Source organism: Sabethes cyaneus, chromosome 2, assembly GCF_943734655.1.
Source record: "Sabethes cyaneus chromosome 2, idSabCyanKW18_F2, whole genome shotgun sequence".
Taxonomy (NCBI): domain Eukaryota; kingdom Metazoa; phylum Arthropoda; class Insecta; order Diptera; family Culicidae; genus Sabethes; species Sabethes cyaneus.
The window spans coordinates 26664898-27150061 of NC_071354.1; the positions used below are offsets into that span (position 1 = coordinate 26664898).

A 485164-nucleotide genomic window follows, 5' to 3' on the forward strand; every position below is an offset into this window, starting at 1 on the left:
ACGTGCTAATCATCTCAATCTGGTATTAGATTTCATCTTTTTGTTTAAAAATACTTAGGGTGTGACCAGTAATTTACACTTTAGTGTTTCAGTTGTTTATTTTATTGGATCATTCTGAACTGATAAAAAAACTGAAATGCGAATCCATTCATTGGCGTGTTTACATAATCAGCAGTGTTTTGACGTGGGATTACGTATTTGTTTACTACAGGGGAACCTCGGTTAAAACGGGCACCTGTGAGTTATACTTAAAACAGGCAGAGCCAGGATAATTGCGGGGACAGGCCGGGCACAGGATAGTTGCGGAGCTACGATCAGGCGAAACAAAACGCCCAATGAAGCTAAATTTTATACATTACATATTTTATACATTAATAGAAAATCAAAGAAGTTTTATACAAAGCCGAAAGTGCGCTGTAGTCGCACAGTGATCTGCTGTAGGGCACACTACTTGCGACGTAGGGCTTCGGCATAAGTTTTTCGACCTGTTTCTATTTTGGGCCTACCCTCTGTTTTCTGCATCCTAGGGGGAAAATTATTACTAATGCTTACCAGTATATACCGTGTACCCCCGTTGGTATGACCTTCTTCCATCTGCACATTTTTAATCTGTACCCCGGTGGTATGAATGCGTTCACATTAAAAACCGATCAAGCGTCACACACAATTGACGTTAAAATTGACCGGTAAATTAAAAAAAAGCAAAAAATCTTAATGCGTTTCCTCTTGCTCAGGAGCTTTGGCTATATAGCTCATATCCAACTTACCTCTCTCCTTCACTCAAAATGGACCATTTTAGTCGAAACTGCCGAGCCAATTTCGTTTTCTACAAACCGAACGTTTAGAATTCGCGCATGTTTGAAATGTGTTCAAAACGTTTGTTTTCGTCAAATCAAAACAACAAGTTCATAGGGTTCTCGTCTTGCGCGTATGTGAAAATGAATAGAGTTACCAAATATACAGATTAAAAATAAACTCGCCCAATCTGAACGAGCTGTTTTTCATATTAGCGGGGGTTGATTGTACTACTAGCGGACCCGACAAACTTCGTATTGCCACAAATTAAACTGTGTTGTACATAAATCGTGAATCTCGGATAACCTTTGTCACAATCTCGAGTTTTGTAAGTTTCTGAGGAGCTCAACCTTAGATGATTCATTTTTACAGGTACGTAACTATGAAAGCAATGGTACTTTAATATGCAAATTTGGAATTTTTCCACACGGTAAACTAGTAACTAAACCACCCCTCCCCCCCTTCCATCCACCCCCCACACATTGCTTAGCCAGGTAAAAAAGCGGATAGCACTAAATATTCGCCCAACTTCAATATTCGCACTTAAATATTCGTTCGTTCGGACCCAACTAAAGAAAAGTAATAGAAGCCTAGGAAAACAAATAAGCAAAAGGTGAACATGTGCATTCCATAACCTCTGTTCAATAACTCCTATTCCTACCTCCACGAGGTGCCGGCTGGGGTACGCAACTTCGGTTGTCGTATGCTAACAGGAAAGGGGGCACAGTGGCTCCCGCTCACATTAAGATGGCAGCCCCATAAGCGGGATAAGGACCTTAGGTTAACAGCCTACTGTACCGGAATACAAAAAAGTTACCGAAAATGAAAGAAGAAATCTCTCTGGACTTTTGGCAACGACCTTTAGCATGAAAACACGGACACGAATCGGAACATGGAATATACTGACCCTTGCCCAGCAGGGCAAGCTGGCTCAACTTGCAAGGGAAGCTAGACGCCTGAAGCTTGAAATCCTGGGGCTGAGCGAAGTCCGCTGGCCGGGTACTGGCGAACACATGACATCATCCGGCCAAGTCCTGCTCTACTCTGGCATACGAGGGGAAAATGCTACTCGGGAAAGAGGAGTTGGATTCCTACTGAGCCCTGGGGCACATGCGGCCCTGATGAAGTGGAAACCGATAAGTGAGCGAATCATCGTTGCCAGATTCAGAACATGGGTTAGGAACCTTACAGCAATCCAGTGCTACGCGCCAACAGATGCTGCTCGACCTGCAGGAGAAAGAGAGTTTTTACAGCCAGCTGAACAGCGTGTTTGAGAAATCCAAATCCACATGGGCGACTTCAACGCGAAGATTGGCTCAAACAACGCGGACCTTGAACGCATCATGGGACGCCATGGTCTAGGAGAGATGAACGAAAACGGGAAACTGGTTACAGAATTCTGTGGTAATAACAACATGGTCATTGGTGGATCGCTCTTCCCCCATAGAGCAGTACATAAAGTCACGTGGGTTTCCTGCGACGGCTGAACAGAAAACCAAATCGACCACATCTGCATCAGCCGGAAATGTCGAAGGAGCCTTCTAGATGCACGCAACAAACGCAGCGCTGATATTGAATCCGACCATCACCTTGTTATCGCTGCTGAGATACGTCTGCGAGCCGCACGTGTCCAACGACGGGAGGAGAAAGTGCCGCTACGACGTCCGCCGATTGGAGAATCCTGAAGTGAAAAGGGTTTTTGTCGAACAACTTGAATCTCGAGCCTCGGAGCTGCTACCTGGTGGAACCGTCGAAGAGCAATGGACCAGCATCAAAAACGCCTTCATCACGACCAGTGATGAAACTCTCGGCAAAGCGCGCAGCGAGCGGAGGGAGTGGATTTCGGATGAAACTTGGAGGAATTGCATTGAGCGAGCGCGGACCAGATCGGCTAAAACAGCTGCCCGTCAACGATACGCCGAACTGGAGAGGGCTGATAAACGTGCTTGTAGGCGGGACAAGAGAGCCTGAACTAACTCCCTAGTCGAATTAGAAGAAACCGCGGCCGCCAATGGTGATATCCGTTTGTTGTACGATATTTCTCGCCGCCTTAGTGGTGCCAGGATGAATACAAAGCTGCCGCTAAAGAACAGAGCTGCTTAAGCGATGGACTGAACATTTTGAACAACTCTTCCGAGTTTCAAATCTCAGAGACCAACAAAACCAGCAGCGTATGACGCCTGCAGTTCGTCGAATTAATCGCGTCAACTCGGAGGCGCCATCACTGGATGAAATTGTAACAGCCATCAAGAGTATGAAATCCAATAGAGCGCCAGGGATAGACTGTATTTTAGCCGAAATGCTCAAAGCTGACCCATCTTTGCCAGCCCAGATGATGCATCAGCTTTTCAGCATTATATGGGAAACCGCAACTTTTCCGGTGGACTGGATGCAGGGCATATTGATCAAAGTCCCTAAGAAAGGAGACCTAGCCGAATGCAGTAACTGGCGTGGCATCACGTTGCTGTATATTACTCTCAAAGTACTCTGTAAGGTAATCCTCAACCGGATCAAGGAGAAGATCGACGCTAATCTCTGGTGGCAGCAAGCTGGATTCCGTGCTGGCCGATCATGTGTAGACCATATCACAACGCTCCGCATTATATTGGAGCAGATCAACGAATTCCAGGACTCTCTTCTGCTGGTGTTCGTTGACTTCGAAAAGGCGTTCGACCGATTCAATCACGAAAACATCTGGGGCGCACTTAGGCGTAGAGGAGTTCCAGATAAGCTAGTCCATCTCATCGAGGCTCAGTACGAGGCGTTCTCGTGCAAGGTTTTGCACGACGGCGTCTTGTCCGACCCCATAAGGGTTACTGCTGGCGTGAGACAGGGCTGCATTTTATCACCGCTTCTGTTTCTCATCGTTATGGATGAGATATTAGTTGGAGCAATTGATAGTAGACCAAATCGAGGATTGCCTTGGAATCTTCTAACGATGGAGCAGCTAAATGACCTCGTCCTAGCCGACGCCATTGTCTTGCTCGCCCAACGCCGAAACGATATGCAGAGCAAGTTAGATAACCTCTCCGAGAGCTCACAGGGAGCAGGTCTCACAGTCAATGTAGCGAAAACTATGTCTATGGTAGTGAACACTGACAATTCCACCAACTTCACAGTAGCGGGACAACAAGTTGAGCAGGTAGACGCCTTTCAATATTTTGGTAGCCAAACAACGCCCGATGGTGGTACCAAGACTGATATAGCCACATGAATCAGGAATGCCAGGGGTGCCTTTGCAGGTCTGCGAAACATTTGCCGCTCAAACCAGATCACTCTACGTACGAAAACCCGAATCTTTAATTCAAACGTTAAATCCGTACTGCTGTATGCCTGCGAAACGTGGTGCGTCTCAGCGGAGACAACGCAAAAACTGTAGGTATTCATTAACGGGTGCCTGCGATACATCATTCGTGCCTGGTGGCCTGATAACTGGATATCCAATGAGTGAGGAACTCCATCGTTGGTGTCATCAACGGCCGATAGCCACAGAAATTCGTGAACGTAGGTGGAAGTGGATCGGACACACCTTGAGGAAAGGAGCGAACGAGGTTTGCAGAGAAGCACTCGACTGGAATCCACCAGGACAGCATAGAAGAGGCAGACCCAGTAGCTCATGGCGACGCAGCCTAGCCAACGACATCCGGGCTGTAGACGAGAACCTGTCCTGGCGATAGGCAGCAGCCATGGCGCTTAATCGTCAGCAGCGGAGATCTCTGATTTCATCCCTTTGTTCTGCCAGACCGGCGGACATGGACACATAAGTAAGTAAGTAAAACTACCACAGGGGTGAGGGGTTTCATTTGCATGGGAGCCCCCTCCCCTTCTTAAAGGGAGAGAGGTCATTATTCACCATAGAAAAAAGTTTTGCCTTCTAAATCTCCCACATGCCAAATTTGGTTCCAATTGCTTGATTAGTTCTCTAGTTATGCAGCATTAAACGATACGATTGAAAGTATACTTGTAGCGTCTTGACAATCTACTGCCCCTCGTTGATTTTCAGCAGCGACCGGTTTCAGGTGAACTGCAAACCGGTGTCCGATACTATTGTTTTTGGATCTCCAAATCAGGAAGACAGTTCATCCACGAAATTAGTGACTGCTTTTGCGATTGGAGATTTAATGGATTTGCTTCCACGCTACGGTTTGGTTACTTACGGCCATGACTGCAGTGGAACCTTTGTCTTCGAATTGGTGGCGCAACAACCTCTTGACGATGTTTTTAATGGCGTAATCGATTTTCGGCCAGAAAACGTTACTGCGAGCGACAGCTTTCATTCTCTCGATTCCGGAATGACCTCGACCTCGAGATTAGTTAGAATCACCAACCGATCCGACCGATCATCAGGCATCCTTTCTGATGTCATGTCAGGGCTTCACGTTGAGGATAAAATTGTCGTACTGAGTCATCTTCGATGCTGCTTGCGGAGGAATGCTATACTTCCTGGTCATTCTAGATCACTTGCTATAGGAATGGAAACTAGAGCGCAGCTTTTTGGACCATGTTGAAAGTGACTGCTAACGAGCTGACAGTCTTCCTCTGATTGGATAGCAGCGATGATGAAGTCTTCATCTGGTTTCGTGTGACTGTTGATCAGGCATGATAGCCAAATCCGCATCCGCATAGCCAAATTGGGTGGTGGAGATGTATTCGATTTCGAAGTCGTAGCATAGGAAAATTAGCGTCCACCACTGTTATAAGCGGTTTACTGTGTGCGGCGGAATACCTTTCTTCGAACCAAAGATTCTCATCAAAGGTTGGATGTCGGTTTGTAGTGTGAACATCCGCTGGAACTTCGTGACTCCAAACACCAGCTAAATCTTCCATCTACACTTGACTGTTCAGCTTCGGCTTGAATCAGCGAAGGGGAAGCATATGCGATTGCCTTCATGGAACCATCAGGAAACCGATATACAGCGACTGCACCAATACCAGTTTTCAATGATTTTCAGTTTCGGGTCATAGTGTGTGAGCAGCAGGTCTGATTGTAGCATTTGCTGGATATTTTCAAATGACTGCTGGCATGTTGAGGACCAATGGAACTGGAGATCCTTTTTTAAAAGTACATCTAGTGGATGTCGAAGCCGAACGAACTTCGTGCAAAAGTTGACAGCAGCCAAGAAGAAACGAAGCCTGGTGACATGGGTTGGTGCTGGTATCTTGGATATTGCCTCAACTTTGCCTGGATCTGGGCGCAAATCATCGGCATCGACAATATCCCCCAGACGTTTGATCTGCCGTTGAAGCATGCTGCATTTCTCTTCCCGAAGATGGAATCCGTACTCTTACTTACTTACTTAATCAGCTCCAGGCCGTGGTTTCCTCTGCTGTAAAAAGAAGTCGTCTCCATTCCACTCGGTCCATGGCCGCAATTCGCCAGTCACGTAGTCTGCGTAGGGTCCGTAGGTCATCTTCCACTTGATCGATCCATCTTGCTCGCTGCGCGCCCCGCAATCTCATTCCAGTCGGATCGTGATTGAGAACTTTTTTAACCGGGCTGTCGTCCAACATCTTCACGACGTGCCCAGCCCATCGCAGGCGACCGATTTTTGCGATATGAGCGATGGGTGGTTCCCTAAGCAGCTGATGCAATTTATGGTTCGTTCGCCTCCTCCACGTTCCGTCTTCCATCTGCACTCTGCCGTAGATGGTGCGCAACACCTTCCGTTCGAAAACACTAAGGGCGCGTTGGTCCTCCACGAGCCTAGTCCATGTCTCATAACCGTAAAGGACTACCGGTCTAATCAGCATCTTGTAGATTGTTAACTTCGTGTGGTGGCGAATTTTGTTCGATCGCAGCGTCCTACGGAGTCCAAAGTAGGCACGATTTCTTGCCATAATACGTCTTTGTATTTCTCTGTTGGTGTCGTAGTCTGCGGTAACCAGAGCTCAGATACACTCTTCCGTGCTCTTATAGCCTCTTGAAAAGTGCCGTAAGATCTCGATGATACTCCAACTCGGTTTTTCTGTATATCATGTCATCTAGGAATGATTCTACGCCGTCGAGGTTAGCTATCATGCCGGTCATTGGAGCTATTGAAAAGCCTCAGGGCCAGACTTTACACCTGGTGCCAATCTGTTGAAGCGGTAGAGCTCTCGAGAAGTGTTAGTAGCTGCTTCGACACGTTGTGTACGTTAACTTGAAGATACGTATCCGACAAATCGATGATGCTGAAGAATTTGCAACCATTGACCTTGATGAAGAACGAAACCGGTAAGGGGTAATTGTTTGGCTCCAGAGCAGCGTTTAGTCCTGTGGAATAGTCGGCACATATGCGTGCTTTTCCGTTTGACTTCACAGTAACGATAGGAGCAGCACATTGAGAAAAATCGACAGGTAGATAATTTGCAGCTGCTCCAGACGATCGATTTCGGCATCAACCTTCGCTACAGATGCGAACGGTACTGGACGCTTTGGTTTGGACACGGGACGTGCGTCTTGCTTAAGCTTAACTTTCGTCTTGGTTGTTGAATGAAAATTGAACGTACCTGGTTGTAGATCACTGCGAGAGGTTGCGACCACAGCTCGAAGAATTCAATTAAGTCTGGATGTGTGGTTATACAGCAGGAGCCGTCTTTGTTGACTCATCCCAGAGTGATGGAACAGATCAGTTCTCCGATGAAATGCAAGGGTTTGCCGGTCACCGCCCAGGTAACCAATAAGCATTTCCAATGCAATTTAAAAGCAAGCCAATGAGCATTTAAGTTGCCTTAAATGCTACTTAAATGCTATTTTGGCAAAATATGCGGCTACTTTACTGCTAGCCCTCTTATAGTGCTGAGAATGCTTATTTGCAGCTAGTTACCAACAAGAAGAATTTAAATAGAATTTTAGATGCCAATTTGCAACAGTTATGCAGTCAAAAAGCTGATAAACAACAACCTGCAGTATAAAACGCCAGGGATGCTAATAATCGACTGATTTACTGCTTATTTTAATGCTTAATGGTTACCTGGGCGTTTACGCTTGATTGGTGATCGGTGATCCGAGGTTCTTCTAGGCCTGTCTTGAGATGACGGTTATGTCGAATGCTGTGTCGAACTGCAGCCGAATTTTCACTCCGCCGATGATGACCTTTAAGAACTTCCTGGTCGGTGAATGCAAAAACGCTGGTAACAGTGTACTTCTACTTCCTGTTTTTGTTTTCTCCATTATTAGGCTTCACAGTAGCCATCGTTGTGCCCAACTTTGTTGCAAGATTTACAGGTGTGGCTCGCAAAAGGGCATTCACGAACGTAGTGTATGACACTGCCAGCATGGTTTCTTCCGGACGCTTGCCTGTTTGCAATCCTTTGACGGTGGAGCAGATTGATTCGATACCTGCTTCTTCTGCTTGATGGCACAGACTGATGCGGGAGACGATGATTTCTGTTCTACCAGGGCGGTGTCATGTTTCCGCTTCCGCTCTCCAATTTGCATTCGCTTTTTTTCAGATTCCAGCGTGGCAAGGACGTCAGTTTCTTAATTGAACGCAGTCCACAGACGAAGAGGGGAGTTATGAATTGATCAGCTGTGATACGGTTCAACTCGTAATCCTCACATCGCCTGTTCACTGTCGCTGCATACGTTACGTATTCTTCCTCAGTGCGCTTCGAAAGTTGGAAGCACTGATACCGCTTAATGAACAAGGTAGTCCTCATTCCGAACAGTAGTTACCTGTCAAGGGTTGGCAAAGTTTGCAATTCATCGCACGCTTAATAAGGGGCATGTGAAGTCTCTCTTTTATCCAGTACCTCTGGGGTTCAAAAGACCATTACCACCGGCGAGCCACATGTCCTGATGGGAGCAGTGGATTCGAATCCGGTTGTAATGCTCCGATTACAGATTGGTTCGATCCATGAAATCCCTCAGCTTGGATCAAAGATTGCGGTACACAACACCCTCCCTTACCCACTCATCTTCCGCTTTTTCCCCTTCACGCCTGGTCTCATTCTGTTAGATCCTATCGATTCTTTGTTGCATTACTGTCTTCTACCTTTCACCATTGTTTTCTCGTCAATTATAAAATCTACCGTTATAAAAACAGATTTGGTATCCTACCATTGCGGAGCAAATGCCACGGAGTGGACGGCCATCCGTACGCCCTGGTGGTGTCCGAGGTCAAGAACTCTGCCAACAAGACCTGAACTCTGCTCAAGTGAGAGATGTTGGGTCGTCGTCAAGCGGAACCTGAGGAAGACTCAATAATCCGTCGGAAGCGAGAAGCAGTTCGAAGCAACCTGGAGTAGCTTTTCAGGTGTCGCAATTACTTAATAACACCCACAGTGATTTTAGTGCTTAAACCTCTCACGCTCTGATAGTAAATCGAGAACAAATTATCGGATTCTACCATCGGCTCAGTGCCGTGAGGTTATCGACTGGAAGAATTGAATGAACTGGTGAACTGTAATAACCTGTGTTCAATTTCTTCAACAACTAGAGTCAACCTGATTGTCATACTGAAAAGCGCATGCACTTTTAAAGTTTGAGACAATTTTTATTTCATAATTGCATTAGAACATACAAAAAAAAGTGGCTGTATATACCGTAAAGTAGTTTCTGAAACTCAATATCCGTAATAGCCCGTAATAAAAGAGATAAACTAATCCCTAAGTTTTCTAATGGAAGGCAATCAAAGTTTTGTTTTTTCTTACTTCTTGTTTTCTTTCTCTCATCTGCAATAATAATTTGTATTCGCACGTGGAACGGCACAAAAACGGAAAAAAGTCGCACAAAGCTGAACCAAAGTGGCTTTTGTAAATGCATATAAAACCATGGTATTTCGCAGTCAAGTCTCGCAACCGCCGCGCTGAACGATGAACGCTATACTGGGTTAAGTGTGTTGTGTCAGCGAATCGATTCTAGTTTATTTTTGAGCACGCATCTTTCGATTTCACGTTATTCGTGTAAAAATGTACGATCCTTCATGTTGTCCCTATTTTTCTACTAAAGAAATCTACTAAATAGTTGCCAATAAGTATTCAAAATATGACCCGTCTAATCAATCGCTCTTTTGTAAAAGAAAAATAAGAGTGGAAAGCCAATGTTTTAGTGGATTTTAGTTGCGGATTGCTCAATTATTTGTTCCTATCGATCATCCGTTTTCTAGGGTAGCAAAAAACGGAGTGATTTTATGTGATCATCGAATGGAACATAGGGACAAAAACAAAAATTACCAACGATTACGGCACGCCTTATTTGACTTTTGATTTCTTCGATGCCTTTCCGCCGCCGCTCACCGACTGGGTCGCCACCGACTGGATGGCATTTTGATCCGCTTCCGGCAGATCGCTTTCCTTCTTGCGTTCCTTTTTCGACTTTTCGCTCTTGACGGCGGCAGCCTTCGCTTGGCGTTCGGAGTGTTCCGCCGATCGCTCGCGCTTCGAGCGAAGCACGTTCCAGATGAAGTCGAAAATCAAATAGCCCTGCAGTCCGAAGATGGTGGCCAACATGAAGCTGCGCTTCATCTGCGACACTTCGTTGATACCGTAGAATAGGGTAAGGAATGCCAACACCATCGTGGCAAAGCGGGTCAGAATGAAGACTACGTTGTGGACCAGACGCACTGCGATTGAAATAAAAAGGGGTTTTAATTACAAAGAGAATAGAGCCAGAATTAGGGATTAACTTACATCGGACGAATTTCTCATCCTTGTCGAAAATGTTAACCAGCTGCAAGGAGTGTGCAATAAACTCGCAGAAGTAGTGCAAGGTTAGCAAAACTAGAGCGATGCGTTGGAATCTATAACAGAGGTTTGATTTCAAAGCAACATTGTGGTCAACATCCTGAAGCGTACTCACCCAAGGAAGTAAGCAGTAGCGATCAGGAAAAATCCGCCCAGTGCATGCTGAATCTTCGGTTTCTGTTCGTCCTTTTTCACCTTCTGGAAGTACAACTCTGGGAGCATGTGCAAATAGTACGCCAGCTGAATGACGAAGAACAACTTATGCAGAAACACCATTGGATGATCGGGGTATCCTTCCCAGAGTTTGGCCATATTGCCGAGGTACTGCTCGCGGACGATCACATCGAAGCCCCACAGGAATGATAGCGCGTAAAATACGACCAGCTGGCCCGATTCGTTGAAGCGGGAAAGCTTAAACTTAGATAAGTGAAGCTTTTTGGAGATTTTCTATAAAATTATTTAAATAAATTATTATATCTGGAATCAACACGTGGGAAACAACTCCTACATCCAAAGCATACTCCTGCAGGATGGCATGCATGATGATGCAGATTAGCGTGTAGAAAAATACCGCACAGCCGTCCTTCCAGCCGGATGTGTAGAAGTATGGCTCTCCTTGCGGATTCTCATGGCTCGGATCGGCACCACTAACGTTGTGGTGCAAGGCAATGAAAATACTTGCCAGTGAGTTTGTAGCCTGTAACGAAAATCCAAAAATTATTGATTTGTTGCTATCACTATCTCCCTCTTGCCACGTTATTCAATCGCAGCATCTCAGTTCGCGCGGAACCTTTGTTTTGTTGCGCCCACGAAATTAAGCTAATCGAATGTTTCCTCATGCGGCACAAAAATTATGTCATAAACTTTAAAGGAAAAAGCTACTGTCACGCAATGTTGGAAAATAAAATGTTCTAAAATTTAAAATAAATCATCATTAAGGCAAAATGATTTTATTACAAAATAATAAATAACGGAACATAAGACTAACGAAAAATAGTCCATATAATTTCTTATATGGTCCCTCTTTTATAAGGTTTTCTTATAAAAAATAATAATGAAAAGTCAACAATAATTCCATTTTGCCATTAATAACGCAAGTTATCCGGCTAGACCGCTAAGCGAGTTTAAGGTTACGTTATCATCACCCATGTATATCGATATAGCAGGGTGCTTATACCTTTTGCGACTCCCTCTATAGCTCTATAGCCGCTACGTGGCAACAATCGACAGCTAGCGAAAAGGAAAAATACAACATGCAAAAACTAGGCTTAGCCTTCAAATGTGAGGCATTTCGAGTGTCGTGTTTTAATTTACTCCACTTAAAAAATGGTTTATCTCTAACTTTAATAGTAGCTTTGCTCAACACTTACTTGCAACATCAATCCAACGACGAAAATCATTGCGAAGCAGGACACTATATCGGCATGATTTTGAATCACGAATTCATGGCTTAGAAAGGGTGGATTTTTCGTGGACGATTTTCGTCCGATACCGGGTTTGATGGCCATACTTTTGCTCGTGGGATACCTAAGTTAGAGCGTAGAATTACGATTTAAGTAAATTCACTGACTTAGCATGAATAAAAAACACTGCACCGTAAAACAATCATTACGTACCACAACTATATCGGCAAACCTTTCACGCTCGATTGGAAAGGCAGTAAATGCAACTAGAACTGGATCCTTGAAAATTCGATTAGGTACTTTCCTACGCGCTCCTACAGTGGAAAGTCTGTTGATCACGCAGTTAGCTCCACAGAAAAAGAAAACGAAAGGTCAGCCTTGCCCCGAAAAAGACTTCACTCGCGTATCAGACAGAAATACGACACGGTCTGTCTGGATCTGTAAAGCGAAACACCAGCAAGGAGTCAGCTAAACACAATACACAACACAAACGGCATCCGCAGCGAAGAAGTATTATGCAGCTACGTGGTGGCGAGTTGTCATGCCCGACCAAGGTTGCCAGTAGGTTTTGCGATGAAACTAAAAAGATTTCTTTTAAAGGTTGTTCATGACGCTTGAGTTGTCGAATAGTAAACCAATTTATTAAGATGTTAAATGTTTATGCTAAAAGCTAACAAATTTTCTCGTTTGCAACTGATATTACGAAAACAATAATAAAATTTTGAGAGCAATATTTGCCCATAATATTTGTACATAAAAATATTGCCAATTGCAAGGAAAATTGTACCATCCAAAGTGCGATATCGCTCATAAAAGTGCTATTTTGCATTAAATCGTTTCGGTCTCTTCGGTGCACTTACTGCTTGGAATAAAACGAAAAAGTGCGCCGAAGATACCAAAACGATTTAATGCAAAATAGCACTTTTATGAGCGATATCGCACTTTGGATGATACAAATTTCCTTGCAATCAGCTAAAATGCTGCATCTTGGCAACCTCACAATTTTCCGACCCACGAAATGTCGAAAAACGCGACGCTGTCAGGTATGTGTCAAATACGCCGTTCAGGGAGCGTCGTTGCCAGAGCTGCCGAATCCCGAATTTGGCTTATCAAAACTACATTTTCATTCGGCATAAACCAGCATTAATTTTAAAAATAATGTTCAATGAAAATACTACAGTGTTTTGGCCTTGATCTTTCACCGGTATCTCAATGTTTTTGTTTTGAAAATTTTAAAAAGAAAATCGAGGACGTTGATTGGGAAAAGCAAAATATTGTTCAAAATTTTATTTGCGTTCAATCAAAAACGCAAACTTTAGCAAATAGCAATTTTAATTATGGGCTCTATTCTGTAAGTCACGTCGAGCAACTCGGCTCGACTCAGTCACTGTCGAGTGTCGAGTGCAAGCGGCTCAATGCACGACCAAAACAAAGCTAGCTCAGGCGTCACTTGCTAACCGTTTAGTCACTAGCTTTTTGGCGGTGGACTCAATCGAGTTACTCGACAAAATCGGGTCGCCTGTGACTTACATAATACCAAAAGTCGACTAGTCGAGCAAAGTGACACTCGACGTGACTTACAGAATAGGGCCCTATAATTAAATTTATATACCTGGCGACTCTGGTTTACGGCGTCAAAGCAAAACCACCGAGGGAGCAGACGGTGTAGCGGCGTCGTCATAGCCAAAGTACATATCGCTAAAGGTATGATCGGTATGATGTGTGTACTGCACTCTTAAATGAGTTTACCCGAAAATTGGTTGAATTTAGCTAAAACTTGGTTAAAGCTACTCAAAATGCCCTCAAAGTGTACAAACCGTGATACAAACTCAGATTTTGATTAGTTTTTCAACCAAAAAATTGGCAGTAGAAACATGAAAGTGCGTTATTTGTCACAGAGAATAATTCAATTATCGGTAGCAAGCTAGGACAGGACGTGACATGTTGTATCGCAAAAGAGCCAATTTGCTGTCAAAAAAAGAACCAACTTCCTGATTGGCTGATTTCATACGTGCAACTGTAGAAACAAAAATACACCAGGGAAGCGTAAAAGTGTTGCTGGAAACCACAGCAAACACTGAAACCCTCAAATTTTTAACGTTACCAGGATTTTAACAGTTTCTTTAATCGTGGCGTGTTAGCATTAAACAAACTAAACTCAAGTGAAAGTGTAATTCGGCCAATTTGAATTTGTTTTTGTGTATTAGTGATTAACAGGACAAGTGGCTTCTATCATAAACTGCAGCTGCATTCTTGGAAACACTTTTCGTTGCCGTAATTAATTTTGAAAGTAAATCGCCAAAACAATAATCAAGAATAATAAGAAGTCACATGTCATGTCCTGTCCTATAGGTAGCAAGTAGCCAAAATTGGTTGAATTTTTAACCCAAAATTTGAGTTTGTACACTTTAAGGGCATTTTGAGTAATTTCAACCTAGCTTTAGCTAAATCCGACCTATTTACGGGTAGAATCATTTAAGAATTTGGTTTTACGATAAGAATTTATCACCAGTATCGTGAACCCCCGGTAATATCAAGAAACACCTTGTTCAGATTAGGCGAGCTCAGTTTTAATCTGAATAATGAACTCTGTTCATTTTCACATACGCACAAGGCGCGCACCGTATAAACTTGTTATTTTAATTTGACGAAAACAAACGTCTTCAAAACATTTTAAATATGCGCGAATTCTGAACGTCTGGATTGTGGTAGAGAAAATTGGCTTGGTATGTTTGAAGTGACCACATTGGTATAGCTAGCAACGAAGATGTGCCATCCCCATCGATGAGGGAAGTTAAAGAAGCCATCCAGCGGCTGAAGAATAACAAAGCAGCGGGAAAGGATGGCATTGGAGCGGAACTTATTAAAATGGACCCAGACAAGTTGGCCGGCTGTATGCATCAACTGATTGTCAAGATTTGGGATACGGAACGACTACCGGAAGAGTGTAAAGACGGGGTTATCTGTCCTATCTACAAGAAAGGTGATAAGCTGGATTGTGAGAACTACCGAGCAAACACTATCCACCAAATTTTCACCCTGCGGCAGATCCTCCCGAATCCGAGTCCCCACGCACCACCTGTTCATCGATTTTAAAGCCGCATATGATAGCGTAAACTGACAAGAGCTACGGAAAATTATGCACGAAAACGACTTTCCGGGTAAGCTTACTAGGCTTATCATGGTTACGATGGATGGGATCCAGTGCTGTGTGAGAATCTCGGGTGGATTGTCGGACCCATTCGAATCTCGCAGGGGACTTCGACAAGGAGATGGTCTTTCCTGCCTGCTATTCAACACTGAACTTGAAGGTGTTATAAGACGAACTGCGATCGAAATGCGGGGCACAATTTTTAAAAAATCCAGTCAATTTATCCACTTTGCTGACGACGTGGATGCTGTCGGCAGAACATTTGAGGCGGTGGAAGATCAGTACACTAGAGTAAAACGCGAAGCAGAGAAGATTGGATTGTTGATAAATACGTCTAAAACTAAGTATATGCTGGCGGGCGGAACCGAGCGCGACAGGGTCCTCTTGGGCAGTACCGTGGTAATCGACGGGGATGAGTTCGAGGTAGTCGACGAGTTCGTATACCTTGGTTCACTGGCAACAGAGGACAACAATACCAGCCGTGAGTATTATCAGCGGAAGTCGGGCCTACTACGGACTCCACAAACACCTGCGGTCGAACATTTTGAGCCCCCGTACAAAGTGCACACTGTACAAAACCCTAATTAGACCGGTTGTCCTTTACGGGCACGAAACGTGGACACCGCTAGAAGAGGACCTGCGAGCACTCGGAGTTTTCGAACGGCGGATGCTAAAGGTCCAAACACAATGTATACGGATTTTATTACGTTGCGGATATTTGACAGAAAACCCATGGAAAAGCTGTCAAATTGCCGCAACGTAGTAAAATCCGTATGCATTGTGTCTGGGCCTTAAGAACCATTTTTGGCGGAGTGCAAGAGAACAGTGCGTGGAGGCGAATAATGAACCACGACTCAGAAAGTGGTTAAGGCTGGACGGATACGTTGGGCGGCACATGATGCTAGAATGCCCGACAAATATCCTGCGAAAATGGTTTTGGCATCGCATCCGGTAGGAACAAGACGAAGAGGGGCAAAGCGAGCGAGGTGGCAAGATCAGGTGGAGCAAGATCTAGCAAGCACTGTTCTTGTTCTTGTTCTTGTTCTTGTTCTTCAATCGAGGTGCAGCCATGTTACGCATTGAAGAATATAATTAATACAAAACTCAGTGAAATTAATATCAACAGAGTTAGAAACGGTTGCTTCCAAATACAAAACTAAAATCAAGATCCGTTTCCAACAACGACTGGCTCTGTAATTTATTTAATACTATGTAACTTATTTTTACGATTAGGAAAGCATTTGAACAGCTTACTAAAGAAGTTGTTGATGACACTGATAAGGCAGTGCTGTTGCCAAATAGTACAAAATAGATGGTAGCAACAGAAACAACGCTTTTATCACCAATAAATAAAAGTTGCGAACATGAATGTTTGTTTTTAATCAATGTAAACTTTATATACATTTCAACTCAAATAATCATACACTTTATTATGATAACGCGGCGTCAAAAAAATCACTCGCGCATTATTGAATTAAAACACGCACTAAATGATTTTTTTTCGAAGCCAGCGACACGGCGCCGTCTAACCTTTTGCTAGTGATAACCATTCCGTTCATCAAATGCGTAGTCCGGATGTGTCGCTTTCAAAGATTCCTTTAAACCATACAAGTAGTAATTGACCTTCTGCACTGTCGAGCACTCGCCCATGATGCCAACGCGCCACGCTTTTTCCCATGTTGGTCCAAGGCCACCTTGAATTTCTAGCGAAAAGCTGTAATCAGAAATGTTGGATTATCACCGGGAGACCGACTTGCTATTAATTTTAACCATTACTTTTTCATTGCGTATTGCGACACTTTCCACCAGGTTACCCCCTTGGGAATCATAATACCAGTCACGGACGTCAGTCGGTGTTGGGGGTCTTTGACGAAAATATCGAGACCCATATTGGCCAAGCCACGATAGAGGTGCTCTGCACAGTCTTGTCGACGCTTGATCACGGTCTCCAGGCCTTCCTCCACAACTTGTGCCAGGGCTTCGCGAAGTGCGAACAGTAGATTAGACGAAACCGTATGGTGGTAGCTGTGGTAGGGCGAAATTTTGTTGACAAAATATTATTTTTTTGAGCCGATCAAGACAATAATTGAACTTACGTTTTCTGTTCATCATAACAGCCCCAATAGTTTCCCAGCAGTAGGAGGTCCCAATAGAACACCTTTGATTTGGTTTTTCTAGATCTAATCACCTCTCTGGAAATAACAAATTGATTGTGTTACAAATGCAATTTATAGAAGGTACTGATAGTAGAATCTTACAGAGCTTTTGGGCTGATTGAAATCGGCGTAAGACCGGGAGGTGCACCAAGGACCTTCTGTGACCCCGTATAGGCTCCATCAATTTCCCAGGCATCCATGTGGAAAGGCGCTGCGCAAAGACTGGCCACTGCATCCACCAGAAGAAGACAATCATTTTCGTGACAAATCTGGCCAAGCCCTTCCAACGGCTGGAGCAGTCCACTGGAGGAATCGCCATGAGTCAAAAACAGTACCTTAGGCCTATGCTGTTCGATTGCACTTCTCAAATCTTCCAAACGGAACGGTTGATCGTCGGCACCCTTCAGGATTCGTACATCCGCTCCGTAGCGGTTAGCCATTTCGACGGCACGCTCCGCCCAAATGCCATTGACCGCAATCAGTGCGATATCTCCTTCCTCTAGTAGATTGCAAAGTAGCGCTTCCATGCCGCTGTGGGCCGATCCGCTAACGCACATGGTGGTGCGGTTTTCGGTTTGAAAAACATACCGCAAACCATCCTTGATTTCATCTAGCACTTCAAACAGTTCGGCGTGAAAATTGCTAAGCGAAGTGTTGTGCATCGCTGATAGGACGCGTTTCGAGCAGTTCGAGGGTCCCGGACCCATCATGACCTTTTCCGGGATTTGCAGCGGCCGCCGCAGGCTGGCGGGTGGAGGTAGCAGTTTCATGGTTAAGCTGTTGAAATATAGAGATACTTCAAGTTAGTTTTTAATTTGATTTCCCAAAATCGCACAACATAAGAAAGGTCCAGTTTTGCTAATTAGCAATGAACCATGTCTGTTTCGCATTGAGTGGTGATTTCATTGTTTCCATTCAAGATTAATATTGTAGTAAGCAGAAGACATTGTGTTATGAATTACAACATATTTACCGAGTCATGTTTGTAAACTGCTAATTGTTATCAGTAGGTTAGTTTATAAAATTCATTTACTCGTACTTCCGCAGGTTCCTTTGAGAAACAGCAATGCAATATTAAAAAATCTTATCAAATGCGGCTATAACGTATTTATTTTCGGGTTACATTTGATTAATAAAGCTAGCCAAAACATTGTAATTATCGCTTGAGTGTTATGTGTTTGTTTCCTATATTAACTCTACCTGCAGTTTACTTGTCCAACGTGTTAATAATCCTGTCTCGAATACTTCGACAATAAATTAGATACATTAGATTTAATTTTAGCATCTCAACATACACGAATATTGGGAAAGGTTCGGTTCAAAGTTTGTATTTAACAAATTCAGTTATCACCCGGATTGGTTCATTGAAACCAAACGTCAATGTCGTGTCGTGCAATGAAATGCGGTTTGCAGCACCGTCAGTCAAACAGAACGTGAGACGATGGGTTTGTCTTCCAAAAATAATTCTGGTTGAATCATACGAAGGCATTCAAGCGTATCAAGGCCACGCAAACAATGGTGATAAGCCGAAAATTCCCAGAAATACGTAAGAAAGCAGTGCATGGCAGGTCAAACTGGACCCGGGCATGTCTGCTCAAACAGTGGTGGTTCCATCCTAAAAGACGTCACGAAAGTCAAAACTGCCAGTTTCTGTGATTTAGAACATTGAGAGTGTCATGTTCACTTTACTTATCAAAAGTGTCGAAATATGCAGCGATGAATTTGAGCTGCATTTCAGCCGAGATTTGAGGATCTGACTCCATGTTGTCAACTCAGATGAGGCTATTCAGCAATATATGCGATGCAACTTTTCCTGGTGGACTGGATGCATATTGGTCGAAGTCCCTAAAAAGGAAACCTAATTGAATGCGGTAACTGGCGTGGCATCACGTTGTTCTAGATTACCCTCAAAGTACTCTGCAAGGCAGGCTTTATTTTCAGTTTTTTGCTCAGTAGATTTGACTCATTTGACTGCAGCACCTCAACGAAAAAGAATTCGAAAAAGTAGTGCAAAAGGCAACTGTAGAGTTAATTATTATCTATATTATTGTCGAAGAAAGTATAGTTCTATCTTTTGTATTTACGGCGCTATGGGGCTGCTACCCCGTTGGTAGCAAAAAGAGCGCTTATTTGGCTACCTACGGGGTAGCAATCGCATAGCGCCGCAAATACAAAAGATAAAAGTTTAGTTTAGTCAAATAAGCATCTACTGAGCAAAAAACCGAGAATGAAGCCTGCTGCAAGGTACTCCTTAACTAGATCCAAGAGAAAATTGCGCTACTCTGCAGTGGCAGCAAGTTGCATTCCGTGTTGACCGATCATGTGTAGACCATTTCCAGGACTGTCTACTGCTGGTGTTCGTTAACTTTGGAAAAGCGAACGAGATCTGTAGAGAAGAACTCGACTAAAATCGCAAGGACAGCGTAGAAAACACAGACTTAGAGGCTCAAGGCGATGCAGCTTACCCAACAACATCCGGGCTATTGACGAGAAATTGTCCTAACGACAGGTGCAAGCCATGGCAGGTAATCGTCGGCAGTGGAGATCTCTAATTTCAATTATCTCGTAGAGCCAAGTTAGATATGACTATGATTGATCCGAATTATGAAATTGAAAAGATTCTCGAGAAAGTATCCGAAAGTTTGTTTCTTTTGAGCCGCTTCCTTTCATGCAGTTGGTCTTCGACGCACGTATTTTTAGACCAACCCTCCAAGACTCCGCTTTCAGTCTGGTGTAGATTGCCTCCACCGTCATAAAGTTCCTGGCTATGATATCAAAGTCATCTGCAAAGCTTATCTGCGTTATCTGCGTCTCTAAGGGACTCGAACGTGTTCCCGAGATGTGCACAAAACAGTCAGTTTGTCCGGAAAACCGTATTAGTGCATTATCTGCCATGGGTGATCTCGATCGACTGTATCGTATGCTGCTTTGAAATCAATAAAGATGCGATGCGTGGGCACGCTGTACTCCTGACATTTCTGCAAGATCTGTTGGATGGTGAGAATTTGGTACTTTTTAGTTGCGCGAGCCCCCAAGAAGTCATCCTGATATTCCCTACGAGATCTTGTCCTATCGGTGACAACCAGCGTAACAGGACCTGGGAGAGTACCCTGGAGGCGGTGTATACCAGCGTTATGTCGGGATAGTTGCAACCAGCGCTTGAAAAGGGATCGCAAGTTGAATGTGACTGCCGTGAATGCGAACTTTCCGCATTCAAACTCCGCTTTTTGAACGATCATTTGACTGTTTTTTGAATCCAGTCAATCTGCCGCTTGCGCTGCTGCCGTCTTGCAATTCATGCGGCATCTCAGGAAAAGCAAACAGTCGATCTCCCGTTTTGCTTTGCGCTTTGAGAATATAAACTGCAAACTGACTGGTAGCATACGGTGACGTATTTTTTCGTTTCTGTTTTTGTCTCCAAATCGGCTGCTCACAGTAATAGTTTGTCACCCGGCTGTCGGAACGACGCAAGCAAAATATTCGTTTGTATTGGACAGAGTCCAACCGACTTCTTCCATGCACATGTAGTGGTTGTTTTTTTTTGTAGCATTAAATCATACGATTATGCCTTTGCTTTTCGTTAGCGTGGTGACTGCCAGTCATTTGACTGTTTTGCAGTCATTCGCTGCTCCAAACGGAAAAGGCAACTTGATCGAAACGAAAATGTTAAAAAGCTTTAGAACGCGTTCGTTCTACTGCGTGCAATCGGCGTTTGACTGAGCAAAATGCCAGTTGTGTTATGCATAGCGTTCATATTCCACCACTAAACGGACGGTGTGAACTTGAATGCGCGTTGGTGTGACTGCGGTAGAAAAAAAGGATCGATCGAAGCCCTGGTTGCAACAGTTGAGCCGATAGGCGCATGTTTCTCTTTCATTATCAATGTTAACGAACATTTTAATTTGAAGTGCTCGAAGATTGAATCAAGACGGAAGTTCTTGCATTCTCGTTCAATAAGAATATATTTAAGGCTATACTGTAGAAAATTAGATCAGACTGGACACTGCAAAACATCTGTTAACGGTCCTCGTCCTCCTCTTCTGGCAGCATAGAGCTGGGATGGTTTGCAATTCGCTGAGTGTCTTGGCAAGTCGGTTTCAATTCTCTATTTTTCGTGCGAATAGATTTCACTGCACAGCACAGTCGTATGGCATCCTCGCGACGTGGCCGGCCCACCGTAGCCTATCGACTTTCTTCAGGTGCATGATGGGAATCTCTATAAGTAGGGCCTGCAACTCGCCGTTCACACATCTCCGATACTCTCCCCTATCCGCGTACCCTTCCGAAAACAGTTCGCAACACCTTTTGTACAAATACGGCACGTATGTCTTCCATAAGCAAAGTTACTGTTTCAAGTCCATAGAGGACTACCGGTCTAATTAGCGGTTTGTACCTCTTAAATACGTCGTTGAATCTTCTTACTCGTATTATTGACGACGGTGACCAGAGATTCAAAATATATGAACTCATCAACCACTTCCAGTTCTTCGCTGTCAATAGTCACTGTCGGTGGAAGGCGAACGTTGTTTTCTCTGAACTCCTAGCCTCCGTTTTTAGTCCAGCGAGGATTGCCTCCGTCATCCAAAAGTTTCTAGTAACGATATCAAAGTCATCTGCAAAGGCTGAGAATTGGAAACTATTACCATTCCTCTCGTTTCGTGAACCCGCTCGCTGGTTTGATCCTTCAATAGCGCAGCAATGTTGAATAACATACAAGTATACAAGACTGTCCATCTTCTTGCCGCAACCCTTTGTGAAATTCGAAAGGACTCGAGAGTGACCCCGGACACACACACGTAGCACATTACCTGCTTCGGACTACCCTTACTAATATACACAAGATTCCAGCTTTCAAAACCCCTAAGAATCCTATATCATAGACAAGGAGATTCCCTTACCGAGTTATAGGAATCCTGAGTATTCGCCTGTTGGATTCTCATACAAGAATCCTGGTTCTATAACCACACGATTCCAATGCGAGGAGTTCCCGAGATTCTACGCGAATCTTTTTGGTTCGAAAATCCAAGAAAATATGATGCGTGGGCACGCGTTGTACTCTCGACATTTCTGGAGAATTTGGCGGAAAGTGACAGTTTGATCTGTAGTAGCACAGGCCCCCATAAAGCCCGCCTGATACTGTTTTACGAATTCTCTTGATATTGAAGATAGAAGATTGTAGGCGACGTCCATCTACTCCTCCGGTAGTTTCTTCTCCTCCCAAATCACTAAAATCATCCGGTGAAGTGCCGTTGCTAGCGGTTCTTGGTCATTTTTGTAGAGTTCAGCCAACAGTCAGCCCTTTCCGGCGGCTCTATTATTTTTCAGCTGACCGATCTCTCTCCGGATCTCTTCGGGATCAGAAGCCAGCACCCTGTTATCGTTTGTAGTCACTCCTAGGTTAACTTCTGTTCCATCTTCCTTTGTTTTACGGCCGTTTAGATATTCATCGAAGAACTACTTCCACCTGTCGACCACATCGCACTCGTTCGTGACTAGGTTTTTTACCACCTTCCTACACATATCGGGCTTCGGTGTGCGTCCCTTACGAGGTTGGTTCTCCTTCTCATAGAACTTACGCGTCTCATTAGCTCTCAACGATCTCTGTCCCTCTTCAAGCGCTTTTTCCTCCTTAGGATCGTGGTCGACTCATTCCGCGTTCGTCGATACTTGGTCATATTCTCCTTCGTGGCAATGCTTAGATAGCTCGAGCACAGACAAACAGACGAGACACTCGCGTTAATTCCATCGTCCAATCAAAAACCACTCATTTTTCAAAAAAGCATGTTTCGCAACGGGGCTAGACCGCGGCGCGCGAGTGTTGCTTCGAGTTTTCAGTATAAAACCATTCAAATGTAAAAACTTTACAGCCCTAAAACCCTGCAAATGCAAGCTAGTCCGCGACATGCATAACAGAGGGTGCTAGTGTGCAAGCAAAATGTGTAGGACGATGGTTTTTAAAGGATTTTCTTCTATGTGTCATGTCAGTTCGTCAGTGGCTCGAGGTTTTCTCAATGCAGTTACGGCCTCACTGACGGCCGAGCGTATCCTACTCCAACCGTTTTGAGTGGTCGAAGCATCTAGCTCAATGGTGCCCAGGCATAGGCATGGTGCGGGCCAAACGAGATCGCCCCATGATGTCGCGGGCCGCAAATTCCTCTGGCCATTCCTGCGCATAATAAAAAGGCAAAATATGCGGCAATAAAAACCATTTTCTGGGAATTACCACAAGATTTAAACCGGAAAGCATTCGGAACTACAAAATGCACGAGGTATTACGACTGATTTGAGTGACTCCTGTGTCATCAAAAAAGTTACTCATAAGTTACAAATCAGTCCGCGGGTCGCAAAGCAAAGCCATGGGTTTATACCGTCTTTAGACATTACCCTTCTTTATCGACAGACTTCGCAGCCGGCTGTTAGAGTACAGGAAAATTACGGGGCCAGTGCAACGATCCTATTGACTCTAACTAGCAAGCACCGCCTAGCCGAGATTCGAACATACGACGACTAGCTTGTTAGACCAGCATCGTACCTCGAAGCTAACTGGGCGGCTAACGCAAAAAATATTTTGAAGGGCCGCATGCGGCCCGCGGGTCTCGGTTTGTCCATCACTGACTAGCTCCACAGATAAATCATCCAGTACGCGCGCGTAGTTTTCGGCATCTCGCGGTTTGTCAAAGTAGGGTTTATTTCTAATTCCCGTCGTAGTAAGTAAAACCATTCTAATTTTCATCATTTGTTGGATGGATTTAAAGAATACCCCAAAAGTTCTTGTGCTAATTTGACTAAAATACACTTACCTTCCGATCCGTGAACTTTGAAATCACTGAAAAGCGATTATTAAAGCATATTATTGAAATTACGCAACTGACTTTAATTCTTAAATTCGCCCATCAAAATTTTTCATCGTCCGAACAAAAAATCACAACAATGTTACGAAGCTAACGCGCATGTATTTGTGTAGGACGGCATGACAAATGTTATTCTGCAAAATTTCTGCAAATCAGGCAAGTTTTCCTGGCTGGAGAATAACGACAATGCCTTGCGTGAGTTATTTTCATTTATGAACGACGGAAATTAAAACGATTAGTCGAAATTTTCTTCTTCGTCGCACGAAAAAACGTAGGAAATTTGGCTGGTAGGACTCTTTAATGATAAAAAGCATTTAAATAGATCTAAGCTCACTTTGATTGATCGCGTATGATAGACAACAAACTAAAATATTAGGGAATAACTAGTTTTGCATTGTGTGTCATAAAAATGCTGATATTTTTAATAATTTATGTTGGATAGAACGGGAATAGGCAATTACGACGAAGCAGCAACAAACCCTACCGAATGTTTAACCAAGGAGGGCGGTTTTGTCGTGAGGTATAAACCGTCGATAGTTTTGAGCGCACACGTCCTGCTACTAGGCAATGGTCCGAGTTGATATCCGCACCCCGCAGGGAGCGTACGTTGGTGATGAATTGTCCTCGATAAGAATATGGTCGATTTGGTTCGAAGTTCATTGGTTAGATGATCTCCAGGTGGCTTTGTGGATATCTTTGTGGGGACAGAAAGTGCTTCTGATCAACAGGCCTCGGAAAGCTGCAAAGTTGATGCATCGCTGGCCGTCATCGTTCTTGTCGATGTGCAGGCTATGGGGCCGGTCACCGATCTATACATAGCTTCCCTGCCGACCTGGGCATTCATATCCCCGATGATGATCTTGCTGTCCCGTAGTAAACTCGATAAATCTGTACTAGGTTCCTAACCGTTAGGGTGGAGAGGGGAAAGAACTCGCAGATGAACCTGCCAGAAGCGGCTCGAAATCTCCTATCACCGGTCCAGATCCATTTTGTGAAGTAGCGAACTATTAAGTCTAAAAAGGGTTTCAAAAACCAACCTAAACAAAAATCGCATCAACTTGCATATTTTGAAGGCAAATAAAGTAAATATTTACAATATATTAAAAGGTTATTATGGCTTCAATGGATGGGATCCAGTGCTGTGTGAGAATCTCGGGTGGATTGTCGGACCCGTTCGAATCTCGCTGGGGACTTCGACTAGGAGATGGTCTTTCCTGCCTGCTATTCAACATTGCGCTTGAAGATGTGATAAGATGAGCGGCGGTCGAAATACGATTAGCTAGCTTATGATGCCAGCAACCATTTTATACGAAAAAGTTGCGTTCAAATGTAGAGGAGACACGAAGAGAATCTCTAATCTTCAGTTTTAGAACCAATTCAAAAATCAGTCCAGAAATAGTCTCTCCTTTCGGAGGCAGAGCAAACGGTAGAACAGAAAACAAAAGCACTTGGTCGTTGTGAGAAACAGATGTCTCTGTCTCTTTATGGTTAAGATGAGCAAAAATAAGCCTGAGTCTGTAACATTCATATACGGTTGACAGCTGGTGACGTCTCAGTGAAATACGTTAGGAAGCACGATAAACGGATCAACGACGCGAAAAAGAGAGAGACATAGTAAGCGATGGAAGGGAGTGAAAGGGGGGAGGGGGGAGGTATGGCGGTCCCGCTTGGATTGCAGCACTAAAAACTACGCTTAATCAAGCGAAGCTGGACAGTACATTCAGACTCATGGCTATGCGGGTAACGAATATGGGAGCATCTCGTAAGAGGCAGTATGCGTCATCGCCGGCATGATGCCTATCGATATAACTTTGGAGAACGATAGCGAGTGTTACAGGCGTAGGAAAACCAGAGGCATCAGCAAACTGACGCAGGTGGCCTCTATGCTTAAGTGGTAGCAACAGTGAGACACGGTGGCGAACGGTAGATGGACCTATAGATTAATACGGAATCTTTCAATGTGGGTGAACAGAAAGTACGGTGAAATTAAGGTTTCCTGACTTTCCAGTTTCTCCCGAAGAATTGCTTAACGGCAGTTCCGAGAGGGCAGGAAATTGAGGTGAAAGTAAGAAGTTTTTTAGTGGTTAGACACAAAGTACAAAATTGTGAATCCCACATAGTGCCATACTACAGGCCAGCCTTTTGATGGTTTTTGTTCTCACTATAACTGTTGGTGTAGAAACCATTGTTATACCATTTTATTTATCATTGGAGATAGAATTCGACATGTCTTCAAACATAGCTTAACAGTTGTAAAGTGCAAGTTTTCATCTATATGCATGTATATTTATTATACTGAATAAATTTGCAGAACATTTGAAAGCAATCATAAAAATCGTGTCCAAAGTTCTTGAACAGAATTGGTATTCAAGGGCCGACTCTACCATGGAATGGCGAAAATATTAATTTTTTGTTATTTCCGGACGCTAATGCCTTCAGGCATGTTGTGCCAAAATCTGTGCTGGAAAAAATCACTTTATCGAAACTCAAAATGATTGAATATGAATATCATTGATATAAAATTTTGCGTTTTGCACTGAATGTTTACATTCTGGTGCTGTGAGCTTTGTGAAGACCATTTACTTTTGAATTTAGAGCTCGTTTAAAAAAATCTGTTTGTTTTGCCTTTCTACTATATAAATATATAGTATAAAGGTATAGAAATCACTTGGAAAACCGAAAATGGAAAGAAGGTCCTGCGGGCCGAATGTTATATACCATTCGACTCAGTTTCGAAAACTGAGCATTTTCTGTGTGTGTGTATGTATGTGTGTGTGTGTGTGTGTGTGTGTGTATGTAACGCTTTCAATCTCACTCACTTTTCTCGGAGATGGCTGGACTGATTTTAATGTTCTTAGTGTCAAATGAAAGGTCTAGGTGTCCCATTGGTCGCTATTGAATTTCATACTGATCGGACTTTTAGTTCAAAAGTTATGTATAAAAATACGAAAAAGATGGGACTTCATTATCTCATAGATCCCTTAACCGATTTGAACAAAATTGATTGCATATGAAAGAGGAGCCTTACAAACCCTTAACTTCCAAATTTCATGACGATTGGACTTGTAGTTTGAAAGTTACATTAAGAAATGTGAAAAAATAGTATTTAAAACCTATTTTTGTAACATTTAAGAATTAATTCAATGAAAAACATCACACATTTTATTATTATTTGAAAATTACTGCTGAGATCTATCAAACGAAACCGAGTTATTGAAAATCGGACGGTTCATTCAAAAGTTATTCAAACTTTAACACTTAAGCACCGTATATTAAACCGTTAAAACGTGTGAAATCAAAACATATCAATCAAATGTTGATTGTATTCAATGTGTGCAATGTATGTATGTATGTATGTATGTATGTATGTATGTATGTATGTATGTATGTATGTATGTATGTATGTATGTATGTATGTATGTATGTATGTATGTATGTATGTATGTATGTATGTATGTATGTATGTATGTATGTATGTATGTATGTATGTATGTATGTATGTATGTATGTATGTATGTATGTAGGTATGTATGTATGTATGTATGTATGTATGTATGTATGTATGTATGTATGTATGTATGTATGTATGTATGTATGTATGTATGTATGTATGTATGTATGTATGTATGTATGTATGTATGTATGTATGTGATGACAATTTGCTATGAAATTCAAGAAAAGTGAGAAACATGTCAATAGTCTGAAGTTTTTGAAGCCTCTTAGTGGAATACGAACTCTGAAATAAAAGAAAAAAAATTTTAACCTACTAAACTGCCCATGGATGCATAGTTGACGTAAAAACCAAAATGACCAAAATGTACTTTTTCGGTCCTACGCACTCTTAACTATGTTGTTCACATGCCCAATACTCAAACAACATATGTTTGTTCGAAAATATTCGAGAAATTTAGGAAAATTGAGTTACTCTGCTATTGGTTTCACGTAATGCTAATGGTTGATGTAATTTCCTGCATAATCAATCAGCATAGTAACCTATTTGTTTTTGTAGCTTGACGCCAAGTTATGGGAATAATCGTTCAAAAACCAGTCTGTTTATTCACATAAACTGGCGTTCGCATTTTTCAAACACAATAAATGAGGATTGAATCATGAAACCCCATCAGTTCTCTTTTGATTAATAAACTCTACTAAATAGACAGATTATTCGTTTGAAAAAGTTTATAGCAAAGATTATATGGCTTTATTTCACGATAAAAATGCTTTTTCTCAACAATCATGGTGCTGGTCGTTACGTCGACTATGCATCCATGGGCAGTAAATTCCACTATTTAATATTTATTCGCGACAGATACGTATACGCTTTGAAATAAGACACTGATGAAGCCTGCACGTCGTAGGCGAACTACGTATCTGTCGCAAATAAATATTAAATAGTGGGATTCAATCGAAAAGTTTTTTCTTTTCTTTTTTAGATTTCAATAGTCATTTTCTTCATTTGCTGTTACTCACAATTGTACAAGAAAAGCAAAAAGCGGAGAAAAGCAGTTAATTTAAGTATATAAGTACATATAGTGGTGTATAGGATCAAAATACTAGTGAGTTGATTTTTCCAAATAAATTTAAACAAATTTCATACAAATTTTGCGCATTAATAGATGCTCTTTTCAATCCATAGATACTAGACCATAGAAATGTTATATGAAGAATAGGAAGTAAACGGTGCACGGTAGTAATTTTGTAAGATTTGTTTTCGTTAGTGACATTTTAAAGGACAGATGTGTTATGTCATGTATCATATTTTATTAATAAATCAAAAATGACTATCACTGGAAATCATATTGATCATATTTCTCATTCTCAAGCATGTTTATGGCGCAGTTTTTGCACTATTTTTCGACCTAATCTTGTTTTCCTAACCCTCTAACGTTGTAAAAACGATGTGATCAAGTTAATGACTATCTTTTCATAAAAGTACATTCAAAAGAAGCTTAAGTTTTGATTTTCATGCAAAAATAATTATCTGAAGGAGCGCCAGCTAAGAAAAAAGCGAAGTATAATAATAATTTTTCTGAACTCTTGTTTTTCAAAGATGCTAACTTTCGAACGCATGGTGTTAATATCAAAATATCAAAAAAATGTACCCCAAAAAACCACTAAAAAACCACTCAAAAAAAAATATCAAAAAATCTGCTATGAACACATATTTCATATTGTCAGTTCGAAACAAGTTTCGTATGTGGCTCTGAAACCCGAAAGTTAAGGCCAACCGATTATAAAACTAAATAAGGTGTTCATCAAATAACATAAATGACGCTTAATGTATTTACGCACCCAAGGAAAGAAAATATAATTATTCTACGCAATACGTTGTGAATTTTTCTGGCAAATAAGGATTTTGAGGAATACGGAACGGATATTTAAAAATATAGTAAAGTTAATCATAGATGTTCCTGAGAAATTAAATAATGATTATTGTGGCAGTAGAAAGGCTAGGTCACGCCGCTAGGTGGATTAATTCGGGTTTTTTTTTTCAGTTGTAAAGCCTAATAAAATATTTGTAATGGTCCAACAAAATTAAGAATTAGTGTGACGTACTATTCCGTAATATCCCGAAAGAATAGGCAGCACATATTTAAAATATTCTAAAGTAGATACATGGAAAAGAACCCAATGACGACCACGCTTCAAATACAAATTAGACCTGTAGCCAAATTTCTAGTTAGCTAATATGTTTTTGTATGAAATGCGATGTGTTCTAAGTTGTCTACGAAATCCTTCGTGTTGATAAATTTAAGTATTAGGTCTAAATACAAAGAAAACCAAAGCTGAGAGTGCCGGTCAACTGAAAGCTGGGTTAATAATAATACCATCAAGCATGGGTTTGAAATTGTTTCATAATAATTAACTATTTTTATTTCATCTGGGCCCATCAAAACCCATGTCGAAGTCAAGTGGCAGTTTTCTTTAAAAATGAAGAGGGTCGTTCACGGTTTTTCCTTACTTGAAAATTTCACAAAAAATTCACAAATTTTTTACAAAATAGTCATGAGTCTTTCAAAACCTGCACAATAACAATTTACAGAAGATAATTTAATAGGTAGGTACACTTAATTCAGAATGTAAATTATTGAATTGTGTTCTCTACCACAGAGATCAACTCAATATCATATCAGATATCACTCGTTTAGTTTATTAAACCACCGGATTGTTGAAGTAAAAACAATTTTTCTGTATCATTCACTATGTCTATCACATTATCTAAAAAGTAAACGTAACACACCTGTTGATTGTTTCTGAATAACCTCTCAGCTGAGGGAATTAGTAATTAATCCGCCGGAATTTGCAATCACTTTCCTATGACACTTTCTTCGTTGCACGGTCAGCTGCCTGCAAGAGTCACGACAACACCGCACCGGCAAACAAATTCACTACCGACTATTCGTTCAGAAACCAACTAATAAGGCAATAAACTTATTGTACCTACAACCGAAGGCCCGACCAGAGGAAGTACCCGTGTCGCACTGACCGCTACCGATCGGTGGGACTGGCTGTTTATAATAAAGCAAACACCGCAGTACCAATAATATAGTAATAATCGTAATCGAGAGCGGCAGCATCGGTTTAATATAATCACTCACGCGCACACGCATTTCGGCAAAGGTCCGTTAATAAGAGAAGTTGGTCGGGAGGCAGGAGGAAGAGTTGAGGGGTTGAATTTCATATCAGTTAGATTGGTATTGTCTGTCCGGGAGAAGAAAAAAATGACACTCAATCAGTTCTAATTTTGTACTTTCCCATAAGTTTTTGGCCTGCCTAAAACTAGTGCCTGCTTTCATGGTTTTTGTGTGTCTATAAATATTGTAATTTTCCTTTAAAAACAAGAAAATTATTTTCTGAAATCCACCATTCAGGCGTTAAAGTTCTTACTTCCTGTAGGATTTCCTGACGAGACAATTTTTTTTTTAAATTTGGATGCCGGGGGAAGTGAAGGGGAGTGAGTGAACTCAATACGTCATGATTTGCGGCTGATTCACATTGATTACTGAGAGTGTACTTCAAGTACTCGACATTGTACTTAAATTCACATTTTTCCTTTTAACCAGCTGTGGGCTGAGCTAAAATTAAATCAGATAAGCCATCAGCCACCGTCAGCTTGGAACGTCAACTGATCGGATCGTCAGAAATGATTGCATGGAGCTTTGACGTGACGAAAAATACTTTCTTTTCACTTATGATATGACATGATATGGGTAAAACATATGATTGAAATGGTTAGTAATAGTCAAGTGGTGGTCAAAGGCTTTTAGCAATAAAACAGTAAGTGATGTAAACACACTAGCGTACCCAACTGCTCTAAAAAAATTAATTTAAAAACAAATCTAAAGCTGTTACCAGGCAGTCCAACTTCAACTAAAAATTCAATTTTTTATCCAATTCCAATTACAAGTTTAATTTATTGTCCAATTTCAAGTCGAATTCGATGTCGAATTTCAAGTGAAATTTCAAATTCAGTTTTGAGTTCTATTTTAGGTTTAATTTCAAATAAAATTTCCAGATCTGTTTCATGTCTGATTTCACTTCGGATTTGAAATCCAAATCCTAACTCAAATTTGAAACCAAATTTCAATCTTATGTCAAGTCCAGTTTTGTGTTTAATTTCGTTTCTTGTTTCAATTCAAGACCGGGGTGCCCAAGTTGGGGTAAGTGTCCCATCTTCTCTGTGACATTTATTGTAAACTATAAATAAACTAGCTGTTTACCTGATCTTACTCGGGGCCCCTTTGCCTCTCAGTTACTTGTACATCTGTTATTGTAACGAAAATTCTCATAATGCAAAAAACTAAACCTTTTTTTCATTTTAATGTGTCTACTCTCTTTGTCAGTTTCCTTCATTTTGTTCCCCAGCTACTTATAAATCTGCCTTTTCCCGGTAATCCCTATAAATCGCCTAAAACCGTTTTTGAACCTTCCATTTGTTAATGGCCACCCTATTCCCCCTTTCAGAAATCCAGCAACTTGTACAACTGCTATTATTCCAATTGCAAGAGAAACGCGCCCCTTTACCTATTTGAACCTTTCTTTCCCCTTGTAAGAGACCATCTCCCAATTTTGTCAACCCCGCTGCGGCGATGCTTTTCTGCCAAAATACATGTGTTTGACAAACGACGTTTAATTCTGATTCTGTTCAATTCTGATTCCCTTATGTCAAGGAACATGTATGCCAAGTTTGATGAAGAACCGTCCAGGCATTTCAGAGTTATGTCCTCCCATCTCTGTTAGGAACACCCCCCCCCCCCAACCTCTCTTATCAACTCCCCAGTGCTGTTTCCCTTATATCAAGGAATATGTGTGCCAAGTTTGGTGGTGATCGGTCTAGGCGTTCTGGAGTTATGGTGGAACATACAAACAAACTCACGCTCACTTTTATACGCGTTATACAAATCTTTGCTGTACACTCAAGTCTTTTTTCACATGGTTTATTTTTACGATTTTTGAATTAACGCGGTTTTTTTACGTCGATTTTTTGAATTAGCACGGTTTTTTTACAACATTTTTCGAATTAACGCGGTTTTTTAAACGGTTTTTATTACACGGCACGTATTCCCGTGTAAAAAACCCGATTTAATCCACCTTGTGGTGAAAGGAACCTTTGTTATACGGTCTTACTTGCTATTTGAGATAGAAATCGACTCGTTTTCGGAACATAATTCATCTATTGGTTAACGTTGCGTAATGCGTTGGTTTACATAAAATTTTTGAAAATTGAATACGTTTACAAAATTTGAACAAAATAGGAACACTTTTAAATTTTGATAGATCCTTTTTTCATGAAATTGCTGAGTAAGGATAAGTAAGTTGTTATTAATCTGAGAAGTGAAAATAAAAGTAAGTTGTAAGAGGAAATCTTATTCTTTAACATATACATTGCCTTGTAAAGGTCTAGTGTATAGGTTTTTGAACTATAAATAATTTCCTGTAATGCCATTCTATTTGATTCACATCAATAGAGTTTTCTTGAATAATTTTCGTCAATTTTAGAAAAAATCATTACATACATACACACACACACACACACACACACACACACACACACACACACACACACACACACACACACACACACACACACACACACACACACACACACACACACACACACACACACACACACACACACACACACACACACACACAGACATTGCTCAAATCGTCGAACCCTATCGATTGGTATATGTGACTTGGCCCTCCGGGCCTCGGATCCATTTCGTGTTTTTCGACCAATTTTTAAACCTTTGTTATAGTATAACAAAGGTAAAAAGAGTTGAGTGTACATATATAGATTAGTCAATTACGTAAAAATTGATGCGATGGTGATTAATTGAATTTTCAAGGTCAACTCATGCTTCCGGGAGGTCGGTGTCTAGTGGTAGTCCCTCTCTTGCTGCTTGGAGAAAAAAGGAAAAAAACGAAAAAAAGTACGAAGGACAACGTGACAGAAACTGGCCAAACGGGAATGAAAAAGTGGAAAAATGCGAGTGAATAAAATATATCACGATAACCACAAACGAAAGAAAAAACGTGACCGAATGGGGAGGAAACACATAAAGGACATAAAAGAGAAAAAAGACGGACAAGAAGAAAACGGGAGATAAAAAGAAGGAAAAGGAGAACACTATACAGCAAAAGATGAAGAACGGAAGAGAAAATAAGAAAAAATGAGAGAAAAGAAGTAAAACGCATGCAGAAAAGGAGAAGGAACGAGAAAGAAAAGGACTGTGTCCAGTCCTGGAGGAGATTTAAAACGGACAAAAACGGAAATTAAAAACAGGAATAGAAAATGAAAAAATAAGAAGCAGGGAAACGAGAACAGAAAAAGAGGAAAAACGACAGAGAAAGAAAAAATGGAGAAAAAAACAAAAATGGAAGACATAAAACGGAAAGGAAAATACACTCAAGTCGTTTTTTACGCGAAGGATACGTCACGCGTAAATCAAAACCGCGTAAAATAACCGCGTAAATTCCGAAATTCACAAATTCACGTAAAAACACCGTGTAAATTCCGAAATTCGCGTAAAAAACCGCGTAAATTCCGAAATTCGCGTAAAAATAGTCGCGTAAAAAACCGCGTAAAAAGCGACTTCAGTGTAGTACGTGACAGAAAAGCAGCACATATTAAGCCGAAGAACGGAACAGACGAAGTGACAAAAATCGAAAACCGAGGCCGAAAAAATCGAAACAATTTCTTTCTTACGAAAGAATAACGAAAAACGAGAAGGGGAAAGAAGAAAACCGGGCTTAACCGGGTAAAAGTAAACAGAGGAAATTGAAGTGAAAAGGAATAGAGAAAGAAGAAACAGCGAATAAACGAAAGAAAAAGAGGAAAATGAAACAAGGAAGGAAGGAAAAAGAAGAATAGCGAGAGAAAAACAATACAAGTGGTAGAAGAAACAAGGAAAACGGAAAAAAGAGGTCAAACGAGACATAAAAGGAGAAAGATGGGACAAAAAAATGGAAAAAATGCAACAGAGAAGAAAAAAACAGGTAAAGCAAGAGAAAAAACCGAAAACAGGAAATAAAACAAGGAAAACCGAAGAGCCAAAAACAGAATCTATGTGGCAGAAAACTAGGAAAATAAGAAAAGAAGACATGAAATACAGAAAAACGGAGCAAAGTGAGAGCAATAACCAAGGAAACGGTACAAATGAGGAGAAAAATAATACAAAACGTGAAGAAAATGGAACCGGAAAAAGGTGAAAAGAGGGAAATGCAACAGATAGAGACGAAGAAACAGGAAAAATTTATTGAAGATAAGGTGAAACGGGACAGACGAAGACGAAAGTATCAAAATACGGGTGAAAAACATAAGCAATGACTGAAAATAAGCAAAAATGGGACAGGAAACAATGAAAAAAGTTACAAATGAAAGCAAAAACCTATAAAACGATACAAATAAGGATGAAAACGGAAGAAAAAATAAAAAAAGTTCTCGAGAGGAAAAACGAAACAGAGATAAAGCGTGAGGAAAAACGGGACAGGAAACAAAGTGAGAAACGATGAAAACCGGGACCGAAAAGTCGAAACGACACAGAAAATGACCAAAAGCGGGACAGGAAAAGAGGAACCTGAAAACGAGTTGAACGGAAGAAAACTCAAGCAACAATGGGAGTTTTTTTGTACTCTTATGGTGATCTTCAAGACCAGTTTTGGTCTTAAATACCATCATAAGAGTGTGATAAAACCCAAATTGTTACTTGCGAAAAGACGAAAAACAGAACAAAGGAAAATTAGGACACATGACAAGGGCGGTGAAATGTGACAAATCAAGAGAATAGAAATGGAGAAAGAGGAAACAGTGGAGCACCGGAAAAAAACGAGAGAGACAAAGAAATAAAACAAGACAAGAAAGAAAATACGGAATGAAAAAACAGGAGAAACAAAAAAAGAGGAATAGCGAGAAACTAGACACTAGAAAACCAACCAAGGAAATGAGAGAAACGGGAAAAGAAGTCAAACGGGACATAAAAGAATGCAATTGAAAGAGCAGAAAAGAAAAGCAGCAAAAATGTATTAAAGAAAAATTAAAATTGAAAAAGAAAACGACGAAAAACGGGGAAAAAGTGAAAACCAAAGAGCAAAGGAAAAAAAAGAACCAAAAACAGAATCCACGTGGCAGAAAAGAAGGAAAAACGAGGCATCAAAAAGAGGAACAACGGAGTAAACGAAGACGAAAATGTCAAAATGCGAGTGGAAAACATGAGAAAAAAGTGGACATATTTTTAGTCCACAAAAATGGTTCAGGAAACGAGAAAAAACGGTACAAAGCGAGAAAATGCTACAAATAAGAAGAAAAAGGGAACTAAAAGTAAAAAATGAACGGGAAGAAAAAAAGAAAAAATAGAACAGAAGTAAAACGTGTGGCAAAATCTGGCACGAATAAAAGAAAAACGAAAGAAGAAACATGCAGATAACGAGACTCAAAAAGAAAAAATCGCGGAAAAGAAGAAAACAGATAAGAAAAAGAGGGAATACGAGGCAAAATCAAGGGTTCACTTTACTGCAAAAGATGATGAACGGAAGAGAAAATTATCAAACATAAAGATAACGAGGAACGATAAAGAAAATAGGGATAAACTTAACGAAAAAGCAGAAAACCGGAATAGCAAAGAAGGAAAAGAAAAGAAGAAAATGCGGAAGTAGGGAAATTTAAGAAACAAGAACAAAAAAAGAGGAAATGCGAAAATAAAACGAAACATTAATATTTTTTTGAAACGATGATTCTACAATTGATGAAGGGACGGTAAGGGAAAGTAATGAAAAAGGATTTTTTGAGAATGGATGGGAAAGAGTGGAAAGGAAGGGGGGGGGGGGGGTAATAGGTAGCTACGCTTAACAAGTTGTCGTTGTGACTCCTATCTCTTGTCCAATGCTGGAAGGTGCATGGGTCGAACCAAGCTATAATCAGAGATTATAACCGGATTTGAACCCACAACACCTGCCAGGGCGTGTGCCCTGGGCGTTACCGTCCCTTCATCAATTGTAGAATCATCGTTTCAAAAAAATATTAATACATGCCTGACCGCATTTCAAGGTCATGACTAAAATCACGAGTTAGGTCAAAACGATACTTGTCGATCGTAATTTCAAGTTCCATTCAAGTTTTAAGCCCAACTCCAAGTCGAATTCAATTCCAATTTCAAACAAAAACTTCAAATAATGTTTCAAGTCTGATTTCATGTCTAATTGTACGTAAAACTTCTAGTCTAAGCTCTCCAATTCCAAGTCTAATTTCTAGTCCATTTTCATCTTTGATTCTGAATCAAATTTGCACCCGACAGTGCGAAGTTTCCAACCTAATCGGCTGGTATTTCGCGGTTCTCCGATTACTCAGTTTTGCCAGGCAAAAACATTCTTCTGAAACGTCGGGGGTTTTACCTTATGTTTATGTCTGGACACGCTAGTGTGTAAAGTTTTAGTATTTATCACATACAGTCGCTCTCACACCGTGCGTCGGGCAGCACAATCTAGGAAAAAACGCTTGCGATAAGAGACCCAACAATTCTAATCAAACTACGTGATGCGATATACGCATTCGGTATGCTCTGCAACTAAACAGGGGAAAGCAACATATTGTCGAAAACAGTTGTGTTGAGCTGTGATGAGCCTTCTGGGTCGGGTCATTAGACAAAAAATGATAAGAGCACTGTTTAGCACTATATGAAAACCTCCTCCTAGTATCATTCCTACCATGTTTGTTTGCTCCGTGGCAGGCTTTGTTGTTTTCGTTTGAAGCAATTATAAATTATAACAAATGATAAATGAGACATAATTTTAAAATTAGTTATAAGAAGTTTATATTTTTACTCGTTTCAACTTCATCATATTACCTACTAAACATACAAATATCATCATAGCACAATCATCCATGATGATCGCCTTTCTTGAAACCATGCTCACTGCCGCCACTTTTGCCGCCCTTCTTACCGTAATCATCCTTGTGCGAGTAGTGACTCTCATGGCCGTGCTTCTTCTTCCAGCCCTTGTGATCCTCGTCGTGATGTCCCTTGTCCGAGTGGCCCTTCTTGGAGTAGTGATCCTCCTTGTGGGCCGACTCGTGGTGATCGCCCTTCTTGTGCTCTCCGGCTTCCTTCTTGTGATGCTCGTGGAAGTCTCCGTACTTCTTGTGCTTGCCCTCCTTGTGGTGATCGTCGTAGAACTTGTGCTCCTTGTGGTAATCATCCTTGTGCGATTTCTTGTGGTAGCCCGTCGTCTTCGAACCCTTCTTGTGGCCCTTCTTATGGCCGTGCTTACCGTGTTTCGATTCCTTCTTTTCCTCGTGGTGCTTTTTGTACTCTTCACCTTCGTCGTGGTTTTCCTTTTTGTGGCCACCCTCTTCGCCGTAGTGCGATTCGTGTTCCTCCTTAGCGTGATCACCCTTTTCCTTCTTCTCGACACCGTGTTTGGATTTGTATCCTTTGTCACCCTTTTCGCCCTTCTTTTCGTGATGTTCCTCACCCTGTTCGCTGCCACCGCTCTCCTCGAAGCCTTCCTCTTTCTTGTTGGCCTCGGTAAAGGACACCAGTAGCACCAGCGCTACCAGGCCCAGCAACCAGAAGTGTCGCATGGTGACGACAGGCAATTAGTTGCGCTGGAACAAACGGAAACATCTTTATTATTGATTTTTTTTTTGCAATAAACACAAATTTCTAGTTAAGTAAGGTTGCTTTAAAAACTGATCGAAGGATTCGGAGGTTGCCGAGCAACGTATTTTATCAGATTGACAATTTATTTTCACAGTCGCAGCCTGCTACAACTCATTGTCATGTTATAGATCAAGCATAAGATTATGTGATGAACTTGCCTTTGTTTCAGTTTCGCAAAAAGTGTAGACTTTTAAAGTGTTTTTTTAATTTTTAGGGAGTAATTTTATGAACTCAGATAACAAACAGTTTGAATTTTAACAATTTGCGTAGTGCAACTTAGCTTCACTATTAAACAGCTTGCGATTGTGCTTCATATTGTGAGTTCGGAACGGTTTAAAATGACACTAAGATAAAATGGCTTATCACTGAACAATAATTATTATCATGAAGCAAAACACTTGTGCCAATCCATAAAATTACCTCTGCTAGATATCACAAATTAGAAATGCACTTACACTTTCACTACACGAAAAGGAATTCCTGACTGCAACTATCCTGATTTTCCTCCTTTTTATTCTCTTCCAGATCCCCCAGCAATTCCAAAGTTCTGTCTGAGGTCTGTGCGAAAAACACAACAAAAACCGACCAACAATGGAACTCGCTGCACCACCAGCCGAAGATAAAATCCAAACACGCTATGAGATGGATCACAATCGGGCGTCACTGTATTTATATGCACTAGAGCTGTAGAGAAAATACCGGCGGCGCGGCGGCCATGCCGAGCGAGGGAAGATAAAACTTATTTGGTTACCCACCACCACCGGCCAGCACCACCCACCACCACCGCCGGCCAGCACCGGCAGTACCAACGTGAGTACCAACTGACTGGAACCTGCCTCAGTCCACTCCGATATCTCCCTCCCTATTTTGGTATCACACAATAGTAGTGTGGCTTTGTGGTGTTTCGTTTTCTAGCTTTGTTGGTTGGTTGTCTGGAAGTGGTCTAACTGGGAACTCGGTTAGGGTAGGTCGGGGTATGAAGGCTGCTTTGAGATGTTCAAATTTAATTTACCGAAGGAAAGGTTTTTAAATTTTTGGAATGCTTTCGGACATGCATAAGTAGCAAAATTAACAAAAACAAAAAGTTTTATATTCAATAGCTGTGTATTTTTCTTTGTTTTCACTGATTTCATATAACAATATATTGAACAACGTGTCTCGCGTCTGTGTGTTCAATCGCTTGCTCGTCGGTAAGGTACCAGCTCTGCGCTGCGCTCACATCTAACATCAGCAAAACTGCCCCTTTAAGAATGTATATCTCTACGTATGATGAACTGTGTGATTTGCTTTCGTTTAAAAAAAATCTTTGATTTCTTGTGATGGTTCTGCAACTGTATAGTACAATACGTCCTATTACACATATTGATTTCGAAAGTTTTCTTTACCAGCTTACTTTCTTCTTCTATGTGACTGATTTTCTGATTCGCCGGAGCTTCCGGGCGTGTATCTGGTTTTTAATGTATGGAAAAACTTTTCGCTTCTTGATGGATGCATAATATGCAGAATGAGTTGAGTTCAAGTTGATTTACGATAGTCTTCTTTTATCTGCTGACTGACATGACGACGACGGTGAGTGTGACAGTTACTACAATAATGATAACCTTATTACAGTTGTTTTCTATTTGCTCTCTGCTCTACCACGGAACCGAGCCTTTTTCTTTACCGCCGCAGCTTGGATGACGTGTTTCAAAAAGCTTCGGTTAGGTACTCGTTTTTTTTTACTGAGTTCAGTGGGATGTATTAGAAAGTATAGATGCGGCCGAAAAATGCAGATCAGAAAAAAATAACGGACAATTTTATCGACTTATTCAATTCAACCAGCTGTTTTTATATTCTGGGGGGAAATCTGTTTTGAAAAATTACGTAAGCTAAGATATTATTTTGTTGTCATAATCGATTCCCAACTTTTCCAGAAAATGATAAAATATGAAAGTAGATAGTCCAACAATGTCCCGATTTTCTCATCTCTTGATGAATTGAGGGGTGTAAAAAATGGAAAGAAATTTTTCAATTTTCATTTTAATAGTTGAAACCTCAGCATCTTGTGAACATTTACAGCAGGTGTGCAGCTATGGAGAATTTTGCCAAATACCGACAAACAAAGAACCAGTTGATCACGATACTGAAAAGTAAAAAGTGCCAAAAGGAGAACAGAGATCGCCAAGAATTAGAACAATCATTTCGAGAAATCGGGTTGCTGGAGACCAACAAGGCCGGTAAGGACAGTCTACCAGCAGAATTTATTAAACATGGCCGAGAAATGCTGGCAACGGCTCTACAGTGGGTTATTTCCAAGATATGGAAAGAGGAAAAGCTACCAGAGGAAAGGATGGAAGAAGTGGTTTGTACCATCTACAAAAAGGATGATCGGCTCAACTGCTGCAACCATCGCGGCATAACGCTGGTAAACGCCGCCTGCAAGGTACTCTTCCAGTTCTTGTTACGCCGGTTGTCACCGATAGCACAGGATTTCGTAGGGAATTATCAGGCGGGCTTCATGGGGGCTCGCGCCATAACGGATAAAATTTTTACCTTCTGACAGATCTTACGGAAATCTCGGGAGTACAACCAACGTTCCCACGTACGACATCTTTATTGCTTTGAAGTTGCTATCGTATTGCTTTATTGCTTTGAAGTAAGCAGCGTACGATACAATCGAACGAGAGCAGCTATAGCAGATAATGCACCAACATGGTTTTGCGGATAAACTAACGCGACTGATCTGAGCTACATTGGATCGAGTGATGTGTTTTGTACGCATCTCGGGAACATTCTCGAATCCCTTCGAGACGCGGCGAGGGTTGAGACAAGATGACGGCTCATCTTGCATGCTGTGCACCATCGCTCTTGAGGGGGTGATCCGTCGAAACGAGAGGCACGATTTTCATCAAGGGTAGCCGACTCCAAGACTTTGCAAATATCGTTGATATCATAGCCTGGAACTTTGCGATAACGGAGGTAATCTACGCCAGACTGAAAGCAGAGTCTAGGAGGATTGTGCTAAAAATAAAACAAACGTGCACCTTAATGAGGAGCTTAATGTACAAGTTGGCTCGACTAGATCGAAAGTGACTTACCACTTCTGAGAAGACTGGGAAATTGGCTATGAGTAAGCTCGTCAGCTTAAATAAGACATCGACTTGATTATATTACATAGCAGACGTCGTTCAAAAATTAATGACCCCAGGTTTTACACTTGAGGTACAGCCGAGCAGTTGGTAATACTTTGTAATCCTTGGCTTCCTATTTTTTATTGATAGAGTTTGACCAATAAGGTACGATTTTGATCATTTTACTATGACGGATGAATCACCAAGACGATTTATAATTTTTGCCATTAGGATAGAGTGGTCTACACTATTAAATATGGACCACTTTTATAAAGGGTGTCCACGGTGAGTGTCCACAATTTCGCCTTCGTATTATAATGCCCGTACTTTGGCTTTAACCCCCCTCACCCGTGAGATTTTGCACAACACCAAAATCAACATGTTTTTGCATATTTACCCACGCTTTCTTAATTTCTTCAACGCTTTTGACTACTTTAGGACGTTTCAGCAGATTCTACTTCATAATAGCCCAGTATTTTTCGATTGGCCGTTGCTCCGGTATATTTGCGGGGGATCTTTCGGTACGAAACCGATATTATTTGCCTTATACCGCTCCAGCACGTCCTTTGCGTAATGGTATGAAGCCAAATCCGGCCAGAAGATCGTTCGACAGTTGTGAGACGTCAGAAGAGGAAGAAGTCGCTTTTGGGAACACACTACTTCAAATACACCTGTCAATTCATGGTATCTGTGGTCACGAAAGGTGTACTTCGCTTTCCACATTATGAATAAATTGTTTTTCAAATCAACTTATCGTGGTGCGATGTCCCTTAGGATTTCACCAGCATTACAAGGTTCCGCCAACAAACTTGGTCCATGGCTGTCCGTCTCCAATTTCTGGAATGTACGACATTTTCCAGGTTTTGCTCCACTTGGTCTAACCATCAAGCATGCTACGTACGTTTGCGCCTGTTTCCAACCGGATTCGAGGCGACCAGCATTTTTGCGGGGTTGTTGTCAATTGTGACCCTTCCTGCCTTAGCAGCTTTCTGGATACTGGGTTCATCGAAGAGCTATGCCAGCTCGTGATTCATCCTTCTCCGCCATCAACGTGTTCACATACACCACCAAAGATGATCCAAAGTACACGACGTTCAGAAAGGGCCAGTACTTCTAAGTCATCGTTGAGAATACGTCTGCGTATTTCTTTGCTACAGTTATTATCCGCCGTCACCAACGACCCAAATTTGTTCATCAACTCGAACTCTTCTCCGTCGACTATCGCACTATTGCCTATGCGGGCTCGATCGGGCTCGGTTCCTCGTGCAGAAAAGTACTTGGTTTTAGACGTATTAACCACTAATCCAACGCTCATTGTTTCACGTTTCAGTTTGGTATACAGCCCAGCAACCGCCTGGAACGTGCTTCCGACATTGTCCACGTCGTCAGCGAAACAGATAAATTGCCTATATTTATTGAAAGTCGTACCCTGCCTGTGAAACCCGCACGTTTCATAATACATCCCTTTATCGAAGTCCCCTGCTTGTTTCAAATGGACTTAATAACGCACCCGATATCCTCACACAGCACTTTACACCATCCATTATGGCCTTGATAAGTCTTGTCAGCTTCTCGGTAAAGTCGTTTTCGGCCTTAATTTTCCATCACTCTTCACGGTCGATAGTATTGTAGGCGGCCTTGAAATCTATGAATAAAGTGGTGCGTAGAGACTTGGTATGGGTATGAAATGGAGAGAGTTACCTGGAAGGAGCGTCAAACATAGCTCTGGCTCTCTCAAGCTCCCACCTGGCGCCTCCACGCAGATCTAAGTCAAATGATGACGGTCGATGGCCTTACCCGGGAATGCTTCATGTACTTACTGAAGCAGCTAAGCTAGGAGGTGCGAACTAAAGCGCCTGTTCTTCAGGTGATGGGCGGCTCACACAGCGTCTGTCTCGTAACGGGCGGCTGAATATGAAATGCTGTATCCCGCAAGCTATACCTAAGATGGCAGACCCATCAGCGGGATGTAGGTATCGCGACCCCGGTGAGGTAGTATACCGAAAACTCAATTACCACGAACAACGAACAAAGAAATTCAGGACGGAACAATCGGTATAGGACACGGCAAGGGACAAGGAAACGATTAAGGGATAACGATTGGAAACTTGGTACCTGGAATGTACGAACTCCCCATGAACCGGCACGGGCTGGCTTGCTTGCTCGAGAGCTGCATCAAATCGGAGTGGTGCTGCTATTCAGGAAGTTCGGTGGCCAAATTCCGGAGAAAGGGAGTTCCGTGCAGTAGACCCTATTGCAGACACTTCTTTCAAGTACCACATCTACTACAGTGGCGGTAAGAAAGCAGAACATGGAGTCGGTTTCGTAGTGTTGGGAAAACAAAAGCAACGAGTTATCCGGTAAAGGCCCGTAGATGACCGTATATGCGTGTTGAGGATTAAGGGCAAATTCTTCAACTATAGCCTAATCAACTTATACGCACCGACAAATGATAAATCCGATGATGCTAAAGACGAGTTTTACGACAAGCTTGAGAGGACCTATGGAGAGTGCCCAAAACACGACGTGAAAATCATCATCGGAGATGCAAACGCGCAGATCGGGAGGGAGGAATTCTTCCGTCCAGTTATTGGAAGTCATAGCCTGCATCTGTCGACCAATGATAACGGTCTGAGGCTCATAAAATATGCCGCGGTCAGAGGGATGGCCATCTGTAGCACCTACTTCCCACGTTTGAATATTCGGAATCACACCTGAAGGCATCCAAATGGAGACTCTAGCTCTCGGATCGATCATGTCTTGATTGACGGTCGACACTTTTCGGACGTTATCGATGTACGGTCTTTTCGTGGACCAAATATCGACTCTGACCACTATCTCGTAGTGAGTAAGATTCGCGCAAGGCTGTCGAACACGGCGAAAGCTCGCACTGAGAGGACGCTGTGTTTCAACATCCAGCGGTTAACGGCAGACGGCTTAGCAGTGGAGTACGCCAGGAAGCTTGACCAGCGAATCGCAGAACAGCAGGTAGAAGAAGAAGATATAAATGGGCTGTGGAGGAACATCCATGGTGCCATCCAAACAGCAGCGAGAGAGGTGGTAGGCACGACGCGTGGAAGACAGCGTAACAGCTGGTTTGATGCCGAATGCCAGAGAGTGACAGACGAAAAAAATCAGGCCAGGAGTCGCATGCTCACTGCGGCAACGCGTCAAAACAGAGAGAGATACAGAGAGACTAGAGCTGCAGAAAAAAGAATCCATCGTCTAAAGAAATGCGAGTACGAGGAGCACGTGCTCGCCGGCGCAGAGGAGCGATACGCCAGCAACGACACACGGAGTTTCTATAAAACGGTGAGATGCAGGAATTTTGTCATGCCTGTGATGTGCAATGATAGTGCTGGCAACCTGCTTACCGATAAAGCAGCGGTAGCAACCAGATGGAAGGAGCACTTTCAGACACTATTGAATGGAGAGGTAAGTGCGGAGATCAGCAGGGACAGCATAGAAATTGTAAGCGATGGTCAAGCTGTGGAGCCACCAACACAGGAGTAGGTTAAGAAGGCAATCAGTGAGCTGAAAAACGGTAAGGCTGCTGGGAAGGACGGTATCTCGGCCGAACTTCTAAAAGCGGGTTGCGAGCGGCTGTGCGAAGCAATCCACCGGATCATTGTCAGAATCTGGGAGGAAGAACAAATGCCGGAGGAGTGGTTGGATGGCCTCATTTGCCCAATTTTCAAAAAGGAACATCGAATGGAGTGTAAAAACTATCGAGGAATTACATTGCTCAATTCTGCCTTCAAGGTGCTTTCCCGTATCCTGTTCTGCAGACTGAGACCATTAGCGGAGTTCTTCGTCGGCGAGTACCAAGCTGGTTTTCGTGAGGGTCGCTCCACGACGGATCAGATGTTTACCCTGCGCCAGTTGCTAGACAAGTTCCGGGAGTACAACTTGCAGACACACCATCTGTTTGTGGACTTTAAAGCGGCGTACGATTCAGTTAAACGAAATGAGCTGTGGCAGATAATGCTAGAACATGGTTTTCCGACGAAACTAGTTACGCTGATTCGCGCGACGCTGGACGGATCCAAATCATGCGTTAGAATAGCGGGTGAGACCTCAGCTGCTTTCGTGACAAACGTGGAAAGGAATGGAACTATCATCACGAAATCTCACATGCTTCTTGGTTTTGCGGATGACGTCGATATCATCGGAATCAACCATAGAGCAGTGGAAGAGGCCTTCAGGCTCTTTAAAAGGAAAGCTGCAAGGTTGGGACTTACCATTAATACCGCCAAAACGAAGTACATGGTTGCTGGTAGGGAACGTGGGAGCTCAAGTGGTGTTGGTGCCGAAGTGGAGTTAGATGGGGAACGATATGAAGTAGTGGAGGAATTTATATACCTTGGTACACTCGTGACATGTGACAACGATGTAAGCCGCGAAGTGAAACGACGAGTTGCAGCCGCGAATCGGGCTTTCTACGGATTACGTAGCCAGCTGAAGTTCCGTAGTTTACAAATCCGCACAAAACTGGCGCTCTACAGAACACTAATCCTCCCGGTGGCCCTTTACGGACACGAATCATGGACGCTAAAGGAAGCTGATCGACGAGTACTTGGGGTTTTTGAGCGTATAATTCTGCGATCTATACTTGGTGGCAAAATGGAAAATGGAGTGTGGCGCAGACTCATGAATCACGAGCTGTACCAAGTATACAAATATGCTGATATAGTGAAGGTAGTGCAATGTGGCAGGCTGCGGTGGGCTGGACACGTGGCCAGAATGCCCGATGAAAGAGTAGCCAAAACTATTTTCAGCAGAGAACCAGGAATTGGCCGTAGACTCCGAGGCAGACCCCGCACCCTGTGGGTGTGTGCTGTCGAAGACGATGCACGTTCAGCTGGTGTTTGTGGGGATTGGAGAACGGCAGCCCAGGACCGTCGATACTGGAGGACCATAATTCGTTCGGCGCAGGATCGATAACAGACCGTTGCCACTAAAGTAAAGTAAGTAGTAGAGACTTGGTATTTGCGACACTTTTAGAGAATCCGTCACAGCACAGAGATTTGTTCCATTGTCGATCGCCCATCCACAAAACTGGCTAGATAACTTCCCACGAATCTACTTGCTAACGGCGGGCGATAGACGGCGAATGATGCTCTGAGAAAGCACTTTATCGGCGACGCGCGACGTTGAGAAAGGCGATCGCTCGATAGTTCCATTCATTCCAACTTGTTGTCCTTTTTATATATTACTCCATCCTTCCACTCCTTCCGTAGCTGTTCTGTTTCCCGGATCGATTATCAGCCGATGCAGACTGTAAGTACGGATTCACTTAGGGTAAAGTGGTGCAGAATGCACCGCTTAAGCAAAACATCATTTTGCAGAGCAACGGAGTGTTTGCTCCACGTTTTTCAACTTCTAGAAGACTTTGGGATCTTTTTTACACTTACTCCTGGTGAAATTTCCTAACAAAAACCAGTATTTTTTGTTATTTTTGACGACTTTTGGCAAGAGTCAAAATCATTATGTGAGGCAGAACGCCAACGCCCGTGGACAAAACGCACCAAGTTTGCCCAGCTAGGCGTTAAATGCAACCAAAAAATTTACATTCAATCACCTGTTGTATAAACTCCTAAAACTAGGCTGCCGAAATGGCGGAAGCGTTCGTTATAGCGTTTGTTACATACGCTTGTTTGCTGGGATACAATGGGTTCATATCTCAACATAATTGGCAATAAAATTTAATCATCTACTTTTCTCTAACTGATGTGAGATAAAATATTGTAAGTTAAACAATGTACAATTAAGTTTAAGGCAAACTCTAAGTCCTATACAATACATAATATTGCTACATTTTTAATAAATAATCCGAAGCAAAACATGTACTGCAAATTAAATTAAAAATATTTTATAACTGCTCGATCCCGCTGTGATGCATTCTGCCCCTGTTTTGTATTTTGAAGTTTTTTGCAATATATGTGAAAAACATGCCTAGTTAATGCCGTTTTTGTGATGAATCATCGAGTATGACAGTATATCAATTAGATAGACTGTATTTATTATGAAATTTGCATACCGACTAATGGTAAAAGCTTAAGAATAAACCGTGATTTCTTACATGTGGAATGAGATCGCGGATAATCGCTTTATCGGATGTGGCTATGTTTGATGCTTTTACATTCTACACAATTATGAATTAGCTTGTTTTACACCAAGATAAAATGCGCATTCATGATTTTACAAAATAGTTTCCCCGTTTTCAAACAATCAATAGCAGAAAACTTTCCAAATTAAATTCCACTGTTAATATTTATTCACAACAGATACGTAATTCGCATAAGACTTGCAGGCTTCGTCAGTGTCTGATTTCAAATTTTTCGAACGAGGTTTCTTTTTTCTTTAATTCCAGGTTTCGTATTCTACTATCTTTGGTGGCCTACAGGAGAACGAATTATGGTGGCGAAAGAAGAACTATGAACTCGCACAGCTCAATGGTGCATCCAGTATCCAAAAAGAGGTTAAAGCTGGACGGATACGATGAACAGGGCATGTTGCAATAATGCTGAACAACTACCCTGCAACGATGGTGTTCGCTGCAAATCCGGCAGGAACAAGACCGCAGCGAGCAAGATGGTTAGACCAGGTGGAGCGAGATCTGGCGGAGAGTACTCGGTGTCTGAGGAACTGGAGAGCGATAGCCCACAACCAAGTAAATTGAAGAAACTTGGTTCAACAGGCTTTGTCTTAGGACGGCAAGCCACCTAAGTAAGTAGGTAAGTAAGATCCATCGGACGTCGCTTACCTAAAAGCTATTAAACCAGAAAAAACGTCCTTATAGACCCAGTAGAAACTGGAAAAATCCTTTGCCAAATCGGGAAAGTTTCGTTTCAAACTGAGTTTGTAGAAGGTTGAATATAATACAATGCTACAAAAAATCAGAGGGGTTGTGTACAAGACACGACGAATTTTGCAGTTGGAAATAATTTAACAAAATCATGAACACAAACTATTGCTTTCCAGCTACCTTACAGAAATTAAAGATTGGTTTTATTACCCATGGTTCCAATTCAATCCGATTTTATCAACAGCACATCTTTTCACTACACTTCTAATGAAACGGCAAGCATGCGTACTCATACAGAGTCACATTATAACCGAACACTACAACTATAGCACATTTTTCCAACACAGATATCAAATTCGCCTAGGTTTAATCGTCTCGCAGTAAAGAATTTGCAAAATGGTCTAGGTTTAATCGCAGTGTTAAGAAATCTTGTTGAAATGAGGAAATTTGGTCACTTGTTTTGGCTTACTTCCCAAGCACAGATATCAAATTGGACTAGGTTTACATCATCGTAAAGAATCTTCCAACCAATCACGAAGCGAGAATTCTGGTAAAACATAGGTTCATTATTTTCAGTTTTTCAATAGTTCAACATCAAAAAACCTTACTTTTCTTCATTTGGGCCAATTCTTAGAAGATTTTCCAATCGATTGGTGTAAGAATATTGAAAATCGTTCGGGAAACCACTAAGCTATTAGCGTTCAAAACCTGACCACTTTTCGAGAAAGATTTTTTGGTATGACACCCTATACCAGCTACCTTCCTGAAAGACGTGGTCTTACGTCAAAAATTATCATAAAAAGTTCAATTTCAACATTGGCGAATTTTGGAAACGAAAACAGTTCGTTTTGTCAGAAATGTACCCTTGGAAGGGCGTTTCGCCCTTACACGTAAAATATGCCCCAAAGTAGCGCAAAGTGTCAACACTACGGGCAACCTGAAAGCGATGAGCATGCAGATTGCAAACAAACAATCACGCCGTGTCATCTGCAAACAGAGGAATCAAGTAGGAAACAGACTTCGTCCGGAAAGAAAGTTTCAACTTCTGATTTTGCTCCGTTCATTTAAGTGATTCAACATTCTCGAAAATTCAACGGGTAACAGTTTTTGGCTTTTTGAATCGCTTAAAGCGAAACTCTGGGGCCATGTACGGAAGATTCTGAGCTAAAAAATATTGAACAACGGAAATCGGATGGCGAAAAAATATTCAGGATTTTTCGGTAAGCCGTCTTTTTATTTTTTTACGTAGAACTAGATTTTGGTTTTCTATATCAACCCAGAAAAAATAGAAATGAACATGTAATGAAAAGTTGTTTGCACGCTTATAATTCAGTCATTTTCCATGGATTCCAATAAACCAAGATAAAGTTGATGTCCCGAAAGTAAACAATTTTGTAAATGTCAAAGTCTCTGGAGCTCTGCTAGTGAGAAATAGGTACGTCGACACGATTTTGGTGATCAAAGGGCGAAATTTCTCCCCCCTTGGCAAGCACATGAAGCGTTTCACTCTTGAACGATTGATTATGTCAGTGGCGAATCAAGGGCAAATTAAACAATTTTAATGTTCACGTGTCATATTGACCACTAAAAAGATCAGAAAAAACTATCCAACAAACCTAACTCAGAAACCGTAGCAACACAAAATAATAATATTATCTTTTACCCTCCCACTCGGAACGCCCAACCACAAAACGGTGACGAAAGGGAAAAGCAGCCAGAATGGCTGCCAAATTATGTAACTGGGGTTTTCCAATGAAATTGGTCAATTGAATAATGTCGTCATATCATCGTTGTTGTTTTGTTTTGCTTCACTGGGCAAGGGAGGGTGGACCGGAAAGCAAGTACCATGGTGTAAGGTGTAAGAAAAAGACACTTTTGCATGCCACAATCAATCCGAGTCATTTCACACTGAATCACAGTACACACCTCCCTCCGTGTTTACTGGTTGCAAGCCACGAGAATAACTTTTTTTTGCTTTTAGTTGTGGAACTTTATTGATTCGACCGCAACGGACTGAATTAATGGTTTTGTATTTGTTGGTCCGAAAACACAAGCAGCGAATTGTGATTTATTCCCCACCTCTCTTGTTAACGTGTGAAACCCATTTGCTGAACTCTCGTATCAATAAACCAATTTTCTGCATTTTCCGACACGCACTCGCAGCTGACAGTTTTTATGATTTGTTGAAAACATTTTTCGTTTTTGTTTAGCCAAATGATGATACGCGAATGTTGGTGAACTATAACATTAATTGAAAATTGTTTGATTCTTACTGGAACGGGGAAAAAAAGGTCGACTATTTTTTGTCTGTTTTACCAATCGATGGGGGGGCTCTTCTAAATTTTGGTCACGTTTCTAGCAAAATCCCAGTTTGACAGAAAACTCTAATTAGCGCGAGAACAAACATTGACAATTGGTATCAAAAATCGTACCGAAATTAGGTTTTTTTCTCTACACAGCTGTCTGTCTAAAACGGTAATAAACCAGTTCTTCATTCGCTTGCAGGGAAAGCGTTTCACAGTAAACTTTATTTTTGGTGACACGCACATTGATTGTTTGTTTTGTTTTGTTTTTTGTTTGGTTTAACGACTGTCTACGGTTCTAAGCGGATAAGTATGGATTCCACGTTTTTTGGGTGGATTGATATTGTTGCTGTGTATCTATAGTTATACGATCCGGTTAGTTTGTCGCATTCAATTTCTCTTTCTAGGTTAGGGTAAAGATTTACTACACTCAGTTATTGCAGTTTTCGTTTCTATGTTGTTGTTGTTTTTTTTTTACCTTGTCGTTCGTCAAGGTATGGATATGGTTTGGAATTGATTTGATTGATTCGCGGTTGACTAGTTCTCGTTCGTTTCTTCTCACCTTTCTCAATGTGTGACTTAATTTTGCGTTTTAGTTTTTTTTTTCTTCACTATTGCGCTATGCTTTCAACTTTCGATTGAAGTTGACTCAATACTCGCAATACTATCGTAAATCCAACTGAAAGACGGCTGATTGGAAGACGTCCGGTGCGTTTAGCTTTTCTCAACTCTTGATTCGGCCGCGACTACCGACTTCGATCGACGACTAGGTCGAGATTTAGGCTTTCTTTCAGTGTTCACATGTGTCACTTGCACATTCGGCTATGTTCAGAGCTAAGCTTGTTTTGATTTCTGAAATCTCACGAATCTCTGCACGAGCTTATTGTATTAAATTTCAGTTTAACTACAGTTAGTTCCTTTGTTTTATTTTCAATAATCAATTTCAATAATCACTAGTTTAACCTACCGGACTAATCGTATCAAACGGCACCATTTTGTTTCTCTTTTTTTCTCTCTTACTCTCTCTCTCTTGTCGCACGTGCTCGAACTTTCGGCATTCTATTCTTTGCATTGGAAAAAAAACCTAACCCTATACATGACACACCCCGACCCCGGCACGCGTCGCGTCGGGGTCTTTCGTTCGATTGCTTTTCATGACACTGGTAATGTGTTTTTTCCCTAACTTCTTCTATTTGTTTTGGCTTTAAAAATGATGCTAGCAGTATTGTTACAAAATCATTGCTTGTTATAAGGACTTCGAGAATGACTTATGGCTTATGGCAATCGTTTCGTTTGCCGGAACTTGGTTTATGGAAAGAACAGAAAGGATATCGTTCCGGGCGTGATTCGGGCGATGCACGGTATCGCGGTGATTTGCAGCTACAGACTCGTTGGCCATTTTGAAATAGTTTTCTAACTAAAAATTGTATTTACATCATGAGTAATTGATTATTGCATTATGGGTGATCATAAGGTAGTACTAAAATGAGTATTTAAAGCAATGTTTAAATCGAGAGATAGGATTCAGTGGGGGTTTCCATGAATTCGGTCGGAATTTCGGTAATTTTACTATGAAATTTCGATTCTTACACATTGATTTTTCTTCCGATTTGAATTTGATACAATACGAAAAGTTCGAATCGGAAATCAGCGAAAAAATTATTGTTAACTTAACTTGTTAGAAAGCGATTACGAAGTACAGTTTAATTGTTCTGTAAACATGACTGAGATGGATTTTTAAAACAACTATAACTTTTGAGGATACAAACAGATTCAGTCAATTGACACTTGCTTTTACAGGTTTTTTGTTGTACTTTTAAATAGGAGTTGTTTGATCTGCCACCATGCCTCAAAAAGTACTATTTTTTACCAAAATAGCTCAAAATCTCCGAAACTTTAGAAAATAACATATAATAATGTTCTACAGAAACGTTGATTTTAGCAAGATAAACAACTTTCTAGAACACTATGAACACGTAAAAATTGACCAGTATAAGTCAGGGTTTAAAAACTGGTGAAGGGTTTGTCCATGAATAACGCTTCATTGATAATTTCCATGAAGAAATATAAGTATGATGTCTTTGACAAAGTTGTTTGTATTGATATTTACTACAACTTTGCTAAAAGTACCAAACCTGCATCTCAAATATACGAGAAAATAAATTTCGTATCTCACTTTAAAGGGAATTAATCATCCAAAGATCTCTCTCACAAGAAGGGGCTTGTTATACCAAGAAATATTCCTAAAGACACTACATGCGAAAAACTTCACGTTCCGGCGCAATATCACACGATCACGCATTTCGCTGTTTGGACCACTGTGCATTGGGCTGGTAAATGACAGTACACTCAAGTCTTTTTTTACACGGGGGCCGTGTTAAATAAAACCGCGTTAATTCAAAAAATGATATAAAAAACCGCGTTATTTCAAAAATCGTCATAAAATAAACCGTGTTAATTCAAAAATCGACGTAAAAAACCGCGTTAATTCAAAACCACCAAAAAACCGGTCGAATTTAAAAATCGCTGAAAAAACCGCGTTAATTCGAAAAATGATATAAAAGACCGCGTTATTTCAAAAAGCGTCATGAAAATCAGAAAGGTTGTGTTTCAAACACGACCGCGTAGTTGGCGTGGAACTACGTTAGGCTGGTTTTTGCGGAAAACTTTGAATATTAAAAAAGAATTTTGACGTAGGACTACGTCTTTGTTTACTATACTGGGACTGGGTAGCACTTTGTGAAAACGAAAATAGAAGTGTAACGTTTGAATGAAAGATTTCAAATGCTAAGAACTACTAAACTACTGAACGAAACTGAACAATTTATATGTCGTTGGATAGATAAAATGACCAGCAATTTTATAGGGGGATAAGAGAGCAATTTTAAGGAGGGCGTAAGAGGGGGGCTCCTATACAAATTAAACACAAATTTTTTCAAAACTCGAAAACTAATCAAGCAAATGGAACCAAATTTAGCATATGGGGGTTTCAGAAGGCAAAATTTTTTTCTATGGTGAATTGAGACCCCTCCCCTCTTTAGAAAGGGGGGCTACCATACAAATAATATTCAAATTTCCTCATAACTCGAAAACTAATCATGCAAAAGGAACCAAATATGGAATGTGGGGGTTTTTGGAGGTTAGAATTTTTTCTATGGTGTACTGAGACCCCTTCCACTTCTAAGAGGGGAGTTTCCTTACAAATGAAATACTAATTTCCTCATAAATCTCGAACTAATCAAGCATATGGAACCAAATTTGGCATATGGGGGTTACAGAAGGCAAAAAAATGTTCTATGGTGAATTGAGACCCCTCCCTTCTTTAAGAATGGGGGCTCCCATACAAATAATATTCAAATTTCCTCATAATTCGAAAACTAATCAAGCAAAAGAAACCAAATTTGGCATGTGGAGGTTTTTGGAGGCATGAATTGATTTTATGATGGTTTGAGACCTCTCACCCCTGTGGTAAGATGATAAGGACTCTCGTACAAATAAAACAGAAATTTTTACGTATGTGCCATATTTTCTGCTATGTAATAAGCGGTAAGATGTGAAAGTAAACTAGTAAAACGTTCTCGAAGCAAAAGACAGTGGAACGACGCCGCTAACTTACGTGCCTGTTGCCATTCATGTCAAAAGAGAAGCACATTCGAATGCACGTCATATTTGCGATGAACGTGCTTTGGCTTTAACGTTATTTGTAACCAATGGCCCTTTTAAAGGCCATAAGCGTTAACGTAAGATTATTGAAACATGTCAAGCTACGCATAATCATATTTAATACAATAATCTGTAGGCTGGTCATTCATTACTATTTCAACCTTTATGATGCACTCAAGTGAGTTTTAAAAGAAATGTCTATGTCTCGATGGTTGCAGGCTTATGAATCGCCGTTCACGTATTTTCAAATCCACCATTGCATTCGATGAAGAATTTAATCTGAATATTTCGCTCTTCTCTTTTAAAAAGCAAAGCCTGGGTGCTAATTCCGTTATCGAAATTTGACCTTCTGTTTTTATACGACAGACTTCGCAACCAGCTGTTAGAATACAGGACAGTGCGGGGTCAGTGCTACGATCCTATTGATTCTAAAGGCCTCTTCCAGCCGAGATTCGAACATACGACGACTGGCTTATTAGACAAGCGTCTTACCTCGAGGCCAACTGGGAGGGGCGCTCTTCTCTTTTAAACATCCACTTAAACAATGGCACTCACAGATTCTTATAAACGTACAAATGCCATAAATGCAGTTAACATTAGTCTTTGATCTAATGATCTGACATAGTCCTACGTCACCCTTTCGTACAACCCGTAGGGCTGTATACCTTGTACTTTTACACCATATTGATCTATGTGTAGCGTAAAATAGAATAAAGGTAGAAAAAACAAATAACATAATAGTGTTATCTTGCTTAATAAATTGCATCGTATTTTTGGTAGGTCAGCTATTTTATGATGCCAAAAACGAATGTAACAAGCAAAAAACACGATCGAAAGTGAAGCTTGTACAATAAATTTTTAGGCGATGATATCCCATTTAAGATTGAAGTGGAAAGTTGCAGCGATTAGTTCTCAGATTTTACATGGCAAGACGGCGGAACTGCACAACCGCTGCAAGTTAGTTTTGCTTCTATGTCTTGAAACAACACCAGCAGCAGCCACAAACTTGGTGTATGTAATGGTCACCCGTGCCGACTGGACGACTGGAAAACAATCTTTTCAAGAATGCCATACAATTGTTGCATCTTTTATGAATCGAATGGTATACGAATCATTAAAATCCGTTTTAAACTGGAAGAGCTATTAGCGTTCAAAATCTTTCATTCTTCCGTAACGCTGGCTTGAATTGAAATTTTGGATTGACCCCATGCCGTAAAACGTAGTTCTACGTCAAAAATACACCGTATTAATTCAAAAATCGTCATAAAAAAACCGTGTTAATTCAAAAATCGTAAAAATAAACCGTGTAAAAAGACTTGAGTGTACAGTACAGTCGGTGCCATGCCACCTATAGGCATTAAAGGATCCTGCGCCTTATGGTACCGGCCGGAATACGAACAAGCTTAGTGAAGATCGGGTAACTGAACCCCGTTGACAACCAAGCATGACAACAAAGGAGGGCTCTCTGAGTTTCGTTAGTGAGACAGGGATCTCGTGCCGCAAGCCTTGCAATTCGCCACTATCAAAAATCAATACGTAATGTACGACGAAAAACGGAACGCTCTGTAGCCGATCGCAAGTCCGCTTTGACAAGCGAGTGGTCGTCGGTTCGAATCTTGTGAAAACGAGCCATTCATGTTATGTTCTATATTAGCTGGATGAAACCACTTTGAAAATCTGACCACACTTGCAGTTAGTATAGTGGTCAGTTGAACGTATTGGAGAATCCCGCAGGGACGGCTATAATTGAAGATAGCACTGGCGTGTGAGGAATGAGGTGGGTAAATTAGAGTAACCTTTGAAAGAAGGGTAAAACGTAATACACAAGCATGTATAACATTAATAAAAAGCATGTCACTAACCCAACATCGATTAGAGCAAAAAGAAATACAGTACAGATTACAGTAAACTACCGAGCAGTATCCCAATAGATCAACTTTTACTGGTCGCAGTGGTGAGCCCAGGCCAGGAATAAAACGGGACGTAGAACTGCCTATCACTCAACGGCAATACACACTACATGACAAAAGTTTTTGGAGCGTCTTAGTAGAATACGAAACCTAAAATGAAATAAAAAAGAATTCTTCTTTTTTATTTGATTTCAGGACACGCGAGATGGAGAAACGGAGTGCTGAGTGAATGGGGGCCAATCGGCGTCGAAAGTACAGGTTGAGAATCAAGGGGCGCTTCTTCAATATAAGCATCATCCTTCACCTCGGACGTTCCGATGATGACAAGGAGCAATTATATGCGCAGTTTCAACGGGTATTTCAACGCTCCGGTCAACAAGGCGAAGGAATACAAACCGGTGGTTGAAGGATTAAAGGTGCACCAGCTGACCAATGAAATGGGCCCAAAACTTATCGACTTTGTCGCTTTCAAGAACTTGGCCATAAGTAGTATCTTCTTCCAGTATAAACTCCTATACAAGTACATGTGGAAATCAGCAAATCAGACAGAAACACCACAGTTCGATCACGTTTCGATCGGTTGCCGGTACTTCTCAGATATCATTGGCGTCAGATCCTAACGAGGTGCCGATGAGCCCAACGCTTTCAGATGTTAACAACATTCGGTATCGACGTCAGACTCGGTTGAATCTCGCGCGACTGAAGCAGCCTTGTGTCGTCGTAAACTACGCGCATATACTCAAAGCTGGCCTGCCGGAAGCAGACGAGCTGGACGAAGCACCTCTCGAGGAATGTTGGAATACATTGGACATAGCCGGTGCACAGACTTGCACCGGGTTGGTGGCATAAAATCAGCGGAACGACTGGTATGACAGTGCCAATTGTCAAAACGTGGAAAGACATAGATAGAAGGAGGTGTAGTAGAACCTAAATCCTCGTTGCCCAGACGGGAGCGGCTCAAACAGCATCTGTCTTGAAGTGAGTGGCTGAATGTGAAACCCGGTATCCCGCAAGGATGTTGAGGACGAGTTCTATCATAGACTAGAGAGGACCTATGGAGAGTGCCCAAAACATGACGTGAAAATCATCATCGTAGCGACAAACGCGCAGATCGGGAGCAAGCAATTCTTCCGTCCTGTCATTAGAAGACATAGCCTTCATCTGTCTACCAACGATAGTGGTCTGAAGGTCATAAACTTCACCGCAGCCAGGCTAATGGCCGTCTGTAGCACCTACACCCCACGTCTGAAAAATCGGAAACACACCTGTAGGCATCCAAATGGGGACTCTAGCTCTCAGATATCGATCATGTCTTGTTTAACGGTCGACACTTTTCGAATGTCATCGATGTACGGTCTTTTCGTGAACCAAATACCGATTCTGACTACTATCTCGTCGTGTATAAGAATCGCGCGACATCCAGCGGTTGACGGCAGATGGCGTGGCGGCAGAATACGCCAGATAGCAACCTACTTACTGACAAAAGCTGTTGAATTGAGAGTTGAATACACGGAGATCAGCAGAAGCAGGATGAGAAATAGGAGCGATGGCCAAGCTGTGGAGCCACCAACACAGGAAAATGTTAGGAAGGCAACCAGTGGGCCGAAAAACGGTAGCACGGTATCCCGGCTGACCTTGTAAAAGTGTGGAGCGAGCGGCTGTACGGAGCAATCCACCGGATCATTTTCAGGATCTGGGAGGAAAAATAAATGCCGGATGAGTGATTGGATGACCTCATTTTCCCTATTTTCAAAAAAGGACATAGACTCGAGTGTAAAAACTATCGACGGATTATATTGCTCAGTCCTGCCTATAAGGTGCTTTCTCGTATCCTGTTCTGTAGACTGAGACCATTAGCGGAGTTCTTCGTCGGCAAGTACTAAGATGGTTTTCGTGATAGTCGCTCCACAATGGATCAGATGTATACCCTGCCTTAATTACTTAACGAGTTCCGAGAGTACAACTTATCAGTAGACTCATCATCTGTTTGTGGACATTAAGGCGGCGTACGATTCAGTCAAACGAAATGTGCTGTGGAAAATAACGCTAAAACATGGTTTTCCGACGAAACTAATTACGCTGATTAGTGCGGCGTTGAATGGGTTAAAATCGTCCGTCAGAATACCGAGTGGGACCTCAGCCATTTCCGTGATGTTGGATGTACTGAAGCAAGGGGATGTACTCGCTAACCTGGTATTCAACATTTTCTTGGAAGGTGCAATACAAAAAGCAAACGTGGAAAGGAACGTTACAATCATCACGAAATCTTGCTTCTTGGTTTTGCGGATGACGTCGATATCATCGGAATCAACTGTAGGGCGGTGGAAGATGCTTAGGTCTTTTGGACGGGAAGCAGCGAGATTGGGAGTGCAGAACGCTACTCCTCCCGATGGCCCTGTACAGACATTAATCATGGACGCTGAAGTAAGCTGATCGACTGGTACTTGGGATTTTTAGGCATTAAATTCTGCGATTCTGCGCTTTGGCGGTAGTAAAAAGAAAAATGGAGTGTGACGCAGACGCATAAACCACGAGCTGTATCAAGTATACACATATGCAAGTGGATTCAGGAAGAACAAAAGTCTGTGGTTCAAAAATCAAAAATCAAAAATTTCTACAATCTGCGAGTTTAAAAGTCTAAACGACCAAAAAGCTAAACATATGAAACGAGTCGCGAATAGAATTTCATCAGTTATAAAGAGTAAAAAAATTATAGCCCAAAAATTAGAAAAGAAAATCAAAAGTCCTCAGAAAATCCAAAATTCCAAAAGCATAAAAGTTCACTTGAAATTCAACATATTGCTTCATAAGAAGATCATTTTTTCGAACTTCTCTTCAATTTTTTGATCTGTCGAAAAATCTTGTTCGCCACAACAAGCTTATAACATTTTGTTTCACTCCGATGATTTCGCAGTTGTGTTTTCATATTTCCAGCTATAACTGAACATGACGGAAAACCAATCATTTTACGCTCTCCGTTTTACCATTTCTCTTCCTTATCAAAACATTGATGTCTTTCAAGATTGTGAACTTGTGAAACTACAAATGTCGCTTCTATTCTAGCCATTGAATTAAAACTCTTGAATATCATTATTTTTACAAATAAAATTATGTAGAAATCTTGGCCAAAGTCCTAGCTGCAAACACACACGTGTTGAATGTTTTGTTCAGTCATTTTTTTCCTATGTATAGTCAAAATTAAAACCTTTCAAACACAATTAGCTGCATGTATAAATTAAAACACAAATTAAAATAGTTACTCAGAAAGCTGCTTACTTTTGCAATCAATTCTGCTGAGTCTACTCAATCTTTTCCTTATTTTGTTTGTTTTTTAGCCTTTTAATCTTTCCTTCCCTAACTCTTCTGTTTTAGTCTGCCCGGTGTTCCGTGTAAAAAAAATCTCAATCAATATTTGTCCTTAACGTGTACACTTATTTACGTAACAGCTAGAGTGTAGTAACTTTTGCTCCTTCATCACGGAAGAGCCGAGCGGTGCGGCTCGTCACCGGTAGGTGCTGGTTTGCCCACACCAATCCACACCCACCCACACACATCCAGGGTACATCCGAATGATGATGGCAATCGTTCTTTGATATAATTTGTCCTACTTATCGCACTAAAAGATAAAACGTTCGCTTTCTGCCTCCGCCCCGGTTACCGGGTGGCAGGTATTGATGTATATGACTGACTGTGTTTATCTGTTTCCTTTTTATCTGAGTTTCATTTTTCTGCTTACTGTTTTTTGGCCTACCGAATGCTAGTATTTACAGAGAAGAAACTAATTTCAAAAGCGAAATTTCTTTATATGACTTGTGTATGGCCTGTCGGTTAGCATTCATCTATACGTTTAACAACCAACTATTTACTCCTTGCCTCAATTGATTTAGCCGCTGTACATACACACAGTGTGACTGCTTCGTGACTTATAGTATTTGCTAATTGCATTCAGTTCGTTCATAACCGAAAAATTGCTTTTCGTCGTCCTATACGGGTTTTAAAAACACTAGCTTGAATACAAAAAATATGGATTAATTGTAGAGTATATCTACAGATGTTCTTCCGTTTTGATATTACTAGCTTTGTAAGCTAATCCTCCCCCTTTTTTGTCGCGCCGGGCATCCACACTTCACACTCGCGAGTTTAATCCCGTGACACCTTAAAAATGAGATAAATTTCCTGCCTGCCACTACGGGATGTCCGCTGTCCGTTGTTTCGATGATGATGTGGTGAAGCGCGCAGTGGAAATACACAGGTAAGAAGAGTGACTTAGTAAACGTACACGAACCGCTAGCTGCCAACCAGCTCGATTTGGCGATACTTTTTCCTCAGGTTCGAAACCGAATCTCGATACAGTACCGGGTCCAGTCGGAGATTGGAACGTAACAGTGGCATATAGCTGCAATGGGGCAAAACAAAAGAACAACCACCGAGTGGTTGATTTGTTATTAGTAACTGATTGTTGATTGAAAATTCCGGGGAAAACTTACCCAAACACAGCTGCAAATGTATTCAGACAACTCTGGCGTTGAATGAAATGATCCGGATCGTTCCAGGGAGATCTGGAAAAGAAAACAAGTTTCATAAATTCACACGAAAAACCTTGAATTAGCTAAAATTTTCATTATCAATTTTACCCTCGAAGTCAACTAGATTACGAAGGAAGCAAGCGCACCACCTTCCATCGTAATTTCCCATAAATTTAGAAAACAAACACCACCCATTGTTAGAAGTGATTACGGCAACTACGCAAAGGTATCAGGTAGGTAATTGCCCACTCACTTTAATGATCTGGCAGAGCCTCTACGTTGAACTTCGTTCGAAAACAAGCCCCCAACTGGCTATGATTGCAGATTTCTGCAGCAGGAGCGTTCGTCGTTTTGACTTTATTTTCATTTCCAACTGCGTTAGTTTCGAATCAAGCCAGTCTAGGTACCGGAACCGGACTGGGGAGGAGGGGGTAGTTAGCAGGGTATCATTACTATCAAAGTCACGTCCAGCTCGCTTTGCTCCGGAGCGGAAAGGGCAAAGCAGATCGGGATCTAAACTAGCACAATGTGGGTGCAAATTACATCCAACCGATTCGAGTATCACATTAACGCTCTCGTTTCGAACGGATTATTGTTGGTGTTGTTGTTGTTATGCGGTGGTATCATCCTTATTTTCCAGCCAGCCTGCCAACCGATAATGGGTTGGGTGGTGGCTTCTCCGTACGTTCAGATACGGAATGGTCAGAGATGCTCGTAAAGTAAACAGCAACCGGTTGGAGCGACGAATTAGTTCGGCTCTAAAGGATACAGTTTGGTTGCTTGCCTGGTTGCTGTAGGGTGACCGAAAGACGACTAAAGAAAAGTTTCCTAATATTGATTTCGAAAGCAGGATCATAATTTAATTCATAATTGCAAATTTATTTTCAGCAAAATTTTCGGTTCACTGAACAAACATAAAAGCTTCCGCTCAAATATATTAGCTCATCCCACCTCACTAATTGCCGAACCAACAAACCAACCACTCTTTTGCTCCTGAATAGTACCAGAACGGAAGCAAAAAATATTTTCCGAGAGAAAAACAGACATGTACCTAAATCGAAAATCATAACAGGATGTAGGAAAAATTATCACCGCCATAACAGAATGGAAACATAGTCCCCTTCGCGGGGACGACGACACTCTGAATGACAATCATGGAATAACTTTCCACGAAACTTCCATCCGGCTATAAAGAAATGTAAACCATCAACACCCTTCGTAAGCAGAACCCCATAATAAAAGGCGGCGCTTGTATCTCAAAGGATACAATTTATGTTTTTAATGTTACTTTGATCAGTATGAATATCGAATAGGACAAACAACATGCAGATATTGATTCTGAGCAGAATGTAACCAAAAAGGAAAAGGTAAAGAAAACTCCACGGTTGGTGGAAACTTCAAACTTTGTGATCATAAAACAGATATAATAATACAGAGTGCGCTTTTACTCAGAATTTGTAAAAGTTATATAAGCAGAGTTTTTTGTAAATATTTGAAGTCTGCATAAATTAACTGGTCTAATTGTCGTAAAAGTTGTTCAAATGGAAAAAAATTATCACAAATACGGATTATGATGAACAAACAAATACTGCTGCAAATATATTATGAATTCCATTGATTTATCGTAGCTTAGCATATTTAGTACATTGAAGGCTTTTGTCTTCAGTGAAATTGTTTGGTTTAGTTTAGGAAGAGCTATCCTATTTATACTAAACAAAATTAAAATCAAAATATACAAACCAAATATAAAAGAGAAATCTTCAAGAACTTGCGAATCAAAAAGCGCAGTGATATCAGAATCATAAATCATAAATCATAAATCATAAATCATAAATCATAAATCATAAATCATAAATCATAAATCATAAATCATAAATCATAAATCATAAATCATAAATCATAAATCATAAATCATAAATCATAAATCATAAATCATAAATCATAAATCATAAATCATAAATCATAAATCATAAATCATAAATCATAAATCATAAATCATAAATTATAAATCATAAATCATAAATCATAAATCATAAATCACAAATCATAAATCATAAATCATAAATCATAAATCATAAATCATAAATCATAAATTATAAATCATAAATCATAAATCATAAATCATAAATCATAAATCATAAATCATAAATCATAAATCAATAGGAAAGGCCCCGAGATCAAAAATAAGAAAACTTAAAATTTTTTGGAATAAACATCAAATATTAAAATTTAAGAAACAAAAATCTAAAATTGAAAACCTTAAATCCAAGAATAAAATAAAAATGATCAATCAACAGATCGCAGATAAGAAAATTCAATGAAAAATGAAATGAAATCTCCAAAAACTGAGGAAGGCGGAAAAGTTGGCAAAACTAGTCGGGAAATCTAAAATTCATAGCTCAAAATATCAAAAACCCGAAATCAACTATTTAAAATGAAGATTCTAAAATTAAAATCAAATATTAAAAAACTGAAAACAAAAATTTAATTTCAAAAATTAGAAATGTAATTCAAAAGTCAAAAACTGCAAATCGAAGAATCATAATCAAATCAAAAATCAAACAATAAAATAGCAATGTATGTTTGTATTCTCCGTCATAACTCCAGAACGCCTTAACCGATATGTTTCTAGACATAAGGGAATCAGTACTGAGAGGTTGATAAAAGATGGGGGGTTTGTTCTCCATCGAGGGGCGGTTCAAATAAGTAAAATGGGTTGTATTTATCTTGAATTTCGACCGATAGCAGTTTCGCTAGTGGCTGGTAGACAAGAAGTGGGGGTATCCACTGTTTCTTGTAAATGGGGGGGCGGTGCGCTGGGAGATATGGAAAAATATGGTGGTGAAGAACAGTAGCCCCGGAAGCTGCCGGCGTAAGTCTCATCACCCATGATGCGAGATTTGAGAATTTTCCAGGTGCTTGCACAAAATTAAATTCGCGAGGTTGCTGACGCCATTTTATCCAATTTGCGAAAAATACACTGTAAACAATACACTCTAAACTACTTTTGCCCAAATTTTCAAAAGAAAATACCCAATGGGTAATTTTCTACAGCGTTTCTGGAACGGAACGCCCTTTAACCCTTTAAGCACGGAGGGTTTTAGTCACGATATTTTTGGTTTTTGGATCAATATACATTTTTTTTATCGCTCGAGATACCAAAACCAGTGTATTCTACACATTGCAATAAATGTTTGCTAAATTTAGCAACCTACACAATTGTGTGGGTTCGGCCTTATCTTATACCATTGCACTATGGGCAAAAACGAGCCGAAAAAACGGATGCAATTAAGATATAGCCTGCAGGCTGATAAAATGTAGGTGATCTTATGTAAAATTTTCCGGAGAATCGCATGGTACCCACTGCTTTCCTGTTTGTCATCGGGAAGTGCCCCATTTTGCTCATTTTCACCTATTTTTAACATTTTTTGGACTATACCAAGCCAGGCTATGAAAAAACAAAACCTAATTATTTTATGTAAAGAAGTCCACAGAATTGAATAGGGTTGACCCCGTTTAGTTTAGAGCGAGATCATCGCTTCAGGCTCATAGACTTCAGCTTCTGAAGCAGCGGAACGGTCGCTACGTAGCTATGGAAATACGCGCAACTTTTTGCAAGTTAAGTTTTTACTAACCTTAATACAACAGATCGTCCAGATTGGCTTAAAAACATTCAAATGTTGATCCAAGAATTTGTCTTAGAAAATCCCGTATTTGAATACATCATTTGCCACACTTCTTTATTATTTTACAATTTATAAATGAGCAGTTTTAGGTTCCGGTAGCACTCTAAACGGAAGTTCCGTAGTGTGGAGCATGAACGAATGCTCTACAGTATAATGTATTCATTCTTACTGACTCAAAATGAGATGGCAGCAGCAGATTTCGTTTTATTTCATCTGTTACTTATGACGTGAAAAAATAATCCTACTGCGTTTGCTAATATATTTTTTCATTGAAGGTCAATCTAAGGTGGTTCTTTGAAGACAAGTTGTATAAAAATCGATCAAAAAATAGTAAAGATAGAGCCAAAAGTGTAACGGTAAGTACATTAATTTTTGAAGTCCCGGCGGGAACGTAAAGGTAAAAGTAGGTATACAATAAGGCCGAACCTACACAATTGTGTAGGTATGAAAAACAATGTGCAAAACTTAGTTGTAAAAGTTATTTCTCGTAAATTTTTAATTACATCAATTACAAATACTTATTACCAATAATTTTTTATCCAAGCAATTTCGAAATACGGATCCAATAAGAAAATACGACAGATAAAACTTTTTGCTGTTTTCACAAGATTTTGAAGACTAGACAATAATTAATCCAAACTCAAAAGAAAACTTCTTTTCAGCTGTTTTCTATTTTTTTTACGAGTTACGATGTTTACACAAGAGATTGGTGCCATATATGTAAAAGTACGACGTTTAGAAAAGAAAGGAAAAATTTTTAAAAGTAGTCATGTCTCACCTACACAATTGTGTGGGCTCGGACTTAAAGGGTTAACTTGGTTTTGATGCATTATAGGATTTGCCGAAACGAAAAGAGAGTTAAAGGCGGCTGGAATACAAAAAGGACTAGAAAGGCCCAACCTAAATACACTGAAGTTGCTTTTGCGTGGATTGTTTTTTACGCGAATTTCGAAATTTACACGGTCTGTTTTTACGCGGGTATGAAATGGGGAAGGCAACTAAAAAAAAGCGCCCAACATAGCTTTAGCCATCCCAAGCCCCTACCTAGCACCTCCACGTGGAAATACTTCAATTTGTATAATTGAGTAGCTAAGCTGTATTTTCAACTGTAGTTTTAGGCAACCACTGAACCACACAACTCTATTTTCAAATGTTATAGTGTATAAACTAATATTTTGGTAGACTTATCTATTTTCAGAAAGCAAAATAAGGCGGTATATCCTTGACCAATGGCACCCTGGCTTCTGGTCTAAATGCCATTAGTTGATCCTCGAGGGTCCGGAGTATCATTTAACCTTTATTAGCAAAGACACTCCCAACGACTGTAAAAAATCATTATCCACATGGGACGCGTTTGGTACGGGAGGTCCACGCTTTCTTCCTTCCCCTTGATTTCAAGGAATTTGGTATTATTGCTGGTTCCACTTTATTCATTGGAATTCTCTCTGCGGTAAATGCTGTGCAGTTGGCCTGGCCATTGACAAAAAAAAAATGATTGGTTCAAGAAATCATTATTTTCCAGGATGCTTTCAAGACAAAAACAACCAAAAGATTAAAAAGTCCAAGTGTTCCAAATCCAAAGTCCAAATTTAAGAAAAGCAAGAAAACCAAGAAAGTCAAAAAAATTTATAAAATCAAGTAAATTCAAGAATTGTCAAAAAAACGTAGAAAGTCAAGGAAGTCAAAAAAATCAAGAAAAGTAACTTACGAATGTAGGGAAAGTCAAGAAGGCAAAGAATGTGAAGCAAGTCAAGAATGCCCAGAAAATCAAGAAAGCTAATATTAAGGAGTACAAGCAACATTGACGTGCCCGGTCTGGGGTACGAACCCCACCTTCTGTAACAAATTTAATATTCAATAAGGCCATTGCAAAATATTTTTAAAGTATTTTGTAACTCGCCTCTTGGAAATAGGCTTGAAAAATCGGGGGACAAAAAATAATTTGTAGGATGCGAGTTAATTTTTTTTATAATATCAATTGTCTGTGGGCTCTATAGCCAGAAAAACTCGAAAAATGAGTATACGAGTTGAGCTAACGCTTCTAGCACGAAATAGAAATGGGAATTCAAACAGCGGACTTTCCGAAAATCGGCCAAAAACAATCTTTCGTTTTTGTCTATTTTTCGTAGATTTTCGCATGGAAAATAATAACGTATATATTAAAAGCAAGAATAGATTTGGTTTTCACGTTTAAACTTTAAGTAAAAATGCCTAAAGTCCATTTTTTTTTGCTCGATTAAAATTAAAATTAAAAATTCCCTTTGTCTTTTTTTCGCCCCACCCCCTTCAGTGGCCCAACACCGGAGGGACAACAACTTTTTAAAATATTTGTAATGGCCTAAAATCATGGCCGGCGCTTCCTTTAACCAAAACAAGCAGCTGCTTGGAGCGCCACTTCCAGGGGGCAACATTTCGCTTGCATTAAAAAAAAACTGTAGCATTCACGCCTCTCACGCAGAGGACCCGGGTTCAAATCCCAACCCCGCAGAAGTCACGAATGACCCAAAACTGGTTAAAGTGACTATAATCTAAAACAAAAAAAAAATAGGTGGGTAATTTAAAACTTTCTTCCTTCTCCTTTAGTAGTATAAAGCCGGGATGGCAAGTGGTGATATCAAGAGTTACTCTTCGCTGTATTGGGTCCTGGGTTATTTGCCACCAATTTGTTGAACATCTCTACACAAGCAAATCGGCTTCAACCTGGTCGAGCCATCTAGTAAGTTGGATCTCTCTATTCCTAAAGGCCCTCATACACGTACTAACATATGACCGAAAATGTTGGTGAATTCATGTTCGATCAACACTCTCGCCTGTGTATGAGCGCCACGAACCAAGCTAGCAAAAGAAGATGTTGGGCTTGTCGCACGACCTGAATGACCCGCCAACATTTTATTCGTTTCCAACCCAACACATGCCTACGTGTATGGGGTCCTTAAAACCGATGGAGGTCTAGAAGAGAACAGATTCACTGCGCGGCCATCCGGTATTCTTGCGACATGACCGAGACCGAGCCGTCGTACTCTCTCAACTTTCGACAAGTGTACTTTGAGAATCATTCCAAGTAGTGCCTGTAGTGCACGGTTCATACGTCTACGCCATTCTTCGCTTTCTGTTTGCGCTCCATCTCCTACTGATGAAAATCTATACGACATTTTGTATGAATGGTCGACTGACATACGAAAATGTTTGCCTATTATTATGTACGTATTCGGGCTAGTCTCGACACGCGTGCAAGAGATAGGCACTGTCGATAGAGAAACAGTACAGAGCGATGGTATTGGTTAGAGTCTGACATGGCATTGCACGCTGGTAAATGTAAAGAAAAAATGTAACCGTTTCGGTCCCTGCTCGTAAGTGGTTATGCAGAAAGACGCTAGGAGACTGTGCGTTTTCAAGTGTGTAGGTAGTGAAATGTCTGCACACAGCAACGCCGGCTGTTTTTTGTTTATTCTGGGGGCGCCATTTTGAGAATTTGCGTGGAGCGACAAATTGGCTAGCGCCAATTTTTAATGAACAGTAGGGTAAGGTGGTGCAGAATGTACCGCTTAAGCAAAACATCATTTTGCAGACCAACGGCGTGTTTGTTCCACGTTTTTCAACTTCTAGATGACTTTGGGATCTTTTTTACGCTTACTCCTGGTGAAATTTCCTAACAAAAACCAGTATTTTTTGTTATTTTTGATTATTTTTGGCAAGAGTCAAAATCATTATGTAAGGCAGAACGCCAAAGCCCGTGGACAAAACGCACCAAGTTTGCCCAGCTAGACGTTAAACGCACCAAAAAATTTACATTCAATTACGTGTTGTATAAATTCCTAAAACTAGGTTGCCGAAATGGCGGAAGCGTTCGTTATAGCGTTTGTTACATACGCTTGTTTGCTGGGATACAAAGGGTTCATATCTCAACATAATTGGCAATAAAATTTAATCATCTACTTTTCTCCAACTGATGCGTGATGAAATATTGTAAGTTAAACAATGTAGGGGAGTGTCGTCGTGGTTGGGCCACGTTTTGGAATTCGCCCATAACTTTCGTTTCATAAGCAATTTTGGAAATCTCAATAAATCGTTGCAAAGGTCTAAGAATAAGGTATATTTCCAGAAAGTTTTGAACTGATTGCTTGAAAAATAAAAAAGTTATAGGCATTTACGTGAAGACAAAAAATGTTGTCATAGTCGGGCCATGTTGTACAGGTTGGGCCACCGCAGAAAATCTAAGGCATAGGTATTGAAATTCTGTAAAGAGACATGAAAAGAAAGAATTCCGTGAACAACGGCTCATATAGGTACAAATAACCTGTTTTTAATTGCATTTTTGCGAAATTTTAGCGATCTTGAAAGATCAATATTGCTACAATCGCCTTTTCCGAAATGTACAACTACAATGAAAAAACAACAAAAATCTAAGTTTTTATCGTATTAATTTTGCTTTATTTCATCACATTTTACGTGACTGACATTCTCTAGCGATTAATGCGCTTCTGCGCTTAAAATTATGATGGCCCAACCATGACTACTCAAGTGGCCCGACCTTTCCAAATAGCGCTTTTCTAGTAACACCTTACTGGAGGGGATTCTTCTATAGTCTACGTGTGCAGTACAACACGGTTCATACATTTTCAAAATTTTTGTCGATAATTGCATTTCATGAATCATTTCTTGAAGAAAAGTTCATTACGCCTGGAAAACTTTTTTTGTAAGACTTAGTCACAGAGTTCAGCATGGGTGTTTTGAATACACGATTGAAACTCACAATATTGTGAAAAGATAGCTATCACAGTAAGAAGTTTTACAATGGTTGTATCATAGATATCATGAGTTACTAAAACTGTAAAATCGTGATGGCCCGACCATAATAGTGGACCGACGATAACGACAATACCCTACAATTAGGTTTAAGGCAAATGCTAAGTCCTATACAATACATAATATTGCTACATTTTTAATAAATAATCCGAAACAAAAGATGTACTGCAAATTAAAAATATTTTATAACTGTTCGATCCCGCTGTGATGCATTCTACCCCTGTTTTGTATTTTGAAGTTTTTTGCAATATATGTGAAAAATATGCCAAGTTTATGCCGTTTTTGTGATGAATCATCGAGTATGACAGTATATCAATTACATAGACTGTATTGATTATGAAATTTGCATACCGACTAGTGGTAAAAGCTTAAGAGAAAACCGTGAATTCTTACATGTGGAATGAGATCGCGGATAATCGCTTGATTTTATTGGATGTGGCTATGTTTGATGCTTTTACATTCTACACAATTATAAATTAGCGTATTTTACACCAAAATAAAATGCGCATTCATAATTTTACCAAATAGTTTGCGCGTTTTTAAGCAATTAATAGCATGGGCCATTCTACCGCCCCCCCCCCCCCCCCCCTGCGTTCTGAACAGTCTTACCCTAACTAATCTTTTTGTTAGATAAACCTTGATTTGTATTGCGTTTTTTTTTTCAAAGAGAAAAAATCGCATAGAAAACCAATATTAAAACAAAACGTATGATAGCTCTCAAGAACAAAAAATCATAAGCATATAGAACATGGCATCCACTTTTGAAAGGCCACCCTACACGTTCGCAATATATATTTACTTTCTCACCGTGTGCCACGTACTGAATCAATGCAGTAGCAACAGCATCGCAATAACTTACCTCCCACTTTCCCGATCCTTGTAGCCCTTCCGCTGGGTCACCTTAATCGGCGGTTTCCGCGTAACGTGCGACACCAGCAGATTCATCAGAATGTCCTCGCAGTTCGACGACTGTTGGACCGTTTTCAGCAACAGATAGGACAGCCAGTTCGTGTACAGATAGTTGTAGTAGCGATGATAGAAAGCTGCCCCGGTCAGCACGATCGAGTAGTAGTTGGTCCACTTGGAAGTGTAACCCCAGGCGTTCTGCGTGCGTGCGTGCGTGTGACAGGCGAAAAATCAAAAAATAAATAAAACCGGAAATTATGTGCAATTAGAGTCCGCTCGAATCGGCCGTTGTCGGTTGACCTACTTTGGAATCATCCCAAAAATGTGCCCGCGCCGGATAGCCGACGATACGATCCGGAAAGTCCTGCCACACCTGGTAGGCGAAATCCAGCTCGTCGGTATTCAGGATGGCGTCCTCGTCCAGTGACAACACCGCATCCGTTTGGATATGTTCATGAGGGAAAAATCTTTGGGATATGCTCAGTCGGTCCTCGCCGGACCCGCCACCTATCACGTGCAGTGGAATGTGACCCGTCGAGGGCCAACGTTTGCGGGCCGGTGCCGACCGGTCGCAGGCCCACAGTATTAGAATCTGTCGATGGAATTAGAATGGAACAACGGTGAGATGGTGGAATGTGATATAATTGAACGGTTACTCACCTTATCTACAAATTGGCTTTTGGTGATGGATTTGACTAGCTTGTACAAAGCGGTATTTGGTGTCAGCTGGGCGCCGATCTGAACGAAGATTACGGCCGTGTAGTTCGGTGCAGGCCGGTAACCTACCGTATCCAGCAGAAACGGAAACCGATGGGCCGAATCGGAGAAGGTTGGAATCGTCAGCAGAGCTCCCGGCGACTGGTTCCAGGTCAGTCCGTTCCGATGGGGGTAGTCTGGCAGTCTCTCTCGGATAATCTGCAGAAAAAGAATCAAATCGAAGAATGGATGAGGAAAAGATAAACGACACCAAATTTAGTGCTCCCGTGAAGTAGGGGAACACATAACGTATCGCCTTTGCTGGGCCATCCTTTACGGAATCACATTCAGAGTGGGCGGAGAGCACACTCATACCGGCCGCCGCCAGCAGATACAAGATTTCCCATAAGCCCTCAATTTGATAGAGCAAACGAGATCAAGTGGCTTCGCTACATGATGCCGGGTTTCCCGGTTCCGCTGCCGCCGCGCCACCTCCGCCGCCGAATAGCTGCCAAGGGCTGGCACAGCCTAGTTACCGACAGAATTCACGCCTGGAGGTGCGAAGCAACCCTACGATGGGTATCAGTTTGAGATTTTATGCTCGTTTTATCGCTTGCGTTTAATCTTATTGTTGGGGTTTTCTTAACACTTTTTGCGCCAGCACCAAAGTGGTGCGATAAATCCTACCCAGCGGGGGTTGTTTTCAGCACATACACACTCGCGAAATCTTCGTCTGAGTATCGCTTCGTTCAACAAGAAACCATTCAACCCACGACGTTGTCAATGTTGATATGCAATTAAAGCTCGGATGTCTCAAGGATTTGAGCGATTTTATTTATACTTTTATTTTAAACCGGAGGCATTTTCCGGGTGTCAATGGGATGAAAGGTTATTTTCTGAATAAAAAAAACGCTAGTCATTCCTGAAGCAAGTCGTTCTCCTGCGTAACAATTAAAACAAAGGCTCGAAAGCACCGAGGATAAGCAAAATGTAAGTCAATGACCTGCGATCTACGATTTAAATTTTCCTTCAGACGACATGAAGTACACTCTAGCGTGCAGTAGCTCTGCACCGTTGCAGTTGCATTCTCTGTTTGTACTAGGGTACCTACTTCTGAAGGTAGGTACTGTTTCAGCAGTTCTCCTCTGCTTTTCCATTTATTTTCCAAATCGAGAAGCTTGCTTCCTTCGGGAGGGCAGGGGGGCATTCAACTAACTATAAGGAAGGAATGATGGTACACGATTCCCGTTCCGTAGACAGCATGCATTTGCGAAGTAAAATCCCCACATCTCATTAAACAGATTGAGCCAACAACGAACGATATCATCTTGTGGGTGCTTCATTCTACATATTTTTTGTTTTCTAAATTAAACCTCCGGCTTGCAGGTTCGGAATAGCATCGTGAAAAATGAAAACGGAACTAAAAGCAGCTGCGCAAATGACATTTGCTTTATGCCACCCAGGCAGGCAAAACATTTTGCTTTGTAGTATTATTACTGGAGAGGAGCTTATATTCTGATAAAATCCTTTTTTTTTGTTTTGAGAGTGCCTAATTAGCACAAAAGGAATAATGTTAAGCATAGCGGTTAATGCAAATGCTGTTTAATTCCACTCTACTACTTTCAGTAATATGGCTAGAATGGCACATTCTCCACTGTGTTTGGGAATTATGTGCTTATATATATAAAATCTACATGACTATTCTATTACTATGTTAAAATTATTTTGTGACCAATGTGCATTCAAATTTCAGGGACTCCCAAGTACAAATTCGTACTAAACGTAAGAAACTCTTGAAGCTTCCAAGCAGAAAGTGGTTCAGTGCGAGAGCCTCCAGCTCTTCTGATCTCAACAGTACATAAGTCAACGGTCTAGAGATTACGATGCTTTCAGCTTCTATCGACAAACGTTCGAAATCTATCGCCGTTGAGCTTTCTTCCGATGCTTCCTAATCGCTCGCCATTTGATTGAGCGAACTAACCTCTCCCAGGCTTCACCACAATGTAGACGTGAAGGGGGCAGGCTTGGCATACACTTTTCGCTTCGATTTTGCTCTTTTGATTACTGCATCTCAGCCAAGCAAAATTTGAAAAAGTGATGTATGGGGCGTTTGTAGAATTTGTTATTATTTACAATATTGCTGAAGTAAGCATTACTGTGCATTTTGTATTTATGGCGCTATAAGGCTGCTACCCTCTTGGTTGCAAAAGGAACGCTCTTTTTGCTACCAACGGCATTACTACTCTACAGCGCCGTAAATACTAAAGATAAAACTTCACTTTCTTCAGCAACATTATAGAAAATTACTAGTTCTACAAATGCCCCAGACACCACTTTTTCAAATTCTGTTTGGCTGAGGAGCAGTAATCAAAAGAGCAAAATTAAAGCGAAAAGTGTATGCCAAGCCTGGAAGGGGGATTAAAAAATTTACATGGTATTAGCATTGGTGAAGAAGAAGAAGTGGTTTGTCCCATCTAAGAGAAGAGAAGGGTTTGTCCCAAAGAGCGATCGGTTAGATTGCTGTGATTACCGCGAAATTACGCTAGTCAACGCAGCCTACAAGATGCTCTTCTAGATTTTGTTACGACATCTATCCACAATAGCGAGATGGTTAGATGGTTAGACCACATAAGGGTTACTGCTGGCGTGAGACATCACCGCTTCTGTTTCTCATCGTTATGGATGAGATATTAGTTGGAGCAATTGACAGTAGACCAGATCGAGGATTGCCTTGGCATCCTCTAACGATGGAGCAGCTAAATGATCTTGACCTAACCGACGACATTGTCTTGCTCGCACAACGCCGAAACGATATGCAGAGCAAGTTAGATGACCTCTCCGAGAGCTCCTAGACAGCAAGTCTCACAGTCAATGTAGCAAATACTAAGTCTATGGTAGTGAACACTGACAATTCCACCAACTTCACAGTAGCGGGACAACAAGTTGAGCAAGTAGACGCCTTTCAATATCTTGGTAACCAGACAACGCTCGATGGTGGTACCAAGACTGATATAGCCACACGGATCAGGAAGGCCAGCGTCTCAACGGAGACAACGCCAAAAGTGCAAGTATTTATTAACCGGTGCCTGCGAAATATCATTCATGCCTGGTGGCCTGATGCATGCAAACGAGAAGCTGTCCTGGCGACAGGTAAAAGCCAAGGCGTGTAACCGTCACCAGTGGAGATCTCTGAATTCATCCCTTTGTTCTGCCGGACCGGCAGACATGGACACATAAGTAAATAAGTATTGCACCTTGAAGTATTATACAGTTTGATAACACAATCGTGCTAAATGGCGATCCGGCAGTTCATAAACGACAGGGAGGTGCCGGATGAAATTTTCTTCGATAATGACTCAAATTTCAAGGGAGTAAAAACTGAATGGGAGAAAATGTAACGAGTTGAATACGAATGCGTGGAAACTTTTACAAGTCCAACGATAAAGTGGTACTTGACTCCTTCACTTAACTCGTACCTCGCACTGGGGTGGTATTTGGGAACGCATGGTGCGATCGGTGAAGGAGATATTGCGGACGCTGGAAGACGGTCGAAAGCTGACGGAAGAGATCCTGCTGACTTCCGAAGCAAAGTAAATGATCAATGCTCATCCTTTAGCCACAGCATTCTCTCTGCCACAGGATGTGGAACGATTCGAGGCAATTTCACCAAATCATTTCCACCGTCGTGTTGTTAAAGAGGCGGACCTGGCTGTAAATGGTTCTACGAACCTCGCACAGGCTATTATTATTATTTGGATCCGAATCGCTTGGTGTGTCTAATTAATATCCATGCCTGTGGAGTAAAACGATCACAGGCGAAACGTATGAAAACATTTGACCCTGAAACTTGACACACATTGTCACTATTAAGCGTAAAAGCAAAGCCCAGGTGCTATATTCTGCTATCGAAACTTGGCCTACAGTGCCTATTTCCCACAATTCTATTATTCCATTATTTTCTCTTATTATTTTCTCTTATATTCGAGATACAGGTCTGGTACTTAGGGCAAAGTTGTAGTAAATATCAATACAAATAACTTTGTCGAAGACAGCATACTTGTATCTCTTCATGGAATTTATCTATGAAGCGTTACTCGTGGACAAAACATTTAAAACAGTTTTTAAACACTGACTTATTCTGGTCAATTTTTACGTGTTCATAGTGTTCTAGAAAGTTGTTTATCTTGTTAAAATCAACGTTTCTGTAGAACATTATTATATGTTATTTTCTAAAGTTTTGGAGATTTTGAGCTTTTTTGGTGAAAAATAGTACTTCTTTAAGCTTAAAAATTTCCCAAGGTGGCAAATGGTGGCAGATCAAACAACTCCTACTTAAAAGTACAACAAGAAACCTGTAAAAACAAGTGTCAATTGATTGTATCTCCTTGTATCCTCAAAAGTTATAGTTGTTTTAAAAATCCATTTCAGTCACATTTACAGAACAATCAAACTGTACTTCGGATGTAATAAACGCCATTTTGTTTTCGTTGAAAATCTCGTTTTAACAAGTTAAGTTACCAGCAATTTTTTTTGCCTATTTTCGAGTCGAAAATGAATGTAGACTTAAAATTATTTGACGCAATTAATAAGAGAAAAGCTTCCAAATAACTAACTTATGCCTATTTTGTTCAATTCCTTCGATTGATGTCTTTTCAAAAGAACACACTCATAATGGGCTGGTACGGAATGGCCGAAACATAAATGGTCGAATCACGAATGGCCGAAATCCAAATGGCCGAATTTCAACAACAGTCACAAAAGGCCGAGTCATGAAAGACCGAATTTTCTCGGAATGACTAAGTAAGCAGTACATTATATATAATGATTATTGATTATTGATTATTATTGATGATTATTGATATATTGATTATGTTAAATAAAGGTGTAGGTGAGATGATTCATCATCAAATGTTGTTTTGGAAAACTGCGGAAGGAGATAGCAATGCAAAATTGAATAAAAAAGGACTTTAATTAGTTATTTGGAAGCTTTTCTCTTATTAATTGCGTCAAATAATTTTAAGTCTACATTTATTTTCGAATCGGAAATAGGCGAAAAAATTGTTGTTAACTTAACTTGTTAGAAAGCGATTGTCAACGTAAATAAAATGGCGTTTATTGCATCCGAAGTACAGTTTAATTGTTCTGTAAACATGACAGATGGGTTTTTAAAACAACTATAACTTTTGAGGATACAAACAGATACAGTCAATTGACACTTGCTTTTACAGGTTTTTTGTTGTACTTTTAAGTAGGAGTTGTTTGATCTGCCACCATTTGCCACCTTGGGAAATATGTAAGCTCAAAGAAGTACTATTTTTCACCAAAAAAGCTCAAAATCTCCAAAACTTTAGAAAATAACATATAATAATGTTCTACAGAAACGTTGATTTTAGCAAGATAAACAACTTTCTAGAACACTAGGAACACGTAAAAATTGACCAGAATAAGTCAGGGTTTAAAACCTGTTTAAAGGGTTTGTCGACGAATAACGCTTCATAGATAATTTCCATGAAGAGATACAAGTATGCTGTCTTTGACAAAGTTGTTGGTATTGATATTTACTACAACTTTGCCTTAAGTACCAGACCTGTATCTCGAATATACGAGAAAATAAATTTCGTATCTCACTTTTAAGGGAATTAATCACTCAAAGATTTCTCTCATAAGAAGGGGCTTGTTATACCAAGAAATGTTCCTAACGACACTACATGCGAAAAACTTCACGTTTCGGCGCAATATCACATGATCACGTATTTTGCTGTTTGAACCACTGTGGAATGGAATGAAATGGTGAGTGTTTCGTCTGTTTGTTTGTATGTAAACTGTGCACTTCAGCGTTCTAGACGCTGGGATTGGGGTTATAGGGGAAGGGCAGTAAAGACGGACACTGCGGGAAAGACGGACACTTATCATATTTCATAAACAATAATTTTTTGAAGCAAACCAATGATGGGAAATGTTTCTATAGACTGAATAAACACTTTTGAATTAAACTGCCGATTTCTAGCAGCGCAGCTGTCAAATTTATAAGCAAAACAAAGAAAAAATGCCTAAATACGCTAACCGATGTAATTTTGTGTGTGAAGAAAATAGCTGGTAAATCGTTAAAAAGCAATACTTTCGTGCTATATCGACGACATTACGTTAGTTTAACCCTTCACTGAATGTCCATTGGAAATCTAGTGAATTTTTGAATATTCAGTAAAAAGTTATTAAAGTTTGAAAAAATGGTATCCAAGTCGGGAAAGACGGACACCCGAAGGTAGGGAAAGACGGACACAAGGATTCCGTACTCATTTTGCCTAACAACGATTTAAATTGCAAATACTTGCATATTATACATGTAAAAGTATCCAGAAGTCATTTAACAGTTGGAATAGGCCAACTTTTAGAAACGATTAATTCATCACCAATTAAAATATTGAAGATTATAAAAGGGAACCATTTTATTTCCTCGCTCAAAGGGGGAATTGGGTAGGGGGTTTTTCCAAGCCAATTCTTTCCTAAATACATGATGAAATATGTTAATCTTTCTTAATACTGATAATTCGTCGGCGCGTGACACCTTTTCGCGAGTGTCCGTCTTTCCCATATCAAGTGTCCGTCTTTCCCGCCCATGTGCAGAAACTCTGATTTATACATAATGTTTATAATATTAAAAAAAGTATAAATTTTGGAAGAAATTTTCTAGTACACGCTGTAACTTTATTAGACAGAGACTTAAAGTTTCAGTTTGTATGAAAATTGCAATCAATACAGTTATATTTGAGTAGATATTGACTCTTGACCTTAAGGTGTCCGTCTTTACCGCCCTTCCCCTACATATGCGATGGAATTACCCCGCTATTAGAATCATGCGTGTACACCTACACTTGCTCTTTCTGGTGGTCTTCTCCACTACGATCACTGGAACAAATAGCTAACTTTGTTATGTTCCGCCATAACTCCGGAACGTCTGGACCATTCTTCTCCAAGCGTACGGCATTAGGGCGTGTGTTCCTTAACGTAAGAAGATCAGCACTGGGAGGTTAACAAAAAGGGTATGGCCCTTGTCAAAGAGAAGTTCACAATAAGTAAAAGGGGCTGCGTTTATCTTGCCATTGGATCCTTTAGTTGTTTTCTATCACGAAATAGATTCGTAAAACCACTTCTGATTGTTTCATACATATAAACGAAGGTGTATCCGTACGACTCATTGTATTTTAAAGCATTCTTCGTGCATTGTACCTTAGATTATTAAAGAACATAGATAAGCCACTCTTAGCAGATTCAATCGTCACTCAGGTAGCATAGTGTTCGTAAACCCTTCTCATACGCACACGTTTTTGACTATATCATCTGTCACTAACACTTGTGTAAAATGAAAATATCATACAAAGACTATAATAGTCTAGTAAACCCTGCCGACAGTAGATAGTGCTGATGGCATGCTTTTCACTCAAGTATGACGAAATTAAATATACGATCGCTAATCGAAGTTGAGACCGTTTACCAAATCACCGTACAGAATCACGACGAGCGCATATTTTGCAGGTTATCATTGCACAAGTACATTTTCTCTTACATACAAACTTCGCAGTCCGATCTCCGATCTCGTCGATAACGATGCCAGATAATAATCGTGCATAAAACGCGTTCTGATGCAAAATGTGCTACGTATATGTTGTCGTACCAAGTACGAATCATTTGTAATAACAACACTTGCGGTTGAAAATAACCCTACGAATGTTTTTAAACTGTATGAAACTTGTTTTATCAGCTACTAATACAGTTTTACGAATATTTTATCTACAAATATACGAAAAACCTATGTCTAGCCCTACTGTTGCATGCGTTGCAGCAACTCTGTCGTAACATGTGTCACAGATTTGTCAACGGCGTTCCAAACGGACACTCTCTGCACGATGTTGTTGGCCTTGGCATCTACTCGAAGTTTCTTTGGCTGCAGTACACTATAGTAGGAAGATCCAAGTCTTCTAAATATATAAAAGTTCATATCTCTAACAAAAACAACGGAGGGGGCGGAGGTCCCAATAAATCAAAAAGGGTTTTTTATCTAGCATAATGCGAATTTCCGGATAGATGTGGGATGTACAATTGGCTGATAAAAGGCCCCCGAGTAATCGGGCGCTCAGTTAGTGCTTGAGATAAAGACTAAAACTATAGTCGAAACGTTGGTCACTATAAAGTCCCTTCTGATTTATTAACAAACTAACAGTTTTTGAAAAAACTACAAGGTATACAGCCCTACGGGTTGTACGAAAGGGTGACGTAGGACTATGTCAGATCATTAGATCAAAGACTAATGTTAACTGGATTTATGGCATTTGTACGTATATAAGAATCTGTGAGTGCCATTGTTTAAGTGGATGTTTAAAAGAGAAGAGCGCCCCTCCCAGTTGGCCTCGAGGTAAGACGCTTGTCTAATAAGCCAGTCGTCGTATGTTCGATTCTCGGCTGGAAGAGGCCTTTAGAATTAATAGGATCGTAGCACTGACCCCGCACTGTCCTGTATTCTAACAGCTGGTTGCGAAGTCTGTCGTATAAAAACAGAAGGTCAAATTTCGATAACGGAATTAGCACCCAGGCTTTGCTTTTTAAAAGAGAAGAGCGAAATATTCAGATTAAATTCTTCATCGAATGCAATGGTGGATTTGAAAATACGTGAACGGCGATTCATAAGTACAATGCCTGCAACCATCGAGACATAGACATTTCTTTTAAAAATCACTTGAGTGCATCATAAAGGTTGAAATAGTAATGAATGACCAGCCTACAGATTATTGTATTAAATATGATTATGCGTAGCTTGACATGTTTCAATAATCTTATGTTAACGCTTGTGGCTTTTAAAAGGGCCATTGGTTACAAATAACGTTAAAACCAAAGCACGTTCATCGCAAATATGACGTGCATTCGAATGTGCTTCTCTTTTGACATGAATGGCAACAAGCACGTAAGTTAGCGGCGTCGTTTCACTGTCTTTTGCTTCGAGAACGTTTTACTAGTTTACTTTCACATCTTACCGCTTATTACATAGCAGAAAATATGGCACATACGTAAAAATTTCTGTTTTATTTGTACGAGAGTCCTTATCATCTTACCACAGGGGTGAGAGGTCTCAAACCATCATAAAATCAATTCATGCCTGCAAAAACCCCCACATGCCAAATTTGGTTTCTTTTGCTTGATTAGTTTTCGAATTATGAGGAAATTTGAATATTATTTGTATGGGAGCCCCCATTCTTAAAGAAGGGAGGGGTCTCAATACACCATAGAACATTTTTTTGCCTTCTGTAACCCCCATATGCCAGATTTGGTTCCATATGCTTGATTAGTTCGAGATTTATGAGGAAATTAGTATTTCATTTGTATGGAAACTCCCCTCTTAGAAGTGGAAGGGGTCTCAGTACACCATAGAAAAAATTCTAACCTCCAAAAACCCCCACATTCCATATTTGGTTCCTTTTGCATGATTAGTTTTCGAGTTATGAGGAAATTTGAATATTATTTGTATGGTAGCCCCCCTTCCTAAAGAGGGGAGGGGTCTCAATTCACCATAGAAAAAAAATTTGCCTTCTGAAACCCCCATATGCCAAATTTGGTTCCATTTGCTTGAAAAACAAAAAAATTAACGGATAGATAAGTATGCCTGCTTGTCTGTCTTGCATAGCTATAAAAACTATTAAAACAATCACCGTAAAAATAAATTCGAGAAATTCGTTCGAGAATTTTCGATCACGGGGAGTGATTCTGTGCCATTGGATTCCATCTGCGTCAGGGAAGTAGTTAGGAGGGAGTGTTTTTTTTTTTCATTTTAATGAGCATGAAAGTGAAGTTAGTTTAGCTCAGTAGCGGGATTTAGAAGAGGATGTCGTTGTCTACTTTTTGTCACCAAAAAACTGTAAATTCGCATGTAAAGATTTTTGTGGACGGAGAGTATTTCTGTATTATCAGTTTTACTACCTCAGTGATATCACTGAAATTGTTGAAAGAATCACGTTATTTACTTCGTAAAAAGCGAGTAAACATTGTTGGCAGGAATTCAATAAATTTAACAAATTCAGACAGATCTTCAAAAGATAGTTTTATTTAATATTGACTAAAATTTGTGCTGTTTGCGCCTACTGATTTTTCTCGCAGAGTGCCCACACTTCTGGTAAGTAATCATTATGTATCAACTTAACGAAGTTTTCAAGAATTTTATGAGTAATTGTACCTCTCAACCCACTTAGCCCACTTAGCTTCGAGGTACAATGCTGGTCTAACAAGCTAGTCGTTCGAATCTTGGCTGGGCGGTGCTGCTAGAGTCAGTAGGATCGTTGCACTAGGCCCGTAATTGTCGTAATTCTCTGTCGGTAAAGAAGGGTTGTGTCTCTTAAGACTTATATACCCACGGCTTTGCTTTTTTATGCGTCCCAAACGCGAAGCGATTAATGGATTTACATCTTAAACATGACAGAAAGTGTCATTACGACTTTTAGAAACAAATGAGCATCAAGACGCAAGACAGCAAATCGGAAACTCGTAAGGACTGCTGTAGTAAACAGTTTTGCTTTTTTCCATTTAAAACAATTCTTCAGATAACTTAAATGGTGGACCTAAAAAGGGCCGTTTTTTAATCAATCTCGAATCGTGAAATTTCTGTCTATCATCTATTGCTTAATCACATCCTTCGGATAGATTTTTGAACTGCAATTTTTGAAAGGACCGATTGGCTTAGCAATGCCACTGCTCCGTTCCATTGGATTGTCTTCCCGAGCCCCCAAAATTATCACACCATGCTGCAATACAACCGAGCTTTGCCTTCTTTGCCTACACGTTCAGCAATAAAGCCTTGTATTCTTGTGTTTCATTTCGACAGGCCAAACTGTTATGAATAAGAATCCACACTCACAGTTGTTCAAGAGCACTGCTATAGTTATGGATTCAACGTTATTGGTAAGACAAATTTGCAATGCTTTTTACTATCAAGTGGATTTTTAGCTTACAGAGCGTGGATTTTTAGTTAGATATTGCTTAGTATTTTTCCATTATTTCAAAGTTTTCTTGGAAATATATAATCTACTGTGCAGTAATAAATGGTTGGGAGCCAACAAGTAATTAAGCTCCGTGCAAAGTACATTTACTTATCGATTGGATTGAAAGTAAAACAACAGATAATCAAAGACGGTAACCTGATGATCGAGGTTTGCATAAGCCGGATCTAATTTCCGAACGACTTTTCCATACATTTCCCTTCCATACATTAGGGGGGAAATCCCCAAGGCCAAAAAAGTAACTTTTGAAAGGAAATTTGATATCCCAATCGCGATAAGCCAGACCTTGCCAGCACCTATTTAGTCACATAGTAGTGCAGCAAAGTCATTACGGTCGAACCCTTCGTCGCGATTGTGTGTGTTGCCCTAATATCCTTCTGTTGCGGACGTCTACACCCAAGTCTGGCGGAGAAAACGATTCACCGATAATTCTTAACCTAACGTGACAACAACGGCGCCGGGCGGCGGTGATATAACAAGGACAAACATTGTACGATATTTGGCTGTGACAGGATTTTTATCCAATTTCCTGCCTTTTCCTTTTAATGTGCATTTCCCTGCAGGCGGAAAAGTGCTTTCCGATGTTGTTGAATCATCATCCCACCGAAAAACGGCTCGCGGCTGTTGTGAGCAACCAACGAAAACAGGTGTGATAAACGTGAATTCTTTTCGCACACCTGCTTGCTGGCGTTGTGTGTTATATAGGTCGCAGGATTGTAGTTCTAGCGTTATTTATAGCTTGATAATGTAGACACTAATAGTTAGCTTCGTTCGATACTGTGCCTTACCGTTGAAAGAAATGTAAAAATGTTCAATCGTGTCAAAACAGAATTAGAATTCTAGAAAAAACTAAGAACACTAAACCGGAAGCGGATCGGAAGATGAAAGAAATGCACAATCATTTTCCCCCGTTTTAACGTACTCACACAAAAAATGAATATTCCTAAAGCAAGACAAGGATCAGAATCGCCGGTTGAATGAAACCATTAATTCAACACAATATAACCCACTTCGAACACGGGGGCAAATTGCACCACACGTACTTCCGTACTTCAAGTAAAACGACGATAAATGGGTATCGAGATTTGCGACTATGAGATGGAAAAAAATTTTTTTTCCTCTCACTCTTGAACCACGGGGCTCAACCGCACAGTTTTCCGAAACATAGAAAACCAATTTGACAGCGGGAGAGTGGCCGGAACGATAAAGTCACTGGCGAAACTTTTGCCAGCCGGCAATAAATGGAACAGAATAAAGTTTCCGTTAGTTCAGCGTTACCCGGTGGTCACATATCCGAAAATCGACCAAATCACCAAGTTCCTCGGTTGCACTACTCGAACGGCGAACGACGGCAGACATATGCACGTTCCATTCCGTACAGTAGTTTTGGTGCTGGCACAAACGAAGCTCCTAACTTTTTCAACGGAACTTTCGCCACGATTTCTGCAACTCCATTTTGAAAGAATTTCATCGCCAGACGAATTTTTCGTTGAAGAAAAAAAACTTTTGAACTCGTAAGTTGAAAACTTTCCGCTTTGGGTCGAGTCGAGAGTGTAGGAAGGATAAACAAACAAGTAAACCCGTTATCAACTCAAGTGAGTGGGAATAGTCCGCTCACCATCGTATCGTATCGTATCGCCTTGGCTTGTCACTGCCACACCGACCGACCGGCCGGATCTGGTGCAGCCGATGCTGCCCTAAAACTGTCCTTAGGGGTGGTGGGTAAAGTTTGAAAATTCGGTACTGATTCGAATCTAACTTACCTCGAACGTAGTGAAAACTATTTTCTCGATGGAACTAAAATAACGCTCCCAAAGCACTTGAGTTTGTTGACGTAAGGCTAGGATGCGGCTGGTGGAGATCGAACGTACAATATCCGGCACCTGAAAATGAAGAAGAGTGAGTGAAACTTATTAAAACAAATACGATATGTTGATAGAGGAAATATGATACCGTTATGGTTTAGATATGAGAGTTTTCAAAAACTGTAATGGTTTCACTGAGCAAATGAGCAACCGAAGAATTCTCCAGTTGATTGTGCATAAAAGTATACCTGCTCAGCAATATGGCATATATTTTTGGTTGTTCGATTGTTTAAACAGAAAAGAGTGAGTGTATATTTCAACATTTAATTACATCATTTTTCCTTCAAAAATATTTTACGTTTAACAAAGTATTCATTTTACATTAAGATGAAAGATATTTTATTTTAACCCTCAATAAAACTACCAATGTATTATTATGACACACGAAAATGTTTCCAATAAGTTGATTTTTATTCGCTTCACAAAACATTTTCGCACACCCACTGATTTCAATTATTGAATCACAAGGAGATGCATGGTAACATACTAAAATGAACAAAATTATATACTTACTGCTATCGAAAACAAAGCAGCGCGTGTGAACATTTAAAAAACTGTTTGGCTTTTCAATGAAATCACATTTAAGACACTATGAATACGTTGCTGACCATTTCCAAATCGTACAAACTTACGGCCTGAGTCAAGCATGACTAAAATGTGATTGAAATAGAGAATAAATAGTAACGGGCCTAAGTTGCTATTCTGTGGTACACCGGATGTGAATCCAATCGTACACGAAGTGTTCTAGCGATCAAATAAGATCGCCGCCACCGAGCCATGTCATCAGATATATCTAGGCGTTTTACTTTATACAACAGGATTAAATGATCAATTCGGTCAAATGAGCGCTCAGATTCATGTAGGGTACGGGAGGGTATTCCCATCACGCTACTAATTTAGGCATACATTACCTTTTTTGGCTATACTTTCCCAAATAAAAACTTTGCCACTATATATCAATACTGAAACGAATGTAGCACGCTTAGGCTTTAATGTGTTATAACTATTTTCATAAAAATATAAGTAATTTGTTAAATTTTATTCAATAAACATCAAAACCACTGGTTTTCCACTGGCACGTAACCAGGCTGAAAAAACCAGCAGCAATCGCTTCCGCGTATCCGCTCTTGATGATGGTTTGGAAAACACACAATTATGATTACGTTTACTTATTCTAGAAACTAAACAGCTGTGAATATGCTATCACAGAACAATTCTGCTTCTTTTTATCACGGAAGAACACAAAAATTCCCCTCTGACATGAAAATTAGCATTAGCAGCATTTTGTTTTTAATTCCAGCATATGGTGCGTTATTTACACTACTACCAATATGTGAGGCCTGAAACGCCTGAAATGCATCTATCGTGTTGACATAGCTAGTAGTTGAGTGACAACCGGCGCTAATGTATATGAACGATTCAATGGTACACTTGCGCCAGCAGCAAGCTGTTGTCACTGCAAAATTAATTATCTTCAATGAGCCCGGAATGTAGGCAATAGCGATACGTTATCCATCGGTCACTCGTTTGATCTGTTTTTGAAAAGCATTTAATCCCTGTGCTGGCTATTTCGGCCCGTCGGATTTTAAAAACACAGACACCCCTATAGAAAATGGGCTCAATTTAGCCCCAGCGACTTCATCATTTCTCGCGACTATAACTAAAATTCAGTAGCGTTTTATTAAGACCAAAATACACGCCGATATTCAGTAAGTATTATTCTATCACCTGGTATAAAAATATTGTCTCGAATAAATATAGTTTCAACGTAATTTCTGAGTAATGTTCGGGCTACCGCTTAATGGGCTGGAAATACCCTCCCGTACCCTATATGACATCAACCTGAGTTTTGTTCTCGAGGTGTACAATGCAAGCAGTGCTGGAAAAAATTGACAGACCTGCATGAAGGCGTTTATAAAACGCATTCAGCGCATACAGTTATAACTCTGGTGCTATTCTTTTATCTGTCCATGGAACCTATCCATCCAGTCCATCGACATGACTACTGAATTGCTGACAATGTTTGTGTTTCTCAGTTTTCTAGCCTTCATGACAATTCATTTATAAATTGCAGTGCTAAATGATTGCTCGATTAACCTGTCAGTCAATTTCTTGCTCTTGAGTGATATTCGTCATTAATCTTTCGTCGTTCTTTGTCATCTTTTTGGCGCTTTCTAAATCTTTCATCATCTTTCTGTCCTATGTTCGCCATTTTTTCGTCGTCTTTTTCGCGTGTTTTATGTATTTTTTGTGCCTCTTTAATTGTTCTTTATCATGATGTATTTTATGCTTGTTTTACCGTATTTTCATCGTCGCTATATCAATTTATTTTTTTACATCTATTTATAGCCATTTCGTCATCTTATTGTTGTCTTTTCGATACCTTTTCAACTTCTCTTTGTTATCTCGTTGTTTTCTCCCATTCGTATGCGTTGTCTTTTTATATTTTCTCTTCCGTTGTTTCTGTTGTTTTTTCATGGTCTTTTTGTCACCATTTTGACGTATTTTCGATTTCTGTTCGTTGTGTTTTGAAGTCTGCTTTTGGCATTTTATTCACTTTTTCATCGGATTTGGCCGTTCTCATCATCTTTTTATTTTGACACTTTAAAACATCTTTTTATCGAGTTTCCTGGTTACCTTGTCCTATTTGGTTTATGTTTTTTGCCACAGTTTTGGCTTCTTTTCAGCATCGTATTGTTTTTTCGATGCCTTTTTATCGTCATCGTCATCTTTTTGTTCTCTTTCTTTTCGTATTCGTCGTCCTTTTGTCGTATCTCTGTCATATTTTTGTTCTTGCTTTGGGCACTTTTTGTCGATTTTTTTGTTGCTGTTTTTGCGGCTTTTCTTTGTCTTTTATTCATTTTTTCTTCGTTATTGTCATCTTTGAACCGACTTTTGTCAACGTTTTTCGTCATATCGTTGGTTGTCAAGACAACAAAAATTGCCTCTATTCTATAAACCGATCGAACCCGGATCCGATGCTATAACACACGTCGATCGGGATGATTTTGATCGGAACAAGCCCGATCGGAATGCAGAATCGAGACCAATGTTACCTTTTTACTATCTTTTTATCGTTCTTTCCATGTCACTTGTTTCGTAGCCCTTCTGACACTTTTTAACCCTTTTTTGTCATGTTCTAGTTTTTTTGTCGCTGTTTTGACGTCTTTGCATCGCATTTTCACATTATTTCCGTCGTATTTTTGTCTATTTGTCAACTTTTCATAGTACTTTTTCCCATTTTTTTCTTTTTTTTCAATCGCTTTTTCGACATCTGTGCGGCTTTACTTCGTTAGGTTTTCTTCGTGTTTTTCTTGGCCTTATTCTGTGTTTTCTGAAGGCTTAAATATTCAACAGTTTTCGAGTGTCGCGTAAAAAGACTAAAGCTAATTCATGCAAATAGAACAAGAATTTTGCAGCTGAAAGTAATTTTCAACAATTTCCGAGAGCTTTATGAAAATCCGTATATACGAGCACTTCATCCGTAGAGCCGTATAAAATTCCTAAATCCATAGATCTGGCATCACTGGCGTCCGTGCCCCTAGGCAGAGATCTTACTTTTATATTATTAGCAAATGCCACCTCTGATTTCTATTTTTATGTCCCGTTTTTCCTCCAATCCTGTCATGTTTTTCCTTTTTGACGTAGGACTACGTCTTTGTTAACTATACTGGTACTGGGTAGACTTTGTGAAAACGAAAATAGAAGTGTAGCGTTTGAATGAAAGATTTCTACGGAACGAAACTGAACAATTTATATGTCGTTGGATAGATAAAATGAACAGCAATTTTCTGGGAGGAAAGAGAACAATTTCAAGGAGGGCGTAAAAGGGGGGGGGGGGTGCCTATCAAAAAGGATTACAAATTTCCTCAAAACTCGAGAACTAATCAAGCAAATGGAACCAAATTTGGCATGTGGGGGTTTTTTGAAGTAAGAATTTTTTCTATAGTGTACTGAAACCCCTTTCCCTCCTAAGAGTGGGGGTTCCCATAAATTGAAAGAAAAATTTCCTCATAACTTTAGAACTAATCAAGCAAATGAAACAAAATTTGACAAATGTGGGGGTTTTTGGAAGCATGAATTTATTTTATAATGGCTTGAGACCCCTCGCCCCGTTGGCTAAGGACTTTCATACAAATAAAACAGAAATTTTTGCGTATCTGCCATATTTTCTGTTATGTAACAAGTGGTAAGCTGTGAAAATAAAACTAATAAAACCTTCTCGGAGCAAGAGACAATGAATCGACACCGCTAACTTACGTGCCTATTACCATTCATGTCAAAAGAGAACGACATTCGAATGGCACGTCATATTTGTGATGAACGCGCTTTGGCTTTAATGTTATTTGTAACCAATGACCCTTTTAAAGGCCACAAGCGAGTTAAAGTAAGATTATTGAAACTTTACAAGTTACGCATAATCATATTTAATACAATAATGTGTGGGCTGACCATTCATTTCTGTTTCAACCTTTATGATGCACACAAGTGATTTTTAAAAGAAATCTTTATGTCTCAATGGTTGCAGGCGTTGTACTTATGAACCCTCGTCAACGTATTTTCAAAGCCACCATTGCATTCAATGAAGAATTGAATCTGAATATTTCGCTCTTGTATTTTCAACATTCACTTAAACAATGGTCCTCACTGATTCTTATACACATACATATGCCAGAAATGCAGTTTACACTAGTCTTTAATAATCTGATATAGTCCTACGTCTCCCTTTCGTACAACCCTTAGGGATGTTTACCTTGTAGTTTTGTATTCCAGATCTCTTCTTTTATATCCCGTATGTCATCTTTTTGCTGTTTTCATTGTTACTTTTATTGCCTTTCGCTATTCTTCTTTTCCATTTCTTGTCTTGTTTTCTAATTTTTCACTTTGTTACTCTTCTTATGTCCTTTTTAATCTTTTGTGTCACGTTTTGTTCGTTTTTCTTTTTTTTCATGCCAGTTTTTACTTTATTTTCTACCTGTTCTCCTCTTTCTCTATTACTTTTCTCTTCTTTTCCTGTTCCATTTTTCGCCCTATTCCTGAGCCTTGATTTTGCTTCCATGTATCATTTTTCCTCGTTTTCAAGTCCGTTTTTCCTCTAGTCCTGTATCGTTTTTATTCACTTTCTGTCCGAGACTTCTTTTCGGTTCCAGTTTTTGTTATTTTTCTCTTTTTAGCTCCTTTTCTCTTCGAGAAACTTTCCTTTTCTATCTCGCATTTCTTTGTCGCCTGTTGCGTTCTTCCTCTCATCTTCATTGTCAGTTATTTCTTTATGATTTTTCCTTTATTTCTGTCATTTTTCTTGTTTTGTTTTTCTTTCTAGTCATTTCGTTTTTTTGCCTCGTTTTCCCTCTTTTTCTCTCCGGTTTTCTTTTTTTCCTCTGAAGTTTAGAAAGCGTCTTAGTGGAATACAAAACCTTTCTTTTCTTTAATTTCAGATTCTTTTCTTCTTCTTTCTCTTTCACATTTTTCATAGTTTCTTTTTTCTTGCCAGTTTTTATTATTTTTCTCTTTCGCGTTTTTTCTCTTTTTCTTTCCCGTTTGTCCAGATCGCGTCTTCCTTCGTGCTGTCCCCCTTTTTCCCCTCTCGGCGTATTTTTTCTTCACACACTTCCCCAAGCGACAATATTATTAGTATGACCGCTCTTTTTTTTCTACCACCGAGCAGATAGACTGTTATCTACTCGGTCAGTGTGTGACGCGCGTATACGGGAAGCGATAGAATTGGGAGGATAAAACAAAATTAGATATTAGACTACCTAATATAGCGGACGGCAGTAGTTTAGTTAGCAAAACGGTTGGGTACCAACCGAAAGAATGTGAGAGCGAGCCGCATCCGCCCTCGCCCGGATATATTTTTAGCCTACATCGACATTTTTCAATTCATCCTATTAATAATTCTTCGCATCAGACACTTCCTCACTCTCCAAAATAGTTTACGTCATGACCTCGTATAGTCATTAACATAATATATTAAAATTTTAGGAACGTATACTTTTTTCCAATTTTTTTTAAATAGTGTCATTTTTTTAGAATCACCATAATTTAGTAGCGGCTACCTTAAACGCAAAATGAAAAATTCCGACCTATTAACTTGATTATTTCGGGATTTTTCTGGGTCGACTTTCAGTATAATTTTGAGCATATTTTTATTAAATTACAGTCAGTCCACAATCATGGGTCACACGCTATTGTGGGCCAATTTAGCTTTAGTTGCTAATTTCTGTTTAAATATGACCTAATGATTGATCAAATTATCAGTGCTACCTATGAGTAACGATTTTATCAATCAATTAGTATAATATTCATGCATTAATCGGTAGATATAGCTAAAATGACCCATAATTGTGTGTGACTCATGATTGTGGACTGACTGTATTTAATTTTAGTTATGCGTTTTACTCGTGTTTTTTAAAACCATCTCTTTTCAAACTTTTTTTAACCATATGATGTGCGTGATATAATCGAACTCGTGCCGCATACGTCATGGATGGAAAAATTTTTTTAGTCAACAAAATGAAATTATGTCGCGTGCACCAGAAAACCGCAGCATAATTAACTGTGGTGAAGAACAACGCGGATTTAAAATTAAAAATTTCCACTGCATTGACAAGTGGCCGCAGGTAGTTTCAACCACAACAATTTCAAGATGTTTCTACGATAATTAAGTTGCTCACAGATCAAAAGAATCAGCTCAGCAGAAAAAAGCATCCTTCCACGTTTTAAAACTAAACACACGGAATCCGGCTTCCGCCTTCGCACAAAACGTGGCACAGGGAAAGAAAAACTTATCATTGCACCGAAAAACCGGACCAAAGAGAAAATATCAGCGGGAATCCAAGAAAAACTGACCTCCTTTACCAGTCGCTTGTATATAGCAGCAGCCGCAGCATGGGTCTCGCGTGTGGTGGACCGACCATCCGAGCAACAACGCCGGTGAAGAGGAAAATTTATTTCCTTTCTTTGCGCGTTGCAACATGTAAACCTGGAAAAAGATTTGCGCCCTAGTCACCCCACCCCAGTCGTCGTCGTCGTCGTCCTCGTCATCGGTGTCGGACGCGACGTACGATCCGGACGGAACAAAGAAAGTTTACCCACGCTCTGGAACAGGTAATGAGGCTGTTCGCGAGGGACAGTGAATTATTAGCCACTCGCAAGTTCCGGTTGGCTATTTATTTGCCCATTTGTAGCACTAGATATGTTGAATAATAGTTTTGTGTTTTTTCTCCTTTGAAATTAAACTAGTACCGGTAAAGTGATTTATTGCGAAGGTAATGGAGGAACCGAGCTTTTCTTATGTGTAATTAGCATAATGGTCGTATAGTGGTAACTGAAGCTCCACGGAAGCAAAAAGCTTACGGAAGATCATCGCGATTATTACTTGCAAGCAGATGAAGAGCTTTTTTTATTTTGTTAGAATACAGAGCGCTTATTGTGACGTTATACTAGCAGGAGGTGGCATTTTCCCCGCGACGAAGCCAATCAGTGCCGTGCACCAATCTAAAATCAATGGCAAATGGTTCCGAGCGCGAAACATTTTCTGCTGACACATTGCGAAAAGGTGCTTCCACGTGAACGGCCAGGACGTTCAATGCTACACCACCGCACCGTCGACGACGCGCATCCATTAATTTCCCATTAGGTGACGGTGCTGAACCAGTAGTCCCGGGGTAAGTCGACTGTACCGCACAGGTACATACCTATACCTATAAACCTCCGGAAGCTTCCGCGGGTGCAGCAACTGCGGCACGGCGGCGGTAACAGGTGGATCAGCTGGTAGGTAGGGACCGGTGGTGTATTTACTCTAACGAGCCAGGCTCCAGGCACTAAGCATCGAATCGGTGCTATAATGGCATTTTTATGGGGGATCGACCCAGTAAATCGGTAAATAGGTTGCGTAAATATGTCTCGAAGGGATTTAATTCCACGGCTGTGCTTCGGGGTAGCATTTTTTAATATCGGTAAAGGATAAAGATTTCCATTAGAAATTATTTTGTGTACTTTTTAACCCCAAAATTCCTAATGGGTGGTAAAATCTACTCATTAAAAATGATTTAAAAATTAGAGCGGTTAATTTAATTTTGGTTTAAAAACCTCCTTCATGTTGTTTCCAAACCAAACGAAAGTAACGCTCATTATCCACTTCCGGAACAAAGTAAATTAGACCAGTTAACACCCCGAAATCTTCGTCAAGTGTCCTCCGGACGGAAGTACAGCAAAAAAAAGACCTCAGCGCAACGGTGCATGTCGAATTCGGTGCTTATATTTATGGCTTTACACTGCCAAGGGCCCTTTCGGAACCAGTTTGTCAATCGAGTGTGACAGCCTTTTTGTCGCTCCACCGCCGCCGCTGAGCCGGTCCACCACGGGAGCACAGCTAAAGCATGCACAGAAAAAGGAAAGAGAAAAAAAAAGAAATCCTTTTCACTAGCGGAAAATCCTCACCTGCAATAACAGTCTTTCATCGGCCCAGATTGCTGCCTGCTGCCAGTCGATTTTCGACTGAAACGGTAACACCCACGAGTTGGACAGCAGCACCGGTATACAACCTGCCTGGAGCGCCTCGAGGAACCTGCGGAAGACACGACGGGGAAAAAGAGAGAGAGATAGAGAAAAAGAATAAATAAATGGATTAGCGATAGATGCGGTTCGGATGTCACGCTACACGGTGAAACCGGTTGAAAAAATACCGGGAAAGTGCGGGATCAGAGACGGCTTTAAGAGTTTATTTTCATTAATTCAAGTGGTGCAGTGACATAGTTACACATCAAGTGTGTACTCATAGCTTCTAGCATGAAAACATTTCGCTATTTAAAAAATTGAGTAAAATATAAAGACCACTTCTTGAGTTGAAAATGGTGAAGCGGTGCCCCTCCAGTACAGTGGCGAGGTGAACAATTGATAAGCCACATCACTCCGGTCGGTCGGGATAAAATCCTTAGACCCGTGTGTGAGTGTTTGTGACGGAAAAGAGCCTCGGAACGCACACATTTTTTTCCAGTGGCCGTCTGTCCTGTTCGAAAATCTTTCGAATCCTGCAAGACATTATGTTTCTTTGTTATATTTATACACGGAGCATGGCATGGCCGGGGACATTCTTCGGGGATAATTCACTGCCTGTCCATCCGTTTTCAGCACCAGCGCCAGCGCCAGCAGGATGCCTCGAGTCTTTGGATGACGAAGGGAAAATCCACTTTAGTAATTTGACTTTTATTGTCGGTCGAGGGTGCTTTCGGTTTTTGGGGCGAAGAAGAAAAAAAACACGGTTTCGAATGCGAAGCTGAGAATGCTGTAATGAAGATTGATTAAATTAATTTCAAAGGTGGAAGTTCATGTAAACAAAATGGGTTGGCATTAAGTGAAAGTAAATTTAGGTGTTTTTTGTTTGCTTCTTCAAATGGCATTATTATGAAGGTCCACTTGCTACTCATTGTAAATTTATGATACAGTTTTTATTGTTGCAGTTCATTGGAGTAAATGTATTATGATTGTCCGAACTTGAGACATATTATTATTATCTTACTGTCTATAGAATATTGCAATGCAATTCTAGTTACAAAGTCGGTTCACGTATTAAAATACCTTCATCTTCTTAACCAGCTTAACAGCGCCGTTTTGTAACAGATTTCGTGATGTCAACTTTTTGAAAAATGACTGATCATTATAGAAAAATAGACCAATACTTGTAACTACGAATTTTAAAATAAAATGTTTTAAAAAAGTTTAATTCTGCGGTTTTTAGTTCGTGAATTATTACCTTTTAAAGTAAATGGGTTTCGGAATAATATGAAAATATCTATTAAAATGTTCATCAAAAGCTTTTTTCACAGAAATTTGGCAATAGAAACTTTTTTCACTTTTGTCTTTTTTTTTGGTTTACAAACTGTATAGACACTCAGAAATTTTGTTTTTTTGAAAAAATAGCTTTGAATTGTTAAATTTTAAAAACTTTATTGTGACAATCCAAAAAAATTTTCTCCGAAATGTAAGTAAAATTTTGGCAGGAAAATATTTTTCACAAAATTTTCCACAACGATCCCTTAATCCTAAGAAAAGTCATATTTTATTTAAAGAGTTATTAGGCCGTATGAATAAAAGAGTTTGCGCAAATGCTCCCATAAGATTTACACGAGAAAAGCAAAGCAAACTGTTTTATTCATATGGTCTATTGACCCCCAAATTTTTCGTCCTCTTCTTAAATTGCTTACATTCTAATTTTCTTGCACTTTTACTTTCTTATTTCCTTACTTCCTTACTGCTTCACTCCCATATTTCATTAATGTTTTGCTTCCTTACTTCCTTACTTCCTTCTATTTCCTGGTCAATATCTGATTCAACTTTTAGACCAATTTCTGGTCCATTTCCTGATCAATTCTATTCACTAATGGACATGAGTGGTTCATTTTCAGGAATACTCACATGTTTATTTTGAGGTCCATTATAAAGTCATATTTCACGATTAGTTTCAGGTCTATCTTGGAATCCACTTTCAGGTCAATTTTTTGGTCCATTTTAGGAACCATTTTCAGGTCCACTGTTAAATTTACTTTCAGATCCATTTTCAGGCCCATTCTCATCTCCATTTTTATATCACTTTTCAGATCCATTTTCAAGTCCATTTCCGGACCATTTTACGCTTCATTTTCAGGTCCATTTTTAGGTCCACATTCAAACCCCCCTTTAAATTCATTTTCAAGTCTATTTTCAGTTCAGTTTTCAAGCTCACTTTCATGTACACTTTCAGCACCATTTTAGGTCAATTTTCAGGTAGGGGATCGTCCCCTGTTGTGAAACGGCCCCGGTTGTGAAACACCCGTAGTTTTTATCGTTTTTATTATCCTAGTGCTGTCAAGTTACTACCAACGTCTAGTCTCATAATAATATAACTTTTGAGCAAATAACGGTCAAACTTCAACATTTACACAATGCTTTGTAGAAAAAGTGTTTGAAAAACACCCAAAAAGTTTTTTCGCGTGTTTTGCAATTGATTATTTTGTATGCCAAATGGAGTAAAAAAATCAGGTAAAGGCATATAAACTTAGTTTTGGACCTCTATTTCATTACACAGACAAATTTTAGGTGAAGTAATTGACTCAAAAATTATTAAATAATTTTTTTGCAATATGGCCACCGCCCAGGTTATGAAACAGTCGAGTTCCCCGGTTGTGAAACATGTAGAAAATCAATTATTTTATGCTTCCCAAATCATACATTACATTTTCAAGTCTATTTTCAGATTCTGGTCCATTTTTGGACCCACTATCAGGTCCACCTTCAAATCTATTTTTATATTTATTTTAAGATCAATTTTCAGGTGCATTTTTAGATTCATAAAAGTTTATTTTGGGGCCATTTGCTGTACCAATATTCAGGTCCACTTTCAGGCCCGTACAGGTCCATTTTCATGTTCTTTTGCAGGTACATTTTCAGGCGCATTTTCAGGTCCATTTTAGGTCCACTTGCAGGACCATTCCCAAGTAACAATCTGGGTTTTCTTTTGCTCTTATTATGGCATTTGTCATAAACCGCGATAAGAGTGCAATAAAACTGACATTGTTACTTGGGTTGTCAGGTCCCCTTCGAAGTTCACTTTCAGGTTTATTTTCAAGTCTAGTTTTAGATCCATTTTTAGTCCATTTTTAGATCCATTACAGGTTATTTTAGGGCTATTTGTTGTACCGATTTCTAAGTCCACTTTCAGGCCCGTTTGAAGGCCCACTTACAGATCCATTTTCAAGTCTATTTTCAGATTCAGATCCATTTTCAAACCCACTTTCAGGTTCACCTTCAAGCCTATTTTAATACTCATTTTCAGATCCATTTTCAGGTGCATTTTAAGATCCATTACAATCTATTTTAAAGCCTATTGCTGTACTAATTTCAGGTCCCCTTTTACGTCCTTTTGCAGGTCCATTTCCAGGCGCATTTTCAGGTCTATTTTAGGTCTATTTGCAGGACCATTGTCAGGTCCACTTTGTACCTGTCGGCAAGCTAGCAGCGAGCGTCTAAAGGACTCCCTGATGACAAACACCTCAGGGTCGGCACACTTAATAGTATTTCGCGGATATCAGGAATTGCTTGATTGAAAGTCACTGGATTTAGCTTTTCACAAACTTTAATTGCATATAATTTCTTCTCCCACTTCCTTAAATCTAGCTAACCTTCGGTTTACTTCACTTCCGGAGCCCCGTTCCTGCAGCAGTACTCCTTCCGTTTCTCCTCCAAAATTTCCTCGTTTACACTCCAGTTATCCACTATCCTCTCACTTAGCGGGTATTACGGTTCCCTCGGGCATGTGGTTGGTAGTCACGGGGACCAAGGCGACACTGCGAATCTCTGTAGCGACCACGGCTATAACGATGGGTGGTTCTGAACGGCGACTGAATAACCCAGAAATGCGTCTACAATCCGCAACAGAAGGGAAATGTAAACCCACGTCGAAGAAATGCGGCAATGGCGATGTCCTTTGACTCGAAGACCACGATGGCGGTGGCTTGTATCGGCCACTGGCGATAATGGTTGGTATGTGTCCGAAAATACGGTTTGTCGGTCCGAAAATCACGGGGTTCTGCAGGTTAATGGATAGAATACCTGCTTTAGATGATTGGCGAGATAGCGAATGCGTATAGTGGGAATGCCGGGAGGGGAAAGTTTACCTGCTGTCCATATATGTTTCACTTGCAATGGCACTTGATTTTTGCAGCTTAAACTGACTTGACACTGTACTTAGAAATCGAATAATACGTCTTCGCACTTTGGCTTTCTATTGGATAATGATCATTCGAATCTGATTTCTTTTCTAAATTTCGTACAGGTCATTCCCTTTAATCTCCGGTCATTGCCCTGGCTTGTATATAAATACAGTAATCCCCCCAATAAGGACGCTAATAGGGACCGCGTTAATGGAAACCGTGTTAATGGAGTCTATGTAGCATATGGGAATTGACCTAATTGGTGCCAACATGGAATAACTCGTGATCCTGACCTAATAGACGGTTGGTGTCTTCGACAAAGTTGTTCAGTACATCAACGGGTTTTCATTGGATTATAGTATTGCGGAATTGTCTCACAACGTGGCGCTAGCGTATATGTAATATTTTTGTATAGGCTGTATCTCGCGCTGCAGGCTATCTAGAAAGTTGCGGCCTTCGGGAAGGTTGCTCAAATGACTGCCACCTTCAAGATGGCATGGAAAAAAGCGCAGAACTAACTCACTACGTGGCGCTAGTGTATATGTAATCCTCTTATGCAGGCTGTATCTCACGCTGCTGGCTATCTAACAAGTTGCGGTCTTCGAGAAGGTTATTCATATGACTGCGACCTTCAAGAAGGGATGGAAAATACAGTAGACTCTAGGAAAAGTTAACTCTCTGAAAAGTTAATTGTTCAGAAAAGTTAAGCGAATATTAGCTCTCATGCAACGCTCTAAAAAGTTAATTTTTGGCTTAACTTTTCTGAGAGTTTAAATTTATTGGTTGTCCAAAGCGTTCATTCACACACGTGTGTTTTCCTTATATCTTTATTTCTCATTTTTCGGTTTATTATCGCCTTTCCACAGCTTCATACAGAGTATCATCATAGCTGGGATTAAATTAAACTCTTGTACCGGACAGTTGTAGTAATAGTTCAATACGGGCACATAGTTGCTTCAGGATTTTTGATAACAAACTGGAAAAGCGCAAACTCAGATTGAATTTTAAATACAAAAGAAGGAACAGTAAGGAACAAAAAATAAGCGCGAACATTGCCAAAACGTTGTCGTAGACTACGAAAAATTAAAAATAAACTAGAGTTACCGACTATTTTAAATTTACTGAAAGGAACTATGTATCAGTTCATAAGGATCTTGCCACATATTTCTTTACATTACAACTTCCAGATTCCTAAAAAGGTGTATCCTATATCCGAGAATATATTTTTCGCTTTTGTATTTATCATTTTCGATGACTCTTACGACTACTCAGAAAAGTTAATATTTCAGAAAAGTTAATCGACCCATTCCCCAATCGATTAACTTTTCCGAGAGTTCACTGTATTGCAGAATTGCCTCACTACGTGGCGCTGGCATATATGTAATCTTCTTAAGCAGGCTGTATCTTGCGCAGCTGATTGTCTGGAAAGCTGCGGTCTTCGGGAAGGTTATTCATAAAACTGCCAGCTTCAAGATGGTATGAAAAATATTGCAGAATTGCTTCACTACGTGGCGCTTGCGTATATGTAACATTCTTAACCAGGCTGTCTTTTGCCCTGCAGGCTATCTAAAAGTTGCGGTCTTCGGGAACGTTATTCATATGACTGAGGTCGTCAAGAAGGGATGGAAAATATTACAGAATTGCCTCACTACGTGGCGCTAGCATATATGTAATCTTCTTATGAAGGCTGTATCTCATGCTGCTGACTATCTAGCAAGTTGCGGTCTTCGAGAAGGCTATTCATATGACTGAGACCTTCAAGAAGGGATGGAAAATATTGCAGAATTATCTCACTACGTGGCGCTAGCATATATGTAACATTCTTGTATAGGCTGTATCTTGCTCTGATGACTGTCTGGAAAGTTGCGGTCTTCGGAAAGGTTATTCATATGACTGCCACCTTAAAGATGGTATGGAAAATATTGCAGAATTGTCTCACTACGTGGCGCTAGTGTACATTCAATCCGCTTAGGCAGGCTGTATCTCGCGCTGCTGGCTATCTGGCAAGTTGCGGCCTTCGAGAAAGTTATTACAGAATTGTTTCACTACGTGGCGCTAGTGTATATGTAATCTTCTTGTAAAGGCTTTATATTGCGCTGCAGTGACTACAAAATATCTGTTAAAACTATGCAACCAATTCACATTCTAATAATAAGTTTGTTATACAAATTTGTAAAAAAGTTTATGCCCTACTAGCACAGTTATTATAAACTAGTTGTGGTAACCGATTAATGACTGATTTCAGTCATAAATAGGTTGCAGCAACCAGAAGTGACAAAAGTGTGCTACTTGGGTGTCCTGGTCTGGAAATTTTTTTGAAGAGGGGGGCAAGAAAAAGATAATAACATCAGACCTTTAATAACTAAACAAAAAAGAAAAAAACCAGTGTTTATTTTTCCATATATTAAAAATTAAATACAAAAATTTTGTACAGAACTCAAATTTTTGTTGAAACCTAACAAACCAAAATTTTCGACTCATCCTGGTAAGCATCCTGGTAGGGATGAACCAGTTTGATAATAGTGGTTCAACGGTAACCACGAAATAGTATCATGATCTAATCATCTTTTGAAAATGGCAGTTTAGGTCCCTACAACTTTTTTACATGGAACGCATCTACTCACCGGCGTGCCCAGAGGTGGGGCTCCACAATTGCAAATCAATGCTGACCTTTATGCTTATGCTATTATGTTCAGCATGCTTTTTTTAGAAGAAACTCGTATATCCCTCACAGTCGTCGCAAAAATAATCCATCGGCTTAGTCTACCATCTATCCGTAAATGCTACTTCCTAAATGGCCAGAAAAATCCCACCATCATTTGAATAACCTTCTCGAAGACCGCAACTTGATATACAGTCAGCAGCGCTAGATACAGCCTCCATAAGAAGATTGCATATATGCTAGCGCCACATAGTGAGGCAATTCTGCAATATTTTCCATCCCTTCTTGAAGGTCGCAGTCATGAATAACCTTCCCGAAGACCGCAGCTTGCCATATAGTCAGCAGCGCGAGATACAGCCATCATGAGAAGATTACATATATGCTAGCGCCACGTAGTGAGGCGATTCTGTAATATTTTCCATCCCTTCTTGAAGGCCTCAGCCATATGAATAACCTTCCCGAAGACCGCAACTTTTTAGATAGCCTGCAGGGCAAAAGACAGCCTGGTTAAGAATGTTACATATACACTAGCGCCATGTAGTGAAGCAATTCTGCAATATTTTTCATACCATCTTGAAGCTGGCAGTTTTATGAATAACCTTCCCGAAGACCGCAACTTTCCAGACAATCAGCAGCGCAAGATACAGCCTGCTTAAGAAGATTACATATATGCTAGCACTACGTAGTGAGGCAATTCTGCAATATTTTCCATCCCTTCTTGAAGATCGCAGTCATATGAATAACCTTCTCGAAGACCGCAACTTGCTAGATAGTCAGCAGCGTAAGATACAGCCTGCATAAGAGGATTACATATACACTAGCGCCACGTAGTGAGTCAGTTCTGCGCTTTTTCCCATGCCATCTTGAAGGTGGCAGTCATTTGAGCAATCTTCCCGAAGGCCGCAACTTTCTAGATAGCCTGCAACGCGAGATACAGCCTATACAAAAATATTACATATACGCTAGCGCCACGTTGTGAGACAATTCCGCAATACTATAATCCAATGAAAACCCGTTGATGTACTGAACAACTTTGTCGAAGACACCAACCGTCTATTAGGTCAGGATCACGAGTTATTCCATGTTGGCACCAATTAGGTCAATTCCCATATGCTACGTAGACTCCAATAAGGACGTTCGACCGCGTTAATGAAATCACTCGAGACCGTCCTTAATGGAAACGTCCTTATTCGAAACCGCGTTATTCGGGGGACTGCTGTATTTCTATCTGCTCGCCAATCATCAGTTATTTCGCCTCTTATCATCCGTGAGCCGCCCGCGAATTCGCCTGCTTCCTCCTGGTGGTTGGGTGTGGAAATTCGATGGGAGGTAGGTGGGCTGCGTGCTTTAGGGTATCGAAGCCTACTGTTGACTACTCTAACTAATCTGGTCCATTTTCTGGCCCATTTTGAGGTTTATTTTCAGGTACTTTTTCAGATACATTTACAGGTCCACTTTCAAATCTGCTATTTAAATCAACTGTTCATAGATTTTTCGATATTTTGGTCTATTGTTAGTTCAGTTTTTAGTTGTCATTTTTTGATTTATTTTAGGTCTTCTTGATGGTCAAGTATCAGTCTATTTCAATGCAATTTTCAGATCTTTTTACAGGCCCATATTTGGTCCACTTTCAAATCCAATTTAAGGTCTATTTTCAGGTCCTCTTTCAGCTCCATTTTTAGGTCGATTTTCAGGTCAGGTACCTTTGCAGATCCATTTTCAGAACTCTTTTCAGGCTTATAATCATTTCATTTTCAGGTCCACATTCAATTCCATTTCAAGGACTATTTCCAGAACTATTTTCTGGTTCATTATTTTGTCTATTTCAAGATTTATTTTCAGGTATGCATTTCAAAATGGACATGAGAATAGACCTTACTATGGTTCTGTAAGCGAATCTGGCAACAGTCCTGAAAATGGACCATTTTCAGGTTTTTTACGGACCATTTAATGGTCCATTTTAAGGTCAACTTTTGGGTTCATGTTAAGGTCAATATTCAGATTCAGGGGTCAGCCCCGACGTAGTGGTTAGCAGTCACGCCTCTCACGCCGAGGACCCGGGTTCAAATCACAACCCCGCAGAAGTCATGAATGACCCAAGCTGTTAAAGTGACTATAATCTAACAAAAAAAAGTATTCAGATTCATTTTCAAGATTCTTTTAGATTCATTTTCTGATTCAATTCAGGTCGATTTTCAGATCCATTTTCTGGTCCATTTGCTATATTTTTAGACCCCCACTATTTTCAGGTCCACTAACAGGTCAACTTTTTGGTTTTGGTACATTTTTTATCGATTTTCTGGTCTATTTTCTGTTCAAATATCAGATCCATTTTTGTATCCATTTTAAGGTTCCTTTTTAGGTCCATTTTTAGTTAGACTTTCAGGTACATTTTCAGACACGTTTTCACGTCCATTTTTAGATCTATTCTTGAATCCACCTGTTTGTACATTTTACGATTTTTCGGTCCATTTTTAGTTCTCTTTTTGGTCAATTCTCCTATTTATTATTGGTATATTTTACTGTCAAGTATCTGGTCCATATCAATGCAAATTTGAGAGCCTACTGCAGGCCCATATTTTGGTCCATTTACAGATCCAATTTCAAATCCATTTTCAGGTCTATTTTCAGGTCCATTTTCAGAAGAGTCGCGAAGCTTCGAGGTACAATGTTGGTCTAACAAGCCAGTCGAATTGTGGCTAGGCGGTGCTGCTAGATTGCGTCAGTAGGATTGTTGCACTAGCCCCGTAATTGTCCTGTACTTCAACAGCCGACTGCGAAGTCTGTCGATAAAGAAAGGTCAAGTCTTAGTTAGACGTTGGAGCCTTAGGTCTTTGCTTTTTTGCAAGTCTATTTTATAGTCCGATGTCCGGTCCACTTTTTTCGTATTCAGGTCAATTCTCTGGTCTATTTTCAAGTCAGGTTCATTTCCATGCTTATTTTCAAATCCATTTGCAGTCCATTTGTTTGATTCACGGCTCTATTTCTCTATTTTTGGATCCACCTTCAGGACCGTTTTCAGATCGATTTTTCGGTCCACTTTCTGGTCCATTTTCAACTCTATTTTGAGCTGCATTTTAAAGTCGCTTTTCAGGTCTATTGTCAGGTTCACTTCCAAAACTTTTTTCAAGTTTAGCGCATTTGGACGATGGACCAGAATTTTAAGGCCCACTTTCAGGCCCAAGTTCAAATTTCAAGCTCATTTTCGAGCCCATTGTCAGGTCCATTTTCTGATCCATTTTCTGGCCTATTTTCAGATTGACTTTCAGGCCAATTTTCAAGTCCACTTCCATGGACTATTTTTATGGTTCATTTCCAGGTCCATTTTCTGGCTAATATTCTAGTCCATTTCAGGTCGACTTTTAATTCCGCTTTCAAGTCAGATCCATTTTCTAGACAAATTTCTAGTGCATTTCCAAACCTGTTTTCTGGACCATTTCCAAGTCCATTTTCAGGCCCATTATCTGGTCCATTTTTGAGTCTATTTCCTGGTTCATTTTCAGATAGACTTTCATATCCGCTTTCGAGCTCAATTTCAGGTCCATTTTCACGTCTATCGTCAGGTTTGTTTATTAGTTCTGGTGCATTTTTGGTCCATTTTCAGGATCCAGTTTTAGCTCCAATTCAAATCTATTTTTAGTTCACTTTAAGCTCAATTTACGCGTCCAATTTCAGGCCTTTTCTAAGGTATATTTTCAGATTGAATTCCAGGCACATTTTTGAGTTCATTTTCTGGTCTAACGCATGTTTATTTGGAGATACATTTTAAAGTCCATTTGGAAATCCATTTTTAAGTCAATTTTAGATTCAATTTTCAAAGCCATTTCAGTCCACTTTTGGCAACATTGTCAGGTACATTTTCATTGTCAGTCATTTTTCTAGTCCACTTTCTGCTTCACTTTTAGATATATTTTCAATTCGACTTTCAAATCCTCTTACTAATCAAATTTCAGGTTCACTTTCAGGTGCATTTTTATGCCTACTTTTTAGATTATTTTCAGGTCCATTTCATGCCTATTTTAATGGACTATTTCCATGGTCCAATTTCAGGTCACTTTATAGTCTACTCTCAAGTTTAATTCCAGGTCCATTTCCATGTCCTTCTTCAGGTCCATTTGCTAGTCCATTTTCTGGTTCATTTCAGGTCATTTTTCAAATCGGCTCTCAAATCCGCTTTTAAATTTTTAGAGCCGCTTTTCAGGTCCCTTTTCAAGTCAATTTTCATGGATTTCCATTTCCATTATCAAGGTCCATTTTCAGGACCATTCCTAAGTCCATTTTATGGGGGGGCTCCGTAGCCGCAAGGTTACCGAGTCCGCTTTGACAAGCGAATGGTCATGGGTTCGAATCTTAGTAGAATCAAACCATTCAATGTCAAATGACTTTAGCATGGCTTTATTCTCAGGTCCCTCATCTACCCTTCCTTCATGCTGAATTCTATATTTATCCTCTGAAGCCCTTTGACAGTGCAAATGTCCCTCCTATAGTTAAGTGTACTGGTCAGAGGTACGGAATGAATCCTCGCCAGGGACGGCTATAATATGGAATAGTTACTGGCAGCGAGGAATAAGTGGGTAAAGTAGATCAAGCTTTGAAGTTGAAGGAAGGGTAAACCCCAATGCACACAAGCACGCATAAGATTTAATAAGCATATCGCTCACTCAATAGCGATTATAGCAAAAAAATGCAGTGCAGGTCATACAACAAACACCCGGGCGATGCCACAATAGATCAACTATTATACTGGTCGCAGTGATGAGTCCACACATGGAAAAAAAGAGTCCATTTTGTGATCCATATTCAAGTTCTAAGTGAACTAAGGGCCAGGTCCAATTTCAGGTTCAGGTCCATTTGCGTGGTCTGCTTATAAGTCCATTTTACGGTCCATTTTCTGGTCCTTTTTCTAGTATATTGTTAAATCCATTTTCGTGTCCATTTTAAAATCCATTTTCAGATTCATATGCTTTTTCAGGTTTACTGTAAACCTTCACTCCAATCTATTTTCATTTTCAGGTTTACTGTAAGGCCCATATCTTGGTCAAATGTTCGCTCCTTTTTCAGGCTCACTTTCAGGTCAACTATCAGATCCATTTTCAGTGCCATTTTTAAGTCTACCTTCGGGTCCGTCGTAAGGTCCATTTTCAAGTTCATTGCTAGTCCATTTTGTGCTCTATTTTCAGGTTGACTTTCAAATCCGGTTGACTTTCAAAGTCCAATTTCAGGACCATTTTCATGGTCTATTTTTACGGCCCATTTTCAGTACAATTTTATTTTCACTTTCAAATCCATTTCAGGTCATATTTCTAGTCCAGTTTCAAGTCTATTTTCAGGCCCATTTATAAGTCCGTTTTCTGGTCCATTTTCATGGTCCATCTTCTGGTCAATTTTCTAGACCACTTTCAAGTCCATTTTCAAGTGCATTTTCAGGTCCCTTTTGAGATCCATTTTCAGGTCTATTTCTCGGTACATATGTCAGTCCATTTTCAGACCGACTTTCAAGTCCATTTTTAGGTATATTTCTAAGTCCATTTTTAGACCCATTTTCTAGTCCATTTTGTGGTTCATTTTCAGATCGACTATTAAATCCGCTTTTAAGTGCTATTTCAGGTCCATTTTCATGGTCTATTTTAATAGTCCATTTCCAGTATAATTTTCTAGTCCACTTTTAAGTCTATTTTCAGGTCCATTTCCAATCCATGTTCTGATCCATTTTCAGGTCCATTTTCAGCCCATTTTAAAGCCCACGTTAGGCTCAGTCTTAAATTAAACCTTGTAGGACGCTATATATCTGTATACTAGCGTTTATAGGAGGAAATACTTATCAACTTAGGGACTATTTTGATATGAAATCGGGTTTGTTACATTGTTTCGGAGTCAAGGTACATCTCAGATGTGCAATTTAGCGAAACGGTATTTTTTCGTATCAATTATATGAAAGTATGATAATTTTTATGAAACCAGTTCATTAAATTTATTAACAAACACAGATGAATCGTGTTCAGGAATAGAAAATCAGTGATTTTGATCAAATCTGTAAGTTATCGCCACACGCACAGATCACGATCCGTACAGATCATGACAAACAGTGAATCTAAGGCATTGATTACAAGATTTTGTTCTCTAAACCGTCTTAGCATTCGATCATAGTGTTACATCTTACAAGGCTGCGAGAAAAAAGGCACTCATGTTGTTTGTATTGTGATTCATATGATGCACACAACCAATCATCTGTATCTCTTATATTTCTCAACGCAATCTTGCAATGAACATTATCTGACATGAGGTTTATCATAATCTGTACAGAACGCGATAAAGTTGTTGTCGCTTACAAGTAATGATGTTAATGAATCTGAATCTGATCGCTCCTATGATCTTGATCGCTAGAAGCGATTTTTTTCCATCCCTGTTACAGTTTTCGTCATTACTGGTCTAGCTAGGAAATTTTCGATTACTCAGATTGGATTTATATAACCGTTCAGCATCGTTTGCTTTCGTGCCTCGATTGTCGCAGAAATAACCATTATTCCCCGACGACCGGCGGTTGTATTTGAACTTGGTCGCACTTAGGACTGATGACGCGTTTACAAGCCGGGACTTATATTAAAGTGCGAGATACATTCGAAGTGTGTTGATGTGTTTGAGAATTTTTTGCAATTTTATCTGCCGTATTTCACTGGGCACAAATAAATGATGATCAAATTTTAAATATGTATAGTATGGCATTTTCAATAAGATGATTTTTTAATGCCGTAAAATAATTTATAATTCAGAATTATTTGTTAGGGTACTAGAGTGTTGAGTAGTTGCTGAATGCATTTGTTAGGCTTTAATTTTTCAAAGTTTCGAGCCTATAATGAAATTTCTGAACTTTTGAACAATTAGACCGTTGTTAGTGCTTAGACTTTTGCCTTTTCTATTTTAAATTTTGGAATGTACAGATTTGGAGAACAACTAAATCTTATCTTTCAAATATTTTTAACGCAAATAATCCTTCTTTGCAAGTATTTCAGTTCACGCCCATACCGAAGCACCTTTGCCAGTAATTTTTCAAAACGGGTGCGTCAGTCAAACCCGATGACGTCGTTAGCAGTAGCAACAATATCAGGCAATATCATAGATCTGCGATGCGATAAAAAAGACAACAGCTCTACGCCGAAAGTACGATGTTTAAGGTTAACACCGGTGTTATCCCCCAGGGCAATCTGCCACCACTTCGCCCCGCTTCAATCAACCAGTAGGTAGGTAGTCGGAGCGCTATCAAATATTTATGAAATATCACATAATTTCCTTCACCACCATCCGTCTTGGATGGCGGGTGAAATGCTCGCGTTTTCCGAGGCTAGACTGCCTTTTCTTTTGCCCAGCGCAGCAGCACCCGCCCCGAGGAGGGTTCAAAAGGACAGTCAGGTAGGACAACACGCGGAAGCAAATATTTACCTAAACGATCCTAGACGACGTCCTCTCGGCACAAGGCAAAATGTTGAATTTTGTAATAAAGTTTCGTAGTCGTATCTGTAATGGAAGAAAAAAAAAGGACGAAAGAAAAAGGTTAGAACGGTTTTGGACAGTCGCGTTTCAGTGAGATGATGTATTCTTAATTATGGTTAGATCTTATTTTTCTTTAGTTGGTGAATAAAAAACTAATTTTAAAATTTTTGCTTGAGATGAATGGTACTCTGAAAGAGTACAATAAAGTACTACAAAAATCATACAAACACATATAAATCATACGCCATCGTCAAGTTGTGAAATTGCGAAAAGCTGTACAAAAACTAAGCGTAAACCTTCTACTCAGATATATTTCATTTTCAACCGTAATAAATGTGATGTGTTTGCTCCGCACTTTTAGCCGCCGTATCTCACTTGTTATTCCATCATTGTACCTCTGGCAAGTGCGCAGACATAAACTGCTTTTTTCCTCGCTGGTGAACTAACATTGTACGTAATGGCGAGGGCGGGCAACGACGTGGGACGTGGGAAAAACTTATGGCAAATAATCCGTAGCTTAGGTAGGTAGGTAGGTACGTACACTCGCTCATTCAACTGAGCGTGGAATTTCCACGAATTCATAGAAACTAAACACAAGCAGAGGAAAGGAGAATTGTGTGACGCAAAAAAGTCCTCCGGGCAAGAAATGTTGGTCAAAAAAGTGCGGTGCAGCTGCTATTGTGAAAGCAGCCGGGCAGCAGCAATAGCACAAGTTTCCAGATGATTCAGGATGTCACAGCAAGATTAATGCTATCAGAAAATGGGATTTTTTCGGCATAATACTAACACTGTACTGCGCGGAGGTCAGAGTGATTTATTTTCCTTTCGCAACAAGTGGGTTCGCGAAAGAGGAAATTCTTCATCAAATGAGAGTACATTCATTGTGAACGTTGTTGGCTTGGGGGTCGATTGAAAGTTTCTCTTCTTGCTATCAGTTGGTTCTTCGGTAATGACTTAACTTGATTAAAGTTTGCTCCGATATGATGACGAGGTTTCGCCATATTTTATCTTCACCACTAACTAAAATGCGCAAAATATAAAGCCCCAGTTAGCTGCTTTGAAATCCCTCTTTTTTAAGGTGGTGAGAGTGAAGCCTAAAGTTCACCGCTTGTGCTGAAATTACGGCGGTAATCATTCTCGGTTCGCCTGTGCCTAATTATGATGCAGCCTTTCGAATCGCACAGTAGGAAGGTATGGGTGAAATTAGGATAACAACCAACAAGCTGGGTGGGAGTGACTTTGTAATGCGATCCTGTCTGCCGTCGACAGTCACACGGCGCCAACCCCAAACGATAAACGAAACGAAGGCTTCGGTGATAAATTCAATTCGGATCCTAACGCTTTTGCTTTCGCTGGGATTTGTTCACTCTCAGCGAGTCCAGCCGAGCGGTACACTTTCTGACGAAGGACGAAACAGATTTACGACCGGTACAAGGGAAAATATTTAATAAGCTATTTTTGGGAGATTTTACTTTCGTTTCAGTGTAATTTAGGTTTCATCCACTGACCGAAATGATTGCAGATGTTTCAATGAATTGTTTGTAGTCAATCTTATTATTTACGGCCAAACCCAAAACTAAGTAAATTAGAATAAGAATAGCATTATTACAACAGCTTTGCTAACCACTGCAATTCCTGGCAGTCTTCAGTATATTTGACGATGATAAAGATCTTCAGATCGTCGGCATACGTAAGTTTGCAGGCATGAGGTATAAATAAGTAAACATCATTAAAAATACTGAGAACAGTAGAAGTCCCAGGTTGCTTCCCTGAGGTACTTCGGAAGTGTTAGTAAAACTATAGCAGCGAAACGAACCCAGTTTAATATTTAGATTGCGATTCACCAGATAGGATTTCAACCATCCAAAGAAATGTGAACAAACATCCAAGCGATTGATTTAACCAACCAAGTAGTTGGTGATCAATACGGTCGAGGACCGCTTTATGGTAGCGATTCATTGATACATACAGCATTTCATTTTCATATATATAGAAGAAAATGCATCTATTTCCGTGGTATTTTTGTGTTATTTTCTACCATATTTGTACAATATTTCTACTGTTTTCATATCATACTTTTTTAGCAGTTGGCCTTGAGGTACGACGCTAATCTAGCCAGCAAGCTCAGTCGTTGCATGTTCGAATCTAGGCTGGAACAGGCTGTAAAAGTCATCTTTTCGACAATTATCGTATAAAACCTTTTAATTTTTATCAATGATCGTAAAAAGAGCAACGCCTAGGTCACAGAACAGAAGTGGAAGTACGAACGATTCGGCGATCAAAACTGGTAACAGAGACTTTTTTGTTTGTCTTTGGAAAGGTTTGCGAAGCATAGAAGCGAATAACAGCAATATAACCAGAACGCTCGCTGCCAATCCCATAGCAGATTTCACATGCTTTCGTTCCTGTACGTTCGTGTGTTTTCGTGGGAAAAAGTCACTCGCTACCGCCAGGTTCGCTAGTATGTGTAGAAAGTAGCATGTACGTGTTTGGATTTCTACTTCCACTTCTGTTCTGTGCCTAGGTGCTACATTCCGTTTTTCGAGACTCAACTTGACTATGATTTTATTCGACAGACTTCGCGGCTAGCTATTAGAGTACAGGACAATTACTGGGCTAATGCCACGATCCTAACGAACCGCATCTCCCAGTTGAGATTCGAACGTAAGACAACTGGTTTGTTAGACTAGCGTCTTAGCTCAAGGTCATCTTGGTTTAATGATCCTATTTCAAGTAATTTCATTCTCCTATAAGACTATCTTTTCATTTGACTATGGTTGTACCGAACCATATACTTCATCAACCACCCGAGCAACAATGTGAGTTTTATTGTACTCTTATGGTGGTCTTGAAGACTAATTTTGGTCTTGAATGCCATCATAGGAGTATAATAAAACCCAAATCATTACTTGGGAATGATCGTACCGAATCATTTCACTTATCGATTGGCGTTAATTAAATAAATAAATAAATAAATAAATAAATAAATGTCACGCTACATATAAGCTTTCAATCCAAATATGTAATATGTGTAAAGAAGAGTCAAAACGTTGTAACGTAACGGCGGAATGTGTCATATACATCATACAACAATGATCGTATCAAGTCATTTAGTTCATCTATGGTCGTACCGAACCATATTCTTCATCAGCAATGACCGTATCAAACCATTTAATTCATGTATGGTCGTACTAAACCATATAGATAATTCAACAATAATCGTACCGAATCATTTAATTCATCTATGGTCGTGCCGAACCATATACGTCATCAATAATGATCGTATCAAATCATTCAATTCATCTAAGGGCCATCCATGAAGTACGTCATGCTTGTAGGAGCAAGAGGGTTGACAAAATCGTGACGATTTGTGACGTAGGGGGGAGGGGGGTATGATGTTGTGTGACGTCACTTGAAAAAATTTTCAAGTGGCAAATTTGTTCGGGTAATCAGGATTGAGCTGTAACCCTGAAAAATGTGGTCCCTGAACAGGACTCATTTATTTTACTAGTATGAACTCTCCATTAAAGCTTTTCAGAACATGTTGTACACCAGCTCCTTGAACCGTCCTGCCTAAAAAAAATTTGTCACCGCCAATAGCAGTCGCTCAAGCTCCTGAGTGGCTACGGGAGACCAGACACGATGTTTTCCCTCGAAATTTGTGCTGAATTCAATCGATTAACGTAGTATCATACCAAAGTCCCAGTCTTTAAGATTCTTCCGTATAACTTATACTGTCCTTCATACAAAAGCTCCCTGAAGGACAGAATTTGTGCTTCTTGCGGACTATATTTCGCATCTCAAGTAATGTTGAATGATCGCAAAAAATACACAAAATAACAGAATCCGTCAGAAAAGTTCTCCCGAGGCATGTTGTTGCAAGACGTCAGTAGGAAGTCTTGGTTCTTCCAACCGGGTCCGACGAATTTGAGTGGATGTATGAAAATGATGTGAATATGCGCGAAGCATTAATCGACGACACATCAGCGACTACTAAAGCGTACCCGATCGTAGTAATCGGAGATCGTCTTCAAAATCCGGGGAACGATAACGAATAGGGGAGTGTCGTCGTAATTGGGCCACGTTTTGGAATTCGCCCATAACTTTCGTTTCAAAAGGAAATTTGGAAATCTAAATACATCGTTGTAAAGGTCTAAGAATAAGGTATATTTCCGGAAAGTTTTGAACTGATTGCTTGAAAAATAAAAAAGTTATAGGTATTTACGTTAAGACAAAAAATGTTGTCATAGTCGGGCCATGTTGTACAGGTTGGACCACCACAGAAAATCTAAGACATACGTATTGAAATTCTATATAGAGACAGGAATAGAATGAATTCCGTGAACAACGGCTAATATAGGTACAAATACCCTATTTTTAATTGCATTTTTGCGAAATTTTGACGATCTTGTAAAATCAATATTGCTACAATCGCCATTTCCGAAGTATACAACTACAATAAAAAAAACAACAAAAATCTAGGTTTTTATCGTATTAATTTTGCTTTATTTCATCACATTTTACGTAACTGACATTCTCTAGCGACTATTGCGCTTCTGCGCTTAAAATTATGGTGACCCAACCAAGACTACTCAAGTGGCCCGACCTTTACAAATAGCGCTTTTCTAGTATTTCACCTTAGCCTTCCCAAACACCTTACTGGAGGGGATTTTTCTATAGTCTTCGTGTGCAGCACAATACACTTCATACATTTTCAAAATTTATCTCAATAATTGCATTTCATGAATCATTTCTTGAAGAAAAGTTCGATTTTATTCAAAATTTGCGTGACGTACTATCGTACATCGTAATACATTATTCAACAATGACCGTACCGAATCGTTTAATTCAGCTATGGTCATACCGAACCATATATTTCATCAACAATGATCGTACCGAATACTTTTTTTGCTTTGGTCGTACCGAATACTTTCAGTTTATGACCACATAGGAATATTTTAGTTACTAAAGGTCGTCACCATACCATTTCTTTTTATTTAACTATGGTCCCATCGAACCGTTCCATTTATATTCGGAGTATCAGAGTTTCCCTTTATCAATTATGTTGGTCATGTGGACCAAGCCTTGCATCAGAAGGGAAAAGAATGAAGCGAAGCAAGTTAATAAGCTAGCATTATAAAACATACCGCCATCCGGGGTGACATTGGGCCACGGGGGTGAGATTGGGCCAAAAACCAAAAATGTTTATTTGTGAAAATTTATTATATCTGTAGAAACTGGTGACTTAAATTCAAAATGATGATGAACATAACATATTTATTCATAACTTAGAATGGAACACAGATAATATTAGCAAACTATTTAGCCTAAGCAGGGTTTCAAAGTTCGCGATCAAAAATACGCGGAAATAACGCTTGTAAAAAATGTCCCGCATAAACCGACCCAAACAAGAAATCGCATCAACTTGCTATCTTGAAGGTATATAAACTAATCATTTACAATGTTTCGAAAGGTTATTATGTGTTGGATAAGTTTTGATTACGAAAATAATATTTTTCGAAACTTTGTACTTTTCGAGCTTCACGGGGGTGAGATTGTGCCAAGCCATAATGATCGATCCAATTTGTGGATTTCACATACACAACAAAAATACGTCAGTATACACCAGCACACTCACATTCTTTACTATTGAGCACAATATTTTGACAGATTAGATTGCATCATCCATTTTGGAGCAAACTGCATCATAGGTCTGCTAAATAATTTAAATTAATTTTTACTTTTTCTCTGGAAATTTCAGATATTTTGAATAAACACTCTAATATAAGACGAATATATTATACCGTGTATAAACTGCCAGTTTTAAGGAGGGGGAGGGGGGTAGGATAGGCCACATGTTCTGCGGCCGCGGGTTCTTGAGCGACGTAATGGTTACTTTTGTTAAATAATCAAATAGGTATGCTTCCTTAGGATACACCCTTTCATATATCTCCCCCTTGTTAACCCTAGAAATGCTACTGGCTATATAAAGGCTCTCCATTGACTACGAACTCATTTTTAGTTATTTCAGACCACTCCGGGTTATTTTCGTTCATATTTTTTGTATGATGCGTTATTTTTGGCCGGCCCCCTGCCCCTAATAGTCCACTTAGTTCATGGACGGCCACATATGAATTACTTTATACTGATCTTTATGTGTATTGTTTATAAACATGCTAATGTTCACTGTTTAGGTTTTTAGCCTAACTTTATGTTTTTGGCACAATGTCACCCCCTAGAAGGGGTGAGATTGTGCCAAAGTTGATGCACTTCCAGTAAAATTAGATTTCATTGTAACTAGACCATCTTTGCGGTAGTTGTTAATTGAACAATTTAGTATATATTGACAGCTTCGAAATCAACTTAGTTCCTAAATTGTGTGTATACTGAGCTAAATAACAAAAATATATACTTTTTTGGCACAATCTCGCCCCGGATGACGGTACTCTACAAGTTTAGTTATTCAGGTCATAGTTCCTATCCATTCTGCAATAATACTTTTTCTTTTAAAAAAAGTAAGCCGATGCAACTAGGGAAAACGAGTTAGGTTCAGTAGACCAAGGAAATGCGAGGAAACCTAAAGAGCCCCCCGCAGTAGCCGGCGCTTTCGACGGCAACACTTGTGGCCTGTGGCCGACTCGCCCTGAAACATCTATAAAGCGTTTACTGCATCTGGCTAGACACGATTAGTAGCACGACCTCTAAACTATTCTTTATAACCTAAATATATGGTTGAAATGGAATTCAAATAGGTGTCGTAGTCTGCAGCATTCGTTGTCTTACTCTTCCCACCTATTGGGGAACAGCGAGACAAAATGACAGCTTTACATTTTTGGTTATAACTAATTTGGCTTACAACCAAAACGACTAAAACTTTTTTCATACAACTAGAAGAACATATCTTCCAAATGAATTGAAGAGTTCGTTGGTAGCTATCATCTAAAAAAAAATTACAATTTTTGGAAAAAAAGAGACTCGCCACTCCCCTGCTATTTGGTATGCTTTTAAAATGTTTTTCTGTACTACTGAGAATTTTTTTTCTGTATTTTCATAAATGATGCTCAATGGTTAATTCTATAGTTATAAGGTCGGACACATGCGCTACATCCTAAGTACACCAGCGGTTGTAATATGGAAAGGTCAATGTTGCATCATTCAGAAAAATAAAAGGTATAAAACTGCTTCATTCCTCAAGGGCCGCAAGTACCACCATATATGCCAATTTCGCCGATAACGATCTTCCATTCAAATTCAAACAAGCTTTACTTATTAGTAGTAGGTTTGTATACCAACAGGAAACAACAACCTATCGAGTTGGCGATAAACGATCCACTTTGTCCAGAGTCTATTCCTAGCAGTAGGGAACTTTCAAAAAATCAACTGCCATTCATAATAGAAGCAATACGCTGTCCGCCCACTACTCTACAGAGGAACCAACCGAACAACTCTGCAAGTTGGATGTCTTCCCTCCGTTACCCCGGCCGAGACTCTGTGGTGTCGCTCGCTGTCAGACGCGGGTGGCGCTCGGAAACCAGGAAACCGGCGTGGAGTGAAGTCGGAAAATGCTGACCATGGCAAAATATGCACTGCATGCACATGAAGGCTGTTTAAAAAGCTTTCCAATGTCTGAAGCGGCTGCTGCCGGTGCTGCTGCTGCTGCTGCTGCTGTCTACCACAAGTCACAGTCGGTTGTTTCTCCATCTTGCCTTGAACCTTCCCCAGGGCTGATTTGGCTCCGGACAAGCTATCATACCCAGAGGATTTCAATGAATATTGAGAAGCTTATACAACCCCCGGGCAATATGATGTTGCATGAAAATTCAAAATGAGGTGCGGTTCCACCGAAAGGCTACGGAGCACCCTGACAAATGGATGGGCGAGATGGAGTGAAACTGTCTGCTGGAGAGGTGTCGGGAATGCATTCAAAGAAACCCTCCCTTCCTTTTCCAATCAGACCCATCAACCGACTGTAAACTGTAGTACACAAACACTAGTGCGCGGGGGCTGGTTTACATTTGCAACGCCATCGTACCTCACCACTTATCTATCCCGTACATTCCTGTTTGCTAGTTTGAAGAAATTGATTTCATTTTGCTTCCAACACACGCCTCGTTACTGTGTTTCCCCTACTGCCACAGTGACTGCTATCTTTCCGGAGGGAGCTGCATTTGCACCGGAGCCGGGGGTTTGGATTCCGAGCATGAATAAAATTGCTTCTTTACATTTGCCGATGGCGTCGCTACTATTCTTATCATGCTGGCGCAATGAGTTTCCTCTTCTCTTTTAGCTACAATTTAAACAACACCTAAGTGAATTTAAATTACTTTATCTGTTTATCTACACGGATGCCGGTAGGTCGGTCGGTTGGTTGGTCGGCGGATGTGGGAGAAAGGACGTCCCATGCGGGAAGTCTTTCGCCGTAATTGCTGCTTGCACGTGTATGCACGTGGAGCTTTCCTAAGAAAGTGATTCGTTATCCTATCGCAGTAAATGTTTTTCGTGCAGCTGGCACCAACGTTTGAGCTTAAATGTGCTGGCTGGCACTGGCAGGGCGGCAGGTTGCTGATCAGATACAACAGCAACCAGCCCCGTAACAAAGTAACAACGTTGCAAACATCGCATCGGAATGGTTTAGCAGCGGTATTTTGTGAAATAAGCTGCGACGGAGTTTGGGTATTTGCGAGACAGTAAATTCGTGGAAAGCTGGTTATATGAGATTCATTAGGATTGGTTTCTGTCATCTTAGTAGGGGAAGCTTTGTGAATATATCTTCATAATAATGCATGAATCCAGCCTTAACGAAAAGAAATCAAAACCATTGAAAATGGAATAGTAGCGACAGTCTCGTTATACAACAATTAATGCAAACGCCTTGTAAGTACGTGCTGAAGCAAAACGATGTTAGATTTGGATTTCTGAATAGTCTGTCGGTTTGGAAATCATAAATAGGTTCTAATGGGCAATTGCGGCATGGAATAAACCAATATAGCCACATCCTTGCTTTTCTCGTAGCATAATTAAGTAGTTTTGTGGTGCATGAAACAATACCTACAGTCTTATTGGAGCAGAATAACTATATTAAACCCGAAATATGAGGAAACCAATGAGTCGAAGTTTTCATTTGTAGCTAAAAATTCTTTTGACAGCTCTTTTGCTTTGGCAACATAAAACTGCTCGACAGATGAAATGTGATGTGAAATTTAAAAAAAAAAACTATTTCGTAAATTTGGCCCATACCATCTAGAACAAAATGATGGACCTCACAATTTCTCTGTTAGCAATTTATATGCTTTATTTAAATTTTATAGCAAATCTGATTTTTGCATGAAAATGAAAACTTGAGCTTCTTTTGAGTGTACTTTAATGAAAAATAATCATTAGTTCGATCGCACCGTTTTTACGGTGTTCCCTGTTAGAGGATTAAGGTTTTTCTCTTATTGTAAGTCAACCAAATGGACCATTTTGGTAACAATCTTCTTTGATTTATTAGAAAATATAAAAAACTTCTTCTCCATGACAAAATGTGCTTTTCCCGTGTAAATTTCATGGGAGAGTTTGCTCTAACTCTTTTATTCTTATGGCCAATCCGTTCGAAGCTCCTGAAGTTGTTACATTTGGGTCAAAATGTTCGCCTGCCTCCGCCCAATTCGTGAAAAACCAAAATGCGATGGAGTTCGCCGAGGAACATCCTCGAGCAGTGGAGTGCATAGTGAAGAACCACTACGTCGACGATTTGTTCGAGAGCTTTGGAAGCGCTGAAGAGGCAGCAAGAATCATACAAGTGGTTCGAGCAATCCACAGCAAAGGTGGCTTCAACATACGTAAATTTCAGTCCAATAGTTCCGTCGTGCTCAACAGTCTGGGCGAGAAGGAGAAGTCGGAAGTGCGGTGTTTGGATTCGCCGACCGAGGACAAGTGCGAGCGAGTGTTGGGGCTACTCTGGCAAGCACAGGCGGATCTTCTTTGATTTTCGACGTTGATGCAGCTGGAAATTCAAACAGTGATATCTACGGGAGCACCGCCTACCAAAAGGCATCTACATTCACAGTGCAAGGCAAGATCCTGTTACAGGCGATTTGGAAATCCGGAATCCACAGAGATTAACCAATCAGCGAGGCGTGTCATGGCCGCTGGCGAAAGTGGATGTAGCTGTTGAAAGACATGCAAGTTCTTCGAATCCCGCGTTGCTACTTCCCGGGAACCACGGCACTGTTAGCCGTTATCAGCACGTCGAACTACACGTATTTGTGGACGATAGTGAAGTCGCATTCGCAGCAGTATCGTAGGACCGTTGATCAGAAAGAGAAAGTCGAGTGTTCGCTTGCGGCCGCCAAAAGCAAAGCCGGTCCAATTAAGCCGATGTCCATCCCACGATTGGAGCTACGATTGGCTGTGTTAGGGGTCCATGAATCATGAATTAATTCCCATGAACGCCGCCCCAAGCAGTTAGTGGCCGTGCGTATCGGAGAAATTTTGACCGAAACTAACGCAGATAAGTGGAGATACGTACCAACAAAGAAAAATATATAGCAGATACCGCAACCAAATGGGGAAAAGGACCAGAGCTCAAGTCCGACAGTGAATGGTTCAGGGGTCCCAAGTTTATATGATGTAACGAAGACCAGTGACCAGAGTGCTGGAGAGGAGCTGCGTTCTATCTTCATCCATCAAGAAGTCGCTAAACCCCAGTTAGTGGTCGATTTGGAAAGGTTTTCCAATTGGAACCGGGTGATACGGGCCACAGCATACTTTCACCGCTTCATAGGAAACACTCGCGCTGCAGTAAATCGAAAGCAACTGACATTCGGTAGCCTTACACAAGCGGAGCTAACCCATACGTTGGAGTACTTGATCCGGTCAGTACAATGGGAAGTCTTTTCGGTTGAGATTAATGTGTTAAAACAGAATCAGCAACTTCCGGTTGAATCACAAGAGCCCCTAGGCAGATGCAGCAGCGTTTATCAGTTGTCACTCATGCTTGACGAGTGTGGAATCCTACGGGTGGATCGTTATGAATACAGGCTGCGAATTTTGCAAGGAATACCAAATTACCCCAGAAACATTGTTTACGAGACCATTCAGCTACGTAGGGCTGGATCTGTTCGGGCCACTCAATGTTAAGCTCGGACGAAGCAACGCCAAAAGATGGCTCGCCCTATTTACGTGCTTGACAATCCGTGCCGTACAAGTAGAAATCGTGTATACACTCTCAACCAAATTATGTATTATGAGCATACGTCGATTTGTAAGCCGTCGAGGAGTACCCCTGAAAATCCACTCTGACAACGGGACAAACTTCCAGGGAACCGACGGGAGCACATGCGGAAAATCCCTGTAACGATGGCAGTAACATTCACCAACACATTTACGACATGTGTATTCATTCCGCCGAATGCCCCACATATGGGAGGATCATGGGAACGGATGGTTCGTTCCGTGAAGTCGGCGATGGAAGCAGCTAGTGGGGGACGGAGATTGGATGATGAAGGCTTACTCACTTTGGCGATAGAGGCAGAAAGAATCGTCAACTCCAGGCCATTAACGTACCTGCCACTGGATTCCGAGGAGGCGGAAGCGCTTACGCCCAACCACTTCCTCCTGGGCAGTTCTAACGGTGTACAACAACCGGCAACGGAGCCAACGGAAGAAGCAGTTGCACTAAGCAGTATTTGGGGCCAAGTTCAACAGCAGAAGAATACGTTTTGGACACTCTGGACTCGTGAGTACTTGCCAACCCTAACACGACGAACAAAATGGTTTCGGAAGGCAAAACCTGCGGAAGTCGGCGATCTCGTCTTCATCGTTGAGGAAGCGAGAAGAAACAGTTGGGTACGAGGTCGAATTGCCAAGGTCTATACGGGGCATGACGGTCGAATTCGTCAGGCATTGGTTCAAACAAACAGTGCTGTCTTTAGAAGACCAGTCTCAAGGTTAGCAATTTTGCATGTTGCGCAGGTCGGTTAAACTGGGCATGAGGGTTACTGTGACCAGTGTTACGTGGGGGAGTATGTTGATACTGGGTGCACTGTTCCAAAGCCGCGCGCAGCGCCACAGCGCAAAATATCTGCTGACAGCAAAACTACATGCGAGGTGACTTCCCTTTAGGAGAATATTCGACACTTTTTCGATAAGAAACGAGTAAGAAGGGCGCGCCATTGAGTGGAAATAAAAAAGTTAAAATTTGATTATATTGAACTGTTCTACTTAAAACTAAGTGGAAGACCGAAATTTGTAAGTGACTAAATAAAATCTAAAAGTGAAAATTATTCTAAAATATAATGCTTCCGCAGCTTAATGCTTGCCACACAACATAACCTGTGCTTGCTGTAAAGAGCGGTCACATGGTCTTGCTGTAAAGACCGAAACACATGGTCCGGTAGTACAGTTAGACTGTCCCATTTCAAAGCTGCCCCATAAAACGATAAAATTCAGTACATTCTGATGTTTCAAAAAACACATCTCGGCAACGGCTAACGGTAAAGCTAATTCTCTTTACGGAACTTGTAAATTATATTTGTACGCATCTAATTAATTCATTATCGGCGACCTGGAATCAAATGTTGCTGCATCAATTAATAAACGCATAGTTTAGATGCTATATCTAGCCTTATAAAGGGCTTCTAAACGACCGACCAGAAACCATGCTTGACAGTCAGACTATCACTGTCGATACCAATCTTATTCGGGTCATCTGATATGGGTGTAACCGGACGCAAATTAAGTACATCGCTTCAATCAGGGCCAGCACCATTGGAAGTTCTTCAAACGAAAGCTTGTATTCAGCATGGGGAATTTTCACAGATTTTACCCCGGCCTCCCAGATACCGCCGAAGTGCGGGGTCCAGGATGGGGGCACACTGGGACACGTGCCCCACCTTCTCTAAAATATTTAATGTGCAGTTAAATAATATCTGTAACCCAAAAACTACCAGGTATACAGTCTTAAGGGTTGTACGGAAGAGTGACGTAGGCCTATATTAGTATTATCGTTGTATTAATAACAGGTTTTACTTAATGAAGTATTCCTTCATGTCAGATCATTAGAGCAATGACTAATGCAGACTGCATTTCTGGTATGTGTATGTTTATGGGTATCTATTGCCTCTCACTTGGCTCACTAAAACAGTTACGGAAACCACCCGTGAGGTTCAGAGCTTCGTTTACTTCTTGTTGCTGATAATTATCATGACAAAAATCATGATAGTCGGGCTCTTAATAAATGTTTCAGGCTAAATGTGAAAATCATTCATCAAAAATCATTCATTGGTGGCCTTCAATATCATGTAATAATTGAAGGTAAAATTAAATTATCTTTCAGCTGGAAACATCACTTTGATGTATCCGCGACAGCAGAAATTATTTTAGGGAATTGCAGTGTTGTAGCTAAGTAGTTTAAGGGGAACGCCACAAAAGTGGCATGTAATTGTTATTTGGCGTTTTACGCAGCTTAATTTAATTTAACCTTTATTTATTTCGTTGGTAGCCATTGTTCACAAATAACATCAAAGCCAAAGCACGTTCATCGCGAATATGGTGCGCCAGTCGGATCTCTTTCCCTTTTGGCAACCAGAGGGGTGGTGTGGGTGACAAACTACCATACATTGTCCATGGTTTTGGAACTTTTGGTACCTACTTTCTGTTTGATTCATCTCAAAACAAATGAAACTAATCAGAAAGCAGTTAAACACGGCCTATCAGCTATCATTTTATTATTACTAGCTTTAGAGTTATCGCCATCCATTAGTACGCCAAATTTGGCGATTTCACGCCCCTGGTGGCAACAGGCATGCAGGTTACCGGCATCGATTCACTGTATCCTGCACCAAAAAAGCTTTTACTGGCAGCTATCACCATAGTCTACCCCCGCTTGCCATCTGTGCTGCCCACTTACCTTCCGTGTTAAGGAAATTTGAATTATAGTTTACGTTTCTGCCTACTCGATTCGGCCATCATCAGAAAATTTTAAATTCTTTGACACATAATAATTATTCGATATTAATCTTCGTTATTTATCACCGCTGTTTTTCTAATCGAGCCGAATCGAGTAGGCAGAAACGTAAACCATAAATAAATTTTCTCTATATCAAGTTTCACCGAAAAGTATCAATTTAAATAAGGAAATATAACATTATTATAAGTAAGTTACTATAAAATTGCTGGACATTTTATCTATCCAGCGACATATTAATTGTTATGTTTCTTTTAGCAGTTTAGAAGTTATAAGCATTCGAAATCTTTCATTCAAACGTTTCACTTCTATTTTCGTTTTCACAAAGTGCTTCCCAGTATAGTAAACAAAGACGTAGTCCTACGTCAAAAGTGAATTGAGTAAAAATAGTTCCAGTTTCAAGTTCAATTTCAAGTCTAATTTCAGGTCCAATTCCAAATACAGTTTCAAGTGCAATTTATATCCAATTTTAATTCCTACCTTAAGTTCAATTTCAAGTTTATTTTCGTGTCCATTGTCAAGTCTAATGTCAACTTTGATTTTAAGTGAACGTCAAGCATCAAATCCATCTAATTCCAATTTAAACAATAAACAAATCTAGTTTCAAGTCAAGATCGGGGTGCCCAAGTTGGGGCAAGTGGTTCGTCTTCTTCAGAATTCTGGAGATTTTAGTCTGATCGGCCGATATTTCTGCGATAAATAACTGGTGGCAACTAAAATTTTGGATTTTTTTCGTGGCCCTTATGCTCAACAACAAATGAGCTCAGAGAGAAATGAGAGTATGTATGTGTTAGTTCTCTCTCTCTCTCTCTCTCTCTCTCCTCATTTTGTTAATATTTTTTGTTTTGTTTATGCTTGCCCAGTTTTGCTAAAAATGGCGTCGAAACAAGAAGCATTTCGGGAGCGCGTTGTACATTTCTACGAACTGTAACAGAAATCTCGGCAAAAAGTATACGGTACAACATTTAAAAAGCAAATATGTTGCGGCTTCGAATGCTTACTATATCCTAAGATGCCCAACAACTATTCGCAAGCAAGGTAGTGGAAGACCAGCCAAAAGTATAGACGCAGGAGGACATCGTTCTCTTTCTCGTTTCTTCAGCAACAAGCCCTCTGGTTTGACTATCAATTAAGATGCACCAGATGAATATTTGAAGAAAATTTTGATCTCGTTTCTACAAAATCATCATGCAGATGGACAATACGTGTTTTGGCCGGATAGAACATCATCGCATTACGCCAAAAAACACAATCGTTCCTGAATACCCATTCGATCCCGTTTTTACCCAAAAACCACGTCCCGAAAAATCTGTCTCAGTGCGGCGAATCGAAGATTTCTTCGGGATTTTGTGTTCTTTGGTGCACAAAAAATAACTGGAGAGCCATGAATTGCAAACAGTTGATTGGTAGAATCAAGAGATGCATTCGCAAAGTTGACATGACGGCGCAGTACAACGCTCCTGTTTCGACGAAAGCTTCGCCGAACAGCCGATTACGGACCGTTTTCAAATGTACCCTATTTTCTTTCAACAATGGATAATGTATCATTAATTTCGGTAAATCAAATCTTTTTCATATATCTTTGTCTTTTTTGACAGCTTGTTAAAAAAAATTCCAAAATTTTAGTTGCCACCCGTTAAATTAATTTCGGAAAAATTGATCCGCCATCCTACGATTAATTGATTGTTATAGGCAAACATATGCTTCTGAAAGGTCTGATTGCGGTTGGGCACGCCACCTAGTACTTAGAGGTAGCCCTTGTCTTATTCCTCTACAGAAAAAGAAAAACGAAAGACGAAAACGGCATCAAGAAAAGGAAAAACGGAACAGATGAAGACGAAAATATGCAATCACAAGTGAAAATACATGAGGAAAACCCGGACTGAAAATGAGAAAAAAATGGGACAAGAAAGAAACAAAGAAAAAAGGAACAAAGTGAGTGCAAACACCAAGAAAATGGTACAGATAAGGTACAAATAAGGAGAAAAACAGAACAATAAGTGAAAAAACGGGACCGAAAAGAGAAAACACGGAGTAGAACTGAAACATAGGACAAAATCTGGCACGAAGAAAAAAAAACCGAAAAAAAGAACGTGACAGAATCCTACCGGCCTTACCCGTTAGAGGATTAAACAAATAAAATAACACAGAAAAATTATAAGGAACATTACATAGCCATATTAACAAGACGCCATTTGCAAACTACGCGGACAATTTTATGAAAGATTTACACATACATATGACAACAAAAGACAGCATCTGTAAGTCAAAACTACTTTCTCCAAAAATTATTGGGAAATTGTCAAGATATTTTTAGTTTCCTTGATAAAAGTGAAATAAAATCATCGAAACGTTGAATTAATAAAAGGAAAACATTGTTTTAGTTGCTATCAAATGACTGCAAAGCCGAAAAACCATCTTAAAAAACTAATAGAAAAAGAAAAATAGCAGAAAAATACCGATAGAGGAAACGAAGAAAATGGAAAAAAGAGGTCAAATGCGATATAAAAGGAGAAAGATAGAACAAGAAATAGGAAAATGCGACAGATAAAGAAGAAATGAAAAGAATGAAAAATAGATGAACATAAAAACGGGAGGAAATAAATGTGGAAACCGAAGAGGGAAGGAACAAAAGAGCCAAAAACAGAACCCATGTGGCAGAAAAGAAAGAAAAACGGAACAGACGGAGTTAAAACAGCAGGAAAACAGGAAGTAAAAAAGTGGGACAGAAAACGATGAGAAACGGAACAGAATGAGAGTGAAAACCAAAAAAGCAATCAAATAAGGAGAAAGACGGTAAAAAGCGAAAAAACGGGACTGGAAAAGAGAAAAAACGGAACAGAAATGAGACGTGTAACAAAATCAGACATGAAGAACAAAAACATGACAGAATGGGAAGGAAAACGGGACTTAAAAAGAGAAAAACACGTAAATGATGAAAACGGAAGAAAAAAGAGATAATACGAGGCAAAAAACGTAGACACTTCACCGTAAAAGATGAAGAACGAAAGAGAAAAACGAGAGAAACGAAATCAAAACACGGAAATGAGGAAAACGGAAGAAAACGGAGGGAATACGAGGCAAAAAACCTGGACACTTTACAGATGAAGAACGAAAGAGAAAAATGAGAAAAAAGAATTTAACATAAAAAAATCGATGAACGAGAAAGAAAATGGGTTAAACTGGACATAACAAAAGAAAAATGGAATAGAAAAGGAGGAAAATGAGAAAATTCGGGAGCATACAAAATGAACAAATAAACGCAAAATAGAGGAAAAGGGATGAAAAAATAGAATGAAAAAGTGAAAGCATACAACCGAAAAGAAAAACCGAACGTGATAGAAAAGGATAAAAAGCAGCACATAAGAGGAAGAACGGAACAGGCGAAAACGAAAGTAAAAAAGAAAACAATTTAAAAGTGAGAAAAGAAAAAGTCGAAACGGGACAGAAAATGGTCAAAAACGAAACAAGAAAAGAGGAAAAACGGGTTTGAAAACGAGGTAAAACAAAAGAAAACAGACTAAATGTGGTACAGTGGAAAATTATAACACTGGAAAAAGGCGAAAAACTGGGACAAATGAAACTAAAAGGCATAGAGAAAGAGGAAACAGTGGAAGAAAAGAAAAGCGAGAGAAAACGAGATAAGAAAAAGAATACAGAACAAAAATAGAATAAACTAAAAAGGAAAGAAAAATAGCGAGAGCAAAATAAGAAAACCGATAGGGGAAATGAGAGAAACGAAAAAAAAGATCAAACGAGATATAAGAGGAAGAAGAAAAATAGGAAAATGCAACAGAAAGAGAAGAAAAACAGAAAAAATACATGAGAAAAATATGTAAAATGGAACAGAAAACCCGGGAAATAAAAAGGAAAACCGAAGGAAAGACAGCCCAAAACAGAAATCCCGTGGCAGAAAAGAAAGGAAAACAATACATCAAAAAGAGGAATAATGGAACAAACGAAGAGAATTAAGATAAAATAGAGAAAGGAAACAACGAAAAGTGCAACAATGAAACAAAAAACACGGGACAGGAAACAGGAGGACAGTTTCTGCAGCAACGTTTCCAACGTTTCAACGAGACAAATCGGCTTAACCCTTCATAAGGCAGTGGCAACTATATTGCCACCAACAAAAATTTTTTATTTTGCTTCTATAATTATATTGATGTCATTATAGACGCAAAACAAGTATTTTTCGTTGGTGGCAATTTTATTGCCACGGCCTTATAAAGGGTTAATAAAATACTGTTAAAATCGTTATCATGTTAATACCATTCGAAGTTCGAACACCGAATACTGTACAAACGACAAAAAATTCTAAACTTCCCCTTTATTTATAGCCTACAGCCTGGAAAATGGCTGTGTGGAATCCGAACGATTCAGAAATCGTTTTAAGGCTTTCGTTTAGAGACTCGTCACAACTGAAGTGTTTGAGTGCACCGTGAACAGCTTCTCTCTATACAAATCACTTGAAACAGATGGAATATACCCTATTCTACTGCAGAAAGAACTTAAATACTCGAACCGATTCTTTAGCATCACTCACGATGCGACATAGTCGGAGTTATTGCTAATTTCTTGGTCAATAATATCCGCAGCCTTAACAATTAGAGAGTTACGGAGATGGTATAATTAAACTCGATCCTATACCACGCCATCACCTTCTCAAACATTTACATAAACGCGAACCAATTCTCATATGAGCCATCGAATGTAGGCAGCGGAACTTTGAAAGGTGGTACATGACGAATAGCAGATGCACTAGTAGATTGAAACAGGAAAGTAGAAGGAATTTCTTCTAGTTTCCGAGCGATTTCATCAAGACGTGTCGTAAGGAAAACATCCGGATGAATCCACCGGCCAGTCTATCCGGAAAAGTCAAAGGCACTGCTCTACCAGTCGATTGTTCTGATCGGCTGTTCGGCACTGTTAGCACATAAATTCATTTTATAGTTCGGTTCACCACAGTGACGTCACTTATTAGGTTGTGTCCGAATCACTATTCGGCCGATAAATCATGATCAGAAAGCGTCGATACACGACATACCAGAAAAGTTATTTTTAGCGCTTAGCTTGAAGGACCACAAAATGAACAACACAATAACTTTCGAATTTCCCGCGAAGCAGTAGAAATTCTTTTTTAAAGAAATGAAATACGTGCGTGTCTTTCTCGGTTATCTTTTTACTAATAACTTGACATAGCGTGTTGGTATAACGTTAATGGTACAAAAAGCTCTTGAGTGACATCACAAAATTATATTCAATAAAATTGTATGAAAGTATAGTATGTTTCGGATTCGGCGGGTTATTTGCGCAACAGATTGAAATATAATTATCTAGTTCATTCTAACACGATCGACGCCTTTTCAATTTCAATTTCAGGACACAGAAATGACCATGTACAAAGGAAATGACATCTCCACAGAAATTGTTTTCATGGAGACGCACGATAATTTATCTCAATCCATCAAGCGACATATTGACTAAAATTGCTACTATAGTACCTACGTTCATTTAAATTCCTAACGCCGAGAAAAACGAGAACGCCTTACTATTCGATCTGTCACGAGCATTCGAAGGGTACCCGCTCGGTTCAAACTGTTCATACACAGAGACCATCAACCTGTCACACTGCACAAGGAGGAAAAAAAGCACAAATTCCTCAAACTCATAGAAAAACCACAACCATCCGGACCTCGAAACGACGCAAGTTCGCCCCCAGTTTGATAGATAGCGCAAGCAATGGCAAGCAATGTGGTTAGCATGTGAGCATAAATTTGGTGAAATTTATTGTGTCTTCCTTACAGGTACCAACCTACCGTCCGCCTCGCCGCAGCTGCCTCGCGCTTTGCTGATGATATCTTGAACCAGTTTTACTATGATATGCTCGCTCAGCCATGGCCATATGCGACGACGGTGAGTCACGTTAGGTGCAGCGACAGCCAGCGCCAGGGCATGTGTGACAAACGGTTTCTGCTACATATGTTTAAGTTTCGCTTCCGTTCCGAGTGTAGTAGCAGATGAAACTCTTTGCCCAAGGCTTCATTTAGGTTCGTAGCGGTGAGATCAAATCCAGCACAACCAACCTAGGTTGGTTCCGGACTAGCGAGGGAGCCACATATTTTTCCTCGAAGCGAATGGCAAAACTATACTTCCATTCCGAAGCTTGTTGACGTTCACCGGTTCTATGCTGTTGGCGACTGGTTGGACTTTAACAACCAGGTTAGAGTTTTGTCGTCGTAAACGAGCCATACTCAGCCGTAAGTTGCCGTGGGTTGAAGAGCGCGTGAATCCCATCGGGTATTATCTTCATCGCCTTCCATCGTCCTTGTTTGCGGACATTATAACCAGCAATCCAGCGACTCGACGGGCAGGCAGGCAGGCAGGCAGGCTTAAGCCAAGCAAGCGACAAGCGAAAAGCGACGGCCGACGGCCCGAGCACTGCACAGGTGTGAACGTCTCTCCTCTGTAAGGTAGAATTACGTTGACGGCGAGCTTCGGGTGATTCTTATCGCGTCGGGCCATAATTTAGCGTAAAAACTGGCACTCTTCCATTCGGCTGGGCATGCTGATTGCCGTCAAGGAAAAGGATTTTAACAGTAAAAGGTTGAAACTAGCCGGAAAGAAAGCTCCAAGAATGAAGGATGCCAGCCAGAATGATTACATGCAAAATTTGCTCGAAAATTACAGGGGGACTGTTTAAAGCAGTTTGGAAGAAATGGGCTGATAAATTTAATTGGAGTTAAGTCGCCACTTTAATAGCTAGGTTTTGCTTGTTATAACCCAATGGCTTGTTCTCGTAGTAAAGTGCCCAGGGCAAGTAACATAAAAGTAGCTCAAGAAAATTACTCCTTAGTAGGGGTTAAAAGCGCGCGTGTTAATGCTAACTGATAGCAACTTGAGTGGATTTGTAAAGTGCAGTGAACTTGGTAAAGGGGCAGCTTTTGAATGAAAACAACAATCTTAATGCAATTCCCCGCATTGCACATCCTGTGAGCATGCTTTTTAAAGTTTAATACCTACATCCGAAAATTTATGTCTTTCATTTTTACAACAATCGGAATTGAATTTCAAAGTGCAGAATGCATTTTTTTACGGTTTTGATACTGTATCTGAAACTAGTTTCAGCTTTAATGACTCATGATTTTTCGACCTGAAGACTTTGCCAAAACATTTTGATTGTTTGATCGTTTTGAGTTTATAATGTTTTGGTTTTGGATAATGGATAATGCCAAGCTTTTTTGCTCTATGAGGTTTTTGCCTGCTTGCCTCTTTGTTTTTTTTTTTGACTTTTTGCTTTTTTTCTGAATTTTTTTATGGGTCTTCCGTTATAAAGTTTTGAACTTTCTGACTTGTAGACTTTTGGATATTGGAACTTATGGAATTCCTTTGGATTTTGGACTTGTTTTAAAGCTTCAAGACTTTAGACGTTTGACTTTTGGATTTTTTGACTTCTTTTGGATTCTGGATTTTTGAACTTCTTTCGGACTTTTAGGCTTTGGAACTTCTCTTGGACTTTTAGCCTCCTTTGGAATTTAGAACTTACTCTGAATTTCTGAATTTCTTTTTGTCTTCTGGAATGTTTTTGAACGTTTGACATCCTTTGGACTCCATGAGATTGTTTGGATTTTTAAATCCAAACGGATGTTTGGACTTATTTTGGGCATTTGAACTTCTTTTGGACTTTTGGATTTCTTCAGAGTTTTTATAATTGTTTCGGACTTCTTTCGGACTTTCTGCTTAAGTTGGAATTTCGAATTCTCTTGGTTTCTGGATTTTTTTTCCAATTTTTGTACTTTCGAATTTCTTTTAGACTTTAGCCGCATTTGGAATTTTGGACTTTTTTGGACTTTTACACATCTTTTGGATTCTCGGACTTCTGGACTTCTTTCGGACTTTTGGCCTCGTTTGAACTTTTGGACTTCTTATGGACTGCTCCTGAAATTTGAACCTCTTTCGGAATTTTATTTGTATTTTTGGATTTTTTATGGACATTTAACCTTCTTAGAAACTTTGAAACTTCTTTTGAACCTCAAGCATTTTGACTTTTTTAGGACTTTTGGATCTCTTCTGAGCATTTGAACTTGGTTTTGACTTGTTACTTTTTTTTTGAATTTTGGTCTTCTTTTGAACTTTTACTCATACCGTAATGTGGCGATTTTGTCAGCTCCATGTTGAATTTTGGGCCTATTTTTCTTCAATTTCAATATAACACATTGACGTGTTCTGCAAAGTTTTACAGCATTTTATTACAAGAAATTTTGCTGAAGACAGTAACTTTCTATCTCTTCACCAAAGATAGAAAAATCCTATTTCTGAAAAATCGTTAAAATCAGTTTTTCAATTCTAGCTGTTTTTGTAGTTGTTGTATGACTTTTCGTTGTTTAACAAAGTTGTACAAATAGTAAAAATACACAACATTGTTGAATATAGTATACCGCTATCTTTACTTGTTTAGGAACTATAGAAATTCTACTATCAAAATACCCTAATTTTGACCCCGAATTACTCGCAAGAAGGCAGCATTTTATTCAAAAACTCTTCCCAGAGAACCAGAATAGTTTTAAGCAGGCTGAAAAGTTTTATAAATTATGTTTAAAAGCACAAAAGTTAATCCAAATGCATAGGCTGATAAAATCGGGATAAAAAGCTGATAAAACCGGGGGTAGACAAAATCGGGAGCTGACAAAATCGGAACATTACTGTATTTTGGACTTTTGAATTCTTTCAGACTTTTGGACTTGTTTTGAACTTTGGGTTTTTTTTTAAGTTTAATTCTTCTTTTGGGACTTTAGACGTTTTTTGAATATTTGGACTTTCCTTAGACTTTTGAACTTTTGCTGAACATTTGGATTTGTTTTGGACTTCTTTCGGACTTTCTCCTTCCTTAGGAATTTTGGACTTTTTTTGGACTTTTACACATCTTTTGGACTTCTTTTAGACTTCCTTTGGACTTTTGACCTGCTTTGGACTTTCTTTGGACTTTTAAACTTCTTTTCGGACTTCTTGTGGACATTTGAAATTTTGGAATTATTTTGGACTTTTAGCTTCCTTTGCAATTTTGGACTTCTTTCGGTTTTTTGGGCTGCTTCTGAACCTTTGGATTTCATTCGGACTTCCAGCTACCTTTGAATTTTAAACTTCTTTCGGACTTTTGGCCTCCTTTGCCATTCTGGACTTCTTTTAGTTTTTTGGACTGCTTCTACACCTTTGGATTTCATTCGGGCTTCCAGCTACCTTTGAAATTTTGGACTTCTTTTGGAATTCAGCCTTCTTTAGAGTATTGGACTTCTTTGGAAGTTTTTAGCTTCTTTTAAGCTTCAAGCCTATTGAACTTCTTTCGGACTTTTGGCCTCATTTGGCCTTTTGGACTTTTTTTGAACTACTTCTGAACCTTTGAATTTCTTTCGGACTTTTATTTGGAATTTTTGGCTTCTTTTGGGCATTTAGCCTTTTCTGCAAATTTTGAACTTCTTCTGAAATTTTGTACTTTTAGACTCCTTTGAAATTTTAGATCTTCTTTTGAACTTTAAGCCTTTTGGACTTCTTTTGGATTTTTAGCCTTCTGTGGAATCTCGCACTTCTTTTGGGATTTTGGATCTCTTTTGAGCATTTAGAATTGCTTTGGACTTCTTTCGGACTTCCTGCTTAATTTGGAATTTCGAACTTCTCTTGGACTTCTGGATTTTTTTTTCAATATTTGTACCTTCGAACTTCTTTCAGACTTTAACCGCATTTAAAATGTTGGACTTTCGCAAATATTTTGGATTTTTGAACTTCTGGGCTTCTTTCAGACTTTTGGCCTCGTTTAGACTTTTGGACTTCTTTTGAATTGCTTCTGAAATTTGAACTACGTTCGGAATTTTATTCGGTATTTTAGACTTCATTTGGACATTTAACCTTCTTAGAAATTTTGGAACTTCTTTTGAACTTCAAGCCTTTTTGACTTTTTTTTGACTTTTGGATCCCTTCTTTCGAAATTTTTGCTTTTATTCAAATTTTGGACTTCTTCTGAACTTTTACGCATATTTTGAGCTTTAGAATTACTTTAGGCTTCTGGACTTTAGGTTTCATTTGAACTTTATTTCTGCTTTAGGGGCTTTGGACTTTCTTTGAATATTTGGACTTCCCTTAAACTTTTAACTTTTACTGAACATTTGGATTTGTTTTGGACTTCTTTCGGACTTTCTCCTTCCTTAGGCATTTTGGACTTTTACACATCTTTTGGACTTTTGAATTTCTTTTTGACTTCTAGACTTCCTTTGGACTTTTGACCTCATTTGGTCTTTTGACTTTCTTTGGGCTACTTCTGAACCTTTGTATTCCTTTCGGACTTTTATTTGGAATTTTTGGCTTCTTTTGGGCATTTAGCCTTCTTTGCAAATTTTGAACTTCTTTTGAAATTTTGGAATTTTGGGTTCCTTTGAAATTTTAGTGTTGAAGTTCAACTTCAAGCCTTTTGGACTTCCTTTTGGATTTTTAGCCTTCTGTGGAATCTCGCGCTTCTTTTGGAATTTTGGATCTCTTTTGAGCATTTAAACTTGTTTTGGACTTTCCTTTTAGCCAGCTCTGGAATTTTGAAGCTTTTTTGAACATTTGGTCTTTTTTGGAATTTTAGATATCTTTCGAACGTTTTTACTTCTTTTGAACTTCTGGTCTCTCAGCTTTCATTGAAATTTTTGGACTTGTTTTTGTTTTTTTTTTCAAATTTTTAAATGTTTTTTGGATTTCTGAATTTCTTTTTATCTTTTGGACGTCTTTTGAGCCTTTGCCCTTCTTTGGATTTTCGGACTTCTCCAGACGTTTTGGACTTTTAGTCTACTTAAAAATGTTTGATTTTCTTTTAACTTTTGAGCTTTTGAACCTTTAGGCTCCTCCGGACCAGTGTTGCGAAGCCCACACTCGTGTGGCCTAATTTTCTCACACACACGTACTCATTCGAACGAGCACGCCGGTACAAGCATCCCTTCAAAACTCCCGTTCTTCTTTCCTCATGCACTGCAACGGGTTTTTGCGACTGTGTGCTTAACTAATAGCTACAGTCGTCGTTCGTCGTTCATAGTTGCAGCCCGATCTGCTGATACTAATTATTCACGACGGCTCGTACTCCCGCCCTTGAGTAGAATCGAGGGCGAAGATGATGAAGAAAAAGTAATGCAAAATTTGTATCCCAGTGCGCCACCAGCCTTACGGGCAGCTGATTCCCCACGAATTTTTTGATTCGGGAATAAGCTATGCAGGAAGATGATGTGAGGATGTGCGTGCGCGAGTGTGTGGGTAGTAGAATGTCTGCCACACAGCATCGGCGGCTGTTTCTTTTATGCCTGCGTGTGCGGCTTAAGCGTTGAATGCTATGTTTCCCATACTCTTTCGTGTGTGAATAGGCATGGTTGATTTCGCGCTCGAATCGCAGCATTACTTTAGACTTTCAGTTTTTTGCCTTTTTGAGTTTTTGACTTTTTAATATTTTTCTCTATGTTTTTTTGACTTTTTGATCTTAAAGCTTTTTGGATTTTCTTGTACTTGTTAATATTACGTTCAGACTGTTTTACTGTTGACTTTTTTATTCAACTTTTCGGATTTATAATTCGAATATTTGACTTTACATTTCGACCGTTTTATTCATTCTTTTGACTTCAGCCTCTTTCCCATTAGTGGACCCTCTGCATGCAAAATACACAAGAATTCCTATAATGGACCCGGTCACTATTCTATTGTAAACCACAAGGTCCATTAAAGGAAAACGGAGATTCCAATCTGTTTGTTTGGAACAGCTGTAAACTATAGAGATTTGCAACATAAATTGATATTTTTTAGGGCTTAATTGAAAGTTACTCGTATTGTAAGTGCCATCCGGTTGTGTGTTTAGCGTTGCAAGTTTAAAATAATTCGTAGAAGAAAACTCCTCAAGTACTAACTGGTCCACTAATGGTTAACTTACCCTATATTGGCTCGTTTTATTGTGCCTGATTTTTATTTTCAGGTGGATTTCAAGCCACCGTGAATCTTGCATGTGCATAGTATTTTTCGATATAAATTACCAAATCACAACCATGATTATGATTATGTAGTACCATTACATTATATTAAATTTACAAAAAAGGTGTATTTGTGATCTTAATTTTCGTAATTCTGACTACAAGAAAACTTTTGAATATCTAGGTTAGTTTCCAATAAATGGTGTTTACATAACGAGCATCCCCAGTAAACATTTTCATATGCATATCAGAGTAACAAATGAGTTATATGTACTTATATATACCCTAAAAAGTCGTATCTGATGCACAAAACTAACATATGCGTACTAATTTGGAGCCATATACGTACTACAAAATATACACTAACAATTCAACTTTATAAGTCTTTGTATGCGATAAGATCCGACTCAAAGCGATTAATTTTATAATGCTTTACAATTTTGTACTGGAAGTCGTAAGTCAATCACTTGCTATCGTCAAATACGACAGAATATGAATTTGTGTTCATTTCCTTAGGCTATATTTACGATCCTGAATTTATTAAAAGTCAATAACGATAATTTTCGTACATTGATATACGAGTTGGCGTTTGCTGGGTCGTTTCGTATGGCAATTTAGCATCGTTTGCTTTTGTGCCTCGTTTGCTGCATTATTGCCCACCGATACCGCGCGTAGTTTTCGACAAATTACATTTCAATTAAATTGGGTCTTTATCTAGCTCCCCCTTCTACTAACAACAGTTCCTTTCCCGTAATGCTTGTGAAGTTGCAGAGGATTCCCTGCTCTTTAGTAGCAACAAGTATTGGACTAACATTCCTTCCTATCCCACCAGGACCCGCATTCGGAGTTCGGACATGGCCGGCGTCGGTATTTATCAACATGCAGGGACCTGATAAGGTTGCACAATGAGGAACAGTGTGTTGTTTCAAGCATGCTTTTTCCAGCCATCATTGTGCAATTTTCATCGGTCCTGGTGAATAACGGAGTAGCAGCACACGGGCGGTATCCTATGCTAATGCTTATTCTTCTGACTTTAGCCTCTTTCGAAATTTTTAAACTTCTCTTGAACTTTTAGACTTCTTGACCTTTTTTTTTCGACTTTTGGCCTCCTTTTGGACCTCTCTTGAGCTTTGGAGCTTTTTTGGACTTTTAAATTTCTTATGGGCCTTTGGACTTTCGTTGAACTTTTGGACTTTTATTGGACCTCCTTTGAAATTTTGGCCATCTTTTGGACTTGGACCCTTGGATATTCACAATTATTTTCTCGAGTGAGAGTAGGTAAATGTTTGAAGTGAAAAATGTAAATTTAAGTGAATTGAAAACTTTTGATATTAGGTCAATAGTCTAGACTTAGCGAAAGTGAAGTATTTATTATTAGGTTTACAATTAGGCCATTGAAAATTATTTGTAATGTGTTTGTCACCGCCCCCACCCCTTTAAAATGTTTCAAAAATCAGGTGGTCGAAAAAAATTGTTGGACATGAGTCAAAAATTGTTGTCGAAAATTAATTGCATGTGAGCTCTAACGAATTCGGAAACTGAATGTTAACGCTTCCAGTACATGACGGAAATATTTGTTTAGCGCATTGCTTGAACTTCCATTTGTATTTCGAGCTAGAAACATTAACACTCCGTACTTCCATTTTTAGAGTTGTTAGGCTATAGAGCTCACAGACAATTGAGTTTATATAAAAAGTTGGACGCATGTCCAATATATTTAATACTTGATATTGGATTAGGTATTGATGCTTGTTTTCGATTCGTTTTTTTATTTAATTTCGGCTAGATTTTTATGTTTTGAATGTCGTTTGATTTTGTTTTTTGTAAGTTTGATAGCATAATATGCGGGTTTTTTAGTTCCGTATTTAAAATTCGCCATCCATTCCATTCCATTTTATTTCGCAGTGTGGGTTCCGACAGAGTTGCTCTAAGATGGGCTTAATGTTCACCTTGATTCCAGATCCCCGATAAATGTCGAAAATATAACTTGCAAACCCAACTTCTGCTTATAGATTTCAATGCAGCGTGTGATTCAGTTAAGGGGGAATAGTACCTTTTACACTATGTTTGTTGCCTTATTTCAAATATTTTTTCTCGATAACGCGAAAGGCGAATCGAATCGGGTTTTTGCATTCTAAACGTTGCCTTTTATACTAATACTAGCTGACCCGACAAACTTCGTATTGCCACAAATTAACCTGTGTTGTACATAAATCATGAATCTCGGATGATCTTTGTCACTATCTCGAGTTTTGCAAGCCCCCCAGTGGGCGGCGCTTCCGACGGCGGGTCACCGGCAACACTCGCGACCGGCTCGTCCTGAATGATCTAGTGTTACTATAGATAGTTTTTGTGGTCTTGTTATTGACTAATGTTTTATGGAAGAGTCTCGAATTTCTCGAGTTGGATTAGTTTTTGAGTTTCGCAAAAATTTCTGTTTTATTTGTATGAGAGTCCATATCCCCCTACCACAGGGGTGAGAGGTCTCTAACTATCATAAAATAAATTCAAGACTCAAAAATCTCCTACATGCTAAATTTGGTTCCATTTGCTTGATTAGTACTCAAATTATAAGGAAATTTGTATTTCATTTGTATGGGAGCCCATCCTCTTAAAAGGGAAAGGGGTCATAATACACCACAGAAAAAAATTCTGCCATCTAAAACTCTCACATGCCAAATTTGGTTCCATTTGCTTGATTAGTTCTAAAGTTATGAGCAAATTTGTATTTCGTTTGAATGGGAGCCCCCCCCCCCCTCCTAAAAAGGTAAGAAGTCCTAATTCATCATGGGAAAAATGGTTGCCTCCAAAAACACCCACATGCCAAATATGGTTCCATTTGCTTGATTAGTTCTCGAATGATGAGGAAATTTGTATTTCATTTGTGTAGAAGCCCCCCCTCTTGAAGTGTGGAAGGATCCTAATTCACCGTAGAAAATATTTTTGCCTCCAAAAACCTCCACATGCCGAATTTGGTTCTATTTGCTTGATTAGTTCTCGAGTTATGGGGAAATTTGTATTTCATTTGTATTGGAGCCCCCCCTCCTAATGTGGGAAGAGGTCCTAATTCATCACAGAAAAAATTCTTGCCTCCAAAAACACCTACACGCCAAATTTGGTTCCATTTGCTGGATTAGTTCTCGAGTTATGAGGAAATTTGTATTTCGTTTGTATAGGAGCCCCCCCCCCCTCTTAAAGTAGGGAGGGGTCCCAATTCATCATAGAAAAAAAATTTGTCTCCAAAAACACACACATGCCAAATTTGGTTCCATTTGCTTGATTAGTTCTCGAGTTATGAGGAAATTGGTATTTCATTTGTACAGGAGCCCCCCCTCTTAAAGTGAGGAGGGGTCTTAATTCAACATAGAAAATTTTCTTGTCCTCGAAAACCTTCACATACCAAATTTGGTTCCATTTGCTTGATTAGTTCTCGAGTTATGAGGAAATTTGTATGGAAACCCCCCTCTTAAAGGGGAGAGGAGTTATAATTCCCCTTATAAAGAGGGGAGGGGTCTCAAATTACCCTAGAATAAATTCTTGTCACCGAAAACACCCACATGCCAAATTTGGTTCTATTTGCTTGATTAGTTCTCGAGTTATGCAGAAATTTGTGTTTCATTTGTATGGGAGCCCCCCCTCTTAGTGGGGGGAGGGGTCTCTAACCATCACTAAAACCTTTCCTGGCCCCAAAAACCTCTACATGTAAATTTTCACGCCGATTGGTTCAGTAGTTTTTGATTCTATAAGGAACACAGGACAGACAGACAGACAGACAGACAGACAGACAGACAGACAGACAGACAGACAGACAGACAGACAGAAATCCTTCTTTATAGGTATAGAAGATTTACAGTTTTGTTTGCATAAGCGAACCTTTTCCCCCCTCCCCGACGGCTTCTTGAACAGGATCATTCGAAAAAAAACATGAATTGCGGTACCATGGATTGGCGCTCGGGGACTTAACCGAAATGAAAAGTTCCAAAACGACACGAAAGTATATCAAATTATTTCGTTTTTGACTCATCTTTTTCTAAAATTCGAACGCATAATAAAATGGCGGACATACCCCTTAAGCCTATGCCCCCTTAAACCAAGTGCACAGTAGTCCAAAAGGGCGAAAATTGGAACTTTTTTCCTAGTGTCTCTTGTTTTCATTTTATCATTTATGGTCTTCAGCAGTTTTGTTCGTATGAATCTCCCCCTTAATCTAAAACTGTCAAAAGTTCGTCATCGCTTACTATAGTGAAAATAAAAAAATAACTTTTTTGTGTTAGGAAATATAGACATAGTTTCTTTGGCAATGTTGTAAATATTGTGAAAACAAGCAACTTTGCTGAAAAAATGAAATTTCTATCTTCTAGCGTGGTGAATGACCAACTGGTTAAAACCACATTGAACAACAATAAAAAAATTCTATCTTTATCGAATGCTGAGCTATAGGGCATATTCTTTAAAACTACATTAAAAATTGGTTTTTCATATGATGTTTTAGACAATTATCGAAGCTCTCAAAACACACGTTTTTGCAGAAAACCGCAAATCTCTTGGACCTCTACTTGCTGAGTTATTGCATATTCAATCTTTAGAGGGCAAGCGGATTTATGAAATCAGCGCTTCATCTTAAAGCTTAAGTCGAGTACTATAAACTTGAATGGGTTCCGCTTGTCCCCAACCACCCAAATGAGAGTACGGCAAGCATACGTTTTATGTGTTTCGCGTTCGCTAAAGGCTCGAAGGCCGTCCATTTTTTTGTGTTAGTAGATAGACACATGCTTACTTCGGTAAAGTTATGGAAAATATAAAGGGTAACAACTTTGCTAAAAAAATGACATTTCTATTCCTATCGAGTGCAGAGCTATAAGGCATGTTGCTTGGAAATTCTCTAAAAATAAGTTTTTCATACTTAGCTTATGTTGGTTGCATTTACAGGAATATATGGTTCTAGGCGATTATTGAAGGACTCAAAATACACGTTTTTGCAGAAGATTGCAAATCTCTAGGACCTTTCCTTTCAAAGTTATCGCTTTTGGCTCGTGAAGTAAAGGAAAAATCATAGTTCCGCCCTTTTGGACCACTGTGAAGTGGAGTATGGTTGATTATTCTTCAATATAGTTTTCCTGCAAAGCTTATTTGGTCACAAATTTGGTCACTCAATACCTCCACAAGCATCGGAAGAGTGAGTGAAATTACTGATTCGTTTATTCTGTTGGAAAAACCAGATGTACTGTCGTGGAGATCGGTAGGATAAGTTTCGAAGTAGTCGAAATTCTAGTAACAGTCGACATACTGGTAGAATAGCAAAGACAAAGCAATAAAGACAATCTTTAGTTTTGTCCAGTTTTTGGTAAAAGATATTTGAAGTTTAAACTGTTACGAGATTCTCCAAATTTTACCATTCTCTCAAAGCTATGCGATTTTTACTTTCTCAACTAATTAATTGACGTGCTAAGCTGCTCTTCTCTATCTCGGATTCACTCGGTAATACCGCCCGAGGGTTGGGACACTCGCAGCACAAAAACACGCTCATGAACACATTCACAAGCATCCGAGCATCCACAAGCAGGAACGAGGGCATTTTTCTATAAATTTAATTAAAACTTTCATTCATTATATATCTAATTGTGAAGCAAGACACGGGAGCAAATGCTTTCGCACTCATCCGATTCGAGGGATCGGATAACCGTACAACAGCTCGGTGCACTCTTCCGGAATGGATGACTTTCGCAGAACGGTCTGACGGCAGCAGCACAACCGAAACAACGTGTTCCGTGCAGTAGTAGTCGGTAAACACAGATTACGCTAAAATGGGCCGAGGGGGGTAGTGCAAAGTTTGACTGTTTTTTCACCCGTCTTGGAAAATCCGTTACGTCCCGTCCCGAACAGGCAGTGAGAATGGTAAATTTGCTCCAACCTGCAGCTCTGACGCTGCTGCTAACACCAAAAAAAAAATCTAAGTGAAGAAAATTAAAACACAGACTGAAAAGCTCACATCGGTTGAAAACTTGCAGCGTACTCTCATTTCCATCATAATTACAGACGCCTTTCCATCCATCGCCTACAGCCAGCGAACCAGCCAGTGCAGCGTAGCGTTGGAAGAGAACAACCGACTCGGTTGCACATGCCGGAAAGCGCATAAAATGAGGCTTATTTCATGGAAATTTGAACTTTTCGGAATGAAAATGTTCCTGCACCGCTCCTTGATTATGCAGCATAAAGGACGAAAGCGTATTAAGAGCGTTAATAAGTTCAATGAAACTTCTTATATGTTCTGTTCTGGTAAAACGTGCCAAAGTATGGACGTTGAAGATACGATTAGCCAACCCGGATGAGATGTAATTACCGGCTTGGTAGTGTTACATAAGTTTTCGATTGTTCTATTCCTTTTGAGTTCAACATGCTACAATTTCAAGTCATTCACTAATATTCATCCGATATAAACGAATCACTACGAACATTAAGGACCTCTTATCATAGCATTTTTTCTGCCGGATGATTGGCATTTGGCGAATGATGAAAACAAGCCAAATCGTTAATAATCCGTTGCAAATCCATCCGACCCCAATGGCTGTCAGTCAGGCTTTTCCTGTGTTTCGTCGTCTTGTAGGCACATCGCTCGCTAATGCCGGGACTGCCCGTGTGAGAAAACCAGCCAGCACTTTTCGATGCATGTAAAACATCAATCTAAATGGAAATTTTCCAAACACACACCAAACTCAAAGTAAACTTACTCGACTGAGCGGATAACATCGTGGGCTTTTTCGTTCTTTTTAAATTTGCACAGCTGCGGGATCTGCATGTGTTGGAATCTGCTTGCCAGCAGAGCAGCTTCCGAGACCGAGACACGCCCATCAGTCATCGAAAGTGGCATCCGAATAATCTCCAGCGGAAATCTATTGCCTGCACCGTCCAGAGATAGAGCGTCACAAGATGCGAGGAAAAACAATCCTCACTCTTCGAACGGAACGGATAAGACCCTTGCTTGCACGGTTTGTCGCAGTCATCGGTAGTCGGTCTCGATGCCTCTATGGAGATCAGGATGAGCGTACAGGAAATTCAATAAAAGCCATTTCTCTTTCCGATGTCAACAACGACGACGACGACGACGACACCGACGACGATGGCGGCAACCGAGTTGGTTAGTAGCGGAGAGTTTTCGGCAAATCGCAACTGAGGAAGGATGGAAATTGTGGGCCACCCGACAGGGAAAGTCAGAAAGCGGTTTACCATTGATAAGTTTAGTTCTTCTTCATCGAACCCGCAGAGGACATTTCAATTTTAAACTCGATATGGGAATTGTTGCACTAACTTGGCCCAAAGTTTCCTGTTGAACGTAAAGAATTATGGTCGGCGTAGAAACCCCACTGTAATCGTAAAAACTAATCAAGCTGCTGACACATCGGTTTACTGAACCGGGCGGTGGTGGTGTTCTGTTCGAGGAAAGGCGCTTCGAGTAAGTCGAGTAAGTTCTGGTACCACCGACCGACGCTGCAGTGCGATTTGTTTTCACCTTCGTTATGGCCGAACGACGAACACATAAGCCTACATGAAAGATGTCTGTAGAAAAAGCAGCTTAGATGAACGAATTTTTCACCTTCCGGCAGGGTTCCGGTACGGTACGGTTTACGAACAACTTGCTGCAACAGATAGCATTGCCGGTTCGGATTTGGCAGATCATTTATATGAGCTCGACTTGCTTTTGGACAGAACGCACAGTCGCCCGAGCTTTGTTGGCGGGAAGAACAATGCAAATAATTTAATTGCAAATTGTGCTTGGGATCATCGAACAAAAAACCTTCTGATGATTACATACATATTTGGCTTTATTTTGGAATATATTAATGCATGCTTCTATAAGTAAATTTGTGTTATCCGAAAGTCTCCAAAATAATTTGCAGAAATTATATGAGTAGTTTCACCTTGTAGGGCAATAAAAACCCAAATTGTAGAAGCATAAAAGGAAATCAATCATCAAAAACTATAAAAATGAAATTTTTTAGACAAGAAAAAATTACGCGTTTTAAGCATTGCACAACGACAAAAATGAGCTCGTAATCCCAATAATTAGAAGCCGCAGGTTTGGAATCTTACAAGATAGCTCTTCCCATGTGAAAAAATGCAAGGAATCAATTGGTGATAGTCACATCTTGCACAGACATTGACAAGATGTCCATTTTGCCCTATTATGCCCAAAAATTATGGAAAAACCTAAATAACCAGAATAAAAACTTATTTACTGCCCGTGAAATGAACTAAAATAACTTCCAAATGTTGTCAAAACATCAAAACAATCAAATCCCATCCTTCCCATACTGTGCGAAATGCAAAAATAGTCCATTTTACCCAATTCACCCCTAAATACACAGTAAAACCTAATTAAAGCGATTAAAACTCGATCTAATTTATTTATTGAAAAATGGTCTGCAGAAAAAATGTGTATTTTATCATACTGAATAACTTTGGAGAACAGTTGAAAGCAATAAAAAATAAGGATGCAAAGTTATTGTGCAGAATGTAAAAATCCATTTTTAAACAAATTATTATATCTCAAATATTATTATATTACATGTATAATTACTATATTCAGGAATATATTCAGGAAAGTCAACCATTTTAGTGTGATCAAAACAAAATTTTGAACGGTTGAAAAAATACGCATTTTATGCAATAGCAAATGAACGTGTTTTTGCGTATCTAGGAGAGAATCATCAGGCAAAATGGACGAACACAGTTTATGAATTCTTCACGGTGCGAAGTCGATGACATTGAACTCTCCTGACATTTTCCAATTGAATTGGTGCTATTCGAGTTTATTCCCCAGCCTTTGTTTTTAGTTAGTTTTAATCGCTTTGATTAGATTTTACTATGTATTAAGAATTGAATTTGGCAAAATGACCTATTCTTGCATTTCGCACAGTATGAAATGGATGGGAATGTTTGACAAAATTTGGAAGTGTAACATTTCTTTGACTCTGTCGCGGTCCAACGTAAATCCTTTTTCTATTACAGGTGGAGGAGCGTTTGGTGAGGAGCCCACACTCTTTCGGTTTGCGCCCAAATGTTTTGACAATTAAACTATCAGTACACAACTCCCTATACAGTAATGTTCCGATTTTGTAAGCCCCATGTTGAATTTTGGGCTAACAAACTGGGGAAACTGACAAAATCGGGAAATTTTTATTCGAAAATTCCCAGGTAACAATTCGGGATTTATTACACTCTTATAATGGTATTTAAGATCAAAATTGGTCATAAAAACTGTCATAAGAGTACAATAAAACATACATTGTTACTTGGGATTTGTTCAAAATGAAGCACTTAAGACCTTGCAATATCGAAGGCTTCTACTTAAAATTAAACTTTAACCATCAATTGAACAACCAAAAGCTCAAAGCAATCTAATCAACCGGGTACAGCACACTAGTCCAGAACCTTTTTTGGAGCGCATTAAAGTTTTGAGCAGCAAAACTTGTCTTAGATTTATGAAACCTTTGGAAGAGTTTCTTAAAATTAAAAGTTCCGTCGTCTACTGAATTCAAATTTTGATTAATTCCCCTAAAAGTGCAATAAAAAAATTATTTTTCGTTTTTAGTTGTAATATAGCACATTGATGTGTTCTGCAAGGTTTTATTGTTTTATAAAAAAAAACTTTCCGCGATCACCATTTTAGATTGTCATTTAGAAAGCGCGTGCGACTTATTTCGACTTGAATTCAATTCAATGATATGAATATTATGCTTTAGACTTTTATTTCTGCAAGTGGAGGGTTAATTAGTAAAAAAAGTCTATGTTTTGACTAGTCGAACGCGAATCCACTCTATGAACGGAAAATATTGTATCCATCTTGTTAGAAGAGGTTGATGATTTATCACGAATGTTTTGATTACATCAATGTTACATTAAAAACTTTACTGCTCCGCGAATTTACCGCTTCATTACAAAAACCATGCAAGTAACGACCAGGGACTCCTATATTCGGCTCTTCACCTGAGTTAAATATTATTGTAAATTACAATACAACTTACTATTCCAAACTACTGATTCGAATTTAACCCGAGTTATCACGACCTCGAAAAAAAAATTGTTGTCAAAGTTTTTTGCAACTAACGAAGCACGAAAGCAGGCGATGCTGATCCCTTGCAATAAAACACTCAGAACCTGAACACCAATCACGAAAACTGAGAATAATATTTTGCTTCATAAATGATTAGAATATAATTAAATTATATTCAAGTTTTTTCTTACACGGTTTGTCTTCTTTCGATTACTCAAGAACTGTGCAACTCAGGGACAATTTACAAACTACGTGACGAATGTCGGACCTCTCCCAAATGTATTGAGAAATAAATTAATGGTCCCTAAATTGCTCCGTTTTTACCAATGGAAAAAACAAACCGTGTAAAAAAAGTACTTACGTAAGAACATTGACAAACACATTACGAAAAATTCTTGGCGATTCTCATGAAGATGTAGAAAATCACATATTACTAATTGTCTCACAATACCTGACAGTAAAAGTACAGGAACAGTGAAACCAATAAAGCATTTCTTAAAGCAAATAGTCCCTAAGTTGATAGAGATACAGCGCCCTGCACGCACAAAAGTAAAAAGTAAATAATAAAAAGTAAAAAGTAAAAAGTAAAAGGTAAAAAGTAAAAAGTAAAAAGTGAAAAGTAAAAAATAAATAATAAAAAGTAAAAAGTAACAAGCAAGCATGGAAAAATTCATTCACTCACATTATTTTTGGTGAATATATTGCTTGCTTCGAAGTATTGCTTCCAATCATTCTCCCTCGCATGCAAGCTCCCGAATAGAACCCTACAGAGTTAATTCACCGATGAATCGCCGACCTACAGCAGGAAGAATGCGAATGATTCAAACAAGATCGGAACTTTTGTATCGAGGTTCATTTAGAATCATTTGAATCAAAAGATTGTGTTGGAAAGAATCATCTGCGAACTATGATTGCGAATCCAAATGAATGCGTTCAACGATCTTCTTACTGAACGAAATAGAAGAATGTTTGCTGTTGGTAAAGCGCAAACCGCGCAATACGTAGCTATGCAAGGAACATTCAATGCAGTTTTTCAACTAAGGCACTAACTGAAACTTATATTTTAGCAGATTTTGTAATGGTATTGACGGAATAATCCTGCCATTTTTGTTTTATGTTTTAAGTATCGCTCATCATTAACAGGCTAAATAAAAATGAAATGATGCAAATTAGTCGTGCGGGCTTTGTGTGACCAATCTAAAAATTAAATTATTTTATTTCATGTTATCATGTTATCGATCGATGTTGGTCACGTGTGGCATCAAGTAAAACAATTTTAAAGTGATTTTTGCTGGATAGCTGTGACGGTTAGAGGTACAGTAGACTCTCGGTAAAGTTAATCGATTGGGGATCGGGTCGATAAACTTTTTCGAAACACAGTAGGATTTCGAATTCGGTATGGTTCGATTTTGATATCAAAAGTATCCGTTTTTGGCAACACAAAATATTTCCCTAACAAAATATGGTTAAATATTAGTCAGTTTTTGCATACATGCTTTAAATGACGCAAAAATGATACCCTCAGTGTGTTCATGAAAAAAAGTTAGCTGTTATAGTTATAGAATGTTTCGAACAATAATATTTATATTGCCGTAGGACTACGTCTTACCGCAGGTTGTCAAAAACTTACTTACACCGAACAGATAGCTCTTGGCAGACTTTTCAAGCATAAAATGATTGCAATCGTTGATTAATAATATTTACTCAATTTCTAATGCATTTAGACTCTCGGAAAAGTTAACTCTCTGAAAAGTTAATTGTTCAGAAAAGTTAAGCGAATATCAGTTCTCATGCAACGCTCTAAAAAGTTAATTTTTGCCTTAACTTTTCTGAGAGTTTGAATTTATTGGTTGTCCAAGTGTTCGTTCACACACTTCTATCATTATTTCTCATTTTTCAGTTTATTGTCGCCTTTCAACAGTTTCATAAAGAGCCGCATCATAACTGGGATTAAATTAAACTTTTGTACCGGACAGTCGCAACAATAGTTCAATACGTGCACATAGTTACTACTTCAGGATTATTGATAACATACTGGAAAAGCGCAAACTCAGATGAATTTTAAATGCCAAAGAAGGAACAGCAAGGAACTAAAAATAAGCGCGAACATTATCAAAACGTAGTCGCAGAAAAAACAAAAGTAAACTTGTGTAACCGATTATTTTGAACTTACTGAAAGGAACTAAGTATTGTTTCATAAAGATCTTGCTACATATTTCTTTCCATTACAATTTCCAAATACATAAAAATGTGTATCCTATCCAGCTTTTTACGAGCTATAATGGCGTAATATTCGAACAGCGTTTTAGACATTTTCCTAATACATCACACGTTTTCTTTCCGCACGTTCACTGTAAAACTAGAGGAATGTACGGAAAGAAAACGTGCGATGTATTAGGGAAATGTCAAAAATACAGTTCAAATATTACGAACACGTCCGCCATTATGGCTCGTGAAAAGCTAGATATCCCAGAATGTATTTTTCGCTTTTGTTTTTATCATTTTCAGTGATTTTTAGGACTACTCGGAAAAGTTAATAGTTCGGAAAAGTTAATCGACCCATTCCCCAATCGATTAACTTTTCCGAGAGTCCACTGTACATTCAATTTTTTCATATTAAAAAAGGGTCTCGATTTTGACACGGTTTCGATTTTGGCAACATAGGCGACAGGCATTTGTTGCCAAATTTTAAATCCAACTGTATTAATTATTTTTAGCAGTACAATGTCCGAAAACCGGAAATAATACTACCGGTGTAGATAAGATAACAGACTCTAAATAAAATTAGCGGTTGCAAAAATTCGACTTTAAGATGCACAGAATATACAATACACTATTCTCCATGCCTTTGTAACAAAATTGCCAGACACCCAAAATCTTCTCTCTGAATCTATCATCGTAGGACAGACTGTACACAAGGTATCGTAAAGCATATAGTCAAATACTTGTTCTTCAAATCTTTGTTTCGAAGTACAGTAGGATTTCGAATTTGGCAACAAATGCGTGTTGCCTATGTTGCCAAAATCGAAACCGTGCCAAAATCGAGACCCTTTCTTGACGAGAAAAAATTGAATGTAAATGCTTTAGAAATTGACTAAATATCATAATCAACGATTGCAACAATTTTATGTTTAAAAAGTCCGCCAAGAGCTATCCGTCCGGTACAAATAAGTTATTGACACCCTGCGGTAAGACGTAGTTCTACGGCAATAAAAATTTTATTTTTCAAAAGCACATAACTTTTTTTCATGAACATACTAAGGGCATCATTTTTCGTCATTTAAGGGATGTATGCGGAAACTGATTGATATTTAAGCATATTTTTGGAAGTGAAATATCTTGTGTTGCCAAAAACGAATACTTTTGTTGCCAAAATCGAACCATGCCAAAATGAAAATCCAACTGTAAGTGAATTCATATGACCTATTTTTTTGGAATACGGGCCTAATCGAGTCCCTTCAAGCTGCCACTGCCTTGTGCTTCTGCAGGCCTTTCAAATTTTTCCTTCAGTTCTACTCGCATAACCAACGCTCGGCGGACCCTTACCAACGATTTCGCCAATCTCGTTATAATGGTTTATCAAAACATTCCGCACAGTTTCCAAAATTTGCAAAAGTTATTACTCGTCTTTGTTTTTGTGGACGAATGTTAGAAAAATTGCATCATTGGTCGGTACCGAAACAACCTGTATTCTCCCGTGCCAGTACCGGTATTTCGGTATTGAAAAATCAGCCGATACTACCGGTTTTCCCGGTTCCGGTACGCCCGGTATCTCAACCCTATCCAGAACCGAATGACATATATATCACAATCTGTAGCGATTATGAAGAGAAAATTTCCAAATTTGGTAAAACAATATTAGAAAACACTAAAAATTACGATTATTTCATTTAATTTTGCGGGGCTTAAAAATGATGCCGACCGCATAGAGGGGTTAATAAATAACGAACGCTCAAGAAACATTCGAACGATCGCGGAAGAAACATTCGAACGAATTTTTTTTGAACGATTCTTTGCGACTCAGTGAATGCATTCAAAAGCGAATCTTTTCCCAAGCGTTCGTAGTATAATGAACACACCACACGAAAGATCCATCGCGTGAACAAAACCACCAACGAACGCTGTCGCATATTTTCCTTTGCTTTGCTTGTTCTGCTTCGTTCGTATGAGTGCGTAATTTTGTACAGAGATGGTCAGTGCGATTGAAACCTTACGATGAGTAGGTTCGTCGATGATTTCAAGATGAATGCTGTTTGATGTGATTTTTTCCATGCTTGGTAACAAGTAACAAGTAAAAAGTAAAAAGTAAAAAGTAAAAAGTAAAAAGTAAAAAGTAAAAAGTAAAAAGTAAAAAGTAAAAAGTAAAAAGTAAAAAGTAAAAAGTAAAAAGTAAAAAGTAAAAAGTAAAAAGTAAAAAGTAAAAAGTAAAAAGTAAAAAGTAAAAAGTAAAAAGTAAAAAGTAAAAAGTAAAAAGTAAAAAGTAAAAAGTAAAAAGTAAAAAGTAAAAAGTAAAAAGTAAAAAGTAAAAAGTAAAAAGTAAAAAGTAAAAAGTAAAAAGTAAAAAGTAAAAAGTAAAAAGTAAAAAGTAAAAAGTAAGAAGTAAAAAGTAAAAAGTAAAAAGTAAAAAGTAAAAAGTAAAAAGTAAAAAGTAAAAAGTAAAAAGTAAAAAGTAAAAAGTAAAAAGTAAAAAGTAAAAAGTAAAAAGTAAAAAGTAAAAAGTAAAAAGTAAAAAGTAAAAAGTAAAAAGTAAAAAGTAAAAAGTAAAAAGTAAAAAGTAAAAAGTAAAAAGTATAAAGTAAAAAGTAAAAAGTAAAAAGTAAAAAGTAAAAAGTGAAAAGTAAAAAGTAAAAAGTAAAAAGTAAAAAGTAAAAAGTAAAAAGCAAAAAGTCAAAAAGTAAAAAGTAAAAAGTCAAAATTCAAAAGTCAAAAGTCAAACGTCAAAAGTCAAAAGGCAAAAGTCAAAAATCAACAGTTCAAGTCAAAAGTTAAAAGTTGAAAGTCAAAAGTCAAAAGTCAAAAGCCAAAAGTCAAAAGTTAAAAGTTGAAAGTCAAAAGTCAAAAGCCAAAAGTCTAAAGTTAAAAGTCAAACTTTAAAAGCCCAAACGTCTAAAATCTAAATTCCAATTCAAAAGGCAAAAATCCAAAATCCAAAATCTAAAGTCAAGGTTAAAAGTCAAAAGTCAAATGTCACAAGTCAAAAATCAAACATTAAAAATTAAAACTCAAAAGTCAAAAGTCAAAAGCCAAAAGTCAAAAGTCCAAAGTCAAGAATAAAAAGTCACTAGTCCAAAGTCTAAAGGCAAGTCTGAAACCTAGGATCAAAAGTTAAAAATTGAAAATTCAAAAATCGAAAATCGAAAGTTAGAAAATTCAGAAAATTAGAAATTTAAAAAAAACGGAAAAATTAAAAAGGAGTTTCACTCCAACGGGCTTTCCTTCACAAGCGAAAATAAAAAAAATATATTTTCCCTGAAAATTTTTACATTGAAAATAGTCAAGCAAATTGAGAAAGTTAAGAAGGCCAAGAAATTCAAGAAAGTCACAAAGGTCAAAAAAATCAAGAATGCGAAGAAAACCAAGAATGTCAAGTCAGTTAACAAAATCAAGAAAGTCAAAAAAGTCCAGATAATCAAATTGGGTCGATGCCGGTGTAGAGCTTAGCATTCACGCCTCTCACGGCGAGAACGTGTTCAAACCCCAACCTCGCAGAAGTGCTGAATGACTGTTAAAGCCGTCAAAGTGACTATAATCAAACAGAAAAAAGAAAGTCAAAAAATTCCAAAAAGTCAAGAGAATTAAAAAAATTCCGACAGTCAAATAAGACAAGAAAGTCAAGAACGTTAACAAAATCAAGAAAATCAAAATCAAAAAAGTCAATAAAGCCAAAGGTATGAGAAAAGTTAAGAAAATCAAGATAGTCAAGAAAGCCAAACAATGTGAAGAAAGTTCCAAAAATTAAGAAAGTCAAGAAGGTGAATGACCAAATGGGTAAAACCACATTAAAATAAAAATAAACTAAAAAACGAAAACCAAAAATATCTAGAATGCCAGGAAAATCTAAAAAGTCAAGAAAGTCTCGAATATCAAGAAAAACGAGAATGTCGAAAAAAGTAAAAACAGGGAACAGGAACTATGGTAGTGAAGTGTGTCAAAAAAGTCCATAAAATCTATGAAGTCAACTAAGTTCCAACAATCAAGAAAGTCAAAAAAGTCAACAAAATCACGAAAGTCAAAAAAATATCAAGAAAGTCAAAAAATCCAGAAAATCCAGAAAGTCGAGAACGGCGAGAAAGTTAAACAGAACAAGAAAGTCAAAAAAGACAATAAAAACAAGGAAGACAGGTAAGCTTTAATAATGAAGAGTCAGGAAAGTCAAGAAAGTTACGAAAATCAAGATAGTCCAGAGACTGAGTCAAGAAAGTTCAGAAGGACAAGAAAGTCAAGGAAGTCAACAAATTCAAGAAGGTCAAGAACATCGAGAGAGTGAAATTAAATCAACAAGGTCAAGAATGACAACAAAAATAAGTAAATTAAATAATCCATGATAATTAGGAGAGTCAAGAAAGTCAAAAGTCCAGAAAACTAATTACGTCATAAAAGTCAAGTCAAGAAAGTTACGTAAAAAATCAAGTTATAAAAATGAAGTCAAAAACGATAAGAAAGCCAAATAAATCAAGGATTGCAAAAAAAGTCAAGAAAACGATGAAACGTTTCGACTGCCTAGCATTGAAAGTGTTATTCCAATTTGATTCCACTTTCGTACATTCCCATGCTTTTAGCTCCATTTTTAAAGCAGAAGCAGATAAGCAACAGAAGGGCTCAGGTCCTACAAATTGATGAGATGATCCGAGTCTTGCTAGTGCATCAGCTCTCTCATTTCCATCAATTCCACAGTGACCTGGGACCCAGTACAAGTTGACTTGGTTACGACGAGACAATTTTTGGAGTGATTGAATACATTCCCAGACAAGTTTTGATGTGCATGTCGCCGACTTTAGAGCGTTTAGAGCTGCTTGGCTGTCGGACATGATGCATATATTTGAATGTTTATAGTTCCTGCGCAAGCACACAGTCGTACATTCTAGAATTGCTTGTATTTCAGCTTGGAATACAGTTGGCCATCTGCCCATAGAAATTGACATGTCTATTCCTGGGCCAGTGACTCCTGCTCCCACTTGATTGTCCATTTTTGAACCATCTGTATAGAAAACTGTCGAGCCTGGACGAATATCGGGACCAGCATCTTCCCAGGAATCACGTCTAGGCTCAAATACACGAAATATTCGGTTGAAGTTGTATTTTTTCTCCATCCAATCTTCATTACTGGTTACAAGAGGATTTATACTAATAGTTTTTAGAATACTGAGATGACTTAAGTCCCCTTCAAAAAGGTTCTTTGATCTTTTGATCCTCAGAGCACTTTTTTCAGCTTCTAATTGTATAAACTGATGCAATGGAAGTATATAGAGTAAAGCATCCAATGCCTTCGAAGGTGTACTTCTCATTGCACCTGTTATTGAGAGAGTGGCTAGCCTTTGAAGTCTTTCCAGCTTTGTTTGGGTAGTTTTCTCTTTCGTTTTTGGCCACCAGACCAACGAAGCATAGGTAATCCTGGGTCTGACAATGGCCGAATAGATCCACTGGATCATCTTCGGTTTCAGTCCCCATTGCTTACCAAACGTTCTTTTACATATCCATAGAGCATTTGTTGCTTTGTTTACTGCTTGCTCTAGATGTGTGTTCCAATTGAGTTTTCTGTCAAGAAATACTCCAAGATATTTAACAGTGTCTGAAAGTTTTAAAAGTGTTCCTTTCAATCTGATGTTATTTAATGTAAATTTTTTCCTTCTCGTAAATGGTATGATAGTAGTTTTATTGGCATTTATGCTGAGACCCTGCCTATCACACCATGATGAAATCAAATTTAAAGCCATTTGCATTCGGTCAGCGATAATAGAATCAAATTTTCCTCGAACAATTATGACTATATCATCTGCGAAGCCAATTATTTCAAAGCCTAGCGCCGTCAACTTTTGAAGAAGATCATCAACTATTAAAGACCACAGTAGAGGTGATATTACGCCTCCTTGTGGGCAACCTTTTACTGCTCTAATGCTTATAGATGAGCTTCCAAGGCTTGCTGATATCTCCCTTTTTGATAACATTTCGCTAATCCAGTCGATAATGGATATATCGAAACCACGTTTCGTCATAGCCGTAATCATTGAATTATGAGATGAATTATCAAATGCGCCTTCTATGTCAAGGAAGGCACCTAGTGAAATTTCTTTCGCTTCAAAAGACTTTTCTAGTTTTTTTACAACAGTTTGTACTGCTGTTATTGAAGATTTGCCTTCTTGATATGCGAATTGATATTCGCTCAAAGGATCTTTGGCTAAATATGATGATTTTATATGCTCATCAATTATTTTTTCCATTGTTTTTAACACAACGGACGATAAGCTTATCGGCCTGAAGGATTTAGGTGAAGTCTTATCCTTCTTATTAGCCTTCGGAATGAACGTGACCCGTACTTGTCGCCATACTGCTGGTATATGACCTAGTATCAGGCTTGACTGAAAAAGGTTTGTTAGAATAGGTGTTAAAAACGCCTTGCCCTTCTGTAGTAGTACAGGAAAAATTCCATCCCTACCCGGTGATTTGAAGGGTTCAAAAGTGTCAATCGCCCATTCAACCTTGCTTCTTGTAAAAAATTTTTTGGCCAAAGTACAAGCATCATTCCTGTTTCTATCTAACCCAGTCATTTCACTCGCTATTTCGAGAATGTCTGTCCTGGTTTCAAGATTTACAGTTCTCAATGCCGGTGCACTTTGGTCTCCGCATGTATTAATGATTGAACAGGGAAAATGTGTTCTCATCATTAACTCTAATGTTTCCTTAGTTGAGTTAGTAACCTGGGAACTTAATAAAATGAAGAAAATAAAGAAAATCGAGAACGTTAAGAATGCCAAGAAAGTTCGAAAAACAAGACAGTTAATAGCAAGATAGTTAAACTAGTAAATAAAGATTTTTAATTCAATTTCAAAAATTTAAAATATAAGTTAAAATTTCAGAGAGCTAAAAAGTTAAAACGTTGAGAATTTAAAATTTGAAATAAAAGCAGAACAACGGTCTATCCGAAAAGTCCGTAAGTCAAAGGATCAAAGTCAATCAAAGGATCAGTTAAGTAGCACTAAAATGAAAAAAATGTGGAAGTAAAGGAAAATCAATAGAGTTAATATTTTTAGGAAGAAATAACCGATAATCAAAACAGTCCAAAAAAGCTAGAACAGCTGAATGTGCAATAAGTTGCATGGAAAGTTAAAAATACACACTGCCACACTGCAGTATAGAAAGCATATGTTTTCTAGAGAAAATATCCCGGTCAGAATAGTTAAACCGCGGTGGTGAGTGCGTGAACAGCAACGTCAGCGTCTGCGAAATCCCCTCGCTGCATCGCAGCTTGAGCTGCGTTTTACTTTTTTGCAAGGCTCAATCCAAAGCCAGGATATTCCTGGGTGAATGCGAGCGCAGACTTAATTTATTCCAGTTCCGCTGGCACAATCACCGTCGTCTAGTCTGTTGAATGTGAAAACAGAAGTAAATTATGGCCCTCCGGAGCTGCTGAACGACGAAAGAGAAAAATGTGTCCATCGTTCGAGGTTGGCTCCCGTCCAAGCTAGTTGGCTCAATGAGAAGATATAACTCACCGCAGGCAGCAGGAATACTCGACGGCCGGAATCGGGGCCCGGGGCCCGGGGCTTGTGGGAAAATCCTCCGGGTAGAACTGATGGCAGACGGCATCACCGCTCTCTGCCCGCAGACGTTCGTCGGCGGGATAGAGCAGCTCGTCGGATTAATTAACTGCGGCTAATGAGTAATAGTACTCGGCAAGAAGTAAGCATTTTACGGCTGATTGATGCGGTTCTTCAACCGGTACGCAGGGTGTGTGTGCAGAGAATTTTCCACTCAACGTCCATCCGTCGGAGGTAGATAGATGTTTTCCTCCCAGATGGTAAGATGGTAATTTAGACTTGCATTTTTTGCTGGCGTAATTAGGTAGAAAATCGCAGTAAATTTAAGTAATTTTTTAAGAGCGTTGCGGTTTCGTACTAATTTGAAGCTTATGATTGATGGCTAACCATGCGTCCGCATTAGTTCTAGATTGATGCAAACGCTGTGTGATTTAGTCTGACAGAGTTTAAATTTTGTTCACGGAAAAAACAGTTTTACGTAGATAAATTTTGGAATGCAAAGTTTCCACTTTCATGAATTTGTCCAAAAATAAAAAACTATCGTGGCGAACGGAATTATTTGTCTGCAAATTCACTCCATTTCGGTGAAAACTAGTTGAAACTCCACCGACCGAGGCACCGGTCATTAACTCGCTGGTTGGCGCGCCAGTAATGGTCCGGTCGGAAAATGTTTTGTTAGCCGGCAGGATTTTGCATCTGCACATTTGGTTGGCTTACATTCCTCCAGATAGAACATTTTTGCGACGAGCTTTGCATTATTCAAACTATCGCACTAGACAAAACTAAAAAAAAACACAAACGCGAAAACAACAGGAATAGTGAGGAAACAATGCCTTCAAAGACAAATGAACCACGAGGAAATGGTGCATCATTCTGGTAGAGAAAGGCGGTACAATCGCTTTTAGTCGGATTTTTTTAACATTAAAAAAAACAAGTGTCAAGTCAATATTAGACTACTCTATAATTAGAGCAGAGAACTTCTCTTTTTTCGCAGAATTACTGATTAGTAGTGTTAGAGACCGTGCCTCGCAAACAGCTGGATTTGCTGTAATATGTTTCTCCATCGTCGCCATAACAAACAGAGAACTACCATTCTATTTCCGCTTGGTTTCCCGGTTACAATAGAAAACGTTGGATTTTTTAAATTCTGCGCTGGTGACCAGGAGTTTGCTTCTTTTCATATTTTCGCTGCTTTGAGTTGGAACGCATTTTTTATTGTACTGTTGGAGGGTAATTTTCTTTCATCTAACAGGTTTTTCAGTTCAACTTGATGCACCGTAAAGGATGCTTGTAAATGGATGGTCGAGTTTTAAAATTCGGCAATTACCGTCAAGAATTTCGCACGAAATGCAGGTATAATTTAAACAGAAAATTTAGAGCTCGATGCGTATGGAAAATATTCCAATACTAACTTTCTACCAACTTTGCTGGAAAACGTAAAACTATCAAACAAGTGGACAGCAAATGCAACAGCAACATCCTTAAACAAAGCGAGAAAAAAAACACAGAGAATTTTGCCACGAAAAACCTAGTGGAAAAGAATGCATTGAAAAAAAAAACTTTTCATTTTACGAGCATGGCCTGGAACGTAGAACACAAGAAACAACAGCAGCCAGCCAGCATGACAGGGAAAAACTGAAATTGCATTGCCAACGAGTTGCCGATGAATTGTGTGGTCCTTTCTGTCAGGAGCCGGAGTGTCACAGAGCCGATACGGTGTACCGTACCGGGCGGGTGTGGGTGTGGGCGTGGACGTGGGCGTGGAACGTGGAATCTAGGCCAATGGCCCGGCAAGAAGCAGCAAAGTGCACAAACGAGAATCTCACTGCCGCCGCCGCCGCCGCGTTGATGATAATGCAAGCAAACATATCCGGAGTGGAAACAAGACAAACATCGCCCGGTAGCGAAAACTAATAATAACTGGAAACACGAAAGGAGACGCAGCCCAGAGTCCAGTTGAAGAATCTGAAACAAAAGGAGCATAACACTTCACGTCGAGTAGGAAGAGCATCCGTGGAAAAACATATTCCTCCTAGGCAAACACGTACAGGCACACATACACACATTCAGCTCGACGGGTGGACCTGGCTCGACCTCCTCCCGGTGTTCTACTGATCAAATCGAATGTAGCACTCTGAAAAGTTGGTATAGATGAAATCCGTGTTTTTGTTTGTTTCCTCAAAGTTTACCCCCGAAGCACACGTATACGCTCTTTCCAGCGAACCGGATAGCCTGTCTCTGCCGGGTGCTTATTGTGTATCCTATCAGCATCAGCACGGTGTTTTCTCGGCCGAACCGAAGTGGAGCAGCGCACACAATGCACCGGTTAGCTTGCAGGCTTCAGTCGCTTAACCGACGAACGAGATCATAACAGTGAAGAGAGCAGCAGCAGTAGCAACGGCACCGGAAATGAACTGCACCGACCGACGGTTTGTGTTTAAACGACGTCGTCACCGCGCGTTATCATCATTGCTGACAGAGAAATGGCCTGGCAAACAATAAAAAGATTCCCGAACAAGCGACCGAACACAGATGACACCCCATTTCGAGAACAATGAACTATCATACGGTCGATTCTCCGAGGCTAATGCCGGGTTTTATTAGGCTCTGCGGGTTGATCATAGCGGATAATTGCATGAATTTAATGCGAAGGGGAAGTTGGCGTACCGACTGTGTGTGTGCGGTACGAATTTGGAATTTCATGAAACAGGATAACTACAGGACTTTCCCCTAAGGAAAAAGAGATCGAGTTTGCTTTTTTTTTATCAAAGGAATGATACAATACAGATTCGGTTTATATCTGGTACATGTGGACAAAAACTGCAAATTGACCTTATTTATACAGATTTGAAAGCATTCCGGTTTAGAGTTGAGCGGAAGTTTTCGTTTCTGTGGCAAATAGTTTATGACCCATTACTCTTTGGTGTCCTTTTTCATAATCAAGTTAGTTTGGATTCATATTAAACGAGCCACATTTCCACATGCAATAATTAATGTTTATTGAGCGGCCAACTATATATGAGTAGATAAATTCAAATCCAAGTTTCAATCTTTAAACATTCTACTTAATGTCCGTACTGTGACTGGCTGTCGGACGGTAGAACTAATTTGCAGTATTTATTGCATTTTTCTCTTCTATATTCAACTGCAACGCTTTCAGTTTTCGAACATATAAAACTAAAACAGCTTAAGCAGCGGAACGTGATTTCAGACAGTTTACAGCGAGTCTTCGTTGAGGAAAAGAATAATTCTCATAGTTAAATAATGAAGCTAAGGGAATTTCCTGGTTTTGACACCGTGACTACCCAGAAATGATAAAAAGTCAAATAAAAAAACATTTAAGAAGAACGTGCTCTTCTAACTGCGCAATATTACAGAACTTTTTTGGGTCCAACTATCCAACATCAGTCACGTCTACAATGCTATGAGAAAAAGTCACACTCTGTTAGTATAGTGCAACAAACCGGCTACATTTTCACCAATGCAATGGAAGAAAACATGTTGTTAATAATCATGTTACTGGGTTTTCAGTTTTTTACGTTCAAATAAGAACGTCTTTCCGTTGCCATTTATTCGTGTGCTCTACTTAAATGTAAGCAGAGGCTTGTTTAAATGTTTAAATTTAGCTAAAGAAAACCAAACAACTGCACTATAAAAATAACTTCAGTAGAAAAGCGGAAGAGATACGATTATTTATTTCACGTGAGGAGCGGCTTAAACAGCGTCTGTTTCGGATCAAGCGGCTCAGTATGAAATCCTGTATCCTGCTAGTTATACCTAAGATGGCAGAACCATCAGCGGAACACACTCCGGAAAAAAGGAGTCAATATGAACTTGCATTTTTCACTTTATCGGCAGATAGATTTTTTTTATCATTTTATGCGTTGATAGTATGATATTCCTCACTTTGAGGCTCCCTCTCCGACCGTAATATATTCACCTTCACTACTGTCAATCGAATACAGTTATTCTTTAAAACCAAGAAGCTGGCATTCTTGTTCTATTTTCATTATTTAGCTTTAGTCTTTTTACGTAATAATTGAAAATTGTTGAATTTTTAAGCCTTCAGAAAACACAACAATAAGACGACGAAAAGAACTCTAAAATACAAAGAAGAAAGAACAAGCAGAGGCCGTAAGCATTTTATTACTTCGATCCCTTTTTATCAGTAGCACCTTGCCATAACACAATACATTCTCTTTTCATTACTCTTCCAATGAAATGGCAAACGTGCGCCGTTGAATCGTATTACAAGAGAACACTAAAACTATAGCGCACTTTTCCAACACAGATATCAAATTCGCCTAGGTTTAATCGTATCGCCGTAAAGAATTTACGATCTGTTGGGACAAGGAGTTTTCGTCATTTTTTTCTAGCACGAAGAGACTTCAGACTTTGTCACTTTTGCCCTTAGGCTTCGTCCACAAATTACGTAACGCTTAGAGGGGAGGGAGGGGGGTCGAGTTAGCGTTACTTGTTGTTACATAGGGGGGAGGGGGAGTCATGAGAATAGTTACGTAACAAATTTATGAATACCAAAAAGGCAGTTGCCAAATGAGGAAAGGACGTGTTGGAGGTGGAAAACAGTGAATCGGTTTATACTAATGAAAATTATGATACAAAATTATGGTTTGTAGCTGCTGAAGATAATCCTACTAAATTTCCAGTTATTACGGTTGAAGACCATTTCAGGCTGCCCAGTTTGCTTCGGGGGCCAGCATCGTAGGCCTAACAAGCCGTCGTATGTTCGAATCTCGGCCAGGAGATGCTGCTATAGAGCCAGTAGGATCATTGCACTAGCCCCGTAATTGTCCTATACTCTAATAGCCGGCTGCGAAGACTGTCGATAAACAACGATGACAAACAATGACAAATGACAAATAAAAAAGGGTCAAGTTCTCAACAGGACGTTTATACCCATGGCTTTGCTTTTTTACTATTTAAGCTTAACATGGGCCGATACCTGATTGTTGTTTTTAATATGAAGCTTGCTAACTTGCTAATCTTGCTAATTGGGTTGAATTTCTTAAAAATTAAAAAGAAATGCGGTTCAAGCCATTTTTATTAAATGTTGAGGTACGGAGGGGGGAAGGTTTGGTTAACGTTACGTAATTTAATGGGGGGGTTGTGCCAATCGTTACTTAATGTTACATAGGGGAGGGAGGGGGTCAAAAAACCGGAATTTTTGCGTTACGTAATTTGTGTATCACGCCTTATTCTGCGAGTCACGTGACTCAATACGACAATTGTCACTCGCCGTGACTCGCCACGGCGAGTCGAGTCACCTAGGTGACAACCGAGTCACCTAGGTAAGAAACCTCTGTCACCTAAGTGACAGACCGTGTCACCTAGGTGACAAAGCGAGTCACCTACGTGGCAAATGTCACCTGATTCGCGGTGACTCCAAATAGTCACGTCACTCGCCTCGCAGAATAAGGGTGTTTGTCTAGTGTATTTCCCAAGCAAGGACATCAAATTGGTCTAGGTTTAATCGTTGCAAAGACCTCATTAGTTTTCACTAACTAGTGATTGAAAATCTGACCATGAAGCATCTATCTAGCGGCACCCTCTAGCCGAGCGTGAAAGTGACGACGAAACATGTTAAAAATAATAATGCAAGAACTTGAAAAGATAGTAGAAATGTAACACTTCTGTTGTCTTGACAACAAACAGAATAACGAAAAATTGACAACAAAGTGATGAAGAGACAACGAAACAAACGACGCCAAAAGACGATGAAAAGATGACAACAAACCAAAACAAAAACATCGAAACAAAGACCAAAACAGCAACAAAAATGTCGATAAAAACGGCACAAGGCAAAAATAAATATGCGACAGAGAAATTAGGCCATTGCAAATGTTTTATAAAGTTTTTGTCCTTCCGGTGTTGTGCCACTGATGGGGGGGGGGGGCGAAAAAAAACAAAGAGATTTTTTTAATCGAGCAAAAAAAATATTGATTTTAGGCATTTTTATTTAAAGTTTAAACGTGAAAACCAAATCTATTCTTGCTTTTAAAATATACGTTATTATTTTCCATGCAAAAATCTACGAAAAAAGACAAAAACGAAAGAAAAATTTTTCGGCCGATTTTCGGAAATTTCGGTGTTCGAATTTCCATTTTGGTTTCGTGCTAGAAGCATTAACTCAACTCGTACACTCATTTTTCGAGTTTTTCAGGTTGTATACATACAATTGATGTTATGAAAGAAAATTAACTTATACACCACAAATTATTTTTTTGCCCCCCGATTTTGCAAGCCAATTTCCAAGGGGGGGGGGGGTGACAAAAACTTTTGGAATTATTTGCAATGACCTTACAAAAATATGCCGCACACAAAAAAAAGACAAAATAACGACGAAAAGGCATCGAAAAAACAAACGATGACGAAATAAAGTTAAAACAGCGACAAAATAACGTGACTAAATACTACAGAGAAAACAAAAAAACATGACAAAACGACGTTTAAAAATGTGAAAAACCATCAAAACAGAAAAGACAATGAAAACGGCAATATCCGACGAAAACGCGACAAAAAATGCCAAAAGCAGACTTTAAACAACGACGAAAATACGTTGAAATGGTGACAAAACACAAAACACGACAGAAATATGGCAGTGTACGAAAAGAAGACAACAAAGAGATGACCAATGACGACGTAGAGGTATCGAAAAGACAACAATAACATGACGAAGAGGCAACGAAAAGATAATGACAAAATGACAAAAGTTATGCCGACGAAAAGAGACCGAAAAAACCAGAGTAGCAACAATAAATGCCAAAAAAGACAGTACAAAATGAATAAATGACTATAAATCGATATAGAAAGGGCGATGGAGAGAAAGTTAAAAGACGGTAAAACAAGGACAAAAACAACTGGCAAAAAACAATTAAAATAGCAAAAAAAAGACTGCGAAAAGATGGCGTATACACGACACAAAGACAAGAAAAGAACGACAGAAAGACAGTAAAAAGACTGCTTGTCCTGCTTGACCTTAACAGCAAACAGGACAGCAATAAAACAGCAAAAATAGATGAAAAGACAACAACAAAAAGCCAAAACGATGACAAAACATGCCAATATAAAACGAAGAAAAGATGACGAAAACATTCCAAAATAGCAACCAAAATAATGACAAAAACGCCAAAACGCAAAAAAACAACGAAAAATGCCGAAAACGGAGCTCAAAATAAGACGGAAATAACATGAAAATATGATGAAAACAACGAAAAGACGCTAAACCAAAAGTCATGATAAAACGACGTTTAAAGAGCGTCAAAAACACGACGAAACATGCGTAAAAACGACGAAATACGGTAGATAGCCGACAACATGACTTCGAAAGGAAGCCAAAACATCGACGAAAAAGGCAAAAAGCCATAAAAAAACAATTAAGACAGATAACACGAACAAAAAATCGTTTAGAAAGCGTCAAAAAGACGACAAAATATGCAAAAAAGACGACGGATATAGACAACAAAAGAACGACGAAACGAAAGTGAAATACATAACATTGTGGATGTTCTTTTTTTATATGCCAGAAGGACGTCCCAAGTAACAATTCTAAAGCCACTTGGTTTTACTTGAATTTTATAAAGGTTTTATTGAGGTATTAATCATTACCTCTGGTTTTATTATAGTATAGCGCAATACCAAGAGAATACGATTCCAAACACACTTATAGCTAGCTAGAAAACCATAATAAAACTGTTAATAAAGCAAATTTCTTATGGTTGCTTGTATTACCACGTTAAAACTTGTTGGCTGCACCACGTCTCTTACAAACCTACCATACGTGTGGCGTATCAATACAAAATGGCGCACCAATCAAAATTAATCGGTTACTTGTCAAACCGCAATAAATCTGTTAGTTTTATAGAGGTATTAAAACGGTAACACCCTCACCAAACAGTTTTTTGCTGCTATTATGAAGAATACCAAAGTTCAACACAAAAATCATTTTATTTTGCGAAGCCATATTGCCCTATTCTAGTATTTTGTTTTAGCTCGCAAACTACAATTCATCAAAGCAAGGTGTTTTGCAGAAAAAAAAGTTATTATCAATCGGTTTTCCTGTCAGAGGAAGCAACTAAAATGATTTTGCTAGAAATTGAGACTAGCTGAATATTTTCAATTTGTTAAAACAACCAGTTTTTGAAAATTGCAAAATTTCAGTGGCGAGCTGATTTTATCGACCTATCATATCAATATGCACGATGAAATTAAATGCGCACATGCTGCAAGCCAATGACATTGCTTAAAATTTAATAAATATTCTATGGGATATTTTATTCTGGTCGCTTTAAACCAAATCGTTCAGAATGATATGTCAGTAAAACCTAAACTTTTCTTCTCACAGATATATTTTCAAGTTGACAAAGCTAGTGAACTTATTTAGCTTTTGCCAGAAAAGCGAAAAGCGAAATACGAAAGCGAAAAGCTTTTTTAAATTATGGCGATGGCTGTCAAGCAGCGAAAGCTTGACCGGTTATATTGCTGCTTTGAGCAGAGCGTGATACGACTACTTCAGCTTATAACCTGATTCTTCTAGCGGTTATGAAAACATTCTGAGGAGTGGGCCACTTGATCAGAAAGCAGTTTTATAGCGGTCATCAGAAAGTTCTGGTGGAGCTCATAGTTTTATTAGCGGTTTTATGAAATTGGTCATGAAAACCATTATACGAACGTAATAAAACTTGGAATTGTTACTTGGGGTGGGGTTAAAAGGCCTCTGTGACAGTTTTAATGATCGTCTTTTGTGGCAGTTTTTGTTGTCTTCAAATCAAACAGGACAACGAGAAAAGATGTACCAAAAGGTACTGAAAAGACAATTAAAAACGATGGGAAGATAACAAACAAATGAAAAAAAAATCGATAAAGCGACAATGCTAAAATAAGCCAAACAGCAACAAAAAAGACGACAATAATGATAAAAAGCTGTTGAAAAAAGCGATAAAAATATAAAAACGGAGTCAGAAAATGAAAGACAAATGACGGAAATGTGACGTCAAGATGACAAAATGACCGTGAAAAGACGACTGAAATACGACAGACAGATAACAGAAAAACGGCGAAAACATGTCGAAAAATCAACAAAAATTAACGAAAAAACACCATAAGAATGACGAAAAGACAGAAAATAGGCTACAAAAAGAGGGTGAAGAGGTGGCGAAAAGATTAAGTAAAACTGATGACAAGTAGGCGAAAAACTGATGAAAATAAAACACGAAAGACAACAAAAATATGATGAAATACGAATACGATGCCAAAAAACACCAGAGAAATAACAAACAATGTCAAAAAGATCAGAAATAGATGCAGAACAGGCGATGAAGACATTATTAAACGACTGCTAAACAGTGACACTAAAGGCCAAAACAGACTACAAATGAGGTCAAAAATACGCAATGAGGAGAAGCCAAGAATGCGGTAAAAGACAGTGACAAATAACAAAAAAAAACAATGTAAAAATGCCAGAAATGAAAATTATAAAACGATCAAACCACCGAACCGATAAATCACACGAAGTAAAATAAAAGATGACAGACAGAAAAACATAGATGAAAGGCGATTGATAAAAAATCTATAACCAAAATCGAGAGTTCCCAGGTATTCTCTGAAATAAACATTTGGGCACATAGCTTCAACAATTCCCTACAAATTTGTATGCAAACTAATTGTAGATGTAGATGGATAATGCAGATGGATAAGATATTCGGATTTTTCATAAAACGGTTTTTAACCTAAAATATTGCTCTTTTATGTGCAAAATGTTTTCTGGAACATCACATTGAGCTGTCTGTTGAAATAAACCTGTTACAAGAAGAAATGTGATTTGAGGGGTCTATTACTGAAAATGGGTAAAAGGTATAAGTTGGATCTGTTCAGAAAAAATACTTGAAATTGGTTTATCTTTAATATTTTGAAACCAGAAAGATGAAAAAACATTTACTCAAAAAGTTATTACTTAAATTGTTGTAGTAACACCAAAATATTGGACGATCCCTTCAAAAGATGCATATTTTTTTTATTTAAAAAGTTGCCACATTGAGCTGAGACATGCCGTTTAACCGCGAATTTTAATTTCTGGCCCATAGTGCAAAGAGCGACTGTACTCAGACCAATTGTGTCCTGATTGACGATCGACACGTTGTGAAAATCATCGATGTAAGTACAGTCTTCTCGTGAACCAAATATCGGCTGTGATCACTATCTCGTCGTGTATAAGATTCGCGCAAGGTTGTCGAACGCAGCAGTCGAAGGCTCGCAGCTCGCACTGAGAACACGCTACGTTTCAACATTCAGCGGTGGGTGCGCGACGTTAGGCATACGGACGTTAGGTATACGGACATTAGACATAATGGAAGTTTATCATAATAGACGATAGGCATAATGGACGTTAGGCATAATTTACATAACGTCACATTGTTATGAATACGCACTCGAGCCAATCATCGCTCTGTCACAATACAATGAGAACTATGGCCACCCATTTGTCATAATGCAGTTTTCATAACGTCGTTTGCCATAAAAACATTGACATAAACATAAAACATCATTGAGCAGAAAGAAATTTGACATAATTCCGTTCAAAATATTTTATAACGTTTCACAACTGATACATTTGCATTTTTCTAAGTTTACTGACTAGTAGGGGAAATCCTTTAGTTGAATCCGAACGAGCGGCAGCTAGTGAGGACAGTATATAGCGAATATTTGAGCAGATTGAAGGTCACGAATATTTACGATGACATTCGGCCATTCGACCGTTTGTGATTCGCCCGACTAATATTTTTCCCTTGCTCAATTGACCTGCATGGCCGTGGACAGCTTTGCTAGTGGTTATTATAAAGTACCGCATTACAAGAAGGTGCACCCTGAGAATGATTGCTATCCCCGAGCATTATTTTATCAGTTCTTTGTGCAACTTCAGCTGATGTGAATCACTCGCGGGCAACTCTCGGACGGTCAAACTATGCTATGCTATGCTTCCCCAAAGCGTCACTTTGACGAATACGGAGACATTCCCAGCTAACACTGAATTTGAACTGATGACTTTTAACAGCGTGCGAAGAATGAGATTATGTCTGTTCGTCTGTGGATCTCCTATACCATTTGTTATTTCGTCCATTTAAGTTTGGGCCATTCGTTATACGGCCATTTGTGTTTCGGCATTCCGTAGGTAATCCTTGACTATGGTTATTGCCCTTGATGCCTAACGTCTATTATGCTTAACGTCCATTATGCCTATTGTTCGTATGCCTAATGGGGTACACTCTCCTGAGGTTGACGGCAGATGGCGCAGCAACACAATACGCCAGAAAGCTTGATCAACGATTGACTTAACAGCAGGAAGAAAGGGAAGAAGCCATTGAAACAATTGTGAGAGAAGTGGTAGGCACGACGCGTGGAATACAATGTAACAGCTGGTCGCTGCCGAATACCAGAGAGCGATAGAACCCACCGTCTATAAAAGCCGAATATGAGGAGCGCGTGCTCGCCGGCGCAGATGAACGATTCGCCAGCAACGTCACAAGGAGTTTCTACAAAACGGTGAAGTGCAAGAATTTTACCAAGCCTGTGATGTGCAATGATGGTGCTGGCAACTTGTAGATTGAGATCGTCAACGGAGTTCTTCGTTGGCGAGTACCAATCTAGATTTCGTAAGGGTTCTACGACGAATCAGATGTTTACCCTGCGTCAGTTACTGAACATAGACAAGTTCCGGGAGTACAACTTGCAGACTAATCACCGATTTGTGGACTTTAGGGCGGCGTACGATTCAGTCATACGAAATGTGCTTTGGCATAAAATGCTTCAACATGGGTTTTCGACGAAATTATTCCAACTAATGAGCGACGTGGACGTGCGACGTTGGACAGGTCAAAATCATTTGTCAGAATAGCGAGTGAGACCTCATTAATAATTGATTAAAAATCATTCATTAAAAAAAGGCAAATACCAGCAAAAGTGCAGATTTACGCTGGCACGCAAAGGATATTTATGAGCAGAAATTGATGATTATGAACGGCTGAGTTGTTACCATTTAATCGGAAAATCATTAAAGGAAATGAGATGAATGATGATCAAAAGAGAAATGATTTGATTCCCACCAAATCGTTCCGATAAAAACGTAATGATGAAAGTATTGATAATGAAAGCAGCTAAGCAAGACATATGTGCTCTTTGTTGTTAAGATCATTCAACATGAAAAAAGAAAATTTTCCCCATCAGATAATGGGTATGATTCGATGATGGAACAATAAAGCTATACCGTTTGATGTACGATTGCGTGCATTTGGCTCTCGATTCACGATAAAACAAAAAAAAACCCTTCTGTCATTCAAATCCCACATTATGAGCATTAAATATTCAGACATCAAACTTCTGGGAAAACCTAATCCTACCCTCTTAAAAAAGACTAATGTTGAGCACAACCTTTTATGAATCCTAGCAAATAACTTATTCAAGAATTTTTATTAAATTTTCTTGTACGCAATGACAATGTTACTGTCCGTTATAAACATTTAATGTGAGATATCATTACAAAGGAACCAATACTTTTATCTTCTCTTTCGTAGTTCCATGAAACCAATCTGTCATAGCCGGCGTGATAGCCCCGAAATGCGTATTTAAGAAATATTAATTTATGGAACAATACTTTTTACATAAGTGTTTTGTACCAGCTTAATAAACCTAACCACGCGTCAAACCAGCCGCTCCAAATTAACCATCGCTACGGGTGCGGTGTGGAGGTGGCACATCCACCTGGGTCAAACCGCTCAATAAACTTACTTCCCGTGCAGTTCGCCGCACACTCAGACAATCCGACGGGAGGGCGGCCTAGCCAAAATGACTGAGTCAACTGGTTGACCCAGCGCCGACTTCCAACCAACCGGCTGGACTGGGCCAGCAACAAAACACCGTCCAATGTTTGTTGTAACAGTTGATTGTGGAATTTATTTAGGGGAATCTGGTCAGAGGCTCCAGCTTCCTGGCGCTTCCGGCACGGTGGGCGCGGAGCCCTATCGGTTGTCGAGATTTTGCAGTAACGACTTTTCCTCCGGGAGAAGGCTCGATTACTGCACGAGTCTGATTACGACTTTTCGCTGCGGCAGTTTATTTTCCTCGGACTGGAAACTACCGACTGAAGAACGACGCTATTATCCTTGCTTCGGCCAGCTAGGCCATCCTACCTTGCCCGGTTAGGCTGGCAATTCGAGAGCGGGAGTCAAGTGCACCTTCCTTCGTTTAGCTGCACTTCCTTTCTGAACCGAATGGTTGGACAACGTACATAAAACGAACCTCCCTCGACCGACCTGCTGCTGTACCACCGCCGATGTAGGCATGCTCGTAAGTTCCACACTTCCAGAAAGTTGGTCTTTTGTATCTGGTTTGCGATGATGCCTTTCCAAGTACTCGTGTCGTTGTATGCGAACGGACATGGACATTTTTATTGCGGTATGCGTGGTTCCCCGAAACGGTTAAACGAACCTTGACTTGACTGTTTACCAGTGCCGCACCGTGGAGGGAAACCGGAATGTCTAGGACAACCCAACACATACGCCCTCCCCCGCCCCGTTGAAACCGTGAATGACAGAAGTTTGCTCTTGGTAGTAGTCTCTGTTCACTATTAGATGCAGCGCCCCGTTGGCATGTGGGGACTGCTTCTGACTGTCCGGCATAGTTGGAGCCACAGCGGAAACGATATTGTTGTCATGTGCCATCTTCTGCCGGGACAGTCCATTTGGAGAGGATACTATAAGGGAAGGTTTTTTTTTTCTACGCTGGATAAATTTCCTGGACTGTTATGTAGCTAGTTGTCGACTGGCCAAGGGTTTTTTTATTTCTTCTCATCTCTTGTCCGGTCCAATGAAGATTTAATGCAGTCACCGTCAGTGCACTGTTGAGAATAGTGAACATCATATGCTTGGTCGTTTCCGACAGACTATGGTGAAACGAGATTATCTTTCAATTTTCGGAACTAACTAAGAACGATGAAGCTATCGAGAAGATTTTAATTTATTTACTGCCAACAAGTACTTCACACAGCATTATTCAGAGAGTGAAAACCATAATCTCGATACCGTCACGAAGGAATACAGCAGCCGGGAATATGTTGGGCCCGCCACCAGGATGTGCATGCAGTTTGCAAACACTTGACTTCCCTTCACTACTTAAGAATACTTCTTCTTTCGAGCATAACTCAATGCGGCGTCCTCGACCGACGCCGCGCCGTCAGTTCCATTCGGAGACGACGGCGAGCAGAGACAGAGAAAGCAAGAAAAAATATGCTTCTCATTTGTATTCTTCGCACGTTCAGTTTTTCCTTTCTCCGATAGTCATTTCACTGGCACGATGGATGGCACACAGTGGGACTATTCTGGGAAAACGCGGTCAAAAGTCTTTTTTCGCTTTTCATGACTTTTTCGAGCTTAGGTGTCTTCGGAGAAGTTTCTTAAAAAAGTATTCTGCATCTGTTGACATTTTCATACAGTTAGATATTAAGGGGATAACACATTTGAAAAAAAAAAAAACTTTTTATAGGAACTAGATAGCATGTTCATGTGTTTGGTGAAGTTGAAGAACTTTGAATTTCATTAAACTCTGCTGAAGATACTAAGTATCTGTATCATATGGTTTGCGAGATATAATTGACTTTCTGTTGTGAGCCCCTTAAAATCAGTTTATTAAAATTTTTGTACAGAAACCCTCATCTAACAGGTTTGACATGTTCGACAAACTTTTTGATACTATCAAAATACGACACTTTCTGTAAGGCGTAAATATCGTATGTTGCTATATTTGCTGTAAAAATGTAAGACTTTTGACTGTCTTTTTCCAGAATGGTCCCCCTGTGTGACGGCGGCGAGCAACGAAGTGGACGGCACAACCCATCCTTGATTTGCTCATACAATAAGTGGGCCAACGAGCCACATCGCGTACTTTTCCGGGTTCCATTTGTCATTTCCAGCAGCAGCACTTTTTCCTAACCAACCGACAGCGAGCAGCAATAAGTGTAGCAGCGAACGCAACAAATAACGAACGGAATGTTGTTACACTGTTGTCTTGCCGTTACGTTTTCGACACACAAATTGAAAGTTGTAAAATAAAATTTCGACCGCTCCAGGCTTGACAGCAATTTCGGTGGAACCGGTGGAAGTGTTTTGAACTACCGCGCGAGAACTGGGCATTTTTATTTTGTTTTCCTGGAAAACTTTGTTATGATAAATAGTTATTAGTATTCAAACCGTTTGTCATTTTGATGTTTATGCCTTAAGTTTTTGGTCACGTTTATGGTAGTTTCCTTCCGGTACCAAATACTTACAAATGTGAACAGCAAATCGTCGATTTTCATGAAACGATTTCAGGCTCATGAACCATAATTTATGATTGACTGATCATGGTATGTGATTAAAGATCGATTGGTAATTAGCGATCGCCAAATCACATGGCGATTTTTACAGACGTTGATTACCCATTCGATACCGGTGGGGGAGAAGTCCTGTTGATCCCGCCACTTCCAATGATCCGCCGAGCCCCAATGCTCCTATTGCTACCAGCACTCACGCGTCAACTCAGTTACACCCGTGCCCCAATGAAGGGAAGAAACTCGAAGAGAGGAAAAAGTTGGAACAAAAGTTTCTGGACGAGAAGTTCAAAATTATGGAAGAGACCTGGACGATGACGATTTGTAGAAGATGTCTAAAGTTTCACAGTGGGTCAAAGACACAGAAAAAGTCGGAGCACGACAGGACTCGGGAGTCGTAGCAGAGGAGTTGCAAGAAAAATGCGAGGTCCCAGCGTTTAACGTGCAGCCAGCTGTCGTCGACCGACGATGCTTGCAAAGAGGATTGCGTAATACGTTACCGGATTTTGCTCCTGTACAGCGTTTTACACCACAGGCACGGCCAACACTCGCTCCAAACCATCAAACATCTGATCCTACCAATATGACTCCAGCGCACAGGTCAAGACTACAGCTTCCGCCGATTCGCCGATCCGCCGGGCGAGAAGCACCAAAAGATTGCTTTGCTTGCAAGGGTACATGCCCGTCGCTCGCAAAATGCAAACGTTTTACCGAACTGAGTTATGAGTCGAAGTGGGCAGTAATTCGTGAAGCAAAACTGTGTCGTAAGTACCTCCGCAAGCATAATGGCACCTGCAGACAGCCAAACAAATGTGGAATCAACGGATGTATCTACCTACACCACCCGTTGCTATACTCTGAGAAAACTGATGCCTCCAGAAGGTTTTTCAAAGCGGAAGCCACTTCCGGTAACAGTTGTAACGTTCATCAAGCCCAGACGAACGATGTACTGTTCCGGATTGTTCCAGTGGTGCTTTACGGTCCTTTGAAGATGATTCAAACTTACGCGTTCACCGACGACGGATCCGAGCTCATACTCATGGAACATTCACTTGCGCAGGAAGTCGGATTGCGAGGGTCGCAGAAAACACTCTGCTTGAAGTGGACTGGTGGAGCCAGCAGACTGGAGAACGAATCCCTCAAAGTAGATCTGGCTATCTCTTCCGTAAGAAACACATCCCAGAAGTATCAACTAGCAGACGTCCGGACAATACAGGAGCTGAAACTCCAGCCACAAACTCTGGTGGCATCCGAATTGCAAAATCGATATAAACATCTGGTCGGGATTCCCTTCGATTCCTACACCGAGGTTAGTCCGCGAATTCCACTGCAGCTACTTTCCGTAGAAGATCTTGGAAGCGGAAACAACACGTAAAGGAGGCCGATTTGAAACGGGTCTTCTGTTTAAGTATGAAGCTGTACGGCTTCCGGACAGTAAAACAATAGCTCGGAAAAGATGGGAATGTTTGGAGCGGCGAATGGAGAAAGACGAGGTCTTAGCGAATGCGCTACGAGCAAAAATGGTCGAGTATGTCCAAAAGGGGTACCAAAGATGAATTGAAGATCCGTCGACCGCGTGAATGGTACCCGCCAGTGTTCGCAGTCTATAACCCAAACAAACCGGGTAAACTGAGACTAGTTTGGGACGCAGCAGCTACGGTGCAAGGAATCTCCCTGATGCCCGCAAGCCGTCGACGCCATGAATAAATTCTACGTGGGCGACATGCCTGCTAGCGTAGAAACAGTGGAAGAAGCTGTGAGATTGGCACACAACGTGAAACGCATCCACGCCGCACTATAGGGCAGAACCCGAAAAAGCTCGGACAAAACCTCAAAATTTTTATTTGAGATATTCTGCCAAACTTAATATTCTACGTATAGTAGACATATAATCTATAAGAAATATGCATAAATTGTTTTAATAAGTGTTTTTTCAATAGGCATTAAAGAAGGTGAAACACAGCGTAAAAAAATTTGGAAAATAATAAAATAAATATCATTTAATCTTTTAGGATCTAGCTACCATGCTGTTTAAAATACTATACTTTTAAAAGACAATTCACATTAAAGGGATTGTAAACTAATAGTTTAGGTGATATTAAGACAGATTTTTTACTAGTAGGCTTTGTTCTGACGAAGTGTTTTAGAACAAAAAATTTGTTATTTTTATCAATTTTCAATGGTGTGTAGAAAAAGATTTTCACAGATTTCCACTCTGACACTACCATCAAACCAACATTCAAGGGGGTAACTAGTAATAAGCCAAAAACTAGCTGCTACTAGTTGCGATGTTCGGAGATATTCAGTGCGCCAGTGCGCGCCAGTGCACCAGTGCGAAGTTCATTCCTGCTACGTTGAATAATCATGCTTGTGTATGTAAGACACAACATTATTATCGTTATGAGATACATTGGAGCCGATAAGGGGAATTTAGGACATTGTAAAGGTGACCACTTAACAGCTTTTTCCCAATTAGCTCTATTTCAAATCAAATTGGCAGTAGAATATGTTCGGTTGGACTTTCAGCTCGATTGAACTAGCCTCCATTTTATTTATTTAGAGTCGAATATGTTGATATGTGTTTGCAGGATAAACAGATTGCTACTCTGTCAGTTACTCGTTATTTTTTGTGCCTTCTGCCAGGTTTTGGCTGAGGCCGACGACGGCTCGCAACTCGTATCCTTTTGCTGCATATGACCAAACTACTGAACTTCAGTTTATAATATTTTAGCTGCATTTCATTATTAATGCCTTAAAATCGACATTTTCAACAAGTGAGGGTCCATTATACGGTTAACAATGCAAAAAATGTCGCCATTAGCGGACACTCTCCATGCAAAATACACTAGAATTCCTATAATGGACCCGGTCGTTATTCTATTGTAAACCACAAGGGTCCATTAAGGGAAAATGGACATTCCAATATGTTTTAAAAAGTAGGTAAAATATAGAGATTTGCAGCATAAATTGCTATATTTAGGCTTATTCGAAAGTTACTAATATTGTAAGTGCCATCGGTTGGGAGTTTAGCGTTACGAGTTTAAAATAATTTATAGAAAGGTCCACAAATGGCTGCTTTTCCCTATACTAGAATTATACTAAATTACTCTTTGTATACAAATTGTGATAATTTGTAGGCTGATTTGGAGGTCGCGCGACTACCAATTCGACTATACACTGAAAAAAATATGTTTGAGTATTTAAAATATTTATAACTTGATTCCCGTAAGTCCTACAATTTTGGTATGTTCAGTAACTTTACGTAACTTTACAGGACAAAGAACTATTCTGAAAACACAGCATTTCTGAAGTCATTATTTAGAAAGTTAGACTTCAACGCCATCTATAGAAATAAAAATACAACTACTTAAAATTTACAAAAAGTTGCGAAATTTTATAACAAACAATGTTGTTGAAGACAATAAAGCTCTACGAAGCACATGAAAGAAGTTATGAAGTTTTGTCCGAGCGCCGGGTCAATCTGCCCCACTGTGCACCGTTGCACAATGGGCAAAAACGAGCTCGTAATCCCAAGTATTAGAAGCCGCTGGTTTGGTATCTTACAAGATACCTATTCTTATGTAAAAAAATGCGGGAAATCGATTGGTGATGGTTTCATGCTGCGCAGACTTCGGGAAGTGGTCTATTTTACCCTATTTTCCCTAAAAATCATGATAAAAGCTAATTAAACAGTATAAAAACTTATATGCCGCCCCTGAAACGAACTCACATAGCTTCCAAATTTTATCAAAACATCAGAAGAATCAAATTCCATCCATTCCATACTGTGCGAAATGCAAGAATAGTCCATTTTGCCAATTCACCCCCATATACATAGATAACTTAATTAAAGCAATTAAAACTAACTCAAAGGCAAAAACAACCTTAAAAAAAATGTGTATTTTATCATACTGAATAACTTTGGAGAACAGTTGAAAGCAATAAATTAATTGAATGCGGAGTTATTGTACAGAATTGATTTTTGAGCGTACATTTTAAATAAATCATTATATCTCGCAACTAGCAAAAGATAGATAGTTACTATATTCAGCAAAGTTGCTCTTTTTAGTATGTTCTATAATTTTTCTGAATAAAAAAAAATTTTTTGGACGAATTCAAAAAAACAAAAGTTTGTATCACCCTGATAGATGCATATGAGATTACATTGATAGTTTGAGAAGATGCGCTGTATTATATTGATAAACTTCTCCAGAGACACCATTGTTGAAAAATTACGATTTTTTACGCAACAGTAAAAGAACGTGTTTTTGTAGATCTAGGAGAGAATCAGACAAAACGGACCGATTGTGAATTTATCACGCTACAAAATCGATGACAGAATCGCTCTAATTAGGTTTTACTATGTATTTAGGGGTGAATTGGGCAAGATGGGCTATACCTGTATTTCGCACAGTATGGAATGGATGGGATTTGATTCTTCTGATGTTTTGACAAAATTTGGAAGCTATTTGAGTTCGTTTCACGGGTGGTAACTAAGTTTTCATACTGTTTAATTAACTTTTATCATGATTTTTAGGGAAAATAGGGCAAAATGGACCACTTCCCGAAGTCTGCGCAGGATGAAACCATAACCAATCGATTTCCCGCATTTTTTTACATGAGAATAGGTATCTTGTAAGATTCCAAACCAGCGGCTTCTAATACTTGTGATTACGAGCTCGTTTTTGCCCATTGTGCGTTGGAGGGTTGGAAAGGGAAATGCGGAACTGGCTCTCAAACTCAACAACTGTCCTAACTCCAGATCTCCATTAGGTACATTAGGAAATGCGAAATGAAGCCGAGCGGGTCGAACATCACCATGAGCGTCCGAAGTACCCCATGTTTAGTGGGTGAAGGTTTTGAAGGTGAAGCAGTCCGTAGTCGTTTTCCACCAAAGCCCTAATATCTTCTCAGTAGTGAGTGTTCTCTTGCCCGAATCCTAGGCTCTTCTCATTTGTTGCTTCTTCCTGCAATGCAGGATGCATTTCGCATTTCCTAATGTATCTAATGGAGATCTGGAGAACCTCGGTTGAATGGGATACGCCGATCGAAGAGCCACAGTTCTAGAAGTGACTGGTGTGGTTGAAGATTCTGCCGGAAGTGACCAACGTCCAGACCCCTCGATGTTACAGGTTATCTACGTCCCTAGGGAGTAACGTCGAGATGCACACGTTTGTCGACGCGAGAGAGAGTGGTAGAAACCACAGTTGTCAGCACGAAAACAAGAGCTGCCCCGTTAAAATTCCTCTTCATTCCACGTTCAGAGCGCTACTTCTGGACCGACCCCAGAGATGTTCTATGCTAGATAAACTCTGATCATCGCCGGTACAGCCCATTCGTGGCATTCCGAGTCAGCGAGATTCTGGAGACTACCGATACGAAGCAGTGGAGATGGGTTCCAACGAAACAGAACGCAGCTGACGAAGGAACTAAATGGACACGCCATCCCGATCTCAATCCTTCCAGCCGCTGGTTTCAAGGACCGGAGTTCCTTCGGAAATGTATAGCAGTAAATGTAAAGGCTTGCTACTTCTCGATGTGGAGCGACAGATACGGAGCTCCGAGCTCACCTGTTAACGCACGTTTCCGCGACAGAACCTGTCATTGACCCGCAGAACTTCTCAAAGTGGACAACGATGCTCCGAAGCACGGCGTACGTTTTTCGATACATATGCAACTCAAAGCAGATGATCAGCATGAATCAACGAAAAGGTGGACCGCTGACGCAGCAAGAACTAATCAGAACCGAAACTTTTCTCCATCGTCTAGCCCAGCAGAGCGAATACGCTGACAAAATTGCCATTCTCTACGGTAATCGCCTGAATGGAACTGAGGTGAAGCCTATCCCAAAGAGCAGCTCTATCGCCTACTTCTGTCCTTTTCTTGATGGAAATGACTAGTTGAGAGTCCGTGGCCGGACCGGTGCATGTCCATCGATCGATTACGACGCAGTCAATCCTATCATCCTTCCGTGCAAACACCACATCACTCGTCTGATAACACTGTCATAACATAACACTGTCCTCAACGAGGTTCGCTAACGGTACAGGATCCCCCGCCTGAAGTCCGTCTACAATACGATCCGGAAACAATGCCAGAAATGTATGAACGAAGCGGCAACTCCACGCCCGCCAGCCATGAGCGACTTGCCACCAGCACGGCTGGCTGCCTACTCTAGTCCGTTTACACATATGGGAGAGGATTATTTCGACCCGATCTTGGTTTCCACAAACCGTAAAACAGAGAAACGCTGGGTGCTGATAGCTACCCGTATGACCACCCGTGCCATACACTTGCAAATTGTACGCACACTCAGTACCGATTCCTGAGTTTTGGCTTTACGTAACGTCGTAGGTAGGAGGGGTACTCCGGCAGTCATCTATAGCGACCAAGGGACCAATTGCCGTGGTGCTAGTAAGGAGCTGAAGGCTGCTCTCGTAGGTCTGGATCGGGAACGCCTGATGAACGAGTTCACTACTACCCACACTAGCTGGAGTTTTAACCCCCCAGCTTCCCCGCATGTGGGCGGAGCGTGGGAACGTCTAATCCGCACAGTCAAACAGAGTCTCTGTAAGCTACTGTCGAATCACCCGATCTCCTATGAGATCCTAGAAAACGCGCTGATAGAAGTGGAGAGCATAATCAATTCGCGACCACTGGCCAGTATACCGTCGGAAGACGACGACTCGCCTGTGCTCACCCAGACGACTTCTTGCTAGGCTCGTCCAGTGAATTGAAGCTTTGGGTACATCTCGACGATAATCCTTCAATGCTTCGAAACTGTTGGCGGCTCTCTCAAGCTTTGGCCAACCAATTTTGGAAACAATGGATACGCGACTATCTACCATCCATCACTCGCCGAACCAAATGGCTTGAACCAGTGAGATCCATTAAGACCGAGGACATCGTGATAATCGTTGATCCGAACCTCCCGCGGAACTGCTGACCGAAAGGACGAGTTATAGCCAAGAAGCCAGGAGTAGATGGTCAGGTAAGATGGGCCGCAATTCAGACCTCCAGCGGCATCTACGAGTGTCCAGCCGTGAAGCTCGCCGTTCTAGACATGGGCGTCTGTAAGCATACGTCTCAGGACGACCATCGGCGTATTCCGGGGGGGGAATGTTGATCCCGCCTCGTCCAATGATCCGCCGAGCCCCAATGCTCCTATTGCTACTAACGCTCACGTGTCAACTCAGTTACACCCGTGCCCCAATGAAGGGATCGTCGATAGAGCTGATGGTCAAGCGAAAGTCACCAAAGTAGAGAAACGTCAAAAATCAGGATTACCGCACAACATGTCCATATCAAAAGTTTGCCTGAACCACTTTCGCAAAATCAAAGTATACAAAATTGCATACTTACATGATTTTTTCACGCACACAAAGTTGCATTTAATACTTAGAGGATGCGGCCAGCCCCATAGATGAGTTGGCGTAAGATCCGGCAATCGCCCAAAATTTAGTAAAAAAAATTGTGAGAAAGTTGTTAAACTGTGAAAAAATTAAAGGTTCAGCATCTTTTGCCTATTGGTCTTAGTTTGGCTATAACTAGCGACAATGATAAGAAGCGCCATCTTGTTAAAACCACACGTCAGCCAGATCCAAGGGCAATTTGGAGGAGATTTGTGGCAATTTGTGGTGTCTTTTCAGATAATTCAGCCCATTTTTTATGAGAATGTTTCAGTATTCTTCCGTTTAAGTCTAAATTAATCTCAAATGCATGTGTTCTACCCGGAAAGCGAGCTCCACCCATGACGTTCCAATTACGAACAAATTTTCTGTTGATTTCAGATTTCAAATTTCCTTACAGCAAACTGAAGGAGGTGGCACATTTAGAGCAGACTGCTGCTGTGACATCTTGTAACGACTAACCATTATTGTTCGCGTAAGGATATTTCGCTAACGCTGCTCCTTCTCCATCACCGTCAGAAACAACAACAACAATAACAACAACCACTCAGAACTCGGGAATGCATCGCGCGCTGATGGGGCCACTGCTGCCATGCCATGGGGCCGGGGTTGTTGGTTCGCCTTTGTTCGTGCACAACGCCAAGCTCCGCCAGGTCGTTATATTATCGTACTCGTAACAGGCTGACATTTTCACAGACCCGAAGTTTGCGATTCTTAGTGTGCAGATTAGTGCGGGAAAGTCAGACTGTCATCACCGCCGTGCCCGGAGGGGACCGCACCACAGCTTGCTGCTGGATGTTGCTTTCGAACCCGCGCTGCAGGTCTGCTGCTATAAACTTTGTTGCCGGTCGGTTGAGACGCTGCGAAGCTTTGTGCGGGCTTGTGCGGCACGCGACGATGACGGCAATGAAAATAAAAATAAATGCTAAAAGCACTTGCTACCGACTAGCAGTAGCAGCAGTAGCAGCAGATCGGCATGATTTCTCATTCTCATACCGAACGGCTCGATGTTCGCTCCTTTGGTAGAAGGCTCTTACGAAGTGTTGCTGTTGGACATCTCCTTTTGAAACGAGACATTGAATGGAGGCTTTTAGTCACCGAAATTTGCATATTTCGATGAATTGTTTATCAGAACGCAAGTTTAATTGCACGGTCGTCATCAGTTGCGATTGTTACTTTCCTCAGTTCTTCTACAGAATCACAATTTGATTTTCCATAAAATAATACAATCACTAGAGTAAATTGCATCGAATTGCTTCGCATTCATCCATCATTCAAAACAGCAATGGAAATCCACTCCATAAATTTGTGGTGCACAGAAGAAAAATCTTCGAGTCACTACTAGTATCACTGCTGCTTCAGCAGCCTTTTGTCGCAGCGAAAAGAAAACTGCTCAAGCTCAAGTGAGTGACTGTTACATTTTCTTTTCTTAATAGTATTTCAAAGAGCATTTGATTCGCGAAAAAAAAGGTAGTCGAAGTGGAATTGAACGAATGTAACTTCTCATTCCAGTCAACATTCGCTTTTTTTCTTGCTTTCCCGGTTCCGTCTCCTTGTCGGTTGTTGGTTCGGTAGGTGCGTAGATAGAGAAGGGGAACGAAAAAAACTGGTGCTGGGAATGACATGTGGTAAATTGTTATTTTGTCGGAAATTACTTGTATTGAATCGAACTTCGGATTGCGGAATGGTAATGAAAAGGTGGAATGAGAAACATAAAAATTTGAAGGTTTACTGGAAAAAGTATTGATTTTTTATGGATTGGGACCACGCTAAAGATGGTTATCCAAGAAGTAAGACGAGAAACAAGTAAAATTTCCGTCGGTTTGAGGTATAAAAAATTACTTACAAGGAAACATCAGTATCGGTCACAGGCTTATAGCTAAACCATTTACACCATAGTGTAGTCCTGTCGATCCAGAATTTCACTGCTCTGCTCGTATAGGTGTAGCCTATGGAACTTTTTTGAGAAAACTTAACTTCAAATTTGTATGGCAATGTTACTCAATGGAGGCGCATGGTACATTGTGAATATGGTACACCCTCAAGTAACAGAACAATAAGAAAATGATATTGATTGAAAAAGGAATTTATTATGCAACAAACGTTTCTAAAATCAGTTTTTTGTCCACCTGGAAGTGTCATTAAACTTGTCTCCTACTAATAAATTGTTAATTGCGTTACAAGTTATTCGTTTACAATACAGGATGGAATTTTCTCTCTATTAAACAACAACACGTTACAACAACACGTTTGCTGCTAGATAACCGAATAAAACTCTCTTCTTTATCTTTTTCGATTCGATAGGCTCATTGCTATGAACGGTTTTCGGGGTTCCCAAGAATAGTCCTACGAGTTAGGTGAAAGTCGAACCCAGCTGATACTTGGCTGAAAACTCGTTGTAGCCCGACGATGACCCCGTTTACTGTATAATTTGTCCTTCGCAACGGTACTTGGAGGACCATTCTGCTACGAAGAGATCGTGGTTAAGCTCGTAGACTAATATGGTTGAGAAGCCATGGGCAATCGGTCCTCGCCATCAGGATATCAGTTACAAATATTGCTTGGCACAGATTGCTCCTGGTTACTTGGGTGTCCAGTCCAATTAGCATCAGGCGCGCTTCGTATCTAGGTAGCTGGAGTGAGTGCTTCCATGGCAGGCGACGGAGGGCGAATCGATTGAATCTGCGTTGTATTTTCTCTAACCGATCAATTAATTAGATCTGAGACTAATTAATACATGGGTGTGGTATAGTTTAAATGCGTAAAGCACTCGGGTTCCAACCGAGAAATTGTGAGTTGGAGTCCCACTACCACAAACTACTCAATATTTTTAGCCGCAGCTCGAAATTTTCCCAGTATTTAGTCTAACATTTTTCGCACCAAACGCTCCTCTGCTTTAATCAAATAGAGTTTACGTTTGACCGCGAAAAAGTCAGAGACAGCAAAACGGAAAAAACGAAGATATTTTGTCACTTTTGACTTCCCAAGCAGAGACATTAAATTAATCTAGATTTAATTGTCGTATGGAAGTTTACCTCGGAGTACCTACAAACAATGCCTAACGGGACTTCACTGACTAATTTCAAGGATTTGGGAAGAAAAGGAACTACCAGAGAAATAGATGGAAGGCGTAGTCTGTCCCATCTACAAAAAGGGAGACCGGCTAGACTGCTGTAACTACCGCGGCATTACGCTGGTCAACGCCGCCTACAAGGTGCTCTCCCAGATTTTATTGCGTCGTCTATCCCCAATAGCAAAAGAATTCGTAGTGCAGTATCAGGCGGGCTTATGGGGGCCCGTGCTACTACGGATCAAATTTATACTCTCCGACAAATCCTTCAAAAATATCGAGAGTACAACGTGCCCACGCATCATATTTTCGTGGATTTCAGAGCAGCATCCGATACCGTTGAACGCGAACAGCTTTGGCAGACAATGCACGAGTACGGTTTTCCGGAGAAACTGACGCGGCTGATCAAAGCTACGCGGGAACGAGTGATGTGCTACGTGCGCGTTTCGGGGACACTCTCAAGTCCTTTCGAATCGCGCAGAGGGTTACGGCAAGGGAATGGACTGTCCTGTATGTTATTCAATATCGCTATTGAAGGTGTGATCCGGCGAGCGGGCATCGAAACGAGAGGAACGATCTTCAGCAAAAGTAGCCAACTCCTAGCCTTTGCAGACGACCTCGACATCATTACTAGAAACCGTGGGACGGCGGAGGTAATCTACGCCAGGCTAAAAACGGAGGCTGGAAGGATAGGGTTACAAATTATTGCGTTGAAAACCAAATATATGGTAGGAAGAGGCTCCCGAGAAAGTAACGTTTGCCTCCCACGGTCAGTGACTATTGATGGCGATGAACTGGAAGTGGTTGATGAGTTCGTATATTTGGGATCTCTGGTCACCGTCGACAATAATACGAGTAAGGAGATCCAACGACGCATTCAGGCTGGATATCGAGCCTAGTTTTCCCTCCGAAAGATACTTCGATCTGGGAGCATACGCCGCCGCACAAAGCTGACGATGTGCAAATCGCTAATCAGACCGGTAGTCCTCTACGGACTTGAGACAGTAACTTTGCTTACGGAGGACATACGTGCACTAGCCATATTTGAACGAAAGATGCTGCGGACTATTTTTGGTGGAGTACAGATGGAAAGCGGAGAGTGGCGGAGAGTGGCGGAGACGTATGAATCACGAGCTACAGGCTCTGCTTGGAGAGTAGCCAAATGAGCGCTCTTTTTGCTATCAACGGGGTAGCAGCCCCATAGCGCCGTAAATACGAAAGATAGAACTACACTTTCTTCGACAATAATGTAAATAATAATTAGTTCTACAATTGCCCTTCACACTACTTTTTCGAATTCGGTTTAGTTGAGGCGCTGTAGTCAAATAAGCATCAACTGAGCAAAAAACCGAGAATAAAGCCTGGTTAAAACTTTAATGACGTCTTTTGCTACCAATCACAAAGCAAAGATTTCCAAATGGACAATGCTTCATTATTTTCAATTTTGCAATAGTGCAACTTGACGCATCAATATTTTTCTTCAATTCGGTCGTCGCTTAGAAGATTTTTCGATCGCTTGGTGCAAAAATATTGAAAATCGATTGGAAAACCACTAGGTTATTAGCGTTCAAAGCTGACCACTTTTCGAGCTACATTTTTGACCCCCTATAGCCCTATTGTTGACCAGAAAGACATAGTCTTACGCCAAAAGCTAATACAAACGGGGGCAGATATAACCGGAACAATATTGTAGTAAAACGTAAGAAGTTATATTTGACGTGGTTATCGACTGTATTCAATAATTCTTTAGACTTGGGTTTTATCGGCTCATCAGTCAGACTGACTGAGATCTGACTGATGAGCCGATAAAACCCAAGTCTAAAGAACGTAAGAAGTTAGTAATGTGGGATGAGTAATGAGAAGTGAATAGTGCGTAGTGAGTAGTGAGCAGTGAGTGAATAATTTTCATTGTAGGTAATGAGAAGTAAGAAGTTACTAATGAAAAGTGAATAGTAAATAATAAGGGCTGAGCATTTAGAAATGGGCAGTGAATAGTGAGAAAAGAAAAGCGGGAAATGAGTAGTGAGAAATGATTGGTTATAAGTAGGTAATGAAAAGTGAGTATTGAGAAGTGACTAGTGAGCAACAAGAAATAACCAGTTCAACACAGTATAGCAACTTTAAACCTATTTTAAGGAGAAATGAGTCGTCAAAGATTTTTTGGATTTCAAAAGCAGTTCTTTGTTCAAAATAAAAATTCTGTTCATGAAAATATATTCTCTGAGTACAGATTGGCAAGAAGAGCAGTGAAATGTATTCACAATGTTGCTATAAACAATGTTTCGATTTTGGGCCTAAAATTACTGCCTGCTTCCGAAATTAGAAAAGTTAATGCCTGCTCATTTTGATGTATCTTGCTTGATAACCATCTCACGACTGATTGACTGACTGACGCTCCCACTGAACGCGGGAAGCTGTCAAGTTGACAGTGTCAACTCACTCTGACTCTGTCCCTCTGTCCCGTTACACGCTACCGACAACTACCTAAGTAAAGTGTAAACAACACACATTACACATAACAGGCAAATCCTCTGATATGGTATAAATAACAGTAGGCCGTTTAAAATCCGATTTTAAGTTCACTTTCATGTCAGATGTCAAGCCTTACTTTTAGTTCCATTAAAAGTCTAGCTTCAAGTAATTTTTTTACGTCTGATGTCATGTCTAATTTTATATTTCAGTTCCGATTCCCAATTCAAATTGAAGTAAAACTGGAAACTTAAATGAATCTAAATTCAAACTCATTTTTAGTCCAATTACAAGTTCATTTTAATTTAAATTTCAAGTAGATAATAATTTAAGTCCTATTTCAGCTGTACTTTCAGTCCTAATTTAAGTTCAGTTGAAGTCCAATCTCCAGCCTAATTTAAGTCCAATTTCGAGTAAGATTTCAAGTCCATTTTTAGATCCATCTTTAAGTCCAAATTTAAATGTGGTTTCAAATCCAATTTCTAAGCTTAAATTGAGATAAAGGTTTAGTTCAAATTAATCTGAATTCAAGTGTACTATTAGGTCTAATTTCAAGTTCAACTTTGGTCCAGTTTGAAATTCACTCTTTCGGGTTCAATTTCACGTCCTATTTCAAGCGCTAAGAATGTTGTAATCGCCTGGTTAGCTTGGAGGTACGATGCTGATGTAACAAGCCAGTCGTTGTATGTTCGAATCTCGGCTGGGCGATGTTGCTTGAGTCAGTAGGATCGTTGCACTACCCCGTAATTGTCCTGTACCAACTCAATTAACAGGCTATGTCTGTCAATAAAGAGGACTCTAGTTTTAAAGACGCTTATAACTCAAGGCAATATTTTGCTGAAAACGTTGTCATGCTTAATTTCAAGCCAAATTTCATGTCTAATTTTAGGTTCCATTTAAAGAGAGATACATGATGATTGATTTCACGTCCAAATTCAAGCTCAATTTCTAATAAAATTTCAATCTCAATCTATATTCTATATCTATAAATGAAAGTGAACGTAAGTATGTTTGCATGTTCCGCCATAACTCCAGAACGCGTTGACCGTTCTCCACCAAACTTGGTACACATGTTCCTTGACATAAGGGAATCAATACTGGGGGACGAAAAGGTATAATCCTGAAACTATGAACAAGTCCTTCCCTTGTGGTCTACATAATCAAAAAGGGTTACGTTACTCTTGCATTTAAACCGATTGCAATTGCACAAGTGGTGGGGAGCCATGAAGGGGGGTTTGGGAGAAGGGGTGTATGAAAAAAAAATCCTGGGGATCTTGGAGGGAGCCACCAGGGGAGTGGGGACGAGCAAATTGAGTATGAATGTATACTCCACCATAACTCCAAAACGCCTGGACGGTTCTTTATCAAACTTGGCACATATGTTCGTTGACATAAAAGAATCAGCGCCGGGAGGTTGACAAAAGAGATTTTCGGTAAAAGGCTACGTGACAGAAGAGGGACCCGATAGGGAAGGAGCCAACAAGGGGGATGAGGAACGTAAGTATGAATGTATGTGCTGCCATAACTCCGGAACGCCTGGACCAGGGCTTGAAAAGGGATCGCAAGTTGAATGTGACTGCCGTGAATGCAATACTTTCCGCATTCAACCTCCGCTTTTTGAACGATCATTTGACTGTTTTTTGAATCCAGTCAATCTGCCGCTTGCGCTGCAGCCGTCTAACAATTCATGCGGCCTCTCTGCAAAAGCAAACAGTCGTACTTCCGCTTTGCCCCGCTTAGCGCGTTCATATGAAGAATCTGAACTGCAAACTGACTGAAAGCATAAGATGACGTATTTTTTTCGTTTCTCTTTTTGTTTCCAAATCCGTTGCTCACAGTAATAGTTTGTCACCTGGATGTAGGTCCGATGCAAGCAAAATGTTCGTTTGTATTGGACGGAGTCCAAGTGACTTCTTCCATGCGCCACATAGCGCGGTTGCTTTTCGTAAGCGTGGTGACTGCTAGTCATTTGACTGTTTTGCAGCCATTCGCTACTCCAAACGGTAAAGGTAACTTGATCGAAACAAAAATGTCAAAAAGGCATAGAACGCATTCGTTCTACTGCGTTCAATCGGCGTTTGACTGAGCAAACTGCCAGTTGTGTTATGCATAGCGTTCATATTCCACCACTAAACGGGCAGTGTGAACTTGAATGTACGTTGATGTGACTGCGGTAGAAAAAAAGGATCGGTCGAAGCCCTGGCCTGGACGGTTTTTCATCAAACTTGGCACAAATGTTTTTTGACATAATATAATTAACAAAAGGCGAAGGCGGTCTCTTACAAGGGAGGAGCTACGTTCAAATGGATAAATGGTTGCGTTTCTCTTGGAACGATAGCAGTTGTACAAGTGGCTGGACGACGTTAGAGGATTTCTGAAAACGGGGAATAGGGTGGCCACGTCCTGAGTATGCCAGTGATTTTCATGTTATTCCGTTTCTGTTGGTTTATCTTCGATACATTCAGAGTCCAATTCTGACTCCTACTCCAGTAATGGCAAATCTGTCATTCATTTTAAGCACACCAGAGCATTCGCTTCTTCGACTCCCGACTATATTTTTAAATTCCATGTTCATACATAGCACGGAGGTGATTTACTTTCCGTATTAAAATCGTATTTTAAAGGTGGAAAAATAATCAATTTTATCCTAATGAAATCCACAGATGTTGTTTTTCACATCTCCTTATATCGAGAAAAGCAAAAGCTATTTGGCCAAAACTGCGAGAAAAAGATGCATGCCGTGAACCAATATCACACCACTGGAATTCTTAGAAAAAAATGTCTTTCTTTGGATATCAAAGGATTAAATCATTGATTATGACTTTTCTACTGTGTCTCCTTTACGAAAGCTTCTCTTATTGGCTTGTCAATGATGTTAAGCAACATTTACATGTTGCTAACATTGAGAAAGCTTTAATTTTGTAAACGTTTCTCATTAAAACATTGCATTGTATGTTTTTAAAATTCAACCCGATAACGTGTTAAGCAACAATTATTAAGAAGGCAAATTTTTGTTAGGTATAGCAAAAGCAGGCTAATTCGAAAATTGAATCAATTTGCATATGATTTGCCATACCCTTTTCAATTCTAAATGGAGGTAAAACCCGAGGCTAATTTTTAATAGCACAAAAAGAATAGTTCGTTGCACCGTGGCAATTGGGGAGGTGTTTTTTTTATAAAAATTAGTATGCAGCTAAAGCAACAGCGGCTTCGCGGTTTATTTTGGCTTGCCAAAGCAAGTTTCACAAAAAATAAACATTGTACCCGGCGCCAAAAATAGTTGCATTTGTTTTATTTTTGTCCAATTGAGGGTAGTTTTTTGCATGAATCACCAACCTGAATAAATTAACTACGATTTGATTCGAAAGATTGAATTAAGTATTCTAGGAATGAAAAACACTGTTTACGGTAATAAATTAACGTGCTCGGTCAAAACAATTTCTCAAATACCATTTCTCAGTTCCCTTAACACTCACAAGTTGCTCGTACAGTTGCAGCAATGCGCTTCCATCCAACTGTTCGATTCTCCGCAAATTGCATTCCTCCGACGTCACGTGCCAGGTTATACTGATTGTTAATTCAAAAGAAATAACAAGACGATAGTAAAACCAGCAACCGGAACCGGGTTTCAACATTTTCCGAGATTTAGCCACCCACCGACCGTGCCAGGGTGGACAAAAACCGGATGAAGAACCAAATGGCAGTAAGAATCAACACGGTCGACGGTGTGGCGGTCGTGTTCGGAGTGAAATGGAATTTTTCCAACCGACAAAACGCTGACAGCAATTATTTATGGAGCCATTTTCCAAACCGAACTTGCTCGGTACCTGCTCCTTCCGTCAGTCCGTCCGTCCGTCCGACGTCGACGACGCAACGCTAGCGTCCAGCTTCTTCCCCGGCAGGTGCTTTTCGAAATGAAAGCTCCTTATTCCCTGGCACGGCTGTCTGGTCGTCATCAGTTCCTTTGCCATCCACCGGCACCGCTATACAGTGAGAAGCACCACCGACCGCAATCATCGTGGACGTTGTCGTAGTTTCGCTTTTTCCGGTCGTCGTCTCACATGTAAGGCGCAGATATCCGGATGACTACTGACACTTATAGGAGATGATGGCGTATTTTTCCAGGTTAGTAATGCACTGGCACAGCGACATCGCAGTGTTGTTGGTTAGTTGTTTTGTGTCCCCACATCGGTGGTGTCCTATATTCAGCACATTATAACATGAATTAAAGTAACAGCTGCTTTTACTACCCTACCCAGCTTGCTTTACTTGGTGATGCAGTCTCACATTTGGTTGTGTTTTAGCAGAATAAATTCTTTAATCAAAAGAAAACATTATACATTAAAGCAACACGGTGATGATGGCCGTAATTTCTATAATGCAGTCATCACGCTGGTCGACCAGGTGCTTCGCTGTTAATTAAAACTACTAAGATTTTACCACCGCAATCAGACCGGACGGGAACAGCTGCCGGAGAACACTCCCCCTATGCAGCAGAAGAAAACTTAAATCCTTTCAGTGCTGCATTCTCCCACCAAAGTAACGACCGATGGTCTCAACAGCTGTCGTCAGCTGACTGCATTCCATTTTTTTTTCTTCGCAGTCCGACCTCGTTCCGGTGGTCGTCCCCCCGGTGGTGGTACAGGGCAAGCACCCTTAAACTCTTAAACCAAACCCGCCCAGTGGTCGGTAACAGGCTGCATCAGGAGAAAACTTCTGAGGTTTGATGCAGCTGATGTGCTCGGCGGTTCTTGCAGTCGTCGTCGTCGCCATCACCATAAATGTGTATTGCCGTGGCATTTATTGAGGTTTTATGTTTCTTGGTTCTTTCATGAGACCACAGCAATCTGGTTGCCCCATTTGCATATATGCAGCTAACGGCTGCGACTGTTGGGGAAAGGTTACAGTCGGAACGTGCTGTCGGATTAGGGCCCCTTGCTTGGTGCGGTGGATCGCGATTTTCATATGATTTTTCTTTTCAACACGGTGGACGCGCTAGACGCTTGGAAATGTAGGTGCAGCAAATGCTGCGGTGGTTGGTATATATTCTATATCAGGTTGTTAAATTATAGTGTGAATGCCCCTTCGGGGAGACAGTGAATTCGATTCTCTATTCACCATGCTTTGTGTTATTTTTAGGGTAAATAACAAATGGGCTGGGTGAAATCATCAGATTACAGGTTGCAATCTCTACAACGTATGTCAAATATTGAATTCCTGCCATTATGCTTTATGAATAAAATAGTTTGATTTACTCTAATCCCATTGGGATTACAAGGGAAGAAAATTACTTCTAGCTTATATTTATGTGAACGTCTGGATTACTAGTTTGCTGAGCACATTTTCCGGCAGTTATTTAGACCTATCAGACATAAATCTGCCATGATGATAAATAAATCTGTTGAAGTTCCCAAAGATAACGATTAGTTTAATTTCGCTAAATGTTAACTTGATCGAAGTTCTGCATTTACATTTAAAAATATTCTTACCAATTTGCCCGTTCAAATATATAACTATAATACCACGAACCTTCTGGTTGCAGTAAACTTACCTAAAACGACAAGAAAAAAATGCATTAGTAATGTGTTGTTTGTTTATTAACAGTTTCATATAAATTTACTTTTTCTGCTCGCCTTGAGATATGTCATGCTCTCAAATGCTAGTAGATAAACCTCTCCTGTTCTGGTAGTAAATTGAAAATCACGGTCGAAGACGTTTTCTTCACTGCAATTTGAGTTTTAAAAGCGTTTTTTCACGTTCTCTATACAATTTCACATAACGACAACTGGACTGTGCAGAAAAATGCCAATATTTAATTCATTTCAATTTTATCTGACCATTGAATGTCAGGATGGGAAAAACGCAGCCGAGATCGACTCTCAACTATGCTTAAAAACTCAATCACCGTTACAAATTATGAAGAATTTAGAACTCAAGCCTGCAAACTATATACTATAACCACAATCCAGTATTGGGACAACTCCCTCAGTCCAGTTTCAGTTCAGTCTGGATTACATTAACATTAACATTTTTCTCGCATCTTTTCAGGCATTTCAAATATCCAATGGTTATTTGGCAGTATATTTAGCCTAATATTAAAATTATTCAGTTTATTCAATTTTCCATTTTTCACATTGGGCATTTACCATAGAACAGAGCGGAAGTTGAGATCCAAACACGTACATGTTATACTTATACAGGATTGATATCCTGTATCGAATATTTGATCGACACGTTATTCGAACTTGCACTTTTGTTCTGTACATTTACTATTGTACATTTAGCAAAATAGCTAAAATCAAACAAAAAATGCAAGGAAAATAAATTTGGATAAAAAAATTTCAAGAATTCTAAATGAAGATAACAAAAAAGTGTAGTAATAAAAAAACTAATCAAAAAAGTCCAAAAAGTTGAAACTAAGGTGTGACTCTAGTCTGGAAAATCGGACAAATCGAATTTTATTTTTTTTACATTGTCGAGAAGCTTACCCATTAGTGGCACTAATAATTATAATTTGATCAATCGTTAGATGATATTTAAACGGAAATTAGTAGCTAAAGCTAAAATGATCCACAATTGTGTGTGTAACCCATGATTGTGGACAGACTGTACCCTCAAAAATGTCATGTCAAAAAGGTTTTTCGATATCTGATCTTCCTGAAAAACTGTGAGGCTCAAGGAAAGTGCATCGCTGTACGATTTTAAACGCGTTTTTCTTGAAACTATGTTTTCTCAGCTAGCGGTACGTGTATCTCAGAATCTAGTGGTCCGATTTGGCTGAATTTTTTCCAGCTTGCAGAAATGAACCTTTCTTTTGGAAAAATTGCAACCATTTTGGTAATTTTTTGAATTTTGAAAAATCGAAAAATGAGAAAAAGCATTAAAACTTGAAAAAATAATGAAAGGAAATAAAGGAAACAAAAATAGTGAGTATATGCTTATCGACTGGAAACTACATTTTTACCTTTGTTATACTATAACAAAGGTTTAGGAATTGGTCGAAAAACACGAAATTGATCCGAGGCCCGGAGGGCCTAGCCACATATACCAATCGACAGGGTTCGACGAACTGAGCAATGTCTGTGTGTGTGTGTGTGTGTGTGTATGTGTGTATGTATGTGCGGGGTACAACTTTTCTATCGCCTGTTTCTCGGAGATGGCTGAACCGATTTGTTCGCTATTACTTTCGTTTGAAAGGTATTATTGCCTAGTATATCACTATTGAATTAGTTCGAGGTCCGACATTTCGTTTAAAAGTTATAAGTAAAAACGTGAAAATTACGTGACACGATTTTCTCCGGAACCAAGTGACCGATTTCAACGATCTTGGTATCGAATGAAAGCTCTTGTTAACGATAAATTTTTCGGGTAAATTTTATTGAAAACAAACAAGTAGTTTAAAAGTTATCCTAAAAAAACCTGTTTTGACAAGGTAATAATTATCGCCTGTTTCTTAGAGATGGCTAAACCGACTTAGGCGCTATTAGTCTCATTTGAAAGGTAACATAGCCTAATAGATCACTATTGATTTGTTTTTTGATTGGACGTTCAATTTGAAAGTTACGAGCAATTGAATACAACACATTAAAATTTATAATAATTTATAACCATTTCATCTAAGATGATTTATCTAGTTTGAATTATTTTGACATCAGATTAGAGATTTTAATGCTGCAAATATATCTGCAAAATTTCAGTAGAATTGGTTTTGCCGATCAAAAGATATTAACCCTCCAATACTCGCGCCAACTTTTGTAATACAGGTTATTCGCGCGCACAATGGCCCAATGCCAAAAAGACATGCGCACTAGAGTTTTGACTGGGAAAACTTGATTTTAGGTTTATGGAACCTTTGGAAGAATTTCTTGAAATTGAAAGTTCTATCGTCTGGTGCAATGTAAATTTTGATTAATCCCCCTAAAAGTGGAATAAAAAAATTATTTTTCTTCAGTTTCAATATAACACATTAAATGTATTCTGCAAAGTTTTAGAGTATATTATTACAAGAAATTTTGCTGAAGACAGTAACCCCCTATCTCTTCAGCGAAGCTAGAAAAATATTATTTATTGTATATGAACTAGTGAAATCAGTTTTTTATTTTAGCTCTTTTCGTAATTGTTGTATGACTTTTTCATGTATTACAAAGTTGCACAAATAGTAAAAATACACAACTTTGCTGAATATAGTATACCTCTATGTTTGCTTGTTTAGGAACTGTAGAACTTTGATTATAAAAAATACCCTAATTTTGACCCCGAATTACTCGACTACCAACAGACGGATACATTTTAAACATTTTACATTATTGCTGATTGTTTTGATGTATACAGACACCATTTTTCCATATGAAGAAACGAGAGAAAATTCCAGGTCAATTCCGGTACACCTCATATGCTGATTGCTTCATTTCTGTGATGTCAGTTTATGCTGATCAATTTTCCCAACAATTTAAAGTATTAATGCATTGAATAATTATGACATTTTGCTCATTACAAGTTTATTGAAGAATATACGTTAGTTACACAACGATTTGTAACTTTATAACAATATGGCGTTCAAAAACCTACACGTGTTATACAAAATACAACAGCGTGAGTAACCGAAGGTTAATAAAAATTGATGAAATTTATTTTAGAAAACTTTATTGGTGTGAATCAAATAGGCATTACAGGAAATTATGCATAGTTCAAAAATCTATAAACAAGACCTTTACTACGCAATGTATATGTTAAAGAATAATATTTGCTCTTACAACCTACTTTTACTTGCACTTAATCAAATTATTAACAACTTACTTATCCTTATTCAGCAATTTCATGAAAAAAGGATCTATCAAAATTTATAAGTGGTCATATTTTGTTCAAATTTTGTAAACGCATTCAATTTTCAAAAATTTTATGTAAACCAACGCACTACGCAACGTTAACCAATAGATGGATTATACTCCGAAGACGTGTCGGTTTCTATCTCAAATTGCAAGTAAGACCGTATAACAAAGGTTCCTTTCACCACTAGGTGGATTAAATCGGGTTTTTGGGTGGTTTTTCAGTTATTTGATAGCAGCTAAAACAACGATTTGCTTCTAATACTCCGACGTTTTGGCGATTTTCTATCACCTTTGTCAAGAAAAAGTGGCTGTGTTTTATTGTTATATTTACGTGTAAATCTTTTATATAACGAGGGAGTATTAGACGCAAAACGTTGTTTTAGCTGCTATCAAACGACTGCACAGCCGAAAAACCATCCGAAAAAATATTGTTTCACAGTCAATAAGCATATACTCACTATTTTTGTTTCCTTTTTTTCCTTTCATTATTTTTTTCGGTTAACAAGAAACAACACAAGTTTAACAAGAAAGTAAAACAAGTTTATAAGATGTTAGTCCAATGTCAAAAAGAGCCAAAAAAGAGTCAAAAAGTCTAAAATATGGGGAAAAAAGAGTAAAAAAAAGTCGAAATGGGTAAACAAAGAGTTAAAAAAGCCACAAACAGAAAAAAGGAAAACAGGAGTCTAAAACAAATCACAAGTAGAAAAAAAGGAAAACAGAAGTTTGAAACAAGAGCCCAAAAGAGAGTCTAAGAGCAAAAAAAAAAGACGAAAAGACTTAGAACAGCAAAAAAAAGTGTTAAAAAAGTTTAAAAAGACTAAAAAATAATCAACAATGAATAATGAATAATTAAAAACAATTTGAAGAACCAGCAAAAAATCAAAAAGAGCAGTCAAGAGTCAAAAAACAGGCACAAAAGACTCAAAAATGAGTCAAAAAAGAAATTGATCAACGAATCAAAAAATGCAATAAAACTCAGAAACGGAATAAAAAGAAAAAAACAGGAGCCTAAAACAAGTCCAAGAGTTCAAAAAAGAGCTGAAAAAGGAAAGAGAGTCCAACAGCCAAAAATAAAATCAAAGAGACTTAAAATATAAAAAAAGTGTTAAAACAAAATGGGAGTCAGTCCCGGCGTAGTGGTTAGCATTCACGCCTCTCACGCCGAGGACCCGGGCTGAAATCCCAACCCCGCAGGAGTCACGAATGACCCAAGCTATAAGTGACTATAGTGAATATAATCTAACAAAAAAAACTATTTTTTTTTTGAAACGATGATTCTACAATTGATGAAGGGACGGTAAGGGAAAGTAATGAAGAAGGATTTTTTTCCGGGAATGAAGGGGAAGGGTGGAAAGGAAGGGAGGGGGGGGTAATAGGTAGCTATGCTCAACAAGTTGTCGTTGTGACTCCTGTCTTTTGTCCAATGCTGGAAGGTGCATGGGTCGAACCAAGCTGTAATCAGAGATTCCAGATCAGATCAGAGATTAAAGTCACGAGTTTGGTCAAAAAAAAATAAACAAAAAATGGTAAGAAGGTGAAGATAATTAAAAAATAATCAAAACTTGTCAAAAATGAGCCAAATAAGTCAAAAAATAATCAAAAGGGGACTCAAAAAAGAATGACAAAAGAGTAAAAAAAGAATTTAAAAAGTCAAACAGTAATGCCAAAAATGAGGCAAAAGAGAACAGAACAGATTGCTTAAAAAATCAAAAAGAAATCAAAAAGAGAATGGATTTTTGAGGTGAGAAAGGAGAATAAAGGTGTCAAAGAGTCCAAAAGAGAGTCAAAAAAGTCGATAGAGCCAAAAATGATTCAAAACATAGTCCAAATAAGTATTAACAAAGAGTAAAAACAAGCAAAATTAAGTAAAAAAGTATCGGAAAATGTCAAGTCCAATGTGGTTTAAAAAAGTTTGACAGTCAAAAATTAATCAGAGTCAAAAATAGAAAAAAAATGTCAAAAATGATTCAAAAAACAGTCAAAAAAGTCAAAAATTCGAAGACTCGATAAAAAAGGCAAATACTAGTCAATGTCCAAAAGAAAGTAAAAAAAAGAATAAATGAAAAAGGAGTTAAAAATTGTTTGAAACAGTCAAAATAAGAGTCAAAAAATTAAAAAAGAATGGAGCCAAAGTCAAAAAAGAGTCAAAATTAAAAAAAAGAGACTTCAAATATTCAAAAAAGTGTCAAAAAAGTGTCACCAAGAAGGTAAAAAATAACAAAGGTAAAACAGTAAAAAGCAATCAAAAATAGGTCAAATATAAAGTCAAAAAGGTGCAAAAAAAAATTAGGCTTATACAAATTTGGAAAAAAGTTTATGTCCTGGTCTCGAAATATTGGTTAAGGGGGAGAGCAAGAAAAAAATAATAACATCAAGCTTTCAAAACCGAAACAAAGGAGTAGAAACCAGTGTTTATTTTTCCATATTCATGCATATTTAATACAAAAATGTTGTACATTACTTAAATTTTAGTTCAAACCGAACCAATCATTGAAATGTTTGGAGAGATAAACCGGAGAGATGAAGCAATGAAAATGTTATTCCAATTTAATTCCAGTTTCGCACATTCCCATAATCCATACTAAAACTCCATTTTTAAAGCAGAAGAAGATGCACAGTACAAAAGCAATATAACTTAACATGACTTGATTTGATGTTAATGTCGGGGCCACCATTGATCCCAATGATAATCACAACATGACAATAGTCCGAAAAGTTTCGAATAATTCAGTAACATCCTTTCTGCATGCAATCAATGCATGGTAAAATATTGTATTTGTAAGGTAAAATTGTAAGCTTTATGTCCCCAACATCCAAAATTAGGGTAAGTTCTTGGACACTACGGAATAAAACGACCAGTTGGAGTCCCGAAAGCACTGAAAGCTGATATTCCTGAGTGGCTAATTTGTTGTATTTCTATTTTAATCTGTCTACTACCAATGACAGCATAAAATAACTCTCCTGCAATTCGGAATATATCCGTCAAAAGCGGTACCAAATTTCACTAATATAGTGTTTAGTTTATTGATGCCTCAATCTAATTCGGTTCTTTTCAAGCAAGTTAAAATAAAATGGAATAAGATTTAAAGGAAATGGAGCCAAAAGTCTGATTTCAAGCACATCCAATTTTCGGCTTTGGGACCGCCTGCGACCTGTAGCAGGAATCAAAAAACTTAGTTGGTGAAGGAAAGTTGATCGAGACTAAGCGGATAATTACTTTAACTTTGCATATATTGGGTAATTTAGAGATGTAAACTCGGTGAACTGTAAAAAATCTGCTTATCACTAAAGAATGGGGGGGGGGGGGCGACATAAACTTTTTTTCAAATTTGTATAAGCCTTAATAGAGATTCGAAAAGAGAAATTAAAAATAGAATTAAAACAAGTAAAAATTACGAAGACAAAAAAGAGTAAGAACAGTAAAAAAGCATATAATGGACTTAAAAAAGACCCAGAAAGAAGAATAGAAATGTCAGAGTCCAAAAGAGCGTCAAAAAGTCAAAAAGTGTCAAAAAAAGACATTAAAGAGCTAAAACTGAATCAATAAACAGCGAAACTAGCAAAGAAAAAGAAGAAAAAACAACCAAAAATAAAACCCAATAAAAAACAAAAAAGAAGTCAAAAAATGAGTAAGAAAGACTCTAAAAATAAACAATAAAAGAGTCAAAGCGTATCCAGTTTTTTACGAGCCATAATATTTGACATTTCAGTAATACATAGTACGTTTTCTTTCCGTACGTCCCTTTGGTTTTACCGTGAACGTGCGAAAACAAAACGCTCGATGTATTACTGTATGGCTCGTAAAAAACCGGATAAAAGAGAGTCAAACAGGCAGAGAAAGCATTAAAAAGAAGCAAAACAGAGTCAAAAAACAGTCAACAAAGATTCAAAAAATGTTTCAAGCAAGGAGTCAAAATATGTAAAAAAAGTCAAAAAATAGTGTCCAATGGAGAATCAAAAAGTCGAAAACCAGTCAAAAATGATTTAAAAACAGTCAAAATTAAAGTCAAAAACGAATCAAAAAAATATCAAACAAGAGCCAAAAATGTTTAAAAGAACTCAAAAACAAGTAAAAACTAAATTGAAATAATCAAAATAGTGAACAACAAAAGAATAACAAAAAAGTTGAAAAAGAGTAAAAAATAAACAAAACTGAGTCAAAGACAAAATCAAAAAGGAGTCAAATCAAGAGATTCAAAAAGAGAATCAAAATAGAATTAAAAAAAGTTGATAAAGAACTGAAGAAGCCAAAAAATTGTGTCAAAAAACAATTAAAACAAAGCCAAAAAACAGTTTAAAAGAGAGTCCAAAATGAGTAAACATGGACTTAAAAACGAGTCCAAAAACAGTAAACGTGGATTTTAAAAAGAATTAGAAAGGAAAATTGAAGCACCAAAGAGTCCAAAAAGTGTCAAAAAAAGTCAAAAAGAGCCAAAAACGATTCAAAAAACACTCCAAACATGGTGCATGACCAAGTGGTTAAATCCAAATTAAAAAAAATATAAATTAAAAAAAGTCCCAATATATCTGAACAAAGAGTAAAAACTAAAAGTGCCAGAACTTGGCAAAAAAGAGCCACGTAATGAGTCACAAAAGAATCAAACAAAAAGTCAAACATTTAAAAAAGAAACAGAGGACCAAAATGATTCATGAAGCAGTCAAAATAAGGGCCAAAAAATTAATAAGGAGTCAAAAAAAGGTAAGAAAGAGAGTCGGAAAAGAGACAATAGAAGATTCAAAGAGTCCAAAAGTGAGTCAATGTATCCGAAAAAGCAATAATAAAAAAGTAAAGAAGAGCCAAAAAAGCCAAAAAATAGTTGAAAAACCTGTCCAAAAAAGACTCAAAAAATGAGTCAACAAAGTAAAAAAAGCAAAAAAAGTAAAAAAAAGTCAAAAAGAAGTCCAAAAATAGTCAGTAAAAGAGCCTAAAATGAGCTTAAAAGAGAGTCAGTAAAGAGTAAAACAGAATCAAAAATGAGTCTAACGAGAGTCAAGAAACGTCACAAAAGTAAAGTAGAAACTGAAAAGTAAAAATAAGGCTTATTCGCGACAAAATTTGGACACCCCTAAACACACACAGCTTTGGAAATACATTAACAATTAGTGAAATATTTTGCAAAGTGGTAGACGTATGTCTGTTCTTTCTGAAAATATAACACTTGTTTATATTACAAGCGCTCAGCGTAAAATGGCGTCCAAAGAAAAGCAGGTGCGAAAAGCAATTGTGTGCGGCCGCAATGAAAATCCGGATCTCTCGTTAAGAAAACTTGCCAAAAGCTTGGATTTCTTCCAAGCACTGTTCACAGTGTTTTAAAATCGTTCGATACTCGCTTGATGACAGCTAGGAAGAAGGGAAGTGGAACAAAAACGGATCTGAGGAACCACCACAAGGATGCGAAAGTAATACAAATATTACGGAGGAGACCGGATCTTTCTGTACGTACCATTGCTAGTAAAATAAAAATGTCGTCAACATTCGTGCACACTTCTAAGCAACGACAAGGCATGAAGTCTTTCAAGGTGAGGACTGTGCCAAACCGTAATGACAAGCAAAATACGACGGCCAAAACTCGCGCTCGTAAGCTTTATCGCGAATATTTAACGAAGTTTCCATGCGTTATAATGGACGATGAAACGTATGTCCTAGAAAACTTTAAACAGCTTCCTGGTATGTCTTTTTACACTGCCATGAAAATGAATGGCGTTGCAGAGCATTTTAGAACAAAGAAGAAAGCCAAGTTCCCCCAAAATTATTTAGTATGGCAGGCCATACGCAGCTGTAGCGGAGCAAGCAAAAGTTACTTCACTACGGGAACGGTTAATAAGGAAATATACAGTGAAGAATGCCTGCAGAAACGATTGTTACCGTTCCTACACAACCATGATGTACCCTCGCTGTTTTGGCCTGATTTGACATCCTGTCACTACACCAAAGATGTTTTGGAATGGTATGATGCTAATGAAGTCCATATTATACCGACTCCAGAGTTACGCCCCATCGAACGGTATTGGGCTTTGGTGAAGAGAGAGCTGTCCCAGCGCAAACAACAAGCAACAACTATAGATAAATTTCGAAAATCTCGGACAAACGCAGCTAAATTGGTTACCAACAAGTCTGCACTGACCCTCATGGCAAGGGTAAACTCCAAAATTCGCCAATTTTTCATGCAGACCAAATAAGTAACGTTAATTTGTTTGATAATTGTTAACAATACACACATAAATGATACAAAATTGTTTCATGTGTTAAACTTCTAGCAAATTTGTTTTATAGCAAAATTGAAGTGTCCAAATTTTGTCGCGAATAAGCCTTAATTAGGCGAAAAATAAAATAAAAAAATAACAAGTAAATATAAATCGTACAAAATTAAACCATTAATGTTAGTCCAAACTAAAACTGCTGAAGTTGTTACCTGTCGACAGAATGGACCACTCAAAACGTTTTTGTTTTTCATACTACGATGAAGTTTTTATTTCTACGATCACGAAACTCTTTTACAAATTAATAGAACAACTTCTCAGTGATTAACTTCCATTATGCAAGGAATAATTAAACGGTTTCTTTTTTTCGCGATCAGAAAATTGCGAAAGTTGTAGGAAACGAAGCAAAAACAATAGAGAAATCATGTAAAATTATCGTTCGTTTTGATTTGAATGGCTACTTGTTTCGTTCGTGCAACTGTTGAGTAAAGTAGTTATGAATTGTTCGGTCAGCTATCAATACCTGAAAAGCAGCTGCAAGGAACCAAATATTTTCTACGATCTGAAAAATCAACTTCCAATGGCTTGGAAAAAAAACTATGATCAAACCGCCGGCCGTAGCAATCAATGGTTGCGCATTGAGTTAGGATCAGCACAAATCACTCATCAAAAAATGCGCCGCATTTGCAACATAACCCAAGCGATTTGATAAATTTCTTGTGATGAATAATCAACTTACATTCGTCAAACCAGAGGAGCGAGTTTGCGGTCATAAATGCACAATCAAAAACCAATCCCCTGCCAACGGTGTCCGCGGTCGTCGTCGTCGTCGCCGTCATCATCGGCGCCACCGAACTACGGATCTCGCGAGTTCGAGTTCAAGGAAATACCCGACGACGCGACGCGACGGTGCGATGGTGCTTCTGTGTTACCTACTTTCAATTTGCCCCGGACTGGGGCAAGGCTTCTCACGTCCAGAGCAATCAACCATCAACAAGAGCGAGGGAGAAGAAAAAAGAATGGGAAATAACAAAAAAATCAGCAAACGAAAGCGATTAAATGGAATTGCTCTAGTAAAATTGAATTCCTCGGAAGGACTTTCCGTTCCCGCTTGCAAGCGGGCATCATCGCGCATTCAGTGCTGAATTAGTGAATAGCGAGCGTTGTTGTTTGGCGTTTGCTGGAATTCAGTATCTACACACATTGCAGAAGTGTTGAACCGGCAGCGTTGAAAGCAACTTACGACGACGGAATGGCCATCACGAATGGCTGGCTTAGCCCCGGGTTGGTTGTGGTTCGTGCCGCAGTTGAGCTGGCATTCGAGAAGGTTATAAATATGACGATTAATTTCACTCGGGACGATTGTTGTTCCGCATTTTTAGGAATTCCATTTAAATTTCGTGCTAATCGCCCCAACATGCATGGTGCGCCAATACAGTAACCGAGCGACTCCATTAGTGGGAATAATAATGGAGACGCTTGGTTATGCAAAGCTCACATGCTTTAACCAATTTGTGGTTAAAGCTGTTTTGAAATCGTTTATTTGAATATTAAGATTAAAAGCCGTTTTGCTTCGTTTGCAATTTGACATCCGCTAAAAGCTTTGTTTTGCGGTTGTGGGGCGAACGAGCTGTGGGTTGGAAATGTAAGAAAACGATTCGAGTGAACCACGAAATGTGTCAGACACAGATCTAATCTCCGCATGCCATTCCAGGGTTTTTGTTTCGATAATTGATTACCCGTCGTGAGGATGGAAAGTGATTTCCAAAGCGTGGGAAAAATTATGTCGATTGTTCTTTAAAACCTCAGTGACAGTGGCAGGTATGAATCCCTATCAGCCGGAAAACAACTGGCTAGTGTAGCAGCAAGTCACCGACTGGTCAGCAATTCAAGTAGCATCAGAATGACTTATGCATAACTTATGCATACTATAAGTGTCAACACCAAAGGTGTCTATCAGGACACGTCGGTAGAAGTGTTTAGTTTTCAAGTGCAAATCATTCACCAACCATTGAGGTAAAATTCTGCGCTTTATTTCGAGAATCAGTTAAAAAAGCTAACACTAGATAATCCAAAATGTGATTACCATGTTAATTGATTTTCGTTTTCACGCTTTTTATCTGACACTGGCAATCGGCCACCGTTCGAGAGCTGGCTTCACAAATTTCAGACTTTCTTTGAAGAAGCTTTCCACTACGTCACTTCTCAATGTGTTTACCATCAATCACCTGGCGAACGTGAAGCCCGCGCCGTCACCGGAGTAGACCGGAGCGGCAAATCATCCATCAGGGTTGCGAATCGGGATCAACATCATCATCATCATCGACGATGGCACAAAATTGGGCATCTCTTGAGGCTAATCAAATGAATCAATCAGGCACGTTTTGTGAACGATCAATATGAATTTTTTAGCTGCAGCACCGATTCGCTACCAATGGCGAGCTAACCAGCAGAGGCGGCTGATTGAAATGATGGATATAGTACCGCATGAAGTAGAAAAACATTAAATGTTTGTGGGAATTGAGAAAGCTTATTAGGCCATCATCCCACAACTGAGGAATTATTTCAATTATCGAAGAAAGTCCGAGCGGACGCAATTACAAAAAATAAAGAAGACAGATCTCGACGGTAAAATATAAACTCAAGTGCAAGTGAAGAAGCAATTGACTTTAGTTTTTGATTGTATCTTCTGCGATCGGTATAGCAAAATACAGATCACAAATCACTTTGAACTTTTGTATTGCGAAAAACTCTAGGAGTTAAAATAAAACAACAAAAGTTCCACAACGTCGAAAGCAAATCAGACTGAAGTGGGTTTAAAATTTATAAATTCAATCGGCGTTTAAAACATTCTGCAATAAAATCTGCCCCGCATCTGTCGTCGACTCGACTCGAGCTTATTATTTCGTGATGGCGAAGCATCCGGCAAAGTGGAATAACCAACTCGCTTTCATCGAAAAGTTTTATTTATTTTTTTGCTCGCAATGCCCAACAAAAGAAATAGAGAATAATTGTTTTCCTCAACGACGATGATCTTGATTGGCGAACGTTCAGTTTTGCCCCACCACTTCCACCCCCTCCCCATCAGCAGTCGGCTCTCATCATCAAACAGTAGAAGATTCCGATCAACCTTTTTGCTCTCCGCTTTTTATTAGAACAATACGATTTTATTATTCCATCATCATTGCTCGGAGCGGTCGGTGCTCGGTGGTGTGGGTGCGGCCCGGCATCTCAGCGCAGTTATCAAATTAGGATTTTTCACCTTCCCCGAACGGGCGAACGCTCGAAAAAATGGTAACGCCAACAGCGCAGCACCAACCAGCCAGCAGCGAAGAGATAAACAGACACAAGCAGCGGAATGAAATTCCATCATCAAAGGATAGCGCTTTGTTGAATGCTTTTTGAATGTTTCGAATTTTGATCGCGCGCGGTGAACAAACGAACGGTGCGAGTGGACCTCGAAAGCTCCAATTTAATGTCAGGCAGTTTGCGAAACATGAGCTTTTTTCGTCGGTGCACCCGAAACCAAGGCATTTTCAATTAATTTACATCGTCTGGCCTGGCAATTTATTCCGGCAATATTAAATCAACGCGATTTCGCGGAGTGAATCCACAGTAAAGGACACAGAAAAATGAAACGTTTTCCTGCAAGCGCTTGTTCGTTCGTTACTCTGCTGTTTCGGTCGGTCGAGTGGAACGCGAACAGTGAGTGAGTGGTGTGCGGCAATCAGCCATTTAGTAGCTGGCTTTCTCCAGCCGGGACGTGAAACGCGAAAAATAAAAACGCAGCCCGTGAACCGTACCGAGAAATGGCAGCCTGAATGCGCCGATCCCGCTATGGCTTCCGGCGAGCGGGGGTGGAGGTTATGCTTAGTGGTTCTTTCTTTTTTTGTTTTCTATAGAGCTACTTATAAATAATTGTACCAGAAGTGAATAAATATTGTTTTGGGACAAAACGGTAACGATTGAGATCGAAAAAAAGAACTTGTTTACGGTGGTTTAGGCAATTTTTTCTGGTATCTGAACAGAATGAAACGTTGGAAGACTGCCAGCGAGGGCGTGAAATCGTAGACCAAAGTAGGGAGGGAAAAAAAGAAACAATATGTAAGGAAGTTTTCCGATCCTACGTTTATTAAATTTTAAATTTATGATGTCTGAAATTAGCCAACTGTCAAGTGAATTGGAATTTATAAGGAACTGCTGTAAGCTGTAAGCTAATGTGCTAAATTAAAAATTTTCACCACCCACTTTACAACGTTTCGGTCGCCTAGAAATTATCGGTAGAAGTGTTTAGTTTTCAAGTGCAAATCGCGCTTTATTTCGAGAACCAGTTAAAAAAGCTAACACTTGATAATCCAAAATGTGATTACCATGTTAATTGATTTTCGTTTTCACGCTTTTTAGCTGACACTGGAAATCGACCACCGTTCGAGAGCTGGCTTCACAAATTTCAGCCTTTCTTTGATGAAGCTATCCACTACGCCACTTCTCAATGTCTTTACCATCAATCACCTGGCGTTTCGGTCGCCTAGAAATTACTTCGCTAAAGTCAATTTTCTGCATTCGTCTCCAGTATTTACTGTCCTAGCTTTTGAATTTTGATTTTTGGGTATTTAAACCTTTAAACCATTACTGCTTTTAGTTTATTAGAAAAATAGATTTTTGAGCGTTCGCAATTTTTCTCGGTCGTTTGAATTTCTGGATTGTCAGACGTTTCTGGACTTTCCAATCTTAGCACTTTCCATTGCGGACTTAAGGTCTTTGAATTCTGAACTCCTCTAACATGGCCTGGATTTTTAAAATTTAGGACTTTTTAATTTTTGTGCTTCTGAACCTATGAGCTTTTCCGTTCCGTTGAATATTCTGAATTTTGGATTATTAAATTTGGGGGTTTCGGACTTTCATGTTTTTCAACTTTTGGGCTTTTGTACTTTAGGTCCTTAGGACTATAGGACCCTTAAATATTTCTATTTTTAGATTTCTGCTCTTAGGACTTTCGTGCTTTTGGAGTTAAGACCTTTTTGATTTTCGAAAATTCAGGCTTTTAGGGTTTTGAACTTATAAACTTTTTGCCTTTAACCTTCGCTGTTTAACCTTCGGACTTTCGAATTACTTGACTTTTAGACTCAAGGGCTCCTAGGACTTTTGGGCTGTTAGAACATTAGTGTAGTGGACTTTTAAGTCCCAGCGCCATATTACTCGGCCTTTAGAACTTTTTAACTTATGGATTCTTGGTCTTTTGAATTTTTGTACCGTTTTACTGTACTGTACTGTACTGTACTGCTTAAAGATTTGAATTATTAGACTTCTCGACTCTTTGGCATTTCGATTACAAGGCATTAGTACTCCCAGCTGGCCTCAAAGTACGACGCTGGTAACAAGACAGTCGTCGTATGTTCGTATCTCGACTGGAAAAGATTGTTAGAGTCAATTCGATCACCAGCCCCGCAATTGTATGAGCAATAAGACTGAGGGCCTTTTCAGACGGCATAAGACCTTTTGTGATTGTTAAAATTGTAGACATTTCTTAATTTTTAGTTTTCAATTTTTGACTTTTGACTTATAACTTTTATCTTTTGACTGTTGACTTTCGAATTTTGACTTTTGACTTTTGACTTTTGACTTTTGACTTTTGACTTTTGACTTTGGACGGACTTTGGACTTTGGACTTTGGACTTTGGACTTTGGACTTTGGACTTTTGACTTTTGACTTTTGACTTTTGACTTTTGACTTTTGACTTTTGACTTTTGACTTTTGACTTTTGACTTTTGACTTTTGACTTTTGACTTTTGACTTTTGACTTTTGACTTTTGACTTTTGACTTTTGACTTTTGACTTTTGACTTTTGACTTTTGACTTTTGACTTTTGACTTTTGACTTTTGACTTTTGACTTTTGACTTTTGACTTTTGACTTTTGACTTTTGACTTTTGACTTTTGACTTTTGACTTTTGACTTTTGACTTTTGACTTTTGACTTTTGACTTTTGACTTTTGACTTTTGAACTTCTTATTTCTTCCCAAGTAACAATTTGAGTTTTATTATACTCTTATGATGGCATTTAAACCCAAAATAGGTCTTGGAGACCACCATTAGAGTACAATAAAACTCACATTGTTGCTTGGGTTATTTCTTCTATCTTACTTCGTACTTCTTACTTCTTATTTCTTACTTCTTACTTCTTACTTCTTACTTCTTACTTCTTACTTCTTACTTCTTACTTCTTACTTCTTACTTCTTACTTCTTACTTCTTACTTCTTACTTCTTACTTCTTACTTCTTACTTCTTACTTCTTACTTCTTACTTCTTACTTCTTACTTCTTACTTCTTACTTCTTACTTCTTACTTCTTACTTCTTACTTCTTACTTCTTACTTCTTACTTCTTACTTCTTACTTCTTACTTCTTACTTCTTACTTCTTACTTCTTACTTCTTACTTCTTACTTCTTACTTCTTACTTCTTACTTCTTACTTCTTACTTCTTACTTCTTACTTCTTACTTCTTACTTCTTACTTCTTACTTCTTACTTCTTACTTCTTACTTCTTACTTCTTACTTCTTACTTCTTACTTCTTACTTCTTACTTCTTACTTCTTACTTCTTACTTCTTACTTCTTACTTCTTACTTCTTACTTCTTACTTCTTACTTCTTACTTCTTACTTCTTACTTCTTACTTCTTACTTCTTACTTCTTACTTCTTACTTCTTACTTCTTACTTCTTACTTCTTACTTCTTACTTCTTACTTCTTACTTCTTACTTCTTACTTCTTACTTCTTACTTCTTACTTCTTACTTCTTACTTCTTACTTCTTACTTCTTACTTCTTACTTCTTACTTCTTACTTCTTACTTCTTACTTCTTACTTCTTACTTCTTACTTCTTACTTCTTACTTCTTACTTCTTACTTCTTACTTCTTACTTCTTACTTCTTACTTCTTACTTCTTACTTCTTACTTCTTACTTCTTACTTCTTACTTCTTACTTCTTACTTCTTACTTCTTACTTCTTACTTCTTACTTCTTACTTCTTACTTCTTACTTCTTACTTCTTACTTCTTACTTCTTACTTCTTACTTCTTACTTCTTACTTCTTACTTCTTACTTCTTACTTCTTACTTCTTACTTCTTACTTCTTACTTCTTACTTCTTACTTCTTACTTCTTACTTCTTACTTCTTACTTCTTACTTCTTACTTCTTACTTCTTACTTCTTACTTCTTACTTCTTACTTCTTACTTCTTACTTCTTACTTCATATTTGTCATTTTTTAATTTTGTAAGATCCATTCATTACTTCAAACTTCGCAATTGATATTCTTTAATACATACATTTGAATTAAACTGCTCCTAATTGCTCTACATTTTATATTATATTTTGACATGTTGCTTTTTTTTATGCTTAGTTTTTATGTTGTTTTCATATATTATTCTTGCTAGTTTTTAATTCTTTTAGATTTGTGCTGATTAAATTTTACTTTTTACTCTACTTTTCTAGTTAACTCTACTATCGAATTCGTTAGGCTGTAGAGCTTACAGATATTATTTTTCAGAATTATTGTTCTGCCCCTCGATTTTTTAAACCAATTTCAAAGGGTAGACGGGGTGAGGAAAACTACAAGGTAAACTAAGCTAAACTGAACTAAGTGTTGTACGAAAGGGTGACGTAGGACTATATCAGATCATATCAGACATGAATTTCACATAGAAAAAACTCTTGCCTCCAAAAACCCTCACCTGCCAAAGTTGGTTCCATTTGCTTGATTAGTTCTCGAGTTATGCAGAAGCTTATGTTTCATTCAATGTTGCTATTCATCGATAAAAGTACTGATTCGGTTCGAAACACACTCAAAGGTGATTCCATAACGTCAAATTCTCTGGCACTGATTTTCTAGCTGAGAATTATTTAATGAGAGTGAGAGAAAAGCGAATTACCACTCACTCTTTTTCATGCATGATTTGATCGCTAGTGATGCAATCAAACACGAATAAGCTCGTATTTGGCTCATCGCGATGATTTATCAATTTTGGAAAACAGGCAAAAGCGCTTTCGGATATTGAATTATACCGTCAAAAAAACTTGCACCTAACACTTCTGTTGGTTTTTCACCTGAGATACTTGGAATATACATGTTTGCGACATAATACATAAATGCACTTCAAAACACCAACGTTCTTCTACACCCAGAAGACTTTTAATCTCATAAAATTATTTTAACATGTTATTCATAAATTTTCAACATTCACGTTAAGTGCAGCATACATCTTTTTTTTCGTGACAATGACAAGCACCAGCAACGTTTGCAAATGTTTACAAGATATAAGCGATTTATCAGCCATGTTGACAGGATCAAATTTTGAACAGTGGCCGACGGTATTCTTATTGTCAGCCTTCATCGTTAGTCACACTACAAGAAGATGTATTATTTTTCATAGCTTCGAACCTTCGAGGCACCAATTTATAATAATAATATTGCACCAGGTTTGCATTTCATTGAAACTAAATCTTGAAACTATTTTGTTTGTCCGTGTGCCGCTTGAAGTTACTGGCTGTGTATGACGTCGCAAATATATGTTGACGTTTGACAAGTTCATAATTATTATATGTGATACGAATAACGTTTTATATTTGAACGAGCAATATTTTTTTTTTGTAATTTGTCAAAAAATATGCTTGTTTACGTTTCATCGCAAAATACATTCTTGGTTGGATGACAGCGATTAACGATGATTAGCGATGAGAGTGAGACAGAGACACCGAGCGAGTATTTGCGAGCGTAATCAATTCATATTTTGCTCACCAGTTTTTGCGTCGGCGATTCATCGCGAGCAATCAGGATACGATAGAGTTGCCAGTTGATAAAATTCAAATCGCTGACGAGCAGATGATGAGTCTTCATCGTGATGAGAATTTGCAACATTGGTTTCATTTGTATGGGAGCTTCCCCTCTTACAAGGAAAGGGGCTCTAACTATCATAAGAAACTTCGCCGACCCCAAAAAGCCTTGCATGAACATTTTTACGCCGATAGGTTTCCGAGTCTATAAGGAACATACAGACAGACGGACAGAAAGATTAATAGAAATTCATTTTTATATATAGACTAGCTGACCCTACAAACTTCGTATTGCCACAAATTAAGGTAATTTAATTTACAAATTTGGAATTTTTCCTCACAGTACAGTCGCCAACAACCCCCCACCCTCGCCCCCCCCCCCCCCCTGTTGCTTATCCAGGTAAAATAAAGCGGATAGCACTTAAATATTAGCCGAGATAACATTTCGCGAAAAACCTTACGCTTTTCGCGGAAAGTACCACTTCGCAAGGGTAATCCTCTCCTTACTCGCTATCGCTCGTTCGGACCCAACTAAAGGAAAGTAATAGAGGCCTAGGAAAACAAATAAACAACCCACCACCACAGGGGTGAGGGGTTTCATTTGTATGGGAGTACCACCCTCCCTCCCCTATTAAAAGGGAGGAGTCATAATTCATCATAGAAAATATTCTTGCCTTCGGAAACCCCCACATGCCAAATTTGGTTCCATTTGCTTGATAAGCTCTCGAGAGAAGAGAAATTTTGTATTTTTTTTGTATGGGATCCCCCCCTCTTAAAGGGGGGATGAGTCATAATTCCCCTCCTAAAGAGGGAAGAGTCCTCAATTCACCATAGAAAAAATTCTAGTCTCCTATAACCCCCACATGCCAAATATGGTACCATTTGCTTGATTAGTTCTCGAGTTATGCAAAAATTTGTATTTCATTTGTATGGGAGCCCCCTTCATAGTGGGGAGAGGGGTCTCTAACCATCATAAGAACCTTCCTCGGCCCCAAAAAGCCATACATGCAAATTGTCATGCCGATCGGTTCAGTAGTTTTCGATTCTATAAGGAACATACGAGCAGACAGACAGAAATCCATTTTTATAGGTATAGATTTGTATGGGGGCCCCTCAAAGTGGGGGGAGGGGGCTCTAACCATCATAGGAGCCTTCCCAGGCCCCAAAAACCCCTACATGCAAATTTTTACGCCCATCGGTTCAGTAGTTTTCGATTATTTAAGGAACATACGGACAGACAGACAGACAGACAGAAATTCATTTTTATAGGTATGTATAGATTTTAGATTTTAGATTTTAGAGTTTGGATTTTAGAGTTTGGATTTTAGATTTTAAATATTAGATTTTATATTCACCGTTTACGCTACAATACTTTTTTGCTTCTCTGCATTTCCGCTAATCTGCTTTGCTGTTTTCTCATTTCTGCTTTTCTACTTTTTGGCTTTTCGTCTCGTATGTTTTTCTGCTTCCATGCTTTTGGGCCCTTATGTTTTTTGGTTTTTTGTTTTACTACTTTCCAGCGCTTCTCCTTTTTTGCACTTCTGATTTCCTACTTTTTTTTATTTCTATTCTATCATTTTTCAATTTCACTTGTCTCTTTTTGACTTTTTCCCTTTCTAATTCTCTGTTTCAATTTTTTTATTTAGTGGTTTCACTGCATCCTGTTTTTTTTTTTGTTTTTCCGTGTGTTTCTAATTCTTTCGTTATCCTAACTTCTGATTTTAGTAAGTTTTTGAAAGTTAGTAATTTCCCCTTCTCGGATTTTCAAACTGTTTTATTTTTGTGATTCGCTATCATTCTAATTTCAGTTTTTCTTGACTCACTGTCTTCCCATTATTTCCGCTTTTTGTCTTGGTTGTCATTTTATGTTATTTTTTAAAGCAAAGCTTTTCTGCATTTTAATTTCTGCAGCTTTCATGAAACTAAGTATGCTCTTCTATACTTTATTTTGCGATTTTTTTCCTATTTTCATTGTATTCGTGCTTTTATGCCCACCAGCTTGGTAACTTCGTTGCCCACTCGTGTTTCTATTTGCTTGATACCTATCTTTCTTATTCTCTTCATGCTATTTCGCTTTTGTTTCTTTGTACTTTTCAACTTTTCTATATTATTTTGTTCCAACAAAATAATATTTTCGGTTTTTCACTTTATCTGCATTTAGCATATTTTTAATCTAGTTATTTTGTTATCTTTTACTTTCAATTTCGTTCTTGATTCTGACATATCGATTGTCAACTTATATTTTTTTTGCTTTTTACTTTCCGCTCAATGTTTTATATTTATATTTTTTGCTTGTATTCTTTTCGAAGTATTTACTTCTACTTAAACCTTTAGTATTTAGCTTTTTACTATTGAATCTGTTTTACTTATTATGATGTGCTTCTTAATTTTTGTTGCTTTTGTTACACTGTTTACAATTGACTAATTGTTTTCTCTATCTGCTCTTTGCTCTTCACTTTATACTCTTTACTCTCTGTACTTGAGCCTTCGGTTCAAGACCTTTGTTTCAGCCGCACATGACAGATGATAACCTACGGGGAAGGTGCAGCAGAAACGGCAGTCAGTTGCCGTCATCTTTAGCGACAAGTCTTGTGGTGTACCACCACCAGTGTTCCTTTTTTCTTCTTTTCTATATGACTCCACCGTGGTCATGATGTAGCATCTGTGCAGCAGAAACAAAAGGAGCCATACAAAAACAAAACTTTCGCTGAGTAAGTGTGTGGAGAATGGTACAATTGGCAGAGCGCAACAAAACTAGATATGAGACTACCTAATAGAGGATTGGCGGTAAGGTGGTGGTAACAGAATTACGCTTCACCGGCAATCAAGAATTATGGGTTCGAGATAGGAAATACAACGACAAAGCTTGTAAGTAACAAAGTAAATTTTAAGACCTATGAACGAAAATGAAAAGTTTGTTATCGGAGCGAAAGAAAAATCGACAAAAGGTCAGAAAAGTGATTAGAAACCATTGTATCTTAAAACTAAGTACATGTTTAAATTATGGAATTTCGGCATTACGGAGGATTGGTGTACACACCGAAAGAAATAAATTTAAAATCAAACATTTATCATCCGCACCAGTAAAGACCGAGTGCTTTAAAGCGGCAAACTGTCAACTTTCTCACCACAAGGAGCCCCTCAAAGCCATTTGCAAATCCGTAATGAGTTACAACCCTGCGTTACTGGACCAAACAGGACCGACTTTGCTGCTGTCTGGCATTGTTGGCGTCGCCGCCACCGCCGCCGGTTTGGTCGCAGCAGGAAACATCGACCACCTGCTAGTTTGTCAGTAGCTAATAAAATCGAGGAGAAAATTTATGGCTCTATTCCATTCGAAACGTTGCGTTGTGTTACGGGCGAGTGGTGAGGCGTTCGTTTGCCTTACTCAGTGGGCGGTTTTTCCGATCCACGAAGATTATTTCGTAAATTAATGAGCTACCGACCAACACCAAGACCGGCACCAAAGATAGGCTGATTGATGTAACGAATTGAGGGATAAACAGAATAATAAAGTAATTACGCTTGGCTCAACTGTCCTTGAAGCGTGGCGTCCAAAATTGAATGATTTATTGTTCGCTATGGTAATTCATTGTTATGGTGTTTGAATCAGAAAGAAAGAAATTTCTGTTCCAGTTCAAGCTTTTCATGCAGCAAAATATGCATTTTATTAGTGAAACATGAATTTAACGAACCATACAGTCACAGTCAGTACTCGGAAAGAAACAACCGTTTGATATCCTTTCCGGCATTTGTTACCATTTCCATCGGATCGCTGTACTGACCCGACCAGGATCCAGAATAAAGAGACTTTCCGAGCGAGCATCCAAACCCGCACCCAGACCCGTCCAATTCGATGAAATGACCCGTATCCTCCATCTTCGGTTGAACACTTTTCCATTTGCTAGAAAGTTTCACTCGGATCGTCTTTCGACACGTCTAAGAAATCCGGGAGAGCAGAACTCCGACACTAATAATACGCAGGAAGCCGGCGCGCAAGTTCTGCTGAAATCGAGAATGGGAAAACTGCATTTTCACTCCTTTCCTGCTGCTTGCAAAACCCGAACAAGCGGAACTTTAAAAGGGTCGTTTTTTCTCGCCCACATTTTTTTTGTTGGAATGTTCAGATCGGAAAGGAACGGAAAATTTAGCAGATGCAGTGAAAGAACTAGTTTGAAAGCGCATTAATTCTCCTTCCGATTGCGGATACAATTTGGACATTAATTTTCCTTCCCGGTACGGAGCACGATTGGTGGAGAGAACAGAACATGTAATTTGCACCAAAAACTTGGTGGTGTAAAAAAATAGTGTGTTCAACTAGAGCTTATACTACCAATCTTGGTTGAAGTCAATTACGGCCGGACTGTCTGGCGTCCGTACATCAAAGCTATAATTAGATCATGTGTATTCTATCCTGAAGTTTATGGGCCAATGTGGTCTGAAATTTTTTATTAGCTCTAGCGCATTCGATAGTATCCATGGCTGCGAGTAGAGCCAAATGATGATGCTGAGCTCAAATCCTCACCACATTTCCAACGATATGGCAAACAACCACCATACGAAACTGCTAGTGCTGGTGCTAGTCAGCAAAATTGCCGCTGGATGTCATTTATGTCAAAGGATGTTCAATAATCGAAATGTAAAACAGCCTCACGCAAACATAGAAATTTTGGCTCAATTTTGTTACACTCGGATAATTAACATCTATCGTGTGGAAATTCACCATGGAAAAGAACTTTACAATATAATTTCCCAATGTTGCTGAATTCAGATGTTTCAAAGCTACAAATTTTAATTTTTTTTTCTTGGAGTTTATAGCATATTTCAAACCCCTCTTCCCTCCTGTGTATTGACGATAGCACAATGGAAAATCGTTTTCCGCTAGCTATGAAAACACACCCGAGCTCGAGTGTGCCTCCCAGTTCATGGTGACCGTATGCATATTAACCACTCTGCAAGCGGACAGAATCGTTTGTTTAGCTCCTAAAATCTGTTTATTAGCATCAGTTTGGCACTGTAGTGGCACTGCACATACACCGAAAATCGAAAACCACCAGGACGTGAGAGCAGGCAGGATGCGATGCCGGGTTTGCCTATCGGAAATTTACGACCTATCGTGGCCCGTATAATGATGGTCCCAACAAGCGACGAACAAACTAGATTAGCACGGAATTTCGAAGTCTAATGAATAATGAATTTATGGCGATCGATAATGATGTGCCTGCCCACAGGCGTGCCCAGGCTGATCGGTAAAATGTAATGTTAATCCAAATAATCTATTGTAACTCAAAAGCCCGCAGCGTTTAGTTTAAACGGCCACTATTTTTGCGATAAATAAATTAATTTTGGGTAAAAATGGTTCCAGTTTCAAGCCTAGCTTTAATTCCAGTTTCAAATTAAATTTCAAGTGCAATTTAAATCCGACTTCAATTCCTACTTCAAGTTTAATTTCAAATTTAATGACATGTCCATTGATTCCAAGTCTAAATTCAACTTCAATTTTAGGTTCAGCTTCAAGTGTAGTTTCAAGTCCGTTTTCAAATCCAATTGCAAGTCTAGTTTCAAGCCCCCCTCGCTTCAGTTGCCCACCATCGAAAGGACAAAAACTTTATAAAATATTTATAATGGCCGTATATAAACAAATCAATATTCACGGATGGATTACCGATGGATCTAGAGGTAGTCCGTCAGCTGCTGCTCTCCAGAAAAAGAAGCAAAAGAGGAAAAAGGAAACAGGAGAAGAAAAAACACGAAGAAAAATGACGTAACAAAAATAGGTCAACGGGTTAGCTAAAGAGGAAAAACGCGAGAGAAAAAAGGATAAAGAGGATAAAACGAAAAAAGACGGAATGAGAAGGTAACAGGACATAAAAAGCAAAAATGGGTGAGGAAAGAAGGGAAAACGAGGTAAAAAATGAAGAGACTGGGTTAAAAAAATGAAGAAAAGAAAAAGAAAACAAACATGAGAACAACGCTGAAAGAACTTTATAGAAAACGAAGAAACGAAAACGAGAAACGAGAAAACGAGAAAAGAAATTAAGATAAACTGGACGAAAAAGAGAAATTTGGTAAATAAATGGAAAAAAGAAAAGAAGAAAACATGGGAGCAGGAGAAGCAGGAGATAAACAAGAGTAAATCACGAAAAAACGAAAATAAAATGTAGAGAATAAAATTATATAAAAAATAGAATGGGACTGAAAATGAGGAAAAGCAGAACACAACAGAAAGAACCGAACAGGTGAACAAAAAAACGAACGAGAGTCAAGATAGAAAACGTGTTAAAAAGCGAAAAAAGACCTAGACCGAAAAATGAGAGTTGTAAGGTAAAACACGAGAAAACACATGATTGAAATTAATTAAGAAAAGAGAAAAGGAGAAAAGGTGGAAAAAATAAAAAATAGGATTAGAAAACTAAGGAAAAAAATAAAGAATAACCCTTTATTAAGAGGAAAAACCAAAAGAGAAACTTTAAAAAATAAAAAATGAAAAACAACGCAAAACACCTATACTAAAAATATTAAAAACGAAAAACAAAATAAAAAACAAAGAAAACGAGAAAGAAAATGAGGCGAAATTAGACAAAACAAAAGAAAAACGCAACAAAAGAGGGGAAAAACGAGATAGAAAAGGAGGAAAAAAGGAATAAACACGGGAGCAGGAGAGAGGAGAAACAAGAACAAAATAAGGGGATAGACGGAACAAAAAAAAAATGGAGAGAATAAAACGAAAAGGAAAAAATAGAACGTGACTGAAGAGGAGAAAAAGCAGAACTAAAAAGATAGAACTGAACGGATAGAACGAAAGAAAACAAACGAAAATCAGGAAAAAAGGAGTTAAAAAACGAAAAGACTTGGATCTAAAAAAGAAAAAAAATCCGAACGAGACAAAAGATGGCAAAAAAAAGAAAGGAAATGAAAAGAAACGGGCCCTAAAACGAGGAAAAACGGAGCAGAGGTAATTTAGGACTAAACAGAGACAAGGAAAGATAAAACAGGGACAGAGAAAGAGAAAACAGCGGACAGAAAAAAGGAAAAACCAGACAAAACCAAAAGTGCAAAGAAGACTAATGCGAGTTCTCTCGCAAAAGAAAACTGACAGAAGAAACGTGAAAACAGGCATTAGAGGTCAAACGAAAAAAGGAAAATTTGGGACAACAATCCAGAAAACGGCACATAAAATGAAAGATAGGAAAAAATAAGCATAAAGATAAAACGAAAGAGAAAGAGGCGAAAAACGGGAGATAAAAAAAGGCAAACGGCGAATGAAAAAGGGGGTAAATGATGCCGAAACCAGATTGAAGAGACAGGAAAGACGGAAAAAATGGAGCACCCAAAACAGGAAACTGGAATATACGTAGGCAGAAAACGTGAAGGAAAAATCAGAAAAATGCGAAAACTGGAAATGAAAAAAGTGAAATAGTGAAGAAAAACGAATGAAAATGAGAAAGAAAATAATAAAAAAGGGCGAGAAGCTTAATAAAAAACAGGACTGAGAATAAAACAACAGAAAAAGAGCAAAACTAAAAGCAGAAAAACGGTTCAGAAAACAGGAATGATAGAGAAAATGGAGCACCCAAAAGAGGAAAATGGAATATTCGAAGGCAGAAAACATGTAGGAAAAATCAGAAAAATGCGAAAACTGGAAATGAAAAAAATGAAATTGTCAAGAAAAATGAATCAAAGTGAGAAAGAAAATAGTAAAAAAGGCGTAAAGCTTGATGAAAAACAGGACTGAAAATAAGGCAACAGCGGAACTAAAAGCGGAAAAACGGTTCAGAAAAAATAAAAAATAAAAACTGTCATGACTAAATGAACGAAAGAAAAAACGTAACAGAACGGGAGGCAAAACAGGACATTAAAAGAGAAAAATAGTAAGAACGGGGTGAAAAACGAGGATCCTGGGTTGATAAATAAAAACGGTATATAAAAACCAAAAATGAGAAAAATGAAGGAAGCAAACGAGACCAAAACAGAGATAAAACACGAGGATCTAAAAAGAGGAAAATACGAGAGCAAGAAAAAGAAGAAAAAAGAACAGATCGAAAGATCGAAAGAAAAACAAAACAGAAAAGAAAATAAGCCGGAAAAAAACGTGAGCTGAAAAGGAGGAAAAGCAGGACATAAGAGAAAGAAATGAACAGACGAACCAAAAAAAATGACCGACGAACGAACGAAATTGAGGTAGAAAAGGTGTCAAAAAGCGTGAGAAGACGAAAAGGCTCGGGCCGACAAAAAGAAAAAAAGTCGAAAAAGGACAGAAAAAGGCGAAAACCGAGACCGAAAAGGTGGCCCAAAAACGGGGAAAACGAAACAGAAGTAATTCAGAGGATTAAAAGGAACAGTTAAAGAAGAAAAAGGAACAGAGAAAAAAGACACAGCGGGTAGAAGAAAGGAAAATACGAAACAAAAAAGATACCAAAAAACGTGTGAAAACAAAAGTGAAAAGAAGAATAACGCGTTTGAAAAAAGAAAACTGACAGAGGAAATTAGAACAACGGAAAAAGATGTCAAAAGGGATATAAAAAAGAAATATGAGACGAAAAACGTGAAAATGGAACGAAAAAAGAAAGAAACAAGTAAAAGGAACAAAAGAAAAAGATAAAATGGAAGAGAAAAAAACGAGAAACGGAAGATAAAAGAGGAAAAGACAGATAAGAAGGGAGAAAAAGAAAACCGAAACCAGATTGAAAACACAGAGAAAACAGAAAAATAGGATATCAAAAAGAGGAAAACGGAACGGACGAAAACGGAAAACAAGAAAGAAAGAAGATATAGTGAGTAGGAATAATACACAAACTGGAAAGGAAAAATAAGGGAAATCGAGAAGAGAAAAGACTGAAAACTGAAAAGAAAATAACACAATAAAGGAAGTATAACACGAGAAAAAACAGAACTGAAAATAAGATAAAAGGAAAGGAAAAAAGGTGGAATTAAAAGTGGAAAAATGGAAAACACGAGGGGACAAACGTAAGAAAAGACTTGATAGAACGGAAGGACATAAAAAACGGGACACAAAAAAGGGAGAACGAGATAAAAAACAAGGAACCTGGACTGAAAAGATAAAAAACGGAGAAGAAAACAACAAGAATGAGAAAAACGAAGGGCTAACTCTAAAGAAAAAAACGAAGAAAACGAGAAACAAAATGAGGATAAACTGGCCAGAAAGAGAAGAAAAACGAAACAAAAAAATGGAAAAACGGGATGGAAATGAACAAAAAATACTGAAGCAGGGTTGAAGATACACGAACAGAATAAGAGGAAAAACGAGACAAAGAACAAAATAAAATGGGATAGGAAAATAGAACATTACTGAGACGTTGCTAAGAAAAAAGAGATTAGATGAGCGAAAAAATAAGAACGACGAACGAACGAAAAACGGGATTGCAATGAAGGTAATAAGCGAGGAAAGACGAAAAGACCTGTACTGAAAAAAGAATGTAGTCGAAACGAAACAGAAAAAGGTAAAAAACGAGTGGAAGAAAAGTGGAGAGACGGGTCTTAAACGAGGAAAAACAGAGATAATTCAGGACTAAAAAGATACGGAAAGAAGAAAAAAAAACGGTAAAGAGGAAACAGCGGGAAAAACGAGAAAGAAAAGATGAAAAGCGAGTTAAGAAAGGGAATACACAGCTGAAAACACGAGTACTAGAAGTGAAAAGAAGAATAACACAAGAAAAAAAATAAAATCGCCCAAGGAAAAGGGAAAAATGAGAAAAAGAGGACAAACGTGAACGTGATAAATGGAGAAATATGGGACAAAAATGGGAAAATGGGACAGAAAAAGAAAAACAGGAAAAAGGTTAAACGAAAGAGGGCGAAAAACGGAAGATAAAAAAGAAAATCGGATTTGAAAAAGGGGGAGCCAAAAACGGAAAGAAAAGACCAGCAAGACAAGACAGCAAGACAAGACAGCAAGACAGGAAACGGACGAGAACAAAAACCGAGAAGGAAATAAGATAAAAAGCGTTAGAAAATACGAAAACTGGAAGCGCAAAACAGAAGAAAAAAGACTGGAAAGAGTGACGAAAATAACAACAAAGAAGAGTGTTAATGAGAAAACGGAAAAGGAGGCAAAGCGAAACAAAAAGTGGAAAAACGAGTGGAATTTCAAGTAAAATTTCGTGTCTAGTTTCGTATCTATGCCCGGTTTGAAGTAAAATTTATCCAATTTCAAATCTAATTTAACGTTCAATGGCAAGTTTGATTTAAGTTTAATTACATGTCCGATTTTAAGACCATTTTGAAGTCTAATTACAAATGTAATTCCAAGTCTAATCCAATCCCAATTTTAATTAAAATCGCAAGTCTAATTTCAAACAGAAACTTCAAATTCAGTTTTGAGTCCGATTTCATGTCTAATTCCAGTCCAAATTACTTCAAATTTAAGTCTAAATGAATGCCTGATGTCTAGTCCGATTTCAGGTCCAATTTCAACTCTCTTTTAGTACACTTTCAAGTCGAATTGGAGTCCAACTTCAACATTGATTTTAAGTCCAGTCTCACCCGAAAGTCGTGAATTTTTAACGGAATTGGCCGGTATTTTTGTGGTAAGTAATAAAAGGTTCACCATCCTACGATTGCTATGTTTTTCCAACGCATAACAATTTTCTGAAAGTTCAGGTGCCCCATCCGTTTGTTTATGTCTGGGCACGCCAGTGGATGTGCCCCGTGCTACTAGTTTTACCCCAGCATACGGAAAGCTTTCATTAGTTGATGGAATTTTGCAGGAGGTCTTCGACCGCGACTGTGTTGTGTCGCGGCAACCTTTCATTAGGATGGAAAATTCTAACATTAACCGCCAGCAGTAGTGTAGTTGCACTCACCTGTCGTACTCTCGATTATCTTCGTCGCAGCGTGCGTCTTGCAGATCCCGCCAGCTCTTCCCGTGCCGACAGGTCGTCACCAGCACCAGATCCCGAGCGTTGTGCAGATGGAAGAGGGAATTTCTCGTTTCCGAACCGATCCCGTGCACATATCTGAAAAGAGGAAAAAGCGACGAAAGATTCACTGATTAGGCGGGGGCAGAACCAAAAACGATTGCATCTTTCAGCTTACTCACACATACACACACACAGAGTGTGAGTAAACCGCACCAGTATCAACACTTTCCACACAAAGTTTACCCTCACTTGCGGTGAAACTAAATTGCATGGTTGGATTAATCAAAAACTCCAATCCTCAACCGCAGCATGATTATACACGACACGAGCAGAGTGGTAGGAAATCGGTTGCACCACAATTCGGTTCGGTTCGGCTCGGTTAGAACTTCTCAAGGGATTCGAAAACATAACTTAGACAATCAAATCACTGAATCGGAAATTACTTACCAGATCGACCGGACCAAGCGAAAACGAAGGGAGACTCTAACTAGTCAATAGCCGACCCCCCGTCTTGATCTGATAATTGTAAGCAGCAGCAGCAGGAGCGGATGATGATGATAGGGAAGCATGCTACTAAGGGATAAACTCCGGCCCAAGTTTATCAGTTTTCCGGTAGATGAGGTGGTACTGCTTTACCGAGCACTGATTGTAATTGATGATTTAGATGCAGATAGATATGTGCACACGTAAACACTACAGCGTGGGTGGGTAGGATGTATGAGCTCACAAGCTATCAATTCGTGTCTCACATTTCGGAAGGGTGGCGAGAGTGCGTGATGGGGAAACTTATCTCTAATCAAATCATAACAGGGAGCAAAGCAAAGTGCTGTTACGTGATTGCGGTGGAGGCGAGCTGTTTGGATCCGAGTTTTCTTCTGCAATGTGGAGCTGTCTGGCTCAATTCACTCACTCAAGGATACATTGCGTAGAAAAGCAAAAGGAATAAGTTTAACGTTGGTTTTAACCAATATTATTCCGAGATTTAAAGTTACTCGGTACGGTTCTATTCCTTTCAACTTTTGGTTAGTGTTCGAATTACATACGTATTTGTTGATTTGTCCAACAAATAATTTTCCTTTTTGTGGACGTTTCAGGTTTATTCTAAATCACTTCTTATACTTAATTAGTTTACCTAACTCATTTTAACTGTTCTCAAAAATTGATCAATCTCTAAGCATACACTTAGCCTAACCGTATTTCGACATTGTCCCGACAGCTCAATGAAAAACGATTCTTTGTGAAATACTCACAATCAAAGACAAGCAAAGCAAAGTTATTGATAACGAAAGCTATCACAGCTTTCATGTTTTAGTAAAAATACGTAAATAAAATTGGTGAATGACAATGAAATTTCGCGAACCCTGCGGCACTTTGTTAATTTATTTCGTTATCAAAGCAAATTAACTTTAAAACTAAATTGAACATTAGGGTTTTGCTTCGCGAAGATAACAAATACGAACTTGAGGAGTGCTACGGAATATTAAATTTTATAGAATCTATAAACTGATTACACTTATTACACAATTTATAAACTTATTAACGATAACAATTCGTGAAATAAGAAGTAATCAAATTTCCTTGTCCGTCTGTTACCTATTGTCCGTCTGTCCATCGTCTGTCCATCGTCTGTCCATCGTCTGTCCATCGTCTGTCCATCGTCTGTCCATCGTCTGTCCATCGTCTGTCCATCGTCTGTCCATCGTCTGTCCATCGTCTGTCCATCGTCTGTCCATCGTCTGTCCATCGTCTGTCCATCGTCTGTCCATCGTCTGTCCATCGTCTGTCCATCGTCTGTCCATCGTCTGCCCATCGTCTGTCCATCGTCTGTCCATCGTCTGTCCATCGTCTGTCCATCGTCTGCCCATCGTCTGTCCATCGTCTGTCCATCGTCTGTCCATCGTCTGTCCATCGTCTGTCCATCGTCTGTCCATCGTCTGTCCATCGTCTGTCCATCGTCTGTCCATCGTCTGTCCATCGTCTGTCCATCGTCTGTCCATCGTCTGTCCATCGTCTGTCCATCGTCTGTCCATCGTCTGTCCATCGTCTGTCCATCGTCTGTCCATCGTCTGTCCATCGTCTGTCCATCGTCTGTCCATCGTCTGTCCATCGTCTGTCCATCGTCTGTCCATCGTCTGTCCATCGTCTGTCCATCGTCTGTCCATCGTCTGTCCATCGTCTGTCCATCGTCTGTCCATCGTCTGTCCATCGTCTGTCCATCGTCTGTCCATCGTCTGTCCATCGTCTGTCCATCGTCTGTCCATCGTCTGTCCATCGTCTGTCCATCGTCTGTCCATCGTCTGTCCATCGTCTGTCCATCGTCTGTCCATCGTCTGTCCATCGTCTGTCCATCGTCTGTCCATCATCTGTCCATCGTCTGTCCATCGTCTGTCCATCGTCTGTCTGTCTGTCTGTCTGTCTGTCTGTCTGTCTGTCTGTCTGTCTGTCTGTCTGTCTGTCTGTCTGTCTGTCTGTCTGTCTGTCTGTCTGTCTGTCTGTCTGTCTGTCTGTCTGTCTGTCTGTCTGTCTGTCTGTCTGTCTGTCTGTCTGTCTGTCTGTCTGTCTGTCTGTCTGTCTGTCTGTCTGTCTGTCTGTCTGTCTGTCTGTCTGTCTGTCTGTCTGTCTGTCTGTCTGTCTGTCTGTCTGTCTGTCTGTCTGTCTGTCTGTCTGTCTGTCTGTCTGTCTGTCTGTCTGTCTGTCTGTCTGTCTGTCTGTCTGTCTGTCTGTCTGTCTGTCTGTCTGTCTGTCTGTCTGTCTGTCTGTCTGTCTGTCTGTCTGTCTGTCTGTCTGTCTGTCTGTCTGTCTGTCTGTCTGTCTGTCTGTCTGTCTGTCTGTCTGTCTGTCTGTCTGTCTGTCTGTCTGTCTGTCTGTCTGTCTGTCTGTCTGTCTGTCTGTCTGTCTGTCTGTCTGTCTGTCTGTCTGTCTGTCTGTCTGTCTGTCTGTCTGTCTGTCTGTCTGTCTGTCTGTCTGTCTGTCTGTCTGTCTGTCTGTCTGTCTGTCTGTCTGTCTGTCTGTCTGTCTGTCTGTCTGTCTGTCTGTCTGTCTGTCTGTCTGTCTGTCTGTCTGTCTGTCTGTCTGTCTGTCTGTCTGTCTGTCTGTCTGTCTGTCTGTCTGTCTGTCTGTCTGTCTGTCTGTCTGTCTGTCTGTCTGTCTGTCTGTCTGTCTGTCTGTCTGTCTGTCTGTCTGTCTGTCTGTCTGTCTGTCTGTCTGTCTGTCTGTCTGTCTGTCTGTCTGTCTGTCTGTCTGTCTGTCTGTCTGTCTGTCTGTCTGTCTGTCTGTCTGTCTGTCTGTCTGTCTGTCTGTCTGTCTGTCTGTCTGTCTGTCTGTCTGTCTGTCTGTCTGTCTGTCTGTCTGTCTGTCTGTCTGTCTGTCTGTCTGTCTGTCTGTCTGTCTGTCTGTCTGTCTGTCTGTCTGTCTGTCTGTCTGTCTGTCTGTCTGTCTGTCTGTCTGTCTGTCTGTCTGTCTGTCTGTCTGTCTGTCTGTCTGTCTGTCTGTCTGTCTGTCTGTCTGTCTGTCTGTCTGTCTGTCTGTCTGTCTGTCTGTCTGTCTGTCTGTCTGTCTGTCTGTCTGTCTGTCTGTCTGTCTGTCTGTCTGTCTGTCTGTCTGTCTGTCTGTCTGTCTGTCTGTCTGTCTGTCTGTCTGTCTGTCTGTCTGTCTGTCTGTCTGTCTGTCTGTCTGTCTGTCTGTCTGTCTGTCTGTCTGTCTGTCTGTCTGTCTGTCTGTCTGTCTGTCTGTCTGTCTGTCTGTCTACAAAACAAATCTAGATTACGGCAATATAACCTCGCATAAAAAAATGATTTCGGTGTTCATCTGCAATATTTTTCATAATAGAAGCGATAAATCTGTTTGGTTAGGGTGTTACCATATTAATAGCACCATAAAGCTAACAGTTTTATTGCGGTTTGGCAAGCAAAGCTAAAATTTTCAATGAATTTTTGATTAAATTAGCAATTTGCGATTGAATTTGAGACTCTCGGCCTTCTGCAAAAACGTGTGTTTCGAGTCCTTTAATAATTGGCTAGAACACTGTACTCTAGTAAAATACAACAAACTGCAAGTATGACAAACTAACTTTTGAGCAACTTCCAAAGAAATTACTCTATAACTCTGCACCCGATGGAGATATAATTGTCGTTTCTTCAGCAAAGATGCTTATTTTTATATTTACAATAAATTTGCTGAAGACAGCATGTCTCTATTCTTTTAAAAATATCTTTTTCTAAATTTTTTAAAACGATCGGAGGAAGTAGAAGGTAGAACGGCATAATGGTTATAACGGTAGAAGAAAGTAATGAAATAAAGGGGTTCATAGTATCCAAACAGAGTGGGACAAGACGTGAAGGGGAAAGGGTCATTGAAGCAACGCTTGTTAAGCATCTATATCGTTCCTCTTCGTGAGGAATAAACCTTATGTATTTATTATCATCGTGTGCATGTGCGTCTATGTGGAAAATTGAAAAACAATGATGCTCGCTCTCTTGTATATTATTTCCACGTACAAATATTGTCAGACAATAGCTACTTCGTATATGCATATATTGTCTGTGTTTGGGAAGTAGAAAGATCGTGGTGAACATGAAATATATTCTCCATATATTTTCTCTTTTCAACAATTTAGCTACTGAAGTACCATCTATTTTACTTGTGAAACAATTCGTACAATTCGTAGTTGAGACAAAAATTAAATTTATTACATTACTTTATTGAACAAACAAGTGATGTAAGCCACATTCAAACAAAACATTGTCAATGATGACATTCATCCTCCTATTGAACAGACACAGAGTGATAATAATCACGTTTCTTTTATCTTCCCTTATGTACCCGAGCAACGACATTTTCCAGTGATTGTTTACTCGACAAGAAAACTAAAGACTACTTCAAAGGAATATTTATACAGTATTGTCTGTGCAAGAATAAAAAATTGCAGTGGACACAATGAACAATTCCATTAGATTCAACGATTGCAGATATTCTAGCATAAATAATTGAACTTCCTACGTGTTGATTTCGAATAGTACGAAATTCATCAACTGATTTGAACTTATTAAATTGAGCAAACCTTAATTCAAATAACTCTTATGAAGGGTTGTAGATTTTCTTTAACTATAACTTCCAACAACCCTATAGTTTATCGGTAGTTATTTCTTAAAACGTATATTCTGAACCAACAGAAATTCGTACTCTGTTTGCACTCCCTCGCAATTAACACATCCGGCAGCGAAGATCAACAATTGACTAAAAACACCTCACCAAACCGGTGCCTGTGGCATACCATAAGAAAGCCGAAGCCGGGTTCCATTTTCTCGAACAGCAGATTTATTTACTTAGTAACCGGAAAATGGAAGCAACACTTCTGTCCTGGTGTCCGGAAAACTTACTTTCGTTCTGGAACCGAGCCAAATTTGTTTCGTCCCAAACTACATACACTGATAGAGAGAGTGAGATTCCCATGGAACATACCTATTTTGGCAAACTACTGTCGGAGCACCCCGCAGGTTTTCGAACTTTGTGTTGATGATAAAAATCTATTATCGTTGCTAAGCAGAAAAGCTGGCAGAATTTCGCCCACTGACTGTAAAGCTTTAAGTAGGTCTTGTTTCGTTTTTGCCAAGCCAAAGACAACAGCAGTAAATTTGTCTAGTCGGGTCTACTTTTCGTCTGTTGTTTACTTGTTGTGATAATGGAGTGGACCTGTGTTTTTCGTGTAGTTTTTTTTTATTATACAAACCAGACAGACTGTTTTTATTCTGTTCCTGTTGGCATACACTTTATTACCGTTGCAATCAGTCGTTATACACAAAACAATGTTTAAAATCATTAAACATTTCCCCATAAAAATAGACAAAGGACAGATCACGACAGAAACAACAATCAAAACACATCAAACAGTACTGAAAATACTAATTGGATAATAATTTGTTGTGCAAACTGAATATGTACTCTCACAAAAGAGCAACGTGGTATATTTTATTTCTCATAAATGTTACAAATAATGATGCAATAATACAAAGCGGTATCGTCAGCCATTTATAAGCGTCACAAACTATGCTCATAATAAAACTGCAACCCTTGCAACCGGCAATTTATCGGCTGAAAACTCACCCGTGCGCAATTCCGAAAGCATTAGCGCATATTATATTCCGCGACAGTTAGCGCTTCATTCTGGCATAAAAAAAATATTCTGGCTGCCATTATACTCGTCATAAAGCGTCAAGCTCGAAAACGACTTTCATTGAAACTTTTTTTTCTATCCCTGCGAAGCCCTTTTCGGTGAAAAGGATACCCCGGTGCACGATTCCGACGGCCGGTCGGTGGGTCCGGCGGTGCATCAAAGTTAAGAACGACGGTACGTACCACCGCAAGCACCGAACTGCACTGTCACAGAAAATCCAGCTGAAGAGTTCATCTCCCAACAATTTCCGAGAGGCTGTCTCGGGCAAGAAATAGTATGCAACTGCATAGATGCAAGCAGCCCACCCACAACCAACGGATGACAACTTTCGCTCCAACTTTAAGCCGGGATAGCTCCTGGACCGGAGCATTCCCCTGACGTTCGCGCAACCGTACAGCCCAGAGGAGGATGTCAAATTCAATTTTCTGTTGGAGAAAACTTTTCACCGGATAGCAGCAGCTCAGCAGCGCTGGATTGTGAAACGAGAAAACGCCTGCGACTGTCCTGCGAAATTTAAATGTCAACACCATCATACGACCGGGCCCACAGCACTACACCTGTCAGTCCGGTCGATGCAGCATCAGCAGAGCGGCCAACCGGTGACTGCGGGTGTGCGGCTTTTTTCCCACCATACTTCGACTGCCAATGTGTTTCAGACTGAGTGAGTTGCTTCCATCTTCAAACTTTGAGTATAGGTTAGATGAAGTTATTCTTCGAAACAGGAAAAAAAAACTTTGCACTGCACGATAAATCATAAAAAGTAATCGAAACCGAACTTCCGGTTTGCATTGTCAGTCGTAGCTGCCACAAGCAGGCCAAACTGAGTTATGAAAATCCGTAGCGCAAATATTTACAGCATAGTTAAAATGATGAGAGATTTTTTCGAAAGCTCAACTGGCATGAAAATAATTGAAGAAATTTTCTTCGCTCTAAACCGTATCAAGAAGGATCAGAATATCAGTAATTGCTGCCCGTAAAAATTCAGCCAAAATCACCATCAAAGCCATCTGTGCCGCTGCTCTGGTGGCTCTTCTCCGGAGACTAATCGTCCTGGCAGAAAAAACTAAATGTCTCGATTCCCGTAGAAGTAGAATGCCGTTCCAGACAACTGGACCGGCATTTGAATTTTTGATAGCCGCATGACGTAGCTTATCAACGAGCCAACGAGTGGAACAATTTAATGATCTCAATCCGATTCCGGTTTTGACCGAATCGTACGTATACGTATAGGGAACACGGTCCTGTCTGCAGCATCGGCCAACATCGAACCACCACCCCGGCCGGATTGGCTTGCCACCAACAGAATGACACGGTCGAGTGAAATAGCCAATAAAAGGATTCCGACAGTTACGGTGTGAATGCGTGATGCAGAAGCAATGAAAAGAGTCAAAGCCGGACCAATAAACGGCCGGCGTAGTTTCAACAAAAAGCTGTGGAAGCTTGGCTTGGTGGCAATATGGCCACCGAACGCCGAAAATGAATTGCATTTTTGAAGAAACGATATTTTTTTCTCTTTGTGGTTCACTATAATGTGCACTTTTATCGTTTGCTTGATATTATTGGTTTTGCAAACCATTTTTTAAATATCATTGGCATTTTTTTTCATTTCTGTATTTCTTTAATTCCACAATCTTTCAATTTAATAGTTCTGCACTTTTTACAATCCTCCATTTAACTCACTGAATTGCTCAATTATTCAGGTTTTTCAATTCTTTTACTGTTTATTTATTCAGTTTGAAAATGTTTTGCTAGTCGCTGCGAGACCCCAAAATTTTGTTACATATTTTTTATGTTGAAATTCGTAATTTTTAATACTCTTATACTTGTTGTTGTTGTTGTTGTTGTTGTTGTTGTTGTTGTTGTTGTTGTTGTTGTTGTTGTTGTTGTTGTTGTTGTTGTTGTTGTTGTTGTTGTTGTTGTTGTTGTTGTTGTTGTTGTTGTTGTTGTTGTTGTTGTTGTTGTTGTTGTTGTTGTTGTTGTTGTTGTTGTTGTTGTTGTTGTTGTTGTTGTTGTTGTTGTTGTTGTTGTTGTTGTTGTTGTTGTTGTTGTTGTTGTTGTTGTTGTTGTTGTTGTTGTTGTTGTTGTTGTTGTTGTTGTTGTTGTTGTTGTTGTTGTTGTTGTTGTTGTTGTTGTTGTTGTTGTTGTTGTTGTTGTTGTTGTTGTTGTTGTTGTTGTTGTTGTTGTTGTTGTTGTTGTTGTTGTTGTTGTTGTTGTTGTTGTTGTTGTTGTTGTTGTTGTTGTTGTTGTTGTTGTTGTTGTTGTTGTTGTTGTTGTTGTTGTTGTTGTTGTTGTTGTTGTTGTTGTTGTTGTTGTTGTTGTTGTTGTTGTTGTTGTTGTTGTTGTTGTTGTTGTTGTTGTTGTTGTTGTTGTTGTTGTTGTTGTTGTTGTTGTTGTTGTTGTTGTTGTTGTTGTTGTTGTTGTTGTTGTTGTTGTTGTTGTTGTTGTTGTTGTTGTTGTTGTTGTTGTTGTTGTTGTTGTTGTTGTTGTTGTTGTTGTTGTTGTTGTTGTTGTTGTTGTTGTTGTTGTTGTTGTTGTTGTTGTTGTTGTTGTTGTTGTTGTTGTTGTTGTTGTTGTTGTTGTTGTTGTTGTTGTTGTTGTTGTTGTTGTTGTTGTTGTTGTTGTTGTTGTTGTTGTTGTTGTTGTTGTTGTTGTTGCTGTTGTTGTTGTTGCTTATTTCTTACTGTTAGTTTCAAATTTTCACTCCGAATTTTTCTATACTTAACATATTTATTGTTCATTATACTTGATCAATCTTGCGTTTTTCCTCACGTTTTATTTTTAATTTTTTAGATACCTCATAAATTATGTTGGAATTAAGCAACTATAATTTTTTTTTGCTCTCGTTTTCGCATTTGTTTTCCCAATTTACAATGCCGCTATTGCATTTCCGTAAACTGATTTTTGTACCAAATACACGATTCTCGTTTACTAGTTTTTCTTTCTATTCTGCCTCTCGGTTCTTGGTCTTGCCATTTGTTTTTGCATTAAGTTTTGATACATTCAGAATTTCTACTTTCCTACGACCATCTTTGTTGTCTGTTCAAGGTTTCAGTTTAATTTCCAGTTTTATGATTTCGTGCATTTCTGCGCCTTTGTCCTTAAGCTTTTCTGCATTTCTGTTTCCTTCAGATCAATCTTATGTTTTTGTGTTGAACTCAAGAGATGAATGGAATCGTAGAAAAAAGTAATGGAACTATAAGTTTTTGATAGCATCTCCAGAGCGACACAAGACGTGTAGAGGAAAGAGCGGAAAATTAAATGGGTTCTTTCCCCTTCACGGCTTGTCTGGCGCAGGAGAACCAATTGACTCTCCAGTTTTATGACTTTCGATGGAAGCAGTATGGAAACTGCTTTTCCAGTTTGACATTTCCTATTGTTTCCTGTCTGATTAGAATTGTCTTACTTTTTTATTCCTGTTTCTTATGCTGTTTCAATTTCTGCTTTGCAGCCGATTATGAAAATCAGAACACCTTAATTAATTTTTTTCCCGAAAGCTCCCTTTGCAATTCCTTCACTAACATTTTCCTAAACTTCTAAAAGAATTAGCAATCTGTTTAGATTACCATAACCGACAGAAAAAAACAGACAAAAAGCAAAAATGGAAACACTAAACACATTCTTTTTATTTTCTTCTACACTGGTTTTCTGATTCTCCAGTTTTTTTTTCATCTACTGTTCTGTTTCACTTTGTTTTGTTTGCAACAATCTAGATAATGTAATTTTTTTCCCTAATTTTCTACCTTTCTGCATTTTTTCTTCGATAAATAATCCATTTTCTAAATCACGTCTTATCTGCTTTCATAATTTTACGTAGTTTGGATTGTCAAATTTCTTGTTTCTGCAATTGTAAGTATATTCCCTACTAGCACAGTTGTTACAAAACAGCTGTGGCAACCAATATATGACTAATTTTGGTCATAAATAAGTTGCTGCAACTAGAAGTGCCAAAAGTGTGCTACCTGGATTATATTACGATTATTGATACCGGTTTTCATGTATTGTTAACTGTTTGTTAATTACAATTTTTTCTTTTTGATTTTAATTTTCAGTGTTTATTTTCTGCTGCCTACTTTCTATTTCGAATTTATAATTTTAATATTTTGTATGGCTTTCAAGTTTCTGTTATTTGCTATTTATATTTTCTGCTGTCTACACACTTAAAAAACTCAGCAAAATTTGTCGAGAGTTGGACAGCCGAGCGCTCGGTAAAAATTTCAGTTTTGCAAATCGACGTTTACGGATCTTTACTAACGTTTGGCATCATAAAAAATTTTACCGAACGCTCGGCTGTCCAAATCTCGGCAAAATTTTGCTGACTTCGGCACTTTTTTTAAGTGTGTACTTTCTAGTTTATATTTCTTTTGAATTGAATTTGATTTGTGATTTGTGAATTTGGATTTATGATGTTCAATTTTCAATATTTGATTTTCGATTCTCGATCTTCGGATTGTGATTTACAATTTTCGATCTTCAATTTTCGAATTTCCATTTTAGACCATCGGTTTTGCAATTTCGAATACTAATTCTCAATTTTGTGATTGTGATGCGAATAGTGATATTCGATTCTCGAATACGGATTTTTGATTTTCGATTTTCAATCTTCAACTTTCGATCTTTGATTTTCGATCTTTAATTTCGATAGTCTATTTTCGACCTTTCATCTTCAATTTTCAATTTTTGATTTTCAAATTATAATTTTCGATCTTTGATTCTCAATTTTTAATTTTCAATTTTAGATTTTCGATATTACATTTTTAATTTTCAATTATCGATTTTCAACTGTCGATTTTCCATGTTCGATATTTTATTTTTGATTTTCGTTTTTCGATACTCGATCTTCGAATTTTGTTTTTCGATTTTCTAATACCGATTTCCGACAGTTGAATTCTGAAATCGGATTTCTGGACTAAAGGTTCCGATGTTCGATTTTTATTTCCAGATTTCCGGGTCCAAATTTCGGTTTCCTACTTTAGATTTTAGATTTTCAAATTTTGATTTTTGATTTGCGATCTTCAATGTCCGATCTTCAACTTTCGATCTTTGATTTTCGATCTCGATTGTCTGTTTTCAATTTCGATTTTTGGTTTTCAGTTTTCCATTTTCGATTCTTAATTTCCTAATTTTCAAATTACGATTTGCAATCTTTGATTCTCGATTTTTCCATTATTGATTTTCAATTTTAGATTTTCGAACATCGATTTTTCATGTTTGATTTTTATTTTCGATATTCGATTCTCGATCTTCGGATTTAGATTTTTGATTCTCCATCTGATTTTCCATTCCGACAGTTGAATTCCGAATTCCGATCTCTGGACTTCGGGATTTCGATTTTCGATCGATTTTGATTTTTGCATTGCGGTTTTTAATTTTCGATTTTTGTTTTTCGGTTCTGGATTTTCAATGCTCAAGCATTGATCGTTTTGATCTTCGAGTTTCGATTTTCAATTTTGATTTTTGATTTCAGATTTTCGATTTTCGATCTTCGGATTTTACTATTTTAATTTTAATCTACACCCAATGTGTAATCCCCCTACACGGGGGATGCGTCCCGTGTAAAAAAAAACCGTACAAAAATAAACCGTGTTATTTCGAGAAACCATGTAAAAAAAATCCGTGTTATTTCGAGAAATCGTGCAAAAAAAGTTCGGAAAAAAAATTTCGTGTAAAAAACGAATTGGGTGTACAACTGTTTTTGGCGAAATTTTAGAAAAACCGTGTTATTTCGAGAAACCGTGCAAAAAAAGTCGTGCAAAAAAAATCCGTGCATAAAAAGAATTGTTTAAACAATTTCCAGAATTTTCGAAACTGTAGTTCTTTTTACAATTCACGAAGGGACGGTACAAGAAAGTAATGAAAATTGTAGAGTTAAGGAGAAAGAGCGGAAAGGTGAGAGTTATTAGTAGCCACGCTTAACAAGTAGTCGTTGTGACTCCTACCTTTTGTCCAATGCTGGAAGGTGCATGGGTCGAACCTAGCTATAATCTGAGATTATAACCGGATTCGAACCCACTACACCCGCCAGAGCATCTGGCTCGCTGGTACTAATGTACCTTTGAACCATAGAGGCACTAGACAAAAGGAGACTGCACAACCCCCTTATTAACCATGTGACGTATCTTTGCACGCCACGGAGGGTTGAGTTATTTATAGACACAAATTGCGCCTCTTCTTCGATCTATTGTAATCGAACCACCGAATTTGCTATTCGATTCTCGGTTTTCAATTTTTGATTCACCATTCTTCAATTTCGATTTCTAATGCTCGATTATCGTGTCTAGATCTTTGTTTTTCGATCTTCGAATACCGATTTCCGACAGCAGAATTCCGATTTCAGATAATTGGGCTAATTGGGATTCCTATTTTCATTTTCAATTTTCGAATTCTGATTTATGATTTTCGATTTTCGATTTTTATTTCTGATTTGCGACTAACAATTTACAACTTTTGATACTAGTTCTGTTTTCGATTTCGGTTTTCGATTTTCGATTTTCATTTCTTGATTTTCCATCTTTGATTTTTGACTTTCAAATTTCGACCTTCAATGAACCATTTTCGATTTTCATTTTTCGTTTTCCGGATTCCGATTTTCGGCCATCGATTTACGTTTTGAGTTTTCTGATTTCCGAATTTTAATTTTTAATTTTCGATTTCTGATTTTTAAGCTTGATTTTACGCTTACGTGATTTACACTTTTGATTCTTAATTTCCAATTTTTGATTTTCGAATTTTGGTTTTCGATTCTGGCTTTCCAATTCTAAATTTTCGTTTTTCGATTTTCGACTTTCGGTTTTCGTCTTTCGATGTTTTATTTTCGAATTAGCAGGATTTACGGTGTTTGAATCTAGGTTTTTGATTTCTAGTTTTCGATTCACAATTTATAGTTTTCGATTTTCGATCTTCAATCGTCAATTTTTGATTATCGATTTTCGCTTTTGCTCTGTTCTATTTATTATTCTGTTTTTTCAGCGTTTCAATTTTACAATTTTCTTTTTTCCTGTTTTCCTGCATTTCTCTTTACTGTTTTTTTTGTTTTCCTTTATCCTAATTTTCTGTATTTTGTTTGTTTCTGGTATCTGTTTTTGTATTCTTCTGTTCTTCTATTTTTTTGTTTATTTACTTCTGTTTTTCCTGTTCTTCTGTCATTCTATCATTCAGATATGCTGTTTTTCGTTAATCTGTTATTAATCTGTTATTCTGGTCTTCTGTAATTATGTTCTAATATTCTTTTTTTCTTCTGTTATTCCTTTTCTACTGTTCTTTTGCCTCTCATTTCTCGTTTTTCCGTCTTTCCGTTTTCTGTTTTACCGTTGTTTATGGTTTATGTTTTATGTTTTATGTTTTATGTTTTATGTTTTATGTTTTATGTTTTATGTTTTATGTTTTATGTTTTATGTTTTATGTTTTATGTTTTATGTTTTATGTTTTATGTTTTATGTTTTATGTTTTATGTTTTATGTTTTATGTTTTATGTTTTATGTTTTATGTTTTATGTTTTATGTTTTATGTTTTATGTTTTATGTTTTATGTTTTATGTTTTATGTTTTATGTTTTATGTTTTATGTTTTATGTTTTATGTTTTATGTTTTATGTTTTATGTTTTATGTTTTATGTTTTATGTTTTATGTTTTATGTTTTATGTTTTATGTTTTATGTTTTATGTTTTATGTTTTATGTTTTATGTTTTATGTTTTATGTTTTATGTTTTATGTTTTATGTTTTATGTTTTATGTTTTATGTTTTATGTTTTATGTTTTATGTTTTATGTTTTATGTTTTATGTTTTATGTTTTATGTTTTATGTTTTATGTTTTATGTTTTATGTTTTATGTTTTATGTTTTACGTTTTATGTTTTATGTTTTATGTTTTATGTTTTATGTTTTATGTTTTATGTTTTATGTTTTATGTTTTATGTTTTATGTTTTATGTTTTATGTTTTATGTTTTATGTTTTATGTTTTATGTTTTATGTTTTATGTTTTATGTTTTATGTTTTATGTTTTATGTTTTATGTTTTATGTTTTATGTTTTATGTTTTATGTTTTATGTTTTATGTTTTATGTTTTATGTTTTATGTTTTATGTTTTATGTTTTATGTTTTATGTTTTATGTTTTATGTTTTATGTTTTATGTTTTATGTTGTTTTTCGCTATCTAAATTTTCCAGTTCATTCAATTAATCAATTCCTTTCTTTCCAAAATAGTTTACGTCGTGACCGCGTCGAGAGTCATATATGAATAAAACTTCTGTTTTCTATTTCCAGTGTACTTTGTATTTTAGATTTTGGATTCTACATTTTGTATTTTGAATTTTTCATTATATTAATTTATCAAATATAATTTTTTGCACTGATAGAAAACGTTATTCCGAAATAGCGCGCATACCGACCGGGCTGCAGGCTGTTAATTCCAAGCCGCGGGAGAAACGTTTAAATTCGAGAACCGTCTGGATAATATAGGTGAACTGGCAAACACAAGGACAATGCAATGGGGACAAAGAGAATCCCAGTGGAATCCGACCAAATTGACCGTGCATTGGCTGGCTGGCAGGCCAGGTCGTAGAGTTCTTGTTGATCGGAGTTGACCGGTACAGTGATGTGATTGTTTGTACAAGGAAGCACTTGAAGCAATCTGCAGCTTGCTTGCCTGTTTTGCTGCCATCATCATTCATGTTCGGTACCGGAACAAACCAACGACGCGGTTTCCAGCCAGCCAGAGCTGTAGAAATGGGACCGTTTTTATGCTATGAAACGTTTAATGCAAAATTCAGATGATTGTGTATTTTCACAGCAAAGCAATCAACTGGTACAGACCACCTTTTGTGTCGGAATCCGTACCAGTCGACTGGCGGGTAAATAAAGTACCCGGGGAGAATACTGTGGCCAGTTGAAAATTGAATACACTTGAACGGCTATTCTCGGTATTTTTCACAGTTTTCGTTTGCATCGAAACTTCGATGCAACTAATTGTTTACATTATAACAAATTATTGTAACTTTCTCAGCCTGTGTTGTGTCATTGGCTAACTTTTATTTTGCTTCTGATTTAAGCAAAACCCAATAAATTGTTTTTATTTAATAAAACAACTCTGGCTTTCCACTTGTTTCAAAACAACCAACGAGAGTCACGAAGATGGATGGACGTTTCAAAAAATAGCAATAAAACTACTCGGCGTGTTGATCATCTCGACGACAACGACGCGGACGACGAGGAAGTTGCTGTTCGCGGCGAGAGAGACAGAAAATCACTCGCACGCGTCTAATCGATTGTATCGCTCCGGAAAGCAATTAGAGTGCGACGCCAAACGTGACACCCGAGTCGTGACAAGCCGGCTGTGCAAAATTCGTGCCTCCCCAAAGTTCAATCGCGGGGCAATCAATGCCGTCACGCTGTGACATCAATTCCCGCAGAGCAATTATTAATCTCAAAGGGGGGAAAAGTCAAAGTTGGGCCGGATTGCCGGAAAAAATCGATCGAGGAAAGTCGTCTGAGGACCCCGCACATATGCTGCGAAGTTGAAGTTTTTTTTTCACTTTCCGAGAATGAATAACGACCAACTTGCAAAGTTTCGCCAGTAAATGATTCGACGGGGGAACAAGAAAAAAGTTGTTTCAACTTCTTAGCATTTTTTTTGGTCCCACATCCGCCCTGGGAGGATGTGTGTGAGTGAATTTTCTTCGAGCAGTAAAAGTTTTATTATTTAAACGTCCCACATTGCGAATGATGATTGCCAAATTGAAGGTAGATGCGAGCTTGAAAGTTTAGCACTTGGAAAAGTGCTGGCGCCCTGACTTTGACACAAGAAATACCTACCAAATGACATGACATGACATGGCAGTTGATAATAGGGCACTTTTTCGGTGGTACAAGTTTCTACCGATGTTTGCTCCAACTTTTTAATTTTTATGAACCCACACAGAGGATTTTCAGTGAGAATCAATCAAGTTTAAATCATTTGTAAGAAAAACATAAATCAATTTGTCAATTTTGTCCAACTACCTCTGAACAAATAGAAGTTAGAACACACGAATGACTTGCTCTAAAATTAATTATTTAAAGATTTAATTTGATTGTAGTATGTCCAAAGCCACCACAGAATGGAGCAACTTCAGAAAAACATTTAAAGTTTCAACGGGAGCACCGGATTGGCACACTTTCAAGTGCGGACAGAACAAACAACCCAATCGGTGACTGTCATATGTGAATGAGGGAAAATCTAACAGCGCACGAGACTAATCTGATTTGCTTGTGACAAATCTGACTTCAGGTCATAAAGCCATTTCAAAGGACTATACTGACTGATGCAAATCACATCATACACTTTCACACATAAGCTTCGTTCCATGTAATCAAGTGATTTTTCAAACCCCTAACACTTTCTCTATGGCGCACTGCTGGACCCGACGAGATATGACACCAACCAACAACGCCACTGACAGAGTCAACAAGCGCATGCATTGAATACGAAATGGTCACCATCGTCTAGTTAGACCGCTACCAGGCAGCTCAGTCCATTGAAATGTGGGAGGACTAGGTGGGAGAAATCTCTACCAGATGGAATCTGACCCCGTCTCGGCACGCAAAGCTGTACACCGACCGGAGCAGTACCGAAGAGCTCATTTTCCCAGAAGGTAAATTTTATTGGGTTAATATATCATTAGGTCATTAGGTGCCGGGACGAAGATGAAGCGAGTTCGACCTGCGGGTTCGAACCAGATGAATAGATTTGCGTGCTCCGTGAAGGTCTATCCAAATAGTCGAGCTAACTTGATAAGAAGTGACATTCAAGTGGTCCTCCGGGGAGCGAACTGAGCCGCCGTTGTCGGTGCTCGGTGAAACCCTGCCGGAATGGTAGTCTATAGGATTGGTTAAATTTCGATCAAATACAGCCGGGTTCCTATATGTAATCCATCTTACTATGGAAAAGAGAAAGCACAGAGTGTCACACCAATCAAGTCGATCGATGGGTGAAGTGAAGTGAAAATGATTGACTAGCATCAGGGATACTTGTAAACGAGTGTGTCTAGTTGTGGAGCAAGTTCTTTTCGTGTTTCTAACAAACCCAGAAATGGCTGTTTGCCATTTATGGACATCGAAAGTGGTTCATTAAGCGCTTATTTATAAATTGCTTCAAAATATATTAAAAAATTGGAAACATTACATTGAAGACCAAATTTATTTTGCAGAATGTAATTATCTTAATAGAATATTTAGTATTCTGGAAAGAAATACTATAGATTATTGTTTCGAAAGCAGAAAATTTGAAAAAAAAACGTGTTTCAAATTTGTTCATTTACAAGAACCTTACCACAATGGAAATGAACGATAGTATACAATTGAACATCTCGATTCAAGTGAAAGATGAACGGATAATTCATTTTTCTGTGTTCTAACTAACTAGTACTCTCTTGTTTTTAATTCTCTATCTATCTCTTTCTACTTTTCGTTTATGTTGTTATCAAGCTCATATAACTTATAGCCTGTTTCTCTTGCAAACTTAATCTCGAAGTAACTGTCCAACTTGTAGACTTTGCAAACCCCTCGCTAACTTTCTAATTTTGTCTGATCAATTCTCTCTTTTCTGGTAACTCAATCTTTCCATCTCTATCTTTTTCCCTCTCTCTATTTCTTTCCCTCTCTCTATTTCTATCTCTATCTCATCTATTTTTTTCGACAAAGTGGTAGTAAACGTGAAAGCAGGCAAGTTTGCTGAAGAATGGACACTTCTCTCTGTTACGTGGTGCTCCAGCACAGTGCTTAGAAATCTCATATTCAATTTATGCAGTACGCTTGAATTGATGCAATATACTGCTCATTTTTTGCTGTTTGTAGTACAGATGAAATGAGCTCAGCATTGCCAACATGAAACCAACGATTCGAACGAATCACTTGCGTTCATTTTTCGAGCACTGGTCACTACATCTCCTTTGTCTCTAATCCTCCCCTGTCTCTACACCTCCTCTGTCTTTAATCCTTCTCTTTCGCTACGCCTCCTCTGTTTTTATACCTCCTTGGTTTCTGGAGTTCCTCACTTCCTTTGTCTATCTTTCTTTTTCTACCTATACACCCTTTTTATTTGGCTTCACTCTCCTCTCTCTAGTACAACCCAGAAACACTTCTTCACTTTCTCTGTCTACTCTATCTACTCACTGCTCTCTGCCCTTTTATCTTAACATCGATCTATTGCTTTCTCTCCCTACTCTTTTGCTTTAAATCATAAATTTGCACCCTTTAGTTTGGTAGTTCGCCTTTGCCAATAAATTACATTGTACACTTTTTACTTTCTAAATTTTACTTTACTAACATTATCCTTCTACTATTTTTTCTAACTTTTACTCACTATAGTATTTTTCTCTTGATTTTACTCGCCTTTGTTGAATTTTATTCTACAACTTGTACTTTCTAACTTGATAAGGTATATATTTTATACCTCTAACTCTCTAACTCTTACTATCGAACATTTCTTATACATTCTTTCATGATAACTTCTCCTCTATAATTTTCACTCTCTAAATTTCACTTTACAGCTTTTAGTTTCTAACTTAATTTTTATTTAATTCTTCTATTGCAGTCTTATTTCTATTTTCTAACTTTAACACTCTATATTTTACTAGTTGAACTTAACTTACTAAACATTATATAAATATTACTACCTAACCTTTGACTTCTAATCGTACTTATAAAATTAGAGTCCCTAGCCCTAGCCCTAGCCCTAGCCCTAGCCCTAGCCCTAGCCCTAGCCCTAGCCCTAGCCCTAGCCCTAGCCCTAGCCCTAGCCCTAGCCCTAGCCCTAGCCCTAGCCCTAGCCCTAGCCCTAGCCCTAGCCCTAGCCCTAGCCCTAGCCCTAGCCCTAGCCCTAGCCCTAGCCCTAGCCCTAGCCCTAGCCCTAGCCCTAGCCCTAGCCCTAGCCCTAGCCCTAGCCCTAGCCCTAGCCCTAGCCCTAGCCCTAGCCCTAGCCCTAGCCCTAGCCCTAGCCCTAGCCCTAGCCCTAGCCCTAGCCCTAGCCCTAGCCCTAGCCCTAGCCCTAGCCCTAGCCCTAGCCCTAGCCCTAGCCCTAGCCCTAGCCCTAGCCCTAGCCCTAGCCCTAGCCCTAGCCCTAGCCCTAGCCCTAGCCCTAGCCCTAGCCCTAGCCCTAGCCCTAGCCCTAGCCCTAGCCCTAGCCCTAGCCCTAGCCCTAGCCCTAGCCCTAGCCCTAGCCCTAGCCCTAGCCCTAGCCCTAGCCCTAGCCCTAGCCCTAGCCCTAGCCCTAGCCCTAGCCCTAGCCCTAGCCCTAGCCCTAGCCCTAGCCCTAGCCCTAGCCCTAGCCCTAGCCCTAGCCCTAGCCCTAGCCCTAGCCCTAGCCCTAGCCCTAGCCCTAGCCCTAGCCCTAGCCCTAGCCCTAGCCCTAGCCCTAGCCCTAGCCCTAGCCCTAGCCCTAGCCCTAGCCCTAGCCCTAGCCCTAGCCCTATATATTAGATAGTCTAATACCTAGTTTAATTTTATTGTCCTAATTCTAATTCTGCACTTTGTTTCTAACGCCGACGAGATAGACTGTTATCTGCTCGGTCAGTGCAATGGAAACAAGCAGGGCGTTGCCGACCGTCGCTCCGCAAAGTCTCGTGATTAACTGTGATAACCGGCGGCGGTAGTTCACTGAGTAAAACATTCGGGTTTTATATTTGTATTTTGTATTTTGTATTTGTATTTTGTATTTTGTATTTTGTATTTTGTATTTTGTATTTTGTATTTTGTATTTTGTATTTTGTATTTTGTATTTTGTATTTTGTATTTTGTATTTTGTATTTTGTATTTTGTATTTTGTATTTTGTATTTTGTATTTTGTATTTTGTATTTTGTATTTTGTATTTTGTATTTTGTATTTTGTATTTTGTATTTTGTATTTTGTATTTTGTATTTTGTATTTTGTATTTTGTATTTTGTATTTTGTATTTTGTATTTTGTATTTTGTATTTTGTATTTTGTATTTTGTATTTTGTATTTTGTATTTTGTATTTTGTATTTTGTATTTTGTATTTTGTATTTTGTATTTTGTATTTTGTATTTTGTATTTTGTATTTTGTATTTTGTATTTTGTATTTTGTATTTTGTATTTTGTATTTTGTATTTTGTATTTTGTATTTTGTATTTTGTATTTTGTATTTTGTATTTTGTATTTTGTATTTTGTATTTTGTATTTTGTATTTTGTATTTTGCATTTTGTACTTTGTAGCCCTAGCCCTAGCCCTAGTCATTGCAGCCCAAGCAGCTGACACCGATCATTTGCGTAGGCTCGTACTACCAGCCACGTGTACAATCGATGGCGTAAAATGAAAAAGAAAAGAAAAAGTAATGCAAAATCTGTATCCCGGTGTGCCACTAGCCCTTACGGGAAGCTGGCTGCTCACAAGTTGTTTGCCTCATGAGTGGACTATGAAGAAAGACGCTTTGAAGCTGCGCATTCGCCAGTACCTAGGTAGCAGAATGTCCGCAGCAACGGCGGCTATTTGTCATGCACTTGCGTCAGTAACGCAAGTATTGAATGGTATGCTTCTAATACTCGCTCGCATAAGAGTAAGCATCGTTTGCTTCTCGCTCGATTTACAACACTGGTTTACTCTCAATTTCTACTGAAATATCTTAAGTAATTTCCCTTTTTTGCCCGTTTTTCGAATGAATTTAGGTTATGTCAATTTTTTTTTCGTTCAGTGAGATTAAACGTGATTCCTGATATCCTGAGGATCGCAAGTAACCTTCTAAACGTAAATAGTGTCCATTTTATCAATTTTTGTTAAACCCACATAACAGTTGACGCATCTGACATTTATCTGGCATGTTGCAGTGAAAAATGGCGTCAAATGGCAGTCTTCAACTTTTAACAAAATAAGATTAAGCATTGATTTTTGACTTCTGCTAGTCACTCTCATGTAAAGCCATAGATAATCAAGTCTGTCGCATTTCTCAAAGCAATTGATCAAGCTATAGTTACAGTTTTTCCGAAAGCTTCCGTGCTTGTTTTTGTGGGCCGTATCGTCGGAGCGCCTCCCGGTTGGCCTCGAGGTATGACGCTGGCCTAATAAGCCAGTCGTCGTATGTTCTAATCTCGACTGGGAGAGGCTGTTAGAGTCAATAAGGATCGTAGCAACTGGCCCTGTAATTGCTTTGTACTCTAACAGCCGGCTGCGAAGTATGTCGTATAAAAAAACAGAAGGTCAAGTTTTAATAACAAAATGTAGCACCTAGGCTTTGCTTTCTTATCGTCGAAGGTAGCATAAAAATAACGCATCGCGTCGTCTCTCGTTATAGAATGAATTTTACTTTGCTCTATTCCACACCTTCCTTATTTGGAAGAATGACGTAACAAAATGAAAGCATTAGGTGAATTCTTGTCAACAAGTGTTTTTTCCTCCAATAAAAATTTAATCTTCCTTTCTTAATCAAATATCTATTTTTGAGTTCTAGCAACTATTCTAGTGTGAAAATCCAAATTAAATTATATATCGCAAATTTTTTGTTACTGGTAAAAATGCATAGAAACGACTGTTCCTGCAGTGTGAACGATTATTGTTTAGTGTCAGTGATGAAACTGACTGTTAGTAGCCCCATTTAAGTGTATTTCATACTCGTTGTTCTCCAATATAAGTCAAATTTCATTTCCAGTGATTCAATAAATATTTAAATTTATTAAGGCGTAGTTGTAAACAGTTTCATAAAATAGTTTTTTGAAGTTGTGTTATGTTTTACCAATTTGTCAGGACATAAGGCTTAAAAAAATTATACAAAAAGTGAGGCTCCATACAAAGAGCAGAGAACCGATGCTTCTACCTTGAGTAACGCTCAAGCTATTATTGCACTTATAGGATGAGAAGAAATTGAGCTGCGCGCATAAAACTCCATCGAACAAGTGTCAACTAAACCATACATCAAATCTACTAAGAGTATATAGTTACTGAATTCTCTTCTTTATCCGACTCTTACTTGACTATTAATTGATTCACGGTACAATTATAAACTCAACACCAATTTGACAACTTCAAATTCGTTTTGCATTATAATTGTATATTCATTCGATTTATTTGGATCATCAATCAGTTTTTTTACTGATTTAGGTAAAGGTAGGCCACATATCCATCGCTTATGCGGAAGGTCAGTGGTCCAGGCATTAAACTAATATTCATCAATAATGCCCTTTACTTGCACGACCTACATTCCAGAACACATACATAATAGAAAGGATTGAACCTACTTTCGGAACTAATCCACAAATGACAGACTACCTCGTTCGGCCATTTCGATTGCATTGCCTTTTGTGAGGACCAGCTGTACAAATTCACTTCCTGGACATTACCGTAATTTCGTTAACTTATCAATCCGGGCTCATGTCAATTCGGGTTTCACCGAACGACAGTGGCATGCTACATTAACCGGTACGAGCCCAGGCCAGTAGTCACCAGTTCGATGTTTCGCACACTTTTCGAGTGAGCATTCGGTAGAACGGAGATAGCAGCACATAGCAAAAAAAAAAAAGAATCTGCCTTCAATCGCAATCAATTTCGTAAAAAGGATCTTCCACAATGCCGACCGAGACCGAGCTGTGCAGCCGAGCTACGATTTGTTGTAGATAGTTGCCTACCCACCACTGACTGTACAAACCGCTCAAAAGATTGATGTGTGCCTGTGATCTGGGTTCAATTTTGCCATCTACATGCCAGGCATGCACTGACTTCTGACGGAGGAATCTCATGGTATCGGCATTTCAGACTCCCACATGCAGTGCTTCCCGCTAGCTTGCCACGTTTTGTTCGCAAAAATCGAGAGTAATTGAAATTGATCCACACTTTGCAGCATTCTCTACTGATAGCCGACCGAACGAACTGGTTCTGGCTCTGTGACTGTGACGTACTGGCGTGCTGGCATGCAGCACTCAAGTAGCCGATCTGGCAGAAATACACATCAATCCAACCGGGGAAGTTTACATTCTAAACCGAGAGGAACGGACAGGCCCCGATGATGCGTCCGGTTGGTTGGGAAGCAATAACGCTTGTAGTTACTTTGGAAAGGGATGTATTCGGGTGGGAAGGCCAAACCAATTAGTAAATAGTGATTTGCATATCAAACGCATTGCAGGGCACTGCTGCAGAGGCCGAAAGTGCCGATGTAGATTTGTTGTGCTGGTGATTGTGTGGTTAGCAACTGACCGAGCGTCTCCATCCGATTCAACCCTTGTTACGTGTAATCCACTAACCAGTCTCGAACAGTGGTAAAACATCTTTGGCAATCAGGAACACTTGAGCCTATCTGAATGACACGAAGTCTGTGTGTCTGAGCGCTGAAGAGACAGAGCGAGAGAGTGCAAATCGGCATGAGAATATCGAGCACAGCATAAAAAAAAATCCGTTTCCTTGCAGGCAGGCATGTGGTGGAGGCGTCGAACACCGACGACTAAAAAAGAAAAAAGGTATGTGCTTGGGTGAGAAAGCACTTCCTACACGAGACGACTCGAAATCTTTGCATATGGATGTGCAGTGGGAATTGACTGAACGCCATGGAGCTCCCTGAAGAAGCACGGAATATTCGGAACGTTTGATTCCCACTGGCGTGCCCAGTCTTTGGTAGGAGGTGGGGAACAAAACTTTTGCAATACATGGTAGTGGTATTGATATAATGTAGTTTAAATTGAATTATTTCTACTGAGTTCAATTTTAATATACGCTTATCTTCTACTTAGTATCATATTGCCACGTTAGGATTCTACTTAAGTTACCATTGGCTTCTTCTTATTGGCACTTTCTTCTAAATATTAATTGCCATCTCAGCTAAATTATTTTGTTTCATTCGTGTAAAAATCAATATAAAATCTACAAATGCCGTATTAATTTAGAATTTACCATTTTTATAATATTTGTATTATTTTCATGTCATTTTGTACTACAGTAATAGCTCGATATAATGCAACTTTATTTCGTTACGTTATATCAAAGCAAAAACGAAATTTATCCGAACGAAATTGATTGCTAATGAAGGGGAAAACTTTCAAGTTTTATGATGATTGATCTAGTTAATTCAGTTGTTTCTATTAATTTAAAAAAATTACGTTATATCAAGGTATCAGTTATGCTCTGTCGAATTACGTTGTATCGAAGCTGCTTTGAATCGAGGTTACTTTATATCGAGGCATTACTGTATTCCATGCAAAAAGGACGTCAAGGCTTAAGGGGACATGAACGACTAAAAATTTTAAAAAAATCATAATTTTGTTATTTCAGATTTCGATTTTGCAATCTTTTCCGCTTATTTTGATACTAAATTTGTAATGATCCGACCACGGGAAGTGGCCGAAAAACGACCATACACATAAGCATTCCAGTGCGGTGTGGAACAACTTCGGCGGAATAAAACGCCGCTCTTGAAAAACCATGATTTTTAAACTTTATGTACTTTTTTCTCAGAAACTACACAACGTATTGGAATCAACTTTTTTTTTGTTTTGTTTGTAGTAGCTTGACACTTTTATAACTTTTCAGTTTCGTAACCAAAGCTTGAGAAAAACGAAAAAGAAGAAAAATAGATGCCTGAAAAAATAAAATTTTGTCTTCTTTTTCTTTTTTCTCTAGCTGTGTTTTATTTATGAAACTGAAAAGTTATAAAAATCTTTGCCAAGCTACTCGAATCGAAGTTTGTTCCAATACGTTGTGTAGTTTCTGAGGAAAAGGTACATAAAGTTTAAAAATCATGGTTTTTCAGGAGCGGCGTTTTATTCCGCCGAAGTTGTTCCACACCGCACTGGAATACTTATGTGTATGATCGTTTTTCGACCACTTCCCATGCACAGTGGTTTGATTGCTCGGATTCGTGAACTTTTTTAATAACTCTTTTCATAGTGTTTTTTTCAATATGGCGTCTTCGGAAGAATTTCTGTATATCAATAGACGCAACGACTGGTGGTTAGTATTAGTTCGGAACTCAACCACAGGTGGCGCTGCAAAATGTAACTTTCTTATTTGACTATATAGAGCTATAGTATGTTCTAAAAAGTTTTAGATAATCTTATTATGAAGCTTTTTGCTGAAAACATTATTCCTCTAAGTATCACAGTTTTCGAGATATTAAGCGTCTTTCATGACGGACCCCCACAAATCGGGGTTTTCACTGTAGCTTCAAAACTATGTGATTTAGGGAAAAAAAGTGTTCTGCAAACATTTGCATCTATTAAAATCACACACTTTTGCAGAAGAAAGTGAACACGTATCTTCTATACAGAGCGAGTTACTGAACGATTTACGTAAAAATTAGCCATACTTCGTACTGCTATACAATAAAAACTTGGAAAAACTGGCGGCCGAGATATAATTAAAGTGAAAGTACATTCGAAACTGATCTTAAAACATGCTAAGTCATTTGTCTCTTTAAGTATCTTCATCATTTAATTTGCATTTCCAAAAAGTGTTACTCAGTCTTTTAGAGACATATATGATATATAAAAATGAAATGCTGTTCGTGTGTCCGGTATAGACTCGTAAACCGCTCGACGGATTTTGATGAAACTTGGCATACACATTGCGTTTGATGTGAGGAATGTTGTTAGCATGGTTTGAGACCCCTCCCCCCTCTAGAAGGGGGGGCGCCCATACAAATGGAACACAAATTTCTTCATAACTCGGGAACTAATCAAGCAAATGGAACCAAGTTTGGCATGTGAAGGTTTTTGGAGGCTGAAATTTTTTCTATGGTAGATTGAGAACCCTCCTTCCTCTAAGGGGGGGGGCTCCTATACAAATAAAACCAAAATTTCCTCATAACTTGACTAATAATCAAGCAAATAGAACCAAATTTGGCATGTAGGGGTTTCATGAGACAGAATTTTTTTCTTTGGTTGTTTGAGACCCCTCCCCCTCTAGAAGGGGGAGCTCCCATACAAATGAAACACAAATTTCTTTATAACACGGGAACTAATCAAGCAAATGAAACCAAATTTGGCATGTGAAGGTTTTTGGAGGCAGAAATTTTTTCTATGGTAGATTCAGAACCCTCCTTCCTCTAAGAGGGGGTTCTTATACAAATAAAACCAAAATTTCCCCATAACTCGACTATTAATCAAGCAAATGAATTTGGGGGTTACTGGAGGCAAAAGTTTTTTCTATGGCGTATTGAGATTCCTCTCCCTTCTGGGAGGGGGGAGGGCTCTCATACAAATTAAACAGAATTTTTTGCAATATTCAAAAAGCAATCGAACTCGCGAGTATTGCCGTCCATACCAGAAAATATAAGATAAATTTGGAACAAAATTGTTAAGAATAAATCGGTGAAGCCTAGATAATGGGTCATATTAAATAAAAGTAAGATAATATAATACTTATTTTAAAAACAAAATTGAAGAGAAAATACATTGTTGAAATGAAAATAATGTTGAGATTACACTAAGTTTATAGTTTCTGACCAGTTTTCAACTGAATTCAATCGAACTGCACTGATAATTTATTACGATTTTGCCAATATTATCATTTTAAGGGTTGGTAATAAAACCCAAATCGTTACGTTAGACTTGCTGCTCGAATCACAAATGCTGATGCGTTGGATTAGAAATTTGCGGCATGATTTAGGAATATCTTGGGTTGTCAAAGAGAAAGCTATTGGTTGCAAGATTACAATTAATCAAATCTTCAGGATTATGCATGTACCCCCTTTTCAGAATGGCGTAGCAAAGCGCGCCGGGTCCTCTAGTATGATATATATCATAATGTTTACTATATCCCATCGCCCTGTTAACCACAAGGTACGATGCTAATCTAACAAGCCAGTCGTCGTATGTCTAATCTCGGCTGTGTGGTACTGCTAGAGTTTAATAGGATCCTTACACTAGTCCTGTAATGGTCCTGTACTCTAATAACCGGCTGCGAAGCCTGCCGATAAACAAGGGCAATGTCCTCAAGACGGTTATACCCAAAGCTTTGCTCTACTTGTATCGCAAGAGACTAGTAAGAAAAGCAAACTAATGTTAGGTAATTAAATGTCATTACTTTGAGCGTCTTAGCAGAATCTCGAATACGGGAATATTGTGATAGATTTTTGTTATGTAACAGAATTAAACAGAAAACTTCTTCAACTCGTAATGTTAGGGGTTTTTAATTTTACATAATTGTAAATAAATATATCAAAAATAAATATATAAAAAATAAATATATAAAAAGTAAACATATAAAAATGAATATATAAAAAATAAATAGAAAATTAAATATCGAGCATGTATTTTGCATCGCCGCATAGTCATTCGCCGACTTGTCTCGCGACGCCCTTATGCTACTAATTAAGGGATCTGATGATTCGAGAAGGCGATGCAGCAAATCCATGTTTGCTGCCGTTCTAAAACATTTTCTGGTTTGGTTATGTTGTCATTTATCTGAAATTAAAAGCCCCTAACATTGCGAGTTGAAGAAAAAGTTTTCTGTTTAATTCTGTTACATAACAAAAATCTATCACAATATTCCCGTATTCGAGATTCTGCTAAGACGCTCAAAGTAATGACTTATAATTACCTAACATTAGTTTACTTTTCTTACTAGTCTCTTGCGATACAAGTAGAGCAAAGCTTTGGGTATAACCGTCTTGAGGACATTGCCCTTGTTTATCGGCAGGCTTCGCAGCCGGTTATTAGAGTACAGGACCATTACAGGACTAGTGTAAGGATCCTATTAAACTCTAGCAGTACCACACAGCCGAGATTAGACATACGACGACTGGCTTGTTAGATTAGCATCGTACCTTGTGGTTAACAGGGCGATGGGATATAGTAAACATTATGATATATATCATATATGTCTCTAAAAGACTGAGTAACACTTTTTGGAAATGCAAATTAAATGATGAAGATACTTAAAGAGACAAATGACTTAGCATGTTTTAAGATCAGTTTTGAATGTACTTTCACTTTAATTATATCTCGGCCGCCAGTTTTTCCAAGTTTTTATTGTATAGCAGTACGAAGTATGGCTAATTTTTACGTAAATCGTTCAGTAATTCGCTCTGTATAGAAGATACGTGTTCACTTTCTTCTGCAAAAGTGTGTGATTTTAATAGATGCAAATGTTTGCAGAACACTTTTTTCCCTAAATCACATAGTTTTGAAGCTACAGTGAAAACCCCGATTTGTGGGGGTCCGTCATGAAAGACGCTTAATATCTCGAAAACTGTGATACTTAGAGGAATAATGTTTTCAGCAAAAAGCTTTGTAATAAGATTATCTAAAACTTTCTAGAACATACTATAGCTCTATATAGTCAAATAAGAAAGTTACATTTTGCAGCGCCACCTGTGGTTGAGTTCCGAACTAATACTAACCACCAGTCGTTGCGTCTATTGATAACAGAAATTCTTCCAAAGACGCCATATTGAAAAAACACTATGAAAAGAGTTATTAAAAAAGTTCACGATTCCAGAGCAATCAAACCACTGTGCCATGGTCGGATCATAACAAATTTAGTATCAAAATAAGCGAAAAAGATTGCAGAATCAAAATCTGAAATAAAAAAATTGCGATTTTTTCAAAAAATTTTGTCATTTATGTCCCCTGCTTAGTTTTTTATCAAACTTTGTTTAAGGTGCACCTTTCTGAGTTGGGATGGTTTGTCAATCGTCATTTTTGCTAACCTTTCTTTCTTTAAAACATTCATAACCACTAAACCAATTTCAATAACTTTAACACAAAATGAATTAGCTGTTCAGAAAAAATGTCTAACAATTTAGATAAAATACAAAAAAAACAGGATCTTGATCGCAAAATCATTGAAACTATTAGTTTTTTATGTTTTAATGGTGGGCAGGGCAAAAAGGTACTAACCATAGACCATGCGACTCCATTGCATTCTAGCAATTTACCAAAATATATGAAAAATTGAAGTCTCTGGCCCAGGGCTTCGACCGATCCTTTTTTTCTACCGCAGTCACGCCAACGTGCATTCAAGTTCACACCGTCCGTTTAGAGGTGGAATACGAACGCTATGCATAACACAACTGGCAGTTTGCTCAGTCAAACGCCGAATGCACGCAACAGAATGAACGCGTTCTAAAGCTTTTTGACATTTTCGTTTCGATCAAGTTGCCTTTACCAGAGTCTGGCCTACACACCACAAAAACACAAATACAAGAATCCGCCGAATAAGGCGATGGGCGGTGCTTTACGTCCATGCTTCCTGCTTTAAGCGAATAAAGTACAAGCATTGGCAGTTTAACATCATTTAAGTATTTTAGCGAACCAAACTTGCACACAATATTCATTTGCTAGTTGCCATTGTGACGCTAGAGCTGGATTTGCAGACCGGACAAGCCTCATATAATTTTAGCGCGTTTTTACGTTCTTTGTAAACATTGAGCTTTGGACCAATTTTTTTTTGAAAAGCTCATCAAAATACCTTTTAATTGACATCAAAATTGTTAACATTATGCATTCATTTAAATAAAAAATTTAGTAAAATTGACGATTTTTTGGACCTAAATTCGAAGAGAGACACACTAAGTGCCAAATAAAATAATATGGGTTTAGAAGTATCTGAAAAGGAATAAGACTCCACGATTGAATAATGTCAGAGCATTTTTGAATTTTGATAAAAGGTGTTCGTGGAATTGCTGCTAATTTTGGCATCTTTTTTATGTTATTTTTGTGCTTCTTTAAGTCATTTAGGTGCAATTTTTGTGTTTTTTGACGTAGGACTACGTCTTTGTTTATTATACTAAGTAGGGTAGTACTTTGTGAAAATGAAAATAGAAGTGTAACGTTTGAATGAAAGATTTCAAATGCTTATAACTTCTATGCTACTGAACGAAACATAACTGTTAACATGTCGTTGGAAAGATAAAATGTCCAGCAATTTTATAGTAACATATTTATAATAATCTTTCATACGCTTAATAGTGATAATGTATGTAAAAAATCAGAGGGGTTGTGTACAAGACACGACCGCATATATAGGTGACGCAGGACTACGTAAGTCTCTTTGTAGTGATAGTGGCATGTATTCATGCTTGTAATCATTCGATTCTTCATGTATACATGCTATATGCAACATATATACATGCTACATGCGTTGTATGTAACATTTATCAAAGTAGTAGTTCAATTCTCAAAAGATTGTGCATTTGAAAACAATTTAACAAAATCAAGAACACAAACTATTGCTTTCCTGCTACCTTACTGAAATTAAAGATTGTTTTTATTATCCATGGTTTCCCACGTTGAAGGGAGTTTACCAATTCAATCCTATTTTATCAACAGCACATCTTTCCACTACACTTCTAATGAAACGGCAAGCATGCGTATTCATACAGAGTCGTATTATAACCGAACACTACAGCTGTAGCACATTTTTCCAACACAAATATCAAGTTCGCCGAGGTTTAATCGTCTCGCAGTAAAGAATTTGCGACCTGTTGGGACAACGAACTTGTGTCATTTTTTCTGGCACACTTCCCTAACACAGACATCAAATTGGACTAGGTTTAATCGCGTTCGTAAGAAATCTGTTGGCACGAGGGGGCTTTGTCACTCTCTCTGGCGTACTTCCCAAACAAGGACATCAAAATGGTCTAGGTTGAACCGCGGTGTTAAGAAATCTTGTTGAAATGAGGTAACTTGGTCACTTGTTTTGACTTACTTCCCAAGCACAGATATCAAATTGGTATAGGTTTAGATCATCGTAAAGAATCTTCCAACCAATCACGAAGCGAGAATTCTGGTAAAACATAGGTTCATTATTTTCAATTTTTCAATAGTTGAACATCAAGAATCCATACTTTTTTTTCATTTGGGTCAATTCTTAGAAGATTTTCCGATCGATTGGTGTAAGAATATTGAAAATCGATCGGAAAACCGCCGAGCTATTAGCGCTCAAAACCTTTCATTTTTCGTGACGCTCGCATTTTTCGATTTTTTGGAATGACACCCTATCTCAAAACTTGCCGTAAGACGTAGTCCTACGTCAAAACAAGGTCAAATTTCGTTAACATGGATTGCTAGCGGTAACTCGGTAAGTACGAATGACAAGCGGGAGCAGACTGCAATGATAGCTACTAGTAAAAGCTTTTCGGTGCAGGATATAATATACGATAACTAGTAATAGTTAAATTATAGCTAATAGGCTGTGTTTGAATGCTTTCCGATTAGTTTCAGTTGTTTGAAGATGAATCAATCAGTAAGTAGGCACCAGAACCAAAAGTACCAAAACCAATGGGTGGGTATAGACAATGTATGTAGTTTGACACCCACACCACCCATCTGGTTGCCATTCTTGCCAAAAGGGAAAGACATTCGATATTTACACTGAACTTGCTTTGGCTTTGATGTTATTTGTAACCAATGGCCCTTTTAAGGGCCACCAACAAATTAAATTAAGGTTAAATAAAATTTTTTGTAATCTGCAATTCGTATTTATAATAGCAAATTAACTTTCTTGTAAACATGTTTAGTTTATCGTACCTAAAACGCTGAACATATGCTACCTTTGTGGCGTTCTCTTCAAACTACTAAGCTAAAACACTGTAAATTTCCCTAAAACAATTTTTACTGTTGCTGATACATCGAAGAGATATTTGCAGCTGAACGAAAATTCAATTTTATCTTCAATTATTACTTGATATTGAAGGCCACCAAGGCTGATTGATGGATGATATTAACATTTATCATGAAACATTTACTAGGAGATCGAATGTCATGATAATTATGTGCCTTCCGGGACGGAAGGCTAATTCAATCACCAACAAGAAACGAACGAAGATCTGAACCTCACGAGCGGTTTCCGTAGCGCATATGCTCAATGTTTTGATGAGCAAAGCAGGAGGCGATAGATACTTATGAACATACACATGCCAGAAATGCAGTCTGTATTAATCCTTGCTCTAAGAATCTGACATAAAGGAACACTTCATCGAGTAAAACATGTTATCAAAATATTACAATATAATGTTAACATAGCCCTACGTCACCCTTTCGTACAACCCTTAGGGCTGTATATCTTGTAGTTTTTTGTTATGCGTTGTGTTATTTTCTATATTTTTTTGACGGTTTGGTCATTAAACTACGAATTTTACAGCATTTTTTGATGGGGCGGGATTCAAAATGGCGCGCGTATAAAGGTAATAAATCTAACTTTTGCCAAAAAAAAAATGACTAAACTTATTTTATATCATTTTTGAGTATTTTGATCATTTCAAATAACAATTCTTAAGTCGCTAGGGGTTATATGAATTTTATAAAAATTTTATTGCGGTAATCATCATTACATCATTCATCAAAGCAAAGTGTACAAAAAGAAAGTTATTATCGATCGGATTTTATTTCATAGGAAGCAACTAGAATGATTTTGCTAGAAATTGACCAATTGATAATATTTATTTAGTTTATTTTGTTTTCTTTCTCTTTTTATATCGACAGTATAGCAGTCGGTTTACTTTTCTCTCACCTTTGCTAAGTCTATATTTTTGGTCCAATATTAAGAATTTTTCAGTTTGCCTTAATCTACATTTTTCGCATTAAACTTTTATTTTGTTTAAATAAACTGGTTTTCAAAAATTGCAAAATTTTGATTGATTTTATCCATAGGTCATACCAATATGCACGGTAAAACTTAACGCACACATGCTGCACAACTACGGAAACTGCTAAAAATTTATCACTTATTCTATTATATTTATCGTCGCCATAAATCAAATCGATCAGGATGATTTGACAGTAACGCTTTAACTTTTCTGTTCACGGATATAAATATTTATAACAAAGCTGACTAATTTAGTTTTTGCCAGAACAAACTTTATACTTTATTAACCCTCTGACGGACAACATCGTTAAAACGATGCGATCAAACTTATGACTATTTTGTCTGGAAAGTACACTCAAAAGAAGTTAAAGTTTCGATTTTTATGCAAAAATATTTATCTGGCGGAGCGCCAGGTAAGAAACAGACCAATTTCTCTTTATCGGTTTTCATGACTAACGCTGTACTCAAATATTTTTACCTTTGTTATACTATAACAAAGGTTTAAAAATTGGTCGAAAAACACGAAATTGATCCGAGGCCCGGAGGGCCAAGTCACATATACCAATCGATAGGGTTCGACGATTTGAGCAATGTCTGTGTGTGTGTGTGTGTGTGTGTGTGTGTGTGTGTGTGTGTGTGTGTGTGTGTGTGTGTGTGTGTGTGTGTGTGTGTGTGTGTGTGTGTGTGTGTGTGTGTGTGTGTGTGTGTGTGTGTGTGTGTGTGTGTGTGTGTGTGTGTGTGTGTGTGTGTGTGTGTGTGTGTGTGTGTATGTGTGTGTGTGTGTGTGTGTGTGTGTGTGTGTGTGTGTGTGTGTGTGTGTGTGTGTGTGTGTGTGTGTGTGTGTGTGTGTGTGTGTGTGTGTGTGTGTGTGTGTGTGTGTGTGTGTGTGTGTGTGTGTGTGTGTGTGTGTGTGTGTGTGTGTGTGTGTGTGTGTGTGTGTGTGTGTGTGTGTGTGTGTGTGTGTGTGTGTGTGTGTGTGTGTGTGTGTGTGTGTGTGTGTGTGTGTGTGTGTGTGTGTGTGTGTATGTATGTAATGATTTTTTCTATCGCCTGTTTCTCAGAGATGGCCGAACCGAATGGTTCGCTATTACTTTTGTTTGAAAGGTGTTATTGTCTAGTAGATCACCATTGAGTTGGTTCGTGACACGACGTTTCGTTTAAGAGTTATAAGCAAAAATGTGAAAAATGCGTGACACGGGTTTCTTCAAAACTACATGACCGATTTCAACGATCTTAGTATCAAATGAAAGCCCTTATTAAAGCTAAATTGTTCAGGAATTTTTAATTGAAAACAAACAAGTAGTTTAAAAGTTATGCTTAAAAAACCTGTTTTGATAAGGTAATAATTATCGCCTGTTTCTTGAAGATGGCCAAACCGATTTATGCGGTATTAGTCTCATTTGAAAGATAATGTATCCTAATAGATCACTATTGAATGGTTTTTTGATTGGCCTTTTAATTTGAAAGTTATGAGCAACCGTATACACCACACCAAAATTTACAATAATTTATAATGATTTTAACCAAGATAATTTACCTAATTTCAATTATTTTAATATCAAACGAGAGGTTTTGAGACTACGAATATATATGCAAAATTTCATAAGAATTGGTTTTACCGATTAAAATATATTAACCGTCGAACACTCGCGCCAACTTTTGTAACACAGTTACTCGCGCGCACAATAGCCCCAAACCAAAGAAAACGTGTGCACTAGAGTTTTGACTGGAAAAACTTGGTTTTAGGTTGATCGAACCTTTGGAAGAGTTTCTTGAAATTGGAAGCTCTATCGTCTGGTGGAATTTAAATTTTTATTAAACCCCCTAAAAGTGAAATAAAAAAAATATTTTTCTTCAGTGTCAATATAACACATTGATGTGTTCTGCAAAGCTATAGAGCATATTATTACAGGAAATTTTGCTAAAGACAGTAACCTTCTATCTCTGCAGCGAAGATAGAAAAAACTTATTTATTGTATATGGATTTGTAAAATCAGTTTTTCTATCATTGCTCTTTTTGTAATTGTTGCATGACTTTTTCATGTACTACAAAATTGTACAAATAGTAAAAATACACAACTTTTCTGAAAATAGTATACCGGTATGTTTGCTTGTTTAGGAACTGTAGAACTTTGATTATAAAGAATACCCTAATTTTGACTCCGAATTACTCGACTATCAGCAGACGGATACATTTTAAACATTTTACATTTGCTGATAGTTTTGCTGCATAAATTTTCCCAACAATTTAAATTATTAATGCACTGAATAATTATGATATTTTGCTCACAATAAGTTTGTTGAAGAATATACGTTAGTTAAACAACGATTTGTAACTTTATTTGAAACAATATGGCGTTGAAAAACCTACACGTGTTGTATAAAATACAACAGCGTGAGTTAAAAAAAATTTATGAAAATTATTCAAGAAAACTCTATTGATGTGATTCAAATAGAATGGCATTACAGGAAACTATGCATAGTTCAAAAACCTATAAACTAGACCTTTACTAGACAATGTATATGCTAATGGATAAGATTTCCTCTTACAACTTACTTTTATTTGCACTTACTCAGATTAATAACAACTTACTTATCCTTACTCAGCAATTTCATGATCCTTTTTTCATCAAAATTTAAAAGTGTTCCTATTTTGTTCAAATTTTGTAAACTTATTCAATTTTCAAAAATATTATGTAAACCAACGCACTACGTAACTACAACCAATGAATGAATTATTTTCCAAAGACGTGTCAATTTCTATCTCAAATAGCAAGTAAGACCGTATAACAAAGGTTCCTTTCACCACTAGGTGGATTAAATCGGGTTTTTCAATTCAAATATATCACAAAAATGAAACGAAAGTATCTAAATTACTCTAAAATTTGTACGCATTGTTATATTGTTGTGATATTAATATCAAAATGTCAGAAATTCTATTCTCAACAGATTTTTCATATTGTCAATTTATGATAAATTTCGTATGTAGCTCTGGAGCTCCGAAAGCGAAGACCACCTACAGACGGTCTTTTCCTCTAAAGGGTTGAGTTAGGGCGTAAGTTATAAGTAGCAAAAAGCATAATCGGTTTTATTGCTGCTTTCAGCAGAGCGTGATAAAACTACATGAGCTTTTAACCTGCTTCTTAGAGCGGTTATAAAAGAGTGGGCCTTCTGAAGAGTGGGCCATTTGGTCGGAGAACATTAATGATTTTATGCAATTGGTCATGAAAACCACTAAACGAACGTAATAAAACTTAAATTGACAGTTATTGTGTCACTTTTTGGGTTATCTTTATTTTTAGGAGCTTCTTTTATATCTTTTCATTTATGTATTGTTATTTTTCATTATATTTGTTATTTTTTCATTAATTCATTATATTAGTATTATTTCCTGTATCTTTTTTTGTCACCTTTATGTCACGTCGGTTTTATTTTTTGTTTGTATTTTATAATTTTTGTATCATTTTCTTATAATACTTAGGTCATTACAAATATTCTAACAAGTGTTTGTCCTTCCGGTGTTGGGCCACTGAAGAGGGGGGTGAGGGGTTCGAAAAAAAACAAAGACATTTTTTTAATCGAGCAAAGAAAATATAGGTTTTAGGTATTTTTACTTAATGTTTAAACGTGAAAACTGAATCTATTCTTGCTTTTAATATATACGTTATCATTTTTCATGCAGAAATCTACGAAAAAAAGACAAAAACGATTCCATTCCATTCCTTTCCACGAGTTAACTCAACTCGAACACTCATGTTTCGAGTTTTTCAGGCTGTAGAGCCCACAGACAATTGATTTTATAAAAAAATGCAAGTCATATCCTAACAAATTATTTGTTTGTCCCCCGATTTTTCAAAGCAATTCCCAAGAAGACGAAAACTTTAAAAATAATTTGCAATGGCCCTATATCTTTTCGTATGTGTGATTTTTCCATCTCTTTTGTTTTATTTTTATACTAGCTGATTGCCCGGTCTTACTCGGGCCCCTTAGTCTCTCAGACACTTGTACATCAGTTATTTTAACGAAAATTCGCATAATGTAAGAAACAAAACCCTTCTTTTTCTTTTTTCTTTTTTCCTTTTTATTCATTTGAATGCGTCTACGCCCTTTGACAGTTCTCCTTCTTTTGTCCCCAGCCACTTGTAAATCTGTCTGCTTTTCGGTAATCCTTATAAATCCACACAACGCCTTCCCCCCTTGTTAATAGCCACCCTATTCCTTCTTTCAGAAATCCATCACTTGTACAACTGCTATCGTTCCAAATGCAAGAGAAACACATCCCATTACCCATGTTATCCTTCCTCCCCCTTGTAAGAGACCGTCTCCCTCTTTCGTCAACCCCCTGCGTTGATTCTTTCATGTAAAAAATGTGTTTGACAAACAACGTTTGTTGAAGAACCTTCCAGAGTCATTTTGGAGTTATGGCGGAAAATACATTCATACTCAAGTTCCTCGTTACCCCCCCCCCCCCCCCCCTTCCTGTTGGGCCCAACCAATTCAACTACCCCTTCTATCGCCTAAGCTGTTTTGCATGTTTTAGCTCTCCGGGAATCCTTCTGAGTTTGATGGAGAACCGTCCAGGAGTTTCGGAGTTATGGCCTCCCCCCCGTACTATTTGCCTTATGTCAATAAACATGTGTGCCAAGTTTGGTGGAAACGGGAAAGGCATTCTGGAGTTATGGCGGAACATACAAACACACAAACTCACGCTCACATTTACATAAAAAAATTCCTAAATCATCATTTCATCGTTTTAAAAGTATTGTTTTAATGTTATTTATGTATCAGCTTTTGTGTCAGTGTGGTGCGTTTCAGGGTGCATTTTAAGATGCATTTCAGTTTTGAATCATTTTTATTCAATTTTCCTTTTGTTTAATCTTGTTTCTTTGTTTTATCCTTGTATGATTAATTGTTAAATTTTGCCCATTCTTCAGAAAGTTTTTCTTCAGAACCACTTGAAGGGTCAAATTATCAGCTCAGGTAGATTTATTATGCTTTACTGAAACCAGTCATAAAACCGATTATACTTTTTGCTGCTTGATTGCAACCGCCATAATCTAATGAAGCTGTTCGTTTTGTTCGACAAAGTTAAAACCGTAATAAAATATCCGACAAAATATATAATAAATTTTCAGCAGTTTCCGTAGTTGTGTAGCATATGCACATTAAATTTTATCGTACATATTGTAATGAAAACCAAGGGTGGTTGAAAACCAGTTGTTAAAACAAAATAAGTGATGGATGGGACACGTGTCCCAAAGTACGCTATCCTAAGCACGCCAGAGGTAGTTCCTGTTGCGGTCGATGATGGTATTGGTAGAATAACACAAGGGAAAAAGTAATCGTTGGTTGCGGGACACCGATTGGTGGCGGGTGGCAATGAGAAAACGGCGTGCCTGATCGGATGGGAACGTGGCGCGGTTTGGATGATGCATTGCACTGGGCTCTTGGCTGGGATTGATGGCGATTGAAAATGTGTGTAAACTCGGCGGAAAAAGGAGATTGATACGAGGCTGTTTTGTGGTGTGGTTTCGAAACGAACTCAAACGGCGGAAAATAGGCGGAATTGCAACGCTGCAAAAGCTGCGTTTGAAATGATGTTCGCTTTGTTGTCCTGGAACAATGTGCTACAATTTTATGCGCTCAGTGCTGTAACCGTTCTGATGTATCATTTATTCGGACCTGTTCATTTGCACGTACCTACCGACGGACGGACCAGTCCGGTGCCATAATCCATTTATTTGTTTAATTCCGATGGTTGTATTAAAAATGTTTACCCGTCTGTTGGAAATTGTGGACTCACCTGAAAGGAAAAAAAATGAACAGTATTAGTTGAATTGCAGGATACTAATGCATTTTGTAGCTACGCAGCACTCAATTTCAAATCTAAATTGTTTCGATTTAAATTATTCAGCTGTGCATACAACATAGTACAATTGTATAATTTAAAACTTCATAAAGCGAGTTCGCTTCCCCATAGATCCCCACAGGTTTTTTATACTTCTAAATTCTACTTTTATCATAGCAGTTTTGATAAAAACTTGTCATTTATTCGGTTGAAAGACCCTTAAATCGGTGAGCGAGCATCCTCCCGCTGCCGATTCAATCTCACGTTAAAGACCTGTACAACCTGAACGGAACGGACAGCGAACGCAGAACCAGCCTAATTGGATAAATTTTCCCGCCATTGCTGTCCGTCCACTTGCACTTTGTGACAGGATGAAGAACGAAAGATAATTTTCCCACTCATTAAAATTGAGGCAACGCAACGGACTGGTCTGCGCATCTTTTGCTCTATTTTCCGGTCCATACCTAGACAAGATCCGATGTAAGGAAAAGCTGCTCGTTTTTTTTTTGTCGAGATAAGTTTTCCCTCCTTTACAACTGGTAGAAAGGTACCAGTGTTCAGCGAGCGGACGACAACGATTGATGGGCGGAAGAAAACTCGCTATTACTAGGATTTTTTTCTCTGTTTCCGCATCGTGACTTGACCAATAAAAAACTAAAATCGCGAGACAATAAAAGAGGTGAGGAAATTAATTAAACTTTAATGGAACCGGTTGGCAATAAAAGAGCGAACTGCTCTGCACAGCAGAGATTCATTCGAACCTGCAGGACAAGATTTTTTTTCCTTCCGGCTGGCTGTCAGGGCCGTCAATTTTTACTACCAAACCCAAATCAAACCCTCTCTCGATTGTCCCAAATTCGGCTCTGGCCTTTTACTGCCGGAAAGCGCCATTACACTGTCTACAGGTCCGCACCGATTCCATTGTCCTCCTGAAGCCGGTGTATGCGACAAAAGTGCAGCCCAGAGAGGACGAGTGTTCCACATTCATCACGGCAGCGAACGGATCCGGTCAAGTGGCTCTCGTTTCAGTTGAGTGTGACAACTGAAAAATTTTCATTGGTAAATTGATGAACCAGACCGTGTCCTAATCGGAAATAACGAGCTTTACTGTGGAAAAGTATTCCGTCCACAGCCGCTGTGGACACGAAAGCGAATTTGAGAACAATTCCACTAAAAAGTTGCAAAGCTCGTCAGCATAAAAGTACAAAGTCGCACAGAAGTTGAAGTACCGTACCATTGCAGAACCAAAACGAGTAAAAAACTGAGGAAAAAATGTACTCAAAGAAATCACAAAGTCTGCTGGCTGCTTCGCAAAAGTTGCGCAGATTCCGCCGGATCCGTTTACTTCCGCAGTGTCGGAATCGGAGAATCGAATGGTCTAACGATAACAACAGAACTATGGAAAGAGCTGTCACTTGCGGTTCCGCACAGTAAAAAGAAGCCCACGAGTAAATAATATTTCCGCTCAGTAAAACAAGTTTCAATTGGAGCCCGATTGCTGCGAACGCGGAAGTCGATCCTGAAGGAAGCACAATAAAATTTTAATTTCATCCTTCACAAACGGTAAGTGTGGCTGCTGTTGCTGCTGGAGAAGCCTGGGTAGCATTGCAAAGCCATTAAAAAGTGTTCTTTCTTTCCCACAAAAACGAGAACTTTCACCGCGAGGCGGTAAAAAGTGATTTCGTAAACTCAATAATCGACCATTTATCATGGTCCCCCGGCTCGACTGGAGTCCACGTCATCATCATGTGTCGCACGCACCGTCTCATTTTGCTCCAATTTAATTTAGTGTGGTTTTTCTGTCCTCAAAACTTGGTAAATTTTAGTTCTTTTTAAACGCACCGAGTGCCGAGTGCTTAAAGGCCGATAAAAGGACTGATGCTCAGTTGTTAACGCCGGGAGTTGGCTCTATCCGGTATGTCACAATTGTAATTGATTAATCACATCCACAATGGGCGGTCTAATTAGGCTATACTTTGCTATTTTAGTAGTTTTTTCTTTAAAATACTTTTGCAACTAACGCTAATAGTGTTTTTTATCTTGTGGTTTCTTTCAGGTAATGATCATAAGAATAATTATGCAGGTTGAGTGAGTATACTAAAAGTTATTCGTATATTCTGCAGTGCAAAACATTGAAATAAACAAAAACAAGATATTTGCTCCTAATAAGTAGTTTTTCTTGTGACTAATTTAGCAATTGACACCAAACAACGCTTATAATACTAATTTGTTCATCACTGCTTCAATCTATTTGGCAAACCATAGAACTTTGCGTCGACTTTTGCCGAATAAATTGAAATTTATATCCCCTTGAACTCCGGCAAGTTTTTAGTGCCACTTTTACCAACATGCAGCGTCAACCGACGAAGAAATTGACGAGACGAAAACACCGAAAACTGTGTCACTGCCATTGGGCGAAGAAAATGGCCCACCTAACAAGCACCGCCACCGCCAAAATATTGCTGCTCAGCAGTTTTGTGCTTACAACCGAGCTTTCCAAGGAAGAAGAAAGTGAAGCACCCACACAGCCAGCCACCACCGTCCAATGTGTGAGTGTGAGTGTGTGTATGTCACAAAGTTTCTGTTTCATAAACGATAACACAATTTTGCTTCCTAATGGCAAGGACGAAGCACCGGTTGAGTAGCCCCACCACAGAGGCCCACCACTTGAGGCTCTCCAGCAGAGGGAAAAACTTTCCGGAAAACTCCATCGAAGGGAGTGGACGGACTACGGACGGCTATGAATCCTAATGTATTTTGAATGGGCAAACGGCTTTTTTTTCGGTCGGCAGGCGAAAGGTGGGTGGGAGAATGGGGCTCTGTTCCGCAGATCTTCGCAAAAATTTCCTCCTGGTCAATGGGCGATGGGCGAACGAAGACTGTTAGGTGCCTACCGGATGCTGGCTTTGTACGAACGAACAAGGTTTGTTGCTTTCGTTCGTTCGTTTCGGCGCACCGGCGAGGGTTGCGGCGGCAATGGGAAAAGCCGAACGGAAAAGCTCATAAGTGGAGTTGGGCTTGGGGATCTTTATTTGTTCAGCATGTCGTGTCGTCTCTTGTGTTTGTTGGGGCTTGTCGATGAAAGCTGACGGTCGGAACATTTTACCGTTTACGATTTTTGAGTTAGTAGGTTTATAGTTCTCTACATCAGTTTATTAGTTATGACTTGGTTCGGAAATGTTCAGCATGGTTCTATAGTTTTGAGTACATAGCTCGAAAGGTGGTTCTCTTGATGCAGTGTGGCAGCTGTTAAATATTTTTCGGGTTGGTTTGTCGATTTTTTTTGTCATTTTTACGAAAAGCTTTTGTAAATTTTATTTTAATTATAAGTTTGCCTTCGAGGTTCAACGGTATATTTTCAGGAATGCTTGTGTTTCTGAAAAGCGCTTCATATTTCGAGCGGTTTGGTAATTTTCGACTTTTTAAGCACCCTTTGACCCGTGAACTGTGTGATCTGTCCGGAGATAATATTACCTCACGTTCAGCGGAACACAATAATACCATCAAGGGTTTTTATTATATTTTTGGCGAAAAAATAATAATTACTCAAGTTGAAAGTGGTGTTTCGGGGAAAAAATCAATTATGAATTAACTTTTCACGGTGCAATTGCCTGTGTCAACGACAGTTCTACCCAGTTTCGTCGAACCCTTTTAACATTTTATATTTCCAGGGTGACGAAACTACACATCCATTTTGTGGATGATTCTGGTGCTTATCGTTATACAAGCGATGTGCGTCATCGTACGTGGAAGGTAGATGTTGTGGTCGTTAATCCCTAGAAATGGATTGGTCCTCTAATAAGTGTTGTCCCTTATTCATAATTATTTACGGAACCTGCAAGCATTAGAAAATTAAATGTAAATTATTTAATAAAAGTTTTTATTTGGTTGATTCATTGGTTTCGTGGTATCATTCGGGTCGTCTGTGTTAAACGCTTTCTAATATTTAAATTATTTTCTTTTAAAACATTTTTTGCCATTGGAAACGTTTTCCGGCCATAACTTTCTTTATTACCTGTTTGGGTCTTCTGAAACCATTGTAAGCTCAATTCGGAATTGCATTTGATTAGGTCTTTTCGGGTCGTCATATAATTTCTTTTTTGCCTTTTCTAAACTTCAAGGTATTATACTTACTTCTAGTACCTTCTATATTTTGACTATTTTCAAAAGATAATCGTAAATATTCAGGCGTTGGATCTTCACGGGTGTTGTATTATACATTTCAAAAACCTATCATTGTTAAGATTCTAATGAATAAATAACTGAGTCAATACGCTGGTGTTGTTTCTCGTGAAACGGACTAAACGAAACAAGACTAGTCGCAATGTAGTAAAAATCACCAAGCTAAATGCAGATTTTAGGATTAAAAAACTCTTAGATATCCATTTGAAATTCAGCACCGCTGGGCATGAAGATTTGTATTTTTCTGAATTCTACCAGGGCTAAATTCTAATCGCATGGACGCATTCGCAACAATTAACACAGACTTCAAATAAATTGTGGTCAATCCCATAATCCCTTACTAACACCATTTTTATCCAGTGACACTCGTGAAGCTGCAGTCGTACCCGTGGTCTCTAGTAGCAGCGAATGTTAGCTAACATTGTTTTTTTGACGTAGGACTACGTCTTACGGCAAGTTTTGAGATAAAAAAAATCGAAAAAAGCGAGCGTCACGAAAAATGATAGGTTTTGAGCGCTAATAGCTCAGTGGTTTTCCGATCGATTTTCAATATTCTTACACCAATCGATCGGAAAATCTTCTAAGAATTGACCCAAATGAAGAAAAGTATGGATTCTTGATGTTGAACTATTGAAAAAAATTGAAAATAATGAACCTATGTTTTACCAGAATTCTTGCTTCGTGATTGGTTGTTGGAAATGACGTCATCATAGTAGAAACGCGTTTTCACGCTTTGGCTTATAATTCAGTCAATTTTCAATAGATTTCCAAGATATTTACATCAATTGATCGGAAAATCGAGTTGGAAAATATTGAAAATACATAAAACTTTTGATTTTCAATGCGCGTCATTGAAAACTTGAATTATTTTCATATTTTTGCCTTCCCTCGTCAGTGCTTCTCTAGCACGGATGATAGAAATATATACGATATACGCTATGGGTTAAGCTTCCTTAGGATTGTCTTTAATTTACGCCCTATAGAATCCGATCGAAAATTGTTGAGCAGATGCTGATCGTGTGTTAGAGCTGGAGCACTCGTTTCGCTGCCGTGAAGGAATATCTGGCTGCTGAAGTTCCGGAATTGCCAGGAAATATGCTGCTCACGGCAACGAAACAGAATTATCGTCACTTGCAGCTGGCCATCCGCAACAACGAAGAGTTGAACAAATTGCTGTCCGGTGTCACCACTGCTCAGAAAAGTGTCTTTCCGAACATCCAAGCTGTTTTGTTGCTGCCCAAAAAGACGGAAAAGAAGGCTTAAATGTCCAACATATCACGTTGACCAAATGTTCTTTTAAGAACAAAACATAATGTTCATGAAGATTTAAGGAATTTTCACTCACTGATTTTAATGCTACTTAATTTAAACTGATTCTAATTGTTCGCATCTTATCAAATAATTTTAACCAATCACTTCTCGCGCTTCTGTTCGCTTGTTGCTGCTGGTTGAATTGGCCGTCTCAGAAGGTAAGAAGCAGCCAACAAATATACCAGATCAATGTATTCGGCCAAACGTCAAAATGCATAAAACCCATGGGTTTAATAAAATGAAAGAGTTTTAGTAACATCTTTCATACAAGAATTTGTTCGTTCTTCAAAGAACGGTTTTCGGTAATTGATGAAACTTGGAAGTTAGGGGTTTTCACTCGGTTTTCTTTAGCAATAGAAATTTATCCATCACCAATGCTACAGTAATAATACGTAGCGTAATTTTTCATTGACAGCAAAAGGCGAACGGCTCACTGGTAATTTTGCTCTGTTCAGACTGAAATTGAAATGCTCTATTTTATTTAACGTAGATGATAGAATGAAGGACCATGAAAAATAGGTGTGGCCGATTCTTGTCGCTTGCTCGGTACATAATACGTGGTAAGCCGGCGAACAGCATTATTCTAACGCTAGCTGAGCTACTACCTACATCGTTTGCCAGGGCAAACGAAAGTCAACTGGTGCACGTTTGCAGTTTCCGGTCGGCTACTGAGCGTGTGTAGGAGCTGGAATACTCATTTCGCTGCCGTGATGGAATATCTGGCTGCTGAGGTTCTGGAATTGGCAGGAAATATGCTGCTCGCGACAACGAAACGACCAGAAGCATGCCACGTCACTTGCAGCTGGCCACTTAGAGTGGTGTTTCATCGTGATTCAAGACCATACACGAACGGCTTCGTTGATCGCATCGCTGCTGAGGCTTTCCGGTTGGTCCGTTGCAATAAGTCATGCCTGGTTAGCGGTTATCGGTACTCCAATTTACCGAACAGAGAATTACGTTAAGTGCTTTAGTACAAGTTTATTGCAAGCAGGAGTTATGATAATCAAACAATCGGTCCTTTTAAGGGTCACACAACGATTGAAGAGTTTATTATATTTTCTTGCCCAGTTAATACCATAATAACACAGGCACCGACGGAAAAGTTGAATTTTTCGCTATTGCGGACGACCAACAAATTACGGAAATAAGTTTTCTGGTCACGGGCGACATTTTCGGCGACTTCCAAAACGTCTGCAGATTGTAAATGCTTTATCAGTGTTCTTTTGTAAGCCGCAGAAAAGTTGCGCAAAACTTTCAACTTTTTGAAAACTCGTGAACCGTCTACCGATTAACTGAGGAAAAGCACTATTCAACGTAGAAACAGATCATAAAAATTTATTTACTGTTTGGTTTAGTTACTGACTTGGTTTCGTTTTAATAAAATAGATTCAATCAATTCATGGATATAACTGCAAAATCGGTTGAGGATTGAACCTATACAATGTTACTACTTTGGTAAACGTTACGTATGTAGGTTGTATACATGAAGAATCGTATTATTACATACATGGATACATCCTACTATCGCTACAAAGAGACTTAAGTGGTCCTACGTCACCTATGCGGTCGTGTCTTATGCACAACCTCTCTGATTTTTCTCGATAAAACAGTTTTTTTTTTCAATCCCAAAAATTAATGACGTGTTTGGACCTTAAGTTCCATTCGGAATTATTTTCTTTCTAGCTTTTCGGCTATTTAAAACTTAATTTGAGTCTGTTTTGTATTTCGGCGTTATTATTTCTGATTTTCTCTAGTGTTTAAGATCGCTTGTTGGCAATTTTAAATATGATTTGAGATTCTTTTCGGCCATTTATAGGTTTCAAGCTTAATTTAGGTTTCTAGGTTTAAACTTAATTTAGAATTCTTTTTGGTTTTTCGGAATCATTTCTTGGTAGTATTAGGCACTATTTGAAATTCTTTTTGGCTTTTTCTAGTGTTTAGAACCATTTTAAACCCATTTTAAGACTATTTTTGGCACATTTTAAGCTTCTAAACAGACTGACCGATAACACTTTAGGCCTAATTCGGCATTCTTTTTCACCTCTTCTGTCCTTTCTTCTGCATTTTCGGTCATTTTAAGTTAAGATTTTAATATTTCCGACCTTTTCCAGCCTTCAGAGCGGGTTTTCGGTAAGTTAAATTTGAGATTCTTTTTTACTTCGTCGGATCTTTAGAAGCGACGTAAAATGGTCGACAACATTTTAAGCTTAGTTTGGGATAATTTTTGGCCTTTCTCAGCTTTCAAAACCGTTTGTCGGCCATTTAAGGTCTAATTGAAGATTTCTTTTGGTCTTTTTCGGGCCAGCAGAAGCAATTTTAGGGCCCTCGATGCTTAATTTGGGATTATTTTCGGATTTAAGAAACATTTTTTGACCATTTTTCGTTTAATTTGGGTTTCTTTTCGACCGTAACTACTATATTTCGACCCTTTTAAGATTAATTCGGGGTTTTTAGTTCATTAGAAGCGTTTTTGGTTTATTATTCTAGCCTTTAGAACCAGTTTTTGGCCATTTTAAGCCTTATTTGGTAGATTTTCCAGATCCTAATAAACGTTTTTCAGCGCTTTTTTTGGAGTTTTTTCTGATCACTTTTACCTTTCAGGACCATTTGTCCGTCATTTTAAGCGTTATTTGAAAATTGATTTTGCCTTTTCGTGCATTGAGAGGAATTTTTAGGCCTTTTAAATTGGATTTGGGATTCTGTTACGGGTTGTTTTTTTTGTGTTTTGATCATACTAATGTTAAACTAGAATTTTTGTGGTCTTGTAGAAGCATTTTTCGGTCATTTCATGTTTAAATTAAGTATTTTTGGATCATTTTCGGACCTTCAGTAGTAATTTTCGGCAATTTTAAGCATAATTTGAAATTCTTTTAAGCTTTTCTAGCTTTTGGAATCGTTTGGCAGCCATATTGAACTTAATTTAGATTTCTTTCGGGCCTTTTCGTGTCTTTAGAAACGGCCGTTTTATGCTTAATGTGATATTTTGAAGGTATCAAAAAACATTTTTTGGCCATTTTTGATTTTATGTTTAAATTGGGGTTTTTTGTAAGTATAAATTGGGATTCTTTTGGCGTTCCAGCTTTCTGAACTGTTTGTCAGCCATTGTTTGTAAACATAATTTTGGATTCTGTTTAGCGCTTTCAGGAAGCAGTTTTTTCTAGATATATTTCAGACATTCAGCTTAAATTGGAATTATTTTGTTTTTTAGCTTTTGGTCATTTCAAACTAAATTTGAGTTTTTTGGGCTTAAGAAACATTTTGCGGCCATTTTGTTATTAGTTTCTGACCCTCTTTGGTCATTTCCAGATTTCGGACCTGTTTGTTTATTATTTTAGACTAACAACAGAATTATTTTGGATCTATTCAGAAGCTTTTTTTCTACCATTTTGAGCTTTTTGGCCTTAACAGCCTTTTAGGCCATTTTTTGATTAATTTTAGATTCATTTTTGGTCATTTTAAGCGTTATTAGGGGTTTACATTTTGCCTGTTTTCAGTTTTCAGAACCGTTTGCTGATTATTTTCGTGCTGCTTAAGCCACTGATGCTGATATTTTTAGTTTAATTTGGGATTTGAGACCTAATTTCCGTTTGCATTTGGGGTTAAATTTAGTCCTTTTGGCCTTACTAAGCCGTTAGAGCATTTTTGCTCATTTTGATCTTAATTTAAGATTTAGTTAGTTTTAAAAAGTGTATTTCGGTTATTTTATGGTTTAATTAAAATATTTTTTATTCTTTTCCGGTTACCTGCGCCGTCCATTGTCCATTGCCAGTCTAATTCGGAGTTCTTTTCAGCCATTCTGGGGCTTTAGAAGCATTTATCATCAATTATAAACTTAATATGAGATTTTATTGTAGTGTTGGGGAAGAATAAATGCTTAATGCGAAAAATGTAGATTCAGGCAAACTGAAGCGTTCTTGATATTAAGCCAAAAATAGAAACTTAGCGAAGGTGAGAGTCGAACTCACAGCTCTCAATCTCTAGTTGAGCGTGCTGTTTAACCAATTACACCACTAAGCCGTCTATACTCTGTGATCTAATATTAAGATTTTGTTGACGCTTGCCTGATTCTATCACTCATTCGTACATTTATCCAGCGCGAGTATATTTTTGTTGACTGTATTTGTTGCAACCGTACAGATTGAAAGACATATAGCTATTCGGTTTGTACTTATCAACCGTCAGTCGGTAACCGTCTGCGTCAGCGGTCTATTTTAATTTTCCGACCATTTAAAGCCTAGTTTGGGATTTCCTTGGTATTAAGAAGCGCCAAACCATCAGAAACACGTCTTTCGTCTATTTTGAGTTTTATTTGGGGTTCTCTCTGGCCTTTATAGCCTGCAGATTCGCTCTGTGAGCTTTTGATGCTTAACTTGGGAGGCGCTTTTCGGTCATTTGGGTCATTTTTGGCGTAATTTGGGTTTTGATATTCTAGGGCCTTTAGAAACGTTTTTCGGCCATTTGAAGCATAATTTAGAAATATTTTAGCTGTTTCGAGCCATTTGTTTATGTTTCGGCCATTTTGACCTTAATTTGAAATTATGTTTGGGCATTTAGAAGCATTTCTAAACCAAATTAAGTTAAGTTAAATTAAGTTCTTCACATTCAATTATAAATCATCTGCGGTAATAGTTTTTTGCAAAATAAATTCTTCTTTCTTCTGACCAAGTGCCGATTCGCACTTTTTCCCCCTTAGCGGGGCAAAAGTGTGAATACCGCAGGGCAAAAGTGCGAAGCCCGAATCCATGAAATTAGCACAACAGTAGCTAACAAAACCATGTTATCTTCAATCTGCGTTATGTTTCGGTAAGGAATATTCTTAACTTGCACCTTTCCTATTTTGCGCTGGTGTATTGCAGCCTCCGTTAGATCGAAACTTTTCCAAACGTTTATTTCTTGTTTCATCAGCGGGAAAACATTGTTTTCGTTCGGCCAACACCTGTAGAGCACACAGTTTTCTGCAGATCTTCCATTTCTAGTATCTGTAACACAGTGCCTAAAGCTGTATATAATTAGCTATACATTTTTGCCTCGTCCATGAATCGCACTTTTGCCCCATCCGTGAATCGCACTTTAACCCCGCTAGGCGCTTGACGGGGTTAGATTAAATTACGGAAAAGCGAAATATATTTTGTAAATTCTTTTCACCGTATTTTCAAAACAGATATGTGAGTGAATTTAAATAAATATAAATAAATTATATATATAAATTTTCGACATGTGATATCTCAAATACTTCCACCAAATATGTCGCAAAAGTTCTCAATGAACACTGCTTCAATAAAAATTGACTCAGAAAAGAAAATCTTGTATTTTCATTTTTTAAACACATTTTTAAAGTGTATTCGAACTTATTGAACACCCTGTAGTTGATTGCAGGATAGCGAACACGCAAGTTTTGCGTTCACTCTTGTTACTGGTTCGATCTGGACTGACTGCCGTCCGATCGCTACTGAAATTATTATGCTGCTGACGGGTACAGGTTGCCAGAAGGGCTGGAAGACTGGTCTAAATGTGCGCCCGTTAGCACCAATCTGCTATCAGGATGCAATTCTAACCGCCAGTGCGGTCGATTTTATTTCTAAGTCTCAACAGATCATTTTGAGCTTAATTTGAAATTCTTTTTGGCCTTAGCTAGTCTTCGAAACTGGTTTTTAACCATTTTAGCTATTTCTAGCTTTCAGAACTGTTTTCAGCCGGTACTTAGTTTGGATTGTTCTCTTCTCGATGTTTTTGATTCTTCAGAAATATTTTTGTACCATCTTAAGCATAACTTGGGGTTCGTTTCGGTATTTTCTAGCCTTCCAAGGCGTTTTCGGCGCATTCTTAGGTTTAATTTAGGATTCTTTTTGGATTGTTCTGATCTTCACGCACGTTTTTTGGACATTCTAAGCTAAATTTAGGATTGTTTTCTATAACGGCCTCTCGTGACTTTTAGAAGCATTTTTCTTTCATTTGCCCTTTCTTGGACTTTTTCGGTAATTTAAGCCTAAGTTGATTAATTTCTTTTATTTTAAGAGTATGTTATTGTTTTCTTTTTTGGGCTTAGTTTATTTTAAGGTACAGTTCTGTAGTACTCGAGTGAATATGTGGTGTGATGCATATAATCATCTTTAAAAATTTAATTTGATCCATTTCCATCCATTCATATTTGCAAAATTTAAAGCAGCGCCTTCTTGAAATTTGATTGAAGCTCCAATTCAGGTTAAACTTAAAGGAGCAGTTAATGAACAATGGTCACTATAAAATTTTGATGCCAATTTGATGTTCCTAAAGCTGAAAGTTATGTTACTACGTCAGTAACACTGCATTGGGTTTTTGAATCGTAAGAGCCACTCATTTATCTTATTTGCTTAGTTCGTAGTTTTTCACTCAACCCATTCATCTTCAACTGTAGATGCGCATTGAGAACCGTCCTCGACCGCAGCGCGAGAATAGACGTAGCTTACTCCGGAGGGTTCTCGGTCATCCAAGACCTCCCGCTCACTTACGTGAACTCGATCGCAAAGTTCTTCTTAAAATAAACTTATGACAATGATAACAGAAATACAATTTTTGCAAAGCAACCAGCATATAAATGCCCAAAGTTTCATTGAAACCGTAGACAATCGAGGGAAAATCGACTCTATTTCGAGCAGGGAATTCCAGTGCGAGAAATGCTTTACCACTACGACGACGACGATGACGTTAGATAGGAATGTGAAAACTCGAATATCGTTGCACTTCCTCTTGCCACGAACAAACGAATCTTGCCTGTTTGCCTTTTCCGAATCCAACTACTTGGGGAGGGGAAGGTTATAAGATTCGTATCTTTACTGCTCCCGGCTATATGTGTGCCACTTGAAATCCATCCGAACTTTCTCGAGATACGGCTGTGAACGCAAAAAAAAAGTACAATTGCCCATACATATATGTTTTTCCGCCAAAAAAGCAAACGTCGATACACGCAAGCAGAACGCTTGGAATGTTTGGATTTGAGCTGAAAAGCGATCAATGAGGGTTTCGGGCCGTTTCGATTTCCTTTCGATTCGTCTCGAACAGTACACCGTTCAACGTTTGGGATAATTGTTTTGCTCTCTGTTCTGCTACTCTGGATCCGGATCAGTAGTGCAGCAGCCCTCGAGTATGAATGGAAACTTCCTCCATAGCGCAAATGGGGTCTCATGGCAGCCACATGTTTGCACACGTTTTCATCCGATAGACGATTCTGCTTGGGCTGGGCCCAGAATCTCGCGTGTCCCCGCAGATAGTTGTGCACGTGAGTTAGTAAGCTCATTGCACTACTGCCGGATCGGAGTAAGTGTTCTTAACTACATATGCTGCATATGTGTATGACTCGGCTTTCCACTTGGCGACGAGTCTAGGGAGGTTGGAGGCTAGTTGGTTACGGTTACAGTTTTAAGATTTATTAAAATAGTTTTAAATTGAAAATTGCTCCTTGTTGCTGGCGCGCGATTGTGGCAAAGTGGTCGTCATCAGTTTTTTATTATCTTCCTTTCCGGTGCCTTGCCTGACGAGGACGGGGTGAGGATTCGGGTGAGTTCGCCCGGAGTTTTTACGAGTTTTCCTCATCACCAACACCGTACCGCACCGGCCAGCATCAACAGAGTGGCGCTGATGCTGATACCCACGCTCGTAAGCACGGAAAAGTGGTTTGCGATAAATAATAAGCACTCGCAATATATCAGTTTTGTTCCCGGAGTTGAAGACGTGCCAGAGCTGCACAATTGAAGACGACGACGAGCGATCCCGTGGAAATAAAACAGAACACACCGGCAGCCAGCGCCAGGCAACCGGGATGGACGGGCGTACGTTCCAGCGCGTCTCCGGAAACCTATCACTAGATTTGCTGATTCAATTTTCACAGCTATCGCATCCAATTGAAAACGTGCGCTATAAGCAAGCTAACTGGTTTCGATTCAAGCAGGACGAAATGATGCACGAGATTGGTTTCGTGTTTATCGGTAAGCATGGATGGTTGGGTGGCGCGGATAGTGATGCTGGGTGCTGGGTCGGAACGGACGGCACTGGGATGCTGCCTTAGGGATGTATTACGATTCTACCATCAAGAGATCTTACGATTACTTAGGGTAAACTGAATGGCATCGTTCCGTCGTTTATCGCTTTAAAGTTCTATTGTTGGCTCTTGAGAATTAAGCTTTGAAGGCGGTTGTTTGCGTCCTCTTAGTGAGTAAGAGCTTCCTATATAGCGTTCTGCGGAAAGCTGCAATTCTGCAAATGAACGAGCCAGCTGAAGTGTTTTTTGAGGTTTTCTGGATTATTTCAGTGAATTACGGTGGAACATTTCTGCTGCAGTAGCAATAAATTCAACTTGATTCAATACTGATGATTTTTTCGTTATTTTACACGTTTCTCCCAGAATTATAATAGCATTTTATGTTTGCAGGGATTTATTGTTATAGAAACTGAACTGGCTTTCTTTCCTAGCGTGGCAAGAATTGATATCGGGATTCGCTAATAAAATTAATGAAATGGCGCCAAATGTTTGTTCCGGTTCAAAAATCGCAATTCGCGATTGTGAGATTCCAGTTCCTTCACCGAATGTTACATTTTAAGCTTCGTTTGGGATCATCATCATTTTTTGTCGTTTGGAACCGTTTAGAGTCAATTTATGCTTAGTTTGGAATTGTTTTTTTTTGGCCGATTTTCGGAAATTCCGCTGTTAGAATTCCCATTTCTATTTCGTGCTAGAAGTGTTAACTCAACTCGTTCACTCATTTTTCGAGTTTTTCAGGCTATAGAATCCACAGACGATTGATTTTATAAAAAAAATTAACTCGTATCCTGCAAATTATTTTTTTGCCCCCCGATTTTTCAAGGGCCCCCCCGAATTTCCAAGGGGGGATGACAAAAACTTTAAAAATGATTTGCAATGGCCTAACAATACGGCAACCAGCAATTGACGGCAGAAAGCAACAAAAAATACTTTTACTGCAGCCAAACTTTGAAATCAAGGACGGAATGCATCCAATAGAAACTGGATGGAGAAGAGTCTACTGGTTATAAAATCAATAATGGAATCACCAATTCAGAAAATACTAACTATTAAAAGCCAGTGAATATTATGAATAATTAAAAAAGGGATAGAAAATAGTGAGTAGAAAAAAACAGAAAATAGAGACATAACATGGAGAGATAGGAAAACAAATAAAATATCAAACAGAAACCAAGACAAATGTATAGATACAGAAAAAGAAATACAGCAAATAGACAGAAATACAGAAAGGCAAAAAGACAGACAAATAGAACAGAACAGAACAGAACAGAAAGTCAGGAAGACTAAAAGGCAGAAAGACACCGAAGCAGAAAGACAGGAAGATAGATAGACATAAAAACATAAAGAAAAAAAAAGATAGAGACAAAAAAATAGAAAAACAGAAGGACAGAAAAAGCGAAAAATAGAAGGATAGAAAAACAGAAAGACTGCAAGGCTGAACGACAGAAAAATTAAGACAGTAAGATGAAAAAATAGAAACACAGAACAACAGAAACATGGAAAGATAGAAAGACAGAAAGATAGAAAAATAGAAAAACAGAAAGACAGAAGGACAGATAAGCAGAAAGACAGACAAACAGACAGACAGAAAAACTGAACGAAAAAAAGACAGAAAGATATCAAGATAGAAAACTAGAAAGAAAGAAAAACAGAAAGACAGAGAAACGGAAAGACAAAGAAAAAAACAGAAAACCAGGAAGACAAATTTCCAAAGAAACACAAACCGAACAACAGAAGACCAGAAAGATAAAAACACAGAAAAATAAAAACAAAGAATGACTGCAAGGCTGAAAGACAGAAAGATTAAAAGACAGAAAAACAGAAAACAGAAAACAGAAAAACAAGTTAGCAAGGCAGAAAGACAAGTTAGCAAGACAGAAAACTAGTAATAAAAACAGAAAACAGAAAACAGAAAACAGAAAACAGAAAACAGAAAACAGAAAACAGAAAACAGAAAACAGAAAACAGAAAACAGAAAACAGAAAACAGAAAACAGAAAACAGAAAACAGAAAACAGAAAACAGAAAACAGAAAACAGAAAACAGAAAACAGAAAACAGAAAACAGAAAACAGAAAACAGAAAACAGAAAACAGAAAACAGAAAACAGAAAACAGAAAACAGAAAACAGAAAACAGAAAACAGAAAACAGAAAACAGAAAACAGAAAACAGAAAACAGAAAACAGAAAACAGAAAACAGAAAACAGAAAACAGAAAACAGAAAACAGAAAACAGAAAACAGAAAACAGAAAACAGAAAACAGAAAACAGAAAACAGAAAACAGAAAACAGAAAACAGAAAACAGAAAACAGAAAACAGAAAACAGAAAACAGAAAACAGAAAACAGAAAACAGAAAACAGAAAACAGAAAACAGAAAACAGAAAACAGAAAACAGAAAACAGAAAACAGAAAACAGAAAACAGAAAACAGAAAACAGAAAACAGAAAACAGAAAACAGAAAACAGAAAACAGAAAACAGAAAACAGAAAACAGAAAACAGAAAACAGAAAACAGAAAACAGAAAATAGAAAACAGAAAACAGAAAACAGAAAACAGAAAACAGAAAACAGAAAACAGAAAACAGAAAACAGAAAACAGAAAACAGAAAACAGAAAACAGAAAACAGAAAACAGAAAACAGAAAACAGAAAACAGAAAACAGAAAACAGAAAACAGAAAACAGAAAACAGAAAACAGAAAACAGAAAACAGAAAACAGAAAACAGAAAACAGAAAACAGAAAACAGAAAACAGAAAACAGAAAACAGAAAACAGAAAACAGAAAACAGAAAACAGAAAACAGAAAACAGAAAACAGAAAACAGAAAACAGAAAACAGAAAACAGAAAACAGAAAACAGAAAACAGAAAACAGAAAACAGAAAACAGAAAACAGAAAACAGAAAACAGAAAACAGAAAACAGAAAACAGAAAACAGAAAACAGAAAACAGAAAACAGAAAATAGAAAACAGAAAACAGAAAACAGAAAACAGAAAACAGAAAACAGAAAACAGAAAACAGAAAACAGAAAACAGAAAACAGAAAACAGAAAACAGAAAACAGAAAACAGAAAACAGAAAACAGAAAACAGAAAACAGAAAACAGAAAACAGAAAACAGAAAACAGAAAACAGAAAACAGAAAACAGAAAACAGAAAACAGAAAACAGAAAACAGAAAACAGAAAACAGAAAACAGAAAACAGAAAACAGAAAACAGAAAACAGAAAACAGAAAACAGAAAACAGAAAACAGAAAACAGAAAACAGAAAACAGAAAACAGAAAACAGAAAACAGAAAACAGAAAACAGAAAACAGAAAACAGAAAACAGAAAACAGAAAACAGAAAACAAAAAACAGAAAACAGAAAAACAGGAAAGCCAGAAAAGCGTGAAAATAAAAGAAGAAAAACAAAAGAAAAAAACAACGAAAAACCCGGAAGATAGAATAACATAAGAACACCAAAACAGGAAATTTAAAAAACATGAAAACATATATATAAAAAGGCAGAAACCCCGAAAAACTAGAAATCATTAAGACAGTAATACAAAAAGCAGAACAAATCGAATCAAGTCAAATTCAATTCAAATCAAAATACACATGAAAATGGCCCAGAAGAAAAACAGAAAAACAGTAGAATAAGATAATCAGTAAAAAATGAATACACAAAAACATAAAAACAAGAAAAAAGAAACAGGAAAACAGAAAAATATAAACATAAACACCAAAAAATATAAAAACAGTAAAACGGAAAAAATAAACCAGTAAACAGAAAAACTGAACAGAAGAAAAACAATAAGGCCATTACAAATATTTTTTGAAGTTTTTGTCCTTCCGATGCAAGACAACTGAAGGCGAGGGCGAAAAAAAAACAAAGAGATTTTTTTAATCACGCAAAAAAATTAAGATTTTTAAGAATTTTTGCTTGAAGTTTAATCGTGAAATCCGAATTTTTTCTTGCTTTTGATATATACGTTGTTACTTTCTGTAGTAGTAGTAGTAGTAGGGGAAAGCCACCATCATTTCAAGGACTTGCCAATGTATGTGGGTAGGATTACAGTAGATCCAAATTTGATTATCAAATGAATTTCACACTAATGCTGTTACAGAAGGGCCAAAAGGGATTGGGCGGACCCACAAGCAGAGGCACGTGTGCGCATTCCGGGGTTATAAGAGTCGCCTTCCAGCATTAGGATCCTTCCATGTAATAATCAATTTCGCTATACCAACTTTAACCCACGTGATGATTTGTTTGTTTTGAATTGAGAAGTGCCATATTTGCTTCAGACCTTAAGGATTCAGGTTGGCAATCCACTCCGTCATCCAGCCTTCCACATTTATGATATCAATAATAATACTGTTAATATATGATATGATATTAAGATGAAATGTGGTATAAATGATAAAAATAGAACAATCTCACCAGCAGTCCTTCGTATGGAATAGAGTAGCGTCCTTTGGGTTCCATAAATGCTTCTTATTTAATTTTAATTTTTAAAAGTTAATTTAATTTTTCATTCTGGTATCCATGTGCAGTATTAAAACTCGTTTTGGCCAGTTTTTACTATATAGCAGGAGATGCTTCATAAGCTAAAACGAAAAAAATAATTAAAATAACTTATTAGGCTTACCTATTAGCTAGGCCGTGTGGCTCCGCCGTCTGCCCAAAACCGCGGTTTTGAGACCAGGCAGCCGGGAACCACCCAGCAACGCACCTCCTAGCTTGGCTACTCAATAGAGCATTACCAGGTATGGCCACGTGGAGGCGCTAGGTAGGGGCTTGGGATGGCTAGAGCTATATTGGACGCTCATTTGCCTTCCCCATTTCATACCCATGATATATACGTTGTTACTTTCTATGCAAAAACCTTCCAAAATAAAGTCAAAATTAAAATAAGAAAATTTTTGCCGGTTTTCAGAGCTGCATTATTTGTAGGCACTTCCATTTTTGTTTCGTGCTAGAAGCGTTAACATTCCTTACACTTTTTTTCGAGTTCGTTAGGCTGTCAAACCCACAAATAATTGATTTTATATAAAAAAATTTTACTCAAGTTTAACAAAAAAAAATTTGCCCCCCGATTTTTAGAGCCAATTTTGAAGGGCGGGGGGACAAAAACTTTAAAAATAATTTGCAATGACGTAAAAAGACTAAAAAGGAAAGAAAACCGAAAAGCAGAAAAATAGTAAACAATATGAACAGGAAAACAGAAAAAGAGGCCTTCAGGCGTAAAACACAAAAACATGGAAGCATTATGTTTTAACAGAAAACCGAAAAAACGGGTGAATTAAAATAAACAGAAAAACTGAAATGTAAAAAAATAGAAAAACAAAATAGAAAAATAAAAAAGTAAAAATTAGTATAACGAACGAACGAAAACATAGAAAAACAAAACACCAAAAAATCAAAACAGGTTTAAACGTCTTTCTAATACTTGGCCCTATTTTATCTACAGACTTCGCAACCGTCTATTAGACTACAGGACAATTACAGAGCTAGTAGCAGCACCAACCAGCAAATCAAAATAAGAAATGAAACGAACAAGAAAACAGTCAGAAAATAGGTAAACCAAAAATAACAGATAAACAAAACACATTTAAACCGGAGAAACAGAAAAGCATAAAAGCAGAAAAACAAGAAAATCAGAAAAAACTGAAACAGGGGAAAACAATAAAATCTGATAAACATTAAAACAGGAAAACCGAAAAGCAGCAAAATAAAACAACAGAAACAGAAAAACATGGAAATCGGAATACAGAAAAGGGTAAAAAAGAAAAAAAGGGAGACAGAAAAATATGAACACATTAAACAAGAAAAATAGAAAAATATGATTTATTTCATTTGTATGGGGGCCCCCCCTCTTAGAAGGAGACGGGGTTTCAGTATACCATAGAAAAAATTCTTACCTCCAAAAACCCCCACATGTCAAATTTGGTTCCTTTTGCTTGATTAGTTCTCGAGTTATGAGGAAATTTGTATTTTATTTGTTTATTTGTTGTTTATTTATTTGTCAAGCATTTGTAGACTACATACAATAATATTATTACAATGTTTACTTATATACTATACATTGTTCCTATGGCTAAGTCGTAGTTTAATTTGGATTCTGGACATAGTGATGTCAATTCTTTCGCAATTTTGATTATAAAGACACATCATATTATTGACTGGTCCATTTTTCGCATAATTGGTCTTGTATGGGAGCCCCCCTCCTAAAGAGGTCTCAATTCACCATAGAAAAAATTCTTGCCTTCTGAAACCCCCACATGCCAAATTTGGTTCGATTTGCTTAATTAGTTCTCGAGTTATGAGAAAATTTGTATTTTATTTGCATGGGAGCGTAAAATTGCTCTCTTACCCCCTCCTTAAAATTGCTGGTCATTTTATCTATCCAACGACATATAAATTGTTCAGATTCGTTCAGTAGTTTAGTAATTATTACCATTTGAAATCTTTCATTCGGACGTTACACTGCTATTTTCGTTTTAACAAAATGCTACCCTGTAAACAAAGACGTAGTCCTATGACAAAAAAACTAAAAACAAAATCAAACAAGTGAAGTTTTTTAGAGCATCTTAGTAGAATACGAAACCTGAAATTAAATAAAAGAAAACTTTTTCCAAAATTAATTCTACTATTTTTTTTTCTTTCCGACGGATGCGTATTTCGCCTACGACTTGCAGAAAAAGTAAAAATAAAACTGTATTTGGATTGAATTTGGATTGGATTTGGAATGGATTTGGATTGAATTTGGATTGGAATCGGATTGGATTCGGATTGGATTCGGATTGGATTTGGATTGGATTTCGATTGGATTTGGATTCGATTTGGATTGGATTTGGATTGGATTTGGATTGGATTTGGATTGGATTTGGATTGGATTTGGATTGGATTTGGATTGGATTTGGATTGGATTTGGATTGGATTTGGATTGGATTTGGATTGGATTTGGATTGGATTTGGATTGGATTTGGATTGGATTTGGATTGGAGTTAAATTAGATTTGGTATCGGTTTGGATTGGATCTTGATTAGATTCAAGCGCTGAGTTGTGAGGATTGGATTGAGAAATTTGGGCAATGAATTTGGTGGATTGGAATTGGAACATTGCATTGAGAGAATAAGATGAGGAGTGAAATTGAGAGATTGGATTTGGAGGATTGAATTTGTTGGATATTTTTAGAATTGTATTTGGAGGATTCTTTCGTATGGCTTTAGTTTTCCAGTTGGTTCACAGGAAAAGACGACTTCTATTGCTATTCTTGTATTCTACATTAAGTTAGTACGTCTTGTTTACAATGCTTTGGCATCATACTCTTGCTTTGCGCAAAGAGTAACATCAAATTTTACTATAGTTTTTTTTTCTTTTCAATAGTGTTGTCAGGACGTACTTATAAGTTGCATGTCATCAAAATAGTAGAATACATTTGGGCTATTTGAGTAAAATGGCCAATCAAAACAATTTTTAAAAAAATCTGGAAACAGAAAATAGTTTGAAAAACCCCTTATGTTTATTTAATGCAACAGTCTTTTATGAAATTCTAGTATGTTTCATTGATCCAGTATGTTTCGCAAGTTTTTGAATATTGTTGTTCTAATGATAGTTCTTTTTAAATAACGGAGTAGATAGTTGTTGTAACATCTCTTACAAAAAAAAGTAAAACCGTGCTGCTGCTCAATATAATAACCGACAAAATATGAAGGATACATCGAACCTAGTGTCAATGTTCAAAAGTTTACAGCATGTAGCACCTCGTTTGAAAGCCGATTATATCACCACAGTCACAAAGCGTGATAATCAACACATAACAACCCAATCGAAACCAATTTGCCAAGTTCAACGTCCCCGGCGGCACTCGAACCGAGTCGAGTGCCTCTCTTCCCAATTGATTGAAAAGCTTCCCAGAAGTCCCCGGTCCCCGGTGTCCTGCAGGACAGGTTCCCTCTCGCCTGTCTATCTCGAAGGATCGTAATCGCCCATTAGGCCAGTCATTTACAGTAGTTCAAGTGTCGGCTTTGGGATTGTTATCGAAATCAAATCAACGTGTGTCTCGATTACCACACATATGCGGTGGAAATGCCTGTCCCATTCTGCCACTCTCTCGTTCGTGCCGATCCAGTTACTACTCCACCGGGACATGGCTAATGATATGATTATACGATTCCCAACGGAAACGGACGGACGGACAGATGAACGAACGAACGAACGAACGAACGAGAACGGACAGCCTATTGTTGTTACTCTGTTCATTGGCTTTAAAGTGCGCTGAGTGACAGCAATTTTGATTACCACCCACCGCATTCGAGCCCACATAAGTAGAGGTAACAACAGCTGCGGTCTATAGTTTCCGAGATCTAAAGCTCCAGGAGTAACAGATTCTGACAGATTGAGTGACAGACCGAGTGGGTGGTTGGTGTATAGGAAGCGACATTGCGTTGACCGATTCCTAACTAAACAGGAAGATAAGCGCGTACCCATCCGGGCAGGCAGACTGTAAGCCGAAAAGGCACTTCAATTTCGACGAAATTACGTGATTGATTGATTGATTATGATTAGCTATTTTAGATAGTCGTCGGTGGCTGAATATGATGTGATGGGAAGAGCTGTCAAACAGTTGTTCAAGCTATAGGCTCAATCTGCCAACAAAGGAGTCGGGACTTTAGCGTGACACCAGAAAGTAAACGACATAATCAATGATAATCCAATTTTGAATTAGACTCCCTCTGGTGGAACGTTGAAACAATTCGAGCGCGTTTCATCATCGCGAAAATAATGGATCCATCGTCGGTAAATCTGCTTTATATAAATTTAACCGTAGAATAATTGGAAATTTAATGTTTTAATTAAGTTATGAACTCGGTGGAGTGGTTCCGTGAAGTGAGAGGCACTGAAACGCGGTGGAAATGAGCGTGAACAAGCTTCATATGGAATAAAACAGCAAATAATTATGTAAATTATCAACCTTAATTGGAGAAGGTTTATTGAAAAAAAAATGTCGTTATTATTCGTCGTTAAATTTCTTCCTGTCATACACGATCATCCGAGGCAACACATCGTTAGTAAACTAAATAAAATTACAAATATGTGCAAACAACACCATATTTTGTCAAAATAACTGCCTCAAGCTTCACCACCATCGTTGTTGATGATAAATTCCACAACGAAGCGAATAAATTTGTGATTTAAATATCTCCATAGTAGGTGTATGACACAGTGGAAAACACCCATACAATCGGTGCCCATTCGAGAGTAATTTGAATAGCACGAAACAGGACAAAATTGAGCAGTAAAACATAGAAAACCAAACAAGTGTATTCGAATTGACACGTGTCCACAGCAGAGGCGCGCTGGTGCGTTCGTGGCAGCAGAGCAGACTAACTCAAACTGGTATAATGGAGGACGATGCTTCAGAGAACACGGACGACTGACGGCTGTGACCGTAGGGAGTACGAAAGGGAAAGGTCCTGGATTCTCCTCCTGCTTCGTATCTACACCGTACCATGGAAAACAACAACAATCAAGTGCCAGCCAGCCAGCAATGCGCCATTCATACGCAAATGTCCGACCGATATTGATATTTACCGTTTGAACTGCGTTTGCTGTCAAGGTGGAACGAGTTGTTTGGAATTGACTTCGATTGGAAATGCCGTCGGTAACAGCTGTCTGTAGTAAGTCGTACCCGTACGGACGTTCGATTTGGAGGTTGATTAAAATGGCCGTTTTTATTTCGCTGCCGCAATCTAGGACGAAACAATTTAAACACAACATCAATGGAGACGCCCCATACTTTAATCTAAATATATTCAGATTTCCCTGCAATTTGTTGAAATATGCCCACGTTAATCCTCCCTACCAGGAAAATCCAACCACAAATCAAACAAATTAGATTCGGCAAAGCCGATTTCGTAACCATTTAAATGCCAACCAACACACGAGCTGAAAAATTCTGCGGTTGGATGAATATTATTGATAACCGGCAATCGATCGTGTGGTCCTACGCGGAAGGTAATCCCTGAAATATGGAAATTCGATTTTTTTTTGCACCTCAAACTTTTACGGTAGAAGCAACAGTATGCAGCCGGTTTAGCGGTGCCTGACCGCGTGTCGGGTAAACCGTAAATCAGAAGCTAGAAATTCAAGGCTTCTAAAAGCGGCAGGGAGCAAAAAAGTGCTCATGGATCCGCTGTAGTGTTAAGCATGAAATATTATCCTTTTTTTCACGAACCACGGGAACGTGTGTGTGCGCGGAGAAATGACCGCACTTTGAATCCTTTCGAGTGGAAAATAGCCTATTTTAGAGGCAATTCACGAGATCGGTCGAATGTGATAATGATGGAGTGCCAAAGTCGATGATTTACTTGTACGTGCCCTGCGATATTGCGTTACAGATGATGATTGATGATGTGAGTGCGCCTGGTGATGGTGCTTCTCGCTATGCTGTATTTGGCAAGCAATGTGCCCTAGTTCAGTTTCCACTCTAGTAAGTAGCAAGATTGTATTCTAGGAAGCTGCTCGCTGCTCGGAACGATGTTCCACTTTTTTCTCAATTTAAACTGGAAATATAATAGCAATAAAACAAATGAAAGGATCATTGGAGACTACTTCAATTTTGGGTAGAGTGCAATATGTAAAGGAAACCTTGGAAATGGGTTCATCTGACTGCTGCATCCATTGCAGATAGATATATCCCGTATTCAAGTAAATAAAAATGCACCTTCTAACGGTGAGAGCTTGCCAGACTCTGGAAAGTAATCTCAGCCATTTGTGCTGGTTCGCAAAATATTGGTGCATGTTTACATGAGCAAATTTTTTCGAGAACATAAATTTCCTTATTTGTTGAGTGGTAGATGCTCATGGATCCGAATTCCCAGAAACGGTAAATGAGTAGAATTTTTGAGATAAACAAGCATTCTTTTGTGTTCTATTTTAACTCTGATAAAAGCTTGATTCTTATTTAAAAAAATTAACAATTTTACACTGCAACTGTGGCGTGATTGCAAGTGCATTGTGTGAAATATGTTTACCTGGCAACTGACCATTGTAAGCAGTATCATAAAAACCTGCTTCGGTGTGTGCTGTGCAAAGCGATGAATAATCGAAACTAAAATGGAAGCAATTGTAAATTGTAAAGAGCTGACACTGGTTTAATTCCCTCATCTAATTTTATCCATAAAACATTAAACCACCTTGAAAAATTACCAGCTTGGAAATTCCACGCGGGATTAATTCCATGCTGTGCTAGAACAGTAAATATTAAACATTAAATGCCATCCGTCGGTTTGACCCAATCCAAATCCAATCCAAATCCAATCCAAATCCAATTGAACTGCAATGGAAATCCAATTTAAATCCAGTCCAAACCCGATCAAATGATTCTAACAAAAATAGGGTATGTTGCTGCTTCGTCTTAATTGCTTATTCCCGTCCTATCCAACACAAATTATTAAAAATATCAGCATTTTTATGACACACAATGCAAAATTAGTTATTCCCTAATATTTTAGTTTGTTGACTATCATACGCGATTAATCAAAGTGAGCTGAGATCTATTTAAATGTTTTTTTTTTGCATTAAAAAGTTCCTAGCAGCCAAATTTCCTACGTTTTTTCGAGCGACGAAGAAGAAAATGTCGATTAATCATTTCAATTTCCGTCATTAATAAAATGTAAATAACTCACGCAACGCATTGTCGTTATTCTTCAGCCGGGAAAATTTGCATGACCTGCAGAAATTTTGCAGAATAACATTTGTAATGCTATCCTACACAAATACGCGCTAGCTTCGTAAACAAATCTACCTAAGAAATGATGAAAATTAGGATGGCTTTCCTTACGGGATTTAGAAATAAACCCTATTACAGAATTATAGCTCCAGTTGATATTTCTACCAAAGTTTGTTACAGACGTGATAGAAAAACTTGCGACACGCAAAATGTTTTACAAAGATTCTATCTCGTTCTGTTATAACACGCTTTGTTACATTTTAGTTATAAAGCAGGCCAGAATGTTGGTTTTTGTGACACATCTTGATATAAACTAGATCTAATTATGTCATAATTTGATATGTTTGTGATATGCCTAGAGCGGTTTTGTAACAAAACCAAGGAGACCAAGTTTTGTAACAAAACGCAAAGGAGATTTTGTTATAAAAAACTTGTTATAATTTTGTTATTTTCATTTGATCGAGAATCCAATTCAAATCCATTCCAAATCTAATCGCAATTCAGTCCAAAACCAATCTAAATCACTTGTTTTTTATTTTTCCTTTCTTGCTTTCCGTTTTACTGCTTGCTTGTTTTCTTGTTTTTTCTGTTATGTTGCTATACTTTAACAGCCAGCTGCGGAGTATGTCGATAAAGAAGGGGCAAGTCTTACAAAGACGTTTAAACCTAAGGCTTAGCTTTGCTTTTTTAGTTTCTTTGTTTTTTTTGTTGTTGTATTTTTCTGTGGGTATGACATGGGGAAGGCAACTAAGAAAAAGCGCCCAACATAGTACTAGCCATCCCAAGCTCCCTACCTAGCGCCTCCACGGGGCCATACCTGGAAATCCTTCAATTTGTATAATTGAGTAGCCAAGCAACGAGTTGCGGGGTCGTGTGGTTTTCAGTTACTAACCTAACAGCTGTAGTTTTAGGTAAACTGTTACATTATTTAAAACAATATTTTCGATAGACTAATCTATTTTCGGTGAGCGAAATAAGGCGGTATATCCTTGGCCAATTGCAGACTGGCTTCTGGTCTAAGCGCCATTAGTTGATCCCCAAAGGTCCAGACTGTGGAGTATCTCTTAACCTAGATTGGCAAAGCCACTCCCAACGACTGTAAAAAAAAATATTATCTATATGGGAAGCGTTTGGTACGGGAGGTCCGCGCTTTTTCTTCCCTTTGATTTCAAAAAGTTTAATGGAATTATGTATTATTTCTGGTTCCACACGATTCTTTGGAATTCTCTCCGTGGTACCTGCTGCGCAGTTGGCCTGGCCGTTCACAAGATTGATTCAAGTCTTCATTTTCCAGGAATTGGCTGCGTTAGTGTGGGATTAGACTACCGTGAACGTACCATATTCTGCGCAGTTAAGACATTTTTATGATTCCTCCGCTATTATAAGTATTCTAGAGTTAAATTGATAACGTTGATAGCAGCAACATGTAGTGCTACGGTCTATAATATATGGTAAAAAACATGGGAATTAAAAGTCGACCAACAATTGAGTATATCTTTCGTTTTGTAAACTTATCCACGGTGCCTAATTCTGCGCACTCTCTTGCCCATGTTCCTAATTCTGCGCATGTTTGTTCCTAATTCTGCGCACCTAAAAAGTAACAATAAACATTCATACCATGTAGTTTATGTCTTTATACGCTGAAAGCACATCAAAAATCCGACATTAGCCATTACCATGATTAAATCCATGATCTGACCTTCTTGTGCTGTCCAGGTGGCACAGGAACATTATTATCATTTGGATTGGCTTATTTTAAATATTTTATTGTCGAAAACGTGAAGAGCGAGTTCATTCGGGTTTTCTCTATACTGAACATTATACTTTAGACTAATATTAACAATTGTGTTTTCATATAGAAACCACTTCCCCACTCCCTGACAGCTCAATGAAGTTCGACTGTCAAAAAAAATCAGAAGGCATGGTTCCATGAATTGGCGTTCGTAGGTTCGGACCCCGAGCCGTAACACAGGATTCCAATCAATGCAAGTTAAAGGTTCTACTTGAATTTCTATGCCTCTATACCTCGACCATTTGGGAGAAGTTGCGTATTTTTTCGCGATTTCTTCATAGGATACATTGCTGCGCAGAATTTGGAACATGAATAAAAAATCTGTGCCTAAATCTGCGCACTACTGCATCGCATTTTTCCAACGAAAACAAGGCATGCAATCACTCTTTTTGCCTAAAACATGACTAAAACTAATTATTCTTTCTAATTATGCTGGGTAATTTGATCATTGCAAAGAATTTCGATCATAATTTTGTTAATTTTCTAGAAGGACAGTTTTAGCGTTGGCGCTAACGACGTTGTTTTCTGACATATAAAATACTTTCAGTTTCACTTTTATTTATTTCGCTGTCAAATATTATGGCCCTTTTGTGAATAATGGCGTAATATTCAATAGAGATTTATAAAAAAATAACACAATGGCCATAGTTATGCACAATGTTGAAAAATACATATATAAAGAAAAATGCGCAGAATTAGGAGCTGCGCAGAATATAGTACGTTCACGGTAGATTAGATTTTTTATTTTCTGTTTTTTTTTATTTTTCGGTATCCTCGGTTTTCTGTTTTCCTGCTTTTCTGCATTCCAGGGTTTCTGTTTATTTCGATTTGCCGGTTTTTGTTGTTATTAATTTATTAAGACTTTTTGTTTTGCCTGTTATTCCGGTTACAGTAATGTTCCGATTTTGTCAGCACCCGATTTTGTCTACCCCTGATTTTATCAGCTTTTTATCCCGATTCTGTTAGCCTTTAAATTTTGCTCAACTTTTGTGCTTTTAAACATAATTTATAATACTTTTCAGCCTGCTTGAAACTATTCTGTTTCTCTGGGGAGAGTTTTTGAATAAAATGATGCCTTCTTGCGAGTAATTCGGGGTCAAAATTAGGGTATTTTTATAGCAAAAGTTCTATAGTACCTAAACAATCAAAGATAGAGGTAGACTATTTTCAGCAATGTTGTGTATTTTTACTATTTGTACAACTTTGTAAAACTGCAAAAAGTTATACAACAACTACAAAAACAGCTAAAAGAGAAAAAATGATTTTAACAATTTTAATAGAATTTTTCTATCTTCCCTGAAGAGATAGAAAGTTACTGTCTTCAACAAAATTTTTTGTAATAAAATATGCTGTAAAACTTTGCAGAATACATCAATGTGTTATATTGAAACTGAAGAAAAATAAATTTTTTATTGCACTTTTAGGGGGGTTAATCCAAAATTGAATTCCGCTGGACGAAAGAACTTTCAATTTAAAGAAACTCTTCCAAAGGTTCCACAAACCTAAAACCAAGTTTTTCCGCTCAAAGCTAATGCGCACCATAAAAGGTTCTGGACCAGTGTGCTGTACCCGGTTCATTGAACTTTCGGTTGACCAATTGAGGGTTAAAATTTAATTTTTAGTCACAGTCTTCGATATTGCAAGGTCTTAAGTAGAGAATTTTGAAAAAAAAATCGAATAAAAATTCCCGATTTTGTCAGCCCAAAATTCAACATGGGGCTGAAAAAATTGAAACATTACCGTATCTGTTTTCTGTTTCGATGGTTCTTTGTTGCTATATTTATATGTTTCTATGTTTCTGTATTTTTATGTTTCTATGTTTTTGTTTCTATGTTTCTGTTTCTGTGTTTCTGTTTCTATGTTTCTATGTTTCTATGTTTCTATGTTTCTATGTTTCTATGTTTCTATGTTTCTATGTTTCTATGTTTCTATGTTTCTATGTTTCTATGTTTCTATGTTTCTATGTTTCTATGTTTCTATGTTTCTATGTTTCTATGTTTCTATGTTTCTATGTTTCTATGTTTCTATGTTTCTATGTTTCTATGTTTCTATGTTTCTATGTTTCTATATTTCTATGTTTCTATTTTTCTATGTTTCTATGTTTCTATGTTTCTGTTTCTATGTTTCTAAATTTCTATGTTTTTATGCTTTCCTGTTTATACTTACTATTGGCTTACTATTTTTCTGCTTTTTTGTTTTCTAGCTTTTTATTATTCTACTTTTTTGATATTTACTGATTATGCTGTTTTTCTGTTTTTGCATTTTTTCGTTCTTCTTCTTTTCAGTTAACTGATTATTTTGATTTGCCTCTTTTTAAGTTATTCTTTTTCTACGTTTCTCCGACTTGTTTTTCTGCGTTTTTGTTTTTCTGTTTCGATTTTTTTGTTTTCACGTTTTCTGATTTTCCTATTCCCTGAATAAGGCAATCGGATAAACAGCTGAGATATCGCTACGCCCATTACGATATCTCAGCTGTTTATTAACCAATGGAATTGTTTTTTGGTAGTTGACTAAACATTAACAGAACCTAACAATGCACCAAAAATCAAATTTATTGCTTAATGAGAAACTAAGAAATCGCTGTGGGCGTACAGCATCACCCACCGTCTTATTCGGGGGACTGCGGTATTATGTTTTTCTCTCTTCTATTTTTCTTTTTCGATGTTTTCTGTGTTTTTTACTTTTCGGTTTTTCTATTTTCCTGTTTCTGTTTTTCTGATTTGCTATATTTCTGTTATTCCGCTTTATTCATTTTTTATTTTCTTATTTTTGCATTGGTGATTTTGCTGTTTTCCATCCTTTATGTTTTTCTGTTTTCTGTCTTTTGGTCCATTGGTCTTTTGATCTTTTGGTATTTTGGTATTTTGGGCTTTTGGTCTCTTGGCCTTTTGGTCTTTTGGTCTTGTGGTCTTTTGGTCTTTTGGTCTTTTGGTCTTTTGGTTTTTTGGTCTTTTGGTCTTTTGGTCTTTTGGTCTTTTGGTCTTTTGGTCTTTTGGTCTTTTGGTCTTTTGGTCTTTTGTTTTGGTCTTTTGGTCTTTTGGTCTTTTGGTCTTTTGGTCTTTTGGTCTTTTGGTCTTTCGGTCTTTCGGTCTTTTGGTCTTTTGGTCTTTTGGTCTTTTGGTCTTTTGGTCTTTTGGTCTTTTGGTCTTTTGGTCTTTTGGTCTTTTGGTCTTTTGGTCTTTTGGTCTTTTGGTCTTTTGGTCTTTTGGTCTTTTGGTCTTTTGGTCTTTTGGTCTTTTGGTCTTTTGGTCTTTTGGTCTTTTGGTCTTTTGGTCTTTTGGTCTTTTGGTCTTTTGGTCTTTTGGTCTTTTGGTCTTTTGGTCTTTTGGTCTTTTGGTCTTTTGGTCTTTTGGTCTTTTGGTCTTTTGGTCTTTTGGTCTTTTGGTCTTTTGGTCTTTTGGTCTTTTGGTCTTTTGGTCTTTTGGTCTTTTGGTCTTTTGGTCTTTTGGTCTTTTGGTCTTTTGGTCTTTTGGTCTTTTGGTCTTTTGGTCTTTTGGTCTTTTGGTCTTTTGGTCTTTTGGTCTTTTGGTCTTTTGGTCTTTTGGTCTTTTGGTCTTTTGGTCTTTTGGTCTTTTGGTCTTTTGGTCTTTTGGTCTTTTGGTCTTTTGGTCTTTTGGTCTTTTGGTCTTTTGGTCTTTTGGTCTTTTGGTCTTTTGGTCTTTTGGTCTTTTGGTCTTTTGGTCTTTTGGTCTTTTGGTCCTTTAGTCTTTCGATCTTTTGGTATTTTGGTTTTAAGTCTTTTGGTCTTTTGGTCTTTTTCTTTTGGTCTTTTGGTCTTTCGATCTTTTGGTATTTTGGTTTTTATTCTTTTAGTCTTTTGGTCTTTCGATCTTTTGGTATTTTGGTTTTTAGTCTTTTGGTCTTTTGGTCTCTTTGTCTTTTGTCAACCTCAAGTAATCAGAAGCATTGAACTCTCAAGTTGGATAAGTTTTTTTTATTTCCAAGTGGAAGGATGTTAGCGGTAGGGAACGCGGCACCTCAGATCTAGCGAATGGTGAAAAGATCAATTCAAGCGTCAAACTCAACATTTCGACTCGGGATGGAGCAAAAAGGCTAATGCTTCTGTTTGTTTTGTGCAAAAAACGTTCCTGGACTAAGAGTGCATGAAATTCGGGAGGCTCCGAACCGACAAAGCAGAACACGGTGGCCAAATCTGAAGAAGGAAGCTGTAGAGGAAGTGGCTGATGAAATCGTTCAGCATTGTGATAAATGATGAAACCTACCTGAAGGTCGACACCAGACATGGTTTCGCCTGTTTTAATTTTTTTGCGATTGTAAAATCATTAAAACTATTCTCTTTCTTTTTCAAGAACCTAAGAGACCTCCATTTTGGAAATTAGTTTTTAAAGTAATTTTGCTAGAATGCAATGGAGCTGCATGGTGCTTTGTTTTTACATTCAATGAAATGGATATTCCTGGCAATGTAACGATTATTTTTGGTTCGTCTTTCAAATATTTTTTAGTATTGTTATCAATATGAACACAAGGTACAAAGACATTTCCCTTTTATACGACTTAATTAAGTTAAAGCATTGGCGAAACAGTGAAAGATGACACTAATCAAACTTTTCAGCGCGTTGTTCAATTCGCTCGTCAGCCAAAGACTGCCGATCAGTTTGAAACTTCAACAAAAGTTCATTGTTATGATGAACCAACGTGTTTACTTGGTACGCTTTCATGCAGAATTTTCCCGCCCAGCTGTCCGAACCGAGAGTTGTAACCCGCAGATGCTTGTTTGCAGAAAATCGGTTTACGTTTCTGCTTGTTCCCCGGCAACGATGACAGCCGCTGAAACACACACACGCACACAGCAACATACGGTGGTAGCCCTTTGGTAACGATGCCATATCTGAACGCTCATCAAGCTTCATCAAACAAGTGGGACGTTTCATTGAATTGTGGAACCGATGGACAGGGAGAAACTGCAGCGGAACCATTTTGGACCACACCATTATTACGTAACGTATTTTGCATTCCGAATTTATGCGCGTCTACCAGTGGAGCAGCCGGATCGGAGGAGAGGACGAGCCGAACTTCCGCGGTAATTGTGTGTTCTCCCCTTTTGGAACTTTGTGTCCATATATCCTGGACTCTGGTTGCAGACCACGCGCAAACTGTGCATGTGTGTTTGTCCGGCGGCAAAATTGAATTTCATCTTGTCCGGAAGCGGAGCGGTTTGCATTCAGATCAGAGCGCGCGTATCGGGTCGCCGGGATCAGGAGTCACAGTGCGAGTAGGACATTCGACTCACTGAACGGAACCATTGCGCTTTTCTCCTTCTGATGCTGATTCGCTCGGCTTACTTCATGCACTGTTAAGTTTTATGAGTTGTGGCAAACGATTATAGGCACATTACTGTCGCATTAATGCGTTTCCGACCATAAAGTACTTGATGAGCGTTGAGATGGGATACGCAGCAGCAACAAATGCCGGCCGGCCAATGGCGGCGCCCCAGCAGCGTAAGCATGATACAATGAGTAACATATGGGTGAATCTTCCATCTAATTAAAATCTGTTTGTGATCTATACGCCCGGAGATAATTCTGAAGCATAATGCTTGAATTTTCACAATTTTACTAGCAATTAAACACAGCACATAGCAACAATACTTCAATAGCAGTTATGAGCACCAATGAATTAAACAAGATGAGAGTGCAATTACGCTCCATCTACAACAGCTTCCGCCTGTTGTCGGTGCTAGAAAATTAACACATGATTTTGTCAGATTCGATTAGGTTTAGCATTTATGAGATTCTGCAATATATTCCAGCTAAAGTATCATTCATTATTCGAGTATCCAATAAATAACGTTCAGCGCTGAGGGTCACTACCTATGCTACTAAGGATAACAATAATTGCCAATTAAATGCATACCACACAAAAGCGAACGCACACGAGTCCCATCCATACATGCAGCTCAATTTAGCTGGAATTTGCGCGCGTATTGAATTGTGCTACTTCGTCAGTGTTACTCAACGGGCCACCACTTGGGTTCACCATTGCCCAAATATTGGCAATTGTGGTGTCAAAAAACGGGAACCAAACCGAACCGAACCGAACCATGCTCCCATGGTGGCGGAAGTCAACAGGCGGACGCCGACCGAGACCATTCGATTGGTGCACCATAGATCGTATTGATTTGGACTGATTAAATAAAATTGCGACTTTCTGCGGTGCCGCCGCGTGCTTATTGCTTTGCATGTGCGTGCATTACATTTGGTTGCTGGTCAGAGCCGGCCGGTTTTAGGGCGACCAACCACCTGATTCCGACACCGAATTGACTGTGTTTGTGATTGATTGATTGAAATAGCTCCGGTGCAGGCTGGGTAGGCTCTAAAACACCTTCGATGTACTGCAACCAAATGTGGCTGCAATTGGATACAATTGGGTAGGTTGAATTGAAATTCAACCAAATGAAATTAATTCCAACAGTTGCGGTGCTATCTACTGTCGGTTCGAAAATAATCATTAGAACTTATGGTTTACGTTCGAAACGCCCAGTTGGAATACGAGAGCAAGTTGTATAATCTTTGACAGAATAATTTACAGTGGTGCTGCAATACTCTAACTATGGGGTGAATCTGACAGATAATTTTAAGAATTCAGGAGAAAGAGAAACTACCGGAGGAGTGAATGAAAGGTGTGGGGTTTTCCATCTACAAAAAGGGCGATCGGTTAGATTACTGTAACTACCGCTTCATTACGCTGGTCAACGCCGCCTACAAAGTGGTCTCCCAGATTTTGTTACGTCGTCTATCAAAAATAGCAAGAATATTCATAAGGCAGTTCCAGGCGGGCTTCATGGGGGTCCGTGCTCCGACAAACCGTCCACGCAGCATATTTTCGTGGATTTCAAAGCAGCATACGATACAGTCGAGCGTGAACAGCTATGACAGATAATGCACGAGTACGGTTTTCCGAAGTTAGCCTGGAGCGAGTGATGTGCTACATGCGCATTTCGGGAACACTCTCGAGTCTTTTCGAACCACGCAGAGGGTTGCGGCAAGGAGGCGGACTGTCCTGTATTTTATTCAACATCGCTATTGAAGGTGTGATCTGGCGAGCGGGTATCGAAACGACAGGAACGATCTTCAGTAAGAGTAGCCAACGTCTAGCCTTCGCAAAGGACCTCAACATCGTTACTAAAAACCTTGAGATAGCGGAAGCAATCTACTCCATACTGAAAACGGAGGCTACGAGGATTGGGTTTCAAATCAATGCGTCGAAAACCAAACATTCCACGGACAGTGACTATTGACGGCGATGAACTGGAAGTGGTTGATGGATTCGTTTATTTGGGATCTTTGGTCACCGCCGACATTAATACGAGTAAGGAGATTCAACGGCGCATTCAAGCTGGAAGTCGAACCTACTTTTCCTACTTTGCGTGTGTCGAGACGCTCAACGAATTGGCTACAAATAACTCAGGACCGACAAATAATTCAGGATTCAATAAAGAGGATTTTTTGATACGGCAAGAGCCACCCTAGCATTCAGTAAGCAGTATAAATAAATCCACTTACATCTAAGAAATTATAGTTCTATTGTACAGAGTGAGTAGTAATAACTGTCAGAAGGCGCTCGGAATCAACAAAAGATTCATCTTTCGTATCATTAAGCGATACATCGAAACCAGTTCTTGGAAAATACTCCCCAGGAAACACCCGAAAATCAGATCAATCTGGACGTGAGATGACCAAGGAACTGAAAATTTCGCAGGTTCCAGAATGTGTCCAGGGTGATTGTACGGGAATGTTTCTCCAAAAATTTGAAGGTTCCATTGCTGTTCATTGAACCTGATGTTAAAATCAACACTAAATATTACAGTTTCTACGTTGAATAGTGCTTTTCCTCTGGTAATCGGTACACGGTACGCGCTACTTTTCAAAAAGCTGAAAATTTTACGCAAAACTTTTCTGCGGTTTACAAAAGAAGAACACTGATTTACAAGCTGCAGACGTTTTGGAAGTGGTAGAAAGTGTCGTCCGTGACCAGAAAACTTATTCCCACCATTTGTTGGTCATCCGCAACGGCGAAAAATTCAACTTTTCCCTCGTTGCCCATATTATTATCGTATTAACTGGACAAGAAAATATAATAAACTCTTCAATTATTGCGTGGTCCTTAAAAGAACCGATTTTTTAATTATCATAACTCCAGCTTGCAATAAACTTGTACTAACGCACTTAACGTAATTTTCTTTTCGGTAAATTGGAGTACCGATAATCGCAAACCAGGTACGGCTTGTTGCAACGAACCAACCGGAAAGCCACAGCAGCTATGCGATTGACGGAGCCGTTCGTGTATAGTCATGAGTCACGTTGAAATACCAGTCCAGGTGGCCAGCGGCAAGCGACGTGGGATAATTCTGGTCTTTTTGTTGTCGTGAACAGCACTTTCGCAGTTAATTATTCCACCACGGCAGCTAGTTCCAGCTTGAATAGTTTCCTTTCCACAGCAGCCGATAAATACGATTGACCGGGAATTGCAGACGTGCACGACTCGAGCGTGACTTTCGCTTGCCCATGATACCTTCTCATTCGTCGCGTCCAGACATGCCAGTCAGATGTTGGCAGTAGCTCAGCTATCGTTTGAATAATGCTGTTCGCTGGCTTACCTCGTGTTATGTACCAGAGCAAGCGACAAGAATCGGTTCCACCTATTTTTCCTGGTCCGTCATTCCATCATCTGCGTTGAAGAAAATGGAGCATTTCAATTTCAGTCTGAACAAAAGAGCAAAGTTACTAGTGAGCCGTTCACCTTTTGCTGCCAAAGAAAAATTACGCTACGTATTACTGTAGCATTGGTGATGCGTAGATTTGTGTTGCTAAAGAAAACCTAGTGAAAAGCCCTAAGTTACAAGTTTCCTAAGCTTCATCAATTACCGAAAACCGTTCTTTTAAAAATGAACAAATTCTTATATGAAGATGCAAATGATGTCACTAAAACTGCTAATACTAATACTGCTTATATGAAGATATAAAATATTGCTGTTCTCCGCTGATCACAATAAAGTTTATAGGGCCAGCAATAATTATTAAAACAAAACATTGGGTTTAGTTTTAATACGTTTTTCTGCGCATTTGTTACGGTCAATAGTGTTTAATATGGCGTTAAATTGGTTTTAATTGCTATCACTTGTTCACGGCAGACAAGTTGTCAATGTGACGATGACATGACATATGACATACATGACAATAAGGAATTATCAAGCCAATTAGCAATCAACGAGAAAGGGTAGATTTACATTTAATTCTCTTGTAACTTTGTTATAGTAGAATTAAATGGAATTTTCCATCAACTGTCTCGCTGGTTCCTGAATTGCACCAAAACTTTTACGAAAATAATTGTAAATTATTCCAACCAATCACGAAGCGAGAATTAATACCTCGACGAAGAGTTGAACATACTGCTGTCTAACTACCGAGTTAGAGTTGTTTTCAATTTTTCAATAACGCGCATTGAAAATCAATAGTTTTCTATATTTTTCAATTCGATTTTCCGATCTATTGGTGTAAATAGCTTAGAAATCTATTGGGAATTGACTGAATTATAAGCCGAAGCATGAAAACGCATGACGGATTTCTAGATGGACAAGCCTTCATTATTTCCAATTTTTCAATAGTGCGCACTTAAAAATCAATAGTTTTCTTTATTCGTGTAGATGCGTAGAAGATTTTCCGATCGATTGGTGCAAAAATATTTAAAATCGATCGGGTCAATATTGGCATACATAAATCTACCTGATCAAACTTAATTCGGGTAACTTTCTAATTGAAGAACCGATTTTCCCTAACTCTCAAACGGGTAAGGCGGGCAGTGTGGCCGCTATCCATATCGAGCCGTTTTATTCTGTTTCACGCCGTTTACACGTATTCTATCCCGTTTGTTCTCTGATTCTTGCGCTGCAGTTGCTAGCGTTAAGTTACGAAAATTGATTCACAGTAGCCAGTCCGTGTGTGCATATGACGTCTGTTTGCAGCGCCATGTAGCAAGTGAACAGCACGATCAAAGGTGAAACTTGTACGATAATTTTCCAAACGTTGATATCTAAAGCACTGGTGGGGTCCAAACTTAGCTCGAAGAGGAAAGTTGAACTGAACAGTTCAGAAGTTTAGCAGCGCCTGAATGACAATAATAACTCTGCCTTTCTTATTGTTATTCTTTATTTGAGAGGTTTTCAGCCTGCGGCTGGTTCTCCTCTGTACTCTGCCTTTTTTATGTCATTTTAGTAGTTTTAAACGTCAATGACGACGGAGCTACGGAATGACACGCTGCGGTAAGACGCCATTGTATGCCAAAAAATTGCCTAGAAATCCTAAAAATTATATTTAAAAAAGTAAAATTTGCACACCGCTTCTAATGTAAAGTTATTTTACTATTGTTCATTATTTTTGTTGATATAATAATCTGAATACGAAATTATGTAACTTTTTCTGTTTTACTTGTCTCTGACTCTGTCACGGTCCAACGTAAACTATTTTATTAAAGTGGAGGAACGTTTGGCGAGAAGAATGGTAGACTGGATGAAACTTCGATATAAGGCCAAAAATATATTTTGTAGTTCAATTGGTAAGTATGACCCTAACCCACACTCTCTCGTTTGCGCCCGAGTGTTTTGACAATTAAACTATCACCACACGACACCCTATATTAGATTATTTTACATCTAATTTTCCGTCCCTCCACGCACACGCAGACTGCTAAGCTCCTACCACAGGCTCGATGCACGGGTGAAGTCTGCCGCGGGACAGAATAGGACAACACGATTCTCGCTAGGAGAAATTGTGTTGGAGTCTAGAATAGGGTAGAAAATTAACTTGTAATGAAAATCAATAATACACGTGAGATTATGTTTTTGGCAGTCGACCCGTATGGTCGATTGTCAGTATTTTATTCATATCTTTTATTTTTTTAAAAGAAAAGCTGGAGTTGCGCTTCTTCGCCTGGAGTTGCAATTCATCGTGGTGACAGCGGTAGGATGAATGGAGTCTATCGTCTATCTTCTTGGTGGTAGAAGCAAAAAAAGAGCAATCATACAAAAAATAATTACCGTCGGCGGATGGAGCGTATGTATGTGCATACGAATAGTTAGACTGGAGGAAAGGAAAACTAAAAGTGAGACTCTCTAATATAGGGTGTCGTGTGGTGATAGTTTAATTGTCAAAACACTCGGGCGCCAACCGAGAAAGTGTGGGTTACCAATTGAACTACGCAATGTATTTTTGGCCTCATATCGAAGTTTCCCAGCTTCATCCAGTCTACCATTCTTGTCACCAAATGCTCCTCCACTTTAATAAAATGATGTAACGTTTTATTACCATTCAGCAACGCAAACAATCTGCTCAATAATTATGGGACCAGGGCGGATTATTTCAGCAAGGTTACGAGCAATCCAAACAGCATTAATATTTCGCGAACGAAAAGCTGTAAACGGTTACACGTTGGCGGCATTTCGAATTACCGTCTCAGTTAAAACAACATTGTTTGCATTCAGTTATCGATTAAGCGCTGGTTTTTTTCCCCGGCCGGCAAAAAATAATGCAAGTGAACAGATAATTCACCAACCCACAGTGGTTGGAAACCTTAAAAACCTGGCCAAAACCTCCAAAATCGAAAGTTATCATTCATGACATATTCTGACATAATTACACGTAGAATAAGTCATTTTATCATATCCTGTAATATCAACTATCGATAATGTAGATTTGTGGTTTGGCGTACTGTCAAACGTCAGTGTATGAGAGACTCTTCGCTAGTGCGGCTTGCATACGTTTTGTGGCTCTCGGCAATAACGCATGTGGTTCGTTATCGCATTATCAACTAACAATCAACCAAAATGGATAACGTTTCTGAAGGTATGTAGTTCATTAGCGTTATATGGGAATTCAGTTTTTTTCGTTATATATATACTTTTACAACGCTTAAAGTTTCCTTCGCAAATGCTAGTTTTTTCAATTAGCGCGCGCAATAAAATTGGCATTCACTTTTTGTGCCGCGAGGTGCCGTCAAGTGTTATATGTTTTTGTGAGCGTCAGATTGTAACGGTTCGAAGGGTGTATAGCTTTTTTGCAACTATTTGCAACTCCACGAGAAAATGGAGATTTAGTGTTGACGCGCACTTGTAGGCGAAATCGGACGTGTGAGCTTTTGATGCTCCAAACAACTTGTGCTAGCTTTTAACTTATTTTTTGCTATTTTCCTGTTCTTTACAAATAAATCGTTGATGGTGCAGAGCAAAGCCTAGGGGATAACCGTCTTTAGACTCTACCCTTCTTTATCGACAGACTTCGCGAGTACACGACAATTACGGGGCTAGTTCAACGATCCTACTGACTCTAACAGCATCTGATCCTTCTTAATGTGACAGATTATTAATAATAACTCTTACGATTCATTTTATAGCTTCTGCAAATTAACGAATGGATGAGGGTAACTGGCAGTAGGATCTCCAAAAGGAGAAATTAAGGCAGACGGGCCACATTATTATTTGCCGAATCAGGTGAACGCTCAGAATGTTGAAAAGAAAACGGTTGAAACATGGAAATTATAGATACAAACATGCATAAGCATTCAAACTTGCTTATTGATCGCTCGAAACCAGGATTGGGCAATTCTAATGACGAAAATACTGCAAGACGTATTATTGAACATTGGAAAGTGTCCGCACAAATTCTGGAGCTTGGAAATCGCGCAACATGAATATAAAGCATCAAGGAAATATACGAGTGAGAAGATAATGGAACATATTTTTCGAAGAATGATTGCTTGCAATCGCGTTGTTGCGCTACACAACATTGAATGACACTGACAGCGATAAAATCGGCGACGGTGATGAAAGTAGCAGCGATGATCACTCCGATTATTATTTTTTTTAAAGTAATGTTGCATAACCTAATAGAATATAAAATTTTGCGATTTTAATATGGTAAATAAGGCGATTTTAAAATTGATTTGTTATTTAATTCAATTTTGTTTCTTGAAAAAGGGACCAAAAAACGTGCTGAGCCAAATATAAACTAAAAAGGATTAAAAGATACAAAAGTGGTCCTCCATATTGGTCAGCCATTTTACATTTTGAGTTTTATTGTTGAGCTCAACGACCTGAAAGTCACCTTTAGATGAAATTTACATCAAAAACTTTAAAATTTAACAAAAAGGTTGCCATTTTGGGTCAGCCATTTTGAATTTCACATTTTCAATACCATTTTTGAAATCCGTAGACCGAAAAACATGGAATCTCATCATCTTGAGGTTTTGGCCAAGAATTTTAAATTTCCGACCACTGTGCAACCGCCAGTTAAAACGACGAGTGCTAATAAAATGTTTACGACCTCCGACGATGACGACGACGACGGATCGACGCCGCCCGGCTCGTCCGTCACATCGTCCGCCGGAATCAAATGCGAATTATTGTATCCTGTTTGTACTTGATGAGCCTTTGGATTGATTTTTACTGCAGTTGTCTGCTCGGTTGATGATGATGGTGACGAGGATGATGATGATGGTTCCTGGTGATAATAATGCTGACAGATTTTCCAAATTGCTCTCGGCTGCAGCCTGTACAGAATTTCTGCTCGGGTATAAAAGTTGGATAAATATAAATATTTTCACGACAGACTTCCAGCGTGTGCACTGATAATAATGTTGGCGATGACAATGACGACGATAATAAAATGCGCACATGTTGTATAAAACGAGTTTAATAGTTGGATGCTGTCCGGATTTTTACCGACAGAAAAAAATGAAATAGAGAGCTGCCCGTCAACATGCAACCGCGGAACTTTTCACGTAATACCACGTTAATGTGATATATGCTGTGGACATTGTTCAAAATAATTCCGTCAAGCTTTACCCCCAACCACATCGGCCATCACTACGTATTGTTGCTTCAAAAAACAGGAAGGAAAAGCTGACTCTCATTAACGAACCTGACGAACTGACACTCCGTTGACAAGCTGATTATGGCCAACATCCTGAATCCGTTGGGCCTCTAGGCCCAACGCTACTGCAGGCATGTAACATGTAACTGCAGGCCCGGTCTTGTCTAAAAGTCGACCGCTGCGATGATGAGTTATCGTGCTCTCGTAGCTTCGAAAAACCACCACACTCCCTCCCGGCACGCGGCAGGCAGCAACAGTGACGGCGACAGCGACAACGACAACACGGTTCACGCCGATAAGACTGATGAAGAGTTCAGCCTGTGCGCGGTGGTGCGGTGCGAGTTTTAATTTATTGATTAATTGAACTTTGAAGTAAAGCGGGAAACGCGCTGTGTTCGATTTTCCCGCCCGTCATTGCCTCGGCTTGGCGGAGGAACGAACCACGACGAGCTACAGAAGCGGTGTTGGTTGGCGCGGTGTGGTGATAGCGGCGCGTTGGTCGATGGTTTCACAGTCACTTCCCTGTTATTGGCTTGTACTGTCAACCTGTCCGGGTGATATCAAAGTTGTTCGAGATATAGGCCGTAGAAAGGCAGCAAAATGGAATGGTATCGATCCGAACCGAACGCTCGGAAATGGTTGGTGACGGGGCCGGTGCGTACAGGAATGAGGTTACAGCATACGCGTATGAATATGTTTTGTATTAAATGTTTCCTTTCTCATTCAGGTTGATTGGAAATTTAACCTGATTTGATGGGAGTTTGATGATAAAAGTTTCATTTTACCGAAGTGCTTGGTTCACAGTTTTCAACTTTATAATTGCATTTGATGAATACGAGTTTTTCTCGTGGTGTAGGTGTACTTAATTATTTTCGAATTGTCTATGCTTCCTTGCGCATTTTTACGATAGAATTTATTCATTGATTTTTTTAATTGTCATAATTAAAATACAGGTATGATTCTAAAAAAATAAAATGATACTGTTTTATGACTGAAAAACGATACGCGCAATAATTATCACATTAATTGTTGATATATAAATTCAAAGAGTAGCTCATTATAATCATCAATACATATTCAATTAAACAAAAAAAAACAACCGTAACAAAAATGACCGGATATTTTTTTAGATTCTGCAGTTGCTTATTGAACCAGTAATCGGTCATATCCGCATTCGCTTAGGACGTTTAGTTAATTAGTGAAAAATTACTGGACACAGAATAGCGTCTTTTTTATGCTCTCGACTACATTTCCCGTGATATAAAAAAAGCTTATTTTATGAAAGTTGTTTCATTTAAAGGTGTTACAAAAACAAATTAGTTGCATCATAACAGCCTTCAATACACCGTGCGAATAGTGAATTTGAGTCATTCGAAGTCATTTAAAGATTTGTTCCCATCCTTAATTTTTCATCATCTATCAGATGGAAAATGATGGGGTCTGAAAAAATGAAAATGATTTTAAAAATAATTCCAAGTTGCTTATTGGCTTTGATAATAATGTCATTATAATGTATACGGAAAGTTAGTGCACTATCTAGGACTGTACCACGAATATGATAGATGCGTTTTAACACATGTCACGGTGAAAAGAGATGGTGAAGTACTTTGAGATGCTAACGGTAAGCACGTTACTCAAGCACCAATCTTCAAATTTGTCCACTAGGCGTTGTAGTTCAACGCAGTCGAAGTCCATTTTGATTACCTTGAAGATTTTTACATCGTCAGCATTAAATAACCGACAACCAGGTGGCAAGAGAGCAGACAGCTCATTTATAAAAGGAGAAAGGAGCAGTGGTCCAAGGTTACTTCCCTGTGATGCGCCAGAGATGTGGCAGAACAAGTCAGAAAACTGGGACCCAATATTTACACTCAGCCTATGATTTATTAGGTACGATTGTAGAGAGGATATTAGTATAAACCTCTACCCGATGAAATTCGAGATGAAAAATGTACTATATCGGAAAAACGCGGAAGTTGCCATAGTATGTGGATCGAAAGTGCTTGCGCAAAGGTTGCTAGATGACTCTAAAAAAGTTTTGACTGAAAATTACGAAGCTGAACTGTTAAAACCATTGCATCCCAGAATAAAGATTCTTGGAGTCTCCTAACACCTTGAATGATGAAATGCTTGAAAAAATCAAGATGCAAAACACGCTGCCGGTGATCGCCAATCCTAAACTGGTTAGAGTACTTAACAACACTAAGAATAGTGCGAAGAACTTGATAATTGAGACTGATGTTTCGTCTTTCAATCATTTAATGCAATCTAAGCGTGTTAATATTGACTGGAAGCGGTTTAAGGTTTTCGAATATATCAATGTAACGAGATGCTTCCAGTGCTCCCAGTATGGGCACAAAGCAGTTAATTGAAACAACAACAGTTCAAACTTCGTCTTCGTGGATTAATGCCAACTCTGGACCGGGCGGTGGCTCAAAACGACGAGTACGATGGACCATTTACTTTATCAGGACAATTCGACGCAGTTACTAATCCAACAGAAGACCGGAAACCTCCGGCCGCTCCAACGACCTTCACTCTCCCAATTACTGACGACAACGTGGGATTATCTACGCCGTCAGAACGCATCGCCTACGGTACTAAGGGAGTCGCTGAGCCTGTAAGGGCTCCAACTAGCCTTACTGTTTTTGTACCCAATGGACTGTAGTCAATTTTATGAAAAACAAGAACTCATTTTAACTTAACACTTTATTCTTAGTCTATGGTTTTTTTGTAAGATTATTCTTCTTAAACACCTTGAATTGGTACTTTAACACTGAATTGTACCTTCATATTTCTGGCTCAAAATCTTAACTGAACTGAATTGCGTCTCAAAACCTTACTACCTGTCTAGCTACGCGGACTGTACCAAAAAAAAACTGTACCATATGATGACGCAGTTGAAATCGTTCTTGTTCTTCTATATCTCGCATTGCGCACCTCTCGTTCACATTCGCCTGCTCACTGCATTACCAACGTCGTTGCCAGGACACAAGGTGTTGCTACGGGCGAATAACAGTGCAACCAAATTGAATCGCAGCAATCAGTTCGTCAAACAAACAGAAAGTTTTTCATTTTCATTCAAGCGTCAGAAGTACTCGGATGCGGACATCTTGCCCCGCGGCTGCGAAGCTGAAATTCGAAGACCTTCGTTATCTTCAATTGGTAACGGAGCTAATTTGCTGATACTACGGCGATACGTTCCAGTCGAAGTTTTCACGTCCACCACTCGAACCAGCGAATCCTTTCCTGGATGCACAGCAGTTATAACACCAAGTTTCCACATCTGTGGTGGAAGATTGTCTTCAATCAACAGCACCACTGTTCCAGGTTTGATATCAGACGATTTTGAAGTCCATTTGCTGCGCGCCTGAAGAGTAGTCAGATATTCTTGGGACCAGCGTCGCCAGAAATGATCACGAAGCTTATCAAGATATTGCCACCGGGAAAGACGGTTGTCTGGAATCTGCACGCATGACGGTTTAGGAACACTTACCAATGGCCTTCCTATTTGCAAATCCGCCGGAGTTATCGGTAAAGGTTCATTAGGATTATCCGAAGCACTGAATAGAGGCCTTGAATTCAATATCGACTCTATATGGGTAAGTATAGTGCAATACTCTTCGAATGTGAGTACTGCGTTTTGCAAAGTGCGTTTCAAATGTGTTTTAGTACTTTTTACGCCAGCTTCCCACAAGCCCCCGAAATTCGGAGCTCTGGGAGGTATAAATTGCCATTCTATTTCTCTTGTCAGTAGCAAATCGTTTACCCCTTGGATATGATTTTCATTTTTGAATTTTACGTACAGCTGTCGAAGTTCCCTTGAAGCTCCCAAGAAATTGGAACCGTTATCAGAAAATATTTTTTTTACGAGGCCGCGACGGTTGATGAAACGCTCCAGTGCTGCGATGAACGCATCGGTGGTAAGATCTGATACCAACTCTAAGTGCAAATTCTTTGTTGCTAGACACACAAATACGGCGATATATCCTTTCACGATTTTCGGTCGATATTTACCTTGTTTAACTGAAACAGGACCAGCATAATCAACACCAGTGAATTCAAATGGTGCGGCGATATTCACTCTCTCTGTAGGTAGGCTGCCCATCTGCTGTTCAACTCCTCGTGGTTTAACGCGGAAACACTGGATACAGCTACGAGTAACCTTTCTGGTGGTTGAGCGCCCCTTCAAAGGCCAAAACTTACGACGAACAATTGCCAGTAATCCAGAAGGACCAATGTGTAAATTTTCGATATGAAGAGCCCGGATGATCATTTCAGCAACTGGATGATTTGGCAACACAAGTGGGTGCTTTGTGCGATAGGGAAAATCAGCCTCCTGTAATCGGCCACCAACACGCAAAAGATGATCATCATCGAGAAAAGGACTGAGGCTGGCAAGTTTCTGTGGAATTTTACCCTTTTCAATACTATCGATTTCACAAGGTAACTCCAACATCTGTAGCACCTTGATAATGGCCTTCAACGAAGTTTCCATTTCAAGAACAGTAACATATTTAGTTGCGATTATCAAGCTAGGATTCTTAGATTTCGTTTTGCAATTTTTCATGAAACGAAAAACATAAGCAATAATCCTTTGTAGTTTACGAAAATTGCTAAAATTCAGAAATACTGGCAAGGGTTCAATAAGTGTCACTGCGGCTGTTTTCTGCATGTTAGGAATCTCTATTTCAATTAGAGGACGGTCTGGTTCGCAATACTCAAATTCCTTCAGGAACTCTGGCCCACACCACCAGAGCTCATTTTGACTCAAAGCAGCTGGTGTCTGCCCACGTGACACAACATCAGCAGGATTTTGTTTAGTATTGATGTATTTCCATTCATAGGCACCGGTGGAATTATTAATCTTCACTACTCGATTACGAACGAAAACCTCTAGTGTGTTGAGAGGCTTCTTTAGCCATGCTAATGTTATTTGACTATCAGACCACAATGTAACCTTCGTAATATCAAGTTCTAATGTCTTTATTACCTTTACTACTAGCACAGTTAAAAGCTCGGCGGCACGGAGTTCTAACCTTGGAATCGTTACTGTCTTCAACGGTGCCACTCTTGATTTGGCACACAAAAGGCGCATTTCGGCAGTTCCATCACCAAACACATTGCGCAAATATACACAAGCTCCATACGCTAATGTAGAAGCATCGGAGAAACCATGGATTTCATAACTAATGGCACCAGGAATCTTAACACATCTGGGTATTTCCATTTGATCCAACATTGTAAACGAGTGTCCCAACGGATCAAACAACCTTGATATTTCGGAAAGAACTTGACGCTTTGTCAACGGTTGCTGTATAAGCTCTTCTGGCCAACTCTCAAATGTAAACGTATCACTTTTTGTATTCCAAAATATTCCAAGCGCTCTAGAACCTTCGTACATATCGTTTTCACTAATTTTTATCAATTTTTCTCGGTCTTCTTCAAGGACACTTTCAAGTACTGCTGATGAGTTTGAACTCCATTTACGAATTGGAAATGCTCCAGCAGCCAGTAGCTGCTTCACCTCCCAGACACGTAGTACTGCTTCTTCTTCTGTATCAGCACCAGACAGCAAATCGTCCACGTACATATCCTTCATTACCATTTTCGACGCAAATGGGAACCGATGTTCTTCTTCAATAGCTAACTGAACCAGGCATCTAGTCGCAAGAAATGGCGCAGCAGCCGTTCCGTATGTCACGGTACATAATTCCAACACTCTCAATGGCTTATTATGATCTTCCCTCCAGAAGATACGCAAAAATCGGGTGTGAGACTCATCAATATCGATTTGTCTGTACATTTTCGTCACGTCACCAGAAAATCCAACCAAGTGACGCCGGAATCGAAGGTGCACGGAAAATATGTCATTTTGAACAACTGGGCCAGATTTCATCACATCGTTTAAGGAATACTTTGACGACTTTGCGCTAGCGTCGAAAACCACTCTTACCTTGGTTGAAGAGCTCGTCATCTTGAAAACTGCATGGTGTGGAAGGTAGTATCGTGGCAATTCAGATACCTTATCATCTTCAATAATCTCCTTGCAGTGTCCAAGTGACTCATATTCATTCAAGAAATCATTGTACTGCTTACGAAATTCGGGGTTACGTGACAATTTTCTTTCAAGCGCATAAAACCGTTTTAAAGCAAGGTGTCGGTTATCGTCGAGTTCGACGACCGTGTCACGAAAAGGCATCTGAACAATAAACCTGCCGGATTCATCCCGGCGATACGTTTCTGAGAAGTGCTGTTCTATTTCATGATCTTCGGTAATGAACGGTTGCGCTTCCGTCATCTCCTCAATGATCCAAAACCGTTCCAGTTGCTTGGATAGCGTATCACACAAAGCTGTATTAGAAAGCAAAACAGAACCACTCACCTTCTGATATGGGTCGTAAGTACCGGTGACGAACCAACCCAAACCAGTCTCTCGCAATGATGTTGTACCATTGGATAAGGAAACCTTACCAGATCGAAGTAAGTCCCAAACGTAATTAGAGGCAAGTATCAAATCGATTTGACCCTCCTTGTAAAAATCAGGATCTGCCAATTTTAAACCATGGGGCAATTTCCACGACGACACATTAATTGGCAGGGATGGAATGTTTCCGGTTGGCTGCTCCGAAATCAAACACATGATGCTATCTTGAAGTGAGCAGTACCTCGACGAGAAATTTAAGTTTAATCCCTTCGTTACTTGCGTCTTCACTGCGTTTGCTCCAACTACTGTTACATTACATTTCAGAATCGGTAAACCGAGAGCCTGAGCCATCGATTTCGACAGGATATGGGCCTGTGAACCTGAGTCCAACAGCGCCCGACATGGATGAAAATGACCATGTATGTCTTCCACATCAATTATTGCCGTTTGAAGCAGCACATGGTTGGACGACCGTAAAACGCCCGCATCCATATACGACGACGTTACTGAAACACTGCTACAACCTTCCTGCGAATTTGAATCAACACAAGCAGTAACATCTGCACGTTCGAAGGACCTATCCTCCAGTGTTTCCCTGGCTTCTTCCGAAAGACCCGCACCAGTTTCATCTTGGTGAAGCAAACTGTGATGCTTACGGTTACATTTAGCACACGTTCTTTGGGATAAACAGGATCTACTCATGTGGCCCTTACGAAGACAATTGAAACATATCCTTGCTTCTCTAACTTTAGCCAACCGTTGCGCAATATTCATACTTTGAAATACACTGCATTTGAAATTCGGATGACTGCCTCCACACAGCTCGCAAATTGTCTCAGGTGAAGCTGTCGCTGTCGCAGAAACCTTTATTCCTCTATTGGCTGATAAGCCTTTTGTAGCAGGTTGCAACTGTCTGGAGGAGGATGCAGTTTGTGCAGACGTTTCGCACCGTTCTAAAACAAGACATCTCTTACGAAGGAAGTCCATTGTTCCTTCGTAGGTTGGTAGTTCCCCGTGATCGAGACTACCCTCCCATAACTCTTTAGTATCTTCATCGAGGGCAGCTGATAAATTGTGGATTACTATTAGTTCAGATACTCCTTGCAATGGCTGACCATGGAATTTTAGATTTTCAACATGTCGTGAACATTCATCTATAAGACTACGCAGCTCCGTGAAAGATTTCCTAGGCAATTTTTTTAGCTGCATGAGACCTTGAATATGTATATCAATAATCAACCTTTTGTTCTCAAAGCGCTGCTCTAATGTCTGCCAGGCTTGCTGATAGTTATTGTCTTGAATCGTTTTGGCATCGATGATACCTGCAGCACTCCCTATAAGCGCCTTGTCTAAATGAAATAACTTCACTGCATCTGAGTCTGGAGAATTTCTCATCAGGTCTTGGAACATCGATTTGAATTTAGGCCAGTTTTCGTACCGCCCGTCAAACGATGGCAAGGGCGCACGAAGGGCTTGTTGATGAATTACAAATTGTTGAGCTTGGCTACTATGTTGCGCATCAGGAACTTGTGCAACAGCTCGGGTACGATTAGCATTTTGATTGTGTGCATCGATTAGGGTTTCAATCAAAACTTGCACATCATTATAAAGCCGTTCGAACTGAATGAGCTTTTCTTCTTGATCCACCTTCTGATCTTCGTTTATAATTTGCAGAATGCTATCATGTACGCTGTTGTACTCACCGTAATATTTTTCCACATTCCTGGCATGAACACGTAGTTGCGGCATGGTAATATCTAAGGGGGTGTGTTGAACGGCCTCAACTGCAGTGAAGATCCTCGACAGTTTGCCTTTTGCTGCACCACGTTTCGAGACTAGCGATTTTAATTCGGCCATCTTCTTTTTCTCTCTGACTCTTCTCGGTGTAGAATCGGTTTCTTCTTCCTGCTTAGGATTTTCCGGCAAATCTGAATCAGGGTGTCCCATAAATGAACGCCACATGGAGCTGCTAAATATGCTAAATAAAAGCAGGCACACTAGTCGTTCGGAAGGAAGCAGCGGGAATACTTCCGGAATGTTCCAGAACGGTGGAACCAACAAACAAAATGGCGACACGCACTAATCTTCTACACTTTTTGCACTATAGTTTTCTGTTTCAACACAAATCACATTTTCTTCAATTTTACCGTTTAATGACTTTCACTTCTACTTTTCTTGCACTGACTGGATCCTGCATCCGGCTCGAAGGACCAATGTAAGGGCTCCAACTAGCCTTACTGTTTTTGTACCCAATGGACTGTAGTCAATTTTATGAAAAACAAGAACTCATTTTAACTTAACACTTTATTCTTAGTCTATGGTTTTTTTGTAAGATTATTCTTCTTAAACACCTTGAATTGGTACTTTAACACTGAATTGTACCTTCATATTTCTGGCTCAAAATCTTAACTGAACTGAATTGCGTCTCAAAACCTTACTACCTGTCTAGCTACGCGGACTGTACCAAAAAAAAAACTGTACCATATGATGACGCAGTTGAAATCGTTCTTGTTCTTCTATATCTCGCATTGCGCACCTCTCGTTCACATTCGCCTGCTCACTGCATTACCAACGTCGTTGCCAGGACACAAGGTGTTGCTACGGGCGAATAACAGTGCAACCAAATTGAATCGCAGCAATCAGTTCGTCAAACAAACAGAAAGTTTTTCATTTTCATTCAAGCGTCAGAAGTACTCGGATGCGGACAGAGCCACCCAACCAAGTCGTGCTTGCTAATAGTTCATTTCTACATATTCGACAATCTTCCGATAGTTCCTGCCAACAAAGTCGTCCTGGCCCTTCGGTCGTGGTTGGTGACGGGAATTGATGCTGTTTTGAACTTGACCTCTCCTGATCCGTCGATTGCTTCCAGTTTGTCTCAACCAGTTTGCCCTTGTCGATTATCACCTGAAGGTCACGCGGGACGCATTGAAGTTGGTATTATGGAAGCCCTCGATCCCTCAGCCACAGTCTGCAATTCCTGCCAGCGGCCAGCAGTCGTCCCTGCCGTGTGTGCTGGTGTGGTGACAAGTCTTCCAACCCAGTTATGCAGGCAAGTGCAAATGTAATCCGGACATTCGTTCCGCTGACGTATTTCCCGCTTCCAGCTTGGGATCTCCACGTGCAGCGAGTTTTGTTTCGGAGCTTTCTGCACACGCCAATGACGTGGATGGTATTTGTGCATACTATCAGAATGTGCGAGGTTTAAGGACTAAAATGGACGACCTATTTCTTGCATCTAATGACTGCAACTGAAGTAATTTTGGTGGCGTGTTGATTGCCGTTGCTCAACAGTTCCCTAGTTCGCTGGTCAACTTACTTAATTATTTAATTGGCCTAACGTCTTACGAAAAGGCCTGCGCGGTATTATTTCTCCATCTATTTCGGTCCATGGCAACTGATCTCCAGTTACGCGGGCACCCAGTGCTCGCCAGATCTCGCTCCACCTGGTCTTGCCACCTCGCTCGCTGTGCCCCTCTTCGTCTTGTTCCTACCGGATTTGATGCGCAAACCATTTTTGCAGGATAGTTGTCCGGCATTCTAGCAACATGTCCTGCCCAACGTATCCGTCCAGCTTTAACCACTTTCTGAATACTTGGACGCGCGAGCTCGTGGTTCATTCTTCGCCTCCATACATCGTTCTCTTGCACTCCCCCAAATATGGTTCTTAGCACCCGCCGTTCGAAAACTCCGAGTGCTCGTAGATCTTCTTCTAGCAGTGTCCACGTTTCGTGCCCGTAGAGGACAACCGGTCTAATTAGCGTTTTGTACAGTGTGCATTTTGTACGGGGGCTCAAATTGTTCGACCGCAAGTGCTTGTGGAGTTCGTAGTAGGCCCGACTTCCGCTGATAATACGTCTTTTAATCTCACGGCTGGTATTGTTGCCCTCAGTTGCCAGTGAGCCAAGGTATACGAACTCGTCGACTACCTCGAACTCATCCCCGTCGATTACCACGGTACTGCGCAAGCGGGCCATGTCGCGCTCGGTCCCGCCCACCAGCATATACTTCGTTTTAGACGTATTTATCTTCAATCCAATCTTCTCTGCTTCGTGTTTTAGTTTAGTGTACTGATCTTCCACCGCCTCAAATGTTGTGCCGACAGCATCCTCGTCGTCAGCAGAGCAGATAAATTGACTTGATTTATTGAAAATCGTGCCCCGCATTTCGATCGCCGCTCGTCTTATAACACCTTCAAGAGCAATGTTGTATAGCAGGCAGGAAAGACCATCTCCTTGTCGAAGTCCCTTGCGAGATTCGAATCGGTCCGACAATCCACCCGAGATTCTCACACAGCACTGGATCCTATCCATCGTAGCCATGATAAGTCTAGTAAGCTTACCCGGAAAGCCGTTTTCGTCCAAAATTTTCCATAGCTCTTGTCGGTTTACGCTATTATATGCGGCTTTGAAATCGATGAACAGGTGGTGCGTGGGGACTCGGAATTCGCGCCACTTCTGGAGGATCTGCCGCAGGGTGAAGATTTGGTCCGTTGTAGACCGACACTCCATGAAGCCGGCCTGGTAACTTCCCACAAATCTATTGGCTATTGGCGATAGTCGATGAAAGATGGCTAGTCAACTTAAGATATGGAAATTGTGTCCAACCAGTCTGTGTTTCTGCTGTCATCAAAGAAATGAATTTTTGCTTGCTGCAGTTTACATCCCACCTGACAGAAGTAAAGTTGTCTAGTTTATCGATGAGCATATTCTCTCAATCCGTGAATTACGTGACAAGGGGTCGTCCGAAGAGAGAATTCTCATTCGTGGTGATTATAACGAACCGCAAATTTCTAGGTTTAATGGAGAGGATAAAGTACAGTACAACAATTCTCTCCCGCTTCTTGCTGCTAGCGCTGTTGTTGTCGATGGATTTGAATTTCCGAACTTGAAACAAGTTAATTCACTGCGTAATAATCTCAGACGAACACTGGACCTCGTTTACTGCCTTCCTGAACATGAGATCACTGTGCGTCGGGCAATTTGTCCGCTACTTCCTGTTAATCTTCCCCATCCTCCATTGGATTTAGTCTTGCCTATACTGGCATTCCCCGTTAAAGTTCCAGCTGTCATTTTCAAAATTGCGGCTCTGAACTATCGTCGTATTAACTTTGATGTTCTTGTGGTCCACCTTTTGTCTCTGGATTGGGCTACTTTATCAGACGAGATCGATGTGGATGATATGGCATTGCGGTTTTGCGATGCTATTTGCACCTGGCTGAACGAGAATCTTCTCAGAGTTAGACCTCCTTCAAAACCTGTCTGGAGTAATAGTGAGTTGCACAGATTGAAACGGCATCGAAACGCAAAGCAGAGACTACTTCGTAAGCAACGAACACCGCAGAATAAACGCGCTTTCAAATTTTCCAAGGATGCATACCGTAGGCTAAATAGTTCTCTCTATAAATGACACGTACTGCGGACGCCATTCAGATTGCGAACTAATCCAAAAAGCTTTTGGACATTCGTAAACTCTGAGAGGAAAGGATCTTCTATTCCTTCTAGTGTGTTCTTGGGCGGAACGGAATCATCAACTGTTGCTGAATCTTGCTAATTGTTTGCAAATCATTTTTCTTCTGTATTCGCCTGTGGTGGACGCTCATGATTGAAATGGTTCAGCGCGACGCGGATCGGTTATGCTGTATAAGCGTAAACGGACTGTACCGCGTCGAACGGTGACAATTATACGCTGACACAGCGCATAGCGTAAAACGTACGACACATAGCATAGGAAGAAATATTTCAGTACAATATAGTCGAGAACGACACGTTACGAGGACCACATCTAGTATTCTTACTCCAAACCGAACCGCCATATCCCAAGAATATTGCATGGCGATCCTCGCCAGTATGCAGTGAAAGCGAGTTTCGATACGGTTAAATTTTCTGATTCACGCGTTGGAGATGCCCAAGTTAAAAAAAAAAAAAAAAAGTGGTCGAGTTTTGTTCCGGAAGTTATAGTTTCAGAAATTGTGCAATGAAAAACGTCCTTGTTGGTTGCAAAGCGAAAAAGCACGCTTCGAACAGTGTTCTGGAAGAGACCACGTAATACGTGAATCGTAGAGTGAAAAAAAAAAAATTACAATGGGATGGTTTAGTGCGGATGAAATCATCGCACCGGCCGCATCAAATAGCGTCATTGAACAGAACCATACCGCACAAACAATTGCACTGTGCGTGATAGCAGCGTTGGCTGTAGGATACATTGTAGTGCGGATAGTAGCAAAACTGCACCGCCAACAGACAGAAAGTGTCGCCCAAAGAGCTATTAGTATGGCAAATTTGCCAAACGTGTAAGAAACTACCAAATGTTGTGATTCAAAATAAAAACAATTAAAACAATAAACAATTGCTTTAAAAAACAAACGTATAAAAAAAAAAAAAAAAAAAAAAAAAAAGTGTAGTGCTGTCCCAAGTAGCTTCCACGTTGCATTCGTACATCGACATACATTCTACGGATAAAAGTGCTGATTCAGTTGTACAACTGGAAATGATTTCAATCAACCAGACGATGACTGCGAGAGAAAATTTCGTTCGATGATTCCAGCTTCGGATGGATGGAAAATTTCACACTAGCGAGATATGGGAAATTTCGGCTGCTGCGGGGAAAAAATGTCAAATGTGATGACCATAGAACATCTCAAATATAACCAGAGAAATAATTGGGAAGTATCCATTAGTAAAAAAAAAGAAGAATATAAATTACTTTACAAAAAAAAAAAAAAAATTTTGTTTTAGGCACTATCACTGGAATGGAAGAATTTTTCAAAGCAGGAGATGCGTTAGGGAAATTACATGCTAATTTAAAAAAACATGCCAATTATAAACCAGGCACTAAGGTAAGGAAAATAAAGGAAATCCAAACCATATTAGAAGAGCTAAAAAGGGCCGTAAACAAATGTAAAGCAATAGAGACTAAAGCCCAATTTAAAAGAAGATATCTACAACTGAAGTCTGTTGCTAGGCAGTGCTATAAGCTGCTTGGCTCAGTACCTGCTAACCTAGACGACACCTTAGCCCCTGAAGGCACTAAAGGGGGTGAGGGTGAAAATTCGAAAATACAAGATAACGAAGAAGACTCAGAGGAATCAAACGACGACGAGGAAGTTCTTCAAGAAGAATTTTCAGACTTCGAAGAAGAAGAACGCTACGAAATGGCGACCAAACTAGACCTTAGCTTGGCCATGAAGGTAGTCGACAGATATAATGGCGAACCATCGAAACTGTCCATATTTATTGAAACCGTCGAATTGCTGGAGGAATACTCCAACGGAGTTCCACCAGCAGACGTCCTGAAATTTTTAAAAACAAGACTAGTAGGCGCAGCCCACGGGGCAATCGATAATGCCCGAACAACCGCCGAGGCGTTTGATGCACTGAAAAGAAAATTTTCGGTGAAGATTACACCGAGAGCGGTGGAAAAGGAGATGGCATTGAAAAAACAACATTCTAAACAAATCGCAGAGTTCGGCGCGGACATAGAAAACCTGTCCGCTAAATTGGCAGCCGCACACGTTTCAATGGGAACTTTCCCAAGTGAGGCGGCAGCCCTAAATATTGTCGAACCTGTAGCGGTTCAGGCATTTGTCGAGGGATTGAAAGATCCCTCAACACAATTTTTCGTAAAAGCACGGAATCCGACATCGCTAAATAAAGCGATATCGGATGCGTTGGAGTGCCAAAGTACTCCAAAAACTGAAAATAGTTTAGAAAATATGATGGCACTATGGTGCACATCAGGAAGAACGCCCTATAGGGGCAACGATCGAAATAATTGGAGAAGCCGAGGAAGCTCTAGAGGTCGTGGTGGTTACCGAGGAAACACTAGGTACCGTGGTAGGGGTACACAACACAATAACAACTATGGTTATAACAATAACCACCAAACCAACCAAACCTACCGAGGAAATAACAGTCGCGGGAGGAACAACGGACATGTGGCACATATGGCCGAACCTCAGCAACGACAACAACAGCAACAACAAACACAACAACAGCAACAACAACAACCTGTAGAAGAGGCACATTTAATCGATCTTTTTCGTTAATTTTAGTGCGAAGAAGGCTCTCAGAGCAAAATTTAAATTATTTGGCAGAGTAATAGAACTCATAATTGACAGTGGAGCATCTTGTTGTATTCTGGACAAAAGATGTCTTCCCGAATTTATCAATATCAATAATTCACACACATTAGAAATCAGTGGTGTAAACGGAATAACCCGTACTCTGGGATCCGTTGACACTTTTGTGGGGTACAAGTCTGTGGAATATCCCATTAAATTTAATATTATAGAGAGCTTGCCGGATGCAGTTAACGGCTTGATTGGCACAGATTTTTTGAGAGAATTTGGAGCCATTGTTGATTTTGTGGGTATGGAGATGAGATTGCAACAACCAAAAACTGAAACATGCTACATTATACCGGCTCGTACTGAGGTGGTAAGGTACGTTGATACCGGTGTGACGGGTACTTGTGTGGTACTACAACAAGAAATAATGCCACATGTTTTCATAGCAAATTCAATATCAGTTCCAAAAGAAGGGAAATTACCCGTAAGAATTATTAATATAGCAAATAAGGAAATTTGCATTGAAACAAAAAATATTGAAACAAAGGATCTAAGGGATTACAATGTGGTAGGAAAAATTAAACTGCCAAAATACGATACTAATAGAGCAAGTAAACTTTTAAATGAGTTGAACTTGAAACATTTGACAAAACAAGATCAGGCAGAGATGCAGAGGCTATGCTTAAAATACGCTGATGTGTTTTGCTTGAAAGACGATAAATTAACAGTAACGGATAAGTACACATCCAGTATTAAAATAAAGGATGGCACAACTCCAATATTTTCTAAACAATATCGCCTTCCCCTGGCGCAAAAAAGGGAAATAAATGACCAGATTGATAGGATGATGTCAGATGGAGTCATTGAAAAGACTAGTTCCGAATGGAATAGCCCAATTTTACTAGTGCCAAAAAAGTCGGCGAATGACAAAAAGAAATGGAGGTTGGTTGTTGATTATCGGAAACTTAACAATGTTCTTGAGAACGATACATTTCCACTCCCAAATATAGAGGAGGTCATAGACTCATTGGCAGGAGCGAAGTACTTTTCGCATTTAGACTTGTCCCAAGGGTACTACCAATGCAATTTGAAGCAAGAGGATAGGCCACTAACAGCTTTCTCGACGTCGTCTGGACAATATCAGATGACAAGGCTTCCAATGGGACTAAAAATAAGCCCAGCATCATTTTCAAGACTAATGACCATAGCGATGGCAGGTCTTAATGGAGAGAAGTGTTTAGTATATTTGGATGATCTCATCATATTTGGTAGAAATCTAGAAGAGCATAACAAAAATCTCTCGAACGTTTTCCGAAGATTGCGAGAGGTAAATTTAAAACTAAACCCCGAAAAATGCAATTTTTTGCAAGAAAATTTAGTATACCTGGGACATTACATATCTGCTGAAGGCATCAGGCCTGATCCTGCTAAAATCGAAGCAGTGAAAAAATGGCCGATCCCTTCCACTGCGGACGAAGTCAAGCGATTCGTTGCTTTCGCAAATTACTATCGGAAGCACATAAAAGACTTTGCTAGGCTTTGCACACCGTTAAACAAGTTGACCAGAAAGGGTGTAAAGTTTGAATGGAGTAGCGAATGCCACAACTCATTCGAGAATTTAAAACAATGTTTTATAAATCCACCAGTACTGGATTACCCGGATCTAACGGAGACCAACAAATTCAACTTACATACGGATGCGTCTGGATATGCGATTGGTGCTGTGCTATCTAATAGCAACGGCAAACCGGTTGCATATGCCAGCAAGACTCTGAATAAAGCCGAATCAAATTACAGTACGATAGAAAAGGAGTTATTGGCTATGGTGTGGGCTATCAAGCATTTTCGACCATACCTGTATGGAAGAAGATTTGAAGTCTACAGTGACCATAGACCATTAGTTTACCTTTTTACTTTAGCTGACCCCTCCAGCAGATTAACAAAATTCAGGTTAGCTTTAGAAGAATATGATTTTGAAGTAACTTTCGGGAAAGGAAGCGAGAATGTGATAGCGGACGCGTTGTCACGCATTTCGATTCAAGACCTGAAAACACTTCATGGAAAAACTGTTCTAGTCGTTACCAGAGCTTCGAAACTTAAAGGCGAAAAAGCGAATGACGATAGGACTGATCAACCTTCGTCTAAACAAGACAAATACGTTAAAATGGTAATGAAAGATAACATAAAAAGCATGCAAATCTCCACAGATGTAATTGAAATTCCCCTCAAAAGGACACAAATTGACCTACGGGCAATGTTGTCGAAGGTGGCGGAATATTCAAAAATTAATAATATAAAATATATAATCATCAAAAATAATAAGGAGACATATGACGTCATTAAAAAATATGAAGAACTACAGATATATGGTCGACCATCATCAGTAAAAACATTACCAATTTTAATAAAAATCGGAGAGCAAATAGAAGAAGTAACAGACGAAAGGTCAAAGCTTTTAATACTAAACGACTACCATATATTACCGACAGCGGGACATGCGGGTATTAGACGCACACTTGCAACTATAAGCAAAAGATATTTTTGGAAAAACATGAAATGCGATGTAGAGAATTTCATTAAAAAATGCAAGCAATGCCAGATATCAAAAGTTGGAAGATGCGGAAAAACTCCAATGATCATTACGACAACAGCAAGCACAGCATTTGAAAAAATCTACGTAGATTTGGTTGGTCCTTTGATACCTACCAATGGATACGAATATATACTAACAACGCAATGCGAGTTAACAAAATTTATAACCGCAACACCGATACCTAACAAGTCAACAGAGACAGTAGCTAAAGCATTCGTGGAGCATGTTATTTTAAAATATGGTGTTCCACAACGAATTGCGTCGGATAGAGGAACAGAGTTTATGTCGAGTTTGTTTACATCCATTGCCAAATTATTGAATATTCAAAAACTAAATTCTACAGCTTACCATCATGAAACTATAGGTTCTTTGGAGAACACACACAAATGTTTAGGAAACTTTTTACGCATCTATTGTAACGAAAAATTATTTTCTTGGGTACATTGGATACCATTTTACACATTCGCATATAACAATACCGTTCACACTAACACTGGATACACACCTTTTTATTTAGTATTCGGAAAAAATAGTAACATGCCTTCAAATTTAACAAATGATAATCCAGTGCCTATTTATGACATAGACAACTATAGCAAGCAATTGACGTTAAAGTTACAAGTATGCCATCAAGAAATAAGAGAAAACCTTCTTTCTAGCAAGATGAAAAGAACAATAAAAAATAACTTAAACATTGTACCAAAATGTTATAACAAAGATGACTTAGTCCTAATTAAAAATGAAATAGGTAAAAAATTGGACAATAAATTTATAGGTCCATACAGAGTAGTAGAGGACATAGACTCAAATATAAGGGTAGAGATCAATGGTAAAGAGGATATAATACATAAAAATAGAATAAAAAGTTATAAGGAATGAATATAATAATACATATAATTTGAAACAATAGGACGTGTGGTGGACGATTGTTTCATAATGAGTTCTTTCAAATTACATGGGAATAATACGCATTATATAAATCCTAGTTCATATTTCCTTGTTTAGTTTAAAAATTCTTAACTATAGATAACAATTTTTAAAAAAAATGTAAATAGGGCGTGTGGTGGACGCTCATGATTGAAATGGTTCAGCGCGACGCGGATCGGTTATGCTGTATAAGCGTAAACGGACTGTACCGCGTCGAACGGTGACAATTATACGCTGACACAGCGCATAGCGTAAAACGTACGACACATAGCATAGGAAGAAATATTTCAGTACAATATAGTCGAGAACGACACGTTACGAGGACCACATCTAGTATTCTTACTCCAAACCGAACCGCCATATCCCAAGAATATTGCACGCCAGTGAATGTACCACGCAGTCTGATGCTGAAATAGCTGCGTCAGGTGTCCCCGATGGTGCTGTTGATCTGGACCCTTTGGACGTCACTACCGACATGGTCATTTCTGGTGCAAAGAAATTGAAGAGCTCCTACTCACCTGGAGTTTGGGAGTCAAGCTGGAGCTGGAGCTTGAAGACAGTTTCACGTGCATTCAGTAATACTTCTGGTGTTCCGCAAGGCAGTAACCTGGGGCCTTTGCTATTCGCCTTGTACTTTAACGACATTGCCATTCTGCTTGGTTCCGGGTGCACACTGGTATATGCCGACGATCTTAAGATCTACCTCTTTGTGAAATCTATCGCTGATTGCTAGCGATTGCAAGCGCTGTTTGACACCTTTCCTGATTGGTGTAATAGAAACAAGCTCACTATAAGCATTGCCAAATGTGTGGTTATAACATCTCACCGATGTAATACGCCCATCTCATTTGATTGCCGGATAAACGGTGCTATTCTCGGACGCGTCAATCAAAGCAGCGATCTTGGAGTTCTGTTGGATAACAAGCTCATGTTCAACCAACATTATACTGCTGTCATCTCTAGAGTTTCGCAACAACTTGGGTTCATCACAAAAATTTCCCGAAACTTCACAGATCCCTATTGCTTGAAGGCATTGTACTGCGCGTTAGTATGACCAATACTTGAGAATGCCTGTGTCATCTGGAATCCTCATAACCTGTGTTGGAAAGCCAGAATAGAACGTTTTCAACGAAGATTTGTTCGTATCGCCCTGACACATCTACCCTGGCGTCTACCTCACAATCTTCCCCGCTACGTAGACCGATACCAGCTTTTGAATTTGGAGACATTAGAGAGTCATCGAAGGATTCAACAAGCAACTTTTGCGGCCAAGCTGCTTAACAATGAAGTTAGATGCCCCGGCTCTGCTATCCCGTATTGATTTTCGTGCTTCACGCAGACAGCTTCGCTCATCGAATTTACTGACAACCAGATTCCATCGGACTAATTCACAAATCTCGCAATGAGGATATCGTGATCCATCCGATCAAACGCTGCTTTCAGATCCGTCGTACGAGATACGGAGAGAGTGAATGTTTTGAAAAAAAAATCCATCTTGATCTGAAGAAATGTAGTGTTGACAGCTAGTGAACAAATCGTCGTTTACAATCATCTCGAGCACTTTAGAGCTGGCGCACAACGATGTAATCCGTCGATAGTTTTCAACCTTGAGTTCAACCTTCACCCTTCTTGTCTACAAGGAACATAACTGAATCTTTCCATATGGTAGGGAACTTAAACGTCCAGCGAGAACAGTAAAACACTTCTACTCTCTCGAGAATCTCATCAGTCACCCGCAAAACGTTGAGGTCGATGACTTCGGTGATCGGCATCGAGCTCCGGTTAAGCCGCCTCGGTAATCGAGCAAAGTTGTAGGGCGAGATCATTGGCAAGTATCAGATCTAACAAGTGAATATTTCTGTTTAGTACTGGATTAATTTCTGTCAGGCCGTGGAAACAGAATCCGCCTAAAAGTGCGGTACAAGCTGCGGAAGCGTGAGAACGGTGGAAGTCGATGCTAGGGCTGCCGTTTACAGGAACATTCCAAACTAAGCCGGACTGGTTGTAATCACCGAACAGCAGCGCTAGGTCATTCGGCGCTAGCTGAGAATACACACTTCCTGCTGATTCGATATGTTCATCGATACTCCTAGCGTCGCTCTTACGGCTGGGTGGGAAATAAACCGATGCGCTCAGAGAATAACCGGCCACTATGACCTCTATTCAGAGGTCAAAATTCGCAAAATGAAAATAAACAGCGAGCAACGGCACACGGTTTTATCATGATATGGGTCGATGGAGCAATTCAGCTTATTGGAGAGTTAGGTTTCCGTTAAAACTATCGAAGTTCGTCTCTGGTGCAGCAATAAAAGAACCATCGATTTTGATCCGAGTCCGCGCACGTTCTAGTAGTAAATCAGCAGCGTATTGGCTGGTCTATAATTCTGGGAGCCCCGTCCCGCACACGCACATGTAGGACTGGGACGACTGTTGTTTGCCGGCAGGAATGACTCGACTGCGGTGGGGAGGTGGTTGCAAGCAACCGTAGAATAATTGATATCTAATATCAACTTTTTCTGAAGTGCAAATTGAGCTCTGCAAATGATTAGCATAATTTCGGAACGGAAAATGCGCAAGTAGCCGATTCATACAGATGTTAATAGGATCTAAACAGAATGAAATCAGACGTGAAGGGGAAAGAGCGAAAAATGACTGAAAGATCATTAAAGGAGGGTCTTTAAAGCAACGCTTAAGAAGTTGTGTACCGTTGCTCTTTACCCTAGATTCACACAACTTCTTAAGCGTTGCTTTAATGACCCTCCCTTACTAAATTTTCCGCTCTTTCCACTTCCCACCTTCTCCCATTCTGTCGGACACCCGCTGTTTTCGCGGTACGATGCTGGTCTAACAATCCAGTCGTCGTATGTTCGAATCTCGGTTAGGCGGAGCTGCTAGATAGAGTCGGCAGCATTGTTGCACTAGCCCCGTAATTGTTCTGTTCTCTAATAGCCGGCTGTAAAATCTGTCGATAAAGAAGGGTCAAGTCTTAGAAAGACGTTTAAGCACGGGGATTTTACAAAACACGAGGTTGGTCTATGAACAATCTGTATTCTGCTTTCATTTGTGTATTACTGGCAGGGTCACTGCTACTTGTATTTGTTCTACTCGCACTGGCAGAAATTATTACGTTTGCGGGAGTATACTCAAGTCGCTTTTTACGCGAAGGATACGTCCCGCGTAAATCAAAACCGCGTAAATTCCGAAATTCACGTAAAAAAAACCGCGTAAATTCCGAAAATCGCGTAAAACAAACCGCGTAAATTCCGAAAATCGCGTAAAACAAGCCGCATAAATTCCGAAATTCGCGTAAAAAACCGCGTAAATTTCGAAATTCGCGTAAAAAACCGTGTAAATTCCGAAAACCGCGTAAATTCCGAAATTCGTGTAAAAAAAACCGCGTAAATTCCAAAAATCGCGTTAAAAAAACCGCGTAAATTCCTAAATTCACGTAAAAAACCGCGTAAATTCCGAAATTCGCGTAAAAACACCCCGTAAATTCCGAAATTCGCGTAAAAATAGTCGCGTAAAAAAACCACGTAAAAATCGACTTCAGTGTATTTGGAAGCTAAATTCGCATCACACTAACGAAAATTCCTAGAAATGCAGAAGCAACCTCTAGTCCATTAAACCGAATAATCAAAAAGACGAACCTGATGTCATAATTGATATATACAAATGAAAAAGCTACTGGATAAATTAACACATTGAAGATAGCAAATTAAACCAAAATGGTTCATGTGGAACTCTACTACTCACCCAAGGTCAATCGGAAAGGGTCAACTGGAACGTACGTGTTCTTTCATGCTCATCTCCTACTATAAATATGCAAGAATTGGAATGAGCGCAGACCTGTAATAATTAGCGGTCAAATTTAAATTTCATCCCGAATTCGCTTAATTTCAACTGAAAAGCGATATAAAACCAATCGGTATATTTTATCATTGCACTCCATTTTTCATCCCTGAAAAAAAACGCAAGAATCCACACCTTTTTTTTTTGCTGCTATTTCCATTGCAATAGTTCAACTCGGACATTTTCCAGGCGCGCATTATTATTCATACGGCCCAATTGATGGTTAATTAAATGTCGGCGGTTTCACCACTTAGTCGACGCTCGTGAGCCGCCAGCCAAGGGTATTTTCACTGGATGGTTTTTTTTCTGCTGTTACTCCTCCGTTTATTCCACACCCCCGACATACATTTATCATGATGAGTGCGTCCTGTGCTGCGTACTGGGTGTTCGAGCATTAGTGGTAGGAGGAAAGTGAGAGTGGCACAACATTGGGGTCGAACGCCACGGATGTTCACACAGGATGCGAAAAACCGTTAAGCACCATTTAATTTATGTTTGTAATTTTTCATACACTTTATCATTTTGCTGCAATAATTCAATTGAAAACTGAAACTAATTATCCCGATAGGCCGACAGGCGCACCCGCATGGCAATTGCCGGCGGAGGCAGCAAACTGATCGAGGATTTTTGTTTTAATAGTAGAGACAATTGCTGCAACCAGAGTTGAATCCATGGAATGTTCCAAATGGGCTCCCGATTTTTGATGATTTAAACGGAAATTCCAATTTGATTGACTACAGCACCCTACCCCTGAGGGGAAAAGAGAGCGTTGTATCGTGACAAATCGCATTTCATTTGAAAATCAATGAAAACAAGTAAATCAATACGAAACAGCTGCTTTCGAGCACCTGCTCGTGGTTGCGGAATAAACGGATTTCATTTAAGCACGCTTTGCCGCGGTCAACTAATAAATCATCACCGAGGCGAGGATCCTGCAGCGGTCACCGGTTGCATCGCAGCAGCAACAGGATCAACACCAGCGGAAAACAACGGTGACCACTGCTATTCACTGCTGGACATTGGGAAAAGTTATATCTGGTATTAACCCCAGCAAGATTCAACACCGATAGTGTCGGCACGTTGGACAATTGAAATCATTTTGATTTGGACCACCACAAATTGGATGTTGAAACACAAACTTGTTAATTTGTACTGACAAGCCAATTTTCTGTTTTCGCCATTGAAACATTCCACAAAATTTTCACTAGATTTGATTTCTTTGCGATACATTTTTCCAGTAACAGCACACAGCACGATACCTCCATACGTACGAGAGCTTAACTTCGCAGTTCAAAAATCCCTGCCACACAACGTCGAGTTCCTCGGTGCTGAAAATTCCACCCGGCATTCTTTGCTATTGTTCAGCTACATTCCGGCTGGTTCTTCTCCTCCCTCGGTTCAAACTGGCAGACCTGGCAGTCGGCAGTCTGTCTGCCGGTACCGAAGTTTCAACTAAAGACAGCAAAGAAGTCGCTAGAATGGTGCTAACAGAAAAAAATTAAAGTTCAAAATTCTTCACGAATTTTGTTATGAACCATCCTAATTCACATCCACAATAACTCTTCCAGCCGACATGCTATTCAACAATGTTGAACTGTGCCGACGATCGGTGCGTGGCGTGGCATGATGGTGTGGCGTTGGTGGAAAAACCTTCGCATTATTATTATCTCTATAGACAAGGTGCATCCATGGTGCTGCGCTATTTGCATAAAAATATAGAACCCACTCATTCCACGTCACGGCACCGGCACTTTTGCGCAATGGGTACTCGCCCGCCGTCGTCGGTCGGAGTTAACTTCAGCCCGGGAACGTGCACACTCTGGCTGGTGCAAATGCTTACACGCCTTTATCCGGGCGGTCGATTGTTTACAGGCTTGGGAATGCAGAATCCAACGTGTAACAACGGTGTAGGTACTTCGAAGGACCGACCCCAGCACCGGAGAAGCTGAATAAACTTATCGCAGAATCCGTGCCAACGGGCGAAGGACTTTCGGTTTCATGAATTAATTGCATCCAAACGCATCCGACGAAAATAATCCTTCCAGAAAGAAGTTTCACAATTCCGACTTATTGCCAAGGTGAAATGCTGCGAACAAAAGCAGGTGAACATTTGCAAGAGCGCCAACGATGAAAGCGTCTTAATTGTGTGATGCGTGGAAAATTGTCTTTCGTCCCTGGTGGCGCATTCCACAGTAGCAGCAGCTACCAACGACATTGCAAAAGACACACATTTCAAAGAAAGCAACACATTACAGGCTGTGTCGTTTTCCCGTTTGAAGTGGGAAATCTTTGCTTTCAACGTTCTTCCACCCGTTGGGACATTACAATGAAGAAGATGGCAGAAAAAGTTGCGGAATTTGCGCCGCTGCTGCTGGCTGGTTGGCTGGCTGGCATACAATTTCGCTCAGATAAGCTCAGTATATGGGAAGCTCCTGTGTAGGGACCTACCTCATGGAAACTTTAAGCGATGAAAGCAGCCTTTTTCCGACCCACTCCCGAACCGGGTCGACATTCCTGCTAAATGGGAATCCCTTCCCTTCATTCACGGCAATGGAATCCGCTCGGAGCTCATTGAACCGTCTGACGTTTCGGCTTATCATCCTACCAGGAAAGGAATGGTTTCGCTCAATTTGCGATACTAAGTATCACCTGGGCGTTTATCGGATAATCTGGTTATCGCTTCCATCCAGCACACACCCACGGTCGTACCCGTACAGTGGGATGCTTTCATACGGAAGTCGGTCAAAAATTAACCTATTTGACACGTTACATATCAGATATTATGGCCTAGGGAAACCGCAAAGTTTCACCTCAGTCAGTGTGCTAATCATTGTCAGGAAGAGTTTGTTGGTGGGGTTTTCAAGCTGAGTAGATTATTTACCGTTTTTATGACGCACAGCACACACGAAGCCAATAAACAAAGATTATGTAGGTAAACGACTGATGTATAAACAATGAGCTTTTTCAGAGTTGAAGCATCCGTAAGTATGTATTTACGTGAAGTACGGGAAGAAAACTGAGATCATTCAGCTAAAAATAAATTATAAATTGAGGAAGGCTTGACAACGCATCAATCATCGTGTTTGAAACCAGTTCATTCAGTAGTGCCATGATTGGAGCTCAACTGTCGGATTTCGTAATATAAAATAACTAATGAAAAATATTTCCACTCCCATGGAGAAGAAACAAAGGATAAAAGCAACTTAAACTCACCAGACTGTAAACGTGTGTTTTCCTCAAATAGACCCATATCATATTGCGCTATCAACGGCGAGGAAAAGAGCTAAATCGTCGTTATAAGCTATTGAAATACATTAAATGAAATTAAATCATACTAGAGTTGGTTAAATGCTTTCACCACCACAGTATTTTCAATTAAGGGTGGGAAAACTTTCAAAATAATTTGCAATGGCCTTACTATGTATTCTGCGCAAGTGAAACTCTTTTGGCTAGTCAGAGTACGCATCGAAACAGTACGAAAAAGTAAATTCGAGACTTTCTAATATGAGTAATTCTCGTTGAAATGGGGCCACTACTGACACGAGACCTTCAGATATTGGAACTTTGTACATTACATGTGAATTGTCAACCTTGCTATAGATAATTAATTGTTTAATTTTGTTAGTGCCAATGAGCACCTTAATTGATGCATGTTTATTACAGCTTTTTAGCTTTCCGATGTTTAAAATCGGTTGGTTCGCTCTTGGCAAAAACTCCAGCAGAACTTCCTGATGACCACTATAAAACTGACTTCTGGCCAAGTGGCTCACTATATAATAGGATTTTTTAACCTCTCTAAGAATCAAGTTATAATCTCAAGTAGTCGTATCACACTCTGCCGAAAGCAGCAATAAAACCGATTAAGCTTTCGCCACCACTATAATTTAATAAAGCTTTGCACCTTTCGCTCTGGAAAAAAAATTAAATCAGTCCGCCAACTTTGTTAACTTGAAAATACATCCGTGGGCGGAAAAATTAAAGTTTGACTGTCAGATCACCATGATAAAAGCAAAGCCTTGGTGTTACATTCCGTTATCGAAACATGACCTTCTGTTTATATACGACAGATTTCGCAGCCAGCTGTTAGAGTACAGAACGGTTGCAAATCATCCTGAAAATGAGTGATCATCCTGATAGATTTCCCAAGCAACACAGCTTGTTATAGAACAGTATAATATTACATATATCAGAACTTATCTATTACCTGAAAAGCGCAAAAAAATTAAGTCTAATGAAACAAGTATTGAAAGAAGTATGTATCAGGTTATTTCGTACCAATTTAAAACGTTATTATAGCATAAGCTACAACTTGTTCTTCCAGTAGTTTAAATTTAGTAATGGAGACATAATAAAAACTTCGTGTTGACATGTTGACAAAACAAACATTATATATCTGATATGAGCTGTCAAATAAATTCATGTTATCCCAAAACATCTCAATACTTTAATAATAACGACATATGTTTTCACAGTACGTTTATAGTATTCTTAAGCGACTACTTTCCACGAATATTATTTTCTAACTTGTTTTGTGTGTTACTTGGGTTGGTTTATAGCGACCATAATAAAATATTCCATAGAATATTTAATAAATTTTGAGCAATCGCCGTTCATTTGCAGCATATGCGCATTAAATTTTCTCGTGCACATTGATACGATAGGTGGATAAAATCAACGAGCCATTGAAATACACTGAAGTCGCTTTTTACGCGGTTTTTTTACGCGACTATTTTTACGCGGTTTTTTTACGCGGTTTTCGGAATTTACGCGGTTTTTTACGCGGTTTTCGGAATTTACGCGGTTTTTTTTAAGCGGTTTTGATTTACGCGGGACGTATCCTGCGCGTAAAAAGCGTCTTGAGTGTATTGAAATTTTCGAAAAACTAATTAATTACAAAAGTTCCAATATTTGAAAACCTCGTGTTAGTAGTAGCCCTGTTTCAACGAGAATTACTAATACAATATACTAGTTGAGCCCGAATCTTACGATCCGGAAAATATAAATGTCTGTTCAGAATTCAGAAAATTTCGGATACATTCCATTGGCAAGTGTTTGCGAAAATGTTTAATCTTTGTATTAGTTCTTAGAGTTCTTATATTGCATAATATAGCTGTAGGATGGAAACTGAAACAAATAGTTTTTCTGGTCGTTTTGGATTTTATTTAACTGAATAAAAACATTATCTCCACTGTGCTGATTCTATAGGCGGGCAATATGGCTCTTTTATGTGAGTGGCTCTGAACCGTCTATTGTTTGCCGCAAATCGATTCATATGGTCGGTGTTAAGTCAGACAGAACCGAGTGGCAAAATTCTGACTTCGAGAAAAACGCATTCAAAGTTTGCTGCATTCGAAATCATCTTCTACTGCTGGCTGTTTGCAACATTTATATAGTCTGATTAGAGTAAAATGTTGCTTAGAATATTCTTGATCGTTTGCTGTCATTAACTCATTTTTTAAAATTTTGCGACTTGGTCCGGTCTGATTTAACACCGACCATATGATATCACGACAAGCAATCGAGTTGAGCAGGCAAGTCTAACATTCGAATCAAGAAATCGAGTTAAGCAGTTGGGTCCAACAGTCGAGTCGAACAATCAAGTCAAGCAGTCAAATCGAGCAGTCTAGTCGAGCAGTTGAATCAAGCTGTTCAGTCAAGCAGTCCGGTCGAGTAGTTGAATCGAGTGGTCGAGTCGAGCAGTTTAATCGAGCAGTTGAGTCGAGTAGTCCAGTCGAGCAGTTGAATCGAGTAGTCTAGTCGAGCAGTTGAATCGAGTAGTCTAGTCGAGCAGTCAAATCGAATAGTTTAGTCAAGCAATCAGGTCAAGCGGTTAAGTCGAACGGTTGAGTCGAGCATTTCAGTCAAGCAGTCCAGCCGAGCAGTTGAGTCGAGCAGTTGAACCGAGCGGTCGAGTCGAACCGTTTAATCGAGCAGTCCAGTCGAGCAGTTGAATCGAGCAGATAAGGAGAGTAGTCCAGTCGAGCAGTTGAATCGAATAGTCAGTCGAGCAGTTGAGTCGAGCACTCAACTGTTAGAGAGTCAAGCAGCTCAGTCGAGTAGTCCAGTCGAGCAGTTGAATCGAGCAGTTAAGTTGAGCTGTTGAATCAAACAGTTTAGTCAAGCAGTTGAGTCGAGTAGTCGGGTTGAGTGGCTAAGTCGAGCAGTCTAGTGGAGCTGTTGAATCAAGCTGTCAGTTGAGTCGAGCAATCAAATCGAGCAGTTGAATCGAGCAATCTGGTCGAGCAGCCGATTCGAATAGTCCAATCGAGTAGTTGAGTCAAGCAGTTCATACGAGCAGTCGAGTCGAGCAGTTGAGTCGAGTAGTCCAGTCGAGCAGTGGAATCAAGCAGTTGAATCGAGCAGTTGAGTCGAGCGTCGTATCGAACAGTTGAGTCGAGCAGTCTGGTCGAGCAGATGAATCATGCTGGCCAATCTACCGGTCGAGCACTCGACTCGACTAGACTGTTCGAGTCCAGTCGAGCACTCGAATCGAACAGTCTAGTCGAGCAGTTCAATCGTGCAGTTAAGTCGAGCAATCGGGTCGAGTAGTACGTCAAGCAAATGTGTCAAGCAGTCGAATCGAGTAGTTAAGTCGAGTAGTCCACTCGAACACTTAAATCGAGCTGTTTAGTCAAGCAGTCAAGTCGATCTGTCCAATCAAGCAGTTTAGTCGAGCAGTTCAGTTAAGGAGTCCAGTCGAGCAATAAAATCGAGCAGTCTAATCGACCAGTCCAGTCGAGCAGTCTAGTCAACCAGTTGAGCAATCGAGCAGTCCAGCAGTCGACCAGTGAGATGACTGAGAATACAACCCTTTGCTACGAAAGCATAACGTTCTGTCAGGGACCTGGTTTTAGTTACCGATAAGCCTCTTATGATGTCCTGTCAGAGACCTGGTTTTCGGTACAGACTTAGGCTTATATAAATAAAAGATACTCCTACTATTCCTGCTGCTTTATTGAAAAAAATCTGCGAAGCTCTGAAATCTCCAAAACCCACTATTTTCAACCACCCAGTCACTGTCTATGACCATCTGCTGTTTCATGTCGAAAGCTACACATTTCTACTTCACAACGCGGATTTTATCCTGGCCGATTAGTCTTAACCTACTTACTGGAGCTTACCTCACTTTGTATACGTACTATGGAACAGGGTAATCAAATCGACGCCATTTACACTGATCATCTGAAGATTACAAGATACCTATTCTTATGTAAAAAAAATGCAGGAAATCGATTGGTGATGGTTTCATCCTGCGCAGACTTCGGGAAGTGGTCCATTTTACCCTATTATCCCCAAAAATCATGATAAAAAGCTAATTAATCGGCATGAAAACTTATTTGCCGCCCGTGAAATGAACTCAAATGGCTTCCAAATGCTGTCTAAACATCAGAAGAGTCAACTCCCATCCAATCCATACTGTGCGAAATGCAAAAATGGTCCATTTTGCCTAATTCACTCCCATGTACATAAATACACTCAAGTCTTTTTTTGCACGGTTTGTTTTTTCCGATTACTCTAGAGCGGAGCAACTGAGGGACCATTTACAAACTACGTGACGAATGTTGGGCCTCTCACAAATGTAATGAGAAATTAATGAATGGTCCCTAAGTTGCCCCGTTCTTAATAATCGAAAAAAACAACCATGTAAAAAAAGTACTTGAGTGTAATCAAATTAAAGCGATTAAAACTAACTTAAAGGCAAGCCTTCAGAAAAAATGTATATTTCATCATACTGAATAACTTTTGTGAACAGTTGAAAGCAATAATTAAATTGGATGCAAAGTTATTGTGCAAAATTGATTATATATGCAGTAATGTTCCAATTTTGTCAGCACCCGATTTTGTCTATCCCCAATTTTGTCTACCCCTGATTTTATTAGCTTTTTAACCCGATTTTTTCAGCTTTTAAATTTTGCTTAACTTTTGTGCTTTTAAACATGATTTATAATACTTTTCAGCCTGCTTGAAACTATTCTGATTCTCTGGAGAGTTCTCATAGAGTTTTTGAATAAAATGATGCCTTCTTGCGACTTATTCGGGGTCAAAATAAGAGTATTTTCATAATAAAAGTTCTTTTCGTTCCTAAACAAGCACAGATATAGGTATTCTATATTCAGCAATGTTGTGTATTTTTACTATTTGTTCAACTTTGTAAAACTGGAAAAAGTCATACAACAACTACAAAAACAGCTAAAATAGAAAAACTGATTTTAACGATTTTCATTTATGAGAAATAGGATTTTTCGCTCTTTGCTGAAGAGATAGAAGGTTACTGTCTTCAGCAAAATTTCTTGGAATAATATGCTGTAAAACTTTGCAGAACTTTTGTTATATTGAAACTGAAAAAAAAAATTTTATTGCACTTTTAGGAGGATTAATCAAAATTTGAATTCCGCTGGACGATAGAACTTTTAATTTTAGGAAACTCTTCCAAAGGATTCATAAACCATAAACCAAGTTTTCCCGCTCAAAGCTAATGCTCACCAAAAAAGTTTCTGGACCAGTGGGCTGTGCCCGGTTCATTGAGCTTTCGGTTGACCAATTGAGGGTTAAAATTTAATTTTTGGTAGAAGTCTTCGATATTGTAAGGTGTTAAGTCTTGAATTTTGAAAAAAATATTCGAAAAATTTTTTCCCGATTTTGTCAGTTTCCCCATTTTGTCAGCCCAAAATTCAATATGGGGCTGACAAGATCGGAACATTACTGTATATAGATATGGATATGAAAAAGTTATAACAACTAAAAATACTTTTGAAAAAGTTTGAAAATTAAACCCAGGTTAACAGAGGAAATATATTTTTTTTTTGTTAAATTATAGTCACTTTAACAGCTATGGCCATTCGTGACTTCTGCAGGGTTAGGTTTTGAACCCGTGTCCTCGGTGTAAGAGAAGAAATATATTATCATTTAGTTGTTAATATTAGAAAAACAAATACAATACACATACAAAATGTGTATACAAAAAAGAAAGAAGAAATACATCTGAATTATTCAGCACAACATAGATTAAAAGTTATTTACCGCAGATCAACAACAGAGGTAATCAGTCGGCAAAAATCCCGCTGAAAATTACCTCGCTCTCTGACTCAGATGCAGATTGTATAATGTTTGCCCGACAACGCACATCCGCCTTCGCAGAAGTTCCATCCCGCCGGCATGCGGCTTACTCTCATTGTTTCGACCGCAAACAAAGCTAATTGCACTTGTTATCTTATTTGGGAAGATATTATTTACCCTCCAATTGCCTCGCAATCCACCCGCACAAAACTGCCTTTAAACATCATGTACCTACGGCCTACCGCGCCTACCTTCCGGACTTTCGGGCGAAAAAGCTTCTGGAAAAATGGCTCCGCAATTTTCTTCCGGGCAGCAGAGGTTTTTAATTAAGAAAATTATGTTACTTTGGACGCACGAGCTCGGTTCCGATGTGAGTTCGGTAACTAGGACAAAAGCACAAACCCCCCCGGGGCCATTCTCGGTAAGACCGCACAGTACACAACGTTGTTGTTGTTGTTGTTGCTGTTGTGGTTGCAATCTTTCCGGGCCGGCTGCTGTTTATTTATTTCTGGCTCCACTCAAGCGGGGTGCGGTCCCGGGAGAGTTGGTGGGTTAAATTTTCTTTTTAGTTAAATGTATATTTCACTAAAATTCGTAGTGTTGTTTCTCCAACTAAGACGTGAACAAAGCTGAGTGCAAGATCAACCAATTTTGCTATCTGACTTGTATCAAGTAGGAGTCGGGTAACCAGAAAAAAATTGTTCAGTCTGTAGTAGATGGAACTGTAAGTAGCTGCGGATTTCCGTTTCTCCATCTTTGTGTTGGTTGGTTGGCCGCAACTGAGATGGTAACGGTGGTGATGGCAGTGGTGGCGGTTTCCGCTCAAGGTAAATTCATCTTGCATCGAAATACAACTTTCGCAATTCACCGCAAAGAGGCAGTTACAAACAAAATGAACAGCACTGGAAACAGTGCACCGCTCAAGCGATAAAGTATGCTGAAAGTTTATTAAAACTCCTACAGGTAGAAAGTAAATTAAAAAAAAGAACATTTGTAGTAGTTCATCGGTAGCACTGGAGCGATTTCTTTTGTTAGGATTGCGCGCCCGACAACTTGAATAGAAATGAGCTTTTCCTTACAGCTTCTATTGATGTGATTATTCGGTATCAGTGATTTTCCATTAACAGTGAAAAGTATTCTTCTCCGATAAGCATAATGAAAGCTTTTCTTTATCTTCATCGGTTGTACTTAATTCTTTGCTATTCAATCATCGAGCAAATGAACTGTTTCTCAGAATGGTAACCCAGAGGAAACAATCTAAAGCAGGGAAAACTGACAAAAATTCAGTTTTCCATTAAAATGCAAATTTACAAATATTGGTGATAACATCTAAATATTTGAAAATTAACCTATAAACTTGATAGTTGCAATCAAAATCAATCTCTATGTGGTAAAAATTTCATGTCATCTGAAATCCTAGCAAAAGTCACTTTCTCTACGGTTCAAAATCTACTGCGACTGCTGATGACCACACTGACTGGGGCGTTTCCTCCACAGCCACGCCACGCTCGCTGCAAAGCGGGCAGGATGAAGAAATTAATGAAACACGTACTTTGGGTGCGACATTTTCCAGCAGCAGCAGCAGCAGACACGGATTCCGATACGGTTGTGGTGGCGACAAACGTGGGCCATCTCCACCGACTTCTCGATGGCGACCATTGCAAACCCAGATAATAACATTGCGAAATTCCGGGAATGTCCAAATCGTGATGCAGTGCTTTTCCAGTCTCAGCCTCAGAGCATCTAAGAATGAGATAATTTGCCCGGGAGATAAGCAACCATCTGCTTTCTAAGGGCTCGTGTAGCGATCGGTAGGTGGGATGGTGGGCGTGATTTTTTTAATGTCACCCTGAAAAGCGCAGGAAGCACACCAGGAGGCAGATGGAAAGCTGGCGGAGGAATGAAACGGCAAATGAATTGTTCCAATATAAAATGGAAATTGAGTTGACCCTGCTTTAAGTGTTTCTGGGAAGAAGCGAAAAAAAATCTAATCAACTCGGAGAACATCACAATGAGCAGAAAAGTGAAACATAAAATGATATTATAAACTGTAATACGAAGCCGTAGCACAGCGGCGATGATAAGTTAATTGAAAAAGTGCTTAAAATTGAGCTATGAAAAATATCACGGAAAACCACTTCGGTGAGGCAACTTTCTGTGAATGATTGAATTTAGAGTGTGGGATCCGAAAATTAGTACCAGGAAGACGCATAGAATGTTTTGAAACTGAACTCAACTCCGAAATTTTCTTGTGTTATATTACATTTCATGTGATGACTCGATGGCAAGAAAACGGAAAGATGAGAAACATGATTTTAATATGTAACACTGCCTTTCTCGGAATAAAATGCCTGTGTGGTAAAGCATTAGGAACAAACAATAAAAATCTTGAATGATAGAATCCTTTCATCTATTGTTCAATATTTACTCAACGTGAAAATTGAGGATTGTCTAAAGCATGCAATAGTTTTACGATTATATAAAACAGTTATGTTCCGATTTTGTCAGCTCCCGATTTTGTCTACCCCTGATTTTATCAGCTTTTTATCCCGATTTTGTCAGCCTATAAATGTTGTTTAACTTTTGTGCTTTTAGACATGATTTATAAAGCTTTTCAGCCTGCTCGAAACTATTCCGATTCTCTGGGGAGACTTTTTGAATAAAATGATGCCATCTTGCGAGTAATTCAGGTGCAAAATTTCTTTTTTTTTATAGTAAAAGTTCTATAGTTCCTAAACAAGCAAAAATAGAGGTGCACTATATTCAGTAATGTTGTGTATTTTTACTATTTGTACAACTTTGTAAAACAGGAAAAAGTCATACAAGAACTACAAAAACAGCTAAAATAGAAAAACTGATTTTAACGATTTTTCATTTATAAGAAACTAGCTGACCCGACAAACTTCGTATTGCCACAAATTAACCTGTGTTGTACATAAATCATGAATCTCGGATGATCTTTGTCACAATCTCGAGTTTTGCAAGCCCCCCAGTGGGTGGCGCTTCCGATCTAGTGTTACTATAGACAGTTTTTGTGGTCTTGTATTGACTAATGTTTTATGGAAGAGTCTCGAATTTCTCGAGTTCGATTAGTTTTTGAGTTTCGCAAAAATTTCTGTTTTATTTGTATGAGAGTCCATATCCTCCTACCACAGGGGTGAGAGGTCTCTAACTATCGTAAAATAAATTCAAGACTCCATAATCTCCCACATGCCAAATTTGGTTCCATTTGCTTGGTTAGTTCTCAAGTTATAAGGAAATTTGAATTTCATTTGTATGGGAGCTCCCCTCTTAAAAGGGGAAGGGGTCGTAATTCACCAAAGAAAAAATTTCTGCCATCTAAAACTCCCACATGCCAAATTTGGTTCCATTTGATTGATTAGTTCTCGAGATAAGAGGAAATTTGCATTTCATTTGTATGGAAGCCCACCATCTTAAAGGGGAGATGGGCCATAACTCGCTTTGTAAAGAAGAGAGGGGTCTCAATTCACCATAGAAAAAAATCTTGCGTCCAAAACCACTTACATGTCAAATTTGGTTCCATTTGCTTGATTAGTTCTCGAGTTATGAGGAAATTTGTTTTTCATTTGTATAGGAGCCCCCCCCCCCCCCTCTTAAAGTGGAGAAATCCATAGAAAATATACCATAGAAAATATTCTTGCCTACAAACACTCTAGAACTAATCAAGCAAATGGAACCAAATTTATCATGTGGGTGATAAATTTGGTTCCATTTGCTTGATTAGTTCTAGAGTTATGAGGAAATTTGTATTTCGTTTGTATGAGAACCCCCCCTCTTAAAAAGGTAAGGGGTCCTAATTCATCATAGAAAAAATGGTTGCCTCCAAAAACACCCACATGCCAAATATGGTTCCATTTGCTTGATTAGTTCTCGAATTATGAGGAAATTTGTATTTCATTTGTGTAGAAGCACCCCCTCTTAAATTTGGGAGGGGTCCTAATTCACCATAGAAAATATTTTTGCCTCCAGAAACCTCCACATGCCAAATTTGGTTCTATTTGCTTGATTAGTTCTCGAGTTATGAGGAAATTTGAATTTCATTTGTATAGGAGCCCCCCCTCCTAAAGTGGGTAGGGGTCCCAATTCATCAGAAAAAATTGTTGTCTCCAAAAACACCCACGTGTCAAATTTGGTTCCATTTGCTTGATTAGTTCTCGAGTTATGAGGAAATTTGTATTTCGTTTGTATAGGAGCCCTCCCTCTTAAAGTGGGGAGGGGTCCTAATTTACTATAGAAAATATTCTTGCCCTCGAAAACCTTCACATGCCAAATTTGGTTCCATTTGCTTGATTAGTTCTCGAGTTATGAGAAAATTTGTATGGAAGCCCCCCCTTTTAAAGAGGAGAGGAATTATAATTCCCCTTATAAAGAGGGGAGGGGTCTCTATTTACCATAGAATAAATTCTTGTCACCGAAAACACCCACATGCCAAATTTTGTTCTATTTGCTTGATTAGTTGTCGAGTTATGCAGAAATTTGTGTTTCATTTCCTGGCCCCAAAAAACCTCTACATGCATACTTTCATGCCGATTGGTTCAGTAGTTTTCGATTCTATAAGGAACATACGGACAGACATACAGACAGACAGAAATCCTTCTTTATAGGTATAGATAGGATTTTTCTATCTTAGCTGAAGAGATAGAAGGCTACTGTCTTCAGAAAAATTTCTTGTAATAATATGCTGCAAAACTTTGCAGAACTTTTGTAATATTGAAACTGAAGAAAAATAAAATTTTTATTCTACTTTTCAAAATTATCAAAATTTGAATTCCGCTGGAAGATAGAAATTTTAATTTTAAGAAACTCTTCCAAAGGTTCCATAAACCTAAAATCAAGCTTTACTGCTGAAAGGTAATGCACACCACAAAAGGTTCTGGACCAGTGTGCTGTGCCCGGTTCATTGAGCCTTCGGTTGACCAATTGAGGGTTAAAATTTAATTTTTAGTAGAAGTCTTCGGTATTGCAAGCTCTTTAGTCTTGAATTTTGAAAAAAAAATCCCGATTTTGTTAGTTTCCCCACTTTGGCAGCTCAAAATTCAACATGGGGCTGACAAAATCAGAACATCACTGTATACCAGCATGTCAAGGATGGATGGTGAATGGCGAGTTCGAAAACAGGCACCTGCCTGCAAGTCGTAGGCGAAATACGTATCTGTCGCGAATAAATATAGATAGTAGAATGTAATAGGAAAAGTTTTCTTTTTATTTAATTACAGCAATCTAGCCGGTCACCACAAATCAAATCAATGCGTCGAAAACCGAACATATTATAGGGAGAGGCTCCAGAGAATATATAATACGAGTAAGCAGATTCAAGCTGGAAGTTGGCGGAGTACAAATGGATAGCGGAGAGAGGCGTAGGCATATGAACCATGAGTTGCAGGAGCTACTTGGAAGGATTTCCATCGTACAGCTGGCGAAAGTTGGGAGACTACGGTAGGCCGGCCACATCGCAAGGATGCCGGACGACTGTGCAATGAAATCCGTTTTCCTCAAGAACCCCACCGGTACCAGGAATACAGGGGACCAACGAGTTAGATGGCTTGACCAAGTTGAAACCGACTTGCGTGTGTCGAGACGCTCAACGAATTGGCTACTTGATCTTGATAAGGCATTGCACTTGAGAAGCGTGGTATCAATCGCTTACTCTACTGACGCAAGTGTACGACAAACAACTGCTGGTGCAACGCATAACCTCGTAGCGTATTTCTGCACAGCCTGCTTACGAGGCCAACAGTTTGTAGGTGCGAGTGGCACAGACGGATGTGTGGGTACAGATTTTGCTTTGCTTCTTGTTTTCTTCTACACTTAAGACCCTCGCTTACACACGCGGGTAAGAGTGCGGGCCCTTACGAGCGATATGTTATCAACTACCTGATACGTTTGTAATGACGAGCGTGAGCTACGACCTAAAAACCCCCTAAAAATTTTAGCCCAAATAGTCAGCCTAATGGGTAGAAAATGAAACAAACGGTGTAATATCAAAATTCGATGTAAGAGAATTATTTGAAATTAAAAATTGTCCTACATCGAGGAATCCCTAGCTTTTCTGACATAGTGCTATTTTGGGACACTTTGCTGTAAATTCTTTACTGTAAAGGCCTTCAGCCTGTGGCTGATTTGTCAAATGATCTATTTCCCCAAACAAACCATTTCTTTTAGTTCAAAAGCTAGGGAAAACAAATAGTAGCGTTGTTTGGTATGATAGAAGCACCGAAAATAAATGTGATGCGAAAAAAGAAACATTGACGCTCCATCTCTCTATCTCTATCGCCTCTCTTGCTCTTTAGCTTAGCTCTTGCTCTTTATCTTCTCTCTCTCTTTCTCTTGTCTTTTCCCATCTCTCTCTCTCTTTTTCTCTATCTCTATCATAATTGCACAATACACTTATCTAAAGCACTCCAACACTCATAACTTGCCTCCTTATGTCCAGGAACATGGTAGAGAACGGCTCAAGGATTGCAAAATTATGGCAGAACATGCATACACACTCACAAGCATTGACAAATATATACACACCAAAATTCGAAGCTGGTTTTCAGCAATATGGTTTGCTGAAACATAGCCACTAAATCATTTCCTTGCTGAATATCAGAAATTTGATTTCTTTGCTAAACGCTTGGTAATTGCTCTAGTGGTAATGTCACCACGGTCGCCATGTTAAATGTTTCCTTCGGGGCTTGCGGTGAATGTGAACAAAGTACCACCCCATCGGCAGGCAACCATGTTTTCGCTGCCAACATCTCATGTGTGCGAAAATGAGATAGCATGTCAGCACTGCGTTTCACTCAACTGCCAGCAGTATGATTTGGGCCCGTTGTCAAATTTTGAGCCCAGGACATGCTGTCACTGACGTTCACTGCAGCTCATTATAGAGATGTCGATGGGGTGCATAGTACCAAGTGTCTGCCGGGAGTTGCCGTTTTCATTAAGAAGTAGGGAGAAGTGCTGTATGGCCGGACAGGCCTCTATGCCCGGACACTAGCGATTTCTCAAAAACAAGGAATGATAAAATTATTTGGAAAGAATATGACAATAGTACCATTAAAGTACTATGGTTCCATTCTTTCCAAATATTTTTATCATTTTTTGTTTTTGAGAAATCGCCAGTGTCCCGGCATAGAGGCCTGTCCGGCCATACAGGACTTTCCCCCGATCATGCGATGTAGGATTTGGTCATTTGGCCGGATCTGACCTCGGACCATTATGCCAAGAGATTACTAGAGGATAAGCACCGACTGAAGATGAACGTTGAGCCGAAGACCACCAACCCTCCCAACCGGTAGAAGCGACCGATAGAAAATTTTTGGACGAGCCTCAAACGGAGAATCTACTCCAATCATTTCGTGGCCAAAACGGAGAAGCAGATGATCGTCAAGACCACGAAAGAACTGAAGAACATGCCGATACCCATCTTTTCATCGGGCATGGCTAAGGTTTCGGCCAGCTACATACTGTAAGGCCGTCCGACAAGGCATCGAAGCAACTTTGTAGAGGAGTTAATAAACGTAGGATTTGAGGAAAATTTGTTCCATTGCCTCCCAGTTGGCTTCGAGGTATGACGCTGGCCTAATAAACCAGTCATCGTATGTTCGAATCTCGGCTGGGAGAGGCTGTTAGAGTCAACAGGATCCTAGCAACTGGCCCTGCAATTGTCCTGTACTCTAACAGCTGGCTGCGAAGTCTGTCGTATAAAAACAGAAGGTCAAGTTTCGATAATGGAATGTAGCACCTAGGCTTTTTTGTTCCATTGCATTATCTTTAGTTTTTTCATCGCTATCCGAAATTAGTCCTTTTTTTTACAGTATGCGTTATTTAACGAGAAAATCTTTCAAAAAATTATCCGGACAAAAATTTGATAAATTGCAACGTTTCGTTTTTGTGATTGTGCCTTTTACGAGGAGCACATTATGGACCACAGACTATTCACTATTGATAAATGGCCTGGTAAATTGCTGGATAATGTGAAATATAGACCCCATAGTGGTCGTTAGCCTCTTATCCAGCAACTCCGATCCCGACCTCCGCGTGATACCAGGCGGAATACGAGCAACCTTAGCGGAGATCGGGTAACGAACCCTAAGTAAGTAAGGTCGTGTACTAACCGGGAAGGAGGTATAGTGAGAATCGGCACTATATGATGGCAGCCCCATCGCGAGACTCGGTAGTGTTGCCCCAGTACGGCCACACACACACATCTAAATTAAATCACACTTACAAAATTCGGAGCGGAATATTCGGCATCGATCTAGGTGACGGAACAAGGACGTCGAATGAAGATTCGGTACTTGAACTGCAGATCGCTAAATTTCGCAGGTTGCGAGCGAGTGCTGATTGAACAGCTTGAACCCCGCAAACTCGGCATCGTAGCTCTGCAGGAAATCTGTCACAAAGGAAGGTATGGAAGATCCGTGGCGGAAAGGCCCAATTTTACCAGAGCAGTGGCACTACCAACGAACTGGGAACTGTAGTGTTGGGCGGAATGCAGGATCGCGTGATATATTAGAAGGCGATCAACGAGAGAATGTGTGTATTGAGGATAAAGGGCCGTTTCTTCAATTATAGCATCATTAACGTGCACTGCCCGCACGAAGGTAGACCCGACGATGAGAAAGAAGCGTTCTACGCGAGGCTGGAGGCAACGTACGACAGCTGCTCGTCACGGGACATCCATCGTCATCGTCATCGGGGATATGAACGCCCAGGTCGCTAGGGAAGAAATGTATAGACCGGTGGTAGGACCCCATAGCCTGCACACCGACACAAACGATAACGGCCAACGATGTATAAACTTCGCAGCTTCTCGAGGCCTGGTGATCCGAAGCTCCTTTTTCCCGCACAAGGATATCCACAAAGCCACCTGGAGAACCCCTGACCAACGTACAATGAACCAAATTGACCACGTTCTCATCAAAGGCCGGTTTTTCTCTAACATCACGAACGTACGCTCCCGACGGGGTGCGGATATTGATTCTGACCATTATCTAGTAGCAGTACATGTGCGCTCAAAGCTGTCCACCGTATACCGGACACGTCAAAGCCGCCCTCCTCGGCTGAACATCAGACAGCTAGATAACCCGCAAGCTACCGAGAACTACGCGTGAGTACTGAATGAGGCACTGCCTTCTTCCGAAGAGTTAGGTGCCTCAAACCTCGAAGACGGTTGGGGCAGAATACGCTCGGCCATCGGAGAAGCGATGGGGAATACCAACAAGCGGTGGAGGGGAAAAAACTGCTTGGAAAAATTATCTAAGTATTGCCACTAGAGAGAACCTGGCCAAATACCGACAGGCTAGGAACCAGTTGACTACGATCCAAAAGGAGGACAGAGAGGACGTGAAAAATTAGAACAACTATTCCGAGCTAATGACAAGCGCAAGTTTTACGAGAAGGTGGACCAAACTCGGAAGGGCCACACACCGAAACCTGAGACGTGTAGAGACGAGGGAGGGAATCTAATCACAAACGAGCGCGAGGTGGTCGACAGATGGAAACAGTTATTCGATGAACACTTCAATGGCGAAGTCACAGAAGGAGGCGGAACGGAAATTAACCTAGGAGCAAGCATGGAAAAAATCATATCAAACAGCATTCGTTTTGAAATCATCCACGAACCTGCTCATCGTAAGGTTTCAATTAGAGAATCTGACTAAAGAAAAGACACTGGAGCTCAGTCACTCGCGGCCTCCTGTCATCATTAAACCTGGTTTGCTCAACGATGATTGTTGTGCGTGACTCTGTTCAAAGTTGCTAGGAAAAGTTCGAACAATATTTTTTCGAGTTCAATGTTTAGGCGATTTTATGAACTGTACGATATAACTTTGATTGCCTGGTGTTTTCGTTAGGCAGCACGGATCGATTTCGTGATGATACGGTGATATTTGTTGCCGTTTGCTTGCAGTCATTATTTTTTGTCGCGTTCATCGACTGATACTCCGCAAGTTTTCGAGCAAAAGATTCAGAAGGTTTCATCGAGATTCATGCGCACTTGGTTTCGACGAACCGAAAATGAGCTCCAGTGTCATTTCTTTAGTCAGTTTCTTTAACCTCGATACAACAGTTCCGATCTTGTTTTGAGTCACTCGCATTCTTTCTGCTGTTGGTCGGCGATTCATCGGTCAATTCACTTTGTAGGGTTCTGTTCGAGAGCTTGTATGCGAGCGAGAATGATTGAAAGCAATACTTCGAAGCAAGCAATATATTCACCAAAAATAATGTAAGTGAATGAATTTTTCCATGCTTGCCTAAGAGCGCCCATCGAAGATAGTAATGTCCTAGCACCTGATCTTCAAGGAGTAAAACGAGAAATCGGGCTGCTGAAGACCAATAAAGCCGCTGGGAAGGACCGTCTACCGGCAGAGCTTTATAAACATGACGGATAAACGCTAGCAAAGGCTCTGCACCGGGTTATTTCGAGGATTTGGGAGGAGGAAAAGCTACCGGCGGAATAGCTGGAAGGAGTGATCGGCTAGACTGCTGCAACTATCGCGGTATTACGCTGGTAAACGCCGCCTATAAGGTACTCTCCCAGATCCTGTTACGCCGGTGGTCACCGATAACACAAGGTTTCGTAAGGAATTATCAGGCGGCTTTCATGGGGGTTCGCGCAACTATGGACCAAATTTTTACTATCCGACAGATCTTGCAGAAATGTCGGGAGTGCAACGTGCTCACGCATCACATCTTTATTGATTTCAAAACAGCATACGATACAGTCGATCGAGATAAGCTATGGCAGATAACGCACGAACACGATTTTCCGGACAAACTGACGCGACTGATCCGAGCGACATTGGATCGAGTGATGTGTTACGTACCCATCTCTGGAACACTCTCGAGTCCCTTCGAGACGCGGCAAGGGTTAAGACAAGGTGACGGTTTATCCTGCATGCTTCGATTTATTTATTTATTTATTTATTTATTTATTTATTCATTTATTCAACATCAACAGACTACAATTGTCCTAATGATGGTTTCTTATACTATTACTAATCACACAGTCAAACAATTACAAATATACCCAGATTTTCTTAAACGTCATTGGTAGAGAAAAATACAGAAAAGTTTCGGCGGATAGTTTCACGTGACAGATTAAAATCAAAGTCAGCGGCAACTCTATTGAAGACTCGCTGTACTCCGGTCATAGCACTGTCTTGACCATAGTAGGTGCGTTGAAACGGTAGTCGCAGCATTGCGTCATTCCGCAGTGCCCTGGAACGTACATTCAGATTAATTGTACCTAAGATGGCAGGACAATCGACTCTTCCCTGCAACATATCAGCAGCAAACAAAGCTCTCGCGACGTTCCTTCGCGCCTGAAGTGTCTCCAAATGGATCAACCGGCATCGTCTCTCGTAACTCGGCAATCGGAATGGATCTAGCCAAGGTAGATGACGGAGCGCAAAACGTAAGAAGCGGCGTGGAATCGACTCAATCCTAGCAACTCCATTTGGGTAATACGGATGCCAGACGATGGAACCGTATTCGAGAGTCGAACGGATGAGTGAGCAGTATAATGCCTTAAGACAATACACGTTGGTGAAGCCTTTAGCGATGCGGAAGACGAATCCTAGAGTTCTGGATGCTTTGTCCGCAATGTAGGAAATGTGTCGTCTAAATGATAACTGACTGTGCAAGATAATGCCGAGATCTTTCACTTGGTCGACACGTTGGATTTCAGTACCAGTACCAGTACCGAGCTTGTAGTTGAAAAACACTGGTTGACGGATTCGGGCGAAAGAAATAATGGAGCATTTTTCAGGATTCACGTGCATGCAGTTCAAGTTATACCAATTCCTAAAGGTGTCAAGCTCTCGTTGAAGACGGATTGCATCGACATTGGAGCGAATCCTCAAGTAAATCTTCAGATCATCGGCGTAGGATAAACACGGGCCTTCAAGAACGCGGTTGATATCATTAAAGTATAGCAGGAAGATCAACGGTCCCAAATGACTGCCTTGTGGGATTCCAGACGAAGCCGAAAATGCATTAGATTGAAAACCTTCAACCGTCACAATCAGTTTACGACCTACGAGATAGGAATTAAACCAACGCAGCACACTTCCGCTGATCAACACGCATGCTGTTTAACATCGCTCTTGAGAGGGTGATCCGACGAGCGGACATCGAAACGAGAGCAGAGTCTAGGAGAATTCGGCTAAAAATAAATGCGTCGAAGACCAAATACATGAAAGGAAGAGGCTCAAAGGAAACACACGCGCGTCTCTAACCGGCGGTAACCGTTGACGGCGATGAACTAGAAGTGGTAGAGGAGTTCGTGTATTTGGGATCGCTGGTGACTGCGGACAACAACACTAGTAAGAAGGCCCAGCGGCGCATCCAAGCGGGAAATCGGGTCTACTTTGCCCTTCGTAAAACGCAACGATCAGGAAGCATACGGCGCCGCACGAAGCTAACAATGTACAAAACCCTTATTAGACCGGTAGTTCTTTATGGACTTGAAGCGGTGACGCTGCTCACGAATGACATACGCGCCGTTGCCGTGTTCGAGCGGAAAGTGCTGCGGACGATATTTGGTGGAGTACAAACTAAAAGCGGAGAGTGACGGAGGCGTATGAATCACGAGCTACAGGCACTGCTTGGGGAGACTCCCATCGTACATCTAGCGAAAGTTAGCAGGCTACGGTGGACCGGACACGTCGTAAGGATGCCGGACGACAGTGCGACGAAAATGGTCCTCTTCAACAACCCCACCGGCACCAGGAACAAGGGAGGCCCAACGTGCACGATGGCTCGATCAGATCAAAAGCGATTTGCGACTTCTGAGACGACTGGGAAATTGGCGACGAGTGGCCCAAGGCCGAGTTGAATGGAGACGAGTGCTTGAAATAGCATGAACCGCCCCGGCACTATGCTGAAGAAGACGAAGAAAAAGAAGAACTGTTTACTACTGCGTTCATAAATGGGAAAAAAGTTGAAATGAAATTATAGATTTTTATAGATTTAGATTTTTTAAGATTTAAATAACATACAAATACCTCAACTCATCCAGTTGAAAAATCCAAACATACCTGAAAAGAACAAATTGACATGCATTAATAAAATATGAAAATAGATTTTGTTATAATTATTACATCTGCTTTTTTGTAATCAAGGTATGTGATAATTCTGTTTTACTTGCTTACAACTAAGGTTAAACTGAAAAAATAAACCAACTAGGTGGTCCCTGGATGCATTTGTGTGAGAGAGTGCTAGTAGTCCACCAATACAGAATTTTGGGCAGCTTACTAATATTCAAGCAAAATTTATTACCTTCGCTAAAAGAAGCGCAGCTGATGGCGACGCATAACGTTTATATGAAAAAATAACAGAGATGCCACTCTTGTTAATAGTGGGGTCTTCGCTTCAGCCCTGTTTCCGAACAAGGAGAAGGCAAAAGGAAAAGATAACCGCTTACGTTTCTATTGCCTATCACTTTCTGGACATCAAATTGGACCAGAAAGTGTTTAAACGATGAAATCAGCTGACGACAAACGGTGGTCTTACACTTCAACAAAATTATTTACTTTTAAGACATCAAATTGGATTACGTAAAATGTTCAAACGATAACATCGGTTGAAGAAAGGTGTTGTTTTGCACTCTGGCGTACTTCCCAAGCACAGATATCAAATTGGCGTAGGTTTAAAGTAGTAAAGAATCTTCGACCTGTTGGGGAGGTTTTGTTACTTTTTTGTAGAAGGAAACTACACTAAAAATGATGCTGTGTTTATCTGTCGTCTCTGCAAAATAGCAAGGTAATAGCAACGAAAATGCATGGAGAAATTTTATCTGAAATTGATGAAAATTGTAATAAAAACCCCGAATTAATCCACCTAGCGGCGTGACCTAGCCTTTCTACTGCCATAATAATCATTATTTAATTTCTCAGGAACATCTATAATTAACTTGACTATATTTTTAAATATCCGTTCCGTATTCCTCAAAATCCTTATTTGCCAGTAAAATTCACAACGTATTGCGTAGAATAATTATATTTTCTTTCCTTGGGTGCGTAAATACTTGTAAGCGTCATTTATGTTATTTGATGAACACCTTATTTAGTTTTATAATCGGTCGGCCTTAACTTTTGGGTTTCAGAGCCACATACGAAACTTGTTTTGAACTGACAAAATATATGTTCATAGCAGATTTTTTGATATTTTTTTTTTTGAGTGGCTTTAGCCCAAAGAGTAGATTTTTTTTGATATTAATACCATGCGTTCAAAAGTTAGCATCTTTGAAAAACAAGAGTTCAGAAAAATTATTATATACTTCACTTTTGAAGAAAAAGGATTTCGAAACAAAATGATTAATCTCAAAATTTTACTATTAGTTTGCTTGGCTTCAATTGTGCAATATATCTGAATCAGAAAAAATAACTGAATAGAGCATTAGATATGAAAAAGAGAAATTGAACTTTTTCTTAGCTGGCGCACCTTCAGATAATTATTTTTGCATGGAAATCAAAACTTGAGCTTCTTTTGAATGTACTTTCTTGAAAAGATAGTCATTAGCTTGATCGCATCGTTTTTACAATGTTAGAGGGTTAGGAAAACAAGATGAGGTCGAAAAATAGTGCAAAAACTGAGCCATAAACATGCTTGAGAATGAGAAATATGATCGATATGATCTCCAGTGCTTGTCATTTTTGATTTATTTATTAAAACATGATACATGACATAAGACATCTGTCCTTTAAAATGTCACTAACGAAAACAAATCTTACAAAGTTACTACCGTGCAACGTTTACTTCCTATTTTTCATATAACATTTCTAAGCTCTAGTGTCTATGGATTGAAAAGAGCATATATTGATGCGCAAAATTTGTTTGAAATTTGTATAAATTTATTTGGAAAAATCAACTCACTAGTATTTTGATCCTATACACCACTATACTTATATACTTAATTTAACTGCTTTTCTCCACTTTTTGCTTTTCGTGTACAATTGTGAGTAACAGCAAGTGAAGAAAATGACAATTGAAATCTAAAATCAAAGAAAAGAAAAAACTTTGCAATTGAATCCCGCTATTTAATATTTATTTGCGACAGATACGTAGTGCAGGCTTCATAAGTGTCTTATTTCAAAGCGTATACGTATCTGTCGCGAATAAATATTAAATAGTGGAATTTAGTCGGTAAAAGTTTTTTTCTTTTCTTTTATTTCAGAGTTCGTATTCCACTGAGAGGCTTCAAAAACTTCTGACTATTGACATGTTTCTCACTTTTCTTGAATTTCATTGCAAATTGTCATCACATACACATACATACATACATTTATACATACATACATACATACATACATACATACATACATACATACATACATACATACATACATACATACATACATACATACATACATACATACATACATACATACATACATACATACATACATACATACATACATACATACATACATACATACATACATACATCGTACACATTGAATACAATCAACATTTGATTGATACGTTTTGATTTCACACGTTTTAACGGTTTAATATACGGTGCTTAAGTGTTAAAGTTTGAATAACTTTTGAATGAACCGTCCGATTTTAAATAACTCGGTTTCGTTTGATAGATCTCAGTAGTAATTTTCAAATAATAATAAAATGTGTGATGTTTTTCATTGAATTAATTCTTAAATGTTACAAAAATATGTTTTAAATACTATTTTTTCACATTTCTTTATGTAACTTTCAAACTACAAGTCCAATAATCATGAAATTTGAAAGTTAAGGGTTTGTAAGGCTCCTCTTTCATATGCAATCAATTTTGTTCAAATCGGTTAAGGGATCTATGAGATAATGAAGTCCCATATTTTTCGTATTTTTATACATAACTTTTGAACTAAAAGTCCGATCAGTATGAAATTCAATAGCGACCAATGGGACACCTAGACCTTTCATTTTACACTAAGAACATTAAAATCGGTCCAGCCATCTCCGATAAAAGTGAGTGAGATTAAAAGCGTGACATACACACACACACACACACACACACACACACACACACACACACACACACACACACACACACACACACACACACACACACACACACACACACACACACACACACACACATACACACACACAGAAAATGCTCAGTTTTCGTAACTGAGTCGAATGGTATATAACATTCGGCCCGCAGGACCTTCTTTCCATTTTCGGTTTTCCGAGTGATTTCTATACCTTTATACTATATATTTATATAGTAGAAAGGCAAAACCATATAATTGCTACCAGTATTATGAATCGATTGGTATTAAAACCATCAAAATCCAAATTTTTTAGAACAACTCCCTCTCCCTGTACTAGTTACCTTCTTGAGAGACGTAATACTACGTCGAAATATTTTGATGGGAAAAGGCAAAACAGCATAAGTAACAAAGTTCATTTTAACTGAACCCTTCCATCATTTATTCCATTTAATTTCATTTAACAAAAGACGTCACGTAGAAACGGTCCTTCGTCGAAAAAGTAGGAACATCACCGCTCAGTGAGGGCCCCTCACGACAGTGAATGTTGCATGCTGGACTCTTTCTCATCGTCGTCGTTATCAAAATAAGCCAAAACCAACCCCCCCTGGGCGGCCGGCGGGTGACGGCTGCCGGCACTGTAGAAACAGTTAATAAACGAACGATCCACACTCGCCACAACTGTTGTGATACGCACGTAATCGTCTCGTTGAGCTTCTAATATCGCAACTCTTCCAAACTCCCGGACAACCGGACTCGGGTTCTGCTGGCCCGGAGGGATCGTCTTTTAGCCAATTTGCGAGGAGATTTGCACGTACTTCTCCACTCGGTACCATCATCGTAGGTACACGGTTAGGACGGTAGGTAGCTAGTGCCCAGTGTGAGTGAACGATGTATTAGATATGGCAAATGTGACACGGTTGCATTCTCGGTACATGCTGCACTTGTGAAACATGAAAATTCCGGAGCTTGCATGTTAGAAGCCAAGACTCCGTCGTCGACTGTCACTATGTAGCCACGTTTGTGTGTGCCATGTTTGAGTGGAAATGATAGCGGCGGTGGGGCAGGACGAAAGCTACGAAGTAGTCGAAACTGGTTGGACCGCACACAACACTGTAAAACATCATAGTGATACACCGAAAACCAGATGTGTGCTTCTGTTTTCGGTCCCCGGGTGATGGAAAGTCTCGCAGATTTTCCTCCGACAACACACAGTGCTGGAACGGGCGATTTTCGACGTAGTTCCTATCTACTAGAGTAACAGTAGGTAACGAAACTGGCGGGCTTGAAAGTTGTGCTAGAGCGTCAATCAGTGCGTCACTAATACCGAACTAATTCCGCAAACCTCGCTAGTGTTCTACTTTGTTCATCAGGTTAACTACAGCAGGTATCCAATTAGATACAAGTTCAATAAAATGATGGTTGAACCTGAGGTACGATAGTAGTCTAACAAGCTAGAGTATATTTTTAAAATTTGTAATTCGAAATTGTAAACTAAAAAACTGCGTATGTATATCAAATCTGTTTCTCTGTTCTATTAAATCTGAAATTTTCTTTCAAATGTTTAAGCTAAAAATTTAAAATTTGATAAGAATTGGTTATTTTTATCTGAAGCAATGTTCAACTATCGCGTTGATTAAACTAAGATCAACTTTTACAAAATATTAATATATCTAGGAAAATTGTTGTTATGTTTCACTGTACTATTTATGAATATTGTGTAGCAATAAAAATTGCTGGTCCGGGATTATTTTAGTCCCTTCTTCCGCCATAATTATTGCCCGCTCAGAGCTTCAACTGCCAACGTTGTGCGCCGCATTCCCGCTTAAAAACTAGACGAAATAAAAAAACGATTCCATCCGAATATAAACCAGCCAAGAAAACCCATTTTCCTGACCCGCGCTAACTGACTGCTTCCAGCGCCGCATAGGATTATGCATTACTGCTCCTGCCGGTTCGGTTTGGGGTGGTGGGACTGTCCGTGGCAACCAGCACCAGCAACAGAAGAGCCAGCCAGCACATTCACATGGATGTCCACACATCCAGCTTGCCGAAACGCACCGCATAAGCTAAGCTGCAGCTACAGAGCTCTATGCTGGAGGAGGATGCCGCATGTTACGGAGATTTGGCGGAGATGGGCGCCGCGCCGCACCGACCAACCGGGGCGAAGCCGGAATATAATATTCAAATATGGCACAATGTCTTCGGCCGTCGTCGCCGGTTGATGCTCGGCTTTATTATGCAGTTTTTAGTATGTTTTTTTTCGAGTTTGTTTGTTCTCTCTTTGAATTTGAAGGAAGCTTCCCGCTGCTGCTGCTGCTGCTGCTGATGCATTGGCTACCACTACACGCTACTGTGTCTGTCCCTAGCTAGAAGTTCATATCTGTGTAAAAGCGAGCGAACGTTGTAAGAGCAATTGACTTGTATGCGGTGCATATTGCACGTCACTCCGGGCTGCGATTTCCGAGCGAATGCTTTTGCGTTGAGAATTGCAATTTGTGTGCCGGAGGGAATCTGCAATGCATCGTCGTTATCCTCCCTTTGCCAGCCACCCAGCCAGCAACGGGAGCCGGAGAGACGAAATCGGCAGGAGACAGGGACACGCGGCAGTTTATTCTGTTCCTTCATTTTTTGAAATTGTGACAAGAATAACATATGCGGAGTGATGCTTCCCGAGCCCGAGATTCGTGAACTGCACGCTCCTACGTGCTGGAATAGGATGATTATGATGCAGTACCTAGTAACGAGATTTTGTTTATTTCTGCTCGGGATAATCAATTTAAGTATTTGCTAGTTGCTGAATGATTTGAATGTATGGTGCATTCAAATTGCGTTGCAAAATCTGGTCACGTGAAAAATGGTTCATTTGCGTAAACATGCATTCAAAAAACACATTGAAACACTATTAAAGAGAAAACAATGTAACTCACAGTTTAATTCTAAAGTTCAGGATTCAAAATACATGTTCATCAAAATGCCATTGATGAAGGAAATTATTATGACTAAGTTTGCATCGATCCATGTACTGCACCATCAATGTACGTCGCTTAGAAGGTATGATTGCTGACACTAATAGCGTGCCCAGACATAAGCAAAATTTTAGGATTGCGAATCTATTATTACTTATCATAAAAATATCGACCGATTAGTTTGAAAACTCCGTACTTTCAGGTGCAGTTGGATTTAAAATCAAAGTTGAATTTGGACTAGAAAATAGACTTGGAACTAGAATAGAAATTAGAGTTTGAAATTGGATTTCAAATCGGACTTGATACAGGGCATTAAGTTAGATTTTAATTTGAACACAATTAGAAAATTGTAAATCGGCCTTAAAATAGGATTTGAAATTGGACTTCAATTTGCAGTAATTTGGACTAGAAATTTTACTTGGAATTAGACGTGAAATCGAGCTTGAAACATTATTTGCAGCTTTCATTTGCCATTGTACTAGTATAGTCACTAGCGCAGTTACTTTCACAATAGTCCAGTGACTACTGTCACGGTCGCCATGTAGTATCTAGCTCGGTTTGCCATGTAGTAGTCCTGGTACGGTCGCCATGTAGTCACATCACACTTGAAATTGGAAATGAATAAAACTTGGAGCTGCACTTGAAATTTGATTTGAGTTTGAAGTTGAAATAGGGTTTAAAATTATACTCGAAACCTTAAGTTCAATGCTTGGAAATGAAATTCGACGCATATTATTGAATTACATTTGAAATTAGATTTTACTGGAAATAGAATTTGAAATTAGAGTTTAAATTTGACTTAAAGTTGGAATTAAATTAGATGTGAAATTGGGCTTCAAATCGGACATGCTATTGAACCCGATGGATATGAACACGAAATTAGACTCGAAGTTTTATTTGAAACTAGCTGAGTGCCCGATCTTACTCGGGGCGCCTTTGTCTCAAAGCCACTTGTACGTCAGTTTTTGTAACCGAAATGCTTATAATGCAAAAAAACGCTTGTTCCTCTTTTGGACGTTCTTCCTCCTTTGTCAGCTTCCCCTTTTTTGTCTACCCGGCCACTTACACATCTGTTTTCTTTGCGGAAATATAAAACCTAAAAAACCTTATAAAAAAAGAGAAACAAACACATTTTTCCTATTTGCCCCTTCCGCTTTTAACGATGGCCATTCCACCCATTGCTACATGTATGCCAAATTTGATAAAGAACAGTCAAGGCATTTCGGAGTTTTGGCTTCCCCCTCTATTACGGATCCTCACCGTTCCTATTAGGGAACCTTCCCCCTGCGTTTTGTTAACCCCCCATTGCTATTTCTCTTTTGTCACGGAACATATGTGCCAAGTTTGATGAAGAACCGAACCGTCCAGGCATTTCAGAGTTATGGCCTCCCCTCCTGTCATGAATCCCTACCCCCCCCTCCCCCCTCTTCTTGTCGACCCATCAGTGCTGATTCCCTTATGTCAAGGAATATGTGTGCCAAATTTGGTGGAGATCGGTCAAGGCGTTCTGGAGTTATGGTGGAACATACATACACGCTCACTTTTATATATATAGAATCTACAGTGAAACAAATGAAATTATTGGGAGTATACCTGGATCACAGGCTAACATTCCTGCAGCAAGCTGGAGTCAGAAAATCCGCGGCGTCCGGAATTTTAAACGTACTAAAAATGATAGCTGGAAAAGTTCGCGGTTCTCGAGAGATACTAATCAGACTAGTTCACAGTTTAATTGTACCTCGTCTGCTGTATGGATTTACAATAGCCAGTAGGAGAAAGGAGAAAGTATTACCTGTAATCAGTCCGGTTTATAACAAAGCGACGCGTATTGCATCAGGTGCATTTCCGACAAGCCCCATCAAAGCGATTATGTGTGAAGCCGGGCAACTTCCCCTCGAATATCTTGCTAGTCTATTTGAAGCAAAAACGGCGGTGCGTTTTATGGAAATGAGTAGAATTTCTCCAGAACTTGCTTTTATAAAGAGGGTGAACCGATCATTTTACGCTGTAGCCGATTCGGAACTTCCAAAACTTACTTATCTTTGGCATATCGGACCTCAACGATGGAACAATCAAGCTGTGAAGGTCGATTGGTCTATTCAGCATATGGTTAAAGCAGGTGAAAGCTCAGCCAAAGCATTGGCTGCATATAGAATGACTATTAATAACAAGTATATTGAGTACTACAAAATGTACACTGATGGCTCCAAAAAAGAAGGATTGATGGGTTTTGGCATTTATTCAGAGTCTATGGAAATTTGTGGAAGAATCAACGATGAATGTTCGGTTTTATCGGCAGAGGTAATGGCCATCTGCACTGCTATTCGTCATGCACCAGATCACATGAAAACTATAATTTTTTCCGACAGTGCAAGCAGTCTTAGATCAATAGAAACTGGTTCTTCGAAAAACCCTTGGATTCAAGCATGTGAAAATGCGGCCTTTAGTAAGGATGTTGTTCTAGTCTGGGTTCCAGGCCATGCAGGGATTCCTGGTAATGAATCAGCCGACTCATTAGCAAACGATGGTAGACTCTCAGACATGGTGTACGAAAAAATGCCTAGATTTGATGCTACTAGATATATTAAACGTAAAATTTGGGAAGCTTGGCAATGGGAATGGAGTTCGTGTAACCCGGGGACTCAGTTGAATATAATTAAAGAAAAAGTAGTTAAGTGGAAGGACCGGCTTGATCAATATGAACAACGTGTACTTACTAGAATTAGAATAGGGCACACTCGGTTAACACATAGTTATCTATTAACTCCGTATCAAGATGCACCCCTTTGTTCATGTTGCAATATTAATCTGACAATTTCTCACATTTTGCTAGACTGTAAGCAATTTGAAAAACCTAGGAAAAAATACTACAAAAATGAACTACTTCTAGAAATACTCAAAAATGACAAAAAGGAGGAAGACAGGTTAATTAAATTTATAAATAAGATAGGATTAATCAATATTTTGTAACTAATGTAAAATGCGTACAATATCAAAGACGCGAATGACCACAACAGGTTAAAGCGTCTCTAATAAAAACAAAAAAAAAGAAATATATAGAATAGATAGAAGAAACAAAAAGATTATGGCCGACATATTTCGTCTTACTCTCTAGCACGTTTTTTTTCTATTTTCCAAGTCCTTTTTTTTCCGTGTTCCGTATTTCTTCTTTTCTGTACGGTTTTCTAGGATATTGCTCTCACTTTACTTGTTTTTCCTTCCATTTTCCTCTTTTTCTCTAGTATTTCTTTATTTATGTCCCGTCTTGTCTGCTTCATTATTCCGTTTTTCTTCATTCCCTGTTCAATTTTTGAAATTTATAATCCAGTTTTTCACTGTTTTTGTTTTTCACTATATTTTTTGCTTGTTAATTTTCTTCAGCTTTTTTCTCGTTTTTTTCTAACTCTAATCGTTCTCGTTTTTCGTCTTCGTGTGTTCTGTTTTTCCTCTTTTAGGTTTTTTCTTCTTTTCTTTTACGTTCATTATGTTTTTGCCTCCTATTTTTGCTACTGCTCTTTGATTTTCCTATTTTATCTCCCATTTTTCGCCCACTTCTTTGCAAGTTTACCTCTTTTTTGGTTCGTTTTTCCTCTTTTTCTTTTCTTATTTTTCCGTTCCATTTTCCCATCTCATTCCCATTTTCCATTCCCATTCCCATCTTTCTCCTTTTAAATCTCCTTTGATCAGGTTTCTTTCCTCTTCTCGCTTTTCTTTACCCTTTTTTTTTTGTTCCGTTTTCTCTTGTCTCCCTCTTTTTCTTTTCTCTTTTCCCATCTATTCTGTCAAGTTTTTCCGGTCGCTCTTCTCTTTATTTTTCTCGTTTTTTCTCCTTTTTTCTCTCGTTAGAGCTTTTTACTGCTTGCTACTGCCTCTTTCTCTACTTTTCCTTTTCCGTTCCACCCCCAACCCCTTTTCAGTTTTATTTTTCCTCTGGTTTATCTCTTTTCTGCACCATTTTTCGTTTTTTTTCTTCCTTTTTCAGGTCCATTTGACTCGTTCGTTTAAGAAACCCCGCAAACGCCATTTTTATGAAAATTTAAATTTTATTGAAATTTTTTTTTCGATGGCTTGAAAATATTTACATCTTTCCTAAAAATTTCAGACAAAGTTTAGTACCAAGAATCGGCTTTCGACCTTGATCTTTCATCGTGCACCTTTCATTCTGTCATCTTTCATTTTTCGTTTTTTGGTTTTTCATCTCAGTTAAGTTTTTTGTTCGCCTTAGTGGAATATGCTTTACATTCCATCTTTAATTTTCCGAATTCTTTTGTTATATGTGAACTGTTGTCTTTTGCTGTCGTTTTGTCTTCTTGTCGTTAATTTTTACCTTTTTAGCGTCTGTTGTTTCTCGTTCCCTGTCACGCTTGTTGGTATTTTTACATCATTTTTGTATCTTTTCGGTGATTTTTTGTTATTTTTTTTACTGCCTTTTGTGGCGCTTTTTGTTTGATGGTGTATTTTCGTCGTCACTTGCCTTTTTGGCATTTCATGTTCTGCCGTCTTTTTATTGTCTCTACATCACCTTTTTCACATCTAATCATAGTCTTATCGTTGCTTTTCATTGTCTTTATTGTCACTTTATTTCACTTCTCTGTCATTTATTTGGAGTATTCATAATATTTTAATCGTCTTTCGTCTATATTCGTAGTCTTACGCCTACTTGTTACCTTTTCGCCGTTTCCTTATCCTCTTTTTGTTCCCAAGCAGCACAAATTTGGCGCTGTTAGTTGCAGCAACTCATTTTTGACTAAAATTGGTCGCTTATCAGTTGCCACAAACGGTTTGTAACAGCTGTGCTACTAGGGATTTTTTTCTTTTTTCTCTGTCATATTTCTGTCATCTTTTTATAATCTTTTTGCCGTTTTTTCATTTGCCATTGGTTTTTTGGAAATTTTCATCGCTTCTTGTCGTTTTTGGTTACTGTTTTGGTGTCACTTTGTCATCATTATGTCGTCTTTTCTTCGTTTTTTTGTCATCTTTTCATCGTTCTATGCCATTTTTAATTTTCTTGTTGAACTGCCACAACCCAGTTTTTTAGATTTTTTCGTCATCCTGTTTGTTGTCAAGACAACAAAAATGTTGTATTGTTATCGCCTTTTCGTTTTCCATTATATTTTCGACATTTTTCGTCTCTTTTTCGTCATCTAGTTTTCGCGTTTTCGTCGTCGTTATGCAGTCTCTTCTCATCTCTTCGTATTTTAGTCATTGTTTCATCGCCTTTTTTGTCTTTTTTCTGTAGGTTTAAATGTTTCTAATCTCCTTTCTATCTCCTTTGGTTCCGAAGCAAAAAAGGGCCGATCTAGACCGATACCCTACTAGCACAGTTGTTATAAACGAGTTGTGGTAACCGATTAACGACTAATTTCAGTCATAAATAAGTTGCTGCAACCAGAAATGAGGGAAGTGTGCTACTTGGGTAGGATCTGGGAAGGGTAGGATGGGTAGGGTAAGATATTACTAAACATTTAAACAAAATTTGATTTGTTGCTTTTGAGCAGTTTTTACGTTATTGATATTTGAAAACCCCATATTTTTTAGAAAAAATGCCTGTAGCTTCGGAACCGAAGGAGACAGCAACTTGATTTCTTCAAACAAAATGTGCGTTTTTCATGCGTGTGCCAGAAGGCATGATTTGTGAGAAATAAACACGAAAGAAGGTATAAAGAAAAAACTGATTTGTTAGGACCAGCCCGACCAAAAAACTTTAAATAGCTCCAGCCCATCAACCATAAGAGACAGAATTTTCGTTTTTTAACAAAGTTACTCAAAATTTAATGTTTTTTAGTTTTGCTGAACATTTTATTCAGCTAACTTAAGCCATAAAAAAGTTTATATTATGCACTCGCTTACCACGATGGGCACCCTAATGTCATATATTTGGGTTTCATCCGCCAGTGCGGCACCAAGAATAGAGGGGTCCAACGTGCTCGATGGCTCGACCAGGTTGAAACCGACTCGCGTGTGTCGGGACGCTCAACCACTTCTGCACTCGTTGAATTCTCAGTGTCCAGGAGACTTGATAAGGAATCCAAATCAGACCTGTATTTTCTAATACTCGTCTAATCAGGGAGCAGTACAAGGCCTACAAGCAATACGGGTTCTTGAAATGCCGTCAAATTTTGAAGGAAAAATCAACCTGGTCAGTGGATGGAAATCATGGCCGAGCGATTCATATGGAGAGCAAGCTTTGTATCAAGAAGAACGCCTAGAACGTTGACGTATTCGATTTTTTTGAGAATCTGCTCGTCAATGTTGTATTCTGTGCATTATTAAGTGCAGTAGAATGTCATAATCTCACAATTTCAGATAATCCGCATATATCAACTTGCATTCATCGCCCAGACGTAATACCATTTCGTTAAAGTACAGGGAGAGAAATAATGGACCCATATCGCTGCCTTCGCTTTTAGAGCTCCACAGCCACATACAAAATTCATCTTGAATTGACAATATGAAAAATATGTTCTGAACAGATTTCCTAACATTTTGTTATTAAGGGGATATAAACCATTAAATCTTTTGAAAATTCAATAATTGTTTTATTTCAGAATTTGATTCCGTGGTCTTTTCCGCTTATTTTGATACTAACTTTGTAATGATCCGACCACGGGAAGTGGCCGAAAAACGATCACACACATAAGCATTCCAGTGCGGCGTGGAACAATCTCGACAGAATAAAATGCCGCTCCTGAAAAACCTCGATTTTCAAACTTTATGTACCTTTTTCTCAGAATCTACACAACGTATTGAAACAAACTTTTTTTTTGTTTTGTTGGTAGGAGCTGGGCAAAGACTTTTATAACTTTTAAATTATAAAGCAAACTCTAAAATTACTTGAGTTTTCGCTACGGGATCGTCAGAAATTGAATCCAGTTTCCCACTCCAACACGCATCGTTTTTACGATGTTGCCCGTTAGAGGGTTAAGAATGGTGAGAAAACGCAGGAACACTATGCGCACGCTGTACGCATAGTGTTCGACCACATAGGTAGAGACAGGGACAGTTCAATCACTTTGATTGAATTTTGATTCATTTGACAGTACCGTCTCAGTCGAACAAAATTGGACAAAGTTGTATATGTTAGAACATGTGTAGAACTAGTTAACAATTTTTCTATATTAAGTTTTGTTGTAACTTTTGTATTTACAGTTACATTGCTAGTACCTCTCTTTAGTAACTAAGTGAACATTCATTTAGTCACTAATGAGTTACTAGCATTGTAGCGCTGTACGTACAAAAGATACACCAAAAGTTAATTTAGCAAAATTGTAGATGATAACTAGTTCTACACATGTTCCATATACAACTTTGTCCAATTTTGTTCTGCTGAGACGGTACTGTCAAATGAATGTGAATTGAGTCAAAATGATCGAACCATCCCTGGGTATAAGCTCAATCACGACCAACTTTGTGGTACCCCAAGTCAGAGAGATTTTTGTGAGAGCATTCGGTGCTCTATACGATCAAACGCTGCCTTTAAATCAGGAGATGCATGTTTACGCGGAATTCAGAAGTGCAAATGGATCGTCCCGGCATAGATCCGTGTTGATCAACAGATACACCAGTTTCCGTAAAGAGCTTGCCATGAAAAGAAGAACATTTACGAGTCATCATTTCATCGAAAATAACCAACAAATTTAATGTTCGAGAAGTGGAAAGAATGTTTTCACCGGAGGCTGAGAATGGTACTAATTAGAAGGCCATTCACTCAGGATTGATTTTATGAATAATATGATTCCACTCAAATATCGTTAGCGAAGTTTATAAATTCCAGATCGTTGTAAGATAAACTCAAGCTCAAGGGAATCCGATGGCAGTGTAGCATTAAGCCATAAATTTTTACTCGTTGTTGTTTAATATCGTAAACATTCCCTTTTACGAACAGAAATATTTATGGGCATCATACCGACTTTCGGAGTGAAAGGCAAGCAACATGTCGTACGAGTAAAACAAAGTGCAAAATTGCAGATTTTGAAAATATTGAAGCAAAATAGCTGCAAAATATTTTACCAACAAAAACAAATAAATTGAAAAGTGACCCCATCATAATAACCTAAAATGCACACAAAGGTCAATATTTCCCACACAATTATTACTCGCCGCTGTTTGCAGCCTAATAAACCAATCAAAACGCAATTTTCGGCAGTTCAATTTGCCTACGCCAACATAAATGTTTGGATATACTTAATCAAAATCAAGTACCGACAGTCGAGAGAGAGAGAAAAAGAGACAGACAACTATGTTCTCGACTACTGAACACAAAATTTGCAACTGTTGGCTGATTTTCGGCACTCCAAACAGTCCTGCATAATTATCCTGGCGGGCGATGTCATCCTTGTAGTCTAACAAGGACAGCTCAAATTTATCTACAGTGACTAGACTAAACTCATTCGACTGTTCAGTTTCAGTCAAAATTAAATTTGTGTCGGTTGAATTTTTCACTTCACGTGCCAAAGTTAAACTACTTTGTCTCCGCTGGGAATGGGTAAGGATAGTGCCTTCTAATTCATCTCATCTGAGACTCTGTCATCAATCAGTCACATTCTGTGCCCTGCGTTGTAGTGACTGATATTCTCTACAAGATAAGACCAGACATTCTGGTCGTGGTCGGAATGGAAGATACTAGTATGCATATCGTTGTTGGCCCGAATGGGGATGCGGACTTTATGATAACTCATCTTCATACTATTCCGGACTACCGCTCGGCGGCAGCGGCGGTCTGTGGAGCAGAAATATTTGCTGCCCCGGCCAGATGCGAACCGAATGAACTCATCATACAACTGAAAGGCGCGCACAATAACGGCACAATAAGAGCATTTCAAAGCAACGAGAAGAATTACGGCGACATAAAATAAATTAGCTTATTTCAGCAAACTGTGTCCGTAGAGCTTTTGTTCCTCGCAGAAAAAAGAACGCCAGCTGCTTGAGCCAGGCTAGTTCGGCATGCTCTAGCAATTTCGCTACAGTTTTGCAGTACACATATCAAAAGCTGAGTTTTTTGTCGAATAAATAGAGGCATTATGCTGAATATCATGTGATTAGGGGATTATTTGCTATTATCAAGATTATTTCCAATTGTTTGCTGTAGTGCACACTGAGTCCTAACCACGTTTTGCTGTCGTAGGTTATTGTTGTGGCACCGCCCGGTGCACCTGCCACTATCTCATTGGTAAATCAAAGTCAATCCAGTCATATAGGGGAACGGTTGACAAAAAAAAACTAACATCTTGGTTCTTGTGCAGAAAAACAACCCACACCAAGTTATAATTAAAAACTAAATAAAACGTAATTAATTATTCGAAGATTTAAAGCAAACGTAGCGTTGAGCTGATCCTGAAGCAGTTATGATTCATAACTTATGAAGAAGAGTAGGGTTTTGTCCAAACATGAGACATTCTTCTGGTTGCTTTGAAAACCTATTTAATCAAAAATTCGATTTGGCCTCACTCAAGACGATGTAGTCGCAGACCAGATATTTCATTAGACACCATGACTGTAGTGAAACCTCCTTCTGCTTGACAATGGTAGAAACTCTCACCAACCGACCCACCATCACCTACCACCCATTCCTTTTATTTAATTTTCCGTTTTTTTTTCTCGTGTACCGTCAATCCAGCGCGAAGCGCTGCTCAACCTGTATCCACTACCTATTCCGATGAAATAGCTCCAACGGAAATTATGGCCACCGTTACGGTAGGACAGTGCCCGAACGTGCGGTAGAGAAAAACAAGAAAACCGAACATGAAACTGTACCGAGAATATTCGATTGGATGATAGCACATTAAAGGCCATTTCGGGCGACCGGAACGTGTGATGAATTGTCGAACCCAACCAAGCTTCAGGGGCTTCATCCTGTAGGTACGGACGTCAAGGTCGGATCGCTGTCGATCCGAGTTGATTTGATTGCCGGGAATCATTGTAGATAGCTTGTTTGCCCGGGTAGCTAGACATGGGTAAAATGAGTTTGGGCTGCTAATGTTGCCCGCGAGTTCGATTATGCAGTGTTCTATAATTCATGTTTTTGTTTTGCATCAAAATTTATGTTGTATTTTTCATAATGTTATACAACGGGGTTAAACCATTTATGAAATAATTGCGATTTTTGCACCTTTTAAAATCACTTTCTCCCCCATAGAGCGTTGTAATCGATTCTTTTTCAAATATTATGATTATGGAATAATAGAATGGAGCATAAGGAAAGAAAAATGTAATGTAAACGTATCAATATTAGATTTCACAATCGCTTTGCTTACACCATGCCAGGATAGCGTCTACCTACTGCCGACCGTGATCGATACGTGATTCATAATCGATTTCGATTACAGTGAAGAACGTGTTATTAAATGAAACGATGTGCAATATTGGAGCGGAGTAATTGGTTCGTGTTGTAGACTGAGTGTATCATTACTTCGTGTCCTGTAAAGTACACTATTTATACTATAAAATATGCCTACCTACTACTATATGGCTATTTTGCAAAGTTATTGTACAGGTCAATATGTACAATGTATATATTTCAAAAATACATGTCTCATGAACCAAATATCGTAAAACACACATTTTTACCGAATATGTACACTCAAAAAAATCGGTACGTCAAGTTTACGTGAAAACATAGGCAATTCTCATCCATCACACTTTGCATGTAACGTTCACGTGAATAATTAGTAAATAGTAACTTGCACTCATACTAATCGGTTTACGTGCGATCCCGGTAAATTCTATCAACTTTCCCATTAACTAGTACCTAAAGTTCGTGTAAGTTGATGTACAGAAGTTCACATGATTTTTCATATGGAAGCTACGTGTCGATTTTTTAGAGTGTAAGCAAAGTGGGCTTCCACACAAGAGGTGATCCCGAATCTAATTGAACAATGAAATAATTCTTATGGAACAAAAAATAAATTAGTTGGCCTATGGAACATTTTGGCAATCTTTACTGCAGCTTCCCATAAACCGCCAAAATGGGAAGCATTTATTTATTTTTTTTAATCATCCGTCTGACTTTTAACAACTTTAATAAAAAACTTACTCTATAGTATACTGATTCCCATCACCATTTACTTAAACTTATTCACGGCTAAATGTCCTAACACACGATGCAATAAGCAGCAAAGATGGACGCAATGTTCTATGTGACGCGTGGAAATTCAATAGCGACAGTAATTTCGGAGAATAAACCTCATCCTTTGGCAGTTTTCCTACAAGTAAAGCCTGTTGTATTTTACGTCGAGGTTCCAATGTATCTACTTCAAGCAAACGACAGCGATCGGAATACGGCGGTGGATTCTTCGAGTCACGCCAGGGCTGATTACGCAGAGCCAGTCGTCTTTTTATGTACTTTTTCGATGCGAAGATTCCAGTAGAGCTGGCCCGGAGTCCAGAGTGCTTTCAGACAATGCGAGTCATCAAAATTACGTCCTATTTTGGCAATAAATCCAAGCTAACAGGTTACTTGGAAATTATCATAGAACGATGACTATCGAAGGACAATTTCGGATCTAGAGTGTGTCAGATCGTTTACAGAATCAATCGTTTTCAAGTCATCAATGTATTTTAAGATTATCATCATATACCAGCCTGTAGCCCGAGCCAAGGACAGAAAGAATAAAATGAATAAAAGTGATCCTAACTTACTGCCTTGGGGTACACCAGACCGATGTGTGAATGAGAACGATAGTTTTGATCCGAGTTTCATTTGCAGTACCCTATCGGACAAATAAGAGCCAAACCATATGGCAAACAGCTACAAAGCGCCTAAAGATGCTAGACGCCTAGGCCCAGGGCCGGCGCTTCCCTTAAGCAAAACAAGCAGTTGCTTGGAGCGCCATTTTGCATGCATTAAATAAATAAGTGGTTAATATAAAACTTTCTTCCTTCTCCTTTAGCAGCATGAAGCATGGCAAGTGGTGTATCAATAGTTACTCTCCGCTGTATTGGGTCCTGGGCTATTAGACGCCAATTTTTTGAGCATCTAGACACAAGCAAATCGGCTTCAAGCCCTCATACACGTACGAACATGTTGGCCGAAAATGTTGGTGAATTCACGTTCGGTTAACACTCTCGCCTGTGTATGAGCGCCACGAACCAAGCAGGCAAAAGAACATGTTGGGCTTGTCGCTCGACCTGAATGACCCACCAACATTTTATTCGTTTCCTACCCAGCATATGCGTACGTGTATGACGCCTTTAAAACCGCTGAAGGTCTAGAAGAGAACAGATTCACTGCACGGTTATCCGATATTCTTGCGACGTGACCGACCCATCGGATTCCTCCAACTTTCGACAAGCGTACTTTGAGAATCATTCCATGGTGCATGGTTCATGAAAATGAAAATCTATTCGCAACAAAACCCAACAATCAAAACACTCAGATTAACGTGGTGGGAAAGTGGCATTGTTTTTTCATGCACTGTAACGACTTTTACGAGTGTATACGCTCAAGTCGCTTTTTACGCGAAGGATACGTCCCGCGTAAATCAAAACCGCGTAAAAAAATCGCATAAATTCCGAAGTTCGCGTAAAAAACCGCGTAAATTCCGAAATTCGCGTAAATTCCAAAATTCGCGTAAACAAACTAAAATTTCGCGTAAAAAAAACTTTGTGGATTTCAACACTACGCGAAAAAATAGACGTTTTGAGCACATCCGCGTAAATTCCGAAATTCGCGTAAAAAACAAACCGCGTAAAAAGCGACTTCAGTGTATTTAGCGAACAGCCACGGTCGTCGCTCTCGCACGTCATTGCAGCCTGAGCAACTGATACCGATCACTCGCGAAGAAATCGAGGGCGTAAGATGAAGAAAAGAACAAAAAGTAATGCAAAATCTGTATCCCAGTGTACCGCTGTCTCTCACGGGCAGCTGGCTGCTCACGAGTTGTTTTCCACGTGAGTGGTTATACAGAAAGACGCTACGAGACTGTACGTTTGCGAGCGTGTAGGTAGTAAAATGTCTGCACACAGCAGCGCCGACTGTTTTTCGTTTGTTCTGGGGGCATTATTTTGAGAATTTGTGTGGAGCGGCAAATTGGCTAGCGCCGGCCCTGAATATCATAACCAATTGCAACTTATTGGTCTGCTCAAAAGGAATTTGTAATTACTGTACCAACATTCTAAAATTGAACTGTGTACGTTAGATAAAATTATTTAACAATAGAAAATTAAAATTATCTCGAAATCCGCCAAAGTTATGACACATTTCGAGTTTCCACCACTACTGGTGCTACAATGACTACTGGAGCATCTACCTACGGAGCTACGGCAGGTATTCCATCAGATCCAGCACAATACGATGTTTTTAATTTTGTGGCATTTTTTGGTTTATTCACCAATTGACAACAACAGCTTCTAACTCTAACAGCGTCTCCCATCCGAGTTTCGAACATACGACGACTGAATTGTTAGGCCAGAAACCTACCTCGAGGTCAACTGGAAGATAAAGCAGCTAGAATTCAGATAATCATAAATTATTTTAAGTTTTAATCCCTACTGTTAAATCTTAATTGTCGTAACAAGTCATAAGAAATCGTAATAATGGTATATAATGCAATTTTAATAGTGTTGAAAAGTCACCACTTGTGATTGAACACACAATATGATATAGGATAGTTACTCTTAAGTATTTTATGTAATCGAATGTTTACCCCAATAAAAAAAATCATAAATTATTTTCGAGTGTCATTGTACAATTCACGAATCAACGGAAAAAGTTTGGAGAAAAGTTCATTTAATTCAATTCAATTTGTAGTAGTTAAATAGAATTTTTGCTTAACTTTTCTCGCAGGGTTAGGGTTGCTTGGCCGTCAGAGTGAAGAAGTAACTAATCGTGTTAACGTTTGTGTAGATATTTAAGAATATGCAGAGAGTCTCAAACTACCACCAACTCCGAAAACTCAATCTAAATTGGCGGATAGGCTCAAAAGTTGCAAGGAAGAGTGCCTAGAAACGGCCCTTAATTCTTCCGCAATTCGATCAATTTGGACTTCGTCATGACAGGCTACAATGAAGCGGATATCAGCATGCTATCTTTCGTAGCAAATTATGTTAAAAGAATAATATATCAAACACTGCAATTAGTTTTAATGTTTGTTGAATTTTAATGATTGTAATTAATTCATTTCGATTCTGTTTCTGTTTCGCCCAATAATGAGCTGAGCGCCCGCCCGATCTTGCACACTATTTCATGTATGTGGTAGCAAAAAAACCGGACCACACAAGAGCTGATCTCGAACCTAAGTGAAATATGGAATGTAGAGCGTTTTGGCAATCTTTACTGCAGCTTCCCACAACCCGCCAAAATGAGAAGCATTCGGTAGGTTTATATACCGATTTTTACCGCTGTTATATGAGGACAACAAAAATTGGCAAATAAGAAGAAAAACCATTTTAAAAATTTCCTGAGAATTAGAACACGGTTTTCCGACTACTCCCTAAAATTGCCCACATTAAATTCATGTAAGACAAATTCTTCTGACATAGTTTGTAACGACACCAGAGCTAATTTTCCATTCCAAAAGCGGCGTTATGAATACGTCCATTATTTCAAAATAATCCTAAAAATTGTGTAAAACTAATAGCTCAAACAATAATAAATAGTTCAAAAACGTAAACACAGACCTAATTGGCGACCGCCGATGCAATTTTTTTTAAATCATGTTTTGATATAAAACAATTTCGATATAAAACAACTTTTTGAAACAATAAATTGTCTTATATCGAGACATCCCTATATTTGATTTGTTTTAACAACGGGTTTTCAAAAATTGCAAAATTTTAATGGCGCATTTACACGACGTATCATTCTAATAAGCACGTTAAAATTTAATGGGCATATGCTGCACAACTGCGGAAACTGTAAAAAATTAATCATTTATTTTGTCGGATATTTTATCACGATCGCTATAAACTAAATTGATGGAGCAGACTGATTTGCCTTTCTTATCGCAGCAAGCTTTATGTTTTATAGCTCTGCAGCATAGAGCGAAAAGCTTCATTACATTATGGCGGTGCCTGTTAGGCAGTGAAAAGCATAATTGGTTTTATTGCTGCTTCCAGCATAGTGTTATAAGACTACTTGGGCTTATAACCTGATTCTTAAAGATGTTTAAGGGTGTCCCACATTAAATTGTAGCACGGAAAAAAACGCCGTAGAAAATTACCCATTGGATATTTTTTTCTTGAAAATTTGGCTAGAAGTAGCTTAGAGTGTATTGTTTACACTGTCTTTTTATTGCTATCAGTTTTTCGAAAATTGGAAAAAAGTTGAATCTGTCCAAGTCTTTCGTTCAGAAAGCCAAGGACCGGAAGGGACTGCATACGTACAAAGTGCAGAAGGCTCCAAATCGTGATGAACGACAAAATACGGTGGGAAAGTCACGGGCCTTGTCTTATCATGGATGATGAGATTTACGTCAAGACGGACTTCCGATAACTTCCAGGGCTACTGTTTTTACCGCCCAGCACAAGTTTGATCTTCCAGGGAAAGTAAGATTGCAAAATTTTTCAAAGTTTACCAAGAAATACATGATTTGGCAAGCGCTCTGCTTATGTGACAAACGGAGTGTGCCGTTCCTGACTACCAGGACAATTAATGGGCAGATGTACTTCAAGGACTGTCTAGAAAAGCGCCTGCTTCCTCTGTTGAAGCAACACGTGGGCCCTACGATCTTATGGCCGGATCTAGCTTCGTGTCACTATTCAAAGGATGCCCTGGAGTGGTACAAAGCCAACGGAGTCGCTTTCGTATCCAAGGACATGAACCCCCTCAACGCACCGAAACTAAGGCCCATCGAAAAATACTGGGCTATTATGCAGCAGGCACTACCAAAGCATCCCAAGGAGGTCAAATCTGGGGAAGACATGAAGAAAAATTGGGTTTCCGTACAGAAAAAGCTGCAGCCAGATGTTGTACAGGAACTTATGAGTGGAGTTAAGTGTAAGGGGTGAGCATTCGGTTATGGTATTGAAGTTTACTTTACTTTACAAAAGTTTACTAATAAGTTATATTTTATTGTCTGAAAGTTTGAAAAGGATCAGTCAACTAGGTAATTTTCTACAGCGTTTTTTTCCGAGATGCAATTTGATGTTGAACACCCTTTTACATTGAAGGTTTTTACTTCGTCAGCATAAAGAGACTGACAGCCAGGTGGCAGGAGAACTGTCAGTTCATTTATAAAAAGAGAAAAGAGCAGTGGTCCAAGTTTGCGTCTCTGTGGTACACCCGAAATGTTACAGAACGAGATAGAAAATTCGAACCCAATCTTTACACTTAGCCTGCGGTGCGTTAGCTACGAGTGTAACCGCTTGGAGAACGCTGAGCTTAGGTTAACTTAGCTTAGGTAGACTACCTGCAGTTGCGCTTCGTGATTGGCCGAACCGGTAAGATTGCACAGAGAACCGTTTAAATGGTGTAAAAGATACATGAGAAAAGGTAGGAATACTAGTCCGATACTCCATTATTACTAGAGACCGCAGGTACCAGGTAGGTGCTTTATTTTTTATGCTTTGGACATTTATTTCTAAAAGAAAAATATAAACTAGTCCCGCGTAAATCCACTGTACTAAAGAAGGTAAATATTGCGTCCATCTTATTAAATGAGGTTGACAGTTAATCACGATAGATAATGAAGTTAACTTCCGCAAAGTTTCTAAGCACTAGGTCATATTTTGATTTCAAGATAACGATATCGAGGTACTCATCAAAATCATGCATTCGAATTCGTTTAAGAATCGTTACGTTAAAAACTTCACTGCTCCACGTAACGTATTTGGCCGCCTGGTCACCTCGATACAGAAATCCAATATTCTGCCTCCACCTGAGTCAAATATTATTTTAAATTACCGCATGCCGTTAGTTTACATGCTTAATAATACAACTTACTATTCAAAACTGCTGGCTCGAATTTACAACTGCGTCATTGTCACGGCATCGGAAAAAGGTTGTTGTCAAAGTTTTTGCTACGAACTAGGCACGAAAGGAAACGATGCTGATCCCTTGTAAAATACTTAGAATTTAAACACCTCAGCACTACTAGCGAAAATGGACAATAATAATTTGCTACATGAATGATTAGAACTAAATTAAATTAAAAAAATTGGACACTGCGAAATAGTATCAAATTGTTAGCGATTTTTTTTAAGATGGAGATAATCACACATTGCTAATTGGTTCACAATACCTGATAGCAAAAACCATGCAGCGAGAAACCAATGTAGCACTTTTTTAAGCAAATTGTCCCTAAGTTGATGAGCTTTTCCAACGCAACGCAAATATTTAGAAATACAGCGCTAAACATGCTCTCAAATTGGCTGACGAACAACTCAATTTTCTGATAAAATGCAACATGGCGGTCAAATGCAAAACGGCCGCCAACTTTGTTTTTACTTCATTTGAAAACCTCATCCTTCCTCTTTTCAAAACCGTGTCGTTTCATAGCAAATTTTAGAAAAAAAATTCACAAAAAATTTAAGAAAATTGTGAACCTTGCTACAGATAATTGGTTGAATCATTTAGTTAATGCCTTCTTGTAGTTTCTTTAATGTTTCTTGTAGCATTTTTTCTCAGCTTTCCAATGGTGATCGGTTGGAGGGCTCATGACTAAAACGGCGACCTTTTGATAGAACCCAATATGGTGACCAAATCCAGGATGGCCACCAACAAATTTCTTTACTTTACTTGAAAGCCCTGTTCTTCTTCTTTACAGACCTATGCCATTTGTTACTTGTTTCCTTGCAAATTTAGTTCAAAGTTTGCTAAAAATTCATCTTTTTTTGAAACTGTCGGGCCGCTTGGTGAACAAGGGGTACTCTGTTTCGAGGTAATAAAAATGCAATTTTTATTTTAACCATTTTCAACCAATCAAGTCCCAAAGTTTCAATATATTTGATCTCGTCTCAATAGTGGCCACGTTTCAACGAGAATTACTTAAAAGTAAGTTTCAAAGTTAAGGATTGCAACCTATCAAATCCTTGAATTCAACTACTGGGACGATTTGCATATGAAGAAATCTCAATCTCTAAGCACTTTCCGGTGGACTTTATGTACCCTGCAGTAGTGGCACAAAAGCTAGCCAATATAAATAAATAAAATCCGATTACAGTATGCCTTCCTTCGAGCGACGAGCATCGCGAGTTAAACAGTCTGCTAAAATTTATTAAACAAACACAATCACAAATACGAGGAACGCTTTTCCAGGTGCTTTTCCTGGCAGCAGTGCCGCCCGTGCAACAGAGTATTTTTATTTGATTTTTTTTTTTTTTTTGCTTTGTAGTTTTACTCCCGGAGCAATTTTCCCCCTGATGATGGTAGTGCATACACATATGCACCTGCCTGTTTGCCACCAACACCAGTTGGTTGGTTGGCTGGCTGGTGGGAACCAACTGGTGTGTGGCTGGTTCAGGATTAAAAAAAACGGAGTTCGAATCGTTGAATCGAATGATTAATCGCCATTGCGCTTTTGGCTAAATTAGGTTGCGCTCTAATTGTTGCTCCGGTAAAATGAGCTAACACTTCATGTTTGATTTTAGTTTTGATGATGTTTAAAAAAATCTTTTCAATCTTTCAAAAAAATCCTTTTTTATGGGACACCGTGCGAATTAAATCGGTGCAATTTCCATACGTCTGCCGTACAATTTCCGCGCAACCCGTAGGAGATTTTCGTTCCAGTTCCAGTCGTCGTCTGGCAACGATTTGCAACCCTGCGCTGGTGTGGTGCACCAACACCAGCCGTAGGGCATGCATCGGGGCGATAATGCGGATTATTGCTGAATATATACACCTTTCTTTCTCTCGCTCTATCAATAGCAAATATCCGCCCCGCCACAGTGGTAATGGATGGTAAACTGGAAAATATGCGACGGCCAGGCCACGGTCCGCCACTGCGTGGCCCAGACTACTGCTGCAAACTAGTCGCGATTGCTTGTCGGACCAGAAAGGGAATGGGAGGCAGGGTGCTTCTGGGTTTTGTCCGGATACGATTGCCTATACGGCACGGCGATGCCGTTGTAGAATTTAACTTTGACAAATAGCCATTTTTCAACCGTCCCCGACGGGTCGTCGCAAAAGGCCGGGAAGGACGGGATGGTGCAGGGAGACACCGAATAAACAGATTCGGTCGGCAAACTGTTTATGTCTTACGTAATTCACCATCGTCGTAAGTTGAATGCTTCGGCTTTGGCTACGGCAGTGGATCTTTGGATGTTTGGGCATGTAAACAATTTACACAACGCGGACAGACGGTTGGGCGAAATTCGTTTGTAAATTTGTCGCGCCTTCTGCCTTGGTCCGGAGTAAACAAAATTAGCATGTCAACTCGCCGGATCGGTGGAGCGACGTTGCTGTTGGTTCTCCGTCGTTAAAGTGAAGGAATAAGCCGGTATTGAAATGTACGACGTTAATTGCGTTTGCAGAGATTTTCATTGATTGGTATTTCATAAACAAATATGCACACTTACAATAGATTTTTACCCATACATTTTATTTATATTTTTGTAATAACTTTTTTATGTCAATGGAAGCTATAACGAATTTTTCATAAAAAATTGAGAAACTCTTTCAATTCTGAGTTGAAACAATAAAATAAAATGGAATTCGTACAGCTTAAAAATTCATACTCAAGCACTCCCACCGGCAACATTCCCCCTCCGAAGTTAATATCGGACGAAATAAATTCATTTTCACAAAGCAGGAAACCACTTCACGCAAAATGTCATCTAGTTTGGCTCGGATCATACATACAGTTATGCCGGTAGTTTGCCAGATTGCACGCTCCACCGGAATTGCGAGGCACTCGCAAGGCGCAACCGACCGCGCGCGCCACTGGATAACGAAATAATTTCCGTTCAAAATTTTCCCGGAACCCCCTTTTTCGTCTGGTTGCTGCAGCCATCGGATCAGCAATTGTAGCACGGAACCGTGTAATTACAGTGGCTTTTTTCGTTGAATCGCCAGTACGTGTGTACGTGCCATCCGAAGATTACTTGGCGTCCCGAATAGAGTTTGCAGGAACTGGGACAACATTTGCGGACCGTTTCTCCGACGATCTCCGACGTGTGTGTGTGAAGTTAATCGGGGCACATGCGGTCATGTGCGTCAATTCGCTCCTCGGCAAATTGAGGTGAATTACTAATGGTGGTTTGCGTGTTTTAATCGCAATAAAAATTTAATGGACTCTGCCTGTACAGTGTATTAAACTGTGATTAAAGTGTGCTTTGTTCCTGAACCATGGCTTTAGTCGTGCATCACTAAAGTGATAAACATCAGATGAGTTAACTTGTTAGATTACGATACTCAAAATAGATTGCTTTTCAAATCGGTTGGGTTGTTTGTCTTAAATACATGTGTTCCAATCAAAGCTAGACAAGACTGAAACATTGTCTCCCTATTATCTTATTAAGATGCCATGGATTATTGTGCTCTTTCAATTTAATATGCAACAAGCGAGTTAAAGAGACTGGCTGCTTAACCAGGAGATTACACTGATACACGATTTCCAATATTCTGTGAGCTTCTCAAATACACCATTTTAAACAGATCATATTTTTCAAATACGGCAATCAAGACACCCCCAAATGATCCAAGAAAAAAATAAGCCCGTATTGAATAAGGCTTTTTTACCACTTCTTAAGAATAAGGGGACGCATGGTTATTTATAAAAAAAGCTAGCATTTGCATTCTGTTTGCTTTACTTTCCAGTTGGTTCCGAAGCTGGTCTAACAAACCAGTAGTCGTACGTTCGAATTTCGACTGGGCGGCACTGCTTGGAGCCACAATCAGTAAGATCGTTGCACTAGCCTCGTAATTGTCCTGCACTCTAATAGCCGGCTGCAAAGTCCGTCGATTACAAAAGGGTCAATTCTTAACGACGTTTAAGCCCAAGGCTGTTTTGCAGAGCGAAATTCATAAAATAAATTATTTTAGAAACCAAACGTCCTATCTATCCGTCAACCGGTCGGATCCATCCACTTTCCCGAAAGATAAAAGAACATTCCACAATTTGGCAAAATGTGTCATCCAGGAATGTGTGTATTCTCCGCGCATCTTCATCAGTCAGCCGGAAGGGCAAACCACATAGCAAAGCAGCAGCAACAACAACAACAACAACAAAAAAGGATCCGATGCGGTAATTTACCGAACTCATCCAGTACTTCTGCTGGGTATGTACTTTTTGCTACCAACCAGGCAACCCGACTGGGTACTGTGGACGTGTATTTTAAACTTGTATATGGATCTGCATTTCTGGGGCCGAAGGTCTTTTTCATTCGGTGAAGGGTATTTTGGAATGTCATGCTTTTTACGAGGTGGCATAAATGCCGACTGCGTGCCGGGCGTCCAATTTATTCATTTTCTTGTACGGGTGAGGGTTGTTTTATGGGTTAACCACCTAATTTGGCTTCGATGCAGCAGGAGGGAGGGATCTGATGTGTTGTTGGGCGTTTTTCTGCTAGACTTGATGAAGTATCCATTTGAAGTCTAGACTTTGTTTTGCTGTTTTTGGACTTTCGTTAGAGAAAAATTAATTTATGCTTTACGACATTTGGCTGGAATCAGCAGTTGAAATGGAAAGAGGTGCTAATAGGAATGTCATTTAAACTAGAACAAAAATTAACAGAAAGATGTTCTTACAAATAATGCTAACAGCCTAGCGACGAATTCAATTTTTTATTATTTTTGCGCAAAAACCAAGCAAAAAAATATTGAAAATTTCATATTAAATGCATGTAAAGCAAAACTATTTTTAAAAATTTCGTCAAAACGTTCGAAACTATCACTAGTCGGCATCACTAGTCTTTTTGCTGCAGCAAAACTACTCGAAATAGTAATAAATAATTTTGTTAGAACAAAGTGCTATATTTCGACTGACCAACACAGATTTATGTCTGGCCGATCCTTAAGCACGAATGTCTACTTGTAGAAAGGCACAAATTGATCTGACCTATTCGGATTTAAAGGCTGCGTTCGACCGTATAGATTATCGCGTTCCTCAAGGCAGCAACATGGGACTTCTTCATTGCTAAAATTGCTTCCTACTTTAGATTGCTAAAATTTCACGTGACTTCAGTGATTTTCCCTGCTCGTTAGTAAGCCCACTGATTGAAAATACTTGCTTAGCTTGGTGTCCTTATCAGTTGTCGTATAATCTGCGTATCGGGGGCAAAAACGTTTCCTAAGGCTTGCGTTGAGAGACTTCCCATGGTGCGATCCAGTGAATCTACCACTGTATCGCAATCGCTGCCGTTTATTGGGCCTTCAGATACTTGAGCAGCTTAGGAAGGTCCAGCAAGTGGTGTATGTGGCAAATAGTTTAAATGGCGAGATCTCTTATGAACTTTCGTGCGTTACAACGCGCTCTCTGTTCTGCCGGACTACTGTAACCGAGAATTGGACCACCTCTGGATCTTACGAACCAATAACTCCCTTCATCTGAACATGTTTCTCTGTTGAAAGCTTATTTGATTTTTTACAAACGAATTCGACTGAACAAAGTTAAATTTACTTATTAAACCAAAATCTGACCAAACAATGTTTCTTTGGTGCGAGAAAAAGCCTTTTTAGATAAGCCTGTCATACTAAATTGTAGAATAAAACTAACGGCTAGCCTCAATGAGTAATATATTCTACTAAGATACTCGAAAATAATTTAAAACTAATACTCTAAGTGCCAAATAAAAAAATATAAGGGTCTCCAGTTTGTCGAAAAGTAACGTAAAGGAAACCCAAGAAACATTTATGCGCTGATTAAATATTTTATCAGCCATTATTATTCAGCCATAGCTGAATATGCATCGAATAAAATTTATGTAAACAATTCTACAATACTTATTCAGCCGAAATTGGAGACCTCATACAACCTATTTCATTTGAGGCAGAAAAAACACTTGTTAAGCAGTTATATCGCCCTTTATATAACCTCTGTGCGCCTTGTTTCCAGCTTTGTGCAAATTGGTTATTTAAAAACGCGCAAAAGCCTCTATTAAGCTACATTACAGCTTCAAAGCAACTATTAGCAAGCCCGAAGCTTAACTTAGATGTTTAAGAGCTGAAAAAAGGTTTTTATTTCTAAAACTAAACCATAGTTCAATGGGGGGCTCCGTAGCCGCAAGGTTACCATGTCTGCTTTGACAAGCGAGTGGTCGTCGGTTCGAATCTTAGTAGAATCAAGCCATTCGATGTCAAGTGACTTTAGCATGGGTTAATTCTCAGGCCCCTCCATTTACCCTTCCTTCGTGCTGAATTCTATATTTACCCTCTGAAGCCTCTTGACAGTGCAAATGTCCCTCCTATAGTTAAGTGTACTGGTCAGAGATACGAATGAGTCCTCGCCAGGGACGACTGTAATATGGGATAGTGCTGGCAGCGAGGAATAAGTGGGTAAAGTAGATCAAGCTTTGAAGGAAGGGTAAATCCCAATACACGCAAGCACGCATAAAAAAAAATTCAATAAGCATATCGCTCACTCAATAGCGATTATAGCAAAAAGAAATGCAGTGCAGGTCATACAGCAAACACCCGGGCGATATTACAATAGATCAACTATACTGGTCGCAGTAATGAGTCCACACATGGAAAAAAAAACCATAGTTCAGCCATAGCTTGAATAAATTCAGTTAAAAACGTTTAATCAGCTTGAAATTGTCACTTGGGTAGCTGCTTTTGAAGATGGCGGTTCAATTCCCGAAAGATGATAGCATGCATTTTTAATTAGCTTGCATATACGAATTCAAGTTATTCGAAATTAAAAATATAGCTTATGACGCCATAGCAAAATAAATATGACGCGTTCCTTTTTTCCATAAGCATTGCAAAACTATTTCTCGTTCTAAAAATAGAATTGATAGCATTGCACAAATACGCAAAAGCCTCTATTAAGCTCCATTGCAGCTTTGAAAGCAGCTACTCAAATAACAATTTCAGGCTGATCAAACGCTTTTATAGCTTAATTTATTCAAGCTGTGGCTGAACTATGGTTTAATTTTGGAAATAAAAACCTTTTATTTCAGCTCTTAAACATGTAAATTTGGTGATTTTATCAAGCTTCGGGCTTGCTAGTAGCTGCTTTCGAAGCTGCAATGAAGCTTAAGAGAGGCTTTTGCGCGTTTTTAAATAACCAATTTGCGCAAAGCTGGAAACAAGGCGCACAGAGATTATATAAAGGGCGATATAATTGCTTAACAAGTCTGAAGTTTTTGGAGCGTCTCAGTAGAATACGAAACCTAGATAAGTCCTGGACGAATTAAATTGGATAAGTTGTCTTTTCACTTAACAAGCGTTTTTTCTCCCTCAAACGAAATAGGTTGTAGAGGTTCTCCAATTTCTGCTGAATAAGTATTGCAGAATTGTTTACATAAATTTTATTCGATGCATATCCAGCTATGGCTGAAAAATAACGGCTGCTAAAATGTTTAAACAGCGCATAAATGATTCGTGGGAGGGCTGATTATTAAGATGACAAATCGTTTATTCAGCTAGTATAGCACAATTATTGGGAATATTGATAGGTTGTGGAGAGGTTGAAGATGCGCCTAATCTGCTTGTGACACTATTATGTGAAGCAGCTGATTTACAGCGCATTCGTTGGCTTCTTAAGCACTTATAGAATACAGAGGCCTTTGCTTAAATTTATTCAGCATCTACCACCTGTATTCAGAGTTAATTCAACTGTAACCAAATCAGTAGCATTTTAATTCAGCTTCGGTGTTTGTTGGGAGCTTTTAGTTAAATCCAAGGCAAGAAGTGAGAGAAAAATTCAACGATACAATTGTAAAGACAAGTGGAATAAGGAAATTTTAACTTAAATGATTACATTTCACTTCACCATTTACAAAAAAGGGTATGGTGTCCTGTACGCGCTAACTTCCACCCGCAGCGTTTGTTTTTCATGTGATAATGTATAAAACGCTGGGCACAGTTTACTCACTGTGCCGGGAGTCTATTTCTTTTTACTTAAAAGTTATAGGTTAGAAAATCGGAACGTGTCGAGAATGTGGCGATCAGGCATCGAATTTATCCTTTGAGAATGACGACAATCGGTAAGTTTTGTTTTAATTGTAAAATGTAATGTAAGCGGTAACATTTTGCATGTTTATAAGTCAATCCAGTCCTCAATATATTTCAGACATATTTATATCAATCAATTGGCATTTCGTCTAACCAGCTCTAACAGAATACTATATTGTAAATTTACTAACCAATTTTTCAAGTAATTGAAAATAATTGAACAAAGTCTAACTATTAATCTTCGCTCCGTGGCTAGTTGGAATAATTGCAATTGCTATATTAATTCGTTAATTTGCGAATCAACGGAAGTTGAAGGAAAATTTCGTTTAGTTCTACATACTATTACTTTACATAATATACAACTATAATTTACAGTACAGGGGTCAGTCCCGGCGTAGTGGTCAGCATTCACGCATCTCACGCCAAGGACCCGGGTTCAAATCCCAACCCCGCAGAAGTCACGGATGACCCAAAACTGGTTAAAGTGACTATAATAAAAAAAAATTTACAGTACAATTAAATAAAACTTTACTCTATCTTGTTAATGATTTCTTTTCTGTGACGTCCCTTCAAGGGCAAAACAAACCGTTTTGTGTTTTATCAAAAACTGACAGTTCATAATCTGACAGTTTCATTACGGTCAGTAGGGCAGAAGAGCAAAATCTTTTATATCTTAATCTACCAAGATATTCGTTCTGAAAAGAACGGTTTTTGTATATAATAAAATATTGTTAAGAATTTTGGTTTCTTTTCGATTTTCTTTGGCAGCAAAACGGTTTAAATGTTCAAAATTCACCACCTTCGGCAATGGCAATCAGATGTTTGTTAAATTGTTTGTCGTTACGGATGGCCAGCTGGAAATGACATAAGATGATTTTAATTTTCTTGTTGTCCTGAACCAAAACCTAATAAAAGGTCCAAATGCTTTATTGCCAGATACACAGGTGCACCTGCTGCACCAACGCGTCCATTGTAATTTCCCTTTCGCAGCGGTGTACAGTAAACTGGTGAACAGTACCGTGAACGCGGGTAATTCCGATCACTCAACTAAAGTAGTCGATTTTTAGAAGATGGAATCAAAAACCATAGTTTATGGGAACCCTCATGGTCAAAGCTTGCCAATGAGTTATAAATTTTAATTCAATCTTTTAAAAATCGGTTACTTTAGTTGAGTGATCGGAATTAGGAACTGCTCGGAATTACCTGCGCTCACGGTACGAGTTTTTTGTAACGAACTGACCGGGATGGCGTGCTTTCTTTTATAAAGGAAGGGAAATTAAGGGAATCTCTCTCTCGCTCTCTCTCACTCTCTCTCACTCTCTTGCTCTCTTTTCTTTCTCTCCCTCGGTCAAAGGCAAAAATTATTAGTATGAACAACCGCACGAATCAACTAGTTTACATAAATTAAATTTATTTCATTTCGACAGATACGTATCTTGCCTATGACTTGCACGCTTCATCGGTATAAAAACAGGCACTTTAGTGTGTAAATTGAGATTTAAATAGGGTGAGGGTGCCATTATCAGTTCTATAGCCTGTCCCTATTGGTCCTATCTACACTATAAACATCTTTATCTGCAATGATAAGCAATTATCTCGAAGTTTTTCTAACCTAAGTGTAAGTTTCATTTATGCTTCAATCAAAATGCACTAAAAATATGGTTGATATAGCCATTCATTGCAAATATGGATGATTGCAGTGAAAATAGGACCAATATAGGCAATAAGTTTAATAATGGCGTCCTCATTCTATTTAAGCCAATATATTTCACAACGGGTTAATATAGGGTATTATCGTTATCGTCGGGCCACTGTGATGGTCAGGCCATCACGATTTTACAGTTTTAGTAACTCATGATATCTATGATACAGCCATTGTAAAACTTCTTACTGTAATAGCTGACTTTTCACAATATTGTGAGCTTCAATCGTGTATTCAAAACACCCGTATTGAACTCAGTGACTAAATCTTTCAAAAAAAAGTTTTCCAGGCAAATTTTTTTTTTTTTTCATTGTAGTTGTACACTTCGGAAAAGGCGATTGTAACCATATTGCTTTTACAAGATCGCCAAAATTTCGCAAAAATGCAATTAAAAATAGGGTATTTGTACCTATATGAGCCGATGTTCACGGAATTCATTCTTTTCATGTCTCTATATAGAATATCAATACGTATGTCTTAGTCTCGTATGTCTTTCTGCGGTGGCCCAACCTGTACAACATGGCCCGACTATGACATCATTTTTTGTCTTTTAGCAAATACCTATCTTTTTTATTTTTTAAGCAATCAGTTCAAAACTTTTCGGAAGCATACCTTATTCTTAGACCTTTTCAACGATGTATTTAGATTTCCAAAATTCCTTTTGAAACGAAAGTTATGGGCGAATTCCAAAACGTGGCCCAACCACGACGACATTCCCCTATTCGGGTGAGTCATATTTTTGAGAAAGGTCGTGCTTTGCGTTGCGATTTTGTCGAAGATAACAATTAACTTTTCAGGGAATTTTCTAAACATCTTTTGGTTTTTAAAATGGCTTGAAGATTGTCAATTTTAAAAATAAAACGAGATCAGCTGTACTGAAACATCGGAACACTAGTTTTTGGCACATGGAATAGTCATATAAATTTTTATGTCAATTCAAAAATTTAGTACCTATAATTCTGCAATAGAACTGTTTTCATCCCAAGAAAACAATAAACTTTACGCCAGAAAATGTCACACACAATAAATATTCCAGTTTCTCAATAGAATATAAACTATCACTCAGGCATTCGGTGCTCCAGCGGAACAAAACCGCCGTCGCAGTTCTCCGTTTACGTATGTACACCTACACCTTCTTTGTGGAACACTTTTGAAAAATGCTTTCTATTTTTTGCGGTGTCTCACTTCGACAGCATTACAAATTATCATCTACAGCGCATCCTTCTTCGGTGCCATCGTTGTCCCCTCGAGAATGTTTATAAATTCTCAAATTCCTCGCAAAGCTGTTCATCCCATCCGACTGCCGGCTGCCGGCAGCAATATAGAACGCAGCCAGCGCTTAGGAATGTCTTCCGCAAAATTTATTCTATCCAGCTACCACCGGTAGCCGAGCAGCAGAAAAATTCGACCCAGCATTTCTTGGCATTCGATAACATAGGGAAGAAAAAATGAAATGTCAGGATCGAGTCAATAAGGGGAATGCGGGGGCTGAATGGTGTCAGGGTATTGTTGGTGAACGAACCGCTCAGCGCTCTGCTGCCAGCAGCCGGAAGGTCCGAGATAAATTTCCGTTTTCAGCCCGACCGAATGGAGCGCATTGATGGATGACTCGATGGATGTGAAACGCGATGGCCATACGGCGGCGGATGTGCGGGTGTATCGGATTGCATGCGGTGCCAAGGACCGTGTCGCAGAAGGTCAACGAATAAGCTCTGTCCCTTCGGTGCTGCTGGACCCAGGAAGAAATAATATGCAAATCGGTACACGCTTCAAGCGTGACACATCGGAGTGTTTTATGGGATTGATCGCCGAAGAAAGGAATAATGGAAGCCGAAGGTAGCAGATTTCCGAGACCGTTCATGACCTTTTGCTTTATTTTGCCGTACGAGGTTTGAAGAGTTTAGTAAGCAAATTTTTTACTGCACAGTAAACTCTAAAAATAAACAAACTCTTAATTTAAGCTGATCCAAATCTAATAGGAAAGGTAGTTTTGTTTCATGCATCGTACAGCATCCACAGCAACCACTAATCGAACCACGTGGTAAATTACGTCAAACTAATCAACTTTTAATTCATGCAAATGTCTGCACCATGAATATGTGCTTTCGCAGTTTAAAGTTTTGACCCTAATCATTCAGCATAAATTAGTTTCGTAACAGCAAAATTAGCATACACCTGCCACCAGACAACGGGGGCATGTTGATGTTGGAAAAATTTACCAATTTATTTAATCCTGAGTGCCGTCTACCCAACTATGTACAGATGTATCCAACATCAGATGAAATACGCGGCAGAATCGGCAGAGCCCAGAAGAACTGAGGCACAACGGTGCTAATGGTAATAATTTTTTTTCGGTTGGATATCGAACATACGACGACGGTTGGTCTTTGACCCGGTATCCTACCTCCGCAACATCAAATCAGCACTAATCCATATTCAAATGAAATGAGCTGCTGTAGCGCTATCACTCAACTCATTGACAACCAGTTGCAATAGCTGGAAGATGGGCGGCTACCTTTTTGCTGTTTTATGCTAATTTTAAAATATTATATAATTGAACGTTGCCTGTGAGCATTAGATGTTCAGGAAGATTGTTATTCACTCGTGCGTGCCCTCCATTGCATCATATGACGTGAAACATAAAAAAGCTATTATTGTTTATCAGTTGCGAACTAATTGCACCATCATCGCTGAAAACCTGTAATATCTTATCTCTAACAAGTAATTTCTTTGACAAAATATATTACCGAAATAGAGTGACATTTCTGAAAACAGCAGATTCGACAAATCATTTTCAGAGGATAACACTTTGACATTTATACTTTTCAAACAGTACTTTCAACAGCATCGGAAAGAAATGTCGGGAGCGCAAAGCGGCCACGTATCACATCTTTATTAATTGCAAAGCAGCATACGATACAGTCGATTGAAACCAGCTATGACAGCTAGATAATGCACGGACACGGTTTCCTGGATACACTGACTTGACAGATCAGAGCTACATTGGGACGAGTTATGTATTTCATCCTCATTTCGGGGACACTCTCCAGTTTCTTCGAGTTGCGGGGAAGGTTGAGACACAGTGAAAGCTTATCCTGCATGCTGTTCAACATCGCTCTTGAAGGAGTGACTCGACGTGCAGGCATCGAAACGAGAGACACTAGGATCGAGCCTACTTTGCCCTTCGCAAAATACTACCATGAAGCATACGCCACCGTACGAAACTGACAATGCCAAAACCCTTATTAAACCGGTAATTCTTTATGGACTTGAAGCCGTGACGCTGGTCATGGAGGACATATGCGCCCTAGTCGTGTTAGAGCGGAAGGTACTGCCAGCGATATTTGGCGGAGTACAAACTGAAAGCGAAGAGCGGCGGAGGCGAATGAGTTACTACCTACAGGCACCGGACGACAATAGTCGAGTATGCTTATTTCATTCCGGAATATATTAATATCTTTTTACTTATTTATTTCCAAAAAGAACTTCATATAATCGCATAAACTAACACAGTTTTTTAAGAGTAAAGAAAATCAATATTTAAATAGAAAACAAAAAATAAACGATACCAAGTTAAAACCCTGAGGGAAACCAGAGGGAGGAATAAATTGGATACACGTTCTCTGTATTAAATTTATTTATTTTTAGACGATTACTTAAATTCAAGACGATTACTTCGATTCAAGTCATTTCATGAGCTCTGCCAAGTACCAATGTAGTTCTATTACGCACTTATGACGGTTCTGGTGCTACTAAAATGAGCAATAAAATCTGCATCAAGACTGCAGTAGAATTCAAATTGTTGGTGGGGTTTAAAAGCCAGTTTTTTGAAGATCAGCTCTAGTGCATGATAGCAACCTAATTCTATAATTTTAGGTAAATTTATCGAGGGCGAGCGTGAATTTAAAAAGCAACGTCAGTAATATATTTTGCTGAATTGACAAGAAAATTTGTGTTCCATTATCTCCAACGACTGGAAGCAAGATTTATTCATTTTCAGAGTGCAAAGTGTCATTATGGTGAATTAGAAATCGCAATGATGTGAACTTTAGTCTCGGGAAACAGCGGTGACAAAATGCAGTCATGCTCAAATTCTTAGAATTTAGAATAATTATACATTATTTTTTGGCGATAATTGATTCCGAAGCTGGTATTAAGAGATGCCAACTTTCAATCGCATAAATTAATGAAATACGCATAATACGCATACGCACTCCTTCGTGTCATATGCCGCTAAAGGTACCAGTACACTGTTTGCTGTATCATCCAATATTTGATCTATTTCATCAAATAAATTTGAAAACCCGTATACTGACCCAACCAAATATTCGAACAAATTTTATTTTTCAAAATGTCGCCGAGCTTTTCCAATAAAATTGGGCGGTTTGTAAAACAGTGTAATATGCCAATCAAATTAAATTTGTTTTCGTAACATTTTGCGCTGTTCGCCGGTTTCTTTGCTTGAAACTTATCAAAAAAGCTCACAATGTGTATTATTTGAACTGCTGTCAAAACCAAATTTGCTACAGGAAAAATCGTGCAGAAAGGAAGTTTTGCAAAGGAAATGACACTGGAATAAATCAGGACATTTTTAAATCAATAGTGAAAAGTTAAAAAGATTATGAATAATGAGGAAATCACTTTATAGACCTGTTTTTCGAACATGATTTGTTTAACGGGAAATTAGCAGTCATTAACTTTTCGTCGGAGAGCTCAATTTCGGAAGCAGTTTCCGAAAACCGCGTAAAAATAGTCGCGTAAAAAGCGACTTCAGTGTATATAAATTGCATTTTTTCATACCGCAGTAATTTGTATTAATTATTTTGAATTAATAATAATGACTGTATTAAAACGTGTTTAAAAAAATTAAAATGCCTTTCAGCTTCCTGTTAAATGAATAGCCTCACTTTCCGAGCGTACTTTTTTTGCGTATTTGATCTGTTTGATCTGCACAGAAATCTGCTGGCGCAAACATTTTCGGGCCGAATGTATTTGATAATCTCACGAATTTCATGCTGTTTTGCAAACAGTGTACTGGCCCCACAAAATATGTCAAAACTTATTTGATTTTGTAACACGGGTAACGTCTCAGATCGAATTTTTGACATCAAATTTGACAAACAGTGTACTGGGCAAGACAAATATGTCTGTCAAATACCAAAATTTGCCCAAATTCTGACAGGAAGAAAATTTGACGATAAAGCAAACATTGTACTGGTACCTTAAGAATTGATCGCTAGATCTTACGCTCGAAACCTCCAAGAGCTCATCAGTCGCTCTTATTCAACGTCCACGCTTCGTGATCGTAGAGTACCACCGGGAGAATTAGACACACTCCAGCGTTACGGGACACATTCAAAAACCATTTTTAATGTGTAAATTGGTTTCTGTTTAAGCAAATTTTTGCCAAATAGGTTGCAAAATAGGCGACGAAAGAGGAGTCACTAACGAAAACAAATAAGGTACCCCGGGGCAAGTGGGAATACGGGGTAAGTGGAAACGGAGCTCATAACTCTCTTCAACCTCATTTTCTCCAAACAAACCTTTCTAGAAATGAAAGATACAGCTCAAACGCATGTATTAAAATTATAAATTATTTATAGCAGGTATTCCAAACATTAAAATTAGACTTTAAATTTGAGCGTGATTTTCAATTTGCGTTGTAAGTTTGACGCACCTTTCTAGAAATGATATTTTGGCCACAAGCTTTACGTAAAAGTACATGTTTTTCTGGCAGTAGGTAAACATAACGAGTGTATTAATAAATTACACCCGAAAGCTAGTTGTTTAATTTGACAAATGGCATTAAAAAAATGGGTCGAAATAAGGTCGGCTCTTCGAAGCACCCGGGGCAAGTGGGACCTATTAAAAATAAAGTGTTTCAGCACAAAACTTCCTGTCTTAATACATTTTTTAGATTAACTACCGAAAATTTTCAGTTCAATTACATAATATTTATATTAGTAAAGCTTTAAAATAAAACCGAAAAGGATTAAACCAAGTGGCCCCAAAAACGAAGCTCACATGCACAGCTCATGAGGGAACTAACAGTTTGGTCACATTTTGGTTACACCTAAACGATGTTAATTGAATTTGGAAAGGCAAATTCGACATAATTAAGCAAATCTGCAACAGGAATTGAAACAATAAAGTTGTGTGGTTATTATAGCGTAACTATCTCTTATGAGTAGCTCTACCGAATTGGGCATGGTAGAACAAACAGATCATAATCGTATTTTGGAGCTATTAAACAAGATTAACCTTAAATTACGTCTCGCAAGAATTGGATACAACGACATATTCAACTACGTTTCATAACAATAATGCTTTACAACGTGATTGCTCACGATCTGTGTTTTATATAAATTATAAAATCGCCCGCTGTGATCTGATTTTGTTACGCTATTTTTGAATGAACCCTTCGTACAAATATTGTTTTTGATTGCTTCTTGCAATGCTTTAACATTGCTGTATATTAACTTACACAATTTACTATTATTTTATGCTTTTTAATCAAATTTGAATATAGGTCCCACTTGCCCCGGTAAATGGGGCAAGTGGAACCTATCGCCATTATTTTGAAAATTCTCCTCCAGATTCATTTAATGTAAATTGATAGACCTTTTTCGTAATTAATCTTTCGAAGTGATACCACTGAAGAGTTTCTGTGCTGAAAGAATTTTGAAATAATCTAGGTATAGAAAACACAGTGGAATAAACCCAAACTATGCACTTTTTAGGTCCCACTTGCCACGGTGTACCTTAGTATAAAATTACTAGTAACCTTTTTTGCCTATTTTTCATGCAAAATTTCTAAGCTCTATCATCTATTGATTGGAAAAAGCACCTATTAATGCGCAAAATGTGTTTGAAATTTAGTTAAATTTATTTGGGAAAATCAACATATTCATTAGCATTTTCTATCCTATATACATCACTATACCTAAATCAACTGCTTTTCTTCGCTTTTTGGTTTTTATGTCCAATTGCAAGTAACAGTAAGTGAAGAAAATGTCAACTGAAATGTTTCTTCCTTTTCTTGTATTTCAATGCAAATTTCAAAATTGCAAATTGTAAACACATACACACACATACATATATACACGCATACATTCGTACATACATACTTCACACATACATTGAATATAGTCGACTCTTAATGGATATATTTTAATTTTACACATTTTAGCGATATAGTATAAGGTGCTTAAGTGTTAAAGTTTCAATAACTTTAGAATGAACCATCCGATTTTCAATTACTCAGTTTCGTTTGATAGATCTCAACAGTAGTTTTCAAATAATAACAAATTGTAGGTTGTTTCCCATTGAATTAATGCTTATATATTACAAAAATGTATTTTAAACACTTTTTTTCACATTTATTTATGCTTTGACGGTTTTTCGGCACATTTATTTATGTAACTTTTAAACCACAAGCCCAATTACCAAAAAATTTGGAAGCTAAGGGTTTCAAAGGCGTCTCTTTCATATGCAATCGATTTTGTTCAAATCGGTTAAGAGACCTATAGGAAAATGAAGTCACGTATTTTTCGTATTTTTATACATAACAGTCAGTCTAGGGCTGCCGGTCTTCAATCCCCACGAACACCAGCTGAACGTGCATCGTCTTCGACAGCACACACCCACCTGGTACGGGGTCTGCCTCGGAGTCTACGGCCTCTTCCTGGTTCTCTGCGGCAAATAGTTTTGGCTACTCTTTCGTCGAGCATTCTGGCCACGTGTTCAGCCCACCGCAGCCTGCCACATTGCACTATCTTCACCATATCAGCATATTTGTATACTTGGTACAGCTCGTGATTCAAGCGTCTGCGCCACACTCCATTTTCCATTTTGCCACCAAGTATAAAGCGCTGAATTTTACGCTCAAAAACCCCAAGCACTCGCCGATCAACTTCCTTTAGCGTCCATGATTCGTGTCCGTAAAGGGCCACCGGGAGGATTAGTGTTCTGTAGAGCGGCAGTTTTGTGCAAATTTGCAAACTACAGGACTTCAGCTGGCTACGTAATTCGTAGAAAGCCCGATTCACGGCTGCAACTCGTCGTTTCACTTCGCGGCTTACATCGTTGTCACATGTCACGAGTGTACCAAGGTATATAAATTCCTCCACTACTTCATATCGTTCCCCATCTAATTCCACCTCGGCACTAACACCACTTGGGCTCCGACGTTCCCTACCAGCAACCATGTACTTCGTTTTGGCGGTATTAATGGTATGTCCCAATCTCGCAGCTTCCCTTTTAAAGGGCCTGAAGGCCTCTTCCACTGCTCTACGGTTGATTCCGATGACATCGACGTCATCCGCAAAACCAAGAAGCATGTGAGATTACGTGATGATAGTTCCATTCCTTTCCATGTTTGCCCTTCGTAATGCACCTTCCAAGGCAATGTTGAATAGCAGCTTAGAGAGTGCATCCCCTTGCTTCAGTCCATCCAACGTCACGAAAGCAGCTGAGGTCTCACCCGCTATTCTAACGCATAATGCCACAGCTTATTTTGTTTAATTGAATCGTACGCTGCTTTAAAGTCCACAAACAGTTGGTGTGTCTGCAAGTTGTACTCCCGGAACTTGTCTAGCAACTGACGCAGGGTAAACATCTGATCCGTCTTGGAGCGACCCTCACGAAAACCAGTTTGGTACTCGCCGACGAAGGACTCCGCTAACGGTCTCAGTCTGCAGAACAGGATACGGTAAAGCACCTTGTAGGCAGAATTGATCAAAGTAATTCCTCGATAGTTTAGCTCCACAGCTTGACCATCGCTTACAATTTCTATCATGTCCCTGCTGCTCTCCGCATTTACCTCTCCATTCAATAGTGTCTGGAAGTGCTCATTCCACCTGGCTGCTACCGCCGTTTTGTCGGTAAGCAGGTTGCCAGCACTATCATTGCACATCACAGGCATGGCAAAATTCCTGCATCTCACCGTTTTGTAAAAACTCCGTGTGTCGTTGCTGCCGTATCGCTCCTCTGCGCTGGCGAGCAAGTGCTTCTCGTACTCGCGTTTTATTAGACGATGGATTCTTTTTTCCACAGCTCTAGATTCTCTGTACTTCTCTCTATTTTGACGCCTGGCCTGGTTCTTTTCATCTGTCACTCTCTGGCATTCGACATCAAACCAGCTGTTACGCTGTCTTCCACGCGTCGTGCCTACCACCTCTCTCGCAGCTGTTTCGATGACACCATGGATGTTCCTCCACAGCCCATTTATATCTCCTCCTTCTACCTGCTGTTCTGCGATTCGTTAGTCAAGCTTCCTGGCGTACTCCACTGCTACACCGTCTGCCGTTAACCGCTAGATGTTGAAACGCAGCGTCCTCTCAATGCGAGCTTTAGCCGTGTTCATCAGCCTTGCACGAATCTTACTCACTACGAGATAGTGGTCAGAGTCGATATTTGGTCCCCAAAAAGACCGTACATCGATAACATCCGAAAAGTGTCGACCGTCAATCAAGACATGATCGATCTGAGAGCTAGAGTCTCCATTTGGATGCCTCCAGGTGTGTTTCCGAATATTCAAATGTGGAAAGTAGGTGCTGCAGATGGCCATTCCTCTGGCCGCGACAAAATTTATGAGCCTCAGACCGTTATCATTGGTCGACAGATGAAGGCTAGGTCTTCCAATAACTGGACGGAAGAATTCCTCCCGCCCGATCTGCGCATTTGCATCTCCGATGATGATTTTCACGTCGTGTTTTGGGCACTCTCCATAGGTCCTCTCAAGGCTGTCGTAAAACTCGTCCTTCGCATCAGCGGATTTATCATTTGTCGGTGCGTATAAGTTGATTAGGCTGTAGTTGAAGAATTTGCCCTTAATCCTCAACACGCATATACGGTCTTCTATGGGCTTCCACCGGATAACTCGTTGCTTTTGTTTTCCCAACACTATACGGAATCGACTCCATTTTCTGCTTTTTTGCCGCCACTGTAGTAGATGTGGTACTTGAAAGAAATGCCTGCAATAGGGTCTACTGCACGGAACTCCCTTTCTCCGGAATTTGGCCACAGAACTTCCTGAATAGCAGCGATCTCCGCTCCGAATTGATGCAGCTCACGAGCTAGCAAGCCAGCCCGTGCCGGTTCATGGAGAGTTCGGACATTCCAGGTACCAAGCATGCAATCATTATCCCTTAATCGTTTCCTTGTCCCTTGCCGTGTCCTATATCGATTGTTCCGTCCTGAACTTCTTTCTTCGTTATTCGTGGTAATTGAGTTTTGCGGTATACAACCTCACCGGGGTCGCGATACCTAAATCCCGTTGATGGGTCTGCCATCTTAGGTATAGCTTGCGGGATACAGCATTTCATATTCAGCCGCCCGTTCCGAGACAGACGCTGTATGAGCCGCTCCTCACCTAGAGAACAGGCGCTCTAGTTCGCACCTCCTAGCTTAGCTGCTCCAGTAAGTACATGAAGCATTTCCGGGTAAGGCCATGGACCGTCATCATTTGACCTAGATCTGCGTGTAGGCGCTAGGTGGGAGCTTGAGAGAGCCAGAGCTATATTTTACGCTCCTTCCAGGTAACTCTCTCCATTTCATATGAAGATGCATTATAATTTATAATTTGCTTACATCTAAAGTGCTAATATCTCTTAAATTTCTCGGAAAATGGATGAATTTTGATAGTGTAAAACATAACTGGTTTTTCTTAATACTTTTGCTTGCAATATTTGCTTTGGTGTTGGGGTCAGTCGCTGTGTAGGGATTAGCATTTACACTTCTCACGCCGAGGACCAGGGTTTAAATCCCAACCCCGCAGAAGTCACGAATGACCCAAGCTGTTAAAGTGACTATAATCTAACAAAAAATTAGCTTTAGTAATAGGGGGAAGTCCCCAGTACCGGACACCTAAGGATTTTGACATATATAAAATCAACACTTGGCATTACTCAAGGTATTATTCGCTGGAAGAGTAATTTAGAAGACTATTTTCCAATAAAAATAGGTTACACTTACTTGCATCACTAATGAACCATTTTAGAAGCCAAGTGAGAAATCGATAAAAATCATTACTTAAAAATTGTGTCTCCCAGAACAGTACAAATGAAAATGACTAAAATCTCTTATTGTTTGCATACTTGTTGACTAAAGATTTTTGAAAAATTGCTTTGCGTAAAAGTTAACAGTTTTTTATCCACTACATCGAAGCCCTTCTGTTTTCTTCGAAAAATCAACTCAACTCAAAAATCAACAAGAAAAATTGATCATCAACTAGTTTCCTTGTTTTTTTTTTCATATTTAAGATAACCGGCTCAATATAAGTGATATTTTCTTTCTTCTCAATCTCTTTTTTTTTTTGCAAAATCTTGACTTCATTCAAGAACTTGACCAGGCTTGCCATTTCCTCACTCATTGTGCAAAAAGTGCAACTTTTTTCATTCAACACAATGAGCAGAACTGCTGCCACAAATGAGAAATACATCCACGCAATGAGAAACAGACCAAAAATAAAAAGAAATATAATCAAACTTTAGATTCTCATTGTGCGAAAAATGAGAAACTTTCGAAATCGCTCTTACTGCAGCAAGCAACGGCACGGGAATTACATTGTTGCCATTTCTATCATCCATCATCGTCATATGCAACATTTTTTGCACTGTTGCCGCTACGAGAAGTCTAAAAAGTTTTTTGCCAAAAAGTGCCAAAAAGTGTATTAACACTTTGTTACTCAGTTTATTCCTCAATGAGAAGACCAATGAGCAGGTTGCTGAGCAATCGCGATCAGTAAAAAAGAGAAAAGTTCAAACAAAACGGAGCAACATAAATCGCGACTGAGTAAAGTGTGAATTTTTTTCTTCTCTTTTTTGACGTAGGACTACGTCTTACGGCAAGTTTTGAGATAGGGTGTCATTCCAAAAAATCGAAAAATGCGAGCGTCACGAAAAATGAAAGGTATTGAGCGCCAATAGCTCAGCGGTTTTCCGAACGTTTTCAATATTCTTACACCAATCGATTGAAAAATCTTCTAAGAATTGGTCCAAATGAAGAGAAGTATGGATTCTTGATGTTGAACCATTGAAAAATTGAAAATGATAAACCTATGTTTCACCAGAATTCTCGCTTCGTGATTGGTTGGAAGATGCTTTAGGATGAACCTATACCAATTTGATATCTGTGCTTGGGAAGTAAGTCAAAACAAGTGACAAAGTTTCCTCATTTCAACAAGATTTTTTAACACCGTGATTAAACCTAGACCATTTTGATGTCCTTGCTTGGGAAGTATGCCAGAAAGAGTGACAAAACTCCCTCGTGCCAACAGATTTCTTACGAACGCGATTAAACCTAGTCCAATTTGATGTCTGTGTTAGGGAAGTGTGCCAGAAAAAACGACAGAAGTTCGTTGCCACAACAGATCGCAAATTCTTTACTGCGAGACGATTAAACAAACCTAGGCGAATTTGATATCTGTGTTGGAAAAACGTGCTACAGCTGTAGTGTTCGGTTATAATATGACTCTGTATGAATACGCATGCTTTCCGTTTCATTAGAAGTGTAGTGAAAAGATGTGCTGTTGATAAAATAGGATTGAATTGGTAAAATCCCTTCAACGTGGGTAACCATGGGTAATAAAAACAATCTTCAATTTCTGTAAGGTAGTAGGAAAACAATAGTTTGTGTTCTTGATTTTGTTAAATTGTTTTCACATGCATATTGAAATAACTCTGAAATCTTTTGAGGATGGAACGTATGCAATATTACAATATGCAGGCTTACGTAGTCCTGCGTCACCTATATATGCGGTCGTGTCTTGTGCACAACCCCTCTGATTTTTATTCTGAGAAGGAATTTCCCTGAGCTTGACTAAGGGAAGCAAAGCATTTTGCTTTCCGGTATTGGGGGACGGGAATCACTGAGAACAATTTATATTTTTTAGCGAATTGAATATCTTTGTGGAAAAATGGGTATGAAATGGGGAAGGCAAATGAGGAGCGTCCAATATAGCTTTAGCTATCCCAAGCCCCTACCTAGCGCCTCCATGTGGCCTTACCCGGTAATGCTCTATTGAGTAACCAAGCTAGGAGGTGCGATGATGGGTGGTTCCTGGCTGCCTGATCTCAAACTGTGGGGTTGGATGACGGCTGAGCCACACGACCTTGTTAGTAGGTAAGCTTAACATAAGTTATTTTAACTACTTGTTTCGTTTTAGCTCATGAAGCAAGCACCTCCTACTGGGCATGAAATGGGGAAGGTAAATGAGGAGCGTCCAATATAGCTCTAGCTATCCCAAGCCCCGACCTAGCGCCTCCACGTGGCCATACCCGGTAATGCTCTATTGAGTAGCCAAGCTAGGAGGTACGATACTGTGTGGTTCCCGGCTGCCTGATCTCATAATAGTTTAATAGGTAAGCATAATATAAGTTATTTTAGTTATTTTTTTCGTTATAGTTATGAAGCATTTCCTGCTATAGAGTGAAAACTTTGGCCAATACAAGTGTTAATACTGCACATGGATATTGGATACCAGAAGAAAAATTAAATTAATTATTAGAAGCAGTTATGGAAACTAAAAGGACGCAACTCTATTCCATTCGAAGGACTGCTGGTGAGATTGTTGTATTTTTACCCATATATACCACATTTCATAAATATACTAGAATCGGGAAGAGGGAGGGACCACCAGAGCACTTGTTTGAAGCGGTGGGCCTAGGGAGAGTGAAACAGTCAACTTTCTAGGGTTAATCTTGGCCCGATTAACAACACATCGTGGATAATGAGCGGCCTCTTCCCCCCACTTGCTGGAGTCATTCTTCGTTAAAACGGTTTATTCAACGATTGGCTCAGGCGACTTAGCTTTTGGAAGGAGATTCTCTAAATCCCTGGTACGTGTAAGTGATGTTGCTTATCGACCAATTCCCTTTTGGCCCTTCATACAAGAGTTGGGAAGCATGACCAATCATTGAATATGTTCAACTCTTTTTGACATGATAGGCTCATTGCTATGAACGGATGTTCTGCTAAGGCAGGTGGTAGTACCATTTATTCATTATATTCATATTCATGAAGCAAGCGCCTCCTACTGTACAGTGAAAACTCGGGCCAAAGAAAGTTTAAATAATGCTCATGGATACCAGAAGAAAAAATTAAATTGATAATGGGAGCACTCATGTAAACTCAAATGATGCAACTCTATTTCATTCGAAGGACTGCTGGTGAGATTGTTCTATTTTTGTCTATATATCTATATAGAATATTCATATTCATATAACAAATATCTTATTACATTGCCATATACCATCATTATCGTGAAGGAAAAGGAGCATCAGGGTATCGATTGAATCGAAGACTGGATAAGGGATGTGGTAGCCAGCCCAAGTCAAATAAGGTCGGAGAGGATTTTGACGCGCCCTTCTAGCACACAAATCATCACGCAAGACAAGTTTGCACGGCGAAGTTATGTATCTAGAAACCGGAAGCCTATGCTGGAAGGAGTGTCTTATATTCCCGTGTAATCAAATAAGCGACATTGCTTATAGATCAACCCAACCCCTTTTGGTCCTTCACGCACAGCATTGACATGAAAGTTGCTAGGTAGATAAATTCGATTCTGCAGTAATTCTACTTGCATACAATGGGAAACCCTTTAGGTGATGGTGGCTACTCCCATACATTGTGGAAAAATGAACTATGGAGCATAAAAACTATTTAATGAAAGATATTTGATAAACGAAAAATGAAATTTTATGCGACCGAATAGTACTGTAATGCTGATCCGACAAATTAGCCGAAACATAACAATTCGATCGGCGGTAGATACAAACTAACAAATCTCTGTTTTCATGAATGATTCTGACCTATATAGTCACACATGGTAATTTTTCGTCCTTTTTATTGATTTTATCATATTATCTACTGGGGTGCACCATTTGAACTATGAAAGGCATAAGTGTCCGGTATTGAGAGACTTCCCTCTATATTTATTTTTCATATTATAGAAACACCCCTTATAAGTAACAGCTATGCGTGTTCCTATGTCAATGAGGCGTTAGTATCTTCGATACAACCTTCCACTATTTTTACAATCAAAACTTTCGTGACACTCTGCTTGAAATTTTAATCTCTTGGTAAAGATATGAGTGGGTTACTTAAATAAAGATATCATGCTATCCAAAGTTGACCTCTTTCAGTGGTGTGGGAATGGAAGAAGGGAAATTGGTTTATAATTTGAATCAATCGTTCACCGTACATATTTTTAGAATAGGGGAACATATTCCTATAATCCTATGTTAACGGTTTCACGGTATTCCAAGCATTTCCAGCAACGTCACTAACGGAACATTTGTTTTGTTACTTTAATGAGTCATTCAACGGCGTCAAAATTTATATAAAAGGATTTCAAAATTTTTTCTCATCTACAAAATGTGGCCAGAGGGAGCATTTTCTTCTAACTATGCTGAACCGATTATAATTTGAACGGGTTGGAGTAAAGTCTCATGGGAAAATTTTGTATTTCAGATCGTAATCCACTGTGTTTTATGTTAGAAAATGTTTTGCCTTTCTACTATATAAATATATAGTATAAAGGTATAGAAATCACTTGAAAAACCGGAAATGGAAAGAAGGTCCTGCGGGCCGAATGTTATATACCATTCGACTCAGTTTCGAAAACTGAGCATTTTCTGTGTGTGTGTATGTATGTGTGTGTGTGTGTGTGTGTGTGTGTATGTAACGCTTTTAATCTCACTCACTTTTCTCGGAGATGGCTGGACCGATTTTAATGTTCTTAGAGTCAAATGAAAGGTCTAGGTGTCCCATTGGTCGCTATTGAATTTCATTTTGATCGGACTTTTAGTTCAAAAGTTATGTATAAAAATACGAAAAATATGGGACTTCATTATCTCATAGATCCCTTAACCGATTTGAACAAAATTGATTGCATATGAAAGAGAAGCCTTACAAACCCTTAACTTCCAAATTTCATGATGATTGGACTTGTAGTTTGAAAGTTACATAAAGAAATGTGAAAAAATAGTATTTAAAACATATTTTTGTAACATTTAAGAATTAATTCAATAAAAAACATCACACATTTTATTATTATTTGAAAATTACTGCTGAGATCTATCAAACGAAACCGAGTTATTTAAAATCGGACGGTTCATTCAGAAGTTATTCAAACTTTAACACTTAAGCACCGTATATTAAACCGTTAAAACGTGTGAAATCAAAACGTATCATTCAAATGTTGATTGTATTCAATGTGTGCGATGTATGTATGTATATATGTATGTATGTATGTATGTATGCATGTATGTATGTATGTATGTATGTATGTATGTATGTATGTATGTATGTATGTATGTATGTATGTATGTATGTATGTATGTATGTATGTATGTATGTATGTATGTATGTATGTATGTATGTATGTATGTATGTATGTATGTATGTATGTATGTATGTATGTATGTATGTATGTATGTATGTATGTGTATGTGATGACAATTTGCAATGAAATTCAAGAAAAGTGAGAAACATGTCAAAAGTCAGAAGTTTTTGAAGCCTCTTAGTGGAATACGAACTCTGAAATAAAAGAAAAGAAAAAAACTTTTACCGACTAAATTCCACTATTTAATATTTATTCGCGACAGATACGTATACCCTTTGAAAAAAGACACTGATGAAGCCTGCATGTTGTAGGCGAACTACGTATCTGTCGCAAATAAATATTAAATAGCGGGATTCAATTGCAAAGTTTTTTCTTTTCTTTGATTTTAGATTTCAATTGTCATTTTCTTCACTTGCTGTTACTCACAATTACACGCAAAGCAAAAAGCGGAGAAAAGCAGTTAATTTAAGTATATAAGTATAGTGTTTTATAGGATCAAAATACTAGTGAGTAGATTTTTCCAAAGAAATTTAAACAAAATTTCATACAAATTTTGCGCATCAATATACGCTCTTTTCAATCCATAGATACTAGAGCTTAGAAATGTTATTTGGAAAATAGGAAGTAAACGTTGCACGGTAGTAACTTTGTACGATTTGTTTTCGTTAGTGACATTTTAAAGGACAGATGTCTTATGTCATGTATCATGTTTTAATAAATAAATCAAAAATGCCCAGCACTGGAAATCATATCGATCATATTTCTCATTCTCAAGCATGTTTATGGTGCAGTTTTTGCACTATTTTTCGACCTCATCTTGTTTTCCTAACCCCCTAACATTGTAAAAACGATGCGATCAAGCTAATGACTATCTTTTCATGAAAGTACATTCAAAAGAAGCTCAAGTTTTGATTTTCATGCAAAAATAATTATCTGAAGGAGCGCCATCTAAGAAAAAGTTCAATTTCTCTTTTTCATATCTAATGCTCTATTCAGTTATTTTTTCTAATTCAGATATATTGCAAAATTGAAGCCAAGCAAACTAATAGTAAAATTTTGAGATTAATCATTTTGTTGTAGATATCCTTTTTCTTCAAAAACGAAGTATAATAATAATTTTTCTGAACTCTTGTTTTTCAAAGATGCTAACTTTTGAACGCATGGTATTAATATCAAAATATCAAAAAAAATCTACCCTTTGGGCTAAAACCAGTCAAAAAAAATATCAAAAAATATGCTATGAACGCATATTTCATATTGTCAGTTCAAAACAAGTTTCGTATGTGGCTCTGAAACCCGAAAGTTAAGGCCGACCGATTATAAAACTAAATAAGGTGTTCATCAAATAACATAAATGACGCTTACAAGTATTTACGCACCCAAGGAAAGAAAATAGAATTATTCTACGCAATACGTTGTGAATTTTACTGGCAAATAAGGATTTTGAGGAATATGGAACGGATATTTAAAAATATAGTCAAGTTAATTATAGATGTTCCTGAGAAATTAAATAATGATTATTGTGGCAGTAGAAAGGCTAGGTCACGCCGCTAGGTGGATTAATTCGGGTTTTTTACCTTTGTTATACTATAACAAAGGTTTAAAAATTGGTCGAAAAACACGAAATTGATCCGAGGCCCGGAGGGCCAAGTCACATATACCAATCGATAAGGTTCGACGATTTGAGCAATGTCTGTGTGTGTGTGTGTGTGTGTGTGTGTGTGTATGTATGTAATGATTTTTTCTATCGCCTGTTTCTCAGAGATGGCTGAACCGAATGGTTCGCTATTACTTTTGTTTGAAAGGTGTTATTGTCTAGTAGATCACTATTGAGTTGTTTCGTGATACGACGTTTCGTTAAAAAGTTATAAGCAAAAATGTGAAAAATACGTGACACGGGTTTCTTCGGAACTACATGACCGATTTCAACGATCTTAGAATCAAATGAAAGCCCTTATTAAAGCTAAATTGTTCAGGAATTTTTAATTGAAAACAAACAAGTAGTTTAAAAGTTATGCTTAAAAAACCTGTTTTGACAAGGTAATAATTATCGCCTGTTTCTTAGAGATGGCCAAACCGATTTATGCGCTATTAGTCTCATTTGAAAGATAATATATCCTAATAGATCACTATTGAATGGTTTTTTGATTGGACGTTTAATTTGAAAGTTATGAGCAACCGTATACACCACACCAAAATTAACAATAATTTATAATGATTTTAACCAAGATAATTTACCTAATTTGAATTATTTTAATATCAAACGAGAGGTTTTGACACTACGAATATATATGCAAAATTGCATAAGAATTGGTTTTACCGATTGAAAGATATTACCCCTCGAACACTCGCGCAAACTTTTGTAACACAGTTACTCGCGCGCACAATAGCCCCAAACCAAAGAAAATGTGTGCACAAGAGTTTTGACTGGGAAAACTTGGTTTTAGGTTTATCGAACCTTTGCAAGAGTTTCTTAAAATTGAAAGCTCTATCGTCTGGTGGAATTTAAATTTTAATTAATCCCCCTAAAAGTGAAATAAAAAAAATATTTTTCTTCAGTGTCAATATAACACCTTGATGTGTTCTGCAAAGTTATAGAGCATATTATTACAAAAAATTTTGCTAAAGACAGTAACCTTCTATCTCTGCAGCGAAAATAGAAATATCTTATTTATTGTATATGAATTTGTAAAATCAGTTTTTCTATTTTTGCTCCTTTTGTAATTGTTGTATGACTTTTTCATGTACTACAAAATTGTACAAATAGTAAAAATACACAACTTTGCTGAAAATACTATACCTCTATGTTTGCTTGTTTAGGATCTGTGGAACTTTGATTATAAAAAATACCCTAATTTTGACTCTGCATTACTCGACTACCAGCAGACGGATACATTTTAAACATTTTACATTTGCTGATAGTTTTGCTGCATAAATTTTCCCAACAATTTAAATTATTGATGCATTGAATAATTGTGATATTTTGCTCACAATAAGTTTGTTGAAGAATATACGTTAGTTAAACAACGATTTGTAACTTTATAACAATATGGCGTTGAAAAACCTACACGTGTTGTATAAAATACAACAGCATGAGTTAATAAAAATTGATGAAAATTATTCAAGAAAACTTTATTGATGTGAGTCAAATAGAATGGCATTACAGGAAACTATGCATAGTTCAAAAACCTATAAACTAGACCTTTACTAGACAATGTATGTGCTAAAGGATAAGATTTCCACTTACAACTTACTTTTATTTGCACTTGCTCAGATTAATAACAACTTACTTATCCTTACTCATCAATTTCATGAAAAAAGGATCTATCAAAATTTAAAAGTGTTCCTATTTTGTTCAAATTTTGTAAATTTATTCAATTTTCAAAAATTTTATGTACATCAACGCACTATGCAACGATAACCAATAGATGAATTATGTTCCGAAGACGTGTCGATTTCTATCTCAAATAGCAAGTAAGACCGTATAACAAAGGTTCCTTTCACCACTAGGTGGATTAAATCGGGTTTTTTTACGCAATCTAACCATACAATGAACTATCTATGTGTAACTATGAATAAGATCCAGGTACAAGTAAAACGCAAATGATTCAACATTTTGCAAATCGCATGTTCCGGCAATAAACATTGTTGTAGAACATAAATAAACCATGTTTTCTATACGAGCATCTGATTACCTCTGGGTAATATAAAAACTTTACCAAATGGAACATTTGAGTTCCCAGCATCATCACATTAAAGTACCAAAATAGACGGAAATTTCAAATTAGCTCACAAAAATACCCACACAAGGCTAGGTTTCAAAGCAACAACCTTTCGATAAAGTTAAAGTGTAAAGTTCACTATTTGGATTCCTTCGTCATTTCTTTCCGAATAGCCTTGCGATACCAGTCCATTACAATGTTCCACTAACGGGACAACTAATGAATAGGCCCTTGAAAAGTACCTAAATTATTCCTCACCCAATCATTAGCGCTATTCCATCGAGCTCAAAGCGAATAACCCATTATTCTCGCGACCAAGAATTAGAAGCTCGTTTCCATTGCTGCCGCCGCCGTCGCTGCGACATGATAGAAGTGTGCCGCGCCGTCTTTTTCGTGCCGGTTTTTCCATTTTCCACCACAATCCTGCCGTTCCACTGGCACCGCGACACCGCACCGGTGCGACGGCGGAACGGCGACGGCAGGTGCCGCAAATGGTAAATGGAAATGTGCGGCGACGTTTATGCCTAAAGTGTGCACACTTCACCGCGAGCAACCGTGCCCCTGTTCCGAGCGGCGCCGCCTCGGCCTGCACCGCCACCGGCTGCTTCATGTGATGAATGACGTGAAGTCACGAGTTTCCAACGCAGCGCTCCAGCGGAGGGTAAAGCATATAGGTAGAACCCAAGCTGATACGGTGCATTCCAGGTAATAGTGCGAGTAGGACTCGAGTGCTAGAGCTGTTCTCGCTTTTCCCGGAATTGCACCGCCGCGCCGCGACGTGCTGTTATCGAGTGGCTCGAGCAGGAAACCCATATTTCTTAGCGAGAGAAATATTTTAAATTGGCTCTATCGATGGTGGATATTAAATTGGCTAGTTTATGGAGAAATAATTGCAATGCCAATATTTATGCTTAGGTCGACAGTAATTTTAAAGGATCCTCCAGGGGACGGTGGCCCTGGTTTGCTCCCCCTGCGAGGGATATAAAATGAAAAATGACTTTCCGACGCTTACGCCGGAAACAATGCTATCGAGTCTGTTATGTGCGGGTTTGTTAATTAGAATTTCCGCCACGTAGTCGGCTTCTCGGGCGAAGCGCGAGTATCCTTCTTCGGGCCGATGTGTGCTCTGCCCTTCACACGATGCTTTGACAGTGAAGAAATGCTTCAGGAAATTCATGCGGAAGTTCTATTTTTTCCCAACGAGTCTCTTCTTCATCACAACTGCCGGTAAAGTACAGTACAGAACAGTACAGTACAGAGTATGTTATTCACCTCCGCATGTGCTGTCCTGGTCGGGCCGGCATCAGTCGGTGCTGCAAGTCAACGACATTTCGCGTCTCGCTATTCCATACATAATTTGCACCATTCCCATGTGGCGTAATCAAAACACGGCAGCTAGTTGGAAAACATCCATCCATCCCCGGCCACGAAGGGAAAGGAAAATGGCCCTTTACGCAAAGGAATCTCTCAACGCGACGACACTGAACCTGGTAGACGGTGCCGATTTTCACCGGTGAACGAGCAACTGAAAAGTGTGTAAATGTGTTTGTGTGCCTCTAGTATGAGCGCTTGGTTTGCGCTGCGGTTAAGGACGCACGATGCGATTTTCCGCAAAAATATGGATAGGCCGCCGGTGCGATTCCATTTCACTGATTACGGCCTGCCACAATTTTCCAGTTTTCCCACGTATTTGCCGGTGCGTACCTTGTGTTTGGTTAGTGGCGCACTCTCTCGCTTCGTCGATGGTTAGAGGGCTCTGTCACGTTGCTTAGCCACTGTTCCATGAAAAGAAAATTCACCCCGATGAGATGAGATGGCCTGGCGATGTCGTTTAGCTGTTCTTTTTTTGCAATACTGTTTTTTTGTCCTGGAAACTCGCAAAATCACCATTACCGGTACGTCACCATCTTAATGAAATCATGATCATCAGCAGCCGGGTGTTGAATCATATTGCCGTTTTTTATTTTAATATGAAAATATAGAAGATAGTGTTGGAAAATGTATAAAATTAGCCATTCTTTGTCCGATTTTATGGAAACATGAATGGCTCTCGCGTTCCGTTGAATATTTTTTTATTTTCATCAACGAAAATAACGAAATACAGCTCAAAATTTTATAGCACAGTTGAAAACATATCATTTAAAAATAAATTTTTTTTGCTTCTCTGTATAATATAAAGCAAACCATATTCAACAAACATAAACTTAAATTACTACCTTGCGGTACCTTCCCTGTATTATCCCGTACAAAACAATTAAACTTTTTACAATCATTGCTCCATTCTAATGAAAACAGCTTTGTGGGTTGGCCAAAAATCCCTACATTCAGTTAAACGTACCTGGTAAATCAAGAACCACATTCATTCAACCGTCTTATCTAAGCTATTCTAACGCCCGCCTAGAAATCTCTTAACGTTAGCTTTTACCCGCTTGTTGCCGAGCGCGTTGTCTGGTCACGTGCCTATCCTATCGTCAGAAGCGGCAGCAGCGCAGCTGCCCCTCATCATAACTGACTGCCCCGCTTTGGCTTTCGCTTTTACAACAGCGAGAAAGCAAACCATTCCAGCGGGGCGTGAAAAATAAAGTCATATCAGTTCTGAAGAACTCTTCCGTACGCCTTCGCCGCCGCCGTCAAGCGCCGTCCCGCACACTGAAGTTTGATATCAAACGGTGTGACGTCTCTGTAGGTACCTACTTGCACTAGCAGGTTGATGCTCGAGTTGTGCCCGAGTGAGCGAACGAGCGAGCGATAGCGAGCGAGCGCAAACTGCAGTGTACCTTTTCAATTAAAAGAAGGAAAATTGCGCCCGTCCCATACATGCGTGAGTGCGGTTTTTGTTGTGCCGCCAGCGATTCGCCTTCGCGGAAATGCCGCAATATCAAGGCAAATGGGGAGCCGTCTTTGTGTACCCACTCGTATACGGCTGGCTGTTGTTGGGGTTGAGGAGATCCGAATGGACTGAAAATTCTACACCGCGTTATGTTAATGGTAACCGTTCAGGACGGGGGGGGGGGGCAGGCGTCGGGAGCTATATCACCCAAAATGACAATGGAATATAAAGGCTTCTGAAGGATTCTTTCGCAGAAATACCAGTAATACTCATTATTTATTTCAGTACCTGGGGCCCTCTTTTACCATGTGAGGCCGTTCGTGACTCTCATCGCGCGCGCGGTGCAGCAATAAAGTAGATTGGCAATCTTTGACAGCGCGTAATGCTTGGTGGATTTTTATACTCCCCTTGGATGGGAAGCTATAAAGAATGTTTGACGACTGGAGCACAAACGCCGCACAGGGAAATGCTCGGATGCAAATGGCTTGCAATCGGGTTTGTGGTTTTAATGAATGGAAAATTTATTCTGATGATTGCTTTCTTTTTTATGATCCTTTATGGACATCCTGAATATAATTGAAAGTCCGTTTTCAACATGCACACTTCACCGCTTTATTGATTTATTGCATAGAGAGAAAAGCAAAATTTTATTGCATTGGTTAGTTTTGAGCAGCATTCGTGTGAATAATGCAAAATCAGAAGGTTTGATTTGCTCTTGCAAGAGAATAAAATCAGAACACGGTTTCTACCATTTGAACTGTATTGCGCAACCATCGTGTAATTTGCCTTTGCAAAACGTGCCAACAATCATAATTTGAAGTAAATTTTCAATATTTCGATTTCGAACTTTATCGTAGTGGGAAAATTAACGATTAGTTTCTTCGCAAGCAAATTTTCTAATAATTGTAAACGATCCTTCTGGTTGTCGATCGTCATGACATTGAGAACTAGAGGCTACAGGCTTATTGCTATGACTTCACAGTTCATACATTTCTGAGCTACGAGACAACAAGAACTTTGTAAGTTTCATTTTATTCTCAAACGAAGGACTAGGGTAGACGCACCAGTAGTAGTGGCAGTACCAGTAGTGGTGGAAACTTGTATTATTCCATTATTTTTGCAGATTTTGGTACAAGTTTGATAAGTATCGAACTATCAGTAACAGTGTTATTTGATAAGTATCAAACTTGTACCAAAATCTGCAAATATAATGGAATTATTCGAGTTTCCACCACTACTGGTACTACCACCACTAATGGTGCGTCTACCCTACCGACTAATTTCATGATTTTTATTTATTTCAATCTTAGGCAGCAATAGTATTCCACACAGTAGTGTTCAATTCCGCCAATTGCAGAATTTTTTGCAGAATGATTTTATTTTGCGGCGTCCAGTAAAATAAACTAATCAGTTAATGGCAGGTGCTGCACGGAGAACAAAACTAAAATCAATGTAACAATGTATCTTACGCAGGATGTTACGTTAAAAAATACCTGAAGCGCGTCGGTCTCTCTTCTGTAAGGTGTACACTCTACGGCCGTTGACTAACACCAGGAATATTACCGTCTTAGTTTCAGTACAGATCACTAACATATCAAGGAAAACCAATGATATCGATGTCGTCGTTCGCGAAGCCAATGAACATGTGAGACAGAGATTTCATACTGATGGTACCACTCTTCTGCTCGTCTCCACTTGGCATAGGATCATCCAATAGTAGAATCCCAATGCAATGGCATGCCAAACAAAAGATTTGTTAAATGCTGCTTTAAGCTATCTAACATCACACACGCATTCGATGTCTCACCTGCTAGTCTCACGTTTGATGTGAACAAATCAGCCTCATCAGTTTTATTGGAAAACCACCTTCAAGCCACCATAACTGATTTCAGTTAACTGAATCGTATGCTGCTTTGAAGTCTATGGACAGTGGGTGGGTCTGCAACTTGAATGCAGAATTATGAAGAACACCTCACCACTAGCGCATTCCTAAAACGTCCTAATGATTGAAATGCAAAGCAGGCGTCTGCTGTTAAAAATCATCAACAAACTCAACATTTTAAAAACTAGGTTCTTCATTATTTAATCACGTATCAGATGTCCCCTTATTGTTATTAGACCTCCCTAGTAAAAAGGATTGAACCACCCTGGTGAAGTATTACATCTTCTTCTTCTTCTTCTTCAGCGTAGAGCCAGTGTGGCTCGTGCTGTTTCAAGCACTCGTCTCCATTTAACTCGGTCTTGGACCACTCGTCGCCGATTTCCTAGTCGTTTCAAAAGTCGCAAATCGTGCACGTTGGACCCCCCTGTTCCTGATGCCGGTAGGGTTGTTGAAGAGGACTATTTTCGTCGCACTGTCGTCCGGCATCCTTACGACGAGTCTGGCCCACCGTAGCCTGATAACTTTCGCAAGATGTACGATGGGAATCTCCCCAAGTAGTGTCTGTAGCTCGTGATTTATACGCTTCCGCCACTGTCCGCTCTGCCACTGTCCACTCTACCAAATATCGTTCGCAGCACTTTCCGCTCGAACACGTCAAGGGCGCGTATGTCCTCCGTGAGCAGCGCCACGGCTTCTAGTCCATAAAGAACTACCGGTCTAATAATGGTTTTGTACATTGTTAGCTTCGTGCGGCGGCGTATGCTTCCTGATCGTAGTGTTTTACGAAGGGCAAAGTAGGCCCAATTTCCCGCTTGGATGCGCCGCTGGATCTCGTTACTAGTGTTGTTCTCTGCGGTCACCAGTGATCCCACGAACTCCTCTATCACTTCTAGTTCGTCGCCGTCAACGGTTACCGTCCGTGGGAGACGCACGTTTGTTTCCTTTGAGCCTCTTCTTTTCATGTATTTGGTCTTCGACGCATTTATTTTTAGCCCAATTCTCCTAGACACCGCTTTCAGTCTGGGGTAGATTCCCTCCGCCGTCGCAAAGTTCCTGGCTATGATATCGAAGTCATCTGTAAAGCCTAGAAGTTGGCTCCCTCAAGAGCGACGTTGAACAGCATGCATCACCTTGTCTCAACCCACGCCACATCTCGAAGGGACTCGAGAGTGCCCCAGAGATGTGTACGAAACACATCACTCGATCCAATGTAGCTCTGATTAGTCGAGTCAGTTTGTCCGGAAAACCGTGTTCGTGCATTATCTGCCATAGCTTGTCACGATCGACTGTATCGTATGCTGCTTTGAAATCAATAAAAATGTGATGCGTGGGCATGTTGTACTCCCGACATTATGCAAGATCTGTCGGATAGTAAAAATATGGTCCGTTGATGTGCGAGCCCCATGAAACCCGCCTGATAATTCCCTACGAAACCTTGTGCTATCGGTGACAACCGGCGTAACAGGATCTAGAAGAGTACCTTGTAGGCGGCGTTTACCAGCATAATACCGCGATAGTTGCAGCAGTCTAGCCGATCACCCTTTTTGTAGATGGGACAAACCACTCCTTCTGTCCATTTCTTCGATAGCTATTCATCCTCCCAAATCCTCGAAATAACCCAGTGTAGAGCCTTTCCTAGCGTTTCTCCGCCATGTTTATAAAGCTCTGCCGGTAGGCGGTTCTTCCTAGCGGCTTCATTGGTCTTCAGCAGCCCAATTTCTCGGGTGACTTCTTGGAGATCAGGTGATAGGACTTACTATCTTCCATGGGCGCTCCTAAGTTAATTTGTGTTCCGCCTCCTTCTGCGACTTCCTCATTGAGGTGTTCATCGAAGAACTGCTTCCATCTGAAGTATTGCGTATAAAGCATAGTATACAGTTCCAAGCGAAGTGAAAATCAAAGCAAGTGAAAAGGCATGTCTTTTCGCTCGCGGGAAATAAAGACTGTGGATCTCTTCATAGTTTCATGAGCTTTCGGTTTACAGTTCATGCGAAGTGAATTAAAGGGTTTACAGTTCGAGCAAAGTGAAAATAAATTTAAAGCCAATGCGGTATTTACAAGTGGGGCAATGGTGCTGCAGTAATTAAGTGTAGCGCGAAACATTACCAATACGTTTTTGGAACCGAAAAACCAGTAATAAAGGTTAGGCGTGACGTCCAATTCTACAAAAAATCCGCATTGCTCGTTGCGGTATGATTTTGGGATCATGAATATTTTTTGCCAATATTAATAAATATTTTCGTTTTTCACACCTCTACACACTCATTGGCTTGAAATGTCAAGTTTTCGCTAGCTGCAGCCTTGTTCACGAGCGTAGGCGCGCGCGAAAGAAAAGTACCCAAGTGAAAAAGATGTCATCCACGATCTTAAATTTCGGTGGATCACGTTTGTTTACAATTACGAGTGAAGTGAAATGCAGCTTTTGCGCTAGTGAAAAAGTTGAACGTTTTGTATGGGATTTTCACTTCGCTCGGAACTCTATACAGGGCTTAAGAACCTATAATGCATTGGAACAAGTTTTTTTTGGGAAAAGCCGAAAAGGTGCAGATAGTTTCAGTAGCCTCTTCAGCAAAGATCCCTGTGAACAATGTTTTCTGGGTGTACCCCATATATATGGACGTTAGGCATAATGGACATTAGGTATAATCGACGATAGGCATAATGGACGATAGGGAATGGACGTGCGAAAGGCATTATGTATGGTAGGCACGTTTGGAATGCTCTTTTCGCATCAATTTTCCTCTTTTGTACTCTTATGCATCTGAACTAAGTAGGATTTGAATAAGTTGTGCATGAAGCATTTGTAAAAGAGCGCTCTTTTTGCTACCACCGAGATAGAAACGCCTTATAGCGCCTCAAATACACAAGATATAGAAATGCTTCCTTCGACAATCTTGCAGAGAATAATTAATTCTTCGAATGCCCAATACACTACTTTTTCAAATTCTGTTCAGTTGAGGTGTAGTAATCAAAAGAGCGAAATCGGTGTGGAAAAAGCGTCCCAAGCCTGTTGGTCGGTATTACGGACGTTAGGCAATCTACCGTTAGCTTGCAAACAGTCTAATCGACTCAGTTTAAAAATGCATCACAGGCAGAGCCGGCGTTTCTCTTAAGCGAAACTTCAAGGGGACGCCATTTCGCCTACATTAAAAACACTGTAGCAATAAATAAATAAGTTCCTTCTCCTTTAGCAACATAAAGCCGGGATGGCAAGTGGTGTATCTAGAGGAACTCTCCACTGTATTGGGCTATTTGCCGCCAATTCGTTGAGCATCTCGACACTAGCTAATAGGCTTCAACCTGGTCGAGCTATCTAGAAGGTTGATTCTCTCTATTCCTAAAGACCCTGTTGATGAATTTATGTTTGGTCAACGCTCTCGCCTGTGTATGAGCGCCACGAACCAAGCAGGCAAAAGAGTATGTTGAGTTTGTCGCTCGACCTGAATGACCCGCAAACATTTTATTCGTTTCCAACCCAACATATGCGTACGTGTCTAGCCCAATTTCTCGTTTGACTGCTTGGAGATCAGGTGCTAGGACTTACTATCTTCCATGGGCGCTCCTAGGTTAATTTGTGTTCCGCCTCCTTCTGCGACTTCCTCATTGAGGTGTTCATCGAAGAACTGCTTCCATCTGAAGTACTGCGTCTAAGAACCTATAATGCATTGGAACAAGTTTTTTTTTTGGGAAAACCCGAAAAGCTGCAGATAGTTTCAGTAGCCTCTTCGGCAAAGATCCCTGTGAACCATGTTTTCTGAGTGTACCCATATATAAGGACGTTAGGCATAATGGACATTAGGCATAATCGATGATAGGCAGAATGGACGATAGGGAATGGACGTGCGAAAGGCATTATGTATGTATGTATGTATGCAGGCAGATTTGGAATACTCGTTTCGCATCGATTTTCCTCTTTTGTACTCTTATGTACCTGAACCAAACAGGATTTGAAAAAATTGTATATGGAGCATTTGTAAAAGAGCGCTCTTTTTGCTATCACCGAGATAGCAACCTTATAGCGCCACAAATACAGAAGATATAGAAATGCTTCCTTCGACAAACTTGCAGAGAATAACTGATTCTCCGAATGCCCAATACACCAATTTTTCAAATTCTGTTTGGTTGAGGTGTAGTAATCAAAAAAGCGAAATCGGAGTGAAAAAAGCGTCCCAAGCCTAATGGTCGGTATTACGGATGTTAGGCAATCTGCCGTAAGCTTGCAAACGTACTATGCGTACTTGTATGGGGCCCTTAAGGCCGATGAAGATCTAGGAGAGAACAGATTCATGCACGGTCATTCGGTATTCTTGGGACGTGAAGGACCCATCGTACTCTCCCAACTTTCGACAAGTGTACTTTGAGAATCATTCCAAGTAGTGCCTGCAGTACATGGTTCATACGCCATTCTTCGCTTTTTGTTTGCGCTCCATCTCCTCCTACTGAAAATCTAATCGCAACAAAATACAACAATCAAAACACTCAGATAAACGTGGTGGGAAAGTGGGTGGCATTGATTTAGAAATTTTTCGGGAGAGATTCTCGAATCTCTTCAGAATCCGCAATCGTCTTCGATGAAGTATCAAGGTATAGGACGAAGTTTCCTTAAGTAACAGGAAATATGAACCGAACTTTTTCGTTTCTGAAGCTTCATTAGTCTAATAATGGGTTTCAAGAAACCGACAATTATTCAAAAGAAATGACGGTGGACTGTAACCAGTGTTGCAAAGCCCGCACTTGTGCGGGCTAATTTTCTCTCAAACGCGTACTCGTTCTAATGAACACGCCGTCATAAGCATTCCTTTCGAGCTTCCGCTCTTGTTTATTCATACACTGCAACGACTTTTGCGAGTTTGTATTTAGCTAACAACCACGGTCGTCGCTCTCGTACGTCATTGCAGCCTGAGCAACTGATACCGATCACTCGCGAGGACTCGCACTCCCACCCGCGTGTAGAATCGAGAGCGTAAGATGAAGAAGAAAACACAAAGTAATGCAAAATCTGTATCCCAGTGTGCCACTGGCCCTCACGGGCGGCGGGCTACTCACGAGTTGTTTGACTCGGTAGTGATTATGCATAAAGACGCTACGAGACTGTGCGTTTGCGAGTGTGTAAGTAGTAAAATATCTACACACAGCAACGCCGGCTGTTTTTTGCTTGTTCTGGGGGCGCCATTTTGAGAATTTGCATGGAGCGACAAATTGGCTAGCGCCGGCCCTGATTAAAGGGTAAGTCAGATTACATGCGAATAGCCGTATCACGAATGGTCGAAATTCAACTGGACGAAATAACAAGTGATGTAGTAGATCTAATGGCCGAGTCAAAATAGCCGAGAGACGAATGGTTGAATCACATATGGTCGAAGCACACTTTACTGAAACACAAAAGGCCCTACTTGGCTCAATCTCGCCGAAAACTCTTTTAATGCAATTTCGAGCCTTCTTCAATTGCCAGAATTTTTTCAGGCCAACAGCATACACAAGTCTGCATCCAGCCTCCTAACAGGAAGGTGACGCCTTAAGGAAACAGCAAGAAAAGTCGCAACTGCAGTGATGTTCGTAAACTGTGAAGAAATACAGGAACAAAGCTTAATACTGAATACACGAATCCAGTTCATCTAATTAGTTATTCTCCACATCAGACACGTCCTCCCTTTCAAAAATATTGACAGGCAATCGAAACACCCGCGAGTCTCCACTGATTGTATTTACTTACTTTACCAGCCGAGAGCTGGGACGGCCGCATCAAGAATTTCTCTCTATTGTACTCAGTGCTGGGCTAAAGGGTGTCCACTAGAGTGTCCCAAAATAACACTATGTCAGAAAACCCGGGGGCTCACCCCTCAAATGATAGCTTAGGGTGTCACAACAAAACTTTTATATGACGTCAACATTGGTTGACGCGATTTAGGGGTCGCACATTTGAGTTTTATGAAAAAATGGAGTAGATTCAAAAAAATATTTCTAGAGATGTTAAAGTAGGTGAAACAAGGTACTTAACTATTTTTTTCACAATCATTGAGATCTGATACATCCATAAAAAAGTTAAGGTGGCATGTCTGGAGTCATATTTGGTTACAAAAATTTATTGAATTCGGCAAAAATTTAAAATTTTCGAAATTTCATAGTACTATTTTGGGACACTCTAGTGTCCACGTTAAAATTGCAACACACAATTATTTTTCAAAATTCGAGTTTTTATCCGATTGCCATTAAAGTTTCAGGGCATCAAATGAAATAATTAAACTTAGTTTTAGCGTCTTTATGTTATTAAATTTCGCCTCCGTATCCGAATCCCCGCACCCCAACCTATGAAATTTTGCATAACCTCATAACCGACATGGTTTGCATATTCAGCCATGTGTTCTTCATTTCATTTCATCAACTGTTTTGACAGCTTTAGGATGTTCCAGAAGATTCTGCTTCATAATATCCCAGTATTTCTCGAATGGCCGCAGCACCGGTATATTTGAGAGGTTACGATCTTTAGGCATGAAATCGACATTACTTGCCTTATGCCCCTCCAGCACGACATTTGCCTAATGGCATGAAGCCAAATTCTACCAGGAGATCGTAGGATAGTTGTGAGTCTTCAGGAGAGGAAGAAGTCGCTTTTGGAGACACTCTTTCAAATACACCGGTCCATTTATGGTACCTGAGGTCACGGAAGGAATACACCTTCCAAATAAACAAATTAATTGCCAAATCAAGAATTTCTCAAATACTCAAATACAAACATACCGCAATGTTTGTTCGATTTAATCGACGTTTTTCGGCGAAATAAGTATGAAGATTTTTAAATACCAGTTAGTCCGGACGTTTCGAGCTACTGCTGATCTTCGCTCATCATCTGCGGACACTATAACACTATATTAGGCGCATTTTCAAAAACAAATTACAAATTATTAACTTACACTTACACGAAAAAGTGCTTGAAACTTCCGGACTCACTGGTATTTAAAAATCTTTATACTTATTTCGCCGAAAAATGTCGATTAAATCGAACAAACATTGCGGTGGCGGCGATTATCTGTAATCAACACACCTAATTTTATGAATGTGTCTAGTAGCATTTTTTCTCAGCTTTCCAATGGTGGTCTGAAAATGAAAATCGATTGGGGGCTTATGGTGAAAATGGCGATTTTTTGATAAAATCCAATATGGCGACCAAATCCAAGATGGCCGCCAAAATTTTTTTTTGTTCCATTTGAAAGCCCTGTTCTTCTTCTTTACAGAGCCGGGCCATTTGTTAGTTGTTTCATGGCAAATACATGAATTATCACATGATATAGGTCTCAGGTTTCATAGGATCTCAAGGTTTGCTCAAAATTCAACTGTTTTTGAAACTGTTAGGCCCCTTGGTGAACGAAGGGCCCACTATTTGGAGGTAGCAAAAGTGTAATTCTTATTTTTTAACCATTTCAAACCAATTAAGCGCAAAAGTTCCAATATTTGAAGACCTCGTGTCAGTAGTGGCCCCGTTTCAACGAGAATTACTCGTCATATATTTTTAGAAAATTTGTGTTGAAATTTGGAAAGGATCTGTGGAAAACCACGTAATTAAAATTGAACACTTTAGATATTATGGGCATACTAGTCGCTTCCAAAAATCTCCTGTGTGTTGAGTTAGTGACGGTTCTACAGCTTTCTTAGTTTACATCGGAATGTGCGTTAAATCTCCGTTCCAGATAAAAATCTTTTGCCACCAAGCATTAACGTTTAATGAAGAATTTTAACTGCTTTACGTGAATCGGATATAAAATAGATTGCTAAGATAAACGGATATTAAAAGTGCAAGTCTGCTAACTAATCTCTATCGAGAATATTAAATTTTCCCTGCCCGCCTAGGCACCTACCTTTTTCCTTTGAACGCCAGCAGATACTTCTTGTTGGCCGGAAAATTGTTGCTCGCCACCAGGCCGGTGTTGCCACCGCGCAGCGGGAACTGCTTGTGGAACAGCGGTATACTGACGTCGAAGTTCGGCCGCAACGACTGCACGCTCATGCTGGCCTTGGCCAGTATTGCCTGGCCCGGATCGAACCCCAGACTGACCTCGACGTAGTCTGGCCACGTGCCAGAGTACAGATTGAAGATGATATGATTGCGGCCGTTATTCCAGTGCGGCAACCGCTGCAGCCGAGACGGAACGTTCCGCACGTAGTCTTCACTCAGCGAGTCACGGTCCAGGGTGTCGATGCCGAGCACGAAGAGGCACGCCTTTTCCGGATCGGGCGTAAAGTATCGGCTCTCCTGGATGGCGGAGATGATTTTCTGATAGTTCGGACTGACCGGCGGGGGAGCACCCAGCGAGTTCAGCGGTTCCGGTGGATACACGTAGACTAGAAAACTTTGATCGGAACATCGTGAGAAATCGAAACACGTTTCCATTCTACAAGTTCGCGCAGGAGATTGAGGTAAATCGCCGATGTATTTGGATTCGAGGGCCGGATACGCGTACAGATCGTCGTCCAGTGCGGGCCGACCAACACGTACCGGGCTGGTATTCGGATGCTCTAAGGCATCGGAAAACTGATAGTGCATTTGCTGATATGGCGGGAGTTTGGAAGGGTTTTTCCGCACACTGATGGCGAACAATTTCTGCAGCCATTTGAGCCGGTACCCGCCAAAGTAGCAATACGCCAGGAATGCACAGCAGATTATCACTAGGATGTAGCGCTTTTTTGCCTGCATTGTGAGCTGGAATGGACCGAAGGGCGGGCGAACTTTCCTCAGCAGTGCTTTATTAATTCGCAAACACGGCTTGATGGTGTGCCGAAACTTTATTCGTTTCACACTGAATTATGCATGATCCCCTTTCTGGCACTGTCCGGCCCGATGCCTGCGGAGAACGGTTCACTTCGCCAGTTGTACAGAAATTAACACCGTAGTACGTACTGCAAGCCGGAAAAACGGACACAGATTAATAGATGTTACACACTACACACAATTAATTTTTCACTTTTTCTGCTTTCCACACATAATAAATTTTGGTTGGATTCAACATACATTTGCTTTTAGCTATTCGGTCGTGTTGAATCGTAGAATTTCACACACTCTGCTGAATCATTTCGACGCTAGAAGTTAGAACTGGAAACACGATGCCCCCCGAATTTCACATTATTCATGCAACAATTTTCTCCCTATACGTAAATAATTCAACGCCACTCCGAAACACATCACGCTCCGGTTTTCGGTATTTTTGTTTAGTATATGCTAGTATTGATTTTTAATGCTACTCGATTTGCTGCTGCTGCTACCTCTCTGGGAGGCAGACCTCATTTCTAGTTTTGTTTACACACGTCTCGGGTGCCCGCGGCAGCAGCGGTCCCACCGCAGGTTAGGGATTCTAGCATCCAAATTGGTTAAAACAACATTTAGCCGATTTCCGTTCCGGACCAGAGCTGCTGGCAACAGATAAAAAAATATACACAACAAACGAGAAACACACATAAAAACACGTCTACTGCACTTCACGGGACGAGACACAACAAATCGCTTCACTTCACATTTTGACGTTTGTTTTGTTTACATTCTGCACACCAGCGACTGACATCCAGTGGGTGGGCTGCCTGCTAACTAGTACGATTCTTCAAAAACGTGAATTTTCAGCTTCCTTCCGAAAAAATCCAACAATCCGCCTCCCTTGTTTCACTGGGAGCAGCTCCATTACTATCTCCGCCGTCTGATGTGTCACTTTATGGAGTAGCCCAGCACGTCATGTTTGATTGAATGTTTCTCGGCATCTGGTTTCTTCTTCGGCAAAGCAATTGACTTCATAATCCCGCACAACACGCACTTATTTCAAGCATAGCGGTACAAAAAGCAAGTTCCGGAACTATTTTCCATGGCCACCAGACATAGAAAAACACGGTCCATCTACTAGATCAGGTAAAAACAATAGTGCAGAACTATCCCGCAGCCCGAGTTACCGCACGGATGTGACGAGAAAGACGAACCGATTGAGACTAACTTCGAATGTATTACACTCCCAGTCTCCTTGTAGAACGGTTTTAACACACAAACACACACACAGCAGTCAGTACCAACCAATTGTCAAAACCTGCGTCCTTCCTGCGTAACCAACCATCAGCCAGCCAGCCAGCCACTCAGCCAGCCAGCCTGCCTGCCAGTACACGGCATGTGCAGTGCATATGCCGAGCTCACCGTCGAGTCCCGTTCAGTTCAGTCACAGTAGTCAGTAATGTGTCATCTTCCTACGCACACTAACCTGTTTCTTCTCTTGGTCTCTCTTTTGCTCACGCCTTCGCTTCGCCCCGACGACGAAGGCGATGAAAGCATGTCTCCGCTTTGCGATGTTTTTTCTGCCTACCATGCGCTCTGCTCTTGCTCTCTGCTGTTGATTTTGTTTTGGTGCTATTTCCTATGAGTCAACGGGGAAGAGCAAGCGAGAGGGTCCGTAGTTTTGACACATCTGTCCGAAGACAGATTTGCCAACTTTACGGCGGAGTGACAGTGTCATTTTTGACGTCAGTTCTCGAACAGTAAACAAAACTCTTTATTTGTTTGCGTTATTGATTTTTGTTAGTGATAATCGCTTTCCTCAAAACCCCGGGAATACAACGAGTTCGGTTTGGGAATGAAATAATCTGATTTTTATCGTTTTAGGAAAGGCGCTAATGGTAGGAGTATTGGCTGTGATAGAATAATGTGATACCGCTAGGCAAGTAGCTTGACGATCAATGTGAAATCAACAACTATTACTATACGCGTTGAACTGATCTCACTATCAATGGGACATTTGAGCGAAATGAGAGATTATCAGGACAAGTTAAAGGCTAAATATGTTTGGTATAGCAGGGGAGACCAGTGTACTGGAAAGGAAAAATGAAAACTCGAAGCCGGAAATAAAAAAAAAATAGGGATGATCTAGATGCACTAATCAACCCTTATAGCAAATTTTTTTTCCGAGAGAAAGCGTTGTAACAATAACTCAATAATTCAGTTCTTTGCGATTGACCTTGATATTGAACTTTGTCAATTGAAAAAAATGACCATTAGAATAAATTTATACTTCGATCATGTTGATTAGTTCAACCAAAATCATTCCGATGACGGGGACAATTTGCTCCGTATACAGCAGAATGAAACTTAAGAGGGATGAATAACTTGCAAAAGCCTGACAATTTTCAGGATGAAATGGAAAGTTTACTGTTAATGCGGGTCGAATTTCCTAACAAAGAGTAACAAAGTAACAAAATTCCCCCGTCCCAACCTGTTGAAGATTCTTTACGACGTTTAAACCTGTACCAATTTAATATCTGTGCTTAGGAAGTACACCACAGTGTAAGACCACCCCTCTGCCGTGAACCAATTGCATCGCTGGAAGATTTAACCTAGTGCAATTTGATGTTCTGAAAGTAAACAATTTTTTTAAGTATAAAACTACCCATTTTCTTCAACCGACTTTATCTTTAAACAATGAGTCTAGTCCAATTTGATGTCCTGAAAGTGAAACGTCATAGGAAAGTGAGCGTTTATCCTTTCCTTTTGCCAGATTGAATCCATATACTGCAAGAATTTGATCGGAACTGTTGTCACGGAAATAGAGCTGAAGGTTTATTTGGGCATGTGACATGACGCAGTCATTGTCAAAGCGAAGAAAAAAAGAATTTGAGGATTTTATTTGAAATTTGACTTAAAATTTTATTTGTAATTTTAAAATTAAATTAGAATTGAATGTGATATTGAACCTAACATTGGAATTAAATTAGGGTTAAAATTGAACATACATTTGAACTAGAAATTGTACTTAATATTGGACAATAAATTAGACTTGAAGTTGGGTTAATAATTGGGGATTAACGAACGATATTATTCGTAACTATTTGAGAGAAAGGGAGTAATTTGTAGCATTCAAACAGATGCCAAGAGCTCTCTAAGATCTATAAATATTGGAGTTCCACGAGGTAGCAATATTGGGCCACTTCTATTTCTTATATACTTACATAATGATATAGGAAACATACCACTTTATGTAATTTCTGAATTATTTGCTGATCCAAATCATGGTGTCTCATCTATCGTGTTATCCATAAACAGTGATTTACAGGTGCTTAAGATACGCTTTAATGCAAATTTGCTTTCATTTTCCGCTCACCAAAGAAAAAATACCTTCTGACAGCAACCCGTCGTTTGAGCAACAAGAAATTGAAGCGGTATCAAATTTTGAATACTTAGGCTTGGTATTGGACTCCGCGCTCTCCTGTCCTGGGATGATCATGTAGAACATGTCCAAAGGAAAGACTCATCCCTATGCGGCTTAATGTATCGTGTTAGTAAATTTTGACCTAGAAATACCCTCTTAACCGTCTATCATAGCTGTATTCGTTCTTATCTGCAATATCTAATTCTTGGCTGGACACATTTTTGCAAATCTAAACTGAGAAAAACTATAAACACTCTTCCCTACAACTGGGCACAAATACAGCGCAAGGCATTTTTTCTCTACGTAGCCCATGGAAATGGCAAACTAGTTTGTTCCTATTCGGTACGATCAAAACCAAATTATTCATCATAACCTCCTTGTTTGGTCCAGAGCTTCTTCAATTATGGGTCAAATTCGGATCTCGTTTTAAGTTCCATCAATTGTGATAGCTTTTTCAAGTGGGACTGAAGTAAAACTGAACTTTGGTCGCTTACTATTCTGCGTCCTCACGTACAGGCAAGGGTCCAAGGCGGCAGGCTTGAACCCCATCTTTTTGAATGTCAATTCTCAGGTTCCGGGCCCGTGCCGATTATTTCATCCCATAGATGCCGCGTTTCAACTGACAAACCTTATCGTCATCCGTATGAAGTTCATGTGGTGGCCGCATGTACAACTCCTCTTCTAGCTCGGTGTACAAGTATGCGATTTTTATATCCATGTGTTGTACCAGCTTGTTGTCCTAACCGGCAATGGTCAGGGTAGTTCGAAGCGTAGATTGACGAGCAACGAGAGCGAAAACCTCGCCGTAGTCCGTACCGTATTTTAGCGTAAAACCTTGTGGCATCAACCTGGCCTTGTATCGCACCATCTGGCCGTTTTCATCCTGCTTCTTGAAGGTCTTACAGTCTTCCTGCCACGCTGTAGAGATCAGTAGTTCCCGCGTTTGGTTGCCCTGCCCACGTTTGGTTGTGGTAGGCTCATCGTGGTCGTGTTCAACAAACTTGACATCCTTGCTGATGTAGACTTTCCAGGTAGTTTTGTCCAGGAAACGATACGCCTTGTGATCCGGGGAATATCCCACGAACGTCAGCTTCCGTGATGTAGGACTTAACTTCTTCCCCAGCTGCTTCGGGATGTGTACCCAGGCGCTTGTACCAAAACTCGGAGATGGCCGACGTCAGGTTTGTGGGCATTCCACAGTTCGTATGGTGTAACTGGAACGGATTTTGATGGTGATATATTTTGAAAATATACAGCCATGTTCAATGCTACCACCCAATAGCACTGGTCCAGTCCGGAATCGAATAGAGGACATCGACTCATCTCGACCAGATACCGGTTTCGTCACTTTGCTACCCAGTTTTGTTGCGGATGGGTTTTGGCCGCCACGAAATATTCTTGAATTTTGGTCGCTGCTTCTCTCTCAATCATCCTGCATTACCTTGAATAATCGTCGTTAATTGTTATTGAGTACCGAAATCCGGTTACTAATGATACTTCCACTGCACCGCATCAGGTTCGCATACACCAAGTCCAATGAAGCTTTGGTGCCCGATTTCGAATCCTTGGAAAAGGCTGTCTTTTACCTTTGCAGGAACACTCGCAGGTTGCCTTCACTACGCACTCGTGAATCTCCAATCCGGTAACTACATCATCCCTCTTCATTCGGGATATCATGTTCATGTCCCGGCGGCCGGATTTCTGGTGCAACCCATGTTTGCAGTCCTTCTTGTGGCTCCCATCGCACAGTAGTCCAAATGGGCGAAAAGTTGAACTTTTTTCCTAGTGTCTTTTGTTTTCATCTTACGATTTATGGTCTTCAGCACTTTTGTTCGTGTGAGTATTCCCCTTAATCTAAAACTGTCAAAAGTTAGTTATCGCTTACTATAATGAAAATAAAAAAAAAACTTCCGAACACAAGAAAATATAGACATAGTTTCTTCGGAAAAGTTGTAAATATTGTAAAAACAAGCAACTTTGCTGAAGAAATAAAATTTCTATCTTTATAGAGTGCTGAACTATAGGGCATATTCTTTAAAACTTCTTTAAAAAATGGTTTTTCATACTTAGCTTTTCTTAGTTGCAATTTACAAGAATACAATGTTCTAGGCAATTATCGAAACTCTCAAAATACACGTTTTTGCAAAAGACCGCAACTCTCTTGAACTTTTCCTTGCTGAGTTATCGCATATTCAAGTAGCTTCACAAGCCCGTGAGGTAAAATGGGGCAAGCGAATTTATAAAATCAGCGCTTCATATTAAAGCCTAAGTCGAGTACTATAAACTAGTATGGGTTCCGCTTGTCCCTAACAACCCAAATGAGAGTACGGCAAGCATACGTTTTATGTGTTTCGCGTTCGCTGAAGGCTCGATACACGTCCATTTTTTTGTGTTCGTTGATACACACATGATTTCTTCGGCAAAGTTATAGAAAATATAAAGGCAAACAATTTTGCTAAAGAAATGACATTCCTATCTCTATCGAATGCAAATCTATAGAGCATTTTCTTTGGAAATTATTTAAAAATAAGTTTTTCATATTTAGCGTATGTTGGTTGCATTTTACAAGAGTATATGGTTCTAGGCGATTATTAAAAGGCTCAAAACACGTGTTTTTGCAGAAGGTTGCAAATTTCTAGGACCTTTCCTTACAAAGTTATCGCTTATGTAAGCTTACTTTTTCCTTAACTTCAAGAGCCTAAAGCGATAACTTTGTAAAGAAAGGTCTTAGAGATTTGCAATCTTCTGCAAAAACGTGTATTTTGAGTCCTTCAATAATCACCTAGAACCATGTACTCCTGTAAAATGCAATCAACATAAGCTAAGTATGGAAAACTAATTTCTAAAGAATTTCCAAAGAAAATGCTCAATAGCTCTGCACTAGATAGAAATAGAAATGTCATTTTTTAGCAAAGTTGTTTGTGTCTATCTACGAACCCAAAAAAACATGGACGTATATCGAGCCTTCAGCGAACGCGAGACCCATGAAACGAATGCTTGCCATACTCTTATTTGGGTGGTTGGGGACAAGCGGAACCCATACTGGTTTATAGTACTCGACTTAAGCTTTAAGATGAAGCACTGATTTCATAAATCCACTTGCCCCATTTTATCTCATAGGCTCGTGAAGCAACTAAAATTTAAAGTTTGAATATATGATACCTTAGAAAGTAAAAGTCCCAGAGATTTGCGGACTTCTGCAAAAACGTGTGTTTTGACAGCTTCGATAATTGGCTAGAACATTGTACTCTTGTAAAATGCAACTAACAAAAGCTAAGAATGTAAAACTAATTTTTAAAGAAATTTCAAAGAATATGCCCTATAGTTCAGTACTCGATAAAGATAGAAATTTCATTTCTTCAGCAAAGTTGCTTGTTTTTACAATATTTACAACTTTTTCGAAGAAACTATGTCTATATTTCCTTGTGTTCGGAAAGCAATAACTATCTTTTGACGGTTTTAGATTAAGGGGTGTTCATTATTCATACGAACAAAAGTACTGAAGACCATAAATGATAAAATGAAAACAAAAGACACTAGGAAAAAAGTTTCACTTTTCGCCCTTTTGGACCACTGTGCATCGTCCAGCAGACTGTCCAAGTAGCACACTTTTCGCATTTATGGTTGCAGAAACTTATTTATGACTGAAATTAGTCGTAAATCGGTTACCACAACTGGTTTGTAACAACCGTGCTAGTGGGTGACTTCCTTTGGTTGCTTCAAGTAGCAGAGGCCTTATTTTAATGCTGCTGTGGCTGCCGTTTGGTTGCCACTCACCACTCCGTGGAGCTCCGTGAAAAATTCTCGGCTTGTAACGGTGTGACTACTCGCTCCTGAGTCCACTATCAACGACTTGTCCGCACCTCGATCCTCGTATGTGTGCCGATACCGGTTGGCTAGAATCGCAAACGAAGCGGAATTGTAATTTACGTCTTTGTTGGACGATGATGGCTTATCCGGATTTTCGGGCTTCGGTTTCTTCTCGGGAAATCGGCGCCAGTCCCTCTGCATGCACGCCCACTATCTTGCAGTAGTATCGGGCCAGCGATTTCGTCGAATCCGTTCCGGAGCCCTGCCTTTTAGCAACTTCGTCCAGCAGTTTTCACTTGACAAGTTCCAGAGTTAGGTCCTCATCCGATCGGGTTTCCCGAGCGTTGCTAATTGGGATTAGCACACAACGCCATCTGTCTATAAGGAACTTCCGGAACGTCTAAAATCCTAAATAACCGAGTACTTTTCAAAAACTAGTCTGAAGCAGAACTTCAAATCCTGCATCAGCTAGCTTTGGATATGATTTGGCACCAACTAGAAACAACTATATAAATCAATTCACTAGAATCATTAACTAGTAGTATTCTAGGTCCTCAGATTTATGCAAACTCTTTAGTGTGGGTTCGTGTTGGTTTGGTGGGCCTCGTTAAAAACAAGTAAATCAGCATAAATTTTTGCTTAGAACAAGTGCTACATACGACAACTTTCGGAGCAAAACCAGCTTTCTGTAAAAATTATCAGATTTATTCACAATAAATATTGTCTTCACTCTGAACAGACAAAGTGTATTGCTTAGCTTTACGCTCGTTAAGTCGCGGTTTTATGTTTGATTTTAGCTATTGTTTTTGTAATACCTCATCGTAAAAAATACGGCACTCGCTGCTACTTAGAAAATGTTCTGCAATAAAAACGCAACTAACATAATAAGTTCAGCTGCACTTAAACTCAAATAACCTAATAGCTATGTTTCGTTATAACTTTATGTATAAAAAAACCGTGAGAAGTAACAGTGCGGGTGCCTAATCTATATGGTCCATCGGCAACTGCTCGTGGGTGATAGTTAATAGTTAACTCTTTTGCCTTAAGTACTACTAGTCTAAACATCGTTCCGTTTAGGCTAATAACAAATTCGTCACGAATTCCATTCACGTGCACTTTACAAATAGACAGACCTGTTCTAAGTATTTGTTTAAAATATGTCCAGTTGCATAATATTAGCTAGTTAATTAGAAATAATTAACACATGTATAACATGCCCGTTGGTTTGTTCTACGTTTGTTAAATCTTAATCCCCCTTAGCAAAAAGGCACGTTTCTTATCGACAAACTGGCGTCGACGCTACCGGTTCCGCGTAAAACTGAGATTTTTTCCATTCTAAATCAAACTCTTTGGCACTTTAACGCCACCACATCAGTAAATCAGTGGTGGTGACCTCCTCGGAGGGAACGCCCTAAACCGCCGACGCGGTACCCTGAGCATACAGAACCGCATCGTGCACCGTCGGAAAGATGTGGAAACCACCGGCGCCAATCGACTCGGCATGCAGGAGCGTCTCGTAGACACAATCCGCCGGACAGGCAATCAACATGGCGACTCCTACCGTGTTCATCTCTTTCTTGATATCGTTGAACACCTTACAGGCTGCGGTATCAATGTGTGGAACACTGGACAGATCAACAATCACCGTTTTAATAATCTGCAAGCCAGCACCCTCGCCAGCTGCCTCGTACCGTGATGCACGCGCAACCAACTTTTGACTGACTCCAACCTCTTTGGTAAGAGCTTTCTTGAAGGTCGCTCGACTCGCGAAATTAATCGGTCCAGAGTACTTAAAGATCTTGATATGCGGTATCTCCTCGGCTCGCTGATGACTGGCGATGTCCACATAAATTCCCGTATCTGGAACCGTTCCGAGCAGACTGTAGTACGATTTCCAACCCTTAATGTACAGTGCCACAAGCGAAAATACGACTCCTATCAGCAGACCAATATCGATATCGATTATCGTCACACTCAGGAACGTCACCAACCACACAAACAGTTCCAAGCTTCCTTCCCGTTGGAACTTTCGGATGTGCTTCACCTGCCACAGCATACCCTTCAGCGCGACGAAGATAATCGACGCTAGGACACAACGCGGAAGCGTTTCGAAGTACGGTCCAATCACCAAAAGGACCACCAAGATAAGCATCGAAGAAACCACAGCCGTAATTTGGGTTTTTCCACCGGTTTGATGCTGAATAAGCGAACGTGATAACGAACAAGCGGTCGGTACGCAGGAGAAAAACGATCCAACGATATTCGTGGTACCCATGGCGATCAACTCCTGATTAGCTCGAATTTCGTAACCTTCCTTCTGGGCAAAAATCAGTCCCATAGACATTACAATCGAGTAGCTAACTATGGTTATGGCAATAGCATCTACGGCAACCAGTTTCAGCAGTGAAACAGGAGGCATTTCCGGTTCAGGAAGACTGAAAAAATCGAAAAGTTAAGTTTTGCGCTATTTTTTTCAAACAAGCATTCACTCTTACCCAATGGGAATTTCTCCCACCAATTTCACGGCAAAATCCGGCCCCAGCCGGATAAAGTACGAAGCCAGCGTACCACCGACGACGGCCATCAGTTCGGCGGGAATTGGAAATTGGCATTTCTTCGAGGACCACGGTTTCAGATACTCGTTCATAAAGATCATAAAAAGTATAACGATCACTGAGGTATACACGGTGGGGAGATTACTGTTCGGAAGTTCACTGGCAAGATCGCGTAGAGCTAGGATATTCTTGAAGGACCCCTTGTAGCGGGGGATCGTAACTCCCAACAGATCCTTCATTTGGCTTACAAGAACGTGGACGGCAGCTGCCGTGGTGAAACCACTAACCAACGGCTCGCTTAGCAAGGCCGACAAAGTTCCCAGTCGCATAAGACTCATGAGTAACTGCAAGTAATTGGTTAAAATTAGAAAGGTTCGACGAACAAACCGAATTCATCAACTTACATGATAGCATCCGACAACGAACGAAAGTGCGGTGACAACCTGAATCGGTGTGTATTGAGGCTCGGAAGGGTCTAACGGTGGCAGGTCGATAGTAGTTCCATTAATCTGTAACCAAAGTGAATGATCATTAAAATTTTACCAACAAAATTCAACCAGGCGCTTAACCCCAAAACTTACCATTTCCGTTGGGGTAACGGTGGCATAGCTGGCCACCACCTTGGCCGTCATCAAACTAACGACGGCAAATGCGCCCATCGAGATGTGCCGCGACGTACCGAGCACCGCATAGACCAGACAGTGGAAAAAGGCCATGTACAGGCCGACGTTCGCCTGCACTCCGGCCAGCAAACCGTAGGCCATCCCCTGCGGGATCTGCATGACCGCCACCGTTATGCCGGCGGTGATGTCCCCCATTAGGTCGCGCTTGATCGAGTACTGCGGCAGCCATCGCAGAATGGGAATGAAGTTGAGCAGTGTGTTCAGGCAGCGGAACTCCCGGGCCGAGTTGACCATCGACTCGATGGCTGTGGGAAAAAAGAGAAATCGGAAGTTGGTTAATTTTGTTCGGTGAACTTTAAGCTGTATAATACGATAGTATTTACAATAGGAAATTGTAAATTAAGTAAATTAAGAAAATTAAGTAAATAGCCAGAATCATAGGAAGCACGCTTGTTATAGTCGTATAGTTCATTGCCTCTTTCCAAGCCAGGATATCCGCGAGTTGAACCATCTTGTAATTCGATATTCTATAAATAAATCCATTACAAATATTTATTTTTTCGATTGATGACTTTCGGTCTTACATTGATGTCTTTATTGGTTTGTGATCCAATATGACATAATATGGTACCAGCGACAAACTCGACTAGGCTGTTGTTGGTGACAGTAACATCTAATAACATAAAATTGTTGTAATTATCGTCATGCACCGTCAGTAGTTATTATCGAGAAGGATAGAGGTCAAGTTTCAGATCAGAGTCAGCTGTGTCTCTTACGTCTATATTCTGTTATTTTAAGAAACCAAGAGTGAGCACTAGGTATTGAATTATTTTTCCTTAGAATTTGAAAGTTGTGAGAAAACATGCAAAACATTTAATCTAAATGGTGATAAAGCTTGCTTCGTTTAGAATTGGAACAAACTTTTGCTCATATTATGGCGCTCTTGGTGGACGGATTTGGAAGTTCTTGGCGCCTACGTGTCGGAAATACTGTTAGCTCACCTATGTATTTTTAACATTCCGCAAAACGACTGTATTTTGTAAGCAAACAACATAGAAGCCGAGAGAAGGGAAAAAATTGTGCACAGTTATTTTAAAAATCCATTCTGGTCTGCATCTAGGCTAGCTAAACAGCTGAAATTGCCTAGAAATACCGTATGGTGCATTTTAAAACGGTATAAGGAAACATTGACGACGATTCGGCAACCTCAAGCTAATCATCGGAGTGGAACTGTCAACCGGAAACCGCGTGGTAAGATTTTAAAGACCGTCAATCCCAGGAATCCCAATCTGTCGGACCGTGATTTGGTCAGAATATTCGGTGCTGCCCATAGTACCGTGAGGAGAATTCGACTCCGGGAAGAAATCAAGTCATATCAAGCCAGCAAACAGCCAAACCGAACCATAAAACAGAATAGTGTGGCCAAAATCCGTGCTCGAAAGCTATACGACCGGGTGCTAACCGGGTGACTTCGGGCAAATGCCAGGTCAAAAATTTTACTTGGCAACGGCTCGAGGTGATGTTCCAAGCAAATTTAAATTTGCTTTTGCCAACAAATTTGCACGAAAATTTATGATTTGACAGGGCATTTGCAGCTGTGGCACAAAAACGAATGTTTTCGTTACAAATAAGACAATGACTTCGGAACTGTACCAAAAGGAGTGTCTCCAAAAACGATCGAATGCCGTTCATTCGATCCCTCCACCATCCCGTGATGTTTTGGCCAGATTTGGCAAGCTGTCATTACAGCAAAATCGTTCAAGAATGGTATGCAGAGAAAGGGGTCCAGTTTGTTCCGAAAGACCTCGACCCACCCAATTGTCTCCAGTTTCGCCCTATTGAGAAATACTGGGCAATCATGAAGAGGAGACTCAAGGCAAAGGAAAAAGTTGTCAAAGACATCAATCAGATGAAGACGTGGTGGAATAAGATAGCTAAAACGATGGACGAAGAAAGTGTGCGCCGCCTAATGAGCCATATTACAGAAAAAGTTTGAGAATTCCTTCGAAATTTTGACGAATAATACTATCCGTATTTTTTCTAAAAAGTATGACGAAAATGCTACAAAAAAAAACTGTGTAAAAAAATCTTGGATTCAATAATAAATAACTGAAATACACGCAATTGTTTTTGTTCCAATACTATCTGAAGCAACAAGCAAGCTTTAACATTAAAAAAAAAGGGGAAAAGACAGGGTGACGACGGAAAGACGCCAGTGACAAAAAAGATTACAAATAGCCGTCAAAAAACGAAGAACAGACAACAAAATTGTGATGTAGAAAACAAAGACCAGGAAAATATGACAAAACTAAATCTAAGAGATGACAAAAAGACGACAAAGAGAAGAAAAGACAACAGAGAAATGACAAAAAGGCAGCGAAACGGCGTCGAAATGATAACAATAAGATGACGAAAATAACTAAGGAACTACAAAAGGACAGCATATTGTAGACGACAAAAGCAAGGCTAAAAGATAACGAAGTGATGGTAAGCAGGCAAAATGACGATGAGAGAAGACCTAAATACGATAAAAAAACACCTAAGAAGTAACAAAAAAATGCCAAAAAATAAAAATGACAAAAACAGGTAATAAAAGAAAAAAGAGGGTTGGCGAGACAATAAAAAGACGGCAAAACAGCGACAAGAAAACCCAAAAAATGCTACAAAGATCAAAAAGATGTAACAAAACAGACGAAAAATTCAACATAAAAGACGGAAAACCCAAACGATGAATAACGGTAAAACAAAGACGAAAGGCGTAATGATCAAGAACGAATGTCGAAAATTAGTGACCTTGAATAATTTAGGCCTGGTAAATGGCTGGATAACGCGGAATATAGACCCCATAGTGGTCGTTGGCCTCTTATCCAGCAACTCCGATCCCGACCTCCTCGTGATACCAGGCGGAATACGAGCAACCTTAGCGGAGATCGGGTAACCAACCCCGGTGGAAACTAAGGTCGTATACCAACAGGGAAGGAGGCACAGTGTGTCTCGGCACTGTAAGATGGCAACCCCATCACGAGACTCGGTAGCGTAGGCCTTGGTACGGCTACCTACCTAAATCCTAAAAGCTAAAAAGAGTTAAGAAAATCTTACTTGGAACATTCGGCATGGACTAAGGTGACGAAATAAAGACACGGAATGGAAATTTAGTACCTGGAACTGCAGATTACTAAATTTCGTTGGTGGCGACATGGTGCTGCTCGATCAGTTATAACCCTGAAAGTTTGGCATCGTGGCACTGCAGGAGATCTGTCGCAAACGCGAGAAGGTGCAGAGGATCCGTGGCGGCAAAGCCCAATTTTTCCAGAGCAGTGGAGCGACCAACGAGCTGGAAACGGGCTTCCTAGTGTTGGGCAAAATGCACGATCGCGTAATGAACTGGAAAGCGATCAATGAAAGGATGTGCGTGTTGAAGATAAAAGGCCGTTTCTTCAACTACACCATCATAAACGTGCATTGTCCACACGAAGGTAGACCCGACGTTCGCGGGACGTTCAACGGAAGCGTTCTATGCACAGCATAGAACGACAGCTGCTGACGACGGGACATCAAGAACGTCATCGGGGATATGAACGCCCAGGTCGGCAGGGAAGCGATGTATAGACCGGTGATTGGGACCCATAGCTCGCACACCGACACGAATGATAACGGCCAGCAATGCATCAACTTTGCGGCTTCCCGAGGCCTGGTGGTCAGAAGCACTTTCTTTCCCCACAAAGATATCCACAAAGCCACCTGGAGATCACCTGACCAACGAACTTCGAACCAAATCGACCATATTCTCATCGAGGGCCGGGTTTTCTCCAACATCACCAACGTACGCTTCCTACAGGGTGCGGATATCGACTAGGAACGGTACCTAATAGTAATACACGTGCGCTCAAAACTATCGACGGTTTATACCTCGCGACAAACACAGTTTATACCTCGGTTACACATTCGGCAGCTAAACAACCCGCCAGTTGCCGAAAACTACGCACGCGTTCTGAATGAAGCTCTGCCTTCCTCTGTGGAGCTAGATGCTTCGACCCTCGAAAACGGATGGAGTATGATACGCTCGGCCGTCAATGAAGCCGCAACCGCGGTGCTAGGTGTGGGAACCTCGAGTGCACGAAATGATTGGTTTAACGGGGAATGCCAAGAAGCGATAGCGAGGAAAAAAAGAGCTTTGGAAAACTATCTGAGCATATCCACGAGAGAAAATTTGGCCAAGTATCGACGAGCGAGGAATGAGTTGACCACTTTCCTGAGAAGGAAAAAGCGCCAGAAGGAGGACAGAGATCGTGAGGAGCTTGAACAACTATTCCAGGCAAATGATACCCGCAAGTTTTACGAGAAGGTGAACCAAACTCGCAAGGCCCACACACCAAATCCTGACATGTGTAAGGACGAGGGAGGGGATATTATCACAAACGAGCGTGAGGTGGTCGACAGGTGGAAGCAGTTCTTCGATGATCACCTCAACGGCGATATAGCAGCAGGAGACGCAATGGAAGTTAACCTCGGAGTACCTACAAACGGCAACAGCGTGCCGGCTCCCGATCTCGAAGAGATCCGACGAGAAATCGGTCTGCTGAAGAATAATAGAGCCGCCGGGAAGGAGCGACTCCCGGCAGAACTCTTCAAAAATGGTCAAGAACCGCTAGTAACGGCACTTCACTGGCTGATTTCAAGGATTTGGGAAGAAGAGAAACTACCGGAGGCGTGAATGGAAGACGTAGTCTGTCCCATCTACAAAAAGGGCGACCGGCTCGACTGCTATAACTACCGCGGCATTACGCTGGTCAACGTCGCCTACAAGGTGCTCTCCCAGATTTTGTTGCGTCGTCTATCCCCAATAGCAAGAGAATTCGTAAGGCAGTATCAGGCGGGCTTTATGGAGGCTCGTGCTACTACGGATCATATTTTTTACTCTCCGACAAATCCTCCAGAAATGTCGAGAGTACAGCGTGCTCATGCATCGTATTTTCGTGGATTTCAGGGCAGCATATGATACAGTTGAACGAGAACAGCTATTTTGATTAAAGCAGAGGAGCGTTTGGTGCGAAAAATGTTAGACCGAATACTGAGAAAATTTCGATCTGCGGCTAAAAATATTGGGTTAGTTTGTGGCAGTGGGACTCCAACCCACAATTTCTTGATTAATACTCGAGTGCTTTACGCATTTAAATTATGTCACACCCGTGTATTAATTAGTCTCAGATCTAGTTTTGTCCCTACCAGTCCAAGCAGTCCCACTGCCACAAACTAACCCAATATTTTTAGCCGCAGATCGAAATTTTCCCAGTATTCGGTTTTTTTCGCACCAAACGCTCCTCTGTTTTAATCAAAATAGAGTTTACGTTTGACCCCGAAAAAGTCAGTAACAGTTAAAAAACGGAGAACAGCTATGGCAGATAATGCACGAGTACGGTTTTCCGGACAAACAGACGCGGCTGATCAAAGCTACTCTGGAGCGAGTGATGTGCTACGTGAGCGTTTCGGGGACGCTCTCGAGTCCTTTCGAATCGCGCAGAGGGTTGCGGCAAGGCGATGTACAGTGGTCCAAACAGCGAAATACGTGATCGTTTGATATTGCGCCGAAACGTGAAGTTTTTCGCATATGGTGTCTTTAGGAACATTTCTTAGTATAGCAAGCCCCTTCTTGTGAGAGAAATCTTTGGGTGATTAATTCCCTTAAAAGTGATATACGAAATTTATTTTCTCGTACATTCGAGATACAGGTTTGGTACTTTCGGCAAAGTTGTAGAAATTATCAATATAAACAACTTTGTCAAAGACACCATACTTGTATCTCTTCATAGCAATTGTCTATGAAGCGTTATTCGTGGACAAACCCTTTAAAACAGTTTTAAACCCTGACTTATTCTGGTCAACTTTTATGTGTTCATAGTGTTCTAGAAAGTTGTTTATCTTGCTAAAACAAACGTTTTTATAGAACATACGCGATTTTCTTCAGTTTCGGATATTTTGAACATTTTTGATGAAAAATAGTACTACTTTGAGCTTAAATATTTCCCAAGATGGCAAATGGTGGCAGATCAAACAACTCGTACTTAAAAGTACAACAAAAAGACCTTTAAACGCAAGTGCCAATTGTCTGTATCCGTTTGTATCTTCAAAAGTTATAGTTGTTTTAAAAATCCATCTCAATCATGTTTATAGAACAATTAAAATGTACTTCGGATGCAATAAACGCCATTTTGTTTAGGCTGACAATCTCTTTCTAACGAGTTAACTTGCCAGCAATTTTTCGCCTATTTTCGAGTCGAAAATGAATGTAGACTTGAAATTATTATTCGCAATCAATAAGAGAAAAGCTTCCAAATAACTAACTTAAGTCTATTTTGTTCAATACCTTCGATTGGTGTCTTTTCAAAAGATCACACTCATAATGGGCTGGTACAGAATAGCCGAAACACAAATGGTCGAGTCACGAATGGCTGAAATCCAAATGGCCGAATTTCAACAACAGTCTTAGAATGCCGAATTTTCTCGGAATGACTAAATAACTATTTAATTAGAAAACACGAATTAACAAGCAGTTAACAGTTAACTTAGGAATACCTTAGGAATACCTTACCTTAGGAAATATTTAAGCTCAAAGAAGTACTGTTTTTCATCAAAAAAGCTCAAAATCTCCGAAACTTCAAAAAATCACGTATAATGATATTCTACAAAAACGTTGATTTTAGCAAGATAAACAACTTTCTAGAACACTATGAACACGTAAAAGTTGACCAGAATAAGTCAGGGTTTAAAAACTGTTTTAAAGGGTTTGTCCACGAATAACACTTCATAGATAATTTCCATGAAGAGATACAAGTATGATGTCTTTGACAAAGTTGTTGGCATTAATATTTACTACAACTACCAAACCTGTATCTTCACAGCCGAAAGTACCAAATCTGTATCTCGAATGTACGAGAAAATAAATTTCATATATCACTTTTAAGGGAATTAACCACCCAAAAATTTCTCTCACAAGAAGGGGCTTGCTATACCAAGAAATGTTCCAAAAGACACTATATGCGAAAAACTTCACGTTTTGGCACAATATAAAACGATCACGTATTTCGCTGTCCACTGTGCGATGGACTGTCCTGTATGTTATTCAATATCGCTATTGAAGGTGCGATCCGACGAGCGGGCATCGAAACGAGAGGAACAATCTTCAGCAAGAGTAGCCAGCTCTAGTAGACTAAAAACGGAGGCTAGGAGGATAGGGTTACAAATCAATGCGTCGAAAAGCAAATATATGGTAGGGAGAGGCTCCAGAAAAAGCAACGTTTGCCTCCCACAGACAATGACTTTTGATGGTGATGAACTGGAAGTGTTGATGAGTTCGTATATTTGGAATCTCTGGTCACCGCCGACAATGATACGAGTAAGGAGATCCAACGACGCATTCAAGCTGAAAATCGACTCTACTTTTCCCTCCACAACATGCTGGGAGCGTACGTCACCGCACCAAACTGACGACAGTGGCGGAGGCATGTGAAACTCCCTGGAGAGATTCCCATCGTACACCTGGCGAAAGTTGAGAGACTACGGTGGGCCGGCCACGTCACAAGGATGTCGGACGACTGTGCGGTGAAATCCGTTCTCTTCAAGAACCCCACCAGCATCAGGAATAGAGGTGTCCAAAGTGCTAGATGGCTCGACTAGGTTGAAGCTGACTTGCGTGTGACGAGACGAGCAACGAATAGATGGTCACCACGCTGGATTGCTTTAGAGAGCTAGATTGGCTGAGTAGTAGTAGAAACATGAAGGTAAAAGAGTAAAAACACTAACACTAAAGCACGGATAATATTCAGATCGTTTATTCAACAGCGAAACTGCAAAAGAACGAAGTGCGGAATACAGAAAACCACTTGGACGTTCTAACCCTGATTTTTTTCAAATATCATTCTCTACGTCGAGCTCATTCTCTATTATGAGTTCATTATTTATGCACAAAAAATCCATGAAATTCCGGGACACTTTGACCCGCACCTATACTATAATTTAGGAAGATGCCCTGAAGAATTTGGGAAAGTTTTGGAAAGACAATATAATTCAAAGCAATGTCTTTTCATTTTTCCCCATAACCTATTTATTGTCGACTTCGTACGCTGCGGGAACATTTAAAGCAGTTTAAAGTGTTTCAAACAATGTGTAGATTATTTTTATTGCAAAATATTTACGAGCGTACTAAAATTCTGCGATTCTTTGAAATTATGCATTGGTCGTTGATCATGCTTATTGAATATATTTGAATTGTGAATAGTGAAATGTCTCGTGCCGGTAGGTATGAGATGAAAGCGCATGTTTATTTGCTTTTTAATTCATTGTAAACCTTCTTATCTCCTTGGTCGTCACTGTCAATGCAATAAATAAGATCACCCATACAAAAAACCGAATTTTATTGGCATGTTTCTACGGACATGCAATCCTTATCATTGAAATGAATTGCAACAACTTCAATAAAAGTAACGTTCAACTATCTTGTACGATGAAAAATTATTCAGAAATATATTCACAAATTTAATACAAAAAAGCAAAAAAGATTTTGCTAATGTTATTAGTTTATAGTTGTCAGATTTTGATTTTCATAGTAAAATCTCCAACTTACATTTCTTAAATTTTATCACTTTTATTTTCGTTAAATCCTATGTCAAACCACTCTATACTTGAAAATGGATCCAACAGTGTTTATTGTAGTTTTTTTTTCAAACACACTCCGTAATAAATATTTAAAATCCCTGTGCAATATTTATTCAAGTGTTTCAAAATTCTAGTTTAAATTTATTGTGCAAGTAGCACGAAAGAATCATTTCCATATGCAAAATACTCACGCGGTGGTTTCACCCGATCATACTGTGACAGCTGATTGAATTCCTCCTGATGCAGGCACTGTCTCGTCACCAGATACGATAGCTCATTGTATTCTGGTTTCACTTTCGCGTTGCTGTCGGGGATACGAGAGAAGAAACACACGTATTATAAATATGCACATTCAAAAGTTGCAATCAATGTTTATCAATTGTAAATCATACGATCATCACACACAGCAACCGAGTGTATTCAGTTGTAACTGAAATCAAATAGTTGAGTGGTTTTTTTTGCACGTTAATTAAGATTCATTTAAAAAATCATAAAAGACGACGTGTATTTTATAGATTTGCGGACTATTACAACTCACAACAATTGAATCGTTAATATTAACGACAATATTTATTGTCTGCTTAATTTGCAACTCGAACATCTTTTATTAAGCTGCCGAAAAAATAAATCGACTGCCATTAACAAAACCTACCTATCACTGGTGCCTCCTTTTGAGTTCAACATGTTTCACCGCCCGCAGCAATTCACAGCACAAAACACAACAGCGACAAAGTGCTAATTGGCTCAATTAAAATGTATATCTTCACTATTAATTTGTTTTCCCTTTCCGTTGGTACGCCACCCGTCAGTTAAACTTCAATCACTAATTATTGTTTCGTCCTCGCACCGATTGGCTGTCAATCGTCGGAGGCGATTGTGTAATCCTAGCTCTAAACTAGCAGCCGCAACACTCGAGAACTAGTAATTCGGGATTCACCCAACGCAAAGTTTCCCGCCCTGTAGTTGAGTCAGAAGTCTTGCGTACGCGTGACTGCTGACCACGATGAACCGACTACGATTGCTGGCTGCCGGCGACCGCGACGACGGCGAAAGCTAACTCCCTCAGCTCAGCACGATTGGCGCTGAACCGAAACAGCAACAGCAGACGCAGATGATAAGGGCTGCTATAGCACGCTGCGATGACTGCTCACTGATCACTCGAGCCGGGCACCGGGCCAGATCGAGGCACAACGCAACACAAACACACAGCCTGCGATGCGCGGTTGTTTGTGCACTTTCAGAGCCAGCCAAGACAGCTTGACGGTTGCTTTTCCTGACTTTCTGACACGCTCGCAATCCAATCGGCGGCCAATCGTAAATTGATTTCGCGACACTTAACGGAACCTCGCAATCTGAAAGTATAGGAATGAAAATAACCGTACAGGATTAGATAGCACCGAGAACATCTGTAATTGATTATGGCGATGGTTACTGTCATGGACGCGGAGCTCAACGTGACAAGGTGAAATGATAATCTCAGTCGAGTAGCACGACACGCACGAGTGGGTGTCGTGGGACGGCAATGATTGTATGAGAATAAAACTCTTCAAACAGTGTGTATTAACTTTAGAGATTAACTAGTTAGTTTTAGTCAAGTAACTGTTGGTTTATTTTGAAGAACTTCGATCATTTTACCTTCGGCACTTACAGTTAAGTAAGCTAACAGTACATTTAGGAAAAGCAAAGAAAAAAATGGTCCCAGGTTACTTCCATGCGGTACCTTAAAGATGTGGCTGATTTTTTTTTTTGAATACTCAGATCCGAGCTTCACGTTCAACCTAAATCTGGTGTGTTAGTTAAAGTGAAATCACTTACACTTCACCATGTGAAGAGAACGTTTGAGTACTTTTTCAAAACGCAAGAAGAGATGTCGTTAGATCCAGTGGCTAACGTTTGATTTAGTTTTTCGATGACTATTTATAGTGTGAATAAATTGCTTGTCCATGGTATCCATGTCGCGGAGAGAAATCAATCTGAATAACTGCTGAGGCACTGTCAAGCACGCTTCATCGGGGTAATATAGAAAACTGAGCTTGAAGATTATCCAGACTTGGCTCCGAAACTGCCACTGCAGTAAAAATATCATTAATTTTGCCTCCAATCAGCAGCGGCTTGAAAATGTTTTGTTGTGAATCAGTGTAGCGATATGGAAGCGAGTCACGTGTCTACGGAGGAATTGCTAAAGGAGGCTTCACACTTGCTCCCGATTGGCCTCGATCTCCAACAGAAATCCGGTCTACTTCGGCAATTAAATACAGAGACCAAACGGGAACGAATGCTAATGAAAATTTTAAGGTTTTCTTCGAGAAGTTTTTAGTTTACATCGTCTTTTTGTTCCTTTTTCCAGCGATTTATTGTTATTCGCAAGTAACAATTTGGGTTTTATTGCACTCTTATGATGGCATTTAAGACCAAAATTGGTCTTGAAGACCACCATACGAGTACAATAAAACTCACATTGTTGCTTGGGTTGTATTTTTTTTTAATGCCCTCCTCTGACCCCCACACCAAAGAGCTCATAATGAGAACCCCCTGGTAGTGGACACTTACAAAAAAAAACAAAATATAAGAAAATAACAACGCGGAGTATTTAGCTAAACAAAAAAACAAAGTGAGATCCCAATGGAACTTAGTTCCTTCGAAGGGATTCACGATTGTCTTTTGTTGCGGTTTTGATTGCTCTTGATGGTGTCTTTTTGTCCTCATTTATAGTGTGTTTTGGCGTTTCTTATTGCTATTTTGCTGTCGTTTTTTATAGGCTTTCATCATTTTTACTATGTCTCTTAACATTTTTGTTACTTCTCTGGCGTTTTTTGGTGTCTATTTGTCGTCCTTTTCACCTACTTGTTCTCATATTTTCATCATATTTCATCATATTTTCGTCACCTTTCCGCCATCTTTTCCCTGTTTTTTCTCCGTCTCTTCGTCAACATTTTGTCGTCTATTTGCTGTCTTTTCGTAGTCCTTATGTCACTTTTCCTTTATTTTTTGTAGTTTTTTCGACGCATTTTCGCCGTCTTTTAGTCCTCTTTCTGTCGCATTTTTGTCGTCTTTTCATGTTCTATTTGCCAACAATACATCACAATCTCGTCGTCATCACAATCTGTTCATCATTTGTTGACCCTCGCTTTTCTGCATTTTGCGTCGCCTTCTTCAACGGCTTTTTACCGGTTTTGTCGTGTTTTTGTTGTAGGGTGGGCACCTTTATTTTGGCATCGTTAATTTGTCGTCTTATTTTTTTGTTAAAACGATGAAAAGTTATCTTTTTATCACCTTTTTGGCATCTTTTCTCGTCGTCCTGTTTGTAGTCAAGACAACCAAAACTGTCACAAATGGTGATCTTTCAAACTCTGACTCTGATCGCACTGACTTTTTACCCCCAATGTCATGTTTTTTTGTTACATTTAGCCGTCTGTTTTGTTACCTTTTTATAGTCTTTTCCTCATATTCGCCGTCTTTTTATCTTCTCTCTTAACATTTTTTGTTCTTTCTGTTGTTGTTTTGCCGTCTTTTCGATAACTTTACAACGTTTCTTTGTCTCTTTTCAGCGATTTGTTGTCTTATGTTATTGTCTTCTATGGCGTTTTTGGTAGTTCACTTTTTTGTCTTCTGCTCTTGTTCGTCGTCTTCTGTCGTCGTTTTGCCATTTCTTATTGCCAATTCGTCACCTTTTTTGCCATTTTTCGCCGTATTGTTTGTTGTTAGTTGTCATGTTATTGCCTCGGTATTGTTCTTCCGTAGTATATTTGACATATTTTTGCCGTCTTTTAGCATGTTTTATCGCCTTTTTGACACATTTTAACGACTTTTTGCCCTTCTGGCATATGAAAAATATAACTAAAATGTTGCTTGACGGGCTTTTTACCATTTTTTGTCTTCTTTTTTATCGCTGTTTTAGCGTCTTTTCGTCGTCTTAATCATATTTTCACGTTGGCTCCGTCGTCTGTTCTTCGTTCTGGACACATATCATGTTTTTTTTTGTTTTTTGTGTATTGTTTTTTGTTTTATGTTGTCTTTTCTTCATATTCGTCGTCTTTTTGTCATCTCTCTGTCGTATATGTCATTTATTGTCATATTTGCTGTTCTTTTTATTATTGTTTTGACGTCTTTCCACTGTATTTTCGCCATTTTTACACCGTTTCTTTGTCTGTTTTCCGCTTGTTTGGCGTTTTCAGATCGATTTTTTTTCTCTTCCGTCTTTTTCAATGGACTTCTTGCATATTTGTCATTCATTACCATTTCGTTATCTTTTTGCTGCTTTTTTGTTGTTCTTCCGTCGTCTTTTCGTCGCACGGTCGTTTCTCGTTTTTTGTCAACTCTTTGTTGTCTTTTCTTTAAATTCATTGTCTAAAGTAATGTTTTTGACGTATTTTAGTAATGTTTTCGTCATCTGTCCAATTTTTATTGTTTTTTTCGACGGATTTGGCTGTTTTTGACATATTTTTACTACTGTTGTCGCCATTTTGTCCCCTTTTGTTTGTTTTTTTTTGGCATCTATTCATCGTCTTCTGTCGTCGTTTTGCTATTTTTCATTGCCATTTCGTCACATTTTTTCGTCGTATGGTTTGTTGTCAGTTGTCTTTGCCTATTGTCTCTGTGTTGTTCTTCCGTCGTATATTTGAAAAATTTTCAAATGTTATTTTGACGGCTTTTTGCCGTCTTTTCGTCGTCTTAATCGTATTTTCGTGTTAGCTCCGTCGTCTGTTAGTCGTTTTTAACACATGGCATGTTTTTTGTCACATTTTACCGCCTTCTTGTTATCTTTTTGTTGGCTTTTATTCGTATTCGTCGTCTTTTAGTCATATCTCTGTCGGATTTGTCACTTTTTGACGTATTTTTGTTGTATTTTCGTCATATCTTTACCATCTGTTCGTCTTTTTTAGTTTGGTTGTTTTTTCGACGGCTTTTGTCGATTTTGTCATCTTTTTTACTGCCGTTGTGGCTCCTGTTCGTCGGTATTTTGTCACCATTTCTTCCTTTTTTGTTATCTTGTCATTGCCTTCTGTTGTTGTTTTGCCATTTTTATTGTCATTTCGTCACTTTTTTGCCATTTTCTCGCCGTATTGTTTGATGTCAGTTGTCTTTTTACTACTTCCGTGTTGTTCTTCGTATATTTGACATGTTTTCGTCATCTTTTTTGCATGTTTTGTCGCTTTTTTAAGCGAATTTTTGTCATATTTATTACTCTTCTAGCTATATTTTTTCATCGCTTTTTCGTCAACTTTTCATTCATTTTCGCCATCTTTTTTTATAACTTTTTCGTCATCATTATATCGTTGCTCACGGCTTTTTCGTCGTCTTTTTGCTGTTTTTTCGTTGTCCATTGGTCATGTTGTCCTATCGACGCCTTTCATGGTCTTATTGCCATCATTTCTTCGCAACTCTGCGCACTTCTGTTGTACAAACCATGAAAACTAGATCACCTATTTTAATTCACCTTTGGTCTAACAATGTTTTATTATTCATTTCTCCATGACAAGAGTAACAGAGTCTTACGATAATCGAAAAACAAAATCGAATAAGCTCTGTGGTGTCATTCGTTTTAGAAAGAATAACAAGCATCCAATTCAATTAAGCTATTAAAAATATTAAAGTTTTGTACTCCAAATATGGTAAATAGATTCATTTTGGGATCTATAATCCGAAATCATAACGAAATATGATACTCTCTTTCGTGTTTTTTATGCTTCAGGCATGCTACCTATAGTATATTTGTTGCTAATCATATTAGCAACTGACTGCGAACTGTTAACAACCCATTCGGTTATCCAAATTCATGGGTACTTACTCCAAATCCAAATTTATGAGTAGCCATATCATCAGCAATGTCAGCACTGATTGACTGGCCGTCCCATGAAAATTTTTTATCAAAACGTTACTATTCAGCATTATTTGTCACTCCACAGTAGCATGCAATCAGCTAACGGAAGAGCCTTCGATCGCGGCCAAGTTTAACACAAGCAGTGCAGTGCAAGCAAATAAATGAATACATGATCGATTCGACCGGAGTCACATGACTGTCTGTGCATATTAGCAAACTGTCACGCGATCCCAGACGGTGCCAACCACGAGGATGCGTTTCGAGAACGTGCTCAACATTGTTATGATCGATAAGTTGATTCCTAGCTCAGAACCGCATGAAATTCTTTCACTTATCACGGTAGCATTCCAATGCAAAACTTCTTGCAAATACTGATAGGAATTTGTGGCTTTTTTCACATCGAAAGTGCATCAGCAGACCGACCTCTTGTTTAGCGCATGTTACATAAGAAAATGCGATGATAAGCATACTGGAAATGGAATGCTCAAGGTCATGTTCCAAACCCGTGTTTCGCATTGTTTGAAATTTGTGATCCCGAATTCTACAATGTCTTGCAAAAATTACTCTACTATCATCCGTCATATCAGTCAAACACTTCAATAAGCTAACAATTACGTCGCTGTTACCGACAGCGATAGAGCCATTTATTGTACCTACCGTCTGACGTGTGAACCAGTGACCGTTGATGACAATCTAATGAACAGATGTAAATGATTAATTTGACGACAATCATCGGTGCCGCCGCCAATCATCGCGTTTACTACTTCATAAAAAGTTATCTTTGTTCTCCCGGTTTCCAGTTACATCTCGAACGTGACCGAAAAGTGCAAGCTAATTCCAAAATGTTTGCCAAAGATTAGGACTGTTTGCCGACCATAATCTTTATCTGTGTATGCTTTTCAATTCAACATATTTACCAAGTCACACTTTATGACAAATTCACTCAAGTTCAACAAAACATTTTCACACATATGTTTTCATCGAAAGCAAGCTTTTGATAAGAAAAGTGTGCCAAAATAGATTAAGTCAACTAATTCAGCATCATTTAATGACGAAACATGATAAGAAATTAATTTTGCCAAACAAATGAGTTCGATTGTTTGCGATGGGATGCTGTAATCTAAGAAAGTTGTCCTGTAAAAAATCGACTTGAACATGACCATATTTGTATAAACTAGAAAGAAGGGGACTTACTGTTACTACCGCAATGATGTAAAAATGATAAACGTGAACATTTTTATCATACAATTGACCAGACGAAACGTCAATTGCAAGTGTGAGATTTTCACCGATTTCAACAATCAATTAACACTTTCGGGATGTGGTAACTTCAAAGTTGCCTGTCCTGATGGCTTTACAAAAATATGCACTGACAATGTGTGATTTGAAATTATCGTTACAAGAGCTACTCGATTGTAGGCTAAAGACAGAATGAAGAACTGGAACGTACCGATTGAGCGATATTTAGAACTGATGCAGCCCCCTCGCCCCCAGTCGGTAAATAATAAACCAAGCAATTAGGATGTAATTATGTTATTAATAAGTTGGTCTAATATTTCTGAATTTCTAGTTTTGTTTTTAGATCGATTTCAGAGCAAAAAACTATAAGCAAAGTTTTTTTTCCCTAACAATTTGACACCTTCGATTATTAATGTACAATAATTATCTATCGCTGGCTAGTCTGAAAACTAACTTATACCAATTGAACTTCGTTAACTTTACGTAATTCATAAACTTTCTATGTGTTGATGCTATATTTCAGTACAGTGAAGAGTTATTCCTTCATTGAAGTATATTTTCGCTTATATCATTAATAGAAAGCTAAATCCACAAATTTCCGACAGACTTATATTAATTCACTATTTTCTACTTTTGTGTTTCGCAAAGCTCAGTAATTTAAAACGATGTTCAAGTTATGATAGAGTACCTAATTATTTATTTATAGGCAGACTAGTAAAAAAGCAAAGATTCCATTATCGAAACTTGACCTTCTGTTTTTATACAACAGACTTCGCCGCCAGCTGTTAGAGTGCAGGACAATTGCAGGGCCAGTTGCTACGATCCTGTTGACTCTAACATCCTCTCCCAGTCTAGATTCGAACATACGACGACTGGCTTATTAGGCCAGCATCATACCTCGAGGCTAACTGGGAGGTTCTATAGGCAGACTAATAACGGGTGCTAAATTGCTAATTAACTAATTAATTTTAAATCAAAGATCACCATATTCAATAGTACTTTTCAGACTCTTAGAGGTGTATGTTTTATAATATTATCTACAATAGACTCGTCTCTACTAACTCAGATCTAACAAACTAGTTGTGGCAACCGATACATGACTAATATTTAATTATGTTCCTCCAGTACTGTCGGTCCATGGCTGCCATTCTGCAATCCCCTCGGACACCAGCTGACCGTGCGCCATCCTCTCGAAAGCGCACATCCGTCACGCGCGGGGTCTGCCTCAAAGTCTACGGCCAATTCTTGGTTCGCTGCTAAAAATAGCTTTCGCTACTCTTTCATCGGGCATTCTGGTCGCGTGCTTAGCCCACCACAGCTTCCCACATTATACTACCTTCATGTTTTCCATTTTGCCACCAAGTATTGATTGCAGAATCTTACGTTTTGCGAGAATTTGTAAACTACCGGACTTCAGGAGGCTACGTTATCCGTAGAAAGCCCGATTCGCGGCTGCAATTCGTCATTTCACTTCGTGGTTTGCATCATTGTCACATGTCACGAGTGTACCAAGGTATACAAATTCCTCTACCACTTCATATCGTTCCTCGTCCAACTTCACCTCGGTATCAACACCATTTGAACTCCCACGCTCCCTGCCAGCAACCATGTACTTCGTTTTGATGGCGTTAATGGTAAGTCCCAATCACGCTGCTTTCCATTTAAAAGGCCTCTTCCACTGCTCTACGGTTGATTCCGATGATATCGACGTCATCCGCAAAATCAAGAAGCATGCGTTCTTTTCTTTTGATCCCGCTTGCTTTCCGTACAACATTCCAAGGTAATGTTGAATAACAGGTAAGACAGTACGACAGTTAGACAGGCTATTCTGACGTATGCTTTTTAGTTTCGTTTCGTCGGAAAACTAAGTTCTAGCTCCATCTGCCACAGTTCATTTCGTTCAACTGAATCATACGCCGTTTTAAAGTCCACAAACTGATGATGAGTCTGCAAGTTGTACTCCCGGAACTTGGCTAGTAACTAACGCAGGATAAACATCTGATCCGTCGTGGATCAACTCTCATGAAAACCAGCTTGGTACTCGCCGACGAAGAACTCCACTAACGGTCTCAGTCTGCAGAACAGGATACGGGAAAGCACCTTATAGGCAAAACTGGGTAATGTAATGCCTCGATAGTTTTTACACTCGAGTCTATGAAAATTTGAAAATAATGTAAATGAGGCCACCCAACCACTCTTCCGGTATTTGTTGCTCCTCTCAAATCCTAAAGATGATCCGGTGGATTGCTACGTAAAGCTGCTCGCTCCTCGCTTTTAAAAGTTCAGCCTGGAGACCTACACAACTAATTCTGTATGTATGTATGTATGTATGTATGGGGATAGCCACCATCACCTCAAGGGTTTCCCATTGTATGCAAGTAGAATTACTGCAGTATCGAATTTATCTACCCAGTAACTTTCATGTCAATGCTGTTCGTGAAGGACCAAAAGGGGTTGGGTGGATCTATAAGCAATGTCGCTTATATGATTCCACGGGAATATAAAACACTCCTTCCAGCATAGACCTCCGGTTTCTAGATACATAACTTCGCCGTGCAAACTTACCTTGCGTGATGATTTGTGTGCTAGAAGGGCGCGTCAAAATCCTCTCCGACCTTATATGAATACCTACACAACTAATTCTGGTCACAAATAAGTTTATGCAACTGAAAATACATTTTTCTGCATGAAGTCACTTATTGTGATTCAAACATCTGCTTGTTTTTACGAAAATCATTTGGTTTATGTAGTATTGAGTTTCTTCTGGTAAAAAGGCAAACGCAATGCCGTGAATCGTATAGTGAATGCAGTCCATATAATGTTGAATGGAGTGGTATAAGTATGTGAAAATTGAACTACTGTTGTTCTACAAAGTTAGAAAATGTCATGTTAGGCGTGGTTCACAAATTACGTAACGCAAAATTTCCGGTTTTTTGACCTACTCCCTCCCCTATGTAACTTTAAGTAACGCTTGGCATAACCCCCCCCCCCCTTTAATTACGTAACGTCAACCAAACATCCCCCCCCCGTACCACAACATTCAATAAAAATGACTTGAATCGCATATTTCTTTTAATTTTTAAGAAATTCAACCGAATTAGCAAGATTAGCAAATTAGCAAGCTTCATATTAAAAACAATCAGGTATCGGCCCATGTTAAGCTGAAATTGTAAAAAAAGCAAAGCCATGGGCAGGTTTGTCCTGCACTCAGTGAACTTATTTTGCTTTTTTAACTGTAACACCTCAGCCAAGCAAAATTCGAAAATCTCATATATGGGGCATTTATAGAGTAAAATAGTATTGCTCTATCTTTAGTATTTACGGCGCACTCCCTGTTCACACTGGGATCGCACCTTCGTGCACCAGCCAGTGTGAAATGGGAGTGTGCCTGAAATACTAAAGATAGAGCAATATTTAGTTCAGCAATCTTATGGATAATAATTTACTCTATAAATGCCCCATACATAATATTTTCGAATTTTGCTTGGCTGAGGTGTTACAGTTAAAAAAGCAAAATAAGTTCACTGAGTGCAGGACAAGCCTGGTCATGGGTATAAACGTCCTGTTGAGAACTTGACCCTTCTTTATCGACAGACTTCGCAGCCGGCTATTAGAGTACAGGACAATTACGGGGCTAGTGCAACGATCCTTCTGACTCTATAGCAGCACTTCCCAGCCGAGATTCGAACATACGACGGCTTGTTAGGCCAGCATCGTACCCCGAAGCAAACTGGGCAGCCTGAAATGGTCTTCAACCGTAATAACAGAAAATTTAGTAGGATTATCTTCATCAGCTACAAACCATAATTTTATATCATACTTTTCATTAGTATAAACCGATTCACTGTTTTTCACCTCCAACACGTCCTTTCCTCATTTGGAAACTGCCTTTTTGGTATTCATAAATTTGTTACGTAACTATTCTCATGACTCCCCCTCCCCCTATGTAACAACAAGTAACGCTAACTCGACCCCCCTCCCACCCCTCTAAGCGTTACGTAATTTGTGTACGAAGCCTTAGGACATTGAAATTTTTACTCCCTTCATGGCTGTAAAAGAAAATCACAAGGAATCTGTATCTCGGCATATTTGCGTTGGTAGGAGAAAATCATAGGTTATACTTGACACGTGAAAACTCGATTCCATAAATATACCGCGAAATTTTTTGAGGCAGCATTTCATGGTCAATACGAGCGAACGCTGTGTTTAAGCCAGTGACCAGTGTAGATTCCTATAGTTTGTGCTTTTTGTCCCATGTGCGAAGTTAAAAACTGTTTTATACTCTCTCTATCTTTTACACACACACACACACACCACACACACACACACACACACACACACACACACCACACACACACACTACACTACATCACTCACTCACTCACTCACTCACTCACTCACTCACTCACTCACTCAACTCACTCACTCACTCACTCACTCAATCACTCACTCACTCACTCACGCACATCACTCACTCACATCACTCACTCACTCACTCACTCACTACTCCACTCACTCACTCAACTCACTCACTCACTCACTCACTCACTCACTTCACTCAACTCACTCACTCACTCACTCACTCACTACACTCACTTCACATCACTCACTCACTCACTCACTCACTCTTCACTCTTCTCTCACTTTCTCACTTTCTCTCTTTCTCTCCTCACTTTCTCTCTTTCTCTCTTTCTCTCTTTCTCACTTTCTCTCTTTCTCACTTTCTCTCTTTCTCACTTTCTCTCTCTTCTCACTTTCTCCTCTCTCTCTCACTTTCTCTCTTCTCACTTTCTCTCTTTCTCACTTTCTCTCTCTCTCTCACTTTCTCACTTTCTCTCTTTCTCTCTTTCTCTCTTTCTCCTCTTTCTCCTCTTCTCTCTTTCTCTCTTTCTCTCTTTCTCTCTTCTCTCTCTTTCTCTCTTTCTCTCTCCTCTTTCTCTTCTTTCTCTCTTTCTCTCTTTCTCTCTTTCTCTCTTTCTCTTTCTCTCTTCTCTCATTCTCTCATTCTCTCTTTCTCTCTTTCTCTCTTTCTCTCTTTCTTTCTCTCTTTCTCTCTTTCTCTCTCTTCTCTCTCTTTCTCTCTTTCTCTCTTTCTCTCTTTCTCTCTTTCTCTCTCTTCTCTCTCTTTCTCTCTTTCTCTCTTTCTCTCTTTCTCTCTTTCTCTCTTTCTCTCTTTCTCTCTTTCTCTCTTTCTCTCTTCTCTCTTCTCTCTCCAAAATATCGTAAAATTTAATATACGGGCACAGTTTATGGACTTGTTGATAAAAACGATATTTTAACAATTCTAGATCTCCTATTTTTCCGAAAAACAAAGAACTGTTCCTATTCCCTCAGACATCGTTAATCCTTTCCAGTCGTAATTCAGGAACAAAACAAGGCTATTGTGAAATTGTTGTCACTAAAAATCTTATTATAAAATTATAATTTTTCAACAACCAGAACATAGTTTTTGCTATTCGTTGCACTTTTCAGCCACTGTGGAGAATTTTGTGAGTAATTTCTTCCAGATATTTTCTTTATATGAAACGCAAATTTACGTATATTTTTATAAAGGGATATGAATTTTAAAAGTGTGAAAAAATTTTTAAAATCAGACCTAAAGACAAATAAAGAGGCTATGGTGAAATTTTGGTCACCTGAAGATGGCGAGCAAAATAAAAGTATTTGAAAAGTTTTCTAATTTCACTTTTGTCAATTTTTGTCATTAGAACGTTTTAGAAGAAAAATCATTACTGAACTGAACCGCTGGACCGTTTTTAATAATTTTGACATCAAACGGAAAGTTAAATTGATGCTTAAATTTTTGTGGTTTTAACCCAAAGGGTCATACACCACATGGCTAAAATTGTTCTTGCTTTCATGATATAAAGAGGAGTTCACTGGATAATAATTTTAACAAGGGGTTTATTCCAAGAGATCGCTCATTACCCATCCTTTGTGCTGAATTCTTTATTACCCAGAAGAAGCCACAAGATGGTGCTAAATTTACTCTTATAGTTGAATGTTCTGGTCAGCATAACCAGCCTAATCTAGCACAGTACTAACCTAAGGAACAAAATGGTTAAAAGTAGAGAAATTGTAACCTTTTTTTAGTTGGTTTATAGACTTCAAGGCGGCGTACGATTCAGTTAAACGAAATGAGCTGTGGCGGGTTATGCTTGAACATGGTTTTCCAACAAAACTGATTAGGCTGATACGTGCTACCTTTGATAGTTCAAAATCAAGCGTCAGAATAGTGGGGATAAGACATAGGATTAGTTTGTGATGCTAGATGGTTTGAAACAAGGTAACGGGCTATCGAATTTGCTATTCAACATTGCATTGGAAGAGCAGGTGTTCAGAGAAGCGGTACCATTATAACGAAGTCTCACATGCTCCTAGGGTTCGCGGATGGCATCGATATCATGCCGTGTTAGCCGTAGAGCCGTGGAAGAAACGTACATCTTAAGGTGGGAGCTGCGAAGATAGGGCTTATCATAAATTCTACCAAAACGAAGCATATAGGTAGTGGCTGATAGAGAATGTGGGAGCCCGTCTGCGAACTGCGTTGGTGATACAGGGAGATACTTTTGAAGTGGTTGACGATGTGAGCCGTGAAGTAAAAAGGTGGATAACGGTTGGTAACAGGACTTTCTACGGATTCTGTAGCCAGCTGAGTTCCCGTAGCCTGCAACTCCTTTCGAAACTCGCACTCTATAAGATGCTAATTCTCCCGGTGGTACGCTACGGCCACGAAGCGGGGACGTTGAAAGAGAGCGACCGACGAGCTCTTGGTGTTTTTGAGCGTAAGATCCTGTGATCAATTTTTAGCAGGTTATAAAAAGATGGAGTGTGGCGCTGGCGCATGAACCACGAAATTTACCAAGTATAAGATAAAGCTGTGGATATTGTAAAGCTAATAAAACACGGCAGGCTACAGTGGGCTGGCCACGTAGCAAAGATGCCGGATGCGAGACCTACGAAAATATTATTCAGCAGAGAACCAGTCAGAGGCCGTCGATTTCAAGGCAGAGTCTGCACCCGTTGCACAGTGGGCAGAATCGGCCGAAAAAACGGAACTTTTTGTTGCCGCTATTTTTAAGGGGTAAAAAGTGACACTCCTTCACTCCTATTTTCTAATAGTTTTGAAAGAATTATGAACAAACTTTCTCTAATTTGAAATTCTATGGTAAGGAAAGAAGAAGAATGCTAGGAAAAAGGTATATGAACAATTTTATTTTAATACAACATAATCTAGAAGTCTGTTTGCCCCATTTTACTCAAGGTTTTTGTACTACAGGTAAAATGCCAATTTGATACTTTCATCAGAAATTTTTAAGAAGGCAGATTGAAAAATTCAGAAGATCGAACGACGATCAAGTTTTTCACTAAAATTTCGTGTAAGTGAATATTATACCGTCTTTAGACATTACCCTTCTTTATCGACAGACTCTGCAGCCGGGGCCAGTGCAACGATCCCACTGACTCTATCTCGCAAGCACAAAAGTTCAAATTAAGAACAAAGTCAAGCCCCCTTTAAAAAAATGTTCCCAATAACTCGTATTTATAATTAACGTAATTATTTTATTTACCATGCATTGGTGACGAAAATATGCATTATTAATGAATGCTAGCGCAACTATAGGTGCTACCACAACTATTGGAGCAACTAGTCTGTCATGACAAAAAAGCAATTTGTCTTTATTTTATGATGAGTATCATAAAATGGGTAAAATTTTACCTAATGACATCATTGGCATGATTCTGGTCACCAGAATCTGGTGAAACTTCTTTTTGGGCCCATCCAAAAATGGGTAAAAATGTAATTTAAAGAACTGCACAACTTTGTCTTTTTTATAAATGTCGTATTGTTGGTAGTGTGGCCAAATTATAACCACTGGAAAAGCATACTAAATTTCCTAACGAAAAAACGGATATCAGTACTACATTTAAATGACAGTTCTCTAACACAGTAATGCCCCATCTGCATGCACATCATCTGTACGACAACCCGTTTCTATAAGCAACTTGGCCAGTGCATTTCGTGCCAAACATAAACTTCTTTCGACCTCCTTCGCAGATTCTTCTACCGAAATGGTTATATATGGTACATTGTACATATCAATCCGCTGAATTCTGGTCGGTGTGTATTTTGGTACGTCCCGCTAGCTCCCGCTAGAGCTTGTTCACGTATTACGTACTATTATAAAACATCGTATTTTTAACTTCAGATTTATTTTCTGTTCCAAACATTTCTAATAACTTATTTGCAAGGGAAAAATGTTCCGCGCATCATGCAGTACATTGTATAATAACAACCCATAATATATAAATACATAGGTATAAGTGTCGGTCCAATCAGCATGACGAAGCAGTTTTGCAAATATGCTTTAGGGCGGGCATGCTGTTATTCCCCGATACTATTTGTAGTGAGTTATCAGTCGAATTTGATTCTGAAGCACGGATTTTGCGACGGCTCGCATAGAAGAACAGTTGGGGTAGTTGAACTGCTACGAACTACCAAATTTGGATGGTGTCATAATTAATTAAGGTCAACTTTTAGAATGCTAGCCACATGCTGATAAGAAAAACGTGAATGCATTCCATTGAATTTTTTTTCGGTTGTTCAACCAATAAACTAGTCATAACAAGTGCCTCAAAATAATCAAGAGTGCAGCTTCTTATCAATTAAATTTTACTAATTAACCTTATTTCGTATTCAGTGCACATGGATCCCATTGTGTACGATTTATTTTTTGTGAAGAAAATAAATCAATGGAATCCATACAAATTAACAATCGGCAAATGTATAATCGATGCCCTTGCGAACTGTTCGACTGAGTTCTGATTAGCTTCCAATAGCAATGAGATCACTCAACTCACAGCTGACTTCCTTACAGAACCTAACGATTAAGCAAAGCCACACGCACAGTGTGATAACAGCGTTCCACTACAATACAAGCCCGAAGCCGGTTATCAGCTGTACCGCACTAACACACGCGACCAGCCACAGTGGGTATGTAAGTAGGCTAGGTAGGCTACGAAGCGAATGGTTCATTCGCACTTAGAAACTCACCACCAGCACCAAGAAAGGTAACTGCTCACTGGTCCAACCCTCAATGTAAAGGTCACCCTGGACAAGTGCCGGCGGTCCACACACTGCGCTATCACTTCTCACTGCAGCCGATTGGTGCCACAGAACTCCGAAAACCGAACTGGAACCACTGAGTACTGCTTACTGCCCATCCTCGGCTGGGAGCGCATTTTATATAGTAGAAACTCGATTCGCAAGTTGATGAGACACATCTACTTTTGTCTCAGCTCCAAAGTAAATTACGTTTGAATTCGCGACGCGCGGCATCCACAGGCAGTGGTTTAACTTTGCTTTCCTCTAGCAGCGCCGATTGCTGGTGTTATTATTGTTACTGTTAGTGTTGTTTTGTGGTTCCGACGACGGTTTCTACGGAGACGGCGGTACGCTACATAACAACCACCCGATTATTCAAATATGTACACAATGTACAGCCCGCGGCTCGCTTTCGTAAGGCGAAGAAAATGCGAACGGAACACTTTCGGACAATTATACATCGGGAGGAAGTCCCTGGATGATCCGCAAACAAGCAAAATTAAATAGAACATTTAGTGAAGTGTAAACTAAGGCCTTTCAGATATCTATCTGACCGTGGAACAACGATTCTGTCCCAGAACTGTTGCATCCCAAAGGGAATGATCTTGCAATTATAAGTACACGGTTATTTTATTCTAGTCATTTATAAGTTATTTTTTAAGTAGTCTAAAATTTCTGATAATTTCTTATCCATTACAATTCTCAAAGTGGTTAGGCAACATTTTCTTTCTGATTCATGATTCCAGCCTAGAACTTAACAATGAGCCAGATTACCGTCGCGACGTAGCTGAGGCCGCTCACGCAGACTGATTCATCCATGTGAAGGCAGTAAAAATGCAAACCAATCCGCAAACCAGTACCACGCTAACTGCTGTCAGGCGCAGCGTATAGGCCAGACGGAACTTGCGAGGCGAGCGAAACAGCAAGCAAAAGCCGCGTTTTGATTGTGTCTCGAAGTCAAAATACCATCATCAATAACAAGCGAGCGTAGCGATCAAAGTCAGAATGGTAAACATGAATAGCTCTTTAAGGTATGCTTACAATGAGTGCGGCGGCGATGTAGTGGATTGAGTGTGGAAAGTACAGTTTAGCTTCGTTGGTTGGACAAAATTCGAAAGAAAGTAAAACATTTCTTTAACTTTTCAATATGAAGAAAAGATGTCAAATTTTTGATGTGTCGTCTGGAGAGTCGATGTAGCCCAAGCATTATACTAAAATTTGAAATATTTACAAAACTCGCGAAAAAGTCTATTATTAACGCTTCTTAAATCGATGAAAACAGTTACATACAAATCACAGTAGAAATAACCTTTATTCTGAAAAATCCTTCTTGCATACAAATTAACTTTCAACATCAGCACGTTAAATCTACAGAAAACGTACTAAATACATTGCCTAACCACGCCGATCGAGAAATTGTTGGATAGATAAAAGACGGCACTCTTAGCTTTTCTCGATATTGAAGGATCTTTTGATAACACACCCTTTTCATTCAGGGCATTTTTCAAAATGGTCATAAAAGATCTTAACAAATCGCGATGCATAGTAGAACAAAAATGTTTTAATGAAAATGAACAAAAGGTTTTTCAATTCAGGAAAATGCATTTCATGAAATTTTCCACATGAAAACCTCCAAAGAAAAGCTGAAAAGGATGTTCAAAATCATGGATAATTTTCAAAATGTTTTTCAACTTTGCCAGAGAGTAAACCTTTTTGTTCTTTAGCTTGTTATACACACAATTTAGGAATGAAGTGATCGAAACTTTGTCAATACATACATCAATGCTTAATTAATAACTGCCACAGAGAGGGTTTAGTTACAATGAAATTGATTATACCAAATATACACGAGCTTTGGCGCAATCTCACCCCTTCCAGGGAACTTCCTTGTGCCAAAACATAAAGTTAAATTAAATACCCAAACAATGAATAATAAATAACAATATGAAGTAGTTCGTATGGAGCCGATCACGTAGACTATTAGTAGTAGAGGGACGATCAAAAACAATTTTACTTGCTTACTTATGTGTCCATATCCGCCGGGCCGGCAAAAGAAAGGGATGAAATCAGAGATCTGCCGACGGCAACCCGCCATGGCTTTTACCTGGACAGGTGTATGCACGAAAACTACCCGGGGACTACATAATCAATAATGAGTGCATAGTTTATGGACAGCCTCTAAATAGCCAGTAGCGTCTGCAGGTTTCACAAATAGGAAACAAAAGGGAGCGTAACACCTCAGAGGACTTATCAATTTGATCATTTTACAACGGTAGGGTAAAATGGTGCAAAACATCATTTTTCAGAGCTACGGTATATTTGTTCCACGTTCTTGACTTAGGACTACATCTCTCTGGAAGGTACCTGGTACTGGGGGTAATTCTAAAAAATCAAAAAATGCAAGCATCACGAAAAAATGAAAGATTTTTGCTAATAACTCTGTCGATTATGAATGGATTTTGATGATTTGAATACCAATCGATTCATAATAGATGTAGCAATCATGTGGTTTTTGTTATTATTTTCATTTTCAATCACTAAATAGTGCAAATTAAAGATTACCTTGCTTCACAGGCAGGGACGACAGTTAAATACGCCATCTGTTTTTTTTTAATTCTATATTAGAGAGGTTTTCAGCCTGCAGCTGGTTCACCTCTTATACGCCATCTGTTTACCGTGGTTTTGTTTCATAAAAAAACTAAACACCCCCTCCCCCCTTCCCCGTCACAACAGGTCGAAGATTCTATACAACGTTTAAACCTATACTAATTTGATATCTGTGTTTGGGAAGTACGACAGCGTGGATAGCCACCCATTTTCTTCAACCGATTTTATCTTTAAACATTAAATCTAGTCCAATTTGATGTCCTGAAAGCAGCGGTGTCAACCTTCCAGACATTTGTGCATGCATAAATTTGGGACCCACCAATTATTTTAGTTCCTGTTAGCTCTGGTTTTACTAATGTTACTGAAGTTTAAAGTACTCCACAAACTATTATACAAAAGAATAAAATGAGAAAATAAAATACTGCGGAGAACATGACAAGGTCCCAAATTTATGCATGCACAAATGTCTGGAAGGTTGGCATCGCTGCCTGAAAATGAAACGTCATAGAAAAGTGAGCAATCTTCTTTTTCTTTTGCCAGATAGCATCCATATACTACAAGAATTTGTTCGGAACTGTTGTCTTGCACGGAAATAGGGCTGAAGGGATATTTGAGTATGTGACGTGAGACAGCAATTCTCAAAGCGAGAAAACTCAGCGACTGTGTTAGCCGAGAATAGTTTTTGAACGTTTTATTTGCTACTTTGCGTCCGTTAGTTGCTTTAGTTGCAATTCTTTACATAGTTTCAATTGTATTTCTGTCAACGTCAAGTATGCAAATAGGTGTGAAGTAGATTGTCGAAAAAAAACTAGTAAGATGCAGAGGACGATTGCTAATTGATATTTTAACTGTTAGATGTAAGACAATTATACTTCAAATCACTCTACCACAATGAATGGTGCTATCAACAATTTCGTGGAAATTGATGAATGCGAGTTAGTATTGTAAATGTTAACCAAGAATAGTTCAGCTTATTTTTTTGGTTTAACCGTAGTCGTAAGCAAGCTCATTAAGTAATCTATCTTCGTCAACTGCATACCAGTTTCAAGCCAGTTACTTAAAGTTGACTGGCGTTACAAGTCAAGGAAAAATTGTCAAAATGCGAAATTATCGCCAATCATTAGAAGATGTCTAATTGTGGCCAAATGGTTTAACTCTTAGTGGAACTACAAATTTTAAGACACTGAAAAAAATGATATACAATATGCAGACATTAAGGATATTTAAACTTATTACTAACTTTCATACTAACAAGCCTCCCAATTGGCCTCGAGGTATGATGCTGGCCTAATAAGCCAGTTGTCGTATGGTCGAATCTCGGCTGGGAGAGGCTGTTGGAATCAATAGGATCATAGCTACTGGCCCTGCAATTGTCCTGTATTCTGACAGCTAGCTGCGAAGTCTGTCGTATAAAAACAGAAAGTCAAGTTTCGATAACGGAATACAGCACCTAGGCTTTGCTTTGCTTTTACTAACTTTCATTTAATAAATGTAGGGGAAGACGGGGTAAGACGGCCCCCCTAAGCGAATAAATTAGTAGCATAAAATGTGTACGAAAATTCACCTTTTGTTGTTCCACACATGGAAAAGCATTCATTTATCTACCATTAAAAATTATATAAAGAATTAATTAGTCTATTTTTCCGTCATTTTTCATCAATTTTCGAAACGTCTAAAAATTACTCGTTCACAACCAGGCGGGATAAGATGTACCACCAAAGGGGTAAGACGGACCATGGCGGAGTAAGGCGGATTGTGGCAGATTTGAAGGTTTCTTTGAGTTGTACACACAATTTCAATATTATTAACTAAGAACAAGTTCTTAAGGGGTTTTAGGTACATGTTAAAAGAAGGTATAGTTTAATTTAGAGACCTGCTAAAAGAAGGAATTTTACTACTAGTTCAATTTTGAAAATAAGAGTAGACGTTATTTTACTCCATAGGTTTTTATTTACTCTTTTCTTGACGTTATTTTGTTGATTTGTCAGCTGGACTTTTACTCTTTGAATACACTTCACTTTAGGTGAAGGCAAGGAAGGCAACACATTACATGAGCCGTTAAGTGACTTGGGATCATCGAATTTTGATTCCGTTAGATCCAAATTTACATTGAGTGTGTTATTCGAATTGCACTTATTGGCTTCTTTTGACGTGGGAGACTCTGTGTTAGACTGTGTTAGGATGATCTCAGATTCGAGAATAATTTTTATTATAGGTGTACTCTATTTCGAAAAAGAAACTGATGAAGCCTGCAAGTCGTAAACGAAATGCGCGTCTGTCAGAATAATAAAAAAGTTAGTCAAATTCAACAGGAAAAAAGTTGTTTTTTTCATTCAATATTTTTAAAATCTATTAAGACGCTAAACAAAAGAACTTTAGGCAATTATGAGCACTATGACGTATGGCTCTTTTACCCCGTGAAAAATGGCCCGTCTTACCCCTAGTTAACAATTTACATTATTTTGCTTTTATCTCTCAATCCGTACTATTTTATATACCTTTTCCGCCACACACAGAACAAGAATTGCCCAATTAAAGTCAGTGGTAAGAGAAACGACAAAATACATAGCTTTTTTTGCTGAATAACCTTAAATTTGCTGCTGCTGAAATTATATCGCATGAAGACACTGCGAACGAAAAGTTTGTTTTGATTCTAGTTTTGACGTTGGATACGGCCGAGTGCCACAGGTTGTCTCGAAAGTGTTTAGATAGCCTAATAAACAAAACATACTGGGGCATTTGTAGAAAATTTAACGATTTCTTGGCGAAATCGATGTGGTCCCTCTTACCCCGCCGGGCCTTCTTACCCCTTGTTACCCTATACGAATGTTTTAGGGCATTTATTATAATACAGGAAATTATAAATTTGCGTAACAAACTGCTGAACCTAAAATTAAGTAAAAAGAAGAAAACTTATCCAATTTAATTCCTATATGTATACATATCGAATCGTTGTATCGAAGAAAGTCGTTGTTCTACGAAGTCCGTCCATGAAAGTTGCTCCATCATAGAATAACTTTTAAAAGCTTGCAAATTACTTCTATTTTTTTTTTTTTTTTTTTTTTTTTTGAAAAAAACTTGAGAATAGTCTACTTCTATTTTTCCAAAAAAAAATTAAAAAATTTTCAAAAATGGTATATTTTTGATATCTTGATTCTAAATTTCATTTTCAAATTTTTGAAAAATTGGTAAAAAATATTTTTTTCAGTGCATATTTTGTTTATGTTCAGAAATCAATTTTCTACAACTTTTGCTTAGACATAATTTTTGTAAAATCGATAGTTTTCGAGATACAATCTTTCAAATAAAAAAGACATGAAAATAAATACGCCCTTTTCTAAAATGAGTCTTGAATCTAAATGGCGCCAAAACCTGCGGAAGGTGCATATTTCCTCCTATCAAAACCGTTTGTAAAGTTTCATCCCAATCAAAGAGGTTTATTTCAGATTTTAGCTGAAAATTTTCATGTAGGGGTTTTTGGTGCCAGGGAAGGTTCTTATGATGGTTAGAGATCCCTCCCCCCACTAAGAGGGGGGGGGGCTCCCTTACAAATCTATGCCTATAAAAATAGATTTCTGTCTGTCTGCCCGAATGTTCCTTATAGAATCGAAAACTACTGAACCGATCGGCGTGAAAATGTGCATATAGGGCTTTTTGGGGCCAGAGAAGGTTCTTATGATAGTTAGAGACCCCTCCTCCCACTAAGAGGGGGAGGCTCCCATACAAATGAAACACAAATTTCTGCATAACTCGAGAATTAATCAAGCAAATGGAACAAAATTTTACATGTGGGTGTTTTTGGAGACAAGAATTTTTTCCATGGTGAATTGAGACCCCTCCCCATTTTAGGAGGGGGGGCTCCTATACAAATGAAATACAAATTTCCTCATAACTCGAAAACTAATTAATCACATGGAACCATATTTGGCATGTGGGTGTTTTTGGAGGCAACTTTTTTTCTATGGTGAATTGAGATCCCTTCCCTCTTTAGGAGGGGAATAATGACCTATCTCCCTTTTAAGAGGGGAGGGGCTTCCATACACATGAAATACAAATTTCCTCAACACGAGAACTAATCAAGCAAATGGAACAAAATTTGGCATGTGGGTGTTTTTGGAGACAAGAATGTTTTCTATGGTGAATTGAAACCTCTCCCCGCTTCAGGAGAAGGGGCTCATATACAAATGAAATACAAATTTCCTCATAACTCGAAAAGTAATCAAGCAAATGGAAATAAATTTGGCATGTGTTTGTTTTGGAGGCAGGAATTTTTTTAATGATGGTTTGAGACTCCTCACCCCTGTGGTAGGGGGATAAGAACTACCATACAAATAAAACAGAAATTTTTGCGTAACTCAAAAACTAATCGAACTCGAGAAATTTTAGACTCTTTCATAAAACATTAATCAATAACAAGGCCACCAAAAACTATCAATAGTAACATTAGATAATTCAGCGCGAAACGGCCACAGGCCGCGAGTGTTGCCAGCGACCTGCCGTCGGAAGCGCCGGCCACTGCGGGGGGCAGCCCCCCGTAGAGGTCACCTCTATCTAGGTTTATTTATTTTCCTAGATCTACTGACCTCTATTACTTTCCTCCAGTTGGGTCACCCCTGCGAAATGGTACTTTCTACGAAAAGATTCCCGCGTAAGGTTTTTCGCGAAATGGCATTCTGCGAAATTCTATATTTCGTGTTATGGTCAACCGAGAATTGGTGTTCCGCAAAATGGTATTCGGCGAAATGGTTTGTAATGATGGCGAATATTTAAATGCTATCCATTTTATTTTATCAGGCTAAGCAACGGGGGGACTTGTTTTCTACTTTACTATGAGGAAAATTTGTATATTAAAACACCCATGAACTCCCCAGAAACTTGCAAAACTCAAGATTGTGACAAAGGTCATACGAGATTCACGATTTATGTACAACACAGTTTAATTTGTGGCAATACGAAGTTTGTCGGGTCAGCTAGTTGACTATAAATTAACTATAATTATAATATAATAAACAATGAATTATTTCATTCATCGTTGTAATACCGTAATAGTGAAAGTAGAAAATTACGCTATCGTTCATTTCGACATAAAACACCATTTACCTCAGCAACAAGTTTGACACATTTCCTTCGGTTTGCCTTCGATAATCCGTCTCATTTCTGCACGGTTCTCACTTCGAGTGTAAATATAACGCTGTTTTTCTTTCTCCATCCGCTCTCACGGACAGCTCTCTGTTTAGTAACGCTCAAAGCCGTGAAAAAGCGAAAACGTCAAACTATTGAAGGTTAACCAGAAACCAAACCAAAAACTCTTTACACTGTAGATGTAGAAAATGAAACAAACTTGCTAATTTCATTAACAATCATTTCACGAAGCATTTTTTTACTGACATCACTTCACTTTGACGATACAGACAGCCACAATTCACCCATTTGGTTGGAAAACTACGAAATTCCTGCGCTATTTTCCCGGAAAAGTAAACTCACGTTCCGTTCGTCTCGCAGCTGACAACAACAAACCACACTGTCTGTCGTAACACTTTTCCGCGACCTTGCTCAATGATGAACGCTGTAACGTGCTGTGCGCGCGAAAGGAGCGAACGATGATGGCATGTGTTTTCTCTTCTTGAAGGAAGACGATGACGTTACCGTATGACAGACAACTGACCATGCGTCGTCGTCCTTCTTAGAGCGGCGAAATACAGTTTGTTCGCTGAAGTGCCAGGAATGTAGTTAGATTTGAATGAAATACCATGCGTTTTCTTTCAAGTAGAAATGTAAGCAATAATCGCAACTTGGTTTTTTCAAAGATTTTTTTATGATTTATGGTTGAAAATCACTAGAAATTACCTTTATTGGAAGTAACGTTTATTAGTGCAACGAATATATCATCAGTCAAAAATATTTTATAATTACTTGACTTAAGGCAAGTAAGTAGATATTAGACATTTTTACGCCTCTTTTTGGCATCATAGTAATGTAATTAAAACTGTCAGATCCCCAAAATATTCAGTCCAAAGGATTTGACATTTGACGATTTACTGTTACCAGCAGTTCTTTACCATTCCTCATCATGACTATGTTAAAACATCTGCCTGAAAGAGTCCACTTTATTCACACTCAAAAAAAACTCGCAAACGTTTATTTTTATATTCCACCAGATAAAGAACAAATTACTTCTATCAACATTCAGCACGAAAAAGATAACGAAAATCCAATAACAGAACCGCAAAGTCCCGCTTTGTTCAAATATTTATTAACCTTAAAGTAAAGTATATTAATCAGTTTTGTAGGTACTTTGTTTTCCTTTGCAAATTGCTTTCGACTGCACTTACATAATATCCAATGTAGCTTTCAAGCAAATATATTTTTAAATCGCAATCTATCTATGTGAAGTTTGATCGTTCCTTTGTTTAGAAGATTAAATCTTCATCTGGTTTGAGTTATTACAAACGTGGTTATATAATAAGAGAAAGTGTCCTCTATTTGCAAATGAACCTTCTATATTTCAAAACCAAGTTACTTACTACCGACCGAACAGCAGTATTTTGGATTATGTTAGAATAGGCGCTGCAATACTCAACATGTTGAATTGGTGCAAAGATTTGTTTAGGTCTATAATCCTATCACAAGCCATTTTTTAACTGATTGTAAATTTGCGAATCAAATCAAAACAAAATCTAAGCCAATCTAATCCAAATTGGGCCAGAAATCTCCCACGGATTCCGGTCTCTTACCAGCTATAATTAGAGTTCCCCAGAGGCAACAGAAGCTCTGTTTTTAATTAACTGTCTGTGGCGTGCGTTGTTGACCTACCGATAAACCCATACCTACAACTGGACTGCCTATTTGTACTTGGCAATTTGCTCGCGGAAGCAAAGTCTATATTACTTTGTTGCTATACGGATGCACTTAGCCTGTACTGTGCGGAGGATGGAAGCTGCTGGCCAAGCAGGGAATACTGTACAAGAATTTGAAAAAACAGCTTAAGCTCTAAACCCCCCCGAGATCTATGTTTCTGGTGATAAGCTTCCTACTCGTACACGACCGAATTGGAAGTCGACTGGGAGTGGAAATTTCCTATCAGAAAATATCCTAAAGTTTGCGTTTATTCTATAGCAGCTGGTAAATTATAGCCTCAATACAAATATTAGCAGAAAAAATACGTAAGTCATTGAATCATGGAAATATGTATATATAAATCATGTGATCAAAGAAAAAGAAAAAAACAAAACCGGGCTACTTTCTTCGTAGAATTTTAATATATTTAATAGCTTTTTAGAAAAGTTCATAATATATGATTAATTCTTGATATTCGGTAAGCCAGACTCGGAGGAAGTTGTCAAGACGAAAATTTGATGTTTTCCCAACATCATTTGTTCTTCAGACTTAAGACTTTGAAATAGCCAGCAACAAAGTATCGACACGTCGGAAAATCATCAAATTTTCGTCTTGATAACTTCCTCCAAAGAGAGCTCCTCCATATAAAAAAGCAAACCCTTGGGCTTAAACGTCTTTTTAAGACTTGACCCTTCTTTATCGACAGACTTCACAACTGGCTACTAGAGTACAGGACAGTTACGGGGCTAGTGCGACAATTCTACTGACTCTATCTACCAGCACCGCCTAGTCGAGATTCCGGTCGATTGCAAACATAACCTAACTTGATCAACTATGATCAAATCTATTGGTAGGATTAAGGTTTCCACTACAAAATAATCTTTCTTTAGTGTGAACTTTGTAAAATCTAAAGAAAATCTTATTGAATCGCTAAAAAAAATCTTACATTTTTTAGATGTAGCAAGTAGGGATAGTTTGCCTTTTTTACCGAAACAAATTTTACCGGTATTACCCGGTATTACCGTGCTATTTTCTATTACCAAAATACCGACTTTCAAGTACCCGATGAGAAACAGGTAATTCTGGTAATTTTGTTAAATTATCAATCTTCAAACAACGTCGTAAGAAATTGTCATTATTGTTCACATTTTAAGCTTGCAAGGCGAACCTAATTTAAGGACTAAAATTAGCACCTCAAATATAGAATTCGTTCATAAAAACCTTCGTTTTTTCTTGGCTACTGATAGCTGCATCAAGAGTCGGTATCAAAGATACACAAAAATTGCAATTTGAATAGACACCCTTTCAAGTCAACGTTGATGGACAATTTATGCTAGCGCAGCTCTTGGAATAAACTTCTGTTTATTCCAAGAACTGCGCTAGCATAAATTGTTCACACAAAAAATAATCTCAAAGAGACTGTTTGCCTATGCAGATTTATACATGTTTATAAATAACTGCTCTGCTCATGATGCCATAACAAATAATTTTGGAGTATTCTTCAAGACATCCAAGGCTGCCAATTTATAGAAATACCGCGTGGTTTACCCATTTTGGAAAAAAATTATTTGTCATTTATGTCCGGTATGTATTCAATAAAGTGATGATGATTTTGACGCTATAAGCTTAACGGGAAATTTGCAGTCAATAATTAACAATAATTAGCTGCTATACTAATCGTTTTTGACACAGCGAAACTTGCTAGTTGAATTATTATTTACTTAATTGGCTTTTCGTCCTAAGACATAGTTTGACCTATAACATATTATAACGTAAAACTTTTCAACAGCAGGCAAGAGATACCATCACCATGACGAAGCCTTCCGTGTAATTCGAATGAACCCGACGTGTCGCTTGTGGGGAAGCTGATCGCGTTTATGCTATTCCATAGCTCTTTTCGGTCGATTGTATCATACGCAGCTTTCAAGTCAACTAATAAATGGTGCATGCGAGCTCTGTATTCACGGCCTATTTGAAAGAACTTATCCAACTTAATTCTACTATGTATATTTTATTCTTGACAGATACGTATTTCGCCTATGACTTGCAGGCTTCCTCGGCGTTTGTTTTCGAAAACAGACACTGAGGAAGCCTGCAAGTCGTAGGCGAAATACGTATCTGCAAGAATAAAATATACATAGTAGAATTAAATTGGATAAGTTTTCTTTTTATTTAATTTCCAGGTTTCGTATTCCACTAAGACGCTCCAAAAACTTCAGTTAACAAAAAAGCCAAAAACAGCCGTCAAACAGACATCGAAAATACGATAAAAAGAAGGCAAAAAGACTATGAAAAGACGAATAAAATACGACAGAGAAATGACAAAAAACCCGACTACGGAAAAAGGCAACAATGGCATGACATGACAACGACGATAGACGACGAAGAGTTGGTAAAAACACAGCGAAAATTCGAAAAAAAGCGTAACTAACGCAAAAACTTCAAAGAAACACCAAAAAAGCATTAAAAAATGACGAAAGGAATATAAATGGATGCAGAAAAGGTGATAAAGAGACAGCAACAAGAAATGTTAAAAATGGCTACAAATGACAACACAAATACACTATCAGGCTGTTATCAAGAGAAACCGAAAATGTCATAAAAGACGATAAAACATGACAACAAATCACTTGAAAGAGACAACAAAACGAGTAAACATGCCAGAAAACCAGGTTAAACACCTGAAGAACGAAAAATGATTAACGGACGTTAAAAAAACAAGAAAATGCACTACAACTACGAATGCAAGTTCAACTCGACAAAACTTGACATTTTGCAAATGTTTGTTACGCAAATTTTTAATCTACTAAATTGTAATAAATGCTCATGCACATTACTATGAATTTGATACAAGACGCCAAGTTTAAGTTGTATACAACCGTATGAAAACATTATCACTACGACAAATCAGTACTGCTTATTTCGACCAATCACAGAACGTGGATTTTTAGTTAGATAATGCCTAACATTTTTCAATTATTTAAAAGTTTGTTAAGGAAACATGTAATATACTGTATTATGGGTTCTTAGAAAAAAATCCAATCGATTGATACCAATATCTCTAGAATCTATTGAGGGATGACTGCGTTATAAGTGTGCAGACTTTAACAACTTTTCGTTACATGTTCGCTTTTCATTTTTCTAAAGTGCACCCCAATAAAGAAATCAAAGACGTAGTACTACGTCAAAATGACAAGCTGACGACAACCAAACGGCAGCAAAAGGCGACAGAGTACACATAACAAAAAAAGACGAAAAGTTAAAGACAAAAGACAAAACAAAAATAAAAGACGCAAAATGAAAGATGAAAGACGGGAAAACAAAGCCAAAAAACGTATGCTAAAATATCAAAAACAAGAGTAATTAAGGTCAAATTTCAAATGTATCATATCATCATATTGATTTTATTTTAAAAATATCAATTTCCTTCAAATATAGTCAAGAACAATACCAAGAAAACAATTGCGATAAAGAGTGATGTCCCGTCTAAGTGAAATAAAGTGTGATTAACCCGCGAAAAAGAAACTCTAATATACAGGCTTAGAAATCTTATATTCAATTTATTTAATACGCCTGAATTGATGCAGTATACTGCTCATTCTATGCTGTTTGTTAGGACAGATGTAATGAATTCAGCATTGCCAACCTGAAGCTAACGATTCGAGCGAATCACTTGCTGCATTCATTCATTCATTCATTCACGACAAAAGTGAATGAAATCAAATGTGAATCATTTATTCATTTTGAACTGCTGATAGCGGCAAATGAACCTACCATAAACGTAAGCATTGCTCCGAAGTTTCAAGCAGTTTCCTTCAACCACGTTTTAGTTGATTTTAAAAAGCAGGCAGTTCAAAAAACTAAACTTTGAGATCTACAATATCAGTCAAGAGCAAGAAATTTGACTGACAGGTTAGACGAGCAATCACTCAGCAGTGCAATTCATATATGAATTGTCTTGAAGGGTAGTCTTGAAGGGTAGAATACTGAGAAAGATAAACACTGTCAGCAGCTCAGTAGTCATGTCCATGGACTTACAGATAAAAGAATGCTATCAATAGTAAAACTATATGCGCTGAATGTGTTTTATTTTCGCCTTCTTCAATTTTTTCGAACACTGGTGGTATATTAGAAAACAGTTACACATCGAAATTAATTTACACTTTTCAACGAAATTAACAAACCTTCAACTGAAGCACAAGTATCGATTAAACTATCATTTAAACTAATATTTGAATTAAAATTTAATTAAACTTAGATTCTTTCTTAGTTTTGAAACGAAATTATAACCTTCGGTGATAAAAACACAGATGCTGGAATTTCGAATTTATCTTCAGCAAAGTCAGCAAGTTCAGCAAATGCCTATAGATGCCCAAGGCATCGATGGTAAGCATTATCCAGCCATTACCAGCCTAGTTTAATTTGATCGAATATCAACAACCCGGCCGTCAGTTAAATTACCGCGGAAATTATAACAAAATTCTTAATACAATATTAGGAGCTGCGGAAATTATTCTCTGCATTCTGAATTGTACCATCGCGAAGAGAGGTTGACACAGCGTCATTCGCTGCTTTTCTTTCAGCAAACATCAGTAGAGCCGACTGATGTAAAAATCAACATATTTCAAGTAAATTTCAAAAAAAATCATCACTAAATTATTTTTTAAAAAGCCATGTCGCGGTCCCCAAGCAACATCGGGATAACTCCGGGATCATATGACAAATGACAAAATAGACAAAATTTTTGGGAATAGTCCCAAATTTGAAAAGAAAATATTGAAAGATGAAAAAGTAACGGCGATTTTAGTGATTTTTCCGGTGCTAAAAATGATGTAAACTTTGAAAGCTACGCGTATCGAAAATTGTAAATTTAACTTACGTCACTATTTTCTTTTAGTGTTATTTTTTTCATGATTGTAAAAAAAACTCTAAACTGAAGTATGTTAGAGTCTACCAACGTACAAATACATTTTATTGCATAACTTGCTACGGTTTATTAGTGAATTGTTGAGTCACTTCAAATGTATCCCTTACTCCATTCACCCTAGAAAGCACACCCGATCCACATTGGATTTGCAAATTAGTGGTAGGTAAGGTACCAAACAACATCGCCCCAGTCATCGAGATAACGATCACCATCGTGCGGCTTCAAAAATCCACATTTCGACATCGTAGTGGATGTGGAACCCAAACCCATCCAGCCAACGAAGCCATCATCGCTGCACCGGAACGGCGCAGAACTACTCGATCGTGATCTCATACCGATGTGCTCACATTAATCACTCACCGTTTCACATCGTGGTGCGTAGAACGTGCGGCTACCTTATGAACCCGCCAGCCGTCGTGTAGTGCCCGGGAGGTTCTATTGTGGAGCGGAAAATTTTCCCCCTTCATTTCCCGGTTGTTCTTTGATTGAAAAAAAAAAACATACATACAACCAAACAAACAATGAAAAGAGTTGAACTGCTTCCACGACCACGACCTGTACTGGATGGATTTACCATGTTCAACGGCCACCGAGCAATTCAGTTTAAAATTGGTCGTTAGGAAGAGAGGTTGACAAATGTGCAGTGCAAAACTAAATCCGTCGCGGGTTTGATAGATGGAACGGAAGTGATTAATACTTTGTGATTTAGATCATTAATATATAAGTTATTAAGTTGTGCCTTGGTGTGACCTTGGTGAGAAGCGAAGGCGAAGAGAAATGTTTGCTTTCAAATTAGGCGCTTCTCCCGTCGTCAAGTTTACAGTGAACGCTTAAGACAAGTAACGCGTGTTCAGCAGACCGGAACCGGCAGAGGTGCTTCTAGCTAAAGAGGAGTTTTTCACGCCAAAAAAATCACACTCTGGAACGAGAAGAAATTAAAAGTGCTATGAATGTGAAGTTCAAACCAATTGCATAAGTGTTTGCGACCAAGAAAATGATCCTAAGATATAGTTGATGGTGAACGATGACAATGAAGTTAGATTTACATTCAATTAAACCAAAAAACGGATGATTCTGGGTTATCCCGAAATTAAACGATTCTACAGCATCGACAAACGCGTCAAGGTTAATTAGTGATGGTTGACTGAACGTTCAAACAACAATCTCATCTTTTTTCGAAACTCGAACAATTTTTCACAATAACCAAACAAAAAAACTGGAAAACCGTGGAAACCGCATCTGCTAGCAGCTACTTTGTAAAAAAGCACAATTCGCCACCAGCATAGCAATTCAGCGTGTTGCAAAAAGGGTTCTGAAAGCGCTGCCACCTCCCATTGTGTGCGCCGGGTTGGACGTCGCGCCGCGTCATGACAACGAGGAAATAGCGCTCTAGAATGGAATAATTTTATTCAAACAACAATAACATTATACGAGGCAGGTAAATCTCCACCGTTGCCGTACATTATTAACGTTAGAATAAAAGTTAGTGAAAAGCGACCGACTGCCGGTAAGCGGCACCAACACACATAGTGGCTATAGAAATAGGTACACATTCTGCGCCAATTAAATTTTTAACTAAAGCGTGAAACGAGCGGATTTATCAGCGATGGCCAGCACTCACGAACAATGGAATCTCATTTGAACGGGTTTGGTTGCGATGTGACTTTAAAAAATTGTCTCTGTAGGACTAAGCATATTTCCCGAGTGTTTTGACAATTTGACTGATTTTATCATTAGCACTAGAATTATTATGAATAGTTGCAGCTAATTGGTAGTAGACTCTGTCGTGACTAAACGAAAGTGTAACTCTTCAATTGCAAGCTGCTAAAAATAAGCCTCTACGCTAGTGGTATGTTCAAAAACCGTATTACTTTGGTCGCCCGGCAACATCATCGCCACTATTGGGGATGGCAATATTCAATAAACTGACTGAAGTAGCATTTACTCTGAACTCTGACTGGTGAATTTGTTCAATGTTGAAAAAGTTCTTGCAAAAGTCAATTTTACTTGAGAAAATATGAATTTAAAAAAATAGGAGCTATTCCACACGATATTACTACCAGAAGAATGAACGATTTACATTCTCCTATATTTGTGATTCAACTATCATGTTAAGAACTAGTGTTCAAAACAAAACAAAATATAACAATAAACAGCTCTTAGTTTGCTTCAAACTAAAATATCTACGTTAAAAGGTCCGATTCTTTAGAAAGATGTTTTATCCTGGACAAACGGAGTAATCGTAGGATAAAAAAAATACCTGCCGATAATGTTATAAACTCTGCGCTTCCCGAGCAGGAGAAAATTACTGAATAATACCTGACCCAGATATTTTTTGGTAAATAACTGCATATCTGAATTTGGTATTGACGAGCTGGACATAAGAGATAAAATAGCTGAAATAATAGCTCAAAATTTTCTACAAACACCTAAGTAATGATAACTGACTTGGTTATTAGGGTTTATTTCTAATTCTCGTCGTAGTAAGTAAAGCCATTCTAATTTTTATTATTTGTTGGATGGATTTAATGAATAATCCTAAAGTTCTTTTGCTGATTTGACTAAACCACACTTATCTTCCGATCCTTGAACTTTGAAATTACTGAAAAGCGATTATTAAAACATATTATTGAAATTACGCAACTGACTTTATTTCTTAAATTTGTCGTACCGTTTTAAAATCCGTCCATCAAAATTTTTCATCGTCCGAACTAAAAATCACAACAATTTTTACGAAGCTAACGCGCATGTATTTGTGTAGGACGGCATGACAAATGTTAATCTGCAAAATTCCTGCAGGTCAGGCAAGTTTTCCTGGCTGTAGAATAACGGCAATGTCTTGCGCGAGTTATTTTCATTTATGAATGACGGAAATTGAAACGATCAGTTGAAATTTTTTTCTTCGTCGCACGAAAAAACGTAGAAAAATTTGGCTGGTAGGACTTCTTTAATGATAAAAAGCATTTAAATGGATCTCAGCTCACTTTGATTGATCGCGTATGATAGACAACAAACTAAAATATTAGGGAATAACTAGTTTTGCATTGTGTGTCATAAAAATGCTGATATTTTTAATAATTTCTGTTGGATAGGACGGGAATAGGCAATTACGACGAAGCAGCAACATACCCTAAAATATCTAAATAATATCAAATGTTTTTGCTACACGGAACATCAATTAAGGTTTCATACCTCAATGAGGCATTTACAAGTCATTCTTTGTAGTGACTATAATAATAATAAAAATAAAAAAATTAGACTAAAAAAATTAGAACTTGAAACTGGACTTGGTATTGGACATTAAATTATTCTTGAATTTAGTCTAATTTCCACTTGAAGTTTTACTTCAAACCGAACATGTTTGCTTGAAATTGGTATTGATATTTTTCGCCTCTTTTCTGTTCCGTTTTTTCTCTTTTCCAGTCCCGTTCATCCGCTTTTTGATCAGTTCTTTCTCCTTTTCTATGCTGTTTACTTGGTTTTTGCTCTCACTTTTCTTTTTTTTTCCTTTTTTTCTCTCATTTTCTTATTTTTTTCTTTCCTGCTATTCCGTTTCTTGTCCCATTCTTGCTTTTTAATGTTTTCACTGGTTTAATAGAAAATAATCGTTTAAAAAAATTAAAAAAAATCTCGTTTTCTGTCTCTTCTATCCTTTTTTCCTTTTTTTCATTTCCAGTTTTCGTTTCTTTTTATCTCCTTTCTTTCTCGGGTTTCGTCTTCATCTGTTCCGTTTCCCTCTCTTTGATGATCTGTTTTTGCGTCTTTTTTGTCATCTTTTTTTCTGTTTTTGACTCTCTTCTTCCCTCTCCTCTCCGGTTTCTCTTTTTATCCTGTCTTTCAACAGTTTCATTTCCGTTCTACCATTTTTTGGTCCATTTTTCTTATTTCTCTTCTCTTCCTGTTTTGACACATTTATCTATTTTTCTCCCATCTTTCTCTTTTTAAATCCTGTCATATCAGTTTTATTTTTCCCTCTCCCTATGCTTCTTTTCCATTCTGTTTTCTCTTCTTTTTATTCCACATTCCCTTGCTTATCTTGTTTTACCTCGTTTTTCTCCTGTTTATCTTTTTTCTGACTCCTGTTTCTTCTTTCTCTGTTCCTTTTCTCTTATTTATCTGTCTCGTTTTCCTCTTTTTTCCTGCGACTTGATTTTCCTCTGTTCCGTTTTTCGGTTTGATTCCTCCGTTTTTTTGTCACTTTCTTTCCCGTTTTAACTATTTTCTCCCTGTTTTCAATTTATTTTGCTTTCATCTGTTCCGCTCTTTTTCCTTTCTTCCTTTTGTGCTATGTTATGATTTTCTTTTCCGTTTCATCCCTTTTGTTTTCCGTGTTTATTTTTCTGTCCCGTTTTTCATCTTTTTCTGTTCCCGTTACTCCATTTTTCTGCTCCATTTTTTTTCATTCCTTTTCCTCTTTTTCTATTCTACTTTTTCTCCGTTGTAGTGCGGTAGTTTCTCCTTTTCTGTCCAATTTATCCTCATTTTATTTCTCGTTTTCCTCGATAACTTTATGATTTCTCATCTCGTCTTTTCTCTCATTTTTTTCTTTTATTTGTCTGTTTACATGTCAATTTTCAATCTCTCTCGCGTTTTTTCTTTTTTTTCTACTCCGTTTATCCGTTATGTTTTCCTTCGTGCTCTATTCAGTTTTTTTCTCCCTCTGTCTCATTTTTCCTGTTCTACTTTTTTCTGGAGAGCTGCAGAAGACTAGATCCATCGGTAATCCGTTACCCCGATTTTGACCAACTCTCATGAAATATGATATAACCCCTCTAAGGTCTACATCATTTTTAGCACCGCAAAATTCACTAAAATGGCCATATTTTTTTTATCTTTCAATATTTTTACACTAAATTTTGAAATTTTGCCGAAAATATTTTCTATTTTCATAATATCTATAGATAATGGCTATATGCCATATGGTCCCCGAGTTATTCCGGAGTTTCTTGGGGGACCGTGGCATAGCTTTTTTAGAAGACGTTGCCAAATATTTAAAATTGGTTTGAAATCTGTTGATTTTTGTAAACAGTCGATGATATACTGTGGACATATCAGTTACTTTGCTGCAGTTATGAGCCATGGTGCGCGCCATCCGGATCCGGGGGGACACAATAAATCCGGAATCGATTCCCATAAAGACATTTCAGCATCAGTAAAGTATGTCGTGTCGCATATCAAAAAACATCAGCACTTGACAAAATAGCGATTGGTGATCATCTCATGACTCTCTAAGGCCATATGGCCGATTCCAGGTCCCGGACAAGTTCCTTCGAAATCCGTTCCGTGCTTGAATCAGAAAAGAAACCCTCCCCGGGCCCAGAACCGGCTACATAACCTGTAGAAGGTCCTGTTGGCAGCCACTATCCGCCTTTACACGTCACGACACACATCGTTGTCACTTGTCACTAACGTACCAAGGTCGACCAAGGTCGATTTCAGTATGTTCTGCAACTTTTGGAGAAAAAAACATTTTTTTTAATTATTTAAGAAAACAAAAGTTTGTATCACCCTAATAGGTGAATTCATGATGACCCCAATAGTGCAGAAAGGTGTGCTATATTTTATTATTTTACTTCTCCGCAGATACCACCCTTGAAATAATACACATTTTTCATCAGACGGTTTTCAACCTAAAATTTGTTATATCTTATTAATTAATGCATATAAAGCAAAACAATCTTCAGCAAAAATATTCCTCTTTTATGTGCAAAATATTTTCTAGAACATCACATTGAGCTGTCTGTTGAAATAAACATGTTACATGAATAAATGTGATTTGACGGGTCGTTTATAAACTAAAGTCTATTGCTGAAAATTGATAAAAGGTAGACGTTTGATATCTTCAGAAAAAATATTTGAGATTGATTTGTCTTTGATATTTTGAAACCAAAAAGGTGAAAAAAAATTTACTCAAAAAGTTATTACTTAAATTGTTGCTAAAATAACACCTAAATATTGGACGACTCCTTCAATAGATGCATCATTTTTTCATTCAAAAAGTTTCCGAAGACCACATTGAGCTGAGACATGCCGTTTAACCGCAAATATATTTGTCCCGAAATTTTAATTTCTGGCCCATAGTGCGACGGTCCATACAATACGATCATCGTCATGAGCCGCCCCTAATCTGGGAACAGGCGCTGACGGTTGGCATGGCTATTCCTTTTGCCAACACTCAGCGGAAGCTTGAGTGCCTCGTTCCCCGTCGGTATACGATCTTAGTTTCCACTGGGGTTGGTTACCCGAACTCCGCTAAAGTTGCTCGTATTCCGGCTGGTTTAGTCCATAATTCCAATGAAATCTCCTGGAATTGTTTTTGTCCTTAATTTGGTTGCAGTACAATGTAGCGAAATATTTTCGTTACCTATTATAGATGAATTCAAAGGTTCCAAAATATTAAACTGAATGAATTTTTCAACTTATAATACGTAGAAAATAAGGAAAAAGCCGTCTAAGCTATCTAGCGGAAAGTAAATAAAACTTGTTTAGTTACATGGATTTTTTTTTCTCTTTAGTGGCTCGGAATGCGGTAAAAAAATATAATTATTGGAAGGGAAAGAGATTCTAAGCTTCTTTTTGCTATATTTTGGAATTATTAGAAAGAAGAAGAATAGATCTTCGAATACCACCAAAACCTGGTGTGATTTGAATAAAATTTCGACGATTTTTTCGCATTTTTCGAAAACGAAGCACTTTGAAGCATCGAAATTCGGCTGCCAGCAATTTTTTATAATCCTGCTCTTGGGATTATTGAAACGACGGCTTGAGGGGTTAAGTGGAGAACCACAAACCTATCAGTACTTGTGGTCATTTTATTATAGTTTTAAGCGACTCTTGAAATAGAATCGATAAAAACTACAAGTTTTAAGAGGACCTTTGGAAATGTTCTTGAGAACCTTCTTTAGTGTGGGGAAGCTCTTCAAGTATACCTTCAAACTCAAATTTTTACTTGAGGCATCGAACGTGGTCACATCGACTAAGTTACATCTCAGATTCCAGTTCAAAGGCAGACGACAGTACACGATTTCAAACTTGACTTTGATTCGATTTCGTCGAAAGAAACACTGTCGGAGACTAAAGCACATTTCCATTTCGAGTACTGATTTGGTCACTCTATAATCGTAGAAATCTTCGCATAGAAAATTGTAACATCGAGTTCTCCAACTATTCTTGCCAACCAGTTTATATTGCTGCCTGAACTTCCTCATTGAAATGCTTGAGTTCTCTGCACTTCCGCTTCTGCCACCAAAAAAAGTCTTTTTCATCGCATGGAATGTGCAACAGCGTGAATGTGTTTATGCTAATGTAACGACTGTTTCACGCAATCTGACCGGGCGGCGACGGAGTTCAGAACCACCGGTAAACCTCCGGTGTTTGATTACTGTCGCTCCTGAAGCATGTTAAATTCTCCCCCTGCATTGCATCAACTTTGGAAGAAATTGAATATGCAATAATTTGTTAACAGTCATTATCTGCGGTAAATTCCACCAATGTTCTGAGTGGTTCCATGCATTGACGAAACTTTAAAAGCTACGTATCGCATCCCCTGAAATGATTGATGCATTGTGTCATTTTTCACGAAAGGAAACCAACCGTGACAAATTGTAACGACTAATGGCATGTTAGTCCGCTAAATACGCATCACATGCTTGGTATATATACAGGTTTATGTAATTCGGTTGCAAAATCAGTTAACCATAACTGAAATTGCAACGAAAGAACATGGTAACCTTTTAACTGGTGGACAAATGTGACAAATTACCGTTATTTTTTTATTCACTTTCCCTTTCCAGCGAGGAAAACAGCGAAATTCAAGTTCAACCATGTCGGCTCTAATCGAATTCCATGCGTCGTTGGGTTGCGATTGTTTTCCACTATAAACCATGACCACCGTCGTCGTATCGCCGTTTCAGCTGCTGAGGTTCGGGCTGTTGATGTTTGGTTTTATCGAAGCCGTCCAAGCTCAGATTCAAGATGCCACCATCGTGCTCGGCCAGGGGACCATCGTTGGGGTAATTCAACCTTGCATGTCTCTGTAGTTTAACCTGTTCTTAAAAATGCCTCTTTTTTGCAGCTCAAAGTATTTCCAGAGACGTCCAAAATTCCAATTTTCACCTACCTTGGCATCCCGTACGCTAGACCTCCACTGAACGATCTCCGTTTTGCACCTCCGGTGCCATTTTCCGGATGGAACCGAACTCTGTACGCTCGTGATTTTAAACCAATCTGTCCGCAGCTGGAGAACAACAGCTACGATGAGGTTGACCCGCAAAGAACTTACAAATTTCGAGAAACCAGTGAGGATTGCCTGTACCTCAATATCTGGATGCCCGAATCGGCCGTTCGCTACGGTGGATTTCCGGTGCTGGTTATGATCACCGGTGAGGAGATGGCCTTCGACTGGTCCATCAATCGGGCTACCGGGCTGGACTTGGCCTCGGACGGTATCATCGTCGTAACCGTCCAGTACCGAACGAACGTGTTCGGTTGGTTATCACTGGGCCGAAAATATGCTCCCGGTAATCTTGGCCTTTTGGATCAACAGCTGGCCCTGCTTTGGATAAAGGATAACATTCAGAAGTTCGGGGGAGATACAAACCGGATAACGTTGCTGGGACATGGAACGACGGCCGGGCCGAATGTGATGACCCATTTGGTGAGTCCGAAAGCACGGGGACTTTTTTCGAAAGCGATCATAATGTCCGGAACGATTTTTTCACCTTACTCTCGGATTAATCTGGATCGAAGCCTGTCGGATGAGATTGTCAAGATTTTGGCCTGCAATTACGACGTTGGACGCAACATCCTGAAATGTTTACAACAAAAGAGTACACATGATCTGTTGAAAGCCTACGAATACGTCTATAAAAATGGAAACTATACGATCAATTTAGGTCCCATCGTGGACGACTATCTGGATCCGGCGGATCGATATGTTCCCGATGATCCGAGGGCTTTGTTTGCCTCGAAATCGTTCATTATTGAAGACATGCCGATCATGTTTGGAATCACCAGCAACGAGGGAGCATTCGTGCTAAACAAATGGCTCTACTTCGCTAGACAAGGAGAAAATCATCTGCGAAAGTTTGTCAATGATTCACTAATTCCAAACATTCTTGAGCAGTATGAATTTGACGGTGTTGGACAGCATCAGGTAAAGTGAAACCAAGACTACGAGTCACCAACAACTCATGAGTTTTTTTTTTTTGTTACAGATTCGAGAAACCATTAGTTGGCGATTCTTCGATCAGATCCCGGAATCTATCGCCCATCTGTTGAATTCCATCATAAAACTCGTAACGGAAACTAGATACGAGATTCCGTTCTACAAAACGCTTGAAGTGCTCAGCGATTTCGAACCCTCCGATCCGGTCATCCACGAGAGCCCACAGGCTCTCCGGAAAGGTGGAAACCTGTACGTTTACCTCTTCCATCACTCCAACTCAATGGATATGCGGGGCAAAGTAAACTACTTCGGTGGAGCATCTCACTCATCCGAACTACCGTTCCTGATGGGACCGAGCCTTTTTCAGGAAATTGCTCGCAAGAGACTCTCCCAATCGGAAGACAAACTCTGCAAAAAGATGCGTGCACTGTTTAGTGAATTCATCAAAAACGGGTAAGTCACTTTTGTCACTCATCATGGTCATGTCACTCATCAGCTAACAACTTCCCACGCAGTGATCCCACACCGGGCCGTAAAGTGGACGCCTGGTCGCCGTACACCCGAACCGTGCGCTACATCAAACTGATAGCCACCCGGCCGGAGAGTATGTTCCAGAACGACAAGCACAGCTTGGAGAACGTTTTCGAAGACAATCTAAAGCTGATCGAAGATCAGCTCGTGAATCAGGAAGAGTCTCCAAATGGCAACCGAGCGCCACCCGAGAATCCATATCTGCTGGGTCGTAACAATCTGGACGATCAGGAAAGCTCCCGATCGTCCAAGAGTGCCATCTTCCTGGACAACACCAAGGATTCCGATTACTTCCACTATCTTCGTCGGATCGATAGTTTCTGGTTTCGATTCCTACCGAAGCTTTGTCAGATTATGAATGCTACCGAGCAGGAGCGATTGCGCAACCGTCGAATGGATCTGAGCTTCGAAGAAGAACAACAGCTAGTCCGAGAATCGTCGGAAGCTTCCCGCTACCGTCATGCCTTTTTCTCGATGCTAACGCTAGTGTGCATGCTTTTGGCCGTTCTGGGCGTTTGTGTGTACATCCTAAAGAAAAACAGCAATAAAAGTCTAACAAGTTTCTTATGACATAAGTTCTTCTTCCGGTCCAAACTGTTCGACCGGAAGAACCGCGCACAGAAGGCGGAAGTGAGCAGCAGTGCGGCCGACGAAGATGACCGGTACAACGTAACCGGAATAAGTCATCGCTCGAAGACGGACCACGTGGTTCGGAGCAACCCGCTGTACGGGGATAACTACAAACGGTTCATTACCAGTGCAAGCGATGGCGTGACCACGGTCAGTGTCGGTGCTACCAGTGCCAGCAACAAGAGTGTCATCGGGGGACTGGCGGCCGGACGGAACCGGACCGCATCCTGCCAGGAGAATGAGTTTGGCGAAAACGTCAATGCAATACTGACCGATTTGGATGACGAAATGGAGGTACGGAAATGGCGCCGATATCAGCTTTCGAATGATCATTTTTAGTTCTAGCGCTAAGTCGTTACAGTAAGTGTCTATAGACTTAGATGGGTTTATTTTGATTTAATTATGTAGTGTTTTAAAGTAAGGCAATAAATTTTTTTTGAAAACAAAATGAAATGAATTTTAGTCTGTCTGTCTATGTTTCTTATAGACTCAAAAACTACTGAACCGATCGGCGTGAAAATTTGCATGCAAGGGTTTTTGAGGCCGTGGAGGCTTCTGCCGTATCAAGAATTCCTCTCCACTCGGTTCTGGGCTACTCGTCACCAATTCAATGGGCGTCTTGACACACACAAGTCGGCTTCAACCGGCATCCTTGCGACGTGGCCGGCCCACCGTAGTCTGTCAACTTTGGCCAAGTGTACGATGGGAATCTCTCCAAGTAGTGTCTACAACACATGATTCATATGCCTACGCCACTCTCCACTATCCGTTTGTACTCTGACCGTAACACCTTTCGTTCAAATACGGCAAGTGAGCGTAGGTCTTCCGTAAGCAAAGTCTTTGTTTCTAGTCCGTAGAGGACTACCGATCTATTTATCGTTGTACATCGTCAGCTTTGTATGGCGGCATGTGTTTCTTGATCGAAGCGCCTTGTGAAGTCAAAAGCAGGTTCAACTTTCCAGCTTGAATGCGTCGCTCAATCTCCTTACTCGTATTGTAGATGGCGGTGATCAGAGATCCCAACTATATGAACCCATCAACCAGTTCTAGGTCATCGCCATCAATAGTCACTGTCATTATCCTTTCTGAGGCAAACGTTGTTTTCTCTGGAGCCCCTCTCTACCATATATTTGGTCTTCGAAACATTGTTGCCAAATCCTCCTAGCCCCCACTTCGAGACTGACGTAGATTATCTCTCCGCTGTCCCAAGGTTTCTAGTAATGGACACGAAGTCGTTTGCGAAGGGTTATTTTTTCTTGCTCAAAATCGTTGCTCTCGTATTTCGTTCAGGTTGTCGTTTCCCGCCTGATACTGCCTTAGGAGATCGCGTTGTACAGTAATTACAGCAATCTAGCCGATCGTCATTTTAGAGATGGGTTAAACCACATCTTTCATTCACTCCTCCGGCGGTTTCTACTCCTCCTGAATACTTGCAATTATCCAGTAAAGTTCTATTGCCAGTGGTTTTTGACTATTTTTGTAGAGTTGTGCCCTGCGGCGGCTCTATTATTTTTCGGGAGCCAGCACGCAGGTTTTGTCGCGAGGTGACCGTCGATAGCTCTGAGCGTACATGTACTGCTACTAGGTCGATATCCACACTCCGTAGGCAGCGTACGTTGGTGATGCTTGAGAAAAACCGGCCATCGATGAAAATGTGGATGATTTGGTTTGAAGTTCGTTGATCAGGTGATCTCCAGGTGGATTTGTGGATATCTTTGTGGAGAAAGAAAGATTTTCTGATCACCAGGCGTCCTGTCTAACATTGCTTCCTTCTCGTCGTCGGCTCTATCTTCGTATGGACAAGGCACGTTTATGATGGAATAGTTGAAGAAACGGCCTTTTATCCTCAACACACTCATCCTCTCGTTGATCGTTTTCCAGTCCATTACGCGATCCTGCATTTTGCCCAACACTACGAAGCCCGTTCCCAGCTCGTTGGTTGCTCCACCGCTCAGGATTGGACAAATTGGACTTCTCGCCTTTGCGACAGATCTCCTGTAGTGCCACGATGCCAAACTTTCGGGGTTCTAACTAATCGAGCAGCAGCCTATCACCACCAACGAATTTAGCGACCTGCATTTCCAGGTACCAAGTCTCCATTGCATGTCCTTATTTCGTCGCCTTTGTCCATGCCGAATGTTCCGAGTAGAATTTTCTTGACTCTTTTTAGTGTTCTGTTGTTAGCATTGGTAGCCGTACCAGGGCTTACGCTACCGAGTTTCGTGATGGGGTTGTCATCTTATAGTGTCGAGACAACACTGGGCCTCCTTCCCTGTTGGTATACGACCTTAGTTTCCACCGGGGTTGGGACCACTATGAGGTCTGCTTTACGTATTATCCAACCATTTACCAAACTACTGGTTTTCGACACAGAGGCCATTGTTATAGCCTTTGGCTAAAGCTTTTTGGAGTTGCGTAGCCTCAAGCAGAGTTTGGATGCTCTCGCGAAACTTGACATTGGTTTTCCTTTTGGCCTTGCAAAGCTCCGCCTTGTATTTGGTGAGAGATGCCCTGTAGGCCTCCCAGCCCTTCGCAAACGACCTGGCTTCCCGACGAAGCGTTCGCGTGATTTGCGGTAAAAGCATCAATCATCCTACTTTGTAAGATTTGTACTTTGCAACGTCCAGCTCGGCTGGTGTGCGTATATTAATATAACAGAAGTTCCGAGATGTTCCAAATGTTCCTTGAACGAACACCAGTTGATCTTCGAGTTTCTGTATTGTTCTCTCCTGAGAGAGTTTGTCTCAATATCAAAAACGATACGCTTATGGTCTGATAAACTAGGTTTATAAGAGACATGCCAGTTTCTGACCTATTCAGCTATAGAAGTGCTGCACATAGTGAAGTCTAGAACCTCATCTCTGATAGCAGTAACAAAAGTAGGGACGTTCCCAACATTGCATACATTGACATTGTTAGCAGTTAGCAGCAGTATTCAAGTAGGTACTCACCCCTGACCCCTGATCCGTGCTACCCCAAATCGTGTGGTGGGTGTTGGCATCGCAGCCGATCAGGAATGGCTCATTGATGGCCCTGTAGTACCGGAGAAGAGCGGCAACCCCGGATGGCGGAACATCGTCCTTGTCACCCGGGAAGCATGCAGACGCCACGACCAGGTCCTGATTTCCCGTAGTTGTTGGCACTTCCAGTTTGACAGTGACGGCATCCAGTTGAACGAATTCTGTAATAGGAGAAAATTGTATATCTTCCGTTAACAGAATTGTTGTCCTCGGTTTGGACTGCGTGTAACAGTTACTTACCAAGAATTCTCATGCCGTGAGCCCAAGGTTCTTAACTGAAGGCAGCTGGTAGCTGTTGGTTTAAGAACCTCCGACCAAGGCCACTCGAAGTGCCCTCGGCATGTTTGACGTTTGCCGTCCTTGGCAGAGTCGTTCTCAGAATCTTCTCAGAAACTGACGAACGGCGGCCAGTGGCATGAACGCCTTGTTTATTAGCCCGCTTCCCAACCTCAAAGGACTTCAGTGGCTGCCAAAGGACTTCAGTGGAAACCAAATCACGACTGGCACTTTACGGTGGATTTTGAGTTGTGCTATTAGTGGTTGGTGGTTGATGCAGAGCCCTCTTGCAAGAAACCGTGTGAACCTGCGCAATCGTTACCAACGTGCATGCAGCAGATGGGTGCGAAACTTCCTCGGGGGTTTGCCCTACACGTACCTTCTCTGCTCCTGGCGCAGAATCTCGTAGTCGGCAGTTGGCCGCTCCTCGGCCAACCTGTCGCAAGTGAGCCTTACCGAAAATATAGTTCAGCATGAAACCCTGCTTGACAATAAGGTTAGCAGACAGAGGGTCTATCTCCGACGCCAGTACGACGGTGTTCTTTGTCACACTGCGACGAAATATTCGGAACGTTTGTGTAGAGAAGCCGTAATTCTGATTTTGGAGCAGACGGCGGATCCTCTCGCTCGAGGTATCTACGCTGCTCGAAAAATACTCCATGAACATAAGGGGCCTCGGCCCTCGGGAGGTCCTTCATAGTGTATGTTTGTAGTAACGCGTCACCCCACGGCTTGAAGGTTGGTACTGTAGTGTCCAGCCATGATACTGTCTCCTCTTCGGCACAAACGAGGATTAGATAGCCATTCTTGAGCTGGCAGCTTTGACAGTATGGCTGAAGAATCCAGTTCCGCTATGCAGTTCAGGACTTCGTTGCGAATAGCTGCAAGCTGATCCGCGGTAAAAATAGTGTATGGGTAATCACTCGACGTGATTGCGATGTTTTAGGCATCCACTATCTCACTACACGAAACTTCTTTTTGGGGTTTGGGCGCAGACGGCCCTTTATTTTTGCGCACTCTAAGTCGTTTAGTACTTGGTAGTACTTGGGGACGCTGGTAGTCGTCGCTCGGTATACTGGGCCTGGATCGATGCAGATGCTGAAACTCGGGGGGTCGAACTTAGAACGGCCAGGCTGGTGCTCAACAAGGAGGTTAGGTAGCAAGAAATCCTGTTTTCAGGAGCTATGCCACGATGCGGATTCGAACCCCTGGGGTGGTGCATACCAGGTGGTGATGAAAAAGATGACGGGTGCGGCCGCTCCGCAGGAAAACTGCCCACAAAAGCTGAAAGTCATCGTGGAAGGGCTCTTTCCGCAACACGATCCAGTTTGGTGGCCTCCGACCCCGTACGGTCAATCGAATGATGTCCTCATTCCGGTCACGAATGATGAACTCATCGTAATTGCCAGGGGTTTGAAAACGAAGAAAGCGCCCGGTCCTGACGGGATTCCGAACGAGGCACTCAAATCGGCGATCCAAGTATATCCCGATATGTGAAGAAATACGCTTCAGAACTGCCTAGAGGTATGCGAATTTCCAGACAAATGGAAAGTATAAAGATTGGTACTGCTCCCGAAGCCGGGGAAACCACCTGGTGATCCCTCGTCTTACAAGCCAATTTGCATATTGGACACGTTAGGCGAATTGCTAGAGCGGATACTCCTAAACACCTGACGCCAGTGATGCCAGATCTATGGATTTATCCGTAGTTCTAAGGATTTAGGAATTTTCTACGAACCTACGGATCAAGTGCTCAAATCTACGAATTTGCATAAACTTTTCGGAAAAAAATGAGAGTTTCATTTAGGGTAAGCGTACCAGTAGTGGTGTATTTAGTAGTAAAATTTCAATTTTTTGGTCAAAATACAGTGATATCAGGATAAACATACAGACCCGCGCACACGATATGATTGAAACATTCTTAATCTTACTAAAAATGACGGTTGGATTCATTAAACATTCGAATTTCGCTAAAGAGAAAGATTTTTTCAAACATCATTGGTTTGCCTATAGTGGTAGTATGGTTTATATCGAGGTCCCTAGAGTGGAGGCACCGTGAACCTATAATGGAGGCAACACATTAAACATTCAATTACTACAATAAAAATTTATATTAACTGGCACGCCTTGTTTGCATGAGATTAAGTACTTACTTTATATGCTCCACAAATTTAAATTTCTTAAATTCATAAATAAATAATATCAGAAAGATATAAAATTCAAAACCTTTTTCAGTAGCTATGCAGAATTAAATTTTAACCGGGAAATCTTAGCAAAACCAGCGGAATACTAATTTTACCGCTAAGAGAAGAGACTTTTATTTCAAGCGAGCTTGTATAATCCAGGTGCACAATATATATACGTTATTTAGAAGAATAATTGCATTTTATCTCATAAAGGGTGTATTTTATTCAAGAACCACCACTATTGGTACTACCTCCACTAAGGGTGCGCTTACCCTAGTGACAAAAAGCAAAAGTACGCTACATGCAGTGAATAATTTCTCGAAAAGCATAACTTTATTCTTTCTGAGAGAAAAAAACGAGCAGAATAGTTAACTTCAATGAGAAGTATGCTGTCAATAAGAACTAGCATTTTTCACTTTGACGGCAGATAGAAAATTTCATCATTATATGCGTTAATGGCATAAAATTTTCCACTTCTCTGCTTTCGCTTTCTGATCGTAGTGATATTTACGTTTATAGTAATACTGATATTTTCTTGATTAGAGTACGGCAAAATGGAAAAGTATTTTCATATCTTTTATTTGTAGATTTAACAGTTCATTAATATGATGTTTGTAGTGCGATAGAATTTTAAAATCAAGCGAATAAGGTTGTTCTTTATAATCAAGTACGAGAAATCCTTTTCTATATGTATCAATGCGCAATATGCTCTTTTTACGCACGCGATAAATAAAAACGCTTAGACATATAAACCTTCAAAAAGCGATGAAAAGATGACTAAAATATATAGAAAATACAATGCAGAGACGGCGAAATGTAGACGAAAATGTGATTCAAAGTCAATGGAACAGTGATAAAAAGATGGCAAAAATACGATAAAAAGACTACGAAAAGAGTACCAAAACTGCGACAAAAAAAACACGACAAAAAATGGGAAAGAGACATTTAAAAACTGCCAAATAGGCGATAAAACATGCTAAAATGACTACGAATTGATGGCGAATAAACGTCGTCAAAAAGACGACGAAAGACCAACGAAAAAAAAACATTTTTGTTGTCTTGGCAACAAACAGGACGAAAGATGATGAAAAGATGACAATAAAACGAAGAAAAGGCGGCTACATGTCAAAAAACCAAAATACGATGGAAAGATGGCAAAAGAACAATAAAAATACAACTGAGAAATGATAAAAGGACGCCGATTATGGAGAAAAGGCAGCAAAGCGATGACAATAAGACGACGAAAAATGTTTCAAAAAAGAGACGATAAGGTGACAAAAAGACGGTGAAGTAATGATGGAAAGACAGCAAATAAATGACGAACAAACAGTGAAATGTCAGCGAAAAGATAAGACGAAGACGTGAAGACCAGTGGACGAAAAGACAAACGACGACAAAATACGATTAAAAGACACCAGAAAAGGTTAAAAACCGTGACAAAAATGTTAAAAAAATAGCAATACCAAACGACAAAAAGTCTAAATATATGCCTTTGGTTGAAGAGGCAAGTCAGTAAAACAGTGACTATGCAAAAAAAGACACTAATTACGACGCCATCATACCGAAAACGCCAAAACTAGCAATAAAAAATGTCAAAAAAATGTTATAAAGGGACAAAAAGACAATGACAGAACAACATATGTTGAACATAACGTAGAACAACCACCTAACGTTAAAAAACAACAAGAACGAGGAGTCAACACGGTGTAGTCACGCCTCTCACATCGAGGACTCGGGTTCAAATTCCCGTCCCGAGAAATCACGAATAACTCAAGCTGTTAAAGTGACTATAATCAAATGAAATAAAAAAAACGACAAGAAGATGACAGGAAAAGGCGACAAAATACGAAATAATCGAGACGACGAAAAATAAAAGATGAAATACGAAACAACAAAGGCAAAAGGTGAATGACTAAAACCAATCGTATGCATTCTTGAATAATATAGAAAATTTGAAATGTATTATGAACTGATTTGATTCAAAAGTATTAATTTCTTTCAAATACAATCAAGAACAGTACCTATGCGATAAAAAATGTCACTTCTATCACTTTTCAGCAAAACTGAGAAACTTTATATGTACTAACAAACCTTTAAATGAAGAACAAATGCCGGTGAAACCTCAAATCAAGAGTTTGATTTAAAATTTGACTAATTTTTATAATTTATAACCCTTTCCTCTGTGATAAAAACACAGATGGTAAAACTACGGATTTTCCTTCAGCCAAACCTGGCATCACTTGCTGACGCCTTGTTAATGGCGGAACCAGAGGGGTTCCACCTACTAAACCCCTGGTCCCTGGTCGAACCACTGGGGCCCTCTGGGGCGGGTGCTCACGACCTCTTTTCACACCCGAGCACGAGCGTGAGACTCTAACAGCTCAAGGTCGGCTCTGGCCTAGTTCGTTAATCAGGACTGTGATATGAGTGTGTATGCGCAAGGAAAAAGCTAATGGATACAATTTAAACTTTTATTGATCCCTAACATGTACATTATGCTGTGTGTGAGTTTTAATTTAAGTATGGTCAATGTGGGTGGTTCGGTGAACGCCATTACCTGGTAGGCTAGTCATTAACAATGACAGGATGATGAGAGGATGACGATTTCCTTCAGCAGGACTTTCCAAGGGTGCTTCTGACCTACCACTGGCTTCACGGAACTATCCCCGTACCGTCGCGGCTTCAGATTTCCTCAGCTGGCAGTTCTCGATCGAAGCAAGATGACACGTGGTTGTCGCCGGGTGGACGCTACTCCTATATACCCATGCGATCCTATGCTGACGGAGCTTTGCCTCGCCATGGGCTCACGGGAAGGTCGCAGTGTTTTATTGGAGACCGCTTTCAGCGGCTAAGTGATGGCACGTGGTGGATGGCTAATCGGAGATCGGATTGGCCCGCCGCTTTGTTGGTTACCAGTCTTGGGACGTAATTCGCCTTTTACTAGGCTAACGGCTGCTCGTTATCTGCCGGAAATGTTCTTACGGAGCCAATCTGGTGGGCTCTCGTAGGCTCCAGCTTCCTATTACGGGTCCTAAGTGAAGAGTGAATAAATATATCCAGTGTAACCAGGATTTTCGGCTGCGATATTCCGCGCAGGTATTTCGGTTTTGACTTGATTTTATAAACTAATTTTACCTGATTCGACTCTCTTCTACTTTTACTATTAATCTTTCACTATAAACTAACTCACAGCTTTTTCAAACTTTTCTTCTATTTTCACGACTTCGTCCACTCACAAGCTTTTCGCTCGACAGTTAGTTAGAAAATGACGGCGGAGATCAAGAAGCTTATCGCCATCAGTACCCTTTATCGCCATCTCTTCATTTTCTGCTATCTCCTTTTACTTTCTTTTCAACCACCCACTGAACTGACATCGAACCGGTTATTTAATCGTTTTTCGTGTAGTGTAATGTGTGCTTAATTCTAGCCCTATTTGTTGAGTGTATATCTGAATTGGCCGTATTTACTTAAGCGCTCCGGAGGCTTTATATAAATAATAAATCTGACAAACTTTACCCTTAACTAATTAAATAACATACAATATAAATGTTACGAACGGTGCTACAGCTACTGGTGGAGAGTGTTGTCGGACTGGCAAGCACGCAGTTTGGCTTCCCCCAACAAACATTTTTTTTGTATAGTAGCTTGTTCAACCATTGTACAGCTAATTACCATGCAACAAGCGTTTGACAAGCCGTTATTCAACAAAAATATTTGTTGGGCCAACAAACATTTTATTTGAACAGTAGATTATTCAACCGTTATATAGCCAATGTTGAGGACTTAAGCGCTTAATAAGCAATTATACAGCATAAATATTTGTTGGGGAGAACCGAGAAGCCTATGAGACGGATAAGACGAGGCGACAGGTATTGTGCCATAGTCACAATCGATGTCAAAAACGCCTTTAACGGCGCTAGCTGGGATGCAATCGCGCTAGCGCTGTAAAGGTGGGGGTACCGGATCATCTAAGCAGGTTGCTTAAAAGTTACTTCGAGAACCGGACGCTAGTGTACGGCACGGCGGGTGGGGCGAAGAAGTACAAAGTGATAGCGGGTGTTCCACAGGGCTCGGATTCTCGGCCCCACGCGATGGGGTGCTGAGGCTCGAACTACCCACTGGGGCCGAGATCACTGGCTTCGCCGATGATATCGTCCTTACAGTGGTAGGCGAGTTTCTAGAGAAGGTGAAAATGCTGGCATCGGACGCCATAAGCATAATAGAGGGTTAGATGGCGGGCGTCAATCTACGATTGGCCCATCATAAGACGGAAGCGGTGATGATCAGCAACCGCAAGTCGGCCCTAGAGGCTAAAATCATCGTTGGAGGACAAGTGATTGTCTCCAAACGAAGTGTGAAGTACCTGGGTGTTATGGCTGACAACAGGCTGAACTTCACCAGCCATGCTTGTGGATTATGCTTGTGGTAAAGCGTCAACGGCGGTTACTGCGCTGTCCAAGATCATGCCGAACGGCTACGGTCCTAGCAGTAGTAAGAGACGCCTGATGGCCAGCGTTGCCATGTCGGTGCTAGGGTACGGTGCACCGGCATGGGCCCCAGCTTTGGAGAGCAAGCGCAATCAGGCATGTCTGAACAAGGTGTTCAGGCTGTTGGCATTGCGCGTTGCTTGCGGCTACCGTACCATATTGTTGGATTGGAAGGGGGTTAGTGCAGCCATGATTCCCATATGCATACTTCTAGGTGAGAACATCGAATGCCATAGGCAGAGGAACGTCAGGGGCGCTAGGGATAGAGTTAGACTGGACTCTATTAGGCGTTGGCAGGCGGAATAGGATTACGCAGATCACGGTAGGTGGATCCATAGGCTGATCCAGAACATCTCGTCCTGCTAAACTTTTTCCTCACCCAGTTTATATCGGGACATGGATGGTTTGAGAAGTATCTACATACGCGTGGGCTTATAACCGAGGAAATGGCGGAGCATGTGATGTTTCACTGCCCACGTTTAGTGGCCACTCGGCAGGAGATGCTTGCGGTCGTTGGAAAAGACACGCACGTCGACAACATCGTGCAGAGAATGTGCGCGAAGCAGCGTGCATGGGGCGCCGTCGATAGGGCGGTAACCGACGTGATAAGGGCTGAGTGGTCAGTCCAGGCCCTAGTGAAGGGAAGTGGCGGTATAAAGTGACAAGGATTTTGTGTGAACCCGACGGACACAATGGAGCGCTTATGCACGTCCTCCCTCCTGAAGTAAAACTTAACGGTAGTTCCGGGAGGGGTTCAGAATGGGGAGCAGGAGAGTTTTTAGTAGGTGTGCGCATGCTGGCACCTTGCGAATCCCATTCGGCAGCGTGAAGGTGCTGTCTATGAAGATCTTCTCCCTGCATAAACAATATAAAAAACTACTTGGGGACGTCGCGGTTTCTGGTCGACAAAGCGAAGGGTCAGTTTCCTGGCCTCTTCCTGCGTGTGTCCTTTGCTAAGATACAGCTTGTGCCGCCTTTTCTGTGCACTTTAAAGCCGCTTGAGAGCAACGCGAGACGACGTTGCTGCCCCATCATCGTCTGGTCGCGTCTCCGGATCGGGAAGATCCGGATCCGTACGGCTCTCCACACTCCCTTTTGGCAAACTCGGGATAAGCGAAGAGACTGAAGGTCCTCCGTACAGCGGATTCTACGGAATCGCGCGCAATAAAGTCCACTAACTTCGATTTGGATTGGATTTGGACCCTCTGCTCAAGTTCTCAGTATTTTCAGGTTCATTCGAGCATGCTTCTACCGAAATCCGTCATTAGCAGGCGGAGAGTTTACACTCAGCATTTGCATGAATGCCCCCTTCCTTGTCCGCATACGACCCTAGTTTCCACCGACTATCCGAAATCCACTAAGAAACGAATCCTGGATGGTATTACGAGGAGGCTGAATAAGAGGCTGTGGACCTCCTCCCTGGGATCTATCGTATGGGATGGTAAATGGCTGTATAATGCGCACTAGAACCTCGTCGCAAAGTCGCTTGAGCAGTTGTTCAACAACTTAAGTTTAACAATAAACAGCAATGATTTCGAAGTAGCTGGCGAATTTGGCTTCCTTAGCCCACTGGAGAGTGGTGAGTGGAGAGTGCGGGCACCGATTTCTTGAGGCTAAGACACTTATGATGGCGGGAAAATAGCATATACAGAATGACCTAGTCTTCTAGATAACACGAAAAAAGGCTAAGAAAAGAAGAGGGCAATAATTGCTAAAAATGGCAACATATTAATAGGCCTTCAATAATATTTTACCGCAAATACCTCAAGGGCAACCTGGAATTGATAGAATTTTGCGTTTTATTCTTGTTTAAACAATCACATTATTGCAATACAAAAGTGTAGAGTTAACAAAAATATATTTCATCAACTCTTAGTCTGACATTTTAAATCTTTAGTATTATCATCATTCACTGGTAAAGTTATTAAATAAAGAATTAAATTACAAAGCGCATCTTAAGACGACTAAAACTTCACAGAATTCGTATGATATCGTATCGTATAGTTAAGCGTTGTATAGCATTTTAGTGCAAGATGCAAGCCGTCGTTTTGTATATGATCAAGGCCGGCTACCCGGCTACCGGTAAAAAATTGAGCCTTAAAATTACACGTTACGTGCTGTAAACCTATAGTTAAAATCACGAATCGAAACGATCAAATGTTTTAGAAAATAAAAACAACGAACCAGGTATACAGATTAATAAACAAACGGGTAATACAAACAATATCGTCTTCGTAAGCAAAGGCCAACCAAACGGATTGGTTACTTAATATTTTTAAGTTGTTCCATGGTGTGGAAGTAAGTATCGTTAAGATTTTTCGGAGTGTTGTCGAGCGGGCTGCCTTGGTTGGAATGTGATTGCTTCTTTCGGGAAGGCTTCTGCGTGTGGTACCGAATGCGATGCTCGTCCAACTGAGATATCATATAAAAGCGCTTTTTGCACGTAGAACATTGCACCGTTTTAAAACTATCCTCACTGGGTGAACCACCGCCCTCGACGGTCGGCTCCGGTGTATTCGATATAAGTTGATTTTTAATCAACGAGACGTCCTTTTCCGCCAACTGTAAAACTTGCTTGGGAAAAGGCAAAATAGGGTGTTGATTGTTGAGGGTTGAACCCGGCGGAAGTTCGCGATGGTAGTTAAGACTGTGCGCTTCCAGTTCGGTGACTGTTTCGAACTGGACATGACATTCCTCGCAGCGTGTCGCGGTCACAGCCGGGGATATGGAGGTAGATCCGGTTGTTATAGAACTTCGGCCGTCCTCAATAGGCTGCGTTAACGCAGGCGAAGGAATTTTATTTCCTTCTTGATTGTAACTTGTGCGCAATTTTTCCAGATTTTTCAAATAAGATTTCCGAACTTCCACTGGCGGTGTTTCCGCGACCTGCGCCAAAGGTTGAACATTTTCCTCCTCATCTTCCCTATCTTCGACTTCACCATCAAGTGTCGCAATCTGGTCGACACTCCTGCGAATCGCAAACACCACCCGTCGAATGAATTCGAACGATGAAATTGCACGGCTTTCTTTGAGACAGAGAAGATGATAAACCTCACGAATAAACTTAATTAATTTGAACTGCAGGCATTTTTCAAGATGCTCACTCAGCGAGTCGTCAAACATGAAACGTTTTCTACACGAAGGACATTTCTTCTCCTTATAGTCAACCGGCAGATTAAAAGCTATGTTGTGCTCTTTTAGAACGTCCAACTCCATGACATCGTCTTCCTCAAACTCTTTTTCGGTGTACGTAAAATAACCTCCCGTCTCCATAGGAGACACCTCATTTCTAAAAATGTAACATTCAGTTGTTGGATTACACACGTAGGGTAAAAAATAGCATTTACCTGTAATTCTCAGCGCCGTTAACATATCGTTGTTCTTCTTCAACATTATTTTGTTTCTTCTTGGCTTTAACATTTCCACCCAAAATGTGCTGCATTACTTCCTTATCCAAGTTTTTCTGGAAAGAAATGGACCCATTCGGGGCCACGTTCATCATTCTATTTGCAACATCGGATACTTCAGTCCGAACGACCGCTGCCGGGACCAAAAACGTCGATATAAGTTCTGCATCTTTACCGCTACTACTACCACTCCTGATGATGCCCTTTTCACACTGCGTTTCCAATCCAATTAAATATCTAGCCGCTAGGACCGCGGCAACATTATCGATCGTTTGCCGGCGGAAAGTATAGGCGTGCTTCAGATAGGATATGCACACGACGCAAATTTTTTGCGGCAACTCGTCGTCTTCGTTGATTTCGATACCGGCCACTTCGGTGACAAGTTTGCAGATCGGCATTGACCAACGGGGACACTCCCGCGGGTGCTCATGCAAATATGGAGGGATTTTGGCGAACAGACTGTGCGATCCTGGAGCTGAGCATACCCGACACAGTCCAGCAATGTTCCGCAGCAGATCGTTGGTGGTGCTGATCATTGTAAGTTGTTATCGGCCGTCGACTGCATTGCGCAATGAAAGGAAATCAATCCAACACTAAATGTGGCGTGATGATAGAGGTGTTACCTTAAGAATAATGTTAGAAAAATGTAAGGACAACCAGCTTTATCCGGCAGGAACGGTTGCAAACGAAATCTCACTTTCACTTGTTTTATATTATTTTACTTTCGAAAAGTGATGCTTCAAGCTGCATTTGTTTACATTCTCAAACGTCTGACCCAGCAGCTGCACCCTGACGATATCTGACGTTTTGCAATAAGAAGGTATTCCAACCATTCAGACGCAATCGTTGCCAGAGTTTTTTTACAAGTTTTTCAATACGAACTGCACTCTTAAATGATTCTATCACTTAAATGATCAGTCGGATTTAGCTAAAGCTAGGTTGATACTACTCAAAATCCCCTTAAAATGCAAAAACTTAAATTTTGGGTAAAAATTCAACCCATTTTGGCTACTTGCTACCGATAATTGAATTATTCTCTGTGACAAATAACGCACTTTCAAGTTCCTACTACCAATTTTTTGATTGAAAAACTACTCAAAATCTAAGTTTGTACACTTTAAGGGCATTTTGAGTAGTTTCAATCAAGCTTTACCTAATAGAGCTTTCTGACAGCTCAAGCACCCACACTAGCGAACACGAAATACGCGTGTATATACATGATGTTTACCTCATTTTGGGGAACAGCTGATGCTGGAGGAACAAACCGAAAAATAGCGATTACTAGTTGTGTTCTCCGTTTGCCACACTGCAGAGCACATATTTCGGTCAAATTTTCTATCCTGTTGCAAATTCAAGCACATATTTTGAAAATATGCTGGTATTTAATCCAGCGGAAGACGAAATTCATTCTGTACCTTGGTGACAAAGGAATGCATCTCTTTTGTTGACTGTTGTTGTTTGCCTCATTTTCAAGCACCAATACACACATAACTGGAAAGCTCTATAGGGCTTTTGCTACACACACATGCAAGACGTCTGTTAGGCACACATTGCATCTTTTCCTATTCGATGCTGCAAAAACGCGTTGGATAAAATGATCATTTTTTCTAAAACTATTTATCCATTCAAAATAAGTAATGTTTGAATCAACCAAGAAATGTACCCCGATATATATGTTTACATTTAGCAACTAATATTTCAGTGAATTAGCATTAAATCGGTAACCCAAAAATACGGCTTTCGGATGCAGCATGCCGCATAGGCCAAGTTGGAAATAACTGAATGTAGCATTCATTTTAGTATAATTTATTGTTTTCTTGACCAAAAGCAATCGCTGGTTGTCGATATTTGTTCAGTTTTATCTCGCTAACATAGTTAATAGTTACATTTTTGATCATTTCTACCGCGCTTTAGCTTGTTTGTTGAAAATAGATTTGTTATTTAGTACCTTGCTATACATATAACGCAAATAGTAATTTCTGTTTTAAATGAAGAAATTAAATGATTTAAAAAATCTCGCCCTTCCCAGCCCATATAGTTTATATGGAGCTGTCACTTTTGCCTGCTCAACAGCTCTCCAATACATATGCACTCTGCAAACACCCTATAAGGTACCCCGGGGCAAGCGGGAATATGGGGTAAGTGGGAACGAAGTTCATAACTTTCTACAACCTCATTTTCTCCTACCGAACCTTTCCAGAAATGAAAGATACAACTCAAACGCATGTATTGAAATTATAGATTACTAGCTGACCCGACAAACTTCGTATTGCCACAAATTAACCTGTGTTGTACATAAATCATGAATCTCGGATGATCTTTGTCACTTCTCGAGTTTTGCAAGCCCCCCAGTAAGCGGCGCTTCCGACGGCGGGTCACCGGCAACACTCGCGACCGGCTCGTCCTGAATGATCTAGTGTTACTATAGATAGTTTTTCTGGTCTTGTTATTGATTAATGTTTTATGGAAGAGTCTCGAATTTCTCGAGTTGGATTAGTTTTTGAGTTTCGCAAAAATTTCTGTTTTATTTGTATGAGAGTCCATATCCCCCTACTACAGGGGTGAGAGGTCTCTAACTATCATAAAATAAATTCAAGACTCAAAAATCTCCTACATGCTAAATTTGGTTCCATTTGCTTGATTAGTACTCAAATTATAAGGAAATTTGTATTTCATTTGTATGGGAGCCCGCCCTCTTAAAAGGGAAAGGGGTCGTAATACACCACAGAAAAAAAATTCTGCCATCTAAAACTCTCACATGCCAAATTTGGTTCCATTTGCTTGATTAGTTCTAAAGTTATGAGCAAATTTGTATTTCGTTTGAATGGGAGCCCCCCCCCCTCCTAAAAAGGTAAGAAGTCCTAATTCATAATGGGAAAAATGGTTGCCTCCAAAAACACCCACATGCCAAATATGGTTCCATTTACTTGATTAGTTCTCGAATTATGAGGAAATTTGTATTTCATTTGTGTAGAAGCCCCCCCTCTTGAAGTGTGGAAGTATCCTAATTCACCGTAGAAAATATTTTTGCCTCCAAAAACCTCCACATGCCGCATTTGGTTCTATTTGCTTGATTAGTTCTCGAGTTATGGGGAAATTTGTATTTCATTTGTATTGGAGCCCCCCTCCTAATGTGGGAAGAGGTCCTAATTCATCACAGAAAAAATTCTTGCCTCCAAAAACACCTACACGCCAAATTTGGTTCCATTTGCTGGATTAGTTCTCGAGTTATGAGGAAATTTGTATTTCATTTGTATAGGACCCCCCCCCTCCTAAAGTGGGAAGGGGTCCCAATTCATCATTGAAAAAAAAATTGTCTCCAAAAACACACATATGCCAAATTTGGTTCAATTCGCTTGATTAGTTCTCGAGTTATGAGGAAATTTGTATTTCATTTGTACAGGAGCCCCTCCTCTTAAAGTGGGGAGGGGTCCTAATTCACCATAGAAAATTTTCTTGCTCTCGAAAACCTTCACATGCCAAATTTGGTTGCATTTGCTTGATTAGTTCTCGAGTTATGAGGAAATTTGTATGGAAGCCTCCCCTCTTAAAGGGGAGAGGAGTTATAATTCCTCTTACAAAGAGGGGAGCGGTCTCAATTCACCATAGAATAAATTCTTGTCACCAAAAAAAACACCCACATGCCAAATGTTGTTCTATTGCTTGATTAGTTCTCGAGTTAGGAGGAAATTTGTATTTCATTTGTATAGGAGCCCCCCCTCTTAGAGTGGGGAGGGGTCCTAATTCACCGTAGAAAATTTTCCTGCCCTCGAAAACCTTCACATGCCAAATTTGGTTCCATTTGCTTGATTAGTTCTCGAGTTATGAGGAAATTTGTATGGAAGCCCCCCCTCTTAAAGGGAAGAGGAGTTTCAATTCCCCTTATAAAGAGGGAGGGGTCTCAATTTACCATAGAATAAATTTTTGTCACCGAAAACACCCACATGCCAAATTTGGTTCTATTTGCTTGATTAGTTCTCGAGTTATGAGGAAATTTGTATTTCATTTGTATAGGAGCCCCCCCTCCTAAAGTGGGGAGAGGTTCTTATTCATCATAGAAAAAATTCTTGCCTCCAAAAACACCTACATGCCAAATTTGGTTCCATTTGCTGGATTAGCTCTCGAGTTATAAGGAAATTTGTATTTCGTTTGTATAGGAGCCCCCCCCCCCACTTAAAGTGGGGAGGGGTCCCAATTCATCATAGAAAAAAATTTTGTCTCCAAAAACACACACATGCCAAATTTGGTTCCATTTGCTTGATTAGTTCTCGAGTTATGAGGAAATTGGTATTTCATTTGTACAGGAGCCCCCCCTCTTAAAGTGAGGAGGGGTCCTAATTCAACATAGAAAATTTTCTTGCCCTCGAAAACTTTCACATGCCAAATTTGGTTCCATTTGCTTGATTAGTTCTCGAGTTATGAGGAAATTTGTATGGAAACCCCCCCTCTTAAAGGGGAGAGGAGTTATAATTCCCCTTATAAAGAGGGGAGGGGTCTCAAATTACCCTAGAATAAATTCTTGTCACCGAAAACACCCACATGCCAAATTTGGTTCTATTTGCTTGATTAGTTCTCGAGTTATGCAGAAATTTGTGTTTCATTTGTATGGGAGCCCCCCCTCTTAGTGGGGAGAGGGGTCTCTAACCATCACTAAAACCTTTCCTGGCCCCAAAAACCTTTACATGCAAATTTTCACGCCGATTGGTTCAGTAGTTTTTGATTCTATAAGGAACACAGGACAGACAGACAGAAATCCATTTTTATAGGTATAGATTTATAACAGGCATTCCAAACATCAAAACTTGTACTTTCAGTTTGAGCGTTATTTTCAATTTGCGTTGAAAGTTTGACGCACCTTTCTATAAATGATATTTTGGCCACAGACTTTACGTAAAAGCACATATTTTTCTGACAGTAGGTAAACATAATGAGTGTATTAACAAATTACACCCGAAAACTAGTAGTTTAATTTGACAAACGGCATTAAAAAAATGGGTCGAAATAAGATCGGTACTTCAAAGCACCCGGGGCAAGTGGGACCTATTAAAAATAAAGTGTTTCAGCACAAAGCTTCCTGTCTTAATACATTCTTAGATGAACTATCGAACATTTTCAGTTCAATTACATAATATTTATACCAGTAAAGCTTTAAAATAGAACCGAACAGGACTAAACCAAGGGGCCCTAAAAAAGAAACCCATATGCACAGCTTGTGAGGGAACAAACAATTTGATCACATTTTGGTTACACCTAAACGATGTTAATTGAATTTGGAAAGTCAAATTTGATATAATTAAGCAAATCTGCAACTGGAATTGAAACAATAAAGTTTTGTGGTTATTATATTGTCAATTGCAAGGAAAATTGTACCATCCAAAGTGCGATATCGCTCATAAAAGTGCTATTTTGCATTAAATCGTTTCGGTATCTTCGGCGCACTTATTGCTTGGAAGATAACGAACAAGTGCGCCGACGATACCGAAACGATTTAATGCAAAATAGCACTTTTATGAGCGATATCGCACTTTGGATGGTACAATTTTCCTTGCAATTGACAATATTGTGCTTTTCAGCTGAATGCTGGATGCACCTGGATTAATCCAGATTATTTTCTCTAATGCCAATGTATATGACAAAACAAAACAGCATACAGCAATATTGCAGTTGTCACTCTTTCTCTTTCTCACTCACAGCATTCGCATTGTCGCACTTGTGCGCTTTTAGACTGCGGTGTCCAGTAAGCCCAAACCGTAAAACCGTATATTGGAAAAGTTGAATCAATATATATAGAATGCCAGTGTCGCTGCAGTTCTCGTGGTAAACATCACACATTTGAAAATTACGTATTTACACTGTATGCGCATATGTGTGAGTGATCGATTCGAAACGGGAATCTGATTGTCAAACTAAAAAGGCAACCCAATAAAAAATCCTTCTGCTTTTCCGTAAATCACGTAGGATCAATCATCCGATTTGGTCGTTTTGGGGTATTTCGTCGGGAGGAAAATTTTCTATTGGGCAATTTGACAATGTAGTTCCCGTATCCAAGACACAAACCAGCAACATGTTTGCCACCAAAATATCCATGAAACACCAGCGACACTGGCATTCTATATATATTGATTATACTATTGGAAATAATTCCGTATCCCAAGTGCCAAACTTTTGTATATTAACAATCTTAATGCTTATAAAACGTATATTAACATTGTTGATGCATAGAAGCATTAACGTAAATCAGCATTAAAGAAAGCAATATATGCGCATATAACGTAACAATATAATGCATTTAGTCAATTGCATTAAAACGAGCCGTAAGTGTTGATGAACGGCTTGTACTTGACTTCTTAATTTGCTATTCTGCGGCCACTATTTGTGCCCTCTTCCATCTGACGGTTGCCGTCTTTTTCTACCCTATTGGTAATGCAGCACAAGTAGCTATGATATGAGAGGGAATATCACCAAGATTTAAATACGACTAATTTCAACTCACTCAATCACATCCGCTATGGTTTAGATAGCAAAGGTGCAAGGAAACGAATGAGGTTGCATGACTAACTGCCGGTTCGAGCCGTGTCTAAGTGGTAAGATTATTCAGCATTACAAAAAATGGTTCTGTTTATCCTGCTCCCCTTGAGATGTAGCAAAACCACCACCACCCGCGCGACCTTCGTAAAAGGAACCATCGGTATAACAGACCACATAGTCGGAAATTTTCCTTTCCATGTAGCCTGACATCCAATCCTCTCTAGGAGGAAAGTCACTAGAGAAAGGCCTATATGGGGAAGTACGCATGATCGTTACATCGCTAGGAGCAAGGGCAAACTTGTCCTCAGCAACAATTTGCGACCACAATCGAGTATGACCAGTGGAACCGTCCACAGACTGCCAAAGGCCAATCGCGTGTAGTCGATAAGCACATATTAGTGCCTCTTGCTTCAGGTGGAAGTGCAGAGGTTTAATATTGAAAATAGCTTTTAGGGCGGCAGTAGGAGTTGTAGTAAATGCACCAGACATTGCCATTAAACACATCCTTTGAAGATGGTTTAGCTTTGTCTGGACAGTCACAACTTCCCCTCTCTGCCACCATACAAGACAACCATACGCCAGTATTGGTCTGACAACGACCGTGTATAACCAGTGTATGTATTTGGGTTTAAGCCCCTAAGAGTTGCCAATTGCTGCCAACAAAAGGTGCTTTC

General features: G+C 39.3%; 7 protein-coding genes across 8 annotated transcripts; 1 reads left to right on the forward strand and 6 right to left on the reverse strand.

Annotated features, from left to right (window-relative positions):
* Positions 1-9254: 9254 nt before the first annotated feature.
* Positions 9255-12357, reverse strand: LOC128737696 (translocating chain-associated membrane protein 1). Its single transcript, XM_053832391.1, has 6 exons — positions 12078-12357; positions 11832-11988; positions 10970-11158; positions 10577-10908; positions 10408-10517; positions 9255-10340 (listed from the first exon to the last, which is right to left on the reverse strand). The coding sequence occupies exons 2-6, from the start codon at positions 11967-11969 to the stop codon at positions 9970-9972; spliced, it is 1140 nt and encodes a 379-aa protein (XP_053688366.1). The 5' UTR covers positions 11970-11988; positions 12078-12357; the 3' UTR covers positions 9255-9969.
* A 4194-nt stretch (positions 12358-16551) lies between these two features.
* Positions 16552-30490, reverse strand: LOC128737695 (3-hydroxykynurenine transaminase-like). The gene is made up of 5 exons (XM_053832390.1): positions 30264-30490; positions 17274-17948; positions 17112-17207; positions 16792-17040; positions 16552-16729 (listed from the first exon to the last, which is right to left on the reverse strand). Exons 2-5 carry the CDS (start codon positions 17939-17941, stop codon positions 16552-16554), a joined length of 1191 nt encoding a protein of 396 aa, XP_053688365.1. The 5' UTR covers positions 17942-17948; positions 30264-30490.
* A 6860-nt stretch (positions 30491-37350) lies between these two features.
* LOC128737697 (glutamic acid-rich protein-like) lies at positions 37351-38804 on the reverse strand. The gene is made up of 2 exons (XM_053832392.1): positions 38640-38804; positions 37351-38129 (listed from the first exon to the last, which is right to left on the reverse strand). Exon 2 carries the CDS (start codon positions 38103-38105, stop codon positions 37401-37403), a length of 705 nt encoding a protein of 234 aa, XP_053688367.1. The 5' UTR covers positions 38106-38129; positions 38640-38804; the 3' UTR covers positions 37351-37400.
* Positions 38805-50671: 11867 nt separating this feature from the next.
* LOC128737694 (exostosin-1) lies at positions 50672-405814 on the reverse strand. Its single transcript, XM_053832389.1, has 10 exons — positions 403772-405814; positions 215079-215231; positions 106291-106365; positions 91945-92071; positions 83401-83520; positions 70563-70817; positions 70207-70494; positions 69856-70100; positions 60466-60537; positions 50672-60374 (listed from the first exon to the last, which is right to left on the reverse strand). Exons 1-10 carry the CDS (start codon positions 404605-404607, stop codon positions 60266-60268), a joined length of 2280 nt encoding a protein of 759 aa, XP_053688364.1. The 5' UTR covers positions 404608-405814; the 3' UTR covers positions 50672-60265.
* A 6806-nt stretch (positions 405815-412620) lies between these two features.
* Positions 412621-447937, reverse strand: LOC128734090 (solute carrier family 26 member 6). 2 transcript variants are annotated; one of them, XM_053828104.1, is made up of 7 exons: positions 447596-447937; positions 424375-425074; positions 423914-424026; positions 415029-415375; positions 414852-414956; positions 414388-414791; positions 412621-414327 (listed from the first exon to the last, which is right to left on the reverse strand). In XM_053828104.1, exons 2-7 carry the CDS (start codon positions 424404-424406, stop codon positions 413304-413306), a joined length of 2025 nt encoding a protein of 674 aa, XP_053684079.1. In that variant the 5' UTR covers positions 424407-425074; positions 447596-447937; the 3' UTR covers positions 412621-413303. The 2 variants fall into 2 exon arrangements, with proteins under 2 accessions (XP_053684079.1, XP_053684078.1); XM_053828103.1 differs by lacking the exon at positions 447596-447937 and adding an exon at positions 439838-439987.
* A 14205-nt stretch (positions 447938-462142) lies between these two features.
* LOC128735208 (carboxylesterase 5A) lies at positions 462143-464526 on the forward strand. The gene is made up of 4 exons (XM_053829701.1): positions 462143-462271; positions 462334-463413; positions 463475-463878; positions 463941-464526. Exons 1-4 carry the CDS (start codon positions 462143-462145, stop codon positions 464524-464526), a joined length of 2199 nt encoding a protein of 732 aa, XP_053685676.1.
* Positions 464527-476520: 11994 nt separating this feature from the next.
* Positions 476521-478678, reverse strand: LOC128737638 (uncharacterized). Its single transcript, XM_053832314.1, has 3 exons — positions 478586-478678; positions 477903-478521; positions 476521-477844 (listed from the first exon to the last, which is right to left on the reverse strand). Exons 2-3 carry the CDS (start codon positions 478496-478498, stop codon positions 476818-476820), a joined length of 1623 nt encoding a protein of 540 aa, XP_053688289.1. The 5' UTR covers positions 478499-478521; positions 478586-478678; the 3' UTR covers positions 476521-476817.
* Positions 478679-485164: the final 6486 nt, after the last annotated feature.

Coding starts and splice junctions, on each gene's coding strand:
- LOC128737696 (XM_053832391.1), bottom strand. CDS start 11,969: ATGGCCATCAAACCCGGTATCGGACGAAAATCGTCCACGAAAAATCCA. Junction 10,909..10,969: donor TGCAGGAGTATGCTTTGGAT/GTAGGAGTTGTT, acceptor ATAATTTTATAG/AAAATCTCCAAAAAGCTTCA. Junction 10,518..10,576: donor GCTACTGCTTACTTCCTTGG/GTGAGTACGCTT, acceptor CCTCTGTTATAG/ATTCCAACGCATCGCTCTAG.
- LOC128737695 (XM_053832390.1), bottom strand. CDS start 17,941: ATGAAACTGCTACCTCCACCCGCCAGCCTGCGGCGGCCGCTGCAAATC. Junction 17,041..17,111: donor TGTTATGATGAACAGAAAAC/GTAAGTTCAATT, acceptor GCCCTACCACAG/CTACCACCATACGGTTTCGT. Junction 16,730..16,791: donor TCGCAATACGCAATGAAAAA/GTAATGGTTAAA, acceptor TTCTGATTACAG/CTTTTCGCTAGAAATTCAAG.
- LOC128737697 (XM_053832392.1), bottom strand. CDS start 38,105: ATGCGACACTTCTGGTTGCTGGGCCTGGTAGCGCTGGTGCTACTGGTG.
- LOC128737694 (XM_053832389.1), bottom strand. CDS start 404,607: ATGCAGGCAAAAAAGCGCTACATCCTAGTGATAATCTGCTGTGCATTC. Junction 215,232..403,771: donor CTGGCGTTCAAAGGAAAAAG/GTAGGTGCCTAG, acceptor TCCTCTTTTCAG/ATATGTGCACGGGATCGGTT. Junction 83,521..91,944: donor ATGAAAGACTGTTATTGCAG/GTGAGGATTTTC, acceptor CTTCATTTTCAG/GTGCCGGATATTGTACGTTC.
- LOC128734090 (XM_053828104.1), bottom strand. CDS start 424,406: ATGTTGAACTCAAAAGGAGGCACCAGTGATAG. Junction 414,957..415,028: donor CCGTTACCCCAACGGAAATG/GTAAGTTTTGGG, acceptor CTTTGGTTACAG/ATTAATGGAACTACTATCGA. Junction 414,328..414,387: donor GTGGGAGAAATTCCCATTGG/GTAAGAGTGAAT, acceptor CGATTTTTTCAG/TCTTCCTGAACCGGAAATGC.
- LOC128735208 (XM_053829701.1), top strand. CDS start 462,143: ATGACCACCGTCGTCGTATCGCCGTTTCAGCTGCTGAGGTTCGGGCTG. Junction 462,272..462,333: donor GCCAGGGGACCATCGTTGGG/GTAATTCAACCT, acceptor TCTTTTTTGCAG/CTCAAAGTATTTCCAGAGAC. Junction 463,879..463,940: donor AGTGAATTCATCAAAAACGG/GTAAGTCACTTT, acceptor CTTCCCACGCAG/TGATCCCACACCGGGCCGTA.
- LOC128737638 (XM_053832314.1), bottom strand. CDS start 478,498: ATGATCAGCACCACCAACGATCTGCTGCGGAACATTGCTGGACTGTGT. Junction 477,845..477,902: donor AACGGCGCTGAGAATTACAG/GTAAATGCTATT, acceptor TTACATTTTTAG/AAATGAGGTGTCTCCTATGG.